General features: G+C 30.3%; 13 protein-coding genes and 5 long non-coding RNA genes across 30 annotated transcripts; 8 read left to right on the top strand and 10 right to left on the bottom strand.

The window, feature by feature from the left end:
- Positions 1-1,965: 1,965 nt before the first annotated feature.
- Positions 1,966-4,459, bottom strand: LOC121114393 (twist-related protein 2). Its single transcript, XM_040708343.2, has 2 exons — positions 4,065-4,459; positions 1,966-3,999 (listed from the first exon to the last, which is right to left on the bottom strand). The coding sequence occupies exons 1-2, from the start codon at positions 4,180-4,182 to the stop codon at positions 3,536-3,538; spliced, it is 582 nt and encodes a 193-aa protein (XP_040564277.1). The 5' UTR covers positions 4,183-4,459; the 3' UTR covers positions 1,966-3,535.
- An 8,209-nt stretch (positions 4,460-12,668) lies between these two features.
- LOC139904889 (uncharacterized) lies at positions 12,669-14,496 on the bottom strand. The gene is made up of 2 exons (XR_011779147.1): positions 13,390-14,496; positions 12,669-13,088 (listed from the first exon to the last, which is right to left on the bottom strand). It is a non-coding gene; the product is annotated as an uncharacterized lncRNA (long non-coding RNA).
- A 1,343-nt stretch (positions 14,497-15,839) lies between these two features.
- LOC121114394 (trimeric intracellular cation channel type 1B.1) lies at positions 15,840-19,864 on the top strand. Its single transcript, XM_040708344.2, has 7 exons — positions 15,840-16,082; positions 16,273-16,429; positions 17,906-18,001; positions 18,267-18,443; positions 18,840-18,960; positions 19,033-19,183; positions 19,651-19,864. Exons 1-7 carry the CDS (start codon positions 15,962-15,964, stop codon positions 19,653-19,655), a joined length of 828 nt encoding a protein of 275 aa, XP_040564278.1. The 5' UTR covers positions 15,840-15,961; the 3' UTR covers positions 19,656-19,864.
- A 5,531-nt stretch (positions 19,865-25,395) lies between these two features.
- Positions 25,396-27,793, top strand: Rab30 (RAS oncogene family member Rab30). 6 transcript variants are annotated; one of them, XM_071886892.1, is made up of 5 exons: positions 25,396-25,527; positions 25,602-25,799; positions 25,859-25,920; positions 26,089-26,362; positions 26,437-27,793. In XM_071886892.1, exons 2-5 carry the CDS (start codon positions 25,629-25,631, stop codon positions 26,539-26,541), a joined length of 612 nt encoding a protein of 203 aa, XP_071742993.1. In that variant the 5' UTR covers positions 25,396-25,527; positions 25,602-25,628; the 3' UTR covers positions 26,542-27,793. The 6 variants fall into 6 exon arrangements, with proteins under 6 accessions (XP_071742993.1, XP_040564281.1, XP_040564283.1 ...); XM_040708347.2 differs by having other exon boundaries at positions 26,422-27,793; XM_040708349.2 differs by having other exon boundaries at positions 25,430-25,534.
- A 1,975-nt stretch (positions 27,794-29,768) lies between these two features.
- On the bottom strand, positions 29,769-31,359 carry REPTOR-BP (REPTOR-binding partner). Of its 3 annotated transcripts, none has more exons than XM_071886893.1 (2): positions 31,094-31,359; positions 29,769-30,712 (listed from the first exon to the last, which is right to left on the bottom strand). In XM_071886893.1, the coding sequence occupies exon 2, from the start codon at positions 30,695-30,697 to the stop codon at positions 30,095-30,097; it is 603 nt and encodes a 200-aa protein (XP_071742994.1). In that variant the 5' UTR covers positions 30,698-30,712; positions 31,094-31,359; the 3' UTR covers positions 29,769-30,094. The 3 variants fall into 3 exon arrangements, with proteins under 3 accessions (XP_071742994.1, XP_040564284.1, XP_040564285.1); XM_040708350.2 differs by having other exon boundaries at positions 30,778-31,314; XM_040708351.2 differs by lacking the exon at positions 31,094-31,359 and adding an exon at positions 30,809-31,034.
- Positions 31,143-31,767, top strand: LOC121114398 (uncharacterized). The gene is made up of 2 exons (XR_005863256.2): positions 31,143-31,282; positions 31,366-31,767. It is a non-coding gene; the product is annotated as an uncharacterized lncRNA (long non-coding RNA).
- A 6,037-nt stretch (positions 31,768-37,804) lies between these two features.
- Positions 37,805-43,152, top strand: LOC121114399 (epidermal retinol dehydrogenase 2). Of its 6 annotated transcripts, none has more exons than XM_040708353.2 (2): positions 37,805-38,181; positions 41,967-43,152. In XM_040708353.2, exon 2 carries the CDS (start codon positions 42,097-42,099, stop codon positions 43,042-43,044), a length of 948 nt encoding a protein of 315 aa, XP_040564287.1. In that variant the 5' UTR covers positions 37,805-38,181; positions 41,967-42,096; the 3' UTR covers positions 43,045-43,152. The 6 variants fall into 6 exon arrangements, 5 of the variants coding, with proteins under 5 accessions (XP_040564287.1, XP_040564288.1, XP_040564286.1 ...); XR_011779146.1 differs by lacking the exon at positions 41,967-43,152 and adding an exon at positions 39,002-39,203 and having other exon boundaries at positions 38,046-38,181; XM_040708354.2 differs by lacking the exon at positions 37,805-38,181 and adding an exon at positions 40,396-40,544.
- A 116,103-nt stretch (positions 43,153-159,255) lies between these two features.
- On the top strand, positions 159,256-471,186 carry LOC121114400 (transient receptor potential-gamma protein-like). The gene is given in 20 exon segments (XM_071886890.1): positions 159,256-159,412; positions 245,678-245,984; positions 258,442-258,572; positions 316,426-316,464; positions 318,617-318,743; positions 333,670-333,777; positions 364,456-364,598; positions 366,752-366,953; positions 384,164-384,334; positions 399,819-400,053; positions 401,728-401,825; positions 401,827-401,881; positions 401,947-402,086; positions 405,348-405,597; positions 405,901-406,078; positions 406,151-406,355; positions 427,750-427,938; positions 464,504-464,545; positions 469,712-469,892; positions 469,974-471,186. Coding segments are annotated over 19 exon segments (3,498 nt in total). The 5' UTR covers positions 159,256-159,412; positions 245,678-245,837; the 3' UTR covers positions 470,831-471,186.
- LOC139904887 (uncharacterized) lies at positions 367,160-369,494 on the bottom strand. The gene is made up of 2 exons (XM_071886891.1): positions 369,349-369,494; positions 367,160-368,367 (listed from the first exon to the last, which is right to left on the bottom strand). Exon 2 carries the CDS (start codon positions 368,045-368,047, stop codon positions 367,256-367,258), a length of 792 nt encoding a protein of 263 aa, XP_071742992.1. The 5' UTR covers positions 368,048-368,367; positions 369,349-369,494; the 3' UTR covers positions 367,160-367,255.
- A 9,200-nt stretch (positions 471,187-480,386) lies between the features above and the next one.
- Positions 480,387-480,679, bottom strand: LOC139904888 (uncharacterized). The gene is made up of 2 exons (XR_011779145.1): positions 480,545-480,679; positions 480,387-480,473 (listed from the first exon to the last, which is right to left on the bottom strand). It is a non-coding gene; the product is annotated as an uncharacterized lncRNA (long non-coding RNA).
- Positions 480,680-482,209: 1,530 nt separating this feature from the next.
- Positions 482,210-486,788, bottom strand: LOC121114402 (E3 ubiquitin-protein ligase Topors). Its single transcript, XM_040708358.2, has 2 exons — positions 486,143-486,788; positions 482,210-484,439 (listed from the first exon to the last, which is right to left on the bottom strand). The coding sequence occupies exon 2, from the start codon at positions 484,430-484,432 to the stop codon at positions 482,639-482,641; it is 1,794 nt and encodes a 597-aa protein (XP_040564292.1). The 5' UTR covers positions 484,433-484,439; positions 486,143-486,788; the 3' UTR covers positions 482,210-482,638.
- A 1,417-nt stretch (positions 486,789-488,205) lies between these two features.
- LOC121114405 (tax1-binding protein 3 homolog) lies at positions 488,206-489,135 on the top strand. Its single transcript, XM_040708361.2, has 2 exons — positions 488,206-488,407; positions 488,548-489,135. Exons 1-2 carry the CDS (start codon positions 488,333-488,335, stop codon positions 488,863-488,865), a joined length of 393 nt encoding a protein of 130 aa, XP_040564295.1. The 5' UTR covers positions 488,206-488,332; the 3' UTR covers positions 488,866-489,135.
- On the bottom strand, positions 488,942-490,849 carry LOC121114403 (uncharacterized). Its single transcript, XM_040708360.2, has 2 exons — positions 490,116-490,849; positions 488,942-489,821 (listed from the first exon to the last, which is right to left on the bottom strand). Exons 1-2 carry the CDS (start codon positions 490,596-490,598, stop codon positions 489,339-489,341), a joined length of 966 nt encoding a protein of 321 aa, XP_040564294.1. The 5' UTR covers positions 490,599-490,849; the 3' UTR covers positions 488,942-489,338.
- Positions 490,850-504,683: 13,834 nt separating this feature from the next.
- On the bottom strand, positions 504,684-505,801 carry LOC139904836 (uncharacterized). Its single transcript, XR_011779083.1, has 2 exons — positions 505,495-505,801; positions 504,684-505,445 (listed from the first exon to the last, which is right to left on the bottom strand). It is a non-coding gene; the product is annotated as an uncharacterized lncRNA (long non-coding RNA).
- Positions 505,802-516,492: 10,691 nt separating this feature from the next.
- On the bottom strand, positions 516,493-526,851 carry LOC121114406 (uncharacterized). The gene is made up of 9 exons (XM_040708362.2): positions 526,748-526,851; positions 526,088-526,253; positions 524,318-524,399; positions 524,171-524,241; positions 517,681-517,796; positions 517,491-517,620; positions 517,296-517,427; positions 517,028-517,231; positions 516,493-516,947 (listed from the first exon to the last, which is right to left on the bottom strand). The coding sequence occupies exons 1-9, from the start codon at positions 526,802-526,804 to the stop codon at positions 516,634-516,636; spliced, it is 1,272 nt and encodes a 423-aa protein (XP_040564296.1). The 5' UTR covers positions 526,805-526,851; the 3' UTR covers positions 516,493-516,633.
- Positions 526,852-528,647: 1,796 nt separating this feature from the next.
- Positions 528,648-530,067, top strand: LOC121114407 (protein rolling stone). Its single transcript, XM_040708365.1, has 3 exons — positions 528,648-528,805; positions 529,102-529,450; positions 529,519-530,067. Exons 1-3 carry the CDS (start codon positions 528,725-528,727, stop codon positions 529,944-529,946), a joined length of 858 nt encoding a protein of 285 aa, XP_040564299.1. The 5' UTR covers positions 528,648-528,724; the 3' UTR covers positions 529,947-530,067.
- A 4,113-nt stretch (positions 530,068-534,180) lies between these two features.
- On the top strand, positions 534,181-546,808 carry LOC121114410 (nucleoredoxin-like protein 2). The gene is made up of 3 exons (XM_040708366.2): positions 534,181-534,358; positions 546,330-546,463; positions 546,529-546,808. Exons 1-3 carry the CDS (start codon positions 534,200-534,202, stop codon positions 546,674-546,676), a joined length of 441 nt encoding a protein of 146 aa, XP_040564300.1. The 5' UTR covers positions 534,181-534,199; the 3' UTR covers positions 546,677-546,808.
- A 3,593-nt stretch (positions 546,809-550,401) lies between these two features.
- LOC139904835 (uncharacterized) lies at positions 550,402-551,890 on the bottom strand. Its single transcript, XR_011779082.1, has 2 exons — positions 551,149-551,890; positions 550,402-551,086 (listed from the first exon to the last, which is right to left on the bottom strand). It is a non-coding gene; the product is annotated as an uncharacterized lncRNA (long non-coding RNA).
- Positions 551,891-555,500: the final 3,610 nt, after the last annotated feature.

The raw sequence follows: 555,500 nt of genomic DNA, 5'->3' as shown, positions 1-555,500 counted from the left end.
ATTGATTGTAAGTCAGGGAAACTCTTGAGAATATGTAACTTTACTTGAACGTATCAAGATTGAGAAGGCGCTTCATTTAACATGAACAATTTGGCTTGCAACTCCTAATTCAATTATGGGGCTTCAGGTTTTTAAGTAACTCTTCTTACCTCTTCATCGATAGATCTGGGTTTTTCATGCAGAGGATTCTTTGAGTCTGGCTGGTTTTCCTTTATAGCAAAAAGCTTGCTTGACACCAGTTAGACCGTGAATGGGGAGGGGGGAGTTTCATGAAGTTTATTGAGTGTACGTTCCACAGGATGATACTAAAGATGTATGTCATTTTATCCAAATCTATCGACATTGCTGTTATTTTTGCTATAAAAAAAGGCCAGTTTATATGACAGATATGCTGATATAATTGGTTATTTTTTTGGTATATTGAAGGGTTGCAAAGTTATCTACAGCCTGCCAAAGTTATTAGCAATGCTAGTCTGGGACTCTGTAGGTAAGTCCCTTTAAATTTGAAAGCTATTGTGTGTATTGAAAAAAAAAAAAGAATGGACCATGAGGCCCATAATTTCACTAATTGTCTTTGTACAGCCTATATGTGTCAAGGAGTAGGAGTTGAAATACTAGAGTTGACCTTTTTTTATTCATTTATGAATTTCCTTGAAAAGTGCATTGCAAAAACAACAAGATATAAATTTGACTGCAACACTCCAGTGGATCTAGGTTAAAGTAAAAACTTTACGACAATTACATCCCGAAATCTAATGCATTACATAGGTATTACAAATAATAAATATATCTACGACTGTTTCTTAATGGGTAGACAACTACTTATCAGGAATTTAGAAAGTCTTATACCTCAATGACAAGTAAACACAGAGATATCCTCGTTCTAAAGTACAAGTACGTACATAGTATAGTAAACAAAACAAAATTAAAATAATTTTAATTTATTTCTAATCAAAATTTATTTGTATGGATTATCATGACGTCATATTTTTATCAATACCCGTCCGTGTAATAAATTACATTACAGACATTATTGAGGTCATGTGTAAATTTAAAATATTCAATATATAAGACGTATCTTAATAGGTATGTTAAAACGTAGAGAGCGCAACGATAGAATATTTCATATGCGGATTAAGTACTGTAAACATATGGTTCCTTTTCAAACTAGTTATCTATTGTTTTTTTTGTTAATGAATGTATTATTTCCATTATTTGATACATGAAATATCATTAATTCGAATACTCAATCTTCTTAAAGTTTCGATAAAGTATAATACATTTGTTTTTTAAACGTATATTTTAAGATCCTAGCAACATCACTGTTTACAAAAATAACCAATTTTGTTTGTTAAAACTATTTTATTTAATCATTGATATTCTGTGTTCATATTCTTGTCTCCATAAGCATGATATTTTTCGTCTTTCAAGCTTCTGTTGTTGATCTGATGAATATTTGAATGTATCTGAGATAAATTTAATTTTTATATTTATTAACTGGCAAAATTTCATTATAATAAATTTATTAAGCCACCCAGAAAATTAAACTAAATTTATTTGTATATTTAGTATTCAACAGTATTGTAGAGATAATATACATATAGTGCTTACGTTGAACATAAGCAAGGGATTTTTTTTTTCGAAGCCCAAAGTTGGAACAATTGAAAATATATTTATTTGTTGTTCAACTACGACGGTGTCAACTTTCCTTCAGATCCAAACTCTACATTTTTTATCTCTGAACAATATACTATGTTATATTTATTAAGACGATGTTTTCAAATTTGCTGCGCCATCTAGAGTTCAAAAAGACTAAATAAACAAATAATCATGAAATGTGTAACGATTACGTGTGCGTAATTTTTTAGTATTTTGCCAAGGAAAAATTGCAATTACCCCATCTATATCCAAGCAATTAAGATAATTTTTGTATCATTGCATTTTTCAGCTAAAATGACAACATTATTATTATATAAATAATATAAAATTGTGTTTTATTTTTATTTTCTGCTAGCAGAGCTAATATATAAGCATATAACAAACGATGTAGTAATGACTTGGAACAAGACTTAGGTACATGAAAGTCCTTTTTTTTCTTTTTTTTTAAAGCATCATAAATAACTTTCGGACTTGTTGTCTCGTGATGTCAATACTTTCTGATTTTAATAACTGCTTCTTAATTATGTTATACATACATACAGGACATTTGACATGTTAAAACTATTTTTCATGATTTAATATTTATATTTACAATGTACATATATTAGGGTGAATCTATTGTCCAAGAAATGCTTAAATTTTGACGGGTAACGACTTTATCTTGTACAATGATATGAAAAGTAAAAACAAAGAAAATAATGCACACAGACAATGACGTAAATAAAACATTTTTATAACCCCCTTCCATTTTTGGTAATACATTTTTTCTAACCATTGTATCTTAATCTAAAATATATATCTACAAAAAAAAATATTAAGAACATTTAAAAAGGCTGTACATAACTTTACAACCGTTAAATTTTCAAACAAACAAATTATATCAGCTTATTTGTCATCTAAATTGACATTTTGTTATACCAGAAACTGAAACAATGTCGACTAATTTGAATAAAAGGACATTGATATTTAATGCCCTTTCCATGGAACGTGCACCCAATAAACTTCATAAAAAACCCTCCTCCCTATCCACGGTCTATTTGGTGACAAGCAAGCTTTTTGCAACGAAAGAGGACCAGCCAGACTCTTCTGCATGAAAACCCCAGATCCATCGAGGAAGAGTTAAGAAGAGTTACTTGAAACCTGAAGTCTTATAATTGATCCAAGGGAAGTTACAGACTAAATTGTTCATATAAAATGCAGCGCCTTCTCAATCTTGATACGCTCTGGTATAGGTACACATGCCCCAGAGTTTTTCATGAATTGCAATCAATTTACTACTACGTATGGAGTGTTTTTTAAAGGAACTACAACAAGGGGTGGGCTGTAGCCCTTCTCCCAAATTAAGGATTTTTTTGGGAGAGAAGCTATGGATTTTTGAAATTATTTACCACAAAAGTTTATTTTTTGGGAATAGTAAAAAAAATAGTAAAAAAAATCAAAAAATTTAATATTTGAAATCTTTTCATAGGCTTTGTTCACAAGATATATATTAATATATATAAATATGTTTATTAAGTCCATACACATTAGCAAATAAAGGTTAGGCAGGTTTGGACAAATTTGGAACATCAGCCTGACCCTAATGTTACATATCGTTCGTCGAGTATATAATTCCTAATATATTCTATTTTTCTTACACGGAAGTGCGATCAAATAAAACAAGATTGAAATATTTGCCAAGTATATTGTCAAACGTTAATTAGTTCAATGTTTTTACAGCTCAGGTTCTAATGTATATATGGAATTAAAAACATTTGCAAACAATGAAGAAATGACACTGAAAGCCAAAGGAGCCAAATTATGTAACATTTACTTAAAAATCCTTAATAAGATCAATCAAACTAAACAAAAAACATACAGACTTTAAAAAACACTTCTAGTTATTTCTTTTATGAATTCCATTGTGAATTCCTGATTTACAATGGACATAGTAATGTCCCATTAGAGGCAATGATGAGCTGTTGAAGTCATGTGACTTGCTCAAATGTTGCTCATTTTCTTCCTGCCATTGAAGAAGACCTTGAAGGATCTTTATGTACTTGATGGAAAGCTTAAGGATTTCACTTTTGCTGAGTTTTTTATCCAGAGGATGAGAGGGAAGAAGTTTGCGGAGCTCTGCAAATGCCCCTGCCACATTCTGTTGTCGAAATCGTTCTCGATGGTTGGTAAATACCTTTTTCTGTGCTGATCGTGGGATGTGAAGGGGTAGTCCATCTGGACCGTTGAGGTCTGAACTGTTTGTTCCGTACTTTTTGGAAATACGAAATGATTGTTTACTGGACCCGCTCTTTTTAGTGACGCGAATGTTTTCATCTCCCTCTTCGGAATCGCTATGAAAATCTGCAACCAGGAAATATAAAAATAATGAGAATTGATTAATAGGTAAATGAAATAATGTTAATTACGTGAACTCGGTGAATTATCCAGGAGTACATTTTCTCCTGCCCATGACTCTTCTAAGTCAGAGGAGCTGTCCTCATTCAAATTACTTAAAACACTAATTACCCGATCCTTAGAGTTCATTTTGAGTGACTGAACGTAGAAGGATGAAAAATCCTCCGCTTAAGGAGAGAAAAAATAATAAAAACGGGGAGGAGATAAGAAATTCACTGAGAAAAAGTTTTTCCACCAATAGAAAGCACCTTTCTAGTTTTGCTCACACCAAGGCTCCAATAATTCGTCGTGTAGAAGAGGACTCTTCCTTATTAATCTATCGGAAGCACGTTTAGTACAAATTAAAAAAGTCGTTCTTCGCGAGAAAAAGGATTAAGAGTGGACTGCGACTCTTTATCATGGGATTTCTCAGGGAATAAATGTCAAGAGGGATTTAAAGATCCCTCCTTTAATTCTCAAAGTTATCTTATATTTACTAATATTGGAATTGGCTAATATTAATTAGTATTTATATTTTTAATCTTCCTTTATGGCTCGTTGAACTTAATCTATTTATAGTCAGTATCCATCTAAATATGATTTATGGATTATCTCATCTATAGATCTCCTTAGTCAGAAAAGGGATTAAGGATGACAAGGGAAGTGTGTGTATCTGTGTGATCATTTTAAAAATCAACAAACACTCGAGTTAAAATAATCCATTATAATGTATTACTCAGTCGTTTTTAAGCTGTTAAAGAATTCGTCGGCTACCCTCGTGATAGTTAAAAGGTCAACTAAATACGTTTTAGGACACGTATGATCTCATAAGAAAGTGATTTGCATACCTAAACACATTTATATCCGTCTAAAAATAGTAAAATCATATAAAAATCACCTTTAAGACTTAATCTAAATTACTAAATATGAAATGAAATATTTATAGTTAAATATTTACATTTATATATGAATGTACAAGCACGTCAACACAAAATCAACTGAACATGATTTTTATCAAAATTACATGAGTATTTTTGACTCATATTTTTTGCAACTAAATTCAAGTTTGGAACGCTTTTTGGCTAAAAACTACATTCATTATTGTTGATTAAGCCGTAAGACACAAAAATAACCATTATAATCTTCAACAACAATAGAGTAGGCCTTTAGAACCAATTTTTTAAATCACGATTTTCAAGTAAAATTACAATTCAGAACCATATTTCCACGGGAAAGAATTCAATAAATAAAATTACAGGTAATACCAATTGATAAAAACATCGAAGCTTTCGAAAGATAATTTTTTTAATATGGCATCTTAAATACGGTTCCTACAAAATGTTCCTAATCATACAAAAATTATGTGTTTATTTTTTTTTCCAATTGCCTTATATTATTATAGGTAAAACTACTTCAAAAGGTTTGTTGTCAAATAAGAAGTCGATTTAGATAAATGTTTTCCGGTTCCGTGAAAATGTTCAAAAATTAAAAATAATTATGTTAATTGTTTGATTAATTGTAATAAGTAATTAATATTTAAGAGGAAAGGAGATTAAACCTATTTTAGATGTGTTTCATATCTAATTAGTATTCATTACTGATTTATTTAATCTAATCGTATTGTATATATTTAATTTCGAATCTTTTTAACACAAAATAGTTTATTGCTTATTTAGTCAATATTATATAAGAAAACTAAAACTAAAAATCAATTAAAACCACACTTTTTTTGTTTATTCTTTAGTTTTCGCTATAATATAAAGCAAAGGAAAAAAAATATATTAGCTTCCAAATCATTTTACTTGATTTTTGTATGATTAGACACATTTTGTAGGAAATGAATTCAGGTTTACTTAATAAATAAGCTTTCTTTCAAATACTGTAATGTTTATTATCAATTGTTATTTCTTAGATTTTCATCTATATATTTATTTCACTTCGAAGTATGACTCTAAATCAAAATTATACGCTAAAAACATGAATTAAAAAAGGATTTTAAAAACCAAGCCTATTGCAGTTGAAGGTTTTGAATGTTCATATTCGTGTTCTATAAGTAAAATAACTATAATTAATGGGGCGTTTAGTCGGCGGGCGGAAATGATGTTGCATAGCGTTATGGCCCATTTCTATCAACAAATCATTCAAATTAACCCTTTAGGTGTGTTGAAAATTACACTTAAGTTGCCATAATTGATTGTCAATACAAAATAATTAGAAATTGATAAATTCTATTTGAAAGGGGCCTATCGGTTCGAATATAAGTCACTAAAATCAAATAAAAGTTCTAAACTATACCTATAATTCTTGGGTATCTTAATTTATCCCACAAATGAGAAGAATACAAATCTAATAATTGACACAATAATGTCCATGAAATATGAGACTGTATGTTATATATACTAATATATATGAAGTAAAAAATTAATTGGGATTTTCTCCTGATTTTTATTTAAAATTGTGTTCTTTCTACCCTTACTGATGCATAATCACTCTAATGAATGCAAGATATTTGATAGCCTAAGGAAAATTCCACGTCTAATTATTATGGCAAATTATTTTTTCCAAAATTTGATACGTTTTCTTATAAACAATTTTATTTAATGCTCCGTTACTTTTATGAGTCGTAACTGTTTCTAATCAAAGAGTTACAAACTTGATAGTATAAATAAAAAAAATACAACAGTTTACAAAGTTGACAGTCCTATTTTTTTTCTTTTTAAGTGACATAAGAAATTTAGTTAAAGCATTCCAATTCGATAACTACATATCTATTTACATGATGACTTTTTTTAGACTTGTTGTCCAATTGTATCGGATAATATGAATGAATTTTTGTTACGTTTGTCATTCCGATTTAATACCATTCAGAGCTTTTATTGTATTAACAAGAAAAAAAATTATGATATTAGGAGGCATTTTACAGCTAAACAACAGCTCAGGGAAGGCATAAATAGGGTTGTGTCGGTTCTTATATATTTGATCCAGTTTAGTCCAGTCTTAGGAATGTTAGTACTAGAACGGATTAAACAAAGAAAAAATATGGATGAGTGTCGTCATCAAAGAACAACTTTATCATTTTTTATTTTTTTAATGAAACTGATATGCAGTACTGAACGGGACAGGACCACAATTGAACTGCAAAGAATTGCAGTCTTCAGTTCTAAATAAAAACAGACACAACACCCGGGGCATCCACAGGTTTATATTTTGAGAGGGCTTGGTATCTGGAATTTTTTTGAAAAAAATTCAAACATTAATTTGTTTTGAAAAAAAAATTGAAAAATTCATTTTTTTGGAGAAACATTTCAAAAATCCATATTGATTGACGGAATATTAAATTATATTAAAGTTAAATTAATTTTCAAATATTAAATATATATATTAAATTTTCTAGTAAAAAGCAAAAATTCCTTAATTTGAGGAGGCTACCGCTTCTCCACCACACTACCCTGCGGACACCCCTGAACACTAACCATAATGCATTCATACCTAGAAATTGAGACTGGTATATAAGTAGGGTTAACACAGCCTGTCCTGAAGTAATTAAGTCTATCAGTATTTAACACTGGCTTGAATAGTACGGGATTCACTGAGAAATGACCGATTTTTATTGGTCATTTTAATTCACCTCATTTTCAGTTAGTACCAACCTTCAAACAACAGCTGTTAAAATATAATGACAATTTGTTCTTTAGTTTGTGAGTTATTATGCAAAGTGTGAGGCTACTTTTGTTATCTGCAATGCAATGGATCAAAAACAATTTTGTATTTTATTTGTACACTGCTTCTTGACGTAGAAAAAAACCCGTTTAAGCTAAGCAATGGCTTCTAAAGTGTTATGGGGACACTTCTCTATAAATCGAGATAAAATAAATAAGTAATTTGCATATACATATAGTATAAAATAGAGTTTGTGGGTGTGTGTATATATTTTTTAAAAAAGCCAAAAAAGAAATTGGTGAAAATTGCAGTTTAATGTTTAACTAAAATATTTACATCTGAATATTTTTTTTTCATCAAATGTTAATTTTCCATTTTTTTTTTTTTTTTTTTTTTTTTTTGAAGAAACACTACAACACGATACATTTTGGACTTCAAATTATAGATTTCATTTAAGGTAAACGCTGTATTTTCAATTTCTGGAATATTTTATAACATCTTTTGCAATAGTTGTATAAATGAAAAAGTTATTGAGGGTTATTTTTTACAAGATATTATTCTCCATCACTTATTTGGTTCTTCATGTACGGAAAAACCTTGTGTTTTCTTTACAATGTCAATAAATCCTATTAACTACTTTTTTTGCAAAACTATTGCAAAACAGTTTTTTTTGCAATGTTCTTTTTTGACAAAAATAAAAGATGGACTTCATTTCTAGACACATTTTTTCATCCATATATGAAATTTATTTCATTAAATGTCAATTTTTTATTTTGGTGTGTTATTTAAAGTTAATAACACAATTTTTTTTTTAATTTGATGTATTATAATGCCGAGCAATGCTAGTAATAATAATAATATTAAAAAACCAATTTTGAACATAAAAAATGTGTTTTCTTTGTTAAACCCAGGACTTTTTAGACCATTTGTGATACTCACTATCTCCGAATACTCTATTTTCTTTTTTTTATGACAAATCATGGCGATTTTTTTTATAGGTATTTGTAGTAGAGTTATAAAATAAAGGAAATCCTGAAATTAAAGCAATCGTTTCATGAATTTCTTAAGGAGTTAAAATAACTTTGTTTAATTCTAATTATTATTCTATTAACATAAAATAAATATATCAATTCAAAAAAATATTTAATTTAAGAAATTCAATAGACGATAATTATAATTCAACTACATCTTTCATTCCATAACTATGAGGGTGGTTTGAAAATTTTCCGACCTCAGCGTGGCAACACACGTAAATAAAATCTAGTCATATCTATTTGTCATCTGTTGGCAGTTACTCACCAAAGTTTCGGCAATTTTGGGCGCATAAATGTTATGCAACAGTCGTTTAAGTGAATGTTTTTGTCAAAATGAACAAAATAGAGTATCGCTCTGTTGGTGCAGTTTAGGCAAAATAAATCCGAGTTTTGGTGTCAAAACCCCTTAAGCAAAAATATATAGTCCAAACAGTGGACTGCTGAGATTCTGGTCAAATTTAGGGGCAATTAACTTTGTGTACACTTATTTTGTAGAGAAAAAGGCTAATTACTATTTGGACGGGTTATAGAATTGGGAGTATCACTGGGAAAAGTGTGTAGAATTACAAGGAGATCATGTTGAAAAATAAAAGAAAAAATGTCTTGTATCTTTGTTAGGTTGGGTTCTTTTCAGACCCCCCTCGTATTCTACTACTCTAAAAATCGTCCTTATTTGGTTAAACTAAGGGAAATGAAAAGACAAATGTAAAAGAGTGCATGTATATCATTCCAACAAGGATTATTCCTTGACTTATCAAATGGGTAGTGTTGACATTTTTGTAAGGGAAAAAAGAGTGTGAGGAGAAGTTGGAAGCATGATGTATTGGGCAATTGACTTAAGACCCTTGTTATATGATTTTGGGGTGATAAATTGAATAACTGTTATAAATAGGAGAACCTTCTACTTTATATAATAGTGCAGCGAAAATATCGTAATTATATTTGAATTCATATAAATTAATTTCATTATGCATTATTAAAACAATTTATACCAAATATAAGCAATAATGCTTACTTCAGTGGGAGAAGTTAACACCATAACTACCTATTAAATAATGAACAAAAAAGACGAAAGAGCACACACAATAACCGTTTTTCCTTTTCTAATTTTAAACGTAGTGGTTTTATTTTAAACATGTCAACTCAACAAATGGGCCATGAACAAACAAGCTATTTAGCTATAATAAATAAATTTCCTTTTATTCCTCGACCGTAATTAGAGGAAATTATCGTACAAGCCTAATGTGTAAGGATTCTCATAAAAGTATAGTGTAGAAAAGGCGGATTTATATTTACATATAAATCCATGGAGTAAATGAAATATTTCAATGTTCCAACACCGTTTATTTACTTTCAAATGATCATGTAAGGAACTTCCGCCTTTTATTTGAGCAGCTTGTGGATCGTAAAATATATTATGTTTATCTATATAAGTACAGGCAAGTTAAATAAGGCCTTCATTCCATGGAGACATTTTATCATCTTTTTATTAAAAGTGGAGGGAAAAGATAAATAGTATAAAAAAAGATAAGAATTTAACACAAATGTTAGGTAATACTGAAGTTTCCATTTCTAACGAAGTTGGTTCTAACAAAATTCGCAATGTACCTTTCAGTTGCCAAAGTAATATAGTATCTAACTAGTTCAAAGTACTCGCAGAATATTTGTTTGGGGTTGGTGAGGAATGGGTCTGGTGTTTGAGCTAAGAAATACCGTAGTTGCAGCATTTTAGCAAAACTAGACGAAATATGGCTTAAAATGGACATTTTTTTTTAACCCAAAATCTATGATGGCAAAGAGATCGGAGTCTTATTGTTTGTAAAATGCACCAATATTTTCTACATCCTACCTATCCCTAGTATTTTCCTTTGGGTGATGTTTTTTTTTTCTGACACCCTCATTTCTCCGACTATGGTATGAAATCACTTTTTCTTTACATATTTTGACCTTTCTCAAATTTTGTTATTAGTATTTATCGAATGATATTTTTCTGGAGAAGGCCAAGCCTTATTTTGGTCTTTATAATAAATTGTATATTTCAATTAATGTATTTTTTTTTAAAGAAATATTTTTTCTAATTTTAAATATTTAAAAAAAATATATCAATTTCTTTTTTCAAAAGACCATCTTAATTTTTTCCAACTCAATAATTAAATAACATTTTTTTAGGAATGACACTTGCATTTTTTTTCGATCATTATATAGATAATCCAAATTTTTCGGACTGACATCCTATTTTCCGACTCTTATAAACAATTTCAATAATTTTGATCTGTATTATTCTTCTTTTTTTTTTTTTTTTTTGTATAAAAGATGAACTTTCTGTTCAGCAGTTTGTTGCTGTCTAGGTTTTGGTCAATTACATCTTCCAGATAAATAACATCCTGAATTAGACATATGAACACCGGAGCTTAGATATACGCCAAGTAAGGAGAATTTTTGTCGAAGATACAGAAAAGAAACGACTCCACAGATTTGACTTGAGAATCCTATAGATAAGTTCAAACTCTTAGGTATATAGAATCTGTGATGGTAAACAAATGTTTTCTAACAATAGGATTCAGAAATGGAAAAGTCGATCGAAAAAAAGGGTTATCATATCTTAAAATTATATATATAGATATTGCCATACCTCCATCAAAATAAATGAATTAAAGCAGTAATATCTAAGCAAGAGAGAAAGAGAAGCGCCCCAAAACCTCATACATTCCAAATACTTCATAGCATGATGATTTTGCACTTTGTTGTGAAATCAGTCCATGTGATAGACTTTAGTTATATATATAAATCAGATAAATTACTTCTAAGACAATAAGAATGCATTGGATGGATCTTTTTCGCAAACCCTCCGGATCTGATTCAACTCATAGTTCCATTTAATCCATATCTCTCTATGACATTGGGATCGATATATACATAATGTTGAGGGATTTCATCTCTTTAGAAAAGGTTCTCGTGCCTTACTTTGTTGCCCTCATCTCCTTCAATGACAGTATAATTCATTTTGGAGGTGTCCTTTAACATCCAAATTCCTTACTTTATCATCAATTGTTTCAAATAAACATCTGTTGTTTTAGATCTTGTGTTGAATCATTGTATACTTTAAGAAAGCTGAATAATACTGGAATGAAATGTACAGTAGGGAACATATAGACTTATCATCCTTGATCTTCAGCTCTTCCATTTAAATTCCTTTCAATGTCAACTCTGGTTCGTCTCTTAATATTCTTAGAAAACTCATTCATTGATTTGAGTCCTTTCGGTTATTGATGTGCAGAACAACCGATTTAATTATTACTTGTGAGTCTCTTTTGTCATTTGAAAAAAGTAGAAGACGATCCTGTGCTATTCATTTAATTTTCAAGATATCTTTATCAGCAAAGCCGCAAAACATGTTCAACTCTCCTATTACCTACATATATGTATTAATAGTTCATGGTAACTCTTACGTGATAAATATGTTAATAAATTTTTATCAGTGATCTTAAAACTATAGTAGACTTATATCAGAAAATATGAATTTCTCTTAATATATTTATTGTTTTGTTCCATAATGATGTTGTAGTTACAAGTCATCGAAGTCTAAAAAAAGTCACTGTAGTGCTTACTTTACTTAAAGTGTACTTTTTTCTATTCAATATTTTCATAAATTAAAAACAACTGGTCCATTTTCAAGAAAATTATATCTTCAAAAAAAATCCAGAAGAATATTATCACGAATTATAATATTGTAAAACTAATAGCAGAAAATCTATCATTCTTGTAAATTCTTGACATTGAATGTGAAAGAGCATCGTTTTGATTGTTTTATATTTCGGTCAAATATTCAAGTACATAGCTAAACCATCTCTTTCTGAAGTAAATAATAATATTCAAAAAGTTATTAAAGAACTTCTATTAAAATGAAAACTAAAGAGTAAAAAAGGATTCAAAAATTGAATGGTGGGGATAAAAGTGAATATTTATTTGATTTTGATTATTGATAATGATCTATAAAAAAATTATTGTCTAATAGTATTTTACAATATTATTATCAATATTGAATAAATTCATGAATGGACTACAATATACTCTTAATTACAATAATATACCGATCAATGAAGTAAAAACATAACTAATAAGAATCTAAATATCCCAAGAATTCCATGCCATATCGTATCTTCTCTTACACGCCTTCTCTTCCTTTTAATTTAATTATTCTTTGATTAAAGTTATTGACTCACGCGCATATTGCCCTCAAATACATATTGTCATTGCATATAGATACATCGAAGATATTTATAATCATTTCTGAGATCATAGTTTGCCTCATTCTCCCTTTGCTCTTACCTTAAATTATTTGGAACACTCATCTTTCAAATACTAAATGTATAATAATGACTCATTTAAATATGTATCAAATATATTTGCGAAATTGATGGGGCTTTAAAGCAGTGAAGGGAATTTCTATTAATTGAGGTTAATTGTATGTCATATAAGAGGCTTAATGAATGATTTTTTTTAAATGTAACCATTATGTTTATAGATACATAATATATAAAAAAAATTAAATTAATTATTTGTTTGAAGATATTTTATTTTCGGAACATATAATCACTCACTCAACCTTTCCTACGTTATTTTTCTTTTCAAATAACTGATAAATATGATAAATTTAAATCACGTTTATATCCCAAAACATTCAATAACTAATGTCGAGTTATCTACTTATATTCTGTTGTGTCTTGACGGACGAGAGAGTCAAACTTCTTTATAATAGGAGAGATCCAGGATGACCAAGAGACATGAGGAGAAGAATTCACGTGGAGGAATAATGTAACACTGTTTATACGATCATGTGTATTCTAACTATACTCTAATTTATTTACACAATACAGGACTATTTATAATACGTAAAACACAGTACTTATAATACATAACGAATATACAAGAAGATAAGAACATCATGAAAGGAAATATGAAATACATAACATATTCCATTACAAATTTGTTGTCATAAATATATGTTTACTATTGAAAGACCCTTATGATTAAAACTGAAATAAATATCTGCAAATTTTACTTTGATCATAATAACTAATAAAAAAGGTTTGATGAATCAAGAACTGATTTTGATTCCTTAAACGTCTTACTTGATTTTCATCATAGTCTTAATATACTTAAGCAATATTTTGGCTTTTATATCATATCTAGTTTATTTTGGGAAAAAGGGCAAATGATATATTATTTTACACTTTATGAGCTTCTTTCTGTTTAAAAGAAAATAACCTTTTGAAAGAAACTAAACATATATAATATACACACTAAATTTTTCTTTCAATCCAGTTTTTTCCTTAAGGTCATTGAGTACTCACATTTTTTTTTTTTTTTGAAGATAAAACATACACGCCCAACGTTAATAGAATAGCTAACGGGATAATGATTTTGAACGTAGTGGAAATGTATTAATCAAAATAAGTATTAATCTAAGATCTCAGTTCAGGTAATGATAGTGATACATGTACTAAAGAATTAGTCCAAAAAATATTAAGAGTGAGGAGAAATAAATAAAATAATATTGTGATAATTAATAGACCCAAAAGTTAGAAAAAACGTTTGTTTACTATTACTTGTTCCATTTGCTTTAAGGTTCATGATTCTTATATTTTTGCTTAAAATAATGTATTAATATCAAATATAAGACAAGGATGGGCAAATTGCAGAACACCAAAAATCTTGTAAAAATTATTAAAGTTAGGTTTTTAAAATTAAATAGTTTTAAATATAAATTAATAAAAAGATAGAAATATTTAATGTATCTCTTAACCTATCATTCAAAAAGAAGGTGGAAAAAATTGTTTATGTTGGACTATTTTTCATTTGTAGAATGAAATTGTGTAGAGTATAACATCGGTTAATTCGACTGCAATCAATCAGCCATAGAGGATGGAATATATTTTTTTTATCTTTACAATCAACATACAGATTACTAATAAGGAGCAAGGAAATAGACAGCTGAATTTAAAATTAAAAAAATATGAACTGTTAATGTTTTAGGAGTGTAATTGTGAAGATCTATAGCGTAAGAGCGTTGCTTACTTGGTTGTTTGTTTTCTACGTAAGGATCTAAATATTGCCATTTCTGAAATGTCATGCTTTCAGTGAAAAGTTTGCCCAACCTTACCAAATACAATGACCAAATGACAAAGTTGTAGGATGTTACATTAAATGTAGAGCTCATATATTGGGTATTGAGTACTGAAAACATATGGAATCAAATAGCAATTTCTGTTCACTGTGGGCTAAGGTCACAATGGAGGCACTTGAATCTTCAAATAATGATTGTCCGTTATTATACGTTCATTATTCTCTTGGTTTTGTATAAGGTTTCAGCTTTGCTCAGTTTAGCAGACATTGTAATCAAACAGGAAGGAAAATGGCTTTTGTGTCTTAACCAATGTTGAAATGTGTATTTATGGGAATGAGAACATTCAATCAAGAATTGATACATGTAATATTGGTGGTTGTTAAAAACTATATTATGTATATATACTTTAATTTACTTTTCAGTATCCCCTCCGAGGGATTGCTATATTGGTATAGTCTGAGGACTTAATTATTTTAGTATCTACTCATCCATTTATCAACGTATTCAAAAATTTTCAAAAAAAATATTCAAAATCATCTATTTTAATATAATATTAATTAAAATGAATTATTGAGAATAGTAAAGTCAACGCACTCAACGGAACTGCATCTCAATGAATATTCAAACAGTATGTATTAATAGAAAAGTGCCTTTCTTCTAAAAATATGTCATCTTTTCTTTCCGTAAGACTTTGAAAGTCCAACCAAATACATAATATAGCCAGAGATTTATATGTATCGAAAATTATACATGTCAGGCTTTCTTTTATGAAAAAAATATTGCGCGCTGTTTCTCCTTTTTAGCAGAAAATCAAAAACATTCATAAATTAATAATAATACATTCACTCCATGAACTGCTGAGGAGAAAATGAAAGAAACAGAGAGAGAGAGAGAGGGAAAGAACAATGAGAGAGCTTAAGAGACAGGAGGAGAGGGAGGGGGGGGGAATAAAGAAAACCTCCGCGCACGCGCACGATTTTTATTTTGAAAAGCAAGTTACTTAGTAAAGTATTACATATTTCGGTAAGGGGTTGTCTGTGATTTTTTAAAGGAAAAATAGTATAAACAATATCTGGTGAGTGAGTGCCGATAAAGACAAAGAATCATCATGGATCCAGAGATTTTTTTGGATGTAGCCAATCAGGTTACACGATTGAAAATGTATCCGGTTTTCGATCTTGCTCATTCTGTTTGTTGTTTACTTGCTATTCGTGAAGAATTGGGTTCAGGCAAGTAGCTTTATTCTTGGATTATTTGTACATTTATTAAGTGTCTGCGTGCGTGTGTGAGTGTGTACAATGATTCCTTGAACGCCCAATTTTATTTTATTTTATGTGACTTGTTATTTCGTTCTATGAATATATTTTGAACATTTTTCCACTTACAATTGTAATATTTTGTATTTCATTTGTTTTACAGAGGGGATTTCCTATTCCCGGAAGCATCCATTATCATGTTGGATCACGTCCATGCTCGTCATATTTGCTGGGAGCGTACTTGCCAATTTTCTCCTGGGGGAACCTATGCTAACACCGCTCAAAAACAACAATCAACTCCTCATAGCCACTATGGTTTGGTAGGAATGGGGTTTACTCAGTTTTACAAACTGTGTTTTTCTATTTGTATGCAGTATTTCTTTGTAACTAGTAGAAGCAGATTGTACAAGTGACTATCAAAAATGAGATGAAACATTTTAAATGAAGAATCTACAACATTTGTCGCAATATAAATTCCATTTAGATATTTGCAATTGGCGTGAGAATCACGCATTTTCACATGTTCTCAAACCACAACACCGCACATTGAATATCTTGCTTATTTAGATTATATGTCTAATAGTACATTTTCTATCTCAACTATTCGTTCTCTTTTAATCATAAAAATACATTTTACGACACAGATTCGGATATGTAATAATTTATGAACTAATTGAGCGTATTTAAAGAACATACTACAAACTTTGACCTCCGATTACCGAGATATGAAAATTTATAGCCCTGTATTCGATACATTTATAAATAAATTATACCCATTAAAAAAAATACACGTTTATCTTTGCCATAGGAGAAAAATATTGTTCTGATATGGAAAATTCGACTCTGATTGTGTTTTTGAAACTATGTACAAATTGCAGCCCAAAAATGGGAAAATAGTAAAATTCATAAAAATGACTGGTAGTCGTAATATGGTTAAATCAAATGTTGAGGAAAAGAAATAGCTACTTCTGCAATCTGTTTATGCTCATATTTACAAGATACAGCTTTTACAACACGTGTATACTATAAACATATGCGTTGTTTTAAGTACATAAATACTAGACAAATAGTCAACATATCAAAAATATGAAATTTAAATGCAATATAAAGAATACGTCATGTGGGTCCAGGCGGGAATAATTTTTATCAAAATTGAGTTAAGATTTAATTTGTATTCTTTGGCCAATTATCTTCAACATCTAACATCTCGAAAGGGGGCCAGCGACACCACTGGTGGGATCGATTTAGACCAAATTTTTATTATTTGACCGTTTCAAAACCGAATTTCTTTAAAGGAGCGAATTAGTTTGGTCCCAAAAAAAATATACCACTCTCAGACGGGTCTATGATTTCCTAATTGAAACCCAGTATCAATATATATATTGAAATTGTCTTGTAAATATAATCTTAAACAACATTTTTTAGAGAAAGGAGAACATCCTAATTTGTTTTTCATATATTTATGTACAATATACATCCCAATATTTCATAAAATCTGTCCAGTTTTCAAAGATTGTGAAAACCAATTTCGGCTACTTTAAATGCAAATTACGACACACTAGAGGGAATATAAGAATAATTTTTTTATTGAAATTGACTATGATTTTTCAAAAAATACAATGTATTTAATTTTTAATTTTGAGAACAATCATTCCTGCTTGATTTTGTGTTGACGGGCCTATATGTAGACTCTGTGACAGAGTATATTATAAGCCTAATTTCTTCATTAGCTAATTTTATACGATTACAATCATGATCCCAACATTCATAATACGTATGTCCATTTATTCTTGCAGGTTCGGAATTTTCTATCTCCCCTTCGATGTTGGCTACAAGATATGCAAATTTCTTCCCATAAAGATTATGTGTGCAGCGCTAAAGGAAGTCTATAGGTGATTTTCATACCTTAAATACTTAAAATATCACATTGTCCGATGAAAAGTTTTTCACTCTCATTGTAACATATAAATTTTGCAATAGTTTCGTCAATTGTATTTTTACCTATTTTTGAATTGAAAAGATAAAATTACTCAGACTTTTTTTAACTTCTATTTTGTACTGCTAAATCAAAATGTGTTCTTCGTTCAATATTTTGTACACTGTTTTAATACATTCTCAACTCCTAACATAATCAAACAAATATTTCTCATTTTACAGAGCCAAAAAAGTGCATGACGGTGTTTACCACGCTTCAAAGCTCTTTCCTAATGCGTATATAGTTATGATCATTATCGGTGCAATCAAAGGCAACGGCCAATCTTTCATTACTGTTGCAGAGAGGCTTGCTCGAGGAATTTGGACACCTGAAGCTCAAGAAATACTTAGACCCTCATTGTAAGACGTTAAATAATTAATTAATATTCCATTTACCCATGTTTATATAAATCAATGAATACATTTATGTATGTCAATAATATCAATTTGACTTTTATTTATTTAGCTGTTTTATTATGCAGCTGAATATATAAAATATGATATGAATTAGATATTGAATATTTTGCCTTCAATTTACATTATAATAAGGGGACTTATTATTCTATAGTCAATATTTGATCAGTAATTATGTATGTACATACCCACATTTATCCGTTTTCCTCTTATTAATAACTTATAATCTATTCAGTACCTTACATGAATTACTTAAAAATTCGTGATAATATGTTTTAGGAGATGTTTCATTATAAGTTAAAAGAAAATAATTATATGATCAATATGTCATCTTTTTTTCAGCTCAACAAAGGCGTGCATTGCAGCTGCTCTTGTATTCGTCGTGGATAGAAAAACGGATCTTATTTCTGCTCCACATGCTCTTGTTTATCTCATGGTAGTTTCATTCTTCGTTTATTTCAAAGTACGTAGAGAGAAATAACAAACAAAGCATCGATTTTATTCTTACCTTTTTATGATTATTTCTCCATTTCAGCTCTCTTCAATACTCCTAGGAATTTCAGATCCCTTCATTCCATTTGAAAATCTATTTTGTGCCATATTCTTAGGAGGAATATTTGACGCTCTCCAAGAACGATTCTACGGTAAACCCAAGTCAGAGGAGAAAGTGGAAATTTCGAAACAAGGTATTATTAAGAAATAAAAAACATATGAGGCACATAAACACAAAAGCAGGCTCGAATGATTTTTCTCAAAATTGGTCGTAGATTACAGTAGTATTCTTCGGCTAATTATTCTCTATTTCTATCAACAAATTATTCAATTCTCCCTTTTAAGGACCCGCAAATTGCACTTTAAGTACTCAAAATTGGAAATAGATAGATTTTATATGAGAGACCATATCATGAGCAATATAAGTTTCTTAAATCAGATAAAGGTATAGCTAAAATACTTGGGTATTTTAACTTATACCAACAATTTGAATACAAAGCTTATAATTGACTCAAATATGTATATGAAACATTGGGCTGTATGATATGAAGTATTTAAAAAAATGGGGGTTTTTTCTTTTCTTGATTTTTGTTCAAGATACATTTTATGTTGATACTCTACATATTCAATAAGTAGACACTGTATTCTTTTATCTTTTCAGACTAAGGAAAGCTTCCTGCTCAAACTATTATCCATAGCAGATCTACCAAATTAAATATTGACGTTGATGAAAAAAGTGGTGAGTCTAAGCATGTGTCAACGCTCATTTCTTAAGCGAAAGAATATATTGAATATCAGGAGGATCTTCTTACTGGATGCACCACTTTGTTTATTACAAAATCATCTATTTATTTAATATATACAAAACAAATATATTTTATTGTTTTTTATTTTTATTGCCTCTTTAAATACATATTATGTATTTAATATTCAGAAACATCACACTTGAAAGCAACGTTCTTTTAGCTGGACTTGGCAAGTCTATGTTGTAAATATTTTTTCTTGGAGTATAGCGTTCAGATTATGTCATATTGCACAATTTATTGATCATACTTTTTGTAACAATATTTTTTTTTAATGAGAAATATTGCTAAAACTATTAGAACTGCTTCTTGTTATAAGAAGGTGAAAGTCAAATAATGATCTACGCCAAGTTATTAAATGCTAATTGGTTATTCTATGACAAATAGTTAATAAATTAATTATGGAAATATCTCAATTTGAACAGAAATTGTATGCATACAAGTATTGCAATATCTATGTATATCCTGATAAAAGTGTGTACATAAATATGGATAGGTCAAACTAGTGTTGTATCTCTGAGGAACACTTGCAGTCCGTGTCCTGGACAAATTTCTTGATTGACGCCTGTGCTGGGAATTTGGAAATATAATTTTTATTTTTTTAAATAGATATAAAAAAGTGTAACAAATGAAATATGGACACATAAATTATTAAAAAAGTCCAAGTATTTTCTAAAAAAAGGGTTCACATATTTGAAATTCATCAAATTTAAAAATAAATAAAAGAGCCCTTCACATGTATCTTTGCTCCAGGCCCCTCTTACAGATCTTCCTTTAACTCCAAAAAATAAAATTGAAAGGCTTTCTAAACCAGCCTAGTCATTCAAAATGCAATGATCGAACTAATGAGTAAAATTGTGACAGTGGGCATTTTGAAACAAATTTAGAGCAAATGTCACACTACAGGGTGTCCACGATAAATTGGAACTATTTAAAATTCAACCTGCTTGATAAAAATGGAATTTGGAGTGTATTTGTTAATATGAAAAAGTTAGACATGATATTAAACAATAAATTTATACAACATGTCCTCCTTCAGCAACCACCATCTTCTCCATCCTGCCCCTAAAGGATTTGCATGCCCTGATGACTTCCGCGGAATCGAAAGCATTCCACTCCCTCGTAATTGGAGCCCTTCAGGGCCGCAATGCTCTTGTGGCTTACCTTGCACACCTCCCTCTCCAACTTCCCCTACCAATAGTAATCACACGGATTGAGGTCGGGTGAGTTGGAGGGCCAGGTGTTGCGATCCCAGAAAGTGATGTCGTGGAAGTTGAAGAGGTTAGTGGTTCTCATGGCGATGTGTGCGGGCGCTGAGTCTTGTTGGAATATGAACTCCCTCCCAGCGGCCGTATCCTTCATCCAGGGGATGACGAACTCCTCCATGACTTCGCAGTACCTTATCGCGTTTACCCTTTCCTTGGGATTGAAGAAGAAAGGAGGCATCACCTCACCGGTGCTGCAGATGACACCCAGGGTCATCACGAAGGCTGGGAACTTTGTGGTGAAGACCGCAGGGACCTCTTCTCTCTCCTTGGTAAGCCACCTGTCATTCTGGACGTTGTAGCTTCTGTCGACAATCCAGTTCTTCTCGTCGGAGAAGAAGATGATTCTTCCTCCATGGCTCTTCGGGTCATTGAGGAGACGCTTACCGTTGGTGAGCCTGGTGGCCTTCATGGATGCCGTGAGGATGTGTTGTTTGGCCATTCGGTATGACCTGTACCCGAGGTCCTCATTCACAGCCTTGGAGACCAGATGCTTGCTCACTCCACGGTTCTTGGCCAACCTGGACAAGGAAGTCTCTGGTGAAGCCTTGATGGACTTCCGGAGGCCTTCAAGGAAGCGGGGAGTGCGGATTCGGTCACTTCTCATGTTGTGGGCCTCGCGGCAGACCTTCCCCTCAACCTCCCAGGCATTGAAGATCCGGTTTTAAAACATTAAAATTCACTACTCATCGTGAATTGATCGCTTTATTGTTTCGATCCTGGTATCGAATTCACAAGGAAGGAGTCCACTCTAACCCTTACGAGGTCTGGTAGTTGTCCTCACATGTGTTTCCTCATGTGTCCGACTCGGACACAATATTAAAATTTAGAAATGGACGGGACGTCAAATTGTTTGACACCAATACATCCTAATTAACGTATGTTGACTCATGCTCCAACTAGTTTGCGTCAACTACTCCCCTAACAACTTTTTGACTTCCAACACAAATTATCCCAGTGAATACTTGATCGACTATCAACATAACAAAAAATCATGTGCTAAAAAAACAATTCTGAGTTTGTAAATTCAGAAAATGCGTCACAGCACTCAAAAAACTATAGCAATACATGGGCAATACGTAAAAAAATTGACAATTTTAAGATTAAAACAGGAAAAACAGTTGGTGCATCTTTCTTTTTCCAAATTATTTATTAGACCAACAAATAACAAATTGACAAATATCTCTGAATGATGAATTACCGCCTACTTTTGGTAAATTAAAAGATTTTATTTATATTAAGCTTATTTATGTATAAATTCTAAACTAAAACGATTTACTATAAACTATAATTATATAATAGGTAAATTTATATTGTAAAACTTACTTGTATACAACTTTTGTTATATAAGTTTATGTCCATTTGATGTAAATATAATCAAACCTTTGACACTCTAGAAAATGCAACATATAATTGACCATGTGAAAATAATGATTTTGAATATAGAGCAATTTTTTCAAATGTTTGACCCTATGATTGATTTATTGGCATTGCCATTGCTGACTTGCCATGTTACTTCTTCAACCATAATGAAGATTGTAGATACATACTAAAATTAACTTGCACATAATCTTCCTTATTCCCTTTTTTTAATTCGTAATGTAATATACGTTCTGTTAGTATAATACTTCGTTTTTTGGATTTTTAATTTTTTGGTGCATTTTCGAATCGACAACCTATACCTTAAAAAAATTTAGACACACGGGGAATCTATCTTGTTTTATCAAAAAATCAACTTATTTGAAAAAAAATCAAAATTGCCTTCAAGAGCCCAGGAATCCAGTCTGATCAGAATTAAACATGGCCTGATGTACGTAACTCATAACTCTGAACAACTTTTATTTTATGTCTAAAGGCTGTATCTGTCTCTGTTTTTAAAATAAATGCGTTTTTATCATTGTTTCTTTCTAAGCGGGGCATACATTATTTTAATACCATGTACTAGTGATGTGCCACGAGCAAAACTCTTAAATTGGTACTCGAGTTTTATGAAGTAAATAAAAAAAGACGCAGAAATTTCTACTCGTGGCCATAAAAGTAGAGTGTTACTTATATTAATCCAATATTCCATTGGAAGTTTATTTTTTTCACGTTAAAAAAAAATTCCAATTTTTTACCACTTTTTTTGCTATAACTCTTTTGATTTTTAATTCAACCAATCTTGTCTCCTTGAGCTGAAAAAAAACCAGTTTTTTTGTTTTGGGTATAGCATAAGCCAGGTTTAAAAGAGGTACCCATGCAAAATTTCAGCCTCCTAGGTTCAATGGTGGGTGCACTTATAAAGAACAGACACACACATTATCCTTTATATATATACAGATTTAATTGATAAGTCCATTTTTTTAGTTTTTTTGTCCAATTGTAGCGTTTTTAATGATTTTTTAAGTCGCCAGGGTGATACAGCTGTATCTGAGTTCCAAATAGCTCTGGAAAAATGGTTTTAGGCACTAGACGGTGCAAATATAAGAGAGAAGGGGGGTTAGATTAAAGATCTAGGTTCGCTACTAAGCTTGTCGGGGCCCAATTAGTATTATAACTATAATATTTCTTAAGCCAGTGTTTCCCAAACTTTACTATGCCGAGGCCACCCTGCATTCAAACTTTTTTAGCTGAGGCCCCTTTATACACAATATGTGTACTATATATGTGTAGACTGAAAGCAATCCTCAATTCTGTAGTGTATTTAGAAACTACAAAGGTTCTTCTTTCCTTCCTTCTTCCCGTCCTCTTTTTTTTAAATTATTATTTAACATCTGTATATGCAAAGTACTGTTTTAGCTTCTATCTTAATAGTATAAATAGCTGTAACTCTCATGTATTTATTAGAGTAGCGTCGTGTAACAAAGATTTCTATAATATACTTGTTTATATATAACTTTCTAGTCTCATTCCTCCATGCAGTCTCCTTGTTTCTCTCTGTTGTCCTGGATTCCCGGTATTGAAGAGTTTGTGTCTTTCAACCTCGTCAAGACACAACAAATTCTCCATGTTCCTGCACCCTCCCCCTAGCCTCCCATCACAGCCCCCACTTTGAAAACAATTGTCTTAAGCAACCTTAGTTTTCGGCCCCCAGCTGGAACTTGGGATACTACGCACTCTGCGTATAAGGTAGCTACGGCCCTGTTTTTAATCTAATATCATTTCCTGGGCCCGAATTTTACAAGGAATCCCATTGTTTTAAGTGCATTTTACAAAATTGAACCTGAATAAAAAATAAACGAGACCGGTAAAACTGAACCGAAATTGTTGACGTGAAAGGACTGAGACCAGGACCGATAGAACCGCTTAACCTGAACCGGGCACAACCTTGCAAATTGCCTAATTTTCATAGGTATTGAAGCAATAGATTTGAAACATCTTACCTAGTCGAGGACCATTACTAAAAACTCAATATTAGACTAATGCCTAACCTTGAAATCAACTATTGGTAATAATAACTATTGTGCTCTTTTGGTATTTGAATCAATGTAACAACATAATTGTCTAGTGGACAGAAAAACAAAAAACTATGAAAAAAGCTCTTCATTGTCATAGATATTTCCTTCCGAATCAATTCTCCTTACATCCTCATAATAACATAGTCTAAATTTAGATACCTAAAACATATTTTATAATATGACCAGTTTAAACCAGCCACTACTGGAACGTAGGTACGTGTTTACCTAAATATAAATTTGGATCATGTATGGAATATAAAATTAAATTTATGAAAATTTACATTAACTTTTATACATTTATTATACAATTTTATTTTGACAATACGATTTTATTGTTATTAAATATTAAAGTTTACGTATAATGTACGAGCCCTTATTTTTTATATTAAAGGGTGGGGCTAGGACAAGTGGCCCAAATGGCTTATAACCAACAAGTTCATATAAAAATCTCAATTTCCCATAATTAAAGGATTTCCACTGTTAGAAATAATTACCCGATTAAATAAATAAATATATATTGACTTGTCAATACTCCTTTTTTTCAGAATGACCAAAATGAACAATAAAAAACCCTTCATCAATAATTAGTATTTTGAATTCTTCATTAATTAATGTCAAATATGTTTCATTAAAACAAAAATAATTAGTATTACTAATGTACTTAATTGTAAGCATTTTCTAATAGGTTCATTAATGCACGGACATCATATTAATTCATGCTACCTCACCGAAGAAATTGTTTGTTAATTAAATAGTCATGGTTCATATTCTCCACATAAAAATAGACTCAAATTTATTTAAATGGTAATGTAAGAACTAAGCACTTAGGTTTGAATGAATGATCATCAAACTTTTTAGCTGAGAAAATCTAGTGAAAAGGGATCTGTGCGCCTCGTATTACTGCTGTATAATAATGGCCATGAAAAGTAAACTGAATCGTGACGTAGACTAGAAAAGAAAAGAAAGAAAAGGAAAACAGGGCTAAAAGAAATAAAGAGAAAAACACTAACAGGAATAATTTAATATCTAAAAAGTAAAAAGTAAAATCAAATGGAAGCAGAGAAAAACTAAAAAGTGTTCTCTTGCATAACAATACTCTTTTTGTAGGTATGAAAAGGCAAAAACTACAATAGAATGGAAGACTACAAGTATTTATTCAAAGTTGTTCTTGTTGGTAATGCTGGAGTTGGCAAAACATGTCTCGTACGGCAGTTCACACAAGGAATGTTTCCTCCGGGACAAGGGGCCACCATCGGTGTAGACTTTATGATCAAAACGCTGGAGATCCAAGGGGAAAAGATAAAGGTAATTTGTGTGGGATGTTTAATTAGCCATTCCTCATCCAATTCTTATTATTTCCACAGCTCCAAATATGGGACACGGCTGGACAGGAACGGTTCAGAAGTATTACACAAAGTTACTATAGGTAAATCCCATCGGAAGTTGTTTGAGAAAACGGCCCATTGCACGCTTTAATAGCACAAGGATGATTTCATATTGTAACTTATGATGCTACATTCATCAATTTACTATGCAAATTCCTAGCGATGGCTTCCAGGATGTTTCATGATTCTTATTGTGTTTTTTTTTTTAGATCTGCTCATGCTCTCATTCTAGTCTTTGATGTTTCCAATCAGCCAACTTTTGATTCGTGTCCAGAATGGCTGAGAGAAATTGAGGAATATGCATCTCCTAAAGTGTTAAAGGTATTGGTAGGAAACAAAACGGATAGGGATGATCGAGAAATCCCCGAAGAAATTGGGGAGGATTTTGCTCAGCGTTATTCTATGTATTACCTCGAAACCTCTGCTAAAAGTTGTGATAATGTTGAAAGGCTTTTTGTTGAAATTGCACAGGAATTGTTACAGGTATCATTCATAGTTATCCAATTGTTAGATTTAGAATGGTTAAGGACTGCTATATTAAGGGTTATTTTTTTCAGCAAGCAAAGTCAAAAGAGCTACCTAGTTATAGTAATAGTGCCCAACAAATCTTACAACCCGGTTCTTCATCTGAAGTGAACAAAAAATGCTGTCAAAGGTTATAGTCCATAACCTCACGTTGTTTATGTTATAATATCTATTATAATAAGTATGATGGTATATCTTATTTCATTCTCTTGAGAGTACGAGAAGAAAAATATGAAATCGTCCGTTATCACACTTCGAGTTTTCTACACATTCTCTAAATATGACTGTTCCCATTCCCACCTTTTTTTTAATTATGTAACTTTGCTTTTGATATTAGATCATCATATTAAACATTTTTGGAGCTTACTCATGTTAGAACGAACTCAATCTTGTAAACCAATAGAACATCATAAGTGTATCAATAGGATTCCTTTATATTTTACTAATTGATTAATTAGGTATTTGTTAATCTATACAACATTTTTCTTCTTTTTAAAGTTTAGATTAATTTAGTGTTAATTTACTTTTTAATATGAAAAAACTATTTAGACCAAAAGTAACTAAAAATATTGCATTTAATAATTAATTAATCATTCAAACATCACAAATAAACATATGATTTAATGTAGTCTATTATTGTAGCATTAATTATTTTGTAGAAACCCTTTTTCGTTTGTTTATATTTCATCTGCATGATGGCGTCAAAGATTTGTTTTCGTATATAGATACTACTTCCCTAATTAAATGCATGTTTATTTTGCACTTATGTCCTAATCCTATGATGACCCTTGATGGTTCAACCACTCAGTTATAATATAAATATTTGTACTCTGTTGTGAATGTCGCTTTAGTTTTTAGAACCCATTGCTCTTATTACCATTATTGTTTTTTGAATTATGACCCATATATTAGTATGTATATCTATATATTATATTTATATTTTATTAGAATGATCTAATTCTACATGATTATATATATTCAACCTATTCATTTTATTCATCTCCTATTTAAATTATATCAGATTACTCCACTTCCTACACTTTTCATATCTTTGTCTTTCGATCTGATTACATTTATTCAAATTGAATAAATGAAGACAACTCTAGTCATAATTCCTAAGAACTTTATGAGTAGAATTGTTTATTAATATTTCTATTTGGAGAACAATAAGAGAATATATTCATTCGTTCCATTCTTTTTTTAAGCATTATGAATAGCAAATTCTTTGATATGATTGTGAAAGGTGCCCCACATGATTCATGACTGGTTGGTATTATATGTTCATATCATTTTAATTCTATTTTATATTGATTTTTATTATATTCTTACCTAACCCTCAACAGATGTACTTGACTAGAAAATAAATTACTACTATTTATTAAAAAAAAACAATATTGTCAATTTTATGATCAGGAGCCTTAGTTTATTTATTTGTTCTTCAGACAAAATAGGAATTACAGACATGAGCTGATGTCAAAGTATTTTTCTATCCTGTATCATTAAAAAAAAATTATTTCGATCTGATTATAACATTAGTCATAACAAATGTGGACAATGTGTTAAGCTTTCCCTGGCTACAAAAATTGAACAACAATATATTTTTTATTCCCTTTTTTTTCTGATTGCATCATATAAAGTATCAAAATTTCTAAGAATTTTCTCCAATTCCAATATGTTGTAGATATTTGATATTTTGCCTGATACATCGTTTTTCTGATTTCGATCCAATATATCAGCCCACGTCGAATATGAATATTTTTTCATTTCTTATAGAAAATATGGGATGAAATGTAGTATTAGGACTATAGGTGTTTTCTTTGACTATTAATAGTCTAGTGATATATTCAATATTATCTAAAAATGCGTATTAACGTATGCAAATGTTGAAGCCAACATCAACATTTCTGCCAATGAGAAAGCGAGTAATAACATTTGAAACCTGCGGACATGAGTAAGGAATCAAATATAAATCAAAATATTTGCATATTTTCTGTAAATCATTTATACATGGAATTCTAGATCATATGGTTTGATTTCAGTGCATTTATACATAAAATACTACATTTATAGGAAAAATTTCAATGAGACTCTTTAGGAATCAAGAATAAATACTCATTCAAATAATGTATAATTGTTTTACCTTTTTTTAACTAAGGGAGATAGAAACAGTTGAAACATATAACACATTCCTATGCAAATAAGTGTCTTCTAAGTAATTTCAAGTTTAAATTTTAAACATGTACATTATTTGAGTAAAAATTTGATATACATTACTACTTAATGAAATTTGAATCGTCCCTTTGTAATTGATCAAAAAGTGAAGTTTTCCAATAGTTTCCAATCTTCCCTTCAGTATTATAAAATTATTTGTAAATTTTAGACCTTAGATGGAGTTCAAAGATAATCTACATATATGTACTGCAGCATTATATACTGGTCGAATCCCTGCAGTTTAAGATTAAATATTTAAATACTTATAAGTGAGTCCTACAAAAAATTCCAATTTTGTCATTGTTTGATATAAATTATCTCATAATTTAAATCTCTAGATATTCATTTCTTAAAGTGGGTGTCGCAAAAAAAAACAACCTATTTTGACATGTAACCATTGTCAATAACGTAACATGTTAATAACCCACCGAGGTCAGCGTGACTGCAATATGCAGCATATTGTTTTTTCATTTAATCATGAAAATACATTTGATTTCACGAAGAGCAATGAACAAGCAACATCATGGATCGTTTTCTAAAAATAAAAATCCCACAAGAACTGAACATGATTAACTGTGAAATGAAGACTCAGCCTACTTAATTTAACTTATGCTGTTCTTCTGTTGTTGTATCGCTTTGGTGGTTAAGCAAATGAATCACTTTGTAAACTGTGTTTTTAAAGTGATAACTATTTAGTTTTTATTATACTCAGTTCACTATTGTCTCGTCTAAATAAACAGGGCCATAGCAGTGTTATTTTACACTGGCGTACCTTGAGACTTTATGTACTTTAGAAATCTGCTCCGACTGAAACAAGCTTGAGAAACAATTGATATCATAGTTAAGTCAAGAAAATGTCATTTTTAATACATTATAATGTATTTATTTATTAAATGAATAGATAATAATAGACATCTGTTAATATATAAGTATATCAATATTTATGCTGAAGAAAAAAAGTACACATAATTATTAAAAATATAATTTTAAATAGATAATATAATATATATTTATAGATATAATATGTAGTACGAATGTAAATGAGGTAATTTAAATAATAATACAAGTATTAATGAAATACTTTTCTAATCAAGCAATAAAAATTTCATTCTTTTGTTATATAACTTTTTTTTTAACAAATATAAATAAATTATTTTCTTTTTTGGAAATTGCAAAATCAAATCATGAGCAAGGATAGCCAATAATGGACAGGTTGAAATAAATTCAGTAGCATCAAAAACATAATTAAGGTCGGCTAAGTAAGAAGAACGGATTATGATACAGTAATTGGAAAAGGATCACGTATAGTAATGACAGGGAAATCACGATACACTTGTCCATGCAATTTAGTTTTACCTTAAAACTACCACGATTAAAATTCTTACTGGATTGAAATAAAATAATATTGCAAGGAAAAAACACAACTTAAATAAACTCAATTTCTAATACAAAAAAAACATCATGAAAGAGCAAACATTTTTATGAGCCACCAGACGCTTCTTGTCTCAAAAACTCTTCGAGTTCCTCAGGAATATTTCCCTTATCAATTTCATGACACCATTTTTGATAATTATACAACTCTTCTCTCAGAGACACGTTTGCCTTGTCTCTTTCAAGAATCAAGTCGTCCAGATATTGATAGCGAAGCTTTTTCCTTGCTCGGCATTCTCGAGCACTTTGTCGGCTTCTTTCTAATTTACTTTTCATATCGGTTATTAGATTTTTTTGCCCTGGTTTACGTCCCCTTTTGGAACGTGTAGCGACTGGCTGAGAAGAAGTTAGTAAAGCAGATTCTTCGCGAAGGGAGGAGGAGTAGTTCTCCGTTATGACCTCAGGGAGATCCTCCAATAGCTCCCGTACACCTTTTGAGTGAAACCCTACTTCTTTCCAATTGGAAGGAAGACTTGAAGACAAGGCAGCAGGTTGACTGTTGGAGAAGTTTGGATTTTTGACAGGGAGTTGATAAGAGGAAGAATCAAATGGATCCGGGAGGTGGATCTGATGCTGAGTGCTGGTCTCAGGGGAGAAGTCGAAAAGATCTTCAAAATTAACAGTAGAACTAGAGGGGTTCACGAATGCCATAGCATGTTACCAAATCTAAAACAAGATAAATATAAAAGATGTCGGCTTAGAAAACCTTTAGGAAGATAATGCAAATTTACACGAGGCAGATATAAGCAATTTTAATATAACCATGTGTCCGGGTGTGAGTATACCCTCAATTAGCTGAGCCACAACAGTACACACACGCCAGCCTCAGAGTATTATGTAGTAAAATAGGTCTTGCTAAAGCGTAATTTCCATTCAGCGAATATAAGCGATCGCCTACTTCCTCATACATGATCGCTGAGATAGTATATAAGCTCTTCCATTTTAAGAGCTACAAGCGAGCATGCGCTCATATTCGCTTAATGTAAACAATCAACGCCCGCATGAATATTTGCGCAATTCGATCAGAGAGAGGGGAAATTCACTTACGTCATCAAGTACTGCAAAAAAGATTTTGCGTAGTTATTCCTCCCTTTCATTTTCATTCTCAATATTCACACAGGATCTCCTTACTGAAACTGGCCACTCAACTCTCGATGAAGCTGCTGGAAGGATGGCTACTTCGTCTTATCTTCGAAGTGTCAAACAAGGGTATTGTGATGAAATGAAACAACCTCTGTGAGTGTGTACTAAGAACAGAATTAATGAAAAATAACAATAATAATAACAACGCTCTTTATTTTTTTTTATGGATCTGCCAGGAAGGAACGTCCGGCAGAAAAGGCGTGTTTCTCTGTAACCTTTCTTTCAGACTTACGTTCACAGATTCAACATGGAAAATGATGACAAAGAACTTGTATGAAAACTTAAAAGTGATGCAAGTTCTTGAGAAAACTAGAGTTGATCAATTTCATATGTATTCAGGAAGGAGAATGGAGAGTTAATATCTGATAGATGAATAACATTATTCATCATACTTAATAAGATGCAAAAGATATTTTGAAGATCTCCACCCATTTTCATTTTTTATTAATTTGATATTAATAAAAATGGAAATACTATTATTTCTACGGACCACAAGTAGACATACTTAGAGTAATGTCTAAATACCAACCCATTATTAGTCAATCCCTGAAATAAATATTTAAATAATATACTCCTCATTCCTCGTATGCGACTATTTTCATTATTTAAGTTAGAATTATCTACACTTTAGATGTTTGTAATATGAAAGTTATTTCGTACACATTTTGATAAGAGGATCAAATCCAAAGTCGCCCGTTTTTGTTTGCCATCATTGGAATAATCGTAGGTACCTCTCTAAGGATAAGATCTATAAGCTAAATTCAAATAAGATACATAAAGTACTTACCATATTTCATCAATTTAGAGATAAAACTATAATTTTAAAAATAATATTCTACTCACTATGGTTAACATATGTATATTTTTATTCAAGACTATAATTCACTTCTAGTTACTAGCTGTATGTATTCAATCATCAATTTATTTCAATGAGTATTGTTTTTGAAACTACTGATTTGCGTACAAGTATTAGTATATGATTCAATGAATGATAAGTTAAATTTAGATTCTTATTATTTTACCTGCTAGTTTCAATAATGGAAAGAACTATATATATATGTAGCATTTTCACGCCATCTTGGGGGCCTTAAAGCTTATATTTTACAACATAAAATGAACAAATTTCTAAAAATCTGGATTAAACTTCATCAGATTGTTTTAAGACACTGATATTTTGAATTAAATCTAAGTAATATGGACTAAAAATCCCTAAAAATGGTTAGATTTGTATATGTTTTTATCGATAAGGCACAAGGAAAGTAGGATAATTAGATAAAATTATCTTATTCTTTTCATTGTGATATTTAATTTTTATCTACAATATGGAAATCAGATTGTTTAACGATGTAATAACATATTTTTAATACATTTTAGGGTCAAATATATAAAAAAAATAGGCAATAGAGGAATTAATTTTTAATAAACAGTTAAAGTCATTTAATTTCTTGGTCTCATTTGTTAAACATCAAATAGTTCACTAGTTTCCTTTATAATGATGAAAAATGGCTTTCATTGTTCTAAAACTTGGTTGTTTAGGTCCCCAAAAAGGGTCCAAATCAACAATGCTGACGTCACTTGAAAACGGTCTATAGTATTAATATATTATGTAGTTAATGCTATTGCCTATTAGTATAAGCTTTAATTTGCTTGGAGAAGAGTTGTGTGATATATATTTGTTACATATTAAAGTTGCAAAGTATATTGCCACATCTTAATCAATGATCTAGATGTGGCAATTCATGATTTAAAATCATGAATCACTAGATAATATATGAATTAGTGGGAATTTTAAGAGTCAACGAAACCTACTATAACGAAGAACAGTTAACATGTTAACTCTTTAGTAGTCCTTCATAAATGCATTGAATGATGATATAAATAAATAGTTGTATTTGAATTTTTAAAAAGGGAGTGAGCTACAAGTCTTAAATTGGAATATTTTGGATTTAAAAAATTAATATATATATTTATAAACAATGTAGATATAACTGACCATAAGTATTCGTATAAGTCTTCTAAATTCACTTTAGACTAAATTTTATAACATAATTTTTTATTAAAAAATATAAATGCCATCTACATAAATAGTTCCATCTTGTAAAATTGGAAAAGTTGCTCAAAAAGATGTTAAAGAGGATGAAGAAGCTTCTTTTTATCAATTTCGTAGCAAAAATGGAGAGCTTTTAGAGAAACGGAAATCTATCATACCTTGAAATTAGATGTTTATTAAGTCTATTTTGTTACTTGTCTTAATTTTGTAACAAATAGAATTACACTCAAATATAGAATCGAATTGTACTTAAAAAACTAAATTTACTTGAAATAACTACATTAAAAATTCAGGAGACTTAATAACTATAATGAATTTGTATTTTACTTAACTTGGAATCAACTTATATGCTAAAATAAAATGATTTAAAAATTATATGTTACTATCATTTTAAAAGACCTCACCCATCGATTTTTTGAAATATTTTTACATGGTAAATTAGTTGATATTAAAAATAAACTTATTTGTTTCTTCATTTCAAAGACGAAGATTTTTGCACAGAATATATATATGTTCGAAAAAACCTATGAAACACCGTTGTCTGAAGGAAGATGAAGTTCCATCATTAAATCTTCATGATACTTTCATGATTGAGCAGAACACCAGAAGAACATCAAAATCTTCTTGTGCAGAAGAACAAGGAAGAAAACAATGAATAAACTTAATCAAATGTCTGAAATTTTTTTGGACGATAATAATGTTTGATTTTTATCTGAATTGAAGGGAAAGTTAGATCTGAATTGCGTTCCAAAAGGAATTCAAGTTATTTGGGTGGAAAATGATATTCAATTTTTATTCATAACTAAAAACTATGCAGGTCTAATAAAATTTAATTAACATATTGAAAGTAGTAATTTATGTATTGTTTTATATAATTTTATTAAAAATTCAATTATTAAAAAAAAAAATCTTTATTATCGAATAACTATCGAACAAAACCAACAAGGAATTTTAAATGTATATTCCAGTTTATAAAAATTATATTATAAAAGTATAAAAAATAATCATCACTATATTAAAAACAAATTTCCTTATTTGGTTAGGTTTTGCGGTTTAAAATCAAAGAACTAGAAACGATTTTGAACAGACCATGTAAATAGTAGGTTTATAGTTAAATTAATATAACATTAACGTTTTTATAATGGCAAAACGATCCGTTTAATGGGACTCTATCCCGTTGTTCTGATCGTTTATTATAGGTATCCAAATATCGTAGTAGTTGGATTCTAAATTGACATCTAACTTTCTTAAATTATTGATGATACAGTCATTGTAAGTTTCTTAATAACTATATGAAGTTTGAGCAAGCAATTAATTTGACCAGTCACAGTATCCATTACTTTTGATGAAGATTTAGCTACACTAAATCTGAAATATAATAATGATTTTAATACAATACTTCAAATAAAGGAGCTCACAAATACCATAATCTGATAACGTTCAGTATTGGATTTTTCCTTGTTCCTTAAACTTTAATTCTATACTATTTGAAAACTTTGAAATGTCGAATTTATAGAATTAGGAGATTATCAATCAAACATTCCGACTCAGAAAATATATTGATATGAGGCCTATATCGAGTCAATGATGGGATCAACAGTAAAGGAAATGATGAAAGGAGTGCATTTTAAAAGGTTTTGGAGTCATGGCCAAAGGATGAAAGTATGGTTTGGACTTAATCGGGTAAGGAAAATGACTCAGGAGGAGTCATTGACAGGCTTATTTCATTTGTGGTAAGGGAAACCATCCCGCCGGCCCACAAGAAAATCCCTATAACTTTATTCAGCTATTTATAAATAGTCATGGAATATTATATATCTCTATACGCTTATGCTGATAGCTCTTCCTCTAAAACCTCGACTTGTTTGATCTTTTATGAAGATATCGTAGATATAATAATATATGTTGACGTTGTAGTGCGCAAATTAGTAAAACTCGTGCACTTCTGAATGTATTCAGCTACATAGATTATTATATCCCTCTTTGATTAATTTTAAGGTCAGAAAATACCATCTATATAGTATAGTAATTCATGTCTAAATATACTTCTTTAGGCACATCTAGCCGGCCAGGAAGATGGAAGGCTAACTAGGTTTTTTTACCTAAACATAAGTGCCTCAGAAAAGGCACTGCTACAGATGAAGTACTCTATTTTCATTCTGTTCATATGTATTTTTTGCTCCCTTTTCACTGTTTATAAATTATGTTATTCTTGATTTATGTGGCATTTTTTCTTAAGATATAAAATTAGAAGGCACTAATATCATCCAAATGATCAAACTGAATTTGTGTCTGAGATATCTCATTTTGATGTCACAGATTGTAATTAAGTTTTAAATGTGGAAAATAATATTTATTTTATGGGGGATATATCGTTTATTCTATTTTCAATAAAGTAGCCAAAGATTGTTGCAGGAGTATGCTCAGCCCATCAAATGATTTAACCCTTCCATGCATGGTGTGCCATATATAGGACATACCCAAATTTTAGCCAATTATGTTGTAAGTACTTGGGTTTCTCTCCACAAAATAATAACTAAGTATCTCTTTATCATAATCCAAAAACCTGCTTATTTTCAGTCCTGTGGAATTTTTTTTTCTTCATAAAATAGTGGATCAATTATGAAGTTATTAGAATTTAATAATTAATTTTTTTTCACCTACAAATTAAAATTCATGCATCGAAGGGTTAAAAATTTCCATTGACGAAAATGGAAATCATCAACAGATTGGTTCGTTTTTAAATGAAGTCAATAGATGTGGACTTGTAACACCAAGTGATTTTATGTTCCTCACAGTTGTTCACATATATATATAATGTACTCCAAAAATATATGATACACATGTTACAAGAAAAAATAGTTTTCTCCTTTAAACATCTTATTCATGTATTTATAGCTGCACTTGAGGAAATACTGATGAGTCCAATAATATATTTATCCCTTTGCAAAGTTATAAACTACCTAAACCTATAGACAATAGTATAAGGATGAGTGGGGCACTCAGTCAAAGCTGTCATAATTTGGAAGAGTCTGGTCAATGTATTACTTTATCTCTACACAACATTACCATAGTTTTTTGAGGATAATTCCTTTTAAGTATTGTATGCATCAGCCCTATAATTCATAGACATATTAGAAGCTCTGAATTCAAATTTGTCTGATTAGTTAAAATAAACAATAGTTTTAACCATCATGAAATCGGACTTGCTAGAATTTTCAAACCAACTGCTTGGCAATCCAGACAGATTTTGATGTCATAGAGTATAACAATGGTATATTAGCAGAAAATAATTCTTGAAATTATATGATTATTAATCATTGATTAATAGTAATAATCTGACGTCCCTATTAAAAAGCGTGGTGGAAATCAAGCATCAGTCGGAAAAGCGTTATGCTATAACTTTGTATTTGTATTAACCTTGGTTTTAACTATATTCTATACCCTTTGTTTGATTTAAAAGACTTATATTAACCCCGTAATGGTCTTTCAAATAAATTATTTTAGAATATAAATTGGAATTTGTAGCGTTTCCAAAGAGTTCATAAGAATAATTTCTTAATCAAAATGCACGATTATTAATTCGTTGAAGAATATCAAAGTAATCCATACTCAATTTTGAGAAAAAAATATTCTAGGTTGCTTTTGTGTTGTGGGAACATATATTCATTTATAAATGCAGTTGAGGGAGTTTTAATATAATTCATTTAAATGATTTTATAGTTTTGTAATTGGAATTGAATTAATTCAAGCTCAAAATATAAAATATTATTGAAATAATAATTTAAATAGCGTGTTCAAAAGGATATCTTAAGTAATATCTTGTTTACATGGAATAAAATGAGACACATGCCACGTCATAAAAAAATATATTTTAAGACACGTTACAGTGATGCTGTAATTTCTATGCATGTCTTTTTAAATAAAAATTAAAAAACAATACTTACAATAACAATAAAAGAGGGATCAGAACAAGATCCTAATTGATATTAATGTAAATCAAGAATAACTTCACTGTATCTAAATATAGTGTTGTCTCATCTCAAAAATTTATTTATTCGAATCGAATTTGATGGTTTTTCGACTCGATTCCAATGGTGAGCCCATTTTCAATTTTAAAAGAAAAATAAAAAAACAGAGTCGATTTAATATTTTATTGAATTGGTTTGATTTTTATCAGTAAACCTCAGTAAACGTTTTGAGTTTTGTGGCCCTGTCCTTTTTGGATTTTCTAATCAATCAATATTTCTATCGAGATTTTTCTAATTTCTGAAGAGACAGACTAAAGATATAACACAGTCTTGTAACGATCCTACAGTTAGTAAAAATATTTGCTCATAAGTGTTCATAAATGGACAATGGGCACTCGTAGCTACTTAAATGAGCTACTCTATTTTTTCATTTCTAATTTATTAACTCGACACAATTGACTCCAGTCGATACAACACTACTCTGAAAAGAAAAATACTTCAAAATGAAAAGGGAAGAGCGGGCTAGTTAGTACTCTTGTCACTTTTTGGCAAATTTCTAAGCTTTTAGAAGTTAAACACGTATTGAGCTAATAGTTTTTTTTTTGCAAAGTTCAAGACAATATGCAATTTTTGAAACAAGTTTCAATACATAATTTAGCTATAATATCAATTTAATGTTGTCAATTATCTATGGCAACTTGGCGCAGTAGTGATTATCGATGATAAATAATACTAGAAAATATACAGTGGTAGGGACATGAAGACATGCAAATCAACTTGATCATCCAATCAAAGACTCCAGACCTGGCTTGAACTCAAAAGATGAAACAGTCGAATTGAAAGTCATTTGAATTTTTCAATGGATATGAAGCACTTTTTGGGATATAGTTTATTTATTGGGTCTAGAACTTGACTTAATGGAAATATTCAAGGACTTGAACTTGACATGGACTAGTGGGCAAAGAATTGAGGTTCGGCTTATACTTGCATTATATGAAATTTTCCCTTACTCTGAAAAATAATAGAATTTATCAGTATAATTGAAACAAAATTTAATTACCTCCGCAACAAGTTATTTTCTTTAATAACATGTACACCATATTTGAATTCTAGTTTAGGTATGGTACCTAGAGTATCATGTGTTTTAAGGACTGTTATGTAACACTAGGATGTAAAACATATCTATGTCGAGTCTTCAAACAAAGAGCAAAGTTCATGGCTCTATAACTTAAAAATATCAAATTATTTTGATAATGATTTTTACAAAGACATTTGCTAATTTATTTAATTTTAATCTGATCCATCATCATTGAAGTTGATTATGAAATAAATTGGCAAAAATATTCAAAATGTTAGGTAATTATTATTTTTTCCATGCATTTCTTCATTATATATAATATAGAATGTTTTCACCAACGTCATAAATTGCAATAGAAGGAGACACCATTTTGGGTGCTCAAAATTGATATATTTTTACTAAATGGAAAAAATTCAAATAAATCTTGATGAAACTTCATCAAATGACTTTACGGATGAAAAGATTAGTTACTACTTGATGCCAATGATAAACAGTGATATTTGAATATAATGAAAGTAATAATGTGCACTTAAATCCCTATGAAATGTCTAAATTTGTACAATTATTGTTACTTTTTGATCGATTAGGGACGAGAAAAGTAGGACAATTAGATAAAAATATCTTATTCTTTGCATTGTGATGTTTAATTTTTATCTACAATATGGAAATAAGATTGCTTAACAATGTAATAACATATTTTTAATATATTTTAGGCTTAAATATATAAGAAAACTTGGTTATAGAAGAGTACATTCAGAGACGTCCGCCGGGGGTTGGCTTTATCCCCCTAAATATCCAAATTTCAAAACAATTAATCCCTTCAATTTTGTTTCTAAAAAATTTAATTCTTGAGTTTTTTTATAAAAAATGTAATTTTCCAATTTTTTTTTTTTAAATTAAATATTTTGTGAACAATTGTGGATTTACGAATTTTTTTTCCAAAAATTGAAGATTTTTTTTTTTTTTTTTTTTTTTTGTATACAACCAGCTTTGAATTTTTAAATTTGTTTTCTAAAAATTTAATATTTGAAATTTTTTTTTCTAAAAATTGAATTTTTCATTTTTGGTGAACAAACATTTGTAGATTTTGTAAAATTTTTTTTAATGAATTAAATTCAACTAATTCATTAACTACACAAAATTCAACTTGAGTATTAACTCCTTCACTTAATTTGCAACATAACTTATATTTTCATACTTATTTAAGAAAATTTTCGAAAACGAAATCGGTATCTTAGGTGAAAGTTCCATTTTTTTTTAGAAAATACATATGTTTATTGAAGAAATTCACATATATCAAAGCTAACATTGTGATAAGATTATATTTATTAATCATTATCGGCCTAACCAATCATGATGTTCCACTGTTGGTATAAGAGTGAGAAGGACTAATACTTTTAAGGGAGATACATTATTATATCATAAAAATCTAATTTTTAACCTTAAAGAAGGGCAATTTTGGAGGAGCAAATTTCAGAGGTTGGAAAAGTGTTTATAATGAAAGTCAGAAAATTTCAGATTTCTTTTGAGCTCATGTCAAATCCAATATTATATTAGATAATCCATAGTGTTAAGGTTTTTCCTGAGTTCAGTATAAAATAGCTGAACTCCTCCAAGTAGAGTCCCAAGTCTTTGAATGTGAAGTCAAGTCGAGTAAAAAGTCTTCAAAATATGCACTCAATTCGAATTGCAAGTCTTGAGATCAACTCTTTACCTAACACAAATGGCTTCTATGCAGACCATTTGTTATGGGAGGGGTCGACCCTCTGAAACAGACTCTCCTGTTTCCTCAGAATTAGGTTCGCATTTTGTGTAATCTTACATTAATTTCCAATATATTAGACAGCCACCGCAACATACCTCCTGCCTTCCTACTCTTATTGCCCGATATGTAATTTGTATACATGTTCAGTGTCGGATAAGGGCCTGCACATACATAGTATAAAGTCATAAACAAAAAAAAAAAAAAATACAAAATGTATTTTGAAATAAAAAGACGTTATTAAACAGGTTATTCAAAATTAAAAAAACAACAAAACAAACAAAGACATTTATGCCACCTTAGCACAAAAAAAGGGCACCTCAAATTTTAAAACCGGCTCAACTTAGGTCATACACTTTAATATAACAAATAGGTTCCATTATTTTCTTTAAAAGAAATAATTTTCTGGGCAACGTACTCGGAAATAGTTACTCTCCTCAAATTAGTGTGCATTAGTTGGAATCCGGGTAATTTCAAGAGAAGGAAGTTTAGATGTAAGTTATTAACATATATTTACGTGTAAATTGAATCAAATACTTCCTGGGACAGGTGAATTAATTGCAGTACAATAATGTTTACTGACCAATATGGGTAAAAAATAAAATAAGAATATTCAAAATTATTTTCTTTAAAACAACCAAACTCTGAAATTTAAATTGAACTGAAGAAAAAAAAGGGTTTGCACATAAATTTTTTTGCATGAACCCGCTCACTGTATAACTATCCATGTTATCCATTTATAAATGAATTTATATAATCAAGTTGTCACTTAACATCTATTTTTGTTCCTTGATCCAACTTTTTTTAACAGGGCACCTACATTTTATTTACTTCAGAATTTATTTGAGTTCAAAGGTGAACTCATAAGTATTACATAATAATCCATTCCTCCCAGAATATACAGTTTACCAAAAGGTAATCAAATTCTATTTTTATAGACAGAGTATATACACAATAACTGATAAGAATACTTGATCACAGAAAAAATATGAAAAAAGATTTATGTTTGTATATAACTAGTGCTATGTGGGTCATTATTTAGAACATAAGACTACAGTCCAGTCCAATCGAGTCCCATCCAGTCCTACTTGTTAAAGAAAGGTAAAATCGATTCCTTCGTGACGTCATGAAGAGTTTTTATCCTTTTTTTAAAATTATTCTGTTAAATATATAATATACTACAACATCATAGTAAGTAAAAATATAGTATGTTCGTATTATTGTACATTATAATGAAAACAGAAATATTTTTTGCAAGGTATGTGCAATACATATCTCATATAATGATATATCTAATTTGGTTTTAAAAACCAGTAACCATTTAACATTAAAAATCCATGGACCTGTGCCAAGGATAAACCATCCTAAGGATCGATAGGACCGGTCCTAAGACAGTACAACATAAAATTCGAATATAATGTATTGATCTGCATTCTCACACAGACTTGTTTCTGACATTTTCCATTATCTGCATAGGGATTAGGATACAAAATATGGGGAAAGATGATAACCTCTCCTGCATAATGAGGATTTTCTTTCACATATGATTAATTAAAGGTGACGTTGTTTGAAAGAACTAACTTGAACCTGACGTTGTTTCAAAGAACTAACTTGAACCTGACGCAATTACAAAAGCTTATCTTTGTATATAACAGTTGATCCTAGAAAGTCACGAAAGTCATGTTCAAGGTTGGTAAATTTAGCGATCATTCCATTATCTATTTAATATCTAATTAGTAAGTAAATGATCTTGTTTTCTCAAATTTATCTATAACATTTATTATTTTCTTGTTTATGTATATTTTTGAAGCGATAAAGGAAATATTTTGATAAGATATATTATATCGACGTATATAAATACGAGTATTTTGGTGCAAAATTGATTTTTTAATCAGGGAATTTCCTTTTGATTACAGAGTTATTGACTGTTTGTTGAAGTAGAGAAGTATTTGTAGCTTTATTAAGGAATGAACACACAGTGAGCTTTCTCAATCCAAGCACTCGTTCCTAGGACAAACTGCGAGTGAGAGTAAAACGGCAGTCGAGATGTTGCTTCTCATAATTGAAATACTCAGATCCTTGATCATTGCCTTATTTTATTATATACCACTATGGATAAAACTTCTTCTACCTCAATATTTCAAGAAATCCGTCAAGAAAGATATCGTACTCATCACTGGAGGAGCCTCAGGATTTGGAAAATCTCTTGCTATAAAACTTTTGAAGTTAGGTGCAAATGTGATAATTATTGATGTGAATAAAAAGGCTGGAGATCAAACTTTGGTTGAGTTAGAGAAAATTATATCAACTCTACCAGATCAACTTAGAGGATTCATAAAATTTTATTCTTGTGACTTGACTAAGAAAGATAATCTCTATACAACTCTGAATCAAATCAAGCAGAATGAGGGGGATATAGATATCCTTGTAAATAATGCTGGAGTTATTAGTGGGAGCTCATTACTAGATACACCTGATGAAAAAATACAATTGACGTTTGATGTTAATATCATGGCACATTTTTGGACCATTAAATCTATTTTACCCTCCATGATTCGAAGGAGGAAGGGTCATATCGTAAATGTAGCAAGCATGGCTGGACTAGTAGGAACAAATAACTTGGTAGACTATTGTGCATCAAAATTTGCTGCAGTTGGACTTCACGAAGCCATGAGAGGGGAGCTATTCGCCAATGGCAATGACTTTATTAAGTGCTCTTTAATTTGCCCTTATTTTGCTAGTACAGGGATGTTTGCTGGCGTATCTACAGGGATTTTACCCATGCTGAATCCTGAAGAAGTGACAGACAAAATACTGGATGCCATTCTTTTAGAGCGCGACTCCACTTGTTTACCGTGGTATGCCGGGTATATTCCATTACTTAAAATTTTGTTACCATCCAAGGTATTTATTCAATTCACGAAAAGGATAGGGATATCAAGTTCAATGGATCATTTCAAGGGGAGAGAAAATTCTAATAAAAAGATGAATTAGCTGCTGATAATCAATAATTAATCACCGTATATTCATTCAAATACAACCTGTTCTACATATATACATATATTTATTTATTATAAAAGAATTAAAATAATTAACTTGGAACTTCATTTTATAATTTGTTTCGTTAACACATATTTACATATATATCTCATATTTTTTACATGAGTTATATAATGGTCACATCATACAAAGTTCATAAAACATGTTTCATTTTTCCAATAATGAGATAATTATGTTTTTAAATTGTTATACACAATATAAAAATAGAAAAATGCAGACACACTTAAATGAACATAATGTAAGACGCCAAAATAGGCAAATAAATGGAGCAAAATTTTTGCTAAGCTTTATCTAGTTGCATCATAAAATTTAAAATTATCACCCAATAGGACATAATTTATATATCTTAAATTGTTTTCGGTAAATTGTTTATATCCTGTTCTCCTTCCTTTCTTGTCAAAGCCGATTGTATCTGATCTAATGAGTATTATTTTTTTCCCTCTTCTAAAACATTCTTCAAATTGTCAGTGTTACCATGCTGATTTTTGACTAGTGATGAAAATCCTGTGAATAATGAGCATTTAAAAAAAAAAAAAATTAACATGGTAAACATGAAATTTTTAGGAATTTGGGATAAGCTACAATCAGCTATGGCAAGGGAGAGAAGGAAATAATCAAGGACATTGGCAAGAATTGCCCTGATTTCGATCCCCAATTAAAAAAAAAAAAATCACAATTTTCCGTTACGCTTATTGTATAAGAGAGTATCTCAATAGAGCCATGTTACGGAAAATTCTCCGTATCGATCAAAGACATAGAAAGGAATTAATCTGTTGTCGATCCTCAATCCTACTTTGAGTCCAAAATTTTTTTTTTAAATAAATATATCCAACATTTATAATAAAGTGTTTAGTTGTGATCCTGAAATATTACCTCTGATAGCTTCCTACTATCCATGTATTTAATTAAAAAAACTAATGCCCCGAATGTGTTTGATCAGGGGCAGCGCCAAAAACACCAATATTTTTTGGGGGTGAAGTTATTATTAAAATAACTATATAGTAAGAATATAATTTTTTTCTAGAATTATGATTATTAAATAATATTTGTGATCGGAGAAAGGGGGGTAGCTGTCAAAGAGGAAGGGGTCATCGTTGTACTTAGAAGCTCACTGCTCAGTATTTAATCATAATGATTAGAGGATGAGCAGTAAAAATTCGAAAATATTGTTCCTTATATGTAAACGGAACATTCCAAAACCACATAACCTACTCATTTGAAAATTCCTCAAATTTCCGAAGCAAATTTTTAAAAGGCAATTTTGAGAAACTTTCCACCCCTTTGCAATTCTACTTATATAAAAACTTGAAGACACATTTTTGTATCTACTTAAAAAGCAATTCTACAAGAATAAATATGTATTTTCTAAACATCCTAAATTGTTTAGAACTTCGTTATTAAGCGTATAATGAGAAATTCATAAAATATAATAACTAAAAACTTTTTTGAAGTAGACAAATAAAATTTTAGAGATTAAGATTATCAACGTTAGAGTCGCTTTATAAAAAAAAAATAATCTTTCATAATTCTTAACGTATTCTAAATAATAAATAAAGTTGGGTTCCATTTTTATAATATATTTCAAAATTTACACAGAGGGATAGTGGGTCTGGTTGACAAAACAATATGAAACTCTTGCTACCAATTTCATACCATACCCAGAGTTGTAAACCAACGTTTTTTTAAGAGAGAAATGATATATAACCTAAATCTACTTCCGTGTCGATCAAAGACATATCAAGTAATTAATCTGTTGTCTATCCTCAATCCTACTTTGAGTCCTATAGGAACATACCTTTATAACTTCCCAACAAATCCTCAATGTTACTCTCCGTCATTCATGAGTACACACATCCGTGGTGTCACATTATACTTAAATGTTGTCTCATCAAGAATGAAGAATAATAATAAAAGCTTTAGAAGTTAAAAAAACACTATTCATATTGGCAACAACACACACAAAAAAGAAACATCGAAGCCTCAATGATACTTAAGATTTACAAACCTATAAATATATGTACCTATATTTTTTTTGTAAATGCGAATAGTATTTATATTTTACATTTTACTTATATTTAATAGCATTAATATAAACGAGTGTGAAACTAGTTTACAAATATCAATATTCTAGCTAGTTTCTACAAATAGCTATTACTATTAATGAAGCATTAGTAATGGCTATTGGAGATTTATAAATAAATACACATAATCCTGAGATGTAATTCATTTTCTAAATTCACACCCCTTCAAGTAATTTTACATAGATATTCAAGTGTTTTCAAAAAATTTATATTCTATAATTAGCTATGAATTTTTGAATTTCTGTCAAAATGCAAAATGTGAATGCTCTTATTATTTATTCCTCCCTATTTTGATAGTTATTACGAATTAGCGAGTAAAAAAGGACTATAGCTTATATTGATTTCTGTCAGCAGATATGTTGTCTCTCAAAGTTACCATATTTTTTTATGATATTAAATCAGGTGTAGTTTTTAGGTTCGCCCTAATTTAGCCGATATTCACATACCACATAAGTGTAAGTCCTAGAGAAAGAAACTTTTAGGACTTTAATCAATTCTAACTCCAAACATTATATTTATTTTGAAACTGCATTTTCTATTTATTTATAAGAAATGCATTAAAAGATAGACTTTAGTTTCATACACGAAAGGAAAATTTTATTTCTTTATTTGAGTATGAACATAATATTGTCCCTTTTTCAATTTGTTTAACTATTGAAATTCGACAAAGTTTAAAAAAAAAAAAATAATAAAGTCAATTTGCATTGAAATACACGATTTATGATGTACAGATTTTTGTTTGACTATTGTTATTTTTTTTTACATGATTAAAATATTAATTGAATACTTATATTTTACTGAAATGGATAATACCTTATTGGTTGAGGTCGCGTGATTTAAAAAATATGATGGATTGTTCCGATATTATTAGTTTATGTTTTTTGTTGTTGTCAGTTGTAGGTTCTCCAATTTCCCTTGATGCCATGATGTATCATGATTATATCTTAATTGATTCTTTTGAAAAATAAACGAACTAATAAGTTGTTTTATACTTATTGGCAAAATAAATAATTTCAACTTTTTAGAAAAAAGGGGTCTTATATTTTTTTAAATGACATTTAAAAAAAATGAATTATCATACAACCTTTTTTAATAAATAATATGTATAGGATTGATAATTTTGTCAAGGAGAGTGAGCACGCCCGCAAATTCTATATGGTTCCTCTGTTTCATTTTATAAGTTATTCATTATTTACAATAAATAATACAGTCTACTGATAGTCGTATTCCTATTAACCATTCTTTTGTTTTCTTTCCTGAAAACTCAACTTTTTCTTAACAACATTTGCAACCCTAGGCTTGTATATTTCCTCGTAGGATTTTTTTAAAGAAAACAATTGATTTTTTTTAAAATGAGAATTAAAAAAAAAGGGTTTTCCTTTTTTAATGTTTTTTTTTCTCAGTTTGTATACATTTAATTTATTTTTTATGTCCCGAACAGACAGCGGAGCCTGGTGCTCTATATGTACCCCAAAATACGGTCCTGCCACAACCATAGTCAGAGTTTGGGGATGAGAAGAGCTTTATTTCCACAAGATCTCATGATTTAAGAGATGGCTATGTGCAAAGTAAGTATTCAGGTTGGAGGGAGGGAGGGGCATAGAGATTGTGAAACTGTGAACAAAAGCTGAAATAAACAACTTAAACATGATAGACTACCAAATGCGAACATGGGATTTGCGTTCATTGTACATGGAACCATATCTAAAAAAAACTACCTAATACCTACATATGTATGTTTATTATTAAACATCGAACTACCCTATTCAAGGAATACTAGAAACTAAATTGAATAAATTTTTTTATTGTTAAATAAATTTACTCTAGACTCTCACTTTTTTTAAATACAATTATAAATTATATGTAACGGATAATAAGATAAATACATTAACTTACTTTGAATCTGATGATTCAATAATCACAGTCAAATAATCAATTGTTGGTTCCCCCTTAACTTCTAAAAAGCTTGCCAGTTTCTTTAAATGGTCCACACGTAGTAATTTAATTAATCCTGATTCCCTAATCAATTCAGTATAGAGCTGAACTTATATTGTACCATAGATTGGAGCAGAGGAGTGGCTAGTTTTCATCCTTTGGTGGTGTTGGGGGGGAGGGAGGCTTAGCCTCCAAAATTATTAACATTGATCTACAATCCCTTATGCAGGTGTGCGCGTTTAAAACTGAAAACTCCTTTAAATTTTACGTCATGCACATATCCGGGATTTTATTGAGTTGAAACCGGCTTATACTTCGAGGCAAGGGCCTTGATTAGTTATTAACAAAACTCCAGCAAAATCTAAATAACAACAGTGAAACAACAGCTGATAATATGGAGAGACGTCGAGTTGCAATTTTGGAACTTTCCGCGCGGGGAAAAACTCCAAGGCCAAGGTTCTGAACTGTAGCCGCACCACCGTTTACAGCGTGGTAGACAAAGGTACTTTTGAGGCGACCACGAGATCTAAGTCAAAGCCTCGAATTGTGGACGAAATGGTTGCTGCCGTGAAAAAGTTTGTTGAGGACAAAAGAGGCAAGGTCACCGTAAGCGGCCCCTCGAGGGAGTTCAACGTCAGCAGAAGCACCATGGACCTGCTAGTTAAGAAAGATCTTGACCTTAAGGTCTACAAGAGAACCCCTCGTCAAGCCCTCAAGCTGTAAAATTTATAGGAGTGTTCAGTTTTAGACGCGCACACCTGTATAAATAGGTTTATTTTATATGTGTTTTAGTAGAGGGTGTCCATGTTGCTGGTCTGAATAGAAGGGAATAGAAACAGAGAATGAGGGTATTTAGATAAGAAACATGGAGAGAGGGATGCAGAAAGATACACAGATATAATAGAAGAACAAATTAAGAAAGAGAAGGAGAGAGATATAGAAAGAGAGAAAGAGAAGGAGAGATATATAGAAAGAGAGAAAGAAAAGGAGAGAGATATAGAAAGAGAGAAAGAAAATGTGTTTTTATTTCTGTCAAAAACAGGCTCTTAATGATTTTGGAGGCCCAAAATATATCATAGAAACATGCCCAATAATATTTTATATGTCTACCTGCTAAATTTCAAACTGATTTTTGACCATTTTAGATTCCATATGTGCTAACAAAAGAAAAAACAACAACTTATAAACATATATGAGGAATGTTAATTTAATTTTTTTGGGAGGGGCTTCAGGAACTTCTTTCTTCATAATCACATTTTTTATTTGAGTAGTTTTCTTGTATTCCTTGTGCTAACAATGCCATAAATATGTACATTGAGTAATACCATAAATCTCGCTCCTACTTTCTCCTTGCGCTCTCCAAAAATAATATCCTAATAAGTGTGGTTTCAAATTTGAATACTAGAGACATGGAAAAATCACGCAGAATTTGTAGTTCTACAGAAGAGGGATATGAAAGAAGTGATTGGTTGAAAAATAAGGGCCACTTTAATTTTTACTCTATTTCTTCAAGAGGGTAAATAAAGAAAAACAAGCTAAACTGCATGACTTGGGCAAGGAATACTAAAAACTACATGGAATACACTCTGTTCCTTAGCAAAGAGAGGCTAGCAATGATACTAAATTGGTGATTCCCAGGAATTTTGGTGAATAGTTCCTTCTTTTTAAAGGACTTAAATATAAATTAAGTTGCTGCATGATACATTTGAAAAGATGATTAGAAATTGATTTCGCTTCTACCATTACTGAGCTGAGAAGCTCTTTAGCTATTTCTATATTGGATGCCTTTGATGGAATACCATTCCTATTTTCAGCAGAAATACTTGAATGTTATTGACTTATGAAAATTTATTGATGAACTCCGACGAACATCGAGGACTTATTTCACTTTTAAAAATTAGCAATACATTCGAAAATATATCAAAATTCAAGTTATAATATATTTTAAGCCCATAACATAGTGTAAGTACGACGGAATGAGTTCAAATGTCTAAATTTTTCTCATAAACATCATAGACTTTTGTAAGTAAGTATAATAAATCAATTCTTCTTTTGATTTATTCAAACTTTTTATAATTTCAACCTATAAATATTTTTTTAGTTTTCTAAATCTGTTGTCATTATTCTGCAATTCTTGAGGATCGATATTAGAGTAATTCCTGTCTATATCCTTGCTAGAGTCGGAGTGGGATTTATTGTTATTTTCTCTCTCTCACAGATGATTGTATCTAATCTAATAAGACGTAATGACAGCTCAGCTGCTTCACTCTGAAACATTTCACAAACTGTAATGGTTACCATGTTAATTTTCAGTATCTTTTTTAAACATAACAGCAGGTCATATTTTTAACAACTACAATCATATCTAATGACTTAAAGATGCAAATAATTGTCAAGAGTCGTTTGTTGTTTCATCAAAATAATGTAAGCATTACAAAAATGTATTTAATTTCTTTAATTCTCACAAGGCTTATGAAATATTTGAAAACGAGGGAATTAAAAATAAAAGTTTTGATTTAGCACTTATAATAATTAGATATAATGTAATATGATTCATTAGTTCTCTCATAGGATTCTTAATTGTTTCCCTCTTTATATTAGTAAATTATAGAAATGAGTATAGTTGTAGAAAATACTAGCTGCCAGTATGCTAAAAAAATAAACCGAACAATGACAAGATAATCTAGAGAATTTTTGAAGAGCGTTTGGCAGAAGAGCATCTTATCTGTTAGGAAGTTTTACTATTTTAACTGTGTGCAGTTATAAGAACAAGGAAATGAACGCAGCTCTCACTCCGAATCTAGCAAAGTAATTGGTAGGAATGACTCTAATGTCGATCCTCAATTCTTCTCCTAGTCCAACAAAGATTACACTCATAACTCCCTATCAAATCCTCAGTGTTACTCCCCTTCTTTCTTAATCTCACCAAAATTGGTAAAAAAAGAATCACTAAAGACCAAACCAAAAACAAAACAAAACACGGTCTTAAGCAGAGTCTTAACACTGAAATTTATATTGTACTACTAATGACTACCGATTACCCAGAATTGTTCAAGCCAAGGAGGGAGCGGGAAATCACATTGACAATGGTGAATGTGATTTCTTCTTTATGTTTATACTCCTTCCGCGTGGGTGATCATTATAAATTATAATATAGCACCTGTATTTTATATACAAAAATTTTAGTTGAAGTCGATAATTTAGCAAAATTTGGGAAGAAAATTGGGACATAATTGTTTTGCACTAATTTTGTAATAAAGTAATTAATACCATTTATTAGTATTGTAACAAAAACTTACCTAAATATGTTTCGTAACTACAATTTTTTTTTCATGGAGAATAATGTCACTGAACCCTCGATAACTGGTTCATTTTTACAAAAATTAAACAATAAAATATTCTGAAAATTGAAAATACAATAATACACGGTTAGGTCAATAACTTTATGTCCAAAATCTATTGTTTTGTGGGATTTCTTCTTATAAATTGAAAATTCACGTTTTAAGAAAAAAATTGAAACATTATTCAGAAAATGACAAATATTTCAGTTAAATATCAATTTTTATGTGTAAAATTTATATGCATACAAATTTTCAGACAAATTTCTATAAAATTTATTTTATTTATGAATCCCATATTTTATTGGAATTTCATTTTTTTGCACGTGAAATAAAAAACGAAAGTGAAAATTTTCGCCATTTCTAAATTTTCCTTTAATTTTTTTCACTTTAAATAAATTTAGAAAACATCCTTAATCATATAGTTATTTTTTGAGACTTTAGTCACTTTTTGATTTCTAACTCCACCCCCTACAAAATAATATTTTTATTTTGGTTATAGAAAAAACCGCCCTTATTAGCCCCTCCCTCTAAAAAAATTGACAGCTCCGTTTTAGTCTTACCAGGCTCAAAAGAGGTACACATGCAAAGTTTGAGCCTCCTAGGCCCAATTGTGTGGGCACCCACAAAGGACACGCACAAACTGTATTTTAATTAAGTATATGTTACGAGAAATGAGGAAAATCTAGCATGTTGCAAAATGAGTAGATCCATGTCAAATCAATAGGGGCTGTGAACCAGGGTTCTCCGATTTTTTTGATTTTCAGATATGCACTAGGGAACTACATATGCGCTGATAATTGAGCCAAATGTTTAGTTCATTTGTATGAACTGTTCTACAGATATTGATATTTTTGTTAAGGCCCAGTTTCCAATATTATGGTCTGAGTACATCGTATGCCGAAAACTAAAAGTAATATTATTTTTTCAAGGAGTAGTTATAAAGAAACAAAAATAAGCATGTCTCATCAGTTTTTGATACAGATTTTGAAAAACTATATTATTACCCCTATAAAGGAAAGTGATGGATAATAACATATTTCAGATTTATTGAGCGCACTCCCTTTTGTGTTCATTATCTCAAAACACCAAAAAGAAAAAAAAAAAAAAAATCTGTTTTTTTACGAAATTTTTATTTTCAAAATATGTTGTTATTTTATAATTCAAGATTGAAGATGATACCTAAATTACGTACTTGCCATACACTAATTTGAGAGCTTGTTATAGGATATACATATATAAGCTTTTGGTACTCCAATCAACTTAAGCACACAATCATTTGGTATGAAGCATATATCTTCACGTTGAGGCCAATAAAAGAATTGAAATGGACCTTTAGAATACATAAATTTCACTCGAACATCACATTCAGCATCATTTTTCTGAAGGATCAAGGTCATTTCCAGGTAAAATGATTATGGGTAATTTGACTTTTAAACAACACATTGCAAGCAATTTCATCATTAAGGATTTGATTAAGATACAATTTCATTAACAGCGATTTGATAATCTAGCGTATTTTTATTGAAATTTATATTTTAATCAGACAATCAGAGTCTTAGATCATAAGAAAATGTTACGAGATACTTCATTTTATTTTGCAAAATTTACCTCGGCCAACAGGTTGTGTATCTGGAAATCTTGTTCCTAAGGGAGATCAAAACCTATCACTAGCACTACCCTGAATATCAATGATCCTTTCTAATATCCTATGATATACCCCAGGTACGGGTTATGCAATTGAACCACTGTTCCAAAAGGTGGAACATTACCTACAGTCACCGCTTCCTTGAACATCAAGGATTTTTTTTGGTATTATACTATTGGCTATGTAAATGTACGTGAAATGTGAGTGAGCTTTATGCGGCTCCTCTGCAAGCGGAGGGTTCAGGGTTTTTTAAATCTAAAATGTAAGTTAAAAACTTTAGCAACATGTAATGATCTAATAAAAATTAACACAAGAATTTTTAATATTATTCGAATTACACGATTGTATATTTCATATTAATTTATTATTTACTTCAAAATAGATAAAAAAAAAAAAAACTCTAGTTATAAAATATTTTTCAACATGAAATGTAATGTTTAAAAAAATCATCTTTTTAAAAATACCTAATAATATCTAAGAGGTGGCCTTTTTTTGCAGATACACTTATTTGTTTAGAGTTTGTGCAATTGTACAGCTTAAAGCCTTGTCCATTTTCATCCCATATAATGATGGGGTCACCGCAATGTAACTTCTTTCTTTCTGGGAACTTCATCAACACTGAGGAGTGACTCCTTCCAAGGCTCAATTTGGTTTCTTACATTGAGCTGTTTCAAGACAGCATTTTTGGTCCCTAATCTATAATATCTCTTCTCTACTACAGCAGCCAATAAATAGTGGGGATCTGTTTGTCCACGGTCGATAACTTGGAGCTTATACTTTGATGCACTGTCTGACCACATCCTCCTTAAACTGTCATGAGATCAGTGCTCTTTGCTTGTTCTTCTTGCTCATGATTAGCTCATCTCTGTATTTTTTGGTAGTCCTGAGCAGATTGTCGATGTGAGTACTTTAGATATGTCTAATCAACTTCATTTTCTCTCTTCGCAACACTGGAAGGCACTTAAGCGTAACCTTTAAGACCATGGACAGAAAAGTTTTGTTCTCCAGATACAGATTGTTGACATAATACACATTTCTTGTCATCAACCGGTGTTCTCAATATGATCTCCACTTCGTGTCTTTCCCGGTCAATATTTCCAAACATCTTTAATAGCTGCTACTCCATGGTTTCACATACTCTTGGATAAATATAAGGCCTCAAGTTTGACCTTTATCGGATGGCCATATATTGCTTGGTATATAGATTTCCATGCATAATCCGTGGGGCGAGGTGTATTACAGACTATTAGAAGGGGCCTTTAATGGTCAATGAAGTGGTGATCGTGGCTAATGACTGACTTTTTCCACCAGCGGTTCACTTGTTGATCCCATGGTATGTGTTGTATTATATGATATTAAAAGGTATCTTCAATGCTTAAGGAAGCGGTGACGGTGGGTAATGATCAACCTCTTGAACCTACGGGTCTTTTACATTACCTGTGGGGGGGGGTGTATCATCGGATAATAAAAGGGGTCATAGATACTTAGGATAGTAGTTGAGATGGGGTCTGATCCTCCTTAGGGCCCAGCTGTCCGCATGCATAGCCTGTTGGTGGAGGTATATTTTGCCAAGGACCGGGCACGCGCAAACATGAATTCAAATACGTGTGCAATATGGGTCCATTGAAAAAGAAACAACAATGCAACGTTTTTGGAAAAGATAATAACTAATAACTATTAGTTACATTGTGGACCCCGTCTTTATTGTGTTTTGTAATTCCATTCATGCCCACTAAGTGTTGTGCTCCGGGGTGTAGAACGGGCTATGCCAACGAGCTGCAACAGTCTGGTGTTACTATCCATCTGTGGCCAAACAAAGAGAGAAAACCCAGACTTGATACATCCTTGCTGAGAGCCATTCCAAGAGAAACAGATCTGAAGAAGACAGATTAGGCACCATCCAAAAGTACAAAGCTGTGTTCCCTGCATTTCAATGAATCTGATTTCATCTGGGAGTCTAAAAGAAATAGACCCTTGGCAAGGCTCTAGAGAAGAGGTAAGACGGCTGCTAACTTTTGATGCGTATGCTTATAACTGCCCTTCTTTTACTTGTACCTCAAACCAGATGTAGTACCATCCCTATGGGCAAACTACCCCCACTACGTCTCAACTCCTATAGCTTCATCAAGACCAACTCAGGCTGCGACCACAGGGCTCAACAGTTCAATGAAATGAGTTCAATGAAAGAACTTGGTAACAAATTGGCCAAGGAGACACTCCCATCAAACTTAATCCTCATCACAAAACCAAGTGCTGCCCTTTTGAAGCTATCCCATGATGAGAAATTGGGCCCCCAAGTAGTAGCCAGCATCAAGTTTGAGACAGACATGTCATTCAATATGTACCACTCTGGTGTGTTGATTGACAAAAAGGCAGTGTCACACATCACCTCAGACGGCAAGGTCAACACTGTGATCAATTTGGCTTCCTTTCTGGGAGCAAAAGAAGAATTGAATCAAACAGAGACCTGGGAAGACATTTTCAACAAGTTAGTGAAGTTTCTCAACTCCTCAGAGAGTGAACCTAAGGAAGCTTCTAAGCTCTCTTTCATTCGTGAGCAAATGACTCTCCTCTGTACCAAACCAACAGCTAGATAATATTCACCTTGTCTTCTTTCAACCGCACTCATGTGGGAGAATATGAACTCAGGACTATGTAGAATATCCTAAAAGTCAAGAGACCTAGAGGTGGCTACGAAAAGAGAGATGAGCTTCGGGAACTAATCTCTGAGAAGAACACACTTGGCCTCACTTTCTTGAGAGATTTTGTCAACTTTCTCATCGAGTGGCAAAACAGTAAAGCACTTGGCCTTAAAAAACTTCCTAGCAACAAAGCAAACTTGCCTTGCTGCAGCAGATCTGGCAGAGTATCTTCTCCTAGATGAAAACTTCTCCTATGTACTCCTCGGCATGTTCCAGTCTGATCCCATCGAAAGAAGGTTCGGCTGGTACAAACAACTAAGTGGAGGTATCTACTACATCAGCATGAGACAGATTCTGGAAGCAGAGAAAAATATTTGTATTCTGAGTCTTGTGAATATTTGTTAATAGTAAGCTTCTTTATTTTGATATTATTTATTTTCACAATATAATAATATCATAACAATACTTGGCTTTTTTAAATTTTCAGGTCTGACTACTTCAGAAATTAAAGGTCTGTTGGATGAAGACCTGGTAAAAGCTGAGCTCATTTTGACTAACTGGCAAACAGATGACCTCCAAGGGAGAGAGTAATGCTCACTACTTTGTTGTGGGGTATATTGGTTTTTCTTTGAAGAAAAAGATCAGCTGCACATCATGCCAAGAGTTAATGATCATCAGAGACAAACCTACTGACTCAATAACCTTCGATAGCCCAACTAATCAGCATGCAGACCTGAAAGAGTTCATCGACATAATGAGCAGAGGGGGGTTCTCGACTCCTTCCGACCTTCTCTACCTCTCCTGTATTTATGCTCACTCCATGTTCTCTTACATCACAGCTAATCCTGAAGAGAAAGACAGTTTACTTGGCACCCCAAATCGTAGAGCTTAATTTGTTTCCACATTCCTTAACAGAATGGGCCGCAGAACCTATTAATTTAAATTTCATGAAAAATCGCTACATAAAACAAAACTATTAAATACAAATTCATTTCAATTTTAGGGCAAATATAAAATAAGGCCAAATCTAATTTTAATGGACACACGGCTTGTAAGAGCAAATCTGGCAACCCTGTTAGAGTCTCAGAAATTACGAGATGACGTCGAATATTTTTCAATGATTGTGTATATTATGTGGGTGTTCTACGTGTTTTGATGATGTTGCTAAAATTTGGCTAAAAAAACTACTTGAAGCCAAAATGAGTAGTGGGCAGCACGTAAACAATAGACAGGCTAAAAAGCAACCCGTGATCTACAGGCTCAACATCGCAGCACTAGATTATCAAATTACTTGCAATTAAGTTGTATCTTAATCCAATCCATAATTATCAAATTTCTTAGAATGATTTGTTTTAATCATCAAATTACCCACAATCATTTTACTTTACTATGTAAATTAACGTAAAATTACCACTCTATTGGAAATTGTTAATAATGCTTGGGCGTTTTTCACATTGCCCGCTCTAATGGACATTTTACAAAAATGACCCATTTTCTTCATTTGCTTGTAACATAAATACAGATGATAAAAGAAAATAAATCTAACTATATTTTAGTAAATAATGAAATTTCTATATAATATTTTCTCAATCTCAATAAATTTAATATTAAAAAAAAATTAAAATCAAAACAGTATTGTTGCTAAACCAATTACTTTTCTGGGAATTAAAAACTAATTAATAGACTTCAATTTTACACATTTAACTTAAAAAGAAAAATCAAATTGCATTTATTTCCAAACAAAATCCTTAAAAAGGTATTTACTAGTATTGAGACGTTGCAAGAGCGAATTTTCTTTCGGTTCGGACTTCATTGATTTTTTTCTAGACCCATTTAGAGCGATGTTTTGGGCTAGACCACAATTTCAGACCTTAAAGCGAAATTAAATCGTTTTTATAGGTCACGGTCGTGTTGTATTTACTCAGCAATCTTGATAACATCCCTCAACCTTTCTTTCTCTAAAAAGAGGAAAATAAATACCTTAAAACCATCTATAACTAGAATGGAGTGCTAGAGTGCAAAACTCAGCTGAAAATGACTTCCCTAAAAACTAACATTTATTTGAATTATGTATCTCAATTTGTTCAAATTTGTTTGGTTGTTTATGCGATTTTAATGTTCAGTGTGACCTTGATATACAAAAAATTTACATTTGAATGTGCTTTTGATTTGCTTCTATCAATATCCATTCAGTAAGGACGGTAAGACTTACATGATATACAAGAATTAAGACAAAATAATCCTTAATAAGAAATGCTCAAATTCCGATATCTACTGGGGTGACAAAATAGAAATATATCCGTGTAGACAACCAAACCATGCTATTGTAATTCTTATAAAAGAGTAGAGTCGACTCCTTCATTGGGAATTAGGTTCCAGAATTGTAATCTATTTAACTATAATTAATAATTATTTTATTTGAATTTGTACAAGACGTGGTATTTAAATATGATGTTATTATTTACTAGCCTACAACGTCATTTTTGTATATACCATTTTTTTTTGAAATTTTTATAAACTCCAATAAAAATAACATTATATGTGTACTCGGAAATTTTGGGTATTTGGGTTTTTGGCTGTGATACGCTAAAGAACAGACAAATAGGTGGAAAGCTACTATTCTTGTCACTAAACTTATTGTTCTTTTGGAAACATAGATGCGGAATTCTCATAAAAACGTATAATTTATTTTTATAGAAATTCTGTTTATCTAATTTTTTTATTTCTCACAAAAAGCTGTAATCTGTACTTGATAAATGATATCAAAACAAAAACAGATTTTTATCTAAACAAGTCTATAATTTTAAAACTTTAGGGTTGTTGAGCTACTTCAAATATTTTTCAAAAAAGTTCAAAGTTTGCCAATGATATCTATAGACTAAAAGAAACATTTTTAGAGCCTAAGAACATCATATTTTGATGATTTAAAAAATAATTTCCACCCTGATGCTACAGACACACGCCAACAATATTTCATTAATACGACTGCATTTTTATTTCTCAGATCCAAATAATAGATTAAGTACAAAGTTCAGAGCGTTTTTTCGCTTTATTTTTGCAATAAAATGAACATACATTGCATTATCCGATTTAGATAGTTTTATACGGTTTTCTGACTAATCTTCAGTTCCTGGGCAATGGAATAAGTGCTCACATGCCGGTCCAACTAGACAATTTCTGCTATTTTAACGATATTTTTCCACGTCCATATTACCAGCACGGAATTATTGCTACTAAAGCTTTGCTACTGCATTTAAGAATGTATTGGGTCCATCATCAGGATAATCTTTTTTTCTCTTATTTTACTTCCATTTTGGAACGCTGTAACACAAAACTGGCTTCACCAAACAAAAAACTGTAAATGACCTTTTTTTAAGGGTATACTTAACCTTTAAGCATACTTTAAGCTTTTTTCGATGGAATGCATTAATTGTGAGATATAGCTCACTAAAAAAATCTAGCGAAAAGGCTTAGAACTTTATACATAACCTAATAGGTTTATGATGTACATCAGGATCACTATACATAGTACACCCGGTGACTGTTGTTCATACACACAAATAAACTTCTTTTTTTTTTTAAATAAGATTATTTATTAGGATGTGGGACGTCAATGACAGACATTGGAATCGTACGGAATATGAAGAACATTATCTCACAACCCATAATAAAACGAACATATTTTAATATACAGGCTTCCAACTGAAATGTTTATTATTATTTTATACGCACCGGGAGTAAGTTTTTATTAACGTCTCTACCTATAATATATGCAAATACAATTTGCTGAGAATCATATTTTTTAATCAATAATTGCCTTAGGTAAAGCCTTAGTAAAGTATGTAATTTTATTTATATTTTATATCTCCATACGAAATCTTTCCTCTTTAAAGAGAATAGGTACAATAAAAAGGAATATTACTATCCCTAGGTACTTATTATTCCACTCAAATTCTAAATCAAATCCCTTCCTTCGAATGCTTATACAACTTCATATATAAATACATATGTTCCTTGACAAGATACTATAATGTTTTAATTGTGTGTGTATATTTTCAAGACATTAGTTTGAGGAGAAAGAAAGAAAGAAATATAATGGGTCCTTTAGAAAAAATACATTTTTATTCGTATTTTTTTTAAGTGACTATAAAGTGCATTTAATTAAGATATTACTAATCCTATAATATATTTAATTTTCTTCTTATTTCACACTTGAAAAAAGATTTCCTCTTATTTTTCCATTGTTCATATCTGTTAATAGTAATGACGTATATATCTTATCTATCCTCTCATGAAAAATTCGTCAATACATAAGGTCTGATAGAAAAAACAACCTATTATTTTATAACATTGAATTCAATTTTTTTTTTGACAAATAAAAAGGTGGGAATAGAAAAATGTAGTGCATAGAAATATTCGCTCCATATTAAAATAATCATAATAGCTAATAATATTAATTAATAATCAATTGCAAATCCTTTTGTGGGCTAGTATAGCGTCAAGTCTCTTTTTGTATTAAAGCACCAGATTGACACATTTATTCACAGAAAGTTTTTACCATTCTTCCTTGGCTAAGTTTTACAATTCATTTAAATTTTTGGGACTTCAAGCAACGGAAACGCAACTTCAATTTGGTGCTCCAGGATTTTTGAATATTAAAAAAAAAAAAAAGGATCGAAAAAATCTATATAGGAGAAAACTTTTTTTCTTAATTTTTGTAAATTCATCAAAATTTAGCATTTTGCAAAAACAACTATTTTATAAATGTAACAATATTTCAAATTTTTTTGTAGAATTTTCCCTTAAATATATTGTTTTCCTCATTTTTTACATGTAAAAGCCGAACTAACAATGCAATATAATATAACTGATATTAAACCAACATAATAAAGAAATACATTTGAGGATCAAATTAGAATTGAATTCAAAATGATAAAATAACGGTTTCTTTTTTATCAGAGTAGTATATCACTGTGTTAAATCACTTTACATACAAATTTGCAGTATATTTTATTGTCAGTTGTCTGCTTCTTTTCCCCTTATTAATGTCTAAATGATGATTGGTTGAATTCAATTTAGCTCTTGTTAAGCTGTATTCCATAGTTGGGGAGAATCTGTAGGTTTAGTTTACACTATTTTCTTATTCTATCTCGCAATTGGCGACAGCTGTCGCCAATTGTCGATTAAACATAGACTATTTTTCTATAATATAAGTTTTGATATTCCTTAGCACTATGCATGAATAAGCTATAAGGGTTTAAAGGAAAGTGTCGTCTATCATCATTTTTTAGCCTAAAAATGGGAAAATGTTAAGCTCAGAACAAGATACAGAATCAATAAAGACACTTTTATAATAATAAAAAACCTATTTATGGTGATTGTCTAATTTGTGAAAAATGCCACTGAACGATATTCGTCCCAAATTACTATAACCTCAAATTTTTGGAAAATCTGACGATCCAGATAAAACGAAGATCAATTTTGGATTCTGTTCTCAAAGACTTAATATATTTTTTTATATACTGGTTAATTCTTCAATATATTTTTTTAATGCATTGACATGAGACTTTAAGATTGTCCCCTAAAAATTTGATGCATCTCTTTATAGACTCTGGGAGCTGGCGTTTGAGCTTCATTAGTAGTAATTTGTACCTTATGATTTTTCTCCTGTGTTATTATACTTTATTTCATAGAATTTTGGGGGAAATTTTGTACTTACTACATAAGAATAATAAAAAAAGAAAAAAATATATTGTCAAATTGCATGCATAAGTACATCAGTCAACCCACATTTAGAACTGCATGACTATTTAATCTAATAAATAACAATGTAGCAACGAGCGTGTGCAGCTGAAGCTCAGAAAAATCATAGTTAAAAAGAAAAGAGACATGGAGTAAATATTTGAGTAAGAGTTTTGTTGTTGTTGTTGGCTACCCGAATTTTTATCGTTGTTCTTTCATTCTTGAAGAATATTTTGATACTAATTTCCAGATAAAACTCCTCAAAAACAGATAAATTTTATCAAAACAATCCCTAACCTCTTGACTTATGATTTGGGATAGCTACTACTACTATTTCATCCACTTTGTTAAGAAAAAGTGAACTATTCAAATGAATTCCTACGACTTTTTAAAAATTATCTTACCAAAATTGTATAACTTTGGATTCTCTTCAGTATAGTCATGTATGTAAATACTATCTTTCATTTATAAAGCTTATCGTAGCTATAACCTTCACACACTATAGAGATGTCTCCTTTCAAAAATAGGGCTCAAAATAATTTTTAGCTTGTTTCCAATCTTTTATATCTCAAAGAATTGATACATATTCATGTAAGTCTATCTTTTCTCTTCATATGGCATAAGGGATATATATGTATTGAAAAAAAATACAGATTTAAATTAAATCAATTATAGACTTGTCACGTTCAGTGTCGTATGAAAAGAGATTGATCATTTCTTGAGAGATTAATAGAAAGTTTGAACCTTTTTCTTCAAAAATAGTTAGAAGATATCTTTCAATTAATCACTAATCAAAATGGTGTCTTAAAAGTTCCAACGATTCACATCAGCTAATAGTTAGTAGCAGGACTAAAAGTTATAATTTTTGCAGCAAAAAATATTAATTTCCAAAGAGTCATTGTAACATCCCTTGCTTCAGGAAATTTGCTTTCATAATCGAATCACGTATCAAATCAAATAATTTCTACTGTTACACATGAACAATATACGTTGTACGTATATTCATCTCTACATGGAATACTGATAAGCAAATCCGTGAACATTCTATATACTTATTTAATAAGGAATTTAAAAGATTTTAAATGCTGGCTCTTAGAGTCTTTACCAACGTTCATTCAACTGATGAGTGATGGGATTTAAAATGGGTAAAATTGTACCATTTTCATCAATAAAAATATTTTTTTGGAAAGGATTCTAATCAGTAATCCCTATTTCCTTGTAATTATAACTATACATGGTGCGTCAACATAAAAACTACCTTGTATTTTTACTTCATATATACATACAGCCTAATATTTCATTTACATAAGCCAGTTATAGACCTTGACTTCAATTTATTATGATGATTTAAGATCGCCAATAATTTTAGCTATACTTTAGAACCTTCATTTGATTTAAAAGACTAATGTTAGCCCTGATATGTTTTTTCAAAATAAAATCCATCAATTACTGTGACGATCAATTTTATCTATTTTAAGTGCAGTTTGAGGCGTACCCAAAGAGTTAATAATATTAGTTTGCTGATAGATATGGGGAAATATCAATATAATTCCCACTCGTTTTTCAGAATAATCAATATTCTAGCTTGCTTTTGTGCTAAGGCGACACAATTATTCTTGTATCTAAATTGCTGTACACTATAAAAAACAATTTTGATGGATAAATTGTTCATCTACTGAAATTTATAATTAAATAAATAGAAAGTACACGCATGTTAGAATCAATAGAAAATTGAATTTTTGGAGAGGATTAAATATTCAAGATCAATAATAAAAATTTGAAATAATATATTTTTAAAAAATTTGAAGAGATTTATCGTCATTCTTTTCTGTCAATATTCTAAAAATAATATAGGCATAATTTTAACTTTAAAATAATGGAACTGATTCCTCTGTAAGTGAACTCGGATATTATAAGCCCAATATACATAAAAATTCTTCTTATTACTTTGAATATACATTTTATAGCCACTACTTTTCAGTTTGCTCCTGAAACATTAAATCTAATTACATGTAATTTATTATTTATTTTGAATAATTTCTTACTCAGGATCTATTCATATACTCAACAATTTTTAATCGAGGTTTATGGAATTAAATTAACACAGCGTTAACTCACTAACACAAAAATACCCTCATGTATTTTATTGTCAGCTGTCAATTCCCCCGTCCAAATAAAGGAAGTAATAATTTTACTTTACTAATGATCTGTTTTCAAAAGGACAGGAATACAATTTCATGCTGATCTCTTGTCGAATATATGTATAATATATTGACCAATTGATCTATAACGACATTTTGACTATCAAATAGAATACAAATGAATATCTTGGCTTGATGACTAAGCAATATTATAATTAGTCACAGGTAAGTTTGCCCCAAACATGTTCGCCTCGCACTCTTTTGCCTCGAGCGCACTCGCCGTCAAGCTTCTTTGCTGTTATACATGCTTGCCGTGCTACATACTTGCCACTCAGCACTTTCTCCGTCAAAAGTTATATAAGACTATACACGTTTGTTGGAGACGTATCTTCTAGTTATTCAGTATATAATTAAAATTTAGTTGATTCAATGCCCTTACGGAAAATGGCTTCATTAATAGAAAGTACTCGTGGAGGCTAAAAATTAGAGGACGAATTCAACTACATTTATCAAATTGACAAAAAACTTACTGGAAGTGCGATATTAAGAACTGCAATGCAGGAATGCCCACACTTTTAAGTGATAGAGAATTGATCGTTACGAAAGCAGGTTTCATTATCATCCTTCTGAATTAGGAAAACTAAAGACCTTAAAAAATATAGTTTAAATGAAGTCATTGGCTCTTAATACCCAAATACCATCTCCTTCAATGATAGCCGAAGCAACGTCTGGCTTAAATGATAGTACATTTTCACTTCTTCCAAACATGAATAATATCTCTTGAAACATAAGGAAATGGCGATCCCAAAGAAATTGTGTGCCTCCAATACCAACTGGCAGATGTGGATATCAAATTCCTTATGAATACTCAATTTTGGAAAATGGCAACAATTTTTTTTATATAATAGTGAAAGTAGCAATCCTCGTCGAGTTTTAATATTTTGTTCGCAAGCCGGGTTAGAAGATCTCCAGAAAAACACAAATTGGGCTTGTGATGGAACCCTAGTGTATTTTATCAATTATTTTCCCTACCTGTAGTTATTCAGAATACAAGTATACAAAGGCTATTTGTACTCCTCCCTGGAAGGTCCGTAGGGATTATAAGAACATTTTCCGAATATTAAAGGAAATAAATCCTGACCTCAATCCCTCCAATCTAATGATATACCTTGAAAAGTCTATTTTGAACGCTTTCATGGAAATATTTCCACAAACCAACGTAACTGGATGCTTATTTGATTTGTCAAAAAAATATTTATCGTCATGTATTGAATTTGGGGATGAGGGAACTGTTCTTAAATGACGTATGTTGAGTTTAATTGCGAAATTAAATCTCTGACTGCTTTGGCATTTCTACTAGTTGAGGATGTCCTACGAGGCTTTATTCAGCTGGTGGAAGATGATGGATTCCCTCAAGAGCTAGTATCGGGTTTCGAAAGCTATTATATAAGTGGAGAAAGAGGCCAAGGGGAGATAAGAAGAAGACTACAGCCACAATTTCCCATAGAACTATGGAATGTTAACCAAAGAACCCGAAATAGGATGAGCAGAACTAACAATAATGTGGAAGCCTACGCCAATGCTATACAAAGCTCTGTGACCGATGTTCATCCAAACTTATGGAAACTAATTACTAAATTGACAAAGAAAGATAAATAAAAATAGTTGATGTTGAAAGGGGTGATTTCAGCCAAAGAAAGAAGAAATATATAGAAACTGATAAAAACTACGCTGTCAATTATTAAATTATAATCCTGTAGATAAGAAAGCCTTTCTCAAAAGAATTGTTTACAATTTACATACTTTTCAATACAATATTAGTGTTGGTTCTTCAAATTAAAAATGTATATAAACATATATCATATATTTTCTTATATAATTTTATGTCTTTTGTATATGATAAATAAACTGCGTCAGAAAAATATGATGTCCATTGATTAAATTATTGTTTAGTTCTCAAAGTTAGAGACATAAGACGGAATCAATAAATAATTCAGGTATCGGGTACCAGGGATGCTCTTAAGTTCCCACCTTAATCAGATTCGAGCAGATTGTCTAGAGTAGATAGCTCCTCGTTTGATGGACAGTACTTCAAAATTAACCTTAAAATAATTTGTTAAAGGGTTTTAATTTTTAAATATGTGCAAACAGATGATGAAATCGACTTATGTCTAGTGACATCAAGAAAATAAAAGTGTTTCACTTTTCAGTGCAGCTGAAGCAGATGGATCTGAAGTTGCTACATTACCTGAATTGAAATTATCTTAAATAGGAAAAACAATCAAAGTAATCTATTAGCATTTTATGAAGTTTAAAAGGCCGACAAGAATGAATGAGTCACTCAAAGTTTATACAACAAAACTCTTTGAATATTTTTCGATAAATGTTAAACTCTAAGTTTTTTAAGAAATTTGTCACGTATTAATGAAGTTTTTCATAATCTTGTGGATGAGTAAGGCTTGCCACATTATGTTTTAGAATCCAAATGAGACACTATTTTCAGTATTTATGAGTAATTATAATTACACGTATATTAGCGTACAAGATCTACAAAGGGTTTACATAATAAAAAACAACACTATACATAAATATGTTCATTTACATGAGATACAAATTAACCGAGGCTGTCGAGTTTGAAGTTGAATTGTGTACTATTCCAAACTCAAACGAAGTCATTTGAAGCCTTAAGGAACCCTTCAAGGATGGGAGATAGACTTGTTTCATCACAGAGGGTCTTAGGTTACCCACCTTACATACACAGTATACAAAGTATTCTATTGGCACTGAAATTGCCCATTAAGTCTTGGATATCCTTGTTCTTGACGGTCAACCACGCTGTTTGTCATCCCATCCCTTACTATGAAAGAGAAATCAGTTCTTGGATCATAGAAGGTAACCCTCTGTGAGAGTAAAAGAAACAAGAATCAAAGGCGGGCCTAGAGATCACCCTAAGATATTCTTGAAATCTGATTGTTGATTCCTCTGGTATCTCCTCTCTCTCAGTCGTTCACTTCCTCCTTAAGATTTGAGATAGTGATTATTCTATCTTCATTACTGATTCTGCAGATGTCCTCAGAGATTTCATCCTTCTCTGCCATTCGCTTTCATGAGAGAACTTTTCTTCTACCAGTCGCTAGGCAAAATTAATCGAAAGTCCGTTACTTTGGACCCAGGTAAACAGAATGGACAAAACTCCATACCTGTATGTACTCTGTAATGAATTCCATCAAGTACTTGCTCGTTTGGGTCGTATCTACAATCAATTAATAAGAATATTATTATCTCAACGGAAATAACTAATATCTAATATAAGTAATAACTTAATAAGTAATGTATAGTTGTAGTATATGAAGCTTTTCTGACTCTCTCTGCATTTCCATGAGATCCGTAGAGACAAAAGTACATCCAAGTATGTTGATGTTTACGTATGAGAGTCATTTTTCCTTCTGTCTAATTCCAGATAGTCTCATCGCTTGCGAATAGTAACATTACCACAGAAAGAATAATATATTTTGAAATCTTAATGACGTCATTCCTCCTTCTATTTCTCTCTCCGTTTCTCAAGTTCAAATAGTGATGGAACGATAAAAAAGAAACTTCAAGCTTATAAATATATTTATCTATTTTATTAGAATAATGGAAGTCAATTCGTTATTTTATACCTAAGCTCTGACTTCTATTAAATAGAGCTAAGAAGTACTTATTTCTCTCTGAAAAGTACCAATAACATGTCAATCTTTGCTGTATAAGATCTATTTTATAACTTTTGAGGGCAATAGTGCTGGGTGGCAAGTATCTAGCACGGCAAACATGTTGGAGGGAAGCATGGATGATGGCAAAGAAGCTTGACAGCGAGTGCGCTCCAGGCAAAAGAGTGCGAGGCGAACGTGTTTGAGGCAAATTCTCCTTGAACCATTATAATTCATTATCGAATAAAATACTATGTACGATTTTAATATTAACAAATATATACATATGTACATAGGGTCCCCGCTTATCACGGTTTTTGGGAACAAGAAAAAACTACAATACATGAAATTGCGTTGTAAATATTGTCTTTAAATGATGCAATTCAAGACGAATAAATTGCAACTTGTATAGACATCGTAACTTCTATGCAGCGTATATATATATGTAAGTAATTATATAACGGTGTTGATAGCTTTTGTGGCAAATGATGAAAGCTAGCAACGCCGTCCCTGTTGTTAACAATATCAATATACGAAATCACCTTTTTAGTTTAGGAGAATTCTACAAAGAGAAGAAACAGTACGTCATGTGGAAAATAAAAAAGTGATGTCGCATCTTATTTCATCAAAAGGAGTCCTTCTTTCGGGGAAAAGATTTCCCTAGGATCATAAATCCATTAAACTAACAGGGATGGTTCGATACTTCATTTATTGCTTTGGTTAAATACTACGAATAAAAATGAAGCATTGAATCTCTAATGTTTATAAAAATATTGTTTCGATAACTTGTGGCATGAGGAAAATAACAAATTAAAAAATGCTCAGAGAGTTTATTGATACACAACCATTGATATCGAATATCTTTTAAGGATAATCCTTTTAAAAAATTGTTAGAATAAAATTTTTCGTGTTTTGTACTTAAGATCTCCAGGAAAGTACTCCCGTTAGGACTTTATGGGAAAAAAACGGATTGTTAAAAGGGATGTTAATAAAATTTATCATATTTGCATGGCAGGAAGAGTAAGGAGCAATATTGAGCTTTGTTGCATTGTATGTAAATCAGATAAATAATTAGATCATGTTTCCTTATTTCTGAATAGTGATAAGTAATCTTGACCACAAAAACATTACTGACTTTTTTTTATGACGTAACATACAGAAAGTAAGTTTTCCCCTTTCCAGCAACAACCAGAGTCAAAATATATTCAACATTACATACCCAAATTCACAATAATCAATTATGTCTGAAAAGTTTTGAAGCGTTCTGAAGTATATTCTCCATATATTGTGGACAATTTGACATAATAAAATTTCTCACTGCAAAGTTTTATACCCCTTTATAGAACTTTATTTTCATCATTAACAGGTTTATTAAAGCTAGCAGTGAGCACAACTCGATAATGATTGATATAATATAATTAACAGGGTTGAACTCCAATTATTTATTAATCTTTTTCAATTATTCGAATAAATTAGACAAAAAGCCTTATTTTTATTTCAATAATAAAATACACGAATTTCAAATTAATAATAATCATATTATAGAAATATTATACTTACATTTAAAATATTATCAAAAGTGGAATAGTTTTGATACTATAGACATATCAATCATGTAATTGAATTTTTTTTATAACGAACCGAGTTGAACTCATCCTCTTTCATTTCAAAAATAATTTTGTAAATTCAAGTGGATACACTAACTATGTTTCGAAAAAATAATAATATGAAACAGTATTAAAATATGATTTATTTTATAAAGTTAATACATAAGATTTTTTATTTAATGTTTATTTGAATGGTCAGATAGAGTTGTACTAATTAAGTATAAGTAAATATTATAGAATTACAATTAATTCATCTGACCTTAAAATCATATTTGAAGTCCCAATACATATTGTAAACTTTTAATTCTGTAGGAACGACCGACCCGCAAACTTACGTAGATTGAGTTCAAGATTATAAGTTCTCCCGAGTACGTTATCCATTAAACTACGTTGTTACATTTAAAACATTTACTGTTTTTTTACACAGACCAAGTCTTAATTTGATTTTGGTCACAATTGGTTTTATGGATGCAATTGAATAAAAAAATTTATAGAATTTTCCTCATTCAGATCTGGATTTAGTCATTTAATACATATATAAATTTAGTATTTCGTACCATAATACTCATCAACCTTTTCTTGTCAAAATATTCTTGGATTGGTTCCTCTGTTTCATTTTATGTGCTACTTGTTATTGAAAATAAATAATAATCAATACCAATAAAACTGATCGAAGTACGAGTACAAACTCTTATTTTTCATTATTTCTTTAAACTCAACTCAATCTCAACATTTCTCGTAAACCATCTCATAATCCAACAATCAGAGGAAATTATCAGCGCACTTCAGCGTGTTCCCGCGAAAACTATACCTTAAGGAAAGCTCACTTTTAGAGAATTAAATAAAAAACTTATCTTGGCGTGTGTAAATTGTTAAAAATTTTTTAGTTAGTAATATGCATATTTGAAAATAATATGATCTGGCGGTACGGTAAAAAAAAGAAATGAAAATGAGCACCTGATAATTAAAATATTGTTTTGGGAGAAGAGCAGCCTAGTAGTCATAACGTTTCATTTAATTAATTGCAAGCAGTTTTGAGATGAATACAAATCTCACTCCGTATCTAGCAATGATATAGGCAGGAGTTATTCCGATGTGGATCCTAAATTCTAATCCAAGTCCAACAAGGACTTACACTTGTTACTCCGTAACAGACCCTTAGTGTTACTTTTTATCTTTTCCACCCCATTGGCTACTTTATACTAACAGAGTGGGTATCCAAAAAATGATTAAAAACGTGATTTCTAAGGAATCAAGAAAAGATAACAGAAAAAACCAATTTGTGCTTTGTTTAAATAGAATATATAGCTATATTTTTTATTCAATATGTCCTTCTCCAAATCCCAACACAGCTTCGATACACCGGCTTAGCAACTTGTCTCTATGGCGTACCATGCTGTCATGATGCGAATCTAAATTTAGATGAGATGTGTTGCAGACATTTTTCTACAGCCAAACATCAAACAAGTCCAGGAGTTAAGGGCAGGGTTGGACGAGTGATGATGGAGGTCTGAAGTCAGCCATATTATTGCTGTAGAAGTTTTGATTCTTTTTGGCTGTATGCACTACTTCTTTTTTATAAAACCAAAATATATTTACGTAAAATAAACATTAGCAATTATAAGTAGTACAATAGCAATTTCCTAGTAATTAAACAACAATGAACACTTTAACGAATAAAAGTGTTAATTTGATCGGTATTTAAAAAATTATAACGAAATAAAAAAAAAGTTTAAATACACAAATTTCAACACTTTACTGTTTCATTATTTTCTGTTGCTCCTTCCTTTTATTCGGCAGACACGTTGTCCTTCTATTTTTTTATTTGTATTTCCCATTTTCATAAAACTCTTCATAGTTGATATTGATTTTTTGAACACCTTCTCCATCCCACGAGTTATTTCCTTTTCATTAGTTCTTTTCGCGTACATGACTGACTGTATTTTTGTTTTCATAGATTCTATTTTGAATTTTTCTACGTGACTTGACGTCCTTAACACTAGCCAATCACCCTTCTTGATTCTGCAGTTCTATTGTTTCTGTACCATCTCCTCCACTCTGTTAATTAACTGCCACATAGAACGACAAGGGAAGAAAAAGTGCACTGAATTTTCAATCGCCAAGGCACAGAAAGTGCAGTATTTATTTTCTAAAGTAATTGACTTCTTGATGATGTAGGAACTCTGGATGGAGATAACGGCTATAAAATTATAATTAGCTTGTACTACAAGTTTTGTGTCCTCAATATAAATATGTTCTCACTTCACAAATCAATACAACAATGAAAACAGCTTTGAAAAAAACAACAACAAAAAAACAAAAAAAAAAAAACTTCTTTCAGATGCCAACTGCAAAAATACTTCGTCCATAATCATATTTTTTTCATATATGTATGTTAATCTGCAGTACATGTTCCCTTCAAATCATTTGCACTTCAGATAGGTACAAAAATAAAAAAATAAAGAACATACATAGATATTTTCCTTCCCTTATTTCTGTAATTTGATCAATGATATGACAGGAATAGCGGATAGGAAAAAGTAAATATCAACATTGCTCAAGAATAAATAGACTGCAACTGATATGATTACTAGTATAAACGCAGCGGGATTTAGTTTTCATTTACGACACTGTATTCATCTAAAGGAAGTTCCACTCAGGGGATAACTAATATTTAAATAATGTGTTTTGAAACAAAATAAATGTAATTTGCAACCCTTTTTCCTTTCCTTTAATAAAAAAGTAAATTAAGTATTCCTTTAGTTAATTCACATAGTAAAGAATAAATAAATTAAACTATACTCATAAAAAGAGAAGTTAATGAATTATATTGTTAACAAGACTTATAACTATGATTTTATGTTGAACAGTGTTTAAAATTTATTTTTAAATAAATTTGTATACATTGTCTCATCATTGACACAATAAATGAAGCATTTATTCATTGATTTAGATATCAAACTGTCGATACACGAAAAGAAGTCAATTGTATCTATTCTTATTCAATTAGAATAGGTAATTACAATTAATTTTTATCATTTATAAAAATAAAATGAATAAAAACTAAACACAATAAAATATCAGTTCTCTTCACGGTGAAAAGACCGTGATGAACTTTCTGCAAATATAATGTAACAAATAGAAAAATTGGTATTATTAACTAGTGTTATGTTGGTCTTTATTTATGATCAAAGACCGTGGTCTGGTGTTATCCAGCCCAGTCTCGCTTGTTGGCCATTGAAGAAGGTAACATCGATCCCTCGTTACGTCATTGAGAGTGTTTTTCGATTTTTTAATTATTCCGTTTGAAATGATTTTTTTACGATACACACTTTAGGTATACGTAGACGAAATACTTATCTCCTGTTAAAGCCCAGGGAAACCCCAATTAAATGTGGGAACCCGTGTAACACATATCAATACGACTGGTATATATTTTAATAAACTAAGATAAAAAAAAGTCAATAAAATAGTCAATCTTCTTAAGGGCATCAACGGAAGAGTAATTTTTTTTTATAAGGCCGTGTTGTCATATTACCCTACTCATACTCTCTAGGGCATATTACTCCACCCATAAATGAATTGGAGTCTCTGTTGTATCTCCATACGGTCTGCATGGTACATCTTCCACGATTCACATGATGTTTAGATGCTTCCATAAGGGAATATGCCCTTTAATTAAGCCAATTATAACTCTTATAGATGTTTTCTTGTTTTAAAAAAGTTTCCAATCTGAACTATATCCAAAAAGAATTTTGCTTGTCGACACGTTGTGCCTACTATTGATTCGTGTTTCCATGTCTTCCTTATTTACTTATTAATTTCAAATAAAACTGCACTTTTTTGAACTTTGCACATCTTCAAATTAATTTCCTGTATAATCCAAAGACCTTTTATCCATCCACATCTTCCTTTTCAAACTCTCTTTTTCTTCTATCAGCCTAGCTTGTTGACCTATAAAGAAGCCTTCATTTTTGCCTATATAACTAATATCAGCTGCACTGTCGAAGAATATTTTGATAATCATTTGAACGAACTTTTTAATATAATAGAGAGCACGTAATGCCTTTAAAAATGTCCTCTTTTTCTTCTGAAAAACATTGTTGTAAGTTACCAAAGCCTTCCATGATACAAGTATTGGCATATGTTATACACGAGTCATATCCAACTATGTCATCGATTTTTGAACAATGTATATAAACTTTGAGAAGTTTTGAACTAATCTTTCCTCCTTTCTTTTCTATTTTAAATGAAATATTATGCAAAGCTTTTTTCTCAGTAATTTCTACTAGTGCTTCCAAGATATTTAAAATTGATTTAAGTTCTTCTTGAATTAACAAAGTCCCTTCTTAGATTTATTTGAGGGATCCAGGATATACTAATATCTTTTTCTAATCTCCTACGGGTCGATTGCTCGATGTTTTTGCTTGGATGTATAGGTTCTTCATTAAGCAAAAATTCCATAGCTCTAGTTAGTGTAGATCTCATCACTCTAAAAAACAGTAAGCATGATAATCTGTTTATTCTTCTCAACCTTTCTATCTGAAACTCCTTTGTATTTATACACGGTGTCCATATTCCTGCTCTGTAAGTCAAAATCGATTCGATATAGGCCTTACGTATCCATTTTGTATATAGTTGTTTTAAATCATTTTACGGGCAGAGAATAACGAAATTTTAGTTTTTTAGATAATGCAATCCAAACACACTTTCCAATTAAATCTTCTGTCCATGACTAAATCAAGATACTTGTATTGAATTATCCATTAAATAATTGTTCTGTTTATATGCAATATCGCTGTATTCACTTTGTGAAACAAACATTAACATTACTTTCGTTTTATTCTTACTAAACTTAAGACCAATCTTATCCATAGACCTGCTCATCTCATTTACCCGTTTTTGTGTGATATAACCCATCTATCACAGTTATATCATCCACAAATCCAATTGTCATTATTGGTCCAGGTTTCTGTCTAATTATATTCTGAATAGAATAGTTCCACATGAATGGGGATAAAATTTTACCTAGTGGACATCCTTTTGGTTGAGTAAATGAGACTTTGCATCCTTGTTGAGAACATTCAACCCTTTTATTTTTCAGAAAGTACTTTCACCATTTTTTGTGTAATCATCAATTCTAAACTTAACAAATTACTTCTTCTATACCTTTAAATGAAAGCTTATCAAAAGCTACTTCTATGTCAATAAACACTATTATGGCTGCATTTTTTATTACAAAATACCGTACTTTCATCTTATTTACTGCTTTTCCCATCGCTGAGTCTGTGGACTTTTTCTTCGAAATCCGAATTGATTAATTATAGGAACGTTAACTTCTGGGACTTAATATGCCAATAAATTGCTCTCTCAATTCCTTTTATTAGGGTATTAATTAGTGTGATTGGTCTATAGGCTTTTGGATCACTGTAACCAATCTTATCAGGCATTGGTAGAAAAATTACCCAAACATTACGCCAGATTTTTTTTACATATGAGAATCTAATTGATAATTTTTACAACAAAGAAAATCTTTCATAATACTTATCTGGTAAAATTTAGAAAACTACTGGGGCAAGTCCACCGGTTATATCATTCTTCCATTTTGTATTCGTGTTTAGAAGTTATAAATTCGAACTTCATTTTTCATATGTTTAATCCAGGCTTAAACCCGTTTAACCTTTTTCCATTCTTGGTTCACTTGTAAAAAATTTCCGTTCGTCGTTCATTCTTCACTTTTTACACATTCCTTGGTCATTCGTTCACTTTTTTCCGTTCGTTCGTTCATTTTTAAACTGTAAAAAAACAAAAAAAAACAAAACATGTAAGAATACATTTTTGTTGGAACGATAAGAACTAATGTTGCCACGACATGGCAACAAATCCAGTAAAGTCAAATCTGGTCAATATAAGTGAACTACCAGGGGAGCTACCTTGTATTGGTCTGAGTTATTAAGCGTCGATAAAATTTGATTTAAAAATGAAAATATGTACGACACTCATATATATTTACGTTCTTGGACCTATGAAGATGAGAGTCCTATTCATAATAAGTAAGACTTGTTAGTTTAAAGTTATATAGTATGTTTGCTGAAATGGTATTCATTCCCTAATAATGTGGCACTTCTGTATATACCAATGATAATAATTACGAAAGAGGAAACTTTCCTGTAATGTCAACTTTTCAATAGGTTCGGGTTCCCTTGTTTAAAAAAAAAATAATCATTTTAATCAGCCAGTTAAATAAAATCAGTAGTAAGGGAATCCAAAAAAATCTATGACGTTATTTAAAAATTTATAGAACCTATTTATTAAGCACAGCTTTGTCCTAACATCACTACCCTGATGATAAATAATGTAGTGTAGCAAGAAAGACTACTTAATTACAGAAAGGAACAGACCGAGGAAGAGCTTGTAAATGGGACATTGGGTGTACACTGTACAATCATACACGGAATAATAAATAATATATTTGTCAGGGATTAACACATAAAATGTGTACATAATACAATATTTATCCAAGTTGACACTATCGCTAAAAGTTACATTGATTGCTAAAACTAATCCCTACGTTATATAAATAAAAGTAAATAAAACAATGGTGATACATGATCTGAGACCAATCATTTCGGGGCACCAAAAATTGATATTTTACTTCTTTAGAAGCATTCCCCTGATTGTGTCGAATTTTACACTACATCCTGTTTAAGTCCTATTAAATTGTTTACCATTACAAATAAGAAATGAATGGGTATGTAGAAAATTGAGCTCTAATCTAACCTAGAATACCTATTTCATACACGAAAATTTCATAGTCAAGTGATTTGCAAATGGTGTGCTGTGAGTCATTTCCTAAAAAGTAAACAATTTAGAAGGTAATTGATAATCGTACACACACAATAAGATTCATAACATTTCTATAAATATTTGTTTTATTTTAGGCAGTCGCAAAGATAATAAAAATTAGACCCTTAGTAATGAAAACAAAATTCTAGCAATCATTGGAAAAAATAGTAATTTGAAACAATAAAAAGGAAGAAAAAAAAGAGCACCTTTCATTTTTTTCATTCTATTCGTTCCAAAATGAATGGAAAGCGTGAACACCGTCCATTCTTCAGTTCAATTTTCAAAGCCTGGTTTCATCTGAGCAATGTATAATTGAGTCACCAAAATGCCCTCTCACTAAATTGTTTAGGCCATCCATTAATAAAATTACACAACATTCCTGTACTCGGTTCATTATGACCGTTTAATTATATCTGATAGTCCTGTGTAAGAATCCAGCTCCGTGCATCTCTTCCTCCAATGCCTGCGTCTTCCAAGTTCAATTACCCTGCTTTATTCGGTTTTCTTAAATATTTGGTGTCAGACATTGATTGTTTTTCGGAAACATCCCACAAAGAGAAGTTTACATTTATAATTGAGGAACCTTTTCCTTCTAGAAATGTAAACTCTATTCCTTCGTTGCATATATTCAATTCAAGTACTACACACATTTCTTCTTTAGTTCACCACTCTTATTGAAGTTTCAGCAGCCCATAATGTGCTATGTGCATTAGTGTCCATACCTATCAAAATAGGTGTGTTCTCTTCTTACACTTTTTTATAAATATTTCAAAGCAATGGAAAGCCGCATGCTTACGTTATATCTGCATAATATGATAACACAACAACCCCCTATTTCTTCAACTTAATGTTATTGTCACCATATCTCCATTACAATAATCAATTCCCTTTAAATATTTTAAAACCGTCATGCTTGCCCCTATGCTTGTTTCTGTACAACATTAATGTAAAAAAAAAAATTCATAATAGGGATGCATATGGACAAAACAATCATTTTTGTAAGGTGGCTCCGTAAGAAGTGCCCCATGATTCTTTTTTCATCTATCATCTTACACAGTTCGTAACCTGTTAGGGATCTTTTACGAATTTAACTTTTTAGAAGCTGTAAGAAAACAAGTTTTAGCTTCACTTTTCTGATTTAATAATCTATATATCAAATGTCAATGTATGTGTGTGTGTGTGTGTATGCCCTTCATTAACGACCAAACCAAACCAAACCAAGCCATGGCAGCTATTTTTAGCTCTTTACCTTAACAATCTCAGGGCCAGCATGTATTTCAGAAATTATAAGGGTTCTTTGTTGCTCAGAAAGCGGCGTTGGAAGAATTTAATCTGATTCAAGGACAATCACCCCACAACCCGTGGGCGGGGTGTGTATTCTAGCATACTTAGTAATACATCTAGTACTTAGAAATACGACGGGTGCATTTTAAACTGAGTTCCTTGATGTTCAGAGAAGGAGTGGCAGAGAAATTGAACTTGATTCAGGCCTAGCATTTCCCCTGCACAACCTGTAGGCCGTGTTGTATCATTAAATATTGAAAGGGCTCCTTACTGAGCCGAAATACAGTTTAAAATGCACCACCCCCACATTTATAAGCACCAAGAACCTCTTCTAATATACTGCATGTCCTTGAGGGAAGTTAAATTCTTCAACCGCCGCTTCCTTGAACCATTATAATATCCGAAATACAACCCAGCTCTCAGGCTGTACAGGTAAAGTGCTAAAAATGCTATTTAGATGCCGCCATGGCCTAGAAGACAAAAAATAGCAAAACACATAGACATTTACATTTTACAACATGAAAGACTGCACTTCCTCATTCATCAATACATACATGCAAAATTATATAACTTAGTAGAAGTTGCAATGCTTTTGATTCATATCTCGTATATCTTATTTGGCTTAATAAACCATCCAAGGACTGATAGTCCTAAAGACCCCTAGAGCCGCTCTTTATACAGGACTGGACTGGTCCGAATAGTTATAGAGCGAGACAAGACTACTATTGACCATCAATCATCTGAATATTTTTTATATATCAAAATGATAACCACAAAACAGCAAAAAAAATAAAAATAAACAAAAAGCATTAACACTTTCTAAAAAATCCATCAAATGAAACAATTTTTCCACGAAACCTTTTGTTATAAAAGAGGAGAATATGTCTTATTTTAGGTTCTGACTTTTATTATTTTAGGACAAGTTTGTGTCCACTCTTCTGAAAACAATTACCTATATCTGAAGATAGTCTAAGGAAAGAGGTGATAAAACAGAAAAAATCTTAAGGAAAAACAAAACAAGACATGTACCTGAACTATGTTTACCCATTTGTACAACCTCCGCCAATGAATGATTACGGATTATACTTTTGTAAAGCCCAAGGAGAATATCATCGTAATTAGAGCTTTACAAAATATGGCATTTTCGCAATCTATAGTGGTTTTTTTTCCTTAAGAATGTACAAAATTTGACTTGATACCATTTTTTTTGTAGGAAAAATGCATTTTCAATATAGAAAATAGTTAATTTAATATAGGGAGTTATTTGAAGTACCAGCAATTGTTTTTAAGGTGTTTCAAGGTCCCAGGGTTATTTCACACGAATTCTGTGTGCCCCAGATGCTATTTTGGGAGATTTTGAGGTTTATTTTATTGTCGCCCTTCTGCAGATGGGAAACAATCAATGGATCCTTAGATAGATCACACCAAGATGGGATAGATCAGTAGATACATGATTATATATTTTACATAATTATGGGCAATTTTCCATTAATGACAATATTCTGGTGCTCAATTTTCCTCTCGACAATCCTCTGCACAGGGATTATATCAAAAAAATCCAGGCTCTTGTGGAACATCATTTTTAAAGCGGAAAAAGGATTTAAATAGGTTGTTTTCTCCCCCTCTTAATATTGGAGTAGATGGAACATATATCATATGATGCATGAGCAACTTGTTAAAGTAAAAGTTATTGAAAACCCTTATTTTCAAAGAGCTGTGCTTCCTTTCTCGAAACATGTATGTACATATTAAATTAAGATGTCCCAAAAAAATAACAGCATATTGTTTGGTATAATGAAACCAGTGCTGTTTTATTATGAGGTTTTTCAATTTATAAATGACATAACAAAAATCATATAGGTATTTTAAAAATTCGGCCCGCCCTGGAGGTTTAAAGATTTACTCAATTTTAAAGTAAAAACTTGCTACAAATTTTATAGTTTCAGCGCATGAAAACTTTATATTTCAGTGAATATGACTAATTCTGTGAATTATATTATTTTGTTTTACCTATATTTTCATTCTAATACAACTAAAAATCAATATTTTACTTTATAGAGTTTTAAACTAATTTTTATTTCATATTTTAGGTTAATTTTTGTATAATTTATATCTTTTTCTGTATAAATATACTAGTTTGAGTTATTTATATCAACTTTAAAGTACATTATGGCTAAAGTTAAACCTGCTACAAAAAACTGTACGAAATATGGAATCATCAACCTCACCAATAAATTTTAGATATGAGACAAGCTGGAGTCGTTATTGATAAAGTCCAATTGTTTAAAAAAAAGAAACTTACCGGTAGTTATAAAAGATTGTGCCACGAACAAACTTATCAAGTACTACAAAAATGGCTAGCTTTAAATAAACACAAAGCAAGGACATCCAAAGTTCATTTAATAAATGTTGAGTAATTTTTGAAAAACATAAATATGTTTTTTGATATTTATAATCCCAAAACATAAAAAAATACTCAGTTTAACGCTAGGAATAGATATAGTTTTAAAAATGCTCAAAGTAGGAAAAAATGTACATCTGGGAGCAAACGATAAGGCCCTCGAAAAGAAAGTTGAAAGGAAAATAAATGGAATAAAGAAAAAAACAACGCTTCGAAAAAGAAAAACAGCGTCTTGATAATGCAAACAATAATGAATTTTCAAATGAGGAATGGCTTATGATTAAACCAGTAAGATCAGTTCAAAAGGATTTAGATTTGTTACCAAAATAAGGAAGCTCTCTGGTTAGCTAGCTTAAAAAAATCAGCAGGTGACCTTACCCAAAAATGTTATCGCATCCCCGGAAATAGCCAAAGTCATTGATAAAGGAGTAATTTTGAATTAAATGGTAACTCTGCTGATAGCAGTAACGATTGAAACTGTTGGAGGATAAATTGAAGATTTTGTTCCTTCAAAGTCATTCTCATCCCGAGCACTCGAGGAAAAACGTACAAATTTATTCAAAGAAGTTAAAGACTCTTTTAGAGCAGTAACATCCAAGTAAAACGATTCGAAAATGATATTAAATGTAGTGAGATGGGAAGTAATTGCAACTGGATTCTCTTTAAATGACAAATATTGTCATTCCCTGTAATTGAAAGAGAAACTGGTGAACTACTGGGTAATGCTTTATGTAATGTTATAAACTCGTGGAATATAAAAGAAAACGTATCTGCTATGTCTTTTGATACAACAGTATTAAATCTGGAGTTCAAAAAGGAGCATGTCTTCTTATTGAAAGAGCCCTTGAAAAACCTTTTCTCCGTTTAGCCTGTAGGCATCATAGTGAAGAATGCATATTTAAATCTGTATGGCAGTCTATTTTTGGTAAGGGTTAAAGTCCACAATATTCGGTATTTGTGGAGCTCTAAATAAATGGAGTGAAATAAATAATAAATCTGTGAAAACCTTAGATATTGAAGAAGATTCAATTTTGAGCATCATGAGAGATCCCGCCGAGAAGTTGTATAAATTATTACTTTATAACAAATCATTTCTGTGAGATGATTATTTGGAGTATGCGGAGCTAAATATGACTTTACAAGCAAACTCATCAGAGTTAAGACATGTTAAAAAACTAGGAACTGTTCATAGAGCTCGTTTTATGGCATGTCAGCTCGATGCAAGTAAAGCAGTTTGTACTGTGAACAACTTAACAACAGTAATGAAACTATCAAGGCTTTAGAAAAATTGATCTGATTCACAAGTCTTGTTTACGGACCATATTGGTTTAAAGCACCTTTACCTACTGAAGCTCCACTTAGTGATTTAAAATTTTACAAAGAGTTATTCAACTATCTAAAATTGAACCAGGAATTCGCTATTGCTGATCCCATGCATTTCTAAGACATGCTGAATTTTTATGATATCTGTATAATTTTTGTTATGTTAGATATATATATAAAACCTCATAATAAAACAGCACAGATTTCATGATACTAAAACATTTTTTTTTACACCATATTGTAAATAAATATATCTATACTATATTTCCAATACTTTTTTTTGTAAAATAAATCAAACTCGATTAAGTTATATAACAAATATGTAGAAGAAAAGGTTAGATTTACTAGCAGTAGTGTCCAGCATTGTCCTGAGTAATTAAGCGTCTACAAAAAGACATACATTACTAGATTACTCCCCAACAAATCATTAGTGATACTCAACGTTTTTAATGCGAACACTCACAGGTAGTTACTCAATACTTAGATGTTCTCTCCTCAAGAATAAAAATAACAGTTTGTGAAAAAAATAATAATGACATCACGAGCCCGGGAGTATTTTAGTCATGAGATTAATGACGTTACAAACTAGTTAATTCATGTCCTAATGAACCTCAGGTACTCTCTTATAAAAGTCTAAGGATGCAGAATCCAGAGGATTTTGAGAAAATATTTAATAACTTTTCTACTAGGTAATGAGACATATTCTTGATAAAAGATTAGAAGGACGTTGGATCGAGTCTTCCAAAATTATTTTTTTTCCGAATAAACTTTATAACATTATAGGTTCGTAGTTCAACGTGAATGTGTTACATGTAGAGTTGACATGTTTGTAATAAAAAATCTCTCTTTAAAAATGACTAAAGGAAAATAATTGTTGCGTTTGGTCGCTTCTTCTTTTTGTTCATTATTTATTAGGTCGTTGTTATGATGACTTCTCCCTCCGAAATAAGCATTCTCCCCTATCTTTGGTGTCAACTGTTTTAAAAATCATAATAAAATAATTAATCTAATATTAAATATAATAAAAATATTTCCCTTGCACTAATACTATCTTTTTAATGTAGAAGGTCCTCCTCTTTATAAAAGTATTTTTTTTTCTCTCCCCAAAATCATATAACTTGTAGATGATATTAACAATTGTCTTAATTCAGTCGTACTATATGTATCGAACTCACCCTCTCTCTGTGCTCTATTTTTTATTACAAACTACTCAATTCTAGGTATCTGGAATTGGAATTTTATACATTTGTTCAATTGATCTATTGTAACCTTATATCCGGTTTACCCTAGCTTAAGCCTGTAAGCGTTAATTATTCTTTGAAATGTAGTTTGATAACTATAAGTGTTGATGAGTAAAAGGGCCTTCAAGTAGTATTTGTTTGTTTTTCCTGTACTGTTAAATAGATACTAGTATACGAATGCCAGTTAGGATATCGTTAGAAATATTAAGAAGGGTTTTATTGATTATAAATGTTTTTAGATTGTTAGTTGCTGCATTATTAGCTTGTTTGCCCTTTTAGTAGATACTGAGAAGTTGTTTTTCGGTTTTAAATAATAAAGTGAGTCAGTGGATCTATTTTATCTACATTTTCATTGATATTCTAGGACTTTGGGGTAATTGCACGTTTTGATTAAGCTATATATGGGTGAGATTTAAGTGTTTTTTTTTATCGTTTAAGGTGTCAATTATATCGAGAAATGTTAGCAAATGGCATTTGTTTTGTATTTTTTTAGATAATTCATATGTTATTTGTTTTTGCACTTTTGAATATAGTTTCGAAACAGCTGTATGAAGATGATATTTGTTTATCTTATTGTTCTAATTTAATTCCGATCAACAATTCTGAGAACAAAAGTGATTCATTGATTTGTTTTTCCGGTTTAAATAGGACTCCCCCTTTATATTTTATTTAAAAGAAGTTGTTGTTTTGCAAAAGATAATACATTTAAGGTGAGAAGTATGGAGATTAGTTATTGTAGATCTAGTTTTTTCTTATACTTATTTTTTCTAGAAAAAAAAGTATTCAAGAGTTATATTTCTTGTGCTTCTTGAAGACCGACTAATTGTTGTATCACTATTCATAATAATGGCCCTCGGACATTGCCACCTCCTGCCTCTCGATGGAGGTCTTTAGCACGTCGACATTGGGATGGAGACATAACAATCCCTACTTTCAACATAGAAATAGTCGAAAGAATACAAGTAAAGCGAGGAGGGAAGCTACAAATTAAGTTTTCCAGAAATTGGAAAAATACTCCTCTAGCCATTATTGCGTGGTCCTGGCCTTGTGCCCCGAGGTGGCGTCCTCATGGAACACATAGTTTCCCTCTGGATTGTTGGACTTCACCCAGGGTAGGCCCACTTCCTTGAGGACGTCTTGGTACTCCTTGGCCCGATTTTCAGTCCTTTCAGGAACCCATACATTGGCATACTCTTCCTGTCTGATACTGCTAATCCCAGCATCGTCGAAGCTGGTAACTTAATCTTGTTGATCGATGGAACCTCATCGACCACGTAAGCATGTAAGCAGTCGTTCTTGGAGTTTCTCAACTAGTCCACGGTTTAGTTTTTCTTGTCTTGTTTCTGTGGTGGGTACAAATATAATCGGCTATACTTTGCCTTTTGGCCAATGACAAATAAGGAACCGATTTTAGTCTGTTCTTAATAATTTGAATAACAATGTTCACCGAATTATTGTGTTAAAAATACTAAAACCTAGTTCCCAAATGAGGCCTCCCTGAAACTATCTAAGTGGAGTTCGCGATTTGCTGTTGTATAGTGTATATGATTTGAACTAATGTTAAATGCTAATGATTGTTGGGTTTTAAAATGTTATGGAAGGTAAAACTTTGCATATAAATTGTTTGAAAAAAACCATTATTAGGGTGTGTTTATATATGTACCGGATAGTCCACTGAAATCTGAACACTTACTAATTCAATAATTAATAAATGTTGAGTGATTGAAATTAATTCATATTTCGATAAATTCAACCATAAACAATTCTTTACAAAACAAAACAAATCGAGAAAATAACACTTGAACGTGATCGACCAATTTACATTCGCGCACTTCAAGTAGTTGGTCGTCTCCAGAACCACCGTCTACTCTGTGAGAAAGTCTGAAACTTTGAAGAGGAAGAAGGGATCTCTCAAAAAGGAAAAATGGACTCTTAAGAATGGAAAAAAACAACAGCCAAGGCCAATCCCCCCAATTCCATGAGAGCTCAGTGAAGAGATCTGGAATTTCACAAAAGACTATCCAAAGAGCTACAAAAAGTGGGTGGAAAGAGTCTTGTGTGCGTGGTGAGGCTACATTTTGACACCAGCAATGAAAGAAAACCTCCGTTGCAATACTCCTTTGAATTAGTTTTACATTATTCTTTTGAGTTCTTTTGAACTCTTTTTTGGCACCCTTCAGCACCGATACCAACTCGATACTTCGAGCTTACCTTTTGAGTGCATGTCGAGGGGAAGACCTGCAGTGCCCGTCATGAAAGCACCAAGGCCTTCAAAGTTACTGGCAGCCAGCACTGGGATCCCATGACAGAGGACTACAATGAAAGAAATCCATCTCCTCCGTTCCAAGACTCTATTGAACTATTTTTTGACAGTTTTACCCCCTTCCCCAACAGCCCTAATGCCAACCCCCTTGACCACACCTTTTGGGCGAATGTCGTGGGGATGGCCTGCAATGTCCGTCGTCCAAATACTGAGGGCCTCAAAGCCAATGTCGGTAGCACTGGGACGTCATGACAAAGGACTACATCTTCAGCCGCCGGGAAGGTATCATTGCCGCTAAGAGCGGCTATACTAATGCTTCAGAGATCTCAGACACACATATATTTATACTATTAATTTTGCTGAAATTCTAATGTTAATTAATAAACTATATCTTGTTGAAGTTTTAAAATTCAAAGTGTTCATATTTTAATGGACCGCTCTGTAATATATATATATATATATACAATTATTATTGAAGAATAAAATTGAATGATGCATACTAATTGTGCTTTAGATAAATGTTTGAGGCAATCACACTTGTTTTGGAAAATTGGTTTAATATATACCTATGTATGTTGTTCGTTTCGTTCGCTCACTGTACATTGCCTTAATGATTATGAAGTTTTATAAGATTTTATGAACGTGCTTTTTTTGTTTTTTTAAAAATTATTGGTGATATTAATCATAGTACTGTTCCTAAATTCTTTACCATTGTCTGATAATATAATTGACAGAGATTTATAGATTATGATTAATTCATCCAACAATGATTTCGATTGATTTCATATTTAAGAGTTCAATACAGGGTGCACAAGCTATATATTAATTTGGAACGCTCTTTTAGTCAAACACAGCCACTAAGGCAGCTGATTTAAAAAAAAAATAGCTTGTACAAACTTGCACCAGTTGCAAAAAAAAAAAAAAAAAATGGAATCAATTCACGATTGCGACAACATAACAATTGCTCGAACTCTGGAACTCAGTGAGACGTTCGTTTGGAAGATTATGAGGGAATTTGAGTCCTTTAGATGACTTGGTTCCCTATTACACCTTGAAAAAAACTATCAAATGGCTTTAAGACAATTTTGACGACTCATCTCGCAGTACTTTTGGCCTCCAAACTTTTTTTGTGTGGGGAGTTACGGCTAGGTGGTGGGACGACAAACCAACCGAACCCCCTGCAACAGCAAGAGCGAACTCTTCAATCGGATCAAGAAGGAATTCCAAGATTTGCCATTGGACCAAATGACAAAGGCATGCTGGCGTTTTTTGGCCTCGTATAAAGGCTGTAATTAAGAAGGGATGTTTTTTTTTAAATAAAATAAATTAGAATCCCTCAAGTTTTCAGAATTTGGATTTATTTTTTTAATGTAATAACTGGTTGGAGAGAAAATTGCATTTGAAAATATCCTTTTCGGGCACAAATAGTTGCATACCCTGTGATTATGTATTTAGTAATCAAATATAGGATACAATATTTGATCGTGCATAATTTTTACTTTTATATGGGATTACTTTCCGAGGGTCCTATGTGGTCTTTGCGGATATTGTTGTTGTTGAAGAAATGAGATTGTTTGATATGGAAAATGATATGTGAAATATAACTTCTTTTCCTTTTTTTTCATTGAGTTGAAAAAGTATGATTGGTTTATTAGTTTGTGAGTTCAGTATTAAGTTGTTAAAGGATGGTAGTTAAGTGGGTCAATGTTGATACTTTTTTTGTGTGTGTCTCTTTTAATGTTTGATGAATCATTAATAATGACTGTTTGCACTCTTAAGTATATTAATTTTTAATGTTAATAAGGTTTTGCTGTTATAACGATAGGATACATAATGAATATATTTCTCATTTTTATCCTTGGATGCTTTTTTTTACTTAATTCGGATAATTTTGTACCTTCAAATTGTTTGTTTCATATATATCGACTAAGGTAAGCATAGACTATGGGTTAATAGTGGCTATATACCAATGTCTACTAGGTTTTGAATAATGGATCCAGGGGTTCTTAAATCGTTGTTAAAGTTTTTCGAAATTCTAAGGTTGGAGTTCGTCTTGAAAGGTGTGAATTCTATGTTTTTTATGTATCATTATTATTTTCTTTGTCTGATATGGGTCAATGGTCTCTAAATTTTTTTACATTCGGAGAACTGTAGATGTAATGATGAAAGTGTACGCTTAAAGTGTATAATTAGTGATGTTAATCAAGAGTATTTTGAGTATGGATCCTTCCATGTGAAATGAATAATAAAATGACATTTTTCATAGCACCATCTTCAATTTTTTTCCGAATTTGGAACATGTTTTAATATTATTTAAAAACTTAAAAATCCAAAATGTCAGCCTTTTTTTATCCTCCGGCTCAGGATTTAGAGGCTTCTAAAGTTTTTGCTTCAACACTACCTACCCTATTTTTAAATCGCTGTATTTTGAATGTTTTTGAAGATATCGATCTACTTTAAAAAATATTTATTGTATAGTTGTTTTATACTTTTGTTTATTTTTGTATCAGCCAACCAAATGAGTTTTCACGTTAAAGGCCACAACGTCAATATTTTGATCACAAAAAAAAAAAAAGAAGTCAATTTTCAATTTCACTCAAATTTTTATATTTTTAGAAATGTATTCGATTCCACTTAAATACTGCAGATGAAAATATGTACGAGGCCATAACTTTAAAAGCCTCTAAATCCTGAACCAGTGGACAAAAAAGGCTGAAATTTTGGATTTTTTAACTAGGATTAAAATTTGAAAATAATCATAGATATCCCGTTTTTAGTGATTTATTTTGCTTGGAATGACCCGTATCTTATTAAGAAAAACACACAAAATAAACATGGTTACCCTGATAATTTGAGTAATATTTTGGAGGAGAGCAGCTTAACTGTCATGGCGTTTCCTTTATTGTGCATGTTATTTAGTAGAATTTTCGATTGATAGAAGGAAATTTGAAACCGTTTGCCATGTACCATATGGGGTGAACTATTTTGTTTGATAATCCGAAATATGAGAGCATTTGGCTTTTCATTTTTCTGGGTAATTTGAGTTAATTTTCTTTAATAAGTTTTGATACAATTTGCATTGTATGTTTATATCGTTGTTGCATATTTTTTGTAGTTGTAGAAAAGGTGCTAAAAGCCAAAAGATAACCTGGCTACTCTGACAAGTTGAAGAATATTCGGAGAGGAGAAGCTTAGCTATTATTCAGTTTTATTAGATTAGTTACAATCAGCCGTCAGAAAAAGGAAATACTAGATACTACATATCTATCAAAGATAAAGGCTACTCCGAGTCCAACAAAGACTTACACTCCAACCAATACTCAGTATTACTCTCAATTATCCAGGAACTCACGCACTTTATACTTAGCTGTCCCCTCCTCAAGAATTAAAGAATATTGATAACAGCTTTGGAAAATACGAAACCCTGTTCAAGTTACAACTACAAAAAGTCTTGTCCAAGGTCATATTTTTATAGCTACCGTTATAATTATTCTTTCATTCTTAAGGAAAGCACCTTGAAGTATAAAGAGTAGTCACCACTGTTTTCCTATGAATGATGGGAACAATACTGATGAATTTTTGCAGAGATATTTGGGGACCCCTCCAAAATATAGAGACAGTCTGATTGAGTCCAAAAATACTGAATTTTTTTTTATCAACCCAGGCTAAACCACCTGAATATACCCTCTATAGTTTGGCAGTTTCCCTAAATATTTAAGATATACTAACCATAAAATATATCGCTTACTCTCATTCTCGTATGTACGTTTACTTTTCTACAAATATATATTTTAGTTCATTGACACTTGATGTTGTTACATTGGATAATAAATAGAAGTACATTTAACTTCTACCTAGTGTTCTTTCTACTTCGGAAAATTACCTTGTGATAACACGGTTGAGCATAAAAGTAGAATGAACATTCAAAAAAGGTGGACAGGGTTATGGGTAGATTTTTAACAATTAGCTACCCATTCATCCATATTGAAGTTGATAGCAATCTGATCTGTTAATTCAAATTCAACTTTCTCAAACAGTAATTTAATTAATCCCATATAATAGGTTAATGTACATAAGAGTTTGTAGGGACATCCTCAGGAAGTTGTCTGGAGGGCTGTTGATCTCCTTACAAATATTATCCTTCAGGCGCCCCTGGGTTGAGGGAGGGAAATATATCAAAAGGAAAATACAAACCGAGAAATCAACTGTATTAGAAAAATAATTGGGAGAGACAAAACCTCAGAGGCATGTCCAGGGGGGTTAACGTTAATCGATCAAAAAAAAGAAAATACATTTATGAAACCACAAGACTCCAGTACATATTTTAAGGGGCCCAGCTTTCAATATGAAATTATGTTAAATAGTACCCCCGAAGCCCATGTTGAACTCAAAGTAGAATTTAGAATTACAATCAGAGAAATTCCTGCTTAGGTTCTTTCAAAAATATATATATTCATTCATTCTAGACTGTACATTTATATAACAATAGAAAAATTATTATCATGCTCTGGTTAAAAAAACAAAGAAGAAACGATACTTACATGTTTAATTAAAAGTAAGTCAATAAAAAAGAAAAAAAAAGTATTGTGAATACTTAAATACATTAACAAAAGAAGTTAAGATATTATTGGTAAACCATATCCGAAAGAGAGGATCTTGAGACAAATAATTATTAGTAACATTCTAAAACATGGTATATTCGTACTTCCCATCGATAGAGAGGGAGTTGAGATTATAATTGCCTGAGAAACGTAATCATGGAGACACGAAGGGAGCTCTTGATTCTTGTGTTTAGTCTGCTTAAATTAATGGATGAATCAAAATTACTTTTGGATACACATGTTTCATGTCATTACTAATACCAAGCTGTTCGAACCTTTGCCTTGTGATAGAAGAAGGGCCCTTCTCTTGACGACCAAATATTAACACTCGAATTGATTGATACAGAATGTGGCTTGTGTTTTTTTGCATAATCTCAGAGTTAATTTAATGAAACTTTAGGACAACTAAGATACAGATACTCCCTCTCAAACATTATTCAAAGTGTCAGGGTTATCATGTTAAATTTTGGATTATTTTTATAGGTGCATACCAAAAATGCTTACGATTTACATCCTTATATGTATTTACTTCATTTCCCCATTTTAACTTTTTTCGGGGTATTATTCAAACAGGATATATCTTTTCCATTATGAATTAAGACGTTAATAAAGAGAGAAAAAAAACTACTCATGTCTCGTATTCTAATATATTCCAATACAGACAAATCAAACATATTGTAAATATTTATCAAATATTAAAAAAATGTAGTATCATGATTTACTTTTTATGTAGAAGTTTAACATTTGTTTTCCTTTTGAAGCTTATGCTTACAAAAATAATAATTGATAATTGAAAAAGTCAACATTTTTTTTTTCAATTCCACATTTAATTCTTGTTTTTTTTTTTTAAATACAGACAAATCATATTTTTTATAACTATAATGAAACAGCTTTAGAAAATTGAGGTTCAATCCTGACTAAAAAATAATTCTAGTAGTACTGTAGAAAATAATCACAAATCTTTAATGCATTTTTTCCTATCAAATTTAATGTGTCGTTTTTAAATTCAACTTGTTAAAAACCTATTGACTTGTATAATCTATAAAAAGATTCAACCAATAGCAAGAATATGTATATGTATGTAGGGAGTAGGTTTTAGAGTGAGAGGGTGCTGTGGAAAAGATAGATGTGCAGGGCTCATTTCTGTCTTCTTTTATTTTATTTATAGTTTGACATTTTTAGACTAAAAAAAAACGAGGCCTTTTCTTCCTAATTACCTTTTTATAGAATTATACTAAAATTGAATACATAATGTTTTATTTTAAGAATGATGTTTTTGTGAAAGGCCATACCTTTTATTAATAAATGGTGTACGTATTTCATCCAATGACATTTATTTTAGAAAATACTATTTATTTATATTTTAAAATGACTTTTTTTTTTAATAGGTCAACAAATATTTTTACAGTATTTTTATAATAAAATTTTTGCCAGCTTTAGGTCTCTTGTAATGAGGGTAATAAAACCTTCTCTGTAGGAATGTTGTGTTAAGTTTTAAAGGGTATAAGTCAAATAAACTCTGATCAAGTTAGCCAAAAGCAACTGCCTCCGATTTCTCTTACAAACGTGGCTCGTCAAGACAAAAACAATCTTGAAGATTGTTATTATTAACCTTTTGAAACCCCTTTCAAATTGCACTTGAATTAAACAAAATTGATCTTAACAATAAAGTAATAAGAAATTGACAGATTATATTTGGGAGGACACATCAGGGCCAATATAAATTTCTTAAATCAAATAATGATTCTATTAACTATAACCAATATTCTTGTGTATATTAGGTTATACCAAAAATTTGAATACAACCCCTGTAATTGACTCAAACCCGTCAATGAGATATTTGGCTGTATGTATATATGAAGTAAAAAAAATAATGGGGTTTTCTCATTTTCTATATTTCGTTCAAGATTGTTTTTATGTTGACGTACTACATATATTCATTGTACATATTTACATATGAGAGAAATAAAAAATACTAGTGCAGTGATTTGATTTGTGTATATTTATGTTTCAAAAGATGTAAACACCCAGGCAAAAAATAAATACAGATATTTTGGTGTTCTAATGATGATTTATTTATTTTTTATAACTTTTTATGATTTGAGTTATACATGCACATATAGTTTTTCCTTGTATACTATATACGTATAAAATAGCGGTTAGTAGGTGAAATAAGATATTTATAAAAAAAATATGTGTGACCAGTCAAAATAAAAACAGTCATGGATAAAAGCAAAGAAATTGTGCAAAAATCATTTTTTTCTCTAACTATTTTACTTCATAAGAAAGGATCATATAATTTTTGACATGCTAGGTTATTTATCGTATATCAGCAAAATATTATTGGGTGGTATTGCTTTTTTTTATCTCCGTCTTTATTTGTGGCATTCATTTAATTTAAAAATACATTAAAACACAATTATATAAAAAATGACATGTGTAGACAGGCATATAAAAAACAAAACAAAAGCTCCAAAGTTAGGGCATGAAAAATTTGTTACAGATGCACCATAAAATAATCTCAAAGAAAATACCTCTAAATACTTGATAAAACCCAAATATTATGTTTTCCAATACATAATATTCCATTAGTGTCAATTTTCCCTTACATGCTCATAGTATATACACATACTGGGTTTTGCTGAATTAGGCAGCATTGATCCGTTAAAAAAGGTTAAAAAATCATCGCATTGGAGTTTACAACAACCGCAGCAATGTCTAAACTTTTGTTTTTCACATACAGTAGATAAATACACTCCATTAATGGCATCTCTTACTCCAAATATTTTCAATGTTTTTGATGACTTCTTTCGAGCATTCACAAAAAATATATTTATTCTTGATGAGAATAATTTTTTCTTAAAAAAAATTCAGTTCGGCACAAGGATCCGTAGAGTAATTAGAGCCCTGCGCCATTACAGATTTTCTGAGATGATCACTCCATAAATGACCTATGGACCAAACTTGCCCAATCCAATAAAGATGAATGAACTTCAAAATACACGAAATATCGATGACTGAAAGCCCACCATATTTACTGGAATGCACACATACTTTTTAGGGATAGGTTATTTTCTCTTTAAGTTTAAAAAAGGAGCTCTCAACTGCCAAAATATAGTCCAAAGTATCTAAGTGAAAAGGGATTACACGTAATAGATGGATTACCTTTGAAATAATATAAGTATTCCAAGCTATTATTTTGTGCCACATATTTAGGGTGAACAATTTGAAAAAAGTGCCTTTCCTTAGTAAGATATGTCATATTTTCGTCTGATTCTAAAAGAGTTTGTAGGGTAAAAGTAGTATTGTTACTTATTTTATTTTTGACAAAACGGTATGGAGAACCGTGCAGAACTGTTTTCAAGAGCATAAGAACAAATCTTATACATAGAGTTCTGCATTGTAAGTGGACGCAAAATCTTGAGGTATTTGGGATCCTTTTTATGTTTTTGAATTAAAACAAGGTAAAGATTTAGATCTGAGAAATTTTCCGTGTGATTCTCAAATCGTTGAAAGATATTTAGCAGCAATAACAAAGGAATCCCAGAAAACATTTGATGAAGAGAAAAGACACAAAAAAATTAATTGGTACAAATCCCTCAAGATCAAAATTGAATAAAAACTTTCAAGTCTGATTTCATAAATTAAGTTACTGATTATTAAAAGATATAAAAACTATATATGTTTATAGACATTTGTATCTTGTTCTTGAAAAAATTTAAATGTCTACATAAATAGCTGGATAAATAGAAAATCCACAGTTATTTCATTATATTTGTATGCCGTCAATAGTTACTTCATGAGTATTAACTTACAAAACCGACTACATAATAAAGTCAAAAAAGTTACTAACAAACTTAAAAAATTATAAACTTTTCCTTTATTATACCGTCATTATAATAACATGTTTTACTTTTTTTAATTTGATCTCATTTTGAAGTACTTCCGGAACGCTGGAGCTTTGACCGGATAGAGGGTAACGGTTTTTGATGGCACAGAAAAAATAATTTCAAAACATTTCAAAGAAAGATTTAACCAATTCGTTTGGGGTAAATCTTTCAACTTTTGTTGATACAAAGGTCTCACTTTGATTTACATCCTCTTCATTTTGGCTATTCGCACCTTTTACTTTGATTTGTGTCATAATTATTCGGACTAATTATTATTATTTGCTTTTGTAATATACTAAACTGATTGTCCTTTAGAGGATCCACTGTTAAGCTTGATTGAAAAGAGCCGTTAATTTGAGGAATGTCAGACTCTAGTTCTACTTTATTATCAGTCTGAAGTGTTTTACTTTCTTCATTCTTACCTCTTGTATTTAAAACTATAGTCCCACCCTGTTGATTTTCACGCAGAGATGACAGCTTTTGCTGGAGAACGGATTTATTCTCAAAAATCTGGCCGCTCTAATTATTAGAATTACTTCAAGCGTGGCCGAACTGAAAATATCTATGACATTGTTGACATACTCCACTAGACCTCCAGTTAACCCTGGTAATCACCCACAGGTATTATTTGTGGTACATTGGACGGGTTAACATTTATCTCAAAAGTGAAGTTAGACGTCCTCCAAACAGACTTGTAATTCTTGAATTTCTTTTCAGCATCATGATCATCGGAATTTGAGTTGGTTATGAATCAACCACTTCAGTTAATTTGTTTATCCATTCCTTAAACATTTTTTCATTGATGCAAAACCAAAACCATATTGGGGCTGAGCCCCAGATAATTCATCTTCAGTTAAGCCAAAATGAAGAGCAGCCTTATACACTTCAGCAGGCTTTAAGTTCACGTTGTTAAACACACGATTGTTATCTGATTCTGTTAAAGAGATAAGAAATGTTTCCCATTTAAACGTAGTGCTTATATTTTTTTTTAGAGCTTCGTTTACATTTTTCTGTTTCTTCGAAAGAGCCTTTGCATAAGACATTCTAGGTATTTTCTTCACATTTGAGAGTATTTCAAAAGGACGATCAGTTGGATTTTCATTCATAATTCTATCAGGATTCCTCTTTTCAGATACACACTTTATCTGTAGACAATGCAAGACGCGCTCCCTCGAGAGTAAGAGGAACAGAAGTGGAAAATATTGCCCTGTCGGAAGGCCAACTATCTTGAGAACAACTATATTGGGACACAAGACGGTGCCCCCAGCCATACGGCCTTGAAGACACATAACTTCTGCAAATAGCACTTTGCTGACTTCTGGGACAAGACCTCCTGGCCCTCTTAGAGTCCTGATCTCAATTCCCTCGACTTCAGTGTGTGGAGCGTCTTACAGAGCAAGGTTGGGAAAACATCATTCAGAAATGTGCAAGAGCTCAAGGTCAGCATTAATAAGCAATGGGCCGACCTGCCCGCCAATTATATTGCGGCAACCTGCACCAAGATCCAACCTCGTGCAAAGGTAGTAATAGGGGCTGGAGACGGCTAGATCGAATAATTCTTCCCCAACATTAATTGCTAAAAGTTTTTTTAATAACATTTGCCACTTTAATAAAAAGTTATTAAGGTCTTAGTTTTGTTTCTTATTACATATGGTTTTGAAGAATTTTATATTTGGATTTTTTGAGTATGTTTACCAATTTACAGGTTTTTAATACAAATTATCATTATTTAATTCTATGAAATTTTAAATGCGATCATCCAATCATGAGAAAAAGATGTTATAAGAAATTTTAAAATATTTTAATATTTTTGTTTGAAAATGGGGTTTCAATTGGGTTTACCCCGAAGGAACTTATTTGAAGAGTAAATATATGGGATTTCATTTAAAAAATAATAGTTTGTTCTAGAAGGTCTAATTTAGCTTTAATATCAGGAGCAGGGATAGTTGTAATAGTTGAGAAATTGAGTTTGAGTTAGAAATTTAGAAAAAAAGAATATTTTTTCAGGAAAAAATAACTAAGATTTTAAAGGTATTTAAAGTTTCATTGTGTTATATCTTGACTTGATAAACAAAAAGGTCTGTGGCAATGCGGGGCCGGTTGTGCAGCCCTTGTATTGATATATAAATTAGATTTATATTAACATAACTCTAGATCACTGATCATTATTATGCCATAGATTGGAAATATTCAGCGTGCATGAACTCTTGCTCTCAGACCATCCCCTTCAAGACATTGCCGTGGCTACATGCATTCTGTATTATAATGAAGTGTAAATATATATATTAATAAAGCAAAGTTTGTATGTTGTTCTGTGGGGGGCTCATATCAATGTAGCAACGAACTATGTAACACTCTGTGTGTCATATTAAAAAAAATATTCATGGTCAATTATACTTTGGATAGTTAGTTGATAGTAAAAAGGGTATATACATATATCTGAACGCAAGCCCTAACTACAAAAAAATATTGTTTAAATATCCGTATGGACATAATTAGTCAATATTCATGGAGATAAAAAAAGGGAAATTTTTAAAATGGAGAATACAATGAATATGTGTTTAAAAAATATTCCAATGCCGAGTACACTAATTTGTAAAATAAGAAAGAAGTACAAATGTTGGGATAGTTCAAACACTTGTTGCAACTGTCCCCCAAGCCCACTAAACGTTACGATATCTCAAATTTTTCCTTAAAAAATCAACGTTAGGGAAATAGAAGTATCTTAGTTGATTCAAATAGGAATTCCGATAACGATCAAGATTTGCCATCATTTGTAGTGTATTCAATCATCGTCTTTAATTCTTTCTACTTATCCTCATTAATAGATGGAATAGGTGACTTTGGGAATCAATTGGGTCATCAAATGCTCAAAATTTTCCAGTAGTTTGGAGCATAGTCAGTGTCTCTTTCTGTATTCAAATAAAATTAATGTTAATTTTTTTACTATTGGCTTGGACCTTTCAAGCTTGTGTGTGAAAAAAAGCTAAAGGCTTGGTCTAAGCAAGCACGGCTTGTTTACATTCATACTTTTTATCTAATATCTCGTAGAAAAAAAAATGAATTGTTTACCACAATATTTTTTTAAATACATTTTTACAATAATAATGTAAATTTTTTATCTATAGCTTTTTGAATGCTCGATAAAAAGAGCTCGTTGCAACATGGTCGGTTGTAGCAACTCTCCTTGGTTTGGTTGTAAGGTATAAAAATACAATCAAAGGCACAGATACATTTTGACAACTTAAAAATCGAGAGGAAAGCTAAGGACTTTAGGACAAATTCCTTATATATCAAAGATTTCCATTTATATATGACAACTTTTGAGACTCCCAGACCCTGTAATATCCCCTATTTTCGGCATCTATGGGAACACGCAAATAAATAAATATATTTTTAGAATATCTTGAGTATATACTTACTCTAAAAATATCCCATCACTTTTTTTGTAGGATTCAACGATAGGAAATACATCATAATGATTAATATTTGAATAGACATGCTTTTTCTGTAAGATAGGATGGAAAAATATTTGTATGTATGTAAACATACACATTTTTAATCTTGTATAAATCTTCAAACATGAAAAGAGAGGCGCTTTCAATGTAAGCAAACATTTAATCCATGTTCACTTACTTAGATATGATAAATGACTGTAAAAAAACGAGGCTAGTCTCATATAATCCTTCTTTTATTATTGACTATTTGGCCGCAAAATTTATAAATGATCCAATTAAGTATATATCATATGTAGTGATTTAAGAATGAGTTTTTGGTAAACCATTTCTAAAAATTTTTTACCACCTACACTTCTTAAAATATAAATGCTATATTTTTTAAAAATAAAACTCCCATAATGATTTACTTTATTAACAAAATTTAATTTTTGATAATTTTTTTTTAAAGAAGATCATTTGGTCCAATCATGCCTAGTAGATATTCAAACAAAAGAATATTGCCTTAATGCATTAGTTTATTTAATTACTTGGGGAAATATATTCTAAAAAATGTAAAAAAAAAAAGAAGAATTTTTAAAATAACCAGACCTGACATAATATGAAATAAATATGATAGCCCTTATTTCTTAAAGACAGCTGTTGTTATTTGACTCTTAAGAAGGGGTAGTGGGGTCATGGCTATTTCATAATTAATTCTTTTTGAATAATAAACGAAGTAATAAGTTATAAATTAATGTTGGGTTTTGGTCTGAAAATCCTAGACTGGTCTGAAACCGCTTATATTTTTGTTGGACCGAATTAGTCTGGTCCAACAAAAAAGCTTGGTCTGTACTGTCTCATATACAAATTCGGTCAAGTTCTGTCCTACAAAATGGTTTAGACCAATTTTACAGATAAATTTTTTATAACATGACATCATATGTTTTTTTAAGTACAATAACGTTATAAAAAGTTTAAACTGAGGAATCTCGGATTAATTTTGATCTCGCCGTCTCATATATGTATTTAGTATTTGTTCTAGAACTTATGGTATACTTTTGAGATTAAAAAAAAATGACAGCAGATCTATAAGAGGAAATGGTATCTCCTAATATTTGAGAACAAAAAAAAATCGGTGCTGGACAGAGTCTCAACTCTATTATAAATACACTGATTCTACGTTTCCAGAAGGACAGGAATACAGTTTCTTGTTGATCTTTTGTGGTATGTATATGTTGTATACAAGTCGTTCCTTTTATAAACAAATTGTACAAGCTACAAAAATAAATGAGATGAACAATTTTAAATGAAGGAATAGAGTACACGGAATGAGAACAATGCAAATTAGTTCAAATTTATGAGATATAAGTACTCTGGTGCACATTATAAAGTTCAAACGCACAAAGTTATATTACTTATAAAAATATAATAACCATGTAGGTTTAATAGATTTAAGTGACATGATATCATCAAAGTAGGTATAGTTGATAATTAGATTAACCAATGTTGTAATTAAATGATGCACTTTAAGACAAAGATATTGTAACTTGTACAATTTGCTTACTCCAGTTGCAACTTGTTCAGACATCGTAAATTGTGCACAAAGATATATGTTGATAACGAACTCCTCGAATTAATTTGTAATAATACTTACAATTTTGCTCATAAATCTGGAATATATTCAAATTTATGGACTCCAATTAATCCAGCCCAGTTGTTAGTCATTTTATCCATAGTATTTTTGAAAGGAATGATTAAAAACAAAAAATCCATATACTGGACTAACAACAATCACTGACAAAGGAATACTCTATTTTTTTATTATTTGGACGATATAAGAAAATTAAACAATTTTTATATTTTTCTGATAATGTTTTTTACGATACTAACACCCATCTAAATCCAAAATTATGTTTATCAAATCTTTTGGAAAAATTCATGAAGTTATACGTTTCTCTGCGAGTCGTTGCAATATACGAAAACCTTTTGAGATATAAAACAAGATTTGTATTGATTTACTGTCTCCCCTGAAAAGATCTATATTTGGAATTAAACATTTCATGTTATGCGATTCATCCATGGGTTACGTTCAGGCTTTCATAATCGCTCTCTTTAAATTTATAGACGAAGAGAAAGTCAAGTTGCTTATTTTAAGATTCTCAGATCATACGTTGATCTGAGACCCTCATAAAAAAATTCCCTTTGCACCTGTGAATGTATTATTTTGTAAGACGATCCATGACGAAGTGATAGTATTTATATTCGTTGATCATCTTCATTCAGAAAGAATATATGAGAATCATATTAAAGCTACTTGTTAAATATCCCCTGTTGCAAATGAAGTATCATTAGCCGAACCAACTACGAAAAAAATAATTTAGTTTTTTTTTGATATTTTTAAGGCTGTCAAGCATATTTTCGTGTAAAATTGTTTTTAAGTTTTAAATTTGCGAAAGTTTTATTTGAAACGATACGAAATAAATTTCAGACACAATATAAAAAAGAGGACTTTGAGCTACGAATTATATTAATGCAAATTTCAGTCTTCAAATGAGAAAACACCAAATAGTAGTTATTTTTTAATAAAAAGGAGGACATTGTGAAGTAGTGAGCCACAATACAAGGAAAACCCATTAAAACTTTATTTAATTCTTTTGTCACTATTAAAAAGGTGTGCCTCACTCTACCAATCCAAATACCGTATTTAAGGGACAAGGGGAAAAAAATAACTTATAAAATAAACTAAAATAATTAAAAATTAATCAAGGAGCTTACTTCCTCCACTCACAAACTGGAGCATGGAAGGTCATAGTAAAAATAATATTTATTGAATTTGAGTCTATTAAGATATCTTTCTAAAGGGAGAACAGGAAGAAAAAGTTTTCAGAAGCTCCCCTCCACTCAAAGACAGAGAAGTGTTCCAGAAATCCTATTGACATTTGTTATCAGTAATTACAATTAATTTTAATATTAAACAGACAATAGAATCCCAACTTGTCATGTTTTAAGATTTATCTCGTGTAATATCGATTAAGGGTATTTTTAAGGTAATTTATATTGCTCTTTGCTTGTCTTTGATTTCGATAGGGATTTAATATCAATAAAACAATACAATAAAGTTTAAAGGTTTTCCCTTGTATTTAGGGTTCACAATGTTCCTCTTTTCATTAGAAAACCTATTATTTGTGTGTTCTTATTCGAAAGTTAAAATTATCATGAATGTGACTTGGATCAAGAAGTCTTCTATTTGCTTTAATATTTGATTTTCAATTTAATAAAGGAGGAATACATTTTTATGGTTTCAAATTAAAAATTTAAATCATTATAGAAAATTTAATAATACTTATTACTTAATAATATACTTGACAGCCTAAAAGATACAAATACTCCTTACATATAAATAAATGTATAAATGTGCTTAAGTGTTGAAAGTATTTGAAGTCATTTTTGCTTCTTAAGAAAAATAAAGTAATAATATTATTATTTCGATTGTTAATTTTTATAGAAGAACTCTTACATATTTGCAGAATTAGTGCATTTAAAATTCAACATTTGGAACTTTTACAATTCATGACTTAAAATAGATGTTTTAGACAAATAACTCATTTCTTGTTCTATTTACAATGGATGATTTTTTGTATTTGGCGCGGCTAATGATGATGACACATTAGCAGTAGGGGTTGTTTTATAAGTAGCTGTAATATCATTGGCTTATACAATGGTAAATAAATTCCGTGTCGGTCATTTTTTTAAAAATTAAGTACAGACATAAAATATTATATTAATTTTCTTTGTAATCACCCTCCTCTTTAAGGACCTTTTTTTATTGATTTTCCCATTTGTTTTCATTAAAGGCCGTTTATTTTATTCCATTTTGAACCTCTCCTAGAGATACAAACATAGTTTATGTAATTATGAAAATTGACATATTTAAAGGTATATTTCTCTGTGACCACTTTTGTGGATCAAAAAAAAAAAATAAAATTAAACTGGTATAGAAAGTTCAATCAAAATGGCGTACTTTCATGAAGAAGAAAGAGATCCGAAGAATTTGACAGCCTTTTAATAACTGACGATATTTAAAATAAATGAATAATTATTTACTATATCAAATTTCATTTCATTTTCTACAAATTATAGTTAATTATTTTTTTACTTGTTATTTTATAATATTTTTACTTAAATACATTTAATGTACTGATGTTTAACAAAAATTATTTGTAATGAGACGAAATGCATATTACATTATATTCTATGTGTATGAATAAAGTGCTCCTTTGTATGCATGTTCGTTCCCTGAGGCTAAGACAGTAAACCAATTTGATCTTTTTCTCTATCTTTTGCTGTTTAATTATCTCATATATGCACATTTCTTGGCTTTCCACATCCCCAGCACTCTTTTTAAGGTATTTCATATTGATATTCGCTTGTATTTGACTTCGATATAGATTTAATTGATATTGCTTTTCAATTTGGCATTTCAGTGGTATAATGCTTCTGCAGAATTTATGACATACGTTTATAGATCAAGTTTTGAGTAGGGTCTTGTCAACCCTTTTATATATTAGTTTTAACATTGTATACCATTTTAAACATTGTATGCATTTTGTTTTTGTACTGAATCCAAGGTCGAATTAATTTACTGTCTGTGCCTCAGAGAGTGAACAGACATATAGAAAAGCACTTTATTCATACATATACTGATATGTTGTATAAGTATGCTCACACGGCATACTTTATTCTTTCTACCTCGAAATTGTAAACAGTGGCCGGGGAAAGTTAAAATTCAACTATCGTAACACTTTAGTAATAAGAAAATAAATTTGCCTTCGATCTTACTCTACATATTTTCACTAAAAAAATAATAATATATTCTTGGTTAATGCTAGAAAAAGTCGTAGTGCCTTCCATAATCATTTCTTCCGGTCTCCTCCCTCAGTCCACAGATCGACTACTAACCCCTTCGTCTCCTCTGACATACTCTTAAACAGACAAATTTACATCGTCTTCCATATAAAGAGATCTTCCATCTACTTTTATGATCCTCGCATGTGCTAATTGTCCGCATATCTCGATAAAAAGTCGAGATCACTCTCCTCCTACTCGAATAATATATTCTTCGTCTTACCTCACTTCGCTTTGCTTCATCTGGCAAAGTTGTTTTCTTATCCTTCAAAGGTCGCAATAATTGAATTTAAACTTGTTGCTGTCTCTAAGTTCGAGATAGAAAGAGAAAGTATAACGTGTGGGTTAAAAAATGAACAGGAAATGAGGAAGAGAAGTTCTCCTTTTTACAATTTATCAAAAAATAAATCATAATGAAATAACAATCTATAACCGTGTTCACTATATACAGACTGTAGAATGATGATATAGACCAATAATATCTAATCAAGAGAGAATAAGATCAGTTCATACATCTGGATAGCCAGTGGAATTTTTTATTACATTACTGGAAGTATTTGATCATATTCACTAAAATATAAAAATAACTTGTATTAAAATAAAAAGTAAGGAGTCAAAAAAGATTCAAAAATTGAATGGTGGAGATTTAAATGATAATTAGGATATTGTCTTTTTGTGTTGTTCATTAGTGTTATTGATATTAAATGAATTCCTAAATTTACTCCGATCCACTTTTAGTAATAATTAAATCTATATCAATTAAGTAAAAACAGAAGATCCCCCATATCGAATCTCCTCTTGCACGTTTTCTCTTCTATTTTTGTTTTCTTATTCATTGTATAAACACATTATTACTCTTTAATCAACAATACATTAATTAGAAAACATATTTTGGATATGTGTCTTCTTGAATTACATATATGTGGAGTTGATTCATTTTTATGGGAAAAAAAGAGGCGAGTAGAAGGATGGTGCAAATATATGCATTTTTAAAACGTAATTTACATTAAAGATAGACGAAAATTCTCATTTAAGAGGAAGATACTAACCACACGACCACCTATTAACTAATTAATAATATTTTTTTGAAGAAAAGCAAGCAAGAGATACCTTTCTCTTAAATTAAGTGTCGATTAAATTTGTATTCTTTGACAACATGCTGTCAATTTCTATCAACAAATTATTTTTATTACCCCTTTGAATGCCTCGAAAGTTAGATTTTAATTGAAATGCCATAGGGGGGTCAATATAGGTCTCTTAAATCAAATAAAGATTAAAAACTGTGAGTAATTTTTTTCGGGTATCTTATTTCATTTCAGTAACTTGAATACAAGGCCATAATTGACTTAAATACGTCAATCATTTATTGAACTGTTTGTTCATGAAGTTAAAAAAAAAAGAAAGAAAAATAAGGGGGGTCTTCTCTTTTTCTTAATTGTTGCTAAAAATTGTATATATGTTGACGCACCACATTTTTTTAAAAGATGCCCGCAGGGTCCTTTTGGGATGTAAAAGGTCAAATAGTAATGAAATGAAAGAAGGAATCGAATTAAACCAATTTTGTTATGAATGTCTTTAAAAGTAAAAATATATTTTGACTTGATCTTATGACTTGTTTTATGTTATCAGAATGATAACTTATAAATTAATTATTTTGTTTCCTTAAGAAATACCATCATACGATGGTTTTCATATTGTTTTTTTCCTTTTACTTCATAACTATTGTACGGGGAAAAATAACCTAGATTGGTTCAACAAAAATAACAGGAAAAAAAGAGTGTGCGTTCAGTATATAGAGTATTCCTTCAGTAACTACATTGAAGGCTTCAAGTAAAGGTACGAGTCAAAAATAACAATATCAATATTTTCGAGTTTTCCCTATTTAATTACGAAATACAAATCTGTAATGAAGGTCAAGCAAGAGAAAGAAGACTTTTTTGTATTGGATGAATAATTAATACATTAATTTTCCATTTTGCTATACACAAAAGGAATTCATTTAAAGTGTCAATTATAATATATCATTGAGAATAAAAAGAGTATTTCCTTCTAAAAAGTATGGTTCGACAGCTATTTTGATTTGGTTGTATAATTTTATTGTGGCAAAAATTAAAGGAAGTTGTTATCTATGCAAAGTTTGTCTGTCTGCCTTAAACTCATTTCAAATGGTGTGCCTAATATCTTTGAACTAAGTGACTACTTAATATAAGAAATAACAATGTAGCAGCCTTTATTTGTAACTAAAGCTCAGCGCATAATATTAAAAAAAATAATCATTGTTAGTTATACGTTGAATATTAAAGAATTGATACTAAATAAGGCTTATATATCTTCATGCAAGATGGAAGTAATAAAAATATTGTTTAAAAGGAAGGCCTTTGTATCGTTTTTTGCGATTTATAATAGTTTTTTAGAATTTTAAATTGAATTTTTTTTTCTTCATTTAAAAAAAAAAAAATTATAGTTTTTAAATATAAGCTTAAATTAAAATTTATTTATATTATCCATAGATGCCTTTTTTAGAGTGCCCTTAATATCCTAGAAGCTCACAAATATTTTAAGTAAGACATCCCAATGTAGCAACGAGCGTGTGAAGACTAAAGTTCAGCAAGGCCTATTAAAAAAGAAAAGAAAATAAGAGTAAAAATAAATAATAATAAAAAAAAATATTTGTCTTTATGTCTACCTCTTGTAACTCTGAGCAATGCCGGGTACCCCTGTTAGTAAATAATACATCCGGAATTACACATTATTTTGGTTCAAGATTGCTGAGATTGAAGGGACACAACACATCATTTATAATTTATAAGTCATTTATAATTAATTCTTAATGTTATTTGGAGAATACTGCATTACTTAAAATTCATGGAATAATTTATTCGTTTACTTTGTAAACTAAAAACATAAAAAATTAAAAAGACTTATTAACCAATGTATGCGTTAAATAAAAATAATATTTAAGCCTTGACAGCTTTTTAATGGTGGATTTTTATCATTTGTTAAATATAAAGCTTTACCTATTCTTTCACATTTATATTTACGATATAACACAGATTTGTTATCTCTTCGAACATTATCCTGAGGCTAGAAACACACATTTATGAATTGAGTTGACTCTTCAACACAAGACAAGTTAAAATTATTTAAAAAAAAATTAATTGTGGATTATATTTGTATTCTTTGACGAATTATCCTTAATTTATATCTACACATTATTTTTATTAACCCTTTGTATATATTGAAAATTGCACTTAAAGTAGACAAAAATGATTGCCACAATCAAAAAATAAAATATTTTATTTGAAATCCATATCGGGACCAATACTGGGTGTAGAAAAAGTACTGATACCTCCCTCTGAGTAGTTATTAAAATACTCATTATTAATCAGGATGATGTTGAAAAAAAAAAAAAATATTATATAATATTTTTTACTATAACAATGCACATTAATTATGAATTATCTGGGCACCATCAGCCTCCCGCAACCCCTTGGACAACGATCTCCTTTTTCATGATACTCCAATGCTGTTTAACAGATATCTTCAGGGCATCAATATTCAGGTGGCAGACTTCCAGGCCTTTTTCTCATTTGCCACCAAATAGAGTAATATAGTGGATTCAGATCTGGCATCTGAGGGGACCAAAGGTTCTTGGACCAGAATTTCATGTTGCTACCAATCCACTCTTGTGCAATATTAGGAGTAAGGGCCGGAGCCCTGTCCTGCTAAAATACATACGTCGCCTTGTTGGACTTCTTCATAGTCTTGGTGATCTATGGAACCCCATTTTCCTTCAACACCATCAAGTAGTCGGCCGCGGGTGACCGTTATCCAACAGGAAACCAAATTGGAGGTATTTTTGCTCCAGTTAATACAGGATCCACGCTAAATGTATTTTGATTAGAGAAAAAAATTACCTGGTTGCTGTGTGCTTTAGATCATGCAAGAGTTGTTGATATCGGTGAAGATTGAGTATTTTTTGACGTTGAGACAGGAGTGGCCTCTCTATTTTTCTAAGCGACCTCTTCCAGCCTTTTAAATGGCCTTGCTCACAGTAGACCAATGCACGTTCTTCTTCTTTGCGTACTCTGACATCTTAATCGTTGGGTCGACTTTAGAGGCCTCCATGATGTATTCAAGCTCTTTTTGGTGGGTCTTCCACTCTTGGGACTGTCCTTAAGGTTGTCCCCATCAGCAAAACGATTTCTTATAGTTAAATTTCTGGTGTATCTTAACTTATCCCAGTTATTTGAGTAATATGCTTGTAATTTACTCAAATACGTCTATGAAATAATGAGCTGTAGGTATGTATACATACCGAAAGTAAAAAAAGAAATTGAGGGTTTTTCCTTTTCTTGATTTTTGCTGTAGATTGTTTTTATATTGACGCACCTAATGTTGTACATTTGATTAAAATTTAAAAAAGAGAATATTTCATCAATCACAAAAGAACCTTATTATTCTTATATTATTAAGTTATTCCACAATTTATGAGGATTAATGATGTTTGGGGCTAGATTGAGTGATTAAAAACAAAATAAAAAAAAAACCCCATAAACGTACATGTTTCAACACAAAGGAAAATTTGCATTAATTATTCAACTTTTCATCATTGAGCTGTCAAAGGGAAGGATGTGTTCCAGAAACCATTAAAAGCATGGCATAATTTAATTGGAGATTATATGTATAATCAACACTATATTACGTAGGAGTAGAATGAGCCTTTTTATGATGTCGAAATTGATTTTTTATGGTGGTTTTTATTATTTCTGTTCTATGTTAATTAATTATTTTTAGTATATTAGTTACTTTTAGTTGTTTTTACATAACCACAATTAATTTAACATTCAATTAATATTAGTATGAGATTAAAAATACATACAGGAGCTTCAAATTTGATTAATTCTAATTTTTTTTTGGTTAAAATTAAATTGAATTAAAAAAAGGATGTCAAAAAACGTATGTGTCAATTGATCTCTTGTTATCTAATATTCTTGGGTTGCGATATGGAAAACATTTTAGTTTTTGTCGGAGCGAACTAATTATATACTTTTAAGAAGTTAGATCTCATTTCACGTATAATAAAAATAATAATAATATCAGTTGGTAGTATACTTATTCCAGAAGAATGATAGTATATACTTTTGTTTATTAACTGTTCCTGTCATATCATGCAGTTACTTAACAACAAATTTTGAGTGCCAGCAAGAGCTGTACATGCGTAGATACGACTTGTTTTTGTTTAAGTGGCTAGTCAGAAGTGTTTGGCGTCAGTTAAAAAAATGGCATTGATCAACTGTATTTATTCCACAATCGTGGAAGAGATTGAGAGTATTTGTTGCGATCTGCGCCGAACGAGACAATGTGGTGATTGTAAGATTCTTAAAACTGGACAGATCCTTCGTTTGGAAAGTCAGGAAGAAACTGGAAGAGTCTGGAGGCGGTTATGACTCTCATTCATACCATACTGCAAAAAAAAGAAAAAAAAACATTTACCTGCATGTCAGATTTTTTTATTTTAACTTTGATGGATCCATTGTTTGGTCTCCAATCTCACCGCACCTCAACTCCATGGCTTCTTTGGGTGTGCACAGTTGAGGGACTTGCCCAAAATCCTCCTCCAACACAAAATTAGAGCTTATGTCCAGGATCTGGGGAAAATTCCGCAATCTACCAACAAAGACTATCATCAAGATCTGCTTCTGTTTCTGTGGTGGAAACCAGGCAAATATTAACGCAAAATTACATCTTTTAGAGTAATATATATTTTTTTGTTTATTTTAGCTTTAATTCCAAATTGATTATTATTAAAATTGGATTACAAGTTTAGGATAAAATCCATTTAAAAAAAATATCGTGTTGGTTTGTTTAATATAGGTCGCACCCTCTATAGGGTTTTCTGTATCTATGCTCAACTTTTCATTCAGGACTTGAATTACTGATTCAAACTCATGAAAGTCCGTACTATTGTCTTCAGTAGCATTACCTACTTACATTCATAGACATAGAAGTTAAGTTTTTAAAAGTGTATTCATTATTTTATGAGATCAATTAATTATAATTATAACTCACTTCTCAGAATAGTGGTCTAAGACTCGAATTGCACTTAACTCTTATTAAATTAGGACTTTAGACTCCACGAGGACTCTATTTGAACTAGAAAATATTCATTCGTTATTACGTCAATAAATATTGAAATATAGCATGAATCATTATTTATTTATGAATTATGATAGACACTATTCTAACATATAAAAAATTATAAAGTTTTTTTATATAACTACCCTATGGAATAAAAGGAGATAATTGACATAAGATAATTTTCATCTTTCCTTTCTGAAAATATAAAAAACTGATGCGTATTATACATGGAGTCTCCAATTTTTCTATTTCCAATTTGTCCTTTATACGTTCCCACACTATTTACCCTAGGAGGATGAAATTTTGCATGGGTCCCTCTTTTGAGCTGTGACAGGCTAAAACGGGGGTGTCGATTTTTGAAGAGGTCATATAAGGGGGCTTATGCTCTATCCAAAACCAAGAAACCATTTTTTGAAGCTCAAGGAAATAAACAGGGGGTTAAGTTATTTATCAATAAGTGATTGGCGTTTTGAAAACAACTATACGAATTTCTACGTTTTCTAAATTTATTCAAAATCAAAAAAGTTATGGGGTAAAAAAGGAATCGGTGAAAATAGCAATTTCATTTATTTTGGGTGAACAAAAAAAGAACTACCAATAGAATAAGTAAAGGGAATAAAGTTTGTGGAAGTTTGTTTGAAGATTTGTTTGCATATAAATTTGCCAAATAAAAATTGATGTTTAGCTCAAATATCTGTCATTTTCTTAATAATTTTTAATTTTTTTTGATTTTTTTTTTCTTCCCTTTTTTCATCAAACGTCAATTTTCAGTATTTTAAGAAAAAATGCCACAAGGCAATGCTTTGCTTTTAGCGCAAAAAAATGCCAAAGCAACATTCTGAACGGAGTACTTTCAATATCCAGAACATTTTATTACATAACTGTTACAATATTTGCAAAAATGAACCAGTTATCGAGTGTTATCTTTTCGACAACATTATTTTTTTTGAAAGTTAATAGAAATACAAGGTTATACTATAACCAAAGTTGATAATCCTGTAGAGAAACACCCGTGCAAGGAGAAGGGGGGAGGGGAAGAAAGACCCTTGGTTTTATTGATTAAAATACTAATATGATTATCGCTGCTTGCTTTATTATGATTTTTGAGAGTATAACGAAAGTATTTATTAACAAAATGTTTAATGAAGATATACTACGTATAATTGACTTAGAGGTTTTTTATTTGTTACAGTAGATTTAAAAACGTCACACTCCATGAAATTGTAATTCATTATGAACCATATTTTCAGAATAATAACTAATGAAACGACAAAGTAGAGTATTTCGAATTATATATGTAAGTTCCAAGTTTAAAAAAGAAGGCTTAAATTAAATATAATCTACATACTAAAAAAATAAACCATTATACGTTTATGTTAAATATACAAAATTAAACAATTGGAATCATATAACTAATAATAACAATAGATTATAAATACAGAATATTGAAATAATAGATTGATCCAAATAATATTTTCTTGTTCTGACATCGGAATTCAGTTAAATATATTATAAGTTTAGGTTGTAAAACACAAGCCCGACGTGGAGTTTAATCAAAAAGATAATTAACCCTTTATCTTCATGTGGAAGTTGCTATATACAATTGTGCACAGGATATATATATCTCGACCGATGAGATCTAAATAATTATTAATAGTAAAGTAAATATCAGATTCATAAAATTAGACAATAAATATACTAATTAAAAAAATGTTAAAATTAAATCCATCTTTAAGATTTAAAGCAAAAGCTAATTATAAAGTAATGTCCGGCAATATTACTCCTTATTAAGAGCATCAAAAAAGATTTCCCCCCTCTCCGTTATTTATGCTTACATAACAACATACTATCATGAGGGATACACACAATTGCTAATTATAATGCTACACTTAATGCAACTACCCCCGTTGCTGTGACCATTTAAGTAGTTGTTTTTGCCTTTTATGAGTTTTCTGAACACCATTTCTTGGAGCTTATCAACCATCGCTAATCCTTAATGATAAAAAAGTAATATTTATTGACTATGTAATATTGAAAAACCTAATGATCATGCACAAGTCTTTAAGTGAAGAAACAAGTGGCAGACAAACTAGTTGCGAGCCATCCAAAGCAACTACCCCCGTTGTTGTGACCATTTTAACAGTTGTTTTTGCCATTTAATGAGTTGTGTATTATAATTATTGATATTTTTAGCTAAAATATAATCATATTTTATGGTTAAATTTAAAAAAAAAGAATAATTACTATTAGATAGTACAAAATTCAGAATTCCATTTCCAAATTAGTAACAATTTTATACTTTTTACAGATAACTTGATCGTAATTTGGCGTGGATGACTCAAAACATGCTGAAAGTTATCTCGACTTCACAATTTGCAATGGGGGTAATTCCATAAATGACACAATTACCAACATCCTCCATTAATTTAATGATGGTTCCTTGGGAAGGGATAGGTTTACCCGTGTATTTCTCCATAAATTTTTTTGAACGTAGATGATTAGCAATGGATAAGGGTATATTACATGCAATAAGCATCTTTGTGAGATCACAGTTAAAGTAAGACTTGATGTATTCATAATTAACTTGATTTTATAGATGAATATCCATGCTCTTGATATGAGATGAGGATAATGAGTGGCGTTTAATTCTAGACAGGGGACTAAATGCATATTTATATCGACAAATCCGACAAGCCATCTGTTTCTCGTCCGGTAAGTATTTCCAAATTCCTGGGCCTCCATTTCCAGAAATCTAAACAGAACGAGACGTTATTTTAGGCATTTTATTCAGTTGTCTATTGACTATCAGTATCTAATATTATATTAATATTGAATATTAAAGGCGGGAATTGATAACGTTCTTGGTGGAGGAGGATGTTTATTATTTTAGTCACTGCACAATGACACCATAAGTATTTCTTCCCTTCACGCTTTTGTATCCTTACCAAACTTATCAACCTTGACTAGAACGTGTGTACAACTGATGTTAAACTTCCCCCACGCTTTTATTAGTGTCGTCATAATGTATGTATTAGTGGTTGCGTGTTTTCTCAAAATCTGTTTTTCTTGCCCAACAGTAGGTACGATAAATTAAATTGAAAATTCTAGTAATAGTGACGTTATAGACCATGAGTGGTTGTGTGTTTTGTCAAAATATACATATCTTGCCCAGCAGTCGGTCATATACATCAAATTGAAAATTCTAGCAAGGTTGACTACATGATGGTCTAACCTTGTATTTCTATTAAACTTGATTCTTCATAACTTTTTTGTTTTTGTAAGTACGAAAAAAATATTGGTAGGTTTGTGTTTCTTCTACAATTCTAATAAATACTATTAACGATTTTTTTTGCAAAATTAGTTCAAAAAAAGTATTTTTCAATTTTCTTTGTGAATTTTGATTTGGGAATTGTTTGAAATAAATAAAAAATGTACTTCTCATCTAAACAATTTTTTAGATGCATATATCTTGGTTTGTTATTTAAAGTTTATAACACATTATTATTTTTCATATTCATATTACTACTACTAAGGTTACAATAGGCAATAATATGAGTAATATTTATCTTTTTAGAATAGGGGGGGGGTAGTTGCGATGATGAGACTTTGTAGATTATTGATATAGCGTGAAGAATCCAAGAGAATTATAATTATCAGGATCTTTTTTAATTTTCTCAATTAATTTGACCATTTTCAATGTGATTTCCCTCTCCCTCCTTAGCCCGAGCAACGCTATTGATTATATATACATATTATAACAAAATTTTCAGAAAAAAAATAAAAAGAATTGATGACTTGATTTATTTTAATTTACGAAATTCTTCTATAATTTAAGCTCAAGTATGTTACTCTTTACCCAAAAATACATTATTACCCCCCCTCCAAATGGGAAGCGTTGATGTACAAAAATAGCCACTAGAGAATCTCAAATTTTAAGTGCTGAGAAAAAGTCAAATTTATGTTTAAAAAAAAATACACTGTTGCGTCCTTTTCTTGTGATATAAACATTTCATAATTTTTTAGTCATAACTATTCTTTAAAAACTAGTGAGGTTTTACAGCAATACTCGCACCATGCATCATCTGACAGGACGTGTCGGACGTTAAACAGTACCTATAAAAACAACAAAATTAATTTATTTCTCTATGTAGAGTAAAAAGTTATGAAATAGAAAAAGGAATGTTATTAAAAAAGGGAATATCTGAAGGAATAAACATTTTATTTATTATTTATTTATCTATTAATCTTATATTCTCAGAGTAAAAATTTATAAATTTAGTTCTTTTAGTTCCTTATTAATTTCCTTATTCCCTTTTATGATTTTTTTATGATAAGTAGAATTAGTCTTATACTAATAGTAAGTTAAAAGAATATCCCTTAATATATTACATTAAAGGATGAAGCCATAACCATAAGATAAGTCTACAAAAAAAAAAAAATTTAATTGAAAAGGAATGACTCCTCATTGTTTAAAAATTGTTTTTAGAGCAAAGGAGTTCATTTGAAGCAAAAAATAATACGATTTTAATTTACATCAGAGTATCTTCTTCTAGAAGATATCGTTCCGCTGCAATAAGGATTTGTTTTCAATTTATTCGAGGAAATAATTAATTAGATGTTGATAAAATAATATACAAAAATAGCATTTTGACATAATTATATTTGGATTTATTTATTTCCTTTTTATACAATATAATTTATTACCACAGGATTTTTAATTCTATAAAAAAACTCGATAACTTTTTACTCAAAAAAAGAAGTTCAAATTGATATTGCTCCTGAATTAAAATATTTAGGAGCAATTAATCCTTTGCAAGTGAAATCATATTTATTTATACTTCAAATAAATGCCTCTGTTGTAAAAATAAGTAAAACACTAAGGGGATATATCTTTTCACAGAAAACTGTTCAAATATGGTGGTTTTTTAACCTTTAAATTACAGTTTATAAAGGTTGGATGATCGGATATAATATATGAGCCGATATTTAAAAGGAGCATAATCTTTTGCAAATAAAAATTTATTTTCATGTGGGATACTGATTTTTTTCTTACTCAAAAGTTGTTTGAAACCTTTAAAAAGAGTAAGAGCACTCCAAAATTTTAGATCGATAATTCTCGAAAGTTAGATTTGATGCGGAAAGGTTAATTACAGATTCGTGATCAAGTGCTAGTATGATTGAATATGGAATTTAATAAATATCCGAAAATATTATAATTTTGTTGACTTGTTTAATCTTCTCAGATCAAATAGAAAGTCATTTTGTCATTTTTTCTGATAATGGATCCCCTTTCATCTGGTAGTTCTACCAATCCAAAGAAAACTTTTCCTATGAAAACCTCATAATAGATATAAAAGCCTCCGTGTCAACTCATTTGAGTGAGTATCATCTCAGCGTCATTCATTTGAGCAATGATTTAATTGGCCGAGTTTATTTTCGAAGAGATAAATCCAGTAACATTTTCTTATAATTGATCAAACACTTCGATCAATGGGTCTTTGTGGAGTAAGATCTTTAAAAAAATAATGTACTTTCCTCGATCATTCGCGTTGTCAATTTTATAAACGTAAACCTTTGATTTATGGTCCATTTTATTCCCTTTTTTTTTGTCTAATAATGATGTCATTCATCTTGTGATTCATATTAAATGAAAATTTCGCTGAAATTAACTTTGCTGAAAATAAACTCTCTCAAATTAATGCTTGATATGATAACACTCACTGAAAATAACCTCACCGAAATGAACGCACGCAGCAGGCCCCATACTATTTAAGTATTGTTTTTATACTCGTAGTTATAAGAGGGTCATAAATATTTATTTACGGTTATATCTGTGGAACATTTATATTTTCCTCATAGTTAAACAATGAAGAAAAACTAGGCTTTTCTATTTAATCACATCTTCAAAAGGCGGTCGATTGGGAAGGCAATTGAGAGGAATGAGTTGTCGTATATATATTGAAGGATTGGACAAGGTTGCCAAATGAAATCTACTGAAATTAATTTTAATTATAATATCATGTCCTAGTTTTGAAAAATATATAATTTTTTTGAAAGTTGCTAATGTAAATTATTTTTTGCATATATTTAGTCTGCTGTTCATTCAAGTATGTAAAAATGCACAAAGCCATTGTGCATCAGAATTTATTCTTTTACTAAAAAAGACAATATAACTACACAACTTTTATTCATATAGTCTAAGGTAGTGATATGAATATTCTAAAAAAAACAACGATGCCGGTTACGATGCGATTCTTGTAAAAAATCCCAATTTCGATGCCAATTCCTATTCTTTAATATTTTAAATGATAGAAGAAAAATTCAATTTTGTTAAAAATTTATAAGAATTACAATTGATAAAATAAGTCACCTTCTTTAATTTAATATAAATAATATTTACATTAAATAAAGGAAGGCGATTCCTCTAGCCGGTGAAGTTTTCCTAGGCAAATTTTCTTAGGTCCAATAATCCCAAAGCAAACATTATATTAGCAAATTTTACAAAGGGGAGCTTTCCTAGATCCATTTACGTAACTTATTCCCAAAAATAACAATATCTACACCATCAAGATGTATTTAGAGCTGTTCACGTTTAGTTTGTGATCAATTTGTTTCTTCTCAGTTTTCGAGCATTTCTTATCATAAATTATTTTATAAAATTATAAAAATCAAGTAACAAACTCACAAGTTCGTTTTTTATATCTTGACGGATATAATTATTAACTTTTTTTCATAACTTAGAAAAGTTAAAAATAGTTGAATACAAGTAATGAGTAATAATACATAGGGATATTAAAAATTATTTCCCAGATGCCGATTCAGATTCCAGAAAAAACACCCGATTCTCCGAATTCAATTCCCATCGCTAGGCCAAGGTAAAGAACTGAACGGAAATAGTGGCCGTCTAGTAGAAGGAGAGCTTGTTTTGTCCGTCTCGTTCCTGAGCCGCTTAAAATTGTCAGCTGTCTTGTATTCATATTTGAAAGTCTTTGAAGTGTTCTAATTAGTGATTAAGAAACTTTATTTAATTCTTTAATATAACTAGCCAATAGTTAAAAGTACTATATTTTTTATAATGGTTATGTTTAGTGTAGTATATCGTTCAAATCGATCAGTTTTGGATGTAAAGCCGCCAAGCTTCTTGTCCATTGATATGCTTAGCTTTACGGAAGACAAAAATAATATGACGTTATATACTGATACTACCAAACGCGTGAATTTGACTCCAACAAGCTTGATGATTGATCTAATTTAATTATAATTAATTATTTAGATGAACTATGTTCTAATAATATGATTTAAGTTTATAATATAAAATATAAATATTAAAAAGTTCACATACATAACAAAAGAAAATAATTATTATAATTAGTTAATGGTACTTAATATAGATGGTAATCATTATTAATTCATACTAAACTATATATCCATGTGTGTACAATAATATTCATGATATTTTATTATTAAAACCATTGGTCTATATTTAAATCGATACAAAACTTTATATTAATCAAATAAGTTAATTTTATGATGGATTTAATATTATTAGCAACAAATTTAGTACTTAATAAGTTTTTTTCCATGCATTTTCTTACCTTTATCACTGAAAAGAACCTTCCTGAAAAGTTGCACGCTTAAAAAAAACAAAAAAACGCACCTACATAAGTGGACAGAAAAATTGAGTAGTGTCAAACATTGAGCTTTTTTGTATAAAACTAAAAAAACATTACCTTTTAATAAAATAAAAAAAACACATTTTTAGCATTTAGAAGTTATTTGATTATTTTCGAAAACATTCAATAATACATATTATCATTGTTTATTTTATTATATATAAATGTTTGACTAATCAATATTTAGTGCTTATGTTAGAAATATGTTCGCAGATGGTACCAATTCATTACATGCTTGTGTTTGAGTTAAACATTTTTAGAAGAAAAGCTTTCTAAATAATATTGTGATTCTAAACTATTCATCATTTCAATGAGCGCAACAGATGTGTAAGGTAAACATTTTTGAATGTATTATATATAGACCTGCTCAAATTTGAACCTTCTCATTCTACAAAGCCTAAATTAACTCAATATACCAGTTACTTTGATTTGTGTCATGGGCTATGCCTACCTCATGGGTATCTTTGTTATTGACGTTTTTCAAAACCCCACAAAATTTGGAATATTATGACCTCATTTTTACTTTACCTTCCCTGAGATTAATTTTATAGCATTGAAAGGGGTACCAAATGAAAGCCAATAACATTATCTAGAATATTGAAGGGGGGTTTGAAAAGTTTCTGACCTCAACGTGAAGTTTGCAGCTTATAAATCAAAGCAAGTCACATCTATCTAGCATCTGTTGAGAGTTACTCAGCAAAGTTTCAGCCATTTTGGACTCGCCCTTGTTTTGTAATAGTCGTTTCAGTGAGTTAATGTGTGTGTTTTTTTTTTTTGTGAAAATGGAAAAACTCGAGTATGGTGTTGTCCTAAAATATCTGTTTTTGAAAGTTTATCCTTTTAATTGATTCAAACAATAGCACACATCTACAGGCTTATTGTGTAAAATTTGACGCGTCTAAGGCAATCAAACTTGGAGTATTGGACCAAAAACACAAAATGTCTCCGGAACAATTATTTTGCTTAGAAAAACACATAGTACTATTTGGACAGGTTACAAAAATAGTTGCGTCGCTGGGAGAAGTGTGTTGAGTAACAAGGAGATTTTGTTGAAAAACAAAATAAAGAAATCAGAAAAAATGTTTGGGATCTTTTTTGGTCGAAAACTTTTCATACCACCCTCGTAGTAGTAATATTGGTTAAAACTTTAGCTAATTTGCAGCGTTAAAAAACAAAAACACATTCAACAATAAGTCATAGCCAATGTCCAAAAAAAAACCCAGGTATATTTAGTTAGTTTTGACCTTGGAAAACTTGAATAATATCACTTTAGATATGTTTGATGAAAATAATGTATATGTTTGGAAGAGGTCTTATGTACATAGAAGCAGTACAAAATTGGATCCCCGATATGCTTCCATCTTCTTACAAAATGTTACAACCTATTCAAGGGACATATTAAAAAAATAATATATTGTTAAATACTATGTCAAACAAACTTTCCTTCTTTTTTAAGCAAATCAAAGTTTTTTGTGAGCAAATGTTAATTTGTTTATGCGAGGAGTTCCTACGGAAAGGGAATTTTTCAAAGCACATCAGTGACTGCTATAAATATCAGGAATATAAACAATTACTTCTTATTTTCACAAGGCCTCATATTGTTTGGAATGAAGGATGATATCGATCAAAATATAAAAAGTTCTTAAAATAATTTTCCTTGGTCAAGAAAGTTCAAAAAAAAAAAAAAATTACGATGCTATTGCACTATACTTTCCTATCAGTTCACTTTGTTAATTCCGTTAAAAAGACGAATCCATGAAAATAGAGTGTTAGTTCTATAGTAATATTCAAGTACTCAGCGCCTTCTACTGAACAAAAAAAGTATCGCTATGGGCACTACATTGTACAAATAATAATCACGTGGCATGCGATTCATAACTTTTTTATAGCTTTATTGCTCCTTATTATCTAATTCGATCTTATCAGCGTGTAAGGAGCATTACAATTTATGGTGATCTCTGTCAGTAGATAAGTGTTTTCTCAGTATTGTCATATTTATTATGACGCAATTTGGACAATTTTATTATCCCTACTATTTATATACCTTTTATCATTTATATAAAAAAGTAGTACAACAGTCGGCAGAAAATAAGTTGTAATTTTCCCTCGTAAAATAACTGAATATGAGATAACCCTATGATAAGGCAGTACCATGAAAAATATTTTGCAGTTTTTATTTCTTATAATAGCATTACTCTTGGATGTCACAAACAATAACTTTAAGTTTGTTTGATTGAGTTTGAAACTTTTATTCCCATCCAACTATTCATTTTTAACCCTACTGTGTGTTTTATAAATTCACCAAAATGCTCTGTTTTTCATAAAAAAGATGATTGAATATTTAAAAAAATTCTAAAAAAAGAGTCATTTTTGATTGATTATGATAATAATTGAAATTTTTTTTATAAAAAAGATATAAAATTATATATGTCCGGGCCCTCATTTGACAGTTTTCAATCGTTTATTCCTCCCGAAGGTGAAACTAGGATATGTAATAAAGATAATTGTACACAGTTGCTGGAGCAGTAGAACTATTTTAATTTTATTTCCCTTTCATTTTTTTTGTCCAAGGCAGATAAAAAAAACTGTCCAAAAAAGAACTTTGAACTTATTCTTAAGATTATATTAGATTGATTAATTAATGCTTTATCTTTTACAAAGCTATAATGTACAAGAATGGTAGCCTATCTAATAGGATGTGTCAAAAATGACTCTTGGAAGATTATTAATATAGTAATCTGAAAAATGGCCCACAATTATATTTAGATGTTTTTATCTTCTGATATGTTCCTTCTACTCATAGTTCTGACCCATTTAAGGATCTTTAGATTATTTTTTCATCTGGATAAAACCTTTCGGGCGTCGAAGCTGCCACTGTGAAAAATTAATTGGCAATTATAACAGTCTTTTTTGGTTCTTGAGGCTGTGATGATGGTTTTTATCTCCCTCGAGACCCCCAGTTTATACTGCAAAACCCGGTCTTTGATGTGGCAGTAGGGATTTTAATATTTCTCGATGTCCCACTACTATAATTCACATATCATGTGTTCCTGACGTGGATGGAAAATTAGAAAGGTTTATTTTATTGTCGCCCATTTTTAGATGGGAAAGCTATCGTGGGATCTTCAGATGAGAAGGATTGGTACATGAATAACTAAATATATGGTATAATTCTGGGCTATTTTTCATTGATGATAGTTTAATGGATGTGAACTTTCCAGAAATCATTACTTTGATGACAATATTCCGAAGAGCAATTTCCTCGGAGGCAATCCTCAGCAAACGGTCAATTTTCATATAATAAATTAAATTTAACGTCAAAATATCTCCTTCCAATTTTTTAAGACTATCTCAAAGTAATGCACTTATTTAAAATTAAAAGAGTGCAAAAAAAAAAATACGATTTTCAATGCATTTGATAAACTTAACAATCTAATTCAATAGTTTGAATAAGATTCTAGTAATGTTAGTTTTATTATTTATAAGTAATAAGAAAACATGTTAAGTTTTTAATTCAATTTAAATTATGACTTTTAAAGGAAAATATTAGACTTAAAATGCAAGTATATAAATATTATAATAAAAAAACTGAGTATATATATATATTCTCAACAGGAAGGTCTTTGTTTCTAAATATTATATGTACAAAAATGAAATATAAATAATGAATATTTTTTATCGTTTCTACCTATAAATAAATATGAAAAACTATGGTGCAGTGGTAATTAAAATTATGATATATTATTTAATACCTACAATACTGAAGATGAGTAAGAAACTACTCAGGACTTCATTAATCTAATTTTTATGCTAACACAAAAATATACTGTATATTTTGTTATCAGCTGTGGATATTTCTGCTACTTTTCCTCTGATCAGTGTTCTGAATGTTGATTGGTTGAATTAAAATTAGCTCCTAACATACTTTGATCAATTCCCAATAATTATCGAATTATAGTTCCCTCGATGGGAAGAATTGGCTAACTACTTACTCATTTTTTTGAGGATTTTTTCTGACGAAAGGTTGTGAGGTATAATAAAAATGACATATATCCCTGATTGAATAAGGGGAGAAAGTGATAGTAATCTTAAATAAGGCACGACATAGTGACTACTTTTCATGGATGACCAGGTTTTTCATTGTCAATTATTTAGAAATAATTTAATCATCCATTTTTCCATTCGTTTCGTTTCGACTTGTCTCGTCTTTGCCTATTTTGTTTTGTTTCGTATCGTAGATTTAACTTGGTCTTTACTTCCCCAAGTTCAGTTTGAAAATACAGTTAAGCCTGGCCTACTGGCCACTTGAGTTATATCACTTAGCGGCTATAACCAGTTTTCAAATTTAGAATGAACACAAAAAAAAAAAAGACTTGCTGTAAGCTTCAGTTTCCATTACCTGACCGCTACATAAAGGGTTGATTGCATTTTTCCACCCAAATTTTATATTGTCACGTTTTATTTCATTTAGTCTTTATTTTGTTAAGAATGTGTGATCCAATCCTATCACGGATATAATAATAATCACCAAATAAGTACGAGAGACTTCTATCAAGGTACACGCGTATCACACATCTATTTCTATTCTAAACTATGTAAGAAGTATCTCGCAATAACAGTAACAGATATATATACATATATAAACAAAACAATTTTTTTTTTTTGTGTTACTCATACGAAACAGAAACAAAAAAAAAAAAAAATCTTATAGTCTTTGTTAATCAAAAATCTTCTTCGACACATATTCGTACAAAGCATGACCAATTTTCTTGGGCGGTACATTTTCTGCGTTTTTAAATAATATACTGTACATTTCGTTTAGCTTTATCAGATGAAATTAGTATTATATGTTTCATTCTTCTATTATTTTTATCAAATAAACTGAGTATCGTCCTCCTTTTTCGTCCTTAAAAGAAGTATTATAACTAATAGAGCTAGTTCATTTTATAATTAGTTATATTTTGTTTATAGATTTAATAACGTTATTCTGTAGAAAAACAGAACCATATAAATAAATTTCCAGAATTATGACTATGACTGGAATATTTATTAAAAAAATAATGTGCAATTTTTTCTAGATTTAATTTAAAACCAAGAATAAAGAAGAAAAAGATAACTGTGAGTAAATTATATTAAAACGATTTGAAAAGGGCTATTTCGGAGCCAATATATGTGATTGAAATTAAATAAAAGTTTTAAGTAATAGTTAAAATTATGGGGTATCTTAACTTATCCCAAAAATTTGAATACAAAGGCAAATACTGACTCAAATATGTATATGAAATATTTGCTTCTATATACCCTATGAAGTAAAATAAAAAATTGGGATCTTCTCCTTTTATTGATATTCGTCATAGATTGCTTGAATGTTGACACTCCACATCGATATAACATTTTTTTCAAAGTAGAAAACTTTTTGATAGTTTTTGAGGACGTACTTGCCCGCCAGTCAGAAAGAATTTTATTTATCTCCCACTATATCCATAATAAGACTTTAATCACTCTCTCGAGAACTATTTTCTTTTAGCTCTTCCTACAATCATACACATATTGTTAGATGTCAGGATCTTTTTTATTATATTGAAGACAACAAAATACCCATACAGTAAGTAGAGTGGGGGAACATTTTTCTCGCATTAAAAAGAATAGAAAATATTGACCAGTAACTTGAACCTTTTTAAAATAAAGCATGATTCAATTTGCTTTTCAGTCGGTGGTATCCCTCTAAGAGAAATAGTTCAAATGCATTTTGAAGGTCAGCTGCTTAGCTGTCTACTTGTTCGTTATCCATTTATAGAGTTGAGTAGTTTGTTATAAAAAAATAGATATAGGAGAAGGCGAGAGTCAGACATATCACCCTGAATTAAGATCCTTGTTAATATCAGCTGCCAGTTAAATGATTGGGGGAGAAAATAAATAACTGCTATAAAGAAGAGAATCTTCTACATTTAAAATAGCATTAGTGAAGGGAAAATATTGTGATTACCTTTCCATACATATATATCTATTTTATCATTAATTTTTTAAACAATTTACGCCAAAGATATGGAATAATGCTTCTGACCAATTAAATAATGAACAAAAAAGAAAACACTTTTCTTAAATTGTCAAAGGTAGTTTTTTCATTACAAACTACAAATCTCTATCTGTATCGTATCACGTAACCTTTAATACAAAAAGGAATAAAAAAAGGCCAAAAATCAATTTTTTATATTTGATTTCTGTCGTTTTATAATGAATTTTGCCTATAAACTCAATAATTTTCTACTTAAAAATATATTTTTTGTTGTTGTTATATGTGATGTAATATTACAAGCGATAGCTGACTAAGGAGTGAATTTTTACACTTTTGTTATCACAACTTAATCTCTTTACAACTTCTTGTTCACGGTATTACATAATTTTTTTTCAAAATTTACAGGGGTTAAGCTTTATCAGTCCTTATTTAATTGGTCAAGTCTAGCCCAGTCTTCGGACTGTAAGTTCCACGACTAATTAAAAAAAGAATAAATAAAGTTGAGTGACGACATCAAGGACTGAACTTTATATGTTTTTGGAACTGATATGCATAACTGAACTGTACCAGACCGAGACTGAACTGAACGGAACTGTAGCCTTCAGTCCTAAGTTTGAACATGTACAACACTATTTATTGTTAAGCTGTAAACAATTCCAAACAATTATTAAAATTATTTGCTGGGAAGAGTTATTAATTAACTACCAACTGATTTATGACCTTTTTTTAATCAGTTCATTTTTGAGAAAAGGCTGGGAGATAAAATAACGGTAACGACATGCAACAGTGTGGGAAATGATAACAATGACATTTCAGATCTGTTTAGAGTATTAGAGCAAACCATAAAACATTTACATATTACGTCATCATTTTTGATGTCGGCCATTTTGGGGGTCTGGATAAGCAAGTTTTATAACAATAAATTCCCCTTTTTAATTGATATTAACGAAAATATTAAACTATTGCTGTATATTTGGATGCCAAAATGGGACCAACAAATGAAAGGACTGAAGCTTACTGTCTTATCAAATACCTATGCATCTAATGCAGCAGTTCCCATCCTTTCTTCTGGAAATGTTACCCCTTGGTAACATTTACTAAGTTATAGTAGGTCCAAGGATAAAATTAGTCGGGTCAATCCTCCTTCACTTCATTTTTGGAGCTAATTACAACTAGACTATACAATAAACATAAATGAATGTTGACTTCTAAATATCTGAAAATTCATATCCTGTATGTTTTTTTTATTTACAAATTGTCAATTATTCCATCGTAATAATAATATTAACACAATAACTTATATATAATATGCTTCTTTCTCGTAAGAGGACAACTCAAATAATCTTATGCAACCAATCTGATCTTGTATTTAGTTTCGATAACTAACAAGATCAAAAAGTCTGTTTCAACAAGGTATGAATGGGCTTATAGAAAGGGCAAATGGTATGCCAGGTAAATTATGATAATTTAAAAAAAAATTCTTCAATAATCTTTATGTGTTCATTAACAAAAAGTATAGTTCTTTTCATCATTCACTGTTCTATATCATTTTCCTAAAGGAAAGTAGATAAGTTCGACAGCATGTAAATTATATTTTTATCTTATTTTTCCCGCCAAAGTTGAAGTTTCAACTGGAATTTCGGATCTTTCTCACAAATTTAAGTTTTTGGTCCGTGGAGGGATAAATTTATCTTATATAAAGATGTTAACCAAGTAAGACATTTTTTAAAGGGGGGTTTTGGTCTCCAAAAACTGCTTCAACCCATAGTTTAGATTTTTTATTAAAAATGTTTGAATCATCATGAAGAAAAGAAAAATCATTTTCAAACTTTGCCTTTGGACAACCAAATCAGATTAGTCTGACATAAAATACAAGGAATGTCATAATTCTGCCGAAATGAACTAACTTTGTTAAAGACGTGCGTGCAGTGGTTGTTGTTTTCAAGTGCTTTGGAAAAAAGAAACTCACCTTTGAAATTGCCTTCATAAGTTTACCTCATGTAAACCAGTAACTAAGAACAGTTTGCCACATCTGTTGATTCCTCTTTCGGGATACTAAATGTTTAAAGTGGAACTGATTTCATTCTCTAGATTACTTGCTCCATAATATCAACAGACTATTTTTCAACTGACAGAGTATTTGATAAGGATATTATTTTCGATTTGTTAACATATTCAGCTCCAAGCATAACTCGAAAAATTTATTTCATTACTAGCAGAAACAATTCCTCTGCAATGGAGTGATGTTTCTTGACTTTGGCGATTCTGAGAGCCACCAAATATGGATTAGTTGCCATATTTTGCAGTTGGTACTGCCGCCAAAATCAAGCATGTTTTTTTACACCATCAGCTTTGTTAAAAAAATCAGGGAACCTCAGTTGGGGTCATAACCCACAAGTTTGAAACCGCTGCTCTAATGCCTACTTTTATTATATTATCATACCCATAATATGTGATAAAAATAAGTTAATATATGTCAATACAATCTTATTTCCATATTATAGACATTTAATTAAAAAATAAAATATTTGTCTCGAATTAGTAATTATCCTTCTTTTATCGTCATTTTTATTTAATCTTAAAGCCATCTGATAAAGTTTACTCAAGATTTCTTGGAAATTTGTCCACTGTACATAACAAACATACCAACTTTGAGCCCCCAAAATGGCGTCTCCTTCAGTTTTGATGCAATTTATCTTGGCAAATGTAAAAGTGCTAATATGTTTAGAAAGAAAGGGGAAAAAAAAAGAAAAAAAAACTCAATATATTTAAAAATATAAATGAATTAGTGTTGAGTGTCGGTCCAAGACCAATTTTGATTTTGTTGGGGGGGAAGGGGTTGTTGAGTGATTTTTGTCCATCGATTGAGACTGATATTTCGGGGACCGCAGTTTCAGACCGTCGATCGAAAATTAATTACTTTCAAATCTTAGATCGATTTTTTTTCGATTTTCTCCACACTCTGGATTTTTGAGTTATACAAATATAGTTTATGTAACTCATTTAACTCCATATAAAGTTATTATAGGTCAATGTTCAGTATTTTGAAACACAACTGATGGCATCAACTATTCATTTATGGAATCGCTATAGACCTAATTTTTCTTTGAAACCTGTCCATACCGTATTTCTTTAACAGAACGAAATATTTGGGTCCACTTAAAATCATAACATATCGGTCTATGTGTGTTTGATATAAACCCAACACTTCTAAATATACTACAATACAGATATTAAATAATTCTATTAATATATTATATACATTCCTGCATTTCACAAATTTTGTTATGAATTTATTGTAAAAAAACAACTTGTGTACATATATACATATGTTGGAGCATAATTTTATGCACTTACTTATGTACCTAAATATGTATGTAATGTACATACAACATACAAACATATTTATGAATATTAAATACTTCCACGATAAAGTCATGGTATGTCAGTTTTTCATATGAAGAAAACTGTAGTTTGATCAGGGTTTTAATTAACAAAGAAATACTTTACACATGGAACAATTGCATTCTTTTTTCCTTTCATTTTCTTTGCCAAAAGAAAAGCCAGTATTTATTTTCTTATTTCTAGAATATTTATGCTGTGAAGAAAATAATTGAATTATAACAATTTTCGCAATGAACAGGGCTCTAAATTGTAAGTATTTTTGGTATTCTTTTTAAAAAAGAAGCAGAAATCAACTTGGTGACCCTGATAATTTGAAAATTATATGAGAGGAGAGAAGATTATCTGTTATGACGTTTAATTAGATCTGCTGTAAGCAGCATTGACGGAGTAGGGGAGGAAAGAAATAAACTAGGGTGTGAGGAGGAATTACGTTGATTACTCTGATGCTCCCAACAGCTAATCTAATTAAACATCATAAGAGAACAATATTTTTTCGTCAGGATTACCATATTTTTTAGCATACCAGTAGAACATATTTTTTTTCATCTTCACTAATGGAATTAAGTTAGTTTTGAATGAGGTCATATTAAAATTAACAAGGTAACCGTGACATTTTGAAGAATGTTTTAGAAGAGAATGGCTTACCTGTTTCATTAGATCCGTATAAGTTCAAGTGACGAATGCAGTGTAATAGCAATGAAATAAAACAAATATATGATAATTTTTATATTGATGTCATAAAAAAAATAGCTACTAAATAACTACTAACTCTCAATATACCACCTCGTTAGTTTTATTGGATCAGAACACTTTTCCTTCAAAATCTTGCAATATTGAAAGGGCAGAGCAGGAATTACTTTCATTTCGATCCTCAGTTCTACAATAGGAACTTACATTTATAACTCCCAAACCAATCCTTATTGTTACTCTCTGTCATTCAAGTGCAAAATAACTAGTGGTGACACTTTTTACTTAGATTTCTTCTCTTTAGGAATGAAATACTAATGATCATCATCGTTTTAGTGTTAAAGAATTAAAACAACTCTATTTATTCATTATTATGTTCATGACATACATAAGTTCACCCTTTTATTTCTTAACTTATCTACTTTAAAATAAGCCATAGTTTGACCAACTAAGGGCAAAAAAGGAAGTAAGAAAAGAGTGCATACTCTATGTATGAAGTATGCCTTGAATGAAGTAATCTTGTAGATCCTATGATTCTAAATATATAGATATATATGAGATAGTTCATTAATAATTATCATTAAAAATAATGAGAATACTTTATAATTAACGTCTTCCTAATGCGTGTTAAGACGCATTTAATTGGTGTTTTCAAATTAATTAATCTATTCTCACATTTTATTTGAACAATATGATAGAAAAAGGGAAAAAATAAAATTAATAGTACTTAGAAATAGTTTATCAAGGTAAAGAATGGACAATATAATATATATATATCTAGAGTTAAATTCGTTTATTAAAACTAAAGCATTCCTCTTTAACAAATACAAAAATCTTATATTTAATAACCATACCATCAGTAGTGTTAAAGCATTCCCTGTTTCATTATTCATAAAAATATCTAATAAACCGCTTAGAATCCCTTATCAAATAAAGTACAAACAAAAATAAATTATTAGAGGCTTGCGTATTGAACGAAAAATGAAGGTCGGTCCTACTTTTCGTTCTTTTTTGAGCGCCGGAACGGATAAATCTCTTTAACGGCGTTCAATTTGCCGTTCATTTGTTCATTTCTCCTTTATTGTTCACCAAAGACATATTTTACCAAAGGACTACAGCATAAACCAAGAGACGAGAGTGACAGCCACATAACAATTTTTTTTCAAATTTTATTGGCTTCAAGAATACATGTTTTGCTATCTATGGCTCAAGGAATACCATGAATCACTCTAGAACTAAAGTGATTCATGGGGGGAGTACTCCATGTATTCATAAGATGCGTATTGAGCAAAAACATTTTTCAGTAATCAGTCCAATTTCGAACTTATTGACTACGTGGTCACGTTTAAAAAATGAACTAATGCACAGAAAGAAATGAATGAATACACGAAAAAAGTGTGAATGAGTCAAAGCCTCAATTATACCATTGCATTTAAAAAAAACTTTGGATGGTACTCTACGTTTTATTATTAATTTTACAACATACTAGAATCTATATTTTTTGTGAGCTTCAGTTTTTACCTTGGTATTGTAATGTATCTATTCCTATTGCTGGATAATTTTGAGACTTTCCCTTTTTGATATGAGAGCTTTGTAAAAATGATGACTAGGGATATGCAAATTGTCCTCTTGTTTATAAGGGGCGTGTTAAAAAAAGGAAACCGAAAGTCAATATGGTAATCCTGACAATTTGAGAAATGTTTTTAGAGGTGATGAGCAACAAGGGAAGAGAGGGAAAAGGAAATAAAAAAAGGCATTGGAATAATCTCAATGTAGATCCTCAATTTTTCTCTTAGTCCAACAAGGGAGTACAATTATAACTCCTCAACTAATCCTCCGGATGAGCAGACATGAATGTTCAATCAGGTTTTGAAATTAATTAAATCTTTGATTTATGATGTTCACTACTTAGGAATTAAATAATAATATTAACTGCTAAGCAAAAGAAAATTTATTTTTCAGATTAACAATTCCAAAAAAACAGGCCAGCAAAAAAATTGATAGGATTTATATCATTAAAAATAATATTGTACTTATGAATTATTTCTCCATATTTTGAAAATTCAAATGACTTAAGGAGCACTATACTTTATTTTTTAATATTTTCAGTAAATATGTCTTCCATACAGCTTGCCAACATATACTGTGTTCTTTTTGTTTTACACTCAAGAGGATTTAGACAATTTCCCCATCTTTGATGATGATTGAACAAAAGAAGTAGTCCATAGCTTATTGTGACATCATCTTGTACACACTCAACAAAAACGCTTAGGCTATAACTATAAATTGTTAACTTTGCAAGTTTTCATTAATCCCTAGGGGCCAGGAACTGTGCCACAAGTGGGGAGGGGGGAGGGGGACAAACACATTGAATAATAGTGGCAAAAAAAAAAAAAAAAAAAAAAAAAATTCATGACACACGGAAATTTAAGATTTTTTTAGCAGTGGTTTTAAATTAATTGACAAGACAAAGACCTTTTGAAAAGGGCCCAAAAAGGCTTTCTTTTTCGAGAACGTAATTCCATTAAAAAATTATTAGTAAAGAAGGGATCATTATTATTATGTTGGGGTAATTCTTTTGAAAATTTTGAGAGAATGTTTTTTATATATGCAAAATTTGAGAAATACTTTTGCATATAGGAAAGGGCAAAATATTTTTTAGCAGTTAAAGTTTTTTTTAAAGTAAATTGCTTTTACAATTCAAAATCTATTTTAAAAATATAAAATAAAAGTCTGGATAATTAAAGATAATCTTCAAAAGGAGGAATTATTATATTCGTAATACCTATATCTATTTATACTCAATTTAGGGAAATAAAAATATCTTAAAGCTATGTAGCAAATTTTTGTTATCAATGGTTAAGGGTTAAATTATGAACTTATTTACTAGGATAATGAGTATATTACTAAATGATTAAATCTTTGTATTAAAAAGTAGAATAAAATACTATTTCATAATTGATTTTTTTTCATTCAAATATATTCCAAATATTTATATGCATTTTTGGGGATAAACTTTCCTCGTAATAAACTTGTTTGGGATTTGCCTTATTAATATAGAACAAATCCTCAGTGATCAAGGTTGTCCCCATTGGGTGGCTTGAAGGGTCTGTAGCCCCCTCCACGACTGAAGGAGTTGTTGCTTTTTACTTGAAAATTGGAATCGGATTAGAATGAAAGATCGATATCATTGTAATTCCTCCTTATATCATTGATAGATACGGAGTAGGATTTGTTTGCAGCTTATCTAGTGAAACGTACAGCTTTTTCCACCAAGCATTATTCAAATTGTCAGCGAGTCCACGTTTATTTTTCAACATACCGGAATTTCACGTTACTTGAATTTACGCATATGCTCCTATTTTTGATATGACGTGCAGGCTCATTGTTGCATGGGTATATCTTAGAACAAAAATTACTTTACAAACAGAAAAACTTTGCTTTAATAATATAGATAACATCCACTGTACAACTTTCTCATACTCCAGTTTTACAATTTCCCAGTTTTATTCAAATATAAAATATCTACATATGTTCAAGCTTCAATGAGTATACTGAATACATATAACAATGAAAACTATTTTTCTTTTAATAATCTAGTGGTATTCTGGGCTTTTCTGGACAAACATTACTTTCTGTGTGGGTGTACCCCTACATATAAAGAAAGAAATGGCGAAGAAATCTTAATTGACCGAGTTAGAATCATTTATTTTATATTCTTATCGAGAATTTAGACATATAAACCTCCGAACAATATGCGTATGCCATACCATGACTCATGTGGTTATTGATATGACTGTGTCAAGGATTCATCTGTGTAATGCTCCAACTGAAATATTTCTATAATTATTTAAGTTATTGTTAATGTTGTAAATCCTAAGGAATGTATGCAAAAAAAAAAACAACAACACCAAAATTACAGAGTTACTCTAGTAATTTGAATAATGTTATGGAGGTGAAGCCTAGCTGCCGTGATATTTCACATGATTAACTACAAGCTGCTATAATAGGAAGAAAATAAAAACAAATCCCACTCTATATCTAGTCAGGGCATAGGCAGGAATTACACGGATGTTGATAATTAATTATATTGTGAGTCTGACAGGGGCCTACATCAAAAAGTCCCACACAAATCCAAAAATCATCCTTTGACCTGTGGCAAAGGTTTACGAGGAACATCTAAGGCCAACGTCATCAAAATGGTGGCAATAATTCAAAAAAGGTTTACAGTTCTTATATTCATCTTCACCACCATCATAAAAGTAATACGTAACAACTTATTATAGAGTAACTATTGAAAACATTTGTGGGACATTAAATCCCTAAAATGGAGCTGTTGACCCCATCAAGAGTTAAAGGACGACAGTTTAAATTATTAAAAAGAATGAACTAGTTTAAAATTATGTCAACCTAAAAATCAACATTATGAATTATTGTAATTTAGTTTTCTCTTGTCACTCTATTTAAATCATAAAATAAGTTTATGATATAAACAAGTACGTAAAATTGACCAAATTTCTAGAGAAAAGTAATCTAATGTTGAGATCCTACCCTGGGAGCTAAGATGAAAAAGACAACAAGATTTTTGGCACAGGGACACCCCTACATATTTAAAACATGTTGCCAAAGTTTCATATCAATAAAATTTTGGCAACTTTTTCTATTCTTGTTCAAGTACTTGCTAATGTATTTCAGATTCTTTTAAGATCAAAATTGAGGTCATAAGAAATTGAAATATTCTACTTTTGAATTTATTTTTGGCATCCTCACACTTCAAAATAGTTAAGTATCAAATTTTAAAAGTTAAGCTCTTTTGAATCAAATAAATTTGAAAGAAAAAGTAGCGTCCGGTATAAGACATTAAAGTGACGTTGAAAATTTTAGTCCAAAAAGGCATTCAGACGAGTGTCTTTATCTCATGAACAACTCAGATGTGTTAAAATGTGACTCCCATTTAAAAAAAATAAAAAGTTTGATTATTTTACAGTATTATAATAATTTTTTTGGTCAATTTAATTAATATATAATATATATAGGAGATTGATCTGTCATTAATGACCAATAATTTAACAATATAAACTATTCATGAATCACATTCATTGGTTAATCAACACCATTTTTGTTATTTTAAAAATGACTGTTAAAAGGTTCAAACATTATTTTTTTTCTCCAAAGAAACAATGATTAAATCCAGGATCTATCATACTAGCAACCACCTATTTGTTAGTAAAAAAACAATGCCTTAAATAAGGAATTCACGGATAAAAAAATATAAGGAGATCTAGAGTTTTTATCATTAAAATTTCAACCAAAAAAAAAAGCAAAATAATCAATTATAGAAGAGGCATCGTTGTCATCAACTAATAAGGAAAGAGGTAACAAATATATTCTCCTGGATTATCATTATCATTGCAGTAGACTCAAACAATTTTCTGCCCTTTTTGGAACCTCTGGATTTCCAGCCATAGCTAGCTTAGCTAGAGGGGAACGAGACTGTTGAGAAATGAGTTTCAGTCGATCCTTACTCAACTCCAAATCCACTTAAAACCTATTCAAACAAGGATACCCATTGAAAATTGACAATGTTATCAAATTGTGTGGATGTTTAAAATGACTCAGCAGATTTTTTGACAAAATCCTTTGCACAAACATCGGTGTGGAATACCATTTTGTTAAACAAGAGCCGCTTCATGGAAATTTGGCACACTTAATCTGCAAATGAATTTTAGGCGTCTCGTAAACCATCCATATCTGAGATGATCGATTTGACATGGAATGGCCCTGATATGACTTTCAAAGAAAAAGTCAAGTATACATAGTTTTTGAGGGCAATCAAAACTTTTCTGATTTTTTCTCCACTCATGAACGTTGTTTGAACATAACTATAATATTCTTATAAATAAGAGTTTAGAACAAGAAAAATTTCTTGTGATGTTGTGTTTCATATCACAAAAATGTATGCTTAAATTTGTAAGTAAATATTGGTATTGTGTACTTGGTTAATAAACAAAATAGGTTGTTATATATTGGACACAATCTTATTATTTACTCAAGTCATATTTTTAACTATCTTTTCGCTTACTGTCCTCTTCAAAATATGACAAAATTCTCAGAAATATATTGAGGTATAAACGTTTTAAAATTAAAATAATCGCTTTTTTATTATTTGATAATTTTATACAATTGCAGAAAATATCTTAGCAATTAACAGGATAATTTAAAAAAGCTGGATACACATAGTTACCTTCTAGGGCTTTTCTCCCAGGATTCCGTTTCACAGGATTTATTGGGGGTGTTCATAAACGAGAATTTCCGAGTAAATTTTTCTTTTAATTATTTCATAATATCATGTTTAGTTATTAAAAATTTGCAAGTGCCATAATTTGTTTCCCATAAACAATAAATGAAAAATTGGATGTTGTTTGTATTCAGTACTTTTTTTCTTTTTGCTTAAAAATTATTTAATCTTCTTAAAATATAAAATAAATTGAGTATTTAAATTTGACATATTTATTATTTACTACCTTATCTCGGGATCACACTGAAGAACACTTTCCCAGAAAAAAAAGCTAATACCTTTATATAGAGGGCCATTCAGATCGGCGTTTCCAAAATTCATTTTTACCGCCATAAATCATCCAATCATTATTTTTTGGTGCCTAAATTGATGTTTCCCTATCCCCACCAACTATATCAGGGATAAGTTCAAATTTATTTTTCATTCAGTCAAGATGGAGGCTCGAAGAGAAATTCCTATTGAGCTCCATAAAAAACAAATAAAGCCACCGGAAATTAGGAACGCTCTTGGGACACATTTTCCATCCAATTCATCCACAAAACTATCAAACGCTAAAAATAGACTGGTAGTAATCAAGATAGGCTGCGAGCACCAAATCCTCAGACTGCAAGAACTATTAAACTTGACTCGGCCATTTGTGCCAAGATTTATAGGATCCCAAGTAAATAAGCACAAAAATTGGTTGCTGAACAAAATATTTAGCGTAGCTCTGTACTCCAGATAGTCCATGATGATCTCAAAATGCAATTCCTAAAACTTCAACCCCAGTCGTTCATAACTAAGGCAAGAGCAGCGCTCTGTGTGGAACGAAGTATAACTTTGCTTCAAATTTTTACGCGACACGTGGAAAAAATCTTCTCTGACGATAAATAGTTTGACCTGGATCCCAAGTTCAATTCTCAAAATTATCTAATCATAGCTGTTTCGCGTATTGAGGTTATTTTTATTGAATTTATTTAGAATATTTTTAAGCTTTTCCCTTAAAATATCTTATTTTTGAACAATAGGTAATAGATTTTGTTAACATGGGTCAGAACAACCCTGTATATCCACATAGGTACAATTTAATTTATTAATTTTATTTATTTGCCAATGTCCAGTTAGTAAAAAGTTATTCAATAAATAACGATAATTTGGATTTATTAATATTCTATATTTTAATAATACTTGTTAACAAAAATATTTATAATTTAATCAATACAAATAAAAATAGACACCAACCGGGGATAGTTAAATTCAATTATAACAACCTTTTAATAAAAAGAAAATACCTTTGCAAAGAGAAAAATATGTTATTAGAAGAGAAGAATCTCGACTTTCTATAGATATTCACACAATTATCACTGTAGATGATAATGAAAGAAAATTGAAGGTCTCATTATGTGGAGGAGGTTTTAAGTTTGTCTCATATGAAGTATTACAGAGGGGGGTGTCTTGGAGTCCATCTGTGGACTGAGGGATGGGGACGGATTAAGTAAAGCACTATGACAATTTTTTGTATCTACCATGCACCATTATAGTATATTTACAGGATGGGCAAAATATATTTCAGGTGAAGTACTTTTATTTCATCAAATCCATTAAGTCCTGAAACAAAAAGTTAATATAAGCATACATGAATAAAAATATACTGTACACACTCTAACTATTGTTTAATTCTACATGGAAACTTATTTGCGCAATTGTGATCAATTGAGTCAATATTTCTCTCCTCCTAATCCAACTGTATATTCTTCGCTTTGCGAAGTTATTTCCTATTATTAAAAGGTTACGAAAAATTAACTTCAACTATCTGCTGTTACTGTCTCCAATTTCGAGATGGAAAGAGAAATTATGCAGTGCAGGCAAACTTATAAAATGTATCCATAACTCCCCTAGAGGCTAAATCCGTTTGTTTAACAGAAAGTCAAACAATTTTCATTTCCAAACTGTTTTCATATTAGCTCGTTTAGAGCTAATATAATTATTCCATGACCTTTGGCCTTGAATTTGACATTTTGGATCAAACTTTATCTTACTCCAATCGAATTCGTTTTTTTAGTTTTAAATGGTATCTACAATATATTTAAATATATATAGAATAAAAAAAAATTGCTCAGGAGATATTCGATTTGAGATATAAATAAAGTTCACTTAACTGATTTGCAGAGTACAAAATAAATCTAACTACACATTCTATGTATTTCAAAAATCATGATGTCTTATTTTACATAAATTAATAATGAAAAAATATTTGATTATAATAGATTTGAGTAATAAAAATGAAAATAGCATCAAAATAAATGTGCGTAATACCAAAAGATAATATTGATTTATTTTTAGCATGTTTGGAACTAAACTACTCATACCATGAGGAAAATTAGAGAAAGGTTGTCAAAAGATAGTTGAAAATTATATGTCTTGTAAATATTGCTTAAAAAAATCCTGTAACTTGTTTAAAATTGATTATTTAAACGAAAAAATATCAAAAAAAAAAATTTCTCCACATTTTACAGATTTCCAAATCAAAAAACGCATCCATGAAGGATTTTTTTTTCAACATTTGAAGGTTATTTTCTTGTCTAAAAGAATAAAATGCAAATTAAAATGATCCTATAATAGCAAATTCTCAACTTTGTTTACTTTGGTATAGTCTAATATATGTTACGGACAATGTAGAAAATCCGGTATTTTGCAAAATACCCTGGCAATGTGTAAAATGCCCGGGTAATCTATAAAATTTCCATTAGAGTGATCATTTTACGTTCATTTATATTGCCAGATAAAACAATTCTGGGTAATTTGATTGTTTAACAATTCATTGCTAGCAATTTGATCATTAAGTCATTAATCAATCATTAATTAATTATCACTCCAAGTACTATTTTTTAACAAAATTGTCGAAATATCATCAAAACGCGAAGAACACTTATAATTCGCAAAAAAATTGAAAAATATTCTACGGTATCTTGTAATTTCTGAGGCTCTATTATAGTTGCCCGATTAACTTTTTTAAGCAATTTGGCATCGAAAAATTAGATTTAGCCTTTTTTATATTTTGTCTAAAATTGAAATAAATAGTTTTGTTTATAAAGCCATTTTTCAAGAAATTTAACTTAATAGGTTCTGCAGCCCATGATAATATTTCAAGTGGTAATGTAGCTCAATATACTAAAAGGTTAGACATCCCTGATCTTATGCATTTTCATTGAAATTAATATTATACTGAGCCAATAAAGCTATAGTATGATAAGAAATTTTTACAAGAGAGTCGATATTATTTTGCAAAACATACCTCGGCCAACAGGTTATATAGGTGGACAGATAGTCCCTAAGGTGGATCAAATCCTATTACCACCTCTATCTTGAGTATCAAGGACCATTATGACTATATTATAATACACACCAGCCCACGGGTTACGCAAGTGAACTGCTGGTCTACAAGGGGAGGTCAAAACCTATCGGTGTGACTCTCCTGAGTATCAATGACCCCTTCTAACATCATATGATACACCCCAGGGCACGAGTAGTGAAAGTAAACCACTGGTCCAAAAGTTGGACCAGTTGGACCCAAACCACCGCTCCCCTGAGTATCAAAGACCCCTTTTAATATCTTATAATATACTCCAACCACGGGTTTTGCAAAATAATTTCAAGTTCAAGTAGTGGATCATTTCCCATAGAGTCTAAAGAAGAGTGTCGCTTTTCATCATTTTTCAGCGTAAAAATGGAAATATATCGAGCTCAGAACAAGATAAAGAATAAATAAAAACACTTTTTAATCATAGAAAACACATTAACATAAGCTTTATTAATCTTACTTTTAATTTGGAGATTGTTTTAAGGATAAAAATGACTCTGAACGATAATAGTTCCGAATGACTATAATCCCAGATATTTTAGAGCTCAGATGAACGAAAGAAAAACTGAGATCAATTTTGGATTCTGTGCTCATAGATAAATCCCTTTTTTTGGCTTGAATTCATTTGTACAAAATGAATGTTCCTCTGGAATGAATATTACAAGTAAATTGGTTTAAAATCATAGGATTTGCTTAATTTTATCAGTATTACACCTCAAAAAAAAAACCCACGTTATAAATGAAATTTGGTTTAAATGAACTAATTAAACTTCTCGTATCTCTCCACCCCATAGATCTTCACTCTAATCTTTATTTCTTAAGTAATTCTATATCTATATTTTTCCAATAAAAGTTTTATCAAAATGAGAAAATATTATGTTTCATATATTTATGATAAAAACTCTAGAAAGTATTTTGTTACACAACTAAATAAATAATTATGAAATGATGAATTATATGAATACATGTTTACAAACTACAATCCAAAACGTAAAAAAGAAGGAAAAAGGGCGCTCAGAGATAAATTGAGTTACAGATCAGAAATTTCATTTTGGAGTTACAAATAATAGTTTTTGACATACCAAATTTTATTCAAATCAAATATAAAAAAAAGTATAAATTTTCCATACAGATGTTCATGATATATTTTCACAAGGATATAGATTTGACTCAAATTTAGTAGTTGATATTATTGATAGAAGACCATCTCCGAAATGAAAAAAAGTAGCGCATGACCTTAATTTTTGACTTTATATATTTTTTTAGGCTTATTGTCATTGATTTCTTTTAAATTTTAACCAATTAATTAAAAAATAAAAACCTGTAGAGTAAGTGTACAAAAAAATTTTTTAAATGAAGTTAGGATTTTTATAAATTTATTGTATTTTCCAATAAAAGAGTATGTTTGATGAAACCTTATTTTCTTCTCCAGGAGCTACCCGAAATCACAGCTTGTACACTTTGAGTTGAAGATAACAATTTATTTTGAGTGCCCTTCCCTAGTATATAAATATATTTATTGGATGAATTAAAGGTATAGAAACACTAAATGAATTCATGGGTAGATTATACTTTTCCTTTGTCAAAAAAGTTTTTAATATCAATATAACCGCTTCAACTTAATCATCATCTCCAAAATCTTTTTATGCTCTTAAGTTTTTTTTTTTTGCAGGTTGTCTAAGCCTACAATTACAATTAAAGGATTACATTAGAATAAGATTTATTTACTTCTGGCTATTCTTTAATAGTTTACAAGAATGCATAAATACTTCTTGGGTATATCTTGAAGCATGAAAAATCCTAAAAGATTTAATCCTAAAATTAATTAATTTTTTGCCTGCAGGAAGATTAATAAAAATGTCAATTCTGTTGGTTATTCAGTAAATAAGAAGACGCAACAAAATTTCAAAAAGACAAAACGATCAGTTTCGTCTTGGCTTGTGCTGAGGGAAAGATTACTTGAAGGCTCATATGAATTTTTTTAAATTTTTGTATCGAAAGTCTTATGAAATTACTTTGTCCTTCTAAGGATGTAGTATCCCAATGTCTGAAAGCTATGTTCCAGAGTACGTTCTAGTAGTAGTGAATAAAGAAATACACAGTTTCAATAAATTTTAATTATATTTCTTACAAATATTTAAAAAAAAAAAGTTTTCTTCTTCCCGGAATTGTCGTGAGTCTCACGCATTTATAATTGATCTCTCCGCCACACATTACATTTCTGACATATCCTCAGTCAAAACTGATTAAAATATCTGATTAAGCGCCACTAAGTTTAAAATAGAAGCCACCCATTTCCGTCATAAAGGTTTCAAAACAAACCAAAGTGCAGGTTATTCTTTAATATGAAGTAAATATGTAGTGTGTCAACTGAAAAACAATATTAAACAATAATCAAGGGAAGAAGGAAATCCTTTTTCTTTTTCTTCATATACTACTGTACATACAGTCTAATATTTCATATACATATTTGTGTCAATTATAGGCTTTGACCTCAAATTTGTAGGATGAGCTAAGATACCGAATTTTAAAGTTTTTGTTTGATTTAGAAAGACTTATATTTTTAATTTATCATCCTTTTGTAATAATAATCAATTTTGGCTCCTTTATGTAGCAATTTGCGACAATCTCAAAGGATTTATAATAATAATAAGCTTATATAAATTAAAGAATATAAATTAAATCAATACTCATTTTTTAAAAAATCCTTCTAACTTGTTTTTGTGTTGCCGAGTCAGACATTTATTTTTATTTGTATGCATTCTTCATTCATCAAAACTTTGAGAGACTGTTTAAATTTCGTTATTGTACTAATAGCGTCGCGTAGTAAGATTAAAAATCTCATGTCGAATTGATTTCTTAACTTTCAGAGACCTGAAAGTGTTATAAAACTAAGATTAAAAAAATCATATTTATAAATTGTTGAAAATGTTAAATAGAAAGATTTTTAAGCCTACAATTTGCCCACCCCTTCTGTAAATTGAATTCATCTACATAATTAAATAAGTTATAACATCTATAATAACAAAACAGAGATGATACATAACCATAAAAAATCCTATTACATCCTTTCAAATTTATTTCCATCTACAAAGATCCATGATTGGCAAATATCGTTTAATAATTGAAAAAAAAATAAATAAATAAAATAAAAATTGAAATAAGCAAAGTTTATTTGTCTATCTGTAGAGAACTCATTTTAAAAACAATCTGGTTTAACTATAGCTCAGTCTATCATATTTTTAAAAAAAGGGAGTGCATATATAAAATTAAAAATGTGATGTGACTTTAAATGAGGTTTCGTAACGAGTATGTAGAGCTACAGTTCAGTACGTTTTATCAAAAAAAAAAAATATATATGGAGAGTAAATATCTATATCATTAAAACAAATTTAATCGACGCATATAACTCACAGCAGTGCCAAATACTCTAACTAGTAGTAAATAAAGGATATGTTTTTTTTTCATTGCAGGTGTCAAAAAAGTGGTCTCTTCACTCTCACAAGGCTCATTTCACCCACTTTTTTGATAGCTCTCTGGACAGTCTGAAGTAAAATTCCTAGATCTCTTGCATGGGCCACATATAGTTGAAGGGATTGACCTGGGCTTTTTTCTTTACCTCCTCCTATTCCAATTTGGCCTTTTTGACAGAGCACTTCTTCCTATCTAACGTTTCGGACTTGATGATGACGTTGACGGGGGTGGTGAAGACGCCCAACTGTTTACAGATCTACAAATGGAAATTTGTCGATCACGTTCAAGTGTCCTTTTCTTGACTTGTACGTCAGCTAGAGAGCTCAAGTTTTTTTATGACTAATTAATTATACTTTAATATCTCGAAATAAAAATTAATTTCAAGAGCTCAACCTTAATTAATAATTGAATTAGTTGGAGTTCAGATTTCAAAGGATTACCCGGTAAATATAATACAAATGAAAACGGTTTTTTTATTAAATTAATTATTTATGAAATATATGCATATACCTAGTATATATTATATAGATTAATTTAATCTGTACGGTAAAAAAAATAACTGATTATTGTTATAGGGACATAAAATTAAATAAATTTAAATTTTTTATTTGGTAGTCCTTAAAACAATAATAAGTGAATAATTTGTGAATTACTTTTCAGAAATGATATGTAAGACTGTATAGGGCAGTGCAAAAACATAGTAGTACTTAGATCCTCTTCCCATTCAGGCGGGCAAACCATTAACAAATAAAGAATAGTAGTTTTTAACTATAGCATTTTTAGTTTGTTCAATCACAGCTCATGTTGAAGACAGATAGAAAAAATATTCAAAGGAAAACGGAGATAAAAAGTTGAGCTTTTTGAAATTCAACAAAGAGATGGTGTTTTCCTTTATTTATCAATTTGAATAAGTTGACTCTTGTAAGATTTAAAGCAGCCATAATACAAATTCAAAAAATATATTAAATTTAATTTTTATTTGAAGGTATATTAGTCAATATATATTTATTTATCTATGATAATATCTAAATAATAAATCTGCTCATAATAATTAACAGTTGGCTCTAAGAAAAATATAAAAGAAAGTTATCATATAATTTCCTACATTTTTCCTCTTCCTTTGATTACGATTGGATAAAAAGCTCGACGTAAAAGAAGGGACGAAAAAATTTATAATCAACAAGAAAATATGTTACACAATTGGATCCTAAAGTGGGGTTACTACCCCTGTGGGGTCGCCAGACACAACTGAGAGGTCTCCAGATGATTTCCAAAAAAGAAGAAATAATTTAGATTGCGACATCAAAACTTAAATAATAATGAATGAATGCAAATATTTCTTATTAGTCCTTTCTGGATCATTTCAATAAGGGTTTCCCAGAAGATAGTGCTCTTCTCAAAACTTAACAGGATACACCCCTTTTACAGGCACGTCTAATCATTGGTCGTCGTACATGGAAGATGTGCTTATCAAAGTTTAATTTTTCCGCACACTAAAAACAGATTTTGATTATAAAACCCTTGACGAATTCTGGACCCATTGCTGACCAAATCTGATTTAGATTTACTTAGACCACTTGGCTCATCTTATTGATATAAAAATACTCTTCCGTATGAACCAAAATAAATTGAGATTGTGCTTTAACTTGGAAGATGATCTTCAAGTTGATTTCTGTAAAATTAAATCTAGAATAGACCTGCTTTTCTCAATGCACAGTGCACATCCGTAAACTTAAGACCTTGATTTTGTTTATAAATCTATTTGCACATCCATTTTTGACTTTATTTATCGCAAAAAAAATAATTGATTGTATACAATGATTCCGAGTTGTACATATATCTCTGTTTTTTTTTAAACAGAGATATACGATTCGTTGTATTTCTTATGTATTTTTGAATATAAGTAGTGTTAATTTTTTTATTTTTGAACGATATAGTCAAATAATTTATGATTATGAATGAGAGGTGTAGGAATCACACACTGTCTAGCTACATATTTTAAGGGTAAAACTCAAAAATATTTGGGAACTACTGCGATACCCTTAAATAATGTGCTTCATTCAGTAATTAATTAGGTTTATGTTAATCTCTTTGTACAACATGTACATCTAACTTTAAGGTTAGCAAGAAGTGTCATTTCATACAAGAGCAGCAATACAACTTTAAACGATATAAATAATTACAATGAGACTTCTAGGCACTGGAAACCTCAACTTTCAAAAAGAAAAGGAGATATATAACAAAAACTTAGGACAGCTTTGTATGTGAAGTATTTTAATGTTCAAGAATTTAAGGCAAGTGAAGATGTATTAATAAACTGTTGAAATCAAAAATAGATAAAGTTTGTTGGTTTAAATTAGAATTAGTCAACTGATGAAAACAGTTGAAGATAAATTACAATGTAATTTGGTTTATCAAAAAAATCGAATATTTTATTTAAAAGTGTTATTTTAACAGTTGAAACTTGTTCTCTATTTGAACATATTTGAATTTGATTCAGAGCTCTTCATTCAGTTGTGGGCACCGCAATGGGAACAAAAGTGGCACCCACGTTTGCCAATATTTTCATGGGCAAAATAAATTAAATTATCAAAGAGATGGCAGCAGAGTCTTTGAACCAAAATGTGTCCAATCCTCTTCATTTTCTACGTAGATTCATAAATTATTTATTTGCAATGTGGACTGGAACAGAAGAAAAACTCAAAAATTTCATGTCACAAATAAGTTCAGCTCATCCTACAATAAAGCTACCCAGTTTTTTGACAGCACACTTTACATAAGAGATGTGAAAATCAATACGAATTGTTTCCGAATAAAAACTGATGGACTTCAGTATCTTCTCCCCTCTTCATCACATCTATCCCACGTATGTCGTAAGGAAGGACCTCTTAGAGCTCTTCTTGTCTATACCAATAATAGAAGGACTCTAATATAGTTAGTTGAAGTAAGATAACCAACTTGAGTAGACTTCTTCATTGGTGACTCCAACATTTGAACACAATGCCAATCACTAGGTCAAAGGAACTTCCGTAAGAGTTCTCTACTATGGAGGAGGCAAATGCTTCAAATCCTCCAACACAGCCCTTCCCAGATATATCGGCGTTGGTACGATCTCGCATTACAGAGATACGTCTTCCTCAGTTCGATGAAGAGGGCGTGGAAATCTGGCTGGCTAGAGTGGATTCAATCTTCAGGACATACGGGTTTGTAGAAGACGAAGAGAAGGCAAATATAATGATAGCAACGCTACCCTGACATATCCTCAGAAACTTTCTACCAGAAGATTTGAGAGGTCCTTACAACGAGATCAAAGATTCTTTTATTAAGAAAAGTAGGGCACTTCTTTCCAAGAACAGATTCGGAGTGTCCTCGACCTTCTAAAGGGCGAATCTCTTTCGCCGAGTAAGGTAATGACAAAAGTTCGCCGACTCTTCAACCCAGCATTCGTACCTTACTTGAGGGATTCCTTATGCAGGGAGATGGTGATACGATCTGTCCAGGACCCACACAGACCCATGGTCCGGGCTCAGACAAACATGAAGTCCGAAGTATTTGTGAAGCTTTGTAATAGTTTAAAGGAACCTGCTACGGCTAGGATATCATTTTTTTAATTCTCCTTACTCGACCCAGGGTGAAATATTTGAAGCGTTTATAGTGAGAAGGAAAAGAGATGTGAATTGAAAAGAAAAGAAGAGTCAAACTTCCAGTTGCTATTAATACAGGACTTACTGCACTGAGGCAAAGACAAACAAGGATCTAATTTATGCAATCCACACAAAAAACAAAATTAAGTTCATTATCGATTCAGGAGTTCAGGTATCTGTTTTACCAAAAAATTGGCACTTAAAGGTTTTTGAAAGACTAAGCTACCGTCCTTGGTCACCTTCGGAGGACAAAGAGTTGTTCCTTTGGGGATGTCATCCCTGAATATCGTCCTTGACAGGAAGAACTACTACAAGGCTACTTTTGGATTTTTTATGTAGTAGACAAGGCTACTCCAATTTTGGGAATTGATTTTTTACGACGTCAAGGATTTAAGCATTGACGTTTTGAGTAGTTCCCTCTTCAAAAGACCGGTGTGCCTTCACCTCAACAAAATCACACTTCAGGACGAGTTCATTGAGCAGTTCCCTTTCATTTTCTTTTCCTGGGAGTCTCATACACATGTTTGACACTTGGTGAAACACTCGATAGTTACTGCTGGGCCGGGCGTCTTGCTAGGGCTCGGAGAATTAGTGGATACCAATTGGCTTTTTCGAAGCAAGAAGTGGGCGAGTTCATGGAGCTTAGAGTTCTGCAGGTGTCCTCATCGTCCTTCTAATCGGCAGTGGTCATCGTACAGAAGCCAGGTGGAGGATTCCGCCTCTGGTGGGACTTCCATCGCCTGAATTGCTATCCCCTTCCCAACATGAGGGACTTTTCTCAAGGCCTTGGAGGATCCAAAGTGTTCAGTAAGCTGGATTTATGCAAGGCATACCATCAGATCCCTGTAGATGATTAAGACACTCCAAGACAGCAATCATTACTCCAGTTGGGCTCTTCGAGTATAATCGCATGACTTTTGGGCTCAAAAATGATGCACAGTTTTTCCAAAGGTTCATGGATTCCTTATTCAGAAATGTACTACGAGTTTTTGTTTATTTAGACGATATCCTTATCGCGTCTAGGTCCAAAGAAGAACATCAAGAACTAATATAAATGCTGATACCACGGGATTATCGAACAAGAGCTATAGATGCTTCGATTGAGAAAGTGAGGCTAATGGGAAGGAATGAAGCACTAAAAAAAAACCGAATCCAAATCTAATTATCACCATGTGTTTGTCATAACTTATTATCCGCAACTCAGGCAAATTTTAACCGTACTTCACCATCATGGGAGAGCATTAACGCTGGATTCAAGATTGGAAAGAATATTTCTAAAGCTAGTCATGATTGCCTATAAGCAAAAAGAACATCTCAAGGATTTACTTTGTTGTGCTAAAGTTTCCCCAGAGACTCCAAGTAAGTCAACACGTAATGTCAATGAAGTGGGTTTGAAAAAGTGCATAGAAAACGGATCTAGAACCTGTTTATATCTTCAAACAAGTTCGGTTATCAAATCATCGGGATCGGGTGTTACACAGAAACTGTATGATGTGATTACATGCAATTCTACAAATTTGGTTTATGTAATGGGTTGTACAAGATTCTCAAAGAAATATGTCAGCCAAACCAAAAGAATATTAAAAGATCGGATAAGTAATCGCATGAGATATGTTGATTAATGTTTGGAAGCCACAGGAGAACACTTCAATTTGAGAGGACATAAAAAATATAATATAAAAGTAAAGTGCTAGAACAAGTTCGCCATATAAGATCCGATGCTGATATGCTCCAGTTGCTTTTGGTTCGAAAAAAATGGTGGATTAATCAATTTCAGTCAAAAACATTCACTGGAATGAATTACACGTGCATTAAATTTACTATAAAACAGTTTCGTTCTTTTTTTAAATCACTGTTTCTAAAATATAATCTTGAATTTATGTAAGGTTACGATCCTGTAAACGGAAAATATTACGATATTTTATTATTAATATATTAATGTACTTGTTAATATTATTGTTATATTATTTTATATATTCCTAGTTCGAAATTTAAAATTTTGTAAAAACATAGAAATTTAAAATATAGTGATATTATTATTTAAGAGGTATCCAATAGAGACAAAATCGATTAATTATTACTGACCCTCTAAACATATGTATATGTATTATTGTGTTGGTTTAGTCAAGTCCGTCTTATTTATTTAACAAATACAAATGTTTGTAGATACTAGAGTTGAGACTCAATTCAATGTCGATTTTTTTTTCCGGCTCAGTCTTAAGATATACTTACCAGAGCGATTTAGAACAATTTAATAGTCCAGACCACGGTCTCAGGCCGTAGACCGAAATTTACTTGTTTTCAAATCCTGTACCAACTTGTTTGGTCTCAATAGATAGACATAACTTTATAAAGGACTTAAATAGTTAAGGCCACTAAAAATTACGATAGTCTCATACCGGTCAAAGATTTTCACACCAAACCCCAACATTATTCTTTATATAATTTGAAAAGCTAAAATAATGTGTATTTTTAATGAAAATAATGATATCATGGTTTTATTATGTGTATGGCAATCTTAGTGTACAAATGATCAATTCCCATACGATAACAAAACAAAAAATCCTACATTTGAATAATTCAATAATAAATATTTATCTTATTCCTACAACTTGCTACATCAAATGTACTGTACATAGTAATACATGACAATACTTAAATTTAAAGAATATAAATTAAATCAATATTACCTCTTACCTTTAATGATTTGCAGACAAATTTAATGTAGAGTTTGAATAAAATTTATTTTTGTTGATTCCTGGCAGATTTTCTAAGTTTGGCCACTGACAAAGAAAAGACCGGTCTATAATTTAAATGAAAGATTTGTTTTAACAATTAGAAATATATGAACAAAAAAGTGTTTGATGGAAGAAAAATACCCTTAAGAATCGGAGTGAAAAAAATATGTTTTAGAGTTGTTTCTATGATAAGGGGTGAGTACAACTTCACAACATTGAGGGGCACTCAATTTTAATGGTTTTGATGGAGTTTTAGATTGATTAAGTATATAAGTAAACATTATAGTATTACAGTTAGCCACCTAAATAAGGAATCTTTTGGTAAAATTCATATACCTAAAATATATTTCTTTCTCTATGAATTATCTGGACGTGAACTAACACACATTAAATTCAAGAGAATCACTCTCCCAAGCACGTTAGTTAACTAGTTTCCTCAATATAAATGAAAGAAGTTTGTTCAGTGTGATAAAAATGTCAGACATAAACAATACTGATGTCATGTGAAGAAGCTCATTACTATATTTTGCTCTAACTATAGGGATGTTATTTTAAGATGAGTAGATACAAAATTGTATATGTGACTTTTTGCTTTTATTTCCAATAAAAAACGAAGAAGATTGATAGGTTTAGATATCTATCAGTAAGATTTTCTTATTTACACGGATAACATGAAAGGAAATGTGATTAGGTACTCCATAAATTTGTTATGATATTCCATAATACATATTATTTCATTTCAACAACATCATCCATGCACACAATTAGGGCTGATTGTAATAGATCCTTAATTAAGATTTCATGTTTATCTCTAATGAAAAACATTTTCTAGTTAATTAGATGTACTTTTATTTTTTTAGGAGGGAGGCTATCCATTGTTTTAAATCGATTTACTTATCACCAACATGATTCAATGAGTCGAAAATGGTTTCTTGTTGTAAGATTTATTTATAACAGTAGGATATTTAAATGCATTGGCTGTGTAAAATTAAACGTATTCTCTTTTATAACAGAAAATATATGGTACCCATAGAAGTCAGCTTATTTTGGAACATCAAAGTATGTGGTGTATCTAAGAACAAAGCTGCTGTAACAGGGGGGAGGGGGCGTAAAAATGGGATGTACTCGACCTTTTTAATATATATATAGTGACTTAAAAAAGTTGCGATAAAGGCTTTAGATGAAATAAAATATGCCTCTTTCAGAAAAATGACTTTTTCGAAATTATCTTATATATGTACAATTAAAGATTAAACTGAGTCCAGGAAAATGAACCTACAGAGGTCATTAAAAAACAATAAATGCCTTTCTAAAACCAACGTAATTCCATCACAAATCGACCAAAATTGAATATGTATAGTCACCTCATTTAAGAATTGAAAAAAAATGAAATTTCAGTCGCAACAATTCGCAAGAATTACTCCAATATCGATCTCCAATTCTACTTTGACTCCAAAAAGGACTTACAATGATAACTTCGCAACAAATCCTCAGGGTTACCCTTTGTCTGTTATGAACACACACGAATGTTTAATTAGGTTTTGTATAAAATTAAATCTATTTATGAGAGGATGTGTGTCCTACTCAGGACTTAAATAATAAGGACAACTGCATAAGAAAAAAATATCATTCTTCAGATTACCAACTCCAAAAAAACCTACCAGGCAAAAAATTCACTGGATTAACACCACCACAAATCAGATTTCTGCATTTGCCAGTTTTTATTTTTTTATGGTTGTGTCGTTTACCTAAATTAAACATGCAAGTTTCTTTTTTTTTTTTTTTTTTAATACCTTTTTTATAACCAGAGCAATAATAGTAATTTTTCCGTTGTTTTATAAATGTACTGTTTAGAATGAATAAATATATTATAAAAACAATTATCATTAGATTTATTAGAATTTAATTAATTTGAAGGATCATCAATTAGCTTTTACACATGAGGTATACATTATATATTAAACTCAACAATCTATTAAAATTTAATACCATGAGGCTTTACGTGGTATATGTAAGTAACATCGAATACAAATAGAGGAATTGGAATTCCATAAAAAAGAGCTCTCAACCTATAAAATAAATTACAAATAAAGCAATGTGACGAGCCAGTTTAAGAAAAAATAGTATCTAATAGTCAATAGTACATTGCCACCAAAAATTGTGTCCGAACTAATGCGGGAATGCAAGAAAAGGCTTATAGGTGATTATAAAAGATGAAGTTGATAATCTAAAGACACTTATGAGTAGGGTTGTAAACTGTATGCATTTTCTTTGCGTAAAAAAGGTTACCGGAATTTGACAATTTTCCTAACAATTTGAAGAATCATTAATAAGAGTGTAACTTGATGTCATCAAGTTTTATAAAATTAGCTGCAGTCCGTTGTAAGATATTACAAAAAACACAAGTACAGCTCCGTATCAAGCAAGGACATTGGACGGAATTACTCCGTTTTCAACTATACTTTGATTTCAACAAGGACTTACACTTAGATTTATCAAACAATTACTCAACATTTCTTCTTGTGCTCATTCACGAGCACACACACTTGTGATTAAACTTTATATTGATGGATATTATATTTTTCCCTGCTATGTTAAAGAAAAAGTAACTGAAAATTAATGTGGTAACCCTGACAATTTGAAAAATATTTGTGAGAAGAACAGCATAGCTGTCATGACTTTTTATTATATTAGCTTTGAGCAGCTCTGAGAGAGTTGGAAAGGAAGTACACACCAATACCACTACGTATATAGGAAGAACAGTGTAAACATTCTTACTTTGTGTTATCAAGGATACACAGCCAGTCTAATGTTCAAATAAAATGAAAACTATCTAGCCTGCGTGATTGGTGTTTTGTCCTATATTGGAAATGCTTTCAACAAAGGCATCGAGAGAGTTGATTCTATGGATAAACATAGCTGTTTATCTATCGGATCCCAAGTCATGGACACGTTTGTATTAAAGAGTATTCTTTGATATTGTTAATAATGCAAGTGGTATATGGTCAAATTGTAAAATAATATAATGCATTATTTCTTCCTTATTGCAAAGAATCGGATTCAATACTTTGAAGAACACCAATAATCATTTCCATTGTCATCGTCGAGACAAATAAAATTCTGAACACGATATTTAAATTTATATTCATGTTACATTTTTACCAGAGTTTTGAAAATATATAAATGAAAATGTTTACTGTAGTAGTAAAAAATAGAACTTATATTAATTAGATTGTTTATAATCTTCCTTTACTCATGTTAAAATAAAAAAATTGTGTCCATATATCCAATATCACTTATTACATATATTTATAACCAAATATTTCAATTGTGTTTATTCAAAGACACTTCTGATTGTACTAATAATTGTAATATTATTCATTTTTCATTGAAGAAAAAATATTTTGACTTAAATAAATATACATATAAAAAGAATTAACATTATTTTATTTCAAAATTTATTAATATCTTATATTTATATAATAGATTTTTAAGGGTAATTAAACTGATTATATATTCCTTAATTGCTGATAATTTAGGTAAAAATATATTTAGTTAAGAAGATCCAAGATCCATCAAGTATTTGAGAATAATGATATATTATTTGCATTAGAGGAAACTAGTGACTCGACGGGGACCCGTGACTGCAGTTGTGGTCAGTCATTTAGATGGTAATTTTTGGGTCCTCCTTATATCATTATTTTGGAAGGGACACAATGATTACAAGTATTGCTGCAATAAGAATAAGTTAAATTTTTGCCTCCAAATTCAGAGACAAAAGAGTGGAGGTTTTCATTACCAACGGAGCAGTGTATTGCATTGAAATAGCCAAAAACCTTGAACAACATTTCTCAATTATGTTGCATATCAGTTGTTGCGCTTATAGTCTGAACAGAATAGCAACACTCTGTCCAGATTACTTCTAAAATACAAACACTATCATCTCTAAAGTGAATATATTTTTTTTAAATTCAGGTTATCTAAAAAATTTACGCCAATCACTTCAATTTAGTCAAAAAGTATAATAATTTTATGGATGAAAACAATAATGTAATCTAAAAAGAAAAAGATGAATTGAAAAATGATCCATTTTTGTCATAAATATTGTTTATTCAACAAAATTTGAATCCAATCTAGCTAACCATTAAAGCATTGAAAGAGTGATTGCCACAATTCCCATGTTTAACTATCGTTCAAAATCTATGTCAATATATTAATCTTAAACCTTGAAAACTAAATATCAGGAGGTGATAGAAAAAAACAAGGGATACTTCAAATTGAGAGAATGGAAACCTGGAACAATGAATCACGATATCAAGTTTTTAAATAAAAAAAAACACTCTAATTGTTAACTTTGATTCCAAAAGGGGTTTCAGTGCCCTTTCGGACATAAATGTACCAAAAAGTCCCGTCTGACGGAGGTTCACGTCATGAATATGATAATTAAATAAACATAGAGATTAACTATGACAATATCTGAGTGGCCCCTATAGTTCTAAATGTATTCATATTGATCAATAATAATAAATTATTACTTTAATTTTAAATATTATATACCTTTTACAGCTGTCAACGTATATAATTACCAAACTATCATCCATCATCGTCGACCACGGTTTCAATATCAAATTTAAAACTTAAAAATGTGATAAATAATTATTAAGAAAATAATAATAATTATATGATTTAGTAAATCATTTAACTATCTTAATTGTAAATCTCCAACGTTTAATAATTTAATGTTCCATTTCATTATCATAATATCCTTGACGTGATTCTCCGTCGAACGGGACCTTTTCGGTACATACATGTCCGACATCAAACTGAAAATTCTCTTAAAATATAAGATATATATAGGAGTGTTTTTCTATTTAGAAATTTTGCTATCGTGATTGATAGTTTCAGGAGCCAATTCTCTCAATTTGATGTATTGAAATTAATAATACTAACATTTGTACTCCTTCTATTCTGTTCAGATCAAGAGCCAGACATGTGAATTTGTAAAATGTTGTTTAATGTTTTTGGATGCTTTAATTCAATATGATGCTCCATCGTAATGAAAACCTTTAATTTTTCGCCACTGAAATTGAAGCCAAGAACGTTGCTGATACTTTTAACATAGACACTTTTAATCATTTTATTGTCAGTTTTCTTAACAACTCCAAAATTAATGAGATAATGACAACCAAAGGAATAATCCTTTAAAGGAACAACCAACACTGTAGTCATGGATAGCTGTCGAATGTCTGTTGTTTCATCCAATGCAAGAAATTTACCCTTCCCTTCCAGTTCTTTATTTAATCTAAATGTAGATAAAACCTTTTAATTTTTAGACCCCATTGACGTTGTGATGGAAAAGTGAGAGGGAATTACTTATTCATTGTAAATTTCCATGAAGTTAACAAAATTTGGGTTATTCACGATATTGAGTGGAATATTGATGGAGATAAGGATTTTGGTTAATCAGTAATAAAACTGGAATGTTGAGAATTTGAATTAATTATGTGAATTATATACAAGATCAAATGCCTTTCATGAATTTGAGTTTTATTATTTTTGTATAATTTAAACCTCTTCAGGACTAAAAATCTATAATTAAAAAGACATCATGCAAAAACCTTGAAGCATCTTCTTAACTCCATATATTCTTACTACTATTATCAATGATCCAGGGTATAATATCAGTAGTCAATAGTTTAGCTCAAACTTCATCACGATACAACTTTACACGTTTCTAAAACTTATTAAAATAATAAATACGTAATTAGTAGTTATAGGTTAATTATTTTTATATGATTAATGATTATGAATTATGATTTGTTTTCTCATCAAAAATGAAAAATAATGAAGACAGCCTTTAGTACTAGTTTCTAGAACATATTATATGGATTGCCAATTGCAAATACCATTGATTGATTTACTTTGAAAGTAACTAATGATAAGTTGTGAAAAATTTCCAACAATTATTGAACAGTAATTTTCAGAATTGGGCAGAATTGACTGACTGCTACTAACTCATTTAGGTTTTTTTTTCTGCTTCTTTTTTAGAAAAAGGTTCAGAAGTTGATTTAGTCGGCTATAAGGCACCTAACTATAGCCACCTTGACTACATTTTTATGACACTTTCGCACAAATCCAATCCCACATAAAAATATGATATTTTCTACAAGATAAAAAAATGATTTTTACTACTAATGAAATACAATTTGTTAACATAAACATTCTGTTATCATAAAGGATAGACGAAAAATATATTGGTGCAAAAGGGAAAATAACAATTAAATATTTTATAACTTCTTATATCAGAGTGTCATTATTATGTTAGGGTTTGGTCTGGAAATCCTAGACCGGTCTGATTTTATAGATATATTGTTCTAATAATTCAAAAGTATTATCAAGTAAGTAAGTATACATGACATCATGTATATTTTAAAGTACAATGATGTCATACGAAGTTGCAACAGATATAGGTCAGATATTTGTCTCCCGTGAAATATTTATTTCAGAATTCGAGCATCTCTTGAGATTGATAATCAATTCAAAAGCCCTCTATCTTTCTTTTGTCTTAACTCGTAGAGAACATAGAAGTCCACTTAAGAATAAAATAATAAAACAAACTAATGTGCAAGGAAACGGATTCTTATTACTCATAAGACTTATTGAAGATTAATCAACTGACTTACTTGTATAACCGAATGAATAAATTGATATTTTATGTATACACTATACAGTATTTTTTCTAAAAAAATATCGTGTACTTTTGAGATTTTTTTGAAAAAATCAGTTACAGTTGAACTAGAAAAAAATTGTCTCTGATAATATATGAGAATGAAAACAAATCGGTCCATAGGGTAAGAATGAAAAAAACTCTCTCCATAACGTGAGACCGAAAAAAAAAAAATCGGTCCATAGAGTAAGACCACAAAAAAAAAAAAAAAAAAAAAGGTACTCAAAGAGAGACCGAAAAAAATCTGTTTACCGCAGTCTGGACTTAAAAGTCGGTATAAAAAATCAACTAAGACCGAACCGAAAAAAAAAAAAAAAACTCATTGGTGGTCCGAGTCTCAACACTTGTCATTTGACATTTTATAAGAAAACAACAACATAGGTGATAATTCTCTGATTCTTACTCATCAATGTAATAAAGAATATAAAAGTACCTACTGTTTCTCCGTTTCTAACCACAAGACTGTAATTTATCTCTTTAAAAGTTTTAATGTACCTCATCTTTAAATATAGCCAGATATTTCATTGACATATTTGAGTCCATTATATTTATTCATTTTTGTGGGATGATTTAAAGTAATCTAGAATTTTATATACATTTCAGATCTTTTATTTGATTAAAGAAACTTATATTGGCACCATATAAAATCTACAAATTGATCATTCTTTTATTGTGATTATTCGTTTTGCTCACCTTAAGAGGAGTTTGCAACATATCCGAAGGGTTTATGTGTATAATTTACTAATAGAAATTGACGATTTTTCGTCAAAAAATACCAATTTAATTCACACTCAATGTAAAAATAAATCATTCTACCTTGCTTTTGTTAATGCAAGTCAGAAATGTAGGCGATTATTTTGAGTTCTCCTTTAAAAAGTGTTTCCTTAATTTATTTTAAAGAATAAATATAAATTCAAAAGAGAGAACAAGAAAGCCAGTTGGTTTCCTTTTCTTATCTTAAAACTGTAATTTTTCTCGTTGAGGTTAAATATAAAAAAGAGTGTATATTGGTTAGTAAATTCTGATAATTCAAAAGTATTAGCAAGTAAGGAACATTTATTCTATCATGCTTGTTCACGTAGTACCTGTAAAGAAAATTTACTTTTAAACATTGCATATTGTAATCTTCAAACATCAACAATTCTGCATTTTAAAATGAAGAGGTTTTCTGATTTAATAGTTATATTTCTTGTAGGAGTGAAATACGATGATAGATTAAATTTTGTAAGCACGAAAATGACTAACACTCCTTTTTTTCTCTCTTAAGTAAGACACATTATAAATCACATAAACTCTTCATTTAGACCGGGAGTGTTATTGAGGTTTAAAGATGATACTATAAAAACGTTCTTACAATTATTTTTTTGTATGAACTCGCATTTCTCAGGTTTACCATATACGAAGGTGGTCTGAAAAAAGATAAAAAGTGTTCGACCTTTACATGAAGGTTTTAGCACTCGCATCTATCTATCTCATATCTATCTATCTAAGGACCACTATATTAGTAACATATAGAATATAGAATTTGTATTTATATATTTGAATTTAAAATTGAGAAATGAAATAATCATATTCAAATTGGTTAAATTTGTATTAACAGTCACAAAATTTCAGGGGAAAAAATTATAATTACAGGTATAGTTGGTATTTTTTTTTATCATTGTGGTACATGGGTGTATTTTTAATATTACATTTGAAATACTCAAATTTCGCCTTTCCTTAACACATTGGGCCTTTGCTACATCTTAAAAGAGAGGTAGACTTCGAAAATAAGGGCCACTTTCCCAGCTGAATTTTTTTGTTGATTCTCTCAAAAATAGTAAAAATAATTGTTTTTCATGCTTGATTAGGGCCTCTTGTACAATTTGACAGAGGAATTATATACAAAACCGAGAAAAATTTGCTTGAACTATAATGAATTTAACAGCAGAAGCCCTACTGACCAGTAAAATATAGGTCACTTCCCTTACCTTAATCTAATTATTCTTCGATAGCTGTTAAGACAACCAAGAAATCAACTCTTATTATGCGACTAAGGAAATACAAGGGTCACATAATTCTATTCAGCTCTCTTGCCTTAGAAGTTGGAATATCTTTGAAACTAATAAGAAATATTATTTTTCCACGCAGCACTGCCATCAACATGCTTATTACATGAAGGATTAATAATAACTAGAAACAACTACTCGTATGTTTCTGTTTTTGTCATCAGAGTCGTTATATTTTTCATTGAGTTAGTCTTAAATTCTATCAAGTCGTAAGATATTTCCTCTAAAAACAATATCTTCTTATGAACTATGCCTATCGTACTGGCGAGAGGTAAAAAATCATAATCACGTAATTTCAAAGTTTAAAACGTTTCAAATGAATGGAAATGTTTAAAAATTGATTCTCAGTAATATGAAATTGCAGTTTTTAAAAAGAATTTAAAATGATCCTTATACTTAACGAAATACTCGGCATAACATTTAAGTCATAATTTTGAATAGAATAATACCTTTCATTCAAGCTAGAGTATTGCATAATGTAACTGCCAATAAAACTTTTATTTTTATGTAATATAAAATGAAGTACTCCGGGAGACAAACGAACAGAAATCTATATTTACAAAGCAAAGTTTTTGCGTATTTACTTTAGTATGGCCCCTTGTATATATTTATAATATCATCATCTCTTGCTTCCTTCAATATAAAAGGATGTTCCATTAAGGAAATAAGAGCCTTTCATTATGTGACAATGATACACAATTTGAGTATTCATTGAGTTGATACACTTTTACTGAATTGAATGAAAAATCTGTTAAAAAAAATTATTTGGCTTGAAAAAGTCATTAAAAGATAATATTGGTTCAATTTCTTAGCCATTTAGTATGTAAAAAATGGATGTCTACAATCTGTACAGTCATTATTGACCTACGAAATAATAATGTACTCGCATTAATCAAATTTCGTAGGCGTCTTGGATGGATGTAGCATCAAGCGTGTGCGTGCTATTAAAAATAAAGTAAGAATAAAGAGTTGTATAAAAAAGATATATAAAATTGAATGAAATATCGTAGGCACTTGGGCCTACATAAATTTTTTACACATATATTATGGATACAACTTTAGATTAAACAACGAGCTTTTGTTGATCAAGCTCTGGAGACTAAATTACTCACTGCCTCATTGTGTGATATAAAAAAAAAAATCAAGCTTCTATTATTATTCGTATATTCTTGAGGAGATAACATTTAAGTAGTGAGTAACTACATGGGAGGGCTTTTTATGAAAAACGGAGAGTATCACTGAATATTTTTTGGATTAAATTATCTTCTATATTAATAAAAAAGGTTTGTCTGTATGTCGAAACGTAATGACTCCAGGAAATTCCTGTTTCACAGCTAGTTAGTTAATAAATGGTGTATGTGAATTGAAAAATCTATAAATATATGTATTGGTAAACTAATTAACCTCGCCTGTAATGCGTTAAATGGAAGGGTTACTCTTTGCACTTTGAATCTGCTCATTTTTCCTTCTTTTAGGAATAAAATTCTCATTAGATACATTAAAGTTCGTAACCAGCTTGAATTTAGCTGATTTTTTGATCATGTAGATACAAAACTTTTTTATAAAATATGACTAAAAAAATACAGCATTGTTTTAACTACTTTGTCGTCTTGATGATATTTAAATCCTCCAAGCTTAATTTTTATGTAATAAATAAGCCAATAATTTTTTTCAATACAAGGTATTTTGGTGACTAAAATTCGTTCATAGAAGTACATGCTCATATAATAATTAACATAACATTTATTATATCTCAAGAGACAGACTGAAGTAGGATTTTGAATGGAACTAAGCGTTTTTGCCATAAAAAATGTATACTAAATATAGTATAAATATTAATTTATTATCTTTGGATATCGAAGACATTGATTTTACAGCTAGATTAATTTTATATGAAGATATCTCCTAAAAAAATGAATGCAGTTGATGAAAATCGAACAATTGATCAGGAAAGTCAAAAAATTAAAAGCTCTTTCTTCCTCGACAATGTGAAAGCCCTCACTAAATTAGAGTGATCAACTGTCCTTTTTTACCTGAATAAGGCCTCGTTTTGAATACTGTCTAAGGATTCTATATATATTTATTTAGGAAATACTCGGTTTTATTTAGGTTAAATAAATAAGCCCATAATTTTAATAAAGGAAACGATGGAAAATATCATAAATAGGTCAAGTAAAAATATATTTATTTCAAGTATAATAACCTTCCCCTATGGCCTACACTGATGGCCGATAACGGCAAGTTTTTTCTTTAAAAAAATACAATATGGTCAATACAAATCTTTAAACTAAGTTCTATAACGAAGACCACGTGTTCAATATTAGTCAAAATATAGTTGGATCGTGATAACTTTATTGTCCCTAATAGTTGTCGAGATCAGATTAAAATAATATTATCCTAAAACCAAAAATTAACGTGGTCACCCAGATAATATGGAGAATGATTGGGAAAAGAGCAGCATAGCTGTTACAACGTTTCATGAAATTAGCTGTGATGGCTTAGATGAGGTCAATGCCCAATGTCTCTTATAATTACGGTGCCATTAGCTCAGGAATAATGGACAGGTACATAGATAATTTTTGATGAGTTATAAGTGCAATTCTTTGTTGGACTCGAAGTAAAATTGAGGATCGAAATCAGAGTAATTCCTGACTATTCATTGCTAGATAAGCGCGGACGTTCAGTTTATTCCCTTCATCTCATTGTTGCTTGCACCTATTTAAATTAAAAAGGTCATGATATCCAAGTTGATTTCCTCCCCAAGATTCTTCAAATTGTCTGGGTGACCACGTTAATTATGGTTTTTTTTCAACATAGAAGCATGTCCTATTTTTTATATAATTATGTATATGAACTTCAGAGACAATTACTAGATCAGATGGAGAAATTAAAATACTAGATGGTGCGACAAAATAATTCATTTATTATCATGCGTGGAGATGAGGCTGTAAAAATCGTTAGAGGATGGGTGTGGTTTCATTCTTGAGCCGAGATTCTAAATTTTTGTTGGAAGAACAGTAGATTGCTATCATTCGTTAAAGTAGTGAGACATTTTTTTTATTCGTAGATAAATATAGCCAAAAAATAATTTGACATTAAATTAAATTAAATTCAACTAATTGAAATTTATCTCCTGAGTGGTTATTGATGCAATTTATAAAAATTAGTTAACTGCTTCAATTTCTTATTAATAATGAACTAAATTTGCAATAATAAGACAATAAATTTACTGAAGTTACTTTGATTTATAGTTTTCTAGGATACTTTGCCGAAAACATTATTATCAAAAAGCCACATTGCCGAATGATCACATTACCAAACAGAAATAATAAAAATTGATTGATTGATAATTAGAGTCAGAAACGACTTTGGGATAGAAGAATGTCAATCAAGACTTGACCAGCTACGCTAGAGCTCCACCATATTAAATTTAAACGATTTATTCATTCGCATTGCCTATTGAATCTAAATCATTAATTCTTGACTTATTGACTCCTTCTCTTCTTTAAAATTTTTTCTCTTTATAATTTATTTATTTGATTATTGAAGTGTTGTCATATAATAATTTTTGCTCTAAAAGCAGAACAAACAACTGTAGAAGCATTCTTATAACTAAATGAATCATTTATTAATTAATCAACACTTGAAAATTGTAATACGTGGCAAATAATTGTACATTTTAACTTTTAAAATTTTTGTAATATTAATTAGAATAATAATTACATATTATTACATCATAAATCATCATTTTACATATTTATGATTTTTTTAAATGTCTGCACCGGGTGATGTTGTTTGGAATCAATCTACAAGAGGGTTCTCAAGCATACAACCCGCTTGGAGGCTTAGTACGGTCTAGGATATACATTTCCATTATTAAAATAAATTAATTAATTCACTGTAATTTTCATTAAAATAAATTAACAGTAGCATTAGAGTCTATTCAGTATTTTTTGGCGGCAATTGCATTATTGATTTTTCCTTTAGCCTCGCACCCTCATCAGCGAAATGTCTTTGTGAGGAAAGAAAAAAAGTTAACTCAGAGTGTAGTATTTTTAAATAAAAATTAACATGGTTGATAGAGGTGAATAGAAAATCTGTGTGTTTGGTATGTCAGCAGTAAATTTCGGTGTTCAAAGAAGATTCGGGGCTATTATGAAACTCAGCAGCATAGTGAGAAGTATAATAGCTTGCAAAAATAACTGAGAAAACAAAAGTTGAATGTCATGACGATGCGTATAAGGAAAAAAACAATCTGTTTTCATCCGGAGTCGAGAAGGCAGTGATACTATGGTGAAAGCCAATTACCTAATTCTGGAGCAAATAGCTTTTGCATCAAAGCATAAGAGAGATGAAGAATTCGTTAAAAAATGTATGTTGACGACTGCTGAAATTGTGTGTCTTGAGAAGCAAGATCCTTTTACCTATAATAACCAGACAAGAAATACCGTGGTAGATAGGATTTTGGAACAATCAGTAGATTTGGACCATCAATTGAAACGCAGAGTGAAGTAGTTTTGGCTTTTTCTGTTGCGATTGAGTAAAAGTGTTGTTAAAATTGCAAATACTTTTTTTTGAGCTCTTAGGTTGTTCATAATATATTTCACAAAGAGAAGATTCACATAATAGGATTTTTATAAATGATTTATTCTTCTTGCACTAATTATAAGTATTAGTGACTAAAATAAAGAAAAAAAAATAGATTTATTGCTATTTTTTTTTAATTTTGCAATTATTTTACTGGTCAGACCGCTTTTTATCTTACACTATAATAATAATTATTTATTTTTCATTATAAATATATATTCACACATAATAAGCCTATTACTAATTATTTTGATTCAAAAGATTCAAAATTTGCTTCGAGACATTTGTTTATGAAATATGGTCCAACATGTTTATAATGACAAAAGTCTGCCAAGAACCATATTTCATTCATTCTCCCCTAGCATTGTATGTATTTATTTATATAAATAGGTTGGTAATTTTATTTTATTTTCATTGCTACATGGAAAATAATTCCTTGGCAATGCTCGTTTTATGTTTTAAAGCAATATCAATCCTATTCTACACACATATGCATGAAGTTAACATTATTTTATAATAAAAAGAGTTCATTAGATTTTTCAATTTACTCTACACCATTTTCCCAATTTTATTGTGATGTTACTCTCCTTGGTCAGCTTAACAACAATCAAGAAAACAATCAAACGTGATGTAACAAATCCCCAATGTTTCTCTTCTTTTTTGACGTAATGTGATTATTTAATAGTTATACGTTCTCTCTGTATAAAAAAAAACAATAGTAATAACAGTTTCGAAAAATAAAATAAACCTTTTGAGGTTTTAACTACGAAAGCTAGTTCATTATCCTATTTTGATTTTTTTAAATCTGTGAACATGTATTAGTGTTTGAAGTTAAAGAGTAGGTGAGGGGACGTAAATGGGGGAAAGTGAGATATTCATTAATTTGGAATCATATATTTTTGTTTAATTTGTTGTAAGTAGTATAGAATAAAAGCTGAACCCATAAATGTGGCAAATGCTTGCAATTTATAAGATTATTTATTCTGAATCAAATAATATATTTTTTTATTAAATTAAATTATATATATTTATAAAATGTTGGCGCTTTATTCGAAAATAACACACCTCTAAAAAATATTAGAGACTGATACATGTAAACAGTTCATAAGATAATTCTATAATAATAAACTATGTTCGTATTCTCATTTCAAAATACTCTAAACCTTATACAGATGTAAAATTTACCCCTAATAATCGTAAAGCTGTATTTTTACTAATCTATGATCATTTTAAGTAGCTTTAGTATCTGAAATTAAAAAAAAGATTCTATTTAGAGAAGGAATTCCTTTAATCTAACTCTTAACTTTATAATTCCTGAAAGTTGTCTCGGAAATTTCATTATTTATTACGTTATTGGCGGCACAATATTTATATAACTCTATTAGGATACAAATGCCGGTTTCAACACTCAGGGGTGTCAGCAGGATTATATATATATTATTAATTTTTAGGCGGAAGTCTCTTGGCTTTTGGAATTTAAAAAAAAAAAAAATATTTCAAAAATTCATTGCTATTTACAAAAAAAAAAAAAAATTCAAAAATCTAAAGTTATTCATAGAAAATTATATTTTGAATTTTTTTTCCCAAAATCTGCAGCTCTTCACAAAAGTATAAAATCTTTTGTCAAAATAATTTTTAATATTAAATATATTTGAAGAATACTTCAAAAATTAACAACTGTTCACAAAAAATTGATAATTTTTTTTGGACATAAATTTCAAATATTAAACTCTTTGTGAAAACACATTCAAATTTTATTTTTTTGCTCTGCTGCATAATTTGCCGGAAATACGAAAACAAATTCTAGTAAAAAGCAAAAAAAAATCTTAATTTGGGTGGGAGGCTACTCTCTCCTTAGGACGCCCCTCACACCGATTAGTTAAAGTGACGTTTTAACTGCATCAGTAATCCGATACCACCACTATATTACAGGGCTATCGAACAACACTAATTAAAACTATGGAAAACAAACAAAAATACGTCTCCCTTTTAAGCACAAAACGATTAATAAGTATGTCAACAATTTAAAGTAGTGTCAACGAGCCCTACTATCCTCCTCTACTTAACTGAATTACAAGGATGGTACATTGATTCTCTACAAAAGATTTATGAACATAGAATCTGTTACTTTCACTAAATAAAGATGTGTTTCAATTATCTTACATACAGATTGATATTACTTGTACATATATTTGCTTTGCAACGACGCTGGGTTTATTGGAAGGGAAAGGGCGATCATTTGTGAGAAGAATAAGATAGAGAGAGAAAGAAAGAGAGAGAGAGACATTGAACAACGAGGTCCGTGTTTTTCTTTCTTTCTTTTTACTTTTAACATCATCTTTCAAAACTTTCCAGTGTATATTATAACATAGTTGAGTTAAAAAAAGGAGTTTTGTGAGGAGGACGTATGAGCGTCAAGGATTTGTGGGATTAGATGTGATTTTTTTTTTTGGAATCCATGTCTTAAGAAGGATCAGCAAGACACTTTCGGAAATAAGAATTACAATTCGGTAAGACGTGTTTTTCATATTAAAGAATAATAGTCATAATGACTAATTCTTTTTGATGAATCCCATGTATTCATTTTCATGATGTACATATTTTATGTAAATAAGTGGCCTGTCAACGCAAAATGAAGTAATATTATTTTTCAAAAATTAAATCTGAATTATATCTTTGGCACGTCAACACAAAAGCACGCTAGAATGATATTTATCAAATAGAGTGTGAATTACATTTGTAGTCTTTAACGACGAAGTATCGCCCATTTCTACCAACAAGTTATTCTTATTTACTCTATGAAGGACTCGTAAACTGCACTTAAAGTATCAAAAATTGATCAATACAATGAATAATAAGAATTGATAAATTTTAATCGTAAGCCCATAAATTGATTAAAGTCAATATTACTCTTATAAATCAAATGAAGGTTCTAAACTTTGTGGTTATTTTTCTTTTGTACAACTATATTTCAACAGAATTCTAATATTTATACGTATTAACAAAAATGGAGACGAGGGAGTTTTCGTACTTCTTAATTTATATAAAATATGCTGTATTTTGGTTCCTATAAAATTTATTTTTTTTCGACCCAAGACCAATATAAATAAAACAAAATTTTTTTTGTCCTAAAATCCTTTTGAATTTTGAAAAAAAAATGCCGTGTAAAGAGGGTTCATATAGTAATAATTGTTTTACACTCAAATAGAAAGGGGTTGGATGTCTTTATATTGTTTCACAAAAAAAGCAAATCCTTTCTTTGATAGATCTTGCCTGAGTACTTCCAAAGGGTAGAGTGCTCGAACTAATTCGATATTTTAAACAATGTAAGGTCCTCCACAAATCTATTGGATTGGATTTTAATTGTAGTTGTTCCATCTTTCTCAATCAACCTTAATAAGTGTTTTTTATCGTTTTCTGCCATCGGTAATTGTCGAATTGTTTTCTTCTTCGTTCCTTTCACGTAAATAAAAAAATATATATATTTAACGGGCCAAATGTCCTCCAATTATAATCTTTTTTGTCAAAATTTCCCTTTTTTCCAATTCTTCACAAAACGTAAAAGATTTTTATTAAAAAAATTAATCTACAAAATCTAGATTCCTTCGAATTGTTTTGCATTCCCATTTGAAATGTTATTATTAATTCCATCGTTTTCTGACCAAAAGATACCCATGTCCTTTCTGATTTTGAGTTACTTAAATGACCCTTTGCCTTTCATTAACCCTACGTCTTCCCTAGTCTTCTCCTCCAGTTTCATATGACCATACAGATCACTCCTCAAAAATTCTTACAATCCAAGATAATAAAAGAGTCTCCCAAAAATCCCTGAAACATATCATCCCAACCCACCCGAATTTATTGATACAATATATTCTTCTCCACAAAATTAGCTTATTTGGTTCATTAGGAAATATAAAATGTTGCCATATTGTATCCACTTTCTTTGCTCATCGTTCAGAAAACCCTGTTACCCTCAACAGATGAATTACTTTCAGTAATATTCATGTGGTCCAGATAAATATTTCGGAAGAAACATTACTAATGGTAAAGGAAGCGAACTTAGACATTCTTTTGCCAATTATGTACGTTTTAAAACTTTTTCCGATTTTCAAGCTCATCCATTCTTTCCAGTGCAACAAACGATGCCAGTATTTTAAAGACTAGTACAGTTTCTAACTTTTGAAAGTCTAGTCTATTAAAACAGTTTTTTTATACGTTTTAACTTCTAGTCCAAAAATGTATTTCAATTTTTCAAAGATATCGTATGTACAGTTAAGGGATATTTTAATTTGTTTTGCGTCTCCTGAGTATAAAGTAATTAGGTCGTCTGCAAATGTATAATCTTTCATTTCTGAGTTTCCTACTTTAACCCCTTTGATGACAGAAACATTTTCAATTTCTATTGTTAGAGGATTCAATTCAATTATGAGAAGACAGGGTGAGATTGGGTTGCATTGGTAACATCCTTTAATGACTAAAGATATATTCTTTCTCTTTTCAAAGAATGTATGTAGGTCACTTTGACAAATTTCTACCATCTCAGAAAAAAGATCCTCAACACCATTGATCCTGAGACATACACTTATCCAATATCCATTGATGTAATATTGAATCAAAAGCATTTTTGAAATGTATGACCATGACTGCTAAATCTAGGCGACCTTTCTCCACAGTATGTATTGAATCTTTTATTCCTCCTGGAATATCCTCCATACATCGACCCTTTATAAAACCTTTTTGAAAAGTATGGCTTATTGATGCCAAAACCTTTTGAATTTTTTTTAGACAGAACTCCACTGTATATTTTATAGGTATTGTTCAGCATAGTGAGGGGACCTTCGATTATCGATCTACCTAACATCTTTTCCTTCCTTAGGTATCAAGATTAAACGTCCATCAGTAATATCGTTTTCAAATTTCCCTAGCCGTAATGTCTTCATATTTTTTTTTTCTAATAGAAGAGCCAACAAAGTACATTATTTTTAAAAGTATTCCATCGGAAAACAACCTCGTACCAGTGATTTCTTCTTCTTGTTAGATTAAATTCTGTAGTTTTTCTAGGTTATAAATTCCTCCAGATAGTCTTTAATAACTTTTGGAATCTATGACATGTTTTTTAAGAAATGATCATCTGATTTATATTTCAATTGAGTATTATTTTTCTGGCACATTTCTTCTCCTCTACAGTCGCCAGACTTGAAAATGTTCACTATAACTGAATTTTTTTCATAGGATTTATTATAAGTTTTCCATTTGCGTCAAACACAGAATTTACTTGCTTTCTGCCAATTTGATTACTTTCCATTTTCTAAAGTCGCTCAAAAATTATATTTTCTTTTGATAGGGACTTATTGCTACTCCTTATTAGACTTTCTCGGAGTTTAAACATTTGTACCCAGTATTTTTCTTCCTCAATAGTACACTACCATCTCCCTCCTCACAATTCCTTATCAATTTCCTATAAAGCCCCAAGTTTTAAGTATTTATGTCTTGAAGAATCCAAAACTAATTTCTAAGCATGTGAAGATGTCTTTATTTTTCTATTCAACAATCTCTATAAAATATCAAGTATGATTTCTTTGATTTTGGTGTCTGTCCTCTCATCCTCTGAAAGATGTATATTACCCAGAAATTATTTCACAAATTTTCTTGAAAGTTATTCTGCTTAAGTGATGCATATTGCACTTATAGTAGCGAAATTCATTTTTAATACTTGATAAATTTTATTTGAAAGTCCATATGAGGATCAAGTTAGACATCATAAATCAGATGAAGGTTTTGAACTATAGTAAACATTCTTAGATATTCAACTCATTCCAGGAATATAGTACTAAAAAAGATATTGGAAATTTTTTCTATTTCTTGATTTTTGTTCCAGATTGTTTTTATGTTAACTCTCAGCATTTGTATGTACTACAGTATATTTTAAGTACTGAGCTCTTTCAAAATTAACATGACAATTTGTGAAAAAAAAGCAAATTTTTTTCATAGAGCCTCACAACAACGTTCTGTAAATTATTTTTCTCCTTCTACTTAAAAAAAAGGTATAATAAGGAAAGATATATATATTTATAAATGGACCACTTGTTTAAGTTATTTTTCTGTGCTTTCAATGTAAGTAACTTAATAATACAATTAAATTACTTGGAAGCTATATAAAATAACAAACAAAAAAGGACCCAAAAATGCTGAATAAGAGTTGAATCCATTAGGAATTGAAGTTAAGTATATATAAATTGAACAAACTTCATTTGTAAGATAGATTTTCATAATACTTCAGACAAACAAACTCTTTTGCAAAAAGCAAGTTATGATTTTTGCAAAATTATTGTGAAGTAACGATTAGAGATGTAGTTGAAAGATTTTTTATTTTAATACTGTTCATTCTAAATTTAATCGATTCAATAATATGGATATGAAATTTAACATTTTGAATCATCTAGAAAAGAAAAAAAATTAATAAATGCACGTATTAAAATAAAAAGTTATCATTAGTAAAGACAAATATCATCAAAATATTTTTTTTTTTCTTCCTTTGCTCGCTAATAAATGAACTTTTTATATTTTTAATTAATTCAACAAGGAACTCTGTTATTGAATTAATTTTATGACCATATCTTAGCTTGACACATTGAAGCTATAAGCCATTAAAGAAAGAGTGTAATTATTCAAGTTTAAATAATGATAACTCAAGTTATGAACTCAAAAAATACATCTCAAGACGTTCTTTGAATCTTTTCATATTAGGTTTTTATAATATATATTGTTATCATTTATCCCTATCTTCACTACAAAAAAGCTTTAATTTAAATTTTAAAAATAGCAATAACCATATAAAAATTATAACCTTTACTTAAAAAATCAGAGTTTTATATCGAAAAATTATGATCATGAGTGTTGTTGATTTACATACCCGATAATAGGGACACAACCTTAAATTTATTAGTATTTTGTATATTTATTTGTTGACTACCATTAGTGTCTGGGATTGATCATAGTTATTAGACATCGACGAACGAACAAAAGTAGCTTTAAAAATATCGATTTGGTTTATTAATATAGAAAATAACACCTTAACAAATTACTTTTTGTTCTTATGAGCTCACTCAGACCTGGTTATTCAATATCTAAATATTCTTTCCACAAGAATATATATTAATAATAATTATATCGATAAAGATAAATATTTTTCAGGTTGCGAACAACAAAATAACTCCTACATTAAAAAATGCCTCCATTTACAACACTATGTAAACATATGTACTCCTCTTTTCTTTTCTTCTTTAATATGGGGCGCTGAGCTTTAGCTACATACGCTCATTGCTAACCTCATTTAAAGTCAGATACATTATTTTTATATTTTATATGACCTCTTTTATATATTAATATATATAACAACGTGCGTTTTAACTAACTATCGTCATTGCTAACGTCATCTACATTCAAATGCATTATTTTTATATTTTATATCGATTCTTTTTTTTATATCAACCCTATCTAAAGTTACTTTCGTTATTTATAATTGTTCTTCTCTTTTCTTATTTTCTATAGCTGCACGGGCCCACTGTTAAAAATGTGTTCTTCTCAGACAAACAAAACGAAAAACATTACCTTATTAATATATTTTACTTCAACTTGAACATTTGCGCCGTCTTGGGGGTATTTATGTTATTTTTATTATGTTCATGGACCAATGGACACTTTCATCCTATTTCATTTTCAAAAATAGTAATCATTCTAGTGTAAATATAAAATGATGATCATAATTAACTTGTCATGAAAGGAAAGTCAAAAATAAAAAAGAATTGTTGCTGTTCTATTTATTTTATGTCTTCCTTCCTTCCAACATTTGTACCTTTACATAAATATGCATGTAGAAGGAAGCTAATGGCGACAAGCCTCCAATAATTACTTTTTGAATGCATTATCTTTAGGAAAATAATTATATGATCATTAGAAAGAAGAAAGATGTGGGAAGTACCTAATGAGTCAACTACAGATGCATCTATACTTACTACATAGATTGTATACATTTATTATTGTATAACCGTTTAATAATATATACATTGTAAATACAAATCTATTGATTTGTACCAATGTGGCACGTCAATACAAAAACAAATTTTGAACAAAAATTAAGAACAGGAGAAAATCCTAATTCGGTGTTTTACTTCATATATCCCATCCGTTATATTTAGCTTTTGAACACTGAACAATTTTTTTCAAATTTAATTAAAAACTAGTTCGTGAAGACTGCACAAACTTTACGGATGTAGTCTTCTGACAATTCAGCCCATGGGACCTTGATGGTGCATTCCAAAGATCTCACAGATCCGCGAGGCTTGTTGCAGGCAGTTCCCTCGATCTCTTTATGGAATAATACAAGAGATTAAGATCGGGGGAGCTGTGAAGCTACATATTCTTGGACACATTCAATAGAAGCTTTTCTCTATACAGTCTCTTTTCCTATATGGCCGTCGTTATAATATGTGTCTCACTCCTTGCTTTGATTTTGCTCGCAAGTAATCCTTAATTATCTTTCGGATCGTAAACTCACTCAAATTCATCTTCTTGGCCATACCGTGAATCGTCCTAACTGTATTTCTAGCAAGGCGGTTTCTGAAACGCATAATTATAGATAATAAGAAATAAACAATTTTAAGCTTATCCTACCCATAAATATATTACCAGATCTTGTGCTCTTCATTGTCAATTTTTTTAGAGCCTCTGGGTCCCACTTTTTTTACTTGTGACTAATCCGATCCGACCTGTAAGAACGAAATAATTATTAATAAACAAACTACTCTTCGGAAGATTATATATATGTAATTAAATGAAACTTATAATATGAAATAGTTGAATGCAGGATCTCTCGGAAATTTTCTGAAGGTGTAAAATCCCAATAAATTTTGTAGATCCCGAAAGATAATTCCTAGCATGTATATTTGTATGTGGGCCATTTAAAAAAAAATACACTTATATCTTTGTAATCAATTTAAAAGACTCATTTGGCACTTCCTTCTTTTTTTAAATGTTCCTTTAATTGATCAAATGAAGTAGCACTGATTAAGTATGAACGACGACGTGATCCATTTTTATCCAAGTTAGGGTTGCTCACGTCGTTTTGCCTTTGGTATATCTCACAACCTATCCCCCTCAAAAAAAAAAAAAAAAAGGAAGAAGCCCAAATTAGGTTTGTAGTTAGTTCTAATGATATAATTATTATTTAGTAAAAAAAAAAAAAATAAACATTGACAGCTTACTTTAAAATTATAACTTATATAATATAAGAGATAATAATAACAACTTTTTAATTCAATTAGATACGTGAGAAGAAAAGTAACATTCTCACACTACACCTGGGATAAAACTAATAACGGCGCGCGTGAAAGTAAGCTAAAAGTTTCAAATGGTAGTGTGCATAACTAGAATTGTAAGTTTTGTTATGAGGGTGTGCACCTAAACTTCCGATATGGTCCTTCCATTTAATTATGAGCTACGTGTTATTATCAGAAAATAATAGACATTTAAAACTGACCAAATTACGAGGTCCAACTGGTTTTTTTTATTTCCTTTAACTCAATATTAACTTAATATTAAATATAACTTAATATTTCTCACAACTCTATATTTACCACTTTATCTGTGAATATCTTTTCATTTTCTTAAAAGGTTCTACGATGAACAATTATATGACAGGAACAGCAGACAGGAAAAAGAAAAGGTTGCCAACTGAAATAATTAATATTTTACGCAAACGTGTATAAAGTATTTTTTTTACATCTCTAGTCATCTATGTAGCTTATAGGTGACATCTTGCGCAGGATAAAGCTTTTCTTTTAGCCAAGGAAATTTCCTTAAGCTAACAGGCACGTTTCGCCCCTTCTTAATAGCTAGTTCTACATACAAGGGTCGATAGAAAAGTATGTCCAAAGTCCCAGAGATGGCACTACTGTGGCGTCTCGAGGTTATGTTTAGTTTGTAACATCTCTTGGGAGAATACACACCAACTCTCAGCCATATTGTTCAATTTTTTTCTGTTTGCCATTCGATTAAATCGAGGAAGTGGAGTTATTTTCAAAATTAGACAAAAAAATAATTTCGTCCGTTGATTAAACAATACTTTAAGAAAGGCAAAACGCCTTAGGAGACTAAAAAGAAGCTTAATAAACATTTTAAGGACTCTGCACCTTCAATTAGAACAGTTTCTAGGTGGTTTTAAATTTTTTGCATCTCGAGTTGGAACCCTATTTACATTAATTTTGCAACCACAACTGCTGAAGTGTGAGTTGGTGCATTGCCGTGATAGAAAATGGTTTTTTTTTTGTGGGCCAATGGTTACATAACAATAAGTAATATGCACCTGTAATACTTTTACCCTTTTTCAGATGGTCGATGAGGAGTATTCCTTACAAATCCAAAAGACAGTCATCATAATCTTTTTGGCCGATTCCTCGATTCAAACGAATACCAAACAGAAGGAAATAGACTGATCTGGCTAAAAGTTGGAGTGTCCAAGGGAAGTTACTAACTAAAAATATCCTCAATACGTCCCTTTAGTTCTATCTATCGGACTTTGTACAGACTTTCCAAACGACCCTCATATTTATGTACGTTTCCTACCAAAAATATTTGCCTGAAAATAACATGACTTACTTTTGGACTTTACATATTATATAAGATATATGTATATATAATCCATAGAGAGGGGAATATATTTATAGCCTAGCCTTCTTTCCATTCCTTCCCACATCCCCCAATGTCTGATTACAGATCCATTAGTTTATATATGTATTATATCTCTACAAATAATAATGAGATCTAAGGTATGAACATAATGAGGGATGAAGCAAAATCATTTTTTAATAAAATCCTTGTGTATAACATGGTTCAAGCAAGAATGCCACGGACCTATTGGCATAAATTGCCTGCGATTATACTTGACTATATGGGGTGTCCACTGGATAAAATTGTTGTGGGGTCTTGGTTTTTGTAATTTTGTTAGAAAAAAATCGAAAAATTACGTTTTTTAAACAAATTACAAAAATCAATAGCAATTCACAAAAAATGTAAGAAATACATATCTATTACAGAACAGATGGGTAATGTATAACTATAAAGGTAGTGTAATTACAGGCAGTTTTCCATTGATAGCAATATTCTGAAATGAAATTTGTCTTCCGAAACAGTCTTCCGTTCACAAGGTAAAATGAATCACTAAATACTCTAAATAACTCAACCACTCACATATTTTGACATGAAACCCAAAGAAATCCTATAATAAAACAAGAAAGAATGAGATTACCACTTATTTTACGATGTCACAACTTACAAAACTAACACATATTTTGAAGCTGTGCGAAAAAATGTTTCTCTTAATAAACAGAGTTTTATAATTATTTTTTTTTTCTCTCAAAATATAAAATATAAATTATGCTAAAATATGCGTATAATATTAAGAAAAATCAAACTTTTTTATGGATATTTATTTCACAGCAATATCTATCTAAATCTTATTTTCCAAACTATGGAGTTGAATAGAAAAAAGGTTCGTAGTGTGTGTAGAATTAAACGGATCAAGTTTATTTCCCTACATATTACAAAATAAAACACATGTGATATACTTTCTTTACTAATAAACGGCTTACGAATATCGATTTTTTAAGGGGTATCACTTATTGTTAAGGATGGGATTTTGGCAGAGAAAAAATAAAATTTAGTCATTCCAAAAAGAAAAACAGTTTTTGCGTGTGGTTTCTTCCTTTCTATTAATTGTTTATTGGTCGTAATGGTGCTAATGTGTTCTTTTTTTCTTAAAAAATCTTGCCTATTTTGACTTAAAATTGTTTTAAAAATATATATATATAAAAATCTATTACTTTGAATTAAAAAAACAATTCATTTTCTCATTCTGGATTCAAAAAAGTTTCGAATTAAAGTTCTAAATTTTTATTTGGAATAGAAACTGAAAACAAAGTGGTTTTTTTGTACAAATTGCAGAAAAGTAATAAAATGAAAAGAAATCTTCAACTTATTTTCCCAAAACAAGAAATATCCTTGTCTACAACTGTTGAACAAATATATATATATATATATAAATATATAAAATGAGGGTATAATTATTCAAAGTTAAAAAAAAATATATTTTCAGTTTAACAAACCAACGTTTAGAAAACTAATAAGAAGCAAACCAATTAAATGCCTACAAAAAAATTCGATAGAGTGATTTATATTTTGGGGATACAATGTGATGAAGTAATTAAACATTCCTGGTTTTCGTACAAAGTTCCCAATTTATAAAATTATTTGCTGAAAATAGTAGAAAGTATAAATAACCATATTACGAAAAAATATATTCTTGATCGATCATTCCTCGAACAAAATTGACTGATCTTTTCAAATTCGAGTTATCCGACATCTACTTTCATACATAATTAAAAAAAAAGTAATTAGCAAGTATATACATGACTTTTATAAAAAGAGAATTGTAGGAGAGCTCTATGAAAATTTTGTCTAACTGAAGAACAGTGCCGATTTAATATAGGGGCATTCGGGGTACTTGTCGTAGATCTTGCAGTTGATTTTAAAGATATTGTAGATATTTTTAATAAAATGAAATAAATTATAAAATAAAAAGAAGTATTAAAATCTTTAATAATAACACAACAAATGTATTTTTCAAATTAAAAAAGAAAAAAAAGTAAAACATAAATGCCATGGTTAAATAAACTCTGCCATGAGGTGTGATTTTAACAAAAAAAATATATTTATATTAAATTATATTCTAACAAAAACAAAAAATTCCATATAACTTTCTTCAAAAAATGATTCAAAATTTTATTTATGAAAAAATGGAATGCTTAAGCACATGCATCTTTGCCTCGAGCCCCTGGTACGGTAAACCCTTCCTGCTGGAAAACTATGAATATAGTTCTTACGGAAATATTGTGTAAAGCAGGAGCAACACTTATGGTACTATTGAATTAAGACCCATTTTGACATTAAATGTCTCTTATGTGATTTTAGAGAGACCAAATAGATTAATGCTATAGTTTACATTTAAAATAACAGTGCAGACGAAGAAATATGGTAAAATGTTATTTAAATATGAATATTATATTCATAACAAATAATTTGTTTTTTTAGATTTTTTTTTAAATACACCAAAGTATGGGGTAATGAATCATTTAGAGATATTGTTGTCACCATGAAATCCATTAAGGAATGCACAAAAAAGACAAAAAAATTGAACGATAGCACTTTTATCGTTTTACTTTTCTAATCTCATAACTGTTATATATATCTAGAGTTTGCCTGTTTCTTGTTATAAGGGAAGTTCCTTTCAGAATTAGAGTAAAATTGAGGATCATAATCTGTGTAGTTCCTGCCAATGTCTTGGTTAGATTCAGAGTGGATTTGTCCTTATTTTCTTCCTCTCATAGCTCTTTGCAGCTAATCCAACAAAACGTCAAAACAGATTAGCTGTTCTCTATTAAAATATTCTTCAAATCATAGGGATTAACATGTCACTTCTATAGGTTTATTATATTTTTACATACAGGCAGGTAATATTTTATGCAACCCTGTTAATTATACGTTTTATGAGTCAACGTTGATGTGCGCGCTTTTTCCTTATAACTATCCTGTAACTACTTATAAATTAGTAATTCTTTTTTATCAAGTAATGATTGAACTTCACAGTATTATTGTAAATAAGTCTTCAATACTACGGTATAATATGCAGGTGCGTCTGCAGGATTATATTTAAAGGGAAAGTTTGGTTTTTTGAAAAAAATTATCAAAAAAAATAAACAAAAAATCAAAAATTTTGGAAAAAAAATTCAAAATCCATAGATTTCCTACAAATTTCAAATATTGAATATTTGGAAAAAAATTCAAAAACTCATCCTTGTTAACAAAAAAATTAATTTTTTTGGAAAGAAAAAAAAAGTTGAAAAATAATATTTCAAACATTTAATTTTTTGGAATTTTTTTCAAAAATCTATAAATATTTATAGACAATTAATTATTTTGAAAAGAAAAAACTGGAAAATTAAATTTTTTTGGAAAAAAATATCAAAAATTAACTTTCTAATATTAAATTTTTTTGAATAAATTAAAAAAATTATCAAGCTTTTTACAAAAAAGTAACTTTTTCAAAAAATTTCTAATGGCTCTGCTGTATAATTGGGCTGAATGATCTATAAAATTTTCTACCCCATTTTCTTGTAAATTTTTTAATTGATACCAAATAAATTTCAAGTATAAAAAAAAGAACATCTTAATTTAAGGGGGCTACATCCCCTCAGCTCGCCCCTTCCGGATACTTGTGATATTTAATTCAGACAGTTGTTTCTTAGTGGACTTATACATTGAATTACATATCTGTATGTAGATAAATTATATTTTATTCACAAATTTTTTTAATAGTCTCATTTTCTTATGTAGATTGTAAAATAATTATCCGCCTTACTATAATTTTCACCACTCTGCTATTCTTTAAAATGTATATGCTTTTAAAATGATAAGAAGGAGATAATCATCCGGTGTACTCTCCTTAAAGAGAGAAGGCCACATAATATAACTACTACAACTACATCCCATCATGATTGAAGTCATAAATCTTGCTAGTTAAATAAAGAATACCATTACCAAATTTGTTAGACAATGCAAAAAGTATTTTCTGTTTGAAAATACTATACAACTTTCTGTTTTTGTATTTTATTTTATTAAATTTATAACAAAGACATAAAATTGTGTGCATGCATGTTATTAAATACAGTTATCGTATATGTACTTTACATAAAATGTATGTAGGATAGAATCGAGTTACCAGTCAAGAAGGGAATAAATGGGTAAATAAAAAAATTATTTTATACATAATAGAGGGGCGTCCACAGAATTATATATATATATATAATTTTTAGGGGAGGTGGCTCGGTTTTTAAAATTAAATTTTTTGAAATAATATTCCAAAAATTAATTTTTTTGGGAAAAATTAAAAAATTTTTTGGGAAAAATTTCAAAAATTAAATTTTTTGGAAAAAATTTCAAAAATTAAATTTTTTGGGAAAAATTTCAAAAATTAAATTTTTTGGAAAAAATTTCAAAAATCCAGCCTGTCACAAAGAAATTAAATAGCAAATATTTAATTTTTGAGACAAATTACAGAAATCCAGTTATCCATTGGAATTTTTTCAAAAATCAACAGCTGAACTTTTTTTTCTAAAAAAATTCAATTAATAAATATTCTAAAAAAAACAAAAATTATTTAATTTGGTGAGGGACTACAGCTCCTCCAGTGTTTGGATTTTGTACAACAGATTATAATATTTCCAATTTTTACTTTTATTTACGCATTGCTAGATTATAATAGGAGTCATTTTAAATATATTTATAAGAAGTGGTAGTACACAGCATTGTCCAGATATTAAACGTCTACCAAAAACCAAACTTTATTCTAATTTTATAAATTTGCTCTATGAATATAGAAGCTATCTCCCCAACAAGTCCTTTGCATTTCTCTCTGTTTTCATGAACATTTCTATTACGTAGTTACTCAATATTTAGATGTTTTTTCCATAAGAATGAAGTAATAACGGGAAAAAAAACTGTTAAAGATCCCAACAACAAAAAACCACGCTCACTGAAAATGCTTAGGTTTAACAATCCTAACTATATTATCTCTTCTATTCTTTCCTTTTTTAATATTTTAATTTCATGTATGTCACATTGATTATTCTATATATTTACTCCACTTTTCTTTTTTTAATACAGCGTTCTTTAGTTACACACCCCCGTTGTTAAAAATTAGTTCTCATTAGACAAACATATTTACTGATTAGTATAGATTATAATTCATTTCCTTTTGAGTTATTCGTATTAAATAGTATTTTCAGTATATCGGTAACATAGTAATTAATTATTTTAGTAATTTAAAACGGTTCTACACTAAATTGATATGGGAAGCAGTACTTCCTGCTACATTACCATATTAAAAAATAGCCTACCAAATTAAGTAATTTCTAAGCTTCCTCCAAAATAAAAATATCATTTAAAAAAAAAGGCAAGCATGAAAATTGTCTCATGCATAAAAAAGTGATCAAATGCTCAGCTACTTAAACAAATGTCCGGTGAACAATGGAGATTAGACTTGTAAAATCCTAAGCACTTGTGTATGAAAATTAAAAGAAATCGAAAATTGATATGGTAATCCGGACAATTTCTCAGACTGTTTCAGAAGAAAGCAGTAAATCTGTCATGCCATGTAGCTCCAATCAGCTGTAAGAGTTAGGAAATTCTACTCTGAATCCAACAAGGATTTAAATTTATACATCCCCATCAAATGCTCTGTGTTATTCTCATTTTTTCGTGAGCGCACACGAGTGATTACTTTATACATAGATTTTATCTCCTCAAAAATGGAATAATTATGATAACAGTTTTGCAAAATATAGAGCCCAACTCATATGGCCAAATACAAGTAATCTGGCACGCAAGAAAATGGTTATTATTTACATTTTCTTCTATATGAGCGCTAAGGTAACTTTTTATTTATGCAAAACAACTCACAAACGAGAAACTTTAATGTTTTGTTGAAGAATATTGGTAGTATTTTTGAGAAAAAAAATAAAAACTTCCCCTTCCCGGGAAATAAAGTTTTGTATAAATCTGTAACTTTCAAACAGATACTTAAATACGAATATGCAGATTTACTTTTATAATTTAAAGACCTTTAAATAAACAATAGAAATAAATGATTTTAACAAACATAAAAAATTTATTTAAGTTTATTTTTTTACTATAAACTTCAAACTTAAACATGTTTCTCTTTTTGAACTTTGACGTATCTCCTCTACAAGTTTCACAGACTTTTCTGCATTTTGATCAATCTGGGATTTTGATTAATCAATTTATCACATTTCCAAATGGGGTTTCAAGCTTTTTATCGATATATCACATCAAGTTGATTCCAAGGTAATTCTGCTTCTTCAATCATAATCTTGATACTATCCTGTTGTTGCTTTTCACTGCTCAATAGAAGAATAAAGTTTCCAATAATTTCAAGATTAGTTGGCATCCGATCAAGATTTAAAAGTCAAGATTTTTTAGCTTCGAAGACTTTTCTTCCAAATTGACGAATTAGTCATTTAACTTCTATAACAACTTTAAAACATTTTTTATTGTTCTACAAAAATAATTATATTTTCAAATACATACTTCACTAACTTATTAAATAGTACAAAGACTTCCATTTAAAACTAACGATGTGTATTTAGTCTATTTTAAATGTGTAAGTTAAGTACGTAAGTTCATAGAAACATCTTCATGGCAACTATTATATATGTTATTAAGAAATAATTTAAATCTTCAGAAACGGGGGAAGTTTGTCATATATTTAAATATAAGGTATCATTTATGACGTCTGAATACTTTTGTTTCTGGAAGTTAAGGGGATTTATTGCTAAATCTTTTTAAAAAAATAAGAAGAATCACCCGAATGTGCACTCATCATTTTTGTTATACATTTTTTCAATAAAAAAGTGTGAAGATTTTGGTACAAATTTATTGGCATCGTAAAGATAATAGTATCATATTTTATCTTACATATTATTTCATACATATGGTATAATTTTTATTAAGTATTATTCAAAACTTTTATTTAATATATTAAAGAAAATTCGGACGGATTTAGTAATTAATTTATTGAAAAACAATTGTAATTTCAATGATTGCATTAAAACTTCCTCCTCTTAATCCATAAATCCTGCAATATTAATTGCTTAAAGTACATCACTCTAGTAGGATTATTGCAACTTGTGCATAACATTGTTCAAGTGACCAATCTTCCAACTAGTAATAGGGACATATTCATTACATAACAAGGCTTTATTCAAGTTCAGCGATTCAATATTCCGAATATTCATGCCACGCACATAGACACCTGGATAGGGGTGAATCCATCAAAAAATTTCGAGTTCGTACAATTCAATTGTAAAGGACACGTCCGGATAGAACGCAAAATATTTCTATTTGAACAGTATTTATTAAATGACGCTCTCATATAAAATAACTTGTGCCGTCATTATCAATTTATATCAGCTATCTTAGAGTAATTGAGATACAATGCTTATAAGAATGATGAATACTTTATTTAAGACTTATGTAAGAATTGTGCATGAATTAAATTGATTAACTTACATACCTAAGTCCTTTAATTTAATATTTGTGATAATCATATAATGTATTGTGCGTTTTGAAATATGTGACTTTTTCAAGGATCGATGGCAGGAACAAAACCAAATAGATGTTCTACCCCATATCAAACACTGATACAATTGTACTGCTGTTCCAAAAACACACATGCAAATATGATGTCTACTAATATGGATGCACTTTTTTGGCAGGTGTCTTTTGAGTATGACTTTGTTCAGTGCAAACTATTTTAGCTTGCTTCTTTTAAGGGCAGTATCTTTTTGGTCTATTTATATATATTTACATCTTAAAAACTAGTAATTCCAGTCCGATATAAATACCTTAAGCTATATTTTCTAATTGTAAATTAAAAGGCATTTAAAAGTATTATAAATTGATATTGATAGACAAATAAATGAAAGGATCATATCATCACTAATTCATTCAATAACATCAATGGTTTTATCAACAATAAATGTCAACATGTTGATAAATAAGCCCAGAGTCTTCATATGAATAATGTTCTATTTGCTTCCACAGCTCCTTCGTCTTCTTTGAGTCTTACAATAGAATCTGACTCCTCAAACAACGCAATGAGGGCACTTGTAGATTTGCAGTTAGTTCAGGATAAGTGGTGGTCCTAGTTATTATGACGCCTTGGGTGAATTTCACCTCAGGTGCCCCTCCCATCTCTAAAGTAAAATTGGCAGAAAAAAATTCTTTATAACTTATATTTCAAAGCTACACTCAGTAAATTCTACAATACAAATAACTACTAATCATCCAAACAACTAATATAATATAAAAACAGAATCTGAATTTCAAAAATAATTCAAAACACAAATACCATACAATACAATACGTTAAATAACAAACATATAAATAGCACAACTGCTATGTATAGCCTGAATTTCATTATATTATCATGTGAGATCTACTCTTCCACTGGGTGATTGATAGTTCTGAAGACCAGACTCGTTCTTGTGACATGGTTGTCCAAACATAAGTTTCGATGAACTTTAGCTTTCGAAAGTTCTCTCGGCTTCAGCAATAGTGACTGCAAGAGTGAGACGAATTCTGAGAGAAGTTTACACATTTGGAAATATTTATGACAGATCCCTGACATTTGTCCAAGACTTGGACAAATGTCAGTAGCTCAAGTAAGTACATGGTCTTTGATGGCTATCGGGGAAATTTATTCATCTCCTGTGCAAGCTCTCTTTCATCCAACTCATATTTTTCCCTCAAGTGCAGTGTAGGAAAGGATTTTTTTGTTTGAAAATAATGTTGACTGGATGTGTAAATGAATAATACAAAAACCAAGGGAAATGAATGCCGACATGTATTTTATGGCAATCCTCATACTATTCCTCACTGAATACCGCCTGGGCGGTTGTCCATATTGCCTATATCAGGCAGCACCTTTGTAGGGTGGCAGCTTTATAACGAATGAAAAAAAATTGGATAAATTGTGTCGAGTACCTATCGTGAATTGGATAAAAATATGATATACGTAGGTAACTCATATTGTATTAATGTATTTATTTATTGATGAAAATCATAATCGCGTTGAAAATAATTTGTGTTGATAAACTGTACAGAAAAAAGATTTTCCTGAAAAGAATCACACGGTAATAAATGACACACTGTGCGATAACAATGCTTCATATGTCTGCTTATTTCACAAAAATATGACCCAAGACCCAAAATATGTCAATTCAATGTCCAATAAAACATAGCCTTTGATATTGAGTCTCTCTATTTTGAAGGACAAGAGATTAATATACAACATTGATAGCTGTTGATAGACCCTTACGATCCTAATGACTACTGATTACATACTGAAAGAGTAACCTACATAGATCTTATTTCGTCTACTTTTATCCTATATATTGTAAAATTAAGCTGCCATACTTTCTCTTCTTCTTTGGAAGTGTAGAATTTAATTTGATTAAGTAATTTTCACTCACTTAATCAATCATAATCTGCTTCAATTATAATAATTAGAGATAAAGGGAGAGAGAGAGCGGTAATATTTATATAGTTACCAACTGCGAATAAATGCTAATAAAAGGGCTTCTCATTTTTCGGGAAATTTTCTTTTTGCAGTATCCAGGGAAACACATTTAACATCGGGATCCCGTTAACAAATAATAAATACATTTAAATTTAAGTATCTATTTTTGTTATTTAACAAGAAATGATTAAATTTAAGGTAGACGTTGCTAAGGAATACTAATAAGTATGTTATCTGTATTAATAGAGTTGTAGACAATATGACCAGCCGGTATGCTAAAAAAGAAAATAAAACTAACTTGGTAATCTGAGCAATTTAACGATGTTTCAGAGAAAAGCAGCTTCGTTGTCAGGGCGTTTTAGTTAATTACTCTAGGAGCAAAAAAATCAACCCAGTCCCATTCCGTATCTGACAAGAGATTTTGGGTAATAATATGAAAGTTAAGCAAACGACAGTTTAACTTGAATATTTTTTCCTTTCTTAAACCTTATAATCTCTTTTAAAAAAGGTATGCAAGGATACATACCCACATGCAGCAAGAATAATTCTTAGAATTTTATGGTCGTTATGTTGTTTCATATGTAAAGTAGTCGTTTGTTAGTCATGTTTTTTTTTTTTTTGAAAAATACTATTTTAAGGCCCCCATGATGGCCCTAAAGGGCAAAAGGTTGTTACCAGAACCGTTTTTGGACCCTTAAGTAGCTATATGATTTTTTTAAGCAAAATTCATTCATTGGTTTGGACGTGATTCCTGGACACATGTACACACATACCCACCCACACACACACATACATTGGCATTTAATATATGGACAGAGGAGAAAGTCCAGTGTGGAATGGGTATGTTAAAAAAAAAACGAAAATCAACATGGTCAATATTGTCAGGATGACAATTTGAATAATGAATTGGAGGAGAAAAAAATAATATACTCATGACGTTCCATTAGATCAGCTACAATTAGCTGTGACAAGAGAGGAAGGAGAAAAGGATATAAACAATAACATTTGGAAGTATTAATTCGATTTCAATACCCAATTCTACTTCTGACTCCAATAAGTACTTAAAATTATACCAATACAACAATTCCACAGGCTCATGCTCGGTCTTGTATGAGGAAACACGAATGTTCAATCAGGTTTTGAATATAATATAATCTATTTAGGAAAGGATGTTCACTACTTAGGAATTAAATAATAGTGACAACTGCTGAGGAAAAGAAAATTCGTTCTTTATACGACCAATTACAAATTAATGGTCCAGCTAAAAACACACAAGATTTACATGTACATATTTCTATAAATATTGCTCAAGTTGGTCTTTTTAGAACCCGCCGGTAAAGTTTTTTTTTAGTTTCTGCGTAAGCGGATTCGACCCGCTAGAGAAAATAATTAAATAAGAAGTGATAAACAAACTCATTTTTGGAGGATTCTTGACAATTATATGATACTTATATTAAAAAATAATTTAATGCAGGACTTCCTCGGAATTTTCTGTAAAACCAAGAGATATCTCGGGATCCCGGAAGAAAAATCCTACTATATAACTACTGTCTCTTCTATACCCCTATTAATTGTTTTATAATTTGATAAATGACATTTAGTTGTTTTATTAATATGAAATATTTTTAATAACGCTTTTCTACTTTTATTTCCAACAAATTATTTTTTTCTATATTATTATACATTTCTTCATTTAAAATAAAGAAGCTTATATATAACTATGAAGAGCAATGAATCTTCTTTCATAGGCGTACATTTTTCTTAGCTACGAAACCTACATATGTTAGGGTCTTATTTCATCAAATTACTTATAATAAATCAAAAATCAAATGTAAGTGTATTTGATGTCTTGATGGCGAAAATCAAATTAGTATCTTGCAATATAAGTATTTGAAAATTGACGCAAGAGAAACATAACACAGCCTGGGATTAACTAATAATTTTGTGTTTTGATAACATAAAAGCATACTGCTTTAATTAGGGTTAATTATTCCTAAATGTGGTTGGTATCTCTAGTTATTGTTGGAGGACTTGATTTCTAAATGAATGATTGTTATTTAATTGTATAAATGAAATACTTTACTATAACATGATTGATTTTTTTTTTCAAGTAATGATACCAAGGAAGTGAATGAACTTGACTGGGTGGGACGTGAATCGGGACCGATTTTATGTACTATATTAAGGACTCACACAACCATACCTGATTATACCTTGCAACATTTCTACGAAAATAAAAATAATCAGTTGATAGTTACCCAGTTCCTCCAAAATATAGAATGATTATTCGATAATAATTGATGGGAGTTCTTCACAGCTCAACAAAAGATAGTTTGACATTCAACCAATCAACATTTAGAACAATAATAAGGGATAAAAATGCAGTGTACACTTTTATATTATTGAGGTAACGCAATTAAGTTCGGTTTTTAAGAGTTTTTTAATTTCAATTTTTATTTCGGGGATATTTTAGACGGTACTAGCAAAACTGTCATGGGAAAAATTGCCCGTGGAAGATTGCCATTGAGGAAAATTGTCCTTATTTTGTTCGAACCTCACAATGAAAAATAACACATTATTAATTCGCTTAATATTATTAATGTCAAATTTTTTCCCTCCCCCAAAGGAGCACCTTCAAGTTTGAGTAATATTATTGCAAAACAATTCCTTGCAATTTTTAAAATTCAATCCAATCTTCTAAGAATTGGATCGAAAGGATTTGTAAGGTTGGGGGAATAAAAGGCTTAAGGCCTCCTCTTTATGGTTGAGTACCCTCCACCCTCAGATTGGCCTCGGAATAGCCTGGGATTGCTAAAAACACTGCCAATTCACACAAGGAACCCTTTTAATATGTTATGTAAGTTTGAGTCTACTTTTTTTTTAGTATGGGAAGCTTATTGAAATTTATTCAAATACAAATATGTCTTAGACTAATACGAAACTTTCATGTTAATGTTGTCTCATATAAACGTTTAAAAGTTGTCGATTTGGAGAAAAATTCTATTTCAAATGTGTTTCTTTTTTGTAAGGATTTTCTGTTGGGATGAAAATTGGATAGTGTGTGATCATCAAAGCTTTGTAGAAGGCATTATAGTGTTCGTCTTGTAAAGAAATAGTGTTTATTAGTATTAGATCCTTTCATGTACGTTTATATATAATTATTTACAATTAGAAAGTCATCTAGATAACTACACAAATAGCACCTTGATTTTTCAAATTTTTATGAATAAAACAGAACTATTTTATGGGATGTATAGTTTATCTTTTTGTTTTTAAATGAGCTAAAGGCAATTTTTTTATGGAAATATATAAAAGAAATTGCAATATTTTTTAAATCAATTTACTTATTTATTTAGGTTTAATAACTTTTATAGTACATTAGTATTCAATTCACCAGCTTATACATCCTCATTGGAACATTTGACATTACGAAATACAACAATAACAACAAAAATTCAAAGAAACTCTGACATAATTTGAGGATTTTTGTTGCAGAAGTTCTTCGCTTTCTACTATATAAAAGCTATCATTGATATTTTTGAAACCGGATAGAATATTTGCGTTTAAATCTAAAAGACGGAGAGTAACCTTGAGGATTTGTTACGGAGTTATAATTGAATGTTCTTTTTGGACTTAGAGTAGAATTGAAGATTGATATTTCCTTCTCCCCTCCCTCCTCGACACAGCAAAACTTGTGAAATGAAACATCATGACAGCTAAGCCTCTCTCCTCCAAAATATTCTTCATATTGTCAGGGTTGCCATGTTAATTTTCGTTTTCATTTTTTAATATGCCCAAAATTCTACCAATTAATAGGACTGGTAGTCATGATACCAATCATTTTATCTGTATATCTACTTTTAAATATATACGACATTTTGCTTTTTATGGGAGGGAGGGGGGATGTCTAGACAGTTCATAAATTTGGGGGTAAGGCCATCGGCGGTTCAATATTGTTACTATCTAATGATACCGATTCCAATATTAATTTTGTACAGCATATATCTAAGTGAACCGTGAATGAAACTTTGGAAAAGTTTCATTGACTTTCTAAATAATTTATCGTTTTTTTCCTGTTATTTTTTTCAAACAAGCTTATTTATCAGACCCAGGATAACTGAAATGGAAGCCAAAAGAAATGGATTGTTAGCATTTCTTGACACGGGAATAAGTTATTAAAAATTCTTATGCATTGTCTCCTACTTCAAGGGTCTCACTACTTAGAATTAAAAAGTTAAAGGACTTTAACGTGAGCCTTGAAAGGAAGCCTAGGAGAGGATTGGCGTCAATGCACTCGACGTGAAGAGGGGGAAACCTTAGTTGTGTCCAAAAGACATTAAGATCGGTCTGGACGTGTACCTGGAGGTCATGGACACAGTGACCTTTCCATAGTTGAACCCAACTACACAAAGTAGAATGAAGTTTTCCAATCAAAAGTGGTTTGAAGACAATTTAGCGAATTTCTTACCCTCTTCTATGTAGCCTCAGATCTCACCAGACCCCTACCCTCTTGGCCATGAAGTCTGGGACGCCATCGAGAGGAATGCCTATAGTACCTCTCATATGAAAGCCTTAAAAGATTCCTTGGTAAAGGAGTGGGGTAACGACAAATACATGAAGAAGTCATAGAATTCCTTCAAGACTAGGATCAAGGCCACTTTGAGATTTAATTAATTATATAAAGTAGAATAATTATATAAAGTATCATTGTCTAACTACATGTAGATTTGACAATTTTTATAAAGTTGAGCTGTGGAAAATATATTCACGATTTGCAGGGCACAGTGTGTAGTACCGTTTTAAATACGCCAATACCCCTGCCATCACAATAGTACCGATTTATTGAACAACACAGTTATACATCAGAGTAAAGGGTTATAAAAAACCTTGACATGTAGCACTTAATGTTTGTTACAAATAAAGAAATAATGGCTGAAAGGTGCAACTTTCATTAATTGCCCTGAATCTGCTTATTCCATCATGTTCCCATTTTTGATAAATTATAGGTATATAGATTCATTAGTAAACTTATAGATAATGATGTTTCTTCATTATTTTTATCAATGATATACTGGGTGGTCCATTGAACTCTGAACACTTACTAATTTAATAACTAATGAAGGTTGAGGCATTGACTCAAAATCAATTGATCAAAGAAGTGGTTGGAAAACCCCTTTTGAGGGTAAAGAGACCACTTTTGACACCAGCATTGAAAGAACCCCATCTCTTCTGTTGGAAGACTCTTTTGGATGATTTTTTAAAGTTATTTGGAACTCTTTTAGACACTGTTACCCCTCCCCCCTTCATCCCTAACACCAACACCCTCGACTAAACCTTTTGGGTGCATATCGAGGGGAAGGCCTGCAGTTTCATTCATTGAATCACCAAGTTCCTTAAAGACAATTGTTGGACAGTCCTTAGACGCTATGACAGAGTACAAAGGTGGCAGTGGAATCCAGGCCTTCTGCCACCGCCCCCGAAAGCCATCATTACTGCTAAGGGAGGCTACATTAATGATAAAGAGAGCTCAGGTACACATCTATTTATATATTTTCAAAGAAATAAATCCACATAATTTAGAATGATATAATAATTAGTGATTATTTTTATGCTCCTGAGAGGTGCAAAAAGGTACAATTTATACAATTTCCATTTAAAAAAACAAACAAAATTGGAATAGTTCAATTCTAAATGAGAATAGTTTAATTCAAAATGGAATAGTCACACTCAAAATGATAACATTTTTTATTACATTGTTCATATTTTGAATAGGACTATTCCCATTTTAAATTTGACTATTCCTTTTGAATTGGACTGTTCTTATATTGAGCTTGATTAGTATCAAGAAATGCAGGGAGGGGGCTGGAGGGGTTGTAGCCCCCCCCCCCTCATTTAAGGTATTTAAAAAAAAAAATCTATTTTCATGCTGAGGATTGATACATTTTTTTATCAATCTTTTAAGTTTTAAATTATTTTTTCCAAAAAGTTTAATTTCCTGTTAATAGCTATGGACTTTTATAAAAAAAGTTCTATAAAAATATGAAGTTTTAGAGATTGGAAACCAACCCTAATAATTAATTAAAGGCCCATATAATAATACAATTAATAACATAGATAAAGCGTTTCCACGTGACGATATCAATCTGGAGAGCAAAATAGCAAAAATCGCCGATCACATAAAATACTTCTAACCATTTTGCCTCTCATAAACAAATTAAATATATTACATAGGCTTAAACAATAAATATATGTTATTTTTTTAATGCACTAACATAAAAAACTAGCATACCAAATATACTTTGCCCGGAAAATTTAAAAGGACCCCTTGAATTTGAAGTGTCTCTCCCTATAGGTCTTCTTATAAGTTCGGTAACTAGTAATAAAGGGGTCCTTTCAAATTTTATGGGCAACTTATATTTGGCATACTAGTTTTTATGTTATTAAAATGGAAAAAAAAATATATTTATTGTTTTAAGCTATATATGATATAATATGTTTAATTTGTTTGTGAGAGGCAAAATGGTTTGAAGTATTTTGTGTGATCGGCGATTTTTGCTATTGAAAAACATGGAATTGCATGAAATTATGTGTAAAAAAGAAATTAAGTTCTCCAAAACTCTTGAAATGTTCTGAGCAAAAAAAAAAAAAAAAAAAAAAAAATATAATTGGTACAAACTCTTCGCAGATGCGAAGGAAAATGACAATGACGAGCCTCGCTAATGACGCTCAAGTTCGTTGAAAATGTTCAAGCAGTGAAGAAAATTGTTTTTGAAAATAGCCGAATGACTATCAGAGAAGTTGTTGAGGATATTGATATATCCGTTGGATCGTCCTAAGATTTTTTTTCGAATGTTTTTGCATGAGACGAGTGTTGGAGAAGTTTGCTCCTAAACTTCCTAATTTTGACAAAAATAATCAATGCATAAGCATCACTAATGAGCTATTGAAAGTGATGATTTTCACAAAAAGGTCATAACAGGTTACGAAGCATAAGTATATTATTATGACATCGAAACCAAAGTCCAAATGGACGAGCCCAGGACGTATAGCAAAAAATTACCTCCACGCAAAATACTTTTAAACATTATACATCTAATAAACAAATACATCATATTAAATAGCTTTAAACAATAAATATAAGAATAAATGTTCTTTTTCGAATGTACTACATTACGAAAATATAAAAATCTAGTATACCAAATATGCGTTGCCCGCAAAATTAAAAAAGTAACCTTACTTTTTGAACACACTTGGTATATCAAGAGCTATGCTTTTAACTTAATCTCAATTTTGTTTTACCTTGTAATTGTCGACGTCAATGGAAAAACTCTTTTTTTCTTTGTCGTTTGTGTTTTTATAAAAACAATAAACATTTATTTCAAGTATACTAATAGCAAGGTATAGAAAAAAAATGAAACATTATACTTATTTTAACTTGATATCACAAATTGATATTAAATTGATTTTTTTTCTTCTAAAATTAATCATTAATATACATACATAGAGATGGATGGAAAAGTTAATATGTTAATTTACAAATGCTAAGATTGTATTAGTTATTAAAACTTAAGAATCATGCATTCTATATCTTAGATGTTGAAACCTGAAGTAAGAAGTGAATGGTAAAGTTTCCCCAAAATATAGAGCTCCCTTTCTTCAACTTTTTCTATTTTGATAAGAATCATAACATGATGGCATCTAGCAGAGTAAATTATTTCTTTAATTTTTCTGGGAATCGCTCCAACTTTAAAACCAATTGGAGAATTGGGACTGGTTCCTATGACCCAGTGAACTTATGTTAAACTGGCTTTCAAGTTTTCTTCTAACTTTAAACTACTGAGTTGTACTGCTGGGAAATACTCTTTGTTGATAAAAGAAATAAATAAATACAATCTAATTAAATTATTTCTTCAATTTGACGAAATTACATTGCTATTCCAAAAGACAACTTTAAAGGTCTATTCAAATCGTTCATTCCATCTCTGTACGTACTTCTGTTCTCAATTTTCTATTTAAAATAAGTAACTTAACTTTGTAAATACATTGGTTATCTCTTACCACAAAACAATCTTGAAAAAAAAAAAAAAAAATGAGGACTGTTCATGGATAGGTATATGGAATACAGATACAGCCCAATATTTTGTAGACCTATTTCGATCAACTATGAAATTTGTATTAAAATCTATTGGATGAGTAGATAATTTTAATTTTAGTTTAGAACCTTTATTTTCATTATATATATATATATTAAATAAGATCTTTATTCTAATTATAATTTGTAAAAACAGACAAAATATGCAAAGAATCAAAGGGATAACCCCAATATGTGCAACATAAAATTAAATATCCTTGAATACTTTTTAAGATTAAAACACTGCCCCTCGCTCAATAATTTCCATTCGATAGGATTTCTTCAATTTATAAATTCGAATTTCATCAACAACAAATTGAATAAAATTTTAAAGCGAAGAAGCAAGCACAATTGTAAGAAAAACAACTTCTTCTTAAATATGTACATGAAATCGATGGATCGACGAATATATACATTGAAATGAAATTTGAATGTTTAAAAAATCTAAGTTTGACAAATATATAAATATCTCTCTTCTTATTCGACTACCGTACCCAAAAATGTTGTCTTTTGGATAGAAACATATATTAAAGAATCTGACAGATGGTAAAGTCTAATCCTTTGAATCTGGTAAAATTCAAGGGATTTTTATATCCAACGCTGTATACTTCACCGGAGCTGACAGTATTATACTTCGAATAGTTTCTCTCTATAAATATTTTTCTCAGGTTTAGTCATCTTGTGATGTACATATTTTTTTTCTCTTACATATGAAAAGCATGGATGAACAAAAAAGAGGCGACCCACTGAAATTTGGAATTAGGTTATATATTTATTGTCGTATGATACTCCACAGGGCAATATTTCCAGTATCGTCGACTAGGAGAATGGAAGATCCAAATCCATCTTTGTCAAACCAAGTTCACATTCTATTCAAAGGACTGAGGGTATTGATGCTAAAAGTTTTTTTTTTTACGAAAACAAAAGAGGGAAAATGGAACGATGTGTTCAATGGACAACGCGCTGGGGAGAAATTACTCTCTTGAACTAAATGTGTGTAGGTTCGCGCGCAGATTGTTCTTAGAGAAGGTAATAAACTTCATGTAAATGGACTTCAAAGAAGATTCCTAGCTTAAATTGAGTAATTGTAATACTATAATGCTTAACTCATCATTGTAACTCCATCGGAATACCAATTAAAGGAACATTAAAAAAAGAGAGAAACAAAATTTACCCTTCCATAGACACGAGTCCGATTTTAAGACTAAATCATGAATTTAAAAAAAAATCTTTTTCAATGTTTTCCTCTTCTAAATATTCATGATCATCATATTCTATGCAGATCCTCTTATTCAAGTTTTCCCGTAAAACTTAATTTGGCTCTGATATGGTCTTTCAATTATAACATATCAATTACTCATTATTTTATTTTCACGATGAACTTTTGTTAATACTTTAATTGCAATTTATACCACTCCAAAAGGTTTAATAAGAATAATTTGATAACTTAATTTGGAGGGGAAAAAAAGTCTAGCATACTTTTATGTTGTAATTGGTGTTTTACATAATTTGTACATATTTTCGTCTTAGCAGTCAATCATTATTTTCCCCCGAACTTAGACTTTACTCAATTTGATTAAATATTTTTGATTGATGATTTTTAATCCTAATATTATTATTATTGGAGCAATGCTGTTGGTATATATCTATTTATAAAACACAATGTTATAATCGATTCTAATCTAAGAAATATATGAATTCAACTAATACCCATTATAAAAAGAATGGAAAATATCAGATTGTCCGATATTACTTTGGTAGTTATATAAAATTATCACTATTCACTAGAGTTGTAAAAAACCCCATGTCTGGCTTTGGTTTTTGAAGGGCTTAAGTTATGACGTTCTGCAATGCATTAAACAATTATTTTAAAAGTGTTTATTGATCTTAGTTAGTTCCACTTTATGTATCTAGGTTCCGGTGTGTCCGGAGCAAGGGAAATAGTAGTATTTTCAGATTTTAAACAAGAGTTCTCATAATAAGAAATATTTGATACCATTTCTGGAACATCTAATCTTAGTTTTTATTTTTCCTACTCATCCTCATTAGAAGATGGAATAAGTGACTTCAGGAAGAATTTGGGACTTTGATGTTGTTTGATTTTCCAGTATTATGGAGCAGGAACACTTTCCCATTCTGTATTCAAATAATAGTGATGATGTATTATTATTGGCTTGGGCATTTTTAAGTTTGAAAATTATCATTCCTAACAAGATGAAACAACAATTTTTTCTTCTTCTCACGGGCCGTTTTTTTGTGATTTTGTCTTTCAAACGCTCCAACCATACTATCTAATAATTACTGTTGATGACCACGTCATTTTTGAAGTTAGCTATAGATATTATACCATGCACATCCCAGCGTACTAAAGAAGATAAATAAAACTTATCCTCTTATGTCAAATCTGCCTGGCGGCGTAAAAAAATGATTGTCTTTTAGTATCTTGAGTAAGGCTAGGAAAAAACTATTTACATTCAATATTAATTAGTGTCAAGATATAAATTTAAAAAATATTTATTTTATTGATTAATAAATAAATTATATTTATTTATATAAATTATAAAAAGTATTAAAAATTTTGCTTCTTTCATTTCATATTTCCATACATTAAGTCTGTCTAGTGTTATAGAAAAAATAAAAATCATAACTAGAGTATGTTTTATAGTCTCATCCACCTGGATTCAATGTTAAAATTAAGAAAACTAATTAGTTTGATCATAACTTGATTTCTATTTCTTATTGAATACTACCACAATTTTACCAATTTAAAAAAAAATGGTTCTTAATTCCTTTTCCCTTCTTATAAATAATGTTTTTGTCAAATTTGTCGTGTGGATAATTAAAGTCTAAGATAGTTTTATTTATTTTTCTATATCGCTAGTACCGGAATACTTACATAATATAAACAGTTCTAAGTATATTAATCTATAAAATTGTTACTTGTTTGAGATTGGCAAAAAAAAAAATCAATCAGAAAATGAAAGTTGTCAGTTATATAAAACGAAATAATTTTTCTCTGTAATTGTTAATACTTTATGGCTTACTCTTGTCTAATCGTTTTGAGTGCAATAAAATTGTATAATTGAACCAATATTTCAATTGAAATAAACAATATAAAAGCAAATATATATTTTTGTAAATAAAAATATACAAAAACTTATCCTTCAACTGAAATACTTTGACGTAAAAATAACTGGAAAAAAATCAAATATGTAATGACTATAGTTTTATGTCACATTTACCAGAATTCCATCGCTTCTGTGCTCAATGCAAATATGTGTTTATTTCAATGAAATTGCACATACTTGTTCATTAAGTTCATACACAGTACCAAAAAAAAAAGAATAAGCATTATTAGTCAAAATCAAAGAATTTGTTTATCACCCTCCTCACTCTAATGTATATACGGTTTACATTATAAGTACATATTTGGAATGAGAGCAAGGACCTGAGGATTGAATAGAAGGGGAAGGGAATAACCCCCATACTTAATTAAGGCAATTGATCTTTATGGATGGATGTGTATGTATGTTCATTGTACATTCATTTATAGCTCATTACTCATAAGGAGTAACAAATTTACCCTCAGTGTACAGCATCCCTTTTTGAAAGAGCAATTAATTCATAGCATAATTGATATGTAATCCTCTTAGAAGGGACCTTCGATCCCAATTTTTGAAAAACTAACCTTTGACTGTATTTGCAATGTGCATAAGACCTGTTCAAATCTGAACTTTTTTCTTACACCTTTTAATAAATGACTTGTTCCCGTTCTCCAAGGTCTATAAAAACTAAATTTACCAATTATTTGGGGTTTCGACTTCAAATATGACTGCCCCATGGACCTTGAAAATTTAGTGTTTGTTGCTCTAAAAAAAGACAAAAAAATGTGATTGTTTGTATTTTTTTAATATAGCTTCGCAATGGCGTATCGTACTGCATTGATACGGGTAACAAATCAAAGCCGATAAACTCTGCTTCAATTTCTATAAATATGTTGTTGGTAACCATTTATTTGACAAGGGAAAAAATATAAATAAGAAACATTTTTTAATAACTGGGGTAAAATTTACCCATGGGCACAAATAAAGGGTAAATAACATATCTATAAAAATTGAAACAGAGTGTATTGGCTTTCATTTGATACCCCCAAAAATGCCTACTCATACAAATGTGTGTATGTTATCGACGTATTGATATCCCTTATAAGTGATGATGTATAATTTATGTGGCCCGTCAGCACAAAAGCAAGATATACTGATTTTTCTAAAAAAACGAGTCTGTTTTACATTTGTATTCCTTGACGAATCTTTGTCAATTTCTATCAACAAATTATTCTAATTAATCCTTTTGGTATGTTCCCAATTGCACTCTTAATGTAGCCGGAATTGATTGTCACAATAAAAGAATGGAAAGTTAATATAATTTATTTGAAAAGGTCCAATTGACTCAGATATATCTAAGAAATGATAGGCTGCATGTATTGTATAAATGAAGTAAAAATATCAATAGAAATTCTCTACATTTTCTGATGTTTTGCTTATATGCACAAAAGGACAAAAGCTAGTTTTTCTTTGAAAGAATTTTTCTTTGAGGACGATTGAGCCCCCCTTTCCCAAATGAGGGTAGCGATGCCACTTATTGTCAGAATAACAGAATAAAAAAATGACATAAATATTATTTTAGAGGTGCCATATTAGCCCGAATATAAGTTTCTTAAATCAAATAAAGGTTATAAACTAAAGAATACATTCTTGGGTATCGAACTTATCCAGCAAATTAAAATATAAAGCCTATAAATGACTCAAATATTCGGCTGTATGTATAAATGAAGTAAATAAAAAATGTGGATTTTCATCTTTTTTTGATTTTTTTAAGATTATTTTTATGTTGACGCAACCCCATATACGTCACAAATTATAATTATCATATAGGTACAATATAGAAAGTGCAGGTTTTAAATTATCATATGTAGACAAGGTCTAAAACATTATATATCATAAAGGTGTGTAAACCACAAAAAGTCGTAAATTAAATTAAATCCCCTTGTTATTTTGGGATTGTGTTCCCACAGAGTTCAGTCTCCGTTATTACTGCTCCTTCTAATTTTTACCTATATTTCTAGTTGGACCTTTAAGACTTGTTAGTTTATTTGTAGTGTGTTAAATGTGAAATTGTATCTTATAAATCCATTAAATTAATTAATTTGTAATATACTAGGATTTCCAGTTAAAAGATAATTTCTAAAGATATCAGTATCCCTTCGGACAATCTTTACTAACATGACAATATGAAAATAAAATATAAAAAGTAAAATGTCGTTAGTTACGTTACATACGAGATGACCTCAGAATATGTTAAGAATTGGGTTTTATAAAATACAACCCATTTTTTAATTATCAAAAGCTGTTATTATTATTTAATTCTATGAATGCACTGAGAACTTGGCAAATTAACCTATATACATCATTTGAGGATTTGCATATTGTAGGAAATCTTATTTAATATACCTACTGTTGCTTCATAACATTAATGAGATGAAAAAAATTACATATTCCAATGATAATAATGTAATATGGAAGATTTATGCAAAGGTATTTATGTACATATTATATCAGAATGATTATAATCCTACGGATATATGTTATGTGCATACTACACATGAATGATACAAATAAGAATGTTTAATTAGAAATATGTACATATAAAGATATGAGATAGAAGTACCATACACAACATTTTGAGTTGTAAATCCAAAGCCGTTTTTAGTGCGTGACTTATATTTGTTGCTAACAATCTGAAGAGTAATGTATTATATTCCAAAGGTAGTTTATTCTTTAATTATTGAACTATATATTATCTATATATACAGGGTGAGGACTCAAAAATTAGAAAATTTTAAAAGCCGTTGTCACTTCTAGATATTTTTAATTTGGGACATCTTTATGGCAAACTTTTAAAGCAAAAGTTGGAAATTCAAAAATTTTATACACTTTTTATTCAATATGTCGACCCCCCATTCTGACTAATGGCTTCAATACGGGGCGAACAGACGCACAGTCAGCCTTGATAATGGTGTAATCACGGTATTCAGGTCATCGAAATTCCGGTGAGAAGTCTTGTTCATCTTGTCCTCCAAGACGCACCAAACAGCCAAATCCACGTCGGGTGAAGACAAAGGACATAAGTCTCCCAGTCCGAAGGCAGCCATGTTTTCCCTGCAGAAATGCTTCACTTTCTTGGACGAATGTGCTGGGATGCCGCCATCTTGGCTAAACACATAGTTGTCCTTGAGGAACGTGCTCTTCAAAGAATGGAAAGGACATGGTACCTGAGGACTTTGTCGTAGACGTCTTTGTTGACTTTCTCGTTGGCCTTGAAGAAGTAGGGAGACATCTTGCTGCCGTCGGACACCACGACACCAAGGATCATGACCTGAGCTGGATGTTTGGTCCTGAAGGTCCCCTTAAACTGAGCTCTTGATTGAGCCATGAAGTGTTCATTTCTCCTGTTATGTACAGCGTCATCTGCAAAGACCTTCTTGTCGGAGATCAACGTGTGCATGGAGGAGATTGCAGACCCCCTGTCGTTTTTCTTGTAGCTCGGGTACTTTTGATGGCACTAAAACAAGACAAACATAAAATTCTAGCTTATTGGTAGCTCTTTTGAATAGTGTCAAGAACAAAACTGTCAGACTTTTAGAGCTGATACTAGATATTCTAATTTTTGAGTCCTCAGCCTTTAGTTTTAAAATATAAACCCTTAGACGAGCGCCATATTTTTTTGCAGTTGCAATTTGAGCAGGGTTTTTTTTTCCATTATTATTTCCCGCTTGAGGAGGTAAAACCTATGTATAAAGAATTGATATCGGAGAGAAACACTGAGGATTGGATGTGATGTCATAAGAGTAATTCCTTGTCGGAATCCGAGTAGAATTTAGGATCGAAATCCCACTAATTCACGCCTATAGGCCCTAGCTATATAGGGAATGGAATTTTTGTTTATTTTCTATTTTCTCATAAATGCTTACAGCTAATATAATGAAACGTCGTGATAGCTAAGCGAGTCTCCTCTCGAACATCTTTCTAATTGTCAGGATTTCAGTTTTTCTATTTTTACATGCTGCCAGCTCATATTTTTTACAACTGAGTCTATGTACAAAATACATTTGCTCATGAAAAACGGAAAGTAGCACTAATTATTTGTTTGTAAAGTTATAGGCGTAAGTCTTTGTTGGACTCTCAAAATACTTAGAAACAAGGTGTATCAATCATTATTTTTTCTATCATACCGGAAAGACTTTACCTAAGGAAGATACTTTTAATTTATCTTCATACCTGAGTAAATTGTTCGATGGTAGTTAAATGTTATGAAGTCCTGCTTTAAAATTTTAAAATTTATACTAATTACATCACAAAATTGGGCGTGCTTTATATCTTTTCTTTAAAAAGAAAACAGTGTCTTTAATACTTACTTTGTTTCTAGTTAGCTTGATTGAACTCAAAGAAGAATTAGAATTGACATCGTAGTCATTCCTCACATGTCTTTGCGAAATAATGAATGGGATTTTTGCTTATTTCTTTCACCTCACTGATGGTTGTAGCTAATCTAATAAAACTTCACGACAGTTAAGCTTCTCTCCTCCTTAATATTATTCATTAATCAGGGTTACTATATATATCTTTGATTTCATTTTTAATGTTCCGATTTTCTTTTAGTTTACAACTCTACCATTATCCCAACATCTATGCAAACATATATCTCCAAAAATTGTATTTAATAAAGCTAAAATTTAGTTCACCCAATTTCCTAGACCAATGGTGGAAAATTTATAGTCCCTTGACTATCATCATAAAGGTATAACTGAAGATATAGGCTTATTAGAGTGTATGTTTATGCTTCATTAGATACTCCATTAGCTAATTGTTTTTGAGTGTATAAGCTTTATAGGAACTTACCAAAAAAACAGAAACTATGAAGAATAACTATTTCAGTACAAAATGTATAATATTTTCTACTATATGTATGGATTTAGTAAAATGATATTTGATTGAAAATAGTACTTGAATCTGATTGTAAATTTAGTTTGAAATCTTTTCTCGTCAACCATTGTAACTTTCCAACCATATGCAAATATATTAAGACTAAATAATTCTTGAGTCGTTAAATAATTTAAGACGGGTCAAGAACAGCTTTCCTTTCCTTAAATATTTTCAAATTTGTTAGATTTCAATTAATCAATATATATTTACATATTGTAGATATTTGTATCTGATTTAATAGCAATTAATCCCCAGGTTTTTTAATGCTAGTAATGCTTACAATTACTTTGTCTTTAATAATACTTTTATAAATGGATACTCACTCAATCTTATTAAGTTTAATAAAATCAATTAAATGTTTTTTGTCGGTCAAATGCTATGCAGTATATGCACCAGGAAGTAATAAATATGTATGGTACATATAATGTTAATTTAAGATGAAATATTAATTATAAATATATAAAATATTCTGTCAGTTTTTGGTAGAGCAACGGGCAAAGTAAAACTATGTCTCATTGCCCAAGGGACTCCTCCCTATTGCCTTTATTATTTTTCGAGGAGGATATATTATCCACAAGGTGGTGTGGCTGTCTGGAGCTTTTTGCTTAAAATAAAGGCGCCTACCGAGAAGAATTTCCTTTTGTATTAAGGAATATTATCTTAAAGGGAGTTATATTTATTTACGCAAGGCGAAGCCACTCTCTGTTGCTATGTTTACAAGTTAATATAAATAAACAATGCTCTTGTCCTATTGAATGAAAATTTGTTTGAGGATTGGGGGGGGGGGAACTATTTAAACTGAAAGTCCAATTCGAGTGTCAAGGGTATCTCCACATCAAATCACCCAGAAAAAAATACTTTCGTCACCCTACCTCCTTGATTTTATTCAAAATTGCAGCAGAGTTTAGCTTTAATGAAAATGAGATGGTCCTGAAAATTTGAGCGTCTAACTCCCAGTGGTTCTTGAAATATCACATTTTTAAAAATCAGCCGGGTCGATAACCCTTATGAAAATCGAAGCATTTAACATGACCTTTTTGTCTTAAAATCTGTTCTAGAGGTAGAATATACCTAAAATTTGAAACAAGGGAAGCTAATTGATACGAGAAATCCAAAAATTGTAATTATTTGGCTGAAAAACTTTCCATTTTTCAGATATGACAATAATTCTTTTTTTTTTCCCGTTCAATCCACATTTCATCGAAAAAATTTATGTTAGAATAAATATCTCACCAAAACCTATTGTTAACACCCCTTCGTAAGTGCATAAACTTCATTTTCACCAAATATTTGTGTTGGGAAACAATTCACTCTTTCAAGATTAATACCGTCAATTTTGGTCCAAAATTCGTAAATTTGAGGAAGAAAATTAACAATAATAAGCTCGCTTTCGGGCACTTAAGAAAAAGAAGGAATGATAATGTATATCGTTTTTGGGACGCGAATTATAATAAAAATTAAAGTCGCTTTCCATGACAAAAATAATAAACTAGAATTAGAAGAGTACTTTAAATGTGATTTTTAATTTTAAATCCAAAACAATGAATAACGATGTTGGAAAAATGCAGAAGGAGCAGTGTCATAATTTGGACTTCAGTTGAACTAAAGGGATGCTCATCATGACATATCTTCATTCGAACGTTCGTGAGGAGCTGTGGAGAGCTGGGTTGGTGAAGAATCGAGAAAACAAAATTTAATAAAAAATTAAACGAACATTAAAAAAAAAAAAAAAGAATCGAGAAAACATCAACACAATCTACAAACATTACAAAAAAGGTTGTGATGTATTGTCCAAACGAAAAGTTACTGATGACCGTGTGATCTTGCTGGAAATGGTACAGTTGTTGAAAGAAAAGGGTCACAACGTCGGGCCAGGACGTCGTACATTCATCATACATTACAAACCGATCACACCATCCATAGAAATGTACGTTACGGCTTTAGAAACAGAAGATGACTTCGATTTTGCCATGTGTGGAACACCAAGAAAGAAGGTGAATCTATCTCTGGAGGCTGCTGGTGTATTTCCTATCCACTTACATGCAATCCCACAACATGCTCGACTATTGGCAGCAAATGTGAAATTATCCAAAGTGATGGACAAGTTGTGAACTGATATCTCTGGTGCGTACCAAATCGATGATCTGGATTTTCCTTCCACTTCTAGTTACACAAAATTTGATCGAGACAGTATTCCGAAAGCTGCAGGACTTGATCGTTTGCACAATAAAATAAACAATAAAATAAAAGAGAAGTTGACCACAGCTTCTTACCCCGACAAAGTTCAACTGTTGTCTCTCGTTCCTGACAGCTTGTCGTGATCCTATGCTGCACAACAGTTCCGTGTGTCCAAGTACCTCATCCGAAAAGCCAAGGACCTCAAACAGGAGAAGATAATTCCGGCAATGCCAAATCCTAAACGAGGTTAGACCCAGTCTCTCTTTTATCAAGACAATGAGTACAGTTGGCAATTACCAGGGAAAAAGGATTGCGTAAGTGTTGGACACAAACAACATGAATAGAAACGATTGGTGTTTTGCAACCTAAATGGATTCTAAATCACCTTTAAGGAAAATAATCCTGGGGTGAATATAGAATTGTCAGAGTTCTGTCCTTTGCGACCCATATAGTGCATTATAGCTGGAGCAAGTGTGTCACACTCTGTCTGTGTATGTACACATCACCAGAATGCCAAAGTTCTGGTGGATGCGATGAACAGAGATTACACTTATAAGAATCTAATGGAGAAACTTGTGTGCAGCACAGGCAATTGCATGTGTATGAACCGCAGATGTGATCACTGCCCCGGTTCGGATGAATTACTGGAGAAAGAACTGAAAGACTTCGATGCTAATTCAGAGTTCCACTATTCCAAATGGCAAACCACCGATCCTGCAACTCTTGCCACTCTCGTCACAACATACGATGAGTACAAACAATTGCTCATAGAATTTATTTACGACCGATGTGTATGAACTGCAGATGTGATCACTGCCCCGTTCGGATGCCCTATATGAATTACTGGACAAAGAACTGAAAGACTTTGAGGCTAATTCAGAGTTCCACTATTCCAAATGGCAAACCACCGATCGTGCAACTCTTGCTACTCTCGTCAGAACATGCGATGAGTACAAACAATTGCTCATTGAATTTATTTACGACCTTACAAAACATTCCTATCTTGCTGAATTTCAGGGTCAGTACCACAAATCCAGAAAGGAAATCCTGGACAGGACATAAATCCAACGATTCCATTGGAGTAAGATTTACTGCACTCTTCATCCTATTGTCATCTACGTACTCGACGATGAGGGAAATCTAAAGTATGATTCTTTATGCTTCGTCTCCAACGACAATACATATGACACGGCATTTGTATACGAAGCTCAGACGATTAACGAAGGGATGTTAACAATATCCACTGCCACTTTAATTTTTATTATAATTCCTGTGCCCAAAAACGATCTTCATTAGTATTCCTTCTTTTTTTTAGTGCCCGAAAGCGAGCTTATTATTGTTAATTTTCTTCCTCAAATTTACGAATTTTGGAACAAATTGACGGTATTAATTTTGAAAGAAGGAATTGTTTCCCAACACAAATATTTTGTGAAAATGAAGTTTAGAGACATAAGAAGGGATGTTAACAATAGGTTTTGGTCATATCAATTTTTTCGATAAAATGTGGATTGAACGAAAAAAAAGGCAGAATTAGTGTTATATCTGAAAAATGGAAAGTTTTTCAGCCAAATAATTACAATTTTTGGATTTTTCATATATCTAAAAAAAAAAGAAAAAAAAAAGTAAGATAGAAACTCCAAGTTTTATTTGGTAAATTATGATATAATTAAGTTAAAATTTATTCAATAAGATACGAACTAGTGATTACAACAGCCTCCAAACAGATTCTAAAGAATAGAGGAAGTCTGCCTCATGTATACGTAATCCATTTTGTTCCAGGCTGCAATCATGGAAGCCTTCAAGTCATCCACATTCCTGTGGAAGGTTCAATAGGCTTTCTTCTCCACAACACTCTACATGCTGTAATCCAATGGATTCAGATCTACCGATGATGGGAGCCACAATGATTTAGGCCAAAAGTAAAAAAAAAATGATTTCCAGCCAAACTTTGGACTATATGCCTTCAAGTAGATCCAGAGGCCTGAAATCTGTCTCTATCTGCATTCATAGTAGATGCCGTTCTGTTTTGTTTGTTTCATGATTTAAGTCAAAACAAAATATTAAAACTATCACTTGCAAATTTTCTTCATATAATAAAAAAAAACTTAATTAGATATTTCAAACTTGTAACGCTACTTCATTCTTTCCATTTTAAACCTATTATGCTGCTCATATTTCAATTATGCTACATCAATATATATATATATATACATATATACAGGGAGCAGGGATCAAATTGTTGCCTACTTTAAAACTTGATAACTTGAAGACGACATTATCAAATAAAAAACCGGTTACCAAATAGGAAAGCTATTCTCGTCAGCTGACGATACGTAGTTCAGTTAGCCTCATGCCGTCATCATATGAGGAGATAAAGAGCTATAAGTGGAACGAGGAGCTTTCGAGGCCCGCCGTAGTCATGGCATTGGTTAATAATGAAGGTGAAATCTCCAATTCAACGATTGCTTCAACCTTAGGAGTGAATTTACAGACTGTTCAGAGTATCCGTAAGAAGCTAGAGGACACCTGGGATGTTGATGCCACCAAAAAGAGGACACCCAAGGAGGAGGGCGCTGACAGGAAGGTCAGGGACACCGACTTTGTCGACAAGGTGAAGAAGATGGTTGAGGATGACCCTACCAGGTCCACGAAGGCCATGGCGAGGGATCTGGGCTGCCATGAGAAAACAATAAGGGACTGTGTATCTGAGGATTTAAGTTGCAGGAGCTACAAGATGCAGGTGGGCCAGATCTTGACCCAGAAGGCAAATGACAACTGGCTGAAGAAGTCAACAAAATTGCTCAACAAGCCCAAGCACCCAAAGCAGCCCGGGATGCTGTGGTTTTTTTCTGATGAAAATAATTTCTGTCAAGATCAGAAGGTCAATAAGCAGAACAACAGGTGGATAGCCACCTACACCAGCCACGTGAGGAAGGTAATGAAGACCAAGTTCCCTGCAACGGTCATGGTGTTCGGGGTGGTCAGCAGTGAAGGTCATGTTATGCCTCCCCACATGTTTGAAACGGGTCTAAAGGTCAATACAGAGGTCTACCTGGATGTTATGGAGAAGGTGGTTCTGCCCTGGATCCAAGGGGTGGCTGGAGACAGGCCCTGGGTGTGGCAACAGGACTCAGCACCTTGCCATGTGTCCAGAATCTCCATGCAGTGATTAACCAAGAACTGTTATGACGTCGTAACCATGGATTTGTTGCCTCTTAACTCTCCCGACCTTAATCCTTTGGACTATTTTGTCTGAGGCTATGTCGAGAGACATACCAACAGACCTCGCTATAGCACCAAAGCCAGCCTGATGGATTCCATCAAGGAGGTATTCGGCAACATGGACAATGAGATTGTCAGAAGAGCCTGCAGCCGGTTCAGAGGCCGTATTGAGGCTGTTATTGATGCCAACGGTGATTATATCGAATGAATGGCTACTCTATACCTATATGCTCGTCATAGTTTTGATTTTCAATAACAAAGTTAAAAAATGTATATTTTGTGTTGTTTTTTGTAGAAAAATATTTTGGCGACAATTTGATCCCCGCTCCCTATATTAAGTATCTTGAATAGTTATTGAATAATTGTACTATTTTATATTTCCATTAGGTATTTCAATCATAACAATAGTATGTTGATACATATAATGTAATTGTTGTCATTTTTAGATGATCAAATAAATAAGACCCGTAAAAGTCAAATACATATATACCTTGTAAATATGCATTAAAAATTACAACAACATATCATGTAGGAGCCTTAATAAAGTTGCTATTTAAAAAAATATGGAAAACATTATCATGATAATTAAAATATGTACGAACATATTTTAATTAGTTTAAAAGTAATATTGCATGTTAAATAGAATATATTACAAATTAGACTAAGGAAATAATTATAGGATAACACAGAATCGAAATTGTTGGCACCCTAATTCATCAAAGAGCTGAGGATTTCTTCGTCGGTGCTTTATGCATTCCGAAAATCACTAGTAACATTTGCATCCAAATAATAAATGTATTAAAAATCTTTTATATTCACGTTAAATGGCTTTATTACTGTGTATCTCGGGTTGAATCAGTACCATCAGTTTCCGCTAGATGGCGTAAGAAATATAATATTCCTTACTAAAAATACATTTGACAGTTTTGTGATTGCTTGAGCAGTTGTCAAAGATGGACACCAACAATGATACAATACGCCATTATTTACAGACTTTTAGTGATATGCTGCAATTGAATTTTGATGCGTAAGTATTTTCGAGTTTAAAAAAACACAAAACAAAAGTGAAGAATTAAGTGTTTTACTCGTTGAAATACTCGTTACTCGCCTGATTACTCGTTACTCACACAAACACTTTTGCTCGCTAAAAAAGTCGTCATACAAAAAAATCCTATTTTTACAGAATTATTGAAGCTTGTAAAGAAAAAATTATTTTTTTGTAATTTATTTTCCAAGCTTGACTTAAAAATAAGAATAAATTATTTGAATCGGTGTCATCAGTGTAATTCAATAGTTTTTATAATTTAAACATAAATAATTTTCTATAGCCTGATTATATCTTTTTTTTTAGTGGTACCACTGATGCTTATTAAAATGAATGTATATTATAAAATTTGAAAAATAATACTTTTTAGACGGTTAATATTTATTTTTTACATATTCCTCCTGAAAGAGGGAAAATTGATTTAAAATAAATATATCATTTTCATTGCTTTCCTACATTTTTTTATATGAATTTATTTTTTCAACTTTTTTTAGTTCTTAATTATTTGTGTTTTAAAATCTACTATTTTAATGAAGATAAATTATTCACGAATCAGAAATAATATAAATAAATAAACATAGAAAAGAAATAATTTACAATTCAAAAGTGGATTTAACTTATATCAGTATATTTATAAACATTTTTTAACTAAATCTAAGAGGGATTAATGCAGATTAGCATCAAGTTGAATTAACTGCTTGGCATGGGAGTCTGTAAAATAATTTCTCCACTCAGTCAAAGCCTCTCCAGCTGTCAAAAAAGACATTTGGATTGTACAAATGTCCACTGAATAATTAGATATTTCAATGTCACACTTACAAGAGCTTATATTCATTAACATCAGTCTCGTTCATGTACTTTTGACACTCCCTATTTATTTTCATAGTTGATTCATTTTGAGGAGATATGTCTTTTTTGAAAAAATCTTCTCAAACGTTAGAAAAACATGAAGCATTTCATCCTTATCATCAGCCATTATCTCATTGATTTTCTGTATTACGGAAAGTATTTTCAAAATCACAGAATTTTGGATCAAGCATCGTAGCTCTACAGAGAGTAGTATTGCTTTCCGTGGTTAACCCCCACTTTTCCATACTGATGAGCATATCACGGACAAGCTTTTCGACAGATAATTCCTCAGAAAAACGGCCATCGACAAAGAGGGTTCTGTACCAAATTAATAACAACTTTGAGAGTGGGTCCATATTAGATGCAGTGACATTCTTTACCGAGCTTACTTTTATTGTAATGGTATACATAGCTCCTAACACTTCCAAAAGGCCCTCAATAACTTTCCAACAATCGAAATTGATTGTCATAATTTCTTCTTTAGATTCGTTCCAACTAGTCACAAAAAGACAGATTTCGTATCTATAGATTTAACTTTGTACATAAACTAAACATGTGACGTTCCGACACTTCATGCTTTGGTCTACCGATTGGAGGTAGTAGGTTGGCTTAAAAAAAATGAACTTCTTAATAAAGTTTTAATTAGTTAGAAATTCATTTAATTTCAACATTCCCTTTACTCAGGGAATTAAGTACCCAACCATCAAATATATAAATAAAAAACAATTTACAGATTACCTAGTTTATTAAAATGAACCAACCTAAGCATCAAAAATCTCTCCAGCATAAGATATAAAGAATTCCAAAGGGTAGGCACATCCTGAAGCAACACGTAATTGTCATTTTATGTCCCTGACTGACCTTTTCTTGAACTTCAAGGAACTGTTCTTTAGGATAAGGAGACTTTTTGATCTTGGCTACAAATTTTGCTATCTTTTTTAAAAAAATACTTCAATCCTTTGTTATTCTCGATTGTATTGTCCACATTCAAATTCAAGCTATGTACAAAACAACCAACCCATGTTGTATTCGCGTAATCAACAAGACATATTTGGGACATGATCAGTAGTAATACTCACAACTTTGTTGATTAGACCAAACTCCACAGCCCTGTTATTCAAAAGCTTACCATTATTTGCACCAATATGGGATTTAAAAAAGGACTTACTAGAAATACTTTTTTCTATCAGATTACTGGTGTTGTCTAAAAAATGAGCCTTGATACAGGTGAATACCATTGTACTAATTCTAGAAAAGATATTGGTCGCCAATGCAACAAAAGAGGCCTTCTTCAGTAGCTCCTTAACCATCATTTTATCTTCTTCATATATCTTAGGGAGAAAATATTCACTCACCCTTTTGCGAGACGGAGGATCATAATTTGGGTTCATTACATAGATTTATTTTTTATATCCTTTGCGTTCTACAAAGGATAATTTTTTTAGATCTGTGATCGGAATAGAATCACACAAGACATTAATTCTTCCTCTTCAGAAAAATTAATTATCCAATACGAATACATATCAAACCATGAAATTCACGTCAAAAGGTAACTACTATTTAAACAAAGATGATGATAGTTACTAAAATAATAATATAGTACTGAAATGCTGCAAGTCCTAGAGGAATGGGGATTATGTTTAAGCTTAAATCTCAAGGGATGTGTGAAACAAATTAAAAGCTAGTAGATTAAAAATCAAATTTGACCATTCAGTTATATATTTAATAGCGACCCTCCCTCATGCATTTACAAATATCCATTAATCTGTATTGATGCAGCCAAGTTTGTTATGTCTATTGGTGTAAAGAGGACTTTTGTGCGTGTGCTTAATATATTGCAAAATTCAAAGCATTGTCGATTACTCCTTCTAGTCTAAAAAAAATCAAACAAAGATTACTTTTCTAAACAACGGTGATAAGTTATGATATGTATATTTATGGAATTAATATGAATTTAGACCATTTTGAACTCTCTTTAAAGACTTCTAGAGGGGATGGTGGGATATTCATAAAAGAAACCATGGAACAAAAACGCCTTCAATTTTGGAATGAAACTGATGAAACAGATTTTTTTTGCTTCTTTGTAAAAAAATTGAGTCGTCTAGAGTTCTTCTGATACAAGACTTCATAACTATAAAGCATATTTGATTATCTCTCTCATTTAAATTTTGAAATGGAGGAGATCAAGTCCCACATATCTTATAAAATAAGAGATTGCATTAGTTATGAGGATAATTTAGTAATTCCTATTTAAATATGCCCTTGTTGGATACGGAGTGGGATTACTTCTCTTATCCTTTCTCTCATAGCTGATGTCAGATCATCTAACATTAGACCATGACAGCTATATTCTTCAAATCGTTAGAGTAAATACGTTATCTTTTGCTTTCTTTTTTTAAAACATACCGGCATCTCGTATTATTTACTAGTATATGAATTATACATTACATGACTTAATTTAAATGAGTAGAACAAAGTTAAATCAATTCCCTATCCTTGACTGTTATTTACGGTTTCAATATACATATTTGGACCGATATTTTTCGGTCTCCATCTATGAAAAGATTTTCTCCCCTTATCCTGATTTATCAGTATTGTACAAATATGATTTATGAAACACATTTAACTCCATATGACGTTATTGTGCTATTGTTCACAGTTTTAAAACACAATAACTATTTGTATGAATAAAAAGATAAAAATTTTACTTTTTTTTTTGAGTAGGATCTATCTAAATAATGTAGCTGAAAAAAGGGATTTATTAAGTCTTTCAAAATAAAAAAGGAATAAAGATAATATTAACAATAATATCACAAAAATGTTTTTGATTCATTAATCATACCTACCTCAGTCAACCTATCTCAACATTCCTTTTGCAAAAGAAAATACAAAGAGATGAAAGCACTTACAACATCCCTACATACAGGGTGCGATCTTTACTTAACAACCAACATGATTTAAAAAAATAGATTTTCTCCTAAACCAATCTTCCTATTTTAATAAAATGAATGTCAAATGAAAGCTAAAAAAATATAATATTCAATATAAGCTTTTGGCATTAATAATGGCCTCGACGCGACATTCGAAATGGGAGCAAGTCTTGATAACATTATCTATTGGGAGATTCTAGAATTCCTCTCAGATTCTAACCATATACTGGAATTTTGTGTTTCAGTAGGATCTGTTGGTGTGAAGCTCAACTCCACCCCAACACAAAAAGTCCATGGGACTGAGGTCCGGTGAGCTAAAAGGCCAAACCCTGGATCTTAAAATGTAAATACATTTTTGACAACCAGTTTCACATTTTCTTTGGTGTGTGCTATGGATTGGAGTCATAATACCTCCAGTTCTTGCCAGTTCCTTCCTAACTCTCCTGACAAAGAAAATGTCCAGGTTTAAGAAGTTTGTAAGCTCAAAATTGTCTCGTGTATTGTAAAATGGATCGATGCTTTGCCTTTGTTATGATTATGAAATGAATACTTTGTTTATCGATGACATTTTTTTTAAAGGACGCCAAGTACTTCTGGTTAACCACCAAAACAACCACCAACGTTCTACGTATACATGCCCAGCTATTGAAAGTGCTCAAAGTTTGTTGTTAAACAATAACCGCACGCTGTACATACAACAAACATTAATTTGATTAATTCAAAATGTTAAATAGTGGATTTGAACCCTCACAAGTGTTATTTATACACAAAAACAGTCTTAAGCAGAAGTCAAGGAAATGAATTACTTCTAGTTTTCTAAACAAGCCGGGGTTTCCCCATGCACAAGCTTTCAGCTTAGAAGGAATGTTGATTCTCCACCTTGAAATACTTAAGTCAATAGGTATAGTAATAAATTCATGAAATCACTGCATAGCTTTTCCGAAATGAATAGTTTAATTTCAAAAACAGCATCTCAAAAACTTTCTAATGATATATGGTATATATATGAAGAGTTTGTTTGTTTAGGTCTATTTGATTTTCGGGTAAGTATGGAATAATAAAAAATTATTTGAAATGAAAAATAAGTAAAAACAATTCCAAAATTCAATGGAAAAATTTTACCATAAAAAAATTTGAAGACTTTGCTACAACCACCAAGAAACCAATATCATTCAGATGCTGAAACTCCAAGAAAAGTTTTTAGAAGTCAATTCAAAATTATCGGATATTAGCTATGAATATTGAATTGATTATTGCTTTTAAAGTAAATAATGACCAAGAAGAACCTGGAGTGGCACTCATTAAATAATACATTGAATCGTTAACAACTGACGAATAGCAGCTTCAATTCTTATTACAAGTCATAGAAGAGCATAAAAAGATGTACACGGACTAAAAAAATATGTATATATGCCACCTTAGTATTTCAAACATATTACTAAGAAGAAAAAAAAGATAAAACCATTTATTCATATTTGTACGTATATTTTATAACAACACTTGATAAAAAAGAAATTCTTATTTTTATCACATCAATTATATTATGTTAAAAAAAGTTAAAGACTTATAAAATAAAAAAACAAAAAGATCAAAAAATGATTGATGATAAAATCATTTATCAAAGCCATTCTGAACAATGTTGAATTTTACATACAATTTACCAATTATATTTGTTTAATCAAAAATAACTGATTGTCACTCCAAGACTTAAATTATTCAAAATAATGAAAATATTTTATGAAAAATCATCATGTCTTGTAGTGAAAGAAAAGAAACTAATTATTTAATAAATGAATTTATTATTAACCAAAAAGGGGAATTTTCAGCGACCCCTACAGCAGGAAATACACCTTCAAATACGAAGACGTCTCCCCATCCTACCTTTAAGTATTATTATTAAAAATAAATTTCAAAAACAAGTCTATATTTTGAATTCTTAATCCCGAAATTTTAAAGATTTTGACCAAGTCTTTCATAAGCCAAGCCAATCCCAAACATAGCCTTATTTACTACCCTAGTTACTTCCCATGTATTGCTTTACATTATACATATAAATATATCAAGACTTAATTGACATATACCGGTCAAATACGTCATTCATACTTTAATTTGTAAGGGAAATTGAAAGCAAAAGTCAAAGCCGTTATGAAATATTTAATACTTTGTTTATCTACAATATGATTTTTTAAATAAAATATATAATATGTAGTTTGTCAACATAAAAGCAGTCATGAACAAAAATCAGGAAACGAAGAAAATCCAAATTGACTTTCTTACTTCAAATATAGGTATATTAAATACAATCTAATATTTAATAGAAATATTTTAGTCAACCATTGCATTGTATTCAAATTTATGGGATGATCTAAGTTACCCAAGAATTTCAACTACAGATTAAAACCATTCGTTTAAATATCTAATGTAGAATTTGTACATTTACATATTTGTGAAAAGTACCGAAATTTATTTAGAAAATATATCTGAGCCTAATGGACGAATAACTGAGCTAATATGACAATTAGCAGTCCAGGAACTCCCATACGTGGTCAGCTACTGCTTTCCAGATCTCTAAATGATTAGAAATCTACAATTGAGAAACGTAAATGTATATTTTTTTTCATAATGAACCCAAATAAATCACTTTTGGTGAAGTCAGCTCTATTTTTTTCCCATCATTATTATTGACTATCTAGTAATACATTGTGTAATATAATTATATGGTAATTAGAACATGACAGAGTGAGAAAACTACACACTTTCTTTGGTATCACCGAGGAGTTCTATTTGATGATTGATCCCAGAGAAACACATTCCAGAAAATTATCACATTGAATTCTTTTTATCTCATCCACTGTTTTAAGGACTCACCGATTAGCTCTTTGTCATTATAGATATTTAGTATTCAAGGAAGAAGGGTTTGAATTAAAGTAAATGAATATTTACATAACTAAATTGCACTACAAGAATATACAGGGTGCACAAGCTATCTATGCCACCACATTGGCGCGCTCTCTTAGGCCCATTGTGGTAACTGATTTATTTTTGTTATATAGCTTATTCTAACCTACATCAGTTGGGAAAAAATGGAACCAATTGACAACTTTGTTGTCCCAAATATTAAGGAAAAGAACGGTACCCTTCTTGGAATCCCCACCTGGAGCGACAACATAAAATTGCTAGAGACCATGGTGAAGCATTGGATCGACCTGGTTGCCATTGAGAGGCGTTGTATGGGGTGGCATGACTTGGATCCCTACCACACCTCGAAAAAAATCTCAAATGGCTCCAAGACAATTCTGACAGCTTTATCTCACAGGATCTGAATCCAATGGATTTTTTTTTGTATTTGGGTGCGATCAATCGACAAATTAACCAAACCCTATCCAACACCGGAGACGGACCTATCGTTTGAATCAAATAAGGGTTCCAGGACTTACCAAAGACCAAGTGACGAAGGACTGCTCGCACTTTTGGCCTCTAATGGAAACTGTAATTGATGATTTAGGTAACTTTATTGAATAACACAAATCAGAATCTGGTTTTATTTTTTTGACCTGATAACTGGTTAAAGAGAAAGTTGGGTTTAAAAAAACCAACATTTTTGCAGCAGAGATAGCTTTACACCTGTGTACACAGTGTACATATCTCGTAAAAATCTTCTTTTGCTAAGATAAAAGTTTAAAAAAAAAGTATAATAGGCTCATCCATTTATGAAACTACTTGTGAAAGGGTTTGCCTTATATGCACATGAACGTTCTTGTAAATTCTTGGATAATCTTCAAAGATGCATTCGACTTCATAAATATATATTTTCAAGTTGTACTTACTTATAAATAAGAGTCCAAGTAGCAGGTTAGACCAGGGAATCGAAACAATTTTAACTTTTGGCTCTAACACATGAATCTGTTTTATTTATTTACGTTACTTTAAATGGTAAGATAGAGTTGGACAGATTAAGAAGAAATAAAGATTGTATTATTTCAGTTAATCCATCCGAAATAGGAGCTATCCTTCAAGTCCATGTCTAAAAAAACAAAATTAAAAACAGTTTACCTTGAAATATTTAAGGTTAAAGTTATTTTTTAATGTTAGTATGAACTAAAAACAATCGAAAATGAGCCCTTTCATCAAAACCCTAAGTCCTACAAGTCGAATTCATACTTCCCTGAAAAGAGGTTTAATAGATATTTCAAATGATGTCATACTAGTTGAAATCAAGACGGAGTTATTTTTGTTCTATTAGTGGATTCAAAATTCAATTGCATGCTGTGAACATTTACAAGGATATCTTGTCCCTGGGATCAGATCCTGATAACACTGGAATCCAAAAGATATGTATTCCAAATACTTTTAAATGCAAATTTGTATATTTATAAAACTTTATCTTAGACAAGTAAAGTCTCATGAATCAATTAAAGGGTAAAGACTAGGTATGTTTTAATTTTTTTTTGTACAGGGCAAAACTATATTATATTCATCAGGACACAATTTGGTTCTTGTCCTTTCACTGTTCAAAAGTTTATAAATAGTTTAGATAATTCTTTTACTAAGTAAAAATACACAACAATACACCGTCTGTATTTAATCGGTTCCATTTTTACTATAATAGTTTTATTTTCTTTCAATAATGTTTTTTTTCTTTTCAAAATCTACAATTTAAATATATGCAAAATAATTTGATTGTTTTTTAGTATCTTTGGATGTCTAAAATAGTTTGCTATGTCTACAGAACCAACTACTTAGATTGTTACAACTTGGTACATATAGTATTTACATTGCCATAGATTTGCATTGAAAAATTAGTTATCTAAAAGTCAAGTATTTTTATAGTTTTTTTGAATTCTCATTGATGTATTTGAAAATATTCATTCACGTGTATAATAAATTTTGTTGTAGCTATTTGATAAGATGTATGCATTATTGGAAGGCTACTTATAAGTATATACTTAATTGGTTTGTAAACATACATAAATGTGCATTTAATAACTTCTACAATATGATCAATATGCTTCATTTTCCTTTGAAGAAAAATCTAATTTGCAACTTATAAATTCAAATAACTTATAAATGTTTAATTAAATTGCAAAAGGAGTATGTTTTTGCTCAAAAAAGCTTATTAATAATGAACAGAATGATTTTTTGTTGTTAGTCTTTCTACATGGCAATCAAAATGTAAACACATAGTTAGTTATAATTCCTTTGTGGGTGTATTTGAAATTGGAATTCGCTTATTAAACAATGGCATGAACAACTGTTACTTTCTTAAAAATCCTAATGCATGTAGTTGTTCAGGCGTGTACAGACACTTTGCCAAAAAAATAATGGTGCAATACTAAGAAATTATGATTTCCATTGATGTTATACCAATTTTAAACGATAAATGTTTAATTATTTGCTGCCAATTACAAGGATTAAGTGCTAATTAATTAAAAGTTGATTTATTTCGTCATCAAGATGCTTCAAAAGTTGGTTCTAACCGCTATTAGAATGAAAATCATGACAACTGTCCAATAATTAATTCAACAAATAAGTTAGAAAGAGAAAAAAAATGTTTATAGAAGAGAAAAATTCCATAAATCAATCTATGAGTGAGATTCAAAGGAAAATGCAAATGAATCAATTATTTATTTTCAATCTTTTGAAGCTCCTATGTATCTAGTCAAGTTCTGATTGACACTCATCTATTCCAATCTTGTCTCTGACCTTATAATCATCAAAATATGTTTATCATTGGAGTAGTCTAATAGATAATTACATATTATTGCAACATGACTCATCATCAAAAATATTTTTTTTTCTGTAAAGTGTCCGTTCGTCAAAGTGTCCATTCGGTCATGCCTTCATTTGGGAAAATTGTGTGTTCCACAAAATTGTATTTGGAAAAGTCACTTTTGGCAATAAGGTTTTCGGGAAAAGTGGCCTCAAACTTTCTTTGGTGGTATTTAGCCAAGTCAGCAATACAAACAATTATTTAGTATGTACCACTTTTTTCATGCCAACAGTTGTTACATATGTAGGGATGGACATTTCGTTGAGCACAAGTAGAAAGCATTATGAATTAAGACCCTTCTTAATATAGCTGTAAAAATATGAACTGACGGTATACTAAAAAAATGAACTTAGCATATAGATGGTAATCCTGACAATTTGAAGGATGTTTTGAAGGAGAGCAGCTTCGCTGTCATGTCTTTTCATTAGATTACCTGCGAGCAGCTAGAATATGAAGAAAATAAAAACACAAGGGATTAATCATTCCAGACTTTTTATCCTAAGATTTCCTCTCTTCAAGAACAATGATAACAGCTTTAGGAAAGAAAAACATTGTTGGTTTGCAACTACAAAAAGTAAAGCACTCGGCCAAACAGGATATGCCAGCTTGGTGCAATGACACGTTTAAATCAGGTGATCTTTAGATCAGGTTGAACTGTTATATCTTTTTATTTTTTTAAATGTCATGACAATTAATTTTCTTTATAAAAACGTTTATTATACTAAGGAAGATAATATGAAATATAATTTAAAAAAATTAACTTGGGAAAATGGTTTAATTGACATTAGGAAGTAATAGTGGTAAAAAAGTGAAGAACCATTGCAGTAGTAGATTTATATAATTTTTAATTAATAAATTATTATCAAACAAAAAATTCAATAAATATAATAAAGGTGTATTAGCAGATTTATTATGTGTGTACACTGTACAGGCAATTTATATCTAAGATCCTTGTATATAATAATATCCAAACTTCAAGAACTCTTCCTTTGAAAATAAATAAATTATGTGATTCAAAATGTTCAGCAGAGAAAAATTGCCACCTTAGTAATTTTCCAAAATTTAATCCATCCTAACATTTTCACTTCTACAAACCAAATAACTTTTAACTAACTAAACGTCTTCATTTGAAAGGGGGAATTGTTGAAGTTTGTAGATTATAGTATGTAAAGTTCTTAGAAATACATTGTCTATGCACAAATTATAAGTACAATCATGATAAATGTGATTACCCATATTAGGATATGTCCCACTCTCATTCCCTCGCCCTTCTTCATGTGGATTGATTAAAAAGTATTTGAAACTTCGAAAATTCATTTCAAAATATTTTCATAATTAGAAAAAGGATGTAGTATCATACCAAAAAAGTTGAATAGTGAAAGGTTTTGTAAATTAAGAGCACAGAAGATGGAGTAAAAATATGACACCGACAAGATATTACAAGGATATTTCAGTCTCTTGGGACAATCAACACTCTAAAAAAATAATGGAGGGTTAAGAAGAGCTCTTATTCTTTAAATTAGATACTAAATCTGATGTCAACGTTAAATTATTATATTTGCTTCAACTAATTTCAAAATCCTTGTTACTTTAAAGACCGTTTCATTAAATTATAAAAATAGTTATTCTTTTATGCTTGTATTTGTTATAAATGAATATTATTAAAATGTATTAATATAATATAAAAATTGCCTGCAGGAAAATTACTATCAATGGAGTTATTCTACATAAATAGTGGTTCATCTACAAACTTGGCCCCTCTAAAGATCCGTTGATAGCTTTTCCATGTGCAAATGGGTAATCCCAAGTATTTTTTAGTTTTCGAGTTTTTTGTTATAGGCAACTTGAACAGTCTTTTATATTTTCTAAGCCTCATGTTATTATTATTTCATTTTTGAGGAGAGAAACTCAGTACAAAGCGTAGCCAAGATTGTATTTTCTAATTAATGTAAAACTAAGGAATTATAAGTGTAAGTCATTTTTGAACTCAAAGTAGAATGGAGGATCGAAAACGAAATAATTCCTGCTTTTGTCCATCCTTGGTACGGAGCGGGTAATGCTATTCATTTTTCCATCTCACAGCTGCCTGCATCTGATTTAATGAAAATAGTCTGGGGTAACATGTTTCTCTTTTTTACATATCGAAAATGCCTACGAATCTCAAAATTTCTTCCTTCGACCCATGAATTCTTTTTTGGGCTCCGTGACAAATAAGAAATAAAAATCGGAGTCATTCCTGTCGACAAATACCTCTGCTAGATATGGAGTTGCATTGGTGTTTATTTCCGTTTTGTCATATCTACATTCTGCTTATATAAGAAAACATAATTATAGCCCAGCTGCTCTCCTTCAAAACACCCTTCAAATAGTCAATAGTCAAATATTGAGTCATTTTTCAGGGTTTTTTTTCTTCATAAGCAGTCCTTTTAATTTACAATTCTACATATAACTCCTGCTTCCTACCTTCTTTTTTTTTTTCAAAATACATCATTTTGGTAATGCTCTACAATAACATTCGCAATATATCAATAATTTTTTAACTTATTGGTTATTTTCACTCTTTTTTGCCATTTATGAATGCTAAAAAGCAATGTTACCGTAATGGAATCAATTTTTTTAAGGGATTTAGTTTGTGAAGAACTTTACTTTCCTTTTCATAAATTTAAAAAAATTATTTGAGGAGTAAAGTATATTGATCTTTCTTTTTCAAAAGAATTGCTTGATCAAAAAAAGTTTTCTAGTCTATTAAATATCCCTAGTTAACTATATTATATCCTTTAAAACCATTGAAAAATGATATATTAACTAATTATTTAAGCTTCAAATGAGTTTTTTTTATTAAAAAGCTCATGAACAGATGAATAAACAAGGTGTTATTCATTCTCGAACAATACTTATTTAAAATAGGATTTTGACCTAATTAATGCCTTGTTATACACAAAGTAATTATTAATTTGTAATGAACATAATTTTTTGCAGAAAATGTCTTTTATAAATATGTTAATGTAGCTTAAATTAATAAAAAATTAATTATAAACTTACAAAAAAACAAAAATAATACTTTTTTCCTCAGAATTTGACCTTATTTAATAAACAAAAAGAATGTAATTTCCCAACTAGACAGTTAAGCTCTTTTAAATACATCAAACTAAAGAACATGAAATAAAACCACTCAGTATGTCGTTTACAAAGGTTGTTTTTCTTCCTATAAATTCGCTCTCATCCCGTCGCAAATGCTACTTTTCCTAGAATGGTCTTTCAATCCTTACAAAAAAACATCTTTGAAAATCCTGAAGAAATAAGGAAAAACGTTTATTTGACTTGATTTTGAATCCAGTTTTTGTAGAGCCCTTGGAGAAAGAAAGGAGTCAGGATCTGAATTAAAACGCAGCTTCCTAATTAGTTATTTTGAAAAAAAAAAAGGTATATAAGCTACAGAACATTTAAAATGTCATAAGTTGAGGTAGAATAATAAATTCTGTATAGATAATATATATTAATTATAATTTTACTATGTATATTATTAATAGCAAAGTTAGGCAAGCAATTTCACAATTCTTCTTTAAAGGAGATGTTCTTACCATTAGAATATATCATAGAATGAACATATTTTCAAAAAATGTGTCCATGTACACAAGTTTTTGGATTTTTTTTGACCTGTTTTCTTATTTCTTGCATTTGGTATACATTTATTTAATCCTCTTTCTTAATAAAAGCCATCCTATCTGCGTTAAAACTTTTTTGTACAGCCCTAAAGAACAAAGTACTAAGAGTTTTTCCCTTTCTAATCATTTATCTTTATTTTTCATCTACAAAAATATCATACTTATATATGTGGTGCGTCAACATATAAGCAATCCTGAAAAAAATTTAGGAAAGGAAAAAAATTCAAATTTATTTCTTGATTCCAAGAAACATATATCCCAATATTTATTAGACATATTTAGTAAATTATAGGAACTATATTCCAATTTTGGAAATGAAACAACATACCCAAGAATTTTATCTATTGTCTTATATCTTTCATTGATATGAGATACTTATATTGGTTCCGCAATTGTTATTTTCCTGAAATATGTTTATTTTTCTTCTTTCACAATCACAACCAATTTTGGCTAATTTAAGTACAATTTGCAGCACATCCATAGAGTAAAAAGAATAATTAGTTGTTGGAAATTGAGAATAATTTATTGAAGAATACAAATTTAATCTACACTCAAAAAATCATTATACCTTGCTTTTTTGTTAACGGGCCACATATAGAATTTTTTTGTAATAAGTCCTTGTGCCTATTTTGTATGTATAAAGAAATATAGTAGAAAATGCATTATCCGCTTATGTCAGTTAAAATTACTCTAAGAACGGCTAATAATTTTAGTTCTTTCAATGAAACTTCATTAGCTACAAGTGCATCTATGTAAATATGTTTTGTTTTTTATATACATTGCTCATTCATACATTTGTGTACATAAAAATAAAGATTTAGCTACTTTTATTCACAAAAACTTCTAGCTTGTCAACACAAAAGCAAATTATAATGATTTTTTTTTGCTATTTTTCTCAAAATTGACACTGGATTACATTTTTATTTTGCAACAAATTACACTGACAGAGCCCAAAATTGATTGTCACAATGAAAGAATGTGAAATTCATGGACTTTATTTGAAAGGCCGTCTTTGGGGCCAATACAAGTTTTTTTTATTAAATCAATTTCTCAGAAAAAATTTGTTTCGGCCGGTCCCATATAAAATCCGGTTATTACGAGTATAAGTTGTCTACTTTCTTCCTTTTCATTACGAACTATATTAGCAATAAATTACTAAGGGATAGTAATGTAGTATAAAGGTAGTTCAACTCTCCCATTTCATAGAATTGAATTTTATTGAATAAAGTTTAGTTACTAGTCAGAGGTATTCCCAAGGGTTGAACTGGAGCCCCCCTCCCCCCCCCAAAAAAATAATAGATAAATAAAGGAGTTTTTGCTTTTTACAAGAAAGTGTCATATTTGAAATTTTATTTTATTTTATATTTTTTTTCCAAATTTTATTTTTTGTGAATAGCTATGAATTTTTGAAATTTTTCTCTATGAATTTAACATTTTATTTTTTAAATAAATGTGGATTTTTGAAATTTTTTCTAAAAAAACTTTATTTTTTGTGAATATCTGGGATTTTTGAAATTTTTTTTCAAAAAAATTTAATTTCTTGCGAAGAGTTGTGGATTTTTCATTTTTTTAAAAATAAAATTTAATATTTGTTTCTAAAAAAAAATATTTTTTTTTAGATTATGTATTTAAACTTCAAATACAAAAGTAATGGATGCGCATTGCTATAATTATTTTAAAATATCACAATAGATGAACGCAAAACTTTTTGTATTTGCAACCTAAATAGGGTTTATATATTGCAATACTGATATTATTATTAATAATGAAAATGAAAAGAAGATATTCTTTTATTGCATCAGAGAATACACTGAAGTATAAAGTAATCATTAATGTTTGAAAGGAAAATAATAATACTAAAAATTTGTTGCAAGTTTAAAGTGTAAGTTTTTGTTGGACTCAGAGTAGAATTGTGGCTTGACATCAGGGTTATTCTAAGCTTTGTTCTTACAAGATACAGAGAGAAATTTGAGTGTATTTCTTTCTTGTAATAGCTCCTTGCAGCTATTCTAATGTAATATCATAACAGCTTAGCTGGCCTGCAGTATAATATTCTTCAAATTATCAGATTTATGTACAATGGTAATTTTCGTTTTTTTTTATTATACCGGCAAGTCATATTTTGTACAACTCTAGCTCTTGCTCCTTAGGTCTACAATCTACAAAAAAATATATAAATCACAATAGATAAGCTTTTCCTCTGTTCATAGGTGTGTGATGTTTTGTCTTTAACCTATAATATAAAAACACATTTTTCAACTATCACAACCTTCATGTAACTTAATGTAATCCTCAATATAAATATTTCAAATCTCCCTGATTTATTGATATAATCTTTCAGAGTGTATTACTTTATCCTCAGAATGTATAGCTTAGTTTCCCAGCTATGCACATATATATATATATCATTTTAATATGTCTATATGTATACTTTAGTGGCTTCAAACACAAATAAAAAGAGGGTTTGTACTGAATTCTAATATGGTGGATAAACTAACGATACAAATAATGAAGAAGAACAAAAACTTTTCACCTAAAAAGTTTTTGATGTCTTCCGATATCTGTTTGGCTCTCTGGTAAAATAAGAAAAAAAAAAGGTTATCAAATAAAAAAAAAACAATATCAAAGTTAATTTAAAATCCCATGGATATCAATTATATAATGGCTTTTCAAATGGGGGATAAGCAAACTCAAAAAAATATTTTATCAGTAAGGGGATATAAGAAAATGTATTTCGTGGGCGCAATAGCTAGTATTGTATCAGTCTTAATTTAGGACCGAGGACCATGAACACATTGTTGCTTTGGATCGATTGTAAGCTCGCCTGGCACACATTTTGTACACTGCTTTTGAGTACATATCCAAATAACCATATATAATATGTCCAACACGTTCCTTTTATATCTGTAGAGTCTCAAGTATGTCGATCAGTTTTACATTACGATCATTCATATATATTTTGGTAACTTTTTTTCGTAGTTAACTGTTTCTTTCGGATGACTAATTCGTGCTCTGTCTTCAAAGCTCATTATGTGTTGTTTCAATTTATCCAATAATTTTTCAATTTTCAATTAACTGATACAGAGTCTCAATAATGTGTATCAAGCCTTTTTTTTCACCAAAAGACAATCGCTTTATTAATATGTCAAATGATTTTTTATTCATTTTTTTTAATAATGACTAATTGCCGCAGTCACTATGCTGTATCTCACGAAAAGATGTGTCAGCCTACGAGAAATTTAGTTTGCAGTCTAATAAGCATATTATACAGGATGTCACAATTTTGCTCCGTAACTTTTTGAAGCAGTAACAATTTTTTTATTGTTTTATTTATTCACAATAAAACATTGTAAATGTTTGGTTTACTCAACAGCTTTAATAATTTTATAAAATTATTAATCTTTGTTAGTCAACATCAAAGTCTTTTTAAAATATTGGTGCTACGGAAGAAAATGTATGAGCAGATTATATAGTATTTATTTATTATATTTACTGTGGACCGTGTGGGTAATTCCATGAGCACCACATATATAGCAAGGAATCTAGAATATGTGGCCCAAAGTGTTGGTTGTATGGAAAGGTAAAAATATCCTATCTTAGTGATGATGTTGGGAGTAGTCGGAAGTGATAAAAAAGTATGCCCTCTATTCTTGGCAAACGGAAAAATGGATAGCATCCAATTCAAAACTATTTTGGCCACAATGTTTTTCCTTTTCTCAACAATTCCTATTGGGCTTGGAATTGGACTCAAAATGGGAATCTATGCCACAAATTATTGGTCATTCACTCCTATTAAGAAATACGTTTTTGATCTGGGGATTTTTGGTCAAAATAACTTTGAACTCCTTCATCATCAAACCCTAATCCCCTTGACCACTATGTTAATAGCTCCATTGAAAAAAATTATGTATTAACTACCACTGAAAGATTTTTGTAGAGAAACACTGGGCCAAAATATCAGCGTCTTTTGTCAAGTTCCTCCCCTCCATGAAAGCCTTAAAGGTCAGCATTGTGTGTAAGGCCAAAAAACTGGATCTTACTCACATCTGTACCATATTCAGGTACAGGATCGATCGTGTGGTGGCGGTTGACACAACCTAATTAAATAAGTTGTTATTTCTATTTTTATATTGTGGAATAAAGGCCGTGGACCTTGACCATGTAATATGAAATCCAACTTTGTCCAAATTTATTTTTTGACCGGTATAGTATATTGTTTGATTTTTTATAAATTGGTATTAAAAAAGCTATTGACTTATTTCTTTAAGTAGTAAAAGTGTCCTACCTATATTGAGACATATACTTATATATAAGGTTATAAATCGTAAGCATTTTTGGTATGTTGAATAAATAAAATCAACTAAAGTTAACATTGTAATAATAAAAAATCAACTCCTAAAAAACCATTAGAATTTACAACCTTTCTTATATTTATAAGAAATAAGGTTTTAAATAGTTAAACTATAAAAAGTACAATTAAGAATTTGGAACCACGTAAACTAACAACTGTTCTTACCTAAATAAATAAAACATAACATTGCTTCTCATGCATATCCAACAATTTTTTAAATTTTTTTGATGGTCTTTATTTTACAATATATTATATAAAAAAATACGTCATATAAATTGGGCAATTACATTTGGTAAAAATATAGAAAGATAAACATTGTAGTTTAAAATTAGTTCCCATTTTGTTAAAAAAGTACACTAAAAATCTATACAATAAATAAATATGAAAAAAAGACTAACAAAAAACCCCAACAACAAAGAAAAACATACAATAACCAAAAAAATCAGAAATCCAAAACTAAGTATCCAGGACTTCTAAACTTTTTCGTATAACGCAACGTCGAATTTCGGTGTAAGAAAAAGAGTCCACTTACCAATTGGTAGTATTGCCGTTTTATACTTGTTGACTGCAAGACCAGACTTTATCCCAAACTTCTCTAGGAAACCCAAGAGAATTTCGACCTTCCTAATAATTTGCTTCTCCGATTGAGCCTATACCATAAGATTCACATCATTCTGCATACATATGAATTATTTTCCTGCTGGATCCTTGTTGAATACAAAATCCACCATATTTCCTTTTGATAATATTACCGAGTTCTTGAATTGCCGCAACGAAAAGTAAAGGAGAAACTGGGCATCTCTGTCGGCAACTTCTCTTCAATTCAAGTGATTTATTCTCTAACCCACCTATAGATATTGTTGAAGCTCCATTACAAAGTAGAGCCCTAATCGGATTATAACATTTTTTAGGCAATATTTTCTTAACAGTCTTCATTACAAAAACGTGCCTGATAGAATCAAAAGCTTTTGAATAAGCAATAGCTATAACCGCAAACTACGCCCTACATTTGACGTCCATTTACCGATTCTAGTGCCGCTTGAATGTTCCAAGGAACATAAGTGCCTCTTCTCCCACTAAGAAAACCTTATTGCTCTGGACAACACTTCATGTTTATAATTGGCTCCATTTGCTTGCCTAAAACTCCAACAACAATTCTATATGCTTCATTAAGCACCGTTATAGGCCTCCAATGACTGAAGTCCGTTCCGTTACCTTTTTTTTTTTTTTTTTTTTTTGGAATAAGAGGAATTCTACCCTTCGTCAACACTTTTGGAAGACACCTGTGTTTCTCCATAGATTTACCAATATACTCTCAATAAGAAACAATTTCCTCCTTTACCATGACACAAACTTTTCCAATTATTACATCAATTCCACAACCCTTATCCTATTTAAATTTCTTATCTATAAAATTCCTAATAGTGTCTTTATTTCTTTATCTTTTAATCCATTAATTTGGTATACATACATTTAATAAAAAATAAGAAAAAACGATGTTAAGAATACGTTCTATATAAAGAAATCCCGAAGTTGAAAAACAAAGTATTTAATTAGAGGAGTAGAAATATGTTTGTACAGTAAGGCGGTTTGCTTTTCAGTTTGGAAAAGTTTTGGTATTGTAAGAAAATAAACAATGCATGTTTTATTTGCCCTACAATGTCATCTTTAGGCAACACATCTTTTTCAATGTTTCAAGAGAGGCAAAGTTAGTTATTTCGCCAATTAAGATTAAAATACAGCATTAATCATTATTTTGCATTTATTGATCATGATCAACATTATTCTAAACAATAAATATTATTTTTAAAGTTTTTTTCTAAAGCTAACATAAGGATCAAATAGATAGAGTAACATATTCAAAAAACAGGTATCTCAATTTTCTTTGATTAAGTAAAAATAAAAATAAAATAATAATGCGGCGCGTTATACACAGATCATCCAACTTCTTTTTTTTTTATTCAGAGGACATTTTTAGAAAACAAACAACTTATTAAGCAATTCTATAGATTAAAAATAATTTTATGCAAAATAACTTAAGTTGTTATATTAGTATATATATTTACTAAATAAAGGGTGCTTGTCTTTTATCATAATTTGATCAAGATGTGCCACCTTAATATGACGTTGTAGGCAAATGCAATTTTGCATAGGTAATTTTCATACTATATCACAACTTTTTCGCATTAGCCAAAATCGAAATTCGAAAAAATTTGAAAAAAGAACCGGCCTAATGTATATTTATACAAAAACTCTTCCTTTCATTTACATACTTAAATATAAATTTCTGGAATAAACCAACCACAAAGAAGAAAAAAAAGGAGGCGAAAAAAAAAAATTCCTTTTATAAACACAAATATATGTATAAAATAAAAATACTAGTTGTATTTGCAAAATTAAGTAAGTTGATGTGAAAATATTTTGCTAGTTCAAATGCTATTACTGTAAGCGACAGTTGAAATAAAAGCAACATAACTAAAGTAGTACATAAATATTTGATGTAGTTCAATTTTAGTTTCTTTTTTTTATTTTTTTAAATATTTTAGTCTATCCCATTTTCCATATTCAAAGCATATAACAAAGTTTATTTTTTTTATTTGAATGCCTGAGGAGGACTCATTTTTAACAACAAGGGTGAGAAGCTTTAGCTCAGCGCGTCATATTAAAAAAAAGTCCATTACAAATGGGCTGAAATCCTTTGGCTTTATACATGGATGATGCTTTAAAAAAATCACCTCACTTTTTAGTTAGTACCACCCTTCAAAAGACAGCTGTCAAAAATTCACGATAATCTGTTTGTTAGTTTTCGAGATTTGGTATTAAATATTACTCAACTCTAGTGCTTTCCAAAACAACAGATCAAACACATTTTCTTACTTTAATGTTACGGTACCTTTTCATGAAAAAAAATAGAGTTCAAGCTAAGCAATGGATTGAAGGCTCCATAAAGTAAGTAATAATAAAAATCCTAATTTAGAAATTACAAAACATTTTTTAACGAGACAAAAAAGTGCTGTCTTACGTAAGCCCGGGACATTTTAGCCAATGTGTTCTACAAAATATAGTATAATCAGTGTGCCCTTAGATGTGGTTTAGCAACGAGCAAGAATAGATAAAGTTCAGTGCCTCATTTTTAGCTATAAAATTAAAGGGGAGGACGTATACATAGGATTGTAAATCTTAAGCATTGTGTAGGTCCCGAGTTTTTATTGTTGTTGGTAACCTGAACAATGTTTACAATCTTGTAGAAAGAGCATCTAAGTATTGAGTATAACTGTGTGGTGGTACTAAAAAAACCCGGCAAATAACACTCAGGATTTGTCAGGGAGTTATTTTCTTTACAAATAATATACAGTTAAGACAAAAATGTATTCCTTGTCTTTTTGTGTTACTTCCAGCAGTGAGAATATATATTTTTGCCATAATATATACTTGTACATCATGGCAACAACTCCCAAGGTGAAACATCCTAGAATCATAAATTATAGGTATATGTGTTTTTTTGTTTTGTTTTTCAAATGTTTTAATTCTTTCTGTGTCTTGCTCAAAACTTAAGGAAATTGCTTAAATTTGAAAAAATATAATATTTTTCAGAAGGAGCTCATATGTTTCTCATTATAGACGATAGAGATCCGAACGAAGTTTTTTTTTAATTTAGATTAAATCTTTAATAAAAAAAATAAGAGGACCTTCTTAAACTTTTACAGTTATTAACGAATAATTTTTTTTTTTTTGTTTTCTGATTATGCACATTCTTCGGAAGCTCTCTTATCTATTTAAGATAATGCGGAGCATTGACAAAAAAAAAAAAGAGGGGGAAGGCTTACTTGATGGTTATTACTACTTAAGCAAACGCAACCTCTCTGTGCATTAATATTTAGCAAAGTTTCTTTAAATTGTAAGGGAGAGTATCTTATGTTACTGGTGCCACATGCAGCAAAGAATAATTTTTTATCTACTCTTATAATTTAGAATCATAGCTTGCCAAATAATTTATAATCTTTTTTAATACATTGACCAATTTATTATGACTCACAATTTAATAATGATATTTTTTTGCTTACATAAATTTATGCATTTGGTTCCTAAATTACAAAGGAAAGATATAAAGTGATGCTGTATACAATTCTATACAAACCTAAAGACACTATTTTGTTGTTTTTCTTGACCACAATTTATGAGCCTTTTAGATAGATTTTTTAAAGATAAGACGCATTTTTTATATGAAAGTATATACATACAATACAGGGTGAGGATTTTAAGTATTAACAAGTTTCAACTTCTATATATCAACAACCCTGAGATCTATGTTCATGAAAGTGTGCTCATTTGGTTCAACTGACAAAACTGTACAAGAAAATATACACAATCTTTCAGATGTCCTTTAATGATCGTTTTGGGCTAATAACTTATGATGAGTTAATGAAGTACCAGGTTCAAGGCCGGGTTGGAGGCTGTGTTTAAAGCTGGAGGTGTTTGGTTTGTGTGATTGACTTCACTATGGACCCCTACATGTAAGAACAAATGATTTGTGAATTGTTAAAATAATTTTGGAAAATAAATTGTAATATACATAAACCTTAAATTTTCTGGAAGTGAAAACCCCAACCATGTGTATATATTTTATCATTAATAAATTCGAAAAAATAATTTGTTAGTTGTTGTATGTCTGCATATATAAAAAGTAAATAAAAATTTAAAGTATCCTTATGTTTGAATTAGATTAACTTTTCCTAGAGTATTTTTTTTTTTTGAATAAATCAAAGTTTGTAACAGCAGACAAAATGATAGTAATTAAATTAAAAACCCTGTATATGTATAGTTTTTTATGTAAGTTTTTATAAAAACCATATAATTATTTTCGACACCTCTTATGACAATTCTTTCCTTTTTGTTAAAAGAAAATCGAAACATAAATTAATCACGAGTTCTTGTGTTCATGAAATGCAGAGAGTAACACTGAAGAACTGTTTCAGAGTTATGAATATATGTTTAATGGACTCAGAGTATACTTGTGAATGTTTATTGTACATTGGAGTATTCCGTCTACAATGTCATTGCTAGATACGGAGTGGGATTTCTGTTTATTTCCTGCATCTTGTAGCTTCTCACAGGTAAAATTATGTTACATAATGACAGCTAAGTTGATTTCCTTCCAAAAATTCTTCAAACTATCGTGTTTGCAATATAAAATTTGATCTTTCTTATAATATACCGAATGTGCTTAGAATTTACAACTTTATGTATAGTGGTGTGTATATTTTTTTCTAAAATAGTTTATTTGTTGTGACAAACTGTGGATTTTGGAAAATTTTATGCAAAAAGCTTAATTTTTTTATGGAGACTGGAAAAAAAATTAAATATCAAATTGTATATGTTAATTTTCTTTCTCAAAAAATTCAATATTTGAAATTTAAATGTTCCAATAAAATGTAATTTTTCGTCAAAAAAATCCAAAAAACAAGTCCCCCTACAATTTAATCCTGTGGACATCTTTGATAGCAAAACAGTATTTCTAACTATTATTTAAATATCAAAGTTACTTAGAATCAGCATTATGAATTTCTAGCAAAATTGCATCGGAATCGACAGTGGATTGAATAAATCATCTTTTTTAAATGTAAAATTTCAAAACTTTAGGGCAACGGAGCTACTTATTGATATTAATATTAATGAAAAGGATTCAAACTTTTTCACCCATATTTTTTTTAATCAAAAGGAACACTTTTAAGACTCCATACCCCTACTTAAAAAGAAAAGAAAAAGGGAATAATTGACCTCCTAGTATGGAGGAACGTAGCTTTGTTATAGAACTCGCTCGGGAAGAAATTTTTTTTTTTTTTCAACTAAATGTAGATGCATCGATTCACAGTCTCTTTTAGAGAAATAAATATACATAATGTATGAGTGAGGACCTAAAACTTGTAGTAGCATGACTTGGGTAAGAAATACGTGATCTGTATGGAATCAAGGAAAAAACCATTTTTGATATATTTTGATATTATGTTTATTGAATATATATTCCTTCAAAAGCAATAAAAGCCTCTTCAAGCCGGTGAACATATTGGCAGCTCTTGATAATAAAAACTGTGTCCATAGCGTTCCACGCTGTCATGATGGCAGCTCGGAGCGTATCAAAAATTTGGATTAGAGGTGCACGTTCTTCTCGTACACACCTAAACTTCAAAGCCTGGGAAGTTGAGTTCAGGGGTGGAGGAGGCATATGGAAGCCAATCAGAAGTCAGCAATGGAACTCTATAGGATTTTAGTGCACTTTTAATGTTAAGGGACTACAGATGTAAATTCCAAGGGTCTCTGCAGCCTTCTCAGCACTGACACCGGCACGGATGAGATCGTACACGCATTGCCTCTTTTGTTTTTGCTCCGTAGAGACATATGATAAAAACAAAACTTGCTTATTTTTGTTTCAAATATCGTTTTGGTTCCGATATGAAACGTCTTAATTAAAAATTATTCAAATAAAATCTTGATGAAATGATTCTGCATGTTTTGTGTCCACAGTCTGTATATGGATACCAAATACAATTCCGAGTTCAGATAAAGTAATTTTAGTACTATAATGTTGACTTATACTAAATCCTTACTACTCCATCTACCTAATTAAAGATTTTGTGATGTTAGAATACCGCTATGGATATGTTAGTACCACCTTACTTCCGTCATACCAAACAACAATAGTTACATCTTTATTCTGGATATTATATATTTTTCTTGTGGGCAGTTATTGTTGATCAAAGAGATTCGTATTTTGGAGGAGTAAAAACACTTTTAATTCAATAGTTCCTAGGCTCCTAAGGATAAGAGAGTTTTTCAACAAGAAAACTAATAAAAAAACAAAAATAAGAGAATATTATAGAATAAATTTTGCTGAGGGGGAAAATCTCTCCAACTTTATTTTATGGGTTTTTGTATCATAAATCCCTCATTAGATTGAATTTATTGACTCAATATATACACACACATAGTTTTGAATGTTTTCTTATGGTTAAGTAATCATTACTTGAGTTGTTTATTTTTTCTGAAATACTTACTGATGTCAGTTTATTTATTTCAATTTGAGATTTAAAAAATACTTTTAAATTACTGGTCGTTCAAAATTTATTATATTCGATCTGCAATCCGCTTGCGTGAAAGATAAACAATTATTTTTTATTGTGATTTATTGTATCAATATTCCACGGAAAAAATTATGAAATTCTTATTTCTTTGATTTAAATCCTTTTTTGCCAGGTGATGATGTCATTTGTGATGTCAACTTACTAAAAGTGAAGACAACTTGTAAGGTAACGGTACAAACTCTTAAATTTTCAGAGATCAAGGTCACAAAAATGTTATTTTCTTAAATTTTAAAGCAGGATTACGGATAAAGTTATTATTGATTTTGTTGATTTGTTTTTAGGAATAATTATAAACAGTACAAGACTATTAAATTTTGAGAGGTTAAGTTCAAGTTTTAAAAAGCAAAATCGACCATTAATCTTGATTAAATTGAGATCCATGACTCAAATTAATATCATTTCTTGTTAATTTAAAGTAAAATTGTTTTAGGCGGAGGTTTGAGCTGAAGCGAATGTCCACTCTGGTTTCCTGAACATTGAAGTTATTTCACAACTGAAATATTTAGTTTTGTGGCAATGTAAAATGTTTTTATATTACATATAAGAGTAATTGATCTCAAAAGGTTGTTTACAGGTTGGATAGCGTTCCCAGATACTAATTTTCTTTCCAATAGAAAGCCTGCACTTACAAGCATATCTATTTAGATAATATTTACACAACAGACGAATATATAAAACAACAAACAGATAAGAATCTTAATATATCTGTTTGGAACTTGGAAATTCTTATCACATTCAAGCCATATATTCATATGAAATATATTAACTCTGTGTATCTGTTCCAATTACAGCACACTGTATACATAGAGGGTACTTCAGAGTAAATCCCATTAACTTTACCGTCATAGGATTGTGAGTATTGTGTGTAGAGATTACACAAGGCTACACTACAAAGGAAGGGGAGGAGTGTTTTAAAGGCAATTTTGAGCAATTATGAGAAAAATTATATCTTTTCGGCCGATCTTTAGATCCTTGACTAATGTAGGATATGGTGGGGAGAGAGAGCAATGCAGTTTCCAGTCTCAGTAAGGGTTATCCAATGCCAGTTGCAGAAACAGCATGAGCAGAATATTCTGGAACAAATTGTGTGTACTAGGAGAAAGTCAGTGATGAGTTGAGTCGTTAAAAAATATGACCTAATGGGTTTGATATTTTCTTCTTCATGTTATTCTCAAAAGTGTTTTTTATTTTTCAAAACTGTTATTATTATTCGTTAATTCCTGAAGAGAAAACAACCAAATGTAAAGTAATAAAAAGAAAAAGAAAAGAAAGAGAGTAGCACTGTATAGAGATATATATTTCATTACGTTCCGAACTTGGGATAAAATATTCATAAAATTCAAGACAAGTATTCGTCTAATTTTGGTTTTGAATCTAGATCAAAAAGTTTGGGTACCACAAGTTTACTCGAATATTTACGTTTAAAGATCTGTTCCGACCCAGATCACAGAAAATGTAGATCTGTATATCTTTAGCACAGAGGAGTTGTTGGGGAATTACAGATTATACAAATTGTTTGACTCAGTGTAGAATCGACATGGAAGTACCTAATTCCTGCCTATATGAACTTACTATTTACAGAGAGGGATTGGACTTTATTTCTTTACTCTCACGGATGCTTGCAGCTGATCGAATACAACGTCATGAAAGTTTAGCTGCTCTCCTCCAAAATATTCTTCAAACTGTCCGGGACCCCATCTGACTTTTCAATTTCTTTTATTCTTACGAATCATCATATTCTATACAACTCTAGGAATGAAGTGTCTCCATTAAGTTGTTCATAAAAAGAGCAATCACATGGATTGATATATTGGTTAATTTTAGGACAATATTTGTCATATGAAAAAAATGTAATGCATACTATAATAGAATCTAAAATCTGTGAGTAATATAACTTTTTTGAAGGGGCTTTAATTCTGAACTACCCGGTATTATTCGTGTACGTAATCATATCAGTTGAAATTACTCCTAATTAACTTTAATATAAAACTGTACTCGTCGATTAAAAATAAATTAATGATTTTGTTCTTATCATGTATCTTCTCATTCTTCGAAAGCAGTATCCCATTTGCTGCTTTTAGCACACCGAATTGTTGCAACATTCTGCATTTATTATCAACTCTTATTGTCTCTTGTTCTAATGTAATATAGGATGAAAATCATTTTGAGTTATCTATATTTTGTATATTTGCGTATCATTATAAATTAGATTTTATCAATAAAGCAGAAAAAGAAGAAGAAAACTACTGAAAAACAGCATTTATTTCTCCTTTGGGAACTTTATTAAATGAAGAGATATTTCCCATTTCATCAGAATGCAAATAAAACTTATTTGTTGCAAAAAAAGGGATACATTTTCTTCTATTTATAGACATTTCGTGTGTATCTTGAGCTATGTATATGTATTTATGTAGACTACATACATTTTTAGCTCTTATATTCACCAAAACGCTGATATCAAGGAATGATAGACCATGTGCTGTATCTTGTATTTGTTACGAGTAAAAGAATAAACATTAATGTCGGCCGTCATGAGGGCACCATTATGAAAAATATTCAAGGTAAGGGTAGTGATATTTTACTCAATACCCTAATGGTGCAATAATGTGTAAGATTTGAAAGAAGAGTGTGTAAAAAAATTCATGACTGAGGTCACCCCATAACCAGGCAAATAAAAATATAACAAACTATCAACATTGTTTTAGTTAAACCACGGATTACTTAACATCTGGATAAAACATTCACTTTTAATATCACACAACCTCTCTAATATAGCCATTACTTTTGTGATTCAATAAGTTATATTGTTTTATCGTAAATTATTAAAAATTAAATATATAATTTCCATAGAAAGTGATTATTATCCTCCATTGACATGAAATATGCCTTTAACTTGTATGGTTCTTTGTTGCCACGCTGGTTAAGCATCTGGTTGAAAGCTTAAAGATAATGAAATAAGAACTATTTTCAATCTATTTGCAACAATTTTCAAAACCGAACATAGAAATTCTTAATAATTGAAAATTAGCTATTCTAATTTATCTATTTTCCTATAAATATCTGATGAGTGTTTGTATAAAATTATTATTTTTTAAGTACTCGTAGATGGTAAATCCATTGATAGCTCGCAAAAAAGTTGTTTGCTTTCTTCATTATAAACATACAGATTTTGAAACATAAACTAAATGGACAAATGGAGTACTAAAAAGATGTATCTTAAGACAAAAGGATATTCCTTTCTTTATATTGTACAGAAAAAAATGTGAGAATTAAACAAAGGACTAGTTTATTGTCAATAGCTGAGGTGAGGCGTAAATAAAAAAGTGATGAAATAAAATTAATGGTGCAAAAGTAAAGTTTCTATAGCTGCCAATAAGAGTCCTAATTTAGGGTGATTTATTTATCAACTTTTTTGGAATTTCGATTACAGTTAGTTCAATAGAGTTGTGATATAGTAAGAAAATATCCCATTCAAAATTTGATTGCTCTGCATTACACAGTCATGTTTACAAAACATAATTTGTTCAAAATTGCAAAGGAGACAAAAGTTATTCATTTCGTCAACAAGGATTGAAATACAACATTAATAATTATTTTGCATCAATGTATTATGATAGATATTAATTTAACATATAAAATATTAATAAAGTTTTATTTCTAAGGCTACTACTCTATGGAACAAAAAGAGAGAATAGCATAAGTAAATCTTGATCTTTCCTTTCTGAAAATGTAAAAAAAAAGTATGCGCGCTATACGCAGATCATCAAATTTTCCTAACTCTTTTTTTTTTTTTGTTTCATAGAAGAATTAAAAATAACAACCTTAAAAACACTTTTTATAAGTTAAAAATATCTTTCAAAATTATTTAATGTATATAAACTTTAAATGTCTTTGTATTATCTTTATTTAGTAAGTAAAATGTTATTTTTTTTGCATAATTTGATCGAGTTCTGCTATCTATAGATGACTTCGTAGGACGATTTAATTTTCATACTATGTATATCTCAACTTTTACGCAATAGCCATAATCAAAATTTGAATAAAGTGAAAAAACAAAACCGTCCTAGCCTATATTTACCTTTCCAATGATTTCTTTTAATTTGCTGACTTACAACACTTATAAATATTTATTGAGTTGTATAAAATATGAACTGCCACTACATAAAAATAAACGGCTTGAAATACGAACAGCTTACCTCCTATGATGTTTCATTAGATCGGCTGTCGGTAGCTATAAGAAGGTGGTGAATAAAATAAATATATCTCCTACTTTGTGTGCAGTAAGTACGTAGAAAAGAAATACTCTGATGTATATCCTCCTTTATACTCTCAGTCTAACAAGGACTTGCACTTACTTATAACTCCCCAACAAGTCCTAAATGAACATCTCGATTATCTATAAACTTTATAGTAAGATGTTTCCTCTTCAAGAATTAAATAATAATCATCACAGATATGTGAAAAAATAATCTTGGGATTACCAACTAGAAAATAATCTTATCGTGACATTATTTACAACTCTAAATATGTATGCATTGCCTTTTTTAAAAAACTCTTAAATTTAATAATTTTGGGGGATACAGGGAAAGGTTGAAATATGTTTGTTTTTTTGTTTATCATCAAAAAGCCACAAAATGTGTATAATAATTCTTTAATATAATCTTAGCTATTGTGAAAAAAGTACTTTGGTCCATTTTTGCTCGATATATTGGATGAAAACTATTTTTGAGGATTAAAAGTATTTTAAGGATGACTAATATTTTTTATTTATTAATTCAGTTAATTTTTCATTGTTTTATTGCTGTAGTAAATATCCTTTGAATTATTGATAACTTAACTACCAGTTGATACCATTTTATCAAAATTCAAAATGAGAAGAAATAAAAGTATTTTATTTTTCGGGAGAAAAAAAGTCAATTGTAATATGTATTTATAATAATTTTTTTCCTACTTTTTATTATTTTATATATTTACGCCTCACAGCAATTAAGTTTCTAAGGCAGGACAGAGCTGCACGAGTGAATTTTTCCCATCAATAGTACCTTAAACACTAAGAATAGGAAGCCTCCTGTAACCTTTCCTCCCTCAATGACTCAAAGAGATTCAAAGTACAAGAAACTATGTATAAATATTAAATTATAAAAAGTAACATGGTATTAAGTAGAAAGCGTGATATTTTAACTTGAATAATGTTTGTGGTTTATTTTTGTATAGAATCATAGAATAGATTGGTTTTTCTCCAGGTTGCTCTGTAGTCACTATTGGGCAAATAAGTACCAAAGTATCAAAAATGGTCCCGGAAACATAATAAAATCCCATTTTCATTTGTTTTCTAAGAATGAATCACTAAGACAAATTTGGATTCAAGCCGTTCCTCGCCAAAATTACAAACTTTCAAAATATGTTTCACCTTGTGAATTTTACTTTATCTCTCCTCTGATTATAAAACTTGAATCTGAGGGTACTAAAAAGTTAATTTGATCCTTAAGATCTTTACATGGTACGATAAATATTGAAAAAATATGGAATTCCGTCCCCATTTCGAAATCTTCCTCTTTATTATTCTAAATCAATTCCAACACTCAGATCCCCTATACTAACTTTAACATGAATTTTGATCAACCTCGTTTACCGAAAGAATGAAATAAAACTTTTTATGAAATGACTATTTTACATATGTCAATTTAACTGTGGGATTTAATATCAAAGTCAATTTTAAATTGTAGATTAATGATTTGCGTTTAAGTATTTTCGATTTTTCAATTTTAGGTGCAAAAATAATGAACCGCCTATTTGCATATTATTACCAACAATTGTTATCAAAATGCGATATATTACTGAATATACAAGGTTAATTCAATGTTTTATTGTGTTTTTGAATTTTATATTGAATGATTCGAATTTTATTGAAGATATTGATGCCGTAAAAATATCTTTATGTATAAAGGAAAAAAATTACATGTTAATTTGTTTACAAATGAAAGTGAAGAAAAACTGCAATTTTTTTTGTTACAAATTGATTGGAGTGAAGTTACTCATCTATTTGATATGATATTTTTAATTTGCACTTTTGTATATTTTTAGAAATTAAAATAAGTTTGTATGTTTTGAAAGACATCACTTTTAAAAAAAAAAATTGATTATTATATTTTTTTTGAAAATGTCGGTCGACCCTTTTGACATTTGACAGAATGTGATGATGATCATTGTTTTTACCAATACAGACCTATTAAAGGAAGTGAATTATTTAATTGTATGGGCAAAAACTTTGTTTCAGAGGTTAGTAAAAATGAGAAAAATCCAACGGCAAAATTAAATCGAAGGAATAAAATAAAATAATTAGATGAAAAATAAATAAGAAAGAAATAATTTATTTTCAAATAGCAGGATATCATAAATTTTTATTAATTGTTATTTTTTTGTCATTAAATACTGGAACAATAAAAAAATATTATCATAAAATTCAAATATATATATATTATGGGAAACATTTATTAAAATCTATAATTAATTTATTGGTGTGGAGATCCTGGGTATTGACAATGTGGTTTCAATATGATTTTAAACAATTTAGTAATCCAGACCCACTAAGTTTTGCAATTGCAATGCCATTCATTTTGTCCAATGGTATAAATGACTCACATGTAGTTAGGAAGTCGAGAATAAGGCTTAAAGAGTCTAGGATGCTAAGTAATTAATAGTCCGTACAGAGTGTACAGTCCGTACGGAGTGTATAGTCCAAATTCATATTTAAAAATGGATTTGCAATCACCTGAGTGTATTGGAGATTATAAATTTGTTTACCAAAGACACTGAAGAACAAGAATCAATAAAATATTCTAATAGTAAGAGACAAAGTGGAGTTGACTATAGAAGAAATCCCTCTGAGTTTTAATTAAGGAACTGGATGGACTCCGACTGATGTTATTAATATTTTTTACTGAGCGATGTTTCACGAAGTTAGAAGTCATTGTCATAGACTTTGATGGTAACAGTCATCTCTACAATGAATGTATAATAGCATTATATTATAAACCACTATAATACATTAATAATGTAACACTTTGAAAGGTCTTGTTATTTATTGATAAAAAATATAATTAAGTCTTATTTAGTAATTTTTTTACTCGAATTCCATTTTCATTATAGTTTTATCCGACTTTCTCATCACAATATATTAATAATTGTTATTTATTCCATGTGTAAAAAATATCCTAATAAAGATTAATAATCTAAATCACAAAAAAAATAAAATAATAATAAACAGAGTTTTTGCAAATTATTTAAAAAAACATTAAATATTTAAAAGTTATTAGAAGATGGGGAAGGAGTCACCTTTATAAAGTAAAAATATAAAATATTCAACAATTTAAAAGACCATTGAGTCTACATATGTCTTTGGTATTAAAGCTTACACTATTAAATTATTTTCGTCACTCATTGTAAGGGCAATGACGCCTTGAGACTTATGACAAACCAATCGTTAATATTACCCTCCACCATGGATAATGGAAGTCTCACTCGATCACAGAAATATAATAAGTGGAGCAAAGTTTCTACTGGTGCATTGCAGAAAAAAAATCCAATCTCCGTTTTTTTATTTCCTGGTGTATATTGAGAATGTTGCCAACCTGTACCGAAATCCATTCTGTGACCAAGTAGTTAAGGGGTTCGAGTGTATTATTCTTGGGTTGATTGCTTATTCTTCCATTTTAAGGCTCTTCCATCGCTTTGCCACCAACAAACTTGGTGTTGATTTTTTTTCTACTCAACCAATTCCTAAGAAGAGGAGGATTGGCGGACCTTGTTGTAGGAAATTAGAAGCGAGAGTCATGGAAGTGACCCCTGCTTGGAAAATCCTATCCACAGGTTTCTTGAGAATCTTTTCAGCTTGCCTGTTGAAGTTAAGAGATGTTCTTTAAATTATTGATCAACAGTTCTAACTGGTATATCTTTAAATATTAGGAAACATATATAAATATTAGGATTAGTTCTTTTCCCGGGAAATTGTCATTGATTGGGATCCCGTTAATAAATACTAAATACTTCGAAAAATAAGTTATTACTTTAAGACTTGACCCTTCTTTGGTGAATTTCTTATAAAATTAAATCTGTTTGAAATAGGTTTTAATGATGGAAACAGCATTGAAACGCTCCTAAAATATCCTTCAGAATAAATACAACTCTTTCTTTTTGTGCAAAATCTATGTTTTGTAACTATTAGTAAATTTTACAATTTTTAATCAAATTTTTGTAAATATGATTAATTTGTTTACTTTTAAGTCGTTCTTCTGCCCTGTCTATTTTCTTTTTTTCTCAATATAAGATATCCAATTTATCACACTCAATCTCATCAATGTTAACTTGACAAAAGTTGTTTAAAAATAATTAATATTTCATAAAAGTTTTTACAGAAAATAAAGTTATACTATTTGAACTATAAGAATCACAAATTATCTTTTGTTAATACTCAAATCTAATATTGTTCTGATTAATTAGCGTAATTTTGAGTCTATGTCTACTGTGTATCAAGAAATAACGTTTAAAATAAGGTAGTTAATGTATTAATTACGTCAAAAAAAAAAAAAAATGTTCACTTAAGGAAAAATTTTAAACTAGCCTAACACAAATATTCTCATTTGCTCCATTTGTATCATTATCAAAAAATATACACGGGTTGTTTTTTAGAGTACGTAGATCCTACTTTTAGAAAACCGTAAATCAATCAAACATTCGACAGAAAAAACTTAAATTGACAGTGATGAATGAACCAAATTATATAGTGCATCCTTTGCAAAGTATAAATTATGAAAACTTTACTACAAAGAGTGAACCATCATTGAATATGTATCCAACATTTAATTTATTGAATTACGTAGAATTAAATTAAACTTCCATAAAATCTTTGATTTCCTGGGGAAATAAATATTTATAACCTCAAGAAATAGTTGGAAATTAACCCTTGTAAGTGTATTGTGTTAAGTTTTGGTTTATCAGAGTCAGACCAACAACATTTTACCCATCAATATAAAATCAAACTATAATTATTATTCTCAAAAACTCTTAGTGCAAATTACATTTGTACTTAGAGTACCCAGAATGCATCGTAACAGTAAACGAATAATAAACTGACCGATTATATTTGAAATATACTTATAATGGATATCAGAGCCATTTTAAGTATCGTTAATCAAATAACTTGGGCTTTGATAATAACATTTAATTGACTCAAATATACTTATGAAATATTGGGCTGTAGATATGTATAATATATATGATGTAAAAAGTTATTTGGGGTTTCCTCTTTTTCTGGATTTTTCTGCAAGATTGATTGTATGTTGACGCAACACATATACAAAGATCTTTCCCTTTAAAAAAACAATGTATCATGTCGGGGAGAAAGAGATAACAATAACAAAACAACTCAGTCTCACAAGCAAAAAAAATAAAAATAAAGTTAAGATGAGATAAACACATAAATTCCCAAAAAATATATATCTTTATGTAGCACAGTGTCTCTTATTTTCCCTCACCCTTTTCTAAATAAATACTTAACATTTGGTATCCACGATTATGTTTAGTGGTTATACATATATATGTATGTACGTACTATGAGGCACTAATATAATGGATTGATCAGAATAATAAGAAAGCTCTGCTTTGGTTTTGACATAAGAGTTACGTTTTTTATCAATTTATTTTATTATGAAAATAGAAAACAATACTAAGGAATTGAGATTGACATCTTATATTATTACTGAAAATAACATTTTAATAAAATGGAGTAATCCTTTTTCAAATGGCTATTTTTTTTTAAATCTAATAAAATTTAGCCTTATATCATAAGGATTGAAAATGAGCATTTTTGAAAAGCTAGGAAGAGGAATTATGGTATTGCTGAATTAAGATCCTAGTTAACATCAACGACCAGCTACATATTTTTGGGGGTAGAAAAAAAAAATTCCTATAAGGAGGAGAATCATTTACATTGAAAACAACATTAGGAAAAACGATACTTTTTCTTGCAGTTGTAGATTGAAACACCACAATGTCAGATTAAATCATTAACACACATAAAAAAGAGAACACCTACTAATCTTTGCTTCACTTTTTGTTATCCCTAAACTATGTTTTTTCTCTTCAAAATCCCCATTTACAGGTTTGATATAATTAAACATGGGATTTTATAAGAGAAAAAACACAATTTGCTGATTATAAAAAGAAAAACTGTTGGTCTTACATTTTTTTTTTTTTTTTTTTTTTTAACAATCTTTAAAAGGTTGTTTTGGTCTTGGTATTTCTATATGAAAAAGGAGTTCTCGCCTATTTTTGATGATTTTTTTTTTTTAATAAAATTATAATTGATATGTTTTCATATAATTTTATAAAATTTTCATGTATTAATGCAATGAAAGATTCTTCTCTTGAAAGTAATATACATACAATTCAATCCATCTCCTCCAAAATCATACTACAGAAAGTTGATGTTAACAGGAATTTTATATTCAGTACTTCAATTTACCGTCTCCTCTTGCTCTACAAAAAGCCATCTCATCAGATGGGAGAGAGGGGGAGTAAATTTACAACACAAATGCTAAAAAAAATTCAAATTTTTTTCTTTTCTATTCTTGTTTAAAGAATATTTTATTTTTTTGAGAAAAATTTACTGCTATTGCTTTTTTTAAATATAAATTTTAGATATTCTGATATGAGCCATTATTTAGATGCATTATTCAGAATATATTATAAAGTGTCCATACCGCAGATATAAAAAAATCATATTTCTTTATTTAAGGATAACTTCAAAACTTTTCTTAAACTATATTTTAGTCATATACAACACATAAAATATAACAAAATTTACTGTTCAAATACTACTACTACCTCTGTCCATTTAAGTCAAGACTGGCCACTTAGAAGAGATAAAATATATCATTTGATAAGCCATCACACTCTCAGACATGGAATATGATGAATGAAATTCAGCATAAGTTGAAAAGAGTTTCTGTAGAGTCATAATCAACTGATTTTATATTCCATAATATTCAGGATAATTGTTAATTGAATATTCAAAATGACCGCCATTGAGCAAGTAACGTTTGGAAGGTGCATTTTTGAAACCAAATTACTAAGCACTGAGGAAACATAACTTCTCACAACTACCCAGGCTAAGACTTTAATTCAAACTAAAGGTGATAAACCACCAACTTTCAGTAGTTCATAAAAATTGACATCATTGGAGGATTTTGTAGATTAGCTGTACGAAAATGACAAGTTTATCCTAGCATCTGACACCATTAGAAGAGCCAAGTATAAATACTTAGTCTTCAATATCAACTTACGGTAATTTCTCACCTAGAGCAATGTTTACACTATAACCAGTTCAAAAATTGAGTGAATCAGACCAGTGGATGCTGAGAAATAGTGACCTAAACATGGCAGGTCAACTGTGAAAATATGCTTCTGAGAAAAACGGGTATTTTTGAACCAGTACCATGACAAAAAGAAGCGAATTTGAAATCTTGACATTGAAAAAAATGTCCAGTCTTGCTAAAATTCAAAATTACTTTTTGATATAAATATTTTTTTTTGTTGCCTTCAACGCAAATATGATTTTTCTTTCAAGATGCCTTCCTCGGAAAAGCCTAATTTATATTTTATAGGAAATTACATATATATGGATCAACCTATTAATACTTTAAAAACAAAGATATTTTGTAATAATAGAATATTCCATTTTTCCCAAGAGAGGCAACATAGAAAAATAGCTTTTGGAGCTTATTGGGAAAAAAAGTTTGAATTAGTGAGCTTTTATTCTTTGTAAATATAAGAACTTATATTTTTCTTCTTTTTCTGATAGGTTTTGAGTTTTGTGAACAAGTGTATAAGCTTCTATGAATATATTTTTTATGATCATAAATATGTAGGTTATAATATAAGACTAAGGAAATGAAAAAAAAACCTGTGTTTCATTTGATATCTACAGAGTGAGGACCCAAAACTTGCGGTAGTACGACTAAATTACAAAGAACGTAATTTTTATGGAATCAATCAAAGACTACTCAAAACCAATTTGTTATATGTTTAAATACTTAAATACTTATTTACCTATATTTTTTACTCAATATGTCCTCCTTCACTTGCAATAACAGCCTCAACACGACGGCAAAAAGAGGGTAGATCTTGACAATGAAAGCCGTGCCCATTGCCTACCACACTGTCGTGATGGGATTTCGGAGGAGCGAGTCCAAATTTGAAAGAGGGTGTGGCAGATATTTTTCAATTAGATGTCTCACACTGCAAAGTTCCAAGGGTTGAGGTAAAGGTTGGAGGATATGAAGGTAAGCCAGAAGTCAGACATATGTTTGCTCCAGAAGTGTTGGTTCTTATAAGACTTCTTAATGTTGTGAGCAGTCTAGATGAAGATGCAAACGGTCTCTGCAGTCTTTTCGGCACTGACAACGGCTCGGAGTACATTGCAACCGGGCTGGATTTTTGTTAGCGTTCCAAAAATTTTAAACTTAGAGACACAAATAAAAAACTTTTTTGTTTTTATATCAGCTGTCATTTGGTGACAAAAAGTAATTAAAAATAAAGTTTATAAATTGTAATTAAGTGTTATCCCAAGTTTTGAGTCCCCACTTTGTATAAGTACAAACAAAATCACAAAATTATGGTTGGCTAGGACCAATATGAGGATGTAGGACAAAGAGTAATATCTTTAAAAAAATTTGTCAAATTTTAAGGGTTAATAGTTAAATGTCAAAATACATCAAGTAAATATTCATAATTTGCGAAATTCATATTACATTATTTAAAAAAGTACAGAGAATAGACTAATAAAAACAATAAAAATGAGATTCAAATATCCTTTTGATAAGAAACCAAAAAATGTTTTAAATACGGTTTAAAAATTCAAATTCATTCAGCCCTGTGATCGCCAAGGACTTTTTAAAAGAATGCTTCCCGTGTGTAGGTCCTCCAATAATTTTCTGTAGGTTATCTTGTAATCTTCTTTAATGGACCTAAAATTTGCCGCTCTTAGAATGACATACTTTCTAATACTTAAAATATCTTAAAAATTGGTTGAAAAGTTAGTTTCACCTTAGCAATTTACATACTTCCAAAATTTAAAGTATTAAAGCATTTTCACTCCTACAAACATGACACATATTCAATCACAAAGAATGAAAATGCCCTGATAAAGTGGTACTTTCTTGGCCCCTCCCAAACAAGAACTATTTTAAATCATTGAACCTCTTATTTTGAATTAGATAATTGCTGAAGTTTGAAGGTTATAGTATGCAAAGCTCTTATAAATAAATTGTATGTATAGTGTGTACATGCATGATAGATACGTTAATCCATTTTGAGGTAAGCTAACTTATTAATGCTATCCATTGTATTTAAAAAAAAAATGATAATTGCATTTTTTTAGCTGAAATTAAAGATTTTTTTTAGTTATAAATTAAAAAAAATAACAACATCTATTATGATCATTATAGGAAAGACTTTGGTTTTTAAAAATCCTTAAATATTTCCGTATATTGTTAAAAACTTGAGAAAATCGCTTGAAAAATAGTTTACATGATATTTTCTTTTGAAACTTGCTAATTCCTTATTTTTCATTTAAACGTCAGAAACAATTCAGTTTTTTTAAACGTCATGGACCGAGTCTAAAAACTAATTAAATTTGTTGTGCCATTTTGTTTTAATAAGGGTGTATATTATCAGTAGGGTTGTAAATTGATGCATTTTATCATACCCGGTATACTAAAGAAATAAACACAAGTCCCACTCTGCATCAAGCGAAGACATAAGTACCGTTTCCGATTATTAATTATTCTCTGAGTCAAATAAGGACTTACATTTATAACTTCTTAGCAACAAAAACACACATCCTAAAAAATGCTTAGGATTTACAATCCTTATTGTCATATTCATACATATATTGAGAAATAAAAACAGAATGTTTTTCCATATGGTAAGGTGATAGAAATTAATACAGAAGACCCACAAAATCCTTTTGATAGTATATTTTTCAATTATAAAGACAACAGTTGCCTTATTTTTTTATTTATTATTAATTATTTATCACTAAACAGTCTTACAAAGAAAGAAAGGAAAGTCAATTGATAATGAGCCCTTAAAGGACATAAAAAAGATCCAAACAAAACAAACAACAACATGACAATTAAAGCCAAAAAATGTACTCGTACAGTACTTCATTTAAAAACATGATGGAACTTCATTAGATCATGTCATTCCTATGGTCTGATATGTAAGCTGTGATATGTAACAGACTTGAAAAGACAGTGCAATTAGTTTATAGTTTTGAGTTGTTGCTTTTTTTAAAGAAAAAAACAACAGACACACTAAAAAAATGATGAATCTTGATTTTTTTAATGGAAATCTCTCATATATAAATATTTAATGTATTTATGTAGATATACATCAAAAAATATAATTTCTTATTATTTTTGTAATAAAAAAATATTTTAAGACATTATTTTGAATGTCATTTTGTGTAAGGAGGGGAGAGGAAGGATATCAAATAAACAAAGCAAAATGGGGATTATTTGATTTTTATCAACTTATAAAGTCCAATGTAATTTGTTGAATGAATTAAAGGTATATTTGTTAAAAAAATGACTTGCCCGTATGTTAAAAAAGAAACAAAAAATTAAAGAGGTCACTATGAAAATTTGAATAATTATTGAGAGGAGAGCAGTTCAGCTGCCATGACATTTGATTAGATATTTTATGCTTTAATAATTTATTCCTAATTATTTTAAACTTCTCTTAAAAAACAAAGATTGATATAAAAGCTACACAGCCCGTGTATTTTACTATTATTATTATCTTTTTTTTTTTTGTAAAAAGATGAGCTTGTCGACATTTTCTGGTAATAACCAAGACCAATTAGCATTCACAATATCGTCAACTGTCGAAACAAATCTTTCAATTGATACAACTATCTCTGTAGTTGAAGGGTATTGTGAAGTTAACTTGGAAACATTGGGAAATTTATTTAAATTTTGCATCCACCATAACACTGGGTTTTCGTGAACTGGGAAGATTTTATCATTTTGTAAGTGATTATCGCTTTTTGTATTTATTTTGGATAATGCTTTTTTTTTTCTTTTCACTCAGGTATCATATCAATATTTATGGAGTTATATACATTTATGACGCAAAAATATTCGATTCTGTAAAAAAAAATAACCAATGCAATTGCTCCGGTTTATATATGTATAATACAAAACCAAAAAAAGAATCGTAAGATAAAAAAAATAACCAATATTTATTATATCAAAATATTTATTAGGTATATTCATTTATATATTGGGATATTTTTACCGAGCTGTACTGAACCAAATCGTTGTACAACCCCTTGCCGTACCAGTTCTAATTTGCAAGGTTGACACGATATTTTTTTACACTTTAAATTATTCCACATAATAACTGTTTGGTAGCAGTAAATTACAGTAGCATTTTTCCAACCAGTGTAAAAGAATAACAGCTGTTATGATTATTTGTATTGGTTTTAAGGACTGTGGCATCATGAAGGGTGTATTTATTGTGAGGAATACAGTAAAAACCATCAGAGCCAATTGTCATTTTTCTTTTTAGCCCACAAGTCCCAGATGTGGCTGTCCAAGAACTTCGAGGACTACACCAGCCCCAATATCTGGCCTCCCACCAGCCCCGGCATTCCTCCTTATCTTGATTTTTGTTCAAGTTTTTACGTTGATTCATTACAAGGGTTGTTACGATACCAATATGTCTACCACGGTGACCATAAAATCTTTTTTTTTTTTGTAAAAGTAAATGGCTTAGGTTAAAATTAGTTCCTTATTGTACGAAAAACATTATAAGAAAAGTTTGGAAAATAATTAGAGGCAGTTCAAAGGCCCTAAAGTTTTGAAAATTTTAATTTAAAAAAGAAATTTGAGTATTGGCTTAAAAGCTGTTCATATTCCTCAAATTTTTTATTTTTTGTAAAAACAATAAATTGATCTTACTAAATTTACAATAAAATATATATGATACTTGTTTAAAAAAATAATAATATCTATTCAAAATAACGTGTGAAGCTGATTAGAATTTAGCTCATGGACCTTTATTTCTTCGTTTAGTATATTACATCCAAACTATTGGACTGATAAATATGAAAATTTGCGATTACGTTTAATTTACATTAAATTCAATAAAAAGTCTAAATTTTTAGTTACCATCACCTTAGTGACCTTTTTACAATGTAAACACATAAAACCAGTAATAAAAATCTAGGGCACCTTTGTTGAAGATGGTAACTAAAAAAAAAAAAAAAAAAATTGGATACATTTTTGTTCTTTTTTGTTAATGATATAACAATTACGTATGTTATTTAGATACAAAATTTATTTTATTTAAATTATTTCTTAAGTAAATTTATTTTCAAATCAGTATATTTATATTTTCTTATTATATCATAGATATAAATAATTTCTTATTTTAAGACTTAGACAAATGCTAAAACAATTAAGTTAAATTTAAATTTAATGGGATTGTTCTGGTAAAAAATCAATCAAACCTTTAAAGTAATCCTGCTTACAAACAAACAAACCGAGACGAAAATTGTTGCACTTAATGGTGGAGGTAATAACTATTTTAGAGGAATAAATAAATTTTTCAAAACTTTTATAAATTTTTATCCTCTAAAATTGTTATTCTATATGAAAAATAAAGTAAAACGAATAAAATGTGCTTTTACCGCACACAGCGCGCATTTTTAACAAAAATGTTTTTAGTTTTTATGCTCGAAGATGTAAACTTTTGAAAAACATTTTAATGTAAAAAATTTCATAGTTTTAATTAAATTAATTGTTTTTATAGAATATTCATAAAGTATATAGGTATGCATACTCATTACTTGTCAAGTTAGTTGTAATTGCCCTTAAAACAAAGTTAATTGTTTACATTAAGAAAAACATTCCTTCATGAAAAATCCTTGAAAAACTATCTATGACTCTTGTAAACTTCCAAAATTTTCTTTTCTTTCGATGGTTTCTTTACATAAAGAATTATTCACAAAGTCTCCTATTTACAAAGATATATAATGTTGATGTGTTCAAAGGGACTGAATAGCTCTTGTTTAACTGTAAAAGATAGAAATACATAATAACTACAGTTGTGAACAAGATCAAAATCCTGGTGATCGTTAAACCACACCTAAAAAAGTGTCATAAAAATATAAAAACCCTGAGATAATGAACAAGGTAACCCTAAAAGTGTGATTTTTTTAAATGAGAGGAGTCCATTATTTGTGTTTATGTTTACGGTGAAGTCATACTCTCCCCTTAAGATAAAAATACTCTTAAAGCCGTGGATGGAAATATTGGCAGTGGAAAATTGCCATAGAGAAAACTGTCATCTTGAAAATTTACTATTATTTACAAATGAAATCAGAATACCTCAGCCCAAAACACAGAGCCATGGGTTCCAAAATTCAAAAGTAAATAAAGTATGCAGGTAATAAAGAATGGATCAGTATCTCAGCCATGATACAAGCAGAAATTACTCTGATATTGATCCTCAATTCTAGTCAGAGTCCTACAAGAGTAATAATATTTAGTATATTTGTCTCCAAATATCAATAGCTATGTATATCTAATGTTTTCATAGATGTACATACACAATGGGAAAAAAAAGTATTTGATCTCTCGCCTATATTGTAAGTTTTCCCATTGATAAAAAAGAAAACCATTCTATCATTTGAAAGGAAGTTCTATTTTTACATTATATGAACTAGAAAAAAGAGTATGGAGGAAAAAAAATTCTGAGTGTAACCCTAAGAACATTATCTCCATCGTCAATCATGGGGGGACAATACGTTTCGTCAGATTCTAGGAGAATTGCCATTAAGAAATTTCAATTGGGGAAAATTGCCTGGAAGAAAATTGCATGGCTGGAAAATTGTCATTAAGAACATTTATCGTCATTTAATAAAAAAATCATAATACCTCGGCCCTAACATTATTTTTTGAATGGCAGGGCCTCCAAACAGGCTACAAACTACACCGCCCCTCCCTTAAGACTTTAGGCTCCTTCCACATAATTTAAAATGAGCCCCGAACCCATGGGTTGATTGAGGCACCAGCAAAGGCATCAAACAGGCTAAACACCCCCGCCGCAACTTCAAAATACCTATACGTCCCTTCCAAAAGCTCCAAAATAAACAACGGTCCCAGGGATAAAATAAAACTAGGACAGGGCTACCAAACAGGTTAAAAACACTGCCAATTGTTCATAAAGTATGAAAGCCCTCAGAATACTGCTAAATAAATTCTGAATACGGTTAAATTATACACATCTTAATTTTAATCCAGTTTATAGAAGGTTAAGCAGACAGTTTTGGTTTTACTATAACTGCCTCATTTAAAAATACTGTAATACATAAATTATTGCTTTTCTTTATTAGCTGCATACTTAATGTAGTTTTGAATTTTGGAACCCATGGCCATGTGTTCATTCAAAGTATTCAGAAGGTCTTACATTTTTTGTAAAGTGGTGGCAGTGGTTTTTAACCTTCTTGGTGGCCCAAAACTTGTTTTGTGCAATGCCAGGGCCACCAAGGAGGTTAAAAACCACTGCCACCAATTTACAAAAGATGTAAGTAGATGAAAATTTATCGTAATTTACACAGGTATTCAGATTTTGTGTGTAAATTACGGTAAATTTTCATAATGACAGTTTTCTCGATGGCAATTTTCCGTCGACGATTCTGAGAGTATTTCTTTCTGAAGGGGAAAGTACAACTTCACCGTATCGACGGGAGGATAGCCGGGGAGAATACCCAGAAAATATTGGATGGCACCTCCTTTCTTTAGGGTACGGCAATGAAAGGGGCCTTTCAGCCTGGCCATGGTCTGAAAAATAACTCAAAAACTCCAAAGGGATTCTCAAGAATAATTAAATTAAGACAATAGTGTGGTTTAGCCAGCCTCTGGACGTTATTCCAATAGCAAATCTGTATCCCTGGATATTATCTGCAAGGGATCAAATACATATTTCCTTCACTGTACTCGTATGTACATTAACAAGTCAACACATATCCTCAATTGGATTTTTTAGGGTATATCACGCCCCACATTAAGACGCATAAAAAAGCAATTTATCACGTAGACATGTGGACAGGGTTATTTCCATTTACTACTACTACTTCATAGATCCTCTTTCATTCTTTTTACATATCTTATCCTTTCTTTCAAATATTTTTTGTATATTTTACATTCTATCATCAAATTGTAATAGTCATATTATGAGGATAAAATGGGGAGTATATTATATTGCTTTCTTTGAATAAGAGGAAGAACGAACAATAAGACTTTAACCAAATCAGTTTATTTGTTGAGATTTCTCTCAATCGGTGGATATATAATTTTGAGCCTTCTCTCAAACATTAAGAAAGAACAAGTGGAAATAGCAACACATGTCTTTGAAATATATAACTTATTCTAATAAAAAATGTTGGCTTGTAAAGAAAAGTACATACATATAAATATTTTTTTTTTCTCTTAAAATGTTTATTCTTACATATATATATAAATATTAGTTTAAAGAGACACATGAATGAAAATTTAATTCGGAATTACATACAAAAAAATAGTCTGACATTAAAAAGAATGAACTGTATCCGTTTTGATCATTTCATTCCCTTTTTTCCAAGATTGACCTGATTCTGAGACTAATAACATCAACTAATTTAAATTTGTATTACATTTCATTTCAACACAAAAGCAATCTCAAATGATTTTTTTTTCTTTTTCAAAATTGAGTTTGTACTACTCAAAATGTAAGGCTGTTGAATTAGTAAGGAGTCGAGTGGTAAAGATAGTGTAACACACGGGCTTAAAAGTCACGAGCTTCACACATAGATGGTGCTATTTAAGGAAAATAATCTCATTTTCAGTTAGTTCCAACCTTCAAAAGACAGTCGTCCAGTTTTCATGACAATTTGTTCTATTGTTTGTGAGTTATTTTGTGACGCTACTTTTGTTATTTTCAAAACAATGGATAAAACACAAGTTTATGTTTTTAATTTTAATCTCCTTCTTGATGGGTATGTACTGTTAAATGTGTCATGGGGACTCTCCTCCATAAAGTGAATAAAAAATAATAATTATTAAGAAAAACCAATTTCAACGAAAAAAAAGCGTCTTCTCTGTTCATCACGAGGAGATCATATGAGTGATACAGATTATATTAAAGTCAAATCATTTTCGTTTTATCTATATTGCCCTTATCAAAAATCTTTCAACTTTATCATTATAAAAATAGGAAGCATGCTATAATTATTCAAAAGTACGAGGACAATGATATTTTAGATTTTGTATAAAAGATGTACGCTATGTATTACATTTACAATACCATGATTTTTAACAATGAATAATGTAATGTATTGAATAATTTTAACTTTTTAAGAAAATGTGAAGAAGAATAAAATTGTACTTTGGTACATAAACCAATATATTATGGCAATGTTTGTCTGTTTTTTGTCTCTTCGTCAACGCCAAATAACTCCTAACAATGTCGTCTACTGATGCTAGTAAAAAATATTATTTACATTCAGTAAGATATATTAATTTACCACAAGACGAGGCCCTCTCTCAATTGTTTTATAAAAAAACATATTTAGGTTCATTTCCCATTTTCTTCAAACATTGCAAATATACTTATCCAAGCTATCTATCTGTATTTAAACTAAAAAAATTGATTTTTTGTCAGACAACTGCAGATATAAACGCTATTAACCCAGACTAATATATTTTTATAGGTGAATGAATGGGCCTAGAATATTTTTCAGACTTTAATTGAGCTCATACCAGGAGAAACAATTTCAATTCATTCACTAACAAAGAAGCTTTATAAAAATACATAAGATGCAAGCTACAATATTTGAATGGGGGGAAATATTTTGGTTGAGTAGCTAAGTATATACTCATTAGACCGAATATTATTTCTTTTGCTTAGAGATACACAATGTACATATAAATTTTCCCTTCAAAAAATGGGTTATTTAGTGGTTTTATTACTTTGTCTTTAGCTGTTGTTTCTATAGGAAGCAAAGCAAATTTATTAAATATTTACACAACCTTCATATTTCTTTGGTGTCTTACCATAGTTCTTTTTAAGAGCACATTTTATGCGGTTATATTTTAAGTATGAAACTAATTTGTTTTATTTTATTTTGCAGAGTTTTTTACACCTTCCAAAAAGCTGTTCTATGGAACAGAGAGGCTCCCAAACAAAAAATGAATCCTTAAGCCCTTTCCTTCATCATCCCTTATTTAATGAATCGGATCCCTAAAATTGCTCCAGAAACCGTATGATGCTACGAGAAAATCTCCTTTATCATGGAAGAAGAGGAGAGGTCACAAGAGACTGTCAAAAATGAGCGGTCATACCTGAGTGAAAACTCTGGGGATCCACGCTCTGTTCGAATTACTGAGCCCATTAAGAAATCCTCTGGAGGTTCACATTCTGCAAAGTCTAAAGTGAAGGTAGGTCACACATAAAGAAACTATTAAAACATACCTGCCAAACTTATAAATAGAGGAAAAAATTATCGCCTAGAATACTTATATATATATAAATTTGTCTACATCAGACTCGTGCTATTGTTAGGGATGGGATTTTTGTAGATAAATATTATAGTTTTATTCTCCTCGCATTGTATATATATGTCCTATCCTATTTTTTTTTTTTTTTTTTTTTTTGATAGAGGATGAGTGAACATATTTGTGGTACATATTTTTTGAATCATTATATTAGAATTGGCACATTTGTAAAGAAGAAAAAGAAAAATAGGAGAAGCATGGAGCAAGATATATGGTACTACTGAATTAATGAACTTATTAATATCAGCTGCTTCTTATATGATATTGGATAGAGTAAGTGAATACTATACTTTCTACATTTACCAATAGCATTGGTTCTGAAAAAATATCATAATACAAGTATATTTAATTATATGTAATATATTATGCATTGGTAATGCAATTTACACACAAGATAGGCAATAACGCTTACTTCAGAGGGAGAAATAAACAACACGACGACTTATTAAATAATAATAAAAAAAGAAGAAAGAGCACGCGCAACAACCGTTGTTTTGTTTTCTAATTTTTTAAGATAATTTTTTCATTACAAACATGTAAATTTTAATTATAACTTTAACCGGCATTTAGTTTCTTTCTTTAGATTTTCTTTGGTCATACATAAATGATACCAAACTATTTATAAGAGACACTGACTGAAGATAGTTACAACCTTGTTTTTTTTTGTCGATGGTTCAATTACCCGAAGCTGGGTTTACTCAGACATGCAAAAATTGAACAGAACATTTGAACATATGACTCATATTGCTTAAATCTAATTAGAAATTATACCAAAATGTAATTTTCCACAAATTGTATTTGAATGCAACCCATTAAATGTTGAAGCTATTCCTGTAGCCAAGGGCAGTGCAACAGATAAAAAATCGAATTTGAGATTAAATTAGATTATATCATATATTTTTTGAAGAGTAAATAACTAATTTTTTTTAGATGTTGAATAATTGAATTTCAATTTATTATAGTAGACTAAAAGATCAAACAAATGTACTACTTCTTGTTGCCATGCGTACAAGTTAACAAAGCTTCAGGCTTATATTCGTCTCTATGAGACTTAATAATGTCATTAATTTGAAATCTATATTTAATTGCTATATGTGGAAAAAAAATTAAAAGATAAACACTATCCTAACCTTCTGTTACAAATATCGGCCATTCATACCCCATACTTAATACTTGTAACTCATCCCATTCTCTAAATACCTTTACTGCAATATTTGATATTATCTTGATCACTCCCTTTGGTATCTTCGAATTGTGTACTACTTGTTGCACCTAACGTTTTTGCACTAAGTGTTACAATATCTCATTTTTTTTTTCTGTGAGTATATAATTTTGATTAATTGATAGCAACGGAGTCCATAATTTAAATGATAGAAGTTAAAAAAAACAGACAATGAAAAATTACTTCCATATGTAATTTTTAGCCTTTATTTAATATCTAGAAGTAAAATGAATACAAATATTTAATTTTTTTTTAAATAATCTGCATTATATTACTCTACTGGTAGTACACGTAATTGTTTGGAGTAATTACACGTCGGCTAAAAGACAAATTTTGCTTTAATAATATAGAAGAAATTCTGAGTGTTATTCTCTGTTTTTCACACCTAATTGCTAATATCATTTATTATGTGTTCTTTTCTCAAGAATGAAAGAATAATGCAAACAATTTGAGGAAAAAAAATAATTTGGTGTGATGACTGAGTAGATCTTTAGTCTCTACAGCACTCACTAACAGAAACAAATAGAAACAGTGCTTCATATTTACATCTCAATGATACATACACTTAGCTACAATATTTCATTTAATCGACTACATTGTTATTTCTTAAATCAAAAATATGTATATGATATGCATCAGGGATCACTTTATACTACATGCAAAACGTCCGTGGGATTTAATTAATACGACTACATTGTTATTTCTTAAATCAAAATATATATATCATATACATCAGGTAGCCCTATATCCAGTACATCCTGTTTACACGCTCGATGCTACACGCAAAACGACTTCCAAATTTACATTGACTATATTATTATGTCTTAGATCAAAAATGCATTCCGTTTGTTAAGATATTCAAACATACATATCAATAAACTCTACTTATAATTGTAGGGTCAATTTTTTTGATTGTATGATTGTATCTATTTTAGCTGTTGAAAGAAGGGACTTGTTTCAACTATCTTGGTCTTCCCTACCAAAGTACATTTAATTTTTTTTTTTTTTTGCGTTCTATGTAAATTTTGTTTTCCTTATGTACATATTTATTATGTTATAAATACATAAAAGGAAATCCAGGGGATCTTACCCTAGCCATTAAGAGGTAAAAACTTTTTGTATCTTCAAAAATAAGCTGCTTATAAGTACACCCGATTATTTTATGAATTATACATTAAGAAAGTGGTTCCTCTTTTTTTAAAATAGAAACCCACATTTTGAGATTTTCAATTATATATGTGTATATCCTGAATCCCTGACCCACTTATATATATGTAAGGATTCTATGCGGAACGTGTAACAAACAAATACGGATTGCTTTATTTACACATTATGTCAAACTCTTACAAAAACAAGTTTTTCTCCATCTCCTTTAATACTAAAAAACAGACATCCAACAGGAGGAAAATAAAATCTACGTAGAGTTATAACTCATATTACGAGGAAAAGACAAAAACCAATGTTTTGAACAGGTATTTTTTTAAATTTTAATGCTGATCTCTTCTTCTTCGTATTTAATAAAAAAATAAATTTTTTTAGTTATTAATGCTGCATGTTGATTATACCATTTTGATTTTCAACTTTTTTCAAATATCGATAACAAATACTGCAGAAAAGTTCCCAATTGGTATGAACATTACCCATTTAAATTTGCATTGTCCTACGAAGTCATTTTTAACTCTCACATCTCCATCAAATTTTGAAAAAAGGCAAAAACTCTTTACTTAGTGAATATTTTGAATAAAATAATTTTAATAGCTATTTTTTTATAGCCATGAATCTCTTCCACACACAGACATTTGCATTTTAAATATAAATAACGTATTGAATGATTTTGAGTTAAGTATTGAGCGACTCAAGAGTCACTCCAAAATAGCCAACAACCCTTATATCTTAGACTAAATAATTAAAAATGAGCGTATTCAGAGTTTAAAAATGAATTCCTATACTTAATTTTTACAAGCAAATTGTACTGTTGTATCATCACACGTTTATTAATGCGTATATTTTCACTCCTCAATGCATTATACAACATAGATGGGACGTTGGTGGTAGAACTTAGTGTTCTAGCGATGTCAATATTTTGTACTGCTATAGGTATAAAAATGTATAATAGTATTTCGATAATTTTTAACGAAAGTTAATAAGCACAACTAACATGACAAAAATTTTGCATACACTTATAGGGTTCTATTTGCCATGGAGAAGACATCTATACTTAAAAGGTTTTTTAATTTTTTAAAAATGGAAGGGGGCACTAACTGAGAAATTTTGGGGTTACGCAGACCCTATTTTACTATGACATAGATAGATGTGAAGGATCCCTATCTTTTTTCTTTCGAATTGGAATTTAATTTCGAATATTATTTTTTGATTTTGTTTTTTAATTGATTATCTGATTTTGTTAAGAAAATAATTTTGAATTTTGTTAAAGTGGAAGTGGAAGAAAGGACAATTGTCTCCAATATACCTTATAAAAATGATAATAGGGTTACTTCAGTTGCTCAACATTTTATTTTTATGATGTAAAGGCGTTGTAAGTAACAGTTCCAATAGCAATTTTGTATAGTACGGTGCAAAATATGTTTTCATTCCGTTACCATCGACAATTGAATATATTTTCGAGTAAGGGGGCAAACTATATGATAATGATGTCATCCACGGACTAATAGAATAATTTTTGGAAGGGGCTGGCCGTTCGGCCTTTTTGTCAATTTTGACAAATATGTATTTTTTCTTTTATATAAATACAAAAATTGATTATTTTTTTTAAGTAAAGACAAAAATTTTGTTTCCAATTTTAAAAGTATAATTTTGCAGAAGAGTCTAAATTTGAAAAAATAACATAAGTTTTTATTTAAGGGAAATGGATTATTTTTTCTCAAAAATAATGGCAATTAAATTTTTTTTTGACAAGATAATTTTTATTTCATTTTGATAACTATACAAATTCTGGAAAAGTGGGGGACAATGGTTCCCATGTTTCTGGCATTACTGTTTGGTACTTCAGGAGTGGAAAAATCTGGCTCGGATGACAGAGATTTCTTCTTCATACGGTTGCTAAACCTCTCTTTTAGTTACTATCATGAGGGCCGTGTGCCTGAAATTATTTGCCTGTAGAGGGGATGAGGCTATTGGAATAGCTGGAAAAATGCATGCTATTATTATTATTTTTAATGTTTATTTTGATTTAACAAACAAATTGTACAAAAATAGATAATAATTACTAATAATGACAACATAGAACCTGATAGAGTGAGTGACATTTAAATGCATCATACAAGTTATTCTTGAAAAAAATTATAATAACTTCTTGTGAAATATAATTCACACTCCAGTACTAAAGTACTCTCTGCCTTAATAATGAATAATTATACAATTGATAATAATATTTTTTTTTCTTCTCTTCTACTTCCTTTCTTTTCCCGCTTCCATTCCCCCCACCCCCTACATAAAGCAAATCATTTAATTATTAGAACTATAAAAAAGCAGATGAGATGAAGAACACTGAATTATAAATAAAAAGAATTCTCAATATTTGTGAGTCTAGTGATACTGGATTCCCAACCATTCTTCAAATTGACAAGATTACCACATTAATTTTTCTGTTTCTTTTATTTTAACATACTGGCAGATCATATTTTATACTACTCAGAATAGATTTTAGTGTCTAGTGTTTTAATGTAATATAAAGCTAAATTAATGTGCGTTAGAAATATAACATAATTTTGCATAAAATAAATGCGTTTAATGATATAGTTATGCTTCCAACCCGAACTTACATCATGCATAACAAAATAACAGTACTTTTAATTGGCAGCATTTTTGGCTCTGACTGAACACTTTCAATTTAAATGATACGTCTTTTTTCCTTTTTATTTCATGGCTCCTTCAAAAGGTTCATCCTAGATAACAATTCAGATTCTTGGAACTAAACATATAAGCAAGGATTGTTTTCAAATTGTTGTCAATTTGTGTTTCAGTGTTAGCTTTTTGTCAAGATTTTGAATTGAGAGTGACTCTTCTCTGACACAGGGAGGTCTTCGTAATCCAAGGTTTACTCTATTTAAAAAGATTCATTTCAACTTTGTTAAAATATGTAACATCAAAATATTTAACTGATAATAAGGGCGATTAAAATGAATGTAACCCTCCAGCAGTAAGAAATACGTGTTCTTTTATGATCCATGAACCCACTTTTCAGGGTTTTTCCCCCATCAGTAATGGAAAATATAGATTTTTACCATAAGGGTCCTTAGCGTGACTTGGCCCCTAATTTAAATCTCTAATGAAGTGCCACCCTTGAATTATTGCTTACATTTTATAAGTTCTATCTACCTCCGTCGCAACAAATTATACCGCGATACCTTGTTACAAAACTATAAACTGTTCCATAATTGTTTTGGGGTTTTTACATAACTACCCATTATTCAGGGCTAGAATCAGGGCCTGTTTTAGTGTAAGCGGTGCTTGAGGCAAAAATAATGTACAAGACGTTTTCCTTTTTATGATGCCTTTTTTATAAAAATTTTATCAATATACAAAGGTTGACCGAAGTATTAACACAATTTTGGTTTGGTCTTAAATTCTTTACACAGTGTTTTCTTAACTGACTATTGCGTTTTTATAAACAACATTTTAAAAAAACTTTTCATCTCAGACATTCTATGAAAGGAGTAATAATAGATTCTTAGTCAGTAAAGGGTGTTGCTAAGGCAACCAATTTCACTTGTCTGTTTATAATTGCATTGAACCCTCTAATAATCGAAATTGAAAATTCTTCTCTCATCAAAGGGATTAAAGTAGGAAACTTAGAAAAGTGTTAGTTTGCAAACGATGTGACTACATTAAAATAGGCGACGTAAAGCAAATTAAAAAATCACTTAACTGTACCTACAATATCCTTGAAAAGTTCAAATATATTTCTGAATTTCTGTCTATTTTCAGAAGTCAAAACTTATCCCACACTGCTCGAATAGACTTGACTTTCCAAAATTAGATTAGAAACTGTAGAAGTAGTTAAAATACTGGGTTCTTTTGTTGCACTAGAAAGAAGGGATGAGCATGAAAATTTGGGGGAAAAAATTGAAAACGAGTTGTTCAACACAATGCTTAAGTGTTACCTTTACAAATGTTCCCTCTATAAATTTTCATCTGAAACACATGAATACCATATAAAGTAATTCATCTTTTGAGGGATACAGGATTTTCTGAACGATTAGCAACGAAAATGGATAAAATATGTATACCAGTATTTTATATTTCCTAATGGATCAATGAAGCTAATTTCGAAAAGAAATTCAAAGAGCTCGGGATGATATTTTTCAAGTATTTTTGGAAGACTCTTTTATGCTCTTGGATTGGAAGAATTTTTGAGGAGGGATCTTTATGGTCAGAGTTACTGAAGATGAAATTAGAAGAGAAGTCTGTGAAAAACTTAGAGATAATGAAAGGTCAATTTAAGTTGCTCTAAACATGGATATGTTTGGTCGGAAAAAAGAAGTTTTATCAACTATGAAATGGCAAGAACCTGTGGATGGGAATCCAAGACTAGACTACATAACGAATTCATCAATGAGAAGGAGACTAGACTTCATGGGAGAAGTTTTATAAAAACAGTTTTTTACGTTTAGTGAAGAATTGGATAAAAGGGAAATTTTGATATAAAATCTTTTAGTCAAAGAACAGTTGGCCCACGAAATATTTTTTTAAAATTATGTATATGGAACGAAGAACAAAAAAAAAAATCGAGAATTACTGATGGCAGAAAACGTTAAGAAACATTTCTTACGGTTGATTGAGAGAAAGATCGAACTTTTACAATTAGAATCTAATCCAACAGATGTGTTGAGGACCCTCAAAAATGTAGGGTTTGATTTTCCCTTATATTGCTTAAAATATCGAATTATTACAAGAACTCTCCCTTTTGGTAGTACTCAGCTAAGGTCTATCGAAGAAAGGATTTGCTTCTTCTGTAGAAACAATATAAAGGCCTCCAACCCTTTTTTATTTGAGTCTAAACAAATTAGTAACATAAGGTACCACTTAACCATGGATATTTTTTCAAAATTCAACTTTATTTTAAGACCAAAAGATTTCTGTCTTGGGTGGAAAAAAATAAATTTTATTGTAATCAAAATACAGTATATTTTATATAAATTAAAAAGTACGAGAGATTCCCTGTCTCCATGTTTGTTAAGGCGTGTGTTTAATATGATTGAAGTTTGTATTAAATAGATGGTTACAAGTTGTACTGTTGTACCTAAAAAAACCACACATTTATAAAAAAAACTGTGCTCTAAGTTTTCAAAATGAAGGTCAAGGAGCAGCGGCGCAAAGTGATCCACAATTTCTACTCGTCTGGAAACGACGCATAGGATATCATCTGTATCACAAAGTACAATAACAATACGCTGTATAACGTTGTTACAAAGATGCAAGGGGGGTAGCAGCATTTAATATGCTACATGTTATCCCACAAGGCCAAAAATAGCATCCCGCACTTCGTGTACGGGCTGAAAAGATCCATCATGGGGAATTCAGCCCTCACTGTTGGGGTGCACACGAGTAGGAGGTATTTGAGGAGGAGGAAGTTGGGGCAAGCTGTCAGAAATGACTTTAATATTAAATATTTAATAAAGCTCTCCTTAATTCTGAAAAAAATATAATCATAGAGATTTAAAGTTTTTTGAAAATACATCTGCCGATTTCTGTAAATATATTTGAATTCAATATACATAAATATATATTCTGCATGTGGATTCAAGTAAAAAGTGGGGCCTGGGGCTTTTATGCTCTATTCCCGTTATGACTGATTCTGACTAGAAATATCATATAAAGGAAAAGCTAGGGTAATCTAAAAATTGTTCGCGTTTCGAAACTTTATTGTACTATAGAGACATTAACGAACTTTATTTTAACTTTTTGGTCAAATGCCAAACAAATGAGCTGATGAATGCAAGGGTATCAATATATTCATATTTGTAGATGAATATAGGAAAATAGAATTGCCTTCAAGGTTTGATGTAAAGAAAATATACATTACATTCATCAAATGTTAGGCACACAACAGGCAAGGGAGGGAGAAAGGGAGGATATTGCATTCTGAAAAATATTTGCATAAAGAAAGCTGTATAAATGATTTATAAAACTTAATTACTTACTTTTGTAGTTTTCCATTTGAAACTTATTTTTTTAACTGCTTATTAAGTTTGCATGTGTTATATGAGTTTAAAAAACCAACTTTTCTCTCAGAGAGTTTTGACACTGATTGCCTCTTGAACTTAAAAGTTATTTCTTGACGAGAGAATAAAAAATCAAATTTTCACTTCTTCTCATTTTTATTCAATGAGAATATGAATATATTATAATATTTCAAAGAACATGAATTTTAATAGAATATCATTTTTATATTAAACTAATCCGCTTCATACCTTTGGGTGTATGTATATAGAAGGCAAGATTGAGGGTATATCAGAGTGGAAAATTGTATGAAATTTATATTAAGTGATTTGCATAAACAATCAGGCTTGTGACTACTAAAGAGACAAAAAGGAAAGAGATGACGAACATATCAATGTGGGAAAAAGGATCACTTTTAACTATAATAGGCTTAAAATTGTCTAAGTGCGCTATTTTCATTTTTTGTTTTGGGTTATTGTTTGAGATGGTATTTTGTTGAGAAACATTAAATAAATATTTTTGATATTAAGGTGTAGTAAAAATAAGACAATTATTTCTATGAATTATAAAAAAAATCATTAATTTGTATCTCTGTGTGGTGTTCAATTCAGTCCGAGTGAGTAGTACACTAGTTAGAGATACACTTCTACCCTCAGATTTGAGACGAACTATCATGGTTTGTAATTTAACAAAATATTGTATGCTTTTCTTCGACAAATATCCCGCACCTCTGAGGAGTTCATGTGTTAAGGTATCCCTTCCAATGTGTTCCTTTAGTACGACAGTTAAGAGATCAGACAAAATCTTTAAAATCATGCAAATTTTATAGCAATAGTAAAGAAATAAAAATCTGAAATTGAAACATAATTTTTTTTTCTCCAACAAACTATTTTGAATCCTTTTGTCAAGTTCCCTTCGATTTCTTTATCACTTTGTTTCTCTTAATGTGGAGGGCCTTAAAGTCAATAATTGTTATTGGCTTACCCACAATGCAAAGACGAAAAAGCTATGAAAATTGGGGAATACATTGGCTTTTTTAAGCGTCAAAACTATTATTGTCAATAAATTGGAATGTGGAGAACCAATTCATTAATAAATCTTGAGAGCAACAGTTTTGTCTTTTGCACCTAGATATATTATTTTTTCTTTAAAATTACCAAAGATGGGTGCTGATTCCTGGGATTATGCTACTGACATTATCAAATACAAACTGTCAGATTCAGCAAGACATGTGACTAGTTTATAAACAATAGTTTGAAGATAAGAAGGATTATATAGAGTGAGACGAATGGATTGATAATTATGTTTTGCATTGTTGAGTGTATGATTGTCTCGACATAATTATGTTACAGCTGGAATGTTGGATTATTTTTAGGTGTAAGGCCTGGCTAGGAAGTCTAATTTTAAGGTAAAATGCTTATCCATGATAATGCAAAGCAATTCCTCCTAGCAATTTATATTATGTTATTTTATGTTTTGTATATATATATATGATATGAATTAAGATGATATTAATAAAAGTAAATATTTATCGACAGTTTTTCTCTTCACACAATTTCCACGAAAATATCCAAACATCCCCTGTTGAACCGATCTATAAAGTATGATCCTGAGGAGATCCAGTATTTCATAAACATTTGTGTTGGTGTGAGGATTGGGTTGAAAATTATCTTCGTTTCTTCCTCCTTCTGCAAATAAACTTTAAATTTTTATATATGAAGCTAGATTTTTGACTATGCTTTTGTAAAAATTTTAAACATTTTGTCAAAAAGTGTGATATTTTAAACATTTTGTCAAAAAATGTCCAATTTTAAACATTTTGAAAAAAAGTGACCAATTTTAAACATTTTGTCATAAAGTGTCAAATTTTGTCTTTAAAAATAGGAAATTAAAAATTTACTGTGAATAAAATACTAAAAAGGTCCCATTGAAAAATAATCTAATATGATGTATTATTAAAACTTTTAATTAAACGAGTTTTTTGTCCACTCGAAACCTCGACTTTTAAATTTAAGAAGGAAAATTAAAAAATACTTGTATTTTTTATTTTAACTTTTGAATTGTTGTTGCGAGTGAAGTTGTATTTATGACCTTTTGAGTTCATAAATACATAGAATGAGCTATTTTAAAACAGACGCAGTCAACTGTCGAAAACGGGTAAAGATATAATACATTGTATTTTTGTTCTTGTCAAAAAACGGTTCGTTAATTGTATTAGTACAATATGATTGCTAGATGTTGATGAATATTTAAAAAAAATCAAAATTTGAAAAATACATATATTTGCAATTAACACGATCTTTCTTAATTAAAAATATATACACATTAAACAAATATTGTCATAACGAAATTTCAAGAATAATAGACTTATATCTATACTTACCAGTGGTTCCTAGAGGAACTGCAGTTTTTTTAAAAAAAGTAAGGGCTGTTAATTGTAGAAGGTCTAAAGTAGGACTTTACATTTGCTAAGTTGTAAAGATAAATTGTAAATAAATAACCCCTATCAGTTTCATGTTATTTATAGTCGTTGTTGAGGAACTTACACGACTTCATTTTACCACAGCCATGTTGTTTAAATACGTTGAAGTCTATCTACGTCATTCTCTCCTTTTTTTTCCAAGTTGAGTCATAGATCCTTCTTCTGTTATAAACTTTATACACTTAAAGGGCTTTTTGTAAAAAGTCATTGTTAAGATGAAAATTTATAATAATAAAAATTATGTTAGGAAGACCAATTTTTTGCTGAAATGTATGTATTGCTAATATAAGAATGTTATATATATTGTATTCAGCTCTTAACATATTTGAAGAAAAATATTGCAAAATGAAAACTCCTATCTTTATTCCAGATTTGCTGTAATACTTGACATTATTAGGCGTCGAAGAACAGATACACTTTGCTTTATAAATATAAAAGATAACTTCAAAGTGTTACTCAACGTTTTGTATGAGCTCACTTACACGTAGTTACTCAATACTGAAATGTTCTCTTTTCAAAAATGAAAATAAAATAAAACCATTTTTCAGTTTGCCAACAATAAGAAACTCGCATGCTAAAAAATCCCTAGGATTTACAGCCAAATATATATGTACTCAACTGTTCTGTTCTTTTTTTATTATTTGAGCGTACACAGGTTTGTTGTTAAGTCTAATCTAAAGCTACATTCACTATTTTAAATTTGATATAATGTACTTCCCTTGCTTTTCTTTTTTTTAATATAAAATTTGGCTACACACGCTCGATTGCATTTCTGAGATCAAGTATCTACAAAATCCTCAGATCTCAAAATAACTGTACAAACAAACAGATAAATTTTCCTTTATTTATTTATAAAGAAAATATTTAAAAGTTATGTGCCTAAGCTTAGTTATATAAGGCAGGGAGAGGGTCTCCCCGAAAATTTTTAGTTGCTGTATTTATCGGCCTATTATTGATGAGTCATGCATACTCAATTCAAAGAGGCCCCCATTAATAAAACTGTGATTAGATCACTGATAACTTTACAGATTTTGAACCACAGAAGATTTTAAATCAATAAATCCATAAGCTGCTAGACATTATCCTGATCCTTACAGTAATAATATTTCTAATTTATTGGTAATTTAATAAGATGCTATGTAAATATTATCAAATTTCATTGAATCTATGGGGATGTTTTGTTGTAAATTCAGTACAGAAAGTTTAATATATGCTAATAAGATATTAAATAACTACTCTGCAAATTTCACTCAAATACTTGATGTTTTATTGTAACGGAATACTCAATGTATCGTTATGATGTGGATTCCTATTAGAAATAAGGATGATAAAGTCGTTATAGGGCCACAAATAGAATTTTTTAATATCTAATTTTTATAACAACATTACATAATAACCTTAAGAATAACTCATTTCATAATTTATAAATTAATTTATCCTTTATATATTTACAGAGCCACAGTATTCACGGAATGACGGAGGAGGAGGCTGGAGCCCGTCCACATCGGGACATTGGCGTTCTCACTTTTCAAGAAAAGAAATTTCTACTTGCCGTGGAAAGAGGAGATGTAGCCAGTGTTCGACGGTAAGGACATGTCATTCCATAGACCCAAAAATACTTCAAAGTACCTTTCTTTTTATCCCCTTAACCCCAATGCATTTAGATCTACTTTGTATTAACCCTATTAATATTATTAATTGTTTTATAAATCCACATTTCCCCTCATGTTTGATCTTTCATTACCATTCTTGATGCATGAACTGACTCCATACCTTTGTCTGTATTTTTTAGCATAAAAGCTCCATGATTGAGATGAATACCTTTATTGCATTTGATGAACCAGTAGCATAATACAAAACTTGAATTTATATTCAGTGTCTTAAAAAATAACATGACGTGTACATCTTTATCGTTAAACTCTTTCTAGGGCGAAATATGTAATAAATTACATGTTTATTTGTAATTTATTCTATTAAAAATGTATTTAAAAAAAGTATAGATATAAAATTAAACATTTTCACGAATTTAATTAGGAGTAAAATATAATGGGACTCCTATTATATTTAGATATAGTAGATCGATATATGTGGTATGTCAACGCAAAAACAATTTCTAACAAAAATCAAGAAAATGAGTAACATAGCTCAGTGGACAACACGTTTGGCATAAATTGTTATCTTCAACTCAATATACACAGGTTCGATTCACGTCCCTCCTAAAGAAAAAAAATTACATGATGTATATGGACTTCAAAGACAATAAATACTAAGTCAGATGGAGTAATTGATTGTTATACTTTTTAATGTTTACTTTTACTTAATCCGTGTGAGTCCACCTGTCCCATTAATGGAACATAGAAAAGAAGAGTCATTCTCAGTACATTATATTTTACTTTATCAATTTTATTTTATTGACTTATTTTGGTCAATGATTAAGATCCGTATTCTCATTTATTGGATGGATTAATATACCTAGGAATATTTAATACCTATAGTCTCGAGCCTTCATGTGATAATATGAGACTTTGTTTAGATACGATATGGTCTTTAAAATGTATCATATTGTGTTTTGTATTGTATAAATGATTGAAATATTTATATACAATGTTTAAGCATAATTTTCAGGGTCTTAGAATTATTTATCAAAATAACTTATTAAATGTGAGATGATTAGAAAGGATGTGTACATGGGTAAATTGAGGTGAATATATGTTAGCAAGAACAAAATATGATTGTTTATATTAATTATTCCTTCATTTTTCATAACTCTAGCGTCTTAGCTATAAAAATAATATTAGAGCTAAGAAAGTAATGTATGATAGCTATAAATTGTAATACGTTCTAGTAGTAATTACGTCATTTAAGCCATTGTAGTTTTCATAAAAGGCCGAAAAGGATCGGTCCTAGGACTGAAAATTTTTATTAGGCGCGGACTGATACAAACTCTCATTTGATTAAAATTATCCCAGCTTGCTTTTCTATTGACGGGCCACATATATGTAAATACAACAGTTCTCATACTTCCAAGTGGGTATATAATATAAATAGATGAAATGTTGGCCCTAACAACAAGATTAAGTAGTAAAAATGGGATAAAAGTCAGTTTTATGTCTTAAATATAAAGATAACGAATATTAAATTAGACTTTTTTTGAAAATTGTTTAAGAAATGTTTATCTTTTATAGTTTCAAAGAAAGGATTACGAAGAGAGCATATTTAAATCCGATTAAGTACTAATTATTATTAGATCTTTTTCCTTCAAACTACAAAAAGAAAAATTGAGAGAGTATTAAAAAGATATTGATGAGTGTAATTCTTTTTGGAGTCTATTGAAAATCAAGTCTTTGCGAACTTCTACAAGAAAGACTATCAAACTTATTTCAGTTTAGTTACAATTTCTTCTCAAGTCTATTTTCTTACAAAAATTTATAAGCTGAGCATAAGTATTATTATTTGCAGTAGTACACGGAATTGTTTGGATTTATCATTTCTCGACTAAGAGACAAATAACCTTTGCTTTAAATATATAAATATAGTCCAACTTGTACTAAGCAGTCAGGCAAGGGAATCTGAGAAAGTGAACCCTTAGGTCTGATGCCCTCCTAAACCAGATTTAGTATTTTAGTTAAAACAATTTCAAAATTAAAAATAGTCGATAAATTAATACAATAAATGATAAAACTTACTTTTTACAATAATGGAATAATATTCATTACTATATATTATAATAACCTCTGTCAGCAGATATGTCGTCTCTCAATGTTACTATATTTTTTTATGACATCCTCTCTGACATAGTTCTTATGCTCACCCCAATTTAGTCAATATTCCCATCCCTATTTGTGTTAATTCGAGGTCTTTGTATGGTCTTCTTGCCTATGTTGAAATATTAAATAGATTATAAACAAATAAAGAGTCATGAATTTTATCAGATTTAAGTTTTTTGTTCTTGAAGCTAAAAATGCTCAGAAACTCAAGCAGGCTCCCATTAGAATCCCTAAGTATGTCCCATCAAAATATGTCCATATTGTTCAATGAATATATTTAATAAAAAATATATTTCCAACACAGTGTGTCGCTGTATGTTATATTATTTGATATCCCATTTATGTGAAAACGTCCTATAGAAATTATATGACTGAATATTGATTTTACAAAAATACATTGTGAGATTCTATAATAATCACTTCTCCTCACTCTTGTTATCTCCCAATACAAAAACATAGCATTAATGTCTCTATGTATCTCATAAAAACAATTTCTCTCATATCCACCTTTGATAAAAAACTATAGCATATATATGTATAGAAAAAATTGTTCGATGATGCATTAAAAATGTATTGTGGAATTATTTGGTTGTAAAAACATATTATAATACCAATATCTCTTGATGTATGTATTTATGTACATACATGGAGTAAATAGGGTTAAAAAATGATCAAAGAGTTTTGGCATAATGAAAAAAAATATTGCAAAGAAGTAAAAGTTAATACCGTTGATATTGATATCATGCGACCTTAATGTACATATGTGCCCCATCCACACAAAAGCAAACTAGAGTGTGAAGAACATTTGTATCTTTCCATAAATTAAATTATCGTAGATTTCTATCATCAAATTATTCTTATGACCCCTTTGGGTGTGTCTCAAACTCTACTTAATGCCAGAGTTGGAGTGTCCAACTTGGCTTTTGTAAATTATTCGAACCCATCTCTGACTCCGACTATTTGAAATTATTTGACTCTAACTTTTTAATAATTATTTCACTCCAACACCAACTATTTGAAACTATTGTCCAATCCAATTTTTCCAAATCAAGTAATATGAATATTTTAACTCAAGGATACGGTCGATAAGGAATTTTTGAAAATTATAGCTCTGAAAGAAAAAAGTTTTATTAAAACAATGGGGATAAATTTTTTTCTTTGAAAAAAAGGTCATTTGATCAAATTATACTGTGGAGTAAAAACTTTAACTTTTTAGATTTTTTTTCAAAAAATTCGAAAACCAAGCCACACCATACATAAAATCCTGCGCCGCTGCCCATCTTCTTGCTTGATCTTTTATTACACCCTCCTTTTAAAAGTAGTTTCAAATTTGAGATTGCATGTGACGTTATAAAATTCAATACTACAATATAGAATCTGTTCTTCTACTTGAACCCTTCCTTTGCTTGAAGTAGTCAAAATTGTTTGTAACTATAAAAGAATAAGAAAAGGATCCATTTAATTTGAAAGGTCAATTTGACCTTCAGTCAAATTAAGTTTGATAAGTCAAATAAAAATTCTAAACTATAGTTCCAATTCATGACCAGTGTAGCTCAAACCTCAAATTTGAATACAAAGCCTACAATTGACTTAAATATTCCTATGAAATAATGGGCTGTTTATATAATTGAAATAGAAAATAAATTAAGCTTTTCTCCTTTTCTGGATTTTTGATCATGATTTTTTTATGTTGATGCATCACATTTGTTATGTTAGGTTTAATAATGTTGTGTTGTTATTTTTGCATATTCACGGCATGCTTTTTGGGATATACAAATAAAAAATATATATACTTTCCCTTCAACTGTTTTCCTCTTTCTGCTTTAAAGCAGCTGAGTTTATACATTTATGCATTCAAAAAAGTATTAATACGTTATTTTCTTTTGCTCAAAGCAATACTATAAGACAACGTAGCTGTTACCTTGCTTAAATTCCTAGGCTACATGATTGTTTTTCCCTTTGCAAGATGCCACTTTTTTAGGACGCTTCAAGTAGTGTTATGTTGGTCTTTATTTAGAACCAAAGACCGCAGTGATGTCTTATCCCACTTTTCGGTTTAAAAAAAAGTTGAAATGGACCCTTCTTGACATCATTTAGTGGGTGGTTTGTTTTTTTATGATACCATTCTATAATAGAATAAACTATAAAGTAAAGCAAAAATAATATATGTTCGTATATCATTAAATTAAAATGAAAACAGGGATATTTTTTTGAAATATATATACAATACTCTCAAAACATATCTCAAATATCTTATTTGGGTTAGTAAACCATCGACATTTTTGGGAAGCATTCCAACTCCATAATTTTTCAGATTAGTTTTTTTTCTCTAACCCATTAGAGGATAAATTTAACGAGTGGTTCTATCTTATTGAAATTTTCAGTTTTTGTTGTCTTATAATACTATCCAGTGTCCTAAGTTTCATTGAAAAATATCTATGAGCTTTAAAAATAGAAAGTTTTCTAGTTTTCTGAACACTATACAATCAACTGCACCAAAGTTATTATTATATAGTTGAATGAGGAAAAACATCTTATATAGATGTGTGTTTGTTCAGCAACATTTTTAATGAAATTGTAATCAATTAAAAACTGAATATATCATATTTAGAATTAGTTAAAGAGGTTTCTTTGACTATACTATAGTATGAAGGGGTGAAGATTTTGAGGATATTACATTGGTAGAAATATCCTTGCCCTAATGAATTTGAGTTTATTTTTGCCCATGGATTTGTCCCGATACTACTTCGTCCTCAGTACTTTACATACAATCATGAGAAACAAAATTTCACTCATTATTTTAAGAGTTGGACCAAGTGTGTTTAGATCTCCTGCTAATTTATGGTCAGAAATATCCGAATCAATATTCGATAAAGGTATATTATGTTCATCATGTATATAGATTAATGTATCACTGGAAACTAATTTATGTTGTAAAATTCATCACTGGACATTTCATTCCCAGTTGGAAAAGGAATATTATGTGAAGTCATACTGTTTATGTTTCTAAACTAATTATCATTTTTTTTTATGTAGGGCCACACAAGGGGGTGCCCAAGGCAATTGCTTGTTGCTTACGTAGATTTGAATTGTGAGGAGATAATTAGAAAAATGGGTTTTGATTCTTGATTGATGTGAAGGAAATGGGGGGTGTTATAGTAAGTTCTACCGGTTTGTTAAAAACAATAATCATATTTGTCAAAAAATGTGCCACTTCCAAATTGGAAAGAAAATGTGCAGGGATGAGTTTTAAATGGAATACATTTACTGGAAATGAAATTACCAGGAATCAAAAGACAGGGAATAAATATACTATGAATGTAATAACCAGTTACATTAATTCATAAAAATCAATGTTATCTTAGATAGTAAGAACATCAGAGTGTTTTAAGTCATATAAGAAACAAATCTGCAAAATAGTGTAATGGTTTCATACTGTACAGAAAAAGGAACAGTAATAAAAAAATTAATATAACTCTTCATTAACATTTTTTTTTTTTTCAGATTTATGAGTTAGATTAACAAATTGAGTTATAAAATCCATTTTTATACAAGTTTCAATATATTTAAGTGAATAACCTTAACTTTATCGCCTAAAAACTTACCTGCTATACGACTTAAATGATGCCATCATCCCATGATAAAATATATTACTTATACAGATGGGTCAACTACATGTAAATAGTTTAATGTATTTATTCATTTTAAAAAATGGAAGCTACACTTAGTATTTATTTAGTAACTATGATTTTTCTAGTGTCAAGAAAAATGAACACTTTATGTCATTGGCTTAAAATAGTTATATGTCCAAATTAACATTTAAAAAAAAAATTCTTTCGAAATGGTAAAAAAATAATCCGAAAAGAAAAATGATAGTCTTCAATATGTAGTGAGGTAAATCTTGTGTATTTTTTTAGTTAGCCATGTTTTTTAAATTGGTGATCTGATGAATGAGTTTATTTACCTTTGCAGTTGTCATTATTATTTAATTTCTGAGTAGTGAACTTCCTTTCCTAAATAGATTCAATTAAATTCAAAACATGATTGAATATTCGTGTGTACTTATAAAAGACAAAGAGTAAACTTGAGGATTTGTTGCGGAGTAATAATTTAAAGTCCTGATTGGACTCAGAGTAGAATCGAGGATCGACATCAGAGTAATTCTTGCCCATATTTTTGTCTATTTCCTTCTTACCCTTTGTCACTGCTGATCTAATGAAACCTCATGACAGCGAAGTCAGGATTTCAATTTGATTTTTTGTATTTTTTTCTTAATATGCCCAATATACACTCGATTTTAATCACTATAACCCCTTGCTTTAAAAAAAAAAATACATTCCCGCACGCTGTTAAGGACCGATACAACTCTAGAATATGTATAATTTCCCTCATTCTTAGATATCATCATCACATCACATGATGTAGTGGATAAGGCATGAATAAAACAATGAAGAATTAAATTAAGAAACCAAGTTATTTAATTATTATAAGAATGTTCGTAATATTTTGATCAAAACTTAAACTTCATGCATAAAAAAGTTTTTATTCTATCGAACATTCTATATATTGATTTCATTTATTATATTACTTATTTAATTTTATTTCTGTTTTATTATGAGGGAAGAAGAAATGAATATATGTCTCTAACTGTCAGTTTAAAAAAAATATACATACATTGAGGAAAAAAAAATTTAATTGATGATAAAATAAAACTAGGTTTTTATTTTCTCATTATTGAAGCATTGTGCAGCAATAAAAATAAAATTTAATGGCTTTGATTTTTATTGCTATTATCTGACATACTTAAGCATTATTCAAATTGTTGATAATAATCAATTGTTTATGGCTCTAAGCAAAAAAAAAAAAAAAAAAAAAAAAAGATGCAATAAAAAAAAAGGATTTATTTCAAAATCAAATATTTTCCTTATAAACATATAATATATTCTATTAATCAAAACTCTTACAATCAAAAAGTAAATTAAAAAGAAAAGAAAGAAGAGAATTCGTTGTTTTGTAAAATAGTGACTCCCAAACTTTTCATCACAACAGAACCATGTAGCATTTTTCATATCTTTTAGCAAATAAAATATACTCAACCATATATTTTATTTATATAATACTATTGGTATTACTCGTCATTGCCTGGAGTAGTAAGACCTCGGTCAAAAGACAATTTTGCCTTAACAATATAAAAGAAAACTCCCCAAAAAATTATCGTCGTACTCTCTGTTTTTCATGAGCATACTCACCCCTAACTAGTGAATACTTTTATCATTTCATATATGTTCTGTCCTCAAGAATGATTGAACAATAGGTAATGAGATTTTGAGGGGAAAAAAATATCATAAGATGAAGTATGACTGTCTCTAGAACCAACACCAACCAAAAAAAAAAACAGTGTTCTTCGCTTGCTAAATACAAACGCCTGCAAGAGTTAATTCATTTTTACCTAACAGCGTTTATATTTTACTCAAATACCATATGATATACATCTGGCTCAATATATAAAATGCACCTCGTGACTGTTTATCATACAGAAAAACAGACTCTGCTTTTTTAAAATAGATGTAAAATTTAGTGGAGCACTTGACGATGCATATTAGAGAGAAAGGTCTCCTAAAAGCCCCAGTTGGAAACAATTGATGTAAAACATCATAAAAAATAAAGGCTTCCTGCCTTTTTAAAGCATTTATGTATGCAGTTGAACTCCCATTTTACTATTCACCTCCTAACCTTTATTGTATCGAGTAATTTTTTATCGCAACAATGGAATAGGGTCAAGATCAGTTGGTAATCTACGAATTCTTTTCAACCATTCAAATTATACACACGGTGATAGGGAAAAAAAAGCAAACACATCGTCAGTTAACAACAAATACAATGAAATTATTATATTAATTAGGGAACACTGTGATACTAAATGTTAATGTTTTTTTTTGTTGTTGAAAACGGGCTCATGTAAGACCGGTGCCTCTTTCATAATTTAACATTTGTTATAATGAACTTTCTTCTGAAATCTATGTAGTTTTTCACTTCCTTTATCAACGTACATAATCGAATAAGGTCTTTTTAATGTTTTTATCAACATTATTGACATCGTTTATCAACGGGGGGAAAAAATCCATGGAATAATCGTCATTACTCAAACTATACAAAAAAATTCATTTTTTATAACACATTTTCTATCTGTGTAGTGACAATGATTTATTAAAAGAAACGATAAATATCTTAATTTATGGTCGTTAGGAGGGGGATTCAAAGAAAGATTTTACCATTTTACTAATTAGAAAGGAAGATTATAGCTACACGCGTGGACATGAAAGCTAATTATGATTGAAAAATCCTATAAAATATTAAAATAAAACCATCAACAATGATAACATATAGCTTTGATTATAAAAGTTCCTTACGCATGACTCACGATTATTTTCTGTTTTTGGTTGTAGTTGTTTTTCGTATTACTTTAAGGTACTTGTGGCATTGACACTTTAATTATTTGGCCAATGCGACACTTTCTATACATAGAAGTAGAGATAAGGGCCTTGGATTCAAAATTTGAGAATTAACTTGGGCTCAAACACTAAGCCTCGAGACGGATTTGACACTATATTTTTACAAACTTTCTCACAAGCCTACAAACATTTCACATAGTCTAACGATAAATTTTTTGAAAGAGGGTTCATTGATATCTACTTGCTAGTGTTGAAATGCTTAGCAAAAAACTACTTTCTATAATGATAATCCAGCCCTAAAACATACTAGGTTGTAAGTCAGAAAAAATGAGCTTATAATTATTTTTTTGGGTAACCTGAAGTCAAAAATCAATATTTTTCTATATTTCAGTTTTTCAATATGCTAACTACAATGATTTATTAATCTACTCAATGCATCATATCAAAAAAGAAAAGCAACGAACATATATTTAGGGAGTAATTTTTTAGTGCAAGATATTTTTTGGTGTTAGCAAAAACTGATCATTGTTTTATATTTATTTTTACGAGCTTTTGTCATTATTCTTTCATTCTTAATGAGATAACATTTTTTTGTGCTTCGGTAAAATTATATTTCCTAGTTATTAATCTATAAAACATTAATTCATTTTTGGACATATTAAATGCAATATTACAGTAAAATCCTTAAGCAACGGTGTTTTTGTGCATCTAAATGGATAAATTAGGAATTATACCTTTGATGTATTATAATTTATTTCCTCTTGATATCTTCTTGTCTAAAATATGGAAAAGTTTTAAGATCGAGACTCAATTTAAACTTGAAAAAAAACAAAAAACAATTACTTGGTCCATTAGACCAACTATATGAGTACACTCGAACAAAAAATATTTGTATGTCTCCACTAATTGTTTCCAAAAAAATGTTCTCTTTTCCGATATTCTAATATTTAAACTACCCAAGGTTAGTCATATATATCTTTCTTCTTCTTTATTGAGCTAAAAAATGATTTCTTTTTGATTTACCAACTAGAAACATTTTCAAATTATTGTTTCCTATCATTTTCATAAAATTTAAAAAACTATACGCGTGACCAATTTCTCCTTAAGCAGAGAACATTATTTGCTGTATCTTCAAAATTATAAAAGCAAAGATTTTTGTGTTTTTGTTGACACCTAATATCTCCAAGCAACGTCTGGTACTAACACAAGTAATTGAATAAAACAATTTTTTTTTGCTCTCAGAGAAGACCTACTCCATAAATAAAAAATACATTTTCAACTCACGGAACATGGAATTTATGAATTCATGTAAGTATGTATAAAACAAGTTTTTAAAAGTTCAAAAGGTCTAAAAAGGAGACAAAACTGACATGATTCAATCGTCTTCATGATATCTTATTACAACTAGCTGATTCATTACACAAATGCATAAAAATAATTAAAATTACCTCTAGCATTATTTTTATAGAGTTTTGTGAGTACTCAGATATTATCTAACTAATTGGAGAGATACTTATCTGGAAGCAACCTTCGGTGTTGTTTTTTGTTTTCATTAGTTGTTCATAGATAGATAGATAGAGTTTATTGCTTATTTCTTATCACTGATTGTTCAACTCACTGTCTACAACGCAATGAAAGTAATTAGTTCTTATCAGGAGCTTTTGTTTACGTATCAATCAATTAGGGTGTTTTTATTGTTTTTTCAAATACTTATACTGATATACAATTAATTAATTATAAGTATATCGACAACAGAGATAAGCTCTTCATTTGTTACTAAGTGATGGACAACATTTAAAATTGCCTATATTCTAACAAACTATATTGAATATTTATTTTTGTGCAATTGAATCAAGTATTTGGCGTCCGCAGGATTATATATATATTTTGGAGAGGGGGGCGTGGTTTTGGAATTAAAATTTATAAAAAAAAATTAAAAAATTAAATTTTTTATGAAAATAAAAAATATATTAATACATTTTTTGAAAAAAAATATTTTAAATATGAAATATTTTGAAAAAAATAATTCAAATATTAAATGTTTTGAAAAATAATTCAAATATTAAATGTTTTGAAAAAATAATTCAAATATTATATTTTTTGCAAATAAAATTCAAAAATCTATAGCTATTCACTTGCAGAATATATTTCTTTGATGAATTATATTTTTTGGAAAATAAATTAAAAAAATTAAATGAAGTTTTAAAAATGTATTAATTTTTTTTTTCATTCAAAAATTCAATTTTTGAAAAGAAATTCAGAAATTAATTTTTTTAATTAATAACAAACATTCCTTAATGTTTTAGGGGAGTTATTGCCCCTCCAGCCTACACCCTGCCGACGCCCGTAATAGTCAGTAGGGTAAACCAAAGACAGTTATAACAATTTTATTACATGTGGGCATAGGCAAAAAAAAAAAGAAGGTCAACGCTTACAAAAATATTCATATAAACACAATAGATAACATTATTTGAGGATGCCCTTTCTCTTAATTTCAGTGATGCCAAGATTTTCTAAACTTATTTCATAGCGACTAAGTAATTTTAATTTTCACAAAAACTTTGACGCTCTTTTCTCCGTTTCTTTGAATATATATTGTATGATTTTTCAGTATACAATAGCACATAGAGGGTGAATGTTAGCTATATGATTTTTATCGAAGGATAGTTTAAAACTTTTATTATGGAGGCAAATTTTAAAATTCACATAATTTGAAAATATTTTTCCTACATAGTATTAAAATAATCTATTTGTGTGTAATGTATGTCCTGCTTAGAAAAACTATGATTAAAACGCATTTATTTCAAAAACAAAGATAAATACAGACTTTAAACATGAAATAAAAGTTGTTCAGAATTTCAAAATACGTATAAAAACTTTGTTATATTAAGGTCAGACAAGATTACTAGGATCTGGAGGGCAAGTTTGATTTTTCACGAATAAGTTTAATATTTTCATAAAACAAGATTGATTCTCCGGGTTTCAAAGTTTTTTTAAGGTATGTTTTGTCGATTCTAAAATGCAACAAATAAATTAAAAAACAAAAAAACAAATTATTATAATAACAGAAAAAGGGAGAATTACAATAAATAAATCACAGGGCCAAATATTTGTTCAAATTGCTTTATATTTATCAGAATCAGTATTTTCTCATGGTCTTTAAGATTATATGTTGTATTTTTAACAGTGTCAATAGGGGGTGCACATTTGGTTATATTTGCACCAATGAAACAAAACAAAAAAAAAAAAAAAAATGGTGTATACAAGGAGGTTTTAATATAGAAATTGACTTATTATATATTTATAGTAAATCAATTTCGTAAAGAGTTTAAATAAGCTAAATATCAACAAAATATTTCTAATTTTTCGTTGGCTATCTTTAATATAACGTGTTCGTGATATTATATTCTTAAGTTTACTCCAATTTTTAAGATTTGTACAAAATACTTCCCTTTCTTTTAGCTAGAAAAAATATATGAATCGCCGTCAATTTTTTAACACGCCTATATATATATATACATATATTTCCTGTAAGATGGCGTGACAGTATCTAGTATGGGAGTGCAACATATATAAATTTGAAAAATAATATTTTCATTTTCCTGAATACAATTTTGAATAAACATATAAAAATATATTAAATAATATTATTATTATTGAGGAAATTGTATTATTTTTCTGAAGGGACAAAGCAATTCTTGATTGTTTTATAGCCAAACTAATATTAATATAAAACATTAAACGTTAATGAAGATTATTGTGGAAAAAAATCAATAATTTTTCTCAAATAAGTAAAAAAAATATTGGATGAAAAATGATTTTCATGGGTAAAATTAATTTTTTTTTGCTGATACTTAGAAAATCAATAATACACAAAATGATATATCAGTTGATTTAGTCTATAAAAAATTAATTTCGGATAAATTTTGAGATATTGTAAAGAGGTCAATTGTAGTAAGTGTTGCAATTTCCAATGTATTGGTTATTTTCTAATTTATTTTATCTATGTACACTTTACATCAGACATCATTGTTGTCCAATGCAGGCTCTGAAGAGAGTAGCGAATTTCCCCAATCCTCATATTATACATATATTTGTGAACCAATATACCTATATATAAAAATATAACTTATTATATTTTTTATATCTTGCAATACATTGATTATTAGTTAGTGAACACCTCAAAGGATATACATAGTTATTTGTCACTCAAAAATATTTTGGTGTATTAATTGATCAATTTTAATTTTCTTAACGTTTGCATGTGTCCCTGGATATGAGAGCAGTTGCAACATTTCACGGGTTACATTCAGTCATAAATAATGTAAAATACTACGTACTTGTATAATATTTGAAAAAATTAAAATAATGAATAAATAAATGGAGGAAAAGGGTATTGATCCCTTTCCGATTTTGAAAATTTCCCAGAACATAAAGGTCCGGAGACTGGCTAGGAGACTCCATGATCTTATTGTGCTTCTTTTTAAGCCTTTCTTTTGTTGCTTTGGTCGTTTGTTTTGGGTCATTCTCGTGCTGAAGATCCATTACAGAACTCATTTTCAGTGTCTCTGCCTTTGGGGAAAAAGGTTGTCGCCCAAGATTTCCCATCGATGTGGCGAAGTCGTCCTTTCCCCAAAAACATAATGATATTAATGTGGCAACCAAAGAAATAATTGCATTCAATTATTAAGTCAAGCAAAAAAAAAAACATATTTTGAATTAAATATTCAAACAAATCCCATAAAATATGCTGGTTTTTTTTACTATATATTGTATTTTCTCAGGATTTCATGATAGCATATCAAATATACAGAGGAGAGAATAAGTTTTTGATCCCTAGCGATTTTGTAATTTTGCCAAATGATAAATATTTTCTACGGGATTGAAGTCCAGAGACTAGCTTTGCCCCTACATGACCTTAATGTCCTTCTTCTTGAGCCACTCCTTTGTTACTTAGGCCGTATATTTCCCTTCAATGAGGTAAAGTGGTCCTTTCCGCTTTTCCCTAACACATAATATTTTTAATAAGATTAGAACATTCCTTCCCTTTGACTCTGTTTTAGGACATTCATAGTCATTAAATATACATATAAGTGCCTCTTTAATGTTCAATACTGAATGGGCTGCGATATCTTACAAAAACACCCTATAGCAATGCAAAGCAAAAAAACAACAAAAAATACATAAAAGATTAAATATAAAAGATGTTATTTTCCAGTGTCCTTTAATGTTAATATATGAGTTTTGCAATGATAACCATTATGATGAACAAAGTGCTTCATCATCCATTGAAAGGCAATAAATTAACTATGGTACGTATATTATAAATATTATGGACATAATTAAATCTTGATACACATCGGTATTAAAAGATAACAATCTTTAATTACAATTAAGTTTATTTCTGACAAATTGTAATTGGGTAGATTATAGTAGAGTGGTGCTTTTCTTAAAGCACGAGGAGAAGGCTGGAGCGAGACATGTTGTGCTACTGAATATAGATCCAACTTATCATCAGCTCACTGTAATATGATTTAGGAAGGGGGAGTAAATGAATAATAGTATTTAAATTCTGCATCTATATTTATATTCTGCATTAGTACAGAAAAATATTGTAAAATCATATTTAATGATCAATATTAATTAATTTATTTTTTAACTTATTAATATTATTAATTATTTTCTAATGCATCTGACGAAAAATTGCCCCAAAAATAGGAAAGATTTCATCATTTAGAGTAAGATGTTACCACCACGACGAACTATTGAAAAATGAACAAAAAATAAAAAATAACCGTATCACGAACAGTTTTCATTTATTAATGTCATAAATGTTATTTTTCTCTACGTTTTCCCCATTTCCTAGATGAAATTTCTGTTTAGTTTACCAATACACTAACAGTACCGGGATACTGAAGTATTTTTACGATAAAGAAATACACATTCTGTATATGGACTTCAAAGAAGATTTCTAGGTCAGATGGAGTAAATGCAATACAACAGTGTTTAAAAGAACATTTAAAAAAAATAGTACTATAGAGGGTGATAATTAAAGATTGTCGGGTTCCAATTTGACCCTCTTTTTCATTTACTGCTTGATCTGTTCTTGTGAATCCGAAATGATGGAAATAGATGGTTGTTGCTGTACTTTTTACACTACAATCTCGTCCAAAAATTATTTGAAAAAGTTGTGTCAATTGGCGTAACTTGCTGCTGAAAAAGTGAAAAATTCCTCCCATATTTACCGTGTTCCATAGCCATGTCTCTATTTTCGGGGTCAGAGTGGCTGCTGAAGCCAGGCTACTTGGTGGCTCTACCAAGCAAGCTGTTGCTACGGAACTTGGGATCAGTTTAAGGTCTGTTCAGAGATGATGGACAGCTCACAAGCGAGAAAAGAACCAAGAAGATAATCCAACTCGAGGTCGTCCTCCTTCAATTTTCCCAATTACCAAGCTGTTCATCTGATTGAATATTGGGAAAAAACTCCAATCTACGAGAAAACTATCTGCTAGGCTGACTGCAAAGAGTTAAAAGGTGTCTTAAGAGACTATAAGAAAATACTTACAGAAATCTTTTGGTGCTAAGGACTACAAGTATGCTTCAAACCTTTGTTGACAGAACAAATGAAGAAAAAGAGGATTTCCTTTGCCATGGACAAGCAAAGCAAAAAAATTGCAAAACGATTGTAAATTGGGTAAGAAAAAGAATGATGTTATTGTAAATCACCCACTAAAATCATGGTTTGCAGAGCTTTGGGGCTCTAGCTGTGAGTTATCTTTATGTGGTGAACTTCAAGAAAAAGATTGATACTGTGTACTATCAGACCAAGATGCTTGAGAAGTTTGCTCTGCCTCCCATGACTCGTTCGAGCTCCAGAGGAACAATTTTGACCCGAAAAATTGTACCATTGTTTACTGAGGCTATCTTTATGCAACACAATGCTCCATTTCATGCTTAAAAATTTACTCAAAAGTGGTTTTCAGAGTATCTACCTGGCTTTTGGGAGAAAATCCAATGTCCTTGGACCTGTCCTGACTTCAGTTTAATCAAAATTAGTTGGGCATCATGAAGAATAAGTGTAACAGTCCGCCCCCTTATAAATAAAAGGAGAAGCTAATCAAACTGGTAACATCTGAATGGGGAGGTTGGGTCTTGGAGAATATTGTTACTTACATGCCCAGCATGATCCAGGAAGTTATCAAGAAGAAAGGAGGATTCATTAGTTGATGTACCGCCTTTTCATGCATTGTCGTCAATGAAATACAAGGCTTTTTTCAACCCAACAGTCTTTAATTGGCACCTTCTAGTAAATTAGAATTAGAGCCTATACTTGCAGCACTACTTTTTCTTTAAATAAATGACCAATGAATGACTTAAACCCTTCCATTTTTACTCCCAATTCCAAACTTAATTGTTATTAAGAAAAAAAAATAATAATAAAATGTTTTTTTATGACAAAAGTAATTCAATTTTTAAGCTAAACCCTGGAAAAAAAAATTTGGACGTCAATTACCCTTAAAAACATTTCTGTTTTATAGTTGGATCAAAAAATTATCAAAGTACCAATCCTTAAATCTGTAGCGGAATATTTGTATCATGGCAAAACTAGTTTTTACCTAGGTAATGTTGCATTTAAAGGGGAACTTACCCCAATGATATTGGAACAGGTTCTTACAGCTTCTCCATTACAGGATGGAAATATTGGTCCGTCGATGAATTGACTTAGTAGCATTTTTAGATATCTTCCCCCCCCAAAGAAAAAGTATGAAAAAAATACTGCATATGCTGCTTTAGGTGTATGTAAATTACATATTCGGTTTTATCATTTTAGTAAAACAAACATTGAATTAGCAATGAAATACCGACACTAATTTTGGTACCAAAACTAGAACAATAATATTTTTCCTACAACACAAGTATATTTACAAGTATTACTGATTCATAAATTGTTTATTGTTTTTTTTTCAAAATGGTGGGAAAGATGGTCCAAAAATATTCTTTGTGGTCATTTAAACAAAAGTTGCAATCTAATGTATACATAAGGGGTAAAAAAACGCGCTATACGTGATACAATAGTATTTTATTTATCATCTATTATAAGAAATCCAAATTTTGGGGGAAATCTTTTAAAACTAAATGAAGGCTATATATTTATCTAAATTAGTTATTTTCATTAAAATAATTTATATAAACTATTTACAGGAAAAATAATATTTTTTTCTAAAAACTATTTAAAAACTTCAAGGGTGAATTGCAACCTTTCACCATTAATCAATATGTGTATAACTATATATTTATTAATTTTTCTACAAATAGAAAAAAAATAATTAATTTAAAAACTTGTATAATGTATATATATATATTCATTACATTACTTTAAATCTTTTTTTGTAGATAGGAGACTGAATGAATACAAAAATTAAGCATTTATGTAAATCATTTTTACAACAAAAAAGAAAAAGAGTTGAAAGTCTATAAATAAATAGAAAAAAAAGTTTTTGTTTTAGAAAAAAACCAAAAAAAACAGAAAGAAATCTCTTTTATATTTAATGAAAAAAATATTCTTTGAAATTATTTTATAGAGAACAAAAATATCCATATATTTTTGTTCAAATATATAATTTTATTTTTCGCCAATAAATAATAGCACAAATTTATTAATTATATTTATCAAACATAGATGAATTAGTATTGATTCAAAATATATAGACGTTAGGGGTGTGTGGGTTGGGTTGTGTATTCCACAGTTATTTGTAGAGTTGTAAATCTATCAGTTTGTTAAGAAATAAAGAAACTGAAAAATAATAAAAGCCTGTTCCGAAATGATTGAGTCAGATTCGTTTGAAGAGAAAAGGACAAGAGTTAGCTACAAAATTGTGGTGATATCAGGGATGGCACTTTTAAACTCGAGGAAGGTGTCTCATCAGGACGTCTCCGGGATACAAGGGCACCCCACAACATTGCCCAAGTTAAGGACCTGGTAAAGAACACACCCCAATTGAGAGTTTGAGAGGTATCAGTGGAGCTTTCCCCCTGCCACCCACAGCTGTTTGTAGAATCCTGACTGATATAATAATAATTTGAAGAATGTTTTAGAGGAGAGCAGTTTAGCTGTTATGATGTTTCATTAGAATAGCTACGAGCAGCTCTAAGAGGAAATGAATGATATCAAGAGTTAGATCCATTTTTGATAATTGATTTTTTTTTTTTTTTTGGCATGATAACCCTGAATGTTTGAAAAATGTTTGTCTGGAGAGTAGCTTCCCTGCAATGATTTTTATTTTATTAACTGCAAATGGCTATAAGAGGAAGGAAAAAAACACAAATTATACTAGTATTTAGGAAGGAAAAAGGCCGGAATTACTTTGATGTAGATCATCAATTATACTGTAAGAACAACAACGATTTATATGATGTACCAATTTAACTATAACTGATAAATTACACATAACATGTACTTGATGTTTTATTAAGCTGATATTTGAATTACATAGTGTGTGTATGAAAAACAAAAACAACAACAAGGACTTACACTTTTAATTATCCAACAAATCACTTTTATTACTTTCCATCATTCATGATCACACCCACTTGTGGTTAACCTTTATTAAAAGATATTTTCTCCTCGAGAATGAATGAATAAGACCTATAGAAAACCACAAACACTCTTCTGATTACACAAGAACTAAACAAAAATTAATGTTATTAAGGGCATAGTGTCTGCAACTCTGGACCAACAAAAAATGAGCTCGTTCATCATTTAACAGTGATATTGTTCACTATTCAACATCATTGTCTGAATTTCATTGAAATCAAGTTTCATGCAAAATACTAGAAGCTCACTCAAATCCGCCATTTCTGACGAAATTAATGCCAAACATTATTCTAAACATATATAAATGGTAATCTTGAATTTATATTGAGTACTTTTTATAGGAGTCCAACATTGAATTGATTAGTGAGGAAAAAAGTTAGTAATAAGTATTGTTCAAAACTCCAGTTGATTTCAATTAGAAATTATTAATACAAAATCAATTTATCATTAAAAAATATATAATAATATTCTATTACTTGAATAAATATTTTTTTTCCCAGAATTGAATTTAAATAATATTTTTCCCTTAATCTAGATGTACAAACTTCTTACAGTCCTAATTTGTTATTTTTGTATAATAGTGGAATAGGTTTCTTTAAAAAGTGAAAATATATATGAATCCATACATTCATAACTAACTCAAAATAACTAATGCCTTTTCATCTAAAGTATACTTATAATAGTTTGAGTTAATTATTATTGATGGAATATTTGTAATATGATTCATATAAAAAAATTGAAGGATGGAGACTTGAAGAATAAGGTCATAGCTAATGGGAATTTGGTTAACCTAATTCAATATATGAGTCCACAATATAATGTTAAATAAATAATGAAAAACAAACAAACAAGCCATCAATAGTAACTAATGCCTAATAGTTTGTAAGCATAAACTTATTTCTATGTAAGAAAGCTCAAAGGGGTAATTAACAGTTCTACTACACGTACATATTTTTGATACAAGACAAGGGACGTTTCCCTCAGAAGATTCCCTAGTAAAAAAGTAATCATTCTGAGGGCAAATTATGTCATTTTTATTGATTGAGATAATTATGGAAATATGATTCAAGTCAACCTAATTTGAGTTTCAAATTAATAAATATCATTGATGGAGAGCGTCCAAAAAAATGAATATAAATTTCTAGTTTTGTTATTCTCTTAATTCACCTTTATTTATATCCTCCTCGTCATGCCTCTACGTACACGTATGTAGTAGTACTATTAAGGGGATTTTGTGTAACACATTTTGAGAACCACTATACTAAGGCTACTCAACTTGTGGCCTTCGAATCACATATTACAGAAAGGTCCTAGAGCAACAGGACCTGAACTTAGGAGATTTTACTCCCTCTCCCATTCTTTTTTAGACTAAGTGTAATAGTTCTAACACATGGGCTCAAAAGCCCCGCCAAAACAAAGAATACACTTTTTTTCGTTTAAAATTGCCTTTTTTATAATAATAATAATTTTTTTTTTTATGGAACAGAGTTCTCAAAACACTTTTCAAGCCATTTCTTAGCTTAAACAGCATTCTTTTTCTCATCAAGAAGCAGTCTAAAATTAAAAGAAGAAATTGTTTTTGATCCATTGTTTGGAAATAACAAAAGTATTGTAACACTTAGCACAATAACTCACAAACTAAAGAATAGATTAACATGAAATATTGACAACTGTCTTTTGAAGTTTGACAATATCTAAAAAGGAGGTGAATTTTAAAAAGTAGTACCATTTAGTATGAAGCCAGAAAATTTTCATCCCATGTGTTAATCATAATTAATGCCCAAGTTATTAAAATTTTCAAAAGTTATAGGTTGGGAAAAAGGCAACATCGTATTTTCCCCTTTATTTCAATGCTCTATAAGAAGTGTTACAATCATCTGATTTAAGCTCCCATCTAAGCTCCCAGAGCTTCTGGCGCGTGATCAAATATTTATGCACCCTGGCATTATCTAGATTATGTCTTGTTGTCACCTATTCACCAATGCTGTCCGCTTCTGTTTGATCGCTAGCTTCAAACGGTGGAGTTGCTCACAGTATAGGGCAAAATTGAGCTGGGGGAAAAAATTGCTCAAACCAATGTTGTGCAACACGAACCAAAAGAGTATCTAGCTCGTATACATCACAAACTTTCTTGATCGCTTTCCACGTGTTTTTCCCTTTCAGGTAGTAAAAATGTAAATAGGGCGAATTTCTTCCTTTAAGACCTCCTTACTCGACGCACGATAATTCACAACTACACCACTCATTCCCAAAAATGTATTAAAAGTGTTTGTAGTATACAGTCACACCTTTACAACACTGTATCGTATGATCCAATGTAATTGATAATAAGCAAGACAAACTTAGTTTTAATAAAGGGGCAAAATACGAAATTACTTGTGCCCATCCTAATATATGAATAACCTCATAAAAGATCAAAATATATATGTGACCTGTCAGTCTGCCTTATTTTTTTGTTCCAGGCGATATTAAAACTCATAAAATATGATTAAAAATTACCTCATAATGTAAATAGCCAACTTTATTTATATAAGAGTCAGTACAAATTACCCATTAATAACATTTTAAACGAAGTCTCTATCTATTTTCGAGTGAACATGAAATGGCATTAAAATGCAAATATTAAAAACTGCACACATACATTAAGGTTTTATCAATGAAATCATCCAAATAACATTAATAAATATAATTATATGAAGGTTGTACAATAAAGTAAACAATTTTTTAAAATTTAGGATTAGATTTGGTTGTACCCACCCTTATATGATATTCGTATTTACTCATTTCATTTCGAAATGTCATGATTTGAAATAACATATTATCTTTATGCTAGCAATAGTACTTGACATTGCTTAGTGTTATTAGGCATCGACAAACAGACAAAAGGACAAACAAACTTGGCTTTAATAAAATAGAAAATAACTCCCCAAGAAATCAACAGTGTTACTCACCGCTTTTCATGAGCACACTCAATGCATAGATCTTCTCTCTTTAAGAATGGAAGAACAAAAAAAACTCAAATAATCGAAAATGCTTAGGATTTATTATACTAAATATATGTTTTCTCTTTTCTTTTTTATATGAGGGACATAGTTTTAGCTGCACTCGCTCTTTGTTAAAAATTATTTCTCTACAGATTAAACAGCCAGACAAACTTCCCTTTTTTACCATAGATGTATGTAAAAAAGATTAATAGTTTGTTTATTTGTTTGATTGTGACATTTTCCCCGAATTAAACTCCATTTGATGGCTTCTGCAGCGCTATCATAATGGATGAATTCGAATCAGCTCTTATTTAACTGTAAACAGTTGTCAACAATTATAACTTAATAACTCCGTAATTGGTAAGAATTATCCAAACACAACATATTTGTTAGCCATCTTTTTCTGTTGTTGTTGGAAATGAAGGAGGTTGTTAAATGCAATCAAGGTCATTACCTTATGCTGGGCTAGAGATTTGAAAACTGAGCACTTCTTAGTGAGTACTCCTTCTAGACAAGTTGTATTATTTTTTATGAATTGTTATACTTTTTTAATATTTATAGAGGATAAATATCATCAGAATATGTATGACGTTGCAACTTAGTTAAATAAATATCTTAATTACATCTTTTGTCGATAAAATATGGGACAAAATACAAACATTATAGGGTAATAAGTCAGACTTTGTTTTAGTGTGCTTAAATGGGGTTAACACAATTTACCCTGAGAAAAAAGAGAAAAATCCTAATAGTTTATGGATTTCTTTCTTTATTAGTTGTAGTTTGGACTAAAAAAATCATGAAAAGGTAATTGCTTTTGATTGATGTGTCAGTCCTTACATAAGGCTTAAGGATTATAAAATATATAATTAGCTTAGTCTATGGGATTATGGTTTTGTATTTGGGGGGAGGTTATAACACAATCAAGGTAAATTGAGTTAAAAAGTTAAAATTACCTTGTGTCGTAATCAATTCATTCAGGAACGTGGAAAATATACTATAATTAGCGTGTTAATTTATGAAAATGAGTTAATTAAATTTAGCCGAAATTTTGGATGCAAGAGCATCTTTTCAACACTCTGGAAAAAAAAATATATTTTACACTATTGACGAATGAATAATAGTTAATCGAGGAATGTATGTAAAAGTTTTTGAAGGGTGTTTGGCTGAAATTCAAATATCTGTTTGTATAATGACATCAAAAGCCAAGTTATCAAAAGAAAAAAAAGTACAAAAACTAAGCAAAAGCAAATGCAAAACTGAGATTCAAATTTATACTTATTTAAAGAATCATACAATCTTATATCATCTTTTAATGGATATACATCACTTTTTTACAGTTAACAAAAGCATTTCTACTATAATCATGCTTTTTTCTTATAATTTCATAAATACGTATAACTAGTTTAAAATACAATTTTGTAATATTGTATCCATATAGTTATAAAAAATACGACATAATCGAGCGCAAAACTTTTAGTAATTGGAGAATGAACAATATTTTTGATTTTCCAAAGCTTTTATCATTACTCTTTATTGTTGAAGAGAGAACAAAAAAGTATAAAGTTAATACTAGTGCATGATAGAATAAGAGTTGCAAGTAGGATTCTTGGAGGAGCTATAAGTGGGACTGGCATACGGTGGAGCGTGAGGAAAAAATTCGCTACCTATTATTTTATTATTTTGGATAATAAAATTTGACTAGTTTCTGCTCAATAAATATTTCAAATAACACTGAAGGATAGTTAATTATAAAATAGATAAATTAAATTTTTTTGGTTCATTATACTATTGTATACATATGATTTTTTGCGTGAGAATTTGTGAATAAATTAAGAGCTAGTTGAAGAAGGAAAAAAAAGCAAAATTAGGGATTCTTGTTTTATTTTGTGATAGTGATGAAAAAAAATTCCATATTTCAATATTATAGATCTACTAACATTGAGATTTATTCAATTTCTTCCCTTAAAATCGCAAATATGATATAATATACGATGAGAAATCCAAAACTAATTATTATGTGGAAGTAGATTACTAGTAAATCGATAAATTAAGATATTATAATTTATGACTTATATTTATCATAATAAATTAAATAGGTCATTTAACATAAAATATATGAATTGTTTTATAGTAAATTAGTCAAGCTAAGAGAGTAAGAACAATACCAATTTATTATAATATCATTATAAAATTGCATTAAAATATGTTACCCCTCAAAACAAAAGCAAACAAGAATGATTTTTCTCATCATTCTTGCGTGTAGATTACATTTATATTCTTCGACAAATACTCGTTAATTTCTATAAAAAAAATTTTTATTAGCCATTACGTTGTGATTGTAAATTGCACTTAAAGTAACCAAAATAGATCTTCACAAATAAATACAGAGAAAATGATAGACTCTATTTGAAAGGCCGTATTAAGGCCAATATGAGTTTCTTAAATAATATAAAGGTTCTAAACAAGAGCTAAAATTCCTGGGTATCTTAACTCATCCCATGAATTTGAATACAGAGCCTTTAATTAATCCAAATATGCTTATGAATTATTGTGCTCTATATATATATATATAAGAAATTATACTTTTGTTTTTCTGATTTCTCATGATTTTTGTTTAAAATAGGTTCTTTTGTTGACGCACCACATATAAATCAATTTATGTACATGATTTATTTCTCTACATGTCCCAAATTGTTCTTCGACAAGAAATATTTACGGTGAAAAGTCCTGGAACCCTTAATAACTATACATTCTATGAGAGTTCATGAGCATACTCCCACGTTTAGGACAGCACTAAGGAAATATCAAAGTAAAGCTTGCATTTGAATAATCGAAATTAAAATGATCATTTTAGTTATTCGAAAACACAATTCTTTTTCCTACTATTTTTGTGTGAGTCTCATAACTTCTTTTACATTTACCCATTTTTGTAAGGATGCCAAAATCAGGGGAACTTATTGATTATGCATGAAACGTTCTATGCATATATCAAAAGAATACAAGCTTTACTTTGATATTTCCTTAGTGCTGTCCTAAACGTGGGAGTATGCTCATACATTCAATTTGAATATTGGTTACGGAAATAATTAGAATATCCTACATAACTCGAGGGAAACATTTTTGTTAAATTTGTGAATTTAATTTTTTATTCTTTTATAACTAATTTATACACTAGAATGTGTTAATTATCAAATAAAAAATAAATAAGGATGTATAGAATGCGTTTAAATAATTGATTACAATAAAATGAGACCAATAATCTAATACCACGACTTCCGTTATCTGTTATTTTATTTTTCTTCTAGACCCCCCCCCGATCAAAGAGGATTAAAAACAGGTAAACATCCCATTAAAAATTATCAGAGATAGAAAAACAGGTCAAGACAAACAAATAACGCTCATTGGATAGATTTTATTTGTGAGCAATATTATTAATTTTTTAAATTATTATTTGGCTATTTTAAAAATGCCTCCCCCTGAGAATAATTCCATTCGTATGCTTACCTCCGTAAATCAATTCCTGGAAACAATGTTTTCTACTTGGAGATACTCATCATATGACGTGACGACAAGTCCATCCAGGTGGGCGAGTCCCAGTCTGAGGTGGCACCATACTATGCCCTCTACCACTATCAACATGGGTACAACCATTTGGAAAAAGTAAAAATATAAGATGGGGAGTTATGTCTCTTTTATGGTGTCAAAACGAGTTCTTAAATCCCTTTGTTAAAATGGTTTTTAACAACTTCAATATTGATTACTTTTACTTCAATTTGAGAAAGTATGTCCAAGAGAAAAAGGATGATTCTTTAACAAGGTATTCAAAGACTATATAACTCTCCCTGATCTTTAATCATATACCGCCAAATAGTTTGATGCATTTTCAAAATTTTCTGATCATTTGAAATATGAATCCTTTATTATGTATAAAAAATTTTTTTTTTATTAAGGTCAAAATCGAAGATTTCTGATATTTTTAAAAAGGAAATTTTGAGTTTTTGTGTTAGAAATTAAAAAAGAAATATACTGCCTCTTCTGGCCGATTCGTATAGAACTAGAGGGGCATATGTAAACTATAAAACTAGATTTGTAATGGTCACACAAAAACACTTACTTTTAACTCTTTCCTATGATATTATCAACTCGTGAATATTTAAAAGTTCCATTGATTATATATTTTTAATTGTATTAATTAAGTTTTTGAACCAAATAATTGTCCAACTTGTGAAATTCAAGATACCAAAAGTCTTAAAATCGTAGGTTCTTGAATTGCTTTACTTTTTAAGAAAAAACAATTAAATCATCATAGCAATATGTACATCCACAGATAAAAGGACAAAATATATAAGGTGGATATCATCAAGGACATGCACATGATTGGGGGGGGGATTGGACTTTTTTACAGAATATTTTTCTTTTTTAAAACTACCAAATTTGACCATTCTTTTAGAAACGAAAAAACTCTTTTTAATAGTTCTAAATTTTAAATTTCTTAAATAGTTTCAGACATGGGCAGTGCTAACTTTCATCCTTGAGGGGGAGGGATCTTAAACTCAAAAATTATTAACCCCGTAATAAAATAATTTATGTAAATTTGTTTATTGTATATATACCCGTGCAAAATTATTTACCAATGATGTAAATATACTTTTTAAGAGGTTTTGTGGCAACCAATCTGATTGTTTCGTATTTTTACTGTTAAAATAAACAAAAATCCTTCCTGTGAGAGCGTAACAACTTCCACACGTGAGACCATGTCGAATCAGGAAACAAAGAAGATCAAAATTACAGCCCTCCTCCGAGCGGGAGTGCCTCATAACAACATTAAGGAACAGGTTGGGGCCTCGTTGAAGACAATTTACAACGTTTCCAAGCGCTTGGAGGCTGGGGGTGATCTCAAGCATTCCCCTGGGGCTGGTAGGAAGCCCACTGTCTCAACAAGGCAAGTAAAGGCAGTGTTCAAGAGGACTCCCAACAGGTCCATTGCCGACATGGCCAGAAAGATGGGAACGTCGACATCAACTGTTTCAAGGGCATTGAAAAGGGCTGGAGGAAAGTCCCTGAGGCGTACTGAACGCCTTCTGCTAACTGAACATCAGCGAGAAGTCAGCCTTGAGTGTGCCAAGAAAATCTTGAATGATATCAAGAGCTCATGTGGACGCATCATCATTTTTCAGATGCGAAAACTTTTACGGTCGATCCTGTTTTCAACAGGCAAAATGAACGTGTTGTGAGATTTGGAGATGTTTGGAGATCCAACGGAAGACCATGAAGTCGGTATGGTTCCCCACTGGCTCAGATTAACAGCGGAGGATTATGTGAAGATTCTGGCGTCCAAGGTACTTCCGTGGATCAAATCCATAGTCGGCAACTATCCTTGGGTTTTTCAACAAGATGGAGCACCCGCCCATGCTTCCAAGAAAGCTCAGGAGTGGCTCAAGGACAACATGAACTTTTGGCCAAGGACTACTGGCCCCCTCAGATCCCAGATCTGAACCCACAATACTTCCCTATCTAGGCGCATGTGGAGACCAAGGCCTGCAAAAAACGACACAAGAACATAAATGCCTTAAAAGCTGCTGTCAACAAAGCCTGGGCCTCTATGGGCGTCGATTACATCCAGCAAGTCTGTGGCAGCTTCATACGTCGCCTTACCAGTGTCATTGAGTCAAATGGTGGCTACATTGATTAAATTTGATCATAAACTATTTTATTATTCTAAAAATGTATTAATAAATTGTTTCTCAAGTAATTCAAATGTCATTATTGTCCGCGATATGTTCTGAACCAAAATTGGTAAATAATTCTGCACGGCCCGGTATATGATAAAACTTTTGGAGGGCTTTGTTATATAAATCATAAAACTTTTATTAATTGTTTTAGATTTTTTTTTAAATTGAAAAATATCAATTTTGAACAAATAACCTTAAAAAGACAAATTGAATAATTTTTTTATAGAAAATTTGGATATTTATTTTTTGAAAGAGATGATAATTGTATTTGACAATAACGATAAATATAGGCACCTATGGTTACGGTGCCACTGGGGAAGGGGTTTGGAAATTATGAACATAATATGCCAGCATGGAGTGTAGATGGCCCCTTATTTGGAAACAGTATTTTTTAATTTATTCATAAGAGCAATTTATAGGGATTATTTATTATTCTTTACGAGTGTGCATTTCTATAAAATATTTTATATTAGGTGTACTCGTATGTATAAACATAAATTTTGAGCAAAAAGTTGCAAAGATATGTATCTCCTTTCGCCTTGTAGAAGAGGCAAAGTCCTACATAACAGCAAGTCATTCGTGAATGGATAACAAAGACCTAATAAGTTGTGAAAGAAACTATGTAATATTATGATATATCTAATATTATCTTCTTCTATGTCATATTGCTATGATATGCATAAGTCAAGCGTCTTGTCTTGCTATAATGATTGAAGAAGAAAAAGTTCTCTTATTATTAAGAAAAATAAGTGGAACACCATAAATCAAGAAGGCAAAAAACAAAGAAATAAAATGTTACAATATTCCTTCGTATTTTGAAAATAAATCATTCCGATCAATTTACGAGTATACATACATATACAAAGGACTGAATTTACGAATATTGAACATGTAATTATGAATATCAACACACCTGGAATTATTGTTTTTTTGTGCATTCAATCAACCATTGGATTTTTTCAAGTTTTTTTACTCGTTAGAACCAAGTTATATATATATAGATCATAAGCTCTGGACATTAAAAAGAAAACAGTAAAGGGTGGTTTGAAAACCTTAGAACGGTCTGAACCCGTTATGAACTTTAGTGGACCGTCTTAAATAAAAATTCGGTCTACATTGGTCCCGAAAAAAATTTGACTCATTTAAAATATGGTCTAGGTCGATTCCATAGATGAATTGTTGGTGATGTGACATCAGTTGTTCTCTAAAGTTGGCAAAATTGGCAAAATTATGTTATATTAAGTTAAGTGTATTTTATAAATCCTATTTGTACTATTCATAAATAAGATTTGGGAAGAAAATTGGTTGATAGTTAGAGTCTGAAAAATCGTTCTATGGTTTAATAACCATTAAATTTTGATGTACGGTCTGAGATAGCATTATGGACCAACAAATCCGTCCAATAGGTCGATAAAAAATCAGCTAAAACAAATGGTGTTAAACCGAGTCCCAACACTTTTTACCACATTTGTCGTACGTTTACACGCAATCTATTTCTAAGAACTTTCCATAAGTGAACATATGTACAAATACTGATTTTGGTAAATATAAAGCAATTTCCTTGTGATTATGTTCCTTCTTCAAGCATAATGAAGATTAAAGACACATACTCAGATTAACTTGCTCATTTTCTTCCTAATTCCTTTTTTTCATTCGTATTTAATACACGTTCTCCCTTTTTCTGTTATTACAATAATTTGATTTTTGAATTTCCAAACTTTTTGAGCATTTTCGAATCGACAACCTATACCTTAAAAAGAAACTTTGAGTCACAGGGAATCGAGCTCGTTTTTCGAGGGGGAAAAAAATCCACTGATTAGTGAATAATCAAACTTGTACCAGAGCCCAGGAATTTGGTCTTATCAGAATTGAACATAGCTTTTCCTACGTATCTCGAAATTCTAAACAAGTATTATTTGGTGTTTAAAGTCTGTATCTGTCACCGTTTTTGGAATCACTACGTTTTTATCATTGTTTTTCTAAGCGGAACGTACATGAGGCACACACACAAACTATTTTAATACTATGTAGGATTCCTTATCAATATTCAGCAAAACTTCATTTAAAATAGTTTTTTATTGCAATTTTGGATTTTTTAGTTACAAACAAAATACTTTTCTTTATTAAAAGTAATTGAATAACAGATTTTGTTAATATGTGTTTAAAAAATGAAGGATTTTCTTTATATAACATCTCATAAATTATATTTGTAATTTTCCGAAAAAGCACACAGTTATAATACTTTATGAGTGACGTCAATATAAAGTAAAATTACTAGGAAGATCTTATTACATAGGCAGTGTATTAAACACGTGCATTTAATCATTTCTTATACATGGATTTTTAGACATTTTACATTTTTTAATTATGTTGATTTCATATGTTCTGAAACATTTTATTTTGATGTGCCCATTTTACAAGTTTTTATTGCATTATTATACTAGTAAATAAAGACTAACCATCATTTATTTTTGTGTGTGGTCCTATTCTATAAATGGTTTGGTCAGTTTGTGCATTTTCAAATGATAATAAGCTCTCCTGAACTAATCTTTCATTCTCATTTATTGGATACTAATCATCATACATATTAATAAATTCTTCTTCTCCGCCTCCATTAATTTGATAGGACTTCTTTTGACGTGGATCTTTTCAGAAGGGCTATTTTCGGAGCTTATCATTTCAGCTACTTTTTTTACGTGAAGTATCGTTTTGGTGTCATCTATGAAAATATATTTGCATCTTCAATAAAATATGTCCTAATAATATATGTTTTTCTAGTTAGCAATCTAAACAAGCTATTTTATTTGTCAAAGCTATTTAAAGATTTAAGTATAAAGTAATCACTATGACAGTTCATATGCTCATGAATAACGAAGATTAATACAAAGATTTTACGTGAGAGTTATAAGTGAAGGTCTTTGTTGAACTAGGAGTAGATATGAGCATCGACATCGGAGTAATTTTAGTCTATATGTTATTGCTGAATATGGATTGAAGTTTGTGTATATGTCATTACACTCATAGTTACTTGCAGCAGATCTAATAAAATGTCAGGAGAGTTGAGCTCTTGTCTTCTCAAACATTATTCAAATGTCAGGATTACTAAGTTAATTTTCGGTTTCTTTTATTTTTACAAATCGGTGCAACATATTTAATCCATCATTGTGTACCTTAAATGATGGTAATTCCAGTTGGATCTAAATATCATAATAGAGTTATTTTTTCTTTTAGAAAATAATTCTAAACGGAACAAATATAACTTTATTAATATTACTTAAACTAAAAAACTATCATTAATTGATAAAATTAAGAAATAAATGAAAATATAAATAACTTGTATAACATTATATCCCAAAAGTAACTATATAAAAAAGGTCACATCATTACTAATTCGTTCAATAAAATCAGTAGTCTTAAGCAATCAATCACAACAATAAACGTTAACATGTTGACACTTAAATAAGGAGTCCTTAGAGGATGAATTGTCTATTTAATTTCTCGCTTTATATAAAAAAAAGATCATATCATCACTAATTCGTTCAATAAAATCAGTAGTCTTAAACAATCAATCACAACAATAAATGTCAACATTTTGACACTTAAGTAATAAGTCCTTAGATGATGAATTTCCTATTTAATCTCTCCCTTTGTGTATGTCTGCTAAAAGTCTTGAAATAGACTCTTTTCTTATAATGGTGAGTTTGACTATTCAAACAACGCAATGGATGCTTCCCAACGAAATTTTAATAAATTCAAACGGATAATTGTAATTAATCTGTAATATAGATAAAATAGATAAAACTATAGCTTCGGTTATCAACCTTGAATTAATGTATTCATGTGTATGAAAATCAATAAAAATACGAACATTTTTAATTGTGCTTAATAGAGCAATGCAGAAAAGAAGAACGTGACAATGACTATTATAGACAATTGGAAGTGACTGGAGATGTTAATCGAAATATTCCGATACTAGCCTTTCTAAACATATTCTATTTTTTCTGGGGATTGAGGAGTAAATATTTTGAATAATTGTAAATAAATGGTGGCGGGAAAGATATTATCCTATTGCTCTTTTCGTAAAGATAAACCTCAGAACATTATATGATGTCTTCATTTGGTTTTTTTATAATACTTCTTCTGCAAGTCAAGGTATTATTTGTGTGTCGACAGAATGATGTTACCTCATAAACGCAAAAATTTCCCCCTTATCAGTGTTCTGAACGTTTATTGGTTAAATTATAATTAGTTCTTGATAAGCTGTCAACAATTTCCAAAGAAGAATTGGGAAGAACTGACCTACTACCAATAGATTCTGGGATCTTTTTATCTGTTTCTTTTTGGAAGATAGGTTGCAAGATATAGTAGAGGTAATGACGTGGCAGATATGTACTGCTTCACAGCAGTCAAACCTTGCATAGTCATTTCACAATAGAAATTATTATTAAGCAATTTATCAATTTATGGAATTAGGGGTAGGCATGATATCTAATATAACATTCGGTACTATTTTCTTCAGAACAAGGATATGAAAATAACTCTGTGTCTTATACGTGAAAATTGTAAAATAACATTTTTTTAGCTGAATTTAGGTCAAACTTTAACTGCTATCTAAAAGTATTTGAGGAAGACTCATACTTATTCAATTATTGGCTCAGAAAAGTAAGAAATGTACAATATTCGATTTTACCAAATTTTCGAACAATTTAACATCTCTAAATGTGTGTAAAGCAAAGTCACTTGCAATCAATTCAAAATGTTATTTGTTATCAAAACTACAAACGAGTCTTTGTTATCAAATCAATCGAGCAAGATCCGCTATCAAAGAAGTTCCCCATCAAATTGTACTAATTGAAAGTTTGTTTGCTATAAATAATTTTATCAAAGCTAAACGTTGACATTTACCAGTAAAAAAAATTGAGATTCTTTGGTTTCTTTGAGTGACTGAAGGAAAAAATTCTTGCGAATAACATATATCAAACTAATGCACTAAACGCTTGCAAGCTGAGTGTCTTAGAATCTGAGAAACAAAGTCTGATTATGAAATTAGTTCAAAATAGTCATAACTATATATAAATATTTAGTATGTCACGATGGTATAGGTATAGAAAGAGCTAGAGGAATTTCAATTCCTCTAGAACAACAAAGCAAATCCGTCCTGATCATGATTTTGATCTCAAAGAAAGACAAACTATCCAATAAGGAAATATCTGAGCACATATTTGTACTCTTCAAAACTCTGTAATGGTTGAGAAAGACCTTGAAGGAAACAAATTATTATTGAAAATCCATCCAGTGCCTTAAAAATAATTGTTTTGCCACAAATATTATCGCAGCGGATAATTTTGCTGCAAACTGTTTTCTTGCTATTGATTTCGCCTCTTGGAGATTTTGCCACCTGACATATTCGCTGCCTTTATATGATATTGGTTCGAGTTTTACCTAAAATCTTTAATGTTGAAATATTCCTTCTTTTTTTTATTTATTGATGGAGTTTTTTACATTTCTTCAAGCCTCAACTAAGATCATGACTATGAATATAGTGCCAAAAGTCAATGAGTTATTTCAAAATATATTCATGATCCGGAAACGTGACTTTTTTTTACTTATGAACACTTTTTTTTTTGTTCCAATTTTGTTTCCAGCACGTGTATAGGTTAATAATTTTATAGTCGTATGTGACTTATTAAATGCTTTCACACAAACTACCAATGTACTTTTAATATAACATTGCTGATGATTAAATCATTTGTTGAACGCCGCTTTCAACATGGCATTACTATTAAGAGGACAAACAAGGGGAGAACCGAAGAAAAATCAGGCAATTATCAATATATGTACATTTATAATTCACATTTTCACTCTTTTTATCTCTCTCTTTCTTATTTTCTCACTACTTTATGACAGGTTGTCAAATAAATGTCATTCTTCAATTACATACGTAGAGTAAAATAAGATATGAGATTGAGAAGGAGAGAAATTGACTTGATTTATTACTGATTAGATCCTATTTCAATTCCTTCTATTATAAATAAATATTGTGTAAATCACTTCTTTTTTTTTATGTTGACAAGTGCAAAATAGAGGATAGAGTCCAACTTTGTTTGATATTAATTCAATACCCTAGTAAACATTTCGTTGATATATAAATAGCTAGCTAATACCTTTAGAAAACAAAGCAGTCGTGATTTTTCATGTGGCTTCCTTTAATTGATCATATGTAGTTGAACTGATTAAGTTTAAGTAAACAGTATAGTATTTTTTCAATTAGTGCATTTGACCTAGAAATTGGTTTTGTATGTCTCTTTCTCGTGGAGAAACTGTGAATCAAATCTACATACATTGAGTTGAAAAGAATAATTTCTATATTTGTGTTTTTATGGCTACATATAAGTTTTATTTCGTCATGTGTTGACTCTTATCCATTCATGTTCAACCTTCAAATTGTTATTATATAGTTATTAGTTTTTCGCAGAGCCTTTTAACACTAGCATGTATACATCAAAAACTCAAAGCAGTAAGAAGTACAAGCTTTAAAATATTTAGAGAAGTTGTTATTCAAAATTATGTTATATCATATGATTATTTAAGAGTTCATAACAGGTGATGACACATTTTTAAAGAATTAGTAAGATTCAAACAACAGAAAAATGTTTTATTTTAATTTCTGAAATTTATGAACAATTATGCAGAAGAATAGATTTAGCCATCTTAATGGGCTTTTTAATGTTTATCGGCATTACTGGATACGGCCCTTTGTAACATTTTCCATTTAATGATTAATCTTCGAGGATGTGACCCAAAAAAAGTTCAAGTTATAGCTGAATCCTTTCTTGTAAGCATAATTATGCTTGTGTTATATATTTAGTAAACACTGCATTAGTATTTTAAGAGCTACGCATGGTGGGCTTCTATGTAATTTAAGAGTATGAATGCTCTGAATGTGAACCCATCAGAAGAATTACAATGAAGCATATAGTACACTTACTTTTGCAAGTAATAACTTCATGTAAAACCTTTTTTCGTGCCTCATTTTCATCTATTAAATTGCATCGTAATTGTTTGAAGCCATCTAAATTTTGCATCAACAAAAACGAAATATAAATGACATTATGCATAAAACAAAATTTTAATTTTGTAATCTGCCCGTCTTTAGATATGATTATTTTATATTTGGTTCTATTTGGAAACACAATTCTACTAGATTAATTTATTTTTATTTCTTCTTATTGTTCAAATATAATTTGCATTAATTAGGTATACCTAATTAATTGTCTAACTAATGTCTAACTAACTAATGTCATTAGACATTTTAATTATACAATTAATCCATATAACCTAGAAAATTGTGTATCTCCTTCATTAGGAGCAATTGAGTATAAATCCTATGCAAATTAACTTCAATAAAATAAATTCTCCTGAATATGTTGTCCACTGAGCTGCGTCGGTGCATATTGAGGAATAATACTCCTTTTTTAAAACAAGAATAAAAAGGGACCTCACAAATAACAAACTGCAATAGTCAAAAAATTTGCTGTTATTTAAAAAAACGGAATATGACCTATATCCCCCAAAAATGTTACTGGTTTGGCTTACATTGAGCAACGTTTAATATACTTTCAATGGACCTAAATAGTTTAATAAATTTTTGAATTTTTTTTTCTATGCAACAAATTGTAAATAACTTTTAAAATATAAATTATACTATTATGAAGACGTATACCTTCAATTTACAACAAATTTGGATTTTTATCATTCTGTTCAAAAATTAGGAATTTATTGAACTTTCAGGAAAGGGGTCAATTTTTCCATACTTTGAGTATAATTTCTTTTGTTTCCGGAAAAATACAACATAAATAATGTTTTTTTTAAATCTAAAAACATGTACATACAAGCATTATTTATATATAAACAATAAATAAGTATTAAAAAATGGAACAAAATTTTAAATTTTTGGTTATTAGGCCCATTTTTATGCTTTTCGAGGTAAAATAAATAATGCATACATAATTTCAAAACAAGAATTTTGTCTAGAAAGGTATCCAGTGGTTTAAAACATATTTATGGGTAGTGTATTGGTCCCAAAATGTTTACGTACCGTACAGTCTCATATTAAATTTTAAGAACATGCCCAAATTGGATACAAACTTTAATTTGGTCCAAATTAAGAATAATAGCAAAATATTCACATGTTTTAAGGATAATTAAAGTGTTTACTAAACTTATTCAAATTGTTAACTGAGATACTTCACTTTAATATCAGTGAAAATGATGCTTTGTATAGGGCGACGTATAAATTTGGGACGTTTTTTAAGAGCCAATAATAGTGACTGAACGGACCCGAGAAGGAACCGATTTTAAGGCCCAAATTAAGAACCAATACAACCCTAATATAAAGTATTTCTTGTTCTGAGATTGTATAATCAGTTTGAAGGCATATATTTGTAAGAAGTAAGAAGAATATGACAAATGAAATTTATCAAAGTAGTGAAATACAATTTAACCTTACACCTCATGTCGAATATAATGAAATGTATAAGCTTATGGACTGTACTTGATGATACTTTTCTGAAAGACTTCATGAAACATGGATTAGGAAATTTTTAATATGATCTTATCATCCCTTTGAGGATGTAGAACCGCCAGTAATATTTCCTTTTCATTTGTTTTGTGGTACTTTTTTAAGTAATTTTTATTAATTTCAATATGCAAATGGGAATTTATACAACAAAGGGATAAATCATGATAAAAAAAGAGCTTACAAGTAAAGGGGAAGAGTATTTTTTTTTTTCAAGTTTAGACTGACATCATTACTACCTAATTTGGTATAAAGAAAAACAAACATCTTGTCTCACAAAAGTGTACATATGAGTAGAGTTGTAAATTATTTTGAGCATGCAAAAAAAAAAAAATTTTTTTTTGGAAATGACGTCTCAAGTGGTATATTTTACCTTCTACGGTGTTAAACTGGACTTCAATCCTAACTAAAAGCCCACACAACACTACTTATTACTCTCCAACACAAAACTCTGGTACTCTCCATCGTTCATGGACACACAGACACTTTCAGATACACTTTATACTTAAATGTTCTCTTTCAAGAACGATAGAATAATTATAACAGTTTAGAAAAAAAAATTGAAAACACATATTCATTTTGGCAGCAACAACAATACTTAGACGCTAACAGATGCTTCGGATTTACATCCTTACATATGGTTAATTTCATAAATGACGATATAATAGGTGTAAACGAGTCACTATTTTGTCATTAGCGTTCTAATATATGTCTTTTTGATTATTCATATATTTCTTTAGTTAGAAAAAGTATTAATAATCTTGGCGTATGGCTATTTTTGTCCTTCCGCTCAGTCTCTCCCTTTTGTGTTAATAGAATTACAAAGTATAAGATATATGTAATATATGAAATATGATTAGAGTCGATAATGAAGAGACACTAATAGAGAAATAGAAAGGGTAACATTATATTTATTACATATAATCCTCATCAACCTGAAGCAATTTCCTTTCATTTGTATCAATGACACAATGTGACAAACAGTCAAAATCCCTTCCAAATGCAAGTGACATAAAAAGATGCAAAACTATATGTGTATATACAAACCCAAGCAGAAAACTTTATTCCTCATGTTGGACATACAAATTAAAACTTTATTTTCCTTAAAAGAGTTGACTTATCATCATCATTCACTCCATGTGCATAAATTGAAGTTGGATTAACAAAAAATAAGAAGAATTGTAATAATATTGCAAAAGGTTGAAACTTTATTTATTATATTTTCAACTTTTTTATTGCAAAGAAGTTGTATGACATAAATTACTTTCTTTGTGTCAAAAGTGTTTTTAAACACTCTGTTATTTGTTTGGGCTTATTATCTACCCAAAGACGGAAATGTCGATAGATTCTCTGGGTTGTATCATATTTTTGCACCACTTCCAACACAAATGGTGGGTCGATTTTGAGAGGGCTTAAAGCCCCTCTAACCCACCCCTTACTGACGTCCCAGATGTTTAAAGTTTTGTTGTGCCGAAACTTATCACATTTTCTCATTAGAGTCTTCCAATCTCTAAGGACTATACGGTTTTAATTCGAAATGTATTTTAACAGTAACTAAAATAATAATGGTTCATTAATATCTTTAAAGCAATAACATCAAAAATCAATGGATGATTATTTATCAAAGTCTGAAGTTAATTACAATCAAAATGTCTGAGATTATTTTCTATATACTTCAACAATGAATATGAAAAAAGGAGATGGAAAGAGAGGGTGGGATAGAGTTGTAAATTATAAGCATTTTCAAGTGTGAGTTTTGTTATAGAGTGCAATCTCAGCATTTTAATTTTTTTAAATAATTTCAAAGCTGTTATCATTATTTGAACATTTTTAATGAAATATCATCTAAGTATACAGTGCAACCCCCTGTGCCTGTGCTCATGAATGGCATAGAGTATCACAGATGATTTATTGAGGAGCAGTAGGTCTAAGTCAAAGTAGAATTGAGGATTGACATCGGAGTATTTCCACCCTACGTCCTTCCTAGACAAAGTGTGGGACTTGTCTTCATTTCCTTTGCATCTTACAGCTACTTGTAGGTAATCTAATGAAATTTTATGATATATAAGCTCCTCTCCTTAAAAAAATGTACTTATTGTATATAACGTAAGTCTTTAGAATGTATAACACCTAGTAAGAGATGTCTTCTATTCTGTAAATTCTGTAAAGAACTTTTTCTTTCAATATTAATTTAATATTCTTTATTCCAACTACAATTTTATGTAGATTATGAATTCAAAAGTATAACATATAATGATAAAAAGTATTCCATTACTTCACTGATGCTTATTTAACCCTAGAAAGTAGTTGGGGCAAATAAAGTTTTTTTACATTGCTAAAATATTCATTTTAATATTGAGATGGGTAAACACCTCAGGGAAGTTGATACACCCGCGAGGGTTAAAAGATAAATAATGGAGGGTTAATTAGTACATAGGATTCATTTTATTGTTAGGATAAACGCAAATTTAAGTCTAGCTTTATGAATGATGTAATATGTTGGATTTTTATATTTCAATACATTTTTTTAACATTATATAATAAAAGAAGCAGATATTTTATGTATTTATAATATTTTTTTTCTAAAAATAAAATCGACTGAGTACTGGGTGTTTACCAAAAGTTTACACACTCACAGGATTCTAAATACTAAGGTTTTAATAACTTTTTTTTAAAACTTATAAAATAACTCACATCGAAAATGTGTTACATTTTAATTGAGCGAAGAATGGCAACAGACTGGGGCACAAGACTCGAAGTCATAAATTCCAAAGGAGATTTTATTGCTAATTGGATACTTTTTATAATGTAGTTAAGAAGTTTGAAGAGGATAGAAACATTGAATAAAGGGCTGGTTATGGCTGATAATTGGATTAATCGAATCAAGTCTATGTGCAATTATGCTAAAGATTTTGGAATCTCTCACAATGCAATCAACAAAACAATGGAAAACAACTTCCTTATGGTAGTAGTGTAATATTCAGCGGAATGGAACTCTGGTACACACGGATAACATCACATTCTTGAATAGAACATACTGTGAGATGTCTAAGTGACTGTTACCCTATATCCAAGATGCTAATCCTCTTGGTTAAGTCTTCATGCCCCATCTTGGGATGAAGCATTGTAAAGAAGGTCATCGATGTGTTCTATAAATGAAATTTATTGACCTGATCTATATAGAAATGGATCACGTAAGCCCTGGATATCTTTCCGAAAGATGATTACTATCATAGTAATAGTTTAATGAATTTAACAAATAAAAAGCTAACAAAATATTATATAAATAATATTTTTGTAACATATATACAGAGTATGAAGAAAAAAATTGCAAAATTTAACCTATTTTAAAGTTTGGTATATATTTTGAAACAAAAAAATCCCCAAATCAATTTTTTTTAAATAGATATAAAAGAGTGTATACATGGTTTTTTCATCATAAGAAATTGTCTCTACGAAGGCTCCATATGAGGTATGTCCGAATAATTTATGTTCTTGGAAAACTGGATAGTAACACAAATTGCTGATTTTTGGGTCTCGAAATTTGGGTGCCTGGTAGTGCTAAACCTACGTTCGACTACACCCCATCAATAACAGTCAAGGGGGTTAAGGCCTGGGCTTGAGAGTGGGCACTTTGACTTATCCCATAAATTTTGAATGGGCGTCAGCAAAATGTCTTTCTTTTAATAGCAGTGTGAAAAAGAGTATCGTTTTTCTATAATCATCTATAATTAGGTAATTTGCCCAAATTTAGGATAAAAAACATGGCCTAAATATACACCCTGTCCCTAATTTTAGCTCTCAGCTTATGGAATTAAGGGGACATAACTTTTCCATCATACTTTTTTCTTCAATTACCATTATTTTGGCTGTATTTTTAAGCAGGCATCTCAGGGACTCTTTTTCTTGTTTTTAAAAACCATGGGTCCTTGTGGCGGTAATGATGCTGATTAATAGCGTAGATCCTTTTGTCATAAATTTTTTTCAGCAAATGTTTCAAAAGTGATAAAACTGCATTGGACCTCTGGAATCTTTTGTTGATGGTTAATGGAGTTCATAGATATCTGGAAGACCTTATGTTGCTCCGGAGTCCTAAATACTTTGTTTTTCACCTATCTCCTCCAAACTTGCTTCCTCTAAACTTCTTTCGACCTGAACCTTGGGACTGTTTGGTATTGTTGTCTGGGTCAATTACATTTGACTTGTGAATTAGATTCAAAGTTGGAATGTATACGCCAATAATGGAGGATATTTTCTCAGGGAACTTTGGCGTTACGCATATATAATACCCGTTGTCTTCGACACTCTTGCGATAGCATCCTTTATTCAACTAATAAAATTTACCCTTCCTTTAACAGCTTATACGAGGGTAGTGTTAAAAGTTTCCAAACTAGTAAAGTTAAAAAACATATAGTTGAATTTGTAGTTTTCAACATAGTCTCCCTGTAATTTTAAACACTTCTGCCAGAGATGCTTTTATCTCTCTCGCATGTCCAAATAGTACTTGCCGTTCTTCTCTATAAAATAATCGTTCACGGAACACTTTTTGTTTATGGTTCAATTACTTCGAGTTGAATTTACTTAGACGATTCAAATTTGACCTCAACAAGCCTTTTTATGTCTGCTATTGTTTGAATCTATTTAAAGGTTACACTTTAAAAACAATTCTTTAATGAGAGCTCACTACTCGATTTTGAAATATAATATGAATTATTTAAGACGGAAGTATTTGTTTGCCGTCTCCCATGTATTCTATGAAATATATAAATTATTGAAGAATAATATTTCAACAGTTTATTTTTTTAGTTTGCACCCGGTAATGGATGTATACATTGTACACCTCCTCTCCAAAAATAATCGAATGTGGAAAGGGATAGGGAGAGAAAATAAGAGAAAGTTGGAGACTTTAACAAAAAAAATAGAAAGAATTTTTTTTCTTTTTAAGAAATAAAAATATATATTTTATTTTTCTTAAGTATATATGTATACAATATGTATTATATTGTTCTATTTCATTTATCCTAATTTAAAAAATAAAGAAAAATCTTTATTTTTTAATATTTTTTTATCAAGGTTTCTAAAATTCCCACACGGCTATTATGTATGTTTCTGTTTACCACTATGTTAATTTTCAAAATGGTGATAGATGACTAGGGATGTAAATGCTAGGCATTTTATAACTTACAAGTTTTGTTGTTTTTGCTGGTAACTAAGGAGTTTTTTTGTTGGTTTTTTCTTTTTCAAAAGCTTTATTCTTGAAGAGAGAACATCTAAAGCTTGATTCACTAAATTACTTACATACGTATGATTTATCCCTTCTTATCATTTTTATCCTTCAGTCCATTTTTACTCATTTTATTTTTTGAGGACCTTTTGACAAAAACTCTCCTTTTCATTATTGTAAAATATTTTCTGATGATTTCTTCTCCTTCAAGATAAAAATGTAACACTTATGAAAATTAAAAAAAGAAAAGTTATATAGGAAATTGGAACGGTTTCAACGGTTTTATGTTCGAATCAGTGTGATTCACCAACAAGTCCAAACCATATCATTAGAAGGCTATTAAATAAAATAATTAATTATTCGAACAAACAACTTTATATTAGGGAAGTTAACTCAAGTATGCCAAGAGAAATCCATCTAGACTATTCGTTTCCTTACCTCAGTTTGCCTGTTTCTTTGGAAATAGTTTGTAGATGAGTTTTGTATGGTTCTCCTCATCTTCATTTAGATGGTAATATAAAAGAAGTTGAACTTTTATAATATTTTTCTTTTGCGACCAAGGAGTGATTCAGAAAGAAAGTGAAGAATTCACATCATTTTGAATGAGTATTGGACAAAAGTGAAAATAATTTCTCATTTAGAGTAATTACTTTCTTGCTCCGAAATAAAGGCAACGACAACAGACTACATCTATCAATAATTAGTTTGTATACAATTTATATAAATCGAAATACTGTGTTAATCATAGTCCTGTGATTTCTTACCCAATGGAAGGAAATATTAATGTTTTCAAGGATTGATGATAGTTATAATGGATTGTTCTCGATTCAATGACCCCATCATTCTTCATTGTAATGGTAATTTCTGTGAGGCAAACTGAAAAGGAGTTCCCCATGATTATTTTGAATGTCGTATAGTTCTAAATTCTATTAACTGATCTAATAATGTGCGACAAATATGTATTTTCTTAGTTGCAAGTCTTCTAAATATGCTCGCACAACAAGATCATGTATGTCTGAAAGAGTAGTGATAGAGTCATTGAATTGCCGAGGTGAATTTCAACAAGAATTATATTTTAAAACATTCTTGATATATTCATTAACTCCTGTTAACCAATAAAAAGACAGAAAGTTCTTTCTTTATATTCAATTGGCAACAACAAAATTCCTCCTTTTTAAATAGCAAATTGAAATAGATTATGTTCTTTCTCTAAATCATCAATCTTAGTCCCGCTTATTGAAAATCGCATTATTGATGTAGGATTGAGAGTACATTTGTTTATTGGATTCTATGGAATAAGGGATATGGAAATTGATAAGAGTATTAATTATAAAAATAGTATCCCATTTATTTGTATTACATATACACATTGTATATAATCCAAGTCAAAATATATTCATATATAAAACTCAACAGCCCATTCCAAATTTATATCCTAATGTGGTGCACTGGGGTGTCCATTTTTTTGTTTAATCTGTCATCTGATTTTCTGTTGTGTATTGACCAAAAATATATGTTTGAAAAGTTTCAGTCTTCATAGACTGAAAGTTAATTTTGAAGTAAGACAACCAACAATTCTCGTAATTTGAATTTTGTCCGTATACAAAAATATATTTCACTCCTTCTTGGGATCCTTTTCAATCGTAACTGATTATAATAATTACACATAAAAAAACACACACAATCTGGCAATTAATTATTATTATTTTTTTTTTTGTTGTGTTTTTTATTAACTAATACATTTTACAACAACTACTAATTAAATAACGTACCTGGAGGAATTGTATCATATCAATATAAATACACATTTTAATTAAAAATTAGACCTCCAACCTGTGGAAATAGACCAATTCTTTTTCTTTCTTTTTTTCTTTTGTTATATCTCAATTTCAAAAATTATGTTAAAATTGCTCAGTCTTCAATTAACAATATTGGAAGCAAAAATAATTAACAAAAATATTGAAAAAATGGACAGATATACTATGAAAATGTTAAAAGTTATAATAAAAATAAAGAAATATAAATTTCCAGAGGTATAACTTATCCAAGGAACGATGTTGCATTCTAAAAATATTCAAATACGTTTTTAATTTTTCAGGTGGCGTTCCGATTAAAAGGGTATTAACCTCACTATAATTTTCTAGAGACTCTCGGTTTTTTTGTACTAAAAGCAATTGATGTGGTATCTATTAAAAGGCTTCTAAAATATTTTACTCAAATTGTCTCTCAGAAAGTGAGTTTTTAGGCAATATATGCCTTGGCATTTAAAAAATAGTACAGTGCCTTAGTTTTGGCCTGCAAATTCTGTCTTACAGAAAATCCAAAAAGAATAATAGCTGATACATAACTTGACTCTAGGTATGAGACCCCTCATATTCAGAAATACAAATAGTCTAATTATTTCCAGACGGAGGGACTCAGAAAATGAGGGATGGTCAAGTTATACATTTTCCTACAGTTTTTACTCAGTTCATAAAAGGAAATACATGCTGCCGATATCTGTAACTGAGCTGTAATTTACGACCGTCCAAGATTCTACATGTGGATATTAGTATTCGTTTGATTAAGATTTGTAGAAGTTTTAGTAGTAGTCTATATATTATCTGGCTACTTTAATTGGTCCGTCTAATGTAATTTCTATTATTTAAGTTAAACTGGGCAAGGTGCGGGGGCTTGGCTCTACTTGGAGGTTCTTATTAACGGATATACTAACTTTTAATTTAATATCTTTTTTAAAGGAAACTGGGATATAGTAGTAAAGTATTTCCTCACGATTTCATATTTAGTCCTACTCTCTTTGTGTTGAACTTCCGAATCAACTCTCCCTCTCTGGTTTACCTCATCACTTCTATATTTAAGGGTCACTCTTTCTATTATTTGTACTTTCATATAATGATCATGTGAAATGCTTTGGTAAAATGTAATCTAGAAGCTACTCCAGTTGTCTCAGAGTCAATCAAATGATTAATATACATATACAACAGCTTTTGATGGAGTAGAACATAGTTCGTTGTTAATATGCAGAAATGGGCAGTAATTGCATTTGTATTTTTTAGAGTTTTTGAGCCCTGCATTTGACCTATTAAGTATATTACGTGAAGGTTCCAATACTTTGGCTTACAGATTGTAGATTTGAAATTTCCTGATTGTTTAAATGCAACCATTGGTCAAAATGGGATGATTTGTTTCATTGTGGTATCCCTCACTAATATGTTTCAGAGTTTATCAACAATTTGCGAAAAACTTGGTAACTTTGGGTAATATGTGATGAGAAATACAACTGGTTACACTTCACTTTAAGTGTTTGCTCTCTTGTTATTTACATGGCTCTGTTTGGACAGTCTTTAATAATTCCTTCTTCCAGAGTAACTTCTACTCATCAACATTTCCTTCAGTCTTAGCATCCTTTGTATTCTTTGTTCAGAGTCACTGCACATCCTAACAATTCTAAGGGCCAGGCTATAATGTATGTTTTAAGTGGCATGAGCGGAATGTGAGGGAAAAGGAAGAAGGTACTAAACTCTGTCACATTCTTTCTTCTAGAGGTCAGTCATCAACTTGCCTTTTGTGATGGAGACAGTAGTGTCAAGGAAAGTTGTGAAATTGTTCTGGAAGTCATATGCGCAAGTAAATTTTATTGTGGGGTAAAGTTTATTGATCTTCTGCATGAAGATCTTGAATTCTTTTCTGTACCAATCCATATCGAGAAGATGTCATCAATAAATCTTTTGTAGATACTGGTTGGCATTCCAAAATAAGATTGACCACTCCTTTTATGAGTTGGCCAATGAACTCCATGAAGATGTTGCCATATGTGAAAACCACCCCTAGTTCCCATAACAGTCCCTAGTAGTTGAATAAATAACTTCTTGTTGAACTCAAATATGCTGCAGGTGAGAACCAGGGACAAGAGCATCATGCAAACTTCTGTAAAAATGGTTTTTTTTCTCTTGTATTCATGATTTCTTCCAAGTATTTAATTCCCTCTTCATAGAGTATGTTAGAATCAAGGCCAGTAACAGCCCCTAACACTCTGAAGGCATTGTTAGGCAGTAGTTGACCTTTTTTTATGTCTTCCAAGTCCCTTAATTAATGGGGAGTGTCTTTGACATAGCTTTGTAAATCCTTTACTAGATCTCTTGCAGTGTGCTCAACAAGTATACTCATACTCTCAGTGATAGAGTTGTTCCCACTAATGATTGGTCTTGAATGAGGAACTTTTGTCTTTACTGCTTTGTGAACCTTGTGAAGAAGCTTAAACCTGCCTTGGTTCTTTTCTTTTGGATCTGAAGCCTTGATATCTTCTTTGGAAATGCCATCAGTGACTCTAATTTCCTTTAAGATTTGAGAGATCCTTGACTAATGTGTTACTCTGTTCTCTCTCATTAATCTTGGTGTTGTTGATTGGGTTGTCCAGATGTTCTTTCTGACTCTGTGTAGCCCTCAAAGTCCATGATGACAATACCCAATCCTTTCTCAGCAGGCTTAATGACTATCACTCTGTCTCTTTGAAGCATGATCAGTTGTGCCAATACTTCTTTCTCATCATTGTTCAGGTTGGAAATTGCTTTATTCTTTTGGGATCCAATAAGTTCACTTTTTACAGCATTACAGAACATGGTGTGTTCTGTACTTGTGTTTGAAACTATTAGGTTAACTGCTTGGTATTTGCGATTGCATGGAATATGCTGATCCAAACGTCATTTTGAAGAACCCATTCACTGACACACGTCAAAAATGGCTAAGGTATAGACTAGGGACGTCTTGTAATAAGTCCCGTGACGATCTTAACGAGAAAATTTGTTTTTTTGACAAAAATAATTGGAGACCTCTTTTTATTTATTCTACTCATGTATAAAAAATACCCCGATCCTTAGGATGGTGGAGGAAGAAATCTGTAAAAACTTTCATGTAAGACTGAGTCCATCGGATGGCTTATTGTAAAGTCCTCACAGTATACGGATAGGGCGAAAATTGAGTGGCATATCTCCAAAGTGCAAGGTATAATTTACGCTGTGAAGCACAATATCCAAGAATTCCCTTCTTGGCTCTGTGATTACGTCTCTGAAAGTATTATAATCCTGGGCTTCCTTCTCCACCAAAAGGAAATACTGATAACTGATAAGTTAAACACAATATGAATATAGCTCGAGAACCTCCCTTTTTGATCGAATTACTTATCTACCGATTTTTTTTTTCAGCTTTAGTGACATTACCCTTATTTTAATTAAACATATAATATTTCAAATTCTACATTCACTTATTTATATACTTTTTGTATGATTATTATTTGGACGTAGTCTGTTTTCTGTTTTGGATTACAAACTTTTATTATTTTTGACTACTATAATATGTATAAATAAAAATATGCAAACGAAAAAATTAATAATAAGTAAACCATTAAAGTTGTGATTATGAATATAAAAGGTTTTATTAAATTGCCTTTTTCCAAGTAATACAGAAGAATATAATCCTGAATTTTCATTTTGAAGAAATATAAATTTTAGCTCATTGAACTAATTTGAGTTCTTTAACTATCAGAAACAATTTACTGAACTCCTTATAAAAATCAAATAAGTATAAGAGCTCAATCCTAAATTTTATTGCATGTGGCTGAAGTAGTAGAAATTAATGGTATTTGGAGTGTCGAAATAAAACGTACACATAGTTAAACAATAGATCATAAGGGAAACTCTTTAGGAAGTAATAGAAGAAATCAAAAATAAATTTTGTAGAATAAGGATTTAGTATTGCTGAAGGGTATTAAACTTCCATGTGAATACAATAATGAGTATTTTTAATATTCGATCTATATATTTCATATGAAACACAATTCCCTAAGAACACTTTCGCTAATAATTTAATTATAATAAATATAACTTAGTAGAACCCACAAAAATAGACTTCTATACAAAAAAAATATATATTAGTTTTAAAAATCTTAAGTATGAGAATAATTTAATAACTTTATATAATCGACTAATTATATACAAAAACAACAAATACGCAAGGGAAATATAATTGGTGCACTTATAATATGCTATTTATGTACAAGTTGCAATTTCTTCTTCTTAAAATAGGTAATCTAAATAAAAATTGGACTATTCGAAACTATCTTTCTATTTTTATCAATTAGAATCAAATTTTTATAATTTATTTATAAGTAATATAACTGTGGGCATTAGAACTTAATAATGCTTTAGATAATAATTTTATTTTTCACAATTGTATTCATTAGTCCAAAATTGTATTATGAATGATTCAATCATCCATAAAATATTAAATATTTGCATTATCCTCATTCCATGTATGTAAATCCTTCATTTAAAATTATTCATCTCAATTTTGGGTTACAGCTTGTGCAAATTTCCATGTACAAGTTGCAAATCTCAACTTGTACACAACATATACTTAACAATGATTGAAGTAAGAAAAATGTTTTGAAACAATTATACCTATAAATACTGGATTTGATTACTTTGAACCAAGAAAAAAATACCACTTTACACGTCAATCATAAAGAAACGAGTAAGTGCACACATATTGATTTAATTACAAACAAAAACAAAATAACCCATGGGAGGGAAACACAAGGGAAGTGTTAAATTGGACACAGCACAACCTATGATCGTAAGAAATTAATGAAGTATAATCTAAATATATTTAAAATATATCAAAGACACAAATTCATGTAAATTTATATGGACAAGGTTTCCATCTTAATTTATAACGCTATTCAAATTCTTGATAAAAGTAAATATTTCAATATATTTTCATGGTCTTTTGATTAAGTAATGAATTGTGTATCAATGCCAATTATTCTTTCCGCAGATTGTAGCAGTAGTAATTCCGTGATTCCTTTCCAAATGTTTATAAATCTAAGTATTAAAGTTTGAACAATTGTGATTGCCTTGTTCATCTTTTTTCTTTCTAATTTCTCAAAACTGGAAAACAACAATAAAAGTTTCAATAACAAAGCTATTATAAGTAGTATTCACTTGATTATTATACAAAGCCAAAAAGTATTCAGGCAAAATTGTGCAAGGCAAAAAGAGAAAGAGGCTGAAACCGACAGTGATTCCAGTGCGAATCGAACCCCAACTACCATCCGTTTAAAACCATACAAATCGTCATTTCCACCATCACCGATCCTAAGGAAAATGAGAAAAGTCTGATTGAGAAGACCACACCAACGGCGGAAGTCGTCTTTTAGAACTGATCTTGTGGAAAATTTTCAAAAGCTCCTTCTCGACGTTTATTATTACTAACTTTATCGTCAAAGGTAAATGTGCCATTTTAAAAAGATATGGAGAAAAGTAACGCGGAGAAAATGTCACAAGATAATTACGTACAAGACGAATAACTTCAATGCAAATCCTCCTAGAACTTATCGATTCACGGTTGCTTTTAAAAGAAAAATATATGTAGTCGTAAAATATATGACCTAAAGGTATGTTAAAAAAAATAAGCAGAAAGTTCTTTATTTGAAAATATTCTGACGGACACCAGCTTAGATATTATTATGTTTTGAAAGATTAGCTGAAAATAGCTAGGAAATGAAAAAAATAAATAGAAATTTAACTCTGTATCCAGCAAGGAATTCCAGTTGGAATTACTCATACGGGAATCCGCAATCCTCAATTATCAATGATCACACACACTTAAGAACTTAAATGTTACCTTCTCAAAAATTAATGAATATTGATGAGAGCTTTGGAAAAATAAAAAAACTAGCACATGCTGCAACTAGTAAAAGTATTGTGCTTGTCTTTTGTTATATTTATAAAAACTATAATTATGTATATAGACTCAAATACAATTTGTAGGTCAGAGGAAATCATTGTGTGACTATAATTAAGTGTGTTAATATTGGCTAAATTGGGGTGAGCTTAAACTTTAAAAAAAGTAAAAGTTTGGTTATAGCAAGATATTAATGCTCTTACAGATTATTCCTCTTTATTTTTAATATTCTAACATATCAGCGAGCAAAGAGAACAATATTTATAGTGATCTCTGGCAGAAGATAGATACTATATTAATAAAACATTATTTAAGGTGTAGTCGTTACGCTCTTCTCAATGTGGCTAATGTTTACATTTATTTCTATAATATTTATTTATACTTATTCTCGGTACATCTCTATCTATCTATCTATATGAAAATTAAGGATCGACATTAGAGTAACTCTTTCCTACGTCCTTCCTTGATACGGAGTGGGGTTTAGGGTTTTTTTTTTAGTTAAGTTTTTTATTTAATGTCTCTTAGTGTAAAAATGCTCAATCATGTGATATCTCATCTGCGCTGGTTTCCGTACTGGGAAGGCTGCAGTTTACATTTGCATTCGGACTCCTTACCCCATCAACAAGTCCATTATAGCCCCATACGGACAAGAAGAACCAAAAATTATGCAGTCACAATATGTTGGAATTCTGGCCTGCCTCTATGTTGCTCTACTCCAACATGACCCCCCTGGGCATTGCAGTTTAGAGCCCCTTGGAGAAAAAGTCATCCCAATTTGCTTTCTCTTCGAGCGGCCATCATGACAGCATGGTAAACCATGCACGCTTCCTTCATCGTCAAGAGCTGTTATCCAGTATGCCAAGAATGTTAAAGCTTTTGAAGAAGGATACAATGAATAAAAAATACAGCTAAATATAGTATTTAAACATATCACAAATTGGTTTTGCTTTGTCTTTTCTTGATTCCATAAAAGTAACATTTTATTAATTTATTCATGGTACTGGAAGTTGTGTGTCCCCTGTACACTGTACAACCTATAGATCTTGTTATGACGGGACATACAATCTTTATGCAAAATGCATAAAGTTGAAAATTGATTTGTATTAATTCTCTCACTGCATTGTTTTACTTAACAGAAAATTCCCCTCCAAACTTTATGCAGGACTTGATATTTATTTACTTGCAAAGTATTATCAAAAATAGTAATGCTACTAATTTTTAGAAATAAGATTTCCTGCTTGCACTAAGCCTATTGGAATAGACCCTGACAAGAAGAAATTCTTGCAATAGTTGATTGAAAATCTAGAGTCAAATGCTATAAATCGTCTGTTCTGCTCTTTCCTAGCTATTCCAGATTAGCAAACTCCCTTATATTATTCTTCACATGTATATTTCTCAAATATACATATCTTAAACTATAGATACGAGATAGATTTACTAACTTTCACCTGTGCGATTTCTTTAATTAACCAATATGTTTCTTCAGCAGTGATTGAAACAGACATTGTAATCAATTAAAATCAAAGCCAATTTATAGTAAACATCAGATACAACCCTTTCCATTTGAACTCTTAGACCAATTTTTTATAGTAAGTGCAATACCTCTTTTATTAGTTTACACAGAACCACTGTCTTTAGGAAGTCTCAGTTCACTTGGACTTAAAATTCCAGGGAAAACATATATCCATGCTGTGCAATCAAATCTTCATAAGGAATTTTCCCTGCTTCATAAAGTTCCCACCTATGGCGTTTTGGTTCTGAAACCCAGGGGTTAATATCAAAATAAGCCTCGAATTATAATTCTTGCAAATAATGTATTGGTACGACCACTTTGTATTTCCTTTCTAATTTGTGTCTAACTGTATAATATAAGTTTATAGAATTGATTAGACTATAAATTTTGTAAATATGTGGCTAATATAGTTATAACTGTGAGATATGTAATTAAGCCTAACTTTTTATATTATATTTATAAAGTTAATTAAACTAACTATGGGACCCTACAACCTCAAAAACTCATATATGGATGTAGTTTAACACATGGGTACTCTTCCATGAAAAACATAGGACCACTATTAACAGGACTTTGAGATAACAGCCACTCAAGTTTATATAATAGCTAATATCACTACGATTTTTTCCTTCTATCTTAAAATTGTAATAACTCAGGGACCAAATTTCCGATCTCGTTTTTCACGGAGTCATCTGGATATTGCACCCTAAGAATTTTATAAGAGAGTAATTTCAGGGTAAGCAGCTACCCTAAGGCGCAAAGGTTGTAGGGTAACCTTCTGAAGAAAAAATATTTAATATAAATTTGCCTAACTTATATATATTTTTTAAAACTTTCCATTAATATTAATATATTGAAATTTAAAAAAAGGCCTCAGTGGAAAGAGATTTAACTCTGATTAGAGCTCTATTGATGGTTGAATTGTTTTAAGAGTAACTCGAGTTGATAAATTAGAAAAAGAAAAGATTAAGTAGTCACCATAGGGAAAGAAATTTATTTCGGTGAACACTGGGAGTAAGAGCGATCTAAATTTCAGCTCTTAACGAAGAGGGATGAAGTAGAGGAGATACTGATAAAGGGAAGAGTTGAAAAAGAGAAGACAGTTCCAAACAAGGTTTCATCTTGAAATACTTGTTTCTTTGAGAAGATCAAAGAGTAGTAATCAGACAAATGGAATATTTACATTTTTATAACTAAATCATTTTTAATGTAAGTGTCCTTTCTACGAATTCATTTTTTAAAAACAATATTTTTATATCATTGAATGATACACAGATATATTTATAGATAAAAATCATATAACCTCGTAGAATGTAAAGATAAAAAAACTATAAAATTAGCAAGATTGTCAAGCGACAATTTGAAGGATGTTTTGGAAGAGAGAAGCTCAGCTATAATAACGTTTCATTTGATTAACTGCAAGCAGCTATCTGATGAAGGAAATCAACACAAATCCCACTCTGAATGTAACAAGGACATTGGCAGGAATTACTCCAATATCGATCTTCAATTCTACTCTCAGTCCAACCAAGACATACAAATTATAACTCCACAACAAAAATTCAGTCTTATTCTCCGTGTTTCATGAACTTTATACTTAAATGTTCACTCCTCAATAATTACGAACAATAAAAAATTTACAATTAATTTGTTATATTATATTTTTTTACATTCTAGGTTTTTTTTATGGAGAAAATGATTTGAAATAATAATAAAAACATAGGATTTGTTAAGGAGTTATTAATGTTTGTCCTGGTTTGACTTGAAGTAAAATTGATAATCGACGTTGTAGTCATTCCTGCCTTTGGTAGATACGGAGTAGGATTTGTGTTTATTGAGGGTTAAACAAATTTATATAGGGGTGGGTGCAGGAGGTGGGCTTGGAGGGGCTATAGTTCCACTTCAGCAACCCTCCCTTAAAAAAAATAAATATTTTTCAAAAAAGCTAATTTTTTATGAATAGCTATGGATTTTTGAAATTTTTCTCAAATAATTTAATATTCCAAATTCTGTTTTACAAAAATAATTTTTTGAGAATAGCTATGAGTTTTATAATTACTTTGCCTAAAAAATTAAATTTTTTGTCAACACCTCTGTGGAGTTTTTATTTATTTATTTTTATTATGTAAGGAAAACTTAAGATTTTCGAAACTTTTTTCCGAAAAATTTGATATTTGAAATTTAGTTTTTTAATTTTTTTCTAAAAAATATTATTTTTAAATTATAACAAATTTTCCAAATTCCAATCTCCCCCAAAAAAATTATATATATATAATCCTGTGGACACCCCTGACATAATCTTCTGATTACAAAACAAAACGATAAAGATGAATAATATTTTTTTGTTGTTGTCTAGTCTATATGCAAGGCACACATAAGTTATGTCTGTATGTATGCCTTCAATTAATAGGTCTATACGATTAAGATTTTTAATACAGGAGGGTTTCTAAGTTAATGTTAATGAGTATAACGATGCTCTTTCTCCCTTTAAAATGGAAAAAAATGGAAATTAAGTATTCACTCATTAATTTCATCAAAAAGGGTTTAAAAATTTCAAATAATGAGATATAATTTAAAAAATTAGTAGTCATTATGTAATTTTACTTTTTAATAGGAAATTGCCGATTTTTTTAATCTTTTAATTTTTCCTAAAATAATTTAATATGTAAAAAAATATTAAATATAATTGTTCCTCAAGAACATGTTGAAGCCTTGATCCAATTATCCTTATCACTTTTATGAAGGCATACTTGTACATATTAGAAAGCCCCATTCTATGGGTAAATTTTTTATAAAGCTATTTATAATTTTATTAAAAAAAAGCTATTTAAATATTATATATTTGTGGACTGATAATAGTTGTTTCAATATGAAAAGAGGCCCATTTCAGGTCAAAATGCTCAATTTTAAACATTATGTTGTAATCTAAATTAAAATTATGTGGTAAAATATTGTAGTTTTAGTTTTCAAAAACAACTAATAGTGTACGTTGTCTTCAAGAATCTTTTATAGAATGACTATTAAAAAAAAGAGCTCATGTACCAATGGATTCTCCTGTAAACTGTGTTTTTTCCTAACCAAAATCTCATCCATACTCATAACAAACTGAACAACGACCTTAGGAAAAGCTATTTTCCTAAAAATCAGAGAGCCTCTGTTAGATGGCTCCCAGAGAAGGAAATTTACAAATGTTTTGTAAATTTACATAGAGATATATCCTTGGTCAGAAGGATTAAACGTTGTTCTTCATTGCCTACTTATAACAAATACGTGAAACTCCATCTGACCAATAAGAGAGAAAAAATAATCTTATATTTCTACTAGTGTTGAGACTCGATCCCAGAGTGAATTTCAGTTTGGTCTTAATAGATTTTTTCTTGACCAATTTTGACCGATATTTCAGTCTGAACTGAACCCCAATTTTAACCCTTCGACCAAAAATGTAATCTTTTCAAATTGTTTTTCAAATCCATTATCTGTTTTGCTTATATTTATATATATTTAATTAATATTTTTTTGCTCTCTAAGTATGGACCCATTTTCTCTCTATCCTGATTGATTTATGAGCTAGATAAATATGAATTAAGGTACACATTCAACTTTATATGACGTGTTTGTGCCGATGTTCACCAGATAAAAGACAACTGTTGTCATCAATAATTCATCTACAGAATCGGTAGGGACATAATTTTAAATGGTACCAATTTTTTTTTGGGACCGATTTAGACCAAATTTTTCTTTGAGGTCGTTCCCCGAACTTCTTAAAAGGAACAAATTAGTTCAGTCTACTAAAAATCCTGATAATTTTCTCATCTATTTACTATTATTATTTCAATTTAAAACTTGTAATTACCTTTTCTAAATAATAAACTTTTTTTTTTTGGATGACTTGTTATATAAAAACTCAAGCCTCCACGTGACACAAAAGGAAAGCTTAAGAACCACTGGTCTACAAGGTTCAACTTAGGACTTTATTTATGTATGATAGGTTCATAGTAATGATATTGTCTATCTTCTATAGCCTTGTAAAGTCATAAATCAAGTTTTATTTGATATTCAAGTCCTTTTTTCCCCGGTAACCTATAAATAGTTTGCAATATTGAAAAACTTAACATCGGATTACTTAACAGAATAATAATTAAATATTTATATATATATTGAAAAGCCCTTATGCAATCAGGGAAACCATTGCCTGAATCGGAAGTATATTTGATATATGGATTTTTCTTTTATAATTTATTATAACACGTTTTGCAAATATTAAATATATGTACATATTTCAAGTGTTAAATATACATTGAAAGTACCTTCATGCTAATTTTATTTACACACATGATTATGCATGTAATAAGAACCCGCTTAAAATCTCAGGCCTCTAATAAATATCAAAATACTATATACATATGGTATATATTTTGACATCATAGATCTATTTATGTGTTTAAGCATACAAAATTATTCGAAAAAGTGAAGTAATATGTTAGTGATGGTTGAATTATTTTGGGATTCAATTGCTTCAATTAACTCTGAGGAGCTTTCAAATTATTTTGGTTTGTATACAATATATATATATATACATTTCTTAAGCTTTTGTGATCCAAAGTTCTTATGAGAAATTAATGTCTAAATTAATAACTTTACATTTACTGGAATTTTTTTATAGACGTTTAATAGTTTTGAAATACTCATTTTCATAGTTTTTACCATATTTAGTGACCTGCAAGCTAATTGGTAATCTTGAATTACTTTTTTTCACGAATCAAAATCTATTTTAATTTTGAGTGAATAATAATCATTTGAATTTTTGATAAATATACCATTATTCTTGAGTAACAATTTTGTAGTTAGCAATGTAAGCAGGGTGTTTTATTTCCCGAGGCTTTTATAATTATTCAGTAATTTTTGAGGATGACAAAGTCATTATGTTTTCAATCTTTTATGATGATTTTCAATCTGGATCTTTTATGCTATTAATTATTATATTATAAAAAATAAAAGCGTATAATTCCTAAAATTCTGGATATGTTCAAATAACAAATGAAATTATAAAATTGATCTCGTAAAAATTAATCATTGGAACATTCGATGCACCCTCCAAAGAATAAGTTATCTGAAACACTGCCCATGAGCTATATCTTACTAATGATAGACTTAAGCAATTACATTATCTATTTCATAAGCTTTGGAGACATTCCTTGGGTTAAACGACTATCCTGAAAAAAATTAATTAAGATTTGAGTTGCTGAGGTTATTGGGTACACTTCTCAGAGTAGAATTGAGTATTGACATCAAAATAATTTCTGTCTATGCCCTTTAGATCTCTTCAAGATATACTTTTTTCATCAACATATAGAAACAGATATTATTCTCATTCTCCAAGGTCGAAACAAACTAATCTATAAAAATAACTTTGATTTTGAACATTGGATATGCTTGCTACAAGAGTCATTGAACTTTATTGATGACGTTTTTCAAAAATGCTGCAAAATTGCAATGTTTCAATTGTACTTGTCCTCTTCTATTTCAAGTATTTTCAACATGGCCACTAACTTTTGGGGAGTCCTTATCCAATTTTTCTCACATATTATTCAAGTTATTGAACATTGGGCTGTCATAACTATTGTAATTGCCCAAAATACTCTGCTATCTACCTCCAATTATTGCATCTTATACATATGATGACGGCTATTGAAGTATGACACCTTTCTCTCTAGTTTTTATTCAATTATCTCCACTGTACCTATCTTGATGGTTTTGTTGTTCGCTGTAATATCAAGTACTATAACTAATATGTTGTCTGTGAGAGCCTATAATTCTATCAACTCCAATTTAGGATTGTATTTTGGGATTCTTGTCGAACTGTCTATGTAGGATAAACCAATAAGTTTACCTTCTTCATATTGTGGAGCATCATAGACGAGTATTTCAACTCTTTCGGGTGGGTATGTATCACCAAAAACATTCTTCATAATTTTTCTATCCCCGAGTATTGTAAAACAATTCGGTATATTTTCCTTGAAGCCATTCATCAAACTTTGCCACAAGTTATGACGAGTATTTCCTCAATTTTGTCTTGTATAGGAGGCTGATGAAAACAAACTTATCAAGATCTCGCCTCCAATACATCAGACATAATGGTTGTAGTCTGGCTGTCAAACAGTGATAACATATTTACAGTGCTTCAAATCTCTTTACTGGTAAAAACTAAACGTAGAAGGTGTAAGAGTATTGTACTTGGTTTTGATCAACATTTTGTTGTTGTCTCATTGTTTCTAAACCCTGACTTGTACCAGAGCTTTGACTGTTCTCTGAGTTTTATCACATTTTTGAGATAAAATTAAATATGATATGATTTCATCCTTTCCATGTATACAAAATATGTGTGTTGGTGAATTAAAAATAGTTAAAACTCTTAGAAATATTAGTTTGTTTACATTCATAATCAATTTTATTAGCTTTCATTTGATATCACTTTCAATGCAATAGTACCAATTTCTGGGTAATTACAATGGAAAAAAGACATTAAATCTCGAATTTTGCAGTTTTGAAAGAAATGCTAACAATAAAGCTAAACGTTTCTTGTAGCAGGCATATTCAATGTCCAAAATCAAGGTTATTCCTATAGTTTGTTAGTTTAGACCGTGTGAAATTGGAATAAAATCAGATACCATATGTTCAAAAAAAAAATCCCATTTGAAGAGGTACCCTTATTTGATACGTAGTTTGACTTATTTTTTATATTTTATTCATATTATAACTACTAGTAGCTAATCCAACAAGACGTCATGTGAGCTAACCTGCTCTAATTCAAGACATTCTTTAAATTGTCAGAATTACTTAGTCAATTTTCAGTTTTCTTTTTTTATTATATAATTTATAAATCTAGTTAGCATTAGCTTGTATGATTTTCAAAATGAATAACTTAGATGAATATTTGATAGACAACTTTGATTAAGTAATGATTTTGAGACAGTGAACTATTTTATTTAGTTAAATGAAATTAAGTAATATTAAAATAAGTAAAAATGACATGTACATTTAGTTTTACTTTAATAGAAAACATTAACCAGACCATAGGATACTAATAGAACTTGGTCATTTACCTATATTTTGTATCTTTTTTTCTAGAACAAAATTATTCTTAATTTTTAGCAACAATATTCCTTTAAAAATAATTAATAATTAATGAATTTTGAAGTAAATGAAGAACACGTTTAGGCAGAAAACTTATTTATTTAAAAAAATGTATACACGATATGTTCATATACCTAATTATTACTAGAATAAAAACGCATACACCACATAAGACATTTTCAATCCTATAAGAGTTCGTCTATTTGCTCTATAGCACGGACTCTTTTAGTATATTAAAATGATCCATTATATCATTAAAGCACTCTTCTTCTGTACATTTGTTATACTGTAAAGGTGCTTCATTTGTTTTTTGAAGACTAATAATATTTGTATACTCCATCAAGATAAAAAAAAAAGATTTTCTCAATCATAAGTACATTGTCTTCATGTACATACAATAGTAGATACAATGAGCATTCATTGATCAGTCATTTCCCTATGGAAAGTAAAAGTAGTAAGAGCTTTTGATTGTCCTACTTCGTCGAATGATTGCACTTATTAAAAAAAATATAAGTAAGAAAAAAAAATTCTTTTATAATTATTTGATGGATCATAATTGAATCCCAACAGGACCTAAGTGCATCTTATTATTCAATCCATGCATATGCAGTAAACTGGATATCAATCCTTTGAATCAAGATACATACTTTAAAGCCCTACTCCCAACCACTCCCGGATAGAAAATGGAACTTCTCTTGCATTCTTATTTTTTTTTACAGGATACTAGATGCCAGAAAATTGGATATTGGATTAAATGGGTACTAAGTAAAAAAATTGTAAAATATTATTGTCCATGAATTGTTTGTTAATTTTTTTCTATAAAGCTATAAAATAAGGAGCATGATGACCTTTATAGGACATATTTTTGCATGCATTAAGCATGAATATTATGCACGTTTTTTGTTTTTGTGTGTGTTGAATGGGAACCCCACAAGTTATCATTAATCCATTTATGACTGTTCATACCTTGAGTGTGAATATAGTTGTAATTTGCGGTGCGTCAATATAAAATAAATCCGGAACAAAAATCAAGAAAAGAAGAAAGAGAAAAATTAATTTATACCTAATATAGACACATACATCCCAATATTTTATAGCTTATTTGATTCAATTCTTGGTTTTCTTTTCAAATTTTGTAGAATGATTGAAGATACTTTAATTTTGGTAACTTTTAACGCAATTTGATGTGCCTCTAAAGGGTAATTATTTGTTGATTGAAATTGTCAATAATTGTTGGAAGAATACAAATGTAATCCACATTCAATTTTGAGGGAGATTCCTTCTAGCTTGTTTTTGTGTTGATGGGCCACCTAATTTAATTTTTAAGCGTAGTCATTACCATGAAAAATATGCCTTTTTAAATTCTTGTTTGGTACTAGGTAACGTTATGTTTGTACTTTCAATATAAAGTAAACAAATACTTACATACCCCAAGAAATCATCGTATAACGTATATGGCATAAAAATAAGAAAGTTATAAAAATGAGATCATAAAACATCAAACTCGATTGTTTAAAAAGGCTAGATCTTCCAAGGAAATGCTTAGTCTTATCAATTCATATTCACACTCAGGGGGAAAATATCTATTGAGTCAAAGTACGTAGAGACAAGGTACATTTAATTATCTTTGCACTCTACAAAAGTCATATCCCTAGTCATTTTGTGATAAAGGGTGTGTGAATAAGTGAGTATTCAAAAATTTTGTTTCATTACTATTTCAACCGTCTTGTCTTCTTTTTCCTTAGAGTTGATTTAATCTGTTGTATTTTAAAAAACGACATCTTGTATGGAATGGGGAGTTTGTCTCATAGCCAACAATATCTCCTCAAGATAACTGACATATTTTGTTAGTTTGTTTTATATATTTCTAGTTTTACTAACTCATACTTATACGTAAGGGATTGATATTTATGGATCTTGCAGGGATCTCTTTAAAAAAGGCATGATCCTTCCTGTTGAACAATATATGGATTTGAGCATGTCTTTATATTACTTTTTAAAAGAAGCATTAAGGGACGGAAATATGGGAGTATTAGGGCATTCACCAACTACTTACGCAACAATTGTTATGTAAATCATAAAAAGATCCTCAAGGATCTAGCCTTATTTTTTACATACATACATTGACGTACGAGAAGCAAAAAATCCTTTGTTACTTTGCATATTACAATACTTAATGATTTTTATAAAAAGAAAAATCATGTACTTTTTAATTACAAGTTTACATTTGCTTTTATTTTTTGTGGGTTGCCTTTACAAAGGATTCATTTATAAAAAGGATGCAGAATAAATTTAATTAAACTGATGATACATTCCATAATCACTTTAATATGCTAATGAGTAATGTAAATATTAGCAAATGATGCAAAAAAACAAACTGTTTATAATTATGTATATACATATGTCTGAGAATGAAAAAATAGATTCATCTTATAGATAATGTGAATAGTAAACAGTTATGTAAATGCCAAAATATCCCTCGGTATAAAAGTGGAAGAAAGTTTGTATTACATTAGTTAATATGTAATAAATAAGGATCAAAACAAATTTGTATTAAATATTAATATTTAATACAAGCGTTGCGTCTTTTCTTACGAATAGTATAATATATTATTACAAAGAAAAAATAAAAAATTCAAGATGTCGTTTTCTTTCATTTCAGAATAATTAAAACTTTTTGGAGCAAGAAACACTTTGAATTAAACAAATAGTTCATATAAGTATTTAAAAAGAAATTCGTTCATGTTACAAGACTTGCAACGAATATATTTATTTATTGTTAATTTGTGTACATTTTTTTTTTCAACTTTTAATTATTGTTAATACTTATTTTTCCTTTAAATTATTTTCATAATTTTTAGTTATTAGTTTCTTCATAAATAAAACTTATTGTTCTCTATATATTTACAGGATGTTAGTCAATAATGATGCAGGGGTATTGAATATAAATTGCTGTGATCCTTTGGGAAGATCTGCTCTTCTCATGGCTATTGATAATGAAAACCTGGAAATGGTGGAACTTCTCCTTGATAACAAGGTATTTTGAGAATGAATTATATTAATATTTTGTATTAAGATATGAGTCCTACCACAAGTTTGTGAAATGAACAGTGTTACGATATTATTGTTTTTATTTTTATTTTAGATGCATTACATTATACGGATCATCAATTTCTATATTTTTTTGAATGTTTCTACAACTGCTGACAAAAGAAAAATATTAATAGCATTAAATGTACTTTTTTTTCACGGTATAAGAATTTAAAATGTAAAGTAAATATCCTTTTGTTTTGAATCAATTCAACCAATTATTGAATTGATGGTCTACTCAGTTTTACAAAAAATAAAAAAGTTATATATATATCAGCAGAGGGTGCTTGTGTTGTAAGGCTGAATAGAGGAGAATAGAAACACAGAATGATGGTAAAAGAAAAGAGAGAGGGATGTATAAAGAGAAAAGGAGAGAGACATGGAGAAGGAGAGAGATATAGAAAGAGAGAAAGAAAAAGAGGTCTTATTTTGGTCAAAAAAAGATGTCATAGCAACAGTTTGGTTATTTTATACATCTTGTTGCTAAATTTTAGACTGATCTGTACAATCATTTTGGGTTCCATATGTGATAACACCAAAACGGACTCATAAACATATAAGATGTTATAAAATATAAATATATATTTTTTTTTTTAAGGGGGGCGGCTTCAATTTTTTTTTTAAAGAAGCTAACGACGCCACTGGAAACATATGTAGATTCAGCAATAATATGAGATACAAATGTCACAACATGCAAATTTTTATTTAGATACCAGCTGGTCCAAAGATGGCAATAGAATATGAGAGTTACGTCAAACCCCAACTTCTTTTACTTCTTTCTTATGAGATCTTTAATTTAGAAACTCCGGCTTAAAAATGATTTAAAGTGTATGACAAGATTTCTTGGTAAATTATTTTATTTCTGGGTATAAATGTATATATAATTTCAAATTCAGTTAAAAGAAAGAAGTTGATTGAATATCCCCGTTGAGAAACTCCACCGTGAAGATAACTATGTTTAATAGTGATGAGTTACCCTTTTCATTTTATTTTTAAATAATAAAAGGTCAACTGATTATTACTAATACTAATTAATTAATAGGTACTCTTGACTTCTTTTATAGTATCATCACATTGAAATTAAAATCAATAAATAAACAATACATTATAAATGTGTATTGGGCAAATACTCCCTTATTTAAAGAGATTTAATTCACTTTTAAAAGTTGTTAATCAATATTGTTAAGTATGACATTCTAGTTGAAATGGGCAAGTTGTTACTCATGCAGTATTTTACAACCTTAAATTCAAAAAGATCAAATTGTCAAAGATCATATGAAAAAGTCACGTCTCAAAACTCTAACTAGTATAATGTTTTATTATTAGTCAAAGAAGGCAACAAAGTTGGTGAAATTGATTGTATTGAAAAGAAAAAAAGAATACTGTGTATTCGTTTTTGATACAAACGCTTATATATCCATATGTAAACAAGACACAGAAGAAAAATACGCCAGCTTTAAATGTCCATCTTTACTAAATCCTTCAAATTTTGACAATGGATCTATATTTAACTGCATTTGGAGGTTGGAAAGTTACTCTAGCAAATCCTGAAAAATAAAGTAATAGTTATGAAACGACGCGTTATATTTTGAATGAAATCAAAGTTCTTATCTTGTGAAATAAGGACTGAGTGGAACTTTAATATGACAATTTTATCATGTAATTAATCAGTTTAAATCATGTGAATATTGTACGAGGGGATCAATCAAACAATCAATGCTTAGATCATCAATTAGAGATGACAACAAAATAACTAGAGAGTAGATTTTGGTGTTAGTGAAGGGCAGCTTCTTTTGAAAGAAGAAAAAGGGTGAATATTTGCCGTGTGTTTGGATGTCATAATACATTTAAGACAAATATTAGGACATAAAACTTTACTAACTATCAAAAACATATTTTTCCTTCCTTATATCTGAGACCCTTATATGTTGAAATATGCTGTAACATCATTATACATTCACATTGTGTAGCCTTGGAACTTTAGAAGTATAGAATAATGACAGGATTTTTCCTCTCTCCATAAGAATAAATATTTCCTTTATGCGTCCAATAATAAATAAAAGTAAAATAAGGGCGGAATGTAATGTTTAAATATTTTTAAATTGTCATTAAAGAATATTCTTCATGCAAAGAATGGTTTTCTTAACATTTTTTTTATTAAAAATTATAATCTGAAAAATTATTTTTTACGCTAATTTTAAAAACTTCATTACTCACAACGTGTTTATTTCCCAACAATTTCCAACGAAAAATGTGAATAAGCACAAATAACTGTAAGTATATAAAGTTAATAAAATAAGAAGGATCTATGGCTCAAGGTGGGGAAAAAATGGACTTTCAGATATCTATAACTTCATGGTGTAACCAATTAATTAGTTTTCACTTTTACCAGTGGCAGTTGTATTTTTCATATTATCATCCGTTCCTCATTCCTTATCTATTGGAAACATAATAAATTATACAAATCTAGCCATTTCATAAGAATTAATACCCCTTATTAACTTGATTTCAGTTCAATGTCATTGTTTTTCACCGAGCATTGTATTCTACCCATTTTTACAATTTTAAAGAAATTAAATTAATATTATTTATGATTTTTTTTAAACTGTCTAATTGATTGGACACACCAACGTAAAAACAATTTTAAATTAAAATTAGTAAAAGGAAAAATTCCCAATTTATTTTTTTACTTAATATATATATACAACCCAGTGTTTCAGTCAATTATACTTTGACTTCAAATTTGCGGGATGCCTTAATTTTTTAAAATGGGTAAGAACCTCTTTTAGATTCAAAAGATTTATATTGGCCCTTTATGGCCCCTTGTCAAATGAAATGAGAAAAATATATTGGTATTTCAATTGAAAAAGTTAATTTTTATCTACACTTTGGAAATAAGATTTTATAACGATGTAATAACATATTTTCAATCCAATTTAGGGTAAGATATATATTGAAACTATGTTTTAGAGGGATATATTTTTGATAAATTATAGGGTTTCAATCCTTGTATTTGTTGGTAATATTTGGACATCCGTTAGTTCACTATATTTCTTAATATTAATGAAAAAAATGTATATATTGTTATAAAACTTGGTTGTTTATGACCTCTGAATGGTCAACACCAAGAATGCTCTTGTCAAATAAAAATGTTATTTTGATACTTCGGTTATTACATAACGTGTCTCGAACACGAGATGGCTTTTGCTATAATTTTGCAATGTTTAAGGTCTGTGTAAACATTCTTTTTGATTTATTTACTTTATTATTCTAATTTAATTCATTTCATGTAAGTTATCCATTTACTACGAGAACCCACAATGATACTAATTAATTTTAATATGAGACCTTTCAACCTAAAGAAAGCTAAAAGGATTTTCCCTTAAATTTAGTGTAGATTACATTTGTATTCTAAGACGAATTTTTCTTCATTTCCATCAACAATTTTCAATTAAAATAAATAAAATTGATCGTTTCTTTTGAAAAATGATGTATAGGAACATTTTATTTTCCTATAGGACTTCATCGGTGGCAATATAAATATCTTGAATCATATAAAATTTCCATTATATAGATAAAATTATTGAATATCTGAAATTGTCTCACAAATTTGAATAATATGCCTATAATTGACCTAAAAATGTCAATGAGATATTTGTATAAGCAAAGTCAAAAAATAAATTGAGACTGTTTCCTTTTCTTGATATTTGTTCAAAATTGATTTTATCTTGTTGCACCACATAACTAGAAAATGTAAAGAAATAGGCTATGAATTACTGTTAATTTGTTTTCCTAAGACAAGACTTTTCTCTTTGTGACGAACTTTCCTCAAGAGAAACATTCCTCATAGAAAACTTTCCTAAAATATACTATTAATTAATTATCTAACTTTGGCTCTCACCCCTTTTCTAGATTAATAACAAAACCACGTCAAATAACTTTCAGAGTGCAAGGTCAATTGTGGCCTTTACTTTAACTTAATCTTGATTACTTTAAGTTGAATATTTTAAAATACTAGGTTGCGTTATTAAAAGAACGTACTATTCTGGTTATTAAACATTAATAAGAAAACTTTAAAAAATCAGCAATTATTAGCATGGGGGCTAAAAGGCAAAGGGTATGTGATTTTCTCCACGCCCAATTTAATGTCAAGGAGGTCATGAAGGTTGTAGGGTGCTCCCTGAGCCTTGTTTACAAAATTTAAAGCATGGTGGCTTCAAGTTAGACAGTCGAGGAGTCATCTGTCAGCGGTAAATGCCGGAAAATCAAGATCTTGGATCACTAGAAGTCCAGCCAAGTCGATGAGAGAGCATGCTGAGGCTTTCAATGTCACTGATTAGACTTTGATGATGTAGGTGAAGGATTCGGGGAATGTCTTATGTACGACAACATCGGCAACTTCTTTCAACAGTAACCAAAGCCAACCGAGTCCAGAGAGACCATAAATTGTAGACTCGATTTAACCATAATGAGTAAGTTTGGCTACCCCCCACCCTACCCAGACTGTTCTCCCTTGAGTATACTATTTAGGTCATAGTTGAGAAAAGAGTCTGTGCTAAACCTCACAAAAAATTGGATGACCACAAGGCCTCTGTCTAGTATCCTTGGGCAGCCATGTCGGAGACCTTCATCAAAAAATGATGGAGCGTCTTTGGACCCAGGTTGGAGGCAATGGTAGTAGCCACAGGAAGTTATATTGAAAAATAGAAAGATAAACCAATAAAGAAGTCCTTGACAAGACCTCAATGTAGTAATCCTTTTGATTCTTTCAAAATTTTACCCTATTTGTTCGTTATCAAAAAGTCCACGATTTTACCTTGCACAATGTACAATTAAGAAACACACATTCTAACACAAAATACATCAATCGAAGATTGAGCTCCTAGAAGAAAGGATGTGTCAAAATATGATGGAAAAATATCCATTTTTAAGTGAACATATTGGTTTTCCAAAACATATTTTTCCTTTTGGAAAGCCCATCAATTTAGATATCTAGGTTTACTTGTAGCCATGCATAAATATTGAACAGTATATAATTTATTCTCTCATACCTTGAAGGATGATTTTCAACCGAAAATTGCACAAGAGCTAAAAAAATAATTATAATGTTTTTAATAGTTATCGATTTTTGACCTAAAACTGGGATATTTATACATTGTATATAGACAATATTTTTGCCCTCAGGTTGTAATATATGTAGGTATTATACATTGGAATGCAATAATTAAACAACTTTTTCATAGAGGTAATTAAACAACCTTTGGTGTATACAAATAACGAATATTGATGAAGCTAAAAATATACACGAAAATAGAACATTTTTATTTCTAATTAAGATGAGAATATTGAAGAAACATCTAATACATGTTATTATGAAGAAATAATACACATTGATTTATATCAATCAAATCAGTGTTTAGATTGAATTGCATTGGTTAAAACGGGGTTTCTAATTTGAAAAATATGTTTTTTATTATCAATAACGGATATTATGAAAGTTTTTAAATATAATTAAAATAATATAAAATATAATACTCAGTTAATTTAAAAAAGGGTAAAAAACGATATAATATTTATTTAATGCACACATTAAATCAATATTTACCAGAGAACTAAAATACTTCTGTTTGATTTCAATTAAAAAAAAGTAAGAGGCTCTTTCTGTCTTATTAAATAAAACTGTCAAAAAACGGAACCGAAAAGAAGAACACTTTCTTCTATTAGTATACTTTTTTGTTATATTTTATATGATGAAGAATTCTTTCATTTAGAGACTACATACAATCTAATTGAGGTTCCGGGACTGACATTTTTTGAGGATTTTTTTTTTTTTTTGAAGCTTTATGCTGCTCCTAGACGTGAATGGGTATATCTGATCGAAATCGGGTAATTTATTCAATATTTGCATTGTTTTAGTAACGGAGACAATCCTTAGAAGTTTGGATATACTTACCGATATTTATTTGATGTAATTGGAAAAAAAATGAAGAAATGGAAATCAAATTGTAGTTCAGCGTTTGTACTTAAAGAATACTTTATACACCGTGAATAAAACTTTACGAAAGTTTCATTGACTAAATAAATAATTGAATTATTTTTTTTCCTTCATACCAAAAGGTAGAGCGATAAAACAAAGCAATTCTTAAATTTATTCATCAGACCAAAGAAAACTGAGCTGGAGGCGAAACGAAATCATAAGTCGACGCTTCTTGGCACGGAAATGAGTTATGATGAGATTTCTCGCATATTCCCCTGTTCCAAGGGTTCTTTTAATAAGATTTAAAAGTTGAAGAACTACAACTAGAGTGTTGAAAGGAAACCTAGAACTTCTGGACATTGCTGCCCCTGACAGGAAGATGACTCCTTATTATTGGTTTCCAATGAGCCCTTTATCGATGCAAACTTTTACCTGGAGGTCATAAAAATAGTGGCATTTCAGAGATTGAAGGTCCACTACCCCAAACACAATTATGTTGTCTTATTAGACTCTACTGCCGGCCACAAGAACAAAAAAACTCAAAAGTGATTTGAAGACGATGTGGCAAATTTCTGGCCCTGTTCAATTTGGCCTCCGTTCTCACCAACCTGTAACCCTCTTGGAACGTCATCGAAAGGAAGGCCTGTGATACCTCCTATGTGAATGTGGAAGCCCTAAAAGCTCCCATGGAAAATGAGTGGACTGACTTGTCAGAGGAATACGTGAATAAGACCTACAAGTCCTTCAAGAATAGGACCTTGGCCAAGGCTGGTCACTTTTAGAGTTAACTATTTATATAAAGCTTCATTGTCTTACTACTCGTAGTTTTTGGTAATCTTTATAAAGGTGAAATTAGGAAAATTCGTTCACAATTCGCAGGGACACACTGTACTAACACTAATATGAATGGAATAATGTATCTGTTATGATTTATGTAACATAAAAATAAATCAAGTTCTTCGTAAAAAGTTTGCCTCCGTGGATATTAATGACATTTGGTATTATTATAGCATAATGGCTTGTCAAGTTTGTTATCCATAAAAAACCCTATTTTATTTTTAAACGGTCATCTTGCTAACATTACTCAATCTAGGGATGGAATAGATTCATCTCTATTTTATAACTCAAATACTTTTTATTGAAATAAAATTTTGTATCACAAGCCTTTTCAATCAGGTAGAACATTACCCAACTGAATAAATGTTATACTTTGAGGATATGAATCTGTTGCCTAAAGAAACAAACAAATTGTGGCAAACCAAAACAAATGCTTCTAGAGATACGGGTACATCCAACCATTTGTAAAATATCGCTCAGTAAATAATGTTTCCATGATATATCTTGATATCAGCCCATGTCTACTATACTTGACGTATATAACTTTAAAAACCTTTTGACGCGCATATTATTCGAATAGTACTTGACAAGCTGAGTAAGTTTACCCTTTTTATAAGTTTGAGGGAACTTTGAGTATAAAGTATTAGTAAAAATAAAAATTGATTTTTTTTATTCTGACTACAAATATGTATTTATATTGGATATGTAATCATTCTTTCCTGAGAAAGTGGAATTTAAAGTTTAAATAAATAGCATATTTCAAAAGCATGAAAGGAAGAAGGCCTCTGTTTTTCAGTTCTTTTTAACGCCAAAAGAACTTATTTGAAACGTTAATCGTAGAACAAAATATTACTTGATACTAGAAGGTATAATTAAGCTACAATATTTAGCAGAAATGTATCATGACCCTATGAGGGGGGATTTATAAGTCAGGTGAAATTGAAGGAAGCAATAATAATAGTGAAACATTTTCCCCTTGCATTAAGATACACCATCTAATTGTTTTCACCCTAAAAAACATGAAAATGATCAATGATTTTTAAACATGTTATAAAAATAAGGAATATTTTAGGCTTTTATGAAAATAGTATAATTTGAGTAATACTAAAATGACCAAACTTAATTTATACTTTAGTGTCGTTCATTATATATATTAGACTTTACCGAAATGATAAAAGTTGGAAATTTAGTATCAATAGATATTTTTTATTTTTCATTTTACTTATCGAAAAAAAAGAAAAACACTAAACGTCCTACAAAACAGTTCTTCACGGACTCGTTTTGATTTGAAAATCTGTAAAATGACCCAAAAAAAAAAGAAGAAGGAAATTTTGATGTTGTTTCTTTAAAATTATCAATTTAAATCCAGTTACAGGATTTTTATTTCTTTAAGTATAATAGATGGAACATAAATTTAGCAAACAATATAAAAAGAATCTTTCTGTGACATGGTTCAAAGGATGAGTATTTTATTTCCAAACATGCAACCAATAAATAATTATTTTTTTTAGGTATCGCTTATAACACAGATGTACTTAAACGTTTCTCGTTTTCATAATTAATGAAAAATAGCAAACTTATAGAATATAAAAATAAAATTTGCTTAAATAAAAACAAATCAACTTTAAAAATTAAGGAATAATAAATGAAAGGTTGTATTTAAAAAAATTAAATTAACAGTTTTTGTAGTCCAAAATTATCAATTGATAAAATAAGGTGTCTTATTTGTCGTAAATGAACAATGAAATTATATTTAATAATAATATGATAGACACTTGGTATAAAAAACGAGATTTGAGTAGTAAAAATAGTGAAAAACGTCTATGTAAATGCGCAATATACGCAGTACCAAAAAATCTAAAAATATATACATTTTTATTTATTAGCTGCATGTTTGGAACTAAAGTGCTCATCCTTTGAGATAAGTTAGAGAAAGACCATTTTCATATTGTTGCAAAATATGTGTTCCATCTAAAATATTTAATAAAATAACTATTCGGTAACTGGATTGAAATTGATAATTTTAAAGAAACAACATCAAAATTTCCTTTTTTCGACATTTCACAGATTTTCAAATCAAAATGCGTCAATGAAGGAGAATTTTTTTGGTTATTTGATGGTTATTGTCTTGTTTAGAAGAACAAAATGCAAAATAAAAAAATTTTGGTGATATTAAATTCCCATCTTTTGGCATTACGGTACAGCCTAATATATATATATAAAGTTTAAACCATAGAAAATCACACATGTATATTTCTTGTCTATGAGAATTAACTATGGAATTGTTATTCAGTAATTGTTTACAACTTAAAAAGAGCTAACTCTAATTCAACCAATCAACGTTTCAAACACTAATTAAGAAAAAAGAAGCAGAATTATTACATGGAAATTATTCACAAAAATACTCCTCAAACGATTTTATTTTTTTGGTTATAATTTTTTTGTTAAAAATGTACAGTTTTACTAAAACTCGATTTTAAACAGAAGAAGGACTTTTTTTATTTGTACTGAAGTCTAATGAACACCAATTAAAATATTGACATAAAATTTTCTCTATGTTCAAAACTATCAAAAACTTTCAAAACTATGTAACTTCCAAACATCTTGCGTTCTTTCCAATATTAATGCTTCATTTAATTTTACCTGACTTTTCAATCTAACCTGATAAGAGATATATATCTTTCCATTGATTATACTGAAAATAGTAATAAAAAAATGAACCGAAAAATAATATGGTAACCCTAACAATTTAAAGAATATTTGGGAGGAGAGTAGAGTATTCATAGAGAATGTATAGTGACAAAGTTTTACTGAAAGGTACTTTAAAAAATAATTTCATGGCAACTGTTCCCGAGTAAATATATTAATTTAAACTTATTTTTAATTGATTTTGTTCTTTTTAATACTGTAGATTTTACATATATATAGCTGAACTAAGTAAAAATCAGAAGACAATCTAGTGTTATACACCTTACTACTTTGGGCTTGATGTTACAATTAGTCAGTCCATTAATAACCACATCCTGAAGTCTCCTTCTCCTCTTAGGCGACAACAGCCCTACTAAATGTAAACTAACATCATAGGATACATCACCGCATATCATCTTAATAAAGCCGTTCTGTAAATTTTCAAGATTTCTATACGTTGGATTTCACAACTGAGAACCGTAGTTTGAAATGGACATAACATATGCAACATAAAAGTTTTTCATCAGCTTCATATTTCTCATTTTAAAACTTCTTTTAATAAATCCAAGCGCTCTGTTTGTTTTTCTAACAATATTGTAAATGTGAGTGCTGAATTTAATATTGAAAGATGTCAGAACTCAAGGTCCTTAAAAACACCCACATTCTTCATCCCTTCAAGGTCAACAACGCCACCTAAAAAATTATAAAGGAACTCTTCTCAATTCTCAATTGCTTCACCTCAGATATTCTCTGAGGTCATATTGGCCTCCTCTTCTGAGTGGCAAACAAGCCTTGTGTCGCCAGCACAAATATATATTTGGGATCTCAGGTTGTCACACAGGTCGTTAATTTAGACCAAAAAGAGGGTAGGACCAAAGAAACTAACCTGAGGTACAGAGGATGGAATACCTATTGAAGCTGATCCAATACCGTTTATCAGAACTCGTTGTTCTCGATTTCTGAGCCAAGATGAAATCCACTGCAATAGTTCTCACTCAATCCGAATGCAATATAGTTTGTGTCCAGCCCACCATACAGCATCTTGTCAAATCCCTTACTGAAGTCAAAGTATAAGATATATGTATCCAGTGAGGAGTCTCTACTTCGAGTGAAATCATCCTAGAAGGATTACAGGTTTGTAAAAGAAAACCTCCCATTTCGGAATCCATGTTCTCGGGGGGATATCAAATTTTTTTTGCCAAAAAAAGTTTTTCACTTTAGAATTGATTAGCTTCTCCATTTGGCTTGAGATGGAAATTGGTCGGTCATCACAAACATCTTTATGGCTTCCTTTCTTGTGAATTCGGATAATATTGCCGCATTTCCAGTCAAAGGGTACCGCTCACTCCTGCATCGACTTGTTAAATATCATTAAGAGGGGAATAAAATAACGTTACTAAGCTTCTTCAAGAATAAATCGCAGATCCCATCAGGACCCGACGAGAAATAACTATTGAGAGAGGAAATGGCTTTTAGGACAAATTGTTCTAAAGAGAAAATCTTGGATAGGCGAGAACGGTGATATGGGAGTGGTTGATCAATCTAGGGAGTTTCAGAATCTCTTGAGTAAAATGAGTGAAAGAAATTGTTAAAAAGATTTGCAATGGTCTGGTCATTAGTCATTGGAGTACCGTCATCAAATTCAAATTCGTTAAAATTGATATTGAGCGGCCCGGATTTGTGTTCTATATAAAATAAAACTAGTTTGAGGCTATTTTTATCAAATTTAGCTAACGATTTATCTTCAAATTTACGTCTACTCGAGGAAGCCAGAAGTTTAACGGCATTTTGGAGATCTTGACACTTTTTCAGGTTTTGAGGGTATGGGAATTTTTATCATTGACACCAGGCTTTTCTTTTCTTCTTTGATAATAAGATAATGCTCCAATTAGCCCATGAAGAGCCTCTATTATTATGAGGCCTTTTGTTGGGAGCGTACTTATCAATAAGGGAGTGAAGCATATCACGAAATATATACCACATATCCTCGACACCATGTGCCATGTTCGTGGAGATATTCGGGCAACCAAGTATTTATAACACAATTGTGGAAAAGGCAGAGAGTCCTTGTAACGATTTGCACCGGACAAGGCAATTTTGATATTGCAAACTTCTTAAAACTGAAAGGTCTATTGTCTGGAGATTCAGGAAGGAACTGGAAAAGTCTCTGAAGGTCACTGCTCCATGCCAAACTGTAAAGAAAATATTGACCTGGTTGTCATAATTTTCTTTTGACTTTGTTGACTCAGTGTTTGTCCTCCAAGATCATCGTACCTCAAGCCCATCGTCTTTTTTGTGTGGGTACAGTTGAACGACGAACCAACAGATCCTCCTGAAACACAAAATCCGAGCAGATGCTGGATTAATTCCAAAAAATGCCAGAGGAGACTGTCATCAAGACCTCCTCCTGATTTTGAGGTCTTGATTAAGGCCGTTATTGACACCAAAGGCGATTATATTGAACAATAACAATGACAAATTATGCAGATTTCATGGGGTATTAGTTTTTATTAAAATCGGGAGATTAGTCTACGAGATATTTTTTTTATCGTATGGGCTGTTAAGTAGATGTGTTACCCTGTATACTTACACTTATAACTCCCAAGTAAGCCCTCATTGTTACTCTCTGTCGTTCATGAGTAGACACACTTTATACTTAAATGTTCCCTCCTCAAGGATTAAAGAATAACTATAACAGCGTTGTAAATATATAATACTACTTAAATTCCCATCTACGAAAAACTGTGCATGCAAGTAAATGCTTAAGATTTAGTAGTCTACATATAATAAATATCAAAAATCATACTTTTACAAACATAATTACAAATTTTGATTTATTAATACACATAAATATTTAACAATATCACAAATTCATTGAGTGTTAAAGAAAATTTTACTGGTAAATTCTAAAAAAAACTTTTTATAAAATAATTAAATTATATTCAAACTCATTTAAGCATTTTTTATAAGCTTTACTCTATTTAAAAGTTCTTAATTTCAATATACTCGACGTTCTTTTTATTTTTTTTATGTAGGAGTATGTATGTTTTTTAAAACTTGCAAACATTTATATTTTTATGAACAGTGGGATATATTTCTACGTATTTCAATCCTGGCGGATAATGTATTAGTGTAAACAGACTGAAATTTAGATGGAAAGTTTAATTTAAATCTAGGTAGGTAATAGTTGGAAAATACCACGCCCCTCCCAACAAAAGATTTTTACAAAATTGAGTGTAGATTACAATTTTGTTCGTTGACAAATTATCGTCAATTAATTATTTTTATTCATCCCTTGTTTGTGCACTTCAAGCAGCCAAAATTGATAGTCATAATAAAATACTTTAGAAATTAATATGTGTCAAATGATAAGGGTCATATCTGGGCCAATATGAGGCTCTTTAATCTAATAACCATCTAAACAATAGCTAATTTTATTAAGTATCTAAACTTAATCCCACAAATCAGAATACAACGTGTATAATTGACTCGAATATGTCTAAGAAATATTGCCCTGTACACATAAAGTAAAAAAATACATTGGGATTTTCACCTTTTCCTGATTTTGTTGAAGATTATTTTTATTTTGATGCACAGCCTAATTTGTTACTGTAAAGAAGTTCAGTCTAGGACCTGTCTGAATGGAAATTTAGGACTACGTAAATTCCACAAAACATAAATCAATATATTTATCGGTCTCATTTAAAATTTGGTCTAGCCGAATATATGTATAGATGAATGATTGATGACGTTATGGGTTTTTCAAATTTAAGAACATTGGTAAAATCACGTCATATAAAGTTAAATGATTTGCACAGACGATATTGTACAACACATAAATTAGGAGTGGGAAGAAAATTGGTCCAAATATTGATTTGGAGTCGGAGTTGGAAAATCATTACTAACTTCGGCTACAATTTTACAATTTTTCCGGATTATATTGAGTATTTGTATAGTTATTTTCTAAATGGTTATAAATTATAAGTATTAAGTTCTATTAATTTATGAAACTTCACAAATTTCCTACGTGTTTTATAGTCCATACAATAAAAATTCCTAAACACTTCTAAAGTCTAAATTATTATGTTGGTTGAGCATGGCCACTAGTCGTGGTAGTTCATTAATTAGACTTCATCAGAGAAAAGTGGAACATTACAGTAAGATTGTGTGTATTGTCGCTCCTCGGTTACGAGTACATAAATTATTTTCAGAAACATATGAATGTATTAGCAATAGAAGGATTTTGATCCATTTCCTCTCTTGTTCATCTAATTGAATATCTTATATTCTAAATATTTTCTTTATACATAGCAAAATTATTTACTAGATATAACTAATATGAACCAATTGCTATAATTTAAATATTTATTTAAAATATATATGTAGATTAAAATGACTCAATATTACTTATAATGGGTATAAAACATTTTATTAAAAAGTAATAAAGTGTGTTTGAGTTGGATTCGGTGACATTTAAAATACTGGCGTCAGAGTCGGACATTTTATGTACGGACTCATCAGCCTTGAATATGATAATGTTTAATTATACTTAATCAGTGCAACTCCATCTCACGAATTCAAGGAATATTAAATAAATAAAAAATTGTCCACGATTTGAAAACGATAAAATTCCGGTTTATTCTATAAGATCTCAGTCAGAACCAAAATATTGGTAACATTGCTCTAGAAAAAGTTACATAAGACCAAACCGAAAAAAGCTCGATCTTGGACCGAGCCGCAACATTTGTATTTATATTTAGTTAAAAAATCAACAAATTTTCCGTTATGTACGTTTTGTCCTAGAATGACATGGTGGTAAGACTTCTTTTCCTTGCTTAATTAAAATTACTGGACTATGGATTATGATTTGTTTGACTTTTAAAGTAAAATTATATATTTAATAGCAAAATTGATAGCTGTTTGTATCTGTGCAAGCAAACAAATAGTCTATAGTTCAAATACTTACTGAACATATACTCGTATATTCGTACAAAAAGCATATGCATGCCCTTACAAGGATGTAAAAAGCAATAAATTTTGAATGATTTGTAACCTTTCTAAATTGAAACAGAAATTTGGTTTCAATATACTTTTTGTTCCTTTTTAAATAAAATATGAAAATCAAGTATCAAAGTTTCTATTATTGTCTGTGAATGAATACTTATTCATCTCATAAATATTTGTGTATTTTTCAACTGCCTAGTTTATTCATAAAATATATATGTATATTTATTATTTCATGAATTTGCACGCAGTAATAAACTTTCGTGTAACTACTCACTTTGGCCTAACTTTATGCAGTATTATAAGTTTATTTTACACTTTATACAAATGTTCAAGAATTAATAGACATAGTTTTCTTTTCCAATAGGTCGAAACAAAGGATGCTCTGTTACATGCCATCAACGAAGAGTATGTGGAAGCTGTTGAAGTCCTTCTGGAGCATGAAGAAAGCATTCACAAGGAAGGAGAGCTACACGTAAGTACACACAACACTAATACCAATATTTTGTATATGTGGCCATGCAACAAAAAATCAAGCCAGAATGATTTTTTTTTTTCAAAATCGGGTGTGGATTACAATTGTAATTTTACAAGAATTGTTGTCAAACTCTTTTGGAGTGGCACAAGTTGCACATAAATTAAACAAAATTCATCATCACAATAAAAAAAATGAGAACCCGATATATTTTATCTGAAATACCATATCAGTGTCAATATAATTTCCCAAAATAGATAAAAGTTATAAACTACGTGGCCGTTCAAGAGTTTTGATACAATTTTTAAAACTTAATAACTCAGGGTAAACTACAACGCTTTAATTTTTTCTCCTTCTACAGAGAGCCCGGATTCTCTTTCTTTTTTTGTTCACGTTCAATTCAAAACATTGGAGTTTATTTTGATATCGCAAGAACAACAAAGGGGAAATATTTTAACCTTGCTTGCTGCTTCAATGTCACCAAAAGCAGTTATTGTAGCCAAATACGACTCAAAGGCAAATACTCTAGTGTGTCAAGGAGTGCCTGGATAAGGGTGAGGATATCGGAGTAGGGGTGGTCATCGAAGAAAACTGACTACTGAAGCTGTAGTGAAAGATTTTAATGAAACTACATTCTCTTGATGGCCATGGATATCAATGTGTCAAGTTCCAGTACAATAAAAAGGATGATAGTAAGAACCAAAAAGTACTACTTCTGACAGCAAAGATGGTGAAAAAGCGCTTGGATAGTGGCAAATTCCTCCTCAATTTTTGTCCTCCAAAATCATCAGATCTAAAATCCCCTGTATTAAAGTATCTGGTGACAAATAGAGTCATATGACTGCAGGATCTGACACTTAATCGTTGAGGCCTTAATGGGCTGCCTTGTCGGATCCCTACATCAAAAGCACATGTAAAAAATTCCGCAACCGCCTAGAAGCAGTTATTGCTACCTCAGGAGTCAAATTCAAGATAAACTATTCTTAATACCATTATTTAATTTGCACTAATTGGTATAATTGAAACTCTAAGGTATCTTAAATCATCCCACAAATTTAAATAATAAGCCTATAATTAACTTAAATATGTCTTTTAAATATAGGGCTGTACATACATATATATAAAAATAAATTGGGATTTCTACTTTTTTTGATTTTTGTTCAATATTGTTTTTATGTTAACGCATCACATATATCATATTAATATTTACTACTACATACCTATATAAAATGTTAAGAAATGCAGAAGAGGAGAAAATAAAAATAAAAGGTAAAACTCTTCTTGAAGGTTTAATTCTAAATGCATTTTTTTTCTCCTTCAGAATTTAATAATCTACATATGTACAATGGAATGTAGAGAATAAATAAATAAAATATATTATTATTAATATCACTCTGTGTTATTTGAAATACATTATTGTTTGTATATCATACAAACAATGTACATACAGTATTAAAAAATACAATAACCATATAGAAAAAAAAACATTGTTCAAATTGACAACTATGTAGAAAAATATCGTACGCTTTATAGACAATATTATATACAACTCTAAAAAATAAGGCCCTTGAAAAATAAAAACACTGTTCATATTACTAACTAAAAAAAACTTGCACGCTAGGAAATACATCGAATTTACATCTCTATGTATTTGTGCATTGTGCTTCTATAAAGAAGTTTGCCCGTATCAGGTTGCTGTTCATTTTGTCTAAAATAGTACATAATTTTAAACATTAACTTATACCAGAAATTTGAATACAAACTTTATAATTGGTCGTCATTTATTTATTATAAAATATTAAGCTGTATATATAAGACAAGGGAACAATTTGAGAGTCAAATTTTGTAGTCGTACTGAGATAATGTTGTGGATAGAAAATTTTATTTTATAATATTTTTTATTATAACAATACACATTTATTATGAATCTGGCCACCATCAGCCTCAATGACAGACTCCAACCGCTGTCAGAACACTTTGTACACATTGGCAACGTAGTCCTTTTTCATAATCCTCCACTGCTGGTTAAGGGAGGTCTTCAGGGTATCAATATTCGGGTGGCAGACTTTGCAGCCTTCTTCTTCACTTACCACCAAATTGAGTAATCCAGTGGATTCAGATCTGGGCTCTGAGGGGGCCAAAGATTCTTGGACCAGAAGTTCATATTTCTAAACATTCATTCTTCTACAATATTAGGAGTAAGGACCGGATCCCTGTTCTGTTGAAATACGAACGTGGCCTCGTACGTTTCATGGTCTTGGTGATCTATGGGACTACATTTTCTTTTCAACGCCATCAAGTAGTTAGTCATGGGTAAGCGGTATCCAACAGAAAACCAAATTGTAAGCATTTTCTCTCCAGTAGATGGCATAACCACCAACATCATCATAGAGGCCAGATGTTTGGTCTTGGTGAATGTACTGATGTTGTTGTCAGCCTTGCCAAAAGCATATCACCCGATCATTTTGCTTGTTGTAGACGGGGTAAACGGCAAAGGTCTTTCCATCTGAGAAATTTGCACTCATAGATGAATTCCATCCTTCGCTCAAAATCATTAGTATAAAATTTTTGCAACATACTATGTAAACAAAATGTAGACATTTCTACTTTCGTTCATTTTGATTTAAGATTTTTATGGTTTTAATTCATCAGATATCTTTAAAGATCTTCTTTTTTTAAGTGATGTAATAATGTATGGAACATGTTTTGTCTCCACAATGTATGCAGGTTTTTTTTTTACGGATCATGTTTAAGTATGATTATATAAGGCAATACATTGTTCCAAAGTAAAAAAAAAAATTAAAAAGCCTGTTTTTTATATTATTTCTTTCATCACATCACATATATTTCAAAAGTACTGATCAAGCAAAAACAGGATGGATTAATAGATAGAAAAGTGGGGGATGAATACTGGATCTTGAATACACAATAAGCCAATTACTGAAGGATTTCATCTGAATGTGAGGCTCATTCCGGGGTTAGTCATAAAATAGGTGGAAGAAAGTCTTGATGTCATCTTTAAAGGAGAAGCACATTCTGTACATTTCTCATACAACTCTTAGCTTATTAGTGAAAGGTAATAAGTATGTATATAATTCAAGTATAGTGAAATTCTCCAGAATAGTTATCTATATATTAGTGAAGCAAAGTTTACCTGTCTAGTTCAGGGATCCACAACGCACAGCTACAGAGCCACAGGCGACTCTTTCATCCTGATGCTTCAACTCTGGGTTTAGTGTAAACTGTAACGTTAAAGGGTGGTTCTTCTAAACGTTTCCAAGCCAAGATAAAAAAGTAAAACGGTTCTGTGATATTAATTCACGGATGTAATTAATTTTTTTTTAAATTCAATATTATGACATAAATAAATTAATAAAATTGTTATTAGCTCTTACCTCACGTTTATAACGTCCTTGTAAACGTCTCACTGCCTTATTGATCCCACTGGGTATCCAGAATCCAGAATGTCCTCCTTATTCCAGCTTCCAGAAATCTTGTGGAGCTGTGTCCTATACAAAACAGTCTAAAGGGTTTAATTCCGGCGATTTAAGCTAAAAATCTGGTGGGACGTACATCAATTCTCAGAATAAAGAAAATCGAGTGTTCTTTTGCAAGTGTGACAGGTCGCTGTCTTGCTCCTACATCCAAGGTTGGTCTTTCATGATGCTGCAGATCCATGGAAGACTTGAAGATGAAGGGCGGCATATTGTAAATCTCACTCCTAACAAATCCAAGGACCATAATATGCTGTGTGTACTCGCCCACCATGATCCTAGGGACGTTATAAGAACTTTTTGTATACCACCTAGTGTTCATCGAGTTATAATTCTGGCTTTGAAAAAAAAATCATTTGAGAAGAACCATACAAGATCTTTCGCGGGAGCTTTTCTTTTAATCATGATCAAAGCCTTAGTTTGGGTGACACATTTCTCCCTGTTCGACTAGGTTAGAAGCTGTCTCTTGCAACGAGCATAACTTTGGTACCGTAGGATATTAAATTGATGACACGATGGATAGTTGAACAGGAAGTTACATGGATGATATCTGTGATCGCATTCATCGATTTGCCGTGATTATTTTCCTTTTTTTTCCCCAGAAAATCACGATCAGTGAGTCCTCACCATTCTCTTTGACACGTTTTATGAATTTTTGATGAGTTGAGTAGTACACCCGACCACTTTATCCAAAAACACGTTCTCTAATTTACCACTTAAATGTCACAAAATACACATCAGTGCACAACATTTTTGTTCCTGATTCAAAGAAGTCGGGGTAGATCATAGTAAGGAAGCATAATGAGCGACTGACGCAGTAGAGTGACGTTCGTACCAGAATTAAGCTTCATTAGTGAGTGGTTGTATTGAAAACAGTTTATAGGGGGATGGGATGAGGATAGAGAAAAATGTGAACGTTTAAAATAACTATCCTTTATTTATAATTAAATATTAACCAAATACGTCCAAGTGTCTATATTATGCACATGAATAAAAAGAGCTTGTAAGATCTTCTCCATATTCTGTTTTTAATTTAGCGATTCAGTAAAAGTTGTTTTTTTAATTCAGGCCCATGAATTGATACACGTCTTAAAAACAATACCTAGGATTACAACTAACAGTATTTTTTTGTGTGCTACATGTATAATAAGAATATAAGTTCAATTTCTTAATTCATTTGAAAGAGATTTTTTACGTCGTTTATTAGTTTTTAAGAGTTTTAGAGTAAATCATAGAATAAAAATAATAAGAATAATTAAAACAATATATATTGTGTAAGCTTTTTTTTAGATGTCAAAAAGTATTTGGGCCTCTCAGTATTTTATTTTCCGTAGTAAACGGGTCCAAATGGATCTTTGAGTGTAAAAGGTTGCCCACTCCTAATTTAATTGCAAACTGAAGGACACATTTTGAGTGTACACTGAATATCTTTGAACTGCGTGACTACTTAATATAAAAAAAATTGAATATGGTAACGAGCGTCTGTTAAGCTCAGAGCATCATATTTATTTTTTTAAGAAGGATGGTTTTGATTAAAAGTTAAATAAAAAATATCACAATGTTATAAGTTGGATTCTTAGTTGATAATAAAAAGGGTTTATACATCTTAGTACAAGGCGGAACTACTAAAAATAGTATTTAACCAGAAGTATCTGTGTTTGCTATTTTGAATATTTTAGTGGAATTTTATATTATATGGATACCTTTTTAAAAATTATAAAATAATTTTAACTAAGTTTGAATATAAACTGGGGCATAATTGTTTTTAAAATTTTCAAACTAACTAATGTGAGTCTGGATTACAAGAGTTATAAAAACTTTATGTTATAATTTAACAAATAACTACGAGCAATGCCTATTACAGCCGCTAGTTAAATGAAAATTCCATATCTTGGAAGAATTGGCAAACTAAAAATTGATGTGGGATCATTTTTTCGATTATTTTTCTGAAAAAATGTTGAGAGATACAATAAATGTAAGGACGTGTTGTACTTCTTTTATGTTAAATTCATACACACCCTTCAGATTTATGACGAGATTGGACTAAGCGTCAAAGTTTTGGTACATCCCTAGCGTATTATAGGATGAAAATATATTTTTAATTCCCTCCAAAATGCTCATTACAAACAAATAAGATAAGAAATGACACATGACTGATTTTCTATGTTTGAATATATATATATATATATATAAAGAACAACGGAAAAGTATAAATTAAGTTTAGTGATAAAAGTACTATTAATCTCATTATGACTCAATGTATGAAGGGGGAAAAACTTATTAGGTAAGATATTTTATATAATATCTGTAGAGTAGAGTTACCAAAAATTATACATATAATCTAATTTAACGAAAGCAATGATATTGTTTAGAGTATCAAATATTAGGACTTTCTCTGATAATATTAAGGCATTGGGTTTGCTTTGTCTAATTCTAAAGCCATTATTGCAAACAAGTTATGCACCTATCAACCACTGTAAGCTACAAAATTAAGAACAACTTTTATATCTGCTGCGATACTCAGCCTTCTCATTGAGGATTCCAAATGTGTCGAGTTATGGATGGAAATATGAAGGGGATTTGGTACGATAATACCCGAAAATATCGGCAAAATATTTGAACACATTGAATAGAATTATTAGGTCTTATGAAACTTTTGGGAAGTAATTGTTTTTAATGTGAATTGTAGACTCTTGACTCGGTTTTTAGTTGTTGTTGTTTTTTAATGTTTGATTATTTATAATCGTTTTACTTCCCATATTCTATTTATATTTGTTTTACTACATTTAATCATGTTTGATTAATTGCCCGAATTTTGTAATTGCCGTGTATCAGCACCTACTGAAAGGTCCTTTGGGGGGGAGGATAATTTGAAACTAAAATGTTTATCTATGCTATATAAAACTCAATTCATTTACCTAGATATTTTACATTATAATATAAGTGTTTATGAGCCTTACTAATAAAAAAATATTATAATGATTATTTCTGAAGCAGGAACACCAAAGTATGCCTAATCAATATAAATTTATATATCTACATATTTTTTATTCAGTAAGTAGATGTTTAAATTATTTATTGATAAAAATTAAAACTCAGCTGTTTGTCATCTTTAAATAGAAGGTTCTAATTGAAACTATAAATGTATTATTGGTATACAGATGGATACCAAAGTCTAATAGACATGTGATTAAATGTATTTCTATGAAATTGAAACGATAAATGCATTGGATACCTGCTCGTTTATTTATTTATTTTAACGTCATTAAAACAATACCTAAATTCGTGTTCACAGAAAAATTACCCTATTGAAAATTGCCATAAAAAAAGACCTGCACTATACTACATTTATAGTTAGTCATTTACGATGGATCCGTTCCATTTAAGGATTCGTAGATGGGTGACAATAAAATAATCCTTCTAATTACCCACATTTCACACCACGGAATTGATATAAGAATAGGGTTCTCAACAGTTTTTGTGTTTCAGACAAAATGAGATGAATAATAGAGTGTGTCTTACGAAACCAATTTTTACTAATCAAAAATCCGTTTCCACTATGAGTTGAGGTTTAGTATGGGTAAGAATGTCCTGCAATATTTTTTCCCTACAGTAAAAATTCGAAGGGCTACCTCCGGTCAACACATTCTGTTAGTTCTAAAACTTCTCCAAAAATGATGTTACATGCACAATAAATTTTTTTGTAATCTAATATTAGTGTAAAGATATTTTTTATTTATACAAAAAACCGCTTTGTTAATTAAAAAACGAGGTTTTTTACTACACTTGTGGACTTTATCAAAGAAATATAGTGTAGAGTAATATAAAGCGCGTTCTAATTTTTCTTCCTTCGTTTAATTTTTTTCAACAAATTATAGTAAACTAAATTATGTACAATACACATATATGAACATTTGTAATACAAATTTTATACTTATTAATAGTAAATTAAACTATTTTTATATAACAAAAAAATGAATATAAGTAAGACAAAGTTTGCTATTTGGGAATTTGATTTATGAAAATTTAGAAACTATTGGTTTTTTTTTAACAAATATCAAATTGAGTTTGTAGTTGAGACCTTGTTATTGTTCAAGACACAACAGAATTTGCAAGAAGCAAAGTAAATGACTCCCTGTTAAGTCCAGATGAAGAAATTCCTCAAGAGAAGATTATTTCTAAGGCAACAGTTGTATTAGAATCAAGAGAAGACTCATCATGTCTCAAAAAAGTAGTACAAACGTATATTGAAAACTCTGATAAGGTCCCAGAAATGACATAGAAGGAAGATATAAGTGGAGAAACCGAAGAAAGGCCTTAAAAAAGGATCAACTTGTGTAGAAAATCGTCCTTTAATTGAGGAAAATAAAATGGTTCCCTCTGAGGTACCAAAAATAATATGCGAGGAGGATAACAGTGGAGAAACCAAGGAGGACCCCAAAAAAAGGATCCACTTATGAAGAAAAGCTCCCTTTACTTAATTAAAATAACATTGTTCCTTCTGAGGGCATGGTAAAGAATATTCTCCTCTTCAGCGAATACAATTGAAGACATTATTGCACCTTCGGGTGTTCAAAAATTAGGTAGAAGAAAAAATTCAAAGGGAAAATATATGGAGTCATCAACAATTGCATGCAAGCCAAAAAAAAACCACAACAAAATCCTGACCTCATTTTACTATCTAGGACAAGGTCTGGTTCAGTTTCCAAAAGATCTTCCTCAACTTTTGGTCTCTCCCCACAGAAAGAACAAACTCCTAATAAGCTTCTAAAAAATTAATTTTCCCTTGTTTTCATAAAAAATAATAATGTATTTTAAAAAGCAAACCAAAATCGATGATTTCTTCAAGCTCCCTATTTCTATGGATCAAAATATTAATATGGGAATCGGTAAATACTGCCACTGAATACGACAGGGGGGAAGAGATCGAATTTCTCGACATTCTCTTATGAAAAGTCTACTCTATGGAAAACCGGATATTATCTGCCTCCAAGATGTGAAGTCCCCTACTTCCAAGTCTTGCTCACTGAAGTGCCAGATTTGTATTCCTAAAAACTATCAGCAGTTTTTCACAGGAGATGGGACACATCGGGGAATACTTTCTTTGGTCTCAAAAACCATCAATAATCCCAAGTGCGTAAATGAGTTTTCTAGTGGTGGTGGGGGAGGGGGGAATGGCATAAGATATTTATTTCAACAGTAACTGGTGGTTTCTATTTAGTCAACACATATGGACCGAATATCAAATGCTTTGCCTTCTTTCAGGCAATCATTAACGTCTGCAAGAATGTCTTTTATCCTCTCCTGTTAATTGGTGATCTTAATGTAGATCTATATAAATCAAATTTTCGGTACCCTAATCTTCAAATATTGACCAAACTTATCATGGTACTTGACTTATGTGATATCATTAGATTTTTAACCCAAAGGATAGTGTGTCTTGGAGAAGTGGAAAGAAGTCCTCACGGATCGATTTAGCTCTTGCGTCTTCTTCTATCCGGTCAAAAACAACTAATACACTCTATCGCCCTCATCCTGGATCTGATCATAAAATGATTGATATTGATATTCAACAATATCGTTCAAAGAAACGTTTTAAGACCCCAATGTGGGTAATGATAAATAACATTTATATTAAAGAACTAAAGTCAAATTTGACTCATCGTTTTAACTCTACTTTTAATCCAGCAAAAATAGCGAATGTGTTGCCCTCTACTGTTAAATTCACATCAATCTCTTCATTCTATATGTTATCGAACTAAAAACAACTATTATTTATTTGCACTTATCATGGCTTCAGGAACAAGGAGCACTCAGGAGCAGTTTTTAATTGGAAGTCCCTGCGATTTCCCCCTTGAATGCTCTACCAAGGAAGCTAGACTTAATAAGATAACACCTCTACCTTAAAAATAAATATCTCAATGGAGTAAGACTTTCAAGAAAATAATATCTTCAAATCATCGAAACATGTCAATGAATGTTAAAAGTATTTGGGAGATGGCTAACATCTCTTCCTACGACATCAAGTACCTCAAGCAAAAAATTGACAATTTTTTGGTTCTCATCAAGGACCAAGTAAAGAAGATGAATGTACAAAACCGATCTAGTGATGAACTTGTTGGTGAGTGTTTGAAAAAGATGTCATATCTTTTTAATATTACTTTATGTTCTTGCTATAAGAGTAAGAAAATTAGTTATTTCAAAGTGAAAAATTCTACATGTGGCTCCTACATGGATCAAAACTTTTTTAAGAAGCTCATGATCACTTCATCCATAGACAAGGCAGCAATATTTGATATTAATCAAATTGCTGAAGAAAACAAAGAATTCATTTGCATCAAGTTTGATGGTTGCAAAGATCTACCAAATACCTTGCCTGGGTCTGAAAGACCTGAAATATTTGAGGATCATATCACAGTAATTGTATAACTAGAAGGTAAATAAATCAGCCATTTTCCCCCTATTTCTGGAAAAGCAGAACACATTGCAAGAGAATTATTTTCTTCAATTTCTGAATCTGGAAGTCTTCATTCTATCAGAGCCGTTGGATACGATTGAACTGCAGTATATATAGGGCACAAAGGTGGCATCATTAGGCTTCTTGAGCAAAAATTAAACACTTCTTTACAATGGATTATTTGCCTGCTCCATTCTAATGAATTACCTTTCAAAAAACTATTTGAATTTTATCATGGAAGATCAACAGGACACAACACATTTAGAAGAGAATTAGGAATGCTTTTATCAAACTTTTCATGCCAAATGGATCCAATAAAATATGAAATCATCAACGGATGCGTTCCAAACGTCGATGACTCTTTTAAAAACAAACTCAGTAGGGATCAAAAGCACTTTTTAGAAATTTGCACAAATGTTCAAAATGGACCACATTCAATCACAAAGCCGTTCCTAAAAAAAAACATCCAGGAACTTTCCACAATGATAGATGGATTACTACAGTATCCATTCTTCTGAGACTCTATATCCAAACCAGAAATCCATTAGAAGATCTTAAAATAATGGTAGTGATCATTCTTAATATTTATCGACCAACATTCGTAAACATCACGTTAGATGTGCTTCTCAGCACTATTTCTTTGCATTGCATCAAGGACGTCAGCATCTTACAAACGAGGAACTAGATGTAGTTGCAGATTCATTCAAAGTTAACTCATTTGGTGCACGCTCAGAAGCTATACTTTTAGGTGCTTTATTTGACTTGGACAAAAATACCAGAAGGATAGCAGTCAATATAATCATGAAAGACAAAGAAAAAAGAAAAACTGCATCAGTTAGGCAATATATTCTCCCAACTGATTACTTAAACTTTAATGCAAAAATTTATTTGGAGTGAGTTGATTTATCATCGATTCCAAATAGTTTTTTAACAGAACCTCCTTTAACTTTTGATATTAAAAAAGAAGAATTTCTGAAGTGCATTGAAGGAGAACTTTTGGATTCACCAGACATCTCGTGCCATTCCCAAAATGCGGAAAGATGTGTTGCATCAACTACTAAAGAAGCTAAAATAACACCAGATGAAAGAACAAGACGTTATAGATTATTAACAATTCATCATTCAAGATCAAAAATATCAAAGAACTTTCAAAAGTCAGATTTTATAGCTTTAGATAGTCATAACTAATTATCAATGTTACTCTTGCAATCCTTTTTCAATATTTTTATACACAGTAAAAATAATATTATCTTATACGTTTTTGTTATTTTTTAAAAGCTTAGAATAAGAATATAATTTATATAACAAATGTTCTTCTATGTGTATTTTACATAGTTTAGTTTACTATTATTTTTTGAAAATAAGTAAACGAAGGACGAAGAATTGCAACGCCCTCTATATTACTCTACACTATATTTCTTTGATAAAGTCCACAAGTGTAGTGAAAAACCTCGTTTTCTTTCATTTACAAAGCTTTTTTTTTATAAAATAAAAAATGTTTTTTACGCTCGTACTACATTACAAAAAAAAATTATTATACATGTAACATCATTTTTGGAGAAGTTATAGAAACTGACCAGAATTGTTGGTCGGAAGTAGCCCTTCAAATTTTTGCTGCAGGAAAAAAATATTGCAGGACATTCTTACCCATACTAAACCTCAACTCATGGTGGAAACGGATTTTGGATTAGTAAAAATTGGTTTCGTAAGACACACTCTAATGAATAATCTATTTAATGGTTCACAGAAATAAGACATTGTCTTTCATTATTATTGCACTGTAAATAATACACTTAAATATGAGAAAATTAATTCACGTTTGAATATTTTTATTTACAAGTAATTCCATGATGATTTTTTATGAGGAAACGGATTTGGCTCAAATTTACTTTGTGGTATTGTCGAGAGTAGACCCTCTTATAAATGTTGTTTTTGGATCTGTAGTTCATTCCAATTCTGAGTTTTGAGGTTTTAGAGATGAAAAAAAAATGTCATTTCGATGAATATTTGATTTATGATATATCTTAAACCAAAGCAGTATATAAAGGTCACTACTATATAACTTTTAACTTCCTTATAACTTTAAAAAAAAAAAAAAACTCTCGGGTGAAAAATTCATTTTTTTTAAAATAAAAATCATATCTTCATTTATGTTGTATTTTTTGTAAATTTATTATAATTTCATATTAAAAGTAGGTTCGATGGAACCTTTTTTATCTATATACATAAAAATATGATTTTTATAAATAAACTCATTATTCAATTAATTTTACACTCTATAATTGTTGTTGTTTTTTTAATTATAAGAATTCTACCTTTATATGGCTAAAATTAAACAAAAAAATTAAAGACCATATACATTGAAAATTGTCAGGTTAATAACTAAGGTCATGATTGAAGAAATATTTTACTTTTTTTATTTAAAAGCTAAAATAAAAAAATTGATAACATAAGTTTCATTAAGCGAATTGATCGCTTTTGAATGATGTATTATACTTGTATATAATTGCTTTGGTTTACGATATATGTTTAATCATATATTCATCAAAATGCTCATTTCTTCATCTTTGAGGCTTCAGAACTACAAAATTGCATTAAGTTGACCCCTATTCATATTATAACTCAAATGACTGTAATTAGCTCATGAATTCTTAGCTATATTTTTAAATTTACATCCAGACTTCATGCAGCAATCCTCATTACCTGTTATAATTGTTCATGAGTGAGTCTAGTACGTCATTTATTTTGACCAACACATATCGCAGAGAAAATAGTCTCACATCCTTAACAAATATATGATAATGTTGGTTGAAGTAAAGGCATGTGATGAAAAAAAAAGGATATTACATAGTACATGTAAAAAAGATTTGTGGCAATTGATTCCCTTCCTCCCGAAATTTTTAAATATTGCATATTAGGATGATGCCTTTGCCCACAAAATTAGTAATCCTCATCAAAATTAGCGAAACCTAATTATGGTACTGCAACTAGGTAAGTAGAATATAATTCAAATTTTAGAAAATTTGGGTAACCTTTAGCATAATTGCAATATCTAAACACGTATGGAGCAAACTTTTTTTTTTGGGTGACTCTAATTTCTTTGATTGTATGGAACAATAAGTGATCGTGCCTAAACCGATTATTAAACATAATACATATTATTAAACATCTGTACAGAAGATAAAAATAGGAAGCCTTTCTTCCTTTTTTTTCTTATTAATTATCCTTATCCGATAGCTCTTTCTATAGTACTGCAATAACGTCAATTGAACACATACCGACACCGTTAATAGTACATGCGTCAAATTTTACTATGTATTGCGCAAGTATTCATTTTTTTTTTACAAGTACGTATTTGCATTCAAAGGGCAAACTTTGAATATTAGTAGCATAGGTAAATATTTGAGTGTTGGGTTGAAATATTCTTTAGCCTATGGCATTATTTTGCTGCGATATAACGGACCTCAATAATCCTTCTCTCGGCGAAAGACTAGAAAAGAGGAAGAAGATATCCTTCAATTGTCCACTGAGACTTTTGTTGGAGGGGATTGTAAAGAACTGGTAACGCTGTTAATTCTCTACATAAGAGAGATCAATAGTAAAGGTTTGGACAGTTCATCTAACATGGTATCTTACATAAAGTAAAGTGAATGTTTAAGTTTCTTTACGCTATAAAGATAGATCTGCTCAGCAAAATATAATTACCTAAGGGGGTTGTATTTGTAACTGGACAGCTACAGAAACTAAATTGTTTGTTTACACTTTTTATTTTTGTTTACTTTTCTTGGTGCTATACAGCTCCACTTCCTTCAGCAGCACATTTAATGATCTCATACCAATCAACAACTTTTTTATATGAAGATCTATGAAACTTGTGCAAATGCAGCAATCAATGCATTCTCGGGGCATTAGTGGTACCTAACTGAAGAAAGGGTACCATTAGCATTATTTTTTGATCAAGTTAGAAATGACATCCAAACATACATGGCATGGAATCCAATGCCTTTAAAACGAAGACTTTGGAGCAAGAGGCATGGCTCAAGATAGTTCCTTCCAAATCAAAGAAACAGAAAGAAGAAAAAAAGTAATTGCTATTTAAAAATTGTATTTATATATGTAAACTAGTTAATAATTTAATTATAATTATAGATTTGTACTATTATAAAAAGATGATAATTAATAAAAAAGAAAATAACTAAAAAGGAAAAACTATTTTTTTTTCTCTTTCTCTCAACTGAAGTTTAATAATGTCTTATTTATTTAATAAACTGTCTAAGTGTGAACACTTATTACTTAATACAATCAAGCAAAGTGACGTGACAAAAAAAAATATAATCTTTATTTGATTATAGAAATATGTTATTATTGTTCAACATGTTTTTATAAAACCTATAATAAAAAAGTTTTGATTCATACACGTTTAGAAATTACAATTGTGTTAGAGGTAAACATTAACTAAATTTTCTAAAATTTTGTATTTGTGTTGTACTTACCTAGTTAGTTGGGGCAGCTGCATCACCCAATATCATATATATCATGTTGATTGGTATGAGATCATTAAAGGTGCTGCTGAAGGAAGTGGAGCTGTATAGTACCCAGAAAAGTAAACAAAAATAAATATCAGTGTAGCCATAAAAACATAATTTAGGCTAATTATATCAACATCAAATACATTTATTTTTGTTATTCAAATAATTTCCATGGGCCATACTTGGCCCACGTGCCACCTGTTGAGAATATCTGGGTTCAGAAAACTGGATGACCTAGATATTTGAAAGAACTCCTTATATAGATTCTACTTGAAACCCATTGACCTGGAACATAGGAATTAGTTAATAGATTATTGGGTAGTATAAGCTTGGTGCCTCAAGGCAGATCAAAAACAACCACCGCTGCTTCAAGAACCATCAGAAACCCCTTCTCATTTATCGATATTTTTTTACAAGTGTTGCCTTGACGACTGTTATCTATGTTCAATGGTTTTTCTGCAGATGGGGAAACTATCCAACGATCCTAAGATGGGGCAGTTCAATTTGTAGATGGGACAAATTGGTAGATGAATCTCTACATACCAAATGTTCGTCAAGTATATGACCACCTTGATTATACTACAAATTGCCATACGCAACTGATCAGAACGGAGTTGTTCAGGAAAATCTTAAAATTACTTTTTAATTACATATTATAAAGATTATTATTGATGAATTTGATTTTTATCAGCTTCAATTACAGCCTCCAGATGAGGTTGGAAGGTAGTACTTACTTTAGCAATATAAGTCCTCGACATCCTTCTCTATTGGGACTCTAAAAAGGCTTTGAGGTTAGTTAGGTTGCTGTAGTTGACTCTACAGGCTTTGGACTCAATATGATACCATATTGAAAAGTTTAAAGGATCCAAATCAGGAACTCGGGAGGCCAAAAGTATTCGGACCAGAAATTAATGTTTTTCTCAAATTTTAGTCGTCTACTACTTCTAGGCCGATAACTGAGACCTTCTCTATACTCCACCTGCTTTCTGACCTTTTACTAACCTTCATCCTTTTAACAATGTCAGGGTTGTGTGGCACGCACGGATCAATGTGGCAATCTATAAACTGTTTCCTTTCATTCTTAACAATAAAATCATATAACAATGTTGCACCACTTTTTTCTACAAAATTTAGCTTCAGCTGTGATAAATACAACAATTTAATTTGAACTTTACATAACCTCTAAATTGTTGTCATATAGGCAGTCAAAGACTTATCGAACGCCTGATATACAGGCAATTTTCTACTGATGGCAAAATTCCTGCGGGCAATTTTGTGATGACAATATTGAAAGAGGTCATCTTCCTAGAACCATTTAAATAGCATATTTTCATATAGAACATATCTGTACTTCCTCAGGGTTTGGCTCTTGGACAACAAAATTAAGACTTTACAAACTACTAAGATTTAACTTGACTCCCAATGTAGTGAGTGAAGGAGAAAAACAAGTAAAGATCATTAACTTGATAAATCATTCTCATTTTCTTAAGTCATTTCTCTTTCACTTTGTTTCTATTAAATGATTTATTTTTTTCTGTACAAATATTCAAAATTTGCGACATTATATCTTTTGACTATATATGTACATGTCGCATTGGGAATGATTGGAATTGATAAAATTATTTTCCATAAATATCATTTCTTTGATACTCTTTTTTTGGCACCTTCTTTCCTTCTCATTAAGCTTTTTTGAAACGTCTTATTTTGGGTAAGGTTCACAAATGAATGAACATTTTTTGTTGATTATTTTTTTGAAGTCATACTTTGAAGGGAGTAACGGTAAGAGAGTAGGCCAATTGTTGCAATCCACTGTTTTGCTTCTATTTCTATGAAAGGTAAGAAGAAGTCATGATACTATCTAGTCAAGTCTCAGGTATGAGTTCACGAGTCCAAGTCCTTGAATATTTTTTGCTTAATATTTCCAACCATATTGATAAATATTATTTATGTAGAATCCAAAGTGTTAAGGCTTTCCTTAAGTTCAGTATAATCTAGCTTTAGAGTATATGTCAAGTTGTGAGTCTTAGCTTTCGAGTCCAAGTCAAGACTCCAGTCTTTGATTGTTTTATCAAGTCGAATCGTGAGTTTTCAAAATTTAGACTCCAGTCCAGGTCGATTTGCAAGTATCAAGTCCAAGTACCCACCTCTGGTTCTTTGTAATAGCAACTTGATTATATATACTAGGATACGATAAAACCTGGTCTAACAGCCTCTTATTTCAAGCAAGTCATTGCACTAAACACCATATCTTGTTTTCAAATTTATATAATTGTTACAAAATAGGGAACTTGATTTAAGAGGTAAAATGTACAAAGAAGTCTTTTGGTGCAGTTTCCCTTACTAGATCGTTATATACAAGTTAAGCAAGTTCTACAGTTGGCCTTAGTTGATTAGGATTGTTCGGCAAAAAAGCTGTGTTTCTGATCTGCTTGAGAAAAAAAGGCTTTTGATTAGAAAAACAAACTTTTGCGTTTTTATGTTTTCTTAAATATTGTGCTGTTTTTTGTTAAGATACATTCAATATTTGTTTGTGTTCAAGCCTTGATCGTTCACTATAACTTTATAACGATCACATGAGCTCTCCAATGGCTAGTTTTCTCGTAAGTTATATGAGAAACACAACAAAGTGGGCTTTCTAAAACCAATATCTAATTTTTTTATTTAAATAATAAATGCCCGCTAGGATTTCGAGCCTTTTCACACCTCTAGTAATTTCCTACAATTATATTACGCATGAGCGGGGAGTAACACTAATGAAGTGTAAGTCGGAGCAGAATTGAGGATCAACATCTTAGTAATTTATGTTTAACCTGTTCGATATTTTTTCCAGCTGACAATCTTAAATGTGTCTTTTATTTTGCAAGGCAGTTATCATTATCCTTTAATCCTTGAAGAGAGAACATCTTATTATAAAGTAATCATCAGTGTGTGCACTCATGAAAGACGAAGAGTAACGCTAAGGAGTTGTTGGAGAGTTATAAATGTAAGTCCTTTTGGGAATTGGAGCAGAATTAATGATCGACATCTGAGTAATCCCTAACTATGTCCTTGCTAGATACAGAGTGGGATTTGTTTGTATTTCCTTCATCTTATAGCTTCCCACAGCTAATCTAATGGAATCTCATAACAATTCAGTTGTTCTTCTTCAATCCAGTATTCAAATTATATGAGTTACAAGGTCAATTTTTTGGTAACTTGTATTGTTACATACAGACAGATCATATTGAAAAAAAACTCAATATATATGCATCAATGCCTGAGTTCATTTTGAGAGTGTATATCTCAATCTACATAAATCAAAACCCAATAAGTAAGCCATGATACTCTTTTACATATTTGTATTTATGTATTTGTAAAATCTTATAAAAGCTTAAGAAAAGAGATTTAAAACCCATTAATGGTATTTATTGATAAAAAAACAACTAAAATGTCTAGACAGTAAAAATGAGTTATTATTTTTTTCGAGAGAACGTATTGTAAGCTTTTTATTTAAATTTATGATCTTACTTGTATGTTTTCAGAAAACATCACTAATTATAATTTATACCATAGTTAAAGGGACGAGTAGAAACTTTTTTTACTAAAATTGGAGTTGTATAAAATATGACCTTACGGTATGTACAAATAAAAGAAAGTGAAAATGAATGAGGTAATCCTGATTATTTGAAGAGTGTTTGGGAGAAGATCGCTAAGCTGTCATGACAGTTTATTAGATCATCTGTAAGTAGCCATAAGAGGAAATAACTATACATAAATCCCACTCCATATTGACCGGAATTCCTCTAATGTCAATCCTCAATTATACTCTATATCCAACAAAGACTTACACATATAACTCCCGAGGAAATTTCTAGTGTTACTCTCTGTCTTTCGTCATCATACCCACTAGTTATTACTTCACACTTATATATTCCCTTCTCTAGAATAAAATAATAATTATAACATCTTTGGAAAATAATAATTAATAAAAAAATACTATAGATTAAGAACAAGAAAAAAATATCGCACGTGTTAAGGTCATATTTTATACAACTCTACACATTAATTAGACAACATGCCTAATTGGGAAATAAAAATATAGCTATATGATTGACATTGGAATAATTCATTCTACTGTCCTTGTAAGATATGGAGTGGGATTTGTGTATATTTCCTACATCTAGTAGCTGTTCTACGCTAATCTAACTAAACGTCGTGATATCTAAGCTACTCTTCTCAAAAAAAAAAATATATATTTTTCAAGATTACCAGGTTGATTTGTTATTATTATTGATTTTCGGTTTCTTTTATTAGCATACTGGAAAGGGATATTTTCTACAACTCGAACTCTAAGTAGTGTTGCGGTGGTCCATATTTATTCGGTAACGTTCAGTCTAATCTTAAGACTGAGGTCATCAAAACCCAAATTTTAACCGTTTTTAGGACTGAACTAGACCAAACTGAGACTGAGCTGGAAAGTACTGCAGTCTTTAGTTCTAAATAAGATACAACACAGCATTAACTGTAATCATGTATTGTACATCTAAACGACTTATTAAAAGGAACAATGTTTGAAAACTCTATAAAAAAAGTTGTTTATCCAAATCCTTTATAAATATCAGTATAAGTTTGGTTTATAAAAAAACTAATTACAAATACTTGACAAACAAATGGGATTTCAACCAGTTTCAAAATAGGCCCTTGGTAGAACATTTGCTTTCTTTTATAAACTTTATAAAGAAAAAAACTAATTATAAATTCACCAAAGTTATATTCCTTGAGTATTATACATTTATTGCTACGAGCTCAATTTAAAGTAAAAAAAGTATCAAAGCATATGTGTACCAACATCCAAACAGAATATTCTTTGACGAATTATTGTCAATTTTTATCAACAAATTATTGTTATGAACCCTTTGGTTGTTCCGAAAAATTGTACTTAAAGTAGCCAAAATTGATGGTCAAAATAAAAACAGTAGAAATTGACAGATTTAATTTAAAAAGGCCTGGATATTTGAACTCATCTCACAAGTTTGAATATAAAGACTTTAGTTGAATCAAATCTGTCTATAAAATATTGACATGTTGTATATATGAAGTAAAAAAAAATAATGGGGTACTCTTATTCTGTTGATTTTTGTTCAAAATCGGTTTTATATTGACGCACCACATATTACAAACATATTTGATTTAGTTGTTGTAAAAAATATTAATAGGAACTAATAGTGAATAAACAAACTAAAAAATAAATACTCAATCCTTAACCCTTTCAGACCCACAGTAAATTGAAAAGAAAATCTTGGATGATATGTGAACTATTTAGAATTAATTTGTTTTTAATATACTTTTTATTTTGTATTCAAACAAGTAATAATTCTACCATGAAAATTTGATAAATATTAATATAATAGATGGTTTACATGTGAAACATAAGAAGCAATTTCTATCTCTTACCAAGTATAAAGCAACATTACAAGCTACACAAATAACCAAAGTTCGATTTTCTATATTTTTTCTTGCACAGTAAGCACATCTCTTTCTTTTTTATCAAACTCCGGTAAATGACCACTATGATTGTCCATTACCACAGATAGATTTTTTTCTTTATGTTGTTCTAGACGAATGGGTTGCCCTCTTACGCCCTTCATAATATTTAATCAGACTCTTGTCAATTATAACTTTGAAGACAATAAGCTATAATTTATCTGGATATTTAATGTTATAAGCGATATAGCTATTTTTGCATGCTATATCTGGAAAATCAAAGAAGATTCATAGATAAAATCGTGTTGATGACTTGTAATCTTAGCGGTATGAAGCAGTTCTTTCATTCGTGAAATCGACTCCCACATGCCTTTGTTGTTGACCTTTAAAATTGTTCTGAACCTTTCGTTTAGATGGACTCTCAGTGGTGTTTTACTTTATAAGCTTTATCAATTTTATCATCTTTGAGATTTCCATCGAAATATCATAATAACAACGTGAATGTTGGTCAATGAATAATTTTATGCATTTGTTTCTGTGGTAACCACTTCATCAGCTATAACTTAAGTATCAGAAGATATTTAATAAAGTGTCAATGTCCTTTTCATCGGCTCTGTCTGCTTCGACTAAAATGCTATAAATTTGATCACTAATAGTTCTGCTAAAAAAGTTCCAATATTTTGTTCTTTGTTTTCTTTCCTTTTACGAAACTCTCTACATTCAATAAAAAAAGTATTCATAAAAAATATTTGTATTGACATGTTTTACTTGCTAATATGTCTAATAATAGCGAAAACTCTAATATAAATACTCTAAAAGGACAAAAACAAATTTTTAAATGAAATAAAAAGAGAAAAAAATACATACCCCAGAGGGACACCAGTCTCCCATCAATTTTAAACTGCCCAGTCATTTTTCATTTTTGTCCAAAAATAGCCAAATTTTCATCAATTACTCCTTATACTAGACAAATATTAAAGAAGCAATAAAAAATTTAATTATACATACATGTAAAGCATATGATAGGTAGAATGTTATTTTATCGAATTCCAAAAAATGTCATAATATGAAGAATTATATTGCACGATTATGAAGTCCTATGATAAAATATTTTGTTTTTTTAATAAATTTTAGAGATCTACTAATATTGTGTGGGGGAAAAAATGAATAAATAAACTTCAAATATTAAATTTTCTAGTAAAAAGCTAAAATTCCTTAATTGGTAGGGGTAGGGACCACATCCCCTCTAGCCATCACCTGCGGACACCCTTGAATATAAGTAAGATCATCCCTTTCCTACTCTACCAATCTATGTTCAAAATATTATTATGGGAAAAGAACAGACAAATCCACAGCTAGCCACAAAATATAATGTATTTTCTCTTGTAGTAGTGAGGTTGTAGTAGTTTTGTCATGCTACATATTTTGTACAAATAGAGGAACACAGTAAACAATTTTTATCTAATTTTGGACTTAATCAACTTAAATAACAATATAATGATCTCAAAAACCTTGAATTTGTTGAATGATGTAATAAACTAAGAACATAAAGGAAGAGTGGAAAAATCAGCTCAGAAACCCTCAGCATTGATGATGTTATGGTCTTCCATGGCTGCCCATTGCTCATTGACGCTGCCCTTCAATGAGTCCAAATTCGGGTGGTGGGTAGCACAGGCCTTCTTCTCAATTTGCCACCACACACTGTAGTCAAGGGAATTCAAATCAGGTGATTGAGGTGGCCAAATGTTTTGTTCCAAAATTGCATGTTGGCAGCGAGCCAACCCTGAGTCCTTCCAGAGGTATGGGCAGGGCGTTCAGATATTTTCCCTCCTTGACAAGCTTCTGGACCTTGAACACAGTAGTCCTGGATAGTCCAGTGTCCTTGATTATCTCCTTGACAGACCTACCGGCGCGGAGGAAAGAGGTAACAATATGACGTTTGGCCTCGTCATTCATCGTAAACGACTTTGTTTGATGCGAGTAAGAAGAACAAAAACAAAGCCAAAAGATTTACCGAGTTACTTGTGCTAGAATTGTTTATTTTCGGTCACGGAACCTCGAGATATAAGTGTTTAAAAATTAGTCCGCATATTTAGGCAACTACCCGTATATCCAAATTTCCGGGGAAAAAATCGATTTTTCTTTGAATTTTTTTCCAAAAATTTCATATTTTTAATAGCTATACATTTTTATAAAAAAAATATACAAAAAATAACTTTACAGGATTTACAAGATTTTTAAATTATTTTGGTAAAAAAATAATATTTGAACTTTTTTTGTGAATAGCCGTGGATTTTTGAGATATTATCGAGAAAGTTTAATATTTCATTCTTTTTTTAATTTAATATAATATTTGAAATTTTTTTCCAGAAAATCTTCTTTTGTGAACAAATATGGATTTTTTTTAAATTTCTTTAATTTTTGGATTTTTTTTATCAAAGAAAGTTCAAAAACCTAGCTATACAACAATCTTAACATACGAGTTTTTGAGAGTGTATTATCCAAAAATCTAAATAAAAAATTTTTGAAAAAAATAGCTATTCACGAAAAAAAATTTAAAATTAATTATTTGGAATTATTTGGAAAAATAATTCAAAAGTTAAATTTCAAATATTAAATTTTTTGAAAAAATTTTTTAAAAATGTATTACTATTCACTAAAAATTGAATTTCTTACAAACAATTTTCAAGCATGATTATTATTTAACATGAAGATATAACTTCATTAAAATGTACAAAATATGCAAATCATAAACGCCTTTTTAGTCGAAATATATTTAATCTTTACATTATAGAGTTATATTTTTGAGATACAATGTTAAATGTATAAAATGGTAATTAAAATTGCAATAGAAAAAAAACTTCGATCTATCAGCTTCAAATTTGGCATGGAGTCTTAAATACTTACAAGGATAAAGCGTGCAATTTTATTACTCCCGAAGGTACATCCAGTACATATCATCATCATTATTGTTCATTATGGGCCATAAAATAACCAAAAATGATATGGAATTAGTTATCTAATAATAAAAAAAACCCTCATAAAAATATTTGAGTTTCAATTCCCATTGATGATTAAATTATTTCAGAATATGTTCAGCTTAAACGATTTTTTTTCTCCTTTTAAGTGTTTAAAAAAGAATAAGAATGTTGCAATCCAATAGTTATAAAATCTTAGATAACAAATGGTTTTTCTATTATTATTAAAAATATTTTGGCACATATTAGGAAACTTTAAATGTGAAAAAAGTAGAAAAATATTAAATACTCTCAATTTGTTTGTGTTTATCGTCTAATCTTAAATTTAATTTAATGGAAATTCAAGGATGTGTTTATTCTGTTATGTTTTATAAGCTCAAGGAGTTTATATTACCGGATTTTTTTGTCTTTTACTTAACAGAAGATCCTTGTGGTCAATTTTATATGATTGAATTTCTTATATTTCGTCAACTAAAATATATACTTTTAAGCTATTGGGATGCAGCTATTTCAATATAGAGTACTTCTTATTTTTTACATTTCATACATATACAGACAAATATAGGGAGGACTCAAATTGGTGTATAGTTCTGAGTTTAATTAATTTCAAAGTAGACTTATACTTGAACGTGTATTTTTTCTCCTCTTCAGACTTGTTTTGTGTTTTCCCTTGTCTTCACAAGTAAAAAAAGCTACAAAAATGTCAACAGTTTTATTTATTGCTGTTCTAATCATTCATTAATGCAAGAAAATAAAGTTTTGATATTTATAGTATAACTATATACAAAAACTTTATAATCTGTGTTATCATATATGTTTTGCAACTCCAGACAAATTTGATTTTGGGGAAAAGGGGACAAAACGACTCTTTCGAAAGTAAAGATTGCCTACCCTTGGCCTATACAAAACGGGCATTAACACAAAATAAAATAACAACAGCTTATTTTCTAACAGAGATAAAATTATTTTATAATGATTTGAGAAATAAAATACAACCAGAATACAGGGGAACTTTAAGGAGCAGGGCTGAGTGAACAAACTATTACTTACAAGTGCACAGGTATGTCTTAGATAACAAAAACAGGATCTGTGCCCTTACAATGTGCAACAGAAATCTTTTTTCTGCATTTTAGCCTATTATTTACATTTCTTAAACACACCTTATGAGAAGGGTGGACAACATTCTTGGAGCAGAGCAAGTGCATTTTGGGCTTTATTTTAAAGAAGGTCAATCGTAGAGAATCGTTTAGATGCAATCTCTATTTATTTTTTGTGCCGAGAACATTTTTTGCACATGTAAGTGAAGCCAAATGGAATCAAGAGGTGCATAGTAGCCTTGTACAGCTGTGGGTATTCCCTCCCTCCCTCCCAAAATCCAAAACTTCACCAACTCCCTGTTACGTACTGCCACTTGATATCTTCAGATAGGATGTGTTATAATCATTCCTCGTAACGGTGAATGTTGATCTTAACCAGTCATATTACTCTAGAGAAGTTTCCTCCGGAAAGTAATTTTATAAGTGTTCCAGGAGAGCCTGAAGGTCTCCAGTTTATAAAGACGGCTGAGTACCTTTATCCGAGTCAGCTATTGGACTTCGGTATAAAGCATCAGTCCCTCATGCTACAAAAACAAGGAGCTAGGAAGGGTTGGATATAAGGTTCCTCTTTTTATTCTATCCAGCAGATGGCCTGTTATGTCCAGGACCTTGTTTGTGAAACACTGCAGCACTGACTCCAGGTCACGGCTTAATTCATCCGCATGCATAGCCCGACTCATAGCTATGGTAGCAGGCTTAATTGAGGTTACTCCAAATGTGTATAGTTTTTTGCCTGTTCAATTAAATATGCCACCTCATATTATGCCTTTTGAATTTTGCTAGGGTTCATATTTGATCGTTTAGGGCTTGCTTTTGGTATCTTATCGCCCAATCCTTTCTGTGGAAATAATCGGATGGTTTATCAGCGAGTGATAGATGCCTGGTTTATGAAGTCTCAGAGCATTTTTTCCGCCTTTAGACTCTCATGTGCCAATACCTCAGTACATATAACACATTAGGATGTTGTCGTTAGTTGATTATGAAAATGTAAATCCATACTGGATAAATTCCTCTCATACTTTCGATCCTGGGTATGCTGTTCAGGCTGGTGATGGATGTTGTTATGGAGTTCTCCACATCTGCCGAAGATATATGTACTTGAGGACGGGGATGGTTTGTTTGCTCTTTACCTCCGCTGTATCTCCTGCTCCACTTGCATCTCTACCTCCGCTGGCCTCTTCATTTCTGCTAGCTTGTCATGCTCAGGTAGCATCTCCTTCTCCACTATCCTGTCCTGTTCCTGTGGACTCGTCGATTTTGTTTGGTATTAATCATGGTGACTGTTTATCATTTTCAGGTGTTTTCAAAAGAGTTTTGGCCAGATACCGTGTGACATGTGCTGCTGTAAATTAAACTATTGTTAGCCTGTGTCGTAAGATAAAGAAGGGGAAATATTTTTTGTGGAGGAAAAAAAGGGAGAAAAAGAAAAAAACTGACGGGAAAAGTGTAAGCTATTTTATTTTGTGAATCTTATTTGGAAGAGATGTTTTATCGGAAGTATGTGATCTATTAAACTGCTGCTATGTCTCCTGTGTCTTCTTTAGGTTGAGACCTTATTTAATACAACAACAATATGCTTGTTTCGTTGTTCTATTGAATGAGATAATTATTTTTCTTTATGGATTTAATAACTATGCTGTTTTCAAACAGAAAATGTGCAACATCCCCACCATCAACACAATTAATAACTGACTAGAATATTATTCATAAGAACCGGATCTTAAAAATTGGGAGTGGGGCTAAGTAAGTCTTTGGTCTTGTTTTAATGATAAACTAGTGCCTTAAGTATCAGTTTCCATACCTATTTTGTATTTTTAGTATCATTTTAATATACCAGACCACTACAGTCCACTATACGGAACACTAATAATCGACCACTTATTTGTTATTCTTTAAAAGATAAAAAATTGACTTATTGAATGCATGTTATCCTATTTAATAATTCAGTTACAGAACTTGTGACTAGTATTTTGTCCGCCATAATTTCTTTGTTCTAGTCCAGAACAATAATATAAGGTGTGTGTAACCGAAATCTCAACAAACATAAAAGGTTTAAAAAGTTTGAAATTTCTACCGAGGTTTCAGAATTTTATGAAGAAAATTTGTAAGTAACTATTTAAAATAAATCATTGAAAAAGCTAAAGGAAACAACAACATGATTTTGTTTTGTGTGGGGAATAAAGTCCAGAAAACACTGCTCGGTTGGTGTTTTCCTGCTCTAACATTTATATAGTTAGGGGCAGATTTGAGACCCATTGAGTCAACATGAAGGTTAAAGTCCATAGTTTGGCTTCAGACCATAGTTTGAATTCAGTCCAATTTATGTGTTTTTTGGCCGGCATCTATATGGTTCCATCATCAAAATATCTTAATCCATTGGATTACAGTAATTGGAGAGTTCTGGAAAAGGAATCCTGTCAAACCTAGATGATCTGAAGGCTTCTATCATTGCAACCTGGGACAAAATGGACCGTTTAGAGGTTGTTGTGGTAACTAATGGGAATCATATTGTTTAAATTAAAACTTAATTATATGACGATTTATTAAATAAATTTCCAGTTTTTGTTAATAATCAATGTCATCTGAGTAACGTTGTAGAAAGATAATGTTTAATGTTATTCCTCGGTTACGAGTACATAAATTATAGGACGAGTACTCAAATTAGAATATTCTTCGAGGCCATCTAGACTTATATATAAAAGTCTGACAATTTTCGACTTGGCACCATTATAAAGAACTGGAAGAAAGTTACAATTTGATGGGTTTTTTTTTGGTATTTTTTTGTTGTTATAATGCAATCAAAAATGTCCAAGCAACAAGCAAAAAAGCAGAGGGTGTGGAATCTCCTCCGCCTACAACTAGATCTCTGACAAGAAGGTTTTCACAAAAGACGCTGTTCTGAACAGGAAAAATCCTTGCTTCTTGGCTGAATCAAGAGCTTAGGTCGAGGAACCCTTCAGGACCAAAAATCAAGGTCAAGTCAAGGTCTTTGGTGTTGTGGTGTCGACGGCAGCAAGATGCATCCCTACTTCTTCAAGAACAACTACGGAGTCAACAACAACGTCTAGTACATGGTCCTCAAGTACTATGGCTTACCATGGTTGAAGAGCATATTCCTGAGGGACAACTATGTGTTTACTCAAGACGGCAGGCCGGTATCCACGTCCAAGAAGATGCAGAATTTCTACAAGGAGAACATGCCTGCCTTCTGGCCAGCAGACTCTGGACTATAACCTATATCTATAAATTAAATCCATATTTATAGTCTAAAAACTCAAATGGCTCAATAGTAGATATATAGGCTATAAAATATATTATTAAAAAATGTGGGTTGGAGTAGGAGTCGAACATTTCATTTATCGAGTCCACAGCCCTAGTACTTATATTTGATTCGGTTACGCACACTGTACTGAATAATATTAATTCATGGGAAATAAAAGCTTCTAAAGCGACACGAAGAATCGAGTTTTCCTTGTACAATGTACGACTGAACTACACTATAGTAAATTTGACTGTAGTGTAGACCTCGGTCCGCAATTAGACAGATACACCACTAACTGTAACTTCCTGCTAGTAATATGTAGAGAATAGTTTATTAGAAAGTTTTCTTATGATATTATTTAAAGAATTCATTTAATTTAAAATAACATTATATAATTATGATAAATATTTTGCAAAATATTTTATATATTTACATACATACACAATATTAACATTCATGTACGGGTAATATATGCAATTACTCAAAAACACAAAACAACATGTGTGTACGTACTTTTTTCTTCTTTAATTACAGAATACTTAAAAATCTTCCAAATTCATAACAAGATGAAACCCTAAAAATATGTAACTAATTTCATCTGTCATTTTGGTTATCTAATATTTTTGATTGGACAATTAAAAACAATCTCGATTCTGACGCGATTCTAGTGAAAATTCCCTTTTAAAAAATAGTTCAAATATACAATTTTGTCATAAATTTCTAAGGAATACAATTGAAATAACAAATCGGCTTCCTTTATCTAATCTAAATAATAGATCGATTTTTCGTGCAGCAATGAGCAAAGTAGACTTATTCTTCATTGCCCTATGGACCTTTTTTTATTGATAGTATCGTTGTTCGTGGATTTTGTGGAGTATGATTTAATAGTTACACTTAGCCTTTTTGCCCGACAATCCACTTAAAATTGATCTAAAGACTCAACAGAAAACAATATAGAAGGGTCCAAAGGGCAATGAGACTTTGCCCGATGCTCCACCAGAAATTGATATTTTCATTAATTGGAAGAAAGCAATTTCTCTACCCGGCAAGCTTTTTCCTAGGCGAATTTTCTCAGGGCGATTAATCCCACGGCAAGCTTACCAAATGCAAATTTTGCAAAGGCGAACTTTCCAAGATCCCTTTACAAAACCGATTCCCCCAAAATAACAATATTAGCTCCGACCACATGTGCTTAGAACACGTTAAATTTGTATTCACTTTGTTTCTTCACATTTTTTGAGCATTTTTTATCATAAGTTATTTTTTTTATAATTATAAGACTCAAGTAAAAAATTCAAAGGGTCTTTTTTTATATTCAAATACAAGTAATAAATAACAAGAATTCGAATCCTAAATCAAACATTATTTTTTGCGATACTGATTCCAATTTCTTAAAAAACATCAGATTCTCCGATTCCGATTAATTGTTCTATCACTATCTAATATACGAATTACATAGTAGTGGGAATACACGGCATTGCTCAGAGTATTTAATATTGTTTAATAAAAGTGATAATAAATTAGTACATATTTTATAACATTGAGCAATGTATTTGTTTTTACCTACTCCATGGAATTCTAGAAACGTGGAATATTCACGCATAGATTTTTTTATTTTTGAAGGAGTGATTGATTTTTTTTTTTTTTTTAAAGGAAAAAAAGAGTACACATCATTTTTTTACTCTATGCCTTCAATGGGAGAAATAAAGAATAACAAGTTAAACTGCATTTCTGATATGTTCTCGCCTTGATTTATTTATTTGCTTATAAGAAGGATTATGGAAAAAATACAAATCTTTTTAGTAAAACTTTATAGGAAGATTATATAAGTTAACAGTAAGAGGCAAGGCTAACACAAAATGTTCACCATAACTTTTGAACAGATATATGACTCAAATTATATTTTGAGAGTTCAAGGCCACACACAACGTTACAAACACATAATCGGCCATAATTTTCTAATAACTTGAAATACATCAATCAAACAAATGTTAGTGTTTTGAAGAAAATATTTTAGGCCGAGGTTTGCTATCTACTGAGTTCCCTTTCAAGATTAAGTTTCAAGATCGAAGATCTCCAGATTATTTAAGATATTAGGAGGGGTTGAATGTGATAAACATTGTAATTGTTCCGTATTTTATTTATAATATAAATATATAATGTTACCAAGATAAAAGAAGAATGGTAAACATCGGGGGACCATGTGCTAGATATGAAATAGAGGTTGTACATATTTACCTTAATTATGTTTGTTTGCAGTTATTATTATAAAATCTTCATAGATTGTAGATATAGTTGAATAAGGCCTAAAGTCGGTTACAACAATCTATATATTAATGTGAAAACATCATTAACTCAGTTACACATAAAAAATTGATTGGTTGAATTTGAATTAGTCATTGTTAAGCTGTGAACCATTCTCAACAATTATTGAACAATTATTCCATAGTTGAGAAGAATTGGGGAACTTCTTCCAACTGATTTTGAGCCTTCTTTGGACTAGAGTTGAGGATCGATATCGAAGTAATTCCTGCCAACATCACTGCCAGATACGAAGTGGGGCTTGTGTTTATTTCCTTCATCTCATTGCTATTCGCAGTTTATTTAATGAAAAGTCATGACAGCTAAGCATCTCTTTTCCAAAGCATTCTTCAAATTGTCAGGGTGACCACAATCATTTACAGTTGTTGTTTTTTTTAACATATCGGTGGGAGACAATTATTAACATGTTCTAGATAAATATTTACTATTATAATTTTAAATAATTTGTTACTTTTCTCGTCCCTAATCGATCAAAAATGTTATAATATTTGAAGAAATTTAGACATTTCATACAGATTACTATTACGTTAATTTAATTTATATATAACTGTTTAGTGTTTATCATTGTTATCCAGTAGTATTCAATGCAGAAGTTATGGCTTTTTTAATTATTAAATCAAGTTGAAGGAGTAAAAGCAAGATTTATTAGAAGTTTATCTATTTTATGTAGCAAAAATATCAACATTGCTTCCCTAAATCTCCTTCGATTATGTGACAATTTATGACGTCTCACTGAATACGCTCCCTACTAAGGTGTCATATATGTCCACATAGATAATTTCATTAAGTATATGATTACTCCTATTGCTTTCTAAAAAAAAACATATAAATTTATTTCATAATTTAATTTTATTTTTCAAACAATAACTAACAAGTAATTCAATTATAAAATAAACAACTTTTTCAATTGCCTTGTTTATTTAGAACTTCATTCCCCTGTTGTTTTTATAGCTAATATATCAAATTATAAAAAATGCTACGAAATTACACTCTGGAGAGATTCTATTTGTCCTTTAAGTTCATATTATATGTATAACCATATAACTATACCTTTATTATTATAATTTGTTTTTCAGAGTTGGGAGGCTGTGTCGCCCGATACTGCAAACTTCACCCCAGATATAACTCCACTCATTCTTGCATCTCATAGAGATAACTACGAAATCATTAAAATCCTCCTGGATCGAGGCGCTGTCCTGCCAATGCCTCATGATGTCAGGTAATCAAATATTTATACTTATATAGGCAAGACTGTTTTGAGGGGGCATTAGCACAAACCCCTACAATTATTCATAAAATACTGAAAAAGATGTTTAAAAAGCTCATAATAATGAAGAAAAAATTGACTTTTTCTTTAAAAAAAAAATAAGTATGATTCATTTTCTTTTTTTTAAATAAAAAAATAAAAAGGTTGGCTCATTTATCTTTTACCCCAGACCCATTTCAATCTAAAATGGGCTCTATAATAGGTGTAGTAAAATGAAATCCATTATTTTGCCAATAAATGGCTTTTGTAATGTGTATTTCGCTTTATATAAGTGCAATTTCTTTTACAATATATATAGTGTTAAAAAGATAATTGACTGAGCATTGTTTGAGTGCACATCAAAGATGAATACCAGTAAAGAGGAAATAGGTAATATTCCTGAGTTTTTCTTCGATAAAGGCGAAAACGCAAACCAGGTGAGTGAAAATGTGAATAGATTTCTGACACTGTAACAACCAACCACTTGTAATTTTGGTTTTCTTGAATACGGTTCGTTAATTTTGATGTTGAAGATGCATCACGCTCTGAAAGTTAAATTGTGAAAAATGTAGATATAATTATGTAAATCAGCTAACTCGACAATCATGGAAGCTTTTTTTTATTACTAATTAGATATATATTAATTTAAAAATATAAAATAGATTAAAAATAATATATTTATTTTTATTACACCTAATATGTTGGTATACAGTTAGAGTTGCATAAAATATGACCTAAAATGTCTCCTATACTTTTTACTGTAACCTGAATAGTTTTTTTTTATTTTATAAAGAAATAACAACTACAAAGAAAAGTAATTATTAGATCCTGTGTTTAGAACCACAGGGAGTATCACTGATGATTGTTTGGGAAGTTTTAAGAATAAGTATCAAAGTACAATTGAAAATAGGGATGTAATTAATCTCTGTCTTCATATTTCTTGTTGGATACAGAGTTGAGTTGAGTTTATTTATTTCCTTCATAGCTGCTTGTTGCATATCTGATGAAACGTCATGTCTAAATATGTGAATACTACGGATTAAATTGGGTGTTGCGTAAATTTACAAAAAAAGTATTTAATTGTAAGGGGAAAATATTAACGCTCTCATATATTATTCCTCCCTTATCATAGCTGATTGTAGCTAATCTCCTCCAAAAGATTCCTCAAAGTGTCATGGCTACCATGAGGATTTTCAGTTTCTTTTTTTTTTATCGTGCCGATTATATGGTACACAGGATTTTCATCACGATTTATAATGTATACTCCTTATTCTATAGTAAGAAACAAATACAGAACTTTAATAAGCTCATTTGTTTTTATTTATTGTCAGTACGCTTTAAATTATTCATAATTAATCCTGAATAATAAAAGTATAAAAATAAATTGTTCTTTATCTTGATTTTTATACTTTTGGCTTATTAAAAGACTCTAATAAAGGTTAATTACAAAAATAGAATGTGAATGAAATAGTATGATTTGATGAGACAGGGAGTACTTTGTCTCGCTACTACGCCTCATCTAAAGTAACATTCAGTTTAAAAAAATGAATGTGAAATCACTGCCCATTTTTTTGTATGAGTTGAACTAAACACCTCCAAGATTTCATTTAGTCCCTGGACTCCCTTTTTTCTTTATACTCTATTGGTATATCAATCAGGGAGCACTCTATACAGAGCACCTGGTGACGTCCTTGATGACTCTTACGTTGAATCAATATTAGCGTTTAAATACTTTTTCATGACAATTAGCAATATTTTTGTAAAAGAACAAATGTTTCATTCAATTTAGTTAAATTGTATCCATTCACAGATTATTCAAATTTTATATGATGGTTACAATGAAGCAGGAGTTAATGTTATTATAAAAACGTAGAAGTGCAACATTCCCTTTATACAACAAACATTTTAAATCGATTTCATTCCAGACTTTGGTAAAGGGGAATTACTGCAGTTAGCAGATTATCATATACAGAAATCTTAGAAATGAGTGGTCTATTGGTTCATTTCAATTTTTAATTACGTGTACTTGCATGACGGTTGTGGAATCACATCCTTCAATTATTTGCACATAATCAATTTCTAATTTAGTATTTATACTCTCTTATTTTACCATGTATCTTTTTCAGATGTGGCTGTGAAGAATGTATGACGTCGAGATTCGAGGATAGCTTACGTCATTCAAGATCTCGAATAAATGCTTACCGGGCTTTAGCTTCTCCGTCTCTTATTGCTCTTTCATCCAAAGATCCTATCCTCACAGCGTTTGAGCTCTCATGGGAACTTCGGCGGCTCTCTTTTGCGGAACATGAGTTTAAATGTGAATATTTGGTAAGATTTTTAATTACTGCGTTAATGAATTGGCCCATGAACAGAAAAAAGAGTCAAGGTTAGTTCTCTAAATGTCCCTGTATTCACACGGATCAATGTGCAATGTTACTGGAGCATTATAAAAATAAATTTATATTTTTAAACTTGTTATGGAGAATATGACCTAGATTCATAAGAAAACAAGTTGATTAAAAATAAAGACGTAGAAGTTTTAAAACGATATTTATTTATATATATTATTTTCTAAATAATAATTTGACAAAAAAATATTTAAAAATATATTGTGCATAATAGAGAAATGATTAGCAATGACATTTTACAGACTCAATATCGTTGTCTAAATCCTCAAATTTATCGTTTTTATGGTCGTCCAAATTAACAAGGAGATCGCCTCTGGCGGCAACCGCACTAATTCCATCATCTGAAAAGTCTGAATCGTCAAAAGCCTCAAGAGTACAACCCTCTCTCACAGTAAATGACTCAATGTCATTTTTATACTTGATATTCGATAAAGAGATCAAACTAGAAAAGGATCTTTCTTCTCCGTTACTCAAATAAATAGGATCAAAGTCATCACTTACACAGTCCTCCTCATCATAGAGAACAGCACAAACACTGTCCAGCATTGGGGGACACTTCGACTCCTTAATATTTGAGTTAGGGTCAATGCGTCTCTGTTGTCCGCTTGGATCAAGACCAGGGCAAGTACACATAACAGAGCTAATTCGATCAACCAGAGATTTCCGATCCAAGTTTTTGTACATGTGATAGGACTTATGATGACTCCGGGCATCCATGCTGAAACTCTTTCCTCGATCCTTAGCTGTTGTTCCGGAATGATCGTAGCCCGTAAATATACAGCCTTTCCGAAGTACCACAGCCTCTGCGTCATTCCGGTGCGACCATCCGAGCTCTGTATAACCTACAGGAATGGCTTTTTCCCATCCTTCACAGCCGTCGTCGTCATAAAGAACGGCGCAATACCCCAGAGGAACCTGCTTTTGAAGGCACTCATTACCCATCATCATGTCAAGGAGCTGTGCCTTGACGGCAGTTGAAATGTAACTTAGAAGTAGTAAATATTTGACCCACATGTTCCTTGTGAAGTATTTAAATGAACTAAACTCTAGATTTTTGAATATATCTTTTTTTGAGTGGGATTTCCAGTTGTTGTTTGTTGTTTTGATTTTCCAATAATCACATTTATAACTTGCTTATTGAGCGTAAAATAATGAAAACGCTTTTCACTACAAAGATGCAATTTTCATTTGATTAAATAAAAAGATAATTGAAATCAAATGTTATTTGTGGGCTTTTTTATACGTAATTATAGCCTTCTTCCATAAAGTTGCCCAAATTGGCGACATATATAAGTTCAACATCATTAATCCAATTTACGTATCGATAAAAAACACTTGAAGGAAAAAAAAAATATGTACTTGAGATTAATATATTGTATTTATGGAGCTCAATAAAACAGTTTGCAAAACGGAATTTTCCGACCTTTTTCAATTGTTTAACTCGGCATTACCCCGTAAAACAAACATACACAGTGTATATTTTTGTCAGCTGACCATAGTTCCACTTCTTTTCTCCTAATCATTGTTCTAAATATAAATTGATTTAATTAGAATTCGTTCCCTTTAATCTATAAATTCCCTAGAATTATTGAATTATAACTCCGTATATGAGGAGAATACACAATCTACCATCTGTTTTTGGGGCCTTTCATTCGGAGGAAAATTTGTGTGAAACACTCAAATGAACAAATGGAATAGTTTAGCCCATCAAAGCTCAGAACACTGATGAGGGGGGTAAAGGTAAAAATAGATAGTTGACAACAAGTTAAAAGGTAAATTTTTATGACAGTGAGGTAACGTAGAAAAATTAATTTCAAACGACCCTTTTCTTCAAAAGATCAGCCAGATCCTTATGATAAAAAAAACTATGGCAAGCATATGCAATTTTTGCTGAAATTGATAGAAAGCTTTATAGTCGCATTTATTTAATATATTAGCTTAAAAACAGCAGCGTCTTGTATGAAAATACCGAGTTTTAAGCATATTTAATAAAAATAGTTAAGAGATTTTTTTTAATTTGAGAAGTTTTATAATTAATTTTATACACGAATTCAAATGTTTCCTAACTAGTGATATAAAATATTCTAAGTGGTCATATATAATACTACTTATGACAGCTGACTTGAAAGTGTATTTTGTTACACCTAGTGATGGACAAAATGTAGAAAAAAATAACAGTTTTTGAGATTAGAAAAAGAAACAAGATATGCAAAGAATTAGTGCGGGGCACTTATGATTCATGAGTGGGAGAATATTTCTAAAAAAAACAACTAAAAAATGAGGGTAGGATGGAGCAAGAGTGGGAGGATGCTTACTATTTTTAAACATTTGTTGGAGAGACAGCTCACAAAATGGATTAGTGAACAGGAGAGTGTTATTTATTTCTTGAGCGGCACTAATGATTTGCATTTTTATTCAAATGACTTCTAACATGACGAGACCAACATTTTTCCAGACTCCCTGTTTGTACTATACACTTTATTATGTAACTTTATTTTTTGTGATTTTGATATACATACTAGTATTGAGAATTGGACCAAGGCCAAATTATTTTCCTGTTTGATCTTAAGTGATTTTTTCTCTATCAACTTAGACCGATATTTTACTAAATATAGATAAAAGTGTTTAGATTTAATTCAAGACCGAACTTTTTTTGGGTTCGGTGTGAAGCGATTTTTTGTAGACCGATTTGAAGCAAAATTTCGGTTCAGACGAAATACAAAACTTTATATTTTTAAAATTATATACAATTTTTTTGATCTCAATCTTTGTACCAATTGTCATTTGTCTCTCATGTCCAGATTTATAACCTGTACAAATGTGATTTATGCAACTCACTTAACAGCATATGGTGTTATTGTGCACATGTTCACCATTGTGAAATACATATGACGCCATCAACAATTCATCGAAAGAATCAGTCTAAAACGAATTTTTATATGAGACTGATCTAGACCAAATTTGTTTTGTGTGATTGATCTAGATCAAATTCTTCTATGGAACCGATCTAAATGGAATTTTTGTTTGAGACCGGTTTATACTGAACTTCTATAGTGGACCGAATTAATTCGTTCCATTAAAAATCTTAAAATCTCAGACTGGTTTTTGATTATCAGAACGAATCCTAAAACTAAAACATACATACATATATATTCAAAATAATTTTTAAGTTTGGCTTTCCAATGATTTTTTTAATGATATGTTTCTTTTAATTCTTGGCATTTCAACACGCTCTAATAACTTTTTACAATTTTTTTTTTTTTTGTAAAAAGAAGAATGAAAAAAAAAAAATTTCTTCTATTGGAAGTCTCAACATGTTTCCCTTTGTTCTCTGTCTGAATTATAAATCAAATTGAGATTTGTATGAGAATAAGGCCCTATTTCTATAGATTTTTAACATTCATAAAGTGAGGCCAGATGTTGTTGGTTGTAATTTACAAGAGTAAATTACGTAGGGCTGCAGTAAAAATCCAAATTAGTTATATACTGTTAATTAGCACTCTCGATTTCAATTCCTTGATTATTAATTACACTATTTAACAAAAACAAAACTTTCTTTCTTGTACAAAAATGAAATATTCTCAATTTTTTATTCTGAGCTTATTTTAAATTTAATTCCAAATATGTCCTTACTTTTTCTCTATTAGCTTTAGAGACAGTAGAAAAATACCATAATTTTTGGTATTTTAAAAGCTCGATCTTTAAAATTTTAAAAAATGCAGATTTTAGATGGAGCTGGGGCTTGTTATTACCGTATTTCAATAGGCTGACTTCAATCCGTTCTGAAAATTTAGAGATATGTAACCCAATTTATCATGTGAATTCATTAGCATCTCAATTTTTTTTTAGTTCAACTTAGGAAATTGTATTTACTTAGGGATATGGGAATTTCGTAGAGGACTAGGATTAAGCGGTAAATAGATTTATGGTATTACTTAATTAAGATCCTTGGTAATATCAGCTGCTTATTATATAATTGAGGGGGAGAAAATGAATTACTGCTATAAATAGGAAAACTTTCTACAAATAAAATAGTATTAGTGCAACGAAAATAGTATAATTATCTATTTATACGTTTATATTTATTTTTCGTGGAACAATTTATACCAATGATATGCAACAATTCTTCTTTCAGAGAAAGATTTTAAGAGCACAACGATCGATTAAAGAAAAAAGAGCAGCTCAAATTACCGTTTTTTCTTTTCTAAATGTATTTTTTGAGACAAAAATCCCATCTCTATGTATCGTATACCTCTCAAGGCAAAAACACAGAGGTTGTCCGGGGCAATAAATGCGAATGTATTCATTTTTCCTTTGTTTATAAGGGATTATTAAAATTAAAAATCAAGTAAAAACTTTAATTCAAACTGAATAATTGTTATTTTATAAATGTAAAAAACACAATTATATAATAACTCAAAAGGTCAACCTACATCATTTTCAAATTTTAAATGACATATATAGTGGGTGATGGGTTAAGTTAACTCAAAAACAATCCTGAACAAAGTTCAAGGAAAAGATCAATGTCAATATATTTTTATATCATAAAGGCACAATATTTCAAAAGAAAATCAGATTAATAACTAAATAGAAATTAACAATAATTTGTGTAAAAATACAAGTGTATTCCATACTCATTTTAAAGAACAATCATTCTAGGTTGCTTTTGTGTTGATGGGCCACATATGTATGAAGTACTTATATACCCTTTATTAATGTATGTATAGTTGTTGTTTTTTTACAACATTAAATAAATACTAGAACATTAATATAATTTACAATTACAAAAATAAATTATAGTTTTTGTGCTTTGGAAAGAAATGTATTTATTGACGTTTGACAACTTATTTAAATTAAGAAAAATAATAATCATATGATTAATCAATTTGTCAATTTTCTTAATTCAATTGAATTTCTCCTTATATATACATAAAACGGAAGAAACATTAATTTTAAGAGTCGTAAAGAAAATTAAAAGTGCTTCATGTTGAGTAAAACATATTTCTAGCTGATAATTATGATTTGAAAAATTGAGTTCATATCTTTTTGTCGAAAATTTTGATAAGAATTATAGGTATAGTATAAGAAAATCCCTTATTTTTTTCTATAAATGTTTATCTCATTATCAAAACAGTACTTACTCAACTAATGTCATTATTTTATCTACATTTTCAACAATTGCCCTTCCAGAGCGTGGTACATCTTTGACATCAAAATTACTGGAACGGAATTCACGAAAACAAAATTCTGCTTGATTGACAGTTACAGTATCCAAACCATAAAAAATATTCAAAGTTCGAAGAAAAACTATAAAATATGAATATTTTCTCTTTGGTGGTGTCCATTCTTAACAAATACTCCAAAAATATTGAGTCAAACAATCACAAAACTTTAAAAAAATATTTTTTTTAGAACGAAATCTTAAGTTCTAGCATCATTTAGTGCAAACTGATCCCATTTGCACAACGGAAGATACACCACTCTAAACCCCATTCAATGAATTAATGATAGATTACTTTATATTAACGAGTGTAGAAAAAGTAATGAGACCTTCTAAAAATACATTTTTGAATAGGTATTGCTGATTAAATGTTTAAGTTCTGAATATTTTTAAATGTTTTCGATTCTAAGTCTTTGATTGATGTACAAGTTATAAACAAACACTATATATATCTCGAGATGGAAGCAAGAAGAGCCATCTTAAGTAATTTAATCAGCACCAGGAGGACCACCTTCGATATCATGAAGGCCTTAAACGTGAACAAGGTCACAGTCTGCTAGGGCTAAAATCGTTTGGGAACAACGTTAAGGCCAACCACATGAGTGGAATACTCACCAAAATTGAGCCTGAAGACATCATGGAGGCCTTTAAGGTCAATCCAACGATGAAGATGTCAGAGTACACCAAGAAGAAGGATATGCATCGGTTTACTCAGGAAGATCGCTTAGAAGAATTCAGAGGTCACTCCTGTCAAAACTTCAAAATAACTCTGTCTTCAGCGATGTGACTTCTGATCCAAGAACCTTTGGCCCCCTTAGAGCCCATATCTTAATCCACTGGATTACTCCATTTGGTGTCAAATTGAGAAAAATGCCTGTAAAGTCCATCAACCGAATATTGATGCCCTGAAGACTGACATTTTTTTTTCAAAAAAATGGAGGATAATGAAAAAGGACAACGTTGCCATATGGACAAGTGTTCTGGAGCGGTTGGAGGCTGTCATTGGGACTGATGGTGTACAGATTCATAACTAATGTGCATTGTTATATTATAAAATTATATTTTGTATGTACAACATCATCCTCATCAATTATGAATATTTAATAACTATTTAGAGGCTCGTCTCAGTACTTTTTCTACACTCGATGCACCTTTTATAATAAACACTGAATTTTAAGATCGGATAACTCGAAAGTTACATAGAGGATACACCTCAAATACAGGGTCGCAGCTAACATAAAAATACACAGTGTATTTTGTTTGTCACCTGTTGATTTTTCCACACATTTTCTCCGAACCAGTGTTCTGAACAACGTTTATTGGTTGAATTAGAATTAGTTTCTAGTAAACAGTGAACAATTTCCGACAATTATTGAATAATAATACTATTATTTGGAAGAATAGGTAAATAACCAACCTATTTTGGGCCTTTTTATTTGTTTCTTTTCAAATGAAAGTTTGTGTGATACAATAAAGCTAACGATGTGCTAACAAGGATTATTTTCAATATCATCTTTATTATATTTCATTGAAAATGAATACAATGTTATAGGTGGCATGTCATTTCTAAGTTTACATTATGCATATTCTGATAGGAAGTTGGAGGGCGTCCTGCCCCCCCCTGATCTGTAATAAATATATGAAGAGGCGTCAAATTAAGAATAAGTGATTTTTTTTTTTTTAGGGAAAAATAAGATTACAAATTTCTTCCAAAAAGAAGATTTAAATAGGGACAGTAAAATATATTCTGGAGATTGCCTAATTGAAATAAGATCTTACTTTTTTTTTTTAATACAAAAGATTATTTTTAAATATGCATTGTAGATGCGGTAAAATTTCCCCTGTGAATGTCGTGCCCCGTATTTTGACTTTTTCTTAAGTATTGTATATTTTGTAATTCGAAAAAGTGGCCTGAAAATCAGCATACTTAAAATTATTACTCAAATCACAAGTTATATGATTTGGTAAAGTTGATGTTTGTATTTTTTTTTATTTTTTTATTTCAGTCATAAATGATTTGAAATTTTTAACTATACACTAGATTCTATATTAAATATGGTTAAAGTCCTCTTATTTTACCAAAGTTAGTTTTGGTAGCATCCATATCCAAATATATATAGGGTCATTAGTTTAATATATGCAATAGGCTGTGTTGTACTTATCATTTCCTTGAAAATAAAAAACTAGTAGTGGTTTTTAATGTTGTTGTTGTTTTTTTCATGTAATTTTCAAAAAGGTAGGAAAACGCTTTCAACTTCACTTTGACAATTTTAAAATAGGCAGGTTTTTTTCTAAATTTTCCAATGCTGGCTTTGTTATGTAATTTATAGATATTTTTACAGCGCGTGATTCTTCCTTGTTTGCTTTCTCTGGTATAAAGTGGAATAAGTAAATACTCCTAGGCTGACTAACAATACTATAGTGTTCTTGCTTGATCCTACCCATGTATGACTGTTCTCTACCCATTGCTTCCATCACCACATTAGTCAAGTAGATTTTTCCAACAAAGAGAATACAAGAGGTTGGCTCCTCTACTTCATACCTCTTCCCAAACTCGTATTTCATCAACTTCTCCTTCGCTTTTCTAATCTAATTTTTGTCTATGATTTTCATTGGGTTATCCTCTGTGATTACTTCGGTGTCAATGAGTGCAGCAGTTTCTCTTGCTGGTATTAATCTCAGGCCAGTACCATACCTAATACTAGCGAGGGTTATATGGGGAAGTGTATAATATTTTCTTCTCGCATTTGGCAATGCCCCAGAATTACAAACATTGTCATGGACAAATTCAGTATTCTCTTCAAGTTCCAACAAGATGTAATAAATGACAAATTGATTGGGGCTTTGTTTTTACTTTTCCCATTTTTTTCCACCTGTAAATAATTTATACGAAATATGGTGATAGTATTAAAACAAATAGAACCAACAAAAAACAAAAAAATATAGGCTTTAATAGGAAAGAAGCTTAGCCCAGTTGAGCTTAAGCTTTTATTTAAATAATTAATTACTTTATTATTACGTGTGTTAACTAATATAAAGTCTATATAAATTATGTTGAAATCTATTTTGGCAATGGGTTTATAAAATACTTATAATTTAACTGAAAGTATCAGTAGGGTTCAATGATGACTTTTAAATCTCCACCAAGTATAGCTTCATCAAATTGTAAACTTACTTAAGTTAAGTTATATGAATATCTAATAAAGACATTTAAAGAAATTACATAAAGGAAACCAGTGCTAGAAAATATTAGAGAAGACACCCGCATTTCCTCTAATATTCAAAGTGAAATTCATGTAGCTTATGGTTATTTTATCTTTTTGAAAATTACATTTTTGAAATTTATTTGAAAACAGGTAAGTAATTTTTTCTTGTAGAAGGTGATATTAGGAGAGGGAATAGTTACATTATCTTGTCAAAATTGTCACTATAATAACCAATATATTTGGAAGCTGAATTAAACATTGGCTTTAGATCTCATACACATTCAAGTTTGCATTGATTATATTAATTTTTAAATGTTAAGGAAACTTCAATCATATAAGTATGTCTGCCCAAGACATACTAACCTAATTTCTCGGTAACACAAATTCTATTTGATTGAAGATTTAAAGATGAAAAGGGTAAACTACTTCTCTTCATACCAAATTACGTCACTCGTTGCTCCTCCTTTCTATTCATTGAATACCAATTTGTATTATGACGTTTCCTTTCCCATTTTCCCGGAGTTTACATCTTGGTAACAGTTTGCTTTATTTTACATATGAAACAATAAATGCTTCGACTATTTTTGCGGCCAATCATTTCAAATGTACTGTGGCTAATAACACACACTGTTACCATCTTATATAACGACTTTTCAGATTTTCATTTTTCCAGATTTATGATATCTATTAAAATGAAAGTTTATATTCGGTCCTCAAAGTCTGCTATCTTATAATATTGTACAAACTACAATAATTCAAACTCTTAGTTTTATAACTTTCCACATAATTAGTAAAATCTAGAATATAATTAAATATATGGTAGAATAATTGTTTAAAGTGGCTAATTAATTAGATGAGGAATCTACATATAGATAAAAATAATTTGTTTTCATACGGATTTTCTTAACTCAACATTTGGCATTTTTAATATAATAATGGTAAATTTCTTATCTTTGTGCGCAAATAAATATAAGCTATTCTTCGATTCGAGTAAAAAAATTGGCTTTGTTCCAGTTCGACATTTGAGAATTTCCGAATATTATTTAATGTATTTTCTTTTAATTGGTCAGTTGGAGTTGTATCGATTAAGTATAAGTAAAAATTATACCATTCCTACCTCTGAACTAAGAATTGTCTTTAAAGTCCATAATTATAACGTATATTTTCTTATCTAGAAGAAACTAAGTATCGAACGTACGTAGTTGGATTCAAGAGAAAATTTCTACATACTGCCTTGTTTATTGGGCTATGTCGCTCCATTTAGTGTATCCTTTCAATCACAAAGAACAGTCTGAGGTTGTTTATCACTGTCCTATTGAGTACTAATAGAAATTTGACTCAACATTACGCAAATATTTTGAGTAAGGAAAAACTTTACAAAAAATATATGGAGCGAGATCGAGTTTTTGAATTTTGCATTGATTTGGGTCCGTGTTGGAATACTTTGCCAATTTTCAAGTTCGGTTGAATTCGAATGTTAAATGACTTCCAGATATTATGTGATGTGGTTTCTACTCTTTAACACACTACTTCCATCTTTGCCTTACATTTGAATTTCACCATCAACATTTTGTTATGTTATTCTTTTTTGTCTAAATATGGATAATCAAAAATAAAATTTTACCTCTAGGCCCTCATATGAACGTACTGGCCGCATACTTAAAAGTACATAGCATAGCAAAGTAAATAAATTATCTCATACTATCTTATGGCCAGCTGTAGTTCAAGCATGTGGATATCCGAATCATAAACTTAGTATTTTATAAATGTCATTAAGGAGGAAGAAAAAAAAGTTAGTCAAAATGATCATTTATAACTATAAAAAGCGCCCCTATTTTTTTAGATATCTTCCATTGTGAACTTTAAAGTTTGCAACAAGTTTAAACTAAAGATATGCAGCCATATATATTTTTTAATTTATAAACTTTATCATAGTTATACTGTATAATATATTTAGATTTACGACAAACAAAATAAAGTTAAAAAAATGGATTTATTCATTTTTTTAAATTATCTCGTTACATCAACAATTTTTGTGGATCTGATAAACGTTACGAACTTTGCATAAATTGAAAAAAATATTTTTAACTGGTTATTCTATCATTAAAGGCTTAAGCTTCCCCCACTTCATATTATGTCATAATAATTATATAAAATCACCCTTAAAATACGTTCTTTTAAGGACTTATGGAAGTTATGGGTTAAAGGATCAACTATTCTTTTAATATGCATGGAGAATCTATACTTGTTTTTGGCTGTCTTATTGAGAGATTACTCAAATGTATGTCAGTCGGAAAAAATGAGGTGTTTAAAATTGAAAAAAATAAGATTCAAACCCCCAAGAAAATAAATAATTCTTGTTAATTTCACACAGTCTTAAAACAAGGAAAAATAAGGGGAAACAGTATTACATCAGCGAAACTCAGTTGGATATCAATCTTTATGTAAATTTGATGAATGACATTGATACTTGTTAGTCTTCCTTTCATCCTTTTTCTCTTCTTCAAATGACCTCTGCATCAATAATATCATTCTCCTTATCCTAATACTACATAATCATAGGGCCTAATAAAAAATGAGATGTTCTGTTTTATTTTAGAATTGTTACTCTTGAAGTGAATGAATAATAAAAAAAATCCTTTGCTACATTTTATTAAAGCTATAAGATTTATTTATTCTCCTTCAGATTTAGGACTGTTATAATATGAATGTTTTATGTAAATATAATGGAACGACAGAACTAAAAATATATACATATAAATAAGGAAAAAGATTTATCGTCAGTCCTAAAATAAAAGCTTGAATGGCTGGATTGAAGAAGTAATTTTACATATGTTTTTTTATCGTAAAAAGAATGTACTCGCATGAAAATTTCCCGACGGAATATTGCCATCTGTAAGTTTTCCTCTGGAAAATTGTCATAAGACGAAAATTCCCATTTGAAAAAAAAAAATGCCTATAATTATACTCTACAAGTATATGTTGAGATTCATCTACCAAGCTTTTCCATCTAGAGATAGATCTGACCCATATGAGGGTATGATGAGAGTTTTCGAATCTGCAGATGGGCGAGTAAAAATAACCATCCTAATTTCCCACATTACACCCCAGAGATATGGGATTTGTGTTGGATAACCGTGGATCGATCCTCCAGACAGGTTACAAATCCCTTCCCCCCCCCCATCCACAATTCTTCAAATAACCACTTATATATCGCATATGTTCCAGGTCAGCGAAGTATAAGCTTTGGGGTTCCATACGAATTTAAAAACTCAAGCACTGCTTCAAGCACCATAACGAACCCCTTCTAATTTCCCTATCTTTTTTTACAATGGCAGCTTCGAAGGCCATTAACTATGCTCAAAGGTTATTCTGTAAATAGGAAAACTATTAAGGAATTTTAGATGGGTCAGTCCCGTCTATAGATACGAGATATCAACAAAAATATCTAAGTTACGCGTACAGCGACTATTTCTGAATTAGCTCGAGCAGAATTATGTGCCAGAGCTTTCATAGACTCCCAGTGTACACAAGGATGACCCTCTACGAAGTTTTAAAACGCCTGAACGATTAAAACTAGGTCACCATTTTTTTAAATTGATGTAGCATATTGTAACCCAACTTTTGGACTGACATATATGACAAATTGTAATTAAGTTTAAATCATATTAAATTCAACGATAAAAATTAAATTTTTAATTACCATGGCTGTAGGGAATTTTGTATGATCTTTTCAGAGAAATTGACCATTTAATTCAATTTTAACACATAAAACAATAAATAAAAATCTAAATCATCATATTTGAAGATGGTACCTACAAAAAAAATATATAATCTTAATACATTTATGCTCTTTTTTTTGTTATGATGTATCAAATGAATTATGAGTGAATGTTAAATTAAACAAAGAGTACATACATATTTATTAAAACAAAACAATTTGTTTTGAAGCTATAAGTTCAAATACCGGCAATAATAATGCAGCTTGTGTTCTACCTGAACAATTACTACACAAAAACTTTTACAATTTGCTTGAAGACACCATATAATTAAATTAGTTATTTCAACTGTTTTTGGGGAACCCATAAACTATTAAGGAATTTTAGATGGGTCAGTCCCATCTATAGATACGAGATGAATTATAAAACATACAGGATGTAACAAATAAAACTGTATAAATTTTGACTTCGTCATGATAAATAATGAGGTATTGCAGTCGAGTTAACGGCCATATGTGAGAGGTTGAGAGTATGAGAAACCACTTGGTTTCATTTTTCGGGGAAAATGTCTACAAAAATATCTAAGTGACGCGCACAGCGACTATTTCTGAATTAGCTCGAGCAAGATTATGTGCCAGGGCTTTCATAGACTCCCAGTGTACACCAATAGTTTATGGGTGCAACAACGTCATCATAAGTTCCATTGTTCAAAAGATTCATACAAAAATGTTCATTGCTCAACAAAACTGACTATTAACTTGGAACGACAGATGGAGAGGTGGTCAGTCTTTTCGAAGGCATACAGGATTTTACTATTGAATTTGCAAGAAATAATCTTAAAAAAAAGATATTAAAGAGACGAAACTAGATAATTATTAAAACTATAAATTATATTTCTTGTCGATACCTCTATGTGTAGAATTAAGTTCATGTCCCCTGGTGCAATGCAACGTCTCTGTTGGCTTTCAAAAGTGATATATAGATTTTGCAAGATTTGGATAATGAGATTAGAGCTGTTTTTATTAGCTGGTTTTATGTGTTAAAATTGAATTAAAATGGTGAATTTCTGTGAAAAGGTCATTAAAAGGTCACTAAAGCAATGGTTATTATTATTTTTTATTTTGCTGAGCTTAATGTGATTTAAACGTAATTGCAAATTATCATGTTGATGCGTTAAACAACAGTGTTACAATATGCTAAAGAAATAAAAAAAAGGGTCATGACCTAAATTTCAATCAACTTCAATTGACGTTATTTTGAACAAATAAATATTAATTTTGTTGAAATAATTATGAAATATATTTTATTGTAAATTTAGTAAGCTCAAGTTATTGTTTTTTTACAAAAAAAGCTTTAATCTGAAGCATATGGTCTATTCAAAAAAATACTCCCTCTTTTCTTTAAATATGTAAATTTTCAGAACTTTAGGGGTGTTGAACTACCTTTAAATATTTTTCAAAACTGTTCAAAATTTTTTTAAAGGTTTTTTGTACAATTAGAAAACAATTTTAGATCCTAAGCCATTAACTTTTCCCAAAAAAATGATTTTATTGTCAGCCTACCGGTCCTCGACATCGTATGGAGTGAGTGCGAGTTCCTTCTGCTCTTCTTCTTCCTAACAAAGTAAAGGCTCACCAAAGAGGACTAGTCCAAGAACTTGCAAACTGGGACTGTCTATAGTTTTATCTACTGGCCTTAGGTGACGTCAAGAATAGTGTGATCTCATGGCTGAACAAGGTACCCTGTTTGTTCTAACATGCCTTTGCGCAGGCCCAGAATGTCAAAAAATTTCGAGACTGGCTCGAACCCTATGTCCCCACTTTCCTTGACATGGAGACCCGACCTCTCCCATCCCCCCAACAGTTTACCAAAGATAAACTTCTTGGACTTTTACGTCTAGAGGGAGTTAGGGACAAGACTTTTGATACCAAGAAGCTAGATCACATCAAAACGCCTGTACCAAGTACATGGTTGAACTCGTGGCGGCGGCTGACAGCGGTCGAATCGAATAAAATGTTCTTTCTATGCTAATATTGTTAAATAAAGTCCGTAGACCTTGAACATGTTACTCTCGTTATTCATCTTGATTGAGTCAAACTTTGTCTGGATTTATCTGTTAGACCCTTTATATTATTCAGACAATTTTTCTTCAGATGACAATTTTCCAGCGTGTAATCTTCCTCGAGCATGTAATTATATAAAGTACGTATCATAAGGCGAGGAAATTGCTACCTTTACAAACTTATTATACGATTTGCAACTTTTTGCACAACAAATATAGACTATACATCAATTAGGATACTCTTTCCTGCTCTTATTTGAAAATAATCCCTCTGGTTAATACAAAATAAATGAAAATATAAGGGGTATAAGATGCTTAATATAGTGACTTTTTACATGCATAAAAGTTGTAATAGGATCCTTTTATCCTATCTATGAAATTATATACATACTTGTACAATGTGGACAATGACAATCAAATTAGGTTTTTAATGAACTTTGGGCCAACCATTTATTTTATTTGACATAATACAATTTATGTTATTAAGCTATGCTGGACAATCATGCAGCTTTTGTAAAAGTAATTAATTTTAAAGACTAATTGAGACATAAAAATAGGTAATGTAAAATATATTAATAAGATTGATGGGTACATGAATAACTTTCTAAGATGTCAAAAGTTTGAACTCAATAAATATATTATTATGCAAACGTACTTTAACTGTTTAACTATGGCATTATAATTTATCTAATTACTAGGAGGAGTATTTGGCAATTCTCAGTGTTATTGAGCATCGATAAACACACAACCATACGTTGCTATAATAATAAAGATATGTATAGAGTTGTAGAGAATGTGACCAGCCGGTATTCTAAAATAAATAAAACCGAAAATTAATATAGTAATACTGACAATTTGAATAATTTTTTGGTGGAGAACAAATTAAATTAGCTGCTAGTAGCTAGTTGATTATGAAAATATCCAACAAACATACTGTGTATCTACCAAAGGTAAGCTGGAGTTACTCCTACGTCGATCTTTAATTATACTCTAAGTCTAAGATGGATTTACAATCATGACTGCGTAACTCTTTGTCATTTAAAACCACACAGACTAGTGATTACTATTTATACATAGATTATCTTTCTATAAGAATAATGATAACAGCTTTAGAAAATAAAAAAAACTATTCCAGCTGCAAAGTTACAAAAAGCCGCATGCTCGTCTAAGTAGATATTTTCTACAACTCTAGGTATGTACTAGCCTTTTTTCAAAAATGGCATACTAAGCTTTAGCAACACAGCCTCGTTGCTATATTGTTTTTTCTCAGATCAAGTAATCACGTAGCTCTTATATATTAAATGCACACTCAAAAATAAGGCGTCAGCAGATGAAAAGACACACTTTGCATTAAAAATAAAGATATAGGTGAATTCAGTTTACAGCAGAGGAATGAAATCTGTGGTCTTTTTGAAAAATTTATAATGTGATGATTTTACCAAAAAAAATACATCTACTATAGTGTTTTCAAAATTGTGAGACCATGTAGTACTATGAAGCATTTCTCTGAACTCATTGTAGATAGAGATACCAACCGTTGTGACTGCCATATTAAAAAGTATTGGCAAATTAGGAGGGGTCTTTTATGGACCATGGAACAGCGATTATAATATATAATCTACCTCGAGGCACCAAGCTTATACTACAGGTCAACCCATTGACCTGGAGCATAGGTGATTCTATAGGGGGTTCATTGAAATAGCAGTAGTGGTTTTAACCTACTTCAATGTACTACGATTATCTTATACAAATCCTGTTAGCTGGGGGTTCAATTTAGGAAATCTTGAGATTTATTTTATTATTGCCAATCTGCAGATGGGAAAACTATTGATGGATACTTATATGAGTTAGACAAATCTGTATATGGGACAGATTGGTAGATGAATTACTATAAATATAGTAAAATTGTGGCAATTTTGCAAGGGACAAGAAGAATCATATCGAATGCGTATATAAAAGGACTGTAGGTGATGTAAAAAGCTATCATATCTTCCAAACTAGCCATTCAGAGTCTGTTCCTTTAATGGCAACTCTTCCCTCAGAGTATTTATTCAAAGAGTTGACTACGGATATCCAAGAATTTAGAAGATTTTTACAGTTTGGACAAGAACGGATGGCTATTAATGAAGTTCAGTATGTATAAACATACAAAAAAAAAATCTTATATTTAATGGTAAATAATAATATAAAAACAACCATTCTATTCTTTGTATCAGAGGCACGACCCCAAACTTGGAGGATTGTGAAGCTTTATTAGTGATTTTCTAATATTGGACGAATAACTGTTTAGTAGGAAAACTTATATTAAATAAATTACAACTTGCTAATAACACTTACACTACTCGTGAAATTACCAAATGTATAATATTGTTTTGATCTACTAATGTTACTTAGAGTTTTCTATATTTTGATGTTTTTTTGTTGTTCTACTATTCTAATATAAGTGTATAGTTATTTGAAAAAAAAAGATGCGTTAGAAAAATATATTGGATACTCATGAAATGGTAGTCCACTCGCCATAAAAATTCCATTCTCATATCCTATTAATATTGAACCATTTAGTTTAAAACTTAATTAATGTAATTTCGAGACTTTCATAGACAAAAAAATCCGTTTTGCGCGGACACACTGTATTATACTAGCCCCTATTTAGGTTTGAATATTATCCACTTAATGAAAGAAAATACATGGAAACACTCATAAGTACAATATATTGACCTATATGGAAGAACTTTGGGACTTATCTTATTATTTCATTCATTTTATGATCCAATAAAGGCCCTTTTCTACTTTTTTTATCCCCTTCTCCTCCTCTTTCTTTATTGCTCCAAGAAGTCATAAAAATTTATCAAACAAATATTTGTAGGCTCTTAAAACCACCAGCAAAATATATATTTAATGACTTTTGTTATTGTCTTTCAGGAACTAAGAGCACAATGCCAAAAATTTGCAACCGCTCTTTTGGATCATACCCGTAGCTCTTACGAATTGGAGATCCTATTGAATCACGATCCCACAGGACCTGTGTATCAACATGGAGAACGAATGCACCTTAACCGTCTCAAATTAGCTATAAAATACAGACAAAAAAAAGTAAGATCCAACGTAATTTTATATAAATAAATTTAATTGTGACAAATATGATCATTTCTAATGGCCTTTAGGGAAAGAGTGGGCATGAAAAGCAAACAACGAGCCAGCATTTTCTTTATATTCGGATTGGCTTCCAATTGTTCCTAATTTTGAGCATACTTAATATACAAATTCCATTATTTTACAAAACTTGATCAATTATAGAAATATTGATTAGAAAAATGGGAATTAAAAAGTAATATATGTAATTAAAAAAATTTACATCATATGACTCAACTTAGATGAGCGCACTTTTTCCTTTAAATTCCATGAACTTAGTTATAAATTCTTCCTTTTTATTACGTGAGCTCAGGAACTATTCAGTTTTACATAATACTTTTTATTTTGAGGCTGAACTTCTGATGTCAACTCTTTTATTCAAATTCTTTAATAGTATCTAAATAATATTTTGTTAATTGAAGGTTTTGTGACTTTGTTTTTATAGACTATGTATGCAATTTGTTCGAACAAAATAGATGAATACATTTTAATGTCATAGTTTTTATTGTTTATTGCAACCTTTAAAACAAAATAAACAAAGGCCCAAAATCATTTTGTAGTAAACCAATACCGAGGGGTACATTTACATCTGAACACTAACAAATTCAAATATTAATGGACGTTGAGTGATTCAAATTAATTGATATTTAGATATATTAAAGCAATTAGTTAAAAAACAAAACTGATCTCTCTAGCTCACGTATAAGTCGAGAAAATGAAACTTGAACGTGATCCACTAATTTCCATTCGCGCACTCCAGCCCAGGACCACATTGTACGCCGTTTGCAAGTCCAAAACCTTGGAGAGCAAGAAGGGCTCTCTCAATAAGGCCAAACTGGGCCTGGAGAAGTTAAAGAAAACAGCCCAGGGCAATCTTCTCAAGTCAATGAGGGATTATGATAGATATCTTGGGGTTTCACACCAGACTATCTAGAGAGCTATCAAAAAATTGGGTAGAAATATTTTTTTGAGGGTTGAGAGGCCACTTTTTACACCAGCAATGAAAGAACCCCATCCCCTCCCTTGCAAGACTATCTTGAACTCTTTTTGTCCCCCCACAGCCATGATGCCAACTCCCTCGTCTACAACTTTTGGAAGCATGTCGAGGGAAAGTCCTTCAGTGTCCTTCATTCACCACTGAGTCCCTCAAAGCCACTGTCAGCCAGCACTCTGAGACAACATGACAGAGGACTATATCTGCAGTGGTTGCCAGGCCTTCCCTCACTGCCTGAAGCTTTAATTGCCACTATGGGCGGTTACTTTAATTATTAATAGAGCTCAAACTAACCCTTATTTAGAGTATATATTTTGTTAATTAATAAATTATCTTGTTGAAGTTTAAAATTCAAACTGTTCAGATTTTAATGGACCACTCGGTATATCTTCAACTAAGAAATTATTATTCAATAATGATTTGATAAAACTTCTTCACAGATTAACAAAAGCTAATTCAAATTACACAAAGAAATGCAAAAACAAATATAGTGTCAATTGGTCTATTCGTGAGATGGGGCCCTGTCACTCATTCGATAAAGGCTTTAAGCTATGTAACTGTTTTGTTTGTTTTTTGGTCCTTTATTAGCGTACATGCTGTATATTTACTGATAACTTACGCAAAACAAAGTATTATATGAAAAAATTATTGAAGAGAGAAAGCCTTCTGTGTTATTTAAATGTGAGTTGAGGGGGACGGGCAGAAGGCAGGAACGAGAAAGAAAGTTTAATATCTTCAATATCTGCTCAGTTGTATATTAGTACAAATATTTTACTTTAAAATATTTGTTATTCTTAACAAAAAATAGTACAAATACAGTTGATCCATTTAATAAATGCAATATTGAAAGGATTTATAGTAGGGGTAAACCGAAGAAGCATTGGAATTGTCAAGAATTGGCATTTTTTAAAGTATCAAATATCAGAATCAGCTCAATACTGCCAATTCTACTGATACTTATGCATACTTTTAATTTTCATTCAATACACCTTAAGTTGATAACTTTGACATATATAAAACATATTTCGTGTAAAAAAGAGATGCCAGGAAATTGCTTGTAAATTCTTATCATGTCCACTTCCATCTATTGAAAGTGAAAAGATTATTCAGTAATACTTGTAGTATATATTGGCTAAAAAGTAAATAAATTGACTCCGGAACACGGAAAGGAATTGAATTTTTTAAATTTAAATATAAAATTATTTACAGTAATTATTATGATTGATAAATTTATTTATTTTCTTGGCTAACCCTAGTGAGTAGAAAATTAAACATGAAAAAAAGTAAATTATTTTATTATTTGTTAATGTAATTATTTTATACAAAATAAAAATTAGATTTAGGAATCGTCAATAAAGACGGTATCGGAATCGGCTTAAATTTTGGTTTTCGATATATCCTTAATTTATAGACTAAAAAGACTTTAAATACTCTTAATCCCCAGATCCGAACAATAAATAAATATAATTTAAACTTATTTTTCCCTGTGCATTCTTACTTATAAACCACATTTGCAAAAGTTCAGAGGATTATCTTTATCTTTTATCGCAAAAGTGGTTTAAACATTTTGATATGTTATTATTTCTATAAAAAAAAAATCAGGACAGTTATTTGTACTCGTGGATTGATTAGTATTGGGTTTCAGTCTCAATATCAATGACGGATCTAAAACGGTTATGATCCTTGAAAAAAGTTCAATCTGGACCGATCTCAAGGAAAAATTCGTTCTTGACTGGTTTCATTTAGAATTGGATCAATCCCTATTCTATAAATGAATTGTTGACAAAGCAAGGAATACTAGAACAACTGGAAAGGAAACAAAAATATCCCGCTCACACAAGAAGGCTGACTCTCTCTTTTCCCTATAACTACAAAAAGGAAAAATGACTACTATGATTTATGAACATTTATAAATTTATTCAACTCGTAAAAAATCATCACAATCTTAAATTCATCAATTTCTTAACTTATCCTAAATTATATTTATCATTTAACTTAATAATTTCATTTTATACCAAGACAAATTAAAATTTAATTTATATTACTTTCGATATTCATTTAGCATAATTTTTTTTTTTTTACATAGTATAAAAATAGTTTTTATTTCGTATGTAATAATAAAAATATAATATATGAAGTACAATCATCTGTTAGTTCGAATACAGTTTGGCAATGTTTTTGTTGTTGTATTGATGATGACAAATATTTTATCTTCAGTAAGCAACGTTGAAAAGTTTATCGATATTTTAAGAATATAGGTAGAAAAACAGTGACCAGATTTGCAATTTTTTGATGGCTTGTCATAGGATATTTGATAAAATACAGGATAAATACTCAATTACTATTACTTATTAAAAACTATAATAATATCCTCAATTAAAAGTAAAGTGATTCTAGAATATGACTGCTCATAGTGTAAACAAAACTGTAGACATAATAGGAATCTCTGATCATTGCTACAAAACTTGAACGTATCTCACTTCTACATAAGTTTCTAATAAGTTCATTTCTAGTTGAATGTATTATGACGATAACGGTAGTTGAGTATTTACTTTTTTTATTTTCCTGATTTAATGTCATATCATAGTTATATATTTTTAGAGATGTGCAGACATAGCAAGTTTTTGGATAATGATTGTGATCCGACAATATAAATACTATTCCTTGCTGGTTTTGAAAATCCTCCAGAGAAATATATAGCAGGGAGATTTCCCTGTAATGTTCTCAATTTGCATATCATGTTGATCTACTTTCAGGGATAAGATTTTAGAAATTATTCTTTCTTCGGCTTTGTATGGATTGACTTGAACAAGTTGAATTGTGTCAAATAATGAAACTATTTACGTTCCAGTAGTATCCTTTGGATATTTGTTAAATAAACAATTTTCCCTGGAGTACAACTAAGTATATTCACTAATTTATTTTTGTTGAAATATGTATCACAGATTGATAAGACGAGAAGAATTCCCTTTTTTGCACTAGCTAAAATCATTTTTTTATTTTAGAGGCGGATATCTTAAATTGATTTATATACCATGCTAACTATTTCTTCAACAGGTCATTCCTGTTGTTTTAAATCATAAAACCGTTTTAAAAGTTTGATTTTCCTTTTTCCGTGTAATTTCAGGAAGATATTAATTAAAATAATTGTTTGATATATATAAAATACTATTTTGCTGGTGTTGAAAATCCTCTAGAAAATAAAATATCATGAAATTTCCCCATAATGTTTCAATTTGATATCATTATTGAAAAAAAATTTGCAGAACATAAGGGTTTAATTTCATCAAATCAAGTTAATAGTTTCAACTAAAGATCCCAATCTTATCTTTTCTTGGCTTTATATAGGTGGACTTGAAGATGAGAATCCTGTCAAATAAGGAAAATATAAATGTGAAAGTAATATCCTTTAGAGATTTGTTAAATACAAAGTTTTCCCCTACAAAAAAACTATGTAGTACATTCAACCAATTCATATTGTTAGTATGGGCAGATTGATAAGACGATGAAGAATTCACTTTTAGTTATTTTTTTGTAATAACGATAATCTTTTTTTTTATACATATACCATGCTAACTATTTCTTGGTAAGAACAGGTCATTCTTGTTATTGTAAATCATAAAACTATTTTATAAGTTTGATTTTCCTTTCCCTAGAATTTTCCATTAGGGTATTAACAAAATAGTTTATACAAATATAAATTACTACTCCTTGCTGTTTTTGGAAGATCCTGAAAAGAAAGTTTTATATTTAGGAGATGTTATTTTTGGTATAAATGACCTCATAGATTGATAAGACGATGAAGAATTCACTTATTTATTTTTTTCAATAACTAGATTTTTTTTTTATGCAGATATCTTCAATTGATGCATGTATCATGTATCTTCAACAGTATTTTCTAGGTAATCCACTGGATACGGTCCTAAGATATTTAGGAGATGGAAGTGACAGAGCATTTGACGTATATATTTGAAAATTCTGAAGGAGAGGCCTTCTTCCACCTCCAGGCAAACAGCAACCTTTCATATCTGAATGTATGATTTTGACAGTGCAGCTTTTTAGAGTTTTAAGCAACAAGAACCCGAGGGCAATGATTCCAAAGATTGTTTGTCATTGGTATTTTGTGCCAAAAGAATGGTTTCTTCCATAAACATTGCATAATACAGAGCTTCTTGTCTTTCGTTCTCCAAATGCGCTCTTTTTGTGCTAGTTGATGCCTGTGTTGGTCTTGGAGGTGGTGATGGTGATGAGAGGTAGCTTACCAGATTCGGGCACTTTGATGGGATGGCTTCCTCTTTCAACCACCTGTGAATATATATCATTTATGAGTATTATTGATTACCAAAATTACAAAAGAATAAATTGCAATATTATATTAAAGTACATAATTTAGAATTTGAAGGGAATGCTTCTGAATTATGTTATAATTTTGTTGTCCAGACATTTGACAAGCATTGAACAGTGCTTCTAAAAATATTTGAAAAGAAATTTAGCAAAATAATATGCCGTCTCAGATATTAACAAGCAATATTCATAGTATTGGGGAGCATTGCTTACCTTTGTTAGAGTGATTTTCCTTTATCACGACGGGATTGATCTAAAGATTCAGTAATAAAATCAGTCACTTTAAAATGCAGACTGCATAGTCTTGAATTCGCTGTTGGTGTCTATTAAATCGTATCTCTTGTGATGGCCCTAAGCCATTTCGTTAGAATTTTAGAATCCCTCATGAGGAATTTGTGACAGCTCACATCCGGATCATTAGTAATGCCGTCATAGCCCTGCTTGCATCCTGGAGCAGAACACTTGTACACCATTATTAATTATGTAATAAGTTATAACAAGAAAAATTAATTAACTTTGGTGAACCACGTTTTCCTTTATTACAATTTATAAAACAAAGGAAACTAAAAATTTATATTAAATTACGAGTTTATATTTATAGGTACATTTATATACGAGCTAGTGTAGTAGTGGTTGCTTTAAAATTTTTGGTTATTTCGTATTATATTACTTACGAACTCCGATCAAGGAGCTAATTAACTCGTATGTATTATTGTATAAATATATGCCAGGCTGTTGAGACGGGGGTACAAAAGTCGGGGGGAATGAATCCCCCTATGGAGTACATATCTTAATCGAAAAAATGAGATGTCAAACAGGTTATTTTTTTTATGTTTCTTTAATTGGTTAGATGGAGTTGCACTGATTAAGTGTAAGTAAACATTTCAGTATTACAATTATTCCAAATAACTTCGAAATCTTGTGTGAAGCCCATATAAATATATATTTCTTTTTCTTGGACTCACCTGGGCGCGAACCTACGCAAACTCAGTTCAAGAGAACAATTTATCCTGTGCGCGTTGTCCATTAGCTAGGGGGATTTCATTTTTGGTTGTTTAATTAGGGAGTTGAAAAACAAATTTACTAAAGGACTTTTGGAAGAATAAAATAGCTTTTTTCAAGAAAAATGACTTTGTAGAATAAGAAAGAAATATTAATGTCTCAAAAAAGTCATTAAACTAAATATCGAAAAAATATAAAAAAAGGGGCCCAAAAAGGTTTTTGTCGATTTTTCAACTATTTTTTCTTTCTATTTTGTGTTTTGAACGTTGATTGATTAAACACAAATTTTCTTTTCTTAAAGATGTGAACAATCAAATTCTACTTTTATACGAAAAATTGAATTTAGCGTTTTTTTCCCCTTCTTCTTTTTGAAGGAAAGGTTGAGTGATAGAATGAAAATAACATCATCTTAAAAAATATTTAATTTTTATAAATTTCCCCGTAAACACGAAGGCAACTTGAATTATGTGTGGATTACATTTGTATTCTTCGACAAATTATTGTCAACTTCTATGGACAAAATATTTATTTAAACACATTGAGTGTGTTGCAAATTTCACTTCACATAGCCTTTTGTCGCAATTAAACAATTTGAACGATTTGATTTGAAAGGCTATATCGGGGCCAACATAAGTCTCTTGATTCGAATAAAAGTTCTAACCTTTAGATAAAATTCTTTAAAGTTTTATTTTATCCCAGAAATTTAAAGTCAAACCCTACAATTGACTGAAATATGTCGATGACATATTGAGCTTTATGTATATTGTATGAACTAAAAAAATGGATTTCCTCTTTTACTTGATTTCTGTTCTACATTGTTTTTATGTTGATTTTGATGATTAAAAGTCACAACATAATGTTTTAGAGAGATACAATATATCAAGAGGTAACTATGAAATGGATGCAAATGTTAGGTAAATTTATACAAGAGGGTTCCATGAAGACATTGCACTTTTTTTATTTATCTTTAAAAATGATGTAGTATTGTGATTGGCTCTTGACAGCCAATATGTGAATCCATTGCCATCCGTAAAACAGAGTGATTAAACATTTAATCCTGATTATCACCATGGCAAACATGAATCTGACGACTTAGATAGAGTGCATTGGAGTTATTTTAGCCCTTTCTCACCAAGACAAGACATTGGCAGAAATCAGCAGTGGCACTGGTTTTTCTAGGCAGACTGTCAAATAGATCTTGGAGATGAGGGACTGATAAGGCTTCTGAGAGGGTTACGTAACGTCCAGCATGCCCACACGAGACTGTGGAGGCTTTCAAAAGTGCAATTGAGGAGAAATAAGAGAAGCACCTGGATTCAGCCACCTATATTAATTATTTAAGAAAGGAAATGTTCCCCTAGGACCCACGGAGAGGATTGGTGGCTGCAGCAGGACGACTTCATCTGTCACACCTCCAAAGTCACAAAAGAGATGTTAATGAAGCAAGCTCCTCACTTCTTCCCTAGGGAGTAATGACCTTCCCACTCACTTGACCAACCGACTGCGCCATATTTGGCATTTGAAGGGCAGAGCAAGCACCAGTTGAAGGGCGCTCTAATTGACACTTGACCCAACTTGGTATTATAGCTTTATCAAGACAACAACAACAGTGGATGAATTCAGTGAAAATTGTCTGTCTTAATTTACATAACATATAATCAAGTAAAATAAGAATGCCTTTTTCAAGTCATCACCTTTCATCCAGCCTAAACCGAGTGTCTCGTCTTAAACGAATATTATGAAAGCTACAGTTTTTCCCATAATAATCATATGAAATAATTAAATAATTGAGTATGTATCAATTAATTATATTATTATATATTTGCACTAGCAACAAGTGACTTATTTACATATTACCTACTTAAGAGATAATCAATTATACTTACCAAAAAAAGACTTATTTACACATATGTTCAAGGGTTGATCATTAAATGATCAATTAAAAATGCATTGATCATTAATTTAATATAAAATGAAGTTTCTCTCTTTGTATTAATAGAATAATTAGAGGCTAGTTACCACATCTATTGTGCATCTAAACGTCTAAGTGTATATATACGCCTTTAGTATACAGTGGAACCACAAGTGTGGGCGCTCAAAATGATGGTCTAGTAACAGTGAGGTGTTATGTGTAAAAACGGGTTACTAAGTGTATATATATATAAATAAATATATACGAAGATAGTCTGAAAAGTTTCCGACCTAAAAAAGACACAAGACATTAGAATATCCCTTTTTTTAACGTAGTTTTCTTGTAACTCTACACACTTCTCCCAGTGATGCTCCCATCTCTGTAAGTCTTCCCAATAATAATCAGCGTTTTTCTGAGCAAAATATTTGATCATGCTACACTTTTTGTTTGTTGCTCAATTAATCCGAGTTGGATTGACTTAAACGTGTTAAATTTTAACAGAACAAGCCTTTATATGTCTGTTATTTTTTAAATCTATTGAAAGGTTACAGTTTGAAAAACAAACATTTAATGGCAGCTTGATAACATTTATAGATACCTCTATATACACTTAGACGTGTGGTCACCTGCCTTAAGATGAGTTTATTTAGGAAACGCACACTGTACACATGACATTGACTTGAACTACGTTTTTACATAGGTAGGTACTAGTCTTAGGGGTTGGTCATTAAATCCTAGACCGGTCTGAAACCGTTATGGTTTTAGTTGAGCCGAACTAATTTGTCCTGACAAAGAAATTCGGTACCAAAAAGAATTGTCTCGTTTAAAATTTTATCTAAGCTGATTTTACTGTTTTATTGTTTATCACGTCATATGTATTTTGAAATAATCAGCACAATGACGGTATTTATTGTTTTTACGTATTAAAGGTTGCGTGTTACAATTAAGTTAACGACTTAATTGAATAATTAATATATTCATTCATCTAGGAGTTGAAAGGGCTTCATATTATGTGAAACTATATTGTATACTGAGTATGCAACTCGTGTAACTATGTAGGGGGCATCGGACAGGTTTCTCATGGGCTTGTTGTTACAAATTCCATATTGAGGAAATAAGGCCTATGCTATAAAATAAAATTTGTTTCTCCGTCTATGAATATGATGCATGGAAACTTTCAAAAAAAAAAATCGGGTTTTTTTATATAGAAATCAAGTAAAATATAATTAATCTTATCCATATTAATATAGTTTATATCTCTGTCTGTATGAATATATGACAAGAAGTCACCGTGTGCACTGTAGATAGTGTTCCATGATGTATGTTATAAAAATATTTTGATCTATGTAATAATATTTTTTTCATGACAAATATACAATCTTATAAAAGTGTGATCTCAGTTTTCTCATTAAATGAATACACTAAAAATTATGATCCATAAAGTAGAATAATAAGAAATACGTAAAATTTATTAACGAAGGCATTTATTTTTTAATCTCTTTTTGTTTTAATTTTGCGTCCATCCTTCTGCATGGATTATGTCACAATTTAAAGTAATAATGAAAAACAAGAATATAAACTATTCCCTTATACTAATAGTATGAAATAGAAGGATAGCACTAATAATATAACTAATCAGACACAATAACATAAAGAAAACCTGGCCGTACCGATTAAATAGCAAGTAAATTTTTAAATAATAATGTAAACAATTATACCTACTCAATATATTAATTTATCAATGCTATAGATATTAGTGGAGGAACATAAAAAAACCGTAAGAATCTTAAATCTTGCTCCGGCAAGGGACTTGCATAAAATTGAGCTCTAAGATTGCACCTAGGCCACTTTTCTTGAGCTACGGCATCCCAGGGATACCCTTTTCGACACCATTGTCTGGAACTTTGCTATTACCTTGGACGGGATTCTCAAAGCTACAAGAATCCTTAAATTACTTCATGTCGTGTTGTTGGTCCCCTCCCAATATTTTGCAGAATACCATCCCAGGACTGTCCATCGATTTCTCCAGTCTTACGCACTCTCTAAATTCGTGATCAAACGTCTGCACTACATTACAGTGATTGCAGAGGCTCTGTTCATCGTGAAATACTCTTCGCATGATGTAGATACCTGTATCTATTGTTGTTGTTGTCTTTTTTTTTCTTTGTTATTGGTATCTTATGTGGATCATCATTCATCAGCATTTTCAGTATATGTTCAGATTTGAATAAAATATGAACGGTAGTATGTTAGAATGTTTTTTTATGTGCGCTCTTAAGACTAAAGTACTCATCAGTCATCTCACTTGTTCTTTTTTCTTTCAAACTCTTATTCTTTCATTCTTGAGGATATTAAATGATGTGAATTGATATAAGTATTGAGTAGTTACGTGTGAGTGTGCACATGAAAAACGGAGAGTAAAACTGAGTATTCATGGGGAGTTATCTTCTATATACATTATTTAATCCTTGACATGATTTTAACCCAATTTAACAAAACAAAAGTTTAATTTCGTCAAATTCATTTGAATTTCATATTTAAATCTATGAATACTAAGCACATAGATTACGAAGCTGTACTGAGTTTTTCCGAATCAAATTTGGTTTTAAAAGAATTTTTTATTTGAATTCATAAAGAATTTCAATCTTCGTATAGGTTTGAGACAATTTTTGTCAAAGGAAATAATCATTGACTCACATGAAAATTAGTTTATTCTTTGAACAGTGTTATACTTATTTAATGCATGTGCTTATATTTTATTTGAGATAATTCAATGTTAAGAAAATACTGTTTTAAGATTTTTTTTTAAACCACGATAATTTATGGGTTTTATTTTGAAAAGTAATAAAGGTGCAGTTTTTACGCCAAAGGAGTTTTTCAATCGTAAATAAAATGGATTTCATTTACAAAGGAGTATTAGGTTGTGGAAACTGTAGTTCAGCTGCATTATAGCATCAATAATTGGGTAATAAAGTAGTACTTGTATTAACCATATTTAGACATAGTAGGTGGTACCCCTGATCGGAAGAGGAACCAGAGGGAGTGAGGTAGTTAATAAAGGAAGATCTATAATAACTAAGTCTTTTTACTTTATTTCATATACTAAGTATCATAAAGGTCCTAGTACCACAATGGTGACACGACGTATAATATATAAAGAGAGGAGCTAAGTTTATTTTTTAAACAAAGTCATTAAAGACTACAATGGCAAACAATAGTTAAAGTATTAAAAAATCTCCTATGACCCGCACCTATTTAGAAGAAATAAAAACAAATTAGTTTTCACAACGTAGAGTAAAGAATAAAGATGTTAAAAGAATAATCGCAAATTATGGAAAATAACGATGTTTCTGTTAAGTTGATTCCTTTTTGAACAAAATTCCCCAAACAATAGCTAATACAACTAGAAGCACAATTTTATCTCAAAGGCGTGAAAGATCAAGAAATTCAATTTTCCATGTTATATCGGGACTTTTGGAGGAAGTAACTGTTCACTTCGACAAATCGGAGCTCGCCGGAAGCGGAGATGCACTTTATAATAATATTATTTTTTTATAAGTCATGGATAAAAGAAAAAGCCAAGTCAATACATGAAGCCGCTGGGCACGTAGGAGAATACACCACAATCGCACGTATCAAAAGAAACTTTGCCTTAGAATATGGAGCAATAAAAATGATTAAAAGGATCATCAAAGAGTGTAATCAATGTCAAAAGGCAAAAATAACATGGCATCAACATGTTCCCCTTAACCCTCCAGTTAGCCCATCAGCTAAGAACATATAAGTGGATATTGTTGGGCCATTTGAAGAATCAAGTCAAAGAAACAAATACTAGCTCACTTACATTGATTCATACACCAATGGATATGTGCTGAACCAATGCCTAGCCCAACTTCACAATAAGTTGGTAAAGCTTTGATGAAGTGTGGGTATCAAATTTTGGAGTACCTGACACTATTCATTCCGATAAAGGTCGACAATTTGTAAGTGCTCATCAAACATTTTGGGATCAAACACACAACTACACTGTCCACCAGACCACAAGCTAATGGATGATTGGAGAGAAGGCATAGAAAACTATTTTTTAATTTAAGCAAACGATGGTAAATGGGATGCAAATCTTCCATTATGCTTGTTACAGATGATAAGCCATCAATTTACCGATAGTGAGTTTACCCAAGCAGAAATAGTATATGGAGATAACATATGAATTCCTGGTGAAACCATTGGAGATCTCATATAGGTTCAACAGATTCAGTTTGAAAAATTATTGGAGCTATACCGTATTCTGGAATTATTTACCACAGCAAAGTTTGGACATGGAAGGAATCACGTAAATGTAAGAGAGATTGGGTTAGGGATGATAGAATTGGAAAAGCAGGATGTTATTTAGGTCCGTTTACTGTTCTAGCTAGAGACAAAACAACTTTCAAAGTGGAAATAATCCATATCAACCGACTGAAACCTGCGTTGAGTTCATCAGAATAAAAATAATTTTCATTTTCTGTGTGTCTCATGGTTATGTTTAATTTATAATTTTGTGCATTTTTTGTTTTTATCACATCATTATCTTTATGATATCACGCAACCTTTCCTCTTTTCCAAACCAAAAATTCTGCATAGAAATAATAAAATAGTCCAATATATATATTATAATTACGATGAGGGATCAACAAAAAATTGTATTCCTGTTCTTTTGGAAATGGAGCAGTGAATCAATTATTACATACTTTGTGTATTGATGAAAAAGAATAAATTATGAAATAGACATTACGTATCAAGGGAGAAGAGGGAATCGACATGGTAGGTGGTACCCCTGATCGGAAGGAGGACCAGAGGGAGTGAGGGAGTTAATAAAGGAAGATCTATAATAACTAAGTGTGTTTACTTTATTTTCATAAATTAAGTCTCGTAAAGGCCCGAGTACCACATATATATATATAAGAAATCTATTGTTTATCTATTTATATATTGATTTTATTTATTTACTTTTTTAATCGATATAATTCATTATTATGGGATTTTAAAAATTTCAACAATTCCCCTCGATAAATTTTTCCTTGAAAATAAAATTCAAATCAATAATAATGCTAAACTATATCTTCTAGAACCAAATATTATTTTGTAAAGAAAACCCTCATTCTCCATATTAGAAATAAATTCCTTAGGAACAGAAGAAAACGAGGCCTTTTTTTATTTTCAAACTACTTCCATGAAGTTAAAGAGAATATTTTCGTATACTTTAAGCTGCATTTTTTAAGATTGAATGATTATATATAATAAGTACATATTTTGCCAAGAATTAATTAATTTTTTGGTGGGTTATTGATGCTTTTCTTACTCAAAAGTTGTCTCAAACCTATAAAAAGATTAAAGATATACTGCAAATTTAAATAAAAAATTCTGAAAACCAGATAGGATATGAAAAAAACTAACTACAGATTTGTGATTAGCACGTCAATTACTATCATAATTGGATATGGAATTGAAAAGATTAATTTTACTTGTCTAATTAATTAATTATAACCAATATAAAAGCGACCAGATTTGTGTTCCCTAATGAATGATAAAGAATGATTGTGTGAAATTATCGGAAATCTATTAGAGATAATGGATATTAACATGATGAGATAAATTGTCTACCTTATACCCTTTTTTTAGACACAAAAGCTGTTTTTTATGTTGCTATAGTATAAGTAGAAAAAAAGAATAAAAAACTCATAATCCAATAATGGATGTATTTAGATATTTTGAATTTGACAGATCCATGCCTGGGAATATAGGGAAGGAAGTTTTTTATCAAGTGATGATCATATCGTCACCTCTTAGTTAGAAAGTTTTGATGTTAAAAATTAAAAAGAAATAGAACACTATAATACAGGGTATAACAACGAATTACAGCTTTTTTTATCTAACTAATTTAATTTAAAATAAAATGGGCATATTTTAAAATTAAAGGCGGGTTAACCTATTAATTTTGCGTGTACATGTCTAAATGCACATATAAATGATATCAGGAGAAGAGTTGCTGTCACAAAAAACTTCTCTTAATCATTTATAAAAAGCTATATAGATGTACACTCTTAGATGTGTACACGCTTGATGGATGTGGTAGCTTACCTTTATTCTAAGATACTAGCTGAGCAGCAGACACAATTATTGAGAATATATCTCACTCAATATAGCCTCTGTTGGCCTCAGTAACGCCCTCGATTCAGGTCCTGAACCCATGAGTAGGCCCTGAAAACTAGAGCCCAATCAAAATTATTACATTCCCGGACGATGGAAAAGATCATGGACTTTTTTTTGGTGTGAGGACCTCTATTGACCTTAAAATCAAGGTAGCTCCAGACAAAATAATCCATTGAACTAAGGTTGGGGGAGCAAGGAGGAAAAATATCCTTGGTCTCCCAGTCATATCAGTACCTCCTTTCTTGTGATCCCTCCTCTGGAGTCCTTGGTCTCCATCTAGGCTCCCCCATGAGGGAGATACTGGTAGAAACGAGAACTGGAACTCTTTTCCTCTTATCTTTGAGACCTCAGCATTGCTAATATTTGTTCACAAAAATAATATCAACAGAGCCCGTATGTATGTTCTCTCTCTGAAAGTGTAATAGGCTTGAAATCTTTTGTTGACTCCATGGCGGTATTTTGTCTACTAATGAAACGTTTATATTTATTTTTTACTACAAAAAAAAAATATTAGACAATTTTGTTATCATTTATGTCGGGAAAATCTGATACGGCAAATTTCGTTGTTACACCCAGTAGATATGTATAAAGTAGTTTTGTTCGGTATACCAGTAATGTATAAACAGAACAATTTAAAATGGTACTAAACTAAATTGATATTGGAATTGCTACATTCAGCACCACTACGATATATAAAAAATGACAGAATCCCCTCAATTTTCTGGGCTAGCAAAACAAATGAAAATTAACTTTTATCCAAATTGTCATTAAACATTTTAACCAGTTTACCCCTCCCCCACCAAGAATCCTACAAACTATAATTTTTGTACCGGAATCGGTAAGAAACAACACTAGAATAAATAAATTTAGACGTTTATTGATATGTATGTCTACTTTTCCTAATGTTATTTACCAAAATAATTATTCAATTTTTGTTTTTAAATCTTAAGGCTGAATATTGATGCACATATCCTTATAATGCTTATATATTTTTTTATTAGTTTGTGGCTCATCCAAACGTTCAACAACTTCTGGCTTCCATATGGTACGAGGGTCTTCCAGGGTTTCGTCAAATGAACATTGCCTTTCAATTGTTGGAAGTCTGTCGAATAGGCCTCATGTTTCCCGTCTTTGCATTGGCCTACATCATTTGTCCATGTTCCAACTTCTCACTCAAAATGAGAAAACCATTCATAAAATTTATTTGTACTTCATTTTCGTATTTTACATTTCTATGTGAGTATAATCATCCCATATTTGTTAATTAGGTTGTATGAGTGCAGTACAGTTCAACATCATTTTATTTCGTTGACAATTCAAAAAGTCTCGAAGCAAGTCAGGTTCTACATGATTTTTGGTAATCTTCTACTCAACTTCTTTATATTTCTTTATCGATTCAAAATGGCTCTTTTGACATTTTGGTTGGTCGACCCTTTTTATAGTTAAATGAATATATACCATCATATATCCACACAAATTGATATATTTTTTCCTATGTTGGACACTATTGAATTTTTACAATTCTTTGGATTATATACCATAGAACAGGTCTACCTTAATTGCAACCTGTGGTCCAAATATAGATCTTTTGAATTTATATCCGGGCCCCAAGCCGAGGATGACAAACCTCAAAAAATATCGGAGTTAAAATATTTTATTAAATTTAATCATTTCTGAGCCGAACAAAAAAATGAAATTGTTTTTTTATTTTTAAAAAAAGTATTCTAATTTCTTAGATAGTCGTAAAAATTACGGAACCTATGCTTACATTGAAACTTGTCAAACTGGACCCAAGCTGATAATAGGGGTTTCATTTTACTGGAGTACTCATGAAGATTTTCAGTAAAAAAAATGACAAATAAACAGCATAACTATTTCAATACATTAGACAAATATTTGGAAATTTATATCAAGTATTATAAGTGTAAATTCTTGTGTTTATTTTCAAACTTTTAAATTTAAAATCCATTATTTCCAGTTTTCACCTATGGACCAGCAAAATTTTAGACCTATGTAATTATATTTAACTGAAGAGCTTTGGCCATAATTTTTGACTTGTGTAACGGGAAATACTTTTTTACATCAATCAAATATAGAATTTTTCTGAACGAAGATTGAGATGAATTTTAAAACAATAAATTAAATAAATTTGCATAATATATCTATAAAACAAATGATTCTTCCTAGATTAAAAAAAAAATACGATTTACCATCAGTAAAAATACACAAAAATACCTCTAGAGTCACTTATCTTTTTTAGAAGTAACCTTTCCTATATTGGCCCAAGCCTCCGTATATATAGTCCTGTGGCAACTTTGTGCTCACCAAATATTTATTATGAATTTATTTCAAATATATAATATTTGAAACTGAAATCACTACCAGTAACTTCCTGCGGTCCGCCGAAACAGATGAGAAACTTTGTGTCTTCGGCATATATGTATTCCAGAAGGTCCAAACCTCAGGATGTTGATTTCTTTCTTGAACTTTTTGTAAAAGACATTACAACCCAGCTACAGTATCCTGTTACTGTATGTAATTGTATTAGAATCTATAATGTATTTTCTTACAATTTTTGATATTTATTGCATTTCATCCCCGGTGTACTCTTGTAAAAAATAAATGGGGGAGAAGCAGTAAAATAAAAGTTACAATCCGGAATATCATTGGATGCCATTTTTATTGAGGCTTTCAGGTTTAAAATATTAGCTCCTCATCCTTGGACCCTTAGTTAAATTTATCTAGAATTGCTACTGCTTCTGGAAACGTTCCATAATCAATTTGTATTATTGAAAGTAATACATTTGAAGTGAAGTGTTGAAATTAAATACTGTTTGCATGCTGTTCAAAGTTCACAATTGCCCTTAAACTTTTTTTCTGGTGGTTTTTATGTAATAATTATATTTACAGTTTTGTTAATTTTGGCATCTCAAAGGATCGAAGTCGTGATAGCAGAGTGGTTTCATAATGAACGATTGAAAAAGTATTTATCTAACGATGTAACCACAAAAAAGAGGTTCCATGCCCACCATTGTGGAATGGACGATACTGGCCTGGGTGGCAGGTAAGACATCAACATTTTGTAACTTGGTTTGTGTAGTCAAATCCTTATTCTAATTCCATGTGCAGGCTTGATATGGAGTGAAATAAAGCAATTATGGGACGTGGGATTCAATGAATACATAAGTGATATGTGGAACGTAGTTGACTTTGTCACCAACTTTCTCTATGTCGCCACAATTGCACTGCGTATAGTTGCATATTATAAAGTAAGTGATTCCGCTTTTATTGTTTTTTATTTAGTCAGTTCCAGCTTTAGAAGAAGGCACTTGCCCCAGTGTCAGCACTAGGTAGAATTTGTAAATATATAGAGGAAGAAAAAACGTCAACAAATGAAATATAAATTAACAAAATAAACTCATATCTTTTGTTGTTGAAAATGGTGTACTCAAATTCGATAAAATTAGCTGACCAAATGCAGTTGATGTCTTCTGGAGTGGTATAGTTCTACTCACCGTCACTATTTATTTCTGGATCAGAGCATTTTCTACCTTTTAATTTTTTGTCCAATCCTTAAGGGGATGTCCTAAAATCTCTGTTAACTTATTTCATCTCTATGCGTTACACAGTCTGTAGCAATCCATTCCATTTTGTTTAATCAACGATTCATTCGTAGAAGGTTTAATTATTTCAATTTCATTTAAAAAAAAAAAAAAAAAGTCATTTTAAAGATGAAGTAGAAAATGCTTCTTTTTTTTCAACCGAAACAGAAGGAAAGGGCAAATTTTCTTTTCTAAAAATGTGCAAATATATTTAAATTTTTAAAACGAAAAAAATAAAAGAACACCACCCATTTATTATTACAGCGTTTCCCGCTCACTCCAGAACTGGGCCTGCTTTTCATTTTTCACTACTTCTAGAATTTTTTAAATCGGCCGGTATGCTAGAAAAAAAGAAATCCAAAACTAACGTTCAAATTCTAAAAATTTGAAGTTAAGCTGTTATGACGTTTCATAAAATTAGCAGCAAGAAACTATGATCGCAGGAACACTCTGATTCCAAGTTGGAGTTACATTTATAACTTCCAAATTAATACACACTGATACTCTCGGCCATTCATGTGCACACACAATCGGCGTTACACTTAATACATAGATGTTCTCCCTTCAAAGAAAATTAATTAAATAAAAAGGATAACAGTTTTAAAATATAAAAATCTTATTCATGTTACAGCTACAAGAAGTTTTGTACGTGCTCTAAGTCATATTTTATACAACTCTATTATTTGTCCACATTAGTTTGATTTTTATTTTTTTATCATTAAGACTCATAGCTTGCAATTGTTTAAATAAATACAATATTTACTAATGAATTTGAGGCAAGTTAAGAGAACAAGAATCATTATTATAGGAAATGTTTCGAAAATATGACGCCTTTTAAAGAGAAATGTTTGCTGTTTTCTTGTGTATTCACAAAAGTCTTTTTATGAGCAGATTTACTTTATTCTAATGATCACAATATAAATGAAATGAGAAGGATGATTAACTCATTAGCAAAGAACTAATGAAACTCATTAGAATCCACATTCTGACCATATTATCCCCAAAAATGTTTATTAAAGGGCAATATAAAATATTTATACTATAATTTATGTGGCAAGTCAACACAAAATCAAGCTAGGCTGATTTTTTTCGAAATTGGGAGTGAATTACATTTCTATTCTTTGACGAATTAACGTCAATTTAAATCAAAAAACTATTTTTTATTAACCCTTTGGGTTTATCGCAAATTGCACTTAAAGAAGCCAAAATTGATCGTCACTATAAATCAATGAAAAAATTGATAGATTTTATTTGAAAGGCCATATTTGGGCCAATGTAAGTTTTTCAAATCAAATAAAAGTTTTAAACTATAGTTAAAGTTATTATGTATGTATGTTGACTCATTCCATAAATTTGAGAACAATACCTATAATTGACTCAAATACGTATATGAAATATTGGGTTGTATGTATGTATGAAGTCAAATAATACAATGGGATTTTCTCTTGTTCTTGATTTTTGTTCAAGTTTGTTTTTATGTTGACGCACCACATACTGTCTTTTTGAAATATAGTATAATGGACATAAATAATATTATTTTTCCCCAATTCGTTTGAACTATTGTTCAAATGTACTTACATAATTTTTTTTAAATTTATCATATGTCAATTGAAATCAATTGACATTACTTTGGTATGACAAAGTAAAAGGTTTGTAGATTCAATCAAAGGTATTACTTTTGCTAGAAGGCGGTGTTTGATAGAAAACAGATTCCACATTAATCTCATTTATATATTTGACCCAAATAAAATACAAACAGAATTGAATAAAGGTAGATAATTGCATTTATAAAGAGTGATTGATTCACCCCTTGTCAATAGTAGTTCCGATGTCCTAAAATTAGAGTACAGGTTATCTATGCTTAAAGAAGCATATATATATTCCAATAATTCCATTAAGAATCAGACGTCCACATATAATTACTTTGATTAACTTTAGTATAATTATACATTATAACAAGCATGTTACCTCCAATATAAAACTAAGCCATAGTAAACTACCCATGTTTAGACAGCAACACTAGATAGTTCACTAATTCCAGGATCGGTTTTAGCTTGAGCTGAGTCTATAGCAAAGAGAAATCTGCAGGTCCTTTTCTTAATTTCCTTTTGATTTCGTTTTAAAAATTTAATAAATAAAAATGCGAAGCAAATTAATTTTCCTCCGTCAATTTATTCATATTTTTAGTAAGAAATTTAACGGAACTTTCTTACTCTCTACAAACCTCTCAAAGGAGCTTTGAGGATCCGAGAAGAATTCTCAGGATTCCACTTCTAGCGAAGCAAGGAACGAATTTACTAACCAAACACCCACCCACCTCACTTAGTACAAAAATTAAATCACAATACACTCTCAACAGTTCTTAAATCCTTGTGAAAAAGATTTTAAACTTAAAGTGAAAACCACGTTGTTTTCCTCTCAAGTCATCAAGTCAGTGAAGAACTAGTACCATCAGTAGTAGTATATATGGATCAAGTTAGATATGACATCAAAACATACATGGTTACGAAATTACTGACTTTAAAAGAAAGACTTTGCAGTAAGAAGCATGGCTCAATATATACCCCTTCCAAATGAAAAACAGAAAACAAAAAAAAGTAGTTGGTACTTAAAAATTGATGAACGATCTATGTATTTATATGTGTAAAATAGTAGCTAACTTTATTATAAATTTAAATTATTATGTAAAGATGATAATTAGTAAAAAAGAAAATAACAAAAAAGGAAAAACTAATAATATTTTTCTTCTTAATTTCTCAACTGAAGTTTAAATATGCCTTTTGTATTTAGTAAACTGTCTAGGTACAATCACATATCATATAAATACGCTCTATAATTTACAAAATTATATCCAAATTGATTTTAGTGCAAGCATTTTTTTTTCTTTTATGATTTATTACAACACTTTTTTTTTTTTATTTTTTTTAGGTTCAAAATGAAATCAAAATGGGTAGTATCACGGCACATTTACCTCGTGAGCATTGGGATACTTGGGATCCTATGCTTATATCAGAGGGACTATTTGCTGCCGCCAATATTTTTTCAAATTTAAAACTAGTCTATATTTTTTCTGTGAATCCGTACCTGGGACCGTTGCAAGTCTCGCTGAGTAGAATGGTGATGGACATTCTTAAATTCATTTCACTCTTCGTCCTAGTACTTTTTGCATTCTCTTGTGGTAAGTAAAAATGTAAATTCATTATTTTTAAATTCATTGGTAGGAGAGAGAATACGTTACTATACTTTGTGATTTTGAAAAGTAATAAGGAAGAAGTTTTCACGAATAAATTATTCAAGTATATGAAAGTTTGTTGCTTTAAAGAATCTTTTTAATTATTTATTAATATTTTTCATTTTTTTAAAGTAACTTATTCAATTGAGTAGAGTTAAACGTTGCTAATAACTTTAAGGTTAATCCAATAATTAAATACATTGCAGTATGTGAATCCATTCAATTAATTTAATTTAATTTTTGTTTTAGGAGCAAATCAATTACTTTGGTATTATGCTGATTTAGAGAAGCAAAGGTGCTATAATGAGCATGAAAATCTGGCTCATACCCTCGAAAAAGAAATCCCTATCGCCAATTTTTCTGCCTTTGCAAATAAAGCCCTTCAGCAAGACATCAATCATTGTCTCGCATGGAGACGATTTGCCAAGTGAGTTAAATTTCTCCATTTTTTTTCTTTCGTATTACAAAAACAATTCTTGATTTTTAAATCCTTTTTTAGCCTTTGGGAAACGTGCCAAACATTATTTTGGGCCATATTTGGTCTTGTAGATTTGGATAATTTTGAATTAACTGGAATTAAGGAGTTTACGCGTTTTTCAGGACTTCTTATGTTTGGATCATTTTCCGTGATTAATATTATTGTACTGCTCAATCTTCTGATTGCAATGATGAATCATTCTTATCAGCTCATTTCCGTTAGTTCGGTAAGACCTCCGTATGTTAAGTTATTCTCAAGAGAAAAGGCACAAAGTGCATCAGGTGTTATCTAAAATTCATTCTAAACAAATAGGCTAAATCATATTCTTTAGTACAAATATAATGTCGATAACTCTTTTAAGTAGCTCCAATTGAATTACTTAAGTATGTATATTAGGATCCCTTATATAAAATGTAGTAACCATAAGTTTAGACTCTTATTTAAATATTATTTAATGACTCAGAACACGGTGTTGCCTCACTAACAATAAAATATAGTATATATTTTATTGTTAACTATCGATTTTCCAACTTATTTTCCCCTTATTAATGTTCTATACGTTGATTGGGGGAAGACTAAAAGTATAGAGAGACAAATATAAATTTTTATTAAATTTAAAACAAATTCAAAGTATTTACAGGTTGAGGACTCAAAAAAATAGAATCCTCTTCGAGACCGTCTGGCCTCAGTTCTCAAAGTCTGACAATTTTGTACTTGAGGCAATTCAAAAAAGCTGTGAAAAAGTTACAATTTGATTATGCTCTGTTTTTGTGCGATCAAAGATGTCCGAGCAACAAGCATAACGGCAATGGGTGTGGGGTCACTTCTGCGCTCAAGTTGGTCCCAAGGAGATCTCATCCATTGTCAACGTGCTCCTGGTAACCGTCTACAACACAAGGAAGGCCGTGTTTGTGGCCATGGTCAAGGAGGAAATTGAGAAAAACCCGACAAAATCCATGAGGAAGATGGCAAACAAGATAGAGATCGATCTCAAGACTATCAAGAATGCCATCAAGGAATACCTGGGACTGAAGAGCTTTGTCCACACCCCAAGGAATCTGACCGAGTCGATGAAGGCGAAAAAAGTGTTTTTGGTACACCACAGCAACACCGTCAAGATTTACTCCCAAAAGAATATCTTCACAATAGACGTTGTTCTGAAAAGGAGAAAGTATCACTTCATGGCTGAATTAAAATCTTAGGTCAAGGGAACCTTTAGCACCAAACATACAAACATGAATTACCAACTTTTGCTTCAAAATTTTCCCATAAAAATGGCAGTAAATAAAAATATGTAGGAGTATAATCAGCTTTTAAAATTTTGAGTCCTCACCCGTATATTTATCAAAGTTTATTTGTGGACAAACTGTTGAATATTGACCTTTATAGAAGGAAGAAAGGCCAATAATCAAAAAAAATATGTAAGAATTTTTTATTTCTGTTTTCAAAAAATAGCCAAAATTTATAAATATTTTACTCTTACATTTTCAAAGTATTTACACCCCTAAAGCTGATGGGAACACCTGTCCTTTTTTGAAAATCAAGATATATTATATACTATGAGAAGAGCTCGTAGTCAATTCTTGATCTGGTTATAACAAGGAATTGCCTCCCATTACCTGTAGCATGTTATGTATAGGGTTGTAAATCCCAAACGTTTTTTAGCGTGCGGTTCTTTGTTATATTTTTGTTTTTTTCTAAAGCATTTATAAATTTTTTCTTTCATTCTTGGGGAAAAACGTCTAAAATATATCCTGCGTGTACACATCTAAGTATATATATATAAATAATATTTTTGTGAGAGCAACTGTGATATATTTATATATATAACTAATAAAGGGTTACCCGGCGTTGCTCGGGCTAAAAAAGGAGAGGGAAATCACATTGATCAAATTAATTGAGAAAATTCAAAAAATTATTCAGAAAATACTTCTATTTAATAATAGTTATAGTATGAATATATCTTTGTCGTTGAAAAAGATCCTGATAGCTCTAATGCTATTTCTCTTGGATTCTTCACAATGTATCAATCCGGTTAGGTAATGTAACTTAAAGTCTTATCATAGCAACTCGCCCCCTCCCCCTTACAAAAAAAAACTCTTATTATTGCTTTTTGAAACTTTAGTAGTATTATTGTGAATATGGAAAAATTAATGTGTTATAAATTTCGCATAACATAGTAAGATTTATGCTTCTAAAAAATTGTCTAGATGAGAAGTCCATTTGATGTTTACTTAAAAAAATTCCCAAATCGAAATTCGAAAAAAACTTTTTTGCACTAATTTTGACAAAAAACTATGTAATACCATTTATAGGATTTGCAAACGAAGCACAAACCTACAAATATTTTTTTCGAAATTGCAAAAAACAGAAGTTATGAAGAATAATTGCAATAATCATGTAATAAAATGTGCTTGAAATTGAAAATACTTTTAGTTGAATGTTCTATTGGCATTTTTTTGAGCTAAAAGCATTGTTTTGTTGCATTTTTTTTAAAACTGAATATTGATTTTAAATGAAAAAATGGAAAAAAAAGAGAGAAGAAATGAAAAAAATTGAAAAAATAATAAGAAAATGACATATATTTCAGTTAAATATCAATTTTTATTTGGTAAACTTATATGCAAACGAATCTCCAGACACATTTTTACAAACTTTATTCCATTTACTAATCCCATATTCCATTGGAAATTCTTTTTTTTTTTTTGCACTTGAAATTAACGAAATTGCAATTTTCACCGATTTCTTTTTTTACCCCATAACTTTTATGATTTTAAATCAATTTAGACAATGTATGTAGTTATTCGTGCAGTTGTTTTTTGATACGCCAATCACTTATTGATAATTAACTCAACCCCCTATCTAGTCTCCTTGAGCTGCAAAAAACGGTGTTTGGGTTTTGTATAGCATAAGACCCTGCCCAAACTCAGAAGAAGTATCCATGCAAAATTTCAGCCTCCATGTTCAATTGTGTGCGAATATATAAGGGGCATCTACACAGACACACAATGTCTCTTTTATATCGATATAGATAATAATAGATTTTTTTTAAATGTAAAATATTTTATATGTATGTATGTATGTACGATTACCGAGTGGTTCATTAAAATCTAAACACTTTTAATTTTAAACTTCAACAAGTTTTGATTGATTAATTAATAATATAATTTAAATATAATTAATAATATAAATAGATGTGTGTCTGACCTCTCTTAATCAGCAATGTAGCTTCCCTTAGCGGCAATGATGGCTTACAGGCGGTGGAAGAAGGCTTGACACACGTTGCAGATGTAATCCTCTGTCATAGCGTTCCAGTGCTTGCTGACAGTGGGTTTTATAGTCTCAGCATTTGGATGACAGACTCTGAAGGCCTTCTCCTCGACATGCACTCTAAAGGTTGTAGTTGAGGGGGTTGACATCAAGGCTATAGAGGGGGGGGCAAAAGGGACGGGGTAGATATTGCTCTTGTAGACGCCCGACTGTTTGGAGTACAGGAATGGAAATTTGTCAATCACGTTCAAGTTTCGTTTTCTTCTCTTGTACGGTGGCAAGAGAGCTCAGTTTTGTTATGTTTATAAACTAATTGACTATGATTTGATATATCTAAATATGAATTAATTTCAATCACTCAGCCTTCATTTATTATTGAATTAGTAATTGTTCAGATTTCTATAGACTACTAAGTCTATACACTCTTAGATGTGATAACCCGTCTCAAGTCCCTGTTGAACTCATTGTAGAATTAAGGATCAAAAACGGAATGACTCCCGCCTTTGTTTTGGCTTGATACAGAGTACAACTTGTACTCCTTCATCTTGAAGATAATTTAATGAATCGTCATGTTTGTATGGTCATGACATATTTCTAATACTTTTATTCTCCAATTTTTTCTTTAAATTGTCTGGGTTACCATGATAATTTTCGATTTCTTTTTTTTTTACATAATAAAAATGCTTACGATTTACAACAAATACAACGGCTGTGTCTTGTATCTATGATAATTATTTACGTCATATATTTTTCAGAGTGTCAAAACATACGACACGACCCTGATTACAATTTTATAAATAAAACGAGCCTTTTAAACGTGTCAAATAAATGACTTGTTCATCAGCTCAATATTTCATAGGGCGCAAGTTGAGCATCTTCCTTTACAATTAATTTTTACTTGGCCTAGCCTTTTTCTCGGTGATTCATAACTATGCATTAATTATTAATTATAGTATACTGATATTAATGGAGTAATTAAAGAATACATACATACACGATTAATTAGAAAGTCCATTCATTACATTGGCTACTTATTTCATAATATTATTCGAGTACATTGAAAGAAATAAGTATATAATTTAATATCCTGAAGGAGCAGTTGTATTTGGGGTATATGTACTTACTTATAGTTATTATATTGTATCCACGTTATAATTTATTACTTTTCTCTATGAATCAAGTACTACCATAAAAAGTCTATTGAAAAATAGCGCCCTTATATAATAAGTACACATATGTATATTAAAGCATATTTAGACTTCTCCTTGAGTATCTTCCTATTTAATACGTACGTACAAGTTGCAAATTAGGATACACATATAATCATTCCTTCCAATATTAACTGATATAATATATGTTTTGGTTAAGGCGATGCCAGCGCTCATCATTTAAGAGCTTTTTCCCAAAAAATATCAACTCCGTAATAAAATTACTCATGTAAATTGGTACATTTATATATATATATATATATATATTCATAAGCATACTCACGCGTAGCTACTCAATATTTTTATATGAAATGATTTATTATGATTGGGGAGCCTTAAGAAACTTCAGGAGGACTTACCAAAAATGGGGCGTTCATTTAATACATACAGTAATATGTAAATATATCGTAAACATAAAATTACTCTTGATAAAATTGTCCGCAAAAAATTGCCCGGGGAAAATATTTGTGAGTTTGCTAAATTGCTTGTCATTAAAACAATCGAAATTGGATGGTACTTCAACGTATATACATAAAATTAATTTGTTTCAAAACCCTCTTTTGTGATCAGGGTCGTAAATTTCAAATTGCGACAAAAAAAATTATCAAATTTTGACACCATCAAGCCATTTTGACCATTTGTGAAAAAATTGATCGGTGAGATTTTACTTTTAAGGGTATCACAGGCCTGCTTGTTGTGAATTTAAAAACGCAAAAATAGATTTACTTTCTTTTTAAGATAACTATTCAAAGGAAAATTTCTTCAATGTACTTTTGTATTATTTGAATGTTCCATTATTTTTTTCTTACACTTTTAAAACGTTAAAATTGAATTTACTAAAATATATTTTTTCAATTCCTTAAAAAATATTACTTTGAATATGTGTATATTATTATTTTTATGAATATTAGCGACTAACAGTATTATCTGAGATTTTTGGGAGTAATTAGGTATCGACTAACTTATAAACTTTGCTTGAATAATATAGAAGATTACTCCCCCACAAATTCTCAGTGTGACTTTCTATTTTTCATAAGCACAATCACACATAGCTCCTCAATACTTTGATGTTCTCTCTTTATTTTGATTTAATTTTGTTTTCCATAGTTCCCTTGTTAAATTCTCTGTGGCATTGTACACTGCCCATGGATGAATTAGAGTATCTGTCATATTTTCATACAGTCTGCATTAGAACAGTATTTTGATATAATCATATTTAGGTTATTTTTTTAAATTAATAGATTGAGATAGTGAGGTAAAATTTTAATCCATAACTAGACTTTTATATTAAAAATAATGTCTTTGATTCATCATACAAAACAGAAATAATGACTTACAAAATGATAAAATGCATCTCAGTTGACGAAAACCCAGTGGTATGGTGAAGGGATAATTTAAATACATGTTCTAATACTTCCAAGTTAGCTTCACGGTACCTCGAAATTACAGATACAATTGTATCGAGTGAAATAATTTTTTCTACAGCTGGGGATATTGTGACTGCTAATCGGTCTTGTTTATTGCCAGAAAATGTAGAAAAGCTCATCTTTTTGCAAAAAAAATTATAAATTTATGAATACTACTACTATATAACTCGTGTATATCTTATCGCAACCTTTGTTTTTTTAGAGAAGTTAAGTATATTTAGGAATAATTTATTTGTACAGAAAATAAATAACTAAAGAATAAAATATCGAAAAAACTTGAAAAATACATTAATTCTATTTCTTAAAAAAATATTATACCATTATGTACCGCAGTTCGTATCCAACCGTAGTTTTAACGTACCGTTCCGTCCCTAGTCTGCTACTAGACTAGACTGATGCATCTTCAACTAATCCCATGTATTCCATATGCTTCCTTAAAAGAAAATGCTTTGTAATGAAGCCAATTATAATTATGATAGATACCCTTCTGTTTAAAAAAATTATCCACTTCTACCTATACCCTTCTAAAATGAATTTTGTCCATCTACATATTGTGTCTTTTATCAATTCCTCCTTACAACACTACATATATTATGTAATTATAAATCTCAAGTACAACTACACTTTTGGTAACTTCATCTTCAGATTCCTCAAGCATGGTTACTCCGTCATTGCACGGGCATCAACAAAATCAATACCAGTGTACTCCACATGGCCCTTCATCCACTGGTGATGCACGAGCTCCCACCAGTGGCGTGTGGAAAAACATCATAAATAGGTTAAGCCTTCGTGGTAGTACACACTGTAATAGGGTTAAGAGCTACTCTTGCATTTGATGTAACGTTATTTTACTTGATGATTACAGCCATCTAAAGAGAAATATTTTAACATTATTAAGCAACAAAATCTTAAAATGCCTATATATGAATTTATATTTAAAAAAAAGTTTTTTTGTTGTTTTTTAGTCTTTGAAAAATTGATTAAAGAGATCAAAAAGAAAGAAGTAAAAGTTTATATTAATTTAACATTTTATAAAAAATGCATAAGTACACATGTTTTTATAGCTATGTAAAAGCTTTAATATTTATATCCATGATCAGATTATAGTTTGTTCTTAATAAATTAATTTATTAATAAAATAGTTCCTTCTGCTCAAGACGACAAGCTTTCTAAATTAATAAAATTATATGTTCCTGAGTCAGCAGAGCCTTAGGTAATAGATTGTTGGAATGAACTCTGAATTTTTGAATCATAAGGGGAACATCGTTGCTCTTAATTCTGTAATTTATTATATCATCTCAAAATAGAAGTTATGGAATGATAAACGAGAATGTCTTATTTTTATCTTTCTTATATATTTGTCAAACTTGTACAAAATTTATTTATTTCGACGTGCTTCTTTCAGCGACTTTTTTTTTCATAATAAGGATTCTAAGATAATAAAGAATGTATCTTTAAAATAATCCGCTTATTTTGAAATCTAAATGATACATAAATATATAGAAATGCTTTTTGAAAAAATAAATATAACTTTTTTCAGAAAAATAACTTTCTAGAAGTAGTTAGAAAGAATATTTTATAAAACACGTCATTAAACTATGACATAGTTTCGGAAAAAGTACCCAAAAAGGTCATTAAAAAACAAAACAAAATATAAGTTTTTAAAAAAAAAATAGGAGACTCTGCTGGGGGGTGGGGGCTGGAGTAGCTGTCGCCCACTCCCCCACCCCCTCAAAAAATCAAGGAATATTTGAAAAATTAAGTGACGTAAAAAAAAAGTTATTGAAGTGGAAGGAAAAATTTTCATGAGAAAACACGTGAAATAAATTATTTTTTAAATTTTCTTTCCTAAAAAAAAGTCACCCCCCTTCCCAATATAATCCTGCAGATGCCCCTGAAAAAAACCATTGTAACAAATCATTTGAAAAAAAAAAAAAAAAAAAGTTTTCTATCACTGACTCAAAGAGATTTATAAGATAACATTAATTTCATAAGAAATAATTTACCACCATTTTTAATCCCTAAAAATTATAGAAAAATCTGTTCATCTTAAGGATTTAAAAAGTCTAATTCAGTAATAATTACTTTAATATTTGTTATCTTAAAGTAGAAGATTTAACTGCCACTGTGATGTATTAAAGCTTTTTGATTTTTAGTTTGATCCAGTTTTATAGACTTAAAGGGTTCGTTTCCAGCAATTATTTTTGTCAATAATGATTATCACCCCATAAACAGCGAAAAAAAATTTCAAAAAATATGAGGAAAAAAATTCATTAGCTATCAAAAATTTCAATTGATCAAAAATTTATCAAAAATTAATTATAACACATGTAGGAATACTATTTGCGTGTGTTTATCGAGAAATTATCATTTCTTCACTTGAAGTAAAGTTGGAAAAAGCGTTAATGGGTCAGCGTCGTATCAAAATTCTTGGAACTATCCTCAGAACATAATTTTAAGGAACTTCTTATGTTTTGATCCAGGAAATCCATCCTCATTAAAAATATAACATTGAAAACACATCAACGACCAATATGTTCCCAAAATGTATTTCCTTCAGCAATTTTCCATCAAAAAAAATTCAACAAACAACAAATGAAAACGAGTTTCATAGGTATTGATGAAAATCGTGTGTATTTTGGGCATGTTAAAAAAAGAAATCGTAGGGGAATATGGTAACCCTGAATATTTGAGAATGTTTTTGAGGAGAACAGCTTTATGTTAACTTACTCTTCAATATGTACTCAACGTTTGAATTATTTTAATTTATAACAAAGGTAATCTTATGTTATGAAATAATTTAATCCAAGATAAACCCCAGTACGAAATTCTGTTATACTCCACATTTTAGAAAGAGGCTAACCTGTTTCTTGGCATTTTTCTGATAGAAGCTAAGGATATCCTTTTTTTTTTATTAAAGCCCAAAAAAGATGGAACAATACTTTAACTTTTCCAAAAAGATAACTTCAATTTTTTTCTTCCAATTTAAAAATAGTTAATTTATATTTCGACAAGGTAGTCAATTTTAGTTGAATAAAATTTAAGTTATGAATAGCCTTCGTTAGTGACCTGTGGTTTTATACACACTAAGATTAATAAAAATTTCGCCTTATTCCTGTGATTCTACATTTTATCGCCAATATTGTTCAGGTTGCTCGTGAAACATTAAATCAGATTATATACTAATTCCTTTTTTATTTAAAAAAAAAAAATGGAATCATTCGAATAGTTCATATTTGTAAAACGAGGTTTAGTGTCTTTAATTAACTGTTGAATTCTTCTTTTTTTTAATGGCTGAAATGAAAAGTAGATACAAAAATATAATATAGCTATTGTTTATTGTGTCATCAAAACTGATTGGTTCTAATATAATTATTAATTAAATTCTCATATAGTAATTAATATTTCATAAAAATTTTATTATAAATTTAAATTTAATGTTTTACTTTAATAATTACAAATTATATCTTGTTAAGATTATTTCAAAATAAGGATTTATGTTTTGATATTTAGGAGTGAAAATGAATGTAATAGCTCCAAAAAAATACAAATTTAAATGATATAACTACTATAATTATTGTTCAACTGTTTATCAAGTAATTAAATAGTTTATATTTTTGGGGTTTCTTTTTTACATAGTTCACTAACAGCATTATAAATAGGATTTTCACTAAGTGAGGAATGTACTTATATTTCAGTTAAAGTACAAGTATCGTTTTGGGAGGACACAGCCACCCTCATCCCCCTTGTTCCAATATGGGTAGTAGATAAATACGGGACCCTGTCTTAGATTTTAAAAAAAAATAATTGAGGATCTTTTGTTCTTTTTCTTATATTTAATTTATTGTAATCAAAAAATGAATAAATTCAACAGAAAAATAAGAGTTTAATAACAAAAAAACATGGAGCCACGCAGAATTCTAATTTTGGAGCTATCTGCAAGTGGAAAACTACCTTCAAAGATGCTTATACTAATTGAAAATGTCAATAAAGTGTCCCTTGGTTGTACTTATGAACAAAGTTTTTCAAATTTTATGATATTTTTTACACATAACAATTTTGTCATTTTCAAAAAGTGTTGTTTTTTAGACAAAGGACCCTATATTTCATAAAATATTTTTTTAAAGGTAACCAAAATATAATTTTATGATTGGAACATTTTTATCAACATATGAATATTTTTGACAGTTATAAATTTTCCTTTATTGGTACTCGAGACACTTTAGGAAATTTATAAAGAACTTATTTAAGAGTAATTTTATTCCATCTATTTCTTTCTAGTGCATAAATTATAATTTTATATCATGGAAAACTATATTTTATTAACGTCAATAAAATCGGCAACATAAATGGGCAAATATATTCATTTATGCAAAAAAAAACAAAAAAAACAGCCTAACGCAAAATATGAGATTTTCAAAATTAATAAATGTATTTATATACACATACGTAGGTAAAAAAAACCCCAAAATATTTATATTTATTTGATAAATGAATTGACCTAGAAAATTGATTGAAATATCTATATATTTTTTTCCATCTTGAAAATACATAATATTCCCATCATTTTTCAATTTATCATAAGACAGGATGATTTTTTTTTCTCTCTTGTTACCAACAACCGCACAAAAAAAGCTGTTATGAATTTACAGGGAATGAATTTACAAGGAATATATTTGCCAACCACCAGTATCGATATACCGTAAACCCCTTCTTCATAAGCATACAAAGTATGTATTAAACAAATACTATGAAATGTCAAAAGAAGATGTACTTGAAAAATGATTTTATAATAACAAGGAGTAGTCCTTGAAGGATATTTTGTTGATTCACAAGGATACACCAGATCGTGTAATTGGTTTATATTTTTTTTTCTAGAATACCTTCATCACAAAATAAGAGATTCATATACATTCTTAAAAGTTTGAATTTAGTCAGTAAGTAAGGCACTTCATAAGTATGAGTTTTGTTCACGAGTTTTCAACTTGTATAATGATTAACATCTATTCATTGGAGCTACTTATTATTGTTATGGATGTATGTACCTAAGAGAAAAGTAATACAAGCTACATAGATTTAACTGAACTGTAGTTTCTCAGTTTTGAATATCTGGGCTACAATTAACACGGGTTATGCACATAATTCGAAATGTAACTGTACTTTAATAATGAAATATTATGAGCCTTTCTGAGATGCAATATTTTAAGAGAAAAATCTAAAAAAATTCCGAGAGTTATTGTAGTACTTATTTGCATATACCTAGTAAGATTTAGATATAAGAGCTAAAAACAGTTTTTTGAAGATTAGTAATATGTTTGTCTTTTATTTGGGGCAAGAACTTTATTTTCCCATTAATTTTATGACAACATTGATGTATCTAAGTCAATGTTTCTGAAACTATTACATTCTGTCAAAGAAGTACTGGGAACCGGAATCAGCTGGATAAGTCATTTTACCTAACTAGTGCTAAGCCATTTTTTCTACCTTCATTCTAATGATTTTTGGCTTGTTTGCTTATCATACACGTAGACTTAGGTCTCATTACCAGTTATTATGCGTTTTATGAACGTTGGTTAGGAATTTGCAGGATCAAGGATGACTGAAGAGACTTGCTTACGATACTGTTTTTGTGAGAAAAAATTAAGCTCTTTTTGAACAAACCGTGCAGCGAGGCGTCTATGCCCAAGTTTTCAGTCACCATGGTACGAACTGACTCGTGAGAGATGTCAAGCTATTACGAGGATTAGCTGTTGCAAGCAAACTGGTCTAAAGATTGCACTCAAACATGGGACCGTAAATAAATACAATGCTGCTGACCTAGAAAAAAATGTATTTAAATCCCTTCAGCAAGTGACATTTAAATTAACAATTCCTAGTACTTATTTGCCAGAATGTATGTCCTTGAACATATTAATTAGATAACCAAAATCATGATTTTTTGTGTTAAATTTTAGATTTCATGAACTAAATTTTGCCTTGTACATATCAACTATTCTAGGCAGAGCTATCTAAGAAAATGCAGCATTTGAGAATCACTAACCAAGAGTAAGTAAGTAGGTGGAGGAAGAGCTGTCATGACGTTTCTATAAATTAGTTGTAAGCTGAAGGAATTCAACACAATTTCCACTCTGTATCAAGCCAGGACCTAGACAGTAATAACTCAGTTTTTGATCCTCAATTTTACTTTTAGTCCACTATGTACTTACGCTTATAACTCCCCAATAGCCCCTCCGCGATACTCTCCGTTATTCATGGTCACACAAACTCGTGGTTAAACTTTATACTCAGATTTTCTTTAAGAAAAAAAAGAGTAATGATAACCGCTTTCGAAAATAAAAATCACTATTCAGATTGCCGAATACTCAAAACTTGCATACTTACAATGTTTAGGATTTACAACCCTACTAATGTATTTAAATGGTACACTTATAATTTTTCTTATTTTTTTTTTGTTCACTGAAGACAACAAGATCATTATTATTATATTCTTCATTTTAAGTTTATTTGTTTAGATTTACGATCCATTTTCAAAAGAATTAAATAACTTTTGATGGATGACTTGGATAAAAATAGACTTTTCATGATGTTTATATTTTATATAGATAATATGTTGATAGATATTGAAATAGGGCTTACAATTGTTATTTTTGTGTTTATTTCTGGAAGGGAGGGAGAGGTTATGATGCATGAATGACTTTCTAATAGATAATAAAATTAATGAATAAAAACAAAATATATAAAAAATAAATGATTTATCTCAAGCATGATGATTCATGGAAAAATAAATCAATCATTATTGATCAGCATTAATATTCTTATAATTATGAATAGGACGAAGAAAGCACTGGGTTGAATTAGGTTATAAATATAATTTTGCTGTCAGGAATTTTGTTGGATGTTTTACTGCATGTTATTTGCTTGTTGTTCGAACTTTACTTTAAGTATTTCCTGTTGAAACAGCCTTTTCTTTCTTCCGAAGAAGTTTCTTAATTTTCTTCAAGCATCAACTAAGATCATGACTATCAATAAGGTGCCACTTCTCAATAAATCTTTTCGAAATAAACTCATGATCATGAATCTGCGACTCCTTTGTCCATATAAATACTAGTCTTTATTAATTGTCATTTTTGAAATAGCTGAGATACAAGACAGCGAAATTACCGGTTGGATTCAAACTATACTCTTATTTGAAGAAAGTTTTAAAAAGTGTTTCAAATCGGCACGAAAAGAAGTACTAGGGATCCCCGCTTATTGTTTTTTTCTGGAACAAGAAAAATCCACGTTTTAATGGGAACTTTTTTTTACTACAAAAATACTTGTTCACCTCAATATATTGTTTTTTGTAATTTATTATTATAATATAAAAAGCTGCGATAGGTGGAGAATATACTGCACTATACGGAGAGACAGAATAGTTCCAAACACCGCGTTAAGCGAAGTCCACGGTGTTTGGCACCACGTTATGCGGGGATCTTGTATTATTCCAGGACTCTATAGTTAGTTTCTTAAAGTCAACTATATCAAATTCAAAATTATGATACAATTTTAAATATTAATAAATGTTTTTTGTAATTTTTGTAATCTCCACTAGGATTCATCTACCGGGATCCCGGTTTTCCAATATTTTTTTGAGATTTTACACACCTGCGTTTCATTATTCCATAACATTCGTTTAAGTTACATTTAGTAACAAATAATTAATCGATAATTAATTATGTAAAACAAAGTACTAAAATATTTTAAATAATGAAAATTAACTACAAAACAATTTATTAGAACTAAAAACTATGGGTTATACGCTCCTAACTCTGTTTTCTTTTTGCAGTCCATATATAATACAGTTTTTCACATTTGATTATTGAAAAACGGAAAATATGGACTATGAATCAACACGAAAAACATGAACATTATGTATAAGTTAGTAAATGATTTGAAAGCTGCTCATATCTGCACAAACGTTTCAAAACTTTTTTTTGTTGCGGGATGATTGGATTAAGGAACCTAGACATGCACACTATCTATATTTTAACCGGAATGAATATGTGTGGGAGTCCGGGAATCAGGACTGAAATTTTTAAAATAAAGCTTAAGAGATGGTTCCAGTAACAATTTCTTAGCCTTCAGGGCTATGGTGGCCTTATTATAGTTGTTTTTTTATATAAAATAAAAAATAAAGATTGTAAAATACTAATAATTAATTTTGTTATATGTTGATATGTATCTTTGCACACTTTTTTAAAATGAGATTATAAAGTTTAGAGAAGGAAAAAAGAAGAAAGAGAATAAGACAAATGATTACATGAAAGATGAGCAAAGGATAGTTCAACTCGAATATTTTTTCTTCTCTAAACCTAATAATTTCCTTTAAAAAAAAGTATGCAAAGATAAATAGGAATACAGGTATGTATTATTTACTAATGGGATCTGGTATTGCTCAGGATCTCGCTTAGTGATCATTTCTCGGACATGTGAACCCCTTATCTCGACAAATAAGAATTTCAAATACGGTTAAAAAGTCTTAATTCTCGTATATCGACGTTTTATAACACGAATTCAATTGGAGGGAACTCAAGGGCATCCAAAAGTGGTAGCTGAAGGAGCTGGAGCCCTCCCCCCTCCCCAAATTAAGTAGTTTTTGCTTATTACAAAAAAAAATTAACGTGTGATTTTTTTTTATAATATATATATTTCTTTCAAGAAAAATATTTTTTGAAAGCAGCTATTTGAAATAATTTTTCATAAAAATTAATTAAATTTTTCAAATTTTTTCCAAAAAATTTAACATTTGAAACTTTTTTTCAAAAAATCTAATTTTTTGGGATTATCTATGGTCTTTTGAAATTTTTCAGAAAAAATTTATTATTTTTTAAATTCTATTTCTTTGAAAAAAAATTAGTTTATGGATTTTTTTTAAAAATATCAAAAACCATGCCCCTCCACCCACCAAAAAATATATTCCTGCGGATGCCCTTAGAACTAAGTTTTTTTTTTTTTGTGTACCTAAGGTACACAATTTATTCTTCTTTATCTTTTAAAAGATACAAAAATTTCATTTTACTCCCTTTTTCTATCCTATTTATAGCATACAATCATCCCTTAAAAGAAGTATTTTCGCCCATAGATTCCCAATTATTCTTTATCAATTTTCTAGACTGTTTTTTTATAGTTTCAAAGACCTGTAATCTCCAAATATATCGATTTCCCTATCTTTTATTCAATTAAAAAGTTCATTTAAGTATCAAGCATGGGTTGGCTGGAGATTAAAAAAAGTTGCCCTATTATAGACGAGTTTCAGTATGAATTTTTACTTCCATATGTGGTTCGAAATTAAAGTAGATTTTTATATTTTAACCGGTCGTTCACATAAATTACATCAAATACAATTAATTCAGAACATGAATAGAAAGAAAAGATGCGCTTTCAAATAAAATTAAAAAATTGTATTATTAATTGATAGTTTCTTTTTTGAAAGGTTATCCGGGAAAAAAATTAAATATTCATAATAAATGAAAAATATCAAATTTATAGAATATAAAGTAAAATATGCTAAAATAGAAACAAATCAACACTAGAAATTAAGGAATAATAAGTAAAAGGATTTATTCTAAAGAGTTTAATTCTCATTTTTCGTAGTTCAAAAATAAAAATTCGTAAAATAGGGTGTATTATTTGGCATAAATGAACATGAAGGAAAATATATTTAATTATAATATTTGGTATCAAAAAATGAGATTTGAGTAATAAAAATGAATACAAACATCATAATACTTGTACGAAGCACGTAATAAGCGGTACCCAAAGACAACATTTATTTATTTACAGCATGTTTGGAACTAAAATACTCATCCTTTAAGGCAAGTTAAAGAAAGATTGTATAAATATGATTGCAAAATATATATTTCATCTAAAATATTTAAAAAATTAACTATCCTGTCACTGGATTTAAATCAATAGTTTTAAAGAAACAACATCAAAATTTCCTTCTTTTTTTTTGACATTTTACAGATTTTTAAATCAAAGCGCGTCCATGAACAACCATTTTTTTGGTTGTTTAATAGTTATTTTCTTGTTTAAAGGAATAAAATACAAATTTAAAAAAACCGGCCATACCACATACCCAACTTTAGTTCTTTCGGTACACCCTATATACATACAGCCCAGTATTTTATACATATACTCGCATTACAGTTAATTATTGCATTAAAAATACAATACCCATGAATTTTAGCTACAGTTTAGAATATTTATTTAATTTTAGTGAAATATTGGTCCTCAAAAAGCCATTTTCTATTCGAAGAAATTGACTTCTTATACTTGTATTGTGACCATCAATTTGTGCTACTTTAAGTGCATTTTTCAACAACCCCAAAGGGTGAATAAGAATAGTTTGCTGATAAAAATTGAAGACAATTCGTTGAATAATACAAATGTAATCCACTCTCAATTTTAAGAAAAATCATTACAACTTACTTGTGTTTTGACGTATCGCTATTGTTCATTATAATCTGGTTTCATCCAAATTCCACATAGCTCATAATTGAATCCCCACAACATTAATAATTCTTAACTGTAATTATTTATCATCAAGTCGGTAATATTTATACTGTTGAATAGAATCCAACAGGAGAATGACATGATTGGCTGGTCTCTTATTTTACTCTTTACTGGAGAAAGGGTTATGAGATACAATGAGGGGAAAATATGCAAAAGTATTAATATTTCGGTAGTAGGTCAATACGTCAACAGACAAAATGTTGAATGGACAAAACGTCAACCGTAAAAAACGTCAAACGTTACAACGTAAACTGACAGAACCTCGACTGGAAAATATTACATTTTATGCAAAACTGTTTCTACGACATTTCACTCCAGACATTTCCAGCCCAAGATATTTACACAACCACCCCTACATAAACTAACCATAAGGTATGGTACCCTCACAAAGCCCCATGCATACTTCAAAATTTGGGGTTATTTCGGGTACTGCCGGGCCTCCAAAAGGAGAGATACCCGAAATAGTCTCAAATTTCGGGGTGTAAATGAAGATGGGATAAATTAAATAGTGGTGGTGGGTTTTATTCCATTTTGGGGCCAGGCCATACCCAAAAACAACTAAAACATTTTGGGGACACATATGCGTTGTGATGGACTCTTAGTGGTTGCTTAAATAGTGGTGGTGGTTTTCATTCCCATATTGGGACACGGTGGGGACTGAACACACCCACAGAATAAGGGTATTTGTAGGGCCCCTTACTGGTAGTTTATATAGAAATGGTTCTACTGGGTAATGTTTTTAGGTGGGAAATGTCTGATTGGGATATATTCCAACACCATATATAGTTTATTAAGCCAAATAAGAGATATGTATTAAGAGGATTGCAAATATCTTGCAAAAAATGTATCTGTTTTAATTAAAATGCAAAAAAAATACAATGGCGGTGGGGATGAAGATACTTTATATAAGTAACTATGCAATCTCAAGGAATTTCCCCTTTTAATTGAATTAACAAGGTAAATTCCGCCAAATACGGGATATAAATTGCATACGTTATGGGGGATAAATGATAAAATAATTTCATGTATGGTATCCCCCCACCAAGCAAAGTATTGCTGTGTGGGAGGTTTTTTGTCCCCGAAGACTTTTTTACTACCTAACAAGGACGTTTTGTTACCGTATTTTATATATTTGTGAGGTTATTAATTAATAACGTATCTATTTCAAGTATTATGAATCAAAAAATGCTGTCCACCCCTGCTTTGATTATTACATTGATTTATTATGTGAAGAAAGTCACTTATGTATACTTACAAATAGAAATATTATGCATCTTATGTACCGGGTGCAGCAGAAAAATCTTTAAACTATGTTTTTGCTACATATTAAGGTTGTTGTGAATGCCACAATATTGTGTCTGTCAAATAATAAAAAAATTAAATTAAAAAAAAAAAACTAGATCTTCCTAAGGGTCTTAGAAGCAGAGAAAATGCCACCTGAACGTTACCAATAAATTTCAGTCCCCGCACTTTTGGACGCTGGTAAGAAACCGAGGAAGATTGCAAAGCAGTTGGGAATCTCCAGCATAAACCCGAACATGAACGTATTGTTCCAGCAGGATTGTGCGCCTGCACACATGTCCAAAAAGGCCCAGAATTTGTTGGAGGACAACTTGCCTTTCTGGCTAAAGAAAATGTGCCCCCCCCCCCAACTCACCAGATACCAGCCCATTGGAATTCACTTTTTGGGTGCATGTTGAGTCCAAAGCCTGCACCGTCTGTCACCCAAATATCAACAACCTCAAGGGCACATTCAACCGGCACTGAGATACTATATCAGAGGACCAAATCAAGAATGGTGGCAAGGCCTTCCGTGGCCGCCTGGAAGCCATCATTGCTGCCAAGGGGGGCTACCTTGGTGATTAGGGTAGTCAAGAAGGCATATTAGTTATTTTTATTGTATTGACCTACCCTATTACAACTGGTTGATGAAATACATCTTGATACAGTTCTAGATTGAAAGTGTAAATATTTTTTCGGCTCACCTGGTATGTTTATGAATAATAATTATTATCTATGAATTGTTTTTGTTTTCCTTGTTTTTTAAGCTTCCATTATCCTCTTTCTCTCAACGAGGTCCCCATTAATAACATGTAAGCACTTACAGTATTACATATTTATATAATATTTAATAGTGTTTCCGAGAGATGCACGCTGCTACATACATAAATGTTAACAACGGATATACTACTTCTATTATGGAATATCTTATGCTCAAATTATCACATTTAGTGTGTATTCCCCATTTATTTGCGTGCAATGTTCATTAGGGGGAAGCTGATGCACCACATTGTAGGAACAAGTTTAGTAGGCCTGTTTTATTTCTTGGAGATACTTTTACACCATGCCTTTGGTTATCAAAATGATAGACGATTTTGTTAAAATCATAACGACTGATCCTATACATGGGTAATATTTTGTCTAAAATGACGCTTTGATGGCTTTAAAAAAAGTTGTTTTAAAAAATAAACTATATTCCCATACACAAAAAGAAAACAAGATTCATGGAAATGGTATTTAAATGGCTCCCAAATGTACTAATAATTAATGAAATATATAAAAAAATAATCTTTGTTTTGAAAATAGTTTCTTAGCAGACAAGAAGGTAAAATAAAAAGAAAAAAAAAGATTTCTGTACCAGTATATTTTCCTTCATATTAAACTATAATTTTTATATTTACAGAAAAAAGTAGCCAACAGATATTATTCAGATAAGATTTAAATAGCTTCATTATGTAACATAATCAGTCGCGTTACCTATGATATTTTTTTAATGTTCATTTAATTGGTCAGGCAAAGCTTCACGGACATACTATAAGTAAGCATTATAGTATTATAATTACTCTATCTGACTTAGGAATTGTCTTTGAAGTCCATATACAGACTGTATATTTCCTTTCCTTTGAGCGACGGAGTATCGAACCTACGCAGATTGAGTTCAAGAGAATAATTTCTTTCGAGCAGGCTATCCATTGAGCTACGTCGTTACCAATTATATTTATTCATCATATCAATAAAAATCATGAAATAACTTCAAAAATAGACATTCTTCAATTCTTAAAGACCCATGAGATACCGTTTCTCAAAACTTTAAGGGGAAAAAACAATATTCATACACTTGACACCAAAAAGCATGAGAAAAAGTTCTGAAAACTTATCAAAATAAAAAATAAAAACATATATATTTTTTAACAAGTCAAAAACTTTAACTTTTTTCTGTTCTGTATATGAACGTGATAAATATGTATGTGCAATTTCATTGAAATATTTTAAAGCCCATAAAATTTTGGGGAAAGTGAGTAAAAACTATCCTAATCATATTTTTTGGTGTTTTTGAATGTTGCTGCTGGTAGTTAGTTTTTCTAGCTATCTATTTAGAACTAGTATATAATATATTAAATAAAAAACACCAGCATGTTGTTATTATGAATCGATTGCACACAGCCCATGAAGTTACAAATAAATATTGAATTTTTTTGAAACTATCATCCATTCTTTGGTAATGAATAGTATTTAGAAAAAAGAATATTAATATAATATAATCATTGTTTCCTGATTTCAAAAATATATTTAGCTAATGAAAAGGCTTAGATACATTCAAAAACCAAAAATGTGATTTGTAATGTTTAGTGCCACTTTTATTAGATTTCATTAGCTTTGTCCTGAAGGTCAATGTTAATATATTTCAGTGAAATTGCAGAAATATGTTCATTAGAATCATACAACTACCAAAAAAAAAAAAAGTTAAAGGATATTGGGCTTAATTTATGAATATGTTGGATACTAGCTTCACCCTAATGAGATCCGTACAATAGGGGATCACAAACAACAGATGATATCGTTTTTTGTACGTACACCTTATACATATACATTTATCCGTTTGGGTAACTGATTCAAAATAAACGACAGTAATAAGGTTTGAAGCCTTTTTTAATACTTTTGCTTCCGTAGTAGTTAGGGTTCATCCTTATTTATTCGGTCCAACCTGATTTTAGGACCGGTCCCTATGACATTTGGGCCTTCGGACTGTCAGTAGCAGACCTAATCTAAATAAAAGTTGAGTGACATCATTAATTATAAAACTTAATTTGTTTTAAGACTGATATGCAGGACTGTATCGAAACTGAACTTGAGTCCTAAATAAGGATAATCACAACACTAATAAAGAAAAACTTGAATAAAAAATAAACTATTTCCTGACAACCGCCATGAGTCAAAACTATAGTATTACTGAACAGTTTATCTATTTTATCAACAATATTTTAGTCTTGATTTGAACTATAAGCCATGGAATCAATTCGTATGAATTTAAAAAGAATTTAGTGTGGGGCGTTAGAGCCTTGATTATGTACATTTACCTATATATTTGATCATGTTATTCAAAATAAAGGCGTGGCACAAAAAGTATTGATTGAATTATCATTTGAGGGAGTCGCTTTTCTCTAAATTTATTTAGCAATGACTTGTATTATTAGATGTCTATTAATAAGAATGTATCCTACTATTAGCAACATCCACAAATTTTTGATACAATAAATTAATACTTAAAATGAAGGAACTTTATCACAATTTGAAAATAACAAATCCTAGAGATATCCTGGAAATTTGTCAGCCAGCCAGCCTTTAAATTAATTCAAACATACTTGTAAGAGTCATTGCTTATCCCAAACTAACAGAAGGATTCTCTTGAAAGAATACATATGTCCTCTGATTTTGAGATGATTTCGATGTGATCAGAATATTGATCATATTGTGGCCTAAGTTATGCTAAAGTTTCATAAATTAACCTCTTATCATAAAAATGGTTGATTCTGCTTTATAGTAATTTGCATTATATTATTATGAAATTATGATATAAATTTTGTGGTTGTAACTTTTTTATGTTCGAAAAAAGTCCAGTTATAACTCTCTCCGTCTACGTATATTCTTTTTTTGTTGGCTACACTTTGGTCATAAAGTAAAGAGAATTGGCAAAGGAAAGCCATTTAAATTTGAATTGATTTTTTTAAAGATGCAATTTGGAGTTACTATGAAGTTGTTTATTCGTATATAATTATTTTAAGTTATAAATTTCCAAAAAAATTAACTTATAAGAATAAATGTAAATATTTTTTTTTAGAAAATAAATGATACAATTAATAAGCTTATATATTTTTTTTAGGAAAAAGCGGATATTGAATGGAAATTTGCACGGAGTAAGCTATGGATCTCTTACTTTGAGGAGGGAGGTACTTGTCCTCCTCCTTTCAACATTATTCCAACACCGAAAAGTATCTATTACCTCATTCGTTGGATCTATGTGAAGCTCTGTGGGCGAACAAATAAAATTAAAAAAGAACATTTGAAAACGGTGAGGGTGAGCCATGATTTTCTATTTTCTCCTTCTTCTTTTTGGTTGTTTGAACAGTATGAGTGTTTGTTTGTCTGTTTGTTAAGATTTATGGTTGGTTGGTTGGTTGGCTTATGGAATTCTAGATATCTGGATGAAACCCCCCATTTTTTCTTTTCCCATATGAGCCAAAAAACAATTTTATCCCTACAATATCTTATTAATAAAGCAAAGTTAGTTTACCTGTGTTATGTATAAAAACAGTTAGAGAATGCACTTTATATAGTACTCCTTACTATATGTTAAACATATTTTGATCTAAGAAATTGTAATCTAGTACTATTTATGAAATATTGCATGCGTGTGCATATAGCATCGAACGTGTATACAGGGTGCAGTGTATATGATATTCATTCGGCTGAAAAGACCCCCAACATTCGGGTATAAAATGGGCATTCATAAAGTATATACACTGTTTCCTCATAGATTTATACGAAATTGTTTTTATACAAAATGTCCTTATACGAAAATGTTTTATACGAAGTTACCTATTACCGTTCCTTCATGCATATAATAATTTATAACATATGTTAAGACTTAAATAAAATATAAACCCTGGTAAGTAAAATGAATTAACTCTTGCAGGCGTTTTATTATATAGAATACGAGGAGAACTGTTTTTTTTCTTTGTTTTTTTGTTAATCAGCGATCTACAGACTAAAGTACTCATTATTAATCTCATTGAATATGGTTGTATCTAAATAATTAACAGCAAAAAAACATATTTCAATATAAATTAACAACTAAGTACTGTAATCCTGTATAAAGTTTATACAGGAAGAAGGATCTATGACTCAAGTGGGAGGGGAAGAAATAAAATAAAATGACGTCAATAGAGTTCCATGTATCTGGGATTCCATGGTCGGTTGCAAGTGGTTCCTTTCTTTCCTTTACTTAATAGTGTTTACTTATTTACTTCAATAATTTGGCAAATTATACACGTAATGTTCAACTTTTTTATTATTATTTTAATATAATTCAGTATTTATGACTTTCCATTTTTCTGCATGTATTTCTCTTTACAAAATATATAATACCTATTTGCCCTGTCAACACAATGCAAGCACATAATTATTTTTCTCAGATTAAGTCTGAATAACATTTGTACTCTTCAACTATAAAGTTTCATCTATTTATAAAAATTAATAAGTGTAATTGATTCTTTGTAAACCCTTCAAATTGTACTTAAAATAGCAAAAAAATCATTTTTACAATGAAAAAAGTCGAAATTGGCATCGGGACTAAGTTAGGTCTCATAAAGGTTTATAACTATAGTTCGAAACTTTAAGGTATCTTAACTCATCCCAGAAATTTGAATACAAATCCTATCATTGATAGAAATGTATATAGCTTTATTAATAAATTGATGAGATGAATGGAAGGTTTAAATGATTAAATTTATCTTTTTCTGTTCAATATGGTTGATATTACAAAACACGGAGTTATTCTACAATTATTTAAAAATCCCTCCTGATTATTGATCTGCTGTCAATTTTTTCTACTATGTCCTCTTGATTTTTATTAGTGTTCTGAAAGTTTATTCGTTGATTTTGAATTAGTTATTTCTCTGAAACTTTGAATAATTCTCTACTATTCAATGAAAAACAGTCTCAAAGTTTAGAAGCATTGTATAATTATAACTTATTTTGAGATTTAGAGAGACACAGAAGGCAACATCGTAACAGAGATGGGGGAAAAAATTAACATCTTGGTATTATTGGGCTACAGTAAATTTACAATAATATTTTGTGTCTTCTACTGTTTAAAATTAATCGCTATTTACATAATAAATAGTAGCACTGAGTCCTCGAACAATCCAGATGATGACTAGGTGGTATTATTCAAAAACCAATGGGCGCCATCTATTGCTAAACCCCTCTTTGTAAAAAGTACAATAATGATTATGTGAAAAAATATTTATTAATAATAATGATTACTACAAACAAGTTAAAATAACAATTCTTTCTATTTATATCATTGAGCTGAGAAAACGATGCCGTTAAAACTATTATAGATTATCAATATAAACATCAATATGTACTCGTATAATTATTGGCAGAAGGGATAAGTATATGTAGCTACAATTAACCTAATTATATGTTTTAATAAATGCTTCATTTAAATATTAATGATTTGATCCGTGCTTTTTATAGCATATACTTTACAAAACTAAAAAGTATTAATATTTTATGAACCCAAGTAAAGAAGATAAGACTTAAAGTATTCAAGTGTTAAACAACTTAAATATACTCGTTTGATAAATAAGCTGCTTATAATTTGCTATTTTGTACAAATAGTAATTCTTTCATCTTATTATAACCACGTAATTCAATGAACAACGCCCTCGGGAGAAAATATTCTTTTGATCTGAATGTGCATAGGTTCGCCCCCTGGTGGTTTCTAGAGAAGGAAATATACTTTATGTATTTGGATTTTTTTTTTAAAACCCTATGTCAAATGGACTAAATCTAAAAGTAAAAGTTTTGCCTATGCTAAATCAGTACAACTCTATCTCACTAATTAAAGCAATATTAAAGAAAAATAAACTGACTGATATAATTTTAGTGCCAACTATTTTAGTTAAGAAATATATATTATTGCTGTTATTTAATTTTGATATATTAAAATTAAACATTTAATATGCATTTACAAGTAATATAACTGTGAGCATCTGAACTTTATAATTTGCCAAAAAATTATTGACTACTTGCACTTTTTCCCAAAATAGTCCATAATTACTTGACATTAATATATTAATCATTCAATAAATACTGAATTATTGGATTATCCATATCACAAGTACAGTAAATTCTTCCTTTAAGGTTTTTCATTTTATTTTTGCTTACAACTTGTACAATTTGATTAAACAAGTTAAAACTTTTTCAAAATTGCAGTTTGTCCACAATATATTATGTATGTGAGTTATTCCACTTGATTTTTTCAAAAGACACGTATTTGAATTTAATTTGTGTTATGGTATCATTGCTGGTAATTCTACACAGACATAAAATTTTTTATCTGTAACTCAGTCCAACTATTAGTTCTAAGGTCTTATAAATGCAGAAATTATCATGTTGGTGAATTTTTGATTATTGATATATCAAAACCGAAACATAGCTTCAAAAAAACTAATTTACAACCCAATAACTCATAGACATATCTGTAGGTATGTTAACAATATAGAAGAGGGCACTTCAAATATTTTCTCCTCTCGAAAGATCTGAAAGATTGAAATAACATTAGATATAATTTTATGTCACTTTTATCGAATAAAATTATTTCATTAAATTTTTCATTTACTTACAAGTTTCAACTATCATTTGACAAAATTTTATTAAGTTGACATGAACCATCTATATGATATTGTATATCAAAAAATTAATGTATAATTAAAGAAGTGGAGAAAATTAAGTGGTCATTTCTATCGAAAAATTAAAATTACTAAATCCCTGTCAAATAAATATAGAAAATATTGGCATCACTGAAATCAGAAAAAATGATACATCAAGTTACGACTGTTATTGCCTTTAAATCTAAATTCATTAGAATCGTTTAACATACCTATTTGAGTCAATTATAGGCTTTGTATTTAAAGTTGTGGGATACGTTAAGATACCCAAGAATTTTTTTTTCTTTACATAGTTTAGACCCTGTATTTGATTCAAAAGACTTGAAATACCAAAATATTGCCTTTCAAATAAAATTTGTCAATTTCTCTTTATTTTAATGTGACGATGAAATTGTCAAACATCAAGTTCAATTTGCAACAAATCTAAACTAAAGGGTTAATTAGATTAGTCTACTGATAGGCATTGACAATAATTTGTCAAAGAATACAAATGTATACAATCAGTTTTTAAAAAAAAAAACATTTTATCTTACATTGGTGTTGACAGTTTAGATATTAAAAAAATATAAATTTATTTTTTTAAAGACCTGACTTGACGAAACAATTTTGTAATGGGGCATGATTGTTTTTATTTATATTGGTTTATTAACCCAATGACGACGTCTTCTTCAAATAGTAATACACCCTGTGTGTTAATAATTAGTGATAGGATGATTCCAAAAAAAATATCAATGCGGTTCTCGTAAAAACTCCAGATTCCAATTCCTAAATACTTTAAATAATAATTAAAAAGTCCCATTGTTCTATGAGCAGGGAGGGGAGTGTTAAAGTCAAATTAAGCTTTATCCCAACTTTTCGGAATGCAAAAGGATTTTGTAAGCACTTTTGAAAAAAAAAAAAAAAAAAACCAGGCAACCCCCCACCCTCCTCTACCCCCAAAATTACTTTTTCACCTATGAATGCATATTTTTAAAATCTTTTTTCAAAGTACTATAAAAAGAAGAAACTTGCTAAAGTCGTGATCATTAAAACCTTTTTAAAGCAATAGTTATTTAAAATTTTAAGTTTAAAAAGTGTTGTTTCAGGAGATAAAAAGGTCAAAGATGACAAAAAAGGTCATTTTCTTCTAAATTTTTATTTTAGTATGTATACTTGGGTGCCCATATTTGTAGGGTGACCTTTTAATTCGATCTTCTGTGTGAAGAAAGAATTATGTTTCTGAAGTTTCAGTCTTCAAAGGTCGTTTTTTAACTTCAATAGTCATTTTGAAAATGACTTTTTTTAACTACAATCTCTATTTGTAAAGGAATTCAGAAGTAGCAATTTTAAAGTTATGTTGCTAAACTTCGGAAATTAGATGTAGCCATAGGGGGGCAGATTGTGCTGAAAAAATCATTTTGCATACAAAAAGTTAAGCCAAAATTTAATTTCCTCATGTTTATTAATTTACAACCCCCCTCCCTACTAACAGGGGCGTCCATAGGATTATATATTTATATTTTTAGGGAGGGGATTTGTTTATGGAATTTTTTTGAATTTTTTTTAAAAAAAATTATTAAAATTGATTTCCTTTGTTTGTTTTTTTTGGAAAAAAAAATTTAAAAATTAATTTAAATTTCAAAGATTAAAAATTGGAAATATTTAATTTTCAAGTAAAAAGCAAAAATTTATATATTTGAGGGAGTGTTTTTTTGTTTGTTTTTTTGTTTTTTTTTTCATAACTTGGGAGAGTAATAAATAGTTAAATTCAAATAATAAATAATAATTGAAATCGGAAATGAACCATTATTTTCCCTATGCCGATCCCGATTCTTGATTCCAATGAATCATTCCTTTACTAATAATAATAATATTTAAATTATTTATTAATTATAAATTCAAAAGTGTATTTAAATTACACTTATTAATACAATTATTTAAATTAAAATAGAAGACCCTTTTTAATCTATTTATGTTCCCTTTCCCTCCCCAATTACATACTTTCACACCACCTAGCGGATATTATTTCTTTTTAGTTTGCTCATGCTCCATTAGTGGTAATATCGAAGATATAAATATGCATATTTTGTAGATACATATATAAATAGCAAAAGGAATTATAGCATTTTGACATTACCTTTGAAATATGCATGAATTTTTTTATTTATTTTTTTAATTGAATCATGATCTTTTACGAGCTATTTCTCTTGGTTTTACCTATGAAAAAGTATTTAAAAACGCATTTATGAAACTTTTGTATATAATTTACTCATCACAAGCATACCCTTGTATATATAAACATAAACTTATAATATCTCGATAATTATTTATATGAATGGTTGTTCTAATTCTTGAACCATACCTTCTAATGTTCCATAAGGTAATGTTGAAGAATTATATTGGTCTTCTTTCTTTTCGTTTTTATTTTTTGATATCTTAGTGAGCAATTTATCTCTCAATGGTTATAGCTAGAGATGTGAGAAGAATCGAAATCCCGGAAGGCGTAAATTTTTATAAAAATATACTTTGGTAACCTGCAGGATATTAGTTTTCTTATTTATGAATTACTCCCATCACATTTTTGAACTTAAACGTATTTACATACAACTATTATAATTTAGAGTCAACTCTGTCAGTAGAAATGCCGTCTCTCATACAGGTTGAAAACTAAAAATATGCACAGTTTGTATATTATTTTTGAATGGTGAATATATTTGTTATAACTTGTATGTATATTGTATATGTTACAAAAAATTTAGTCATTACAAAACTATCTCCAAACCCGTCAACTACTTATTTATTCAATTCTGTCTATGGAAGTAATCTTCTAACGGAAAGATATGCAGTACTTATGATTTAAATCCAGGCCTCGTGAGCAGCTACCTTCTTTGGCTGAACACTTTCATGACGTTCTTTACATGCATTCCTTTCAACAATTAGCCAGAAGGAATACTCAATAAGACTACTTGTATTATTTGGACTATGGTGTGGCCATTTTTATATCTACCAACAACTGTTCTGTGCTTTTCCCGCCATTGCTATCCTTCCTTTCCTCCAACTTATTTTTTATTTTATAAACCGTTTTTCTGGCCATCTAATTAGCCTACAACTCTTTGTGGTATTGCAACCCATACGAATTTACTGATGTGCCCTTGAGTCGTGGTCCTACTCTAATATCATTATTAGCTCAATAAAAAACTATTCAATGTTAGCTGATAGCCTGATATTATTTTTATGCATATACTATGTAACACGATAGTGTTTAAAATCAGTTATATGAATTTTTAATTTTTTAATTTCAACCAAGTATATAACCATATTTTTATAACATTAATCTCAAACGTGTTTTTAAGCTTACTTTTATTTCAACCCTTTTTATATATCTAATTATAGCATTCAACTTGTTATTTCTCTCATTCAATGATCATATAAACTATTATTTTTTCTTAGAAAGCTCTAATATTGTTAGGTGAACTAAAAGCTTATTTAGATAGATGAAATATATACAATAAACAAAAAAAGTTGGTTAACTTTAACTGAGAAGGCCAGTCCATTTTTTGAGGTGTTGGTCTTGACAACGAGACCAAGACTTGAAGGGGCTGATACTAAGAATTTGAAATGTCTAGACGAGACCTTCAAAAAATGTTCTTGAGAGGCGCTTGACTTGTTCTATATATTCGGATTGTAATATTCCAATTTTTATTGCTGCTTACATGTAGTAACTATGTTTAGATTTGGAAGGGGTCGACCTTAATGCAGAATAACGGAGGATATATTATAATTTATTGTTTGGACCTTTAAATTCATATAGCAAATCTTGCACAAAGACAAACACCAGACGAACATGAATGTATTTGTCATTGTAGCTTCAATGGGTAGATACTTGGATAATTTCCTGTATTTTATATAAAGAGAAATAAAAGATAGGAACAACTCCAATGATTTTTACAAGTCATTAGGTTGATATCTAAAGCATTGAATGTATTTATGAGTTTTTTTCTTAGAATCCCCTATTTTACAAAACTGCTTTTTTTGTTTTATTTTCTGAAATATGATTTTCACTGCCTCCCTTAGAAGAAGAAAAATAAGTACTTAATGTAATGTATTCCTATTTATCTATTGTTTTTTTTTTTTTTTGTTTTTCCAAGGGCAAGTATCTTGCTAGCATGTGATTCTTCAATCTACATACTTACTTATGAAATGTGTATAAAATATGAAATTTGGAATGACAGCAAAGAAAATTATAATTCAAGAATACTTCTCATTATATTTATAAATGTGTTTATAAATTAATTCATCATAATTTATAACTGACATAAGCATACGATAACTCCGAACTATTTTCTTAAATCTAATTTTAGAAGTAGGTAATTGACGTATAATTTCACTCACTTAATTGTCTTATTATATACTTTGAAAAATCTGTTGGAGGAGAGTAGCTTAGCTGTCACAAAGTTTTATTAGATCAACTGCATGAGGCTGTGAGAGGAATAAAATTAAAATAATTCCCACTCCGTATATTATAAGAAAATATAGGCTGGAATTAATGTATTTTCTAACAAGGACTTGCACGTATAACCCCTCAGGAAACCCTCATTGTTACTCTTCATCTTTCATGCTCACAATCACACATGATTACTTTATACTTACATGTTCCCTTCTCTAGAATTAAATAAAAATCATAAAGTTTTTGGAGAATAAAAAGCCCTGCTCGAATTTTCGACTAGAAAAAGCTGCTACCGCTTTCTAGGAGGTTAAAAAATATTAAATTTGAAGATTGAACTCTTTTTGTAATTACTAACTTAAAATATTTTTTTTCATTTTCCAAGACTGTCATTATTATTTTTTATTCTTGAGAAAAGAGCAACAAGTATAAAATAATCCTTTGTGAGCTAGTATTGGATCGGTCCTAGGTAGTGCTGCGTCTCGTAGGGAATTCAATCTGTTGTAGCCCTTAGGATAAATTATGTTAGTGAAGAAAAATAATTCCCTACGCTTATCTATTCGTAAGGATTTTTTATCTTTACTTTCTCTTAAGTAATTTGGAATATGAAGGGTCACAAAACCTCGTAAGGTAAAAATACTATTTGAGTATAACTATGAAAGGAAAAAAATTAAATGATGATTTTCGGTAGTTCTTGTTAATTCATAATATGGATCTTTCTGACGGATTAATTCATATGTATGGATCTGCATCCACCCATTCTTCCAATGAATTCATATCGTTTTATTTGAATATCCAAGTAGACGCCTCTAACTTTTAACTTGATGATCAGGGATCTCGTCCCTTTAAGTAATATTTTTGGTTCACTTCATAGCTCTCATATACATCAATGGGAGGTTAACTCAGTGTGGAGATATACTTTAACATAAAAGTCGATTATTGTGACCTATAATCTCGTAGATCATCGACTCAAGAATGTGTCAGCCGCTCTAGATCTTATATGGGATCGTTGTATACTCCTATAAGAACTGACTACTAAGGAGTGATGAATTCGATATAGAGCAAGAATAATCATATAAACCTAGTGAGAAATAGATGGAGGTCTCATCTTCCACCTACTTCATTGAAATTCCTGAATATATTTCTCCTAAAGTCAACTATAATTTGTATTCTACCCTAAAAAAACTCCTTGATCGATTTGTGTCCTTGAGTTTCCTTAATATACATAACAAATAAGTTACTCATCTCGAAATAATAATTTAATTTATAAGGGTGAATTCTACCTATACAGTCGTTTCCTATTCAAGAAGGTGATCATTGTATTTTCATGATTAGCCTATAAGAACTTTCTGACATAGTCTTCAGATGAATGAAGAACATTATTTTTGTGAAATTGTATTTATTTTTATAGAAAATACACTCCAACGAACAATAAGACTATGATTTATCTGAATCATACATAAATTGTGTCAAAAATTCTCAAGTTGAAGACTCATACAACTAATATTGAAGATGAAAATACAAGTATACATATGATGGTAAAAATAATGCAAAGATCATCATCAGATAGGACTCTAAAAGTTATATTTGTATCTGTGTTGAAATAAATAGGTTATTTAATTGTACTTATACGTTTATTACTTCCAGTTTTTTTGGTTTTTTTCTAATTTCAAGCTATGTCTTCTATAGAAATGTACTAAAAAAGTGTATTTTTGTAATGGGAACCCAATTAAGTTATACTTATAATATTTAGCAAGGTGTAAAATGATAAATGTAAATAATAATTAATAAATGTGTAGTTATTTTTTTCTATAATGCATTTTCTCTCACATTAATTATGAGGTTATAGACAAATTATATTTACACAACAATTGAGAAAGTGTTTGTTTGTTTCACTTCACAGCTACTCCTAGTTAATTTAATAAAACCTCATCACAGTTGAGCTGCTCTCCACCGAAACATTTTCAATGATCAGGGTAACTCCCTTATTTTTTTGTTTCTTTGTTTTAACATTATAAAAATCTCTGCCTCTGTTTTTCATTCACAAGCGAGAGTTCCTGGTAATGCTCGAATAAAAAAAATTGCACTATACAACATGCTTAGGATTTACAAACCTAATGATGTATTGATTTTGACGCCCGCTGACTAAACATATACCTACTATGTAGACGTTTTATACCCTTACATGCTTTTAAACTTACAAGATTAGTTCATCATGCATGAAATAGAATCTTTTCATCTTTGAAAAGATGAGAAACGGAGATATTATTTTTCTTTTCAACCAACAACTCTTTCGTTGTTGGAGTTGTTGTTCTTCAAATTGATTCTATATACTTGAACATATAGTGAAGTCACAATAATATTAATCCATCTATATAGTAATTTCTTCATTTTCAATGAAGAAAAACTAGGTATACAAAGTGTATAAATAGTTATTATACAGTTCAACAAAATGAATGTTACTTTTTCAAAAGTCTTAAGGTTCAAGTGAAAGTGAATAAAAAGTATGTAGTTACTCCTATTAAATTAAAATTGGCTAGTTCAAGTATAATTTGCGACGCACAAAAATGGTTAATAATAATATTTTTTTGATAGAAATTCATCAAAGAATACAAAAGTAATCAAAGGTAAATTTTGAGAAAAAACATTATATTTTGCCATAGTATTGGCAGGCCACAGATGTAACATTTATAATTTATATACAATTTTTCAAAAAAATTTACAAAAACAAAGCCCCTCCCCCAAAAAAAAAAATATATATATATATATATTCCTGCAGACGCTCCTAACTGTTAAATCAGGAGAAAATAGGTCCATAAAATGAGACTGAACAAGTTGATCTACCATTTTAAAAGATTAAATTTTGGTATACGTTCTGAGATCACTGTATAAATCCGTCTCAAAAAATAACTTAACACCGAAATGAAAAACCGAGTCTTAACACTTATACATAGGAACATACATACAGTTTATAATGGCCTTAAGAACTATATGTGCTAGCATAAACAGGGTGGAGACTTTAAAATTAAAAAGTTTAAAAGCCGTTTTTACTTCTACATATTTTTATTTTGGGCCATTTTTATGGTAAACTTTTGAATCAAAAGTTAGTTATTCAACAATTTTTTTACACTTTTTATTCAATATGTATCCCTCCATTCTAAATGATGGCTTCAATACTGGGACGAACAGAAGCATAGCTGGTCTTGATAAAGTGCGAGGATGAGTTGTTTCACTCTCCGTGATCACAACCTTCGGAACAGTGGCATTGGGATGAGAAGTTTTGTTCGTCTTTCCTTCCAAGACGCACCAAATAGCAAAGTCTTGGGGGTTCACGTCGTATGTAGACGAAGGCAAGAAGTATGCCAGCCAACAGAAAGTCATGTACACCTTACAGAAATGCTGCTCCTTCTTTGACGTGTGTACCGGGTGCCGTCTTGGCTAAACACATAGTTGTCCCAGGGGAACGTGTTGTTCAAACATGGCAAGACCATAGTACCTGAGGACCTTTTACTAGACGTCCGTGTAGACTTTCTCGTTGGCATTGAAGAAGTAGGGAGGCATCTAGCTGCCGTTGGAACCTATGACGCTGAGGACCATGCCCTGAGCTGGATGTTTGGTCCTGAAGGTTCTCTCGATCTGAGCTTTTGATTCAGCCAATAAGAGATCATTGTGCAGAACAGCGTCCACTGTGAAGATCTTATTGTTTTTATTGTTGCAAGCAATTTATTTTGAAAAAATTTGCATATCATAATCTTCATATCTTATTAAATATCCTCGCCAAAATAAAGAAGTTCTGAGATTTAAAATGTTTCTTGTTTTGAGAAGAGAAAATCCGACGTTAGTCCTTTTAGTGCCTCCAAATTTTAATTTATTATGATATTTTCACTCCTACAAACGAAATACATTTTAAATCAAAGAACTTCTTCATTTGTTTTTGAGAGTTTTTGGGGTTTGGAGATTATAATGTTCCAAGTTCTTAGAAATAAATTGCCGATAGTGTTAGATGTACACACGTGATAGATAGAGTAACATATTCTACCTTTAATTAAAAGTGGATTAAAAATGTATACCCCTTTTAGAGTAAATAGTCTCATGTCGGACAAGTTTTCTAGATTTTTGGACGAATACCGTATTGTACCCAACCGCTTTAGCCAAAAACTTGTTCTCTATTTGACCATTTACCTGATTAAAAGAAGACGAGGATTTGTCGTACGGAAGCAAAATGAGCAACTTACGTGGTATTATGATATTCATACCAAACTTTCTCTTCTTTACTGTGTGTATGTATAAAAGTCACTTTAAATGGATGGAATGAAGCAAGAGTAAGAATTACAAACGTTTAAAATAACTCCTCTTTATACAAATATTACAACATATCATAAAGTATTTGAGTAAATAATTGGCTTTGTATTCAAATTACTGGGATGAGTAAAGATATTCAATAGTTTTCGATAAATTTTAGAAACTTTATTTGATTTAAAAGACTTAAGTTGGCCTCGATATCGCTCCTTTTGAATAAAATACATCCTTTTCTCCAGACTTGTGAACAGAAACCAAAATAGAATGGCGTTCTATGGAACGTGTGTTCAATTAACCGAACGCTGAATGGAACACTTTTTTTTTTAAAGCAAAACGCTAAAATTGATATTTTAGCGTTCCATCCAAATAGTATCTACAAAAATTCAAGAAATCAAAGCTTATATATTTTTTGTCATTTAGAAACTGATAAAACAAAGATGAATCACTGGGAGACCTATTTTTTGCCAGTGGCAAAGGTGGGGGGTGAGATGCATCGATGCTGGGATAGGGGACCACACAACCCCCAGTTTTGACAAAGCCCAAATACCTTAGTCGTTTCATGTCGGGCGAGGAGGGAGCCCACAAATCGTGATTCCAGAAATCGGAAAATTCTAATTGTGCCATTACTGCATAGTCTGAACCTTGTGCCCCGGGCGGAGTCCTGCTACAGTACATAGTTTCCTTCTGGATAGCTGGACATCTCCCAGGGTAAGACAACATCCTTGAGGACGTCCTAGTACTCCTTTGCCCATATTTTCAGGCCTTTCGGGAACCAATAAGGAAACATACTCTTCCTGTCTGATCCAACGATTCCTAGCATCATCGCAGAGGCTGGGAACTTATTTTGGTAGACTGACAGAACTTCATCGACTGCGTAGGCTAGGTAACGTTCGTTCGTGTAGTTTTTCGACTAGTCCACGTTGTCCAGTTTTTCTTGTCTTTTTGCTGTGCTGGGTGGTAATAAAATCAGTGATACTTTCCCTTTCTTACCTCCATCTCGAGAATGAATTAACCGATTTTAGTCAGTTATAGCTCATTTGAAGGCTTATATTCCCCGAACTATTGTGTTAAAACATCTTGAAACCTACATCTCAAATGAGCCCTCCCTGATACTCTCAAAGTGGAAGGCGTGAATTTGTGTCGTACAGTGTATATGGTACTACCGTATGATTGGAACGTGGAAAGGAACGGATAGAATGGCTGAACGGTACGCCAAAATTGTGGAACGCTTAAATGCCTTCCTTTCTCATTTTTTTATTATGGGAATCAATTTTGGCTACTTCAAGTGTAACTTGCAGCGCCTCCAATTGGGTAATAAGAATAACTTCTTGTTATAAAGGGACTATGATTCGTAAAAGAAAATTAATATAAACCACTATCAATTATGATAAGAATCATTTTTGTTTGCTATTATGCTGACGGTTCATATGTTTTATATATGTACATTTAAAAGTATGCAACTTAATTCCCTGTAGTCCCTTTTAATATTTAGTTTTTGCTAATATTACTTATATAAGTCCATAAAATAGACATTGACATTGGAAATATATCTTAGACAATTTACATATCATATATATATTTTCGAATTTATACACACAGACTTTCTGGAGAATAACTTTTCCTGTGTGGAAAGATGAAAAAATTATTTTACAAATTTTTAATACTAACTTCCATATTTATTGTTTTTTTTTTTTTTTTTACAAGGTTTTAAGGTTTTCTTGTTAAAAGAAGGGTAGATGTATTGTAAAGTAGAAATTACAATGGATATTCCATGGAAAATCTAAAAATCTGGAACTTAGTTTAACTCAAAAATGGGTATATTGTCCTATCTCAAACTCGACTCAATACCAAACCCAAAAACTCGAAATGGAGAACAGTAGCAAAGTGGACAATGGGCTCAGGAAACTTTATTCTCCTGAAAGTCAGTCTGTGTAAATTCGAATGTTGGTCGCCCCAGAGAAGGAAATAATGATCTGTAAACTGACTTAAATAGGTATATAGCCTAGGTTAATATATGTTTGCTGCCACTCTATTTGACAAATAAGTGGAAGGGGGAAACTCGATCGAACTATAATTTTTTTACTCAAACCTACATGATAATTGAAGTATTATGCACACTGCAGAGCAAAAGATTGAAAAAAATGCATTAAATTTAACAATAAGGACATCTATATATATATAAATGGTGCAAGGTTAATACGTATGTATATTATGTATGAATGCGTCCTAGGTAATTTTGCCTCAAGACATTTTCCCTTAATCCATTTCCCTCAAAGATATTTTGCCTTATTATAGTAAAAATTGAGATTTATAGGCCATTTTTGTTATTTTTGCTTAAAATTGATTATCCTTTAATTGGATTGCGAAGTATTTATTGAGTATCATAAATATCGATACAAAAAGATGGATCACATAAAATAAAAAACTAATAGGTTCAATAAAGCTCCTTAATAATTGAAAGTGTTTAGGTGAGATTAAAATCTGTTGGATCGATAAAAGCACCTTTACCTTGCATAATATTTGCATTGATAAAGCAAAGTGTGATTTTTTTTTTTGTCTATAGAGTACTCATTTTTAACAAAGTGTTTGTGGCTAAAGGTTATCACATTATTTAAAAAAGAAAAGAAAAGGGTAGGAAATATATTTAAAAAAAATGAATTTTACTTGAGATGAGGTTTAGCAACGAGCGTGTGTAGCTATAACTCAGTGCGTCGTATTAAAAAAGAAAAGAACACACATATTAATATTATTAAGGCTAAGATATTAACGTCAAATAACTCTGAGCAATGCCGGGTACTCCCACTTGGCACATTTAGGAAAAACTGCCCTGGGGAAGATTGCCATGGAGGAAAATTGCCGTATTTTGATCAAACTTCATGATGAATGATAACGCATTATAAATTCGCATGATATTATTTATGACAAATATTTAAGCATATTTGTTTGTTCTATACCCTAAGGGAGTACCTTCAAGTGTGAGTAATACAATTTCCTTGCAATCTTTTAAATTCAATCCAATCTTCTAAGAAATAGATCGAGATGATTGGTAAGGAGGGGGAATAAATAGCTTAGGGCATCTTAAAATATGGTTGAATACCCTACGCCCTCAGTTTGGCCCAGAAGTAGTGTGGGATTGCTAAAAACCACCGCCAATTTATCCAATATATCCAAGACCCCTTCTTATACCAAAAAATAGTTCCAAGCCCTCAGTTTACGAGGGGTACTTGGGGGTAACCCAATCCTTTAAAACCACCGCCAATTCATTCAGTATTCCACCATATTTTAAGAGGGTCTAATCTATTTAATCCCATCCTCCTATATTGCAATAATATTACTCACACTTGAAGGTACTCCCTTGGGGGATGGAACATACAAATATGTTTATATATTTGTCATAAATAATATTAAACGAATTTCTAACCTTTTATTATTCCTCATGAAGTTTGAACAAAATACTGGGAATTTTACTGCAAAGCAATTTTCTCCATGGCAATCTTTTATGGGTAATTTTCTCCAGGGCAGTTTTCCGCGCACACTCTCACTACTTTATTCAAAATAGTGTAACGGCTAAAGTACTTTAGAATAAAAACTTAACCGTTCCCAACCTCGCCGATAAAAAGGAAGTATTTATTTATATATGTATGGAAAATAAATGGAAAATTGCGCACGTTAAAGTAGTGTCATAAAATGTAAAAAAAAAATAATAACTTTTTAAATCAATATGTTAACAATTCATCAAATTTGTTCAAGAAAATTAATTTTGTATATTGAAAATGTTCAAAGCTTGGAACAGTCTACAGGTGTCAAGTTTTAAGATGATCAGAGAATGATGATTTGTCCTCTTATTATGTTCATGTCTACTCTTTTAGTCGGGTCATACCACGGAGTTATCTCTCTAATAGAACAATATACCTTCTTGTCAGCTGTCAATTCCCTCAATAATTGTTTTGAGCGTTGATTGGTTGAGTTAGAATTATCTTGTGTTAAGCTCTGAACAATCTACAACAATTATTGACTACAATAATTTTATAATGGGAAGAATTGGCTAACTACCAACTGATTTTGGGTCTATTCTTTATCTTTTTTCTCTTAGTGTGAAAGTTTATATGGTACAATAAAGGTAACGAAGTACAATAGTAATCACAAGTACTTTTTCCTTTATCCATTATTAATAGTACGATTTTCTATTGTTCTCAAATTATTGAAAACTAAGTTGTATAAAGGGGGAAAATTATGTTGGTCTTCCTAGTTTCAACTTCGTGGCGTTTTCCATAACCCCAATGAGACCTTCTTGAAGATTTTTTCCTGAATAACTTTCAGGTGTTTTCTTTCACGGTGATATCTCACGAACAAAAATGTATATGTAGGGATTATGTTTGTTTTCTTGTCAGCTGTCGTTTTTTCTTCTTTTCCCCTCTTATTCCCCCCTGTTCTGATTGAATTTGAATATGCTCTTATTAAGCTGTGGACAATTTCCAACAATTATTGAATATAATAACTCCATACTTGGGAAGAATTAGATAAGAAGTACCAACGGATTTTTGACCCTTTTTTCTTTGTTTATTTTTGGAAAAAAGGTTGCAAAATGCACTGCACTTTGTATGGATAAAGGCAAAAAAAAATCAATAGAATATATTTTATAGATTGACGGCCCTCTAACCATGCATTGAGATTCTAAAGCTGAAATTTTTAATTTTATAAAATAGGTTAGAGAAAAAGTAATTTTGTATTTTTAACTTTATTTCAATGCTTTATAAGAAGTGTTACAATTATTTGATTTCAGCCAAGTATGCCCCGTTCTGTTTGATAACTTTTTTCAAAGGAGAATCTAAATTCATAATACCCCTTTTGTAGACACCCTTGTTCTTATTGTGCAAAAACTCAAAGAACCCAGTCTGAAAGGCCTCTATTGAGGGCAAATTTGTACCCAAAGTGCGTTGGTCATAGACAGGAACAGAGATCCGGACTGAAGGCTGGATGCATAAAAACTTCGCTCCTGAAGCTTCTGGCGCGCTAACAAAGATGTATGTGTCCTGGTGTTGTCTTGATAGTTTATTGTTGTCTCCACTACACTCATGCTCGCCGCTTCTGTTCGATCGACAGCTTCAAACAGTCGAGTTTTTGACAGTTGAGAGAAGAATTGAGCGGAAAAAAATCACCCGAAACACTGTTGTGCAATTCGTACCAAAATTCTATCGGCCCCGTATACATCGCAAATTTTCTTAGTCGCTTTTGAAGTATTTTTCCCTTTAAGGTAGTAAAATGTTAAATATGGCGAATTACTCCTTTGATACTTCCATACTCTACGCATTTTAATTCACGACTGAACTTTCCAAGCGCAATACAGTCAAAAAGAGTTTGTAGTATACAATCACACCTTTACAACACTTTATTGTATGATCCGATTTGACCAATAATGAACAAGATATACTTAGTTTCCCCCATCCTAAATAAACCGAAGCAAACTTTTTAAAATGATTAATATATGTTTAGTAATTTTTTCAGTTTGACAATATTCTTATTAGTACCATTTGGTTATGCTTTAAGGTTAAAGTAAAGTATATATAATAACGTGGTAAATGACTAACTACCAACTGATTTTGGACGGCCTACATTTATTTTTAATTTGAAAAAGAAAGGTTAAGAGATGCATAGAACATAATTTTATGGGTTATAGAACCCTTTGACAGATGAACACTTCAATAGTTTAATAATTGATACATTTCTTTATGAGAATGCTTCCACAGTTTGGCATGACCCGTTATTGAAACCTTTGTAACAAAATTCATGACAGCCGTCCAATTTTCCATCAGAAAAATTAAATTTAAGTTAATAAATGATTAATCAATAAAAATTTAATTATTGCAATCGGTGACAAATTAAATGAACATTTTTTTTAATCATTGGAGTCAAATGAATGAGAATCATAATGAAGAGTGATGAAAATCCTGTGTGCAATGGTTATGTTAAAAAAAAGAAACCGAAAACCAACATGGTAACCATGTAAATTGAATTGAAATGAATTTGGAGAAGGAAATAAACGAGGGCATGGGAAAGAATTACTCCGATATCGATCTTCCATTCTACTCTGAGTGCAATTAGGACATACAATTATAACTCCACAACCAATTCTTAGAGTTACTCTCTGTCTTTAATGATAACAGTCCAATCAGGTTTCAATTATAATTAAATGTAGTAGGAAAGGAAGTTGACTATGCAGACGTAAAATAAGAATGACAACAGATAAGGAAAAGAAAATCCATTCTTCAGATTACCAATTTCAAAAAATGGTCAGGCTAACAAATACTCACGATTTAATTGCATAGTATTGAATCCTCATCAGATATAGTTAGTATTTTTTACGGAAAAGCTGTTCGCAATTTTAATGAGTAGTGAAAAAAGAAATGAAAAAAATAGAGAAAATGAGATGACTTCAATCAAAAGAGTATTTCAAATCCTCGCTAGCTGAATGTTGTTAACATTAATTCGTACATATAATATAACTAAATATCTATGGAGGAAATGAAGATTCTATATAAATGAACTGTGAAGTCATAAATAGACTAACTCAATCTTTTTATTTATATATGTACTCATTTAGTGAATTGATTGGACCTTGTGTTTACTGCAATATAATAATTAGGTCAAAGAGAATTGCAAAATCACAATTATGTAAGACTATATAGATATCAAATAACTAAATGGGTTTTTGTATTTTGTTTTATTTTTTGTGGGAATGATTTTTGCTGTCTACATATGTAGAGTGGGATATATGCTTCTCTTAAAGCATGTAAAGGGAGCAGATATTTATGCGAAGATAACTTTGTTGGTTAGATTTGCAAATTCTCCTTTATCATTCTCAATCTAAAAAAACTTATTTTTTATCTCTCTTGTGAGGTTTATTCATAGATACATTTTTTTAAATGGAGGAAAATATTATTAAACAGCTACCAAAGGAATTATTTAGAGAAAGAGATGACTGATGGACAACACGTAGTTACTATTTGTTGTTATGTCTATGTAGTATAATTGGGTAGAGTTGTATTAGATATGAGCATTCAATAGTAGATTATTCCCTGGTAATCTCAGTAAACACACAGCAACACATTCCTAGTAGTCAATTCTGGCTTGGGCACGGTCATTGCCGCTTTGTTAGCTTTCGACGCCGATCGCTATCGCTTGACATTCACGTATTGACAATCTACTTCAGAAATTGATCGATTTTTTCCATTCAGCAGCGATTCACAGATGGAAATTCGTTACATGATATTTTTTTCAGCGAGCTCGTGTGACATCCAAAAATCCAGTTTCTTTTTGTATCCAATTAGTTCAAAACGGTTTTATGAACAATATTCCATTCCTGAGGGATTGTACGACTGCTAACAAGACATTTTCTGTGATTTATCAGAATTTTCTACACAGACCTATCAGTGTATGGTGCATAATTCACCTTCACTACACCAGAACGAAATTGCTCAAGCCACTGTTGTGCAACACAAACTGAAAGAGTATCGTCTCTTTATCCATTGCAAATTTTATTTGTGCTTTCCACACGTTTTTCCCTTTGAGGTCTTAAAAATATGGCGAATTTCTCCTTTGATACCTCCGTACTCGACTCACGAGAGTTCACGACTGAACCAGCCAAGTGCAAAACTTTCCAACAAGCCCTCCCCCCACACCTCAAAAAAAAAAAAAAAAGTAGCGACGCCACTCCTGGTATGCATGTCTACTACTGTTTTTATGTTCCCCAGTACCAAAGGGTTACAGGGGAACAGATGTATTTGAAAAGTTACAATACTAGATTGATTTTGTAACAGGTTCTTGTAGCTTCATAACAGCATAAAAATTCCCTTGCTAATGACGTAACCTCAAAAAATTGAGCTAGAAAAATTCATTCAAAAGCAAAGCAAGAATGACAATTTTCTTTTATTGCGGCATCAAATTTCTGAACTAGCTCCTTGTAAACAAAATCCTGCGATAGCTCTAGTAAGTCTATGTGAATACCCCATAACGACATCTTTGTTTATATTTTTGCCAAAAAAGAATCCACATCCCAATACTAATTTTAATCCCAGAATCGGTACCAAAATATTGGTATCTTGACTACAATAATATGCTGATATACTGTCGATTTGTGAATAATAAGAGAATGAGGAACCTGTAAACATTTTGGTCGTTTCACCCTAAAACTATTTTATTTAATCAATATCAGCATATCGTTAAGAGAACTAAATAACCAGGCATTCCCTATTAAACGTGTATTTATTAACATTTTTTTCAAAGCCATGAATATGATTTAGGTTGGTTTTTTTTTAACTTATTTGTTACGGCAAAGCATATTAATTAAATAGGTGTGTTCTTTATTAGAATTAAGAAAAAATACTCACATGTATTAATAAAGGAATCAAATATTATGTATACATCTCCCAAACAACAAGGAGAAGTAAAAAATTTTGTAATCCTCCCGAGCATAAATTACCAACATAATCCTGTTAACTTGCAAGATGTTATTGCTCTTCTTAATTATTCCTCCTTATTTGGACAATTCAAACGTATTAGCGAGCAAAGAACAATATAGTATGTGGTGATCTCCGTCAGCAAGATATGTCGTCTCTCTGAGTTGCTGTTACCCTATTTTAAGGCATTCTCTCAGGTGTATTTTTTACACTAATTTTATTTTGATCATCTTAACATCTCTAATAATTGATCACCTCTTATTATTCGCATGCTATTTGTTTTAAAAAACCAAACGGACGTCAGTAAATTTCATAGTAATTAAAATACATAAGCAAATTGGTAGCATTTTGGACCTATTAAAATTTTAACATATTAGCCCTGACAATTTTGAGAATGTTTTGGAGGAAAGCAGTGTTGCTGTCATGATGTTTTATTAGATCAGCTGCAATCAGCCATGACAAGGGAGTGGGAGAAGGTAATAGACAAGGGCATAGGCACGAATTACTCCTATATCGATCCACAAGTCTATCAAGGACTTACAATTACCTCTCAGCAACCAATACTCAAGGTTACTCTCCGTTTTTATGAGCTTATACAAATGTTCAATCTATTATCGTACATATCAAGGATAGCTATTATGTAGTTAAAAAATAAGTTAACCCCTCCAGAATTAAATAATAATGATATCAGTTTAAGAAAAGAATATTCACTCTTCAGCTTGCTAAATAAATAAAAACGGGCCCCCTCAAAAATACAAACGCTTAGAAACACTGGTGATCACTCTTGACTTATTGTAGAAATTCCTGTTTAAACCACCTGCCAAATCAGCCTGTGATAACTTGATAGGGTTTGTGCTGGCTATTTTCATCTATACTAAGTTGTTACTCCTGAATTATTATGTAACTCTCTGGTTAAACGAAACAACATCAATGTGAAATAAGAATGAAAAAGCTCATCACTTGATATTTATTATTCTAGCGATGTTTAAGAGTATACATAATCATCCTAATTAAGGGTAGGATGGTTAATAAAATAGGTTTAAAAACATATTTACAGTGAGCTACTTATCTTTAAGCAGAATAAATTATTTAATATAATAATAGGATATTGAACATTGGATATTCTAATTTAAATTATTTACTTCTTTTGTTGAAGATTTTCGATATTTAAAAAATTATGGAACGATCTCGAATGTGACCTTTGGGCTCTCTCTCTCAATGATTGAAGATTTTAAACTTGTTTGTAACTATATTTTGAATAGGAGATTACCAGATATATACATTGTGGATATTAGTTTGTTTTTGTATACATACAACTTTAGGAGAATTCAAATACGGCTTTACAAATATATGTATTTTTATCACGTCCCATACTAAATTACTATATATATATTATTTAAAATTGTTACTATATGAGGTCATTTGAATTGATTTCGTAGAAATGGAAATTTGCAAGTGAACTTTGAGGTTTTACAACATACGTACTAGTGTCGGGTTTTGGTCTGATAATCCTACACCGGTCTGAGACAGTTATAATTTGTGTGGACTAAACTAATTCGGACATTTAAAGAAGTCTTGACGGGCCTCAAATACAAATTTGGTCAATATATAAGTGTTGAGACTCGGTATTAAAAAAAAGTATTAAGAAATCAATATGTAAGAATAAATCTTGAAATAAAATTACAGTACTTGTCAATAAATCTATTAAGAACACACCTTATCGACAAAATTTATGTCATTGTAGTTTGTCAGATTTCTGTCACATCAGATTTCATCAAAGAAATAAAGTATATTTTCTGAAAGCAATGCAAAAGCAATATACTTTATACTGTTATAAACAATTTCTCTAACTTCTTTTGACTGAAGTTTTGTCCTTTGTATAAAGTTTCAGATGTAAAGTTGCTGGTTATAAAATTTATTAACCAATTTAATTTCAAACCAGTTGACTACATAAACCTCTAAAATATTATTAGCAATTTGATACAACTTATCATGCAGTTCTGAAGGATAGGTACCTTTGGTTCTTAAGCACATCAACCTGATTGCCAAAGTCAACCATCCGGCATGATTTGGGAATCCTATTTTCTATGCAGCATATCTTAAATTCAAATGCTCTTGAGATATTCGTCAAATGTTCACAAGAAGGAGCCTCTTGTCACAACTCAAATCACGTAAGAAGTCATCAGATATATTCATTTCTTCTATAGGATTGCTCAATTTAGAATTTTACTTGAAGTAAATTTTGGTAGTCAATCTCACAGAGTTTTCCATGTTGACCACAGAATGAACTTGGACTTTTTGAACTATCATCATGATCATACTTGATGCCAGATTAGAGAAAACATCTCCCCTGATCAGCTCCATTGTGTACATGGGAACCTTTAACAGGCTTTACGCTCCACTTGACTTTTAAAAGGCTTATATTCATCGATTTCAATAACTTAAAAAAATCATCTTCCAATGCAGTATCTTGTGAAGAAGTACTCTCAAATGTATCCGAAAAATCTTCATGTGGCCTTTGAATCTGGTCTTGCAATTTTTCAGCATTAATTACTGGCTTTGTTGTCTACAGCTCTTAATTAAAAGTTCCCTCTTGGTCCTATTTCTGTTCTTTGATCAGTCTTGAATAGGAACTTTATTTAAGAAAGCAAGTACAGAAATATGTTTTATAATGCAATTTACTTTTTTGCATCAAGGAATATCACCGATCTTTTTTAAAACTTATAGTTAGCACTGTTTTCCTTTTTCTTGCCATTTTCTTTTAACGTTTCTATAACTCCTTAAAACTCAACACAGAAAGAAGCATCCGTGATTTTTTCGAGGATTATTTTCGTCGTAATCTTTTGATGTTTCTTATATATAATTTCTTCTTAATGTTTTGACCCCTTCAGTGCAGGCGAGTATTAAAATATATTTATTACTATGATTTTAAAAAAAAAGAATATGTTATAAATTTCAAATAATATAGTAATATATACGTATGAAAAATTGGTTTAGATGAGAAGTCCATCGTTTTATTTTTGTAAAAAAATTGCCAAATCAAAATTTTTTTTTAATTTTTTTTTATTAGTTATATAATAAGACCTTCTTACATGACCCACCAAAAATCGGCACCCCTGTCTTAACTTAGCCATGTTCAAAAGAGGCACCCATGCAAAATTTCAGCTTCCTTGATACGACAGTTTGGGCACCCATAAAGGATACATACACAAACTATATTATATATATACAGATAAATATTATTTTACAATATTTTGCTGAACAAATGCTATTTTAAATATTGAAGGTTCTCCTCTTTATTGGAGTACTTTATGTTCTCTCTATAAAATCATATAAGAGGCAGTTGATGTTTGCAAAAAGTTTTAATTCAATAGTACTTTTAGTTTTAGCCCCGTCTTCTTCTTGTGCCAGCCATTAACAATTTGTCCATTTTTTAATCCGCCTAGGCCAAATTTTAAATCAAACCAATCCAGACGGATTGGCATGTAAGGCCAATCCAACACAAATGCGTTCAGCACCGAACTTTTTAAATAACCAAATAAGTTATGTCACTAAAACTCATAGCGGTTTGACCGGTATTGGATTTTTAGACAGAAACCTAACACTACTCTATTATCTTTTATTGATAAATAATGTTAAACAGGTGAAAATAATGTTGGTATTAGTATGACTACTATATTATTTTGACTCCTTTATTTTTTTTTTTTTTTTCTCTCTTTCATGGAAAGGTTGACAGATTCAACGAATATTAAGTTGAAAGAACGGGGACAGTTGCAACAGGTTCTTTATAAAGCATCAAAAAATGATTCACAACTAAACTGGGGCATTCGCAGGATTATAATTTGATGGGGCTTAATTTTTGGAAATTTTTTGAAAAAATTCACAAATTAAAAAAATTAAATTTTTCTAAATTTTTTGTCAAAAACCCCACAGCTGTTCACAAAAAATTATACTTTTTTGAAAACAAATCTAAAATCCGCAGCTGTTCACAAAAAAATGGATTTTTGGAAAAAAAAAAAATCCAATGCTTATAAGAAGTTATTAATTTTTCGGGAAAAAACCTTTCAGGCCACCCTTTGCAGATTGCTTGTACGCAAGCTCCTTCTAGTGGTATGTAGAGGAACTGTAAATTTAGCTAAAATCTCCAGGATTTTAGTTTCAGTTTTTTCATAATGGAGGTACTTTGAGACTTTAATATCTTGATAGGTGGTACACACTGTAAAAAGTTTGGGAACAACTGCTCTACATACATTATGCTAGAGTAAAAGTTAGTGAACGCCTCAGGTCACAAGTTTACCACAATACATGCTATTATTAGAAAGCTGCAAAGGACACCTATTTGAATTTTATGACAATCAGATACTATACTAAGCTTATGAATTAGGTGTTTTAGGGGTCACACTTGAAATTGCTTTCATATCCACTCTTTTATCTAGACAACCCCCCTACACAGATGACTATTGACAATATTGCACATACAAAGTATGATCCAAAGTATCTTATAATTCGAATTGACTACTGTAACTGAAGCTATTTTGTTTACAAATGTATATAAATACTTCAATAAATGTTAATAAATCGAATTCATCAAAAATTTTGGGTTTTTTGGCTGTTAGTCTCGCAGAATTATTGACCGATGAGTTAGATTGTTATTAAAGGATGATATTTTGTAGATTATTCTAAGAATCAATATTGTGTAAAAGTGAAAGCCATCGTAAACAGAAATACAATTACATACTAGTCATTGAAAATAGCATTTTCAATATCCCTTTGATCTTATGTATATTATTAAAATGACATTATTAAAAAGAGAATTTGTTTAAAAAGAAGAACTTTTTAAAGAAAATTGAAATCCTTTCACATTATGTAAAACCTATATTGTATAAGGCCAAAAATTAATAAATACAAATGTATATAATCAAAACCTTGTGAGAGCTTCAATAAAAATAGGTAGGTAAGTACTCTCCCTACATTGTAGGGAGAGTACATACTTAAGTACAAAGAAGCTTCTGGAGTAATCTTCAACAGTATGTTTGTTTAAGCATGTTGTATTTATGATCATATGGGGATCACTCATGTTAATATATAATATGGAGTATGGAAGCCTTCACTTCCAAAAACCCTGTTCCTAAAGAAAATTTAAAAATCCTTGTTAAAAGTACATTACAAAATTATAATATACTAACTATATTTTCAGAAGTTATTGGGCGTCAAATAAAGAGACAAATTTTGCTTAAACAATATAAATTTGATCTATTAGTATAAAAGATAACTCCCCAACAATTCCAAAGTGATACTTAATGTTTTTCATAAACACACTTGCACGTAATTACTCAATACTAACATGTTCTCTGCTCAAGAATAATGATAACAGCTTGAGAAAATTTAAAAAAATGATCAGTTTGTTAACTAACTTTTAACTTAACTAGGTAATCATTTAAACAGCGTTATTTTAACTTCAACTTAACTAGTTAATTTTTAATTTATCAAAATTAAATTTTAACTGAACTTATCAATTTTTTAAACTGCATTATCTTAATTTTAACTTAACTAGACTAAGTTAAATAGTTAAAGTTAAATTTATTTTGTTATTCTAAGTTGAAATTCTAAAAAACTGTCTTTAAGTAACCGTTAGTTCTCCAATGATTTAATTAAACACTGTATCGACACTATTTGTTTTATTAAACTTTTCAACTGGGTCATTCCACATCAAATCGATAAAAAGGATATTTATTGCAGTGTCGTAGAAAATGTCGTTTTATTAATATTTATTGAAGTATTTATATACATTTGTAAACAAAATAGCTTCAGTTACAGTAATCAATTCGAATTATAAGAGACTTTGGATGATATTTTGTACGTACAATATTGTCAATAGTCATCTGTGTATGTGGGGGGGGGTTGTCTAGATAAAAGAGTGGATATGAAAGCAGTTTGAAGTGTGACCACTAAAACACCTAATTCATAAGCTTAGTATCTGATTGTCATAAACAATTCAAATAGGTGTCCTTCGCAGCTTTCTAATAATAACATGTATTGTGGTAAACTTGTGACCTGAGGCGTTCACCAACTTTACTCTAGCATAATGTATGTAGACAAATATGGAAATCTGATTTCTTTTCTTATGGATCACAAATAGATCAGTTTAAAAAAGAGTACACTTTGTCCTCGATACTGCCTGGTCTCTCTTTCTTTCTCTTTAAAATGAAAGGCACATCTCTGACTAAGGATAATAACTTTAGAAAATATAAACAATGTTCAAGTTGGCAACAAAAAAAAACCTCACACGCTAAACAATGCCTAGGATATATTTAAAACCCTACTTATTATATAGGTATTGATGATAAGTAGCTGAAATCATAAATACTAGTTCATTCAAAGTACCACAAGTCTCACTCCCGCCTTATTCTCATGTTCTACGAAAGTTACATCCCTAATTATTTATTTAATGTAGGATTTTCTAATCACTAATGATACTTTATCTAATAGGTGAAATAAATAGCTAAGTAGTACAACATTTTTTGATCAATGGTATTTTCTTGTAAAGGCTAAATTTGAGCAAAAATGCCTCGACATTACTTAATCGAACAAACTAATAAAATTCATGGATTAATATAATCATATTCTTTTTTTAATTTATGTCATATGAAAATAATATATTTCAAACTTTGAAATAGTTATTCATTTAATTTGTTTATCCACTCAAAAAGGGTTCATCATGATATTTGTATTAATTACAATTAGGCATTCTATAAATATAAAGTGTCACAACCAAAAATATGAAAAATATGGAAATCAGATTTATTTTCTTATGGATCACAAATAGGAGATCAGTTTAAAAAAGAGTACACTTTGTCGTCGATACTGCCTTGTCTCTCTTTCTTTCTCTTTAAAATTAAAGTCACATCTCTGACTATTTCATTTACTTTATAAATATTCAAGATGATATAGATTTTCTCATGTCACGTCATTATTCTGGAAGTCTATCATCTTGGAGATATTAATATAGTTGTAAATATATTACTTTGGAGTAGATAAAGATAAAATAATCCAAAAATGAACGTGTTAATCCTGAGAATTTCAAAAATGTTGAGGATAAGAGCAGCTTAACTGTCATGACGTCTAGATTTCAATTACAAAATACGTGGTTTTTTTAATATACGCAATGGATTCTAATCAAAAATTTGAATAGAATTAACAGTTTTTCATAAGTTATACTTATATGATAAATTTATATCACTTACGAGCTCTGTCCAGGAACGAATTAAACTCATATGTCATGGTATTACTGTATATTAAAATCAGATATCTTTTCCATTTTGATTAAGGAAAACTGTTTAAAATCAGATATTTTATCCGTTTTGATTATAGAAAACTGTGAATTGTTATTTATCAAGTAACTATTTATTTATTTATTTTTCTTTTTTCAATTATCCCTCTTCATTATATCTTACACCATTAATTAAGTTTCAAAAAAGCGGGAAAACAAAGCAGTAATTTGATTTAATTGTGATATGAGTCAACTTTCAATTTAATTCTTATTTATATTGTTAAAGCAATTAGATGAAATCTTCTTTATTTTTTTGAAGATTTGTCCACAGATTTATTTGCGTGTATTTAGCTATAACTATGTAAAGACTAACATGGCTTTGTTTTAGTTTTGTATATCATCTGTGACGTCAGTAAAAATGTTCTATTTAACGTTAAATTTGAATTTTGAAATAGGAAGATGATATCTGTATTTATTCGGAGGTACTTTAAAAAGACTCCAATTTTACTGTCAGTTACAAATGCAGTCCCACAATCATCGGGGAGAAGGTTAGGCCCCAATCATTTTTGCTCCTAGATATTAATAGTGTTCACTAAAATGTGAAAGCAGATAACATGTTTAAAGGTATTTGAACAAAGTTAAATGTTGGAATTTACATACCTATGAACTGGGTGGTCCATTGAAAGCTGAACACTTACTAATACAATAAATATTGAAGTAATTGAAATTAATTCGTATGTTAATAAATTAAAGCATAAATATTTAGTTACATAATAAAACTAATCTGAGCTCTCCAGCTTACATACAAATCGAGAAAATGGCACTTGAACGTGATCAACGAAATTCAATTCGCGCACTATAAGCAGTTGGGCGTCTCCAATACCACTGTCTACGCCGTCAGCAACTCCAAACGTTGGAGAGGAAGAAGGGCTCTGCAAAAAGGTCAAACTAGACACGAAGGAGTTAAAAAAACAGAGCCCATACCAATCCACTTAACTCCATCAGGGACCATGCAACAGATCTCAGAGTTTCTCACCAGACTGTCTAGAGAGTTTTGAAAAAATCGTTTGAAAGAACCTTGGGAGGTTGGAGAGCCCACTCTTGACACCATAAATAAAAGGAAACCATCTCCTCCGTTGAAAGATTATTTTGAATTCTTTTTTTACTCTTTTGTCCCCCCTCTACAGCCCTGAGGCCAATCCCCTCGACTACTCCTTTTGGGTGTATGTCAAGGAGAAGTTTGCATCAACCAAACACTGAGTGCCTCAAAACCAATGTCAGCCAGCACTGGGAAAGCATGACTGAGAACTATATCCGTAAAGGGTGCTAGACACCAGCCTTCCGCCGCCAGTAAGTAACCATAGTGCTAAGGACGGCTACATTAATTATTAACAGAGCTCAGACAGACATCTATTTATGGTATAAATTTTGTTTAAATTTTATTGAAAATTAATAAATTACATCTTTTTGAAGTTTAAATTTCAAAGTGTTCATATTGTAATGAACCACTCGGTATGTTATAGAAAATGTTTGATTTTAATAATTTAACTTTCATTCCTGATAAAAAAAATATGATTAAGACATCCGTGATTTCTTAGAATTGGTATAAATATCAGTCTATTTTTAAATCAGAATGAAACTTTTTAGTATGAAATTACAATTCCTATTTTTTTTAGATATATACTTATCCTACCAATGGGTTACCCAGTGTTGATCGGGGCAGAAATCACATTGACCATTGTCAATGTAATTTCTTCCAATGTTAAGACCCTCTTTGGTGCAGGCGAGCATTATATTATTGCGTCTGTATATGATCAGGCATTGCTTGGAACAGGAAAGGAGAGGGAAATCACATTGACCATTGTTAATGTAATTTCTTCTCATTTTTTAGACCGTTTCGAAGCGGGCGAGCATTAGAATATAGCGCCTGTATATAATTTGAAGTGTATTATTATGAATTATAAAAAAAAAGTATTATAAACTTCAAATAACATACCAACATATGTATATGCATGAAAAAATTTGCCATAATGAGAAGTACATCTATTATCTTAATCAAAAAATTGTCAAATCAAAACTCGTGACGGAAATTGCTAAAACTGTTTTGTACTAATTTTGCATACAAAAAGTAGTTAATAGCTTGTATCACACAAATCTTACAAGATTTTTTTTCGTACTTGAAAAACCAAAAAAGTTATGGGGAATAATGCTGTCAAAAAAAATAACTCTCGATAACTGGTTCATTTAGCAAATATTGCAAAAAAAATTAAATTAAATATTCAGGAAATTAAAAATACTATTTTTTTTTTAAAGTTTGGTTTTAAAGTTTTAAGTACAAAATGTATTATTTTGTGGCATTAATTTTAAAAAATTGATGTTTAATGAAAAAAGGAGGAAAAATTTGAAAATTATCCATTCGAAATCCAATTTTTGCACCTGAAAAAAAACGAAAGTTCCATTTTCTCCGATTTATTTTTTCACCCATAACTTTTTTTATTCTATAATAAATTTAAAAAACGTCCTAATTCGTATAGTTGTGTTTTGAGACGCCATACATTTTTTTGACTTATACTTAATGACATTCAAAGTTTCACCCTCGTAGATCCAATCGTCCAAACCCATAACGTATACACACAAATTGTATTATAATAGGTTGAACAAAAAGTAATTTTGTATTTTCACCATTTTTTTATATTTAAGTATATCTTGTTCCTCATTGTGACATCAAATCATACGAGAAGATGATGTAAAAGTGTGATTGTATAATACAAATGCTTTTTTGAACAGTATTGCAACTGAATTATCGTGCGTCGAATATGGAGGTATCAAAGGAGGAAATTTGGGATATTCTACAATTTTACTACCTGAAAGGGAAAAACGCGTCAAGAATGACCAAAAAAAATCCTATGTAGTTTTTCGGTTCGTGTTGCACAACAGTGGTTCGAGTATTTTCATTCTGGTCTAGTAGAGGTGAATGAAAAACACGCATGGCAGGCTTGTCGTCGAAAATGTCGATAAAATCATGGAAAATATCGTGTAGACTGTCATGTTAGCATTTGCAGCACCTGACACCAAGTGACTACTACATGTTCTTATCTATGGGCAATGCGCTTGAGGGTACAAATTAGGCCTCAATAGAGGCCTGTGAAAATTGGGTATGCGTTTTTTTTACCTATAGCGACAAGGGATTCGATGAAAAGGGCATTATGATGTTGGATTCTCGTTGGCATTAAGTTATTAACTAGAATGCAGCATACTTGGCTTAAGCAGATGATTGCAACACTTCTTATAAATCATTGAAATAAAGTAAAAAAACAAGAAATTACTTTTTCCACAACCTAATATAAAAATAATAAATATAATAGAAAAAATGTGGTTAAATTAGAAATTTTGACAAATCCATACTCAAATGTTTGAGTTTCGATTATTCGAGATCAATTAAATTCAAATTTTTCAAAAAAGTATTTCCTTCGAGTTTGAGTAATTTTTAGAAGCTTGTGGACTTAAGTAAAATAGAAGTTTTTTTATTTTATTTTGAGTAATACTCGAATGCAACACTCAAGTTCATTATTTATGAATTAGGACAATACATAAAGTCATAATTTAATTTAATTATTATTTTTTTGATCAAATAACTAAATTAGAAAAAAACAAATTTTGACAACATGGAACATAGAAATGAAATTAGTTAAATGAATGTTCCATCCTCCCTCACGTAAAATACGAATTTATGCACTTATATAAGTTATATTTGCAGAAATTAAATTTGAAAGGGACCTCAGGGAATGAAGTAAAAAAATTTTTTTATGTACATAACATATGTAGCCTGACAACACAAAAGCAGGATAGAATGATTTTTCTCAAAATTGAGAGCAGAATATTACATTTGTATTTTGGACATATTATCGTCCATTTCTCTCAACAAATTGTTCTTATTCACACTTTGGGTGTGTTGCAAACTGCACTTAAAATACCCTAACTCACATTGAACTGAATGTGCGAAGGTTCTCGTCCCAGTCGTTCCTAGAGAAGGAAATATACTTTATGTATATGGACTTCAAAAAAAATTATTAGGTCAGACGGAGTAAATACAATACTATAATATTTACTTATACTTAATCAGTGCTACTCCGTCTGAACAATTAAAAAAGCATTAATACATTCTCAAAATATAATCGTTGCAATAAATAAATATTAAAAATTATATATTTTCTGCAAAAAGGGGTCATATCGGTGCGAATATAAGTCTCTTAGATCAAACAAAGGTTTTAAACTATAGCTAAAAGGATTGTGTATCTTAACTTATCCCACAAATTTGTATATAAAGTCTATAATTGATTTAAACATGTAGATCAAAGATTGAGTTGTATGTACATATAAAATATTTAAAAAATTAGGACTTTCTCCTTTTGTTTGCTTACTGTATATTTGATTATACAAGTTTATACATTCGTTATTAAATTTACATATTATTTTATAAAATGTATACCATTGAATAATTGAAGAAAAAAATTAGATGTTGAGATGAAATATTCCTTAAGAAAACGAAAAACTAAGGAAACAATACAAAAGGGATTGAAAAAAAGAAGAGAAAGCAAAAGAAAGTCCACAAAAAACCCGGGAAATATCGGAATCCCATTAATAAATAACAATAGCCTTAAATTTGAGATTTTTTCTATTCAATTTACGAAAACAAAATATATTTTAAGGGAGTCTTAACTACATATATATTATTAATTATCATGTCCTTCATTTTTATTTTGATGAATATTAGTTCGCAGGTTGCTATTTTAATACTCAATCGTGGCTGCAAAAAAAAAAAAATCTAAAATCATAAATGTAAAATATATAAAATACCTAACATCATAATTCCTAAGTATATCTCTAGATAATAACTAAGCAGTACGTCTAGCGGATAAAAAAGATTCTGTGCACAAATACATTTTTCAGCTATTGATCATGTGGGTCTTCGTTTCGCTACTTGGTTTATAGCTGTAGCTCTATCCATAAGTAAGACATAGGTTCCAATGTGAATAATAAGAGAAAAGGGAATAATTTTAAAACCTATATAAAGGACCAATGCAAACCTTATTCTCTCAATCCTAAATATGGCTGCATATTTTATGTTATTATAAGGGTACAATGACCTACTTTGATGAAAAACGGGGGCTTTTTCTTAAATAGAATTATCGAGATAAATATAAAATTATATGTATGTATATTAAATTAAAAAGAAGATTTCGTTCCTTTGGGTTGTGTAGTGTAGCATACAATGTAATAGTACTCCCATATAAAAGACATGTATGCTTTTATTTAGTAGCAGACGTCTTATTCATTTCTCCTTATAATTGAATTTAGCTTTGCATCTCATAATGATATCTCTCTCTGTTTTATTTCATAAATGAATATTTACGTAAATGTATATATTAGTATTGTACATAATATATATAAACTAGTGTTGAGACACGGTTCGATAACCTTTTTTTCTCAATTCGGTTTTAAAGGGTTTTTTCGATTTCTATTGAAACGATGTTTTGGTTCAGACCACAATCTAAGACCTTAGATCGAAATTTAATCGTTATCAAAGCGTGGGCGGATTTTTTCCACAATCCTGATTTATGGGCTGTCACTACAGCTGTAAACTATATTGTATCATGCAACCTTTCATCGGAAAATAAAATAAAAATGGCCGAAAATCAGAAGCGATAAGTATGCTAAACTATCATAACTATGTAATTATTATTGTAGGGAAAGGTTAACAGCTTGAAAAGTATCAATTACAATTCAACCAGTCAACGTTAGAACACTGATTAGATGAAAAGAACAGAAACATTGACAGCTCAAAACAAAATACACTGTATATATTTGTGTTGACAAGTTAACACGATGTTGTACATGGATAATTAATAAACTCATATTACTTAAGATGACGTTATTGTTCCGATGCTCACCATTTTAAAACACAACAGACGTCACAGGGGTGTCCGCACCTTATAAGCTGAAAGGGGATGTAGTCCCTCCCAAAATAAAGAATTTTTTAAAGATTTTTTTTTGTTCAGAATAAAAATAATTTAAGCAAAAATAGGGTTAAAAAATTTTTTAAAGATATTTTTGAATATCTATGATTCTTGAAATTTTTTTCTAACAATTTTTATTTTTTTCTGAATAAATGTTAATTTTTGAATATTTTTCGGAAAATTTAATATTAAAATTTCATTTTTTAATATCTTTTCCAAAAAATGTAATATAGAAAATTTTTTGTGAATAGCTGTGGATTTTTGAAACTTTTTTCCCAACAATTTAGTTATCTGTGCTCTGAATTTTTGAAAAAAAAAATACTCAAAAAATTTAATATCGGATATTTAATTTTAGAAATTCTTCTCCAAAACATTTAATTTATTGTAAACAGATGGGGATTTTTTGAAAAACAATACAAAAAAAATTAATTTTTTGAGAAAATCTATGGATTTTTAAATTTTTTTACGAAAAATTTAATATTTGAAATTTAATTTATGAAAAGAAAATTCAAAAACGAAGCCTGCTCAATATATATATACATAATCCTACGGATCCCCCTACGTCATCAACGATTCATTAATAAAATTGTTCACAGTTTAACAGGAGATCATTCGTATTCAACCTAAATTTTAAATGAGCCGGACGCAAACTAAACTTTTCTTTGGCACTAATCTATATCTAATATTTCATTGGGACCTGCCAAGACCTAACTTATTTAACATCACTTATGTCACAGACCGGTGTATGACTTTCAGACCAACACTAATATATGTATACCTATGTATGTAATATATATGTGTATCACATCATCTCTCTCTCTCTCTCTCTATGTATGCATATTATTTTCTGTTCCATTGAACAAATGAAGGCATAAATCTTGGAGCAAAGTATTCACAGCTAGGTATGTTTGTGCATATGTTGATTCCATGAGTACAACTGCATTTACTTAATGTATAAAGATATGTTATAATAAATAAGGAAAGTTACATGCTTGTACAACATATTTGATGCATCTTTAATTTGTCTTGATGGATGGTAGATATAAAGGATATATTATTTTGTACTTTAAAGATGATTTACCTAAGAAGATAATGATACTAAAACTAATGTTTTATAATTCATCTCTGAGAGAGGATTTTTTTAAAAGGATTTTATTTGGGAGTGAAACAATCATTCTTAGTTTGAAAATAGTAATAGTTTGTATACTTAATACTTATATTGTGTACCACCAGTGTTCAAGTTTTAAGGGGATTAGGGTGGAGGGGGTGATGCTCCCCTCCCTATAATAAAAATAGTCTAAAATCATTCCCCTTTAAAACAAGCATCCCTTCATCACTCTTTTGTGTAATTCAAATAATAAATATGGAGACTGATTCTATAGTAACACTTCATCTAACTTTTATCAACATATTTTATTAAAATAAAAAAGTAAGGTGATGGAAGAAGACCTGTACGAGTACACCAGCAAATTTTATTACCTCTCGAGCCGGTGATAGTTCTATAGAAGCTGCAGGTTGTTTGACTTAAAATGAGAAGTTTCAGTTGTTATTTTACAAGTTTTGCTTAGGTTTTAAAGGAAGGATTACTTTACATTTTTGAAATGGCAATGGTTTTTTTTAAAAGTTATACCACATCATTTAAGTTCAACTCATAGATAGGGATGGGCATTGCACAGAATGTAAGGAGAAGGCAGGGTACTACTGAATTAAGACTCCTTTTAACATCAGCTCCATGTTATATAACTTTGGAAAGAGAAAATGTATTAACGATATAAAGGGTAGAACATTAGTAACTCGCATTAGTGCGGATAAAATATTGTAAAATTATATATATATTGACAAATAACTACAAAAGTAGGTAAGAATTGATGATTCAGAGTGAGATGTTAACACTACGGAGATGTATCAAAGGATGAGCAAAAAAGAATATATTTGGTTCTTTTTATGAGAAGGATTCATGAGAGTCGGAAAGGATCTTTTTGGGTACTCTAGTAATGTTTATTATATGAAATTGTGGATCAAATTAAATTTGCTGAAAAAAAGCAATGTTATACAAATGAATCTCGCTAAGATGATAATAAAAATAATCTTACTCAAATGAGCGAACACGGGAATTGCATATTATATAAATTTAGCTTCAACTATTTAACGATAAATAATTTCGTTTGTAGCTAAATATATAGGAAGTTGATATAAAATATGAAAAGGTTCAGTAGACAAATTAAGAAAACCTCCTTGTTTCTAAAAAAAAAAGATACGAAAAGATTGAAAGATTGGACATAACTCGTTAACCACTACCCCCGGTATTGCAAGTATTGTAGATATTTATCTATACAAATAGTTTATTTTCTCTTTAATTATTTAAGGGATTATAACTTCAGAGATAGTTTTTTAATATGAAATTGGAATGCATAACATTAAGGTTAAAAAGTAGATTTAGACATTAAAAACGATTGTTTCCATTCGTGTTTGAAGAACATTTATTTGAAATGCTGGAAGCAAATTATATTCAACATTTTAATTATTTAGTTATGACGAACTACTTATAATATCAATGGTGTGTTATTGAAAGAATGTAATTAAAAACACTTACCGATAAAAAATATTAATCGTAATTTATGTAAATTTTTTATTTGAGCTTTTTATTGAATAAAGTTATGTTTTGCCTCTCATCGAAATATGTGTTTTTATCAAAGTATATTTCTGTTACAGAGAAAAGTTCGAGAAGCCACTGAGAGAGACTATCGCTATCAGGTGAGTAGCTAATATATATTTATTTCTCATTTCCTTTCATCATCAACATGGGTGAGCAATTTCTCCTTATGCACATCGGAGATGATTTTCAATCCTCAAACAAACACTGAGAGATTTCCGTTTATACCCATTTCTTAAATGAGAAGTATTTCCGATCTCTAATGATACCCTCTATTTTATATAAATATGTTTGTCTGTTGTATACTCGTATACTTCTAAAAAAAATATTTAAATTACGATTTTAAAGAACCAATGACGCTGAAGAAAATGTATATCTCTATTTGCGAAATATTATTACAAACATGTTAACAAATGATATTTAGTTGGCAAAATTATAATTCTGTAGAAATTAGAAGTTTAAGAGCAATTCCTGGGGATACAATTTTTGTAGAGCGCGAGGAAAATGTGGGAGCGATACTTATGGTACCCCTGAATTAAAATCATTTATAGCTAGAATTATAGAAAATATGACCTGGTTCCAGAGGACCATTGGCTCTCACTTTTTTAAACTAAATGCAATATTTATATAATAAAACTATGAGTTAACGTGACTATGATGTCACTATTATAAAATTTCGCCTACCTCTTCAAATATATTCTGGTGCTGTTGCCTGCCGGTATGCTAAAAAAAAGAAGAAAACAGAAATGTGACACAGTAAAAATTTATTTTTTTGAAGCTGTTATAATTATTATTTAATTCTTGAAGGAAGAACATCTAAAAATAAAGTAATCCCTAATGCATGTGCTCATGAAATAAGAGTGTACCACTGAAAGAGTTATAAGTGGAAGTCCTTGTTGGACTCAGAGTAGAATTGAGAATCGGCATGGGGGTAATTCCAACCTATGCTCTTGCTAGATGCAGAATGGGATTTGTGTTTATTTGCTTCGTCTCCTAGCTGCTTGCAGCTAATTTAATTCAACGTCATAAATATGTGCATGTACCTACATTTTTAACATTATTTACGGAAGAGGTAGGTGAGAGTTCTTAAAAACTTTTATTTTTAAGAGAGATATTTTCACTGCGGGAATCTAAGAAAGAATGAATATCATTTCAAAAAAGAACAAAAGAACCCCCTTTATTTTTTTTTCTACAAAAAACAAAAATATCCCTGGTATTATTTAGATCTAACTAACAACTAATGTCATCAACAATAAAATGAAGTTCAAGTGAGACCAATTTTTCGTAAGACCAATCCAGATCGAATTTTTCTTTGAGATCGGTATAGACCGAACTTCTTTAAAAAACTGAATTATTGTGCCCCATTAAAAATCATAACTTTCTCACACCGGTCTAGGAGTGTCAGACCAAAATCCAATAATACAAATAGGTAATGTAGAAGCTTTTGTAAAATTATATAACTAATGTAATGGCTTTATTCAGAAGTGCAATTTCAAAAATCATAAGTAAATGAAAATCATAACGAGAAACTTACCTTTTAGAAAGATTTTATTTTTTCTATACATTGGCACAGAATATCCCTTACCCCTCTCCCATAAATTATAGCGCTGATTATAAGTATGGACGGGCAAAATATTGAAAAAAATAACAGTTCAAGAATTAGAAAAGGAATAACGGTTGTTGTTATATTATATATTTTGCATATGGCTTAAAAAATTACAGCAAAAGTATAACACCATACCACTTTTTGCACATTCTTTAATTGATTTATGTGGTATGGTGTTATACTTTTGCTGTAATTTTTTAAGCCATATGTAAAATATATAATTATAAACGAGGTGTGTTCAAAAAGTAAGATGCCTTTTCAAATTTTGCGGGCAACGTACATTTGGTAAACTTGATTTTTTTTAAGTTAATACACTCGCCACGAACATATATTTACTGTTTCAGCTATATAAAATGTTTAGTTTGTTTGTGAGAGGCATAACAGTTAGAAGTATTTTGTGTGTCCGACAATTGTTGCTATTAAAAAACATGGATCAAAGAATTGGCATCAATTTTTTAATTTGATATTATAAGACATCCTACCTCCAACAGCTGAGTGAAAAACTCAATTTTTTCTTCTCCCTTTTTATTCACTTAGTCACTTTACCTTTCACTACGAAAGGATGGACAACTAAGTGAACGCCGTCCATTGATTTTTTCTGTTATACGTTGAAATGTTTAATAATGAACAGCAAGCATTTTTCGATGTCTTTTTTTATTATTATAATTTGAGTATAGAAAAATGATCTTCAAGTCTGCATGGTATTGTCTATTTAAAATTTAGAGGTTTACAAGACATACTTGAATTATTAATATGTAGCTTTAGATACTCCTACAAAAAACTCAACCCAAGTGCTCAAGTTGTGTGAACCCAGGTTTATAAAAATATATTCTCAAGTCAACTATATATAACTATATATTAGTGGGTAGAAAACAACTGCATCTATATATATATATACAAAATTGATTATAACACTTTTCCAATCCAATGAAACAATTAACTGTTTTAATTAAGTAGTATTAAAACCTGTCATTTTTGTATACGCAGAGTAGCTGTTATTTTATAATATGTGAGATATACGCAACAATAGTGTCTTCTATCAGTCTTAGTAGAAGTTGGCTATGCTCTACTCCCTAAATTTAGAAAAAATCTTGTCTTGAAAAAAAAAAGAATTATTTGTAATATTTTATTTTATTTTAAATAAAGATATTGTAGAAAATCTTTTTGCTTGTCTCCAGGTTTGAGAAGCACTGTCTTACAGTATACAAGAACCCTTCAACTTCATAAGTTCATATGACATTGATCTGTACCATGGAGTTGAAGTCCAGTAATTTATTTTAATGACTCAATTTACATTTATGTGATATTTAGCCCGTCAACAACAAAGTGATTTTTCTCAAAATGAAGTAAGGGTTACATTTGGGTGTTATTTGACAAATTATCTTCAACTTTTATCTCAAATTATTCTTACTAACCCTTTGGATGGGCCGCAAATTTCACTTAAAGTAGACAGAATAGATTGTCACAATAAAGGAATATGAAATGGATATATTTTATTTGAAAGACCATGTCGGTGTGAATGTAAGTCTCTTAAATCAAATAAAGATTTAAAACTATAACTGAAATTATGGGATATCTTAACTAAGACCTTAAATTTAAATTTAAATTAACTCAAATATGAGATTGGGCTGTATGTATCTATAAACTTAAAAAATTGGGATTTTCTCCATTTCTTGATTTTAGTTCAAGATCATTTTTACAGATCACATAAGGGCCTTTTATTTCTAAGATAATGTCTTTATTAGTTAAAAATACTATAGTGAAGGTATTATGAAAAATATAATATATGTATTTTCGAGTAGCATTCTTTGATATCCCAGATGAAAACCACAATGCACTTTTATAGGTATATGCAAATAAGGAATAAGAGGCCTATTGATAAAATAAATTCTTTAAAAGATTTTAAAAAGTGTACTTAATATTCGAGCTAAATGAATATTTATTCTTATTTTAATAATACTTAACTTGATGAGAAGTTATTGAAGAGTTGTTCAAGTACCTGCATCTATGGTTTAAAACTCGCAATTAGAAGTCTTCCAGAAATATGAGAAGAACAAGTGTTATTTATTGATATCGCCAAAAGAAATTTAGAATTCAAGATCATTTTTTGCTAATATTTGTTCATCGATTCTCAATTTCTAAGTTTAAAAAGGTGAAAAAAACAAAAAACAGGTTCAATTAGTGTTGAGTAGTTCCAAAGTTAAGACAGAATAGTTGAACCCCCGTTTCCTACAAAATAACATTGGTATGCGTATAAATATACGTTGTTTCGGTCTACACAAGACTGCAGTCCTACCGGGCCAGTCCTAATAAAACTTTGTAGACCTATGACACGTCCATATTGGTGTTTTACTACAACGGCTGAAATTACATAGTTACTACGTCATTTGAGTCACTCAAGTTTCATCATAATTCATAACTTATTTCAAATAGACAAGATACCTGTAGTTAAAAGTAGGAGGTGTGTGACTAGAACGTATTATTATACGTTCAAGCTATCGTTCATTATTTTCTTAGTCCTTATATTCATCAAACCTAGCTAGGAGATAAGAAAATAAACAGATAGCTAGGACCGTAGGACTGACGGACAGATATATCGGTCCTTAGGAACTTGCAATAGTATAAAAGATCAGATTAATAAAAAAACTAAAAGGGTGGAGGGAGACTGATTGGGCATTCTACACACTTTTTAGAAATTTTGTGTGATGGCCCGTTTGGTAGTCCTTCAAAGTGTTTATCCCCCCCACCCCGAAAGACCTTCAAGCTTGAATAAGCCATAAATCCATTAAGAATAGACTGATTCCATTTTTTTATAAAAAATGGCATATTTGCAAAAAATACAATGAAAACATTATTGCAAAATATAAAAAATGGCGCCCTAGCCATTATTCAAAATTTATTATACCATTTTTCGTGTGAACGTTAACTTACTCATATTTTATATGTGTGCAAAAATTAAAGGGGGGATTTCAATGGTATCACCTTCGTTTATGCCTATAACTATTCACTATAGATCCTTCCCAAAAATAAATCGGTCTTAATCAGTCTCATTTAAAAATAGGCTAAACCAATTTTATAGATGAATTGCTGAATACGTAATTTGTGGCTTTTATGTCTGAATTATCTCGTATTACTCAATTAATGTGCCTGTAGGATTATTTATTTAAATTTCGAAGATGTTTCAGATGTTTCGAGACTCTTTCTTACATAAAAACAATGAAAATATCAACGGTATTTGATTTCTTCTTAAATAAGAAATTCGGTCCCTCGTATGACACCAAAAAAATTTGTGAACGATTTGAAAACTATGAAATATTAGTCCACGGTTTAATACTGTGATCTGGAATGAAATATAGGTCCAAATTGGCTTAGAATAAATCACTTGAGATTGAACTGAAAAAAATAAATCCTCCTCGGTCACAGTGTCATCATTTATAGATACAGTTGAGCTTTTTTATCAGGATGTTTATATGGTATACATTACATTGAATTATGTTGTATATATATGTATAATAACGTAGAATCCACGGGGCTTAGGCCTCCCAATTTACATGTGCAGGAGCTCTAATATATTTCACCTCTTCTATTATGAAAATGCTTCCTACATTCTTGATATTTATAAAAATTATTATATAGTGTAATAATAATATTTTTTCTATAGTCCATCATGCGCAACTTGGTTCGACGCTACGTCACTTTAGAGCAACGAAAGGCCGAGAATGAAGGAGTGACTGAGGACGATGTGAATGAAATCAAAAATGACATCTCTGCTTTCAGATTTGAATTAATTGAGATCATGCGATCCTCAGGGATGAACACAACTTCTGCAACGGGTCCTTCTGGTGAGATTTTTTACCATTCGGCTTTAAATCTATAGAACGTACAATTATATTTCAATTTTCTTTTTCTTTTTATTTTTTCAGGTGCTGCCGGTAAAAAGAATCGACAAAAGGAGCGTCGATTGATGAAGGGATTCAACCTGTCCACAAGTTCATCCACACCAACGGGTAATGCCTTGAGCCATTCCACTTCCACCAATCCCTACCCCTCTCGAAATGGTTCCCAATCCAAAAAGATATCCTTAAATGTTCCTTCCAGTGATATATCCATCGACATGTCGAGTACAACCGGACTTAAATCTCCAGCCAACTCCCAAAATGGTTCTTCAACTTACCTTTCAAATAACGGAAAACGATCTCCCATTTCCAAGTTTGCTCGATTTGCCAAAATGGCAACATCCAAGAGTATTGAGTCACAAGACGGTGCTTCCACAGATGAAAAATCCCAACGATGGGCGTCCATTATGATGAATAGAGCCTCCCATAAAAAGTTTAAATCTCGATTATTGGCGGCAAATCCATCATCCAGCGGTGAGGAAGTTTCTTTAGAAGCAAAAATTGATGAACTTGTTCTTACACCTCCAGAGCTGGAAGGGAGTCGAAATAAATTGACGCGTTCGAATCAAATAGAGGTCGCCTCCGACGAAGACGATGACTGTCGAACTCTTTTACTTCCACAAAAGGACAATAGCAATGAGCCTTCATCCACAGAAGCCAATACGACACACATTATTTCACCATCGATGACGACCACAGCTCTTGATAATGGATCCTCGAATGTAACAAATGGAGGAGGAACGACAACCTCTGTTATAGTGGAGAGACCTATTTCCCCTTCATCCCTTGTTAAAACTCAAAATGGCTCAACATCTAATGTTAAGATCCCTGGAGGCATCAAGCCCACAAATATATCTGGAGTCAACAACTCTGGGTGGTTATAATAAGTTAATGCTACAACATATATTATAATTATTATTTACTTACTTAAATATGTATTTCTACAAAAGAATGAATTAAAATTTATGCAATTGAAAATGCTTACTCCATTAAATTCAACTCATTCTACAACATAATTTTTTTTTAATTATTTATCTATAGATATAGTTATAATAATAACGAATGTGTCAAGTAATTTTTCCATGTATGTATTTTTTTAAATATTTGTGGACATTGAGCGCATATACTATATTGGCATAAAAAAAATATTTCATAGTCTATAGTCATCAGTTTAGGAGTAACAAAATCCTACATACAAATTTTAAGTACAATGAGAAATAAAAAAACACTTTTTTAAATACATATTTTACTTATTTTCTTCATTTTTTATGTATGTATTTGTTTTTTAAGACCCGTCCAAAATCTCATGGTTCTTAGTTATTTCTTATGCATATTATAATAATTTATATATTATTTTAGAGAAAGCAACAAATAATTATTAATACTACTAATAATAACTCGTCTGCCAAATGTGACAAACTTTTTGCCAAATTATAGCCCTTTTCCCTCTTTTTGTATAATATGTATATTATTAATATATGTGATTAATTCTATTTTTTTTTGCATGCTAAATCAATGGAGAGAAGCACAGTCTGTGTGATTCCTTTGCTCATTTTTTTAAATTTTATCATTAATTTAAATTAAATTTCGTTAAAAAAAATGATAGCGTTATTTAAAATTATTATTAAATATATAGTAAAAAAAAATTTCATACATTAAGAAACAAACACTGAGTGTGTTTAGAGCCAGATAGTTAATTATGTGCATCAAAAATATTCCCAATTGGATAGTTTATTTGGCATACTTTCCATTCATAATAAGTCTTGAAATTAGACTGTTTGCTATCCATTATTTGAATTTCTAATTTTCTTGCATACATCAAGGAATACTTTCTGCATGGGAGGTGTACTCTTTGGGATCAGCTAAAGGCATGTTTTAGAGTAGAATAGTTACTCAATGAAATATATATTTAAATTAAAGCAATAGGGCACGAGCAAAGTTAAAAATATATTTTATCTGTAAGGTAGTCCGTAACTACAGTCCGTAACTTAAAAAAAAAATAGCTCATAGTCAGAACAATTTTCTCAACGCCCTCTATCTGAGTAGCATACATCAATATTCAATAATATTATCATTTGGGGAGTTGTATTATTTTGCCACTTGAAGGTTCTCTGTGGCTCTGTTTACAAACAAATACTATAAGTAAATAATATATTGTCTTAAGGCAGTGATTCTCAACTGGAGCCCAGCAGTACATACTCTAAGGTTCTATTGGGTCATTAGAAAATTTATTTTCCAAACAAAAAACATCATCAAAAATTCCAAATAAGTTTTGTTTTTTTAAAGTAGTCACTTTTTTTTAAAAATCCTAGGCCCAAAATATTCGGGCAAAATTAGCTGCCCCCCTCCCTCATTACTCATACAACCCTTTTTTACTAATTATTGTTTTATATCACATGCACCGGGGAGGTTGTGGGGAGGGGCAAATTATGTATTGGTGACATCATCAGGGGCATTTACATTATATTTTTAGAGGGAGAGAGGGCTGTAAGGCTTTTTTGACAATTTCGACAGAATATGTTTTTTTTATAAATTACAAATTTGACGAATAATAACTTATTTTTATAGATTATAAATTGAAATAATTTTTTGTTCGAAAAGTATGATTCTTTATAATATTTTTACTCTGATAACTATAACATTTTTTCAAAAGTCTATGGCCAATGGTCCCCATTTTTCCGCTACCATTCTCTGATACTCTAATTCCTCAAGTCAGTGCTTAAAAGATTGTTTTTATTCAATTATTTCTTTCATTTCAAAACTATTCTACTAAATAAAAAAATAGACATAAGTTGGTCAAAAAAAAAGAAGCGAAAAAAGAGTGGACTTTCCATTTTGTTCCTTGCACACGTCTATTACATGTATACATTACGTGTATTTCTACATTATTCCCTTTTTGAAAATGGGCTTTCAAGCTATAACAAAGCATAAAAACACTATGCTGTAACTAAAAGTCTACGTAAGAATTTATAATAAATCACTCAACCTCTCTGTTGCTTGCTCTTAAATTAAAACATACCTAGATAATAACTTTTCCAATACATATAGTGTAGTAATTACTCATATGTACTTTTCCAATCATTTTTAAAAAATGATGTTTCTATGCCCTACCTATAATTAGTTAATTATAATACAGGTTTAATTATGTTATTCAGATATTGATGACAATATGGCTATCACATTGTTTTGTTTTTTTGTTAATATTTATTGTCCATTTTGCCGATAAAGGATACTACATTAAAATAAATAAGTTAATGGATTCCGTTAAGAAAAAACTATCATTTCCATGAAATGAAAAGACAATTCGCAATTTTCTTTATTTTATTCCTTACTTTGAGTCTATTAATTATGTTTCTATATGCTTTCTATTGGTTGTAAATCATATCACAATCCCAAATGGCCCTAAAGAGTCCTTTATCATTACTAAATCATTATTATTATACTTAATATAGTTTTATTACAATGTATACTTACTTGCAGTAAATTATTCTCAAAACGCCATCTTCCAATTAGCATTTATTTCAATGATTATTCAGGGGCGTCCGCAGGAGGTGCGCTATATGGGATATAGTCAACCCCCCCAAATTAAGGAGTTTTCTTTTTACTAGATTTTTTGGTCTTTTAAAAAAAAATTAAACGAAAATAAGGGTTACTTTTTTCCTACAAATTTAATATTTGAAATTTTTTCCCAAAAAATTTAATTCTCTGTGAATAGCTATGTATTTTTTATTTTGATTTTTTTTTTAAATTTAATTCCATGTACAGGCCAGGCCCTCTTGAAAATATATATATATATATATATAATCCTGCGGGCATTCCTGTTATTATAATTTTTATTTATTTATTTTTTTTTGTTATTTTTTTATTCCACATGTGATGGATCCTGAGAAATCTCGGATCTCATTCTGAAAGGACTCAACTCTTGGGACTGTGATGCATATTACCTAACTTATTATTTATTTCCATTGTATTAGAGCAGATTATCTTATACGAGTGTTTGTAGCTAAAAATTAAGTTTGATTTCCGCTTTCTGGGTTATGTGGGATTCAATGGAGCCATGAGCAAATTTAAGCAAATGTGTTCTCCGCATAGTGGAGTGATAGTATGGAGTTGGGGCCGCAACGTAAATAAAACAAAACACGACATTACCTCGCTAACACAAAAATGTACATCCTTAAATGTTCATTGCTGTCGATCTTTATATTTATTTCCCCCTAATCAGTGTTCTGAACGTTGATTGGCTGAATTAGAAGTACTTATTTTCAAGTGGTTAATATTTGCCTAAAATTATTGAAGAATAATTCATTAGTTGGGAAGAATTTGGCTAACTACTATTTCGGGGTTTATTCCGGTTCCTTTTCGGAGGATAAGTTGCTTGACACAATAAAGGTAACGACGCGAAAAAGACATATACTAATTTATTTTTCTTACGACCCAAATTCAATAATGAGTTTTCAAATAGTAAATATGTAAGGTCTACTAATAAGAAATCCATTAATATTTTTTGAATTTCAATGTTTAATTTAGCATAATAAAAATTATCCAATTTATGTAAAATATGTACCGTTTTGTTTTATAACTTGTTGCCATTTTGAAGGTAATTTCATAATGTCTCTTTCACAAAAACCCCTCATGGCTATTGGCAAAAAGCTGGGAGAGTTGATTTTCATAAGATTCTTTTGAATAGAATCTTTCACCAACAAAATCATTCACCATAGAGAAGAAAAGCTAATAATCACTTTGTGTCAGTTTCGGACTATAAGGTGGATGCATACAGCTCTTGGAGCTTGCGGCGAGTCAATATCGATGTATGTGTTCTAGCGTTGTACTGAAGGAACACAATTCCTCTCCCATTGACCAAAGATGGCCATTTTTGAGTAATGGCTTCCTTCAAACAGTCCAATAGTTGACTGTACAACTCCGAATTAAGAGTTTGGCCATAGGGGAGTAACTCATAGTAAATGATTCCCTGCTAATCTCACCAAACACAAAGCAAAATGTTACCAGCTGTTAATCCTGTCTTTTCCACCGTTTGCACTGGCTCACCGAGATTGGTCCACGACCGTTTTCGCTTGATTTTGCCGTAAGTTACCCATTTTTTATCACCAGTAATCATCTCCTTCAGAAAGGGACCAATTTTGTTGCAATTAAGCAGAGATTCGCAGATGGAGATTCGATCCAACAAATTTTTTTTAGTTAACTCGTGTGCCACCCATACTTATGCTTGAATCCGGCTTTATAAAATTGGTTTCAAAAGGTTTATTGTGCAAATTTTAGGGCAATTGAAAAATTGGTTAAATGACGGTCGGCTTCGACTATTTCCATAACTTTATCGATGTTTTCGATAATTGGTCTTCCAATCTTTGACTTCAAAGTTACAGGAACGGAATCGACTAAACCAAAATTGCGCATGATTGGTTGTTACAGTATACGGACTATAAACATCATTCACATTTTAGCCGTCTGGCTTGCATTTTCGTCTTTATAAAAGAAAAACTGAAAAATATAGCAGATTTTCTCATTGCTTGTGTCCATCTTTGATTTATTGATTAAACAATACTGAGTCCAGCTATAATAAAGTTGTTTAAGTAATATTTTTAATACGAAATCTTATCTTTCTAATGACGTCTAGCTTAACTCGATCGGACTAATACAATTCGAGATCCAGATTGCTAAAGCTATCTTTCGGAAAAATAATTGATTTTTTTTTTACTAGACCTATTATTAATATCCTATCAAATAACATCATCATTCAGGGAGTTGTATAGTTTTGCCGCAAGACGGCATCCCTATCGATCGTTTTGTAAACAAACTAATATAAGTAAACAGAGCTCAGGCCGCATTGAAATGACAGGAAAGTTTTTTTAATACATAATTTGTTTAGTTCTTTTACGCGTTATCTTTTATTTTTATATAATTATATCGTGTCTAATAAATTCACCGTGTGGTAAGGACAAAAAATTTGACATAGTTATATTTTATTTTTCATTATAAGTTCGAAATTTATCTTATCTATTAACTGATATCTTTTTATGATTCTAAACAAATTGATCAAGAGGTAAGAGAAATTTGGGTGTTTTCAATTTTAAATATGCACCTGAATATTATCTTGCACACACCCCCCCCCCCTTAATAAAAACTTGTTGTCAAATTTGTGGAAAATAACTTTTTTTGTGATTTTTTTTTTTTTTTTAGTTGTCACTGTTTTGAAATTAAAATTTAACGCATTCAAAATTGTGTTTTTTTAAGAATTTATTCATTGTTTGAAACTGTGAAATATCATTCGCTGAAATTTTGAATTTTTCAGTAGATTTTAAAGTTTGTTATTTTTTTTTCTTCAAAACGAAGTAATTTGTCAAATTTTGTCTTTTGTCACTTTTATAAAATTTTATGTGTCAAATTTGGCATTTAAAAAAGAAGCCTTTTATCAAAGTTGTCAAAGATTTGTCAAAAAATAAAAAACTCAACATTTTTGAAATAAGTTTAGGGATTTTTGTTTTTTTCCTTTTTTAGAATCTAAAAGTTAATTTTATATTGGTTAAAACTGCTTCAATTGAAGTTTTTTTTATACATAATACCCTTTATTTATATTATATCATGTTCTATAAATTTGCCATGTAATAAGTACTTAAAGTGTACCAATTTATAGTTTCCAACTTTATCCAAGGCCAGCGTTGGTTGGTTTTAACGTCAATGTTCCTGGGGAAAAAATAATGTGCGCCCTTTTTCTTTCTTTCCTCTAGAAAAATTTGATTTTTTTTAATATATATTTTTACTTTTCACAAAATAAAATAATGCAAGACTTTTTTTTTCAAATGATCATTCTTTTTAAATTGTGTCCATATTTCATTTAATGAAGGTTTATTGTTTGTTTTTTTAAATAATGTTTTTATCTATTTTTTTCAAATGTTTGTTCTATTTTTTTGGTAATTTTATGCACAAAAAATTATAAATGTATATTTTTACAAATTTCCTCCAGTTCCTCCCTTACAACCGGTCTTTTCTAAATGTACCCTGATATTTTTGAATATCACTCAAGAAATGTATTGAGTCCTAATTTGTCTTTACTCTTACGAATAAAATGAATTCTTCTAAATAATGCTACTATTCGAAGAAAGTGTGTATATTTTAATCAATGATTTTTTTATTTTTGTTGGAAAAAAATATTTTTTTCTACTTTAAAAATGACCTTTTTTAATCAAAACAAAGGTTAAAAATGTATTCCTTGCCTATTATTTTATTTTTAACAACAAAAGTATATCTAGCTTGGAGAACGGGCCAACAGTCAGGGGGTGAAGCGAGGGAGATTGCTTGACATCCACCATGGAGTATCTGATTTGGAAAAAATAAGATGCCTCTAGGAACGTTTAATCATCATTTAAGTAGTAGCTAGGGAAAAAAATGAAATGAATGCCTTTTGAAAAAATAAAATATACCTTTTTCAGAAATAGATAAAAATATCATTTATATTAAAAACATCATTAAACTGAATATCAAAAAACTATAGAAAAAGTTTAGAAAAAATGACCTAAAAAAGGTCCTGAAATTAAAAACCACTTTCTAAAACAAACGTCTTTCAAACAATTATTTGCAAAGCCTTAGTCTTATTCTTTAAAAAAGATCAGCTCTTATTAGAATTGGAATTTTTTTTTTTTAATTTATAAACCTATGAAATTACATACAAAAAAAAGAAAAACCGGAAAATTTTCTGTACAGCTAAATATCTCGTCGACATAACCTTTTATGATAAATTTTTACTTGGAAGTATACTAGATATTGTAAATCTGTTTCGTCAATTATACTTTATTATAGTCATTCCTCATTGTTATGTTTAGATCTTGTTGTAACTTTTATTTATTTAACTAAAAACAGCAATAGCTACAACTGATACTTGTATATATGTATTGTATATTCGTACATCATAACTCATAACTGTTTTGATTTGTTTTGTTCCTATGTCTTTGGGATTATGATTTTTAATTGTAAATTGTATTTTTCATCTGGAAATATTTATAGTAACTAGAACCACTACTTCTAATTAAGCTTCATGTCCACATATGTATTAATGAATAATATTTTATATGAATAAAGAGTCTTGTCAAGCATCTGAATTTTGAGCATCAATATTTTATGGAAGTATTTGAGTAAACTATGGACTTTGCACTCAAATTTGTGAGATGAGTTAAGACACCCAAGAATTTTTGCTGGAGTTTAGAGCCTTTATTTGAATTAATGGACCGTATTGGTCCTGATTAAGCCTTTTAAATCAAATCTGTCAATTTTTCATTCTTTTATTCTAATGATCAATTTTGACTATAAAGTACAATTTGAGGCATACCCTAAGGGATAATAAGGCAAAATTTGTCCATATAAATTTCCGATAATTCACCGAAGAAAACAAATGTAATCCACACTCAATTTTAAGAAAAAACATTAAAACTTGATTTGTATTAACGAAGGGGTGACAGATGGGAAGTTGCGAGTGGTAACCCCCCCCCCCTCCCCTCTTGCAATTTTCTGTAACTCCAATATGTTATCTCAAAATTAACTACATGATACATTTGAATACAAAAAAATCATATCTGCACCTTTGATGTGATATCGGGGAGTAAGGACGAATCCTTTCATTGGAGAATTATTCTTTACGGATCTAGGAAGTTTCACCGTGAACGTGTCTGTCTTGTACGTATTCCCTTTTTGTCTGTTAGTCTTCTGAAATTTTCGACTTGAAGCGCTTTTGCCTTGCAACTTTTTTACCGTGGATAATAATACGTACTTACAATAGGTTTTTATTGGGATTTTTATTATTGTATTCGAGATTTAATAGATTAGAAACAACAAAATATCAACAGGACAAACACAATTGTTTAAACTTTAATACGTAGGTTTTATAAGCATTTGGAAGGAATCACGATATTACTAATGCTATGGTTTGTTACGAAGAATCATTGGGATTTATACACAGTCATTTTCTTCATCAAAATCCCATGAAGAGAAATTGAAATCCCTAATTGCATCAAGGATTGTACTATAGTTATATATCAATATAGAGAACTCATCCATGAAAGTCTTCGTGACTTTGAGAATATGATATATAGTAAAATATCTACAAAATTTAGATTCAGAGCCAAATTTTGAAATGAAATAACACTATGTATATTGAAAATTTAAGATATTAACAATGGAGGATCATACATTTATGGAAGCTAATATTTATTTTCAATTGCATTAATTATATTCTGTCAAAAAAGTACAGGGAATTGTTTAATAGAACACAAATTTCACATTTAATCATTAAAATTGATTTTGTTGCCTTTAAAGTCATCTCCATTGGATGCAATACACATTTGCTAACGTTTTTTCTAGTCCTCAAAACATTTTTTGTATCCACTTTTTTGGCATGGGCTTAGGCTCCTTCCACAAATTTTGTTTTATGGATTCAATAGACTCAAAACGGGTTCCACGGAGAGGCAATTTAAGTTTGGGGGGGCAAATCAAGTCCCACAGAGCTAAATCAGGTGAATATGGTGGTTGATCGATGGTATTTATTGCGTGTTTGGCTTTGAATTTGCTCACAATCGTACGATGTTATCGTCGTGTAAAATCCACGAGTTGTTCTTCCATAATTCTGACCGTTTTTGATGAATTTTCTCATGCAAAAGCCTTAGTACTCCCAAATAGTACTTCTTATTGACCGTTTGTCCCTTTGAAACGAATTCATGATGTACCAGACGGCAGATATCAAAGAAAACAATAATGAGTATCACATTGACTTTTGACTTCACGGACTTCCTTGAACGCTTTGCACCACTCATATGCACGGGTTTTTGATAGAACTGATTCACCAAAAAGCTTTTTCTAACATTCTCAACGCGTCAGCAGATAAAATTTCGTTAGCAAAAACAACATTTAAGGCAAACTCTTTGTTTAATCATTTCGTTTATTGTAAAAATCGTGGAGCAATAGTGAGGCAGACTAACTCATCCAGCTGTTGCAAGCAAACTGGTTTACAAATTGCGCTCAAACTTGATATCATAATGACAGACAATTGAAATTATCAATTCCCGGTACTTTATGACAGAATATATTATAGCAAAAAATAAACATTGAATTACAATATAAAAAGATTTACTGTCAAAAAAAAGTTCAATTTTGATTCATTTTTTCAGTTTATCTTTTACTTTTATTATAGAATATTTAATAAATTAGCAAAGTATGGTTATGTGGAAATGTTTCGAAATGAAACATAATTAAGTCGATTATTTGACTCACTGTAATAAGTAAATCATATTTCAGAGTCAGGAAGAGTAGCTACAATTCAAATATCTAATGTATTTTATTAGTATTTATTGATTAAATGTAAGTAATCTAATCGACTTACATATATTCCATTTCTGAACTTTTCCTACCTCTAAAATGTTCATTACTCTTTACAATTACAAATACTGTAGGGTCCTATTGCCAGTGTCATCCTTGATCCAGAGAAGCACCACAGAATCCATCACTTGAAGCTGACCCCAGTACTAACTTTTTTTTGAAGATGTACCATGAAATGACATTGCCCTCATTTGACATAACTACAAATACCATGACAGTACCTAGGAACTTTGTTTTCATAACTTTTGCGACATCCCTGCTGTTCATAGCCATCCAGCGTTATGAACCTAATCTTGGGGAAAAAATTCCTCAGAGGAGAACCATCCTTGCGATTTTTCAGCTTGTTGTTGCATATACAATTTATTTTATTTTTCAATATATAATTTTCTCTTCTTTTTTTTGTAAGTCACGTGTCGTAATGTGCATCACCATCAAAATTTTAATACTGAAATAAGAACCTTTTTCAATTAAAAGATACTGATTGTTTCGACCTAAAGCATTAAAATATTTAATCACTTCTATTTACCATGTGTTAACAGTTACCAGGGGCGAACTGAAGGGGGGCTAGAGAAAAATGTTTTTCTTCATTTACCTTTTTGTGAGAAAAAGACCTTCTTAAATTGAATTGGGGATGGACGCTAATTTTTTTTCTCAATATTTATGATTTTTTTTATTTCTCGATTGAGGTGGGGTACACCCCCACCCCTGTAGACACCCCTAGTTACTCACCAAAGTTTCAGCCATTTTGGACTTGCAGTTCTTATTTAACAGTCGTTTGAGTGAGTGGATGTGAACGTTTTTGTGAAAATGGACAAAATCGAGTATCGAGCTATAATTAAATATTTGTGTTTCATAATGGGTGAAACTTTGATGAGTAGCTGTCAACAGATGCTAGATAGATGTAGCTCTTATTTACGAGTGCTACCATATTCACGTTGAGGTGGGAAACTTTTCAGACCACCCTCGTACATAATGTTATAATAAATAACGGAGAAGAAATTTAAGAATAACTTCTTAAATACGGTGAAATAGTCATGAATATCAAAATGAAATACTTAAATTGGTTAATTACGACTTATTTTTAATTAATGTAGTATTTCAACAGTGAAAACCAAACAGAATCTTCCCTAATTTTCTTGAAGTAATATCAATAGCATATTCGTAATAGAATATTTCAAAATTAATACTTAGGACCTTCACAGGTTCAAAATATGGTGGGCACTAATTGGGATTTTCTACGTTTTCCGTCTCTTCTAATAATCTTAACCTGATGTTCTAACATATATCGTGAAATATGAGATATGAATGATGTACATCAAAGTAAGTATTTTGAAACATTCCATAAGGAGCATGCCATTGATATTATTTCGAGAAGATTTGGGAATATTCTGTTTGATTTTCAATGTTGAAATAAAAGGATTATATAAAAATATTTATTAAAGATTATTTAAGTAATACAGGTCCAAATAATCAGTCTGAGCAGGGAACTCTATCTAAGTTTTAATTGAAAAATGTTAATATTTCATGAAGTAAGAACATAAAAATATTAAATTTATGATGACTTGGTGACGATACACATTATGCCACGTGATTTATAAATATATGAGACAATGATATATTGAAGAATAAAATAAATTGAACATATAAACGATAAACCAGCCACTTCATTTTTCCTAAAAATGTTATGAAGCCCACCGATGAGATTGTGCAGTAGATCTGGTGGCACTCCAGATATTCATAGAACTGATTAGTACTAAGTTGTAGGCCTTGATTCGACTGACTTCTAACTATAGAAATATCTATTCTATACGATTTTAAAATCTCATGACTTAGAACGACACAATTTGATGTATTTAACGCAATTGATTTAGTCCTACTAACTCGACTTTTAGCTATTCAAGAATGTTATTTTAAATTTATTTGTGTAAAAAAAAAAATGTATATATAATAAACTATCTAACAAAAGTAAAAATTAGAATAATCAGTTCAAGAAAAAATAAATATTTACTATTAGTCGAACAAAAAAATGCAATGAAAAATTGAATATTTTTTTAAATTTAAATTCTGAGTGACCAAGAGGTAGTACACTAAATATAAATGAATTTAAAAGTAATAGGTATGCATGTATTTACTTGAATTTTTTTGTGATACTATATTTGTTCCTTTTTTTTAATACTCTTTCAAAATCTAGGAAGGACAAGCTAAAGCACGGATCTTAAGGTGAAAAAAAAGGATAAAATAATCCAAACGCCATATTGGGTATTTTCTATGATGTTGTTTAAATCGACTGATATATGAAAGTCAAGAATTAAAAATTATTCTTTATTATCCAAAGGTTGTTTTGACTTTTTTGGTATATTCAGTAATGAATCAGAAGAAGAATTGGAAGAGGAGGAACCACCTGGAGGAGAGCTCTCTTTGACTCGTTTTCTTTTTCTCTTCCTTCTTTTTCTTTTGTCTGAAGATTTGCGTTTAGGAATTTCCGCCATGGTTTCAGTGCTTTTATCACTGCTATACTCATCTTCAACAAGAGAGGAAGAGGAGGAAAGATCATTCTTATTAGTATTTTCTTGAGAAACAATTTTGCTGCCACTTTTCTTGCCCTGTCCTTTCCCTTTCTTCGCTCTAGTACTTCTACGATGTTTACAACGCTTTTTCACGGGTGTGGTTGAAGACTGGACACTAGGATGTGTTGACGAAGTTGAAGAAGATGAGGATCGAGAATGCAGTCTGTTGCTACCTTTCTTATGCCTTAATCTTGTATTTCGATCTTCACGAGAACTGGATGAATTATTTACTCTATTTTCAGACGCGAGTTCTTCATCAGAGCTGATGACAATTGTAGTTTGATTGTTAGGGAGAAGATAATTGGTATTGTTTTCTTCGTCTGTAGATAACAAAACTAATTCAGGAGTGCGCTCACTTCGAGGGGGAAGAACGTCAACGATCTCAACATTTTCGTCCTCTGTATTGTCAGAGGAATCATCGACTGGAACGACTGGGCGACGTTTTCTTTGCGAGGTTTCACCACCACTTGTTGAAGGAGTATTTTCGTCAAGTACACGTTCTGTACTTAATGAAGATAGGGAGTCTATCTCAAGAGGGGGATAATTGGGAATAGTCGATCCGGTACTAGTTCGAATTTCATTGACAAAAATGACATCCGTGTCAGAATCAACTGAAGTTCTAGAATTGAATGAAGTATTTAAATCAAGGGGTCTTGGCCTATGAACAGCATTTCGATCATAGCCTATAAGATCATAAACAGATCGAGCATAGTAGTAAAATTCGTGACTGAAATGCGAAGTTCGTTCTCCTATATAAACACGAATAGTGTCCATAAAACGTTGGGACAAAATGTCATAGCTGCATATTAACTCTAATATTGAGTTTAACACATAAGACACTCTTTCTGAGTCACGGTCAAACAAAACAGATAATTCTCTATTTAGCCAGGGAACTAGTCTATGGGTTTGAGCAGGATTATTTCTAAACCATTCAGGTGAGCACTCTCGATAGCGTCCCGTGATATCAACTAAACTTTGTGGATCCACCCATAAATTCCTTTCATATACGCTCTTACGAAATTCATTAGAGGCAGTTCCACGACGTCTTCTCCATAAAGGACCATTTGCACCAAATCCACTTTGCATCTGATGAACTGTAGGAAAAGTGGGTAAATTGTAATGAGATCGACCATGACCAAAAAGAGAGATATGAAGTTCCTCCATAAAGCGACGATCATTATTGGAGCCAGCAGCTTCCTGCTGAACTTCAGGTGGCGGAGGAAGAGTATATTTTTCATAATCGTCATCAGATCTAATATTATGGATGATGGAACTAAACTTTGATTTACACAAAGGACACTCTGCTTTCACTTTTGACCATTCTAGGAGGCAAGTGAAGCAAAATTTATGAAGACATGAATCAGTAACAGAACGATTTTGAAGTTTTTCGAGACAGATAGCACAGTTAGGTTCTGGACTGCCAGGATGGGGCTCAGATTTCTTTCTTGGCCGAGGAGAAGATCGATCAGGCGTTTTTGCACTAGGCGATATGCGAGGAGGAGGTGGAGTTACTGAATAAATTTTTTCTTCTTTCACTTCCATCTTTAAACTAGAAAACAAAAGAAGATAAAGTTGAGAGCATGACCAAGATATCAGAGCATAGGATAGACATATCCTTTTTCTGCAGGTATATATTGAATTTATAAAAATACATCTCTTAGGAAAATTCAAACAAATAAGAAGCAACACCGTTATACTGAGATGCAGTACTTCAATACCTTAAGGTAAAAATAGTAAATAAAACTTTTGATAAATCCTTTTTACGAACAAATTATTTTATTATTAGTTATCAGATTACAAGAAACCTACTTTGATCAGAAAACATCACATCCTTTCGATTCCAGTTTAGAAAATTAAATTCAGGTGTAATAAATAGTTTATAAACCTATGAACAATTTTAGAACATACTACTTTTTGATGTAAATTAAATTTAAATTGCTAATATTGTCGTCATTTACGATCAAGAAATACCATTCCACTTGAATAAAAGTAGTAATAAATTCAGGGTATGAATAATATCGGGCTTGACTATATGTAAATTACTCTTACTCATTCATTACTTTACTTTCGTAAATGATGAAAATTAAATAGAAACAAAGCGTTAAGTGTGTACATATTGCCATTGAGATTCATTATTTACTATTCAAGGTCAGAAAAGTATCAAATGCTTTGATTGTATGAAAGTTGGTTGCCATCTTCTTCCTCTTTAGATAAGTAGAAAAAAATGAACCCAAGGATCGATCAACGACAAATAATGACAACTAATAGATGAACATTACCTTTAAAAAAAATAGTTTAATGCGCATTTTTATCAGATATTCGATTTTTAAGGAGCTCTTTATAGATATGAGTATGGCTTAGCCTTTTGCCTGGACGTCATTTATTCTCTTTCTTTCTTAAAATTGGCTACAACGTAAGCTTTGCTTTGAAGTTGAAAATCAATTATGGCAACTTTTTAATAATAAGCAAAGCGATACAAATTTGCCGAACAAGATATTCCTGAAGAATATCTTCATCAAAATAAACAAGAGTTCTGATATTGTCATGGTTCATGATAGATACAAGAAAAGGCTGAGATACATTACATGATGATTATTAACTAATAAGGATTGATGCACTCCAACTTCAGGGGCACCCCTCAGTTCATTTATAGACTGCAAGTCCCTCTCTCCCCATAATACTCCATAAGAGATGAATTCCCTATCTCCTTCATATAAGGAGACTTTCGATCTATTTTCAAGATCTTCCTAAGTGCTACTTTAGAGAATTACTCATAATCCCTCTCCTCCTACTCAAATGCTAATAAATAATTCACATCGCTTTCCTTATTAATTTACTCTAATAATACTATTTAATTCGCGTGGCATTCCTTATTAATTAAAAGGTTGCGATTATTGAAGTTTAACTTTCCGTCTTCATTATTACGAATTTCGATATAGAAAGAGACAATATAACGTGCAGACAAAAGACTTTATCATACCCAAAGATCTTCCAATGCTAGACTACTCCATGTATATTTTATTCATTTGTCCCCTAAAATGAATGGACAAAACGGTGTTTTTTGACTCGACTTCTTAGAATATATTGACTAATGATTGAAGTTATGCACTTATGTCAAAAGAATGAACGTAATAATTGAAATAACCTTCATGAATAATGTTCAAGACTACATCTAAATAAATAACTATGACCAAAGGTTACGGAAGAGCATATCCAGAATATTATATTTCAACTTTAGATGAACCTCCTCACCTCTGTTCCCCTCTCCGAATACTTAAAAATCCTTCTCTATCCGAAATATGAGTTAATATCCATTTGATGAAACAACATTCGAGCGCTGGATTGGATTGGTTGGTGGTCGTGGTCACGGTATTGTTCTAGCTCCAGTTCCACAGTCTTTTGGTTCTTGTCTTGTTTTTTTCTCTTTCTTCGATCACTCTTCCTCTTTTTTTCCCAATTCTTTTTTCCTTCTCTTTCTTTCTCTCTCTTTCAATTATAATTATTTATTTTATGGAATCTTAAAAAATAATGAGCAAAGATCTTTCTGCAGCTGAAGCAGCAGAACTAGTGTGTGAATGCAGAGAACACTAAAAGGATTTGAATACACATAACTTTTTTTTTGGCGTGCGCTTATTTTGACTCAAGTGCACAATAATTTTCATATATTTATAACGTAAATGCTTTAAAGGGAAACTTTGACAGCTCCTATCTTACTCATTTAAAAAAAATAATTAAATTTTTTGTATAGAAAGTGTAACTATTAAACAATTATCATTTCAATGACATGTAGTATGTATTACATATTTTTAATTTAAGTGTATTTGTATAAGGAAACACATATATTATGTACAATATACACATTAACACCGAACATAAAATGGAGAACAATTCAGACTGTTTGATATAAGCTTAGCAGTTGAATAATTTTAAGCAATACTTTTCCTTGCTATATTTCCATGATATTGGCTGTTAGCTTCAGAATGATTTTTTTAGCTAGGATATTGAAGAATTTGATTGGAAAAAGTGCTGAGTAGGAAGTTATTCGTAGTACATGACCACTTTTGATTCATTCCTTTCAGAAAATAAATTAATTGACTCTCTCTCATGTGAAGAAATGGGCTTGGATACATATTGGGTAGTAATGCTCATTATACCTACTAGATATGTTTCATTATTAAACTTCAGTTTAATTAAAACTTTATAAAATATTCCGTTGACATTATAGTTGTTTCTATAAATATAAATTTAATTATTTTATCAAGTGGGTAAGATATGACCCGTTCAAATTTTTAATTTTCTGCATTTACTTTAATAATATGATAAAATTATTTTGCACTTCAGTCAAGCACAAAAAAGAGGACCTTCTATCTTCATCTGAATTTCAATGTTCCCTCACAAGTAGTGTATGTCAGTATGTAGGTACGTAAGGGAAAAATTTGTGATGTCTCGAGATAGTGAGAGGAATAAATGTACGGATCGATCTCTTATATTTAGATGATCATAAATAATGTTACAATTTACTAAATAAAGTAATAATTAATAAGCTAGGAATACCTTATTGGCTTTCTAATACGATTCCTGAAAAGTCCTTAACTCAAATTTTATTGATGCTAATAATTAATAAGTAGCAATTCACTTAGTTCTATTGAAATATGAGTAATATGGTCGGAGAGAAAGGAGGAAGATTACTTTAAAAAAAGAAGGCAAAGATTAGAAAACCAATGAGTAAGCTTTATTATATATAATACTGTTTACTGAATTGTAACGATATATGTTGTATAATATCATATCATATTGTATGTAATAGTCAATAGAAAGGTTTAAAAAAATAAATGAATGGATAATGATTAATGTTAAACGTATTAAATATGTACGTTGGGTCTTATATAAAAATAACAATTTATTGCCTGAACAATGAGGCCTGAAATATCATTGTTAATTAAACCATTGGTAACAATTGTAATGAAACGGTAAATGTATTAGTTATTAGTTTTATTGTAATGGCAGGATAATTTTTTTCCAATTTATTATTATTTAGCCTTCTACTTATTGTCATTTGCTACAAAAAATGAATTATTTTATTTTCTCTTGATAAGAATAAAATAATCTTCTTTATCTTTTAGTTACCTTGGGTAATGAATCATGATTATAAAGAACCGAAAAAATAGCATAAAAATCACTCCACCAATATAATGGTTAGTTTCTAGCTAGGAGTGTGTATTATTTATTATACACTTTGATCACGGCGATGAAGAATTGAATATATCTTCGGCCTTCTCCAGCAAATATAATAAAATATCAGCACTCTCATTTCATTTCTTTACTTAATAAATAAAGTGAGCATACGCCAAAGAATAAGAACTGAGGAGGAAATTGGCATTGCCCTTCCTTTTACGTCAGTACCTGAACCATACATTGTGCACGCACACTATAAATAGCATCATGTCTACATCTGGAGCGAATTCTACGAATTTGGCTTTCCAGCATGAAGCCGGAACTGCGATCGAATGTCTTAGCGTAAGTATATTAATCACAAGTGATCCTTCGAGGATCTCTTTGTAGTTATAATTGGATGACGTCAGGAAATCCTAACGTCATCTAAAAACAATCTTTCTTTATTACAAAATCTTATGTATATTGAACATGAACGATTTTAGATCCCCATCACATTAACAAAGGAGCCGGGAACAGACTTTGCTGGAAATCCTGTGATGAAATGTGGCTTTAAAATTGGAGGAGGGATTGATCAAGACTATTTGAAGAGTCCGCATGGCTACTCTGACCATGGAATATACGTGACTGACATTCACGAAAACAGCCCTGCCTCCAAAGCCAATCTTCGAATTCATGATAAGATCCTACAATGTAATGGCTACGACTTTACCATGGTTACTCATAAAAAGGCCGTGGACTATATTCAGAAAAGCACTGTGTTGAATATTCTAGTAGCAAGAAAGGGAGTGACTCAATCATAAAATAAAGCCCAAGAGTCAAAATTAAAAAGGTCTAGTCCAAATGTCAATCCCATTAGGGATCAAATCTGTTCCAAAATATACATTAATACATTTATTTTGTATACCAATAATTATAAATATTGAACACTGGGATTGAGGGGGAAAAACCATTTGCCATATCTATATTAAGACTTTAAGCATTTAAAAAATTTCTATTATATAAATCTATAAAACTATGTATTAACAATATATTTTTAAATATTCGTAATACACCATCTTAAAACTCCTGAACTCTGTAACTTTTATTTATTATTATTGATGACACTGAGAATTCAGGTAGGCTCCAAACTTCTGGAAAAATCCATTGTCGATTTAAAGCTGATAAATTATAATTGATTAGTAAAGCATTCTTCTAAAAAAGCCACACTCATTTTGAACAATTAGAGATCATAAAACATAGATGCAGATTGAATGGCCAATGATGAGCTAACTCTCTATACAGTCTCATTTGTTTTGCATAAACCTTGACAATCCAGATCCTCACTTAAAGGTTTACTTATAACTTTATTCACTTTGATAGAATACTGAAATAGCTTGTTCCCTTTGGATAGAGATTTAACTTGATCATCGAAAAGAAGGAGATAGTTTCCAGACAAATTTTTATTTGATACATTATGCGATTCAATTTTTCCTCTAAAGGTATAGGATTTATCAATTTCGTAAATAGGAGTCACGTGGATCTCTATGGAGAGCGCCTCTATGATGGAATGGGGTGCATATGATTTAGCGCATAGTCTCCATACTCCGTTCTGGTCGCGGGATATTGTTATATAAATAAAAAATCGGACAGTCAATGGACTAAAAAGAAGAACGGGCTTCCAAAAAGTATTGGCAGTTCTGTTAAATACAGAATTTGCAGCAGGGAAGTCGCAAATGGAAGAGGAAAACTGATTGGTGGGTGTATTGGTTTTCAAAACCTGGAAAATAAAGATGATTAATTAAATTTATTATTTTATAATAAAAAGTATTATAGTTTTTTTTCTTTTTTTAAGGTGGTGAAATTGATATAAAGCATGTAGAGGAAAGGCTCAAGGAAATTTGGAATAATCGGATATGATTCATTGTATTAGTCACGCAACCCTCCATATGATTTATTTGTATTACTTATTTATTATTATTTAATGTTTATTAACGGGCTTTTGAAGCGAGCAAAAAAGACGTATGTTTTTCATTTTTAATAATGTGCAAAAAATAATATACGTAATCCATACTTGTGCACACTTAGAAGATGCAACGTGTTTGACAAGGTTTTTGAGAGGTCCCCTCCAAGAACAGGATCCCAAATGACTAGACGGGCAATCAATAAATCTAAACCAACAAGAAACCTCATGTTTTTCGATCGTAGGTCCATCCGCTCTTTCTGGACATCCATAAGTACTAAATCGGCACTCAAACGACAAGTTACTCTTTTGCAACATATCCTCAAGAAGTTTTTCTGCAATTATATTACGGCAAGACAGATCCTTAGAGCGACAAATGGGGCATTGGCCTCCATCTGTTGAGATCATCAATTGATTGCGGCAAAGTTTACAGAGAAGGTGTCCATTTTTGCAGCCAAAGAGGGGTCCAGAGCGTGGTAGCTCAAAGCAGACTGGACACTCCAGTAGATCAAGTGTTGTATCATATTTGCGTTTTTTAGTCAAGGAAACCATATGATCCGTAATTGGAGAAGAAGAAGAGAGAACTGAACACATATCACTGTCAAATCATGTGGAATAAAAAAACTAGAACGTCGATAACATGTATATTACTTATTAATATATGTGTATTAGTTACTATAGTACTGTATGAAGTAGTGTATCATATTCATATATAAGTTGAGCTGCGTTTACACAAAATCCGAGGGCAAGCTTTAGGCCGGCTTTTTTAATATTATGAAATTACGTCATGTATTTCGTCAATGCATTAGGATTATACAGACTATACTATTATTATTATAATAACTAATAGTAATATTGTAAAAGTATTGTAGTAGGTATAGCTGAGAAGGGGGAACTCCGTGTTGAAACAGTTCTCAGGAAATAACTGGAAAAATCTGCGTCACTCATGTTTGCTCTGCAATTCGTTCACATCATATCACAAATAACACATTCGCATTCAAGATACTTACTTACTACGTACATAGATACATACACCAAATTTAACTGTCACTGAATATGAACTAACAACCGGCGTGGTTATAAATCATAATAATCTAATTTTTGTACATTTTCTTATCCAAAAAAGGTATCCGTGGTGTGTCAACATAAAAACAATCTTGAACAAAAAATCAGGAAAAGGAAAAATCCATTCAATATTTTTACTTCATACAACCCAAGTTTTCATGGACATATTTGAGTCAATCATAGGCTACGTATTCAAATTTGTGGAATGAGTTAAAAAACCCAATAATTAAACCTTTATTTGATTTGGAAGACTTACATGGGCCCTTTCCAATGAAATCTATCAATTTATCATTCTTTTATTGTGACGATCCATTTTGGCTACTTTATTGGTGCAATTTGCGACACACCTTTGGGTTAATAAGAATGATTTGTGGATAGAAACTCAGGATAATACGTCGAAGAGTACAAATGTATTTTATGTTTCAGAAACATTATTTTAGGTTTTTTTTGTGTTGACGGGCCACATACATATATATAATCTATTGATGTATTTAAATTAAGTCGTAGTGAAATATAATATTATTTAGGAGAGAGACGTTAGAAACTACATAGTCACATATTGTAGTTATTTGGATATTCTTCAATGTTTTGAAATCATCGTAATTTTAACAGTACAGGGGCGTCCACAGGATTATATATATATATTTTTTTCGGGGGGAGGGGCGTGGTGCTTGTAACTTTTTTGAAAAAACCCAAAACTTAGCAAAAAAATTCAAAAATCTATTGCTATGATCAGAAATTTCAAAGATTCAATTTGTTGGAAAAAAAAATTTCAAATAAAAAAATTTTTAGAAAATAATTTCAAAAGTCTACAATTGTTCACAAAAAATTAAATTTCAAAGAAAAAAAATCATAAATCAACACCTATTCTATGAAAATTAAATTTTTTCGAAAAAAAAATTTGAAAAATTAAATTTTTTGAAAGACAAATTCAAATGTTAAATTTTTAAGTAAAAAGCAAAATATCCTTAATTTTGGGTGGGACTACAGCCCACCTCCCGTGGACAGTATATAATACGAACATATATTATTTTTACTTAATTATATTATATAAAAGAATACTTAAAAAAAGAGCAATAGCCCAATGACGTCACGAAATTTCTGATACAATCCTAGCAGTAGGTGGCTGGGTCGATTTTTAATAAATGAATATTACATATTCACAAAAGTCCTTAACCTTTTTTTAGAGAAAATGATGCTCTTCTTCTTTTCAGAAAGTATTATTTATTTTCTCATTTAATGTTATTAGCACATGAACTTCTTAAAATTATTTCATCATTTAAAAAAAAAAAATTGTCAACGCAACAGTACTCAAGCATAATTTCCTCTGGAATTTTGATTGAGAACCAAAACTGATAGTTGAGAATCCCTCTGTTTCACATCATCTCTACCTAAGATGATTAATTTACACAAAGAGAAAATACAAGTTTCAAACCTGTTCAAGTTCGTAAATTGTTCAGAGATTACGAATCTGAATACGGAATTCCCGACTTGGAAGTTCAATAAAACCCTAGTGGAATTTGAAATTTGTACTAGGTGTAATTTTTTTAAATTGAAGTTTTAGAGAATATTGTCATCGTAAAATTGCCTTAATGAAAATCTATGGATGGAGCTGACCCATCTAAGGATCCGTAGGTAATTTTCTCAACTACAAAAACACAATGAACATAGATAGTGGCCCTTAAAGCTGCCATTGTTAAAAAAATATTAGGAGGGGTCTGTTATGGTTCTTGAAGTGTTGTATTCCACAAAACAAATGTTATTCTCAAAAAATTTAATTTTGTGGAAAAAAATGTTAAAAATCCAGAGTTGTTTGCAAAAAATCTCTAAAATTAAATTTCAAATATAAAATTCTCCATGTCCGAGACCAAATCTCACCCCCCCCCCTTTATCCTATAATTTCTGCATATGCGTACAAGTACCACTATATATTTATGAATAAGAAACAAATCATCAAATTTCACATGGTACAACAACCTCCATGTACTAGAGAATATTTAAATGTTAGTAAACTGGTTCCCACCAAAAAAAAACCAACGGCTTTTAAATATACGATTTATTCCTTTGAATTTGGCATAAATTGGCATCAAATGCTTTTTCCTTGCTTTTTGCAAAGTTCTCTTTCCTCTGGCCTCATAATTATAAATTGACAAAGGGAATCCATTAGAATTTAGAAATGAATCATAGATATCACATTCTGAAATTAACTTGCTGGGGTTGGAATGAGCCATCAAGAGACACGGAATCTATGAACTAACATTGCTTAATACATGGAAAATATCTGATAGGATGATGATACATGACTCAGCGGAAAAATGTATTTCAAACAATCGTCTTTATTACTCATTATTGATTAATTACACAATGCCCATGGGCTATGAAGTGTTCTTATCTCTATAATAATTATATTCCAATAAGAATTCCCGATGCCGATTCTTTAATATTTTAAATAATATTTAAAAAATACCATTTTGAAATCAGGGGAGTTCATAGAAATATATATGTATATTTTTTTTTTTCTGGGGGCAAAATGCAAAAATACAATTTGAAATTTTTGCAAACATCTTCAACTATTCAAAAAAAAATTCAAAAACCCATGGTTATTCCTAAACAATTCAAAAATCCCCAGCTCTTCTAAAAAAAATTCAAAAATAAAATTTCTAACATAAAATTTTTTATACAAGTACAAAGCAAAAGTTCCTTAATGTTTTTTTCTCCTAAACTTGGAAAAATAATAAATAATTAAATACCAGTAATAAATAAGAATCGGAATCGCAAATTAAACATTATGTTCCCGATGCCGATTCTCCGAATCTGATTAATCCTCCACTCACTACTCTTTATACTTTTCAAATATATAATATAAATCGGCATACTCTGTCATGCAGGAGATGTGATTCCCCTAAAAGTTTTTAACAAATGTAATAATATAGATATACATGTATATATTTCATGTTTCTTTTATTATAAAAGTTAACAATGGAGTCAAATTGGACGACTAATCCTTTGAAAGTGTCGCGGAATCAACTCAAAGAAGCCATAATTTATATTTACAATTACAGAATTTTAAAAGAATATATTTTATTTGAAAGGCCATATAGGGGTAATATAATTTTTCTAATTCATTTAAAAGTTCTAAACTGTAGCTAAAAGGATTGGGTATTTAACTCATCCCACAAATTTGAGTACAAAGCAAATAATTGACTCAAATCAGGAGCTACTGCAGGATTATATATATGTTTATTTATTTTTTGGAGGGGAGGGCTTGCTTTATGGAATTTCTTTGAAACAAAAAATTCAAAAATGAACAATTAATTTTTTTGAAAAAATATTTCACAATACCATAGTTATTCTCAAAAAATTTAATTTTTTGGAAAAAAATGTTAAAAATCCAGAGTCGTCGCAAAAAATGATTTTTTTGCAAAATATTTCTAATATTAAATTTCAAATATAAAATTTTTGGAAAAAAATTCAAATGTTAAATTTTTTGGAGAAAAATTTCAAAGCTATTCACAGATTTTTTGAAAAAAAATTAAAAAATTAAATTAAATTTCAAATATTAAATTTTCTATTTAGAATCAAAAGTCCCTCTGGCCTTTTCCTGTGAAAACCCTACGTATATATGAAAAAAAAAAAAAATTGGGATTGTCTCCTATTCTTGATTTTTGTTCAAGATTACTTATATGTTGACGCACCCCATATTGTCTGCATTTATAAGTAATAAATAATTCAAAAACTCATTTTAAAATTTTGCTTGAATGAATTGAACCCGGTTAGCGCACAAAAAAAATCCTTAATATACTGTTTGCTACTTGGTATAACCCTGAATTGTATTGACATCCACCTTGCCATTTGTAAAGGGGAATTATCGTCGTATAATGTAGCTTGAGAAAACTTTTTCTATCATGCCTATTTTTCCTTACTTTTAAATAAAGTTCATTCACCACATGTTTGATGGAAGAGATTTTATTAATTCGGTACTTTCATCATTAATTTGAAAAATTAAGTTTTTTGGACAAAGTTTCTTACAAAAATTTTTGTAAAAAAAATTTCAAATATTAAATTTAGAAAAAAAAAAAAATTACAAAACCCTCTGTTTTTGCAAAAAATAACATTTTTTGGAAAAAAAAATATAATATTAAATTTTTTCAGAAAAAAAATTCAAAAATCTACAGCTATTCACAAAATATTAAATTTGTTGACAAAAAATTTTAAAAATTGAATTTTGTATGAAAATAAAAATTCAAATATTAAATTTTTAGGGAAAAAAAATTAAAAATCTTCAGTTATTCACAAAAAAATGAAATTTTTTTTCTCTAAAATCCATAGCTTTTCTCAAAAACAAAAAAAAATATATAGTTTTGAAAAAATTTCAAAACTAAAATAATAAGTAATAAATTTTTTGGAAAAACTTTAGTTATATATAATAAATTTGTTGGAAAACCTTTACTAAAATCAATAGCTATTAACAGAAATTAAATTTTTGGGAAAAAACTTGGAAGACTTTAATTTCTTGGAAATTTGGATATTGGGGGGGGGGGGTCAAACAACAAAATTCAGCATAAATTTTTATGTTGTGGAGAAATAACTAAATTTCTAAGCTGTACATTTCCAAGGGCGTCCGCAGGCTAATTTTTGTTTTGGGGGAGGGCTTTGTTTTAGGATTTTTTTTAAAAATAATAATAAAAAAACTTTTTGAACAATAATCCAAGAATTATTTATTCAAAAATTCATAGCTTATTACATATATTTTAATTTTTTGGAAAAAAGTTTCAAAAATTAAATTTCAAATATTATATTTTTTGAAAAAAAAATCCACATTTTTAGGAAAAAATTTGCAAAAATCTATAGCATAATTTGCCGGTGGGAAATTTTAAAATATTTTTCCCAGGACGTCCAAATGAGGTCATTATACTAGAAACCATCAAAAAGGTCCACAAAATGATTTTGGCGAACCGTAAAATGTGACGATAAATTTTCCAATAGAAATCAAAATTTCTAGATTTTGGGAAAGGGGAATACAGCCCCTCCAGCCCAGCCCCTGCGGAGGATCCTGGTTTATATTTTTGATCAAAAATATATACAAGGACTTAAGTTTGTATTTAAACTTTTAGTTTTTGAAACTTGAGTTGGACTTAAGAAATTTAATTCAAGTAACGAGATAAGTAAGTACATACATAAAATTTAGATATTTTAGTTCCAAAGGAATATGTGTAAAGTAAAAATTATTAGCAGTATAACAATTTATGCTAACTTTTCTACGCCCTATTTTTCAATGGGGATACATTTCCTTGAAAAACAAGCAAAAGTAATCTTACCTCAGATACCTATATATGTAAAACTGGTCACAACAGAGTAAGTAAGGGGTATCATGAAGCAAAATTTTCGAGAAATTACAGGAATAGGGGTATCGAAAGTTAGCTTTGAGAAAAATAAAACTACTTAAAAAAAACAAAAAACTCGAACCAATAATTGTTCGAGTCGACACAGCTTCAATTATAAATAAGTCATCTAATTTTTAAGTACAATTTCATCATGTTTGTACATTTATTTTTTCCCATCACTACTGAATTATTTGCAGTATAAATAAATTGAAAATCAGGTGTATTTTTTAATTTTCCCCGATTTTTTTTGGTTGGGATACGGAAGGGTAGAGTGTTTGCTATTTTTTAGAATTTACAAAATTCAAAATTATCATGGATCATAAATGTGTTTAGGTGTTGATAATGACATTCTCTTTTTTTTTCTGTGCCCTCAAAAACCGTTACCCTCCATCTGGTCAAAGTTCCTCTGCGTTCCGGAAGTACTCCAAAATCAGATCAAATGAAAAATAGGAAAAATCTTAACACAATTAAGGGATAAGAAAAGAAAAACTTATTTTATAATTTTTTGAATGTGTTTGTAATTTTTTTCATTTTATTATGTAGTCGATTTTGTGAGTAAAAACTCATGAAGTAAGTATTGACGGCATAAAAGTATAAATCAATCATTATGGATTTTCTATTTATTCAACTATTTATATAGTTACATTTTTTCGAGAACAGGATACATGGTCATAAACCTACATAGTTTTTAGATCTATGAATAATCAGTAAATTAATTCATGAAATTAGACTTTTGAAAGTTTTTATTCAATTTTGATCTTGAGTGATTGTAACAATTACATTTTTTCTGTCTTTTCTCTTGATCATATGTTTTCTGGGATTCGTTTGTTTTTGATGTTGTTTATTTTTTTACATCAGATGAATGAACTGACTTTAAAAGAATATTTGAATACTATGAAATGAAAACAAAAGGTCCAAAATCTTATACAGCACTCAAATTTCAAACTTTTCATGTAAAACGTACATTATAACATTTGTAGCAATGAAAGAAGTGTACCAGACATATATGAGTATTTATATAAATGTTTAAACAGAGATCAAAAGTACTTTGTCCTGATTTGTCAGATTGTACAAAAGGGGTCACATTATGTAACTGATTTTTTTTTTTTTTTTTTTTGAAAAACATCCTGGAACTACGCTAGATGCGAGATGGATTATTACTGCTTCTACCCTTTTAAGATTATACATTCAAAAAATCCATCCGTGGAGCTTAAAGATTTTATATGTCTATAGTACTACTTTCCTTCATAGGAGCCTAGAAAAAATATGATCAAGAGAAAAAACACAAAAATTTAATTCTTACAAATTATTCAAGATCAAAATTGAATAAAAACTTTACAAAGTTCATGAATTAATTTACTGATAATTCAAAGATTTAAGAACTATGTATGTTTATCCCCATATTTATCTTGTTCTTGAAAAAAATTAATTACCTAAAGAGCTGAATAAGTAAAAAATCCATAATTATTTATTTATATTTGATATGCGTCAAATGATACTTCATGAGTTTCTGCGTACAAAACCGTCTAAATAATAAATCAAAAAAATTACTAACAAATTCAAAAAAATTACAAAATAAGTTTTTCTTTTCGTATGCCTTAATTTTAATATGATTTTTCTTTTTTTAATGTGATCTGGGTTTGAAGTACTTCTGGAACGCTGGAACTTTGACCGGATGGAGGGTAACGGTTTTTGAGGGCACAGAAAAAAATTAATTAGGAAGTCATTACAAACATCTAAACACACCTCATGATCTATGATAATTTTGAATTTGGTCAACTTTAAAAAATAGCGAATACTCTAATGAAGAGATAATTTTCTTCTCTTAAGCTGTTTATTATTTAATTATTCATAACCGGATTGAACATTTGCTTATGCCCGTGTTTATTTCCTTCTCCTACTCATCCGTCACAGCTGCTTGTAGCTGATCCAATAAAACGTCATGACAGCTACGCTGCTCTCCTCCAAACATTCTTCAAATTGTCAGGGTTACCTATAGGGATCTAGGCAAAGAGTGGACACTCAAGGCAAGCAAGGTAGGATATAGTAGTTCTCAATTCTGATTGGCTTAAAATAAGAAGCTACTACACGTTCTTCCAGACAAGCAGCCAGTTTGAACAGGCCGTCTCCCACATGTGAAAAGAGAAGAATAAGGGCTACTACGTCACAACAATAACACGACATTATAGTTCTTTGTTAGGAACATAGTCTTCTTTGTTTTTAGATTGAATTGTTTATTTTTCCCTTAACCGCTCTTTCCCCAGAGTCCTTTCGAGTTACCATATTGGCATCACTTACTCATTTTTTTCCTTTTTTATAGTGTTACCTCGCAAACACAAAAATATACCCTGTATTTTTTTTTAGCTCTTGATGTTTCTCCCAGGGTTGTGGACTCGCTCAAATTTCAGGGCAAGTCCGAGTCTGACTTGAACTACAAGACTGAATCCCTAATCTGACTTGAAATTCATTATCAAGTCCGGAGTATAACCATAATTACTGACCAAGTCCAAAATATGGCAAGTCACACATATGTAATACTGTTGCGTCTTGACGAGGGAGAGACACAAGCTTATTTATAGTAGGAGAGATCCAGGATGACCAAGAGACATGAGGAGAAGAATTCACGTGGAGGAATAATGTAACACTGTTTATAAGATCATGTGTCTTCTAACTATACTCTAATATATTTACAAAAGACGAGACTATTTATAATACGTAAAACACAGTACTTATAATACATAGACGAATATACAAGAAGATAAAAACATGTAAGGAAATATTAAATACATAACAAATACGTATATTGCAAAATCAAAAAGATGACAAACACTCATATACTCTGCAAAATGCTCCACAAAATATATATATATGAATAATGGCGGGTTACCAATTACCACATATATCGTACGTGTACAAGTTTAAGTGTATATTTAGGTATACATAAATGATATAAGGAGAAGAGTTGCTCTCACAAAAATATCATTTATAAACATACATTTAGATGTGTACAAGCACGATATATGTGGTAACTCGCCTTAATAGGAGCAAAAGTGAAATAGTTTTGATTTTCATAAAAACGGAAGGGTATAGTTATATCTTCAAAACTAAACATTCTCGTTTCGATTATATATATATATATATATGTTACAGGCAATGAAGAAAATCGGGCATTTTACAAAATACTCGTTAGAGCGGGTAATCTGCAAAATGCCCCGGAAATCTATAAAAAATAGACAAAAAACTAATTTCAAAATATTCTTTAACATCAAATGTAATAATGTCAAAAAAAAATCATCTTTTTGAATATGGAATTTTTTTACCTAAATATTTTTACATATCTAATTGTAAATATATATTTAAGTTGTATTTTTTTACATATATAGTTTTATGAGATAGCTCAGAAATTTTATTATCAAACTCTATCAATGGCATGTAAATTTATATTATAAACAGTAAAATCCAGAGGATTTATATTTGGAGAGATCTAACCCTAATCAACGTATAGTAAAAAAATGTTCATCCTGCAGATGCCCTTGAGAAGCAGAATTATACCCAAGCCTATGCTTGGGCTTCGGACTTTAAAATGAATGTTTGTTTAGAAAAATACTTTTAATAATATTATTTAAAAAAAGGAAAACCAAACATCCCCATTTTCGGAGGTGTGTCCCCGGCTGAACGTACCCCCTGGAGATTTCCCCACTTTTAGTGGCATAGCAATATGATCAGTTCTTTAGGTTAATAGTGACGTTCTGCATTAAAAAATTATTCTTAATAATATTTATAAATCTTAGTTAGTTCCGCCCTTTTATTTTGGTTACGATGAGACCAAAAGGAGGTAAATATTAGTATCTAGGGTTTCAAATAAGAATTATGATTACAAAGAAGATTTAACATCATTTGTGGCCTATCCAATCCTCGTTTTTATTTTTCCTATTCAATCTCATTATAAGATGGAATGAAAAGTTACTTCGGGCAACATTAGGATATTCAAATGTATAACTTTTTTCAGTATTTTAGAGCATTGGCTCCAATTGATTCTGAGTATTTTTTCTGATTTTTGTCTGATTAAATGTTGTGTGATAAAATTAAGGTTACGATGTAATTACAAGTGTCTGGATAATTTATTATATCTGTATTTTGGAAGGATATCATAATGTCAACTTGTGAATGATCACATTGAAATTAAAAATATAAATTTTGCTGGATCATGGGGGAAGTTGGGACTGGAGGGGTAGGTCACCCTAAGTTGTCTGTACACCAAAACTATACCCCCCCCCCTCCTCTAGTTTACAGTATTTACACAAATTCATCCTTGAATGGGACGCTTTACAATTTTAAAAAACCAACTATGTTTATGAATTTGATATACACTTATTGAAAAACAAGGCGAAGCTGAAGATATTGCCTTAAAAAATATTTTGGGAAATACTGCCTTGTAACAATTTTGAATGTCCAATATAATATGTAATGAATTATATTAATCATATGATCTATTTGATTACAGAGCAGTTATCATTGTAGACTGCTTCAACCGTAAATTATAAATGAAATTAAAAATAAGTACCCACTGATTTTTTAAGTGAATTAAATAACATTTTTACTCTTTTAGGAAGTCAACCTTTAAGTAATTGTAATTTATACAAAAATAGAATGTGAAAAAATTTATATAATTTGTAGGTATATAAATATACTTGACAGTATATTCTTAAAGTTTCAATTAGTTTCTCGAATCTTCTCTTTTTGATTTAATATGTAATTTTTGGTGCTAAATCATAATCCTTGGACATAAAAAATGAATTCTCGTTATGTCTAAATATAACAAGGTGTATATTAATTTTTTTATCTCAAGTTCTCTGATACCTTTTGTATTATTGACAGAGGGAGTATTTTTTGACATCAAAATCTGTGACATGGTTCGAACTTTGAGTCAGAGGGGCATTATTGTTTATTCAGTGTTTATGTACATGTGTTAATTAAAATAGTGAAATGACCGTCTTGAAAAATTTGCTTTACAACAAATATTCAAAGTTTAAACACAAATGAAGCAATTCCATGGAATGACTTTTGAGGCTATTTTTCTATATTATTATGTTGTAATTTTTGGAAAACAGTCCAGTACCATTGTTTAAATAGAATTTTTGGCATTTTGATAAGGAAAATCCATTACGATTAAATCCTTTGAAAAATGAGTAAGTTTGGAGAGGAGAACAGATAATTAATGGTTAAATTATTTACATGATGATCCTACATCCCATATCAAAGGAAGGAAACTTAATCAAATATGTCTGAAAAACTAAAGTGTGTTCAAAGTTTCCTTGTTGTAACAATCTTTTTAATGTATAAAAATGACATTAATTTCTAACCGGGACTGGAATTAAGACTGTAATATATTGCGTATCGTTTTCGAATGATTTTTTTTTACGTCGTTAGGGTGATACAGTTGTATCTTATTTTCAAATACCAAAGAGCTTCTTATGGATCTGGAAAAGGGATTTAGATTGTAGATCCAAACCAGCTACTCAGGTTGTCTGGATCCTATAATATGATAACTAAAATATTTCTGAAGCCAGGGTTTCCCAAACTTTATTATGGCCAGGCTCCCCTCCACTAATATATTCTTAGCTGTGGCCCCTTTTATACGAAAAATGTGTACTATGTATGTCTAGACTGTAAAAATCCTCAATTCTGCATCTTCCTAGACATTCCCCCCTTGCTTTCCCTCACGACCCTCACTTTGAAAACCATTGTCTTAAGCAACCTTAGTTTTCGGGACCTCAACTGGAACTTAAGTGTTTGTTACCAGAACTGAGTCTATATACCGATACCAGGACCAATATAACCACTGAATATTAACAGGGTACAACCCTCCTCGCAAATTCACTTGGACTTGTATATACTGTTCTCAAGAAACACCTTAACAATAACAGAGGGGTCTGTTGCATAGAACTCAAAACAATGTTTTTAGATAGCCTCCCCCCCCCATGACAACAGATTGGGAGTACTACATCCCCTTACTTAAAACTTATTGTCAAATTTATCAAAAATAAGTTGTTATGAGAAAATTATTACTGGTTGTCATCACAATTTGGATATCAACATTTGTTTGAATTCAAAATTGTATCTTAATTTAGTGTATTTCCGTCAAATTTAGGCTCTACCAATAAAATTTATTCTCGTATTTTTCATAAAGAATCTTTTGTCAAATTTTTTTTTTAGTCACTATTATGAAACTTTTTCCATTTATAAAAAAAAAAAAATATTCTCCAAATTTGTCGAAAAGAGCACAACAACCCTTCCTCAAAGAAAAATCCTATTCACTTCCTGAGTATGGATCTTATATTATAATTATCGACTTTAAGTGAGTTTAAAATAAATTTGAGAACTTGATGAATATATGCAAGGACTTGGAATTGTATTGAGCATTGAGACTCCACTTAAACTTTTCTCCTCTCGTCATTTTAAAAACATGTTATTTTTTTTTAAATAAAGAAATTTCTAATTTTGTAGATTACAATCATAGATTCATTAGAATTTAGTGCCTAGAATGAAGCCCAAACATACAATGGACGCCTAAATAGTTAAAAACGAGCCTTCATTAAAAAAAAACAACGAGTCAAGATGAGTACATAATTATGATTGTGTAATATACTAAAGAGAATTAGTCATAATTATTAATCCTTTTCCTCTGATAAACATTATTTTCACTTTTTAAAGGGAAAAGACCGTAGTTATTGCTCAAAAATATACATAACGAACTTGAAGCACACTGCACAACGCATTTACAAATGAAATGAGCTAGCAACAGAAAAGAAGAAGAAATTATGTGCCTAAAGTTAGATACTTTGTAACATTTGTTGAAATGGATTTCATCTGTTCAGCTGCCAATTAATCCAAACTGCCTTCATTTCTTTTTTAATTCTTTATATATTTAATATATTTTCTTTTGTTAAAATAAAACTCTAATGGGAGGTGATTATAGAGATAAAATATATGGAGTGATGATACTGAAGCTGACCAAAACAATCTAGTTATTCCAACTTTTTTTTTCAAATTTATGGCATAATTTGCATCTCATTGGTCATTACATCAGATCAACCCGCAGATCATGTCTACAAGTGCATATTACTTAAATAAGATATATAATATCTCTTAAATATATCCCCTCAGTAACAATTTTTGCTTGTTACTAGAAAAAATAATATTTGAAGTTCAATATAATTTTTCAATTTTTCTTCCAAAAAACTTAATTTTCTGTGAATACCTATGAATGTTTAAAAAAATTTCATATTTTTATTTTTTTGAAAAAACAATTATTTGAGAGGTTTAATTTTTGAAAAAAATTTCCTAAAAAAATATGGATTTGTAAATTTTTTTTTATATTTAATATTTGATTATTTTTTTTTGTTTTAATTCAATATTTGAATTTGTTTTCATTAACATATTGCAGGACTTTGAATTCCAGTAAGTATAAAAAATGGTCTAAGTGCACTATGTTCACCATTTGACCAGCTTCATTGATAGGGATGGGACTTAAATAGATAAATATTTAAGTTTACAAAACACTACAAAACCCCCATCCTAAGTCATTTTTTGATCGAGAATATGTGAATGAGTGAACATAATTTACATATGTGCTTAAGTTTTGTTTTTTAATTGTTTCAATCGTCTTATCCCTTCCTTACTTGAAGTTTCTTTATTTTTAAGTTAGTTTTATATATAGAAATAGGATTTGTGTAAGAGCGCGAGGAGAAGGCGGGAGCGAGACAAATGGTATTACAAAATTAAGACCCTTTTTAATATCAGCAACTGTTTATATACTTTTGAGGAGAAAAAATTAATTTCTGTTATAGAAAAGAGAACCTTCTAAATTTAAATAGCTCTTGTGCAGGGGAAATATTTTAATTATATTGAAGTTCATATATATTTATTTTAATATGTATTTTTAAATCAATTTACAACAAAGTTAAGCGATAATTTTTCTTTTAGAGAGAGAGATGTGAGCACACCCACTACTTATTACATAATGAACAAAAAAGAAGAAAGAGCACACTCATCAACTTTTTTTGCTTTTTTAATAGGTATACTTAAAGTTGATAGTCCTGTAAAGAAAAAAACGAATTTGAAAACGTCACACTCCTTGGAATTTTAATTCATTATGATCCATATTCTCAGAATAATAACTAATGAAACGACATAGTAGAGTATTTCGAAATATATGTGAAGTTCCAACTTTAAAAAAGAAGGTTTAAATTAAATATAATCTACATACTAAGAAATAAACCGTCATACATTTATGTTAAATATACAAAATTAAACAATTAGAATCATATAACTAATAATAATAACAAATTATAAATACAGAATATTGAAATTATAGATTGATCCAAATAATATTTTGTTGTTTTGGCATCGGAATTCAGTTAAATATATCATAACTTTAGGTTGAAAAACACAAGCCAGACGTGGAGTTTAATCAAAAAGATCATCACCCCTTTTTCCTCATGTGAAAGTTACTATATACAATTGTGCACAGGATAGATATATCTCTACCGATGAGATCTAAATAATTATTAGTAATAAAGTAAATATCAAAATCATAAAATTAGAATTAAATCCATCTCTTCTTCCAGTCTTAGTACGAACAGCTTTTAGAATCCTATCTTCATTTATTTCATGTTTATCTATTTGAAAAAAAAAAAGTTAATCCATGTTGTCAAATTTTAAACCTTAATTACTTATCTTCGATATATTTGAATAAGACTCCTTAATAACTGATAAGACAATTCAGGCAACCATTCTTGACTTAATGTAGATTTCTAACATGACATCTTTAAGATTTAGAGCAAAAGCTAATTATGTAATAATGTCCGGCAATATTACTCCTTATTAAGAGCATCAAAAAAGATTTTGTTGTGATCATTTAAGCAATTGTTTTTGCAATTTATAAGTTTTTTGGACACCATTTCTTGGAGCTTATGAAGCATAGCTAATCCTTAAGTGATAAAACAAAATAATATTTATTGACTATGTAATATTGATACCCAAGTCTTTAAGTGAAGAAACTAGTGTTAGACAAACTAGTTGCGAACCATCCAAAGCTACTACTCCCGTTGTTGTGACCATTTAAGCAGTTGTTTTTGCAATTTAATGAGTTGTGTATCATAATTATTGATAGTTTTAGCTAAACTAGAATTAAGTCATCTTTTTCTCGTCCGGTAAGTATTTCCAAATTCCTGGGCCTCCATTTCCAGACATCTAAACAGAAGGCGACGTTATTTTAGGTATTTTATTTAGTTCTCTATCGACTATCAGTATCTAATATTATATTAATATTGAATAATAAAGGCGAGAATTGATAACGTTCTTGATATAAGAAGATGTTTATTATTTTAATCAATGATACCATAAGTATTTCTTCCCTTCTCCTTGCACGCTTTTGTATCCTTATCAAAATTATCAACCTTAAGGATAAGTACTACTCCCCCAGTACTTATCTCATATAGAATTTGTACTCACCCTACGAAATAAGTAATCCCCCGTTAATGAAATAACTTCATCCATTTTCCTTTGTTTAACCAGTACACATCCTGGAATAAATGGCTACTCCCTTGCAAATTATGGGTTTGAAATAGAATCCTATGTATATGGATAAAAAAAAGGAGATCAGTGTATTTGTTTATTTATAAGTTATCTTAAATTGTATATTTTTATTCTTCAGTTTATCAATAGTTTTCAATGACAACTTTATGATTTACAAAACTCCTTTGACATAATCGAAATGGTTGCTATTGTTATGTCGTAGATCTATAGCAACTTCTTCAGAATGATTTAAATCACTTAGGCCAACTGAACGATTCAAGATGTCTTTTCTAAGCAAGGTCCAATCATCTGATGGCACCCACAGCATTATATTTGTGTTAAGCAATGAAGCGGCTGCAAAAATCTCAACATCTGTTGACCATTCATTTGGTAATGTCATTCTACCATAATGTTCTACTACGTTCTATACATGGCTCTTTAATTCTTCTGTTTTTGTCATAATATGGATAACAATAGCCTGTCTAATTTTGATATGCGATGACTGCGCCTCAGTATGCTCCTGTAAAAAATAATAAAATCTTTTTTTTTAGATTTAATTCACATTGACTAGATAAGTTCAGCCTTCATTGGCCCATTTATCCCTGAATGAGCTTGTGTAAAATACGTACCGAAAGAAACAATTGCTATCACCATTCATCCTTTCAAGAATTGCAGGTTTGTTGAGTAAACATCCTTTTTTTCTTGGGGGATGAATGCTCTGAGCAGCTTTATAATTTTGCCGATAAGCAGTGATAAGGTTGTAATTGCAAAGTGCACTGTTTTCGATATTTTCGACTTGTATATCATCTTTTAAGTTTTCATCTTCTTTGGGAGAAGAAAAGAATGGTGTTAAGTTAGAAATGTTTTGCCTTGTCTCAAGTATTTCTCCTTTTTTATTTTTCAGGGTACAAACTTGGTTGTCGTAAATCTTTTAAATAAAGTAAGGCCCCTTGAAAGATAAAGCTGTTTTACCACCTTTTATGTCCTTTCTGTAGATGTCTTTCAGTAAAACTTTCAGCCCGTCTAAAAGGGATGAACCAGTAGTTCTTATCGTTGTTCGTATTTAGTTTTTTGAGTTGCTTGTGCAAGCTTGATATTATTGTATGCTGTATCAAATGTTTTCCCCTTTATACTAATAATCATTTCCATCACTTTCGTCACTTCATCTTCATTAAACTCATTGATTTCTTCCTCATCGTTTCCATAAACAAAATTGGAATCGTAATCAGTCATATCACTACCATCTAAATGATTGGAAAAATCTACAGGCAATATTGCCTGTCTCCCATACATGAGAAAAAAATGGTGTCATCGTTGTTGATCGATGTACAGTTGTAAGATGAGCAAATAACAATGGCTCAAGACATCTCTACCATCCTTCAGGTTTTCTTATAGAACCTTAAGAAGTTTATTCTTAATCGTTCCATTCTGCCTCTCCACCAGACCGTTAGCTTGTGGGTGGTAAACACTTGTTAGCCGTTGATGGATCCCTGTAAGTCGATGCAACTCTGTGGATAAAAAGTTGACAAACTCTCTCCCTTGGTCATTAATTTGAATTTTCACACATGAGTGACGACAAATTAGTTTAAATAGAAAGCTTACAACTGAAACCGCTGTCTTATCTTTCAATGGCTCTCCTTCAGTCCATTTTGAAAAATAATCAATGGCCAGTATAAAGTAACGATATCCGTCACATTCAGAAAGTGATGCTAAATCTACTCCAATCTGTTCCATTACTGCTTTAGGAACAGGAACATTCTGAAATGGAGGTTTCTTTTGCCTCCACTTATTATTTACTTTCTGACAAAAGCAACAGAACTTCCAATATTCTTTAATTGGTCCATAAGAACAAAGGGTCTACATGCCTTTTGGAAGTTGGTTTTTTCCCCTTTGGTCAATACAGTTGGTGGCCACACTCACTTCAGGAGATATTGATAAATAAATTCAAATGACACATGCAGCATTATCAGCACTTATGGATCGTGACTGAATTTGTTACATTTGTAATCATGTACATATAGAGGGGAGTACTTATTTTACAGGGGGAGACTTTTCCACTATGGGATTTGTATGGGGTAGTACTTTTCTAATTTTTAAAGGTAGTTTTTTCATTACAAAATACTCCACTCTAATCATAATTCATATACATTTACAATATATATTAAGAGTTGTATAAAAAATAAAATGCAGGTAAGTAAAAACGAATGAAATCTTGAAGGTGTTTAGTTCAGCTCATATTAAAAAGAGGAAAAAAAGGAAGTACTTTATATAAAATTTAAAAAACATGAATATCACTTTATATGAGGTTAGCAACAAGCTTAAGTACTCCCTGCCTCATTAAATCAGGATTATAAAATTATCAAGTTGTTATTATTATTTTTGAGGAGAGAACGTCTTAGTATTGAGTAACTACGTGCCACTGTGGTTATGAAAATGAAGAGTAACACCGATGATTTGTTGGGTAGTTATCTTATATATTATTGAAGCATATCTTTTAGTCGACCCCTAATAACTCTGGGTGATGCCGGGTACATCAGATGGCTAAAAAATAGATGTAGAATCTTCTTCATCGCCAGGAGCAGGTGAGCAGATATTTGTTTGATCATTATTTTGGAAGGTCAGTAAATATCGCTAAAGGTATTTTTTCACTATGTGTAACTTGTCAAATAGCAGAAAGGATATTTGGGTATTACAAATATTTCTTGTTTTTTTTATTGAAACCTCTTATAGCCTGGCAGAAAAATTATAAATGATTTATTGATTCTTTCAAAACCATAAACTAAGCATTATAATTTCAAAATCTCGACACAGGTTTTGCACACTGTGTGAGGAGCCAACGCTTGTCTTGGGTACCAAAGTGTTACCTTGAAGTAAGCAAAATACATGCTCTTAATAAGGCCAGGAATGTTGCGCCCATATTTCTTTCTCTTTGGTTGCACCTCTGAGTCTTGAAAGTAAAGCTTCTGCAGATGTAGCAAAATATATTTGGATCATCTTTCTTCGTGAGTTTCAGAGACCATCGTTAGAGCAGTAAGAATGGGAATGGTATGTGTTGTGTATGACGTATGTTATATTATATAGATTCATTGTTCCGTGCATTTAAAAGTTAGATAAATGTATATGATTTTAAATAATCGTGTTCAAAGAAAACGAAATTATTTTCCAATCTATTGACAGACTGAATCAAAAATATATTTATAAAAAATAGACCATATAATCCGACCTTTACCACGAGTACTCAGTAGAAGGATAAGTTTTTCTTGAAAATCATGAAAATTGAATATATATATTTAACTCAAAAATAAAAATATAGAATTAGATTTGATTTTAGCACCCTCGAATTAGTTTAAAACTGTTCTTAAATTCCATACTATATATGTTTTTATCTTTTTGTAGATTAGTATAATTCATAAGAAACAGTGAAATGCAAAATTTGATATTTACGGAAACGGAACTTAAAATTAAATAACAAGCACAAAACCTATACCCCTGTACCTTTGTTTTGTAGATGTTCTATATTCTACGAGTTATAATTTTTTCATCTCATAACGTTTGAAATTTAATAAAAACATTTGTCATTTTAATTTGAAAAATATTAATTGATACTATCAATTCATTTTAGTCTATTAAAATTAATTATTAAGTATATATTTAAGATCAAGTAATATGACTGTGGTCATTTGAACTGTATAATTTGCCACATAATTTGTTTTATGTGTTATTAGTTTGCATCAAAATTGTACCTAGCTGGAACTAGTCTATTTTACGTATAATACAAGTTGAACAAAATCACAACTTGAATGCAACATAAAATGTCTTCTTCAATTTACATTTATGTTCAAGTTTTAATTATATTTAAGAAATTGCAAAAGTTACCAACGAAGTTGAAATGAATAATAATTTAAAATGAAAAGTCTAGTCGTTGAAATACCATTCGATTTTCAATATATCAAGATGGAATCATGATCTCTTTTTTTTAAATCATTATTTTTCTGAAACAGGTGTATAAATGATTAACATTGTAAAATGCAAATGCGCATAGTGGTGGATGCATAAAAACTATCTAACCGAGTTCACAGAGCTTCTGGCGCGTCATCAAAGATGTGTGCAGCCTGACTTTGTCTTGCTGAAAGATTTTATCATAGAAAAATAAATATATAGAGGTGAGAGGCTATTTTTGATGGCACTTTGGCAGTGATCTTTTTGAATACGCTGCTCGCTAGAGCCCTACTATAAGAGTTGCAACATTATTTGAGCGCCACCTTGCGTCAACGTTACATAACTACTATTGAGGCCTTAAAGAACTTAATTTTATTACATTGAAAGTAGATCAAACGTAATAAAATCATTATTAAATGATAACATTATTTTTTCATAATACGTTCATTTTAGTTTAAACAACTAAATCAAATTACACAACATTACGAGTACAACATAAGATTAGACCACTTTTTCTATTATACATATACTCAATAAATATAGAAACAAACATTTACAGAAAATATTTGCTTGCAATTATAAATGACAAAAAATATAAATTGAATGAAGGTGTTATGGCAGTAAGGAATTACCTTTTTCATTAAACATTGATTCTTATGGATTTCCAAAATTATTTTATTCAATATTTTTTTCATTTCTGTTGATTTATAAACTTTTTGTTCCAAATTTAATTTTAATTATTGATTTCTTCTGTCAGAGGAGTAACTGGAATTTATATTATAATCTGGTCTTAAATTTTCATTAATTTTCAGAGAAAGTTATAGAAAATGAAGCAATTGCTTATAGTTAAAAAAATGACAACACATACCAATATTTTATATCTAAAATGAACTGAATAATACTTTAGCTTTAAGAATCCCAAAAAAAAAAAATTGATTTTATAAAATTATAATGTCAAAAAAAATCGATTTTATAAGGAAAAAGATTATACTAAAATATTAATCAATGTTTTTACAAGAATATTTATTTTGATGTTTCCATCATGAACCTACTACGACAATTGAAACTATATGTAACTTTTTTTCTCTCTTTTATAATTTTGGTTTTTTTTCGTAAATGTATGTGCAGCCGAATACGAATATAGCGACTAATAAGAAAATGAACTGTCATAGAATTTAGGAATTTTTGTAGACGATTTTATCATTCCAATAGCCATTTCGGTAATATATTTTTCAATTTTTGTCATCTTTTTTAAATCTTTGATCTAAAAATTATTTCCACGTTCAAAAATTGTTCAACAAAATTTTTAGACCCGTAAACTAATCCATTTGAAGACTTATAATTTTGTAAGGATATCAGGCTGGTCCAATCACTTGTCGACTTTTCTTCATCAATATAGAATGACTTGCATTCATTACAATGAGAATGACTCTGAAATGTTTTACGTAAACAATATCCCACCAAATAAGCGAAGGAATTCATTTCAGCTAAGTCGAGAGAGTTAACAAAAATGATTTCAAGATCCTTTATCTTTTCTTGATTGTGAAATTCTTCTATCATTTTCGATTTCTGTAGCGATACTAAAAACGGAGAATTTTCCTCCTCATTACTTATCCCGTGTGTTTTATATAGAAATTGTGTTCAGAGTAACAATTTTCAAGGCGTTCTTCAGTTCCACACGAGGTGTTGGTTTTTTATATCTTACTTGGGAAAATATATTCTCAACACAGTCTTGAGTAAATCTAGATCCAAATACAAAAGAAAAACCTGCTTGAGATAACAAGAAGTTAGACACCTCAATGTAGGATTTGGTAGAAAGTATAATTTCTTTTTGTATTGGCTTCCATGTACATTCATTTTTGTTTCCTATTCCTATAGAACTAATTAATTTATTAAAAGCTTGCAAGAAAATCACTGCCGAATCAAACTTTTTTATGTTTGTCTTACTTAATCCTGTTCACAAGTTTCTTGATGTCATTAAATCAAACCAGTTTCCAACTTGCTCACAAAACTAAGCAGCCGTTAAACAATATTCCGATAATTGAATTTATCAACCAAAAATCTTATTGAACTTCCAGTTGTATGACTAAGAAGGTCTGAAGCAAATGAAACTATCATCTTTTCAAAATTTCCAAGATTAATACTCTTGGGAGAAAGACGAGGCTGGAGTTTGAGCTCCCGATCTCTTTGGAATAGTATTAAATCTTGGAAGGGCTGTAATGATATCGTAGATGAGGGGAGTTTATACGTAGAGGCTGTCTACTGCCAGTGTGATATCTTGGTCATTAGTAAGATGGTTAAGCAAATTTTTTAAGAGATGAGGAACAGCAGCAAAAATGAAAAGATCCTTCAAGGAAGAGACGGGATTAGGAATTTTTATTCATGATTTTATTCCCATTTATTAAAATTCCTAACTCCTTGATTACAAGGACCCATATCTGATGTTATGTGGGTGACTATCAACAAGGACTTATGAGCAGCAATTGCAATTTCCTTTAAAATCAAGGCGAAATCTTTTTTATTGAAACTCGATCCAGTAAAATGGTAGGCAAGGATCTGCTTCTAACGAGCTTTGACTCCAACTAATGGAAATACTAGAGCATGTGTGGCCAACTCATCACTTGAATGCTTAAGGTTATCTAAACCTCTTACTAATTAGTAATTGGTCACCGACATCATATATTTCAAGTAAACATATTTCACTTCGCATTTAACGGACCCTAGTATCTCTATGATGAATTTTTTTCTTCAGCTCCACAATTTTCTCCCTTCGAACTTCTAGTTGATGTTGAATTTGAAGAGAGTAATTCATGAATTTTACCTTTTCCAATTGTTACAAAAGCTCTATACTAGATGTAAAAAAATATTCTTATAGGGCTTTGCGGTTCGGGGCAAGAGAGTTCAGCTGCTATAAAAATGGAATAGGTAGGGATGTTATTGGATTGAAGAACACATTCGGACTATTCAACGTTAACCCTACTCATTGTTTTTTTACATCAGGTGAGTTAATGAAATTGATTATATGATTGGCCAAAACAATATCCCACAAGGATTAAAAAAATAGCTTGCTATGTGTATGATTAACTCGTTAATACTGTGACTGTCTTAGAAAAAAATGGTTGTGGACCGCGTGGAAATACTGATACAATACATACATCTAATTCATAAATAATAGTGATTCGGATAGATCTTTTGTACGAAGCATTCGAATATAAACATTATATTACCCGGGCACTTGAAGCATTACCCCTGATAAGTGATTTCTTTATTACTTGTGAGTCCCTTTTGTGATTGGAAAACAAGTGGTAGATTATTCCAGACTTTAAAGATAATGTGCCTCTCTTTTCTTGATAGTTTTGTCTGCAAAGCATTTTCTATTCTGCTATTGCTTATAAATAGTAATTGGGAACTATTAAGCGAGTATGTGTTAAAAATAGAAGTGACTCAACTTTCGTTGATTTTATTGGATTATTTGAATGCAATTTCCAAACTTATTGACTCTGGAATCCTCTTCTATGTAGTTAAATTGCTTGTTATCATCTTAGAACATTACTCTCTTGATAATCTGGGATATTTACAAAAATAAATAAATACTATATGTGTGCCATACAAGCTAATAATAAGTTGTTTGATTGAAGACAATAGTTGAAATGTATCTAAATATAATTCGATTGTTTGAGTATTAATTGAACAAATAAAAATAATTAGAACATCAATAATATTCTTCTAAATTTAAATTACCTATATATGAGTTCTCCATTATTTTATTTTTTTATCTTATTGATTCATTTGGTTTTATTGTGGAGATGCAAATGCTATTTCGTTATTGAAATTTTTGTCAGCCGCGTAAAATTTCAAAATCCTTCCTACTATTAGTTGAAGAACTATTATACGTGTTCGTTCTTCAAAAAATGATAAAGTGTAGTTCATATAAATTAGTACTGTTTCACATTGTTGAGATAATCTTGACAAAGGTATTATTGTTCCGTCTGGGTCAATGTGCCGTTTATTAATTTCTATGGGGAAAGATATTTGTCAATTTCAGACGCTCATTTTCGAACAGACATAAATAAAAAAAATGTTAATTGTAGTTCTTACAAATATTGACGTGAATTTAATTAAATAAGTTTATCAGCTCACGTTTTAGATACATCAGATGGAATAGATAATCCTTATCTCGCCATGATACATTTAATTTCAGTAAAATATCTATCTTTTCGACCTTCTTGGGCAAAACATACAGTCGTATAGATATAAAAGATTGCAGTTCATTGCACAGATAACGAATATTTCAGAACGTATAATTTATATGTAGTTTTTATGATATTTTATTTAAATAAAATTAATAGTCATGTTAATTAAGATAATAATTAATTAAAATATATGATAAAGAAATATTTTATTATACATTGTTTGGTTGATAGTTTCAGTTCCATTTTAGTGAATTTATAATGCATGTCTATTGATCTCACCTTCCTAACTCAGGCGCGTGCAAGGAGAAGGGGGAAAAAGACATTGTGTTATTCATAAACATAAATACTAAAGTATCAGTTAAAATACACCTAGTGTGGAGATGATAATTATTAATAATGTTGTTCTTGGCTGAATCCACACAAATTCTTAGATTACCCAATTACTTTTAACTGAATACTCCTTCATTTGAACATAACATCCTGTACTGTAGTCGAGTCCACCTTTTCCGTGTTAAAGTTATATTTACGATCCAAGACAATTCTAAGTCCCCATCCCTCCATGTCCTCATACTATCTTGTCCGAGTCGATTCTGATTCATCATGCTCAGAGTCTAAGTCTATAATACAATGACTCAAGTACCACAGCTCTGGTACTATCCAACTTCATATCAAATTATCAATATATGGAGATGATATCTATCACTTTGCACGCAACAAAATATCACATCATTTTTGCTGTCACAGTCGCACAGGATGCCCATAGCACATACTTTTTCTGTGCCCAAGTTTTCATACCTCTGAGTCCAAGTCATCCGAATCCAATAAGTCCTCCTGCTCCGGAACAATTTAAAAAAAATTGAGAGGCCCATGGAGTGATGGAGACGGCATCTCTCATTGAATTCACAAATACTTCCTTTAACTAAGGTGGTTATAGCTCATAGCATCAATGGAATGACTACGTAATGGTCCTCAATCATTAAAACAAATGATTGATCCTTTATTCTTCCATTTAGACTTGCAATCATGGGACGAAAGTATTATCCATCACTCTGACACGTAGAGACAACAATTCACTTCAGATTATGGATCCATCATATCAGTGATAAAACAATGAGAAAAATATAAGGATCCAGATATTTAAAAAAATAGTATATTAATCAACAGCTGACCTTTTTCTAGAGCTGTTTGTGAACAGCTGAAATTTATTTCAAGATATTTCCCGACTTGTCACCTCTATTGGTTTTATGATCAATGTTCAGCTCCTGGGGGACACTACAACTGCTAACATGACGGTATATCTCGATATTTTCCATGATTTTATCGGCATTTTCGACGATAGGCCTGCCAGTGCGTGGAACATTATTAATCTCCAATACAACAGAACGAAATTGCAGGAACTACTTTCCTGCAACACAATCCGAAATAATATCGGCTCTGTATACCTTGCATATCGCTTGTTTGGTCACTCTTGACGGGTATTACCCTTTTAGGTAGTAAAATATGTTGATTTTTTTTCCCTTTGAGACCTCCCTACTCGACGCACGATAATTCACGACGGAACCTCCCAATTGCAACACTGTCAGAAAATCGTTTGTAGTATACACTCACACCTTTACAACGCTTTATCGTATGATCCGATGTGACCATTAATGCACAAGATATACTTAGTTAGAAAAAAGTCGGGAAATACGAAATTACTTTTCCCCCAACCTATTATAATAGACTAAAATGGGTACTTGGAATAGCTCAAACCTCCGGTTAAAATCATTTCCCCTAATTATGGTCGATTGTGTATTTTTAACGTTTTTTGTGCCCTTGACCTCTTAAAATTCAATTGCTTCTTACTGTTAACAAATTCAACCTTCCTAAAAAGTTTCTCCAAAAATGATTTGTAACTTCTAATCCTGCAATGTTTTATGTGACCTTACCTTTGACCTTTCAAAATTTAATGAGCTCTTACAGTTAACATCTATAACTTTTCTACAAAGTGTCACCAAAATTAATACGTAACTTTTTTAGTAATTCTACTTACAAACAAACCGAGTCAAAAATATAACTTCGTTGGAAGAGGTAATATGTAATTTTAACTGATCAAAAATAAATGTAATTATCAATCTAAAAATTTTAAGCTATAGGTATTCTACATAAATCTAATTGTTCTTACAGGGAACTTATTGGGGCTATAGAAAATATGGAATAGGGAAGGATATGTCACCAGCTCATTTCTTCTCCAACGGAGCCAAATTTCCATGCATAAATGTAAAATTGTTAATTAGAATGTTTGGTGTTATATTTAAATAAAATATTAAAAAAAGAAACAAAAGTAAACTCTGTTTGTACAAGTAACAACATGTATAAAATTCTAACTTGTACAACATAACAAAGGCAATATCTAGATATTGTGCATTTAGTGTCAACACGGAATAAACATTTGAAAAATAAGTTGCCACAGACCATTAGAAATAAAAGTTAAGACTTTTTACAAGGTAATTGATGATAGTTAAGAGAGAATCCATGATTATGTCCTTCATAAATTCCTTCATATGAATCTGTTTGGACACCAATAATGAAGGGCATTGAAAAAGTAACTACAGGTCCACTCTTAATAAGACAATTCCCGCTCGTATCAACTTCTAAAAAACAATATCCCAGAGCAGTCCCACAATATCGATCTCTAAGAAGAGTTGCAGCTTTATTCTGCATTCCTGATCCTCCAGGAATTGTGATATAATCCGTTCGACATCCTCTTTCTCCCACTACAGCTCCATTATCCATGCTCGGAGCTGGATTTTTAATTTTTTTTTTTTTTACAAAATAATAATAAAATAAGAATATATATACATTTTATCTCTGTGGAGCTTACAATTTGAGCCATTCGAAGATAATGTGAACGAATAGGGATCTGCTTCCAACTGAGAATATGTGATTCCACAATAGCCATCCTCAACTCTAATGCAAATAGAGTAACTTTGTTTCCATAAGTGTTGAGAGGAGGATTTTGCCCGATAGTTGAAGCTCTTTATGTGTCCGGAGAATCCGACGTAGTATTGAAGACATCCCGTGGGAGCTAATTAATTTGAAAATAAATATTTATTCTAAAAATACAAGAAATAAAAATTGTGTAGCATTACCAATGGTAGGATGCGTGCATTCATATTGGTGAATACGGATTTTCCATACTCTTTCATCCTGGATAGTGACAGTTGTATCCAAAATTACGGCTAACTGAATGGGTAAGCTCTCTGATGTTGCAGGTATAATGACTAAAAATATATTCAACATACAATTATCATTTAAATACTTATTATAGTTATTAATTAATTTACTATGTTCTCCTGTATTGGAACCACACATCCTTGGAATTTTATCTTCGTTATTTATAGCTAGGAAGTCTTTATCACATTCCCCATTGAAATTGGGGCCCAGCATCTCAAAAACCTCAAAATCCAACTTTATCTTATATTTGAAAATATTAAAAAAATGATATACTAAAAAATTAAACATTTATCAATTAACCTGACATATGTCACTGGATGCTCTTTGAACAATGATGTTACAGAATCGCTGATTAGATATTGGGTTTTTGAAAATTGTACCATTCTCAGAGATTTTTTCACCACACTCCCGAGTAACTAAATCATTTGTTTTAAGAAAGGATGAAGAACTTTTAGTGTATTAGGGGGAAAGAAATATTTTTCATTAGAATATGTGGGCCATCAAACACAAAAGGAATCTAGAATGATTTGCCTCAAAATTGAGTGTGGATTACATTTGTATTCTTATACAAAATATCGTCAATTTATGAGAATTAATTATTCTTATTAACCCTTTGGGTCACAATATATGAATGAGATATTTATATACTTTATTTGAAATGGCTTATATTGGGGCCAATATACATAAGTCTTATATTTCAAATAAAGGTTCTAAACTATTGTAAAAATTATTGGATGTGGGAACTCATCCGAATCATTTGAATACAAAGCCTATAATTGACTCAAATATGTATATGAAATATTGGCCAATGTGCGTAAGCCAGGGAATTCGTATATTACATATAATAGTATTCCCTGCGTAAACAAACAGTAGCACACCAATTAGAGCTCCATAATGCCGTTATTACTTGCAGTCGATGTCGGGAAAATAAATTGATCCGAAATTTATGAAAAATAAAAAAATAGGTGAACATCTATCACCGTTTATGAATATAAAACGGTAGACAACTATTACTATTAGTTGCCATTTAGTTTTAGGTTTGAACAACTGCATCTAATCATTTGTAAATAATTTTCAATTTTCTTTAGATAGGGGATATACACCGTTATCTTAATATTAGGTATAGTTTTATAATTTAAAAAAAAGAACTATCATTATACTTATAGCAAATAAATCAATTATATATTAAATATAAGTAGATATTATTTTTTCTTAACATGAGACGATTATGATAAAATAATAAACTTACATCTAGATCTGAATTTGTTATTCAGAGTTATATAGAGTTCATCTAGCTAACAGAACTGTAGATGATGCATTGTAGAAGCCTCTGTTGCCTTGTTATTTTTACTTTTCTCTCCAGAAAGAGATATATTTTAGTAAATATTTAAATAATACTCGAGAAATCAAATTTTCTAAGGATTTCCCACTTCCATATTGCTTGTAATAGTTTCTAATACAGACCAATAATAATTTTACAACTAATAACAGGAAGGATTTTGAAATTTCTACTCGCTTGACAACAATCACGATAACAAAATAGAATTTGCATCTCCAAAATAAAACCGAATCAATCAATAAAATAAATAAATTAACGGATAATTCATAAATAGGGAATGTAAATTTTTTTGAAGAATATTATTGATACTTTTATTATTTTTTCAATCAATACTAAAACAATCGTATTATTATTTTGTTACATTTTACTATTATTTTTCAGTAAAACCACTTATAATTATTTAGTATGGAAAACATTTAATAATTTATTTATTTGTGTTGAGATCCTAGATCTTTGCGAGAGTAATATTCCAACATGGTGACACGCAATTTGGTTTTTTTGAGAAGGATTTCCGACTCAATAAGTATGGGAATTTCAAAGAAATTAAGATATTTCAACATAAGTCTACAGAAGTTAAGAGGTTTGTTATATATTTTGTAAAACATATAATCATTTAACAGCTCCGAATAACTATTTATATGTAATAGCAGAATAGAATATGCTTTGCAGACCAAAATAACGAGAAAAGAGAAGCACATTATCTTTAAAAGTCTAGAATTATGTTCCACTTGTTTTCCGATGACAAGTGACTCAGTAGTAATAAAGCAATCAGGCCTGAGCTTGATATAATTATCCGTATAGACCGTACATCACGAAGTCCAATTTATAAATTGAATCGATATAAATGTGATAGAGATGAATGATTTCTGCGTTATATACATCCAGGAAACTGAAGGACTCTTATTAATGGAATAGAAGTATTAAAGTAGGAGACGAAGCAGAGTTCACTTTCTATCATTTCAAAGAAGGAGCTGTGGCTGGAGAATGATAACTATCTCTGCTCCTCACTGGGTATCTCAGTCGATTATTCTGTCGTTTTATGCAACTCCTTTTATATATATATATATATGGATTTATATAATGGATCCGTGGAAGATCTGATAGAATTTATGTATAGGGACAATTATTAACGAGATCAGAAGTCACTGATCACAAGTCACCTTGATATGAAGAGGTACAAGCACAATGAACGATCACAATGATGAAATCTAAAGAGTGAAATACTTATTCATTGGATCTCGCCTTAAGATATTGATAGATATGATATTGAAGAGAGTTATATCATCTACAATCTTGATAAATTCTCAACTCACGTCGTTATAATAATATTATTGTTTACATTTCTGAGTGAATTCAACAACTCACCCAATCAGAATCCAGACGCTATTTGACACACTTTTATTACCCACTACTTTCCTAAAAATAGTCACTTGACCAATAAAGGATTAAAGAAGATAAAACAAATCCCTCAAGATGTTATTGAAGGTATTTGTCCTCTTTTTAATTATTCAGTTATATAATTGAAAAGATTATATAATTAAGTAAAGATAATATACGTTCGTATTATACTGCATTATAACGAAAAAAATGAATATTTTAGGTATATATATGCAATTCTCTTAATATATATCTGATGTATCTTCTTTGGCTTAATAAATCATCTATATTTTTAGAAAAAAATCCTAGGACTAAGAGACTATGTCCTAAGAGTTGATTGTATTGAACCAAACAGGCACAACACTAATTTCAACATCCAATGTAATTACCTATAATACAAAAAGTATATCGTTGTTCTACAGAACCTCAAAAGATTTAAAGCAATATTAATCATTGACAATAATTTTCCAGAATATTCGAGAAAAATCAAGGAAAAAACTGGATATAGGTAGAATAATGAAGAATTTCCGTTGAATGAGTCTCAAAAAAAAAAGAAGAAAGGTACTGCATTAAACAATCAATTTGTATATTTGATATGAATGCCATTAAAAAATCATCAATACACACTCGCACAAACACACTATCTTAATGACAACCACTGAAAAATAGCTTATTTATGTTAAAATTCTAAATTAAAACGATTTACATTAAACTATAATTATATAATAGGTAAATTTCTATTGTAAACCCTCCTTGTATACAAGATTTTTGTTGTTTCTGTGCATTTGATGAAAATATAATCAAACCTGCACCCCCTTTTGACACTCTTGAAAATGCAACATATGTGACCATGTAAAAATACTGATTTTGGTAAATATTAATCAATTTTTCAAATGTTTGACACTGTGATTTATTTATTATCATTGTCATTCCTAACTTGACATGTTCCTTCTTCAACCATAAATGAAATGGAAATTGAAGATACCCACTAAGGCTAACCCTTTTTTAATTCGTATTTTTTAATATATTATATTCTTCATTTTTCTGTTACTAAGTGAGACATACAACATATAAATTAATTATATTATATAAGACACATGATAAGCAATATTTTGAAATGAAAAATACTCTTAATTACAAATAATGATAATTTAAAGGAGAAAAGTCACAAAGTAATGACGGGCCTTAAAGAAGGTAAAATGATCCCTCGTGACGTCATTGAGGGTGTTTTCCTTTTTTAAATTATTAAGTTATAACTTATAACTAATATCCAAGGTTAGACCATCATGTCTTGCAAGAATTTTCAATTTGATATATCTTACCGAATACTGCGCATGAAAGACAGATTTTGACAAAACACGCAACCACTCATACGATATGACGTCAATATTAAAAATCGTGGTGGAAGCCAAACATAAGTTGTACATGCTTTAAGGTATAACCATGTATTTCTATACCTAAACCAAGTAACGAAACGAGGACCCACATGTTCAATAGCTGAAAATGTATTGCTGCACAGGTACTGTTTAGTTATTATTTGCAGATATGATTATGAGTAAGTATGTTAACTAATACATTTTACTTTAAAAAAATGCTCATTCGAGGTCCGGAAGACGAACTTAGTTTGCTAGAGAAGATTACTATAATTTGGAGTTTTGTTAAACCCCTAATGATTAGGTTTTTTTGATCAGTGAAGGAGTCATATGTCTGTATGAAATTAAAATGAAGATAACAAGCGGGCCACTGTTTATGTGAAGGTATTCTAAGTATTTCCATTGCTTTTTCCCAAATTCTGACTATACATATATATTCGATCCAGGACTGTACTTTGTTAAGACAAAAAATATTGCTTGAGCTTTGAATAATTCATCACGTATCTTATTTCTTAATTTGAACATCTTAAAGTAAATTCATTAAACTTTTATAGAAAAAGTCCAATTTTTTTTCATTTTCTAATACTTACAAGGCCTTTTCTCAGATTCTAAATAAAGATACATAAAACCTGTCTAGAAGCTACACCTTATGATCTTGTTTTTTATTAAGATCATGTAGCTTTTGTGGGAAAAAAAATCAAGATCAAGGGAGTTGCTAGCATGCAAAACACTCTCCCCCCCCCCCAATTATCAACACCGGAACACAATTTCTTTTATAAAGTGGTTTATTACATATATATGATTAACAATTCGGGGGTATCAGATACTTTTTTTTGGTAGGGGAAGGGGGGATCCCCCAAAAGGGATAAGCGACATTTTAAACTAAAAAAGAAGAAAAGTTTTGATGTTTCTCCTCAAGGAGAGGAAATCAGGAACATACCCTCTAAAGGGTAAACAACTTTGTTGACTAGTATAACTCGAGATTCCATGATTCTTTTCATTCCTAAATTAGTAATAGATCAAAATAAAATGATAGCATAATTGTTATCATAATAGATGATTAAAATGTCTGATATTATGCTTAAATAGTAATACGTACAAATTGTAGGCATTACAGTCTGTAAGTCTATGGTACAAATTAACACTAATAAAAATCCAAATGTAATAACAACATATAGATGTGCTATGTTGACATAAAAACAATCTTGAACAAAAAACAATAACAGGAGAAAATCCCAGATACATATTTTACTTCAAAGATATATATATATATTTGCCAATATTTCATTGAGATATTTGAGTCAGTTATTAACTTTGTATATCCAATCATTTGAATCATAGTTTAGAAGCTTTGTTTGAATTAAGATACACTTTATTGGCTCCGATATGGTCCCATCCAAATAAAATTAATTTATCATTCTTTTATCAGTTGGATTAGAAATGTTTTCCCTCCTTGAAGAGGTGCTACAGGGCCATACTTCAAACCACCCACTTAGACTGTATTTTAAAGCGACGTCTTTTATTACTAGGAAGTTTGGAAGGGGTGTTCCGGTCAGTTTTGGGACGGAAATAAATTTCAGAACTATAGTGTCATTTACATCCAGGTTTTAAAGCTACTTAACGTTAGGTCTCCATTTCATTCCCGTTGCCTAATTTGAGAGAAACTATCAAAAAATGGACCCTGGAGTGCCTATCTTGCCAGAAGAACAAAGCGGTAACTCGCCCAAGGACGTCTGGTCCTATTCAGTTTTCATCTGATCCTCCAAGATTTTTTAACACTTCACATAGATATTGATGGGCGCTTACCTCTGTCAAATGTTGACAAGTATCTTTTAACATTTTTGGATAGGACCAAAAAATGGACTGAAGTTATTCCTATGTGTGAAACTAAGGCTAACTATGACGATACATTTAGATACTGAACGAGTGCGATACTTTTGTTGTTGCAATCTGAAAAGTGTTTTTTATTTTCCAAAGCTGTTGTCATATTTTTTTTATTTTTGAAAAGAGACCAGATGCTCAAAATTTATCATTCTTTTATTGGGATGATCAATTTTAAGTGCAAATTACAACACACCCAAAGGTTAAAAAAGAATTATTTGTTGGGGTAAAAATTGACGATAATTTTTCAAAGAATACAAATTAAATTTTGAGACAATCTTTCTAGATTGCTTTTGTGTTGATAGGCCATGTACAGAAAAGTTGTTTGATAATCGAGCGACATTACTCTGTGAGCAAATCGCTCGGGATAAATTATTCTTTTGAACTCAATGTACGTAGCTTCGAATCAAGGTCCCTCCTACAGAAGGAAATATACATTATGTATATGGACTTTAAATACAATAGTTCCTCGGTTTGATGGAATAATTATAATACTATCACATGCTTCCTTATATGTAATACTTAATCAGTGCAACTCTAACTGAACCATTAAAGGAACATTAAAAAAAAAATGTTAGATGTACAGAAGTCACAGAATCCTTTAATTATGTGAATAATGTGCTTCTAATGAACTATGGTACATTATATGACACGTTCTTTCAAGTCAATGGGGTTCGGCACAAGTCAAAAATTCGTAGTATTCATGTTTCATCAATATTTTGTCTAGTAATTTAGCAAATCATTAAAGTATTGTCCAAGTCATGGAACTTTAGTCATTAATTTTTTTATATTACTATAAATGAATAAAAAATGACCTTACATCGACAGCAAACTCCATATCCAGATGCACAAACTCCATCAATAACTCCTCCTTGATCCTCACAGTCAGTACTTATTAAGAAAGAGTGAAAAAAAAAAATCAATTGAACACGCTTAAAATAGAATTAAGAGTGCGGAAATGACTTACTCAGCGAAACATGTTCCATTTCTTCCGGTTGATGTTAAACAAGGTAGATTCAAAAAACGAACCACCGTGAAAAGATTGAAAACTAAGAAATAAAAATATCATATGTGTATATTTATATTCAAGAGATTTGCTTCGATAACAGTTTTGTAATTTAATTTTTGTTAGATGATAAATGATAAAAATGGTTAAAATTTTTTTTTGATATTGGATGACATCTATACAAGGTTCGTAAAAACAAGGATTCAAATCCCTTACAAAACCCTGGAATATTAAAATTTAATATTTACAATATAAAATATGCTTAAGGATAAATAGAATATTCTTTTCATTGATTATATTGAAGTCAAATTTTTTGAGTAAGTCACACACGACATTATTATCCATTCAACAAAGGGTCGAATAATATTTTTCATTGTGTATTATTTAATGATTTTCTTAGTTATTAATTTAATATATTTTTTAATTATAGTTATCTACAGGGTGGGGAAGGAAAACGGATACATCACTTTGACTACTTGACTCTTTATAGTTTTTATCTTAATGCTTATTTTTTTTAAGGTATCAGCGTGTTTAGTAGTTCAAAAATGACAATTTTGATCCCTCAATAATTTTTTTATCTACATTTCAGTTCAACATGGAGTCCAAGATTTTGTTGACGCACATATCTCAACTGGAGATATTTACCATATCCTTCTCTGCTCCAGGAAGCTTCTGGCTACTGTCAAGAAGCTTCAGGAGGATAAAAAAGACTTCAACAGAAAGGTTGGTAGTGGTGGGCGCAGCAAGTAGCCACTGATGAGTTCCTAGGCTGTTTATCAGGAAAAATGGAGGCCAAGCCAACTACAAGAATACGAACCCTGGCTAAAGAGCACCAAGTTGATCCTAAGACGATTCGATTGGCTATACAGGATCTTGGAGTGGTCAGCCATGTACGACAGAAATGTGACCTCCTTTATCACCAAACATTCCGCCTCTCGATTTGCCATGTGTGGGCAAGTTGAGAGGAATGTTTGTATGACAACTCATGTAAATGTACCAGATCTCAATTCTACAGTTGAGCGGGAGTGGGCCAATATGACCTAAGATTTAGTGACTTCGTCGTGCAATGGTGTCCATTTGTCGTGCAGAGAAAAAAACTTTGGCTGCAGTAGGGGAGACATTTTCATAAATAAATTCTGTATCTAGAGTTAATCTCTTGAGAAAAAAAAGGACCTTATTTTTGTGGTTTATGAAAATCAGCGTGTCAAAGTTAATAGAGGAAAACGTTTTCAATTTGGTTTTCCACTATATAATGCACAATTGTATTTAATTAAAACGCTGAGATTAATTAATATTTAATGAAAATACTTTAGCTTGTAAACAAGGCCAGTTTAGAGAGGGGAAACATTCATCAATCACCATTTTCGATTGGGAACTCGCGCTGAAAATAATTTTTAAATATATTCACGAAGAATAAATCCGAAAAAGACCATACAAAAAAGGATTTGATCTTTTTAAAAATGAAAATAAATATTATTTTCTTAAAAAAACGACTAAGAATGAAATATGGAAATATATTATTAAAAAGACCAAAGAAGGGTTGGCCTTTCAAAAATGGAGCATTCTTTTTTTTTCTACTAAGAAAAGGTCATTTGAAAAAAAAAAAAATATATATAAAATAGTGAAAATATTTTTCAAAAAATCGAATTTTTTAAAAGAGGCCATTAGATTTATATATACCCTAGGCTCCCCCCTCACGCTAAAACCGTCCCTGCTCGATAAGTTACTTACAGCGTCCTTTTCGCGATGAGTCCAAACTTGATGCTACTTCTTTACGTCTTCTACGCTTGGCGAATTTCTTTGTTTGCACATGGATTGAGGTAGAAGTATGTGGAGTGTATGTCTGATATCTGAGAAGAGATCCATATGGAGAAGAGATTTCTTGAGATTCCACTCTCTGAAAGTGGTTATATATGAAGAATAAATCAATTGATTTTATAAAGGGAAATAAATATCGATTTTTGAAGAGGGCAGACGTCGTTATCTTTACTGGATCTTGCAACATTTTATTCAAAAAGAAACAGGGAAAAAATTCCCAAAATCAATTGCTAGTTAGCCAATTTTTCCCAACTATAAAACAATAATTGAATAATATATGAGGATAATTCCCAACGGTACAAAAACTAATTTGAATTTAACCAGTCAACTTGTTCAGAACAATGGTATGAGGAAAAGAAGCAGAAAATACGTGTATTTTTATAAATTTTTTACTAGGTAGTGATGCAATGCCGTGTTAAATATTGGCTAATAAAATAAAATGTAATTTAGGAAGTGAAAAGGGTCAATATTGACAATGTAGGTGCTTAACTTATCGGTTAAAGTATTTCAAATTATCTTCAAAGGAATGTGAATTTCTTACTTTCATTTGAATAATAAACTCACACATCATACCTGAATCAATTTTACATAATAGAGAGTCACGAAAAAATACACTTGTTGAATTATCATTCTTCTTTAATAAATCACCTCCCTCCAAGGAATATAAATTACTAAATGAGGAGTATTTAAAAATGTCTTCCTTACAAAAATAATATATATTTTTTATATAAACTTATCAGATTCTTAGTTTTTTTTAAAGGCACACCAGGCTCCTTCAAAATAAAACACTGTATACAGTATAGTTTAAATATAATCTTGTTTTAATTTAATATTTAAAAACGCCATCCAGATATATTTTTATTGATAGCATCTAACATCAGGGTCGTTGTCTGAGGATTATGATCTTCATTCGGAGGTTGTTTAACCTTGAGACTACAGAATTTAAAGCAAGAGTGGACAAATTTTATAATCACATTAAGAAACTTTAATTTTTAAAGGGCTGCATTCAAAAAGAACAATGGAAAATATGTACCTATATTAATTAAAATATTTAAATTACAAAAATAAAGTTGAAATATAATATTAATTATAATTCAGAACAATTGATTTGTCACGATGAAACTACTCTTATATTGTTTTTTTTTTTGTTTTTTCAGAGATCGTTTTTTTTAAATTTCGTATTAGTGTTTTGAACATGGGGTTCTTAACTTTTTGCAAGTGAAGGAGGGACACTTGTGATTATCAAAACATTTCCCTAGGCACACCTTCCCATGTAAATGAGCTTATACAGCAAATAATGCACTGGGCTGTAGATATGTGTTGTGTCAGTTGTAATTGTGAGTTGTGAGACACTTGGGATTGCCTCTGGGAAATAATGAGATCGATCAAGTAGTGAGAGGCTGACACAGAGAAGAGCATTCAACGTTGCTTTCAAATTGTTCTTAGCCTTTGATTTTGTGACAGTCACAATGGAATACCCTAACTAATATAAATATGTGGCGGTAAAAGGCAATATAAATTTGATGGCCGGTTTTGACAGGGAGGTATATTGACTAGAAGCCAGTATCCAGAATGATGCAAGATCTACTTGTGTGAGCTGAAACTTGAGGCTGCTATCTCTTTGATAGTTCCATCAGTTCATTTTTGAACACAATAGTGGACAGCACTATGTCTTCTAAAGTAGGATCCACAGAGAAAGGGCACAAAATCTAATGTTTTCCATTTTGTGTATCCTCTGGTAAGTAATCTGTAAGCTTTCCTGACAATTGAGCCAAAGGTGGAATTATAATTAATGAATAAACTACGGCTGTGCAGCAGCAAGTAACTTACTTCCTATAGGTTTTACCTTTTCACTTAGCTAAATAATAATAAATACAAACCTATTACCACTCTCTCTGGCATACTGGTTGATAACTCCGGGTCTATATCCGGATTTATTGAATATGAAGTAACTTTTAAGTCAGATAATAAAAGGGAACACAAATTCCTACGTCTATACTGGATCTAATGATACTCTTTCGTGAGACGGAGATAAAACACAGATATAAACTCCGGGACTTCTGGATGACTGAAATATGAAGGAGGTTTCTTTTTATGTTGTATGTACCCATGATTCTAACTCTATTTCTGGAAAGAGTATAATTGGATACAGCTTTGAGAAATTATTTCATCAGTTCCATGGATGCATACAATATATTTTTTATGGTTAAATCACTCTCTCGATTCGATGTTCAAGACCGATTCGCTACCTCTTTGAATGTTCTGTATATACTTGTCATATATCCCGTTAAGATTAATTTCCTGATGGGATTATAAGTGTCACATTAGGGATATTGCAGGAGATTCCCGATTAATTAAATACTTATGTAAACATCAATTGATTATGTAATGAAGAAAATAATAGATGTCAAATGATTACTCATGCGCATATGTATACATTCTTATCAGGAGTTTCTAAATTAAACAAGAACAATGATGGCCGTGTAAAGTAAATTTATTTAGAGTATTAACACCCTTTCAACAGATAGGGAAACTTCATTTTCAAGAGATATGGGAGTCTTTAGAGATGAATTTACGTGTCAAAAATTGACGGAAAGGAATGAGGATCCTGGACGATTCACGAGATCTCAGGTAATAATAGTTTCTTAGATTACCCATATTTGTATGTACATACGAGTCCTGTTGTGTCAGTCCATATTTATTAGAACTGGTCCTGAATTCTGTCGGTCCTTTGGACTCTCAGTACAAGAGCTGATTAAAAAATAAGAAAAAATAAAGTTGAGTGACGTCATCAAGCACCAAACTTGATCACTTTTAGGACTGATATGCAGTTCTCAACTGGACGGAACTGCTGCCTTCAGTCATTAATAAGGACTGGCACAGCACCACATACGACTAATTTTGATCCTCATGTCTGTGTCTTCTAGTGGTGCCCCGAGGGAAAATGTAGTAAGTGGTATCTAATCTATAGATGGAGTGTTGCATTGATATTTTTGAGTGCAATACTTGGGCATATTATGCATGTAGTGAGTATTTGGAAAGGAGATGCATGGAAATGGGTTATATTCATGACACAACAGGGAATATGCCTCCTTTGCATTCACTGGATATTTGAGGCCATTCTTGTGACTCAGCGGTACATGAGAGAGAAGCGAGGTTCCTCAGTGGATATCAAGGAGCTACCTCTCTCTCACAAAATCTCCTGGGCCCTTGCCAACATCTCCTTTAACGGAGCCCTCTTCATCACTCTTATTTATTGGGTGATTTTACATGCGGGTAATTTGTCGAATTACATGGATTCTATTGAATTTGTATCTTTACATTTTTCTTTATCATCACCATAGGTGTAGCCGACACATTCGAGTCTGACATTGCAGTTGCTTTTAACTTCTTTATGCATACTGTCAACACCATCTCAGTCATTATTGACTTCTTTATTAGTGATCGTCCCTGGAGGATCCTAGATTTCTATTATACATTTATCTTTGGAACTTGGTATTTAATTTTTAGTATCACATATTGGGCCTTAGGTGGAACTGGATTTTGTCATCTTGATTGTGGGTCAGAGGGGGGAACAGAAGGGGATGTTGGTACGGAGAATTGTGTTACCACGTGTGATCCGTATATTTACCCGATTTTAGACTATGGAAATAAACTAGGGTTGTCAATTGGATTTGCTCTGGGCGGAAACATTTTATTGCCCTTCCTTCATACTTTTTACTTCCTCCTTTATCAATTGAGACTCAAAATCTTTAAGACATTTTTTTCGTAACTTTTGATTTTTTAAAGACTATTTTAGACTCTACGTATTTATTAAAGAAATATTGAAGCTTGATAATGAATTATACAATTAATTAATCTTACATGCATTGAAAATACATAAATTGTAGAAATATTGGTTTCTTAATGAAAGAGGTAAGGAAAAAAAGTGTATCGTCATAGTTGTAAAAAAAAAAGTAACGAAAATGAACGAGGTCACTCTAACAATTTTAATAACGTTTGGAAGAGAACAGTTTAGCTGAAAGCAACCATGAGATGAAGGAAAACAAACTCCACTCTGAGTCTAGCATGTACATTGTACATATATAAACAGGAATGACTAAGATGTCGATCCTCAATTCTACTTCGAATCCAACAAAGACTTATACTTATAACTCCTCAATAAATCCTTAGAGTTACTCTTCGTCTTTCACGCACTAGTGATTACTTTATGTTTATCTGGTCTCTTTTCAAAAATAAAAAAAATATGACAACAGCTTTGGAAAATAAAAAACACTTTTCAGATTGCAACAACAAAAGTATCGCACTCGTTCAGTATCTAAATGTATCGTCATAGTTAGCCTTAGTTTCACACATAGGAATAACTTCAGTCCATTTTTTGGTCCTATCCAAAAATGTTAAAAGATACTTGTCAACATTTGACAGAGGTAAGCGCCCATCAATATCTATGTGAAGTGTTAAAAAATCTTGGAGGATCAGATGAAAACTGAATAGGACCAGACGTCCTTGGGCGAGTTACCGCTTTGTTCTTCTGGCAAGATAGGCACTCCAGGGTCCATTTTTTGATAGTTTCTCTCAAATTAGGCAACGGGAATGAAATGGAGACCTAACGTTAAGTAGCTTTAAAACCTGGATGTAAATGACACTATAGTTCTGAAATTTATTTCCGTCCCAAAACTGATCAGAACACCCCTTCCAAACTTCCTAGTAATAAAAGACGTCGCTTTAAAATACAGTATAAGTGGGTGGTTTGAAGTCTGGCCCTGTAGCACCTCTTCAAGGAGGGAAAACATTTCTAATCCAACTGGAGCTATCAGTCTCGTCAAGGTGTCAGAAACAACCTTCTTTTCTCCGATTTGTTTTTAATTTGACAGTGAAACTCAGACATCAAGGAGAAACATCGAAACTGTTATGCCGCCCACGATGGGTTCCTCGATTCCATTGCCAAACTCAAAGGGCTTGTGGTTGGAAAATATTGTAAAGTCAACACCGTCCAGCTCATTCATGCGACGAAATCCTCAAAGAGGCGGAATCATCTACTTGGCTTCTTTTCGTCCTCTACAATCCCGTATGTCCTGAAAATTGAATCCACTGTAGAGAACCAGATTTCCAAGTCCTCTTCATCGAACTGAGGAAGACGTTCTTCGGTGATTCGAGATTGTACTGATGCCGCTACATCTGGAACAGGCCGCGTTGGAAGATTTGAAGCATTTTCCTCCTACATAGAAGATAACTCTGAAGGAAATTCCTTTGACCTAGTGATTTGAGCATTGACTTCAAATGCTAGGGTCACAATTGAAGAAGTTTACACAAGTTATTTATCTTAATTCTACTAATCTTTATTAGAGGACTTGTATGGGATATATTCACAAGGTATAAACAAGAGGTCCTTCATATTCCCCGATCTTAATCCTAATTATTATTATTCACTCTAGACAAAGGTCGAGGCCTGCAACAAGCCGCACGAGCTGACTTGTCAGAAAACTACATCAGTAAGGTCTGTGCACACTTCAAGAAGAGAGTGGATGCCGTCATTGAGGCTGAGGGAGACCATATTAAATAAAAAATATCGATTTTAGTTATTTCTATCTAACTGGAAATGAACTTAATTTTGTTCTCAGTCTTCACGAACTCGTTCTTAATCAAGTTTGAAACACTATCTTCAGTGTAAACTTAAATATTACGCTTTGGGTACTCATGGATACAAGGGTTCTCGACTTTTCCGAGTTATTCGGTTAATTAGCACTTTGAAGGGTCACGAAAGTAGATGGAAGGTCTCATTTTGATGAAGAAGTTATGAATTTGTCTCTTATGGAGTATTCGGAGGAGGGGAGTGGGTGAGTTCTCTGGGAGTCCATCCGTTGACTGAGAGAGGAGGCCGGAGGAGATCATATCTAATTATGTATGACATTACGACTTTTTCTTATATCTACCATGATCATGACGTATTTTCTCGGTAATCTTATTAAAATTGGGGGCCCTTGTAGGATTGTAGAAATAGATGAATCTAAATTTGGGAAGACTAAATACCCTAGAGGGAGGTACCAGCAAGGTCATTGGGTCTTTGGAGGTGTCGATAGGGACAGTGGGAAATGCTTCATAGTTGAAGTTGAAGATCGTTCAGCGGCAACATTCTTACCACTCATTGCTCAGGATGTTCTACCCGGAACAACTGTCCTTTCTGACTATTGGGCAGCCTATCGCAACCTTAGTAATGAATTAGAAACGGCACACTTAACTATAGTACATATGTATTACTTTGTTTATCCATTAACTGGAGTTCATACTCAGAGGAGTGAGTCTATGTGGAGTCATCTCAAGGGTATGATGCTCAGACAGTTAGGAGTAATGAGTACCTCTAGATAGCTCTTTCAGACATATCTCAACGAGTTTATGTGAAGGAAGCGTCTCAAGGATATTAGTCATTTTTATAGAATTCTTGACGACATTATGAGCCAATATCCGAAATGAGATAATTTCATATTTTTCATTAATTTTTTTAAAGTTCATTCATGCTCATTTTTTTTTCTATTTCATGACTTAATGGATTTGAGGCAATTTATGTTACTCACAAGAATAACAGGTATATCTGAAATATTATTCCTAATTGGATTTGTTCTATAGCTTTGCATCAAAACAAAAACATTTTCTTTTGGAAGGATTGCGAATTAAACGAATTGGAAATTTGGACTGCTTTATAAAATATTTTATCTGTTGTTTTCTATAAATTTTAGTGTTACTTGTTAATTTGTTTTATATTCTTATGATTGCTCTATTTTGTTACATGTTGATTCATTTGTGTTTAATTTTTTGTTACTCCTATATTTTTTGTTAATTGCTAAATATGTTAGTTATTAAATGTTTATATGTTTATTAATAGAATACATTCTTTTCTTTATTTAAGTATGCCCTGTATTTAAGTCTGCGTGAATATGATAAAATTTGACTTGTTCATATCTTTTCAATAAGAAACTTTATTTCAATTACATTATTAATAATCAATATGTTTATTTTTTAGTAATTGCTTATCTACTACCATTATAATATTACAGTACAAACTACTATGATTTTATAATCCTACCTGTAAACTGATTTCAACAATTAGGATCGATAATATCATCACAAAATCAAAGGATAATTAATGTAATATAAGACTTATTATTGGTTATAAATAATGAAGTTTGAATAATTTATTAATATATAGTTCAATTATGCATTGAATATGCATCCTATCCGAGTTCATCGATGTCAAAGAAGAAAAACGCCGCTACGAATTGGCACATTATGACTCCCATGCAAAGTAGTCCTGAAATTAATTGTACTGTCCTGATCATGGTAGATATCAGAAAAAGTCGTAATGCCTTACATAATTATATATGATCTCCTCCGGCCTCCAGTCTCAGTCAACGGATTGACTTTGAGAGAACTCACCCACTCCTACTCCGAATACTCCATAAAAGCCAAATTTACAACTTCTTCATCAAAATGAGACCTTCCATCTACTTTCGTGACCCTTCGAAGGTTAATTAACTGAATAACTCGGAAAAGTTGAGAGTACCCCAACTTGGGGATAGAAAGAGAAAGTATGACATGTGGGCCAACTTATACAGTATACCCCAGTATTTCGACCTCAGGCCTAGTCCGAATTCATATCTAGGGAAGAATTCAATAATGGGTTTCAACTAATTTTGGGCCTTTTTTCTGTTTCTTGAGGGTTGCAAGATAAAAAAAAGTAACGGTGCGAGTTAACATGAGTTTTTTCTTTCTTTTTTTTCTTTTTTAAAAGTGATATGAGGTAGTTATTTACTTTTGACGTAACAAGGTTTTGAACTCATGTTATTTATGCACATAATAATACACATATAAATAGGTAAACTGCCAAAAGGGAATAGCTGTGTATGTACTGTGCAATACATACATGGGTACATCTTTCCCCCTGTATCAGCCCACGCCTTCTTGTTACTACATGCATAAAATAATAAACACACATGTGTACAACAATTCATTCACCCCGGAGAAAGCAGAATGGATAGTTTAGGAGGGCAGCAACTTCTACGAAAGGATGGAAGTGTTGTGGTTGCTGAAAATGCTCTATCCAATAAGGAAATAATTGGGTTTTACTTCTCAGCACATTGGTGTCCCCCATGTCAGGCTTTCACACCCATCTTGGCGGATTTTTATTCGGTAAGAGTTAATATATTTCTTTAGGTATAACACATCAATCAATATTTTTTCGGTCTGACACATATATAGTAAAATTGTTGAAAGACCCAAGGATTTCCCGGTTAGTACTGTCAAAATTTGATTACATTCAGGCCGTGAAGTTAAATTTTTTATTCAACTGTTCATTTAATTGGTCAGATGGAGTTGCACTGATAAAGTATATCCAAATATTATAGTATTACATTTACTCAATCTGACCAAGGAATCTTCTTTGAAGTCCATATAGATAATGAATATTTCCTTCTCAAAGAACAACCGAGTACCGAACCTACGCACATAGAGTTCAAGAGAATAATTTCTCGCGTGCCTGTTGATCATTGAGTTAAGTCATTCCATGCCCGTTATATCAAAGTTATTGTCGTTTTTGTCACCCCAGTTTTTAAACAACTTTCACCACCTGCTGTCCACTCAGCTGACAATCTTCTTGATTCAGACGTGTAGTGGAGGATCCATTTTTTCCATTTTCACATAACGAATCAGAAAGTTATTTTTATTTCTTTAGAAAAGTTCCAAATAGTGTTCTGAATCGTTGATATGTTGTTGTTATGGGTCAAGGCACCCACTTCGAAATCAGCCTAGGTATGCCCAAATTTTCACGTAAAATTGTAAATTGCCTTTTTATATCTTGAAGGTGTCAGCTATCTACTGGAACTTCAATTTATGGTTTTTTGAACAAATTTTATTGACATATCCTATGTTTTTCAAAACAACTGCTAATTTTGGTATCATTGTTGCTTATACGACCACATGCATATTCAGCATACGAATCAATAGTAGTTGATTTTCTTAGTGAAAGAATACCCATAATATTTAAAAATCCACTTTTTGGCTTAAATACAACAATTTAGAGTGTTTGATCGACCCAAGAAATTCCTTTCTCTCCATTGTCTTAAGAATTATAAGACTGGGGTCCCTAAAACGACTGTTACTTTAAAACTAACGCTTAGAATGTCATTAAATGTTGTCACGTACTAGCTTCGGTCTAACCACAAATAACATAAGTTTGTCAATAATGATGGCATATATGTGTCAGAAGAATACTTTTTGAGATATATGGTAGATATTACCTATAATTACATAAGATCGTAAATCAAAGAAGGTATTAAATGAAGTAGTGTATTTTTCTAAGAATTTTTGGTTACTGTTTCTTTCTATAGATATGTATAATTTATGGTTTTAGTTAAAATAATAACGTATATATTTTCATATATAATTATAGGAAAATAAATTTGTATATCTATGTACGTTTTATATCGTGTCTAGTGTCATAAATCAAAAAGCTAAAAGCTTAGCTTTTAGTTATTATATTTAATTGATACAAAAAGATTGTATCCTTTTTTTGTTTCGATTTGTTCAGTACCTAAAGGCGGGTATAAACACATATATCGTGGTGTACTTTCTAAGTGAATATATAAGTACAAACAAATATATATATATATAAAGGATATTTTTGTGAGAGCAACTTTTCTCCTATATCATATATATATAATAAGTTGAGGGGGGGGGGAAGAATATCTTTGATTTTTAAGCCCTATAAATCTTTTTTCTTAAAGAACAGCTTTCTTATTTTGCATCCTTGAACATTTAGAAATAAAAAACTTACAAATAATTATAAAATATCTTTTTACCAAATTTTTTAAGCTATTTTATAAATTAATCCTTATGTATACCTCCACAAAAAATGAGTGACCTCACTTTTTCAATGCAGATATTTTCAAAGTCAGCATTATAAAAGTTATTTAGTTGTTCTATACATTAGTGTATAGAACAAGTTCTAAGCCAGGAGTGAGCAAAACTTTTGGAATGAAAAATCCACCTTAAGAAAATTGATAAGAAAAAGCACAGTTTAAAAAAATATATTTATGTTATTCTAATATAATTACATACTTAGATAAGAAAATAAACAAAAATAAGTAGAATAACGGCAACATTTAAAGAGGCGTATAATATTAACAAAAATGTTTAAATTGCCAAGATGTCAAAATAGAATATTTTAAGAAAATAACAAATAATTTTTACTATGGTATCCAAATCCTATTTTGTAGTCAGCTGATGATTTGTCTACTATTCTTCCACCTTGTTATGATTTTGTTCTAAAAGTTGAATATGAATGAACTCTTTATAAGCTACTTTTAATAACTTTCTACTATAAAATGATGCATGGTTGTATAACTCGGGATAATTGGCTAAGGACCCTATAATTTTAAATCATTTTTATTTCTTTTTGGAGAAGGATAGGTAGTAAGATACAATACAGAAGACTAGGTACTTCATGTTTTTTTTTCCAAATTTTTCCTTTCCCTTTTGCTTGTTGAGGTTGAGAGGGGATCAAAAGTTGATAATGTTCAGAAGAAAAGTTGGCAAAATTATTTATTTATTGCCACAATTAACAATTATATGAACTCAATTTATTATTTTATACAATTATAGCTTTAATTTTGGTCTTGTAACTTTTTTACCGTGGCATTCGAACTGGATTTATACCGGAAGAACCAACATTTCTAATACCTTTATGTTTTGGCAAGGGAAATGTTGTCTCCTAGCTGGCCAGATCTTAATACCTTGAACTACTAGGTATTTGTGGAGTGTCTTCTAGAGAGAGCCTAATAAACGTATATATAGCACTGTTGATACCCTGTCGGCTTCCAATATGGAGGTAGTGGTCAACAAGGACATTAGGGTGGTTTGTTTTCCAACTTTTTCAAATTTCGATTACGGCTAGCTCGGAAAATTTGGGATTTGTTAAGGAAATAACCTACGCAAAGTTTCCTTTTCCTACAATGTCATCTAGTTCAAAGTATGAAGGGAGGCAAAAGTTATTTATTTCGTCAATAAATATTAAACATTACTCATTACTTAGCATTTTTTAACCATGTTATTCTAAACTATAAAAATATTAATAAAGTTTTTTTTCTAAAGCTAATCTGTAGAGCAAAAAGAGAGAATAGCATAAGAAACCTGGATTACCAAATTTGATGATTCAGGTATAATAAATATTTTTATAGTTTAGAATAAGGACTTTCATGCTTAAAAATGCTAAGTTATTGACAAAATAAAGTCAATATAAGCTTTTTTCTCTGATTTTGTTCTAGAGAACAATTTCAGAAAATAACTGTTGAAACACTTTTTATAGATTAAAAAAAAAATGGCTATCAAAATTACTTTATGCAAAAGAACTAAAAATGCCTTTTTAGTATCTATATTAACTAAGTAAAGACTGTTTGCATTTTTTCATCATTTGATCGAATTGGGTGACCTAAAAATGACCTCGTATTTTATATAGGTAATTTTCATACTATAGGACAACTTTTCCGCCTAAACTATAATCGAAATTCGAAAAAAATGAAGATCCCCCCGCTTTAATGGACAAGGACTTCCTCATCAAGACATATTCTATATTCAGGGACAGGTTGGAGGCTGTGGTTGAAGCTTGAGATAGTTGGCTTGACTGATTGACTTCACTATAGATCCCTAAATGTAAAAGCAAAAGATTTGTGCATTAATTTGAGAAATAAGTTGTAATACTCGTCTGCTTACATTTTCAGGTTTTAAAATCCCTATCCAGCATATAAAAAATAAAATTACCTTTGTCTGCCTGATCTGGGTCCGTCCTTGATAGATTGAGTCTCCTCGTACCTCTCAATGGTTCACTTAATGAGCATGGGGTTGACTTCCATGTTCTTCAGGTTCCTCAAGGTAGCTGATCGAGATTTGCCGTTCAGGTACTCTTTTATTATAGCCTCTCTCTTGGATTCCATTTTGATTAACAAAAGTGTTATTTTATGTAAAACTATTTGTTTGGATCTAGTTTCGACGTAGCTAGAGTTTTAACATAATATATCGCAACCTTACATATAATTATATTTTATAAAGTCAATTTAACTGGACTTTCCGTGGACCCTGTACTTAAAATTACAGCGCTGATTATAAGCTCTGCTTTGCTTATTTAATTTTTTTTTTTGCTTTAAATCACTAATTTAAATCATTTAATATCTTTCAAAATTCAATATTGTAATATTTTAAGTTAAAATCTGTGAAATTGTCAATTTTTCAACAAATTGAAAGATCCGTAGAACCCTCCAAATGATTTCCAATGTTAGTATTTCTACTATTTTCGTAATTAATATTTAAAAAAATATTTAAATGGGACATCCTATTGTAAGCATGAGAAATATGTTGGAATGTGGGAATTGCCATCGTAACAAAATATAGAAAGTTTGTTTGTATGATTTTGCTACTTAAGAGGAGGAAAAAAAATGTATATTTATTTTTTTAAATAACATTTTTTTTGCATCATTTTTCACACTTTAATTTGGTTATTATATTTATGTAACTACATACAGTGAAACTTTTGAAAACGAGCAACATTTGTGTTAGAGGAGAAATGTTGGATATCCAAAACTGACGGAGACTTGTTTTTTTTTTTGCTTAAAATTCGATTTAGGTGTTAAATATTGCAATTATAAATTTATATTTTTTAATGTTGGAAATACAATAATTAACATTTAACCTAAAATTTTGTTTTTCGCAAATTGATTTAATTTGATCATCCTTGTTTTATTTGATAAAACATAGACTTATTTTTCAACATGAAACAAATATTTAAGCAAAAGAAAAAAAAACCAATGATTTAAAAAGTTTTCCAAATATAAATAATATTATAAAACCTATCTATATATTTACAATATTGAAGAAACTGACTCTTTTATTTAGGAGCGTTCTTGTTTTAGGTGATTATGATTAGAATCCTATTTTTCATTAAAGAAAATACACACACATAAAATTTATTTGAAAATCGAGTCTACAAAAAAGTTTTAGTTTTTAAGCTATTTAAGTTTTACTTTAGTTCCGCAGGGACTAATTCCTTACAATACTTTTCTTTTTTATTCTTAAACCAAAAGAGCCTTTGAGACGTTGATGGTTCCAGGACTCATTGCCGAAAATAATAAAAAATATATATTTGACAATTATTCATATTGCAATATATCTAATTAATAATTATAATTTCCATTTATTTATTTATTATTTCGAATAGAAACATATATTTCCTAAAAAGTTAATTACAGACAAAAATGTAAATCTAAATAGGTTTCTACAGATTACACATTTATCGTGTATAAGTTGTTGTTTTTTTTAAACTGTTGAAACATTTTTTATTTTTTTGAACCAAAACAATCTTAAAAAGAAAACGAAAAAAGGGATGCAAGAAAAAACAACAACAACAGCCCCACCAATAATACATAACAATAAAAAAAAAAATATTATCTGAAAAATTAGTAAAAAATATCTAATTAAATATACAATCACAACACGCACGATAAAAAGCAAAATTCATTAAGAGCAGCGTGGGCTATATTTCTGTGAAGTTTAATGTTTCCATAATTGGACCTTGCAATCATGTTTTGCAATGGATTTGTATCCAATTCTGAGCGGAAGAGCCAGGTCGTTGAAGTAATATAATTTCCATTTATGCTCCAACAATTTTAAAGAGGGGCACTGAGGATTTGTTGGGGGAGTTATTTGACATATTATTAAAGCAAAGTGGGTCTGTCTATTGACGCCTAATTATCCGGGACAAGGCCCTTACTACCGCTAGTATATTGTACATGAACTTGATTTTTCTTTTTTAATATGATGTGATAAGTTAGGGTGTAGATTAGTCTCTAAAGCGCTCCCTGCCTGAGCTTTGGCAACACGAGCTCATTGTAAACCTCATCTAATTTCACATTCATAATTTTTTTATGTACTTCCTTTTTCTTTTTTTAATATGACGTGCTGACCAGTTGCTACACCTGCTCCTTTTTAAAAATGAATTTTCACAAAGACAATAATAAAAGACTAAAAAAAACTGACAAACTTACGCTGCACATGCACCTTTTTAAAATGAGTTTTCAACTCATATTTTACAAAAATTTATTTAGTATAGAATTGTACAAAATATGAGTTGACCTAAACGCCTATAAGATTTCATTCGTAGTTATGTAGTTATTTGCAATTCCGAATTCTTATATATTACCGGTATTTAACTATTTATATTTAAAAATTAGATCCCCCCCCCGCAAAATTAAGGTACTTTAATCTTTTTTCTAGACTATTTAATATTGATTTTTTTTCCCAAATAATTAATTATTTGAAATTTAATATAATTTTTCAAATTTTTTTTCCAAAAAATTTAATTATCTTTGCTAAAATATGTATTTATTAAAGTTTTTGCCAAAAAAATAATATTCAAATTTTTTTCAAAAAATTTTATTCTAGGAAGCTAAGTTTTGAAATTTTTTGGAGAACAACTGGAGATTTTTGATTTTTTTTAAAATTTAATATTTGGAATTTTTTTGAGAACAACAGGGGATTTTTTTTTTTTTTAATTTAACATTTGAAATTTTGTTCCAAAAAATTATTTTTTTTGGGTACAATTGTGGATTTTGGAAATTTTTCTACAAAAAAATCAATTTTTTGAGAATAGCTGTGGATTTTTAAAAAATAATTCAAAAAATATAATTTTTTGTGAGTAACAGTGGATTTTTGAAATGTTTTGAGAATAACCATGAGTTGATGAAATTTGATTATTTTTTATCAAAAATCATTTTTTGGGAAATTTTTCATATAAATTCAGACACCCCTGATAGGAAAATGGCATCAGGATTTTTTATTAGAAATGCATCGGAATTAGCATAAGGACTTTTTTTTTGGAATCGTCCCATCACTAGTATATTTAAAAAACAAAAAAAACAAAAACAGGCAAACTTTCTTTTACTAATATGAATGTAGCGAACTCTATTTTTTTTACTTCAAAAATTCCCTCTTCAAACTGGTACTGCATGCCTTTTTATCATCAAAATTTAAAACGAGCAAATACCTTACTCCTAAATGCTCGCTATTTGAGCGTCTTGCAATCGAAGAACCCTCACTGTAAATTTAATTTATGTATGCACAATGTACATACATAAATAAAACAAACTTAATATATACATTATTCATATAAGTTATACTCAATATTAAAATTCGTTTTTGTTTTCATTTTTTATAATAAATGAAGAATCTCTAATAGAATGGAAGCATTCACACACTAAATCCTAATGTGAGTATTTTGATCTTCCATTATTATGGAAGATGATGAAAGACGTGGATTATAGTCTCTTCCCTCCTTCTCCAAGATTGATGCTTTTTCATCACTCTGCATAACTATATAATGACATGTCTATGCAGGTATTATCCAAAATGAAAAAGATAATATTTACACGTTCCCTACAAAAAGAGTTATTCTTTGATCCTTTCATTATACCAAAAGGATTCTTACTTTTTTCTCTCCTGCCTTTGTTCTTCTTTCTTTTTTTGTGAGAAAGATTCGTTATTTGCTTGAAGAAGGGAATTTTCGGACGAGTATTCCTTTTTTTAGAACATACTCAGGGCATCCGCAGGATTATATATACATATTTTGGAGGGCGGGGGGAAAGGGGTTGGTTTTTTGATTTTTTTTTGGAAAAAAAAATTAAAATTAAATCTTTTATTTATATTTTGTCGAATAATTTCAATGGTTAAGTCATTTCTTAAAATAGGGGTATGCATCCAAATTATTCTCTGAGTTGAGCCCCAAACTGGAGAGATTAAAGATGTAATCTTGTTCGTCAGATTAGTTCCCATCATAAGCCAAACGTACAGTTCTCAGTTCCTTATACTTCTTCTCCGTTCTACTGCAGGATTTCTTGAATATTTCGGGAGGACCTATACCGGATTTAGGTCTTTTCATGGCTTTGATATAATTCTTAAAAAATAAAAACCATTAAGGCTTCTTCTAAAATAGATTTTTGAACTAGTTGCAGACTTGCTATAGCCTTTTATAAAATTAAAGGTATTGCCAAATTGTTATAAAAGTCAACTCTTATTGGAAGGATGAATCTTTCCAAAAAGAGATTATTTTGTTGATGGAGGTCCGAATTTCGTTCCAGTTATCTTTATAAATATCATTGCTATTCCATTTTTTCCCCAAGATTTCCACTATTCTTCTAACTTTACAACTTCCGACTTTAAGATCCTCTTCAGGCTTCCAAGAGTCTCAAAGTACAAAAGAGGTCTTATTTTTATTCACAGCTAATCATGTTTTTTCTTGAAAGTTCCGAAAATAATTCAGTAGGACTTTTATTCTTGTAATTAGCTGAGACTCAGTATTCGCCTCTACAGTTAAAGTTACATCATCAGCATACAAATCAATAATATGCTGAGATCCCTCAAACTTAACTCCAAAGCCTCTGTACCTCTTTGTAACACCTAAAAAGAGTTACTCGATTGCAGCTATGAAAAGAAGTGGAACCGAGGGGCATCCCTGAGGATAGCTCTTTTTTAAGATGATTGGCTGACTTTCTAGTCCATCTAATGAGATTGTCGAACTGCCGTTATATAGCAATGCACGTACGGGGTTAAAAAACTTTTTTACAGATCTAAGAATTTGCCTATGTGAAGCAGAGTCGAAAGCTTTGCAAAAGTCTATTGCTATTATTGCTCCAAACTTCTTCCTACTTTCTACAATGTGAATTACAGCTGGAATATTGCGCGAAATATCTGAAAATTTCCTATTCTTTAAAATCCTTTTTGTTCTATCCCAATTTTTTTTGTTGAGGATTGATTGCATCTGGAGAGCCTCCCTGAACTGCTCAGCCTGATACCTTACTGCCTCAATGTTTTTATCCTACTCTTCCATCTGGCCTCTGCCCATAATTTCAGAGTGATTCTCACATGTTCAGGAGGACGTCTTCCATATGGGCGGAGGCTGAGAAGAGCTTGAATAACTTTGTCAAATGCTGAAAGTAGTTAATGGCAGCTTACAAGCTTATTGCAGCATCAGCTACAACCAGATTTAATGCGAGTTCAGCTGAAGCAACCTTGCCTGAACACCTTTTTTCCTGCACCTTCATATTCACCCCATTGTCATAAGAATGGCCTCTGCAATCCTCAAATGAGAAGTTAGTTCGTCTAGCTTTTTCAGGATTAGAGATGACAAATGTTCCCCTGTCGACTGCTCTGCAATAATAAAGCCCAAGAAAAGCTCCTTAACTTGGGGTATGTCTTCTTGTGATACGATCCGGACTATGACAGAGAGCTGTTTTTTATGATTCAGATCAGAAGTACAATCCAAAATGATTGAGAAATATTTGGACAATTTGCTCAATTATTTTAGAACTGATGGATTCAATCACAAAATTTGGATTCTTTTGCAGAATTTACATGACTGCCAGTTCATTTGTCCACCCTTCTGATATCCTGCTTCATCATAGGATCAAATTTTGCCAATAACTCAACTTCTTTCACAAAATTCCCATTGCCTAGATTGTTCAATGTGTCTGTGGAACCCCTAAAAGCCATGTTCCTCAACGTTAACGACTGAATTTTTGCCTCCAATCGATGTAAAACATAACACCACCTTCTTTTCTCTGCCTCTGCAAGTTTTATCCCTTGTTTATCAACTGTGAGTCCTTTACAAGACGGACCTCCAAGGCCTTCAATGTTGCCGTGTTAGCATTATGCTCCTGGCTATCCTGATGGACCTTCAACAAGTGACCTGCATTTTTCCGATCTAATTTTTCGTCAAGATTGACTACCTTATTTAGAAACTAGTATATGCATATGTATTGGCACCCTCAAGGTTTCGGTTATTCCCATGGTAAGTTCTTGATATTTCTTGCATTTCTTTCATCTGAGTCTCGAATATCACTTTTAATATGTTTTTACTCAAAAAAGAAGACCAAGAGAGTCGAGACCTTCTTTCATCTGAGTACTTTAAATCTTCACTTGAGAATATTTTTAAATGTGATGAACTACCTTACTGCTCAGCATTGTCTAGGATGGCTAAGACTGAAGAAATTGTGTTCCCGTCAAAGAAAGGATTGCTCAATTTTTTAAGCAAGGCAGTTGATACAAATCAATTTCCAAGAAATTGGATAATCTTAAATCAACTGTTGGCAATATAGTCTATAAATAAGGAGAAGTTTGTAATCGTAAAAAAACTGGTCAGCCATCAAAACTATCTCCTCATTGGCACAGAAAAGTGAGCAGGGAAGTCAAAATTAACAGCAGAACCAATACCAAGGTGATTTTAGATGATTTGGAGGAGAATGAGATTGTTGTTTCGCGAAGAACGATATTTAAAATGCCTCACAAAGAAGGATATCATAGGAAACGTACAAGAAAGACACCATCCCTTAAACCTCGACACCTTAGATCAAGATTAAAGTTTTCCAAAGAAGACTTGGAGAAGGACATGACATTCTTCTCAATAGTATTGCGGTCAAATGAAACAAAAATCGAGCTTTTTGGTCACAGCTCTATCTAGTTCGTTTCGAGGAAATCGGGGGAGGCCTTCTCTCCTCGTAACACGATACCTACAGTAAAACATGCTGGTGGATCTATCATGCTTTGGAGCTGTTTACTAAAGGTTCTTGAAGGTTTGTCAGAGTAAATGGAAAGATGAAAAAAGAAGATTAAATCAATATTTTAGACTAAAATTTCAAATCCTCCACAAAATTTTTTGTCCTGGGTCTATTCTGATATTCCAACATAAGAATTACTCAAATCATTCCAGCGAATTTGCATCCTCGTGGCTGGCTTCAAAGGAGTAAGATTAAGGTTTTAGACTGGTGAGGTAGCGCCGTGGCATGAGCATGATTCTTTCTCAATTACTGTTGGAGTCCCAGGACTGATCGCCTTATTAGTCTTTTTTCCCCGTCCCTTTCAAACTTTTTTTAGCAGTCCAATCTTTTTTACCGTTAAACGGTCCTAAGGACTGATACATCAGTCTTTCAGTGATACGGCCCTTGTTATCTACTTATTTTCTTCACTCTCACCTAGGATTGAAGAAAATAAGAACTAAGAAAATGATGAACCATAGCTAGAACGTATAATAATACGTTCTATCTTGTCACTTTCAAAGAGGTTATGAATTATGATGTGACTTCAACGACTCAAATGATGGAGTTGTTACAAAATACGTCATTTCAGCTGTTGTACTTTCTACAAAAGACCAATAAGTACCTGTTCTAGGACTGACAAATTTTATTAGGATCGGACTGACAGGTTTTTTAGAACGATTCTAAACTAATCTCAATTAATGCTTCATATTATTGAGTATTCATTCAAGGAAAGAATAAGTACATAGTAATATAATATGTAAAAGGGAATATTTATAATAGGATTTTCAGCTTCCGTTTCCTTGTAATATAAAAATGTTACCTTTATGCATACATATTAATATCGAATACAGATTATTTATTCATTTAATAAACATTTATTTAGTTACGTATTTCTCAACAAAGTTATGAAATGTCCTTCAGGCATTTCAAAGTGAATGTTTTATGTGAATAAGTCGTAATATAATCAAATTTAAATGTATATAATATTTATAAAAAATGTTGAATCCTTTTTTTCACAATTTTTCAATAGACATAATATGACAATTGTACATATTATGAAGTGATTTAACATAAAAGCAATCTGGAACAAAATCAAAAAAGGGCACATTCAAAAACCAAGTTGGGTTAAGATCTAAGACCCCGTTTATCCTGGTTGGGGCCTTCAATTAAAAACAAGTAGATTTGAATAAAATGACAAGATGGCATAAGTGACGTTTTTTGAAAAAAATTGAAACATTAAATTAAAGTTCAATTATTAATTTTTCAATTAAAAAGCAAAAATTCCTTTGTTTGGGGGAGGGGGGGGGGCTACTGCTCCAGAGCCTACCTTCTGTAGACTCCCCTGCATTATGTTTTATTTATTCGGCTCTAATAATCAATCGGGCCCCTCTCTAATCCCTATAGAATCAGCCTTGATAATCTGGACTCTATTTTAACACAAATCATTCTTGCTTTCTCATGTGTTGACAGGTCACACATTATGATTACTTAATATCTATAACATATGATATATTTTCCTTTTATTCCAGGATCTCATCAAGGAAGAAGAGCCTTTCGAAATCATTTTTGTCAGCTCGGATCGTGGACCTGAAGAAATGAAGGCTTATCTCAAAGAATGTCATGGAGATTGGCTATCGGTTCAACATGGGGCTGCATTGGCTGAGTATTTTTGATTCTAATTGTTTATGTAAATGTAAGTTTGAGCTAATTTCTCCCATTTATTTGCAGTCAACTCAAGAAAAAGTACAATATCACGGGTATTCCGTCTCTCATCATTGTTACAAAAGATGGGTCCCTTATCACGACGGGTGGGCGGCTGGAAGTTACTGAGAAAGGACCGACTGTATTCCAAAATTGGCTTACTGTATCCAAATAAGATATATATTTAGATTTAGTATGTTAAGAATATATAATACTTGTTGTAGTACACGGCATTGTCCTGAGTTATTAGTTGTCTACAAAAATACGAACTTTGCTTGAATAATATAGAAGATAACTCTCTCTGAAATCCTTAGTGTTACTTTTCATTTTTTATTAGTAAACTCACACGTAGTTACTCAATACTTAGGTGTTCTCTCCTTAAGAATGATTATAATAGCTTAATAATGAACCAGGGATTTTTTATCTAAGCTTTAACTACACACACTCGTTGCTTTACCTCATCTCAAGTCACATTCGTTATTTTTTATTATTTATATTGTTTTTCATTTTTTTTTCTCTTTCTAGTTAAAATGAGGTTTAGCTACACACACTCCTTAATAAAAATGAGACCTCAACTCATATTTTTTTTCTCAGATCAAGTATCTACACAGTCCTTTAATACACTCCAAAATAACCTTAATTGTTTCTGTGCATTCTAAACTATCCGACAAATAAGTATTTTAAAGCTGATGCATATTAAATAATAGATACTTTAGAAGCCTTTTATTATTTTTGATAAAAAAGGATATAAATTCGGCCTTCTTTTGTTTAAATCCGGATTAAAACATTTGTAGCCTTTTTTTCATGTGTATGTATGTATGTATCAGACTGTCTCTGTATTCTGACTTATATTTTTCTCTCTCTGTACAAGGGCCTTTTCTGCTCTGTACAATACAAAAAATGGACTTTGACAATATAATAAGTCTCTCATACCATTTTTGGCATGGTAAAAGCCCCTTTAGCTGTGTTTTTTTTTCTTCAAAGTTTCCTATTTTAAGGCCTCTAGTATAGCGGCCCAAACATAATATTATGAGTAAAAAATTGATTTTTCTAGTATTTGGTTTAGGAGTGAAAAATGTTATTTACATTTTTCTTAATAATTTAAAGGCGTAGATGTGCTCAAATATAAGGGGTTTCACAGTTTCATATTTATCAAACATAACACAAGGTTAACCTTCCTCTTAATTATTTTTTACCAATTATAACTACAACTAGAGTTATATTTTAATATAATACGTTTAGAGATGACATGTTTGTAGTTAAAAAGGCGGACCAGGAGAAGGCGAGAGCTAAAAATATGGTACACCTGAATGAAAAACCCAGATGAATTACTTCTATAAAAAGGAGCACCTTATACATTTAAAATAGGATTAGTGCAGGAAAATATTTTAATAATTATTTAAATATTATAATATTTAAATTTATATACATATATTAAATTTATTATGCATTTTTGAACAATTTACACTTAAATAATACAACCGATTAAATAGTGAATATATAAAAAGGAATGAGTAAACGCAACAACCGTTTTTCCTTTTCTAATTTTTTGTAAGGTAGGTTTTTCATTACAAACTACTCATCTCTAGTTATGTTTGATAAAACTCAACCTCTAAAGGCAGATTACCACATTTATTGTGCAAGTACACGTTTAAGTATATATATATATGTATTAGGACTTGGAAGGTACGCTAAACCCACAGTTCGATACAAAACGCGGTACACTTTTCACGGTATGTGGTTTGAGTCTTTCAAGTTTTTTCGATATTTTATTCTTTGTGCCATTTGAGAATCATTGGTCAGATGTTGTTCATATGCTGGAGATATTGACAATTGCCATGTTGGGTCCTTTTCACCTCTATTTTTCACGACAACATGTCTTCGCAAATGAGTTGACAAGCTTGATGAACTTCCACTTGGATGAACGATTCGTATGCAATAACACTTACAGATCAATATACTTTTGTCGAGAACTTTCCCCCTATTTTCGCAATCTTTATAAGGAAATCCAAAAGAGTTCGAAACTGCAGACTTGTAAGTACCAGAGAGAGGTATGTTTATCTCCTCATCAAATTCGCTACCCATAACTATTAGTTTGTGGATGATCCATGAATGAAATCTTTAAAAAAACAAATACAAATTACTTCGAAGTAACTAAGAACAAAGAACTGAATAATTGTTGAATAGTTACTGCCTTAAGACTCAAAATATACGTTCGATTTCCTTAAAAAAAATAAGGAACGCGTTCCATGAAACGTGCTTTCAATGAGCGGACCGGATTTTCTTTTTGAAGGATGAACGCTAAAAATGAGATTTTTTTTTGTTTTCTGTTCCAATAGGTGATAGTAATTTCGGAAGAGGTGTAGTTGTCCACAGGATAAGTATCCTAGAAACAGAACTATGCAAACCCAGGGGTAATTTTTGAAATTGGAGAGGGACCTAAAGCCTCTACCCCTGTAGACACCCCTGATATTAACATTCATGTAAATGTAAATTAACTACTCTAAAAGTACATAACTATTATGTATGTCTCTTTTACGCAGAAATAATTTAATTTATGTTGTACTCAAGGAAAAACACATTCTCACGCTCTTAGTTTTTTCTTTTTGGTTGTAATTTTTCGCATGGATTTAAAGTACCTGACATGGAGTGCATATTTGAGTTGGATAATATGTTTAACTTTACTGGCTGTAATCAAGGTTTATAGTATTTCTATTAATCTTGGCTGCAATGTATTTTTTCAATGTCACTTACATGTCGGAGTTTAGTTTACAAAACTATTTATTTTTATGAAAAAATACACGAATCATATATACAAAAGTTCAATCATTTATATCTATAAAATGACAGGCAATATTTCAAAGAGATATTACGGTCAACTAAAGACATTGAATTCAAATTTCTGGGATGAATTGAAATACCGGAGAGTGTTAATTGTAAATAAAAACTCCGTTTTATCTATTTTACTTAATTTGGCCCAATATTGTCTTAGAAATATAATTTATTAATTTCCTAATTTTATAAATGTGGCGGTGAATTTTGGTTACTTTATGTACAATTAGCGGTGCCTCCAAAGGATTAATCAAAATCATTTGTTCATTGAAATTCACTATAATTTGTTGGAAATTGTATTCTATGTTCAATTTTGAAAAAAAAATATTCCAGCTTCCTTTTGGGTTGACCTGCTAGAAATATGCAATTTCATTACAATGACTCAGTACTGTTAAGAGTTGTTTATAAGTTATATATGATAGATTTTGATAATAAATTATGACTTAATTAATCTATATTTACATATGGCAATAAGAGAAGATCAATATGATTGAATCACAGCGGACAAAGTATTTCTACTTCTGTGAAAATAAAATATTGTAATTTTTAGTAGGCTATTAATGTTTTGAACTTGAGTTTGATTTATTTTTTTTATGATTCCCATTGACATTTTAGACAAAAAAAAAAATACTCTGGCGCCCCGATGTAAATAAAAGCGTTCTCTTTTTTCTTCATTCAATTTAGAAATCTCATTTGGATTTTACGACTTTTTATGCCTCAAACACTGTAGAACTTCATTTAACGAGGGCGCTAGTGTATATATGTATACTTATACCTAAAGTTGATAATATTGTAGAGAAAAACGCGTGCAAGGTGAAGGAGGGAAAAATACATATGGTATCATTGTTTAAAATACTGATGTGATTATCATCTGCCTGCTTTATTATGATTTTTGAGGGTATAACGAAAGTATTTATTAGCAAAATGTTTAATCAAGATATACTACATACGTATAATTGACTTAGACGTTTTTTATCCGTTACAGTAGATTTTATAACGTCACACTCCATGAAATTGTAATTCATTATGAACCTTATTCTCAGAATAATAGCTAATGAAACAACAAAGTAGAGTATTTCGAAATATATTTGAAGTTCCAAGTTTAAAAAAGAATAATCTACAGACTAAAAAATATACCATCATACTTTTATGTTAAATATACAATTGGAATCATATAACTAATAACAATAAATTATAAATACAGAATATTGAAGTAATAGATTGATCCAAATAGTATTTTCTTGTTCTGGCACCGGAATCCAGTTAAATATGTCATAACTTTAGGTTGCAAAACACAAGCAAGACGTGGAGTTTAATCAAAAAGATAATCACCCCTCTTCCTCATGGGGAAGTTGCTATATACAATTGTACACAGGATAGATATATCTCTATCGATGAGATCTAAATAATTATTAATAATAAAGTAAATGTCAAAATCATAAAATTAGACAATAAATATACTAATAAAAAAAATGTTAGAAATAAATCCATCTTAGAGATTTAGAGCAAAAGCTAATTATGTAGTAATTTCCAGCGATATTACTCCTTATTAAGAGCATCAAAAAAGATATTTTCCCCGTTATTTATGCTTATATAACAACATACTATTATCATGAAGGATATACACAATTGCTAATTATAATGCTACACCCAATGTAACTACCCCCGTTGTTGTGACCATTTAAGCAGTTGTTTTTGCCTTTTATGAGTTTTCTGAACACAATTTCTTGGAGCCTATCAACCATAGCTAAGCCTTAAGTGATAAAAAAGTAATATTTATTGACTATGTAATATTGGAAAACCTAATTATCATACCCAAGTCTTTAAGTGAAGAAACTAGTCTCAGACAAACAAGTTGCGAACCATCCAAAGTACTACCCCTGTTGTTGTGACCATTTAAGCAGTTGTTTTTGCCATTTAATGAGTTTTGTATCATAATTCTTGATATGTTTAGCTAAAATAGAATCATATTTTAGAGTTAGATTTTAAAAAAATTGAATACTTACTGTGAGATAGTACAAAATTCAGAGTTCCATTTCGATATTAGTAAATACTTTTTACTGATAACTTGATCGTCATTTGGTGTGGATGACTCAAAACATTTTTATATGTATTTCTATAAATGACATCAGTACCAACATCCTCCATTAATTGAATGATGGTTCCTCGGGAAGGGATAGGTTTACCCGTGTATTTCTCCATAAATTTTTATAACATGGATGATTAGAAATGGATAAGGTTATATTACATGCAATAAGCATCTTTGTAAGATCAGAGTTAAAGTCTGACTTGATGTATTCATCATTAACTTGATTTTTTAGATGAATATCCATTCTATTGATATGAGATGAGGATAATGAGTGGCGTGTAATTCTAGACAGGGGACTAAAGGCACATTTATATCGACAAATCCCACACACCATCTGTTTCTCATCCGGTAAATATTTTCCAAATTCCTCGGCTTCCATTTTCAGAAATCCAGACAGAAGGCGACGTTATTGTAGGCATTTTATGCAGTTCTCTATCGATTATCACCATCTAATATCATATTAATACTGAATAATAAAGGCGAGAATGATAACGTTCTTGATTGATAGAAGAAGATGTATATTATTTAATCAATGATGCCATAAGTATTTCTTCTCTTCTCCTCGCACGCTTTTCTATTCTTACCAAAATTATCAGCCTTAGACTTATACCTTATAATTGGAACACAGAACGGAACGCGAAACTGAAAAAAAATAATGGATGAACAATAAAAGCTGACGGAAAAAAGAAAATTGAACGGAACAGCAAAATCGATAACGCTTATAGGCCTGGTAAAAACAGCCTTAAAATATATGTATATTTGCATGTTTCTAATTATTATAAGTAGTACATGTTTTCTAAACCAAAATTTTATGGAAATTTTAAATCTGAAGTCAGGAATGAAAAAAATATAATCATTTTTTTAGATAAACTCATTTTTCTAAAGGTATGTCTAATCTAACAGAAATTATAAATGACTCTTTAGCATTTTCAAGTTCTACAAATGAATCAATTAGACAAATACCTGTGGTTTTGAGAATCTGTAGTTGTTTTGAGACAAATTTGACCTTGATTTAGTCAATATCAAGTAGCTGCTAGTCATATAATAACATAATATCACGCGTTCCGAAATATAGATATTTACGCAAAAATTGAGTTTTTGTTAGTTCGTAATAAAAAATAATTCAGAAGTATTAAGTAGATTGACTCAAATTGGACATTATTTTCATTGAAAAGTATATCCTGGGTATAATCAATAAACTTTTCTAGAATATCGCTCATTCCGTATTTGTGTTGCGGCCTCTCGTAATACAAAATTTCGCATAAAATTTTACGTGCGTAAATCGTAAAAAGAAAAATCTGAAATATTACAGTTGGTAGGAGAAAATTAAACACATCTGCCTAATATATACTATGTCAGGTACAAACGATCAAATTTTCAAGTGTATAGCTCCAAACTTTTTTATGTACCATTTTTATGACGGACGTTATATTTTTCACACGTAATTTTTTTTATGTTTCGGTGCAAGAAATAGTATATATTAGGTATCAATTTAAAGCTTATTAAATTTTAAATAAAATGATATGTAAATCATTTTATGTAGGCATTTCTTATTAGTAGATGTGGCTACCTAAAGCCAGGCATTTATATAAAAGTGTGATTTTTTGATTCCGTTTGTAGCTTGATACATATTTTTTAAACGACCATTGCACAAAAGTCATTGGAGATACAACTAAACAAACAGTTTTATTTTAAAGTCCAAGCCAACATCTATTATTCTAACATAAATAATGGTTATTTCAATGTACATTGTATATTCTATAGGTCTACAAAATTGGGATTTCAAAATTTTTGTCACAGAGAAACTGTCATTTTTGGGGAAAATTGGGCGCAAATTCAAATTTCTTGGCTAAACGACACAAAATACAGGATTGAAGCTTAAAAAATCATAAACTGCATACATTTTTTCTCTAGAAAAGGCTTATTAAACAATTCTCAATATTATTTTGTACCCTAAATATTTTTTTCACACTTTTGGCAGTGAAACCGGGATCGAATCTGAAACCATGTCATATACACTTAGGTGTGTTAATGACGATATATGTGATAACCCGTCTTTACACCCCTTAAATTATTAAATAAAAGATGTACCGTATTTTAACAAATAAACTGAAGACTAAAAAATGTATAAATTACATTTTTTACTCATACCATCATTCTTTAAATGTTACAAGAGGCTTTAAATGCCCAACTTTGACACCCAAAGTACCACTTTTTCAAAATGAAATGACTTGCCCCATACCAAAAATGGCCTGAAGACATCAATACATTGCCAATGTTAGTTTTTGGATTGTCCTCAGTAGAAGAAGTATGTGTGCAAGTTGAGAAAAAAATTAACTCAGTCTACTACTTTATAATTATAAGTATCCTAGTAGTATAATGGGATGATGGAGTCCCACCTTTTAAAACATCACTATTTCCTTGCTACATACATACATATATTGTATTATATATAAAATAGAATTTTTATTAATAAATAAATAATTTGGGAGCTTTTAAAAGTTTGTAGAGAAAGAGTAGGTATTGTATTATGAATATAAAAGAATGAGAGAAGTAAACTCTAGATTTTGTTTTTATCTATAATTTATACATAGGAGCTTCACTTTAAAAAAACCCGTTTTCATAAGAAAATATGAGACTATAATACTATATATGTATTGTATTGATATACAATACATATCATATTATCCAAACAATATTTTTTCATCTCCTATGAAATCAATCTTTATTTAGAAAACTAAATGACAGAATACTCTTGCTAATATAATCTGTATGTTATATGATTTTAGAGGTAAAATATAAAATACTACTATAAGAAGGAGAACCTTTTACATTTAAACTAGCATTAGTGCAGGAAGAACATTTAACAATATTTAAGTATATATTTATTGTGATTTTTAAAATAAATACACCAAATAAATATCTTATATCAGAGAGAAAGATGTGAACACCACAAAAATCTATTAAAGAATGAACAAAAAAGAAAAAAGAGCACACGCAAGCATCAACCGCTTTTTTAATCACCAAACTGTTTTTTTTTTTTCTCTACAAAAATACTATTCCTACTTATTCAAAGTTTCTTTATATAGACAAGATGGGTTGCTTCGTCTTATGTTTATTGATAGTATGTTTGCTTATTAAATATTATGACAGCTTCTTACTACGTCATCTTGAGAGTATGGATAACTTTTTTTTTTAGTTTGCTCATATCCTATTAGCTAACTACCAACTAACTCTGTATAAAGATATACTGTATATACTATTCTAAAGATATAAGTATACTTCTTACTACACCAATAATACAAAATATATTTTTTTCTCTGATTTACTCGGAAATTTGAATTCAGACGTACATTAAAATGCCTAAATTTGCATCCTTTAACTCCTTCACTTAGATTTTCAGGGTGGAAGACTAATTTGGATTTGTTCGGTACTTGTGACCTTTTAGAAGACCATCTGTTACTATCCCTCTAAATGTCAATAGATCTGGAATTGATTTAGGTACAATCCTAAAAAGAAGAGTTTTCTTACTATATTTTACACATCAATTACATACTGCAACTAAAACTCTTCAAATTTTCATCTATCAGAGTTGCTTTACCTTGGCAGGTAAAGTAATTAGTGGATAGAACATCCATAAAGGTTTTGAGTCATCTTGCCCAACTTATTCGACCAAAAATTGAATCATTTTGTCAATATATTGTACAGCAAATACTGAACAAATTTATATTATCACAACATCCAACTTATTGCACATAATCAAGAAATTAGCTCTAAGTCACAGAGTCAAATACGCTAGACAATAAATGAAAATAGTTTTTTTTATGAATGAATATTCTTATTGAACAAAATTATTACATAATATTCTAGAAACAGGCTAATTATGAGACTTTTATAAGAGATAGAAAAGATTATTTTTATACATTTGAAACCACATTAAATATAAAATGATTATTTATAATGAAAGTCTTCGTTCTCGATAACGATCTGTACACGGCGTCTCAATGCGAGGTATGCCTTTTCTACTTCGAGCAGATCCATGTCCTTCATTGCTCAACTTATGTAAAATAATGCTTGC

The sequence above is a fragment of the Lepeophtheirus salmonis genome, chromosome 3 (genome assembly GCF_016086655.4).
Source record: "Lepeophtheirus salmonis chromosome 3, UVic_Lsal_1.4, whole genome shotgun sequence".
NCBI classification, from domain to species: domain Eukaryota; kingdom Metazoa; phylum Arthropoda; class Copepoda; order Siphonostomatoida; family Caligidae; genus Lepeophtheirus; species Lepeophtheirus salmonis.
This window is presented reverse-complemented; position numbering and strand designations above follow the sequence as displayed.

Bases quoted from the DNA above. Each gene is read 5' to 3' on its own strand.
- LOC121114399 (XM_040708353.2), top strand. From the start codon at position 42,097: ATGTTGCTTCTCATAATTGAAATACTCAGATCCTTGATCATTGCCTTA.
- LOC121114407 (XM_040708365.1), top strand. From the start codon at position 528,725: ATGGGAGTCTTTAGAGATGAATTTACGTGTCAAAAATTGACGGAAAGG. The intron at 528,806-529,101 runs GTAATAATAGTT...TGTGTCTTCTAG, and splicing joins GACGATTCACGAGATCTCAG to TGGTGCCCCGAGGGAAAATG. The intron at 529,451-529,518 runs GTAATTTGTCGA...TCATCACCATAG, and splicing joins TTGGGTGATTTTACATGCGG to GTGTAGCCGACACATTCGAG.
- REPTOR-BP (XM_071886893.1), bottom strand. From the start codon at position 30,697: ATGGCATTCGTGAACCCCTCTAGTTCTACTGTTAATTTTGAAGATCTT.
- LOC139904887 (XM_071886891.1), bottom strand. From the start codon at position 368,047: ATGTGGGTCAAATATTTACTACTTCTAAGTTACATTTCAACTGCCGTC.
- LOC121114393 (XM_040708343.2), bottom strand. From the start codon at position 4,182: ATGAACTCTAAGGATCGGGTAATTAGTGTTTTAAGTAATTTGAATGAG. The intron at 4,000-4,064 runs GTAATTAACATT...TCCTGGTTGCAG, and splicing joins GGATAATTCACCGAGTTCAC to ATTTTCATAGCGATTCCGAA.
- LOC121114403 (XM_040708360.2), bottom strand. From the start codon at position 490,598: ATGTGTTCAGTTCTCTCTTCTTCTTCTCCAATTACGGATCATATGGTT. The intron at 489,822-490,115 runs GTATGGATTACG...TTTATTTTCCAG, and splicing joins CATCTTCTAAGTGTGCACAA to GTTTTGAAAACCAATACACC.
- Rab30 (XM_040708347.2), top strand. From the start codon at position 25,629: ATGGAAGACTACAAGTATTTATTCAAAGTTGTTCTTGTTGGTAATGCT. The intron at 25,800-25,858 runs GTAATTTGTGTG...TTATTTCCACAG, and splicing joins TCCAAGGGGAAAAGATAAAG to CTCCAAATATGGGACACGGC. The intron at 25,921-26,088 runs GTAAATCCCATC...TTTTTTTTTTAG, and splicing joins ATTACACAAAGTTACTATAG to ATCTGCTCATGCTCTCATTC.
- LOC121114406 (XM_040708362.2), bottom strand. From the start codon at position 526,804: ATGATAATTCAACAAGTGTATTTTTTCGTGACTCTCTATTATGTAAAA. The intron at 526,254-526,747 runs GTATGATGTGTG...AACCACTTTCAG, and splicing joins ATTATGTAAAATTGATTCAG to AGAGTGGAATCTCAAGAAAT. The intron at 517,797-524,170 runs GTAAGGTCATTT...CAAATGATTTAG, and splicing joins ATATGGAGTTTGCTGTCGAT to TTACTCGGGAGTGTGGTGAA.
- LOC121114405 (XM_040708361.2), top strand. From the start codon at position 488,333: ATGTCTACATCTGGAGCGAATTCTACGAATTTGGCTTTCCAGCATGAA. The intron at 488,408-488,547 runs GTAAGTATATTA...GAACGATTTTAG, and splicing joins CTGCGATCGAATGTCTTAGC to ATCCCCATCACATTAACAAA.
- LOC121114402 (XM_040708358.2), bottom strand. From the start codon at position 484,432: ATGGAAGTGAAAGAAGAAAAAATTTATTCAGTAACTCCACCTCCTCCT.
- LOC121114394 (XM_040708344.2), top strand. From the start codon at position 15,962: ATGGATCCAGAGATTTTTTTGGATGTAGCCAATCAGGTTACACGATTG. The intron at 16,083-16,272 runs GCAAGTAGCTTT...TTTGTTTTACAG, and splicing joins TCGTGAAGAATTGGGTTCAG to AGGGGATTTCCTATTCCCGG. The intron at 18,961-19,032 runs GTACGTAGAGAG...TCTCCATTTCAG, and splicing joins CATTCTTCGTTTATTTCAAA to CTCTCTTCAATACTCCTAGG.
- LOC121114410 (XM_040708366.2), top strand. From the start codon at position 534,200: ATGGATAGTTTAGGAGGGCAGCAACTTCTACGAAAGGATGGAAGTGTT. The intron at 534,359-546,329 runs GTAAGAGTTAAT...CTTTTATTCCAG, and splicing joins TCTTGGCGGATTTTTATTCG to GATCTCATCAAGGAAGAAGA. The intron at 546,464-546,528 runs GTATTTTTGATT...ATTTATTTGCAG, and splicing joins CATGGGGCTGCATTGGCTGA to TCAACTCAAGAAAAAGTACA.